General features: G+C 49.5%; 19 protein-coding genes and 1 long non-coding RNA gene across 42 annotated transcripts; 9 read left to right on the forward strand and 11 right to left on the reverse strand.

Annotated features, from left to right (window-relative positions):
- Positions 1 to 6: 6 nt before the first annotated feature.
- Positions 7 to 4,025, forward strand: LOC122392003 (ionotropic receptor 93a-like). Its single transcript, XM_043386404.1, has 8 exons — positions 7 to 76; positions 315 to 420; positions 667 to 916; positions 1,236 to 1,398; positions 1,784 to 2,004; positions 2,350 to 2,612; positions 2,943 to 3,100; positions 3,482 to 4,025. Exons 3-8 carry the CDS (start codon positions 734 to 736, stop codon positions 3,595 to 3,597), a joined length of 1,104 nt encoding a protein of 367 aa, XP_043242339.1. The 5' UTR covers positions 7 to 76; positions 315 to 420; positions 667 to 733; the 3' UTR covers positions 3,598 to 4,025.
- A 338-nt stretch (positions 4,026 to 4,363) lies between these two features.
- LOC122392004 (homocysteine S-methyltransferase 1-like) lies at positions 4,364 to 8,403 on the reverse strand. Its single transcript, XM_043386405.1, has 7 exons — positions 8,365 to 8,403; positions 7,071 to 7,939; positions 6,742 to 6,853; positions 6,397 to 6,500; positions 5,926 to 6,078; positions 5,359 to 5,564; positions 4,364 to 5,011 (listed from the first exon to the last, which is right to left on the reverse strand). Exons 2-7 carry the CDS (start codon positions 7,245 to 7,247, stop codon positions 4,855 to 4,857), a joined length of 909 nt encoding a protein of 302 aa, XP_043242340.1. The 5' UTR covers positions 7,248 to 7,939; positions 8,365 to 8,403; the 3' UTR covers positions 4,364 to 4,854.
- A 5,307-nt stretch (positions 8,404 to 13,710) lies between these two features.
- Positions 13,711 to 20,798, forward strand: LOC122392005 (2',5'-phosphodiesterase 12-like). 3 transcript variants are annotated; one of them, XM_043386408.1, is made up of 9 exons: positions 13,711 to 13,760; positions 15,508 to 16,376; positions 16,779 to 16,918; positions 17,193 to 17,355; positions 17,815 to 17,947; positions 18,313 to 18,483; positions 18,796 to 18,916; positions 19,225 to 19,376; positions 20,474 to 20,798. In XM_043386408.1, the coding sequence occupies exons 2-9, from the start codon at positions 15,652 to 15,654 to the stop codon at positions 20,594 to 20,596; spliced, it is 1,728 nt and encodes a 575-aa protein (XP_043242343.1). In that variant the 5' UTR covers positions 13,711 to 13,760; positions 15,508 to 15,651; the 3' UTR covers positions 20,597 to 20,798. The 3 variants fall into 3 exon arrangements, with proteins under 3 accessions (XP_043242343.1, XP_043242342.1, XP_043242341.1); XM_043386407.1 differs by having other exon boundaries at positions 13,740 to 13,983; XM_043386406.1 differs by lacking the exon at positions 13,711 to 13,760 and adding an exon at positions 13,782 to 13,913.
- Positions 20,799 to 20,865: 67 nt separating this feature from the next.
- LOC122392007 (ribonuclease P protein subunit p30-like) lies at positions 20,866 to 35,768 on the reverse strand. 2 transcript variants are annotated; one of them, XM_043386410.1, is made up of 9 exons: positions 35,670 to 35,768; positions 34,612 to 34,750; positions 33,235 to 33,407; positions 32,929 to 33,003; positions 23,666 to 23,734; positions 23,218 to 23,424; positions 22,569 to 22,636; positions 21,422 to 21,501; positions 20,866 to 21,089 (listed from the first exon to the last, which is right to left on the reverse strand). In XM_043386410.1, the coding sequence occupies exons 2-9, from the start codon at positions 34,715 to 34,717 to the stop codon at positions 20,974 to 20,976; spliced, it is 894 nt and encodes a 297-aa protein (XP_043242345.1). In that variant the 5' UTR covers positions 34,718 to 34,750; positions 35,670 to 35,768; the 3' UTR covers positions 20,866 to 20,973. The 2 variants fall into 2 exon arrangements, with proteins under 2 accessions (XP_043242345.1, XP_043242344.1); XM_043386409.1 differs by having other exon boundaries at positions 34,612 to 34,744; positions 35,670 to 35,735.
- Positions 35,769 to 46,083: 10,315 nt separating this feature from the next.
- LOC122392008 (maestro heat-like repeat-containing protein family member 1) lies at positions 46,084 to 92,523 on the forward strand. Of its 9 annotated transcripts, XM_043386413.1 has the most exons (31): positions 46,084 to 46,291; positions 47,564 to 47,922; positions 65,396 to 65,544; positions 66,102 to 66,229; positions 66,532 to 66,604; positions 67,197 to 67,386; positions 67,634 to 67,785; positions 67,995 to 68,856; positions 69,179 to 69,358; positions 69,632 to 69,736; positions 71,755 to 71,933; positions 72,274 to 72,405; positions 72,702 to 72,845; positions 73,405 to 73,595; positions 73,943 to 74,075; positions 74,506 to 74,697; positions 76,869 to 76,987; positions 77,301 to 77,418; positions 80,992 to 81,160; positions 81,486 to 81,624; positions 82,178 to 82,340; positions 86,152 to 86,357; positions 86,751 to 86,885; positions 87,205 to 87,319; positions 87,628 to 87,774; positions 88,144 to 88,170; positions 88,984 to 89,172; positions 89,501 to 89,656; positions 90,022 to 90,156; positions 90,467 to 90,569; positions 90,808 to 92,523. In XM_043386413.1, exons 2-31 carry the CDS (start codon positions 47,604 to 47,606, stop codon positions 90,954 to 90,956), a joined length of 5,199 nt encoding a protein of 1,732 aa, XP_043242348.1. In that variant the 5' UTR covers positions 46,084 to 46,291; positions 47,564 to 47,603; the 3' UTR covers positions 90,957 to 92,523. The 9 variants fall into 9 exon arrangements, 8 of the variants coding, with proteins under 8 accessions (XP_043242348.1, XP_043242351.1, XP_043242354.1 ...); XM_043386414.1 differs by lacking the exons at positions 46,084 to 46,291; positions 47,564 to 47,922 and adding an exon at positions 57,133 to 57,500; XR_006258441.1 differs by lacking the exons at positions 46,084 to 46,291; positions 47,564 to 47,922 and adding an exon at positions 60,779 to 61,328 and having other exon boundaries at positions 88,923 to 89,172.
- A 3,839-nt stretch (positions 92,524 to 96,362) lies between these two features.
- LOC122392009 lies at positions 96,363 to 97,387 on the reverse strand. Its single transcript, XM_043386420.1, has 2 exons — positions 96,994 to 97,387; positions 96,363 to 96,714 (listed from the first exon to the last, which is right to left on the reverse strand). Exons 1-2 carry the CDS (start codon positions 97,168 to 97,170, stop codon positions 96,502 to 96,504), a joined length of 390 nt encoding a protein of 129 aa, XP_043242355.1. The 5' UTR covers positions 97,171 to 97,387; the 3' UTR covers positions 96,363 to 96,501.
- A 511-nt stretch (positions 97,388 to 97,898) lies between these two features.
- On the reverse strand, positions 97,899 to 114,774 carry LOC122392012 (feline leukemia virus subgroup C receptor-related protein 2-like). Its single transcript, XM_043386425.1, has 8 exons — positions 114,690 to 114,774; positions 110,835 to 111,253; positions 108,427 to 108,657; positions 108,038 to 108,179; positions 101,473 to 101,675; positions 100,571 to 100,674; positions 99,532 to 99,795; positions 97,899 to 99,283 (listed from the first exon to the last, which is right to left on the reverse strand). The coding sequence occupies exons 2-8, from the start codon at positions 111,150 to 111,152 to the stop codon at positions 99,127 to 99,129; spliced, it is 1,419 nt and encodes a 472-aa protein (XP_043242360.1). The 5' UTR covers positions 111,153 to 111,253; positions 114,690 to 114,774; the 3' UTR covers positions 97,899 to 99,126.
- A 3,258-nt stretch (positions 114,775 to 118,032) lies between these two features.
- Positions 118,033 to 142,988, reverse strand: LOC122392011 (feline leukemia virus subgroup C receptor-related protein 1-like). Of its 3 annotated transcripts, none has more exons than XM_043386422.1 (7): positions 141,911 to 142,988; positions 140,615 to 140,839; positions 140,247 to 140,388; positions 121,938 to 122,140; positions 120,340 to 120,443; positions 119,388 to 119,651; positions 118,033 to 118,982 (listed from the first exon to the last, which is right to left on the reverse strand). In XM_043386422.1, exons 1-7 carry the CDS (start codon positions 142,193 to 142,195, stop codon positions 118,817 to 118,819), a joined length of 1,389 nt encoding a protein of 462 aa, XP_043242357.1. In that variant the 5' UTR covers positions 142,196 to 142,988; the 3' UTR covers positions 118,033 to 118,816. The 3 variants fall into 3 exon arrangements, with proteins under 3 accessions (XP_043242357.1, XP_043242358.1, XP_043242356.1); XM_043386423.1 differs by having other exon boundaries at positions 140,780 to 140,839; positions 141,911 to 142,960; XM_043386421.1 differs by lacking the exons at positions 140,247 to 140,388; positions 140,615 to 140,839; positions 141,911 to 142,988 and adding an exon at positions 131,641 to 133,110.
- Positions 142,989 to 152,766: 9,778 nt separating this feature from the next.
- Positions 152,767 to 161,601, forward strand: LOC122391995 (sodium-dependent neutral amino acid transporter B(0)AT3-like). Its single transcript, XM_043386385.1, has 13 exons — positions 152,767 to 153,401; positions 154,255 to 154,405; positions 154,734 to 154,957; positions 155,118 to 155,201; positions 155,444 to 155,605; positions 155,848 to 155,958; positions 156,644 to 156,845; positions 157,024 to 157,214; positions 157,498 to 157,699; positions 158,049 to 158,208; positions 158,564 to 158,701; positions 159,427 to 159,552; positions 159,936 to 161,601. The coding sequence occupies exons 1-13, from the start codon at positions 153,267 to 153,269 to the stop codon at positions 160,216 to 160,218; spliced, it is 2,169 nt and encodes a 722-aa protein (XP_043242320.1). The 5' UTR covers positions 152,767 to 153,266; the 3' UTR covers positions 160,219 to 161,601.
- Positions 161,602 to 168,845: 7,244 nt separating this feature from the next.
- LOC122391996 (dipeptidyl peptidase 4-like) lies at positions 168,846 to 290,555 on the reverse strand. 4 transcript variants are annotated; one of them, XM_043386386.1, is made up of 18 exons: positions 290,397 to 290,555; positions 278,027 to 278,125; positions 195,548 to 195,761; positions 194,221 to 194,315; positions 193,262 to 193,336; positions 191,467 to 191,519; positions 189,813 to 190,045; positions 181,309 to 181,475; positions 177,106 to 177,206; positions 176,154 to 176,277; positions 174,680 to 174,909; positions 174,238 to 174,391; positions 173,595 to 173,744; positions 173,065 to 173,177; positions 171,853 to 172,033; positions 171,329 to 171,503; positions 170,829 to 171,040; positions 168,846 to 170,665 (listed from the first exon to the last, which is right to left on the reverse strand). In XM_043386386.1, exons 2-18 carry the CDS (start codon positions 278,111 to 278,113, stop codon positions 170,516 to 170,518), a joined length of 2,514 nt encoding a protein of 837 aa, XP_043242321.1. In that variant the 5' UTR covers positions 278,114 to 278,125; positions 290,397 to 290,555; the 3' UTR covers positions 168,846 to 170,515. The 4 variants fall into 4 exon arrangements, with proteins under 4 accessions (XP_043242321.1, XP_043242323.1, XP_043242325.1 ...); XM_043386388.1 differs by lacking the exons at positions 278,027 to 278,125; positions 290,397 to 290,555 and adding exons at positions 252,911 to 253,353; positions 260,272 to 260,314; XM_043386390.1 differs by lacking the exons at positions 278,027 to 278,125; positions 290,397 to 290,555 and adding an exon at positions 234,059 to 234,515.
- Positions 290,556 to 303,280: 12,725 nt separating this feature from the next.
- Positions 303,281 to 317,990, forward strand: LOC122391997 (zinc finger protein draculin-like). 4 transcript variants are annotated; one of them, XM_043386391.1, is made up of 5 exons: positions 303,281 to 303,415; positions 308,047 to 308,907; positions 309,197 to 310,940; positions 311,685 to 311,743; positions 315,433 to 317,990. In XM_043386391.1, exons 1-5 carry the CDS (start codon positions 303,359 to 303,361, stop codon positions 317,440 to 317,442), a joined length of 4,731 nt encoding a protein of 1,576 aa, XP_043242326.1. In that variant the 5' UTR covers positions 303,281 to 303,358; the 3' UTR covers positions 317,443 to 317,990. The 4 variants fall into 4 exon arrangements, with proteins under 4 accessions (XP_043242326.1, XP_043242327.1, XP_043242328.1 ...); XM_043386392.1 differs by lacking the exons at positions 303,281 to 303,415; positions 308,047 to 308,907; positions 309,197 to 310,940; positions 311,685 to 311,743 and adding an exon at positions 314,914 to 314,953; XM_043386393.1 differs by lacking the exons at positions 303,281 to 303,415; positions 308,047 to 308,907; positions 309,197 to 310,940; positions 311,685 to 311,743 and adding an exon at positions 315,294 to 315,338.
- Positions 317,991 to 323,381: 5,391 nt separating this feature from the next.
- Positions 323,382 to 338,809, forward strand: LOC122391998 (RING finger and SPRY domain-containing protein 1-like). The gene is made up of 13 exons (XM_043386395.1): positions 323,382 to 323,814; positions 325,022 to 325,225; positions 325,470 to 325,635; positions 326,049 to 326,234; positions 327,257 to 327,323; positions 327,805 to 327,945; positions 328,983 to 329,098; positions 332,244 to 332,387; positions 332,767 to 332,981; positions 333,285 to 333,440; positions 333,822 to 333,926; positions 334,307 to 334,419; positions 335,323 to 338,809. Exons 2-12 carry the CDS (start codon positions 325,032 to 325,034, stop codon positions 334,401 to 334,403), a joined length of 1,587 nt encoding a protein of 528 aa, XP_043242330.1. The 5' UTR covers positions 323,382 to 323,814; positions 325,022 to 325,031; the 3' UTR covers positions 334,404 to 334,419; positions 335,323 to 338,809.
- Positions 338,810 to 339,328: 519 nt separating this feature from the next.
- On the forward strand, positions 339,329 to 343,754 carry LOC122391999 (pleckstrin homology domain-containing family A member 3-like). Of its 3 annotated transcripts, none has more exons than XM_043386397.1 (6): positions 339,329 to 339,550; positions 340,899 to 340,998; positions 341,234 to 341,509; positions 341,983 to 342,107; positions 342,467 to 342,628; positions 342,926 to 343,754. In XM_043386397.1, the coding sequence occupies exons 2-6, from the start codon at positions 340,959 to 340,961 to the stop codon at positions 342,983 to 342,985; spliced, it is 663 nt and encodes a 220-aa protein (XP_043242332.1). In that variant the 5' UTR covers positions 339,329 to 339,550; positions 340,899 to 340,958; the 3' UTR covers positions 342,986 to 343,754. The 3 variants fall into 3 exon arrangements, with proteins under 3 accessions (XP_043242332.1, XP_043242334.1, XP_043242331.1); XM_043386399.1 differs by having other exon boundaries at positions 339,417 to 339,550; positions 341,986 to 342,107; XM_043386396.1 differs by lacking the exon at positions 339,329 to 339,550 and adding an exon at positions 339,555 to 339,585.
- An 861-nt stretch (positions 343,755 to 344,615) lies between these two features.
- On the forward strand, positions 344,616 to 346,711 carry LOC122392001 (phospholipid scramblase 1-like). The gene has a single exon (XM_043386401.1). The coding sequence runs from the start codon at positions 344,754 to 344,756 to the stop codon at positions 345,459 to 345,461; it is 708 nt and encodes a 235-aa protein (XP_043242336.1). The 5' UTR covers positions 344,616 to 344,753; the 3' UTR covers positions 345,462 to 346,711.
- Positions 346,712 to 346,830: 119 nt separating this feature from the next.
- Positions 346,831 to 357,961, reverse strand: LOC122392000 (serine/threonine-protein kinase Aurora-2-like). The gene is made up of 8 exons (XM_043386400.1): positions 357,926 to 357,961; positions 357,439 to 357,798; positions 355,044 to 355,246; positions 354,344 to 354,532; positions 353,688 to 353,822; positions 353,241 to 353,399; positions 352,609 to 352,840; positions 346,831 to 347,377 (listed from the first exon to the last, which is right to left on the reverse strand). Exons 3-8 carry the CDS (start codon positions 355,211 to 355,213, stop codon positions 347,249 to 347,251), a joined length of 1,014 nt encoding a protein of 337 aa, XP_043242335.1. The 5' UTR covers positions 355,214 to 355,246; positions 357,439 to 357,798; positions 357,926 to 357,961; the 3' UTR covers positions 346,831 to 347,248.
- A 1,449-nt stretch (positions 357,962 to 359,410) lies between these two features.
- On the forward strand, positions 359,411 to 384,210 carry LOC122392002 (CD63 antigen-like). 2 transcript variants are annotated; one of them, XM_043386402.1, is made up of 4 exons: positions 359,411 to 359,548; positions 361,348 to 361,713; positions 365,985 to 366,230; positions 369,514 to 370,166. In XM_043386402.1, the coding sequence occupies exons 1-4, from the start codon at positions 359,486 to 359,488 to the stop codon at positions 369,586 to 369,588; spliced, it is 750 nt and encodes a 249-aa protein (XP_043242337.1). In that variant the 5' UTR covers positions 359,411 to 359,485; the 3' UTR covers positions 369,589 to 370,166. The 2 variants fall into 2 exon arrangements, with proteins under 2 accessions (XP_043242337.1, XP_043242338.1); XM_043386403.1 differs by lacking the exons at positions 365,985 to 366,230; positions 369,514 to 370,166 and adding exons at positions 380,543 to 380,791; positions 382,907 to 384,210 and having other exon boundaries at positions 359,417 to 359,548.
- A 19,460-nt stretch (positions 384,211 to 403,670) lies between these two features.
- LOC122391993 lies at positions 403,671 to 405,015 on the reverse strand. Its single transcript, XR_006258440.1, has 2 exons — positions 403,934 to 405,015; positions 403,671 to 403,822 (listed from the first exon to the last, which is right to left on the reverse strand). It is a non-coding gene; the product is annotated as an uncharacterized LOC122391993 (long non-coding RNA).
- A 21,418-nt stretch (positions 405,016 to 426,433) lies between these two features.
- Positions 426,434 to 498,506, reverse strand: LOC122392014. Its single transcript, XM_043386427.1, has 9 exons — positions 498,058 to 498,506; positions 450,759 to 451,023; positions 441,993 to 442,170; positions 440,295 to 440,379; positions 430,822 to 430,885; positions 430,473 to 430,586; positions 429,610 to 429,744; positions 427,265 to 427,871; positions 426,434 to 427,038 (listed from the first exon to the last, which is right to left on the reverse strand). The coding sequence occupies exons 2-8, from the start codon at positions 451,020 to 451,022 to the stop codon at positions 427,746 to 427,748; spliced, it is 966 nt and encodes a 321-aa protein (XP_043242362.1). The 5' UTR covers position 451,023; positions 498,058 to 498,506; the 3' UTR covers positions 426,434 to 427,038; positions 427,265 to 427,745.
- On the reverse strand, positions 444,396 to 446,783 carry LOC122392013. The gene is made up of 2 exons (XM_043386426.1): positions 445,230 to 446,783; positions 444,396 to 445,184 (listed from the first exon to the last, which is right to left on the reverse strand). The coding sequence occupies exons 1-2, from the start codon at positions 446,551 to 446,553 to the stop codon at positions 445,174 to 445,176; spliced, it is 1,335 nt and encodes a 444-aa protein (XP_043242361.1). The 5' UTR covers positions 446,554 to 446,783; the 3' UTR covers positions 444,396 to 445,173.
- A 15,695-nt stretch (positions 498,507 to 514,201) lies between the features above and the next one.
- LOC122391994 (calcium and integrin-binding protein 1-like) lies at positions 514,202 to 521,517 on the reverse strand. Its single transcript, XM_043386384.1, has 5 exons — positions 521,429 to 521,517; positions 519,593 to 519,611; positions 515,738 to 515,885; positions 515,340 to 515,455; positions 514,202 to 515,043 (listed from the first exon to the last, which is right to left on the reverse strand). The coding sequence occupies exons 1-5, from the start codon at positions 521,515 to 521,517 to the stop codon at positions 514,930 to 514,932; spliced, it is 486 nt and encodes a 161-aa protein (XP_043242319.1). The 3' UTR covers positions 514,202 to 514,929.
- Between the last annotated feature and the right edge of the window lie 139 nt (positions 521,518 to 521,656).

The following is a 521,656-nucleotide window of genomic DNA, read 5'->3' on the forward strand; positions in this document are numbered from 1 at the left end:
CGTATCGACGACGATCTGTTCCCGCACGTGGACGGGAGGATTCCGGGGCCGCACCATACCCATCATGTCGCTGGAGGTGAGGGCTTGGTGTGGGCAGTGGCCAGTGGTGTTGCCGACATGCAACAGGAATGTGTGCTGGATAGATAAGAAAGGGAGAAGAGGAGTCTAGACGGAGAAAGACAGACAGAATAAAGATATGTAATCTTTGATAGCCTCGCTGATTGATTCTTTGCCAAAACAGCATTTTGCTTCAATTCACATTTCTCGACTCTAGGCTTTTCTCACAAGCATTCACTAAATGTGCCTTCTTTCAGTATCCGCCGTGGCAGATTTACAAGAGGGACAGCCGAGGCGTCGTTTACGAGTATACTGGGCTGATATTGAGGTCGTCAACGAGCTAGCCCAAAAGCTGAACTTCTCGTAAGCATTCCGTTTTACTTTTCGTTTGGAGTTATGAATCTTCATGACCATCGCCATAATAAGTTGACATTCATTTGTAACACTCATGGTACTAGAAACTTAAACATGTCACGTAACTACACACCAACAATAAAGACGAATTATCACTTTACAATTCATATACCATATTCTCAGCCACCCAGTCAGCAGCATGGCATCCCTCTCGACACCACCCTCATCCAGTCCATGCCCTCCCTACTCTCACAGATACGTCGTTCGGGCACCCCGTGACGGTCTGTGGGGGATCGAGGAGTCGCCCGGCCGCTGGAACGGTATGATCGGGGAGATCCTGGAGGGCCGCGCGCTGATGGCGGCAGGTGCCTTCACCGTGAACGCACAGCGGCAGAGCGTCATCAACTACACCGTGTTCATCGACCGTCAGCCGTACAATCTGCTGACCAGAAGGCCGGATCACCTGACCAGGGCGCTGCTCTTCCTGCAGCCCTTCGCCGCCGACGTGAGGGACGGGGAGGAGGAGGGGAGGGGATAGGGTAGAGGTGAAATGTAGGTTTCTTCTTGTTTTAATTAATTTGTCAATGTCTATGATCAATGTCTATGTCTATGTCTATGTCAAGGTCTATGATTACACTTATCATCCATCTCATTTGTTATGATGATGGCACTTTGTTATGGTGATGTAGAGTAGAGGGTTAAACTTTCTCATAGTTTTGAATTTCGATAGCCGGTAAATTAGTATGTACTTGTGTCCCAAAGAAACAGCCATAGCATAACCAGTCACCAGCATGGCTCATCCCTCTCATTCCTTCCACGGTCAGACCTGGTGGTGCATTTTCACTGCGGTGCTGCTGGCTGGACCTGTGCTCTGGCTGATCAACCGTAACAGCTACTACTACCGCTACTACAATATCTCCAGCACCAAGGACTTCTTCAACCTCAAGTACTGCTCGTGGTACGCGTACGGCGCCATCCTGCAGCAAGGTGAGCTGTGGTGCTAAACTAACGAAACAAGATACACATCCACTTGATAGCTTGATGAGGCTAGCCAGCTTCACTCTTCATCGAGTCTCATACAGGTCGCGACTTCTTTTTAAACTTTGTGAAAATCATTACCAATTAAGGCTCACAAAATCATCAAGGCTGACCCCGATGGATCTCGGATATCTTCGATGATAACGAGATGACTTCCACTAGTCGCTGCAGATCTCCACTGACCCGTTTGACTTTCTCCGAGTTGCACGGCTAAGAAAGATGGTTCACCTTTTCTGAACGGCAGGCGGGCCCCAGATACCCACAACCGTGAACCGACTCCTATTGACCCCCTTTTGACCCATTTCTGACCCTTCTAACCCCTTTTGACGGACAGGCGGTCCACGGCTGCCTAAGGCCGACTCGGGCCGGTTCGTCGTTGGCGTCTGGTGGCTGTTCGTCCTGGTGGTGGTGACCACCTACTCCGGTAATCTGGTGGCCGTGCTGACCTTCCCCCGGATCAACAACCTCATCAACAGCCTGGACGACCTGCTGGCCTTCCAGGACGACGTCACCTGGGGCATCCAGGGCGGCACCGCCATCGAAAACTACTTCAGGGTGAGGCACTAAGCTATAGCGTGGAACGCATTGAAAATTGAGCAGTCGTATTGGTATGCAGTAAAATGTATCGTAGGTATGATAGTGTTCCCCTTTACTTTAGTGCATTTCGGTGCAACGTTAACACTTTCTTTCAATATTCTTTTAAAATAATATTTAAGCCGCAAAAATCGATTTTCTGATGATTTGAAAACCAGTAACAACTTCCATATTGACATTGCAAAGACATGCACTGAAAAAATACTCGCTCGTGGTAAAACTTCTTTTACTGATCGTGGCCGGTTGAAATTGTTTTCTTTTTTAAGCGGGCAAATGTAACATCACAACATAATCAATAATTCACAGGAATCCACGGAGCCCAAATTCCGTAAGATTTTCGAGGGCGCCAAGATTCACAAGGAGGACACGGACGGCGACATTTTGTCGATGGTGCGCTACGAGCAGCACATCTACATAGAGTGGAAGACGAACCTGCTGTTCCTGATGAAGGAGGAGTTTCGACGCACCGACCGCTGCTTCTACTCGCTGGGCAAGGAGAACTTCTTCGAGGAATACGTGGCCATGGTGGTGCCGCCCGACAGTCCCTACCTCAACAAGTTCAACAAAGAGTGAGTGTGGACTGTGGGATGATAGTGGCCGATGGGCCGTGGTGTCTGTTGGTGTCGAAAAGTTGCAGTAATATGACGACATGAAAAGTGGAAACAAGCTGCAGCCTGTTTGATTTGATATAGATAGATGATGTCCAGCTTATCTAGGCGAATTTTTAAGCTTATAAGGCAAAGCAGATGTTTTCAAAAAGGTATTTGCCTTGGTTGGTTTTTAGTTTCTCAAATAGGCAGGTATTTACGGTAGCATTTCACTAAAATACATATCTACTCATAAGCACAATTCTAGATCAAAGCTCTTCTCTCGCAATCAAATCAATTCCGCATTCCCAGGATATCAAAGATGCTGAAGGCCGGTTTCATCCAGAAGTGGAAGGCCGATTTCTGGCCCTCCCAAGACCGGTGCTCGTCCACGGCTTACGGAGGAGCGGGACGCCAGAAAAAGGTTGACTTGGAGGACATGCAAGGCTCATTCTATCTCCTACTGCTAGGTAAGGTATTGGTGGTAATGCAGTAAACAGCAGCTATCATCTAAACGACTTGTAGTCGTCTGTAAATCGTCAGGAAAAAGCAGTTTGTTTCGAAAAGCCATGGTGCATTGCGGCACAGCATCGAGCCGTGCGGCACAGTATACCCACTCAGGCGCTGACCACTAGTGCCATCTATCGGTGGGGTTTCAAGTAGCGGCTCATTGCCTCCGCGTCGGGCGCTTCACGATCATTAAACGGATATTGGGGGTTGAGGGGAGCTGGGAACTATAAGTCATAGCTGTCTCACCGCTGTCAGTTAACTGACAATGGTTTATACAGGGGATAGTCCAGGGATCTTTAACGAGCGCTCCCCTAACCGTCATTCCTCGTGCTCTCGCGCAGGTCTGTTCATCGGTCTGTCGTCGCTGCTGATGGAGTGCTGCTACCGTAACACCGAGTTCCGTCGGCCGCAGCACTCGGCGCGCGAGGTGGTCATCCAGCAGACGTTTCTCGAATGAAGCTCCAAACTCAGAGACGTCGGGTGATCGCCGTATCGCGGACCCCTCCCCCGCCCCCTTCCCTAACCGTATCCCGACTGACGATGTCTAGGGAAGTCTTCGATGTCAGACGGGGTAGCGGCTAGGTTGAGCTCGGGCGCAGGTGCTGCTTTTTTCGTATGCGCACTTTCACTAGCTATGACTCACGCCACATTGTGCTGGTGTTCGCGTTCAGCACCTCCATCTTATGATGTTACATCTTTCCCGCGTTCGCGACGATCACACGACGTTTCTGAGGGGGAGCAAACTGACAGGCAACAGGTGAATTAGAGCAAAGCGACTTATAATGTTCACATATCATGTTCATTGTTCACGTCTGTTCACAGCCCTAAATGTGTAGCATAAATGTGATAACTTGGCAATATCTTTGCAATAAATGCCTCAATTTATGTCTAGTATAGACGTGATTTGTTAAACGTAAATTCATAGAATATTGCGCGTTTGCACCATAAAACGTTACATGCATTTTCTTTTTTTGTAAGCCTGATACAGGATGCCGATGACTATTTAGAACACACTCTGTCAATAAATGATAATTTTGAAACAGCACGTTCTACAATAAAAGGAGCACAGTTACAACACTAAATAATTGTTTTCTGGACAGTTTCACATTTCATGTCAAGTACTTATTCTAGGAGAAAAGGGGTAACTGATCCGCAACACGAGTTACGATGTTTTTTTTTTTTTGCACAGGCCGATGGCATCCCTGTTTTAGAAAACAACATCGTACTGGCAAAATATATTACATACATGAGTAACTGTAGCCCATTACAATGCAACAGATAACAGGTCAGAGATGATAATATGCGTAAAGCATTAGTTTGTTCATAATTCCCATCCCATTGCACAAACAACGACACCACACATTTCTGCACCTCAGTTCAAACGAACTGACAAAGCGTAGTCGAATAACGTATTTGTTCGAATGGCTGCGAGCGACATACACAGTGAACAGACAACACACAGACCCACCCATGGAAGACGCCCAAAACGGTACTATGAGATTCTCAGCACAGCACGCGTTCAATAGCCTTTAAGGCACTTTTCCCCATTTAAGGTACTTTTCCCCATACAGCAAGTCCCGCCACTAGCCGAACCGCAAACGCTATTCATTCCCTCAAAGCTGTCAGTTAAAACGATTGACTCCATCACCATTTGCCGTCCCCTATACCGTATCATTTCTCCAAACCCTAATGCTTCCCATCCCTACCCTCATCCCTACGTCTTCCGGCCGTCCCCTGTCCCCCTCAGAGCGTCCCCCAGCCCCCTGATTTGATCAGGACCCACCCGGCAGCAGCCGCCGATGTAGGTGGCGCCAGCGTCGCGGTACCGCGGTCCCATGGTGGCCAGCTCGGCACAGCGGTCGCCGGTGAACCTGGAAACAGAGTTGCGTCTTGTGATATTAGCAAAGACTGTGACGAGCAGTTATTTTTTGGGATACATCTTTGCAGAATTGCACCACTAACGGCCCAACCGACCTGCCGACCATCATCCCCGTTCCCAACCGACCTGCCGTTTACTGTCTTCATCTAACCTGCTATCCATAACTCCCCCATGTCCCGCTTGCCGTCCATCATATCTATTCACCTACCTACCTGCCGTCAAGGATATGCGTATCCCTTCCATTTCCCACCAGTCTTCAATTCACGAATTCCCCTACCCATCCCCTACCCCAAAGGCACACAACTATCAACTCACGACTTCACAACAGCCGTCACCTACCTGCCGTCGACCCAGAGCTCGCCACTGTTCGGGTACACCACCAGGGGCACCGGCACGCGGCGCCGGTCCAGGCCCGAGAGCAGCTGCAGGGCGGCGTCAGGAGCCGTGCAGTTGACCCCCACCGCCAGCAGGGAGTCAGGCCGGGCGGCACAGACGGCGGCAGCGGCCTCGGAGAACACCGAGCCGTCACAGGTGTGGCGGCTGTCCTGAGGATGGCAGGTGGAGGAAATGGAGGTCACAAGGGGATACACAGTTGGGGTTATGAAATAACTTGGTTATATGAGGCAACACGGAAGCTTCATTAGGGTCATGCGAGTAGGTGCAACTTACGTAAGATGCCCCACAGTCGGTGTAGAGAGGTCATATATAAACTGCGTCCACAGCACTCGACAATCAGCGAGACATTCTCTCTCCAAGACCGTCTGGAAATCATCAGCCACGACAAATCCGACCTTCCATCAGAGACCAGACCAGAGAAAGCACTATCGGAGACAACCAGAGACAAACATCACACCGGCACCCACCATTCCGCACCCCGAGGGCTTCTACAACCGACGTATCACCTACCTGACAGGAGAACGTGACCCAGGCTGGCGTGTTAGGGTATTCTCTGAGCAGATCCAGGACGGCCAGCGCCTCGGCGGGCCCGGGCAGAGTCTCCACGGCGAGGAGGTCGGCGCCGGCGGCCACCAGAGCCGACACGCGCGGACGGTGCCACTCCTGACGGCAGGGGCAGCGGGGAGGGGCGTGGATTACACTTACGTCGAGAGGGTGAAAATGAAATGGCTTTGATGAATGTTTGGCCAAGACTTTTAGCAAACATTAAGGGTTCTCATCTTCTGGTCAGTCATATTATATTGTGAATAGTGTATTGTATAATGGTAGTGCAATATTGTTGAGAACATTGATCATTGGCTAATCAGCATTTAACGAAAATAAAGACGCATCAGGTTTAGCCAAATTTTTAACGGCGTTGTAGATAACAACAAACGGCACTAAGAGTCATAAAACGAATATAGAGAACGTAACGAGCCGAACCTTGAGCGCGGTGCGATCCATGGTGGCCAGGTAGTTCCCGGTGTACTCTGAGCCGTCCCCCAGACAGGCACCGTACGGACCCACCGAGCCCGCCACACGCACCTCTGTCACGGAACAGGCACAGCGGCGTCACGACGGTGGCTGAAACCTTTGACGAATGACGATCGATCGAAACATTGAACTAGGCAAACCTACCCACTCTAGAGGAAAGAATGACAGAACCGCACGGATAAATCCCACATGTAACAGTGAGCCGTCAGAGTTCGAGTCAGAGTTATGGTCCTGACATGTCGACAACTCGACAGTCGACCGTTGACGGAATGACAAGTTGAAAGGCAAACTCACCTCTGCCAGAGGCCTGAGCGGCCTCCCTCGCCAGGGTGACGCTGTCCTTCATTAGCGAGATCGCCTCATCCACAGACAGTTGGAGATGCTGCTGCAGGTTCTGCACACTGGCCTGCGATGACGACAAAACGGTGTAAGTTGCTTGAGCGGCGTGGTGTTCGGCAGAGCGAAAAATACGCACGAAGGGCGTAAAAAAGAACTACTAGCTACTCATGTATAGTAGGATGTGTAGTACTTGTCGAAATCGTCGAAATTCATGAGAAATGATAGTGGCCGTCGTTACACCACACGACTCCGACTGTCCTCCCCCGAATGTGTGCGCGGCTCACCTGATAGCTGGCCGTGATGACCACATCGGCCCCCGCCTCGATGAACTGCGCATGCGCGTCCACGATGGCCCGCGGCTGTGTGCTGAGGAGGTGGGCGGACCACAGCGGGTGGCCTTCTACATCGTGGCCCGCCGCCTGCAGGGTGGTCGCCAGGCCGCCGTCCAAAATGGTTACCATGGTTACAGAGCTCAGCTGACGTCCGAGTCCTCAGCAGCTGGGTATCGACGTCGACACGAGATCACGGCACGGTAAATGATCGGATCTGATCGGGGTAAATGATCGGTATCGGCTCAATGCGAACGCAGGCACGCGATAGGCCGACACAATGATTTTGTAACCTTCAGTGCGTGCCCGTTATTCACACGTTGTCACATACATGCAGGTAGAAGCAAGCAACTTGTACAAAAGTTAAATAAATCAGTATCCAAACATCAGAGCTCAACTCTTGTGAGCAGTGCAATTATGGACGGATGACAGGCAATATCACATAATAATGCTTGGTTCGATCATACAGACATCAGAAACTTTCAGCTAATCCTTAATGCATTTAAGATTTCAGCATAGCTGCCATGCACCACCTAGCTTTTCTAAATAGCATCACGTCTGCGGGCATAAGCTCCGAGGCAAGCACAAAAGCCAACAAAGGCTATGAGAAACCCAATAACAAAGGCCAAGAAGTCAACAAATGTGAAATCATTCTCCAGGGCAGTCACACTGGGAATGAGGCAGACGATGCAGACAGCGATCAGCGGAAACACAAATGGTTTTCCACTCTCCATCTCATCAGTCTTAAACTACTGATGTGACAGTGAAATTGTGGCCTGTAGGACTGTCCACTCTTGGAACTTCAGTGCAGCTGCAGCTCATACCTGCAAATAAATCAAAAGTTAAAACAATGAATGTCATATCATACCAACCATAGTGATATGGAGCTGCAACTGCAGGTAGCTACAACAATAAATAATGCCAAAAATGTCTTGCTTCCAATAAATCTGTCATATTTCAATTAAGCAACGATTCATGACAGCTGGTAAGCGTTTCTCGAAATTTAAATCAAATGGAAGTGAGGTTTTGGTCCAGCATGGTGATGGGTGACTAGAGAAAATTTGGCATGCTATCCTGACTCCTGAGGGGCGAGGGCTCAAGCCCATTTGGCCCATATCAGCATTGGCAGTTGCAGTGTGAGATTATCAAAATATTGAGGAGTTCTGTAGTGAAACAGTTGTTCTATAATCTATAGTTATGGCTCTTATTGTAATGCCTTTGGAAAATATTTCAATCTGGCTATAATCACATGAAACACGATATAGCGGCGAATGCACAATAAACAAATGAAAAAAATGGAAACAACGTGTATAGCCTTTTCTAAGGCTTCGTCGAACATGCGACTTTAGCCGGATTTCACCATTCAACAATAAGAATCACAACTGCGCTAGCAGAAGTTGAGAGATAAAGATAAAAAAGAACATGTCTTGGACGTCTGTCAAACTAGCAGCGAGCAGCGAGCAGCGAGTCCAGCAGCGAGAAACGGGCCATCCCGATTTAGCTGAAATTTGGCTCACAGAGCCTTCTCAACACGCTGATTCCGAAAATCATGGTCTCTAGGGTGGAAATATTGACCGTTCTCGAGATAGAACCCTCTAAAGTTCTTACCACCCATGACCGGGCCATCCCGATTTGGCTGAAAATTGGCTCACAGAGCCTTCTCAGCACGCTGATTCCGAAAATCATGGTCTCTAGGGTGGAAATATTGACCATTCTCGAGATAGAACCCTCTAAAGTTCTTACCATCCATGACCGGGCCATCCCGATTTGGCTGAAAATTGGCTCACAGAGCCTTCTCAGCACGCTGATTCCGAAAATCATGGTCTCTAGGGTGGAAATATTGACCGTTCTCGAGATAGAACCCTCTAAAGTTCTAACCATCCATGACCGGGCCATCCCGATTTGGCTGAAAATTGGCTCACAGAGCCTTCTCAGCACGCTGATTCCGAAAATCATGGTCTCTAGAGTCTAGGGTGGAAATATTGACCGTTCTCGAGATAGAACCCTCTAAAGTTCTTACCATCCATGACCGGGCCATCCCGATTTGGCTGAAAATTGGCTCACAGAGCCTTCTCAGCACGCTGATTCCGAAAATCATGGTCTCTAGTGTGGAAATATTGACCGTTCTCGAGATAGAACCCTCTAAAGTTCTTACCACCCATGACCGGGCCATCCCGATTTGGCTGAAAATTGGCTCACAGAGCCTTCTCAGCACGCTGATTCCGAAAATTATGGTCTCTAATGTGGAAATATTGACCGTTCTCGAGATAGAACCCTCTAAAGTTCTTACCATCCATGACCGGGCCATCCCGATTTGGCTGAAAATTGGCTCACAGAGCCTTCTCAGCACGCTGATTCCGAAAATCATGGTCTCTAGGGTGGAAATATGGACCGTTCTCGAGATAGAACCCTCTAAAGTTCTTACCACCCATGACCGGGCCATCCCGATTTGGCTGAAAATTGGCTCACAGAGGCTTCTCAGCACGGGGATTCCGAAAATCATGGTCTCAAGGGTGGAAATATGGACCGTTCTCGAGATAGAACCCTCTAAAGTTCTTACCACCCATGACCGGGCCATCCCGATTTGGCTGAAAATTGGCTCACAGAGCCTTCTCAGCACGCTGATTCCGAAAATCATGGTCTCTAGGGTGGAAATATTGACCGTTCTCGAGATAGAACCCTCTAAAGTTCTTACCACCCATGACCGGGCCATCCCGATTTGGCTGAAAATTGGCTCACAGAGGCTTCTCAGCACGGGGATTCCGAAAATCATGGTCTCAAGGGTGGAAATATGGAGAGACCATGATTTTTGGAATCAGCGTGCTGAGAAGGCTCTGTGAGCCAATTTTCAGCCAAATCGGGATGGCCCGGTCATGGATGGTAAGAACTTTAAAGGGTTCTATCTCGAGAACAGTCAATATTTCCACCCTAGAGACCATGATTTTCGGAATCAGCGTGCTGAGAAGGCTCTGTGAGCCAATTTTCAGCCAAATCGGGATGGCCCGGTCATGGATGGTAAGAACTTTAGAGGGTTCTATCTCGAGAATGGTCAATATTTCCACCCTAGAGACCATGATTTTCGGAATCAGCGTGCTGAGAAGGCTCTGTGAGCAAATTTTCAGCCAAATCGGGATGGCCCGGTCATGGATGGTAAGAACTTTAGAGGGTTCTATCTCGAGAACGGTCAATATTTCCACCCTAGAGACCATGATTTTCGGAATCAGCGTGCTGAGAAGGCTCTGTAAGCCAAATTTCAGCTAAATCGGGATGGCCCGTTTCTCGCTGCTGGACTCGCTGCGAGGGTTCTATCTCGAGTACGGTCAATATTTCCACACTAGAGACCATGATTTTCGGAATCAGCGTGCTGAGAAGGCCCTGTGAGCCAATTTTCAGCCAAATCGGGATGGCCCGGTCATGGGTGGTAAGAACTTTAGAGGGTTCTATCTCGACAACGGTCAAGATTTCCACCCTAGAGACCATGATTTTCGGAATCAGCGTGCTGAGAAGGCTCTGTGAGCCAAATTTCAGCTAAATCGGGATGGCCCGTTTCTCGCTGCTGGACTCGCTCCGAGGGTTCTATCTCGAGAACGGTCAATATTTCCACCCTAGAGACCATGATTTTCGGAATCAGCGTGCTGAGAAGGCTCTGTGAGCCAATTTTCAGCCAAATCGGGATGGCCCGGTCATGGGTGGTAAGAACTTTAGAGGGTTCTATCTCGAGAACGGTCAATATTTCCACCCTAGAGACCATGATTTTCGGAATCAGCGTGCTGAGAAGGCTCTGTGAGCCAAATTTCAGCTAAATCGGGATGGCCCGTTTCTCGCTGCTGGACTCGCTGCGAGGGTTCTATCTCGAGAACGGTCAATATTTCCACCCTAGAGACCATGATTTTCGGAATCAGCGTGCTGAGAAGGCTCTGTGAGCCAATTTTCAGCCAAATCGGGATGGCCCGGTCATGGGTGGTAAGAACTTTAGAGGGTTCTATCTCGAAAATGGTCAATATTTCCACCCTAGAGACCATGATTTTCGGAATCAGCGTGCTGAGAAGGCTCTGTGAGCCAACTTTCAGCCAAATCGGGATGGCCCGTTTCTCGCTGCTGGACTCGCTGCGAGGGTTCTATCTCGAGAACGGTCAATATTTCCACCCTAGAGACCATGATTTTCGGAATCAGCGTGCTGAGAAGGCTCTGTGAGCCAATTTTCAGCCAAATCGGGATGGCCCGGTCATGGGTGGTAAGAACTTTAGAGGGTTCTATCTCGAGAACGGTCAAGATTTCCACCCTAGAGACCATGATTTTCGGAATCAGCGTGCTGAGAAAACTCTGTGAGCCAAATTTCAGCTAAATCGGGATGGCCCGTTTCTCGCTGCTGGACTCGCTGCGAGGGTTCTATCTCGAAAACGGTCAATATTTCCACCCCAGAGACCATGATTTTCGGAATCAGCGTGCTGAGAAGGCTCTGTGAGCCAATTTTCAGCCAAATCGGGATGGCCCGGTCATGAGTGGTAAGAACTTTAGAGGGTTCTATCTCGAGAACGGTCAATATTTCCACCCTAGAGACCATGATTTTCGGAATCAGCGTGCTGAGAAGGCTCTGTAAGCCAAATTTCAGCTAAATCGGGATGGCCCGTTTCTCGCTGCTGGACTCGCTGCGAGGGTTCTATCTCGAGAACGGTCAATATTTCCACCCTAGAGACCATGATTTTCGGAATCAGCGTGCTGAGAAGGCTCTGTGAGCCAATTTTCAGCCAAATCGGGATGGCCCGGTCATGGATGGTAAGAACTTTAGAGGGTTCTATCTCGAGAATGGTCAATATTTCCACCCTAGAGACCATGATTTTCGGAATCAGCGTGCTGAGAAGGCTCTGTGAGCCAAATTTCAGCTAAATCGGGATGGCCCGTTTCTCGCTGCTGGACTCGCTGCGAGGGTTCTATCTCGAAAACGGTCAATATTTCCACCCCAGAGACCATGATTTTCGGAATCAGCGTGCTGAGAAGGCTCTGTGAGCCAATTTTCAGCCAAATCGGGATGGCCCGGTCATGAGTGGTAAGAACTTTAGAGGGTTCTATCTCGAGAACGGTCAATATTTCCACCCTAGAGACCATGATTTTCGGAATCAGCGTGCTGAGAAGGCTCTGTAAGCCAAATTTCAGCTAAATCGGGATGGCCCGTTTCTCGCTGCTGGACTCGCTGCGAGGGTTCTATCTCGAGAACGGTCAATATTTCCACCCTAGAGACCATGATTTTCGGAATCAGCGTGCTGAGAAGGCTCTGTGAGCCAATTTTCAGCCAAATCGGGATGGCCCGGTCATGGATGGTAAGAACTTTAGAGGGTTCTATCTCGAGAATGGTCAATATTTCCACCCTAGAGACCATGATTTTCGGAATCAGCGTGCTGAGAAGGCTCTGTGAGCCAATTTTCAGCCAAATCGGGATGGCCCGTTTCTCGCTGCTGGACTCGCTGCGAGGGTTCTATCTCGAGAACGGTCAATATTTCCACCCTAGAGACCATGATTTTCGGAATCAGCGTGCTGAGAAGGCTCTGTGAGCCAATTTTCAGCCAAATCGGGATGGCCCGGTCATGGGTGGTAAGAACTTTAGAGGGTTCTATCTCGAGAACGGTCAAGATTTCCACCCTAGAGACCATGATTTTCGGAATCAGCGTGCTGAGAAGGCTCTGTGAGCCAAATTTCAGCTAAATCGGGATGGCCCGTTTCTCGCTGCTGGACTCGCTGCGAGGGTTCTATCTCGAGAACGGTCAATATTTCCACCCAAGAGACCATGATTTTCGGAATCAGCGTGCTGAGAAGGCTCTGTGAGCCAATTTTCAGCCAAATCGGGATGGCCCGGTCATGGGTGGTAAGAACTTTAGAGGGTTCTATCTCGAGAACGGTCAATATTTCCACCCTAGAGACCATGATTTTCGGAATCAGCGTGCTGAGAAGGCTCTGTGAGCCAAATTTCAGCTAAATCGGGATGGCCTGTTTCTCGCTGCTGGACTCGCTGCGAGGGTTCTATCTCGAGAACGGTCAATATTTCCACCCTAGAGACCATGATTTTCGGAATCAGCGTGCTGAGAAGGCTCTGTGAGCCAATTTTCAGTCAAATCGGGATGGCCCGGTCATGGATGGTAAGAACTTTAGAGGGTTCTATCTCGAGAATGGTCAATATTTCCACCCTAGAGACCATGATTTTCGGAATCAGCGTGCTGAGAAGGCTCTGTGAGCCAATTTTCAGCCAAATCGGGATGGCCCGTTTCTCGCTGCTGGACTCGCTGCGAGGGTTCTGTCTCGAGAACGGTCAATATTTCCACCCTAGAGACCATGATTTTCGGAATCAGCGTGCTGAGAAGGCTCTGTGAGCCAATTTTCAGCCAAATCGGGATGGCCCGGTCATGGGTGGTAAGAACTTTAGAGGGTTCTATCTCGAGAACGGTCAAGATTTCCACCCTAGAGACCATGATTTTCGGAATCAGCGTGCTGAGAAGGCTCTGTGAGCCAAATTTCAGCTAAATCGGGATGGCCCGTTTCTCGCTGCTGGACTCGCTGCTCGCTGCTCGCTGCTAGTTTGACAGACGTTCTTGGTTGTTTGGCGCAGAAGTGACAATAAATGGTTCGTGCTCTGCCGCACTCTGCTGCCACGCTGTGAGTGTGTGAGATCTTTATAATAAATTGCACAAATTGATTTTATTTCCGTTGGATATTGCACAATGTTCGGTTAATCACATAAAAAATAATAATCGATTTCAGTTTCATGTATCCGATTCCAGATCACCGCCATCGAGTTCTATCAACGAGGTGGTATCTGGCGGCGGGTTTCACCACGTGTCATATGCCTTGGCGAACGCCTTGGTGATAAAAAAGAATGGTATGAGTACGTCAACGTCGTGTAGTTTTGTGCCTTTGTCCAGTATGATTTACACTTGAATCCCCTTTAATTTATCGCCCAACCTGAACCCTCATGGCTAAGGTCAAAGGTGCAAAATGAGGCCAGAGAAGAGTTCATGAGTCTCCTCATTGGTCATCCTGCGACAGCCTGGCGCCTGCACCACCTTGACGTTAGCTCATGATATATTTGCACCAGGTCATCCGTCATGCTAAACAGGCAAACAATATGCACCACCTCCCACCAAATAAAACTACTAAATTTATTGCAAAGTTTAAAAACAGCAACTATCAGCATTGGTATGAAAACTGCCTTAAAAGAGCAATTATTCTTCAGCAGCTTTGTACCTATATGTGCAAGCACAACAGTTTGATAGAGTGAGGTGTCTGAAAAAAAATCACACTGACAACACACCATGCATCCATGTCATGTCATATGATGTTGAACTTGCCTAAACCTTGACCTTGCCAGCCAAATGACTATTTCTATTTCCATTGTGGCATGGCTGATGGCAAAGTATGATTCTATCAATCACATCAATCATTAATTGCACCTACCTATTCCCTAGGGGTATCAGCATGCTGGTATGGGGCCAATCTGCTCACATATTTAGCCAAAGCAGTGCAGCTAAGGTCTACATATATTCTCACTCAAGCCTCAGCTGTGTCCCTCCCAGTTTTTGATGGCTCTGCCCCTACTTCTGTAGTCTGCAGTGTCTGTAGTTGCCTTATGTGTGTGAAATGCATGCCCTGTAAGCTCTACAGCTAAGCTATTATGATCAATGATCACCATTTCATGTCCTCAGTGTTCTGCTTTTTATGCATGACTGCACAGTCAACAGTGAGCACTGGAAGCTTACGTACAATATCATGAAAGAGCTTGTGCTAAGACATAAAGTATAATTTATATTCAGGAAGAAAATGTGGTCTTTGCAGAACAGTAACCCTTGAATAGTTCAGTAGAACATGTTTCTGTATTGTGATAAAAGAAGCTAAATTTTGACCCTAGAGAGTAAGAAGGTATCAGGCTTCAAATGATGTATGGCACATTAGTACAGCATGATCATCATGAGCAGGGCTGCGGAGTCGGAGTCGGAGTCGGAGTCGGTCGGAGTCGACAGTTGTGACCGGAGTCGGAGTCTGAGTAGGAGTCGATTTTAGAAACCCGAGCCGGAGTCGGAGTCGGAGTCACCGAAAATCTGTTGACTCCGCAGCCCTGCTAGGTCTGCGGAGTCGGAGTCGGGAGTTGGAGTCGGTCGGAGTCGACAATTCTGCCCGGAGTCGGAGTCGGAGTCGGAGCTGGTTTTTGAAAGCCGGAGTCGGAGTCGGAGTCGCCGAAAATCCATCGACTCCGCAGCCCTGATCATGAGACATCCAGTGCTTTTCTTTAATTGACTGTGATGCTGTGACATTCCGTTCAATGTGTGAACTATAAGACTGAAATTTAATTGCTGTTTTCTCCTGTTGTTTAATTGCTGATTCCTCAATGCTTCTTTTTATATTTCAGGTACATAGAAGCTTCACCATTCCTCTGATCAGGCAGCTTGCTTATTCCACTAGCTTAGCCAACAGCAGAAGGTTGTTGAGCACATTCAGGTGTTCTTTTACCCTGTACAAATTTGGCAGAAGACTGGTGCATTCAGTGAAAGCCATGGAGTGTGCCCCAGAGCCAGTCATTGTGAACCATGTGGGCGACAGGGTGCAGCTCAAATTCACCTACTGTGAGCCACAGTTCAACTTTAGGCGTGTGTTCAACATGGACCGCTCTGAACAGGAACAAATGAGTGTGCTCACTGCTAGGATCTCGTCCAACATTGAAAAGTTCCTCGCCAAGAAGGCATCCAAGGTGAACAAGAAGAATAGATCGTCCGGCTCGCCGCCGGTGGACGCTGCCGTCACCCAGCCGGCGGTTTCGCTGCTGCTGGACGGTAAGCCGGCCGAGCCGCACCTCTCCTGCGCCGAGGCGCTGGTGGAGCAGGGAGCACGCGCCGCGCTGCACATCGGCCGCCTCCGCTACCGGCTCTCGGTGAACCCGCCGGCCGTGCTGTCGCTCAGCCTGCCCTCCTCGCTGATGGCCGGCTTCCCGGTGCACCCCGGCCGCCTGCAGCTGGCGTTCTCGGAGCACGCCGAGCTGTGCTGGCAGCGCGAGGACCCGTCGGCAGACGGCGGCTGGCGGGACGTCGGCAGCAGTCACAGTTACACGCCCTCAGCGGAGGATATCGGACACCGGCTGAGGCTCGTCTGTGTGCCGGTGAACGGGGAGAGGCGCGGAGAGACTGTGACGGTGGTCTCCGAACAGGACGTGCAGGCCGGCCCCGGGCCGTGTCCGTTCGACCAGAGGCACGCCTTCACGCGGACCGTCACTGACCAGGACAGGTGAGGACGACAATGTGTGTGTGTGGGGGGGGGGGGGCTACGGTGATGATATCGGGTGGAGGACAACCACGGGTTTGTGACAGAACTCTCATAGTTGGGGACTCAAAAATCAAACGGAATGCCATTGACGTAAGTAAACCCGATGTAGTTTTTAGCATTTATCGTTCTGATTTCTCCCCAAGCTACCTCGTGATAAACAGTCTTTATTGAGTTACCCGTAATATAAAGCAATTCCCGATGGCCCGACGTCGCCATTCGTTACCGATTGACGTTCATCATCTTATGATGCAGTAGCTCTAGCTTCCTCCCATGGACTCAGCCTTCCCGCCGTAAGCTGACCCGTCTGACCCCTCCACTCCGGTAGTTTGACCCGCCTTGACCTCCGTGCTCCCTCCGTTCCAGCTACCGCGTGGTGAGTTACAACATCCTGGCGGACCTGTACGCCGACTCTGACTTCACCAGGACGGTGCTGCACCCATACTGTCCCCCGTACGCGCTGCACATCGACTACAGGAAGCAGCTCATTGTCAAAGAACTCATGGGTAAGTCGCCAGTGGATGGGCCTGAAGTGGTCAGAATCTGACATGGAAAATACAGGTTTCTATGGTTTTGAATTACAGCGCCTTGCCAGGAACATGCTGCTTTTTAATATGCTATGTAATGTGCCGATTAAACTCTCTCTGAAAATCCTCATTCTTAACAACCAGTGGGATGGTCCTCCCTTATTAGTTTTCATAGCTCAGTCTCCCATTGAGGAATACCCAAGAGCCCCGTCGCCCATAGTCTGCTAACACCCTGCACGCCGGTGCCGGACAGGGTACAACGGCGACATCGTGTGTCTGCAGGAGGTGGACAAGAAGGTGTACGAGGGTGACCTGGAGCCGATGTTTGAGACCGCCGGCCTGGAGGGTGTCTTCACGCCCAAGGGCGGCCAGGTCACCGAGGGCCTCGTCTGCTTCTACCGCTCTTCTAAACTTCGGTGAGCTGGACGTGCTCGGACGCAAAACAGAAACACAAAGCCGACTTTTCTTGGTAGCCTTGTGAACTTATTATGTTCAGCCGATATTCATTATATTCACATGTCCACCAGACTGACTGATATTCACATGGTAAGCTGATATTCATTATTGCCGCTGTGACCGTCCCTTCTCATAAAATGCTACTGGATTTGCTTTGGACGATATTCACTTATCCAGAGAATTATCATGTCTTGGTTGTCTTTTGGTGTCTAAGTCTCCAGTCTGGAGCAGTACCATGTCCGTTTTTATAGCTTACGTCGTTTTCGTTTTATTATTGTTTCTTATTATCTGCAACGATCCGGCTCCGATTTCCGAACGCGTTGCCCTTCACTTTCCTATTTGTTACTGTACTGTGCACCATCCGCGACTATGCGATGTCTCGCCAGTTTTCCGACACACCGCTCCCCCCCCCCCCCCAGTATGGTGGACACGGAGCGGGTAGTGCTGGGTGAGATGGTCTCAGAGGACCCGCTGTACGCAGACGTAGAGAAGGACTGCGCGCAGAACGATCAGCTGCGCGAACGGCTCACCAAACGGACGCAGACCCTGCAGGTGAGCGACAAACGTATAAGGCACCGGCCGGGAAAGAGCAGCCAAACGGACAGGTCACAGACCCGAGAGGACTAGGCGGCAAGCGTACTCACAGAACAAGAGCTTTTAAGTCCAACATAGTTAATACGCAGTCTTGCCTGGTATGCTAAGAGCTGTGGCGAGGGCAATAAACGATCATCTGTGCAATATAGACCCTTCTGGAGTGCGGCTAAAAGTAAAAAATAGCAATTTCTTGATAGGATAATTCTGAGGTTCAAATTCATCGGATAGCACTCAACTCAGACTGGCGTATGGTACACAAACGGGACAAACTCCTCACCAGCCATCGTCTCCCTAAACCTCGATCACATCACCCCCTTTCCCAGGTGAACGTGTTGGACGTGGTGCCGCCCCCGGACGCGGACCGACCTCCGCGCCGCCTGGTGGTTGCCAACACGCACCTCTACTTCCACCCGAACGCCGATCACATCCGGGCCCTGCAGATCGGCATCTGTATGAGGCATTTGGAGAGGCTCATAGAGCGGCTGAGGACAGAGGTAAATGGCTGGACGAATGACGGGGCGAAAGAGGGACACAGACGATATGATTTTCGTACTACCGATGTAGGTGTCATGTGGAGGATGACTGCGTTGATGGATGCTGTTGCATGCGACGCAATACGCGAGTGGCTGATAGTACAATGTGTCATTGCGTTGTGTGGATATCCCACATGCAAACTGCTATCTAGCTGAGTGCGCTATGCTGCCTAGTGTCCACATTCATTGCTTGTATATATGTAAGCAGTCACGCGGTGGACCTGGTTCGTGTGTTCGTATTGACACATGCTGGTGTGTCCTCTCGCATCCCAGGAGCCGGGCCGCGAGGTGGCGCTGCTGTTCTGTGGCGACTTCAACAGCTGTCCCGAGTTCTCTGTGCTGCGGCTGATGACCACACAGAGACTCGAGGAGGACCTTCAGGACTTCAGTAGCGGTGAGTTCCGCTTGCAATGATGATTTTGAGGAGGGTTACGAGTTTTGATAAGTTGAAGCTCTGTGGGAATCCGTGGGCGCTAATCAGCAAATAATCCCAAACATAAGATCGATTTGGAGATAAGGGAGGGGGAGCTTTATCGCATGGATTACGACGTAGTAACGGTTGTCACTGTTAACGACGACATTCTGGCGGCCAATAATTGCAATTTTTCCACCCACTACATTTTTTCGGGCTTATGGGCGAGTTTGTTCCAACGCACCACACCCCTATCCTTGACCTCGCTGTCTGACCCCGTCCGCCCACAGCTCCTGGTGAGGAGGTGCACGGAGTTTCCTTCCAGCACCCTTACCGGATAGCCAGCGCGTGCGGCACACCCGAGTACACCAACTACGTGGACAAGTTCCGCGGCTGTCTAGACTATATCTTCTACATGACCGACTTCATGGATGTACAACAGGTGAGACTGCTCGGTAATCATGAGTTAGTTAACGTTGGAGAGAAGTGTGGCGACATATGAGGCCGTGGAACGGGTAGGTATTTCATTCTTCTACTGGAGTTGATGCTTGTAAATTTTCGCGTCGACTTGCGTTTACATCGGAGATCAGGTTTGCACTAAATTGATGATCCACATGATCGATATTCACCAGTATAACGCCTTTTGGGGCGACTAACGGAGCGAGCGAGAGGGTGAGCCTTGCACGTGCGAAATTGCGAGGGGGTACCTCCAACTGACTTGTGCACGGCACCCTACCAACCGGTCTCTAGCGATGTGCCAAATTTGGGCACAATCGGTCGAGCCGTTCTCGAGATCTGGAAGCGGCACCCTGCACGTGCGCACGTGCAAAATGGGTCCCAACTGACTTGTGCACGGCACCCTACTAACCGGTCCCTAACTGTGTACCAAATTTGAGCGCAATTGGTCGAGCCGTTCTCGAGATCTGGAAACGACCCCTGCACGTGCGCACGTGCAGCAGCACCCCAACTCTGGCACATGGATATGCAGTGCCTAGTGGGTGCCTATCTACATGCCAACTTTCAGCGCAATCGGCCAAGTAGTTACCGAGATATTGCAACAATTACAAAACTGACACCTCTTCGTTTTGCACGTGGCACGTGCATAAGGGGTCACCCACATGGATCGGGGATAGTCCAATACTTGGTAGAAGGAATGAGGCTACCCTACAAAATTTACCGCATGTAAATCGGTCAAGTGGTTGCTGAGATATAAGCCTCGCAAAAGCGTCCGCACGGCCGGCCGGCCGGCCGCTCATACTCAGAAATTTCCGTTAATCTAAGGAAAGACTACGCTCGCTTCGCTCGCTCCGTAATTATTACTGTGCAGTGAAGTGGTACCTTTTCTGAGCGCATTCACGTCCGGTGATGAGGTGCTTGCGATTGTTATGCGACTTCTGCTTGTTCGGATCGAACTTCACCACCGACCTTCCCTCAGTTTACACTTGTATGGCATTCATGACCTCCGCACCCGACTGTCTGCTGATGTTATACAGTGACGACCCGACGACCATCCCACTGACCCCATGTCTCTCTGAACAGGTGGTGCCTCTACCTTCCCACGAGGAGGTGACCCGGCACACAGCTCTACCCAGCGTGGTGATACCCTCCGACCACCTGGCCCTGGTGGCAGACCTCGGCTGGAGACCGGCGCCGCCCAACTGACCTACCTCACACCGGCGAGCGAGGGAGCCATTGGGAGCGGGAGGCTGTTATCTGTTGTAAGCTTCACGGTGATACCTCTGGATTGCGGGGTCTGTTTTCATGATGTGATATAGGCATATTATATTGCAATATGAATTGCAGTGGTTCGTGAACTAATGAACTGTGATGGAAGCAACTGTAATATAATGTTACAGTTCTGTAATTCACGTGTGTGATGAAGATATTCCAGTCAGCTGGCCGCCCAGATATTTAGAACTGAAGACACGCCATAACATGACGAGTTATATTGGCAAAGACACGGTCGACGGTCGTTCACAGTTGGCAATGCCTCTCAGACAACCACATCCCAGCAATGGCAAAAAAACTGGACCCCGACGCTAGCACGCCGCCGTTTTCCTCTTCTTCGCCGGTGTCACTCCAGCACTCCCGGACCGGGACTCTCCAGAGTCGGGTAACAGCTGGGCCATGCAGAACCCGGTGCGGTTCCTGCCCACTGAAACGGGGGAGGGAAGTTAATTAACTTATTGTCATATGAAGATTGACTTGAGGTAACCTAATGAAGGATTATTTTTGGCAAACGATAGTTCAAATTCGGCTACTCCTGATGGCAGATTGTCCGGAAAGCTTCTACAGTAAACCCGTTCAGCGTTCAAATCTTTCGAGGGAAATATAACACTCAACCGGGCACTAAGGAGCAGAAACGTCTGCATCTCACCAGTATTGACAGCTGTAAACACAGCACACCTCCCCAATCCCCATGCTGATCTACTACACCATAAAATGCACGATCGTCCCACTCCCGTCACCTTCTCCCGGCCTACTCACCGGCGTGGATGACTGTGCTCTTGGCCAGAGTGGAGACACTGGCCTTTGCCGCCGCCGGCGATAGACCCATCAGCTCGGCACTGAGCGGCGTGCGCATACCGTCAAGGAAATCACGGGGATGGATATGACATGAACACTTAACGATAGCATGGACTTTGATATTGAATTGTTGAATATTGCTGATCTTCCCTCGCTAAAAGGAGAACAATAAGTGGCAAATGCATTATGCATTTTTGACTCATCTATCCTTTTGAGAACTTATTACCTGATGAAATCTGATCGATTGAAATCAATAAAAAAGATAAGAAATAGGCCAATGACGTTATTAACAACGAAACCGACGGCACATTAACATCAAAATAAAGCTCATTATCACAGCAGTTCCGAAGCTGCTCATCGACTCCAACCGTCCCTCCTCAGCAGTTCTCCTGGCGCCTCCCACTGGTTACGGAGCGCGCGAAGCGAGCGTAGTCTTTCCTTAGATTAACGGAAATTTCTGAGTATGAGCGCCGGCCGGCCGGCCGGCCGGCCGTGGTCACGCTTTTGCGAGGCTTATATCTCAGCAACCACTTGACCGATTTACATGCGGTAAATTTTGTAGGATAGCTTCATTCCTTCTACCAAGTATTGGACTATTCCCGATGCATGTGGGTGACCCCTTATGCACGTGCCACGTGCAAAACGAAGAGGTGTCAGTTTTGTAATTGTTGCAATATCTCGGTAAATACTTGGCCGATTGCGCTGAAAGTTGGCATGTAGGTAGGCACCCACTAGGCACTGCATATCCATGTGCCAGAGTTGGGGTGCTGCTGCACGTGCGCACGTGCAGGGGTCGTTTCCAGATCTCGAGAACGGCTCGACCGATTGCGCTCAAATTTGGTACACAGTTAGGGACCGGTTAGTAGGGTGCCGTGCACAAGTCAGTTGGGACCCATTTTGCACGTGCGCACGTGCAGGGTGCCGCTTCCAGATCTCGAGAACGGCTGGGCCGATTGTGCCCAAATTTGGCACATCGCTAGAGACCGGTTAGTAGGGTGCCGTGCACAAGTCAGTTGGAGGTACCCCCTCGCAATTTCGCACGTGCAAGGCCCACCCTGTCGCTCGCTCCGTTAGTCGCCCCAAAAGGCGTTATACTGGTAAAGGATACACATACGGCACGTCGTGCGGTCCACGCAGCTGGTGCTCGTGGGTGGCGCCGCTAGAGACGATCATGTTCTGAAACATCCGACACGACACAGCCAGGTTAACTTTTACGGTGGTATACAGACCTACTTTGCATAGTCGAGTACGGCGAACACATCATATTCCGTTCTCTGCCGTCTTGCTTCTTCCCTGCTCTTATTGCTCTTTTTGATCTTATGAATTGACTTCGTCTTTCAATGGGAATCCCGTCGACGATCTTGGTAAATAAATAAATAAATAAATAAATTTTGGCATCAGTGAGAGTGGTTGCTACCAACAGCTAAGTTTCCGGCCTCCTCAACCCTCCCATCGGTGATATGTCTGCGTGATCCCCGTCACCACCAGTTCACGAACTCCGCTCACCTTCCCATTGGTGATGCCTGTCAATGTCAACGCCGTCAGAAGCAGTTCACGAACGCTCCTACCTTCCCATTGGTGATTGATGCCTGCCAGTGTGAAAACTATCAGCACCAGTTTATGAACTCCCCCTACCTTTCTGTTGATGATGTTTGGCAGCGTGAAAACTCAGCGCCAGCTTCCGAACTCCCCTACCTTCCCTTTTGTGATGTTTGTCAGTGTCAGTGCCGTCAGCACCAGCTTCCGATCTCCCATACCTTCCCGATGGTGATGTTCGTCAGTGTCAGCGCCGTCAGGAGCAGCTGCCGCCGAACGGAGCCCGCAGACAGCGCCGGAGCGTACACCAGCTCAATGACCACCCCTCGCCGCGCCGCCAGGCCGGCCAGCTTCCTGTTCAGCATGAATCCGCGGAAAGAGGCCGGGTCCACGCAGATGATGTCCACCGAGAGAGTCTGACACGCCACCTGGGGGAGGGTGGGGGGTGGGGGGTCAGAGATGAGACGTCAGAACAACAGACGGTTAGAGGGCAGGGCCAGTCTGGGGGAAGGGTGTTGAAGAACGATTGTTGGAGTAGGTTCACTCAATACAAGCATGTGATGAAAACTCAAAATGTCAGCCTTCTCTACTTACAACACTCACGGGATACGAGAGTACCGTGAGGTAATCAACAAGACAACGATTGGTGGCACCCGCTTATTTACTCACGTTGAAGGCGGCCTGGGTGGTCGGCTGGACGGCAAGCAGGTCGAACTTCTTCAGATTCGTCGACCGGCCCTGAAACGATTGTGGAGTCATAAACGATAGCGTGAGTGTAAAGCCTAAGCTACACTAGCATGAATTCCGACGTTTTTTTTTCGGTTTCTGCGGGATTTCGGTTCGCGTCGTCAAGTTCGCCTCATAGCGAATGCATTGCGCAAGCTACACTGCCAGTCTGGCGTCCCGTGGAACGAAAACCCGCAAAAACCGACGAGTCGGAACCGAAAAAAGTTCAGAGTTGTGAACTTTTTTTTCGGTTTCTGCGGGATTTCGTTTTAGTGATGAATGATTAGAAGTGACTTTGCTAATAATATTGTGACGATGGAACAGTTTCAAATGTGAATCATGAAAATAGTATAATGGGGTTGGGAACTCGATTTTTTAAGAATGCATGAAAATGATCAAACTATTTTCACAGAATTTATGGTGCATACCATTGCCTCATAAAATCAATAAGCTGAGAGAAATGGGGGAAGAAAGATAGGAAACTTGTTTTGAAAAGTTCTTGAAAAAAGATGCTCTTGATGCTGTTACGTCACATGTCACCTTCTGCGGTTGACAAATAATGGCGCATCTGGCGCACCACAGATTACATGTTATATCAATGGGTGAAAGATGTTGTTTGCTTCACTCTGCCATTCGCGCTGTTTTTAACTTTAAATTATGCTAAAACATTTACGGATGAAATGTTCAGTGTCAAAAATTGATGTGCCTGCCGTGTACTATATTCCCACTTAACATGAGCGCGTGATAAACATTTTATGTACCTCGAATTTTCAAATGATAAAGATGATGAATCGGAGGATGCTGAAAAGCAAAAGCTCATTCCAATATTTGGACTACTTTACGATTAAAATGTTTACATTCCTGTCATCTTATTGATCATTTATTTGTTCTTTTTTATGAAAATAAATTAAGGCGTTGAGAACCGAGGTAATTTCTATCTACCGTGCCTTAACTTACCAGCAACAGCAATCTACCTACGCCCTACGGTGGCAAGGGAGACTGTGAAAGAAGCGTAGGATGGATTCTAAACAATTCTTTTGTGATATACTGAAGGGCAAAGTGCAGAGAAGAGCGTACAAGTCCTGTTTTGTGCCAGGCTGTTGCAGTAGCACTTATGAAACTCCGAAAACGATCTTCGTTCATGTCCCGAACAACATTACCCTGAGGAGATGATCGTCTGCAATAGCAGGAAGAGCTGATGCAAGTACTTTGAAATCCACTATCAAGTCGGTGCTATTGTTGTAATGATCACTGTGAGCAGGGGTGGATTTTTTTGTTTTTTATTGGGGTTGCACAGCCCTGAAAGGGCGCCCAAAGCGGTTCCGAGGGGCGCAATAGTCCGGAAGTGGGCGCCACCAGGTACGGTCGTAAACTTGGCGTTGGGGGGGGGGGGGGGGCGAATTGGCAAAGGGGCCCCTGTAGACCCTCGCTGGGGGGCGGTGTGTTAGCTTAACCCGCGTACCGCGGAGGGGGGCGAATATCCGTCCCCCTCCCCCTGAAGTTTTTCGTAAGTAGCGGAAAACTTCTGAAACCAGTATGAGACCCTTATATAAGCCCGGCGTAAGATCATTTAACGCCAGTATTGAGACTGACCCTCATAAACCGGGTGAGACCTCGCACAGCAGTATGGGTCTTTGAACTCCAACGTGGGTCGTACGAGACCTGCCGAGCCATCAGAGGCCAGTGCGGGCCCGGGGTCATCAAAGGCCAGTGCGGGGTCGTCAAAGGCCAGTTCGGAACCTCTGAGGTGGTGTGAGCCCTTGAGGCCAGCGTTGGTCCTTGAGAGGTCAATGTGGGACCCCTTGACTGGTATGGACCCTAAGAGACATGTGTGGTGCCAATGCGACCCAAAATAGACACAACTAACGACATGGGGCTCTCAGAGACTAGCAGCGGCCCTTAAAAACCTGCACGAGCCAAACAGATCGACAGGGGCCCTCCGAGATCGGCAGAGAATAAGAAGATAGCATGAGGCGCCTATGATGGGCAGGCCCGGGCTCTCAAAGACCTAAATGGAACTATCAGAGACCAGGGACCCTTTGCAACAGACATGGGCCCTCAGAAACCGATGTGACCCCGATATGGTATTAGACCTTAATGCCGGCCCGCTGCGACGAGATAACGGCCCTCAAATTCCGAAATTCCGACATGGGGACCAACAGAGACTGACAGGGAACCTTGGAGGACGGCATGAAACGCCAAAAGTTCTTCCTTGGACCCCAGAGACGACTAAAGATGGGACTCTCAGAGTCTGGTGCGGGGCCCTCTGAGGCCTGTTTTGGGCCACCAGGGTCCAGTTCGGTCCATCAGATGCCGGTTATGGCCCTCAAAAGCCGGTTTGGGACCCTGAGTGGCCACTGGCCAGTACTGGCCCTCCAAAACCAGTTGGTCATCAGAGGCCAGCCCAATATGATCCCTTACAGGCCAGTGTGGAGCTCTCGGAGGTCAATGTGGGCCCTCAGAGCCCAGTGCGAGGCACCCAAAGTTCAATCTTGAGCCCCCAGCGACCGGAGTGGGTTCATCAGAGGCTAGTGTGGGTCCCTCAGAGGAGCCCGATTCGGGGCCCTCAGAGGTCGGTGTAGGGCCCTCAAAGGCCAGTATTGGCCCTCAAAGGCCTGTATGGGGCCCCCAGGCTCAGAGGCCGATGTGGGCCCTCAGGGACCAGACTAACCTGGCACCCCAGAGACCATAATAGGGCCATCAGTGGCGGTGTAGAGACCCCATAGACCGGCTGGGGCCCATTGAGGCCAGTTTGGGGCCCTCAGAGTCCAGTGTGGGGCCTGTTATAAGCGACAGTAGGGCTCCCGCTTTCATTGTGTCTCGAACAAGACTGGTCCACATTCCAACCGCGCCCGCTGACCCCAGCCGTCGGCCCGTGCGCCGGCGGGCAAGTCATCGCAGAGGCGGCTCTAGGGAGACAATCGAGGAGCACACTACCACAGGGCCCCTAAAGACTGTCATGGGTCCTCAGAGCCGGCATAGGGCCCTCAGAGCCACCCAAGGGACAAGGGCCAGCCTTGGGTGTCAGTGACAGAAATGGGGTTATCAGCAACCGGTGTGAGACGTTTAGAGGCCGGTTTGGAGCCCTCAGAGGCCAGATTGGGACCCTTAGAAGCCAGTTTAGGGCCCTCTGGGCTCTGAGACCAGTACAGGGCCTTCAAAGGTCAGTTTGGAACCATCAGAGGCCGACGTGGGTCCTCAGGGGCCAGTGTGATTTCTACAGGCCAACGTGGAGCCCTCAGAGGTCAGTATGGGGCCCTAAAAGACCGGACAGAGTGTCCTCAAAAGCCAGGATGGGCCATCAGAGGCCAATGTTGGTCCTAAGAGACCGACATCGGGCCTCCAGAAGCCAGTACGGGCCCTCAGAAGTGCCCAAGGGTTAGTCGTTGTCCGCCAGAGACAGAAATTGGGCCATCCGAGCCACGGTGTTGGACCCTAGGAGGCCAGTTTGGGCCGTCAGAGACCAGTTTGGACCCTCAAAAGACCAGCGTGGGTCCGTACCGGCAGTGTGAGGCCCTCAGAGACCAGTACAAAGTATCTTACCTATCTTACAGGTATCTTACAGGCCAGCGTGGAGCCCTCAGAGGTCAGTGTGGGGCCCTAAAAGACCAGCATGGGTCGGTGTTGGACCCCAGAGGTCAGCATAGGGCCCTCAGAGGCCGATGTGGACCCTTAGAGATCGGCATCGGGCCTTCAGAAGTCAGTACGGGCCCGAAATGAGGCCATTAGAGGCGTGGACCCCCAAAGACCAGTTTGGGAGCCCTCGAGACCAGTACAGGGCCCTCAAAGGCCAGTTTGAGGCCCTCAGAGGTCGATGCGGGCTCTTAGTGACCGGCACCCAAAGGTCAGTCCTGAACCCCAGAGACAGAAATGAGGCCATCAAGAGATCAGTGTGGGGCCCTCAAAGGCCGGTTGGGGGACTCCTGATGCCGCTTTAGGGCCCTCAAGGGCCAGTGGAGGGCCCTGAGAGGTCGATGTGAAGTGAACCCTCATCGGTCGATGTGGGCCCTCATCGGTCAAGGTGGGCCCTTGAAGGCCACTGAAGCGCCCTCAGAAGTCAGGATACTCAAAGACCGGTATGGGGGCTGTTACATAATACCTGGCGTTGGTTTCTTGAGCCTCGTGACAATCGGGTAAGAGCCAGGGCCCCTACGCCCATCGGGGCCCATCGGTTGTTAAAGGGGGCAAATTATATGATGGCCCCTGATTTGTCTTTGGGGGGCATGGCCCTGATGCCCCCCTGCGACCTCCACTGGGCACCACCCCCACCCCCCACTGAGCCGTGAGCGGCGCACCAGGAATCGAAATCCACATTTTTTTTTAACTGGTCATTTTTGCATGTCCGACAGCTCTATACGGCCTTGTGACAGCTCAAGCTCTTGAGAGGAGGGTAGTACCTACATTAGAGGGGGCGGCGATGGCATTTGCACTAGAGGCGGCAGCGCCTACACTTAGAGGGGGCGGCACCTACATTTAATGGGCAGCACCCTAACTTGAGGGGCGGCACCCACGCATGGGGGCGGCGGCATCTATCGTGAGGGAAAGGCACCTTCATTTCAAGGGGTGGCACCTACACTTAGGGGGTGGCACCTACATTTGAGGGGGCTGCACTGCAACTAGGCCTTAGGGGGCGGCAACTACACCCTAGGAGGTGCCATCTACATTAGAAGGGACAGCACCAACATTTTATGGGATGACCGATGACACCTATGCATAAGTGGCCGGGGCCAACATTTGAGGGGGCGGCGCGGCACCTTCATTCGAGGGGGAGGCACCTGCATTCGAGGGGCGGCATTTAGGTACATTTGAGGGGGCGGCACCTGCATTCGAGGAGGGCCGGCACCTACATTCGAGGGGGCGGCACTAACATTTGAGGGGGCGGCACCCGCATTCGAGGAGGGCCAGCACCTACATTCGAGGGGCGGCACTAACATTTGAGGGGGCGGCACCTACATTCGAGGAGGGCCGGCATCTACATTCGAGGGGGCGGCACTAACATTTGAGAGGGCGGCACCTACATTCGAGGAGGGCCGGCATCTACATTCGAGGGGCGGCACTAACATTTGAAGGGGCGGCACCTACATTCGAGGGGCGGCATTTAGGTACATTTGAGGGGGCGGCACCAACATTCGAGGAGGGCCGGCATCTACATTCGAGGGTACGGCACTAACATTTGAGGGGGCGGCACCTGCATTCGAGGAGGGCCGGCACCTACATTCGAAGGGGCGGCACTAACATTTGAGGGGGCGGCACCTACATTCGAGGAGGGTCGGCATCTACATTCGAGGGGGCGGCACTAACATTTGAGGGGCGGCACTTACATTCGAGGGGGCGGCACCTACATTCGAGGGGCGGCATTACAGTACATTTGAGGGGCGGCACCAACATTCGAGGAGGACCGGCATCTACATTCGAGGGGGCGGCACTAACATTTGAGGGGGCGGCACCTGCATTCGAGGAGGGCCGGCACCTACATTCGAGGGGGCGGCACTAACATTTGAGGGGGCGGCACCTGCATTCGAGGAGGGCCGGCACCTACATTCGAGGGGGCGGCACTAACATTTGAGGGGGCGGCACCTACATTCGAGGAGACAGCGCCTACATTGGAGGGGCGACATTTACATTTGAGGGGGCGGCACCTTCATTCGAGGGGGCGACACCAACATTCGAGGGGGCGGTACCTACATTCGAGGGGCAGCACTTACATTCGAGGAGGGCCGGCATCTACATTCGAGGGAGGGGGCGGCACTAACATTTGAGGGGGCGGCACTTACATTCGAGGGGGCGGCACCTACATTCGAGGGGCGGCATTTAGGTACATTTGAGGGGCGGCACCAACATTCGAGGGGGTGGCACCTCCATTCGAGGGGATGGCGCCTACATTTAATGGGCGGCGCCTACATTCGAGGGGGCGGCACTTACATTTGAGGGGGCGGCACCTACATTCGAGGGGGCGGCACCTACATTCGAGGGGCGGCACTTACATTCGAGGGGGCGGCACCTACATTCGAGGGAGCGGCACCTACATTTGAGGTCTGAGGAGGCGGCAACATTACTACATAGTTGAGGGGTGACTATTGCCTACATGATGGGTAGGGCTCTTTTGAAAGATGGTGCCAAGTCGACGGGTGGCATAGAGTTTTGGGATGGCTCAGGGTTATGGGGGCGGCACCATTCGAGTCGCCCGCCGATTTCTTTCAGTTGTAAAGATGGGGTTGCACAAACCGATGTTGGGGTTGCACAATTCAAAGTTGGGGTTGCACGTGCAACCCCAACTTAATATAAAAATCCACCCCTGACTGTGAGGTGAGATATTTTGTGCAAGGGCTGAGTGTAATGCCCAGGAAATGACCTCCATTCGCCCCCTGACCGGTCAGGGTTATAAAATTTGAGTGGATGGCGGTCCGTTTGGGGTTCAGATGTCAATTGTATTTTGTTACTGTCAAACAATACATGTTATGCTGGCAGCGAATGTGTGTAACGTCGTTTTTCGAAACAGAAGTTAGAACTGTAACGGCAGAGTGCTTGCTGGTCTCATCGTAAGTATTGTAAGTGTTGTAAGCAAAAGCATTGTCAATATTGTAAGTATTGTGAGCATTGATGTATGGTAGATATCACCTCACATGATCTCGGCTCAGATAACCCTTTCCGGTGTCCCTGTCAGTAAATGGCACCTGGATCATTACAGATAAGATAATTTGTCATAATTCTTAAAGAATTGGATGGTTTTGACTCGTTTACTCGAGGTGCAGGTCGCATTTCAATACTTTTCCATAGGCTTGCAATGTAAAGGTCACGACTCTGACCTAACCTCAGGTCACAGATTAAAAATTCTGAGATATACAAACGACACATACTGCAGGTACTGTTTTGAAGACTTGATGAGAGGAAATAACTTCGTGAAAAACTCAAGCTCTGACGTGTTTGCAAACTTTTCTGAGGTGGGGTCAACAAACCCGCTCTGGTTACCTGACCTGACCTGACTCGGCATTTTTTTTTTTTTTTGCTGAGATGTGCGCAATGAGCATGTAGGAAAAGTCACCAAATATGAGCTGAATGTCTCGCGGCGTTTGGCAATTGTACAAGAAAATCCTGAAAGGTCTCCCCGTCCGAAATAGGGTTAATGTGTATATGAAGAGTTGCAGATGCCAAACATACCCAGATCTAAGACTGCAGTTCCCAGCGCCACTGCAACGTTTTTAAAACAAACATACATAGGACATACAAACATGTTTATTTGCATCTGTTTTGGATAATAGCAACTCATGGCGCCATCACCCGCGATAACTGTTAGGATTTGAGATATATTTTTATTTAGGCCATTAGTTTGGCTATAATGTTTATTAATATCAGTTGGGCGGAGTTTGGTAGTTTTTTATTTAACTTGTGGTATGTTCTGCTGATTGCGGGTTGTTCAAACCTTTCAAATGTAAGGACCTTATTGAACTCAACCCTACCCCTACACAACCCTACATACGACTGGACGCTTTCCAAGCCCACAAGCATCACGACGCCGAGATGGAATGTAGCCGAGAAATCACCCTCGCCATCTGCTCTAGAGCTAATCGTGTGGGGCGGCGTGTGGGGCGCCGCTTAGCCTATGGGGGTGCACTTCTAGTGGATGGGGGACGGGAGTGCACCTGCACCCCTTTCATATGGAAAGTTACTTCCCTGATTACAGCTCCCCGTATTGCACCTAATCAGGGAACGGCCAGCAAACGAAGGAACTATTTCTGGATGACAGGCGAATAACCGCTCACGCAAGGAGCGGAGCTCCGCCCCGTCCAAAGTGGCCAACAAAGCAGAGACAGAGGCAGCGTCACATCTTCCATCAAAGAACTGGTTTCTGGCTTGGAAGATGAGCTCCATCTTTGCATCCGAGTCGGTGCTGTCAGGAATCAGCTGGTCTAATGGAGTGAGAGTAGTGAGACGACTAGCTATTGTATCAGAGCTGCCTGGTCTTCGTAGCATTTGCACCGATTCTTCTCGATCGGACTCTGAATTCTGTCCCTCCTGCGTATTACTTGAGGCATTGCTATGTAGAAAGTCTTTGGCAGAGTTTCATTATCCATGCTTTGCAAACAGTGCCATAACAACACAGTTAATTAATCACCAAGCTTCTTTGCAAGTTCCAATACAGTTGAATCGCACGCGATTTGAGTGCAAAAATCAAGAAAAGTGCCAACTTGTTCCCGTAAAATATTTTGAATATTGACCTAAAAAAAAATGAGTAATTTCCAGATAAAGTAACAGCGAAATCAGTTTTCGTTTGTCAATAAAACTCACAGATATTGAAGCTCCATTATTAAAGGAACATTTTAGTATATGCCATTCTTGATAAAACTTCTTAGCCACGCAATACCACCGCAAAATAAAGAGACACTGAAAACACGACCAATCACTCCGATTTACCATAGGAAAATACATAGAAAATGTATGTCTCAACTGCGCCAAATATACAGACAGTTATATACCTACATGTGACGTCATGATTAGCCCGACCAATCAGAAGCAAGTTGTTTTCAGCCACAAATAATTAATTTCTGAACTAACTAGGCATTTTTATAACAAAGTGATTTTAAATTAAATCATTAAAAATTCTGAGCTTTTTTATTTTACCAAGACATACAGAGCATGCAGATAGGTCCCAACCCTATTCATGATTAAAGAAGACAAGATGTGTTTCAAAACTCATCATTCTACTTCAAATATGATAATTATAATTAAGCTGACAAATGATTATGATCGAAATTATATTATTGTTAGTTGTAAAATCTTTAAAACAATTACTCAATTATAATTTTGTTAAAACACGATAAAATTTAACATGAATAAACAATTAATTTGATCACTTATCCATCACTATGCTATAAACAATACCGTCCACGCGGCGGCCGCTCGGAACGAAAAAACGCAGAAACCGTAAAAACGCGGAAACCGAAATCACGCAGATACCGAAAAAACGCTGATAGTGTAGCCTGAACTTTAGGCAGGGTAAACATTATCCGATAGTAATTTTGAAAAGAAGCATGAAAAAGACACCAGCACACATCCAACAAAACTTTCAAAATAAGGTTTCAACTTCAATGACTCAAAGACCATTGTCAACTTTCGAGCATAGGAACTTAAAGGATATCGATTCGCGTCAAACGTTGAAGCCCAGTCCACGGGTGGTCATGCGTTCGATTCCTCAGCTTAGTACTCACGATTCGCGAAAGATCTCCCTGTCCGGTGAACTCTAGGGTGACCCTCTTCAGCACGCGCATTCTGCGGCCCGTCCTCTGGAAAAGGAAAGCGAAAAAAATGCGTCATTTACACTTCACAGTTCAGCATATCAGTACCAAAAAATCTTTATAATCAGATATGACTGGTTGGAAAGGCCCCAACGGGCCCAGTAAGCCCATGGCTATGCAGAAGATATTGCCCAAAATCGCGCAACTACCGCTAACTCCTATTAACCCATAACCGATTCACCGACATGCCTTTTGGCCGCTAGGTATCCCTCCCCGTACCGGGCAGACCGGCGCGGTGAAGGTGATGGCTCCGGGGTCAGGGAACCCGTCCGTCAGTGCGGCCGCCTCCTCCGCAGACGGCGCCGCCTTCCGCATCTTCTTCTTCTTGGAGGTCACCGTCTCCAGTTTGTCAAGGTCGGCAGTCACGTTTACCGCAACAGTGTTGTATCCCACTGCACAGCAGAACGGGTAGGGGAGGAACGATCGTCAAATAGCAGCAGAGTGCGATGAATAGGGTAGACCATGTTAACACATTTTTAGGAGTAAGAGATGTACAACGTGCATTGTGCAACAAATAAATAAAAATAGAACTATATCATAAAATGGCCAAAGCAAAGGAGTCTGATATTGGAATCCTCTTATAGTGAGATGCTTCTCTCAACTCACACACTTCTTAAGCTGTTAACCCTATAAGTGGCAGGGGGGGGGGGGGGGGTTGTTTTTATCCACCCCTCAGGTTTTTCGGGAATATCTCCGAAACCGCTGAAGCTACGATGCTGAAATTTTCTGACTTTCCCTAAAACTAAATTGGGCACATTCCCTGAAAATTTCAAGTTCATAACTTTACCAGGGGCGGCTCCAGAGCACTGGGAATTGGGGGTCCTATTCGTGAAGCGAGTCATTTGGGCGAAGATCACGATGCTGCACCAGTTTTACGAACAGTGAATGAAAGGTATCATGTGATAACATATACAAAGTTATTGTGCATCCTCTTTTGACACGTTTTTGCTATAATAGGCGGATCCAGGCGTCCAAAAAGGGGGGTTGTTTTTTACCTCCCAACATAGGTGCCCTGACACCGCCTATGCATGACCAATACAATTTTAGTCGTTCTCTCATAAGAAAATTGTAACATAACAAGACCATTGCCACCCTTTTTAGAAACAGTACCAACAAAAACCTTATTTACTTTACTTTTTGTGTACCCCCAATCTCAATGATCTGTATCCGCCTATGATTTTTGAAAATGCATATTTTTAGGACCCATGTGAATTCCTGGTTCATTCTCTATCGATCGGCAAAAGTTGCGTTAAGATTGGTTCAGAAACCTGGCCGTGATAAACAGTCTAAAATGTATCTGCAATTTGCCCGTTTTTACCCCCCTCTACCCCCCTATTGACATTTTTTAATTTTTTTTTTCTAGAAATGTAGATCTCGTTGAGCCAAATCGAATGCCGTTTGAATTTTGAAAATCGGCCGGTTAGATCTCGAGATATCAAGGGGGGGTCGTAAACAGCCCCCCCCCCCTGCCACTAATATGGGGTAGCCAGGAGCCTGCCACTAATAGGGTTAAGGAATATTAAAGCAGCAAGAAAGCCTGATATTACCTCTAAAGTGCTCCTAATCTACAGCTGACATGCAGATGCCATTACTCACACATGGCTGCCCTGTCCAGTACATTCTGCAGGGTTGTGTCCGACTGAGTGCTAGAACTGATGTTCAGGTCAAAAAATCCACTGATGTCTTCAGTTACCACATCCATCTCTAGCTGCTGCGGTTTGTTCTCAATCTGAAACTGAACAGAAGATAGTTGATAAGTACCTTGGTAAGGTAGTTGTTAACCGAGGTCACCAGACACCAAGTACTAACTGAGTCTGAGTCTGGACTCAGCTTGGACTCAGCTAGGGGCGTTGGAGCCCCTTGCACTTGTTGGGTTAGGCACAATTTTTTTTTTTGCAACCAAGGAGAGGCACTACACCCAGAGATGCTTTCTAATCAAGCTTAACTAAACCAAATCAAACCTTTACCTAACCAAACCTGACCTAACCTTAGCTACAACCAAGGCTATATAAACCTACAACCTACAACCTAAGACCTACAACCTAAAACCAACAACCTAAACCCTACCACCTAAAACCCACTGAATTTTAAAACCTACAGCCTACGAATTACAATCTAACCTACAACACTTCTCCTTGGTTGCCAAAAACAAGTGTGATGCCTTTACTACTACCGTCTCAGTCTGGCTAGATTTAGGTAAGGCCGCAATACAATAAAAATGGATGTGGTGCAATGATAACTTAAGTGTGGCCAAATTGCATGCTGCTGATTTTATTTGTTTTGTTGCCAATAGTGAAACCTAACATAGCTTAGGCCTTAGGTCAGGTCAAGGCTGTGGTTAAAAACGACACGTTAACAAGAAATGTCATTGCGTGTTGATATGACAATTGACATCCCAGTACAAGTAACAGTACAAGTACCTAATGCTTTATGTTCATTTACTGACATAATGTCATTGAAATATTGATATCCTTGAAACCACTTTAAGCTAGTTTTCATTTTAGGATCATTTTACAGCAAAATCAACAATATATGAGACGCAACTCAGTTCAATGAATTGACACATTTTACAGGCATAAAATCAAACTACAAGCTGTCACTATATTTTGCTATTTCTTCACAGTTCACTGCTACAGTAATATTTTTATTGTCACCTTAAAGACCCCCAATGTTGTCCAAAAATTAAAATTGCTTCACAAATAAATCAACATGCTCAGTGTGGGCCTTGGTAACAACTGGATTTCCATTACGTCATGGGTGATGATGTCACACCACGGGTGACGTTTCACTGCTGCTGCTGCTGTCCACGGACGGCAGCGTTTGTGAGTGGGAAACAGTAGCAAAATTGTAAATGAAGGCAGTATTGGCGCTTATGCTACATATTAAATTTATAACAACATATTGATATTAGTGAATGTTTATTTTTGTTTCTTTTCATAAACCCTCCAGTTTCCAGAGTCTGCATGCAAAAGTTCTGTTATTTTAGAGTCAAGCTATTGTACTAAGGGATTTATTTTGGCAATTTAGTCATGTGTTAGGTTATAAGGCTGCAGAAACTTTTAGTTGAGGTTGGTATCCACTATCCAGTTGCAGCTATAATTGTGTCATATTTTGTATCATTTTCTGAACATGAAACACCTACCTATATGATTTCAATTATTGTGATTGTAGAAAAGCAGTTACCCTCACATTGCAGCGGGGATTAGAACAATTAACCACACTTGTTATACAAAAAGCCTGTTTGCCATCAATTTCGGGAATTCAAATTGGGTATTGGTAAGGTAGACATAGCACAAGCTGCCCTATGCACGAGTGTTGTGAATTTAATTGTGACTCGCTATTAGATCTGCGTCGTTTTGTTGTGTTGCATTTAATTGATGTCACGGATGTGCGAATTGGAGTTGAGTGTTTTTGCCGCGTTGGGAGGTGCGGTCGTGGTGAGCCACGTGACCTTTGTCAAGGCTGGTATTTTGCGCCTTATTGTTGTTGTCGGCTAGTTTTCGGGTGATTCTGAAGTCTGAAGTTCTTGATCGGACGTTTTGTTCTTTTTTTGGCTGAAATGGATGCTTGAAGTATTCTCTTTTCAACATGGGTTTCAATACAGATTGTGATTTAATTCGTTACATTTGGTGCCGAAACGCTCGGGAACGGGATCTTTGATTTTCGTTTTGTGATCTCGCGTCAAGATGAGCACTGAGAAGCTTCGAAAGAGAGCGGCAGCGCGAGGATGGATGAGTCGCTGTCGCCGTAAGTTGGAGGAGTTGCTTGAGTGCCAAGACATTGATGTAAGCGCCCTTCAGACAGCTAAAGGTGACTGTGAGAAAAGACTGGCACTGTTGGATGAAGCACAGTCAGAAGCCGAGCTCAGTTTCCCCTCAGAGGCAGAGATGTTAGATGATATTGAGAGTGCTGCCGAGTTCCGAGAGGGGATAACTGATGTGCTGAACAGAGCTGATGCTGTACTGAGCAAGAAGCCCTCAAGTTCCATTGGATCCTCGCAAACAGGCCACCTGCAGCTACCCAAACTAGAACTACCAAAGTTTGGAGGAGATGTGCTGCAGTGGCAGTCCTTCTGGGAGTGTTTTGAGGCCGCAGTGCACAATGCTGATCTGCCTGAAGTGACCAAATTCGCTTATCTGAGATCATTCCTCGTGGGTGAAGCCAAGGAGAGTGTCGCTGGCCTGCCTCTGACTGGAGCAAACTACAGCAGTGCTTGCGACCTGCTGATGAATAGATTTGGGAGGAAGGAGGTGGTTGTCTTCTCCCACATTCAACAGCTGCTCTCTGTTCCGGAGGCGTCATCCTCGAGCGTCCCATCCCTTCGAGAACTTCAAGACCGTCTTCAGGTCCACATTCGCAGCTTGGCATCACTGGATGTCGGAGGTGACCGTTATGGTATTGTTCTGGTCCCTCTGATTCTGTCGAAGCTGACCCCAGACATTCGCCTCGAGTGGGCCCGTGAGGGCTGTGGCAGGGAGTCGGACCTGGATTGGCTGATGAGCTTCCTGTCTGAAGAGATCAACCGCAGGGAGCGATCCTGTGCGTTCAGCAGACTACAGGTGGCGTCTGCTCGAGAGACTGCTGCGTCCACCGAGAGTCGACCGAAGACCACAAACGGCCCTCAGCAAAGGAGGAAGAAGGAGCCGCGTGAAAGGGTGCCAGCAGCAGCAGCAGCTCTGCAGTCAGGAGCGAGTCCGGGGTGCCCTTTCTGTGGGCAGACACACCAGCCTGAGGTATGTGTCAAGCTTCAGCCCCTGTCTGTCCCCGAGCGTAGAGATGCCATCCGACAGGCAGGACTGTGTTTCCGCTGCTTGCATGCCGGGCATGTTGCACGAAAGTGTGGGGCAGTGTGCGCTGAGTGTGGTGGACGGCACAATGTAGTGTGCTGTTTCAAGCTACATGGAGGGGGTATGCAGCGCGATCAAGGGGGTGCGACAGTAGCCAGTGATAGCATTATCCGTAGCAGTGGCTCAAACCCAGCTCAGCATCCATCCCTGTCATGCAAGAGTGGTGGTCTAGAGAGGAGCTGCACAGTGCTGCCCACCGCTCGTGTAACTGTAGTAGGTCGCGGCGGACAGCGAGTAGAAGCCACTGCGCTTTTCGATACAGGTAGTGATAGGACATATATCAGTGACAGACTCGTTAAGTCAGCTGAGCCCGAGTGGGTAGGCTCTGAGACAGTATCCTATGCGGCATTTGGAGGGACTGGCTCATCTGCTGAGCACAGAGATGTGTACCGAGTGGAGATGGTTGGCTCCAATGTAGCCTCTCCGACAGCCCTTTCCGTTCAGGCTATCAGGATCCCTGTGATATGTATGCCACTCCAGCGCCCACGCATGCCTGCTGCTGTGCTGCAGTCCTTCAGTCACCTGGAGCTGGCTGATCCGCCCTCTGACAGACAACTGACTGTAGACATACTGGTGGGGCTGGACTGCTACTGGGATCTGACGAAACAGGGTGAGATTCGGCTGGAAGGGGGACCCGTGGCGCAGGAGACCGCACTGGGGTGGATCATCTCCGGTAAGGTGAGTGCGCCAGATGGTGCTAGGACGGTGGGCAGCGCCACAAGTCTGCTGTGTCTTGGTGACATTCACGAGCAGTCTCTGAGGCGGTTGTGGTCCCTCGAAGGGATTGGGATCAGTGAGTCAGAGGAGACCGATTCTGAGGTGCTTGCCCACTTTGATGCATCTGTGAGCAAAGTTGATGGTAGGTACGAGGTGGCGCTGCCGTGGAAGGCTGGCAGCGAAAAGAAGCTCCAAGAGAACAGGTCCGCCGCTGAGGCGCGTCTGTCGGGTCTGTCTCGTCGGCTGGACAGAGACCCAGAGCTGGGAGTGGCCTATTCGGAGGCACTCCAGGAGATGGAACAGGCGAGTGTGGTGGAGGAGGTTCCCAGTCACGAGCTGGATGGTCCTTATCCTTGCTTCTACCTGCCTCACCGTCCTGTTGTAAAGGAGTCCAGCACTTCGACTCGGGTGAGACCGGTGTTTGACGCTTCTGCAACCGGTCCCAATGGTGTCTCGCTCAACGATTGCCTTGAGGTGGGACCGTGTCTGATTCCCAGTCTTGTAGACGTGCTGCTTCGTTTCAGACGCTGGAAGGTGGCCGTGACGGCGGACATCAGCAAAGCCTTCCTGCAGGTGGGCCTCAGGAAGGAAGACAGGGAAGCTCACAGGCTCCTCTGGATTCATGAGGGTCGGAAGCGGGTGATGCGCTTTCGAAGGGTGACCTTTGGGGTCAGCTCCAGTCCGTTCTTGTTGAACGCGACTATCCGGCATCACCTTTCAGGGTATCCATCCTCTCGCGCGATAACTGAGATGCTCGAGAACTTTTATGTTGATGACCTCCTTTCGGGAGCCGACTCTGAGCAGGAGGCGAGCGCTCTGCTGACGGAGGCTCAGGCCGTGATGGCTGACGCCGGTATGACCCTGACGAAGTGCACGTCAAACAGCTCAGTGATGTTCGACAAGGCCCACGCTGCCTCTGGCACAGGCGAGCTCGAGAGTGTGAAGGTCCTGGGGGTGAGTTGGAGTCCAGCTGAGGACGTCTTCTCGTTCGAGGGCCTCACTGTCCCTGCTGATGTGACTCCGACCAAGCGTGTGGTGCTGAGCTGCATAGCTCGGCTATTCGATCCCTTGGGGTTTGTTGCTCCGTTCGTGATGGTTGCAAAACGCATCTTCCAGGAGCTGTGGAAGCTCGGTATTGGGTGGGATGATGAGCTTCCCTCGGAGTCCAGCCTGATGTTCATGGAGTGGCTGAAAGGTCTGGAGCTGCTCCAGCAGATTCACATTCCCCGTTGCTACTCGACTGAGGGCTGGAACCGTGGTGCTGGCGTTTCGATTCACGCCTTCGGTGACGCCTCTCCTAAGGGCTACGGGGCAGCGGTCTACCTCCGGATCTCCCAGTCAGATGGCTCTATTGAGGTGACCTTGGTCATGGCCAAGGCGAGGTTGGCGCCACTGAAGAGTGTTACTCTGCCACGACTTGAGCTACTGGGAAGTCTGCTGGCTGCACGCCTAGCCGTTCTTGTGAGGCAGGCACTGAGGCTTCCTGATGACACAGCGACTCGGTGCTGTACAGACTCGATGATCGCACTAGGATGGATCCGTGGCGAGCCTAGGCGATTGAAGCAATTTGTTGCAAATCGAGTGACGGAGATACAGGGTCTGACCGCTCCGTCGGACTGGTCTCATTGTCCAGGTGAGGAGAACCCAGCAGATCTGACGACCCGCGGAGTATCGGCTGAGTGTCTGAGCGGATCGGAGCTGTGGTTCCGTGGTCCCAGGTGGCTGGCTACGCCACAGGCTCGTCCCGGGGCTGATGAGTCAGTGCCTCTCGTGTCCAGTGAAGAGCTGCCGGAGGCAACACTTCTGTCGTGTGAGCTGGATGATGCCGGTGTCTCGGTGGTTGGGAGCGCCGGCCTCCCAGCTCTGGTGACTGCGGCACAGAGTGCCCCAATATTCGACTGCAGCCGCTGGTCGTCTATGAACAAGGCGGTCAGAGTGATGGCTTGGGTGAACCGCTTCCGCCACAAAGCGCGGTCTGGGCGTCACAATCGGTCCACTGGCGATCTCTCGGCCGAGGAGTTGGTGGCGGCCAGGCACCTGCTGCTGCAAGAGGAACAACGACTGGCCTTTGCAGCGGAGTTCAGCGCCCTACAACGGGGCAAGCCAGTACCTAAAAGTTCGAGGGTATATCGTCTGTCCCCCTTCATAGGCGACGACGGGCTCCTGAGAATCGGGAGCAGGCTTCAGGAGTCTGAGTTGACCAGTGAGGAGCGACACCCTGTTTTGCTCCCAAAGGGACGGGTGTCCGAACTGCTGGTGTGGGACCAGCATCGTATGATGTGCCACTGTGGTGTGTCTACTCTGATCACTGCACTCCGAGCGGCCTTTTGGATCGTGGGTCTCCGCTGCCTGGCAAAGCGCATCAAACGCTCGTGTTTGGTTTGTCAGCGGCAGGATGCTGTCCAGTGTAACGAGCCGGCGGCGCCGCTCCCTCGCGACAGGGTAACCCGTGCGCCGCCGTTTTCGGTCACAGGAGTGGATTTCGCGGGGCCGATTTTCGCGGTGGACTGCCCACGAAGAAAGTTCTATGTGTGCCTATTCACCTGCGCTGTGACACGCGCAGTGCATCTGGAGTTGACAGGATCACTGTCACAGGCTTACTTTTTGATGGCGCTCAGGCGTTTCGCTGCCAGAAGGACTCTGCCGTCAGTTATCTATTCAGATAACGCGCGAACGTTCAGCGGAGCCGATCAGCTGATGCAGCGGTACTTTGGCCATCTCGCTCCCCGGTGGAAGTTTATCGTGCCAAACTCACCGTGGTGGGGCGGTTGGTGGGAGCGACTGGTGCGCTCCGTGAAGGTGGGACTCAGGAAGTCGCTCGGCACAAGATGTCTCACTCAAGTGGAGTTAGAGACTGTGCTGACTGAGGTCGAGTCATGTGTGAATTCACGTCCACTGACTCAGGTGACTGACGCGATCGACTGCGAGAGTCTGCTAACGCCCAGTCATTTCCTCACGGGACGTGGCGCCGGCTTCCAGGCCAGGCTGCTGGAGGATCCAGAAGCGGTAAGTGGTAGAGCGCTCTCCGACAGGGCTAGGGTACGCGAGAGGCGTCTGAACCGTTTCTGGACGGTCTGGAGGGATGTATATTTGCGGAACCTCCCTCACTCGGTGCGCAACTTTTCGCATCACTGGTCAGCTACAGCCGGGGTCGGTGGTGCTCGTCAGGGAGGATAACGTTCCCCGAATGAAGTGGGTGATGGGGACCGTCACTAAGCTGTTCCCTGGCAGAGATGGGGTGACCAGGTCTGCTGAGGTTCGAACCCAGGGAGGGCACTTGAGGACCCGGGCAGTCCAGAGACTCTATGACTTGAGACTACTCGACTGATGCCCTCCACCTGACAGCAGCAGGCTGTGCGCTCCTCTTCTTACCTCTGTCCCCTCATAGACAGTTCGAATGAGAAAGGGCTGGACGGATTGAGGCAAAATAGGTTTGGATTGTCAAGGCAATCCAAAGGCGGGGAGGATGTTGTGAATTTAATTGTGACTCGCTATTAGATCTGCGTCGTTTTGTTGTGTTGCATTTAATTGATGTCACGGATGTGCGAATTGGAGTTGAGTGTTTTTGCCGCGTTGGGAGGTGCGGTCGTGGTGAGCCACGTGACCTTTGTCAAGGCTGGTATTTTGCGCCTTATTGTTGTTGTCGGCTAGTTTTCGGGTGATTCTGAAGTCTGAAGTTCTTGATCGGACGTTTTGTTCTTTTTTTGGCTGAAATGGATGCTTGAAGTATTCTCTTTTCAACATGGGTTTCAATACAGAGTGTGATTTAATTCGTTACAACGAGAATGGGTCTTTCTAACCAAACCTTACCTAACCTGACCTACAACCTACAGCCTTAAACCTAAAATTTACAACCTACGACCTAGTCCTACGGTATGGCATATCACGACAGCTTGTGCTACGTCTGCTACCATGACCCAACTTTGTTCCAATTCATACCAACTTGGGATGACAGTCACTGCAGATGTGTGCTGACCATGCAGGTCTTTGTTACAATTGCAATTCTATTGTGTTACAGGTTCGGAGTGCACTCCTAGCTTGCTTGCGTGCTCCAGCTTACCCTCACCCATGTGGCCTGGAGGGAAACAGGAGAATGGACTCTGTTGCCAAGGAAAGGAGTAACCTCATCCAAGTACAAGTCTTTATTGACATACAGTAAGCCACCAAGCTGCCAACAGCAACAAGTGCCTGCACCATCCAGGCCTGGCCAGCCAGTTGGTTCTGACTGCTGACAGGTGGCAGACTCCCACTTGCGGCAACCAATCAGCGACTGTGAATGTCCACCAGCTATCAGCCATCAGCCAGCAACTGGACCGGCTCTACCCAGTAGCGCTGCAGTCAGGCTGGCGCCCTCTCGGCTAGCCGGGTGCAATCAGTGTGTTGACCATCACTGCAGAGCTGCATTCTGCCCCGTCTGTTGGGAGGAGGACACCCCGTAGCATATTCTCCTGCGCTGCTCGTTCCTGATGGGCACTCGGCATTGCCTGCTGGAATCCATCAACCCCAGCATGGAGGAAGTGCCGAGCAGCGACGTTGCGGCCCTGGGGGCCGCCCACAAGTCCCTCCAGACCTGTTTCCAGTCACCGTGGCCGAACTGGACTTCATAAACCAGCTAGGGGTCAGGGGAGCCACTGGAGACTCTGGCCCTAAGCTCGGTGCATCCGGCCCGCATGCAGGAATACCTTCTGCCTGACTGAGACACTACGAGTCGTCCCTCCCTCAGCTCGGTGATGAGGAACTTCAGGGGACTGTCCTGTCGGGAGTGTGAGGCGTTCTTCTGTGTGGTCCGTCATAAGCAGCTACGGCTCACTCCACAGGTCGTTCCTCGCCGGCTGTCAGATGACATCTTGCGCCAGCGGCCGACCGTGGCGACACACGGTGTTTCACGGCACTGTGCTGCAGCGCGCTGCGCGCAGCGGTGTATTGGGTCTCCATGGAAACATCAACAAACTCGCACATTCGCAACGCTGGAACGTCGAGACGAATTCCTCTCAAACGCCACACCAATGCAGCAGTGCATGGCAGCGCAGCGCCCTGCAGCTCGGGGCCGTGAACCGCCGCCTTGACAAAGTGTCTGCAACCCGCGACCTCGAGTCTCGAGACCGGCTCGCCATCTGGCGAGGTGTGCCGAGCGCCACCTGGAGCAACTGCCAGCGCGCCACGGCGGCGAAGCCGAGTTCCGCCGCTGGACCGCCCGCGCAATGGCCAGCACAGACAAGAGACAACCGAATCACAACACCTACAATTACGTTATTATTATGGTATTGTTACAATCAACCCTGCTCTTTCGAGCGTGGATGCACGCTGAAATTGTCGCATAATTCCATGCAGCTTCCACCTTTCTGCAATACAACGCTTGAATACAAAGTAGTCTTGCAATAGGTTTAGAACTTATGTGCAGATTGTCGATGCTGGTTGACTTGATGATTGGAATTGTGTTTATCTGTTTCATCTGTTTTGACTTAAATACATGGCCATGGACTATGGCCTACCTTGGGAAGTGTCTCTGATTTCAACAAAAAAATTTCATCAGGGTACGCTGCAGGGTACATAGTACATATGTAGTGAAAATTTTGAGCATGTATGGGTGCGCATGTAGAGATGTAGACTGCGAATGAGACGGACTACGACGGTTTTTGAACTAATTAAATCTGATTGACAACATAATGTAGGACTAAAAACTGACTGTCAGAAGAATATTCACAGAATATTCACTTCACCCGGCACAACGAAAAGGGAAAGTCAGGGAACAGAGGCAGGGTACAACATCTCGAAGATCAAATTGCAGGTGCCGATTGGTTATGACTTATGGATCATCGCAGCTCAAGGTACTGCCTTGTACTGCTTTATTTAACTGAAATTGCTTCCACCTTGTATTGAAAGAAGTCATTATTGAATATTTTAGAAAGGTTCTTGAAAATTTATAAATACTTTGAATTAATATTTCTGCAGAATTATACACCCGTATCATTATTTACATGTCAATATTTGTATATTATCTATCTTATAAGAAAATAGTGGCCTCAAGTTTCTAGGAAATATCTGATTTTGCTCTCTGAGCCACTGCAGAACCCTAAAAAGTTAGGAGCCGTCTTCATTATTTAATGTATAAAACCAAATAAATTATCACTGCTCAAAAGTGGAAGAAATGACAAATGAAAAAGTTTTCCTACAGCGTTGCAATCCAGATTCTGAGATAGTGATGGGCATACTAGAAAGCAAGTAAAAGGTATTGTAAAAGTACTCCACAAGGTAAAAGTAAGGAACAAGAATATCCTTATTCTGTTTCATAATTTGGTAACAAACATTTTTAATGTGTTTTAAATACCCGAACAAATCGATTCCAGAATCAGTCTTGATGATATAATATGGTTTTTGTATGCTGTTGGTGGTACTTGAATGACCAAAGTCAGTACATGTCCATCACCTTTCGATATTTCCGTGGTGCTCTCCCCCATTTCATAGCTGCTCACGGTGTTTTCTGCTGACGTCATATGGTGCTGCTTCACTAGCGCCACCATACGGCGTCAGCTGGCGAATTATCCAGTTAATACCAGAGCCCCTCAGTGTTGACATTTATTTTGCCGCAAATGCCGCATTGACGAAATGGTTTTGACTTTTTGAGCGTTTGCCACGTCCCTAGCGGTCATTTGTATCATACATTAATTTGTTTGTTTTTTAATTTAATAATTGGTTCACTTTTATACACAGAAGCATATTTTGTCAATATCAAATCGTTTGATTCCTTATTATGTCAAAAAATGCAAAAATTTGCAATTTTACCCGTGATAATCATTTGCTTACTTCTTATCAAGGGCCCAAAAGCAAGCGGCCAAAGCACCATAGGGCTGTTCACGGCGTCGGTTTATCCCGTTTAATAAACCGTAAACATGTTTATTTTTTGAAGGACCAATCAGCGTCGACCTGATCCTGACGTCACATCTCGTCAATGACGTCAGACCTCCGCCGTAAACCGTTTATGCGGTTGATGCCTCAGAGCATCAACATGGCGCGTAAACGCGTTTATGTGACAATGATGGCGATGTGCGGCAAACTCGTGAGGCGAGTTGTGAGTTAGGAAATTTGAATTCGGACAGTTCAGGGGCTGCAAGGTTGGTAAATGAGCTTCAAAATAACGCTGCACGAGTTGCAGAGGACTGTAATGGTAGGTTTTATTATTTCATTGTAATTAAGACATATTTTGAGCATCGTTCTCTGCTAACCAGCGTCTAGCGTCGTGGGCATTTTGTGATGAAAACTGTCCTTATTCTTGCAATATGTCATGATATGGGACATATTTCCATCAGATTATCTTTTCTTTGCACCTTTTAAGTATCGTCTCAACTGCTTATTAGTTGTCACTGTTTAAGTAAACACTTGTGTTTCGTAAACGTAAACGCCGTGTGACGTCACAGCCGGGAACGTGCCCCGAGGGCAGTTTATGTAAACCACATAAACCGGCGTCGTGAACAGCCCTCATATACCGTCCAAGGCCGTATAAGTTATACCGTCGACCACGAGTCTACCGCAAGGGCGGCTGCATTTCGTCGTTAGTTTACGGGCGTCCACGGGGCACGGGCGTCAAGTCCACTGTTGCTGTGGTCAAGATTCTTACAGATAGCTGTGGTCAAATCCTTTGGTCGGAGGGGTCGGAGGCACTAATCTGTGATCTGTTAGAATCTGAACGCACAGTTCAAGCTCAATTTGAATCAGTAAGTCTTTGTTATTTCATTGGATCAGGATCATAAGTGGCGCTGGTTTAGTCATACCAATGCAATGCCTAATTAACCATAGGTCAAGGCTGAGTTGAGGTGTATATTTGATGTTACCTACAATCTCTGCATGCTTAAATGATAAATAATCATAATGTTATGTGATTCTTATATCATGATATTGATATCAATATGATACCCTGATCTATGCTCGGACATAATGACATTACAAAATACAAAATATTAAATAGCCATAGAAAATTGAAAATCATCACAAGCAGTTCAGTTTAATTGTATGTGTCATGAAAAGTTCCCCATTATGTTCATTTGTGGTCTAATAATTTGTGTTTCATTTGTTTGTATGCTGATTTGTCTGTAAATGGAAAGCTGGTGAAGGCTGAGTAGATAAAAAGCAAATCTAACCTGACCTAATCTGACCTGACCTTCAACCTACCTACAACCTACCAACCTACAACCTACCAACATACTACCTAATTACCAACCTACAACCTACCAACCTACCAACCTACCAACACCAACCTCCAACCTTAAAACTACCAACCTACATACCACTCAGCTCAGACTGCATCTTCCATGTACCAGCTTGTCTCTGTTCAGCTCAGGCTATTTATTAGCATTTTATCTTGAATGTTTCCAATATCAATACAAATACAAATAAATAAATTGCACTGGTAACTTCTTATCAATATATCAATATAAATCTTCACATATACCACCTTTTCTCCATAATTTTAGAATTGCTGGAGTTTTTGTGTCCTTTTACTTAGCAATACTTCATTCAAATAATGGATCTTGACTGCACCAAAAGGCAAAGGCAATGGGATCAAATACATCTTTTCTGCCTTTGGATTAGTGGAACTGATGAGCACATTTTGAACCAAATAAAACCATGTTTTACTGACAAAAGGAAAATTTTGTATCACTTTTTCATCCAATTCATATTTAAGGCACCCTAAATCAACAGCTATAGCACCAATGTTCCCTTCATCTCTCTCCCTCTTTCATAGATTGCTTCTGTCCCTCTGATGCACCTTTGATTCTCCCTTTATCTGTTTTCCTTCAAGTTAGTCCTCAACCCTGCAAATCACATTCCACCAATTTATTGTACACCTAATCATTCGCTTTTGTAGTGTTCTCTTTCATGCATTTCAGAATGGTGACATTAAAAACTCGATTCACACTTAAATTCACCACCCCTCAACTGCTGCAAAGTGGCAAGGCTTGTGGATGACTGAACCCCTATTTTCTCAGTTTCCTGCTGAGCTCTCCAGCAGCTGTGAGAGCCTCGGCGATGGAGGCCTCTGGGGAGCAGCAGCCGCCTCTGCTGCAGGATCCGCCGGCCGGCGAGTCTCCGCCGCCCGCCGAGCCGGCCGTCCAGATGTCCGAGGAGGGACTCGGTAACTCGCGCACGGCGCATGAGCATGCGGGTGAGCCTGGCGAGCCGGCTAACCACAGAGAGGCCGGGAACGAGGCCGGACCGGGCGCCGTCGACGAGGAGGGCACCGACGCGCTGACGGTGGTCGGTGCCGCCGCCGGTCGGCGCGCCGTCATCGGCGACCGCTCCGACCGGCTGTCCAAACAGTACCTGCAGCGCAGCACAGAGCTCAGAGGTCAGTTCAAAGACCAAGGGAAGGTGTAGGAGCTCAGAGGTCAGTTCAGGGACCGAGGGACAGGTCGGAGGTCAGTTCAGGGACCGAGGGGCAGGTGTAGGAGCTCAGAGGTCAGTTCAGGGACCGAGGGCAGGTCAGAGGTCAGTTCAGGGACTGAGGGGCAGGTGTAGGAGCTCAGAGATTAGTTCAAGGACCGAGGGGCGGGTGGGCGGGTATAGGAGCTAAGCGGTAAGTTCGAGCCAGAGGCACATAGATCAGTGCAAGTGCCGAAGGGGTAGATGTAGGAGCGCGAAGCTCAAAGGTCAGTGCGCGCAGGACCTAGAGGACCGGTACAGCTGGAGGTCAAGTTAGTCCAAGCACCGATAAATCGGGAAAAGATCGAGGTAAGCATCAGCGTGTGTCAATTTACGGAGTCCTAGACTATGAGAGCGGGGCACTGGTGCGTAGAGGCTCGTGCCAGCCTTCAAAGGCGAGTGGAAGGTCTACTAGTAGCGGGCCCGTCCTTAGAGATACTGTTAGCCAGGGGCTAGTGCATGCAGGCCAGATAACGTTATTGGTTTTGGATGTCTCTAATTTTAGGGACATGGGGACTGTCATTGATTAGCTCATGTGGGAAGGTGATCAGTGACTAACCGAATAGGCCTAGCAGTCAGTTGGGCATTTCAGAAATCAGTGTAGTAGGAAGTTCAGGTGTCGAAAGGACCGAAACAGCTCCATACTGAAAGGTAAGTAGAACTGTGCGGCTGGGTCGCTGGAATGGCCGTTTCAAAACCGACGTGATGAACCTCGATATCAGCTTTACAGCATGATAGAAGGTCAGTTTGGTATGCGGCGAGCGAGATGAGCTAATGCAAAAGGTAAGGCCAATATGACAAGCTCTAGGATAATATGGGACACCTGTTAAATCCCGGGCCAGCACTGGTAGTTCCTAGCATGGTAAACTGCCAGCTCATTGAGCATTGCTGTGTGCCGTGATCCCTGCGTGAAAACTAATCTGGGGTTCGAAAGCTTCTGGCTGCCGTAAAACTGTTTAGCTTCTAGTGACATTGTTTTGCGATTGTAATGAGTGTTTGTTGATGTTTATTAGTGTGTCTAACCTACGTCCAGGTAGTCAGCATACCGATTGCCACTTCTCTTGAGCTAGTGATTGTTTGGTCCTTTTGATCGGTCTAACCCAACTTAAATCACGTCGGCGAACTTGCGCGTTTGGTGCATCTAGCGATTTGGCCAACAGAATGTGTTAAAATCTCCGTGTCGAAATTCGTTCAATGATTTGATTGTCCTTCAATGACATTTTAGAAAAGCCACGATCTATTGACCACTTGCGTCGGCTGTCGGCAGCCGCGCCTTGTGGTGCGACTTTTGGTTAGAGGGATACGGTCCATGTTCGTCCAAACATTGGCGTGAACAAGTGGTTCAGGGCCGCGCGGCGGAGACCGCCGGGCCGTCTGGTGCCGGGTGTGCCCTTCGGCCGGCTCGGCCCGGTTCGTACCGCCGTCACCCCCCCCCCCCCCCGCCCGTGTGACGGCGTGACGTGACGGCCCGCTCCGTGACGCGTGGCCACGTGACGCTCGGCGGGGGCAGAGTGACACCAGACGGCGGCTGATTCGGCAGTCCGGCCGACCGCTCTGTGACCGGTTAGAACCAGCGTCCATGCATTGTGCATGTTCGGTTCTGCAGGCCCGGTGAAGGACGTTATATTTATGGTTCTGGGTGAATGGCATCGTGTCATTTCGGTTTACTTTATTTTACCTTATATGGAACCTATGTCAGGCTGACTGCAATGTCGGCACCTTTATGTTGCGTAAGAAGTGGATTTCAATTACATAACACTGGGAGCCTAAAAAGAAATGTAACATCCCAAATAACTCGATATCAGCTGGGTATCAGGTTCGTGACCCGCATATAAATATGCAAATATGATATTTGCCGCTTTGATAAGGTCCTTGGGTCTGAATTCAGGACACACGGTAACAATTGTCGATGCTCTCCAAGATTGGCTTCAAGCATGGTTAAAGGTAGTGTGCCAGCTTTCTTGGACCGTATGGAGTTAATGGCCCAGATAAGGAGAACCGGATTTTTAGAACTTATCCATACCTTCAAAACTCATGGAAACGTCTTAAATTCTTCAAATTTTGAGTACCCCAGTGCGAAATTCGCCCCGACGGGTTGTCGGTCGTACCCCAACCACATTTCACACCACTATGAACAATAAATGCACACACTGAAGTCGCTATTACCGATATGCTCATCCAATCAAGTTTCGATAAACCCGTTCATCATCATCTCCTGCGGTTTCGAACACGCCTGTTAGGTGGCTCGTCGAGGTCGGAATTTCCAAATACGCGTGGTGCGTCGGGCCGCGCGCTCTGACTTCGGCCAAGAAAAATGCGTCAGCTGATCATTGTCATTTCTGCCACTTGCGTGTGGTGAAATGGGGTCATAACTTATAAGACGGCTTTTTCATATCAATTATTTTACATAAAATCATATTTCAAACCATAAATAATGTTCGACAGCCAAATAAAAGAAACAATACCAATACGGGCTTACAGTTTAAGGCTCGACATTGTGTTGTCTACGATTAGACAGCTGATTGATAACTCATTCCCGTACGTCGTATGGTCGTAACACTATAATGACCTTTGCTTATTGTCACAAGTGCGCCGCATTCGCGATTGTTGCCCGACGCCTGTTTGCAGGTGAGCCCACTACAGTTGTTATACATATCTAAAAACCGAAAAACTTTTAGGCGAAAAAGGCACTATTCCAGGCCCATTTTTGATTTTTTTTTGCGATATTAGGTAAAAACAGAAGCTTCTTATCCTAGGAAAAATAAAATGGGAAATCTTTCAAAGGTGGCACACTACCTTTAATGGTTATCTCTCATAAAGCAAGCGTCACCTCAACCACCCGGCCGTCGGCGTACGCTCTGACCGCCGGCCAAACGCAGCTCCCGGCTGTGCTTGTTTGAAATGGGTCTCTGTTTATATCTATCTGCGACCGCCCAGTCGTCCGGTTAGAGTCGGCTTCGGCCGGCTGAGAAAGAGGAAGGAATGGTGCAATGACCTGCAATGGTGTGGTCAGGGATAGCTGAATTGGTCGCCAGTCATTTTGTTGGGCCTTAGTTGCGACACGTATGTAATCGCTGGTGTTTGTCGCATGTTTTCGATGTGCTCTCATCGGTTATCGTTATTTTTGTTGTCTTTGGCCAATTTAGCAAAGTTTGGCCGGCCTACTGCAGTTTGGGAAGTCTACTGACTTTTTCTCTTTCGCCTTTTACGAGGGGCTATGTCGTATTGAGGTTTTCATCGGTCAGACCGAAGGCGTCGTTCTCATTCGCTGTGAGTCTGCAATATTTAAATTGTGTTACGTATACGTGTGCTTTCTGCCCAAGCCCTTAACCCTCGCCCATGTAGGGGGGGGGGTTGGTGCAACCCCCCCTGAGGCTTTTCGGAAATAGTGCAAAAACGGCGGCGCGCAGCGCCGCCAAATTTTGGGTACCTTATGGGGCAAACCTTGCGCATCTTTTGATTAAAAAAAAATTTGACCGGGTCATGTCAGGTCACGGAGTTATGACGTCACAAAGGGAACAGCCTCCGGCCGGATTTTCACAAACTGAGTGCCAACGCCCGAGGTTTCCTGCCGGTGGTACGGACATCGGTTGATGGATCGTGATGAAACTTCCCATGCATGTTGAGGCAAGTATCATATGGTATAAAAAACTTGACCGGGTCAGGTCAGGTCACGGAGCTATGACGTCACAAGAGGAACAGCGTCCGGTACAGGGACCCGCAGTTGCTACTGTACAGCGACCCTGAGTAAATTGTCCCAGCACCCTCACAGGGAACAACGATAAGCTGTCATAGGGTACTCACAGGAAACCTCAGCTGCTCTTGTACACTGTACAGGGACCAGCAGTCGATATCAATGTTATCGGTTGTTACTGGATAGGACAGACGGTTAGACTTGGGGTTCGTGTACAGTCAGTGGCGCAGCCAGGGGGGGGTCAGAGGGTCAGCTGACCCCCCCGAAATTTCTGTCAGGGGCCCGCTCGAGAGAGAGAGTGAGAGAGAGAGAGAGAGAGAGAGAGAGAGAGAGAGAGAGAGAGAGAGAGAGAGAGAGAGAGAGAGAGAGAGAGAGAGAGAGAGAGAGAGAGAGGAGAGAGAGAGGTCCTAATCTAATCGGACGAGCCCGCTTCGAGAAATGCCCACTGCGACACCTCGGGTGAGGGGTCGGCCTGGGGCCCCAGGTGGACAGGGCCCGGGCCCCCAGGAGAACGGGCCCGGCCCCCTGGGTGGATGGGACCCGGGCCCCCTGTAGATGGGTCCGGGCCCCCGGGTGGATAGGGCCCGGGCCCCCCGGCGGATGGGGCCCCGGTGGATGGATCCGAGCCACCGGGAGAACGGGCCCCGGGTGGACGGGGCCCGGACCCCCGGGTCCCGCGAGAACGGGTCCAGGCCCCTCGGGTGGATGGGGCCCGAGGCTCCGGGAGAACGGGCCCGGGCCCCCTGGGTGGAGGGGGCCCGGGCCCCCGGCTGGATGGGGCCCGGGCCCCCGGGAGAACGGCCCTGAGCCCCGGGTGGACGGGGCCGGACCCCCGGTTGGATGGGGCCCGGGCCCCGGGAGAACGGGCCCGGGCCCCCTGGGTGGATAGGGCACGGGCCCCTGGGTGGATAGGGCACAGGCCCCCGGGTGGATGGGGCCCGGGCCCCGGGAGAACGGGCCCGGGCCCCTTAGGTGGATGGGGCACGGCCCCCCGGGTAGATGGGGCCAGGGCCCCCGATGGATGGGTCCGGGCCCCCGGGAGTACGGACCCCAGGCCCCGGGTGGACAGGGCCCGGGCCCCCGGCTGGATGGGGCCCGGGCTCCCTGGTGGGCGGGCCCCGGAGCCCCGGGTGGACGAGGCCCGGAGCCCAGGTGAACGTGGCCCGGGCCCCCGTATGGATAGGGCTTGGTCCCCCATGTGGATAGGGCCCGAGCCCCCGGGTGAATGGGGCCCGCTAGGGTGACCCGCTTGCTTCGCAACGCGAATAAGGGGTATTTTCGATCGGTGGGCGTTTGGTTGGTCTTGTGTCTGTGGGTTATGTATCCATTACGGTCGATTGCCTTTTGACGGCTAAGCATTTTGGTTTTGGGAAAAAATATCCATCGCATCGAGGTGCTCGTGTCTGATAATAACCATGCGTTCTACTATAGAACATGCCAAGTGTATTTCATGACATAGGTTGGCGTAGGTTATTGAAGAGTGAAAGCCATCGATGAATTAGGTACTATGTAGAGGTTTGAAACATTTATATTCTTAAGAATATTGTTGCTCGTCATGCAAAAGCGATGATTGGACCTTGGTCACAATTGAATGCTCTTCCAATCTATGCCCATTTCAATTGTCAAACATACCAGGTTATGTAGCAAAACCCCTGTAATTAAGTAAGTCATAAGCAAATGCTATTTTCTCCAGCAATTTGTTCCACCTTGTTTTTGATCAATTAGCTTTTCACAATTTTCCCATGAGAGGCGGTAGGTACATTTCTCTTGCCAACAAGCGTTGTTTGAACCCGCTCCGTCTGACAGTCACCCAAAAATAGCATTAAGTCCAAAATCCGTCCAAAACGTCAATTTTTCAAGCATAAGTGCCCTCACGGGTGCACGTGGCGCGTGCCATCCCTGCACCGCACACCATTCGATAGCCCGTTCGATTCTCATGCACGATACTGTGTTCCTCGTGCCGATCGGACCCGCGGTTACCGAGATACTGCACGGGGACCGGACCCGTGTCGGGCAAGTTGAGCCATTGTCGCCCATTTTTGCAAGCCGATTTATGCATGTAAAGTCTATGACGCGAATTTGCACTTTTTGAGCACGCGCCATGTGCTCACCACCGGCCCGATCGAGCTGTGACTCTTCACAGGCACGTTACCCATCCTTGTTCTATAAGTTGCGCGAATTTCAGCGCACTATGGAAGTTACGTCGCGATCAGCCGCTTTTTTACGCGAGTTCTTCGCGAAAAAACCTTAGGGGTTGCATCAACCCCTCCCCCTGTGCCGGCGAGGGTTAAAACTTCTTACGAGCGAATTCACGTAATGAAGAAGAATAAAAGCACAATCTACTACAGCAGCCAATAGATGACTTAGGACAGGCACATGGGACTACTTTTAAATCTTGTGCGACAGAAGCAGGCAACAGTTCCGATTGCATATAATATGCTATGCATATTGCGGAATTGGGGCTCATATCGGACTCGAAAGATACGAAGTCATACGTCATAGTAACATATTTCTGTCGTGGTCAATTTGCGTAAAAAGTGAAGACCGGGTGATTACCGAGCTACTGTTCTATGCAAATTTTCTGATTCAAACTCGCTCAGGGTTATCGTGCAGGTAAAGGGGGCCCGCCCAGCAGAATGCGTATGAAATATGGAGAGATTCTGAAAAATGGGTGGGGGCCCGCACACTAGGGGGCCCGCTTTGGAAGCGATGACCCCCCCGAAACGAAATCCTGGCTGCGCCACTGTGTACAGTAGCAACTGCGGGTCCCCGTACTATTTTTGAAAAGCGCCCGAACCACTATTTTGCTAATTCTTGTCACCTCAATGGGAATATGCAGCAATATTAGCTTCTATAGGGAGCAAATGGACCTCCCAAATCCAAAAATACAATCAGATTTCAAAAATTTAAATTTTGATTTTTCGAATTTCTGCCGCCGACTGTGACCTTGCCGACTTCCGGCGCTCCCAACGCGCCATTTTTAGAGCTAGGGAAACGAAATACATACCAAACGATAGAGAATTGATCAAGGAACACGATAGTGAAGGTTTCAAGTCGATGTCTCCCACCGTTTTGCCGCAATCGCTGCGGAAAGTTGAAAAAAATCTATTTTTTTTCGAAAATTTGACCTTTGACCGGTCAAAAGTAGGTCAAATGTTGACCTATGACCAAAAAATATACCACCAATCGCGAGATCTCGGCGAGAGCAATCCGTTGGTCTTTTCCGCTAAGCTCTACGACGCTCCGTTTTCAAACGCCAAGGGGGGGGTCGCACCAACCCCCCCCCCCCCCCTGCATGGGCGAAGGTGGCAGATCGCCGTTTACGGGCGAGGGTTAATCCAAACGTATGGATGAACTTCGTCTTGCCATTGAACATCGATTTGTGGCGGGATTGTCCATTTGCTCGTCAGCATTCGCTCTTCATACCAAATGCACGTGTAGAATCGTTTGTTATCGAGTTCAGGACATGTCACACTGTGAGGTATGTCCTCGGAGCATCGATTTATCGACACAGACTGCATAACGCATATGTGAAACACTCTTGCTGAAACAGAACTTGTCCATGTGCTGATAATTTCAAGGCCAAACAAGTCTGTGCACTCTGGTGGCTGCACGTCTTGGGGCATTGATTGATTATGTCTAACGTTTAGTTTCGCGATTATTGGTTGAAAAGTGACACTCTTTTTAACCCGCGCCCGGCTGGGGGTCCTGGATTTCCACGCCCTGCTGGGGGGGGGGTGTTTGAACACCCCCCCCCTTGTAACTCGGCTCCTGGGCCACGTAGCGATACGCGGAAGGCGGCGTTCGAAAGAGCGTAGAAAATAATGACGAAATCACTTTGGTCAATTTTTTGGTCAGGTCAAAGGTCAGGTCACCAGAGGTCATTGAAGGCAAAATTTCGCCGATTTCCAGGTCGAATGTCGAAAATTTCCAAGAAGCCAACGCATAACTCGGGAACCAATAGAGCTGCAGCGCCGCGGAAAAGTGCATTCGGTAGCCCTATTAACGCCCTTTCTGAGTAATTCTCTCAGATTTGACCTAACGTCAACGGTTTTGCCTGCAGGGGGCTAAAACTGCAAAAATAGCCGATTTTTTCGGAAACCGTTTTTCTGCAATAACTTTCGACCCAAGCATTGTACGAGCTTACTTTCACCGGCATCGTGCTCCTCTCGTCAAGACGCATCGAATGAACTATAACTTGACCTTGAAAGGTCAACTTGAAAATTTGACCTCAGGTCAAGGTCATGACCTGACCGGAAAGGGTCATGTTGCATATCAGTCGATCCGTATCGTCGAGCTGAACACATGTAAGGCGTTTTCATCGCTCTAGCATGCCTCTATCAAAAGTGATTTGCGAAAAACTGTTAGATACCATTCGTGACCTAAGATGACCTCAGGGTACAAACAAGGGTCACGGACACCATTTTCATGTTCAGTGTGTCTAACCCACTTGTAATTCGGTGTTTGGGAGTGTTTATAATGTCTTTCGTCCAAAAGAGGCGCATTTCAATTTTCTCCCATTGACTTATAATGGGGAGGTCGCAAAATTGACCTGACCTTAGGTCATCGATATTAAAATTCTGAGATATACATTTTGTACATGCTATTGCTGTTAGCAATCGCTGAAAGTTTCAAAGCGATCGGTCACTCGGTGTAGCTATGACAGACATTGAAACTTTTTATGAGGTGAGGTCACTTCAAGTGACCTGGTGACCTGACCTTGAATGACCTTGGTCTGAAATTTTCACAACATGTGTAAAATTGATGTATGATAAGGTGTACCAAAAACGGCTCGCGAAAAACCACAAGGGGGGGGTGTTCAAACACCCCCCCCCCCCCCCAGCAGGGCGCGGGTTAACACTTGGCATTACTTTGTACAATGATAAAGGCAGCATGCATGTCATCATGCGATATCTTCAAGCTAGGTTGCTGGTTGTTTGATCGCTTCACAAAGGTTGTTTTCGAGTAGTTTTTGGACGGCTGACGGTATAGTGGATGCCTCTTTCTCATAGTCTCTTTCCTTCAGTCGGACCGGAACCCGTTTGTTTTGTTGGGTTTATTTTGCTTGGATGCCTATCACGAAGCCGATAGCCTCTGTTTTCCGCATACCATTGGCAAATTTTATATTCTTAGGTCCCATACGAATGGATCACTAGTGGCTTTACATCATCTTCCCTCGGCTGTCCGTGCCATTCGCGTAGAACACCATACGTTATTCGTTGGCCCGACACGCCACTCTCAAGAACTCTGTCCGGAACTCTCTGTGACATATCTATCCCCTCCCCTCCCCTCACGCATGGCTTCCCTCCCCGATTGTCGGTCGTCTCACTGTTTATGACGCGTCACCTGGGCGGGGGTCTGGTGCCACGCGCGCCGGTCCTGTCCGTGTCTGGCTTCGCATCCAGTCGCCCCTCGGCCTGTCTACGCGGCTGGGCTGTTGGCCGCGCGGCTCATCTGTCAGTGTTCGTCGGAGGACCGCCGGAGCCGGGTTCTGTCTCGTTGGTTGTCGCTCGGTGGACTGTGGTGTCCACAGGCCGTGTCTACTCCCAGGGGACAGTGGTGTCGGTAGTGACAGGCCACTTGGCTGGTGCGGTGGTGCTTGGTGCCCTGCTGGTGAGGTTGGTGACTAGTGCCGCGGTGGTGTGAGTGGTGCTCCAGTGGTGCGCGTAGTTTTCCGGCTGTGGTGTGAGGAGTGCTCTGGTGGCGTGATCAGTCGCGTGCCACGTGACTCGGGAAGCCGGCGGTCGGAGAGGCGGAGGTTCCGAGGATGCCGTGCGACACTCCGATGGACCTGCCCGAACCAGATTCAGGTAGATGGACATGGGAGCTAGCTGAAGGAGAGGCGGGTGGATTTATCATACAGTCGGCATGCTATACTGTAACTCATGACTCATGGCTCGCAAGTGGCAGTGGCGCAGCTCCGAGGAGCTGTTGATATTTCGACGGTGAAGTTTGTCGAAATAGTGCCGGTGAACCTTATCGGGGCATTTGCTCTCACGATTGTATCAATATCAGTGACATGGGTGGGATTCATTCAGTATCTAGTTGCATTTGCCGTTGGCTAACACGTGCTCACTGTTCATTTACTTGACGGAAGGTGAGCACATGGGAATTGGAAGTTCTTGAAAAGCACACATGAGCAATTCATTTAGACCAATCCAGATCATCTGGTTTCCCGCGAGACTCTTCACTGTTCCTCAAATATCGTGCGTCCTAGGCAGCGTGTTCGTCTTCGCTGTCTTACCTGGGGAGAGTTTTCTAAGCTTCTATGCCTATACTATAACGTCGCGCTGGCACTGGGAGTATCGCGATGTAATCGAAACAACAGCCGATGCCTCCTCATCTAGTTCATCTGAGTTTTTCATTTGCCCTTAGGGACAGCAGGCTGCCCTTGCCCTTGAGCACTGCAAGCCTTGTCCTGCCTTCAACTATCCTACGTTTATTACTCTAAACACTTCTCATAACTCGCTGCAATGGGCTCTGATGGTCCACTGCACCGCAGCGACTTCTCTGGTCTACACTGCGTCTCATCGCTACTGAACCGGCTCTAACCAGTTTTTCCCAATGTGGGTACCTGGCCGGACCATCACGCCACGTTCCTGCTGCCCGCGGCTCCGTCTGGCCCTGGTGGCTGTACCTTGTCGCTCCTGTCCGCCCTGGCTCGCTCAGACTGCTGCAGCCCTGTTCAGTGACGATAGCGCGGAACTTTGTGCCAGCCGCAGTGAACGATAGGTGGCTTAGTGTGTGACCGTGATAGCAGTGAGAAACGACATAGTGAGCGACGTAGTACGGCACAATCGGCGGCGGGGCTGGGAGGGGGCGGTGTGCCGCGTTTGTGGGCCGCTCGTGGTCGGCGGGGGGGGGGGGGGGGGAGCTGCACGTCGTCTTTGGTCTTTCGTCACCCGTCTCTAATGTGTCGTCATCTGTCTCTTAACCCGCGCGGGGCTGGGGGGGGGGTAAATTTTACCCCCCCTCGCGAATTTTTGCGATATCTCAAAAACGGCGGCGCGCAGCGCCGCCAAACTTTCAGTACCTTTTCTTACATCAATTTGACACGTTCCCTGAAAATTTGAGCGAAATCCGTCGGAAATTTTTTGAGAAATTGACGTTTTAGTGACGTCATGTTCGCCATTTTCGCCTCAAAAACGGCAAAAGTTCAAACGCCGCTAACATCTTCATTTTTAAAGGAATCAAGACGTAACAAAAAAGGTTATACGTAATTTTACTTTGTCTATCAAATTGCTATCTCGGTTTTTTGAAAATTTTGGATTTTGGCCTAAATTTTTTCAAAAAACTGATTTTTTTGGGAAAATCATTATAAAATCCAAAATTTTGAGTCTATCGAAAAAACCGGAATATATGTCAGAGAAGTGGTCTATGTGCACCTACATACCAAATTTTAGAAGAATCGGTTCAAAAATATGGGAGTTATTCAAAATTTTATGACGTCACGACACACAAAATTTTCTAAAAATGACTTTTTTGGAAGTTCTAGACCTCGTACGGAAACAAAAATAGCACCATTCGATTCGCCGTGAAAAACTGCATCAGATAGACACCTTTTTAGGCCTTAACAACCAACTTCAAAATTTGACCTCACTTGACCTGACCTTGACCTGACCTCGACCTGAAATTCATCCAGAGGTGGTCCATATCACTTATTGAGTGTGCCTATTGAATTCTATGAGTAAAATGACCCATAAAACATGTGTCGCACATGCCTTTTTCTATATTTTGTTTTTTGGTGACCTGACCTGACCTGACCTGACCTTGACCTTGACCTCTAAATGATATTGTATGCAACGAATATTGTCTTGGTAGCCTAAGAACACGTTTTGGGCGATCAGTCTCAGTCCATGACTCCATTCTTCGGCAACTACGGTGCAAGGCCGATACTGTAGAAACTTGCAATTTGTACCCTTGACCTGACCTTGACCTTGACCTCAAACTTTAAATTAAGTACATGTTTTTAGTAGTTCGTGATGAGAGCTTTCGATTGGCGTTTGAATTTTCCAAATCGGACCATTAGTTCGGGAGATAACAGGGGGGGGGGGGTAAAATTTACCCCCCCCCCAGCCCCGCGCGTTCGGCTGGAGACCCCAGCCCCGCGCGGGTTAACTCCCACCCGCGTCCTGTACGGCTTCCCATTGTATCTTCTCGCTCATTCCGTCGCTTTTTGAAGTATTCTTCTCAATCCGCTGCTTAATCGCAACATCCTGTCAAACTTACCGTCATTCCGTGCTGTCCTCTGCATATTTTTGTCTTTCCTGTGTCCTCTCACTGTCATGTATTATCTAGCTCCTTTAGTTTTCCGCTTGTCCTGTGATATTATATCCACTCTGCGCCCACCGCCGCCCGTCCTGTCGTCCCCCGGTCCTGTTTCATCTGTCCTCAGTGACCTGTTCTCTGTCAGACCAAAGGCCACGGCCCGGACGTCTATTGTAAACGGTCCGGAGCAGGCGGGCCTGCGTGAGACGTTTCCGGGTATCTGGACAGAAATTGTGGGTCACCAGGCATCGATGGTCATTGTCAGTGATGTCATGGTGAGATAAACGAATGATGGAACGCATTTTATCTTGGCCGTCCCCAAATTAAGACATTTTATCGTTATTTGTACCTAATCGTCAAAACGGTTAGGTAGCAGAAATTGTTTTAGTTCTCAGTCTGATATCTATGTTGTCTATGTTGAAAATAAAGCATGACCATTGAATTCAGTGACGGATTGATTTATTGAAAGTCTGGCATTAAACCCAACTTTTGCCAAAATGATCAATGTTCGCTCACGCATGGTTTCCCCCCTCCCCATTTTCCTCCCTTTGCCTACCTCAACTCGGTATCACATTTCTCTGCAACTATCAGTTTTCCGCTCTGCAGTAAGAACGTATCAATTTACCTCGGTCATGTGGCCTCCGACTGACCAGCTGTCACCCTCCCCCCTCTCCCCTACCCCTGCCCCTCCCCGTCCCCGGCGGCTTTGCCACGTGTGTCAGCCGTCTGCCCGGTGATTCAGGTGACACAGGTGGGCCGGAGTGCCGCCCCTGTGTCCCTATCGATCGATTTGGTAGGTCCGGACCTGTGCGGTGGGTGCCCCGGTCGTCTCTGCTGTGTTGGTGGTTCTCAGGCGCGGACGGGTTGGCGAGCTGTGACGTGTGCTGCTGAGGCGTGTAGCTGTGAGTTTTTGTGAGTTGTAGCGGCGGTGGAGTTGCCTGCGCAGGGCGGAGCAATGGCAGAAGAGCCATCGAACTTGACGACTGCGGAGGCAGAAAAGGACTCTGAGAGGGGTGATGAGACTGAGAAGACTGAGTTAGTGGCAGACAGTGAGAAAGAGAGACCTGCGGGTGCTGAAGACAGGCAGACAAACGCTGAACCTGCCGCGGCGGTAAAGGAGAATGGGAAATCCGCTGATAAGCAGTCTGAAAATGGCCGTGCAAGTCCAGAAGAAGACTCCAGCACTGAGCCCCCAGCTAAGAATGGCAGGCAGAGTCCGTCCTCCAATAAGAAGGTGGCGAAGGAAGCTGAGTCTGCGGAGTCTCAGAGGTCGCCTAAGTCCAGCCGGGGAACGGTTGGCTCGACAACAGCGGCCGTTTCCACTCCCGTCAAAAAGAAACCAACGCAGAACGACATTGACTTGCTCCAGGGTAAAGTACCCTCGGGAATGTTTACCCTCGGTGTGATACTCAATTACCAAGTTTTTTTTTTACAACTTAGGTAGGACAAAATACTGTTTGGTTGGCGATGGGCTTTCCATTGAACTCGGATGTTTTGAAAGACGGGCCTCGCGCTTGATGCTCGGTCGTATCAAACAACCAATCTAGTTAAGTTGAATAAGCTTTGTATCATCTCTAAATTCCTTGCTCTTTTGTCCTACGCCGCTCTTTTGTGATGCCTTATGGTCATTTTGATGCGGCTAAGAACCCACGGAAACCGTAATTTTGAGCCCAATAGTGACTTAATTGACCTCTGGGTCTTCGAGCTGGATCATATCTGTTTTGAATGTTAGCATGATCTGTACCGTACGATGTGGCACAGATCATGCTAATGTGCACACTGAATTTTTAGCGTTTATGGGTCGCACGCACCTCCCGCAAGCGATTGATGCGAGAAGAATTATAATGTATTTGAATAGGCTCTCGCATGCGATTTCCTGAACGCGGAAAGAGTCTGTTTCTGCCTTTACAGGTATTCTCGATGTTTTGTGCTTAAATACTACCACTTTCACAACCCCTAAAGAACGTAGGACCCATTAGCTGAGGACTGCTTAGAATGAATCCCACGTAATTTTAGCAGTGGAAAGTTATAAAAATTGAATGTCGGTGAAAAATGAGTAATTACATCCAAATGAAATTTTCGGGCTGCTGCTGTGGCTACTATAGAAGGCCAAACATCATGATGCGATTTTAGCTCCTTGTCCGTCTGTCAATGTTATGAAATGTGTCCTGAACCGGTGGTGGTTACGTAACAAGTAACGTAATTTGGTTCGTAACGTCTGAGTAAACAGGTTATAACCGGCTGTTTCTGAGGACGTCTGCAAAAATAATCGCGATATCGCTCACGCTAGTTAGGTACTGGTTATTTCCTGACTTGAGAACAGTGCATGATAGTGCTAGCAAGTGATAGTGCTACCAGGTACCGGGCGAATGAACTTGTCAGGAATTTCGACCTCCCTGTCCTATCGGCTCACCCAAGCAACGCACACTGGTCGGAAACGCTCCAGCGAGAGGCCAGTGGCCTTTCCGCAAAAGTTTTTTGCTTGTTATTCCACAACTAGTGAAGCAAACTTCATAAAACTTTGCATACCTTCTCTGTCATATGTAAGCTATCATTTGGATGTCAAGCACTAAATATATGACGTGAAGCTGTTAAGTTATGGCGTCATAATTGAGTATAATACAGGATCTAGCACCACTTTAAGTCAACAAGGGAAATTGGGAGCTGCTATTCGGGCACCGGGAATGGTTTCAAGCACTCTTTGCAAGGTCCAGTGCTTCACTTTAGCATTGTTTACTTTTCGTGACGTCATTTATGACGTCACTAAGGCCATATAGGTTTTTCGTCAATAATTCCTGATCAGATGGAGCTAGAGAATCGGGAAAGCCACCATTGGACTCAGGAAGACCTGCCGAATCGAATGATATGCGATATGACCTCCTTCAACCATTTCCGTGACCTGAGGGGCTCCGACCTGACCTTGACCCGAGGTTAACACCTTGAGTTGACTTCACCCGAACACCAAGTATAGCATTCAACGCGCCTGAGCTAGACAAACACGATGATGCCAAAATCGCGGCAGTGCGACCATTTTTGGCAAAGTAATTAACCTAAAACCGAGCCCGTGCCTTGTCGCACTTACCTGACCTAAGAGGCCACTGGCTGACCTAAGACCTTAAAATCGGGTAGTACCTAATTGTTGCGTCTTATAACGGCACACAAGCTCGTTTTTTCCGCGAGGCTCTAGCTCAATTAGAGGCGAAACGGCGAGGGAGTTGTACCAACCCTCCCCGCTCAATATAGAAAACCAATCGGTCCGGCCACTGGCCAGGGTTAAATACCGGAATTGTGATCTAATGTAAAAAGACGGCCCAAGGTAACCCGACGTCAGTGACAGGTGTCCTATATTTGCAGCGTCTTATATTCACGAAGGTTTCAATTTCCACTTTCTTCAGCCGAGTGATGGCTGTCAATAGCAAGGCTCTCTAAATGTAAGCCGTAATCGCCACGCAATATGTGGGAGGCTTTTGATGTCAATGCATACATAAATGCATACATAAAACGCACTTTTCACAAAATTCATAAGCTCAAGCACATCTGTTTTTAATGACCAGTCAACTACGCATGGATGCGTGCAGGCCACACAGGTCAGTGTAAGCCGGGCGCGGCGGCCGAGCCGAAACTGGGGCGGGGCGGGCGGTACTTGGGTAGGAAGAGCGGCTCCTGCAAATTTTGCGCAAATATGCGCAGTTAGATTTTATGTTGCCCTGGTGTAAATCTAAATCCTGCTTCATCTCACAAAAAAATCAGAGTGGAACTAGATGGGACTACCTGTTGTTTCCTTACCTAAACTTTGCAGTTATATTCCAGAATCACTGTAGGAGAGCCTTCATAACAAAGCTACAGTAAATCTTAGTTAGGGAAAAAGTATACCAAAAATTTTGCACTGACCAGTCGGCAACTTCATAACGAACATTTTGATGCATAATATGTGGGATTTCAATTTGGTGTCTATCAGCAATAAGACTCTGAATATCCGGCTCAAGAAATCTCTTGCTCCGCGTCAGTTTCCGAGTTCTGGGATACCCCATCTTCGGGGGCTGATTACAGTTATTTTTGGTCACCCGGATTAGTTTTTTTGGCCTAAGTATAATAATTTGATCAATTTCAAATCGATCTATATAAAAAATAATCCGAAACTCCGGAATCGCCCGTGGCCTCTCGTGAGGGCGTTTCCGACCAGTGTGCAACGGTGCGACTCACCGAATGTCTGACTGGTTCCCGGTTTGGCCGCTAGTCGGCGCTGGTGTGGCGCATGGTGTTGTGACCAGCTGTGGGGTGGGACATGCGGGACGTTCGTCTGTCTGGTCTCATCCCTTCCCCTCCCCACCAAACCCATTACCCGGTGCCCTAAACCTCTGGCTCCATGTATGTCAAGCACTGTGCGAGATCATTGAGCGCCTTTGAACTTCCCACGAGCTCGAATGTAGCCGATGAACTTCGAGTCCCGAAGTCTTGAAAAAGGGCACAGCTCGAAGTAGACTCATGCTCCACGTCGCTGCCCAGCCCTCTTGGCCTTACATCGTCCGGCGATGGCGTCGGTAGCTTAATGATAACCACTGCTGAAAGCATTAACAGCCATGAGACAAATACTGATTGCCTACTTGTGGACGCGACCGTTCTCGAATTGTTATATGATTCAATAGTTGCGCGCTGCGATTGCAGTGTTCAGTGTTGATTGTCAAGTGAACGTTGCGTAATGCGACCGGTCCTCCAATGTTACACCAGACTTATCGGTATCATCGTTTGATACTTGGTTGTTACTTGTGGTCGCGGCCTTCGACTGCTCCGTCATGGCAGTTGGCCTTGTGAAGGAAAACAGGCGATCTCTCACAAAAACCGGCATAGTTGTGGAAAGCCAGCATTGGACATGCGAGCAGACGCTGGTTATTTACGTCGTGTTACTGTTCGCCTGAGACTGAATGCCTGCTCTTGAAATAACTGGAAAACAAATCCTATATCTCAAGGAAAAGTTCCTACCCGATGTGATTTTCTCTAAGCAGTTAATCCCCTACCTTTGCATTGTTTACCGGCTCGTACGTTATCAATTGTGTTGGTGGGTGTGGCCGAAAAATGACCTTAGCAGTCGGCGCGCCCTAAAGCCCCAATTAACAGAAGACAACCCGTGGCGCATCTCGTTTTCAGTTCTTAACCCGTGACAATCTCAGGTCTGCTGGCGTCTCTGTTGACTATCAGCTAGCCGTACTGATTTTCTATCCTTACTGACGTTCTCAGGTCTCCGGTGTCTTTGTTGAGGTGGCCGGTGACATGTACTGACTTCCCACCCTCCGACGTTCCCAGGTCTGCTGACGTCTTTGCTAGACGCGGCCGGTGATGTGTACTGACGTCCCATCCTCTGCTGTCCCCAGGTCTGCTGACGTCTTTGCTAGACCCGGCCGGTGACGTATACTGACGTTCCACTCTCTGCTGTCCCCAGGTCTGCTGACGTCGCTATTAGACGCGGCCAGTGATGTTCAGGACGAGGTGCGAGCGTCAGTCAGCACAGCAATATTCACACTGGGACGGAGCAAGCCGTACGATGTGCTGCTCACCGTCTTCAACTACCTCACTGCCGACCGGCCCAAGGTAATTCACAGGTGTTACTGGTGTCTCGTGCTTTCGGTCTCCGCTCCAATGAATCGCGAAGGAAGTTTGTGATAATGTGGGAGTTCTTATACTCTACTTTCTACTTAAATGGTGAAATGGAGGAGTATCCAAGGTGATGTAGGCTGTGTAACGACAGCGTTGTACGTACTGGTAGGATGGTAGGTACATATTTGAACGATATTTGAGCAACTACTCCTGTTTGTAGGAAATTTTATCTCCACAATTCCTCTCCACAATGCCTGTTTTTTTTTCTGCAATACGATCTTAGGGCACATGCCGACGCATGCCCGTCCATTCTCTCCTTTTTGACCGGCAGGGGCCTAGACCGTGAGAATATGTCGCTAACCCCGTCCATTGATCTCTATTCCGACCGGTAGGGCTTTATGCAGCGGACCTGCATCCTGCATGCTGTGGAGATCTTTCTCTAACCCTGTTCTTGTCTCCTTTGTAACCGGCAGGGCTTCATGCAGCAGATCTGCATCCTGCGGGCTGCGCACTGTGTATGTTTGTCCCTGACTTGCCCTTTCTCTCGACAGGGCTTCATGCAGCGGATCTGCATCCTGCAGGCCGTCGAGGAAATATGCCGTGACGTGGGCGCCGAACTGGACGACCACGAGGTCATGGAGATCGCGCCGCTCATCGTTAATGAGATGGTCAGCAGCAAGTGAGTCCTGGATGGAAAGCTACCGTCATGTGATCTTGGTGGGACACGATTGCCGAGTAAGGTGACGCGGAGTCCCTGAAGGTTTTCCTGGTGAACCGGAAGGTTTCGTTTACTGTCCATCGAATGAAGTTGTCGCGAGTTATCCAGCTTGCAAATAGCTTTCGCACTTAATCTCCTGAGCGAGTTGAGCGTGTTTTGATTTGCTACGCAGCCTGTTTTGTCAGTATCTTTAACTTCCGCCCGCTATAATGGTGCTGCCCGCTGACTGCAGCACCCCCCCCCCCCATCTCTCCTGTTCTCAGAGAGGTGATACCACAGATCCAGCAGCCGTGCTCCGAGGCGCTGGTCGGTCTGGGACAGAACCACTGTTTCCAGGTGAGGTCTCGGACAGAACCACTGTTTCCAGGTGAGGTCTCGGGCAGAACCACTGTTTCCAGGTGAGGTCTCGGACAGAACCACTGTTTCCAGGTGAGGTCTCGGGCAGAACCACTGTTTTCAGGTGAGGTCTCGGACAGAACCACTGTTTCCAGGTGAGGTCTCGGGCAGAACCACTGTTTTCAGGTGAGGGGCAGACGCGTGAAAGTGCTGGTGGAGGCCCGGGGGGAAGCTCGGAGTCCTGTGGGCTGAGGGGTCTGTCTCAGCAGATTTGGGTGGTTTCGCAGGGTACAATGTATATGCTCTGCTTTGCTGACATCCCATGACAATTCTGCTGGGCCAATCAGGTTGTGTTCTGCTCCATCCCCTGACAAGGTGCCTTTTAGAGATATTTTATCGATTAATCAGCTTGATGTTGGCTGTGCGTGGCTGTGCGCCCGCTTGGTACACTCCCAGCTCGTTTACTCCCTGTCTAAAAAGAACCACACTCCCTGTTTAAACGCCTTACCCCCCGACATTTTCGTTTGTTCCTTTTCTTCCCTGACCCCTCCCGACCTGACCTGTGACCTCTGTGACCTATGTGCGCCGCCAGGTGATGGAGATTCTCACCACCAAGCTGGAGACGTCTCAGCTGCCACACTTTTACACGCTGCAGACCATGGGCTCCCTGGCCACCTCAAACGTCTACACTATGGTGCCCTTCCTCAAGGGCATCCTGGGGCCCATGCAGCCCATGCTCAACATGGTCAAACAGGACAACCTCAAGTGGGCCTTCGCCTTCGGTGAGTGCCGCTGAAATCAGATCCTTCTCTCGTGTTTCGATTTTGTCAGTAGATCTTCAAGTATTGGGTTGAATTATAGTGACGCGAGGCCGCGGTAGCCGTCCTGCTTTTCGCTAACTTTCGATTATTGCTGATTTCGACAGGGCAAAAACAATAAATGAAAATCGAGGTACGCGAAATATCGAGCAAGGCCCATAACGTTGTTTCTTGTTCCTCTTTGTTTTCTTACCACTTCCTCCTCCGCCAGTGATTGCCCGGTTCTGCGAGTGTATCACTGAATACCTGGCCAACATCGATAAGGCGCCCGACCCGCTGGTCAAAAAGGAGTTCTACTCCACGGAGATCAACTCGGCGTTCGACATTCTCTTCAACTCCTGGCTCACCTCCAAAGACTCCAAGGTAAGGGAAGATTCTCTTCGCTTGGGCGAATATCGTATATTTCGCGAGGATCAGGCGTCATTTTCGAGCCGAACCGCTGATGCTTATTGTCTCTGAATAACTTGAGCATGATTGAGTGCTAGTTTTAGAGAAGGAATTGTCAGAGCTCACTGCTCTCAACCAGCCCCACCTAACCTTCCCTTCTCTTCCCTACCCCTTTCGTTCAACAGGTGCGACTTCAGGTGGCGGAGTCGATCGGCCAGATGGCACACATCATGGACACGGACAAGCTGTCCGAGTCGCTGACCAAGCTGCTGCCGGCGCTGCTGCAGCTCTACAAGCGCCACTCGGAGCCCTACCCGGTCACCTGCGCGCTGGCCATGGTGCTGGACGCCTCGCTCATCACCGGGAAGCACGTGCTGGAGCTGCACATGGAGGCCATGTTGACGGCGCTGTTCCAGCAGGTGTGCGCCGTTCCCGACTACACGCTGCCACTGACGGTGAAAAACCATTACGAGGTCCTGCGCTGCTGCGACACGCTCGCCAAGTGCAGCCCCGATCCGGTAGTGAGCTTCTACCTGAACCGGTTGGGCCACAGCTCGGATCGTGTACGGACCGGGTCGCTGACCGTTCTCAAACACCTCATCAACGCCTCAGAGTTTGAGCTGGCGCAGAAGGTGCCCGATATCGAAGGAGGGTTACGCCTGCTGCTGATGGACCCGTCAAACAAGGTGAAGAAGGCGCTGACGCAGGTGATCATGGCGCTGGCGCACCGCGGCTTTCTGACACAGCAGGACGGCGCCGTGTTCGTCGAGTTCATCGTGCGCCAGTGCTGCCTGCCCGACGAGCCGCCGGCGCGCCGGCCGGCAGAGGCCGATGTGACGGCTGAGTCTCTGCGCTCCATGTGTGAGAATGTGCTCCACCTGCTCAGTACTACCGTGGACCAGATGCTGCCGCTGCTGTGGCCGCACCTGCTCGAGTATCTGACGCCAGAGTATGCCGGCGCGCTGCCCACGGTTATTAAATGCGCGGCGCAGCTGGCGGGCCGGGCGCGGAAGATGGACCCCGAGCCGGACATCTACGCCAACAATCGTGAGTGGAGATTGTGGACGGGGAGGTAGCTACTAACCTTAAAAGGTTGCCTGATATAGTTGTCCTAACAAGATGAACTAACTATGCACGTGGGTTTTATAGCGAATATCTGTTTTGGACATTCAACTTTGTGCCTTACGCCATTTCATTTCAGCCTTCAAAAGTTTATCCGATCAAATGCTTGCTTAATTTGTACATTGTATCCCGCTTTCATGCTGGAAGTCCGGTACTGAGGATCGGTACCGTCTCTCTGCAAACTCACTGACTTGATTAGCCGCCGTCTTCTCCCTCGCTCTGACCGCCCCCTGTTCTCGCTCTCCAGCGAACCTGCACCAGCCGGCCACGCTCCTCTCCTACCTAATGGTTTGGCTCGGCTGTCCGGAGCCCGGCAGTCGCGGACACCACACCCTGCAGCTGATGGAAGGTGTGGTGAACCAGATCAACACCGGACTGGCTGAACTCTGGGACCTGCGGCTGCCAGAGCTCACCGATAAACTCAACGGTCAGTGGTGGAACTGGGTGGTAGTACCGGTGAGAAACCCGCCGATGAACACGGTTATGTCGACTAGCTATATTAAAAACTCTTCAGTTGGTGTTAGGCTCGTTATAGGCACTTGCTAAAAAAACTTATCATGTGACCGCGATCGGATAATTTCATATGCGAGTTGTTGTCTGAGTGCGATCTTGATATACGGGACCACTTTGTCTATCATTCTCAATGAACAGATAAATCGCTCTCTCACTATCCCTCGCTCCCTCTTCTCCCGATTTTCAGAGAACTACGACGGCCGCCAGCGCCGCGAGTGGGAGCAGTCTGTTCTCTCGTTCCTGCGCGAGTCGCTAGTGGCTGTCGACAATCAGGAGTGGGTCGACCAAGTCGGTGAGTCCGCACTCAGCCCGAGTTTACCACTCAGCCTCGGTCTGAGCGGCCGTGAAAGAGGGAGGAGGCGGTAGTGGTGGTGGGTGGGGTAGAGTAGACTGTCGTAGATTGACGCTTCTTCGTTTTGTTTTATTTTATTTGAGGGTAGTATGCGTCCTGTAGTGACTGCTGTTTCGCACTTCATTGCGGCTCGGCGTTAGGATGTGTCTCGGCATATTGTAAAGTATCAGCGCGTTTTTAGGCTATGTCGCGGCGCGGGCTGAGGATATTATGTCCGCGGCACTGTGACGCGGGCCGAGTCTGTATGTCGGCGTCGCTCTGACCATCGCCGGTCGACGGCTGGCTAGGCGCGCTCGGCAGGTTCTCGCCGCTGCGGACTGCGGCCACCTCGGCACTGGTCATCAGCCCCCCTCCCCCGCTGGCCACCCCAGTGGCCGCAGCGCGCAAACAGATGGATTCGGCGGACGTCGGTCAGTAGTCGGTCCCGCGCGCGCAGTGGTCCCGCTGCTCTTCTAATCGAGCTCGTGCGGCCGTGGAGACGCTGCTCCGTTCGATGTGGTTAACTGGGCGGCGCGGGGTTCGGTCGGCCGGACGCGGAGCGACTGAGAAAGTTCCGTGGTAGTTTCGGTTTGACAGGAGGTGGTAGAAGATGCGGAATAACAACAACACCCTCCGGCATGGCATGATTCCTATGTTTGGTGTAATACGTGGGTTACCCTCGGTTTGCTGCGGGACTCGCGGGGGCGTGCGGGTGGCAGGACTGACTGACTGACTTCTCGGGGGCTGCTGAAGCTCTGTAGTGAGGGTCGCGGGACCACTGCGTCGCGGCTGATCTGGGCAGGCCGGTACTGGTGTGTGGGGTGCGACTCCGGGTGCAGGTCGAGGTGCTGCTCAGGGTACAACTCTAACTGCGACTCTGGGTGGAGAGTTGAATGCCGGAGGAATGCAACGGCTCTGATCCCGGGTGGAATGGTGCTGGAACATTCCGCCAATAACTGCGTGTTGCTGTGGTGGGGATTAAGAGTGTGCCGCTTCCCTGATCAGCTGTAAAACTTACTTGGGTTAGGCTACTTAGCAGCTCAGCTCAGGCGTCTTTTCAGGTATGCATGTGAAAACTGGATGGTGTTTGGAACTACTGGCCTGGATTCTGAGTAAAGTTGACCGACCTTTACAGCTATGCCTTCATTTGTGTCTTCGGCAGGGGGAGAAAACTGGTTGCAGTGTTAATCTGCATGTCAATCTCATTTTAAAATCTGATGCATGTGTAGATTGGTTCAGAACGCCTTCTCTGGCTCATATATAACAAAATTATGTTTGCTTCATCTATAGGATAGTCACAGATAACAGTAGTACTGTGTACTACTGTGTACTACTGTGTGTACTACTATGATTACTGGGATAGTAATCATAAACTTCCAACGAATCTTTTTTGGTGATAGTCTGCGTGTCTTACATAAACTACGGGAGAGCCTAATAATCTGTTTTGAAAATAAATTTTGTTTTTAGGATGCTGCTAAATATCCTTGCTTTGCTTCCTTGTCTTGACTGTTTCTCTTATCAATATTCGGTTGAAGCTCTGTCATTGAAGCGGAATACCTCGCTCCCAGCTATTGATGTTTCTGCGCATGTCTCTGAATATGGACGCATTACAATATAGCAACACCGGACCAGGCTCATTGTTCCCTTCTCGTTATCGATCAACACCTCCCTGCGGCAGCTGTATAACAACCTTTATGCCAATTCACTATCTCGTTATCTTCACTTATGCCACGCCACCGTCAGCCCTCATTCATCATATGCAACCTGATGGTGCTCTTCTGACTTTTGGGAGCTTCTGCTTTTCCTTGCCTTCTTCTCCGCAGCTGTCTGTCTGCCTCTGGATGATTTTTGTCGCACATTAATTGCCGTCTCTCAATCCTTCGACTCTCAATAACCCTCTGTCGACCCCTGAGACCCAAGACTCCTATGACCCCCGCTGACCCCATGTTGACCCCCCTGGTAACCCGTTATACCCTCAGGCGCCGCGATGGCCGGTCATCTGAGCTCGACGCTGTACGCGGAGCGGCCACGCGAGCGGGCCTTTCTGATGCGCTGTATGGCCGCGTGCGTGTGCCGCCAGCAGCACAAGAAACTGGTCTGCGCCCACATCGACTCGATATTCGCGTCCGTGAGGCACACCGAGTCCTGCGAGAGACAGGTAGGTGTGGGCCGGGGCGGCGAAGTTAGATTGACCGTGACAAGTGGTCAGAAGCAAAATTGAGTATATGCTGATCTTGAGGAAATTATAGACATCAGAATTATATTAATAGCTCTCGCCCGACCAACAGCCTTTGGTGCGACGCCTTTTACATAAGAGTGTTCTGGATTTCCGAGTATTTGTGGCGGGCTTGTTAGCTACAGTCTTAACTATGACAAACCCGCCTGCATTGCGGGGGGTGTAAATTTGGCGGCTTTCCGGGCCTATGGGCTTGGTGGTTGTCTTTCTTCTCTCCTGCTGTGTTTACGATGACTGACTAACGTTTTGCTGTTCTCTCCAGGGCTGCGCGCAGGCGCTGGGTCTGATCTCGTCCGTCCACCTGGACCCGGTGCTGGCCAAACTGGACCAGGTGGCGCGCGCAGAGCTCTCCAAGAAACCCACCGGCCTGCTCGGCTTCATGAAGGACACCAAGGTGCGACGACTCGGGCGGTACTTGTCTGAGAATGGGCCGCTATCTTGTGGCGCTGTGTCATGCTTTTTTCTGCATCGTGTTTTTGAACAAGGCGACTCCTTATCTGATGAGCAAAGTAACAGCACGTTCAACTGGCATGTCGTGAGCTGTTCAACAGTGCCCCTGACATCGTGTCCAACTGTCGTTTTCTCCTCAATAATTGTTTCAGCAATCGTTTTCACTGCTGCTGCTGATAGAATATATCTTCGAACCCTACTCTAACTCTCTCTGACCGACACCGTTCTCCCCACGCACAGGGCGAGGCGGCCCAGGAACGGATGCGCGCCACGGTGATCCTGTGTTACGGCCAGGTGGCGCTGATGGCGCCCCAACACCTGCTGCTTGAGCGCTTCGAGGTGCCCGTGTTCCGCGACCTGCAGACCTTCCTGCCCAACTGCAAGGTGAGCGAGCTGGGGTCGATAATTGCTTTATTACGGTCCAGCCTTTCGACAGCTGTCTGGATAGGCAAATATTAGCCTATTATTATATTATTATATTATTATATTATTATATTAGCCTATTATAATATTATTATATATATTAGATAGGCTATGTGTCCGTTACCTCTTTTTATCTAGTTACCTCGCACAGGACGGACAAGTGATTTCCTCCCTCCCTTCCTCCCTATCTATATTTTCTATCTCCATCTCATTCGCTCTCACTCAATATTGGCTGACCCATCTTTTCTCCCCGGCAGCAAATCTCCTGCCGTCTTTCGGCACTGTGGCTGCGCCGTAGTGCTGTGCGTCAATGCACGATTTATCGCCGTCTGTTTTTGTCGAAGTTATGTGCGTGCAAGACAGTTTGGTTTTGCATTTTCCTTTGGCATGTTATTCATGGTGAATGCATCAGTCTTTATTTTGGCAATCCTCCGTGCAGACTGCGGAGGTGCGCCGTGCCACCGTCGAGACCTCTGGCGAGCTGTCGCGCGCTGCTCTAACCCTCCCCTCCCTTCCTCAGACCGCCGAGGTGCGTCGGGCCATCGTGGAGACCTCTGGTGAGCTGGCTCGGGCGCTCCACCCGGACCGTCTGAAGGAGAGGTACCGGTTCAGAGGCCGGGACCAGCTGCTGCAGTTCACACTGACGGCACTGAGGACCGAACACGAACTGGAGGTGGTCCACCAGATACTGGCCTCGGCCAGGGCACTAGTGTAAGTGAGCGGAGAAAGGGAGATAGTGACGGGAAGCCAGGAGGTAGAGTGACGGGAAGCCGGGAGGTTAGAGGGACGACGGGGAAGGTAGAGTGGTGAGAGCAAGTAACTAGACCGGCCAGGTGGCAGGGAGGGTGAAAAGCTGGACTCAGGAGGTAGATGCGTAAGTTGTCTGTTATGTCTCTTTGTGGTAGCTCGCTGGAGGCTGGACCCCGCCGTACATGTCTGTCGCCGTTTGTGGCCCGTCCTCATTCTGTGTCTGCATCTTTTTTTTGTGATCCGCGATGACCTTTGTCTGGTTGTAACAGGTCGTAGACTCCACTCTGACCTACACCTATATGCGACAGGTCTCTGGACCCTGCGCTCACCACCGAGGACCGGACCGGTCTGATGAAGACAGTGTTCGAGGCCGTCTATCCCGTCCGTCGTGAGCTACCCCAAGATCACGAGTCCACAGCTCAGTACCAGATTCACAGGAAGGTGAGGCGCTCACACTAAAGGTCACACGGCGCGGCTCGATACTAGACTCACTGGAAGCTCCGAGTGGGTATACTACCTACTTCGACAAGCTTGCCTGCCAGCCTATGGATTCTGACGAATTACTTTTAAAAGCGTTTAACATGTAAAAGTGTCTAGCAGAATGTATTATTTACACTCGTATTTATTAGAAAGCGATTAATTAGTGTCTAGTACCAAAGCTGGGCGACCAGCGACAGTGCACTTAATCACGCTGTACTGAGGCCTGTCACCATGGAGAACAACTTGATGACCAGCGACCTATTGCTCCTTCTCCAGATTATCTCAGAGCGGTGTGCACGTGGCGTCTAACCCTCCCCCTCCTCCCCCTCAGATAGTCTCCGAGCTGGACCGTTTGGTGTGCACGTGACGTCTAACCCCTCCCCCCCCACAGATTGTCTCCGAGCTGGACCGTCTGGTGTGCACACTCCTGCTGCGCGACGTCTCGCCGGCCGTGCTGGACGACCTGGTGACGTCACTGGTGCCCTGGGTGACGTCACAGGCGGCCCACGAGCGGGCGCACAGCATGTCCACGCTGGGGATGGTACTGCAGACCTACCTGGACAACGTGCACGTCGGAGAGGGGGTGAGTGCCGGAATAGCGGAGGAGGGCCAGTCCAGCTGAGGAGGTGTGAATATTAGCGAGAAAAGCAATGTGGTCAGGACGACACTTTTTATTCTTGTGAGTAATCGCAGCACATAATCAGTAGATTTAGATTCGATAAGTTTCCCCGAGAACTGCGTTTGCAAGTTAACAATAATCGGAAACACATTCAGCAGCATACCTATACTGAATTTCAAAGGAGCCGAAACTAATGTTGTGTGCATAAAAGGTCACTCGACAGTCGACATTGATGCTGAAATGTTGTTTTCTCGTATGTGCATTCCCTTGTCCAATTCTCCTTGGGTAAGTGTGGGTGTCGCTCAGAAGCCAGCTACCGAATTAGCTTCACTTTATGTTCAGTGGCTTGTGTAAAGGGCATCGACAGCCTGCACACTCTAACCAGACCAATAAATTTGCTCCGAGATGAATATGAACTTGATTTCAAATGGCAATCTAACACCTGGTCTGAGTCGACGTTTATTTACGCTGTATGTTTGGGTGCCATTGAAGGTTGTTTGCCATCCACGCATTCATTCCCTTCCACCGCCCGAGGTATGCTGCGCCATATTTGCTCTAACCAAATATTTCCAGCGCCTCAATGCTAGCTGACGCAGTTTCCCGACAGCCAATGGGCGCCGACTTTGGTGATGTCATGACGAGGCATGGCGGCGCTGTTTGAAGGAGTCTGAGCCACGCCCTCAGTGCTGTATTGAGTCCCGGACAACAGCTGATGGTCCATTGGTGGGCTGAGACACATGGAATTCGGACGTAACGAAGCTTTTTCAGCGATTTAGATGATAAACGTAATTATCGCTTGCGTCTCACATGATGAGACGATTTGAAATAATGCGGAAGTGTCGTTAGTTTCCACGAAAAACATGATCATAAGAAAAATTATCGCGAAGGTGCAAAAAGCGTGCAAATTCTTATCAAATCTACCTGATGTTAGGACATGGGCACGTTTGATAGAAATTTCCATTATAAATCGTTTGAAATTCAGACCTACCCCATCAAGTCGCAGCTTTCTTTTATTGACTCGTTTTCCTAATCTGCGCCTGTAATGAGTGACTGATGCGCGAATTTTGGGAAACCTAACAGGGGTTAGAGCCTGGGGGTTACTTTAAAAAGGAAAGGTGGCTTTCATTAACTGGATTATTGATGCGGTAGCGACAAAAATCCAACATGTCTATTGTCTAAGTAAGTTGATGATGGTTCAGACCAAGGTCGGACCGTCCTACTCGACAAAGCCAAATGAGATAGACCTGCAAAACATTCATTGTGGGCTCAATCGATTATTCCACCGCACACCGCGGCACCAGTCTTCCATTGAGGCATCTGCTGCCCCGCCGATCGTCAAACATTAGAATCAAGAATCAAGAATCAAGGTTGTTTGGGCTCTGGAAGAAGACGTCGAGGTCTATGTTGTAGCCCATTTCTTTTTTGAATTACACGTTCTCCTACATCAGTTTGATTTTTCTTGGGTCAGTCTTGTCCGTCTGCCCGATGTTTGTCGTATCTTGACTTAAATTGGTTAGATGTTTTTGCCATCTTGATGTGAGAGCTTAACAAATTCCATTTATTTATAACTCTTTGTGAGAAAAATCTTCCTCTCTTCAATGTTCGGTGGCGGAACTAATTCCATTAGCAGGTGGAGCCTCCCATACAACATTGAGACGGCCAAAACACACTACCGTGCCGTTCGGTCTGGTTAGTGAGGCAGCGTTTCGTTCTCCTGTATTATGTTTTCTCTGTGCTTTTATGACGACACGTGACGGCGCTGTCACGTGGTGGACAAATAGCCGCGGGAAAACTATACACTGTGGCAGAATGTGACTGTTGGACTGACTTGGTGGGTTGAAAGACTGGTGAGGGCAGCTACTTGTACACTTATGTACCTCCCATTTATGACAAGTTAGGTGTCGTGTAACACCGGGATTATTGGGGCAGGCGTTAGTTTAGTCTGAGCTGCTGGTATCATGATCATGAGTTGTCATTATTATGTCTTAATCCTGACGTAGTTCGCCTAGCCTACGCTGCCACCGATGTCTCGCTTTATCTGTGGCAGCCCACCTTTCCGGGCCTGTTGTAGCCTGCAGTGTCAGCTAAATCGCCCACCCCCGCATCAGCTAAACACTGTCCCCTTGCGTCCCCAGCTGGGCCCGGTGAGTTTCTGCGTGGGTGGACAGCTGCTCGCCACTCTCGTCCCGCGCTGCGTCGACCCCGAGCTCACCATACGGCCCATCGCCTTCGACGCCGTACACACCGTGCTCAAGTGAGTCGCTGCGTCAGTTTGGCGAGTTGTGAGCTGTCAGTCGGACGAGTTGTGAGTTGCATATATCTTCAGCTGCATCTGAAGAATACAATAGGATAATTCTTATCTTTGTTGGCTACCTTACCTTATTCACAAAACGTCGGCTCATTTTTTGTATTTGCATACCACGCATCAACCCCCCCCCCCCTGCTCAGTTTTGGGCTTCTCTCTGCCTGGTTGTGGTGCCCCTTTGCCCATCAGGATCCTCTCGCTGATTCTATGCCGTGTATGTAACTCTCAGTAACAGTCTACCACTCCGTTTTCCCGTCTGCAGGATCCTTTCGCTGTACGAGGGCAGTCAGTGGGACATGGATGCGATGGCAGAGCTGAGAGAGAAGATACTGAACGCCGAGGAGGCCAACATCAAGGAGGACATGGCCACACTGTCCCAGGTGAGGGCGGCAGTCTGGGGAAGAGAGTGGAACGTTGATGATAGGGATTTGACAGCATGTTGTTTGTTGGCGTGGTGTGCGTTTGAAGGTGCTGTCAACTCCACATACTCCACAATATGAACTTACACATATAATTACATGATATACGAGTACATAGATGGACATAGACCTGTACATCGAGGTCTATGCTATGACGACTTTCATGACAAATATACTTAGGTCTGATATAGATAGAGGCTCTTTGCGAGCTCTGAGCACATCTTCGAATGCTATTCAAACTGGTGTAGAAGAACGCGTAATTCAAAAAAGAAATGGGCTACAACATAGACCTCGACGTCTTCTTCCAGAGCCCAAACAACCTTGATTCTTGATTCTTGATTCTATTATGATAACACTTCCAGTCTTTCCATAAGATGCACATACTTACGAGTATAACTACACGGAACATATTCGTATCCCACCATTTACCACATCAAAAGAATTAAATATGGGCAGTATCATTCTGCCATTTATCACCAGAGTATGCAATCTACTGAGGGCATCTACGAGTTATCGTGGTCCACAATGGACGCAAACCAGCTCCACCAAAGGGTCCGCACTATTTCACGGTAGAACGAGCTCTATGACAGACTAAGACGCCATTCGCGTCTTAGGCAACCGCGTCTTTGGCTGCCCATCCACGGTCTGGAACCCATAACTCCCTTTTTATCCGGGGCCTCAAACTCTCAACTCCCTTATCAGGAACTCCTGACTCCCTTATACAGAGCTTCGAAGTCTCTTATCCGGAGCCCCTCACTCTCATAGCTGAAGCCGAAGTTCGCTGGCCGCAGCCAAAGACTCCACGTAGTATGGAGGGCCCAGATTCTCCCCATCTGAGCCACCAGGCTCGTCCTCTATCCGTCCCTATAATCCCCTGACCACGCCTTAGCTCCCACTTCACTGCCAATAGATTGTCTAGTCAGGCTTTTCATACTTTCCTGTAAGGGTCGCCCACAGTTCTCTGTCAGGGTCACGCGACTTCACTGTCCGTGCCGCCAGCGCAGCATACCGTCCTGTGTGGTTCGTGGACTTCTCGTCGCCCTGCCGGATGGTTGAGTGTAGCACAGGCTACACTCAACCCGACACTCCTTTGTGTGTCTCACTGACCGACGGTGACGGTGGCTGGCGTCGGTGTGGCCGCCGCACCGTCCTCAGTCAGCAGGAACTGCATCAGCACGATGATGTAGGTGACGATGGTGGAGCTGATGGCTACCATGGTGGGCCGCTGCAGTCGGTAGAACGCCAGGTCGCCGATCCCATCCAGGTCGCGGCGCGTGGCCTCCAGCAGTAGGAGGAGCTCCTGGTTGGTGGCCACATCGTCCGAGTGCAGCCGCAGCAGGTCGTCCCGCAGCTGAGCCGAGCGGTCGATGAGGCGCTGAGCCGACTCACAGGGCATGATTAGGCTGAAGGTGGCGCGGTACATGCTGAGGACGAAGGATGTCAGGTGGTGGTGGGCCTGCCGTGAGCGCACAGTGAGAACCAGCAGGAGGTAGGTGTAGATCTTGGAGAGGATGCCGTAGAACATGGAGGACACCAGCTCTATGCGCATGCCGTCCATGAGCCGGCGGGAGGCAGTGCTGAGCGCGTCGTGGCGGCGCCGGAGCAGAGTCAGCCGCCGCCGGCAGACGGGGCCCTCCTCGACCATGGCGCGCACCTCGTCGTTGAGCGCCGTGGCGCCGCAGCTGATCAGTGCCACCGCCAGGCTCAGTTTCACCGGAATGAAAAATACGCAGATGTCGAGCAGCATCTGCAGCAGAGCGTAGAATACGGCCGCGGCGCAGGCGTCGGCGCCCTCCTCACACCGGCGCCGGATGCCCAGGTGTAGGAGGTGGTTAACCAGCACAAACCCGGCCACGGCGACTGTGAACGCGAGCAAGCGATGGGTGAAGCGGCGCAAGTTGGCGCAGGCGATCGCGCGCCGGCGGACGTCGACCGTGTCGAAGGTGCGCCGCGCCTCGGCGAGCAGTGCCGGGTAGTGGCGTCGGCCGAACAGGAACGTGCACGTGATCGGTAGCCAGGTGACCACGTCCATCACCCCGAAGAAGGACGTGTCGAAGGCGGTGGCGAAGAAGGCGCCCGTGGCGTTCAGCTCGCGCAGACCCGACTGCAGGTCCTTCAGCGCGAGTGCCAGCGACGCGTAGGTGAGCGGCGCGTACAGCAGGAGTGCGTAGGTGGTGGGGAGCAGGCCGCGGCCGCTGCTGTGGCCTGTGGCGCGCAGCAGCCAGACGATGACTCGCGCCGACCAGGGCTCGCGGCACGGCGCCGCGTCCACCATCTCCTGCTTGGCCCCGGAGCGGCGGCCGCTGACCGGGGCACTGTCCCGCGGCCCGGAGATCATAGAGGGAACGTACACTGGGTGGGGCGGGAACTCGGGGCTGACCTGTTGTAGCATCGCTGGTGTCTGCCGATCGCCGCGCTGGGTGTTCAATTGCTGTCTGTTGGAAAATTAGCTGGAAAATCGGTCTGTTTGTCTGGTCTGGTGACGAAGGGATCCTTCGATTGCCTGTGTGCCTCAGATCAGCTTCTCTGCCTTTTCTTTTCACAACGATCCTGAACGAATTTTCAACACCGTCTAGGACAAACTCTTCGTTACCGAACAAGAGATATGATTGGCTGCTTCACTCACTAGCTGTGGAGGGCCCTCAGCCTTTACTCATACCGACAGCAGCTGTCTGGGCTCATTTATACCACCTCCCATCGACCGCGTCCTCCCGTCCCCTCGGACGTCCGAGCTCTGTCTTTTTCACGGGACCCTCCTAGACGTCTTTTGCCCAGTCAATGGGTGACATTTGACGTCCCAAACGCCCGCAAACACAGACCGCAATGGTGCTCTTTGCTCGGGTAGGTTGCTATAGATAGTCTGTGCATTGTGGGCGAGGAGGTGCGCCATGCCATCCCGCACTGCCACTACCTGCGGTCGCCAATGTTTGGGGAGTTGGTCGTAGCGTCAACACGGGCGTGCTGTGTGTTTGATGGCTACAGCAGCGCCCAACCGCGAATTGCAATAGCAGTGGGCGGGTGGCCGGGCACATGGCATTTGTCACCGTCTTTGATAAGTTACGTTTGGCTGCCTGCGCTGCCCGTTGGTTTTGGTCGATCATATATGGTGTTCCGTGGCGTGTTTGTTTTTGTTGCCGTATTGTGTTTTTGTTGCCGTATTGTGTACTTGCTGGATGGCGGGTGTCCGGGTGTATGCCGCAAATTAAACGGCTATTTCCACATTTGTTGGTGAAATCTTTAATAATGTTATTTGTTTTTGACTTGGAGCCCGTGTCGTCTCATTCAGAATTTGAAGCTTGTTCAATGCGTTCTTCAGTATACCTCATATGTTCGTAATTTATTGACAAGCGGCTATGGGCTCGTATTGACGTCGCTAATCGGTGCGATGCCTGAAACACCCCAACTCACTAATCCAACGGGGCATTGGGGCCTTGCTCGACATCTCCCTCTTTCAATTAACTTTCCCGAACCCCTACGTCCTCATTCCTCTTGCGGGCCTCCCAGCTGACCCCACCTACCTACTCCTTTTGACAGATTCTGAGCGAGCGGGTCAGCTCGACGCAGATCCGCTCGTTCTTCGAGACCCTGCTGCCGGGTCTGTTGGACGTCCACCCGACCAGCTCGCTCGGCGGAGCCGTCACCGTCACCGTCCTACTGCGCATGCGCGGCGCAGAGTTCTACGAACACGTGCCGGAGGTGCTCCGTGAGTTATGAGGGGAGGGTGGAGTCGACGTGGAATGTGCAGGCTGGAAAGGATGTTAATCAGTGTTGATGGTGAACGCATTATCGTCAATTGGTCTTGGATGAGAGCATTCAGAGTTAGGGACTCCTGATGCCTTGTTATCAAATGTCTCATTGCAAGGATATCAACTACATAGTACCTACTTGTTGTTGTTTCCGAACATCTTATGGTCCTCGGAAGTTTAAATGCAATGATTCAGTATACGCGATCACACACGTTGGCAGCCACAGCCGAACTTGTAATCGTGTCTCCTCCCATTTACACTGCTTTCTCCGCTGTGTTTCAGGCGGTCTACACACCAAACTATCCGAGATAACGCACCCAGAGACGCGCCAGGAGGTACTAAATGCCGTTCAGACGCTCTCATCTCATCACATCGTGGCCGTGACGCAGGCCCTGCTCGCCTACCCGTTGCCTTATGACGAGTGAGTGCTGGGGAGGGACTGGACCCGCTGTATCTTGATGCATTGGCGTTGCTCCCTCCCATCAGCTGCCCTATGACGAGTGAGTGCGGGGGACAAAGAAAGGGGCAGGATCTGTTGTGTTGTGCACTGCAGCTCACTGTAATCCACAGGCGCCCCTCGCCTATCCCCTGTCCTACGACTAGTGAGTGCCTGGAGGGCTGCGCTTTTGTTATGTTATGACAGTGCCGAGTGCGTGAGGAAGAACAAAAGGCTCGGAGGACTTCGCATTTTCTCTCATTAATATACTTAGATGTAAAATTAATTGTTGACGCTTTGTCTTCCACCGAATAGCTTGCACGTATTCTATCATGTCAACGCCCATTATAAAAACGACTGTAAGCCATCCGTGCTGACCGCTACCGTCTTCCCGTTCAGTCACGTGGCTGAACTCGTGGGTGCCCAACAGGTTAGCGACAAGTCAGCGCAGCTGCCGCAGGTCGTCACTCATTGTGTTCGTCAGTCACGTGACCGTATTCCCTTAGTCAAGTGACACCGTCCCCTGTGCGCCCGCCAGTCACGTGACCGACTGCTGGCGTGTGATCGGCCGCGACTCCCGGCTCTCGAGTAACATCCTGCAGCAGTTTATGGAGCTGGTCAGCTCGTCTGCGCCCTATGAGGAGCAGCGGGATCCCGGCCGTGAACAGCCCGTCCGTATCGCCATGCTGCAACCGCTCTGTGTAAGTGAGGGGCGCGTTGGCAGGGGAGGGGGGGTGGTCTTGGTCGGTCTGGTGATGGAGCGAGGAATGATGGTGGTGGTGGTGGTGAATGGTTGGTGGTGGTGGGGACTAAGAGAGCTTCTTATCTTCAGAGATTTTTTTTTGTAAACGGTTGATATTGAGTACTGGGTTGAACTTCATTTTAGTTCGATTGATGTGATTTATGGAGGATGCTGCGTGAGCTTTACCAAAGAAGATGGGTTTTTACAAGTTGGTACTTCACGTCTCGTTTGTGCTCAAGTTCTGAATTCTAAACTTGATATTGCCATGAAAGGAATGAACAAAATGAAAATGGAAAACTAATTTCCCGATATTTGAGCTTGTTATTCTCCGACCGAAATGAAACAATCGGCATGAACAGACTATTATTGATATCGATGAAGAGATATTTTAGAGAACTAACACCAAGCAAAGGTTGATCGCGGGGGTTACTTAGAAGCGAGTAACTGCAAATCAAGTTTTTTTCTTTTTTTCCTACCTCCCTAGATGTACATTGTACAATACATAATGCATGAATGTTTTTGTACGTACCTTGCTCTGTCGCTTGCATGACGTCTTTGCTTTATGTTTGCCTGAATTATTCTTATATCAATGAAAAAATACCATCGATGAAAGTTATTTAATCTCTTCAACATTCTCTATTCTCTGTTTCTTTCTAGCATTATTTCGCGTCTTCTGCGCGCCTGTTTGTGTGTCCTGTTTGCCTGGGTGTGTGTGTGTCCCGCCGGGCCGGTGGTGGGTCTGGGTCTGGGTTTGGCGCTGGTGGTGGCCGCTCTCTGGCACGCTGTCCCTGCTGCGCGCAGCTGCTGCACCCGGCGCTCTGGCTGCCGCTGATGGTGGTGGCCCTGCTGGTCTGCGGCGCGCCGCTCGCCCTGCTGCTGGCCACTGTCGTCTACCCGGCGTGCCGCACGGTGGCCGCCCTGGCGGCGCCCAGCCGGCAGCCGGCGCGCCGCTGGCTCACCTACTGGTGCCTGCACGCGCTGCTGGCCGTGCCGGGTCCGCTGTGGGTGGACGCGCCGGCCGCGCTCCGACTCAGCCGCACGGTCGTGCTGCTCTGGCTGGTGGCGCCTACGCGGCTCGGCGGCGGCTGGCGCTGGGCGTATGGCCGCGTGTTCCGCCGCGCCGTGCTGCGACGACACTCACTGCATACTGAGGCCACGTGGAGGCTGCGTGAGCTGCTCGATGTGGCCGCGGAGAAGTCTGCCCAGCTCACCGTGGAGGATATGGTGGCGCAGATGGAGACCGAGACCGCCGAGCCGGGCGCCGGACTGGACTCGGACTCCGATCTCTCCGACATGGAGCTGGAGCGGGCGCTCCAGGAGGCGGCCGGCTGGCTGCCGCACGGAGAGCTCTTCGCTGACGACGAGGCGTCTCCAACACCTCCCTCTGTGCTCTCTCGGCCGCCGACCCCGGCCAACTCCTCTCGGCCGCTGACGCCGGTGGGCGCGCCGCCGACAGCTGCGATGCCGCCGCCGCCCCTCCCGGCGTCACTCCCGGAGAGGAAGCGCTGCCTGACGGAGCGACCAGCTCGCCGACGGATGCCTTCAGGTCGGCCGCCGCTGCCGGCGCGTGTGGCGGAGCTGGCGGGCCGCGCGGGCGCGACGGACTCGGCCGGTGACGGCGACTCGATGAGGCGCAGGAGTTCGTCCTGGTTCGGCCGTCTGGTGGGCGGCGACCAGCCGGAGGCCCGACCGCAGCATCGCAGGAACCGCTCCGTCTCCGGCCGGCGCACCTAGCGCGGCTGGCAGGCGCCGGTGGGCGTCGTCGGTCAGCACGTTACATCGGCAGACAGGCAGTAGACAGATGCAGCCTCTACCGCAGTGGGAGACGTATCAGACACCGCCTGCGCCGCACACGCTAGCTGGGAAAATAACAGTACATCAGAAGACATCCGCTGACGCCTCGAAAGTCGAACTCCGGAAACATTTCGACCTGGAGCACCCATCACCATCGGACTTCACGAGGAGTGGTTAACATCAGACGACTCTCCGCCACGCGTCGTCTCAAATGTGGTCATTCGTCATGTCTATGGCTGGGAGGGGGGGGGGACGATAGGGGAGCGGGAGAGGGGGCGCATTTCAGGGATCGGGTCGGGGCGGGGAATGGAATAGAAACCCATGACGGGAGGGGAAAGCCGAGAGAAAGAAAGTTGGGAGAGTGGGCTAGCAGGTAAGGGCTAGGATGGATTGGATATTGAGTCCAGTTTATGGGTCTTTTTAATATGTTTTGTGTGTGCTGTGAATTGGGAGCTATATAATAGTCATCGTGAGCGAAACGCCAAAGCGAATATTGGCAAGGTTCTCAGAATATTATCAGGATAGAATGTCGTTTCGACACGGAGTGCAATATAACTAGTTAGGCAAAAGTAGTAAGCAGTGAAATGATTATGAATGTCAAATGGCTACCATCGATCGCTGGACCTACTGGTAGTGCTTTTACTGGACTGAGCTCGGTCGTTTGTAGGGATGTTAAGTGCCTGTGTAGGGATGTAAAGTGCCTGTGCGTCTTGTCGGTCGATAGCTTTGTCGTGGCTGGGCTCTTCATATGACGACTGGTTTGAATCAGGTCGGCTGTGACTCTTGGCAAGCCTTTTCTAGCTGTTAAGTCTCTGAATAGCACATTGATAGCCGTTTTTGGGATTCAGTGCGGTTCAGTTGTACCGAGGCATGCTCGACGAGATCTGATATTTTATGTAAATGTTGCAGAAGAGGGGAGTGATAATACACGATTTGTATTTTACTTTGTATTCAAAGTGATGATAAAGGTGATAATTTTCGGAGCTCGGGCATATTATTCCATGGATATTTTTGTCTTCAAAATCTGCCTTGATAAATGATCTTCGTTGCATCACACGGACATCTAAAAATTGCAACAACGTCTGTCTCATCTTGCTGAACCGTGTCGTTACCAAGTTAAGCCAGTCGCTGCCACGCTGTATACACTTCTCGCTCGTCCAGCACTGAATCTACCGCGAAACATAAACACAGGCGCGACAAGTGCCGACACCGGACGGCTGGAGATTTGACAGTCCCTGGGGACCCCGCCGCGCCCGGTCCACAGACTGCATGGCCTGAATGGTACAGCTAGGGACATCTGGCGGTGACTGGATGAAACTGAGCTTTGGGCCCCGCCGACAGGGAGCGCGACTGAACGGTGACCTGTGTTTGATCGGGGTCGATGACCTGATGATTGAGGACTGGGTCGTGTTAGTGATGGTTGATGAAGGCTGCTTCGACACCACAAGGCTATGAGCGCTGTCTGGCTTGCTCTCTGGCTTGTTCCACTCTGACCTGACCTGACTTGACTTGGCATGACCTTGGCAGGTTGATATTTGACCCTGGCAAGTTTAGGATTGCTTTTTGTTTCCAACGTAATCCTTACTTGTAGAAAAAAACACCTTATCGACATTCAGACAAATCCTTATCATACCCAGCCTTACCAGCCCGAACTTCTTTCATCTTTCAGCCCGAATCTGTTTCACCCTGTATCATTTATATTTCTGACCAATTCAAAAAGATATGGGAACTTTACCCCTGAAGTGACCATTGCGCCTGAACGGTGATTCATACCCCTGACCAGTTACTCCCCTGGCCTCATCCCCCGACAATCAAGTTACGTAGCGCAACTGTTCAGCTCTAACCACCTCCCTTTACCCCCCCCCCCTCCGACAGGCCATCAGCGCGAAAACTGAGCTGTTCAGTTATAACCCTCTCCTTATCCCCTCTGACCCTCCCGTTACCCCCTCTAACCACCCCCTTTACTCCCCCTCCAGGCGATCAGCGCGATGACTGAGTTGTTCAGTCTGCCGGAGCTGGCGGACGCGTGCGGCCCGGACGTGCCTCAGCTGCTCTCTCGGCTGCTGCTCGCCCAGGCCGCCTACGTGGGCGTCTTTCCCCCGGTCTCCGGCGCCATCAACAAGAACCAGCCGGCCCACTCGTTCGTGCCCAACCGCAGCGCCTACAAACTCAGTCCGTTCAGGTACGGAGATATGAGGGAAGGGGCACAGTGGCAGGGAGCTCGGGCTAGGAGAATGCGGCACTTAGGGAGCCTAATGGAGGACTGGTTTGGTGTGCTGCGTTGGATGGTTTCAGATAATTGTCTAGAATAAAGCTCGATGCTCCGGGCTGTCTTCGTTGCTTCGTACGTTCGGTAAATCGTTTATTGTATCGTGTTATTAACTTTTTATTCGCCCATTCATTGGTGCGCTCGTTTCTGAAGGTATTTCTTCAGAATGGACAATAAATATCGTTTTTGGATGCTGACTTTACAGCCCAATGTATTGCCTATTCCACTCCCACGCTCATCCCTAGCTAATTTGTGACCAGTGCTGAGTGACTATGCGCTGACCGTGTTTCATTTTTGGTCCGCCAGGATCGCCAGTGAGGCGCTGCTCTCGTTCCTCCGCTGTGTGAAGCTCACGGAGCTGGCAGAGGTGCTGACGTCACACTGCGAACAGCCGCACGAAGATCTCAACCGCTACTCGGACTTTGTCATCGACCTGTCCAGGTAAGGCTGAACCGCTGACTGAGTCACTTCTGCGCGTGCTATCTTCGCTTTGTTTTGAGGTCTGATTATGGCTCCTGATATCAAGAGTGAATGCAATGCAGCAACTTATTGATTTTGGTCACAAACATGATGCACGCATTACATTGCAATTGCCAGCAGTGCTAATCTATGGAATCTAGCTTCATTCTTTCTTGATGCATAATCTTGATCTTCTAGTAGTGCCATCCATGACCTCAATACTCTCCTTTGCTCTTTCCCTGTCAGCCACTATGCCCCGTCGAGCAGCATCGGCTTCTGACATTTCCCTCTCCCCCTGCAGCGCTCTGGTGACCCACAGTGCCCACCTGATGGCGCCCATGGTGAAGTGCCTGGCGCCCGACCTATCCAGTATGTATGAGGCACAGCGGATCGCGGCTGTGGCCTTCTACGGAGAGGTAAGTCGAACGGTAGGGACAATGGTCGTCGTGTGGTGTAGGAAGAGTGCTGTTATGATAAGCTGTCCTAGTTTGACCGTGGCGACAGGATAGGTCTTGCGCTGTAACGCGACACTGTGGCCAGGAGTGAACATGTGACCTGACCTTATGACCTAACCGTATGGCCGAGGACCCTGTGTCAGTGATGACGCCGTGATCTGACCTTGTGAAATGACATGGCCTGACCTTGTACCCTGATTGTGACTTGACCCCGTGGTCTGACCCCTGTGACCTGACATCGTCACCTGACCCCGCGCCCCCACCGACAGCTGGTCCACCACCGGTGCGCGGGTAACCTGTCTCTGATTGAGACCGTGCTGACCAGCCTGTCGTCCCGTCTGATCGACTCGTCACCCGTGGTGCGGCGGCTCTGTCTGCTCGGACTGGGCCACATCAGTCACCTGGATCATCCGGGGGTGAGTGACGTTATATTATACACATCAGTCACCTGGTCTACCGGGGGTGAGTGGCTTCATGTCATACACACATACCAGTCACCTGGATCCCCCGGGGGTGAGTGACGGGATATCATACGGGGGAATAACACATCGGCAGCCTGGACCATCCGGGAGCATTCATGGTGTCACAACACCGACACACCTCAGTCACATTCACAGGAAGCTAAGTAGAAGATGAATTATCTCGAAACTTGTGGATCTTGCGTTGGTATTTGTTGGAAGTATTTAACCCTGAGTGATTCGTATCTGCTTAGTTGTCGTAAAACCGCAACATAGCTCTCCGCCCGCTGGGATCGTGGAGTGACCGATATATTATTCCTTTTTCAGGGATTCGGTGTCGACTACACACATTTGGTAAGTCTTCATATGTTTCTTAGGCTTCATAAGGATATCTTGTGGTATCCTACTACAATTTCCTTGCTGAAGTTGTTTATTAAGATTTTCACTTCTTCGGGATTATTAGAAAGTCACTCGTAGTACGCGCTAAATCGCAGTGTCTGTGTTTATTGCTGCCGTGCAAAGGCAAAAATACTCTGTTGGGTCATTCAACCTCTGACCCAACATGTCCTGACCCAACATAGTAGTTTTTGCCTTTACACGGCAGAGGTGTCCTGCGTATCAGTCTTCCTTTCAGTAGCGTGTCACCCTGCTGACCTTCGTTCTTCCCCCGTTTCCCCTAAACCATCCAGTCCGCTCAGCAGTGAATGTCTGTCCTACTGACCCCATGTCTCACCCTTTTCTCCCCTAGATCGGCCAGTTTGCCCAGCCGGTGATGTCTGCCCTACTATCCCCCCGTTTCCCATGTTTCTCCTCGTAGATCAGCCAGCTCGCACAGTCGGTAATGTCCGTCTTGCTAACCCCATGTTCCCTCTTTCTCTGTATAGATCGGCCAGTTCGCCCAGCCTTTCAAGTTTCATGTCGGCTCTGCTGACTGTGTCCCCCCTGTCCCCTCCCTAGATCGGCCAGTTGGCCCAGCCGCTGATGCCCGCGCTGCTAACTCTATTCCCCCGTCCCCCATAGATTGGCCAGTTCGCCCAGCCGGTGATGTCTGCCCTGCTGAACCCTCTCCCTCCTAACCCGCTGTCTCCCCCGTTTTCTCCCCCTAGATCGGCCAGTTCGCCCAGCCGGTGATGTCGGCTCTGCTGACTATACCCCCGTTTCCCCTAGATCGGCCAGTTCGCCCAGCCGGTGATGTCAGCACTGCTCGGCGGACTGGACGACCGCGAGGAAGCCGGTGATGGAATCCCTCTGCAGGCCATGACAGCCCTGTGCGGTGTGCTGAAGGTCGTCTCTAACGAGCAGGTGCAGCACACGCTCATACCAATCACCATACGGATACGAGTCTACTTCGAGAGCGTGAGTACTGGTGGAGGGAGGAAGGGGTTATGTGGGAGAGCAACTGATATGATGTGTGCTTTGGTGCTTGTCTCGTCGGATTTTATAGTTCGATCCTATTAACCGCTATAAGTGGCTGCCCTGTAAAAGACGAAGAAAGACAGCTTTTCACGTGAATGGACTCTGTCGTTCTTATGCATAAGAGAAGTCAATTCGTGTGTCTCAGAGCTGGAGTATTCCCCCCTTCCTGCAGGGAGGGTGGAAGGTAACCTTCCTCCCTCGTTTGGAGCGGGCGCCCCCAGCCGCCTCTGTACGTTGCTGACGTCCTGTTTCCCCTGCCCGCCCACAGGAGTCAGTGGCGCTGCGTTCCACCTCGCTGGGCCTGTTTGGCGCGTGCTCGGCGTTCTGCCAGGGCGGCCTGCACGACCAGTACATGGAGCAGGCGCACAACAACCTGGTGTCGCTGCTGATTCACCTCAACGACCCCGAGCCCAGCGTCGTGCTGGTGAGAACATGGGGGTCAGGATGAATAGGGAGGAGCAGGGAAGGGGCGGGACAGGGCAGGAGTTACGGAGACGCGGGACCGTGATCAGGCGATAGGAACGCAATTCTGGTCAAAATGTCATGTAAAATGTTGTGATTCTCTTACTCAACGTTGACCGATGGGACCCGGAGAGACCTTATGGAACCTTGTCTAATCCAATTTAGCCCCAAGAGTCCCGCCGTAGCACAATGCGACATCGTGAGATCCTGTGACCTCTTTTGACAGATAACCACTGTCTGACCATATGCTAACCCGTCAGGGCCTTATAACTTCATTGAACTCTGTGGTCACCTTCTCACTCTGTGACCCCTTCTGGCCTCCACTAGGCGTGCAAGTCGAGCCTGCGTCAGGTGGGTCCTCTGCTGGACGCCAAGGGCATCAACGCGATGCTGCAGAAACATCTCATCGACGAGGGGAAGCTGCAGTACGCCAACTTTGTCAGCGATCTCTCCAAACTCATGGTGAGGAATGGGAGTGGCTACCGGCTGAATGAACGGGTGGTGGCTGGCTGAGGGGACCGAGTGGATACTGGTGTTGACTTGTTACATATCAATGCACCAATAATGTCCAGCAGCAGCTCAGTGCAAGTGACTGCTCAGCTTTCCGATTATTTGTCTGAAATATGGAATAATTGCCGTCACTAACAGAGATTGTCTACCCCAACAAGCATGTCATATTACAGTGTTCATGAACTCAGCGCACAATAAACCTTAAACCATATTCCGTCATTCAGCTCTCCACTGCTCAACATGTGACCCCACGTCTCCTCAGGTGGAGGAGCTAGAGCCGAAGCTGCACATGTACATCATGAGTCTGCTGGCTCACTTCCGCTCCGGATGGACGGAGCTGAAGGGCACCGCCGCGCTGCTCGTCGGTAAGGCTCGGGCGGGAGGAAGATGGGAATTGGGAGGAAGAGTGACTTGAGGATTGATACTTGAATGAAAGCTCACGCAAGTTTTCAGGAATTTCCTTCTGGCTGAATGTAAGCTGATGGCGTTACTCTTACACATGAATAACGCATTAATCTGCTACACATTCTGTCCTATTTGCTATATTACGTTTGGTGCCTCTTTGTGTCACATGATGTAACATTCCCGTGCCCCCTTTCGCAGCGTTCCTGTTGTGTAACCTGCCCGCCGAGCATCGCTCCAACGTGAAGGTCCAGCCGGTCTGCTCCGGTCTGAAGAAGCTGCTCCAGGACTCTGACTGGCACGTGCGGTCACAGGCCGCCAAGGCCATCTCCCTTCTGCACGACTACTGAGCCGGCGTTTCTCGGGTGAGACCTAGGAGACCTCAGGACTTGTAAGTGATGACCTGAGGTGGCCTTACCAGAGCCAGCATTCTGTGACCTTGAGTGAGGTCTGAGGTGACCTCAGGACTAGTGAGTGATAACCGGAGGTGACCTTACATGAACTTTACGGCCCTGTTTGGGGGTCGCTCATTACAGGATTAGAACGAGTGACCTCTCTCATACGGACCGTCACGTTGTGCGCGTGTGCGTGTGTGTGTGTGATAAGCAAAAGCCCTTCCGGACGCCTCCATATAATGTGAGCCTCGTGAATGGAGCGGCTGTTAACGAAGCTGCGGAGTTTCGTTCCGGACTCTGAACTGTTGCGCTGGGAGCTCTGTGTCTGGACCAAGCCAGGAGTGATTTCCCTGGTTCTTGACTATCACACGCAGGCTCAGGGCCTGTCTGTCAGACTTGCCATGGTCGGGCCCTCTAAGAGCTGGTGGCAGTGGGTTGCCCTTTGAGGCCTTGCTACAGTCTCTCGCACGAAACTCTAGTCGCACAATGTCATGAAGAGTGGGCTCTAGACTTTCACTGTTGCGTTTTCCCTCGCCTTAGTGTGAACATACGTTATGTTAGGGGCATTCGCCAGAAACTGTATCGTTTGCTTATCGAGTCAGAAACTTGACTGAAGACTGCGATATTTTGTCTCGTTTATTGGCTACATGAATCGTTGGGTAGTCGACAACGCATAAAAGTTAAGTATAATCATAATTATGGCTAGTCGCGCTGTCTGGACTGTCGGCTGCCGTCCGATCGACAGTGATTCCTTGGCAGCCCTCCGTCGTTACTGTAACTGACAAATTCTGCGCCGCTGTGATCACATTTCACGACTACTCTGTGCCGCCTTTTGCCGCGGCCGGAGCGCCCTAGCCAGTGTCTGTCGCTGCACAGAGGCCGGGGTTCGGGTGGCAGTGTGCGACAGATCAGTGGCCGCGTACAGAACACTCCCACACGGCTGTGACGATGAGACAGTCGCTTCTGAGTTGTGAGTCCGTGGCCGGCGCCACTGGTGCCGTGAATCGCGGCTGGAATTTGTACCTCGGGGGCTCCGCCGGAGTGCTTATCCGTGTTTCCGTTCATTGTATCTCGCCGCGCTGTGTATCGGTCAACTGGGGTTTCCGCTGGTTGTTGTACGCATTCCGCGCTGCTCGCCGCTGTATAGTATGTCCTGTGCGGCCCGTGTAGGTGATATTTATGCCGATAGATGGCAGCAGCTGCGCCAGTGCCTTGCGCCGGACGCGCCGCCGCGTCACCAGTTATCTCGTGCAATGGTTGTCCCTATCGCCGTATACCGCCGTAGTTGCGGTGTCGGACTCCGGCGTTAGTACGAGGCGTCGGTAGGGATATCGGCTTGTGGGGGTGTTCTGCGCCGGCGCGTGTGATACTTTATATCAAACGGCGCATCAGGTATATTCATTTGCGCCGTGTGTAATTCGGTTCGCCTCTGTAACTGGCGACCTCCGAGGCATTATATTATTATGGCCGAATGGTTGTTGTTGAGTGGTGAAGTTGAAATAAAGAGCTATAGTTGGAATAACTGGTTGTTTGCTAGAAGTACAACTTACACAAATTAATAAGCTCGCAAGAAGATGAAACTTGCAGGACATCGTTAGCTCCCGGGCCCACACTTATTATATTTTACCAGTAAAACGCCTTTTGGGCGAAGAACGAGCGAGCGAGATAGTGAGCCCTGCACGTGCGGAAGGGCGAGAGGGTACTTCCAACGGGCTTGTGCAAAGCACCCTTCTAACCGGTCGCTAGCGGTGTGCCAAATTTGAACGCAATCGGCCCAGCCGTTCCTGAGATCTGGAAGCGGCATTCTGCACGTGCGCACGTGCAAACGGGGTCCAAAATGACTTTTGCACGGCACCCTAATAACCGGTCCCCAACCGTGTACACTCGGGGGCAGATTGATGTTCCACCACTCCCTACCCATCGGGCTCCCATGGCTCAGCACTGGCTGCTGCCAGTGGCAGCACTGGCAGCACTGGCACTGGCAGGCAGTGCTGAGCAGTGCTGAGGGCAGGCAACACTGGAAGCAGCCAGTGCTGAGCCATGGGATCGCCCGATGGGTAGGGAGTGGTGGAACATCAATCTGCCCCCGAGTGTACCTAATTTGAGCGCAATCGGCCCAGCCGTTCTCGAGATCTGGAAACGCCCCCTGCACGTACGCACGTGCAGTAGCACCCTAACCGCAACACATGGGAATGCATTGTCTGGTGGTTGCCTACCTGTATGCCAAGTTTCAGCGAAATCGCCCCAGTAATTACCGAGTTACTGAAATGGGAACAAATTTGGCACCTCTTCTTTTTGTATTTTGCACGCGCAGTGGGGGTCACTCACACAGATCAAGAGTATCCGACCTTTGGTAGAAGGGATGCAGCTACCCTATAAAAATTACCGCAAAACAATCGCTGACGCCGCTGCTAAGATATGGGTCTCTCAAAATCATTACTTTTGCAAAACTGCTTGAACACCCTTGACTTTTCACGTGGTACGTGCCACGACGGTCACTGAGATGTATCAAAAGTAGTCAATTACGGGGTAGAAGGGATGGGGCTACCCAGCAAAAAAAGACTGCAGGCCAATCGGTCCAGCGGTTGCTGAGATATAAGCCTCTCAAAAGCGTTACAGGCCGGGCCGGGCCGGGCCGCTCATACTGAGATTTTTCCGTTATTTTGAAAAGACTTCGCTTCGCTCGCTGCGCTCGCTCGCTCGTAATCATATTTTGCTTAACCCTCGCCCCGCTGAGGCCCTCGGTCCCCCAGATTTCCATGTCGTGCTGGGGGGTGTCGTTTGACCCCCCCCCCCTTCTAGCACGGCTTCTGGGTCACGTAGCCAGTAGCCAGACGCGGCAGGCGGCGTTCGAAAGTACGTCAAAGGTAATGAGAAATTACGAAGGTCATTTTTAGGTGAGGTAAAGGTCAGGGCACGAGAAGTCATCGAAGGCTAAATTTCGCATTGACAATTTTCGACAAACCGGCGCATAGCTCGAACTGAATAGAGCTACAGCCCCGCAAGCATTTGATAGCCCTTTTAACGCTCTTTCCGGTCAATCTTCTCATGTTTGACTGAAGGTGAACGACTTAGGGCTTAGCCTTCAGAGGGCAAAAACTGCCAAAAATAGACCTTTTAACTTTTTAAGGAAAGGCCCTTTTTCTCAAAAACCTTTTCTCGAACCTTGCACGAGCCTAACTTAACCGGCATTTTTAACATTTTGAAAATCTGACTTCAGGTCAAGGTCATGACCTGATCGGAAAAGGTAATGTTGCATATCAGTCGATACGTATCGTTGAGGTGTTTTCACCGCTTTAGCATGTCCCTATCAAAAGTTGCTGTCAAAAAACTGTTGGGGAGCTTTCATGACCTGACATGACCTCAGGGGCACAAAGAGAGGTCACGGGTGCAATTTTCCGATTCAGTGTGTTATCCCGCGCCCCGTTGGGCTCTGCCGAGCAACGCGCCCCGTTGGGGGGGGGGCATTTTGCCCCCCCCCTAAGATCTCGAGAACCACGCAACCTAGCGACAAGCGGCAAACGGTGTTGGATAGCCCCATCAGGGAACTACCTTGTGACCCAATTTTATTGACCTAGGTCAAACCGATGACGTCACAGGTCTGGTCAAATGTCCAATTTTCACCGTTTACAGGCATTTCAAGAAATGCGTTGTAAAATCGAGTAAAATGCATTTCATTGAAAATCGTCGATGGGGAAATGTTCTTCAAACACATATTTTGCTATTTGAGGTCATTGATACTAGGTCAGGTCACAGAGGTCAGGTCAGGTCACGGGGGATCACAATATGAAAGTGTCGTGTGATACATGTTTTATGGTCCATTTTACATGACATATGCGATTATGTGGGTCAGGCAGCCTTTGGGGCCAGCTTATGTCACGTTTTGGTCAAGGTCAGGTCAAGGTCAGGTCAAGATCAGGTCAAATAAGGTCAAATTACAAAGTTGATATTTTTGCATAAAATGGGTATCGAATCGATGCAGCTCGTCACAGGAAGTTCAATGGTGGTCTTTGTTTTGCCGTACGTGGTTTAGAATCGCTAAAAATTGAGTTCAAAAATTTGACGTCATCATTTTTGAACAGTTTTTCGCTATAACTTGGCCAAAAAACGAGATATCGATCTGAAATTTGGTATGTATATAGAAGAGCAAAGGGACTATCACATATATTCCGGTTTTTTTCGAAATTCGGAATTTTTTTTGATTTTTTTTTAGTTTTTCTAAAAAAAATCAATTTTTTGAATTTTTTGGGTCAAAAACCAAAAATTTTGAAAATCCGAGATAGCAGTTTTGTAGCGCCGCTTTTTGTCTACTAGACCATATAAAGAACTTTGAAATTGCTTGATAACTGTAGATTTGGTGAGCGTTTCAAGATTGCATGTGTTTTGCTCATTTTTGCTCGAACATGACCTCAGTTTGACCGCAATAACTCCTGACCTAAGGTGACCTAAGACTTGAAATTTGGTGTGAAGGTGACAAATTGATGCCCGGGAAGGTACTGAAAATTTGGCGGCGCTGCACGCCGCCGTTTTCTTGCTATTCAGGAAAAACCACGGGGGGGCAAAATGCCCCCCCCCCAACGGGGCGAGGGATTGCTTAGATATAAACTGATGTTATAGAGTTTTTAGAACGACATTCATCACAAAAGCATTTCAATTTTCTCCCATAGAATATCCTTATAGAATATCCTCGTTCATATAGGCCTGTCCCGTAGCTCAGTTGGTAGAGCATTGGACTCCCGGTGGTGAGAGCCCGGGTTCGAGACGCTCCGGCGCTCGATATATGAGACTCCTGACGGGGATGGTCTGCGGTTGGTGGGAGCAGCCGCAGCCAGTTGAAGTCAGTTGAGTGGGACAGGCCGTGTCCGGCTTTGAAGGGCACGTTAAACTTTGGCATCTAAATTCTCCCGTTACCCGGAATTGCGCGATCGGACGGTAGGGGTCGGGGTCTACGCAACAAGCTCTGCTTAGCGTGGGCTCCGGCTCTGTCAATCCGTCCATTCAAACATTCGAGCTAAATTTATATAAAAAAAAATATGCGCTCAAGGTCAAGGCTTAAAGCGAGACCGGGATTCCATATTTGTAGTCCTTTTTGCCTAGCTGTCATTTTATCATTCTGAGTTCAGCTTTGTTATCTGAAAGCTGCTGGTGACTCGCGTCCGTTACCTTAGTGGAAAATGTTCAGGCGCCGTGTAATGCGGTACAGCATACGTAACAGGCGTTCGCTACCGCTGCCATCTAGTGGCCGAGATGTAACAAGCTGAACACCGTATTCATTGTTTATAATTCTCTCGCATTTTCTCACGCTTATTGTTAGTTGATCATGCAGTCTAAAATATGTTTGTCAAGAAAGAAAAGACACAACATCGATAAATGATTTATTAAATCAAATTTTACTATAAATATACTTTCCCAGGACAATGACAGACAAAAGAACTTCTTTCATTACACGCCACGGTGTTTGAGTTCAGACACTAGCCAGAAGCAACAGTGTTGTTTGCATTCACGGTATTTTCAGCACGCAAAGGTTGAAGCCGGAGACGTGAAGCATGAGCCTGACGAAGAGGATGGCGGCCATGGCGGTCAGGATCGGGTGCTGCGCCAGGCCGTACTGCAGCTGGGAGAGGCCCTGCCAGACCTTGGTCATCAGCGACGGCCCGCGGTACTCCTGGTTATCCGAGTCGTCGCCCATGAACGGCCACTGCCGGCTGGATATCTGAAGACGGGATAAAATATAGCGTTAGGTTTGCTTTATGCGAGGTTGACATGTAACTACGTAGCGTAATTGAAGAGTGTACCCCATATTATCGTTATGTGTCACAATTCGAGCGATTCAACGTCATAATTTGCTCAAAATTGTTATATGCAAAGTGATATACTTGAATTGACTATGCAAGCATGTTTCTTCAATAAATGAGTAAAGAAAAAGACAACAGCCGAGGAAGGGTGCAAAGGCATTTAAAAAAGAAAGTGCATGTGTGGGACGCACACTTACCCAGCTTTTATTCTTCTGCGTTGACTGTTTTAGTGGTTCCTCGACTATTCCAGCCTGCATGCAGTCCTCACAGTCACATGGCGGAGCACCCTGGTTCGCCACGTCATCGACGACTGCATCTCCAGCTGGGTCGGGTGCTGGCCGAACCCTGGGAGAACGGTTTCGTCGTCTCGGCATTTTCGATTTTTATAACCACGCAAATAAGCCTTTACTACCTAGCCTACAAAACTTGAACTTCACCGAAGACTTAGAAAAAGAAATAAGCTACGCCAAATTTAGCTGAAGTTGATACCAATCTTTAAAATTCGCAAATAGTTTCTCTTTTCGATAAATACCCTATCGCAAAAATTGCATTCAACGTCAAATGAGATGCTGAATAAAATGCAGCACGAGCTTCTCATGAGCTTTCCTGAAAAGGCATCTTCCTTTTGTGTTAGTATAAACTGGCATATAGGAGCCTCCAATGTTCCAACAAATAAAAAAGTGTTGACCGTGTTTACGGTCGAAGCAACTATGTGTAGTGTTGGATGTATAATCACTGAAAATGTACTCTCATTAATGGAGTTTTTGAAAGGGCAGATGAATAATTCAAAAAGGGCGTTTTCGTGGCTTTTTATATATAACCAATATTTTTTTTTTCAATATAAGTAGACATTTCGTTAAACACATAAGTGCGAATGGCTCGACATGCTCGCCTCATTTTACAGCCCACACTAAGTCATGAAGTTTCCTGTGAACCGGTATCTAATACATGGTGCAGATTGCAATTTTATGTAATGTCAGATTGCAATTTTATGCATGGTTTCCAAAAAAACATTACTTTTCACCACGCATTGAAGTATTAAAGTGCATAATTTTACAACTTCCAATTGTTTCACTAACTTGTATTTTCAGTGAATAACATATTGAACGGGATAATATGTATTTCACTATCAAATCCTGATAGGCGATAACATCTGCGACGACACTTTGCCACATCATTAGGTACTTCAATTGCATAATTCTCATCAGGTAATTACTGGTAGCTGGTAACATTCGGTAACCACCAGTGACATTATGGCACTGAAGTGCACGTGAACTTGACACTCAAAAATGAATACAAGGCTCGTCCGGAACATGTTGCCAGTTATGCGTCATCATTGCACATATACATTATTCAATATGCATGCCAGAAAACAGGACATGCCTCGTCCACCTTATGTTTGCCATGCTTAGGTGTGAACGATATAGCGCAACCCGCCTCCATTTTACCGAAAGTCGGTGACAGACAGGTTTTGAGTATGATCGCCATTGGCTGCGCCATGCTGCGCCATCCGCACAAAGCAAGACATTAGGAGAACCGTATCACATTTTCAAGTTCGCATTCCACCGTTATGCTGAGTGGGCATCGAATAAAACAGTATCCCCGTTTGGGAGGCACAAGTATACGAAAAAGTAAACCCCCGTCCATTGGACATTCATAATAGACAACCACATCTACGCCAATCAAGAACCGAAACCACGATTTATAACATGCGAGATGTACGTATACACCAGCAACCATCCTGAGCCTGTAATGAATGGCTGCCGTGCTTGCCTGGAAGACGGCATACGCCTTCACAATAATGATGAGCGTAGCATTGACGCTTCCGTGGAAGTCGCGCAGCCCGTACACGATAATGAGCAGTATTCCTTCACCAGCACTATATGTGGCTGGCGAAATACGAGAGGCAAGGCTGCAGAGCCAGGAGCTGCTCGCTGAAAACTGGCCCTCGTTGGAAGACAGGTCTGGCTGCCTGTATCGGTATTTACTTTTATGGAATAATTGATCAAATAATTTGGGCTGATTTCTTCAATGCCTCAAGAGATAAGCTGTGCTTGTAATGTTGTTTTGTCAGTTAAATGAATGCCTTAACGTTTAAAAGTAAAATGACCTGTTATATATGGCCAGGCTGATTCAAGTATCATAAATGGGAACTTCAACAATGAAAAGACTTGAACATTGGCTTAATGCCAAACAATGAAGGCATGACTACCAACAGGCCACAAGCGATCACTTTTCCACATAACCGCGATAATTACGGTCAACGAACAATATCAATATATCCACAGACAGTTCTCGCTTTTAACAACTCCAAACGGCCCGGGTGGCGGCTAGTTCCCGTTCGGCTGGGTTTTCTCAGCTGCTGGATGGCTCATGTGCTCCTGATGTGCCCTCTGACGACGGAGATCCGACTTGATCATGGCAGTCATCACCGAACCGAGCAGGAGCATCCCTGCCAGAGCCAGATTCGCCGCCCGATCCCCGTGGCTGCCGGGAAAGTAAGTCATACTGGGGTCAGATGGTGTCGACTGTCGAGAGGTGTTCGAAACTGGTTTTGAGCTGCAAAGGTTTTGAGCGGACACAGGTCCATAGATGATTCGAGAAAGGTGCTTCTTTTAAAAGTTCAGCAAACAATTTTTTCGTCTGATGGTATGCCAGCTTATACCCAACGCAAAGTAGCACGTTTGATACCAAAAGTGAAAAGCGATCCCCTTCAAATCACAGCAGCGTCTTACGCTTTGAGCAGCTTCCCGTCGGCGATGGTGAAGATGATGCCGAAGAACTGTGCGGAGGCGTTCAGCAGGCCGGACGAGGTGCCCTCCGACTCGGGGTAGGTGATCTCCGCCGCGAACTCGAACCCGACTGGCAGGTAGCCGGTCATGAAGAAGCCCAGGAGGCCGGCGGTGACGTACACCACGCTGATGTAGCCCACCGGCAGGGTGAACGTGTAGGCGATCATGCCGCCCACGCTGAGCACGTAGACGGCCAGCGTGGTGCCCCTGCAGGTCGGCAGCGGTCGGAGGTCAGAGTTCCGGGAGGAATGGGTGCCAGAGCCGCCAGATATGGCATTATTAGGACACTGATGGTCGTCAATGAAAATACGAGCGGACAGCGAGAGAGATATACCGGGTAAATGGGCCGCGAGGAAAAACAATGGCGTGGCAAGTGCTCTCTGTGGTCGATGTCGGCGCAATAACATCCAGACCACTGCGAGAAGTGCCGATAAGAGCCTTCATTACCCGACCGTATGTTATCGGTCCGTATTTCTTCCGCTCTTTATGAAGCTCTGTTGATTTCCTAAAGGACGGTAAATGTTGACCACACTGAAGGAGTGCGCATCGTAAAAATAGTCAGTCCTACCATTTGCACTCTTCCAGCTTGGATTGCTCAAGGACGGTCTTATATCTGAGCATTAAATCTGCGCCAATGTCGGAGGCTGCTTTCGAAGGAAATCCGGTCCTTCACTGGGCCAGGCCGGAAGGACGGGAAAAACAACCTTTGGTATAAAGCTCGGTGTGGTGCTGCGTCCACACAGATGTCGGGCAGCAGTCACAAACAACTTATATTGGAGGTTCAGAGAGGAAATGAGGAGCTCAATTTGAAAGGCGAAGCGGAAAAAGAAAAAATTATGGCATTGTAACGGTAACATAACACAAAGTCGAAGCATGTGATAAATCTGGTATGATGATAAAAACGCTCACCAAATAAAGATGATCCAAGTAGCAACACACACATGCATGGTCTTAGTTTTATCATATATGGGACCGTACTCACTTGAAGCGATGCGTTTTGTCCAGTATGATTCCACAGACGACCGACCCCAGCATGCCGGCCAGCACAATCACCAGACCTATCCTGCCAGCGTCCTTCTCTGCCGACTGAAAACGATACAGATCAGCGTCATAGGGGCTGTAAAATAATTACATCAAGATAAACAACAGCCACTCAAAAGCAATTAGCTACTGCTTTTTGTCAAATAGTGTGGCATTCGACCCTCAGTCTCTATAAAGCCCCTGTTTAACGCTAGACTGCACGGAAAGGCAATGTGTCACCAAACGGTTACGAAACAGCGTTGCCAAAATAAACATGAAGATGTTTATGCCTACGGTGAACGCAAACAATATGGTCGAAAAGTGGCCTGTCCGCTTTGTTAATGGCAGTGCAATGCCCAGAGGCACCCCGTGCAAACTCTACGGCGTGATCACTGACGGCATGCATGTTCTGATGTTTCGTAGAAAAGACTTTTGTTCGTGGGAACAGGTGGTTCAGAAAATATTTACTGAATGCTGCTTACTGTTTTATATTATTTACTCATCAGCGTGGCAATTTAGCCTTTACGTGGTTAATCAAATAAAAGCTCGATTTATTACACAAATGCACGGGTCGATTGCACAAATAGTGCTGTTTCGCTTCCCGTGCCAGCGTGAGGGATGACACCATAGACATGGAAAGATCTATGTCGGTCAGACGTGAAAACGTGCAGCTCAACTCCTTCGTAGCAAAGTCATTGACTTGCCGAAGTCCATGTGACTCGTAAACGGCGGAGGAAGATAGAGGAGTGACGTAACGGTGGTCAGTCAAAAAGTTGGCTCGTCTCGGAAGAAGGCCGCTGATAGACGCTATCTGATGAACATTTGAACACCATGGACCCCCTCCCTCCAATCGCCACCACTCACCGGGTAATAGATGAGGACCACCTGGTTGAGCAGCGTCGACAGTGCATAGAACACGCCGACGTTCATGCCGTAGGTAACGAGCAGCAGGACGTAGTGACGGTTCTTCAGCAGCCGGACGATGCTCCTCAGGTAGTGTTCCTCTTCGGCCTCGCGCAGTGCCGCCTGGGCCGGGGACGGAGGCAGCGGGGGCTTGTCTTGGAAAACTGCCGCGTGGTGGGGAGAAAGTTACGACGCTGCTTCGGCATGTGGTGAGATGACAGTCATACCTTGGAATGTTGTTACACGTTAGGGTAATGGTCACGTAGTTTACAGACAGGCGGCAATGCACGGCACGGATATTGATTCTGCCAGTGCCGGCGTCCCTTTGACTGGTGATAAGTGAGCATTCGTGCTCTAACGCTAGGGACCCTGAGAAGCCATACCCAAACTGTCGCCGGCGCCACCTCCCCCCATCCCCTGCTCTTCCGTCCCAAACCGATCAATCGGCCGTACGTCGCGTCGGCACAGTCACCGATGCACTCAATGCCATCGTCTCGCCACTCCAGGGCTCATCGTCCAGCCATGACCAGTCTCAGCCTGCCCCTGTGACCGGCACCCTTTGTACTTTGGCTGGACCTGTGCCGGCCCGGTCCGCTCGCTACCGTGAACCCAGGAGCGCTGCAGTAACGGGATGGAAAGGGACAGGACAGCGGGACAAACGGTGATAGTTGATGACAGATGTGGTGTTAGCGCGCACGGCGCGGTCAGGTTAGTAATGAGATGTCTGGCTAACGGAACGATAATGAGTCAGACACTGCATCCCTAGTGCAGCGAACAATGAATGAACTTGCTCGATTAGTTCCTTTTCGTGTGCTATTTTTGAAAGTTGAAAAGTAACAACTTACATACTAATATTTGGCGGAAAACATGATAGAGTATTCTGTGAAAATACTTAACCCTCGCCCGTATAGGGGGGGGGGGGTCGAACGGACCCCCCCCTCGGTTTTTCGTGAATAACTCGCGTAACAAGCGGCCGATCGCGACGAAACTTTCAGTACCCTCGCGTTAATCAATTTTACACCTACCCTTAAATTTTCATGACCCTGACCCTAATGACCTTTGACCTGTGACCTACTTTTCGAGACCATGTTTGGCCGGAATCGCGATTCGGCGTATGTATGTCGGCTCGCATTAGCCGCGCGTTTGCAGTCTTTTCGTGGTTTTAAGCGTTCAAACATGGGATATGATGCTGCTCCCATGCATTAGGGTGGGTGTCAAGGTCACCGGAAGGTCAGGTCAGGTCATTGATCTTTGATGACCTTGGTTCACTTTTTCGAGTTTTACATGTTTCTAGGCCAGTTTTTGGAGCTGAATTTGAATTTAGCAACCATATGAACATTTACGAAGTAGTTTTGGCACCTTTGTAACATGTTACGAAGCTGTCAGAGGCGGTTGCCACCTACTACGAATACCCTTACTGGTTGACCTGACCTGACCTGACCCGACCTGGCCTAAATGCATGAAGACATCATCTGTGATCAAAACGAACATGATATTCGTGATCAGCATCCCGAAAAACCCCATAGCAGCCACGCTTTACGACTTTCTAACAGGTCCCGATTTTCCCGGTTTTCGGGTCATTGGCCTGACCTGGAAGGTCAACCGATGACCTAGGACCTTAAAATTGGGTATCATCGGCTTCCTCTTGTCACGGGCAACACGCTCGTTTTTTCCGCGAAGCTCTAGCTCGATCAGGGGCGAAACGGCAAGGGGGGGTCCAACGGACCCCCCCCCCCTTGTACGTTCGCGGCTGGAAAAACACCAATACGGGCGAGGGTTAAATTACTCCGGATTTATGAGCGTTTATAAGTTACATGGCATGGCCGATTAACATAATCACCAAATGGGTGGTAAACAACTAATATTTTTTATATCGGCGGAACCTTTTTTCTGTATGCGCAAAACGTGTCTAACCGATTGATATCACTGACGCACACTGCATTGAAATTACTGCATGCTGACTGACCAGAGTGTCTCGTAAAATCACATACTTTTGCTATTTCGCAATCACTTTATGGCGGGTGACTAAACTGACCGTTACACAGCGTGTTCACTTAGCGCGGGCCACTCTTGACACGCCTGCCGTCTTAGAGCTCTATCGCTCATCTTTGACCGGCAATATGTCACACTGTCCCTGCCTGCCGTGTGTGTATAGAACCGCGTATGAACCGCGCTTTCAACACGCCTGGCGCCGAAGAGTTATGACCCTGCCGGGTGTGATACACAGTTTACACACTGAGGAGCCGCTCTGTCGCGGGACAAGTCGGCGGGGTGCCGATGACAGGTCACTAGGGGGCAGGAGATGGACGAGGGTATACGTCCGATCCATTGGCACTGAGCTGATTTAGCGGAGAGGTGCAGCCTGGCTTGGACCATGAAAATGTAAGACGACATTTTAAAAGCATTGACTCGTTGCTGTTGTTCTTGAAAATGCTCTTTTTATACGGAGATATTATACGAATACTGCATGGGGGAGCGGGCAATAGCAAAAAATATTGCCCGATGTGACGTCACTGTCGCCCGAGGGTGAAGACCGAAACAAGTGCTATTGCCCGAGGCGAAGCCGAGGGCAATAGCACTTGTGGAGGTCTTCACCCGAGGGCGACAGTGACGTTACAGAGGGCAATATTTTTGCTATTATGTTCAAATGACGGCCCAGTTCTAGATGACTTGACTAGCCAATCACGAAATCAAACTGAACAGTCTGAGAAAACGACGATAAAATTACGACATTTGAATTTTTGTTCAAACACCACTGCGCGAGCAACTTACTATTGACCGTTGACATGGCAACCGCTTCTCACCTTCAGAAAGGTCAGTAACCTGACACTGAAAGGTCAGTAACCTGATGCCGGGCAATAGTAGAAAATATCTCATGCCAAATTAACACAGGAGCCATGTAATAAAGACCACTGTTGACCTATAGGTACAGTTGATAGAGACCATCAACAGCGGGCTGATCCGCGGCATAGATTCGTGGGACATCTCCAGTATTTCCGCGCCAAAGAGGTAATTGACGTATTTCGCCCCCGACTCATGAAACACAAGGTATTGTCGACAAGTCCAGTCATGGTAAATTGAAAACGTCTTCTTCAGTCAGTCCATATAGGCTAAAAAATGAGTTGTATCTTTTTCAACATTTAACTGCTGATAGAAAGTGTATAAAATCCTAGAGGCAGATAACAAGAGACGATAAATAATACACATGTGAAACGGCACTGACATTTTGACAGGGATGGACAGCTTACTCTAATTCAAATAAAGACAGAAGATGGTGAGAACAGTGGAAATGGTGCATATAATTATAAATGTGCAATGTGCAGGTACTGCAGCTAAATGCCAAACAAAAATGCACTTATTTGTGAAAATGGTGCTGCTGCTGTGCAGTTTCTAAGGAAATAGGTAATGTGCGGTGCCAACAATAGGTGCTCTGAAAAAGGAACATCCCATTTGTGCTGATACACTTACCGTTATAAGTCCCAGCTGGGAAATGCGTGTCACACACATACACTAAACGTTTAGAACGAAATGAGGAAATTGTGCGCGTAGTGAAACACTTACGTCAAGGCTACGTTACTGCACCTACGGAAGATACACATATGGGCGTTACGAATATGGTTCAAGGTATGAGTGTTCCATCCTGCATCGATATCTATTTACATTTCGAGTTTACTGCCAAAGACATGTTCTGGGTCTATTGCAGTCGTTTCATACAAATGTAATATAAGAATATGATTCGAAAATACATGCCACATGTATAGAGCAATTCACCGTTGCATTGATTTCGATTCAGCCTCCAGCACTGGCGGATCCAGGGGGGGGGGGCCACGGGGGCCATGGCCCCCCCCCAAAGGCCTAAAGTGGCCTGTTTGGCCCCCCCCCCAAAACGTCAGAAAAATTTCTAAGAAAATATACCTTGATGGAGGTTTTTAGCCACTTGGTGAAGTAAAGTTTCCACAGCATAATATGGAAGCAATATGGTAGCAGTGAGGGTCAGTCAAAAGTTGCGCGAGCGGAGTCGACCTTCGACCTTCACGGCACGAGATGGTCGCCCTGCGGGCGGCTCTCAACCACCTGCTGGAACACCCCGCGCATACGGAAGACCCCGTCGTCATATGCACGGACTCCCAGTCCGCACTAGCGGCGCTCCGAGAGGGGCCAGCGGCCCAGAGCTCCCCGCTCGGCTCCGAGGTATGGGACGCCCTACGCCGGCTGACGACGGGTGGCCGCAGAATCCACCTCCAGTGGGTGCCATCCCACTGCGGCCTCGGCGGCAACGAGGAAGCCGATCGACTCGCGGGAGAGGCCGGCGCCCTCGACCAGGAGGACACCATGGTGGACGTCCGCACCATCCACCGCGCCGCAGCCAGGTCAGCGCGCGTCCGTACTGCCCAGGCCTGGCCGGCCGGGTGGTACAGAGACCTGATGGGCGGTCGACTCCCACCACCAGTATCGGGTGAGGACCGGTCGACCGCGGTGGATATCCACCAACTGAGAGCAGGCCACTGGTCCAGCTCCAACCAGTGGCGTCACAGAGTCGGGCTGGCGCCCTCCCGGCAGTGCGAGCAGTGTCCGGACCACAGCTGCCCTGCGGCCCGCTGCTTAGTATGCCGGGAGGAAGCAGACACCCCAAGGCACGTCCTGCTGCGCTGCCCGGCTCTAATCACTACAAGATTCAGACTGCTGGGATCCATACACCCCAGAGAGGAGGACGTCCGGAGCAGCGACATCATGGCGGCCATAGTGACCGCGTACAGGTCGCTCCTGAGCCGGACGGCTACGTCCCGCTAAGGGACGGAGGGAAATACAACAACAACAACAACCTTCAAAAAAAGACTGTTGTTTATGGCGCGGCAGCTGGTAGTTGGCGGTGTTTCGCGTGGTGTGGCATCACTGGCGGATCCGGGGGGGGGGGGGGGTAGCACGGGAGCCTGAGGTGCCCCTGACAGGCCCGTGGTGCCCTTGCTAGGCCTGTGGTGCCCCTGGACCCTGGCAGGCCTGTGGTGCCTCTGGCGGGCCTAGGGTGCCCCTGCTAGGCTGCTGATGCCCCTTGGACCTGACAGGACTGTGGTGCCCCTGACAAGCCTTAAGTGTCCCCAACAGGCCCGTGATGCCCCCGACAGGCCCAAGGTGCCCCTGCGGCCTGCGTGATGCCGTGATGCCTGCGAGGCCGGTGGTGCCCCTGCGAGGCCGGTGGTGCCACTGCGAGGCCGGTGGTGCCCCTGCTAGACCGGTGGTACCCCTGGCAGGCCTGTGGTGCCCCTGCTACGCCGCTGGTGCCCCTGGGCCCTGACAGGACTGTGATGCCCCTGACAGGCCCAAGGTGCCCCTGTAAGGCCGGTGGTGCCCCTGTAAGGCCTGTGGTATCCCTACTAGGTCTCTGGTGCCCCTTTGACAGGCCCATGGTGCCCCTGCGAAGCCGGCGGCGCCCCTGGCAGGTCTCTGGTGTCCCTGACAGGCCTGGGGTGCCCCTGACAAGCCTGTGGGGCACCTCACAGGCCCGTGGTGCCCTTGCTACTTGCTAGGCCTGTGGTGCCCCTGGCGGGCTGGTGGTGCCCCTGCTAGGCCGGTGGTGCCCCTGACACGCCTGTGGTGCCCCCGGGCACCAAGGGGGGTCATGACCCATGTGGCCCCCCTTGGATCTGCCACTGATACATAATATATTGATTTGTAAAGGCGTTATGGCTTATGCAATATGCAATTGCAGGCACTTGGTATGCCTCACTTATCCCTTATTGGGGGCTCTGGCGGGCTCCTGAGGGCCCACGTCTATCTCCGGGAGCCCTTGACAGGCTCCTTTGGGTCCTTTCAGTCCACTATAGCATAAGAGGTCTCCATGCGAGTCCTATACATCTGAGGGCGTACCCTGACGTCTGAGGTACCCAACTGCAGCTCCAATGGTCTCTTACACTGGCGGATCCAGGGAGGGGGCATTTAGGGCCATGCCACCTTCCCAGAGGTCTAAAGTGGCCCGTTTGCCCCCTCCCCCAAACGATAATGAAACATAGTTCAATCAGTGCGTGGCCTAGGAGCCGAGTTAGACAGGGGGTGTTTTACCACCTCCCGGCCCGCAAAGGGACCCAAGCACTGACTCGAAGCGGGTTAACTGGTCGACAAAAGCAATGGTAAGTGCTTACAAAGTAATATAAAGGCATGGGTCGGGTGGGCTACCATTTATATATTTTTCTTTCTAGTTAAAAAAAAAATCATAGTGTCGGGGCTGTGACGAAAAATAAGTGGCCTAAATCCGATGAGAAAACAGGATTTGGGGGTACCCTAGGTTTGGCTCCAGCATGAGTTGGCCCCCCCCCAAAACGCAAGCCTGGATCCGCCAGTGGCCTCCAGGGAGTCTGAAGTGCTTTTCTTTGAGTCACTTTATCGTTGACAGAAAATGTTTCTTGAGTCGCTTCATCGACAGCAGAAAATGTAGTTAACTATCAATATCAAAGACCCGGGGGCACTGATAATTCATTGAAGCCCCGAAATGTCAGCTGTAAAGAAAAAAAAATACAAGACCCCAGCTTACCGAAGACGATTGTGATGAAGAGAATCGTGGTGATGGCCGCCTGGCCGTAGAACATGATGGAGAGGTCGCGGGTATTGTCTGCCAGGTCCATCGAGTTCCTCACAATCCACGGAGGGATCAGGAAGCCCAGAGCGCAGCCCAGCTGTGACCGAGACATAAAGGCACGGCTCAGTTGAGTGGTGTGATTCGTAAAAGATATACGTATTATCGATTATTTCAATGTTGTACGTGAATAGCAGGTGGCAAGTGCTTTACTGGACGAGCTGTCTTGAAATATTTCTACAACATCGCTAAAGAAAGTCCGTCTAAATCCACTATTTCACTACCAATGGCGTTATTTCACGGTCGGAAATTGCTGGCTTAGCCACACAAAACCGCTCTCCACTCACCTGATTGCCAAAAACTCCGATGGCGCAGGCCGAGGAGACCTGGTTGGGGCCAAACCACACCGCCGCCAGTTTCGGCGGGATGCCCAGGATAAAAATCTGCGAGGCGGCCGTGATCGTCTGTCCGGCGAACGTGACGAGGAAGCGGTCCGGGTCGGGCGCCAGACTGCCCACTTTGACCCAGGAGCCGACCATGGTGCCGAACGAGCCAAGCAGCACCGCCCACCGCAGGCCCTGGCGGCGGTGGAGGTGGCCGTCTTCATCTTACTGGTGGTGCTACCGCTTGGCATCGGAAAATGGTCACGCCAGCGATACTGTGCAAGCAAGAGGCTCAGGGGCGGATCCAAGGGGGGGGGGGTCACATGGGTCATGGCCCCCCCCTTGAGGCCCGGGGGCCCAAAGACCTGCCAGGGGCACCACCGGCCTATCAGGGGTATGACAGGGGCACCACAGGACCGCCAGGGGCACCACAGGCCTAACAGGGACACCACGGGCCTGGTGCCCCTGGGCCCTGACAGGACTGTAACGCCCCTGACAAGCCTGAAGTGTCCCCGGCAGGCACGTGGTGCCCCTGACAGGCCTGAGGCGCCCCTGCAAGGCCGGTGGTGCCCCTGGCAGGCCTGTGGTGTCCATGGCAGGCCTGTGGTGCCCTTGCTAGGCCTCTGGTGCCCCTGACAGGCTTGTAATGCCCCTGGAAGGACTGTGGTGCCCCTGGGCCCTGACAAGCCTGAGGTGCCCCTGACAGGCCAGTGGTGCCCTTGCTAGGCCTGTGGTGCCCCTGGCAGGCCTCTGGTGCCCCTGACAGGCTTGCGGTGCCCTTGGAAGGACTGTGGTGTCCCTGGGCCCTGACAAGCCTGAGGTGCCCCTGACAGGCCCGTGGTGCCCTTGTTAGGCCTGTGGTGCCCCTGGCAGGCCTTTGGTGCCCTTGCTAGGCCGCTGGTGCCCCTGGCAGGCCTCTGGTGCCCCTGGCAGGCCTCTGGTGCCCTTGCGCCCGGAGAGGACTGGTGCCCCTGAAAAGTCTGAAGTGCCCCTCGGCAGGCCCGTGGTGCCCCTGACAGGCCCAAGGTGCCCCTGTGAGGCCGGTGGTGCCCCTGGCAGACCTCTGGTGCCCCTGGCAGGTCTGTGGTGCCCCTGGCAGGTCTGTGGCGCCCCTGGCAGACCTGTGTTGACTGGTGCCCCTGCTAGGTCGCTGGTGCCCCTCACAGACCTGTGGTGCCCCTGGGCCTTGACAAGCCTGAGATGCCTGGCTATGACAGGCTCGTGGTGCCCCTGATAGACCAGTGGTGCCCTTGCTAGGCCTGTAGTGCCCCTGGCAGGCCTCTGGTGCCCCTGCTACCCCTGCGCCCGGAGAGGACTATGGTGCCCCTGAAAAGCCTGAAGTGCCTCTCGACAAGCCCGTGGTGCCCCTGGGCCCTGACAGGCCCATGTTACCCCTGCGAGGTCGGTGGTGCTCCTGGCAGGCCTCTGGTGCCCCTGGCAGGTCTGTGGTGCTCCTGGCAGGCCTGTGTTGACTGGTGTCCCTGCTAGGCCGCTGGTGCCCCTCACAGGCCTGCGGTGCCCCTGGAAGGACTGTGGTGCCCCTGCCCCTAGGGGTGCTCATGGGCCCAACAGGCCCGTTGTGCCCCTGACAGGCCTGTCGTGTATACTTGCTAGACCTGTGGTGCCCCTGCTTCCTGGCAGGCCTGTGGTGCCCCTGGCGGGCCTGTGGCGCCCCTACAAGGCCGTAGGTGCCCCTGACAGGTTTGTGGTGTCCCTGGAAGGACTTTGGTGCCCCTGACAAGCCTGAAGTGTCAAGGACAGACCCTTTAGACGCCAGGGTCAAGTTCGTCGGACTGACAACGATTTGCTTACCTGATAACGTTCCTGGTAAGCACTCACTACTCAGCGTCCACAACATATATACACATAGCACATTTATATATACTTGCTTACAATTGGTAAATGTGGTTGTGGCTAAGAGCTAAGATACTGACTAAAAAGAAAAAAAAGAAAAAAAAACTGAAAATGGGGGCACCACCAAAATGAAGTGGACGAAATCCGTTGAGTTTTTAATTTTGGGTATAGGTAGGGGCACCACTTCGATTCATGACCCTCCCCTTGGAGTTTTCCTGGATCCGCCCCTGAAGAGGCTGAAGAACTCGCGCAAGAAAAGTTTTGATAAATAAAGAAAAGAGCGTTTTAATAGAGGTAAAAGAGAAGCGAAATGGGAAAAGTTATTTTATTCAAACAATGGTCTTACAAATGGTTGTGGGTTTCATTGGAGATCGTCAATGTGCAAGTAAAAAAGTGAAAATGCTCTACTGCACAAGGAGTGCCTACATTGCTCTCCGGTGATAATTAGAAACAAAAACCCTTACTTCAACAGTTTCACTCAGGGACAATTTTGCACCAACGTATGATGTCTTCCTCACCTTTTTGTCCAGAATCCAGGCAGCTGGGAAGATGAGCGGTATGTAGAGCACCATGTATATCATGGACGTCCAGTCGACGGAGAACGCCGTCACATTGTAGTAGCGTACGATGATGTTGTTGATGATGCTGTACTGGATCCACTGGAAGGCATTGGAGGTGGAGTAGAGAACAAACAGAGCCAGGATCGGCCAGCGGCGCTTGTAGATTTTGCACTCGTAGTTCCGCTTCAGAAGGGCGCTGTCCGCGGTCAGAGATTCATTGGTTTCCACCGTGGGCATAAAGACCGGCACGGGCTCTGATCCCGCCGCCGAGGTCATGGTGAGGTCAAAGTCAGCGCGGTCAGGAGGTCAAGGTCAGCACGATCAGGACCGGCAGCTGCCCTCTTCTTGCTTCTGCAGTGCAGCTGGTGGCCGAAACTCTGGAACAACGTATAGACGGCCGGAGTTAAATGATGGAGTTTTGTGGGGAGGCAGTAATCTTTCTAAAGATTTCAAATGCACTAAATGCGTGAATATTTATTCGAGTACCACACAACGTGCTATAGCAATAGGGAAAATATGTGGTCAAAAATAAATGAAATATGAGGATGAATGGAATGAAAATTGAAGATGGAATATGCGAATAGCGACAGCAACAGCATGGCTATGACAATAATGCAAGCGAGATAGCTGACAAAACACGATCTTGCATAACTTCGAGGACGTACAAAGAAGGTAATTTTTGGTATGCAGCACGTGATACAAAATATTTTTTTTCAAAAATAGACGGATAGACAGAAATCATCCAGTTCCACTCTGGCTACAAGCTTCGAGTATTTTAATCAAAGCTCACCATGTTAAAATTGAATCAGTGCACTGTCCTTCTAAAGCACAAAATTAAGCCTTATACTTGTTTGACAAAATGCATAGGTACCTACGATGCTTCTCTCTCTCTCTCTCTCCTCTCTCTCTCTCTCTCTCTCTCTCTCTCTCTCTCTCTCTCTCTCTCTCTCTCTCTGCCTCTCTTCCTCTCTGCCTGTCTGCCTCCATCCTTTGTCCCTCTTTCTCTCTTCTCTTGTTGATTGCAGCAGGATATGCAATTATTTTTTACGACAACTTTTCTACCAGGTTGACAATTTCACTGTATAATACAACCGAAGAGATGGTCAAGGTAGATCAGCTATGACATTTATAAACTAATTATTGTTCACGGTTACATATTCAGTAGGCATTCATCTCAGTCTTTGCATTGTCGATCTTGCAAGTATTGTTGTAAAGGTCCATTATCACCGAATTAATCGATGTATGTATACTGAAAAACAACGTTCAAATCACGTTGAGTTGGCACACGTTGTCCACCGTGCACAGCTCAGTCTGAGCTGCCGACACTTGACTAGGTTAGCGCTAGGAAGGCCAATTACATCACAGCTTAGTTCGCGGTTCGGCCGCTACGGAAGTGCATCGTAAACCGATCTGCTTCAATGTGACGACCGGAATTGGATGAACTAGTGGCAAACGACCTCTTCAACCCCCGCTCTGAACTCTCAGTTGCGTCGCTCGTCACAACAATACACGTTTGCCCTTGCAAAGGATGCAAACTGCAATCATAGGCCCCCGGACAGCTCAGGGCAGGCAGACATTAGCCGTTTTCACGCAAGCCATCTGGTACACATTTGGTGCACATCTGGTGCAGATTAGGTGCAGATATGGTCAAATTAGGTTCAGTGTGTCTCTTAGTACCTAGCTATCAGCTAGGGTTGCACTTATTGCTTATATGCCTACTTTGTCATATTATCAGAGAGCATCATCGATTAAAACACTGAAATAAATTCTTAAAATGAAGATATTTGCTGTAAAAGAGATAAGGTGCAGATTTGGTCAAATTAGGTACATTCGCCGGATAGCCCGTTGTGAAAACGGCTACAGTCAGTCGGATGCCGTGGGTGTGTAGTCGAGTGTAATGCTGACAGCACCGACATGACTGGTGGTACTCGTATGTACTGACGTTCGCCCGGACCCTCTTCATTTGTTCTCATTTCCTGAGCTGGCTGTCAGGCTGTCAGGACCTTCGTCAGAGTAATGGTGAAAGACGGCCGCTCCAGTGGGTGCTGAGACAATAGTTAGTCATCCACTCCAGTACCTAACAACAGACAACATGTGTAGTGTGTACTTACCAACAGGCAACATGTGTTCAGATGTTGCATCGTGGTTAATGCTGCATCGCATTTTGAAAAGATAGGGTAGGAAGGCATTTACTTTTGAACGGATTTTAGTAAGAGTATGGGACTTTGGGTTGAAATAATTGGTTGCGTAAGAAATTGGTCAAAAGGTGTGAGTTTCGATGGACTTTCAGGACGTTATAGGTTGAAGTCGCGTGTGACTCTCAAACGAAGCTTTCGTTTGGTCCTAATCTGTGAAAGATCGGCCATTTCAGCAATTAATCTTTCCGCCATGAAAAGGCAGCTGAAGAAAAATACAAATGGTCGATATCGTCCTAAAACCCGAAGATGCGATCTCACACGCCACAAGGATCAGCTTCTCACGTCATGTAGATGAGATGATTGCACTGTTGATGGCTTGCACGAGGTGATAAATAATGAGCATTGTGTTCACAGTTCACACAGCATACAAGTAAACACAGGCTGCATATATACCTCTGTATACAGAGGTCTATGGTTTGAGCGATGCGTCGCTTCTTGCAGTTAACGCTTATTGAGTTGTAGTTGCTAAATGAACGGGAGTTATGGTAATCTAACCAGCAATATGAGCTGATTATCTTGCAAGAAATCTGAAACTAAATAATGCTTCCGTAATGTATTACATTACCAACTGATACAGGCACCGCGCGGCAGCACACATGTTGCATTGGAACGGTAAGACTGGGCAGCGGGGCTATGCTTTGACATCTCCTGTCGTTGACCGTCGCCCAGTGTCCCAGCTGTCACTGAGAAGCCCCCTGTTGCACGCGGACTGAGTCAGCCCGATCCTCTGGCTCGGTGTCGCTGGCTGCCTCCTCGGTGTTTACTCAGCAGCGGTCGTCACCGCGTTAACCGACCTTAGCATGGAACATGAGCGTCCCGGCCGGTCACACGCCGTCCAGCCGGGCACAGGGGCCGGTATGAGGGCGTGACACCCATTACTAGGGAGGTATTTAGCGACCACGGACGGTAGATGACTGGAGCCCTGAAGGCTATTTGGTCAAATTTTGTAAGCTACAGCCAAAAATGTAACGTTATAATTTGAGAACGTGAGATTTCTATGCCTCTTATCTGAAGCGCGCGCGATGCAGCCTGTTGCATATGTGGATTGTCATTCACATCGGAACCATCCTGACCGAGATCTTTAAGCGTTCCGTCGCACAATTCAGCGATACCGACCATTCCTACTCGACTGGATGCTCCCGTAACGCCACGGGTGTCTCCTGGCCGGACACTTGGACGTTGGACCCCGCGTGGGTCAGGCACCGGAGACGTCCTCGTGTGAATGGCTGTCGGCGACCACACCGCCTCTTCACATTCACGTGCAGCGTAACGTGATAAGAAAACGAGGAATGTCGATTGTTATCGTCATTACCGAAAATAGTTTTCATTCCTCCTCCCTAAACCTAGCTCCTTGATTCCATTTCCTTTTCATATCCCATGGCAGGCGTTTATGAACAAATGACGAACAATGCGACAAACACTTGTCGCTGCTATACTTATAGTACGTCACTACGAATATAGCTCATATGAAAAACGTCCAATCAAAGCCGGAAACAACAATCACATCAAATTTCATGCCACTCCCGGCTTGGCCAGGTCAGGTCAGGTCAGGTCGAGTGGGCCTCAGGTCAGGTCAGGTCAGGCCACCCAAGCACATGTTTCACGGCCACCTCACCTGTTCGTCGACACCCGGGTGTTCACGTGCCCCTCGGCGGCTCTGGCAGCCCGTCCCGCGCCACACCAACTATATAAATACCGCCTCTGGCGCAGGCCCCGCCGGCGGACGGTGACGTCAGCCATCGATCGTGCTACCACAGCGCCACCTGTGCTCTCGTCGCCCCAGCGTCGGTATCGTCGGCTGCGCGCCTTCGGGCGTCGGGGGCGACGGGCAGCGGCGATTGGGCATATGCGTGGATCGCTATAGGAATATTGATGCATGCATATTGATTGAGCCCAATATTGCACAGTTGATAGTTGGCTTTTATTAACCTTTTAATGTTACATAATTCAGACACCGTGCAATCTTTATTTTTATCGGTAGCTTTTACCCAAATGATACTTATGAATAAAACTATTCACTTTTATTCTAGATTTTTTTTCTGAGATAGGTAAAAGAGTCGTGCATATAGGCAACCCAATAGCGCGAGTAAAACCCAATTGTCGAAAAGCACAGTAAGTTGCAGCTAAGCAATAACTAACCAGTCAGTTCATCTTGGTTGGTTTATTGGCGATTGGCCTTCTTTACCTTTTTAGGCGCAATTTCAAAAAGTTAAAGGCCAAATTCAAAAAGTGTTCGTTCGAAATGCGCGTGAACGTTTTGAATTTGGCATTAATTTTTTTTGAAATTGCGCCTAAAAAGATGTAGTTTATGGCATGCATAGCACGCATTAGTCACAAAAGATAGCAAACTTTAAATCACTTTCAGATCCAAAGAGCTGCAATACCCTTATCCAAATACAAGTTTTAACCCGCGCACCGACGGGGGGGGGCGGATATCCGCCCCCCCTGAGGTTTTTCGCGGATAGCGGGAAAACCGCGGCGCGTAGCGCCGCGAAATTTGGTATGACTATTCTCTCATCAATTTTACACATGGTGTGCAAGTTTGAACTTCCTAACTTTTAAGGTCAGGTCACCAGGTCACTTTGAATGACCCAACCTCAAGTCACTTTTTTGCAACTTTGTCACCGTGCCAGAGCTACAGTAGATGTCGGAGGCCTTTGAAAGTCGCAGGATGTTATTAGGTCATTAGTAGCTACAATTTGTATATCTCGGAATTTTGATGTCGGTGACCTAAGGTCAGGTCAATTTCGCGACCTCCCCATTATAAGTCAATGGGGGAAAAATCAACCCCCTGTTTTTACCACTAAAACGGGTCGGAATGGCCCCATATACCATACATGACTTCACATACGATCAACCTTCACTACCTTGAGGTCTGTTTTGCTGTTGGGCAGCTGTAAGGTCATGTGACGTCATCAAAGGTCACCAAAGGTTTTTTGCCAATAACTCCTTACAGGAACAAGATACAGCCGCGCGGATGGTTTCATTGTGTTCAGCTCGTCAAGACGCATCGAATGATATACATGATGACCTCGAGGTCACGTGACCTGAGGTCAACCTTTGACCTTGACCTTTCGAGGTCAACATATATATCATTCGATGCGGATTGACGAGAGGATCACGATGATGCCCTTAGTTTGTTCCTATCTTGACTACTTCGAAAGTTATTCGAGAAAAACCCTCTCCATATCTAGCGCCGCCATTTTGACTTTTTCGACCCCTGTGACGTCATCTTTGACCTGACCTGAAAATGACCTTAGTAAAAATTGTAGACCTTGTCCGTGCGTATCCGATGCCGTTTACCGCTTGTCGCTATCTTGCTTCGTTCTCGAGATCTCAGGGGGGGGCGGTCATCCGCCCCCCCCCCCCGTCGGTACTAAGTTGGCGCAGACCCCCGTCGGTGCGCGGGTTAACGTTTCTTTCCATGCAAATTGCAAAGAAAACGAAGAAAAGACATATTTCGGCTTCTGCAAGAGATGCTTGTGCAACTAATGCCATTGGATCCGCCATTGTGGCTCCGCCAGTGCTCCAGTCCCATGATCTTTGGGGAGCGGGGATGTGTTGTGGGCGCTTTGTCAGAGTTCCCCATGACATCGACAGTGAAACGGGAAATGCTGCGCCGCGGCGCACGCAGGTATTGCGGGCTAGTCTAACATCGCATTCGCCGGCTCCAGCGGACTGGACGCGCGCGGTCTTGGAATCTTGGTATGAATTATTCGGAACTATTAATTGTAGGGAACTGTTGTTGCATTTCATTAGCATGCAGTGGACTGTGGGTACAGATGAGAAAAGTATCACCTTGCGACCACTTTGCTTTCGCTCACTGCAGAACAAAATTAATTGAAGCTTAGCGTTTGATTTTTGTATGTGCCGTTGCAACTTGCAATTACCTTATTATGGTATCAATTCAACTTAAAGGTAGTGTGCCAGCTTTCTTGGACCGTATGGAGTTAATGGCCCAGATAAGGAGAACCGGATTTTTAGAACTTATCCATACCTTCAAAACTCATGGAAACGTCTTAAATTCTTCAAATTTTGAGTACCCCAGTGCGAAATTCGCCCCGACGGGTTGTCGGTCGTACCCCAACCACATTTCACACCACTATGAACAATAAATGCACACACTGAAATCGCTATTACCGATATGCTCATCCAATCAAGTTTCGATAAACCCGTTCATCATCATCTCCTGCGGTTTCGAACACGCCTGTTAGGTGGCTTCTGATGCTCGTCGAGGTCGGAATTTCCAAATACGCGTGGTGCGTCGGGCCGCGCGCTCTGACTTCGGCCAAGAAAAATGCGTCAGCTGATCATTGTCATTTCTGCCACTTGCGTGTGGTGAAATGGGGTCATAACTTAAAAGACGGCTTTTTCATATCAATTATTTTACATAAAATCATATTTCAAACCATAAATAATGTTCGACAGCCAAATAAAAGAAACAATACAATACGGGCTTACAGTTTAAGGCTCGACATTGTGTTGTCTACGATTAGACAGCTGATAACTCATTCCCGTACGTCGTATGGTCGTAACACTATAATGACCTTTGCTTATTGTCACAAGTGCGCCGCATTCGCGATTGTTGCCCGACGCCTGTTTGCAGGTGAGCCCACTACAGTTGTTATACATATCTAAAAACCGAAAAACTTTTAGGCGAAAAAGGCACTATTCCAGGCCCATTTTTGATTTTTTTGCGATATTAGGTAAAAACAGAAGCTTCTTATCCTAGGAAAAATAAAATGGGAAATCTTTCAAAGGTGGCACACTACCTTTAACGAAATTGTACGCAAACCTTGCTAATGCCGGACTTTGGTACGCATGACGGCAACTAGCTCTGCTCCACGATACCACTCGGGTAAAGCAACATGTATCAATCGTCAACGGCATGAGTTCTAGACCGTATGTACTTACCTGTCTCTTGTGCTGCTTTCATTCAGTGTTCAGAGGAGACGATGGCACTGGCTACTTTTATTTTACAACTTCTGGTATGACACAACCTTGTTTAATTATTTGCTCACTTGCTTGCTAATTTTTACGCATACGCAGCAAACACAGGAGGTCTATACTCTCCAGTCTCCACTCACTTTGTTTGTTGAGCCGTTAAATCAAATAAAGGCCACAAGTGTTATTGCTCACCAAACTCGGGTCGGACAACCTCTAATATGTACATTTATACAAGCATACAAACACATTCCTTCATTCAGCATCAGCATATTTGTCAGAAGTCAGAATACGCGTTTACCAACAGCAGTTCCATCTGCCAAACTTGAGCGCCAGCACGTGTTGTCCACCAGATCTCGGGGCTCCCATCAGCATGCACCCTTCACATCCTCTTCAACACACAAGAGCGTGTCACTGTCAAGTGTCGAACCTCACATTTGAGTACTCTGAAGTTTGACACAAATGTTGTCACGTGGGCACACTCTTCTCGTGTCGACCCTCAGGCTTAGTACCTACCGGTCACATCCAAGTATGCACACTCTTTCTTTATACATACAATAGTTGGGCGCCTCGTGGGACCTCTCCTTCAGTGTCGACTCTGGGGCCCTCGCATCTAAGTATTGTCTAGTTTGACACCGTCACTGTGCGTTTTGTAGCCACCACTGAACGGACACTTCTTCCCGTTTCAGCCTTGCCCCTCACATCCGAGTACTCTCCAGTTTGACACCGTCGCTGTTATCTTCCCATCTCGACCCTCAGAATCCCTCCCAACAGATTCTCCCTCAGTCCCTCAATCCGTCAATTCCTCTCAGTCTCTCGCATCCGAGTACTCTCGAGTTTGACGCCGTCACTGTGGGTCTCGTGAGCTCTCTGCCGTCGGAGATCTTCTTTGATGATCGCAGTCAGTATGACCCCCAACACCAGTGTGGCGGCATACAGCAGGTTACACGCCTGCTCGTCGTATCTGAGGGAGAAGGAAAAGCGCGTTATGTAACCAAAAGGACAGACAAGGTGTCTCGTGAATTCACAAACCACTAAGATTGCAGTCCGGTCATTAGATAGCATGAATTATGTCATCTATGGTCCGGTCTATAAAAAGGGATAGGTATTTTTTATAGCTGCATAGGTTTTGGGTAACATTTATGTCTCGCTATAAGATACTTGTGCCATTGATATACCATTTTCATCAAAATGAAATTACACACATCCCATTGCATATCATGCGTGTAGATGTGAGTTCGCTGGACTTACATTACACGAAAAGTTCTTTTTTCTAAAGAAACGCGTTGCTTATCAATCTTATTCAGCTTTGACCATTGGATACCCACCCGCCTTCCAGCACCTCCATCCCAAACACCCGGTCACTCACGCTGACATCAGTGAGCCGCCGGTGATTGTCAGCACAATGCCGAACACCTGCGCAGAGGCGTTCAGCAGACCGGAAGTGGTGGCTTCCGGTTCCGGGTAGGTGATTTCCGCCGCGAACTCGAAGCCCAGCGGCAGGTAGCCGGTCATGAAGAAGCCCAGGAGGCCAGATGTGATGTAGACCACGCTGATGTGACCCAGAGGGAGGGTAAAGGTGAAGGCCAGCATGCCGGCCACGCTCAGGATGTAGACAAGCACGGTGGTGATCCTGGGGAAAACGGAAGAAGCTTTTCATTGACAGTTCATGTCCAGGAAACGTATTTTTAATTTTTCCATACGAAACATTTAGGTTGTAGAATGAAACGACCTTCTCGTGGTGAGGATAACGGACATGTAAGAATAGCTTTCCTTATCGTTTACGAAATATATCTGCTTATAATATCTAGAGAAACTGAAGTGATGCCAGGCCAGAGGGCGTGTTTTGTTTCAGCACAGCTATTCCGTACTTCAGTTTCGTGGTTCGACAGCTAGGCGGCGCCGCCTGACCTGGATGCCAGTATTGCCAGGCCTGCGAGTCGTCGTCGGTTTCCCGAGAGACCCTGACCGAGCTCCAGGCACTCAGTTCCATTAACCCTCGCAGCACATTATGCACCGGCCTCTGGGCTCTGAGCGTCAACGACCGTCCATTGAAATGAGAATTTCTTGATTCACTTGTTTTAGAATTGAAGTAAATAACATCGGTTGTCATGTTTTGCACGCATCTATAATTCTTAGCTTCATACATTGAAATTGCGATTTCATGTTTCACTTGTGTTAGAATTGAAGGAAATAACTTCGATTGTTGTGTTTCGCACGCATCTATAATTCTTAGTTTTATCAAAACAAGAGGGATGATGAAGGGCTTGCGACTCGGGATGGAGGTTGTAAGTTAGCTTTTGCCCTCCGTGCTGACGTACTTGAACCGGTGTGTCTTGTCGAGCCAGATGCCGCACAGGATGGAGCCGACCAGACCGGTGGCCACGATCACCAGACCGATTCGTCCCGCGTCCTCATTGGCACCCTGTCAAACATAAACACTTCGTTATGTTACACAAGAAGCTGGCCAGGGTGTGTGCGAGGGAAATATGATATCCGTGTGAAAGATTAAAAGGTATGAATATTGCGCTGATAAATGAGTGGCGGGCATTAAAAAAGGTAAAAATTGCCCGATGTAAGCCCGCTGCAGCTTCCTATATGAAGGCCGAAAAAGTGTGCTTTTAAATTGTCCTAAGGAGGAAACGAGGGTGGTAACTGGTAAGGTAATCGTTTTAGATGTCAGCATCCCAAAATATTTGTTTAGACCTTTTCAAAAGAAAAACTTGGGTTGATTAATTACGTTTAAGTCGTAATACATGTAACATGGGTGCCTGTTGAAGGTATGCCAATCGTATAAGGAACAAACGGACAGGGAGGTGCTCTGTATAATTTTCCCGTTTCCACACTGTAATAAGGATGACCTCTGACCAATCAAACATCTATAAATGGGGCAGCAGTCACCACTGATAAACCTGGCCAGTGGTCGAGGAAAGTCGTCCTCAGATTCCGTGATTAGGCCACTTTACGAGCTGCGATGGATGGCGGTCTTCGGGAGCGCGCTGCTGCCCCATCCTGAGCCCGGCGGCTTGAATCCCATTTAACTAGACGAGGTCATCATTTAGAAACGTGATGGCCCTGGAAATATTCAGCCTGGCAGCTGCCCAATCTCAAAATTCGTTTGAGAAAGGATGACGGGCAGACCTCACAAAGGGTATGCACAAAATTGGTTTGAAAGGCAAGTTATATACAACATGAGTACCTGCTTTCATTAGGAAATCTGACAATGCGTGACAATATAATAAAGCACCGTTCCAATATCCCGCATATCAGCTTTCGCTATAAATATCTTTTTTTCAGACCTGCGGCCGTGCCCGCCACAGACGCTCCAACTTGTATAGAGCCACCGGAAGAACGTCACAATGTACTCAACGCTCCCGACTCGGCTGTCATTTACAACTGTTGTATTATGACAGCTCCCAGATGATGTCCGTCCGTTTATAGACCGGGATTAGAGAGGACACAGGTCAGATGTTTTATAACATTCTATGACGTTTGACGGCCGTATGGGCTCCGTGAATGTGACTTTAACAGCTGGTGCAGCAATGATGGGATGTAAATGGGAATGTATGTTTTAATTTAGAGCCGATGTACCAACGTCATGGTATGAATATTTTAGCAACAGCTTTGCTAAGCTAGATAAAGACCATAATTCAGAAATGTGCTCTTATGTGTGAAAAAAAAATGATTGAAAAAATAATGTCTCACGAGAAATGATCGAAAGTAACTTTACTTTACTCGTAACAGTAGCCTAGCGGCACCGGCAGTGATCTTTTGGACGTGCGCATTGAGTTGCGCGTCTCCCTAATGCAGTTTTTTCAGCTCTGACCATTAATGCTCTCTGGCTTCGACATAAACAAATTATGTGCAGGGAAACGCTGGCATTCATTCATAAAGCATTCATCCCAACCGCCCGCCTTACCGGGAACTGTGCGAGCACGATTTGCCCGAGCAGCGTGGAGATGCCGTAAAAGATGCCCACGTTGATGCCGTACGTGATGACCAGCAGCACGAAGCTGTAGTTTTTGAAGAGACGTAGGATGCTGGCGCCGTAGCTCTGCGGCTCAGCGACCTTGAGCGCGGCCTGACCCGGTGATGGAGGTAGCTTTGGCTCGTTCTGGAACACTGGGAAGTTGCAGAAGAGAGTGAGACGTGGTCGATCATAGGTATCAGGCTGACGAAGGGATACACATTACAAATGTGCGCTTACTTGTGATGTGGGCTTTGAGTCAAAACAAATAAAGTAATTTGCAAGCGGTTCGCGGATAAGAGCTCAGGTACGACCTAATTGAAACATGGCGTTTGATGATGCGAAATCAGTCGTGTTTTCCGTTCAACATGCTCCTGCTTGGTTGCCAATGGGGTTGGGAACTCGATTTTTTAAGAATGCATGAAAATGATCAAACTATTTTCACAGAATTTATGGTGCATACCATTGCCTCATAAAATCAATAAGCTGAGAGAAATGGGGGAAGAAAGATAGGAAACTTGTTTTGAAAAGTTCTTGAAAAAAGATGCTCTTGATGCTGTTACGTCACATGTCACCTTCTGCGGCTGACAAATAATGGCGCATCTGGCGCACCACAGATTACATGTTATATCAATAGGTGAAAGATGTTGTTTGCTTCACTCTGCCATTCGCGCTGTTTTTAACTTTAAATTATGCTAAAACATTTACGGATGAAATGTTCATTATCTTGAATGGTTTTTATCACAGTTTTGAGAGACATTATGAGTATAATAAGAGATATTAACCTTACTCTCATATTAGCCAAAAGATATAAAATTTCAAAAAGACAAAATACAGTTTCGGGAGCTTTCGGCTTTGCGCCTTTATCAACCGTTATGTATTATTTAGATCACTTTCGTCACAAACTTGCATGGAACAGAAAATTCGAATTGGTACGAACATGCAGAAATCACACACGCACTTCCCAGCTACTCTTTAAAAACGCATCTATGCAAAACTTACAGAGACATAAAAGATTTATCTTGAAGTGCAGAACAAGATAGTCATGTCGAAAACATGAGTCATACGTTCAGCGGAGATAGTATATATCGTGGGTACATCATCAATAATGGGTCCCGACCCCCCGACCAACATTAAAAATATGGAGATAAGCATATATGAGGTAAGTACATGCATGCATACGGTAACAGAAGTGTACAACAGCACAACCGCACGGCGCACACCCGCGCACACAAGTTTCCACGGTCAGTCAGTTTAGATATAATGACCACTCAGATGATAGGCCAAGACGAGGTTTGCGTGTTAACCCGCGCCCCGTAGGGGGGGGGGGGCCGAAACGGCCCCCCCTGTCCCCCCCCTGTCCTTTTCGGTCGATATCTCCTAAACGGCTGGAGATATCGCCACCAAACTTTCAGGACCCCTCCGGGCATCAATTTTACACATTGTGACCAAAAATTTTTCCAGAGGCTGTGATAGGTTGGCCACAAATGACGTCAGAGTGACGTCATGTTCTGTCATTTTCGACCGAAAAAAGACCTTCGCGAGAAGACCTGTCAGGCCTACAGCTTTGAAGATAAAGAAAAATGATCAAGACATAAAAGGTGTAGAATTGACAGGGCTACAAAACTGCTATCTCGGATTTTTTAAATTTTTGAGTTTTGATCCTCAAAAATCAAAAAAGCATTTTTTTGGATATATTAGCCAAAAAATCCAAAAAGTTTTTTGAGTTTCGAAAAAACCAGAATATATGTGATAGTACCTACCGTCTTCTATCTACATACCAAATTTCAGATCGATACCTCGTTTTTTGGCCAAGTTATAGCGAAAAAACTGTTCAAAAATGATGACGTCAAATTTTCAAACTCAATTTTTGGCAATTCTAGAACTCGTAGAGCAAAACAAAGACCACCATTAGACTCCCCGTGACGAGCTGCATCGAATGGATACCCATTTTATGCAAAAATATCAGATTTGAAATTTGACCTAATTTGACCTGACCTTGACCTGACCTTCACCAAAACGTGACCTAGGCTGGCCCCAAAGGCTGCCTAACCTACATAATCGCATTTGTCATGTAAAATGGACCATAAAACATGTATCACACGACACATTCATATTGTGACCCCCGGTGACCTGACCTCGCTGTGACCTGACCTGGTATCAGTGACCTCAGATAGCAAGGTATGTGTTTGACGAACAATATACCATCGATGGTTTTCAATAAATTACCAATTTACTCGATTTCACAGCACATTTCTTGAATTGCCTGTGAACGGTGAAAACCTGACCTTTGACCTGACCTGTGACGTCATCGGTTTGACCTAGGTCAATGAAATTTGGTCATAAGGTAGTTCCCGGGTAGGGCTATCAAACGCCGTTTGAATTTTGAAAATCGGCCGGTAACTTTCCGAGATCTTAGGGGGGCCCCCCCTACGGGTGGTAGGGTCCGCCGGTAGCCCTACGGGGCGCGGGTTAAGAGTGGGTTGAAGTTCGCGAATAAAAATGGATTCCCAAATTTTTCTATCTGGGCCGTCTTTTGACACATGCAGAATCTTGATTGAGACGTTTGAGCAGTCCAGTTGCACAGAGTGTTTCGTTTGGTGAAGGCCAAAAGGGGTGTCTAGTTTGTTGTTTTTTGCATCTCTCATGTGTTCATTATATCTAAGCCTGACAGATCGGCGTGTTTCACCGACATACACAGACTCGCCTTGTGCGCACAGTTGACATTCCATCTGGTACACCACATTCTTTTCATGACATCTCCCACGCAACCCTGCCTCACAGCATGGACACTTCCTGCCCCCACCTGGGCAGGGTGCTGGTTGGTAGGCCGCCCGCACTAGTTTTTGTTTCAGGTTGGGACCTCCTTTCCATGCAACTTTCAGGTTGAGGTGACTAGCCCTAATGATACCCTCAATCCTGTGGCTGAGTGCATCATCAATGAATGGAAGCGCAAGATAGACGGGGGCAGAGCCCGATCTAGTCGGCCTTAGGCGGTTATCACGTTGGGCTTCGTGTTGGAGCCTGCTAACTAAGTGGGGCGGGTAGCCGTTCTTTGTGAATAGGTCATGGATGAGTTTAAGGCTACGGGCTCGTGGTAGACCAGGGGAAGAGATTTTGATAGCACGTAACGTTTGTGAGCGGACGGCGTTTTTCTTAGTCGACATTGGCAGAGCTGAAAGGTAGTGAATTATCACTGGTGATGCCATCGGTTTAATGTATAGCTCACTGGAGTATGCGCCTGACTCAGAGATCGATATTTTTGTGTCCAAGAACGCCAATACTCCAGTGTCACCGGTGTGTTCTATGGTGAACTTGATGGTGGGATGGACCGTGTTTAGGAAATTGAAGTAGTCGAAGAGGGCGTCCCTACCATGCGTCCAGACTCCGAACACGTCGTCGATATACCGTACGTACAGTGAGGGCTGTAGACGACTAGCTGACAGAAACATGGACTCTAAGGCGTTCATAAAGACTATCGCTAGCGGGGGGGCCACCCTGCTGCCCATCGCTATGCCTTGCGTCTGTCTGAAGTAGTTCTGACCAAAGCGAACGAAATTGTTGGTCAAACAGTGCTCGAGTAGCTTACGCATGCTGGACAGCTCCAGACCAAATGTTTCCACTCGGTCTACGTGGTGTTGTAGGAGTGTCAGCGTGGCATCAATGGCCTCATTTATAGGGATGTTACCGTATAGGTTAACGACATCGACACTGAACAGTATTGTGCCCCGTTCAAACCCGTGCGGATACTTAGCTGAGATTGTCTCCAGGAATTGTGGCGTGTCTTTCAAATGCGCTGGCACATGCGGCAGGAGTTGTGTCACCACTCTTTCTAACAGCCACGTTAACTTATCAACAGGGTCACCGTAGGCCGACACGATAGGTCGAAGTGGGATGTCGTTCTTATGATCCTTGGGGAGTCCATAAAGTTCCGCTGTTCTGGAACATTGCGGGATAATCGCCTTGACCAATTGCGCTCATCTACTTTCCCGTCCATAGTTTCATGGATGATGCGCTTTGTAGTGGCCTCTAGCCTAGGTGTGGGGTTTCGTGGCACTACCTCGTAGCTGGAGGTGGTAGACTCAATCTTACTAGTGTAATCAGATGCATCCATTAACACTAGTCCCTTACACTTGTCCGAGGGTTTGACTACCACGTCTTTGTTTTTGGCTAGCTGACGTATAGAATCTAGCTGGGCACGTGTGTAGTTTAGCATCGGTTTTCTGTGACCTTTGTAAGCAGCCGTGACCTTTTGTTTTACCTGCTGTAGAAGGGTTTCCATTTGTTTACACCCGAGAGGTGCCTGGCTGCAGTCACCATCAGGAAAACGGGGCTGGAGCTTGCTGGAGTAAGAGGACTGACCACCAGGATCCTGTTGACGTTCTTGGCTGTTTGACACGTCTGCTGGTGGCTGCTGCTGCTGACGATGGTGCCGCACTTGTTCTTCCTCCTCTTGTTGATGAGGTTGGCGCAGCTGTAACACTTGCTGCTGCTGCTGCTGCTGCTGCTGCTGCTGCTGCTGCTGTTGTAGCTGGTGCTGCTGTTGCGCTTGTTGATGTTGTTGCTGGCGATCAGTGGGCACTCCATTGGCGTGGTGTTGTTGATATCGCCTACTTTCAATGTTAGCTTTCCATCGTAGAGCGTAAACGCCGCGTTCTACACCCGATTCTACTTCCTTAAGGACGGAAGATGTGACTGTCCGGGTGAGAGCAAACTTGGGGCCACGGTCCAGGAGTTCGGAGAGATTGGCATCCACTGGAAGGCTTGAAAGGTTCTTCATAGTTTTGTTTGTGGTGCTGACGTTATCAGAAGGAGCGGAAGCGGACGGTTCCGTGGGAGGTCCCGTGGAGCTTCTTGTTTCGACGTGTGAGCTGCTTCCGTTGACACCACGATGCTGGGAGTTGGGTTCTGTTTGCATCCTGAAGGCTTCTTGTGTTCCAGGAGTGGCTATCGCCCTACACTGAAAACACTTTGGAAGAACGTTAAGAACGTACAGGGGTATTTAGACCCCTGTGGGGTAAAATGTTATGCCACCGTTTTTCAGAACCCCCATGGCTCTTCACGTAGACGGCTTTGCATTCTCATGAAAAGAATCCACACGATTCTTCCAAAGACTCTTGGTGAGGTTTAGGGTTTATAATAAGAGCGTTCTTAGCACCTAGATAAGAACCCCAAAGGGTCTGTGAAGAAGTCCCTGAGGTTTATAGGGAAACCACCCTGTGTTCTGAATATCGGTTGTAGAACCCTTTCAGTTCTATTGCAATACCGCAAAATCCCCGTTCATTCGTCTATTGAACCTCCCATGCATGGCTATCGATCTGCGCCATCACATCTGCTGCGCAAACACAGTACTTGATACACCTTAAAATGTATTACCTTCCTCTTTACTCTGAGCAATCCTAGCCTGCAAGTCTCCAGTCAGGAACAACCAGCCCGCAACCAGCGATCCATGCGATCAGCCCGCAACCAGCCCGCATTCAGCCTGCGATCAGCCCGCAATCAGCCTGCAGGAACGCTTTCCATTCGGCCGTGTCACTTGCCTTACACATCCAAGCCAAAGAACTCCAGAGCCAAATAAGTGAACACATTTTTAGCTTTAGCAAGTGGATGTTTTCCCAAACACAGTATGTATAGCGCTGTCGCCCATGTCAGCAGCCGGTTGGCGATATCGCATTCTCCCAAATCACATACAGTTTCTCCTTCCACCACCAGCTTCAAGCCAGCGTTTTCGACGATGTCGACGTCTCCGCGCGCCAGGACGCTCTCCTCAGACTCCAGGGCCTCAATCAGAGTGGAGATGGCCTCGTCCCCTGGAATGAAGAGTCGGGCGGATGCGTTATTCAACAGGCAGGAAGTAAAAAAACTTAGATTGACTTCAGAGACCATGAGCCTACTCCGAAAATAAAATAATGCACTTGATATATAAAGTGCAGCTAGATAAAATATTGCACTAATCAGCAAGAACATATGTTTATTAAAATCAGCCAAATTTATACCTAAATCAATTGACCCCAAAATGGCAAGCTGATTCTATTCCTGATTTATCTTCATTTGGAAGATTTGTCTAAATACCACATGCATAATTTAAGCTATGGGGCATTTATACAACATATAAATACTTACTGCATTGAATGGTCTTGCACATGAATTGTCTTCATCCAATGCATTCATCCATGCATTTGAAGAGCGTTGTGATATTGCTTATTATTGTCAATCACAAGTAATATAAATAATACACAACACTTGACAAGCCAAAAATTAACCTTACTTCAGTTCTTCAATATTCGATTACTTGCCATTCACCCAATCTTGCACCAGCCGCTCGTCACTGCACAAAGCGTGATCCAACGCGATCGAAAAATGGCGATCGCTTCCGGTGGACGCTAGAACGTGGTACCGCGGGCGTGGTCTTGATGAAAGCCATTACACTGATTAAACCACAACCCCTTCTTCTTAAACCCGATGCTAGTTCGTGCAAAACCTTCAAAGGGTTTATCTTTCGCGCGCTTGGTGTGACGTAATATCACGTGACTAGGGAGAACGACTGAAGAACCGGTGTTGGTCGAGTTGAAGCCCCCTGGGGCCACTAAGACTGCACGCGAAGAAGCAGCACGTGTCTTCGGTCTATGTGAAACACTGTGTGTGTTCTTCATGAACCAGACGTTCTGCTTCGCCTCTAAGCCAGTTTACCCTAATACCCAAAAAACCTAAGTGTGGAATATTTTAAGATGCTTTTGCATAACGTTCTTTCAACTTGTTTTCAGCTTGCTTGGCTGGCCAGAAGGCGATTGAATTTGTTGATCAGTCTTGTTCTATTCTCTTCGCGCTGCTTTTCGAAGATCAACCCGCACTGCCTTTGGAGCCAAGGCCAGAGGTTGGGTCGTAGAAGGTTGCAGTGTTCTTCTTGGCGTCGTTTTTCTCGTAGCAGGTAAGCCTGCTTACGGAAGGCTTCTTGGATCGCCTCATTCAACATTTCTTTAGAGAAACGTCTTTTCTTAGCTTCAAAAGACATGCTTAATCTTGAAATGGAGGAGGTCTTCGTAAGGACGTTCTGTATGAACTTGGGAGTTATGTGTGACTTTCTGCATTGTACTAAAAACGATATTCGTTCGATGTTGTTTGCAAGTTTTGGAGCCAGAAGGAGACTTTTTATCAGTGCTTCTCTATGGTTAACATTGTGTTCATTATCTTGAATGGTTTTTAGCACAGTTTTGAGAGACATTATGAGTATAATAAGAGATATTAACCTTACTCTCATATTAGCCAAAAGATATAAAATTTCAAAAAGACAAAATACAGTTTCGGGAGCTTTCGGCTTTGCGCCTTTATCAACCGTTATGTATTATTTAGATCACTTTCGTCACAAACTTGCATGGAACAGAAAATTCGAATTGGTACGAACATGCAGAAATCACACACGCACTTCCCAGCTACTCTTTAAAAACGCATCTATGCAAAACTTACAGAGACATAAAAGATTTATCTTGAAGTGCAGAACCATGTCGAAAACATGAGTCATACGTTCAGCGGAGATAGTATATATCGTGGGTACATCATCAATAATGGGTCCCGACCCCCCGACCAACATTAAAAATATGGAGATAAGCATATATGAGGTAAGTACATGCATGCATATACGGTAACAGAAGTGTACAACAGCACAACCGCACGGCGCACACCCGCGCACACAAGTTTCCACGGTCAGTCAGTTTAGATATAATGACCACTCAGATGATAGGCCAAGACGAGGTTTGCGTGTTAAGAGTGGGTTGAAGTTCGCGAATAAAAATGGATTCCCAAATTTTTCTATCTGGGCCGTCTTTTGACACATGCAGAATCTTGATTGAGACGTTTGAGCAGTCCAGTTGCACAGAGTGTTTCGTTTGGTGAAGGCCAAAAGGGGTGTCTAGTTTGTTGTTTTTTGCATCTCTCATGTGTTCATTATATCTAAGCCTGACGGCTGACAGATCGGCGTGTTTCACCGACATACACAGACTCGCCTTGTGCGCACAGTTGACATTCCATCTGGTACACCACATTCTTTTCATGACATCTCCCACGCAACCCTGCCTCACAGCATGGACACTTCCTGCCCCCACCTGGGCAGGGTGCTGGTTGGTAGGCCGCCCGCACTAGTTTTTGTTTCAGGTTGGGACCTCCTTTCCATGCAACTTTCAGGTTGAGGTGGCTAGCCCTAATGATACCCTCAATCCTGTGGCTGAGTGCATCATCAATGAATGGAAGCGCAAGATAGACGGGGGCAGAGCCCGATCTAGTCGGCCTTAGGCGGTTATCACGTTGGGCTTCGTGTTGGAGCCTGCTAACTAAGTGGGGCGGGTAGCCGTTCTTTGTGAATAGGTCATGGATGAGTTTAAGGCTACGGGCTCGTGGTAGACCAGGGGAAGAGATTTTGATAGCACGTAACGTTTGTGAGCGGACGGCGTTTTTCTTAGTCGACATTGGCAGAGCTGAAAGGTAGTGAATTATCACTGGTGATGCCATCGGTTTAATGTATAGCTCACTGGAGTATGCGCCTGACTCAGAGATCGATATTTTTGTGTCCAAGAACGCCAATACTCCAGTGTCACCGGTGTGTTCTATGGTGAACTTGATGGTGGGATGGACCGTGTTTAGGAAATTGAAGTAGTCGAAGAGGGCGTCCCTACCATGCGTCCAGACTCCGAACACGTCGTCGATATACCGTACGTACAGTGAGGGCTGTAGACGACTAGCTGACAGAAACATGGACTCTAAGGCGTTCATAAAGACTATCGCTAGCGGGGGGGGGCCACCCTGCTGCCCATCGCTATGCCTTGCGTCTGTCTGAAGTAGTTCTGACCAAAGCGAACGAAATTGTTGGTCAAACAGTGCTCGAGTAGCTTACGCATGCTGGACAGCTCCAGACCAAATGTTTCCACTCGGTCTACGTGGTGTTGTAGGAGTGTCAGCGTGGCATCAATGGCCTCATTTATAGGGATGTTACCGTATAGGTTAACGACATCGACACTGAACAGTATTGTGCCCCGTTCAAACCCGTGCGGATACTTAGCTGAGATTGTCTCCAGGAATTGTGGCGTGTCTTTCAAATGCGCTGGCACATGCGGCAGGAGTTGTGTCACCACTCTTTCTAACAGCCACGTTAACTTATCAACAGGGTCACCGTAGGCCGACACGATAGGTCGAAGTGGGATGTCGTTCTTATGATCCTTGGGGAGTCCATAAAGTTCCGCTGTTCTGGAACATTGCGGGATAATCGCCTTGACCAAGCGCTCATCTACTTTCCCGTCCATAGTTTCATGGATGATGCGCTTTGTAGTGGCCTCTAGCCTAGGTGTGGGGTTTCGTGGCACTACCTCGTAGCTGGAGGTGGTAGACTCAATCTTACTAGTGTAATCAGATGCATCCATTAACACTAGTCCCTTACACTTGTCCGAGGGTTTGACTACCACGTCTTTGTTTTTGGCTAGCTGACGTATAGAATCTAGCTGGGCACGTGTGTAGTTTAGCATCGGTTTTCTGTGACCTTTGTAAGCAGCCGTGACCTTTTGTTTTACCTGCTGTAGAAGGGTTTCCATTTGTTTACACCCGAGAGGTGCCTGGCTGCAGTCACCATCAGGAAAACGGGGCTGGAGCTTGCTGGAGTAAGAGGACTGACCACCAGGATCCTGTTGACGTTCTTGGCTGTTTGACACGTCTGCTGGTGGCTGCTGCTGCTGACGATGGTGCCGCACTTGTTCTTCCTCCTCTTGTTGATGAGGTTGGCGCAGCTGTAACACTTGCTGCTGCTGCTGCTGCTGCTGCTGCTGCTGCTGCTGTTGTAGCTGGTGCTGCTGTTGCGCTTGTTGATGTTGTTGCTGGCGATCAGTGGGCACTCCATTGGCGTGGTGTTGTTGATATCGCCTACTTTCAATGTTAGCTTTCCATCGTAGAGCGTAAACGCCGCGTTCTACACCCGATTCTACTTCCTTAAGGACGGAAGATGTGACTGTCCGGGTGAGAGCAAACTTGGGGCCACGGTCCAGGAGTTCGGAGAGATTGGCATCCACTGGAAGGCTTGAAAGGTTCTTCATAGTTTTGTTTGTGGTGCTGACGTTATCAGAAGGAGCGGAAGCGGACGGTTCCGTGGGAGGTCCCGTGGAGCTTCTTGTTTCGACGTGTGAGCTGCTTCCGTTGACACCACGATGCTGGGAGTTGGGTTCTGTTTGCATCCTGAAGGCTTCTTGTGTTCCAGGAGTGGCTATCGCCCTATCACTTGCTTGGCTGGCCAGAAGGCGATTGAATTTGTTGATCAGTCTTGTTCTATTCTCTTCGCGCTGCTTTTCGAAGATCAACCCGCACTGCCTTTGGAGCCAAGGCCAGAGGTTGGGTCGTAGAAGGTTGCAGTGTTCTTCTTGGCGTCGTTTTTCTCGTAGCAGGTAAGCCTGCTTACGGAAGGCTTCTTGGATCGCCTCATTCAACATTTCTTTAGAGAAACGTCTTTTCTTAGCTTCAAAAGACATGCTTAATCTTGAAATGGAGGAGGTCTTCGTAAGGACGTTCTGTATGAACTTGGGAGTTATGTGTGACTTTCTGCATTGTACTAAAAACGATATTCGTTCGATGTTGTTTGCAAGTTTTGGAGCCAGAAGGAGACTTTTTATCAGTGCTTCTCTATGGTTAACATTGTGTTCATTATCTTGAATGGTTTTTAGCACAGTTTTGAGAGACATTATGAGTATAATAAGAGATATTAACCTTACTCTCATATTAGCCAAAAGATATAAAATTTCAAAAAGACAAAATACAGTTTCGGGAGCTTTCGGCTTTGCGCCTTTATCAACCGTTATGTATTATTTAGATCACTTTCGTCACAAACTTGCATGGAACAGAAAATTCGAATTGGTACGAACATGCAGAAATCACACACGCACTTCCCAGCTACTCTTTAAAAACGCATCTATGCAAAACTTACAGAGACATAAAAGATTTATCTTGAAGTGCAGAACAAGATAGTCATGTCGAAAACATGAGTCATACGTTCAGCGGAGATAGTATATATCGTGGGTACATCATCAATAATGGGTCCCGACCCCCCGACCAACATTAAAAATATGGAGATAAGCATATATGAGGTAAGTACATGCATGCATACGGTAACAGAAGTGTACAACAGCACAACCGCACGGCGCACACCCGCGCACACAAGTTTCCACGGTCAGTCAGTTTAGATATAATGACCACTCAGATGATAGGCCAAGACGAGGTTTGCGTGTTAAGAGTGGGTTGAAGTTCGCGAATAAAAATGGATTCCCAAATTTTTCTATCTGGGCCGTCTTTTGACACATGCAGAATCTTGATTGAGACGTTTGAGCAGTCCAGTTGCACAGAGTGTTTCGTTTGGTGAAGGCCAAAAGGGGTGTCTAGTTTGTTGTTTTTTGCATCTCTCATGTGTTCATTATATCTAAGCCTGACAGATCGGCGTGTTTCACCGACATACACAGACTCGCCTTGTGCGCACAGTTGACATTCCATCTGGTACACCACATTCTTTTCATGACATCTCCCACGCAACCCTGCCTCACAGCATGGACACACAAGATGGCGTTTCTCTAAAGAAATGTTGAATGAGGCGATCCAAGAAGCCTTCCGTAAGCAGGCTTACCTGCTACGAGAAAAAACGACGCCAAGAAGAACACTGCAACCTTCTACGACCCAACCTCTGGCCTTGGCTCCAAAGGCAGTGCGGGTTGATCTTCGAAAAGCAGCGCGAAGAGAATAGAACAAGACTGATCAACAAATTCAATCGCCTTCTGGCCAGCCAAGCAAGTGATAGGGCGATAGCCACTCCTGGAACACAAGAAGCCTTCAGGATGCAAACAGAACCCAACTCCCAGCATCGTGGTGTCAACGGAAGCAGCTCACACGTCGAAACAAGAAGCTCCACGGGACCTCCCACGGAACCGTCCGCTTCCGCTCCTTCTGATAACGTCAGCACCACAAACAAAACTATGAAGAACCTTTCAAGCCTTCCAGTGGATGCCAATCTCTCCGAACTCCTGGACCGTGGCCCCAAGTTTGCTCTCACCCGGACAGTCACATCTTCCGTCCTTAAGGAAGTAGAATCGGGTGTAGAACGCGGCGTTTACGCTCTACGATGGAAAGCTAACATTGAAAGTAGGCGATATCAACAACACCACGCCAATGGAGTGCCCACTGATCGCCAGCAACAACATCAACAAGCGCAACAGCAGCACCAGCTACAACAGCAGCAGCAGCAGCAGCAGCAGCAGCAGCAGCAGCAAGTGTTACAGCTGCGCCAACCTCATCAACAAGAGGAGGAAGAACAAGTGCGGCACCATCGTCAGCAGCAGCAGCCACCAGCAGACGTGTCAAACAGCCAAGAACGTCAACAGGATCCTGGTGGTCAGTCCTCTTACTCCAGCAAGCTCCAGCCCCGTTTTCCTGATGGTGACTGCAGCCAGGCACCTCTCGGGTGTAAACAAATGGAAACCCTTCTACAGCAGGTAAAACAAAAGGTCACGGCTGCTTACAAAGGTCACAGAAAACCGATGCTAAACTACACACGTGCCCAGCTAGATTCTATACGTCAGCTAGCCAAAAACAAAGACGTGGTAGTCAAACCCTCGGACAAGTGTAAGGGACTAGTGTTAATGGATGCATCTGATTACACTAGTAAGATTGAGTCTACCACCTCCAGCTACGAGGTAGTGCCACGAAACCCCACACCTAGGCTAGAGGCCACTACAAAGCGCATCATCCATGAAACTATGGACGGGAAAGTAGATGAGCGCTTGGTCAAGGCGATTATCCCGCAATGTTCCAGAACAGCGGAACTTTATGGACTCCCCAAGGATCATAAGAACGACATCCCACTTCGACCTATCGTGTCGGCCTACGGTGACCCTGTTGATAAGTTAACGTGGCTGTTAGAAAGAGTGGTGACACAACTCCTGCCGCATGTGCCAGCGCATTTGAAAGACACGCCACAATTCCTGGAGACAATCTCAGCTAAGTATCCGCACGGGTTTGAACGGGGCACAATACTGTTCAGTGTCGATGTCGTTAACCTATACGGTAACATCCCTATAAATGAGGCCATTGATGCCACGCTGACACTCCTACAACACCACGTAGACCGAGTGGAAACATTTGGTCTGGAGCTGTCCAGCATGCGTAAGCTACTCGAGCACTGTTTGACCAACAATTTCGTTCGCTTTGGTCAGAACTACTTCAGACAGACGCAAGGCATAGCGATGGGCAGCAGGGTGGCCCCCCCGCTAGCGATAGTCTTTATGAACGCCTTAGAGTCCATGTTTCTGTCAGCTAGTCGTCTACAGCCCTCACTGTACGTACGGTATATCGACGACGTGTTCGGAGTCTGGACGCATGGTAGGGACGCCCTCTTCGACTACTTCAATTTCCTAAACACGGTCCATCCCACCATCAAGTTCACCATAGAACACACCGGTGACACTGGAGTATTGGCGTTCTTGGACACAAAAATATCGATCTCTGAGTCAGGCGCATACTCCAGTGAGCTATACATTAAACCGATGGCATCACCAGTGATAATTCACTACCTTTCAGCTCTGCCAATGTCGACTAAGAAAAACGCCGTCCGCTCACAAACGTTACGTGCTATCAAAATCTCTTCCCCTGGTCTACCACGAGCCCGTAGCCTTAAACTCATCCATGACCTATTCACAAAGAACGGCTACCCGCCCCACTTAGTTAGCAGGCTCCAACACGAAGCCCAACGTGATAACCGCCTAAGGCCGAATAGATCGGGCTCTGCCCCCGTCTATCTTGCGCTTCCATTCATTGATGATGCACTCAGCCACAGGATTGAGGGTATCATTAGGGCTAGTCACCTCAACCTGAAAGTTGCATGGAAAGGAGGTCCCAACCTGAAACAAAAACTAGTGCGGGCGGCCTACCAACCAGCACCCTGCCCAGGTGGGGGCAGGAAGAGTCCATGCTGTGAGGCAGGGTTGCGTGGGAGATGTCATGAAAAGAATGTGGTGTACCAGATGGAATGTCAACTGTGCGCACAAGGCGAGTCTGTGTATGTCGGTGAAACACGCCGATCTGTCAGGCTTAGATATAATGAACACATGAGAGATGCAAAAAACAACAAACTAGACACCCCTTTTGGCCTTCACCAAACGAAACACTCTGTGCAACTGGACTGCTCAAACGTCTCAATCAAGATTCTGCATGTGTCAAAAGACGGCCCAGATAGAAAAATTTGGGAATCCATTTTTATTCGCGAACTTCAACCCACTCTTAACACGCAAACCTCGTCTTGGCCTATCATCTGAGTGGTCATTATATCTAAACTGACTGACCGTGGAAACTTGTGTGCGCGGGTGTGCGCCGTGCGGTTGTGCTGTTGTACACTTCTGTTACCGTATGCATGCATGTACTTACCTCATATATGCTTATCTCCATATTTTTAATGTTGGTCGGGGGGTCGGGACCCATTATTGATGATGTACCCACGATATATACTATCTCCGCTGAACGTATGACTCATGTTTTCGACATGACTATCTTGTTCTGCACTTCAAGATAAATCTTTTATGTCTCTGTAAGTTTTGCATAGATGCGTTTTTAAAGAGTAGCTGGGAAGTGCGTGTGTGATTTCTGCATGTTCGTACCAATTCGAATTTTCTGTTCCATGCAAGTTTGTGACGAAAGTGATCTAAATAATACATAACGGTTGATAAAGGCGCAAAGCCGAAAGCTCCCGAAACTGTATTTTGTCTTTTTGAAATTTTATATCTTTTGGCTAATATGAGAGTAAGGTTAATATCTCTTATTATGATGAAATGTTCAGTGTCAAAAATTGATGTGTCTGCCGTGTACTATAGTTCGTTTTTCTTAAGTTTGCCCCTCACTGTAAACGTCTTTTTGAACACAGCACGAGAATTGCTAGCTGAATTACTGAGAAAACTGGTTGGCGCACATTGTATTGGAGATATGAATAATATTTTCAAAATAAGTTTTGAACACCGACGATGTAACGTTAATGTTAAGCGCCGTGCAATTTATTAATTAGTTCAGACTTAATTCCTGAGAAGTCGTCTATCACTTTGGAGCTGTAGGCATGGGTAAATACGAGCTATGAGTCTGTGAAATAGTAAACAAATTTGATAAAATTGATCGTCTGTGAAATCTGGTGAAATCAATGTGCGCCAACCAGTTTTCTCAGTAATTCAGCTAGCAATTCTCGTGCTGTGTTCAAAAAGACGTTTACAGTGAGGGGCAAACTTAAGAAAAACGAACTATATATTCCCACTTAACATTGAGCGCGTGATAAACATTTTATGTACCTCGAATTTTCAAATGATAAAAATGATGAATCGGGGGATGCTGAAAAGCAAAAGCTCATTCCAATATTTGGACTACTTTACGATTAAAATGTTTACATTCCTGTCATCTTATTGATCATTTATTTGTTCTTTTTTATGAAAATAACTTAAGGCGTTGAGAACCGAGGTAATCTCTATCTACCGTGCCTTAACTTACCAGCAACAGCAATCTATCTACGCCCTACGGTGGCAAGGGAGACTGTGAAAGAAGCGTAAGATGGATTCTAAACAATTCTTTTGTGATATACTGAAGGGCAAAGTGCAGAGAAGAGCGTACAAGTCCTGTTTTGTGCCAGGCTGTTGCAGTAGCACTTATGAAACTCCGAAAACGATCTTCGTTCATGTCCCGAACAACATTACCCTGAGGAGATGATCGTCTGCAATAGCAGGAAGAGCTGATGCAAGTACTTTGAAATCCACTATCAAGTCGGTGCTATTGTTGTAATGATCACTGTGAGGTGAGATATTTTGTGCAAGGGCTGAGTGTAATGCCCAGGAAATGACCTCCATTCGCCCCCTGACCGGTCAGGGTTATAAAATTTGAGTGGATGGCGTTCCGTTTGGGGTTCAGATGTCAATTGTATTTTGTTACTGTCAAACAATACATGTTATGCTGGCAGCGAATGTGTGGAACGTCGTTTTTCGAAACAGAAGTTAGAACTGTAACGGCTGAGTGCTTGCTGGTCTCATCGTAAGTATTGTAAGTGTTGTAAGCAAAAGCATTGTCAATATTGTAAGTATTGTGAGCATTGATGTATGGTAGATATCACCTCACATGATCTCGGCTCAGATAACCCTCTCCGGTGTCCCTGTCAGTAAATGGCACCTGGATCATTACAGATAAGATAATTTGTCATAAATCTTAAAGAATTGGGTGGTTTTGACTCGTTTACTCGAGGTGCAGGTCGCATTTCAATACTTTTCCATAGGCTTGCAATGTAAAGGTCACGACTCTGACCTAACCTCAGGTCACGGATAAAAAATTCTGAGATATACAAACGACACATACTGCAGGTACTGTTTTGAAGACTTGATGAGAGGAAATAACTTCGTGAAAAACTCAAGCTCTGACGTGTTTGCAAACTTTTCTGAGGTGGGGTCAACAAACCCGCTCTGGTTACCTGACCTGACCTGACCCGGCATTTTTTTTTTGCTGAGATGTGCGCAATGAGCATTTAGGAAAAGTCACCAAATATGAGCTAAATGTCTCGCGGCGTTTGGCAATTGTACAAGAAAATCCTGAAAGGTCTCCCCGTCCGAAATAGGGTTAATGTGTATATGAAGAGTTGCAGATGCCAAACATACCCAGATCTAAGACTGCAGTTCCCAGCGCCGCTGCAACGTTTTTAAAACAAACATACATAGGACATACAAACATGTTTATTTGCATCTGTTTTGGATAATAGCAACTCATGGCGCCATCACCCGCGATAACTGCTAGGATTTGAGATATATTTTTATTTAGGCCATTAGTTTGGCTGTAATGTTTATTAATATTAGTTGGGCGGAGTTTGGTAGTTTTTTATTTAACTTGTGGTATGTTGTGCTGATTGCGGGTTGTTCAAACCTTTCAAATGTAAGGACCTTATTGAACTCAACCCTACCCCTACACTACCCTACATACGACTGGACGCTTTCCAAGCCCACAAGCATCACGACGCCGAGATGGAATGTAGCCGAGAAATCACCCTCGCCATCTGCTCTAGAGCTAATCGTGTGGGGCGGCGTGTGGGGCGCCGCTTAGCCTATGGGGGTGCACTTCTAGTGGATGGGGACGGGGGTGCACCTGCACCCCTTTCATATGGAAAGTTACTTCCCTGATTACAGCTCCCCGTATTGCACCTTATCAGGGAACGGTCAGCAAACGAAGGAACTATTTCTGGATGACAGGCGAATAACCGCTCACGCAAGGAGCGGAGCTCCGCCCCGTCCAAAGTGGCCAACAAAGTAGAGACAGAGGCAGCATCACATCTTCCATCAAAGAACTGGTTTCTGGCTTGGAAGATGAGCTCCATCTTTGCATCCGAGTCGGTGCTGTCAGGAATCAGCTGGTCTAATGGAGTGAGAGTAGTGAGACGACTATAGCTATTGTATCAGAGCTGCCTGGTCTTCGTAGCATTTGCACCGATTCTTCTCGATCGGACTCTGAATTCTGTCCCTCCTGCGTATTACTTGAGGCATTGCTATGTAGCTAAGTCTTTGGCAGAGTTTCATTGCATGCTTTGCAAACAGTGCCATAACAACACAGTTAATTAATCACCAAGCTTCTTTGCAAGTTCCAATACAGTTGAATCGCACGCGATTTGAGTGCAAAAATCAAGAAAAGTGCCAACTTGTTCCCGTAAAATAATTTGAATATTGACCTAACAACGAAATCAGTTTTCGCTTGCCAATAAAACTCACAGATATTGAAGCTCCATTATTAAAGGAACATTTTAGTATATGCCATTCTTGATAAAACTTCTTAGCCACGCAATACCAGCGCAAAATAAAGAGACACTGAAAACACGACCAATCACTCCGATTTACCATAGGAAAATACATAGAAAATGTATGTCTCAACTGCGCCAAATATACAGACAGTTATATACCTACATGTGACGTCATGATTAGCCCGACCAATCAGAAGCAAGTCGTTTTCAGCCACAAATAATTAATTTCTGAACTAACTAGGCATTTTTTTAACAAAGTGATTTTAAATTAAATCATTAAAAATTCTGAGCTTTTTTATTTTACCAAAACATACAGAGCATGCAGATAGGTCCCAACCCTATTGGCATAGACGACATACGAGTACACCCACATACATATCGCTACATATCACATCGCACATGGTGAGATCGCGCTCCTACCATCGAAACACCTCACTTCTTGGCTCGGAACTCACCAAAGATGATGATGATGAACAGAGCGCTGGTGATTGCCGCCTGGCCGTAGAACATGATGGAGAGGTCGTGTCCGATCTCGTCCAGGTCCTGCGAGTCCTGAACGATGGCCGGCGGGATCAAGAAGCCTATCGCGTTTCCAATCTGAAATTAAACGGAAGTAGGGCAGCTGGAGCTAGCTCAGGCCCGTGAAAACCATTTGTATTAACCGCTGATAAAACCACCATTTTCTCTCTTTATGTACATAGAGACGTCCATCAAAAAGTTTGTCCAGCTGTCATAATTCAATTACCTAAAACCTCAAATCAACACTGCATTAGACACCTTTCCAGAGACCGCAAGCCCAGCCACAAACCGTTCCACCCCTCACCTGATTGCCGAAGACTCCGATGGCACAGGCGGAGGAGACCTGGTCCTGACCGAACCACACCGCCGCCAGCTTGGCCGGTATTCCGAGCACGAAGATCTGCGCCACAGCGGCTACTGTCTGTCCTATGAACGTGACGTAGAAGCGGTCGGGGGAGAGGCTGCCTACCTTGATCCAGGCGGCCAGCATGGTGCCGAAAGAGCCCAGCAGAATCGGCACCCGCAGACCCTGCGGAAAGGTGGACGGATGAACGTGATGGCGGTGGTGGTGGTGGTGGTGGTGGGGGGGGGGGGGTGAAGGTAGCTTTGAGATGTGCAATCAGTATAGACGGTAAAGATTTGCAAGATTACCTCTATAGGATCATGCCTTAAGTAAAGGTTGAAAAAACATACAGGGTTTAGTAAATTCAGGAAGTCACCTAAAAGTGTTAAATTATGGATGCAAATTTAAGCGGAGCAGTTGTTTTATAAGCTACGAGTATTCCGGTAGCATTTATTGAAAGTAATAGCTAAGCTAAACAAAACATTTCCGCCATTCGTGCGCGTTTATTAGACTATATCTGCAGAGAGGTTGAACTTAGATTCGTTTTTGTCATTGTTGTCTCATAAATTGTCATTATCTTGTCTGTCTGTCTAGGATGCGGTTGCACCTTCCGACAAATGACGATACGATATGATAAAGCCCCCACACAAACATCTGATTTCATGCTGTAAAGGCAACAATGACATGCGGCCTTTATGAACCCTCGTATGACCATGATTGATAATGTGTACGACTGCTGCTTGCTGAAGTGAGAATGGACTGAGGGAAGATTGCTGGACGCTGATATGCTCATTGTTCGGTGAATCAATGCCATGAGAGGTGAACGTGACATGGCGACGGAATATTTCTATAACCGATATGATGATCAATAGAGATGATCTGCAGCTTCTTATAGAGAGCTTAAGGCTGAACCATTGTCTATTGGCTCCGGTAACAAAGAATAACTCTGTCAGGATCGTCCAACAATATGGCTCATATCAAAATGTTTTCACGAAAGGACAGCGAAAAAATCGTTAGTGCTTCTATGGACGGAGAAAGTCAAGTCTCTTTCAGCGCCTTATTGTTAACTCGTTATTAGTTATTTCTTTTTTATGAAAAGGTGAAGGCAAGCATATGCTATGTGTTCGTTCTTAGTTGCACTATACGCTGTCAAGGAGCGTGCAAACAGCGTCCCCGCGCCACGTGCCACCTTTTTATCGATGAGCCACGTGGCAGGTGCCCACCTTTTTATCGATGAGCCACGTGGCAGGTACCCACCTTTTTATCGATGAGCCACGTGGCCGGGAAGATGAGCGGCACGTAGACGACCATGTAGACCATGGAGAGCCAGTCGACGGTGGCCGCCGAGACGTTCCAGTAGCGCGCCACGATGTTGTTGATGATGGCGTACTGGATCCACTGGAAGGCGTTGGTCATCGAGTACAGACAGAACAGCAGCAGGATGGCCCAGCGGCGCCGGTAGACCCGCCAGCCCGGCAGCGGACCTGCCTCTCCAGAGGCGGGAGACGAAGGGGGAGAGATGGGCGGGTGTAGCTCTGACATGGCGGAGGATGCGTGAGGTTGAGGATGATGTTGACTGAGGCAAATGAGTGCGAAGCCTTGATGAGCGGTCTTGTGAAGTCTTCAAAACTTGGCTAAACCTAAATGAATCACCCTTCCTTATGCGGATGATGAGCTGGCGACGATATCAACACCTACACACTTGCATCGCTCGGGGTTCACTGATACCGATGCGTGCACCAGCTGAGATTTCGCAACACAACCTTACGATGTTTGTTACCAGCATCCACACATAAAATCCTCGCCTCAGACAGCTCAATGTCACCTTAGAGTCTAGGGTGTTTGCAGTCGCAGAGTCCGTAAATCTCAGCGGAGTCCGGCACCGAGTCACTGAGTTCACTGGTGAGACGCGTGATGGCTCACTGAATGATTCGATAGTTCACTGTTGGCTCGCCCTGTTAACTCCGACCAGAACAATACCCGTCTCGCTCAAACACAGTCCGTCTCAGCCTGTGTTCTGTTTACGCCACCGCGCCTGGCTCTCGTTCGACTGACTACCAGCGTCCGATCCGCTCGCCCACACCAGCACAGAGCACATATAAACAGCGCCACTTGCCACAGCACCAAACCACCTGCCTTACCGTCCGCTCCGCCACGCGCCTGCCGGAGCCGCCCGTCACACACTGCAGCTCAAAGGCCGGGAGGGACACCTCACCCGTCCTGAGGTGTGCTGAGAGAGCCTCTTGAGCTGCTGTAAACACTCGAGTCTCTGCCACCGCTACCGCCCCCGGGCCGGTGCACCGAGGTACTAACTATCGTAGTCACCTTACCACACAACGTGGGGTGAGGGAGGGGTGGGGGTGGCCTCGGCGGACGGGCAGGGGCGCGCCCAGGATCGATTGCAGTGGGGGTATTGTGTGGGTAGGCGGCTGAGGCCAACAGGCCAGTCAATACTGAGCTGAAACGTATTTTGGTGAACACATTAAATCTAGGCAGGTATAGTCAGCGACTACTGCCGCCCCTGATCAGCTGCGCTCGGCGAACGATTTCCGCGTGTGTATGTACGCCCACGATCCGCGTTGCCATAGCTAAGGCGGGCTGAGGTTGACGTAGGAGCGCGAACGATGCACGCACATAGTGGGGTCACGGGTACGTCCTGGGGGGGGGGGGGGGGGATGGATTGCGTACTTTGCATTTTTTGTCCCTGCGTGGTTATTGGGATGCCTACATAATAATTCGCTTAGAAGTTGAAACGTTTTCAGATTATGGTAACGCAAACGAAGAACTCCATTTGGTTTGTCATTTGATACCATTTATTCGCACATTGCACATTGAATATTTCATAAATAAAAAGGTTATTTTCAGTCACCGGTGTGCATTACCCGGTGTATGTTGATGTCCTTGGCAAATACAACATCACTTGGCAAAAATTGAACATCACTTATTTGTTTAATAGCAATGTTATATTGTAACTAAGCAATTTTAACCACAGACCGTAAGTAAAATATATATGAATTAAATCGTCGTTTTGTGTCTGTGTTTGTGTTGTTATTACGGTTACTGCGTATTACGTTTTGATGAGTTATCACTTAAAGGGACCCTCCCACCTTCAAAAAAGTTAATGAATTGGCATGAAAGTGATGTCGCTCGGTTCAGAAAGAGCAAAAACGAATATCTACCAAATTTCATCGAAAAATATTCACCGGTTTTCAAGATATTAGACTTTTACTTTTGTTTACTTTTTGGGATCTCCGCTGTTCCTAGCGACTTTATGTGACAGTGCGGCATTTGTTGCGCGCAAAGCAGCATATACCACCGCGTGCTACAAAACGTTTTAGTCAAACATTTAACGGACGTTCGAAAGCCTGATGACGTCATCAGATTCCCGTAATGGTTAAGAGATAGGGACCACGCTGGTCCCACCCTGCAAGTTAAGGGAAGAAATTTCTTGAACACCATAAAGCTGCGGGGGTTGCGACCAGGATAAATGGTGGTTTCTGAGCCTGGCCGCAAACTTGGCTATCTCAACTCAAAACTAATGTTAAGGTGGGAGGGTCCCTTTAACAACAAGCTCATCGTGCCAAACTTTGATACGAAACAACTTCTTCCACCAGCGACCTTCAGCTCGATTTGTCACTTGGCACCTCTCGGCCGGTCAATGTGCTATCTAACAGGGGAACGCAAAGGGGCGTGGCGTTACGTGCGAGTGACCGGGTTGAAAGAAGGAGTTGGAAGGATCGGGGGGAGGGTGACCGTGGTGGGTGGGGACTTATGACGTCATCGATCGAAGTGCGCCTGCGTCGCTGTGACAGCCGCGGACTGTGGCGATGTTACGTCTCCCCTTCTGTACCCCCGGGGCTGGCTGAGGTCCAGCCGTAATCCGGCTCTCCGGTTCTCCGGGCTGTGCTCAGGGTCCGGAGGGATGAGGAGAAAAGGGGTAGGGATGGGGAGGGGTGCCGCCTGCTGCTGACGCGTCAGAATGACGTCACACTAATGACGATGCTGGCAGCTGTCGGTGGCACTGGGTAGAGAATGCCATGAGCAGTAGGCAATGGAGTCACATATTTGTTGCACAGCCGAACTCCCGCAGTGAACCCGCAATTCCGAGAGACGGCTTGGGTAATGAAATCCACTATACATGGGGATAAACAGTGATAAGAGTAGAGCGAGACATTATTTGCGCATTAACAATACCTTCAAACGAAAAGTACCTACTAGCCACTGGCGGATCCAGGGGGGGCCACCGGGGCCATGGCCCCCCCCAAAAGCCTGAAAGGGGGGGCCAACATATCTTTTGGCCCCCCCCCAAAACGCTTGGAGAAAAATTAATGTGAGAAGGTTGCGTAGTAGATACCTACTAGAATCAGCAGCGTGATTCAATAGCGTAGAGAAAGTCAGGGGCGCGGGAACTACTTTCAGACTGGGGGAGCACACCATAATAGAGATCAACCTAGGGTCCCCCCAAATCTAGTTTTCTCACCGGTTTTAGGCCACTTATTTTTCATCCCTTGGCTTTTTCAACAAAAAAAAAAGAAACAGTTGCAAAAAAGGACGGTATTCCGTTTGAAAGTTGTGGGGGCACCGCCCCCACTGGCGGATTCAAGGGGGCCACCGGGGCCATGGGCCCAAAAAGCCTGAAAGAGGGGGCCAACATATCTTTTGGCCCCCCAAAACGCTCGAAGAAAAATTAATGTGAAAAGGTTGTGTAGTAGATACTAGAATCAGCAGCGTGATTCAATAGCGTAGAGAAACCCAGGGGCGCGGGAACTACTTTTAGACGGGGGGGGGGGGGGGGGGGAGGTCACACCATGATAGAGATCAACCTAGGATCCCCCAAATATAGTTTTCTCGCCGGTTTTAGGCCACTTATTTTTCATCCCTTGGCTTTTTCAACAAAAAAAGAAAACATTTGCAAAAAGGAGCGGTATTCTGTCTGAAAGTTGTGGGGGCACCGCCCGCACGGCCCCAGAGTTGGGGGGGGGGGGGGGGCAAGCTGCCACCACTGCCCCCTCCCCCCGGTTCCCGCGCCTATGGAGAAACTACCGGGTTTACTGGCTTCCTTCATAAAGTGTCGTCATGTCTTATCGTCACCCGAGAAGGTCTTATTGCATAAATATCGATTGAGCTGTCAAGTTAACAAACTTGCTGTGGCAGCCTGACCTGACATGACCCGGCAACTTTTCATTCACGGAATATGCGCAATAAATTTTTTAGGAAAACTCACTGAGTTTTCGTTGAAAAAAAACTTGTTTTGTTTCGTGATTGTACAAGAAGCATATGAGGGACCTTTTTGTCCCTTCCTGCGAAACGGTAAAAGACTTATTTCGGTCACAGCTCAGGCCAATCTCTAAGGGTCAGTCGGGTCACTTATTTCTTAAAAGGGTCCTTACGGCATCCAAGGACCAATTCCGGCTTTTGAGTGCGCCACATCAGCATTTGATGCTACGACAGATGTCGAAATCTGAATATATGTTACAGGCCGTATGAAAATTCGGTCAGTTTGCAAACGGCCTGGCCCAGTCAGGCCATATGAAACTACCTGAAAACACCGGCCGTTTGCAAACTATGACCTGAAATATCAGACCGTTTGAAAACGACCTAGTTAGTTTCGGCCTAGCGGATCCAGGGGGGCCACGGGGTCATGCCCCCAAGCCTGAAAAGGGAACAACATATATTTTTTGTCCCCAAAAACACTTAAGAAAAATGAATGTGAGAAGGGCGTAGTAGGTAGAGAGAAAATACCGTATCATTAAAAATCTGTGAGCTTGATAAAAGTGTTGGTCTTGTCTTCACCCAAGAAGTTCTTATTGCACACTTTAACCATGGATGAAAGAACCTTCATCCCCTGGTTCTCCTTCATCCATGCTTTAACTCTCGATCGACGTGTGAAGTTATCGTGTAAGGTATCATGAAGCCGATCGCGACGAAACTTTAGTACCCTCATGGTGACAAATCTGAAAATTTCATGACCCTGACCCAAGTGAACTTTGACTTGTGGCCTATTTCTCGAGACTGTTTGGCCATGTTGGAGGCCATGTTTGGCCGGAATAGCGATTCGGCGTATGTCGGCTCACATTATCCGCGCTTTTATAGTCTTTTCGTGGTTTAAAACGCTCAAACATGTGATATGATGTTGCTCCCACGCATTAGGGCGGATGCCAATGTCACCTTACGGTCAAGTCAGGTCATTGACCTTTGATGACCTCGGTGCACTTTTCCGAGTTTAACATGTTTCTAGGATAGTTTCGTTTAGCTGATTTTGAATTTAGCATTTTGCAGCCATTTGAACATTTACGAAGTAGTTTTGATGCCTTCGTATCATGTTACGTAGCTGCCAGTGGTAGTGGACACCTGCTATACGGACGCCCATAAGTACTCCTACTGGTTGATCTGACCTGACCTGCCCCGACATGGTCTAAACGTATGAAGACATTATCTATGATCCAAACTAACATGAAATTTGTGATCAGCACAAAAAAAACGTATTACAGCCTTACTTTAGGAGGTTCTGACAGGTCCTGATTAGTTCCCGTCTTTTGGGTCTGTGACCTGACCTGGGCGGTGTTTCACGGCACGCTGCCAGCCGCTGCCAGCGCTGATGGCACTTTTGGTTTCAATGGAGACATCAACAAGCCTATACCCACAACACTACCGAAGGCTGACCTTAGCTCGCGGAATGCGCTGTCAGCGGCTGTCAGCACGACCGTGAAACACCGCCCTGGAAGGTCAACCAATGACCAAGGACCTTAAAATCGGGTATCATCGGCTTCATCTCGTCACTCACGGGCAACACGCCTGTTTTTTTTCCGCGAGCTCTAGCTTAATCAGGGGCCGAACGGCAGGGGGTCCAACCGACACCTCCCAGCCCGCGAAGGCTGCGCCACGCACCGACCCGGAGCGGGCTAATTGGTCGACAAAAGCAATTTGAAGTGTTTTCAAAGTAATATTTAGGCTCGGGTTGGGTGGGCTACCATTTCTATTTTTTTTTTAGTTCAAAAAAAATATATCGCTTCAGGGCTGTGACGAAAAAATAAGTGGCCTAAATCCGATGAGAAAACAGGATTTGGGGGTACCCTAGGTTTGGTTACTTGCAGGAGTTGGCCCCCCCCCCAAAACGCAAGTCTGGATCCGCCAGTGCTACTAGCAGCCTGGCCTCGGAGAAGGATGCAACAGTTGATAGGAGTGGGCAAGTGTGCGAATCAACCCTCAGCGGCGGAACAGAGAGAGCATCGCTCCGTGTTTTTTTTTTCTCTCGAATATGCCCCAGTGCTTGAGAGTTGGAGAGCTGAACGACAATTTTTGCCTGTGAATAACGACGGGTCTTTCTCTTTGATCATTTTCACGCACTGCACGTTGACGTGGGCCAGTGATAACTTCGGTGCTAACTCGATGGACGATCAGCCGTCAGCGTTACAGATAAGGGAAATAGTCTTGGTGAGGGAAAGTATAATTCAAACATCAATTTTCCTACTAGGGTGTGTTGGATAGTGAATGTCCGGAAAGGAGCTACTTCGAAATTTAATCTTGGACCAAAATCCAACTTTACAACACTTTATTTTAGTTGGAAACCTTTTGATGAAACGGAATGTCTTTGATACTGCTTTACCATAAGAAATGTGAACAACGTTTGTAAACTGTTAACATTGCTATTGAAAGCTAGATTCATTATGCCAGTGTTACTGAGCATTCGATATTCATTTTGATACAGTGCTAGGCTCATTTTATCAATCCTTTAGCTACTTTTGTCCAAATTAAGTCGTACCTGGAATAAAGACAAGCTAACATAAATTCATTCAACTAGTTCAGACTCCAAAATGACTACCAGTGATTCATCTCCATAAACCATAAGGTTTTATTTGTTTGAGTTTTCCGCAAGACAGCCTAGTTACCAGTATAACGCCTTTTGGGGCGACTAACGGAGCGAGCGAGAGGGTGGGCCTTGCACGTGCGAAATTTCGAGGGGGTACCTCCAACTGACTTGTGCACGGCACCCTACTAACCGGTCTCTAGCGATGTGCCAAATTTGAGCACAATCGGCCCAGCCGTTCTCGAGATCTGGAAGCGGCACCCTGCACGTGCGCACGTGCAAAATGGGTCCCAACTGACTTGTGCACGGCACCCTACTAACTGGTCCCTAACCGTGTACCAAATTTGAGCGCCATCGGTCCAGCCGTTCTCGAGATCTGGAAACGACCCCTGCACGTGCGCACGTGCAGCAGCACCCCAACTCTGGCACATGGATATGCAGTGCCTAGTGGTTGCCTACCTACATGCCAACTTTCAGCGTAATCGGCCAAGTAGTTACCGAGATATTGCAACAATTACAAAACTGACACCTCTTCGTTTTGCACGTGGCACGTGCATAAGGGGTCACCCACATGCATCGGGAATAGTCTAATACTTGGTAGAAGGAATGAAGCTACCCTACAAAAATTACCGCATGTAAATCGGTCAAGTGGTTGCTGAGATATAAGCCTCGCAAAAGCGTCCGCACGGCCGGCCGCTCATACTCAGAAATTTCCGCTAATCTAAGGAAAGACTCCGCTCGCTTCGCTCGCTCCGTAATTATCACTTTTATTAGGCTATCAACAGGCTGCTAATTCACAGCCTCCGTGTAGGACCTCTGTGCTCAATTTTCCCCGTCGACCAAATCGATCCATACCGCGGTCTCCTGAATTGATCGTCGGGGCTCAGCTCGGTGGCACAAGGAACGGCGCAGAATGACCATCGGTGGTCTTCCGCCGCGCAGCCAACGGCTACATCAGGGAACACGGCTCGTCCTCCCTACCACCGCCCACCGTCCTCAGCCCTCCGCCCACCACCGCCCGTCACCGCCCTCCGCTCCGCCCGCCGCCCACCGCTGCCGTCTCGCTGCCGTCGCTGCCGGCGGCCAGGGATCCAGCCAGAGCCGGTTTGGGTCGCAGTCGCTGCCGACGGAGCTGCGATAGCTCGCCGACGATCGGTGGTGCTCCCAACCCCAGTGTTACCCCGGAGGTGGCACGCCCGAGGCGGCGGCAGAGAGCTCCGAGGGAGAGTGTGATGAGCGGTGAGCGGATGTGAGCGGATCAGGGGATCAGAGTGAGATTGTGGAGAAGTGTGCGGCTCAGACAGATTGGATTGCGCCTGTTGAAGACGGGCGGTGGAAAGTTGTCTGCCGGAACGGTGGAGCGTCGGCTGCCTGTGGTGCCCGCGAATAGAAGGTGAGAGGCAATGCCTTCGTCATCCTCAGCTTTATGCAGAGGGCTGTCTTTTCCCTCTCATTATCCTGCGACATGTCACAAAATGCCATCTCCAAAGTGGCAATAATCAAGGATCACCTAAAGCTCCCCCCCAAAAAAAAACAGCTCACTTCAACATTCCCGAAATGCTTATTTTTTTATCCTTTCATGGAACGGGACGGAATACTATTTAGCGGGAAAGTGGCGAATTATGGTAAGAAGTAAGAACGATCAAATCCGTGACGATTTTTAATGCAAATTGTATGGTATGGTAATGGTTGAAATTGTATCGCTTGTGTAGTGTCATGCCATATGTTGACGTTGACTCATTACTTACGTATAGTACTTATTTGTTACGAGTTTGATTCTGAGCCTACCTATTCCATGGTATAGGTAGGCATGGAGTGCGCCTCCCCCTTACACCACTTACCGAGAGAAATGCGAGATTGGAGCGCCCTTTATCAGCTAATCAGAAACCGCGTTAAAATAAGATTGTGTCATAATAATGTTGCACCCCTCCCCCCGCCTCAGATCGGCGTTAAGAAAGACTCAAGCTATTTTTAGGAGTCCCAGAATGTTATAAATCGTCCTATGCCATGATTTTCTTCGTTTTTCGTAGTTCGAAGACTGCTTACAGACAACATATTGCCATCTCTTGTTGTCATCATATGGACATTCCATAATCCATCTATATTATCACACACCAAGGTTACATATGAGTCATGTAATAAAAGTCGATCAAAAACGACGTAAAGGTTGCTCCGTGTCCTGAGCTTTCGGAGTACCTAAGCTATGGCCTTGCTAAGCACGTGCACGCGTGAAGGGCCCACGTCCCGGATCTACTTTGGTAGCTAATCGTCCGCCAATAATAAGGTGGAAATCGTCTCCGGTTTCTTCATCCACTTTCTGCGAGTCTATAATGCATAAAGCTTCAAAGATACTAAGTGCAATGCCCTTCCAACGCCACGCTTCGTTTATTCCATTTTCCAAGAACACCAGTCACGACTTGCTCTCATCGAGCGATAAATCGGCGTCAATCGGCGCGATACAACTGTAATAGCTCATCACGCGCTCTATCGACAGATTGGGTCCGGAGAGACCCTGCCCGCGGCCACTGGTGACCCGACGGAGGCCCGGAGAGGCGGCAATATCGATCCGAGAGCCATCAGAGCGATCAGAGCCAGGTCACTGCCAGCCGGTCGGCTAGCCAGCGCGATTCCTGAACTTTTCCAAACTCCTGGAGTGCTCATAAGTTCCGCCTAATTGTACCTTTATGACGGTATTCTGGTTGTGATAATTGTAAAATTGTGATATCTTTTTGATAACTTTTGTTTTCTAGAGCCAATGTTATCACCAAAAGTACAAAGCTGTGATAAGTTGTAGTTTCTTTACATCGTGTTCCAGTTCCCTTCAGCTCCTGAAAGGGATCTTCAGCCATATGTTTCAGACATTTTAACTATTTTCTTGAAGCTAAACTTCTGTGTTTTCACTTTTCGCATAACTTATCTTTTGGCCTGACCCCACACAACTGCACTTCTGACACCTATTTGAATGACCTCTATCTCCTGAGCACCTCATCCATTCCTCCCCCCGCCAAGAAGCAATGTCGAACCCTGCCCACCTGGTGAAGAGGCGCAGCTCGCGCGACCTGAAGCCCGTCTCGTCTACCAAGCTGGAGATGCTGGAGCTCCGCTCTCGACTGGTGCCCGAGTCCGGTCTGGAGTCAGAGTACGGAGCCACCAACGCCGCCTTCGAGGAGCCGGCAGCACTGAAGGTGAGCGACGGGATCAAAGACTGAGAGCCAGTGAAGTGCAGGAGCCCCTTGGCCTTGCATCGTATAGCGGATGTGTGCTTGTAGCTCGGAACACGTGCGGTGCTTTTTTTTTAACAAGCAGTTGGTGCATGATGGTAGGGTAGCAGATACCTACGCATTATCCTGACAGAACGAAAAATCGTTATTGGCTTCTATATGTTCCAACCATCAAACGTGCTGCAAAACACAGTTCCCGGCTGGGCCAAGGGATAATCCCGATCACACGAGTAACCGGGTCTTTTTTTAGCCCCTTTATATGCCTGCGTAAATAAAGAGGTTACGGAAACAAAGTGGTAACAAACGAGATGTCTCAACGACTCAATTCTAAAGATCTTGATATTTTCATATCAGGTCAATTTGCAAGGTCAGTCAGAGGTCAAGGTCAAAAATCAAAATCAGCATGTGCAGGTGGCGTCCCACACCGGCACAGTCCTCTTCTGAGGAGAGCGCGGCGTCCTGTTGTTTAATCGCTCCTGTCCTGGCTGCCAGCCTCCACGGAACACAGGTGTAAATGAGGGCGCCGTTCAGGGTCCGGCGTAGCACGGCTTTAAGGCTGGAGTGCCGCGCGTTACGGACGGTGCTCTCTGCGCTGCAGAGCCCGGTGAGCCAGGGACAGTGGTCGGTCGACGGGGCGGAGTTTGCAGAATGCGGCTCGCACACCGTCGTCCCGGGGGTACCTAAAACACTTCTATATTATTCATTATACTCTCGCCCGTATCGGTGTTTTGCGAGCAAAAATATTTTTTTAATCTACTATAATGACAACAACTAGTTGCAATGTCTGTTCATTTTACTTTTCTTAAGCCTCCTCTAAGGTTACTGAATTCTGGTAGTTAAGCTCATGTTTCATATCTATTGAAACCTATGCACGGTGAATATTCTGTACCTATTTCAACCAAAGTAGAAATTATTTTCTGGTAGCTATGAATATTTAATGTTAATTATTTACATGGAATTAGGTACTCATTTCTACGAACATTCCGTTATGCCAATGACATTAAGAAAGGCTTCTTTCACAAGAAGCACCGAAACAAACAGTCTCACATTTAAAAACATAAATGCAGAAATCAAGAAAAAGTTTTGAAACGCCAAGACCACTTTGCAGGAGTGGAACCAATTAGGGGAGTGCTCGTCTTGCCATAGTAGATAACTGGTTTGAACCAGTTATCTACGCTTGCTTACACCAATTATTCTTGCTTTCTGGCATGTGGCTTTGATTTCTACTACTAAAAGTTGACAATGCTCTTATGCTTAGCTATTTAGTTGCGCACACTTTCTTTCAGATATTTGTATGACAAATATCATAACTTTGTTAGCGTAATTGCAAGACATGCTGTTGGTTTTGGCATCACATCGCCAAGTGCGTCTTTGTAAATTGTAACTCCTGAGTATGAATCTGCTAGTGAGAAAGCTGTCGTCTTGCCGCCTGCCGTCTTGAGACGCATTTCTGTCATGTTGCTGCATTGATAACCTAGAATATGGAATAAGGGATTCAGCCTTCTCTCATACGAGCATTCTACATGGTAATAGCAAGATAGCAACGCATCTAGAAACTGGCACGTAAGGCCTGAAAGGCAGCAAGATGCCTCGGGTTTACTTCCAATCTACACCAGACTTGAGCAGGGAGATCCACATTCAGAAAAGTAGATACAATCCATGTCGAAGAACAAGAAGCTTGGATGTCGTATGGGCGCGGAGAAGACAGCTCGTGCGAAAGGTATGGTAAAATAAGCACATAGGTGAGATCCGAAGCAAAATCCGTAATTATCATCGGATTCTGTTCGTCTATCTGCAACATTTTTTATCAAACTTCGCACGACATTTATCTGACCTGCATCGTGTTCCTCTCGCTGACACATGCCGAAGCAATAAACTATAATTTGACCTGAAAAAGTCAACTTTAAAACTTCTTAAGTTCAAGGTCATAACCTGACCGAAAACGGACACCTTATGTGTATCGGCTGATACGTAACCGTGTCGTGAAGCTGAAGACACCCACGGTGTTTTCATCACTCCAGCAAGTTTTTATCAAAAGTTAGTGTAAAAAACTGCTAGATTTTTTTCATGGTGTGATATGACCTCAGGGACATAAAGAGAGGTTACGGTGCAATTTTTGGCTTTGATATTCCATGTTTATCTGTTACCTGATGTTTCGGAATACGTAGAATGACTTTCGTCCAATAGAGACGGATTTCAATTAGAATTTGATCCCTTTGAGTTATTGTAAAGGGGTTATGAATTCACCCTTACCTTAGGTCACCGATATGAACATTCTGAAATAAACGCCTTAAGAATACTAATTCTTTTATCGATCGCTGAAAGGCTCAAAGCGATCATTCAATTAGTCAGACTATGACGAGCATTATAACTTTCATAAGGCGAGGTCACTTGACGTGACCTGGTGGCCTGATCTTGAGAGACCTGGGTCTGAAACTTTCACAAAAGGTGCAGAAAAGACGCATAAGGTGTGCCAAAAAGGTGGCTCCATATTTTCGGCCGGATGTTCAAACACCCCCTCCTTTACCAAGCAAGGCGCTATTTGAATATTTTATTTTATTTTATCATTTCAGCTCGAAGCAGAAGGTGCCGAATCGCCCACGCAGGAGCCGGAGCGGGAGTCGTGGGACAACAAGTTCCAGTTTCTGCTGGCCACCATCGGCTATGCCGTCGGCCTGGGTAGTGTCTGGAGGTTTCCCTATCTCACTCAGCGAAACGGCGGAGGTATGTCAACTTATGTCAGCTTACGTCTGAAGGCCCGCCAGCAGAGGCGGGTTTCCCCAGAGCCGATTTGCTTTGACTTTTACCGAACGGCGTCTCTCCCTAGGAGCTTATGGATTTATGTATAAGCATGTTAGACATGCCGAACTTTAGCTTGTTTTTGAGCTCAGACATATACTATAAGAGATAAGGTAAATGAAAAATATATGAGGTTCGAACGGTGTATGAACCCTTGATTCGTACAATAATAGAAAGTCTGCAACGATTGTCATAATGGACAGCAAACGCCTTCGGCTTTGCTGTTTCTCGCATGTTCTCCTTTGTTTCCCAGGTGCCTTCCTGATCCCGTTTTTCATCATGCTGTTCATCCTGGGTATCCCGGTGTTCTACCTGGAGCTGGCGGTTGGCCAGAGGCTGCGGAAGGGCGCCATCGGGGTGTGGAACCAGGTGTCTCCCTACCTGGGCGGCATCGGCATGGCCAGCTGCTTCGTGTCGCTAAACGTGGCGCTCTACTACAACACCATTATCGCCTGGTGCCTCTACTACATGTTCCATGTGAGTCACCGATGTTTCATGTAAATCACAGTGTCTCAGGGCCTGTTGACATTCGGTGCTAAAGAGCAAATTCTGCCTATACCTTATCAGTTTTACTGTTTATTTTCACGAAGGAATATCGTTGTCGATTTATGACAAATGCTCACTGTTTACTTTTCAGAGTTTTTCAGCGCATTTACCTTGGTCGGAATGCCCGAAAGAATACTTTCCGAACAAGTCTTACGTTATCAATGAAGAATGCGAGGTGAGAATTTACGCCGTATTTCTGTAAGCACGTCTCGTGCTCAGTTAAACCGATGTGGCTAAGTGTGCATATTGATTCCTAACAGCCTGGTGATGTTAATAACTTTGATTCCATCAGCCAGAAACATAGATTTAAAGCGGGCTTAGCTTGTATTCGACCACTTTTACGGGACACACAATAAACGGCAGATGCGACCTGCGAATGCATGTGGTATGGCATGAAGCTAACAAACATTCATCCAGGCCAGCAGCCCGACCGAGTACTTTTGGTACCGCCAAACACTGGATATCTCTGAGGACGTCAACTCCCCGGAGGCCTTCAACTGGCACATCTGCAGCTGCCTGGTGGTGGCCTGGGTCCTCACCTACCTCTGCATGGCCAAGGGAATCGCCTCGTCGGGAAAGGTCAGTGCCGGATGGCTTGAATTCATCGTAATAATGGTGCAGTTGAATACAGGTAGGCATGGGACTCATGCTGTAAAAGTCGTATCACTGTTGAATCGCTGAATTAACTCTTCATTTCAAAGCGGAATAACTGCAGAAATCCATACGCTGTTACAGCCTCCAACTGATTATCATCATTATCATCCCCTAACTCGATGACATCGGCGCCTGACGTCTCCTAAGCTGCCTTTTTCGGATTGCAGGTTGTGTACGTGACGGCCACATTTCCGTACGTGGTGTTGTTCATCTTCTTCGTGCGCGGGATGCTGTTGGACGGCATGCAGGACGGACTGCGACATCTCTTCACGCCTGACGTGAGTTATCACCATCGTCGATTTTGTCATAATGTCACAAAATCATGGTGGGGTAAGAAATCATGTGCACATCTTCAGCGTTCGAGCTAAATATGACAACCTATATCATAAATATGTATGTGTCTGTGTACGTTTCAAGAAGTTCACAGTTCAACACTGGAAAAGAAAGCTGACGCCTGACATCCTGATTCTGCTAATGTAGAGAAAGAAATGGCATGTAACTTGCGCTTGCTTCGACTTTTCTTGTAGCTCTCACCTTCAAATTTTCATTTTAAATTGACTTACCTTTTTTTGCTCCGAGCTGCCAGCACAACTGCTTACGACAAAATTCGCAGTTGCGACGCATTTTTATGACAGCAACTGAGCCGGGAGCAGGCGCACATAAACGACCAAACGTTCTTGAGTTCACCATAAGTATGTACATCCGCCTCCGAGAACACTTTTTCATGTTTACCAAGTAAACGTCAACTGAGCCAATTATCAGCGCAGTCATGACGATTTTATTTAGAAGAACAAGTAATAAAGCGGTACGATACACGAAAAGTCAATCAATAATGGGAAGAAATGGGATGAAAGAAGGTTGACGACGCTTTGCTCACTGCTTTCAATTTTTATCACGCCACTGGCACTGCTCGTGCATAGCATCATTATTTGATCTCTGAGACCCTCCCGCTTCTCACCACAGTTCAAGATGTTGATCGACCCGGTGGTGTGGCTGGAGGCCGGCACTCAGATCTTTTTCTCGTTCGGGCTCGGCTTCGGCGGCCTAATCGCCTTCTCTTCGTACAACCCACCCAACAACAACGTGTTCCGCGACGCGGTGGCCATCGGCCTTCTGAACGCCGGGACGGCCATGTTCGCCAGCATCGTGGTCTTCTCCGTGCTCGGTGAGACGATGGGGGTAGGACGACGTGGGAAGCTGGGTGAACAAAATGATCTTGTGAGGGTAGGTGGCTAGAGGCGAATCAATTTGGGGAGAAATTCTTATACATGGAGGAAGCTGGATCTGAAGACGTTCGTGGTATATCAGCTTGCATTCTACACACCCGTATCGCCCTTTCGCAGGATTCAAGGCGCACAACACCCACAACAAGTGTCTGCACCAGCGGGAGCTGGAGCTGAACGCCAGCCTGGTCAGCTACCTGGGCGTCAGCGGCGTCACCACGGCCGCCCCCGAGGTCACCGTGCCGCCCGAGGTCTACAACAGGATCTTCAGGCAGCTGCGCGTCTGCGACCTCGACGAAGAGCTGGCCAACGTGAGTAACGACTCGGGTCGGCTGAAGGATGTGCTCCTATGGCTCTGGGTTCCTAATTTTCTTGTTGAAGCTGAAGACGTTGAAGCTGAATGGTTACGATTTTTCTTGGCAATTATCCAGCATTGGTTTTTAATCATTATTTGACTGACGCCCTGCAGGATATCGTCTTTGACGTCTTTGTATCATGGTCGCCTCTTCATAAGCCTACAAACGTTTCTGTGCACATGTTTTTATTCTTCTCGAGCTTCTATTCATCCTATATCGCTGTTCATTTTGTTTCTAGTCGAGTTCGGGCACCGGTCTGGCGTTCATCGTGTTCACCGAGGCCATCAACCAGTTTCCCGCGGCGCCCTTCTGGTCGGTCCTGTTCTTCCTGATGCTGTTCACGCTCGGGATCGACTCCGAGTTCGGCACCCTGGAGGGCGTCATCACCTCCATCGTCGACCTGAAGCTGTTCCCCAACTTGCGGAAGGAGATCTTGACAGGTGGGCGACAGCGACACGAGCCAGCTGCTTCATCGTGGCATCATTTGTATTTGTGACATGGTGATAATGTGGGCTACTCTACAGCGGCCGTATGAGGGATTTCCGTTTTAACTTCTTTAATCCCAACGGTATCGCTTATGGAGCTTGTCACATGATTGACCTGTAATGTTTTAGCAAGTCCCGGACTAAGAGGAAACGGTCCTAGCCTTCCATGACCTAAGAAATGTTTTTGTTAAACTAGCTGCTGCCAAGCGCCTTCTTACTTTTTCGTTGTGTAGGATCCAGCTTCAACATTCAGCGATAGTCTCTGCTGGTCTTTGCTTACTGCATCGCCGTGTCTTCACCACAGGCATCATCTGCATTATATGCTGCCTTCTGTCCATGGTCTTCGCTCACGGGGCCGGCAACTACCTCTTCATCTTGTTCGACGACTTCAGCGGGAACCTGCCTCTGCTGATCATCGCCCTGTCCGAGTGTATCGGAATCGCCTGGGTCTACGGCCTCAGGAGGTAGGTGAGATGAGCAACATGAGGCCGTGAGGAGATCGGGGAGTGACACCTACACAAGAGCTTCGCTCAAGTCTTTGATCTGGGATTAGGGGGCTCGCTGTGCCCACCTCATCTTCACGGCAGGCTTCTCCGTAAATATTGATCTCTTCGATGACAGTATGTCGACTGCACTCGGATGTCACATTGTCACAAGTGTCGTATTTATTTACTTGTGGCAAATAATAAGGCACGTAAAGGGACAATTCAAATTACCTTTCTTCTCACGGAATCTCGGATTTGTTTGCTTATGCGCTGAAACTAAGCAGTAGGAGACAATTGTCATTTTGTGCTCAGTTTGGAGTATTTATCGTTTCAGATTTTGTGACGACATTGAGATGATGACCGGGAAGCGTCCCCACTGGTACTGGATGTTCTGCTGGAAGTACCTCTCGCCCTTCACCATGATTGTCATTCTGGTGGCCTCCATTATCAAAACCCTAATGGACGGGGCAGGGTACGTATGCATAACTCCTCCCCAATCAAATGCAGATCCCAGCAGGATGAAATTCAGAATTCAAATATCAACTGTCGCATGATAACTTCTATGCAACTGTGAATATTGTCACCACATTCCCATTTAATATGAAAAAGATGGTACCTAAAAGGGTTCGTTTGAAGAAGAGGTTTGTCAAGAACGTATAATAAAGCATATTTCCGCAATATCTGCGTTCTAGAAGTTGAAAGCCGTTTATATAGCTATAGTTTCTGGCGGACAAGCAACAGCCTGCCCCTATCGACCTGACCTAATAGAAGAAGGCCTGGTAATTTATGACCAGCATAAATCGCTCTTTTATGCACTCATCTTCTGAATGTAAAATGCATGGCCGCTGAGAGCGCGACCGAGAGACCCGGATGAGTTCCTTCCTGAAATTCCGTTTCAGTTTTTTGTCATAGAATCGTACAAAAGGACTAATTTGGACGAATTCACAATTTCTCAAAGGGCATCAAATACTGGGACGAATTTAGTAGCACCATGAACAATCACATAAATGTGTTTGGCCTCCTTCAAAGCGGATTTATAGTTAATACCCTACGTGCAAGTGTACTGTTTAGTTTGTGGCACGATAATGGATTTATCAATAAAATTGATTGAGCTGTGACAACCTGCGTCCCCTGTTTCTTTAATATGACCCACGTCGAGCCACGTCGTTGTACTTGTGACTGCCTGCTGTGCCGCAGATACCAGGCGTGGGACGCCGAGGCCGCGGTGGTGGTGACCAAACTGTGGCCCCACTGGGCCTGGGGTGTGATCTGCGTCCTGGTGCTCGTATCAGCACTCTGGCTGCCCGGAGTGGCCATAGCCAAGTAAGTGGAGATGATAGAAAGATTAACCGGGGTACGTAACTTGTTGTAAGCTCTTCGAAAAAAAAATCTTGAACCTAATAGACAAAGGCCTGGCAATTTATGACCAGCATAAATCGCTCTTTTATGCACTCATCTTCTGAATGTAAAATGCGTGGCCGCTGAGAGCGTGACCAAGAGACCTGAATGAGTTCATTCCTGAAATTCCGTTTCAGTTTTTTTTTGTCATAGAATCGTTAACGGTAATCGATCAACGGTTCTTTTTTTTTGTCAGCTTTCAGGGTTTTCCAAACATAATTTCTTTCTTACAACATGGCAGGTATAGCTATGAACGTGTCATTGACCAATTCTCTGTTTTATATGTATATGTCTGCCTCCTGTGTCAGGTTTTTCGGCATCAACGTGATCCCGCCGGAGGAGGCGGCCTGGTTCCCGGTGGCCGACATGCGCGAGATGCACCACGTCAAGCCTCACAAGGTGACGGAGCTGGAGCGCACTCTGTTCGCCATGCACCCGGACGGTAGCGAGGGCTTCTGTCTGCGCTCGCCACCCTACGAGGACGAGGAGACGGCCGTCACCGCAATCGGCGAGCTGGAGGACCCCTGGAAGGCGACCATCAGGAGCTCCCAGGAGTCGCGCGGCGGCACCAGGAGCGCCGAAGAGCCCTGATGGGGGAGGCCGGGGAGGGATTGTGGTATCTGGTAGTGGAAGCTAGATCTCAAAGTTTTGTTCAGCGATTGTTGAGAGTGAGTAACGCTTGACACTGACGTTGGCTGTATGCAGTTTCAGAGTGAACGCATTTACCCGTCATCCGCATGTGCGCTTTACTTGTATAAGACTGCGCAGTTGTATTATTTTGGGTTTAGCGCCGGCGCCGCATGGTCAGCCGTAGAGCAACTAATTCAGCTGAGTTCGCTTGAGCTTGAGCCCCTTGGGCCTGACTGAATAGAACTGTAAGCAAACTGTAAGTGACTTAGTAGAACTTTCCGGGAGTACCGGGAAAGCTAAATGGGCGTATTCCTTCCATACTTGCGGAATTGGCTACACAAAGGCCGAATGAAAGTCGGAAAGGGGAATATTTATTGTTGCACGCTTCGTCTTCCGATTCCGAATATGGGAAGACGCCACGAATCACTAATGCTCGACGCTTTTATTCCGTGTGTGTGATGCTCTACCCAGAGTACCCACCATATGATCTCGTTGAAGTGATACGGACATAGATGTGTTTCCCTGGTAGGAACGCATTGGAGCTGAGCCTCCAGTAGTGACCAAAGTGTTCTAGTCAATGTTTCGTGTGATAGGTGTACATGTTACATAAGGCTGTGTAGATGGGCAGATCTCATACGACTCACGTAAGACGTGTCGCATTTCCAGTAGTCTCTAACTAGTTGCTGAATGACTTTCTGTCAGTAATGTTACATTGGCTGGGCATTGGTGTAATTGCAGCATAATTCGCTAATCCCTATTACGTTTGGATGAGTCGAATATCAAAATCATACATATTAGCTGTGCGACGGCAAACAAAAACAGTTTTGTGAAAACTTGCGTCTTCGTTGTCCATGACGAATGAAAAATCAGTCACACAACGTTTTGAAAGATAGAATCATATCTCATGTCGCCTGGCATTGAGCATTTTTTTTTCGTCACCTATGACTTTTATTGGACGATTTGCTATTCAGGTCTTCAGATAATCTGAGAGCGTCGATGGCTCTTCGCTCTTTGGGCATTTCTCAGTTTTCGCTTCCTTCGTGATTCATAAAACGTTTCCACTGTATAAAAAAGAAGTTGATTTTGCAATGTTTCCGCCCACGTCCATTTCACCACGTCTTATCGATGTCTTCCTAGATCACCAGCTCGTCGCCACCGTGTCTACAATGTGCGCGTAGTCGTAGTCCGAGTGTCATGACGGGAATTGAGTGTGTGCGAAGTTGGTGGGTCCTCTGCACTCAGCGATGCAGGCAAGACTGTGTGTGTAATTCCGGGAGTTGCCAGAAGAGGTCAGTTGATGGCGTAGTGCAATAGAAGGTATGTACCAATACACATTATACACTATACAGGCCTGTTCAACCGTGTTGAGCCTGTATCAATTTAGCTTGGTAGGAAATTGCACTTTGTCTTTTTTATGTACACTGAGAAAAAAAATTATTCCCCAGGGGTGTTTTACGGGTGTCAGACACCATTGGAGGTGTCATCGAACACCCAGATTGGTGTTGAAAAATGCTGTTTAGGGAATCATTAAGGTGTACAACACCACGATGACACCCTTTCAAGTGTTCGTTCGCATGCGAGCGTTTAGATATACCTTAATGGGATTCAGCATGACACCTTAATAGGTGTCCGACACCCACACCCATCCGGGTATCAAACACTCTAAGGTATCAAACACCCTAAAAGGTGTCAAAAATGTTCTTTTAAAAGCATCTGACACCCTTATGATGCCTTCACAGGTGTTGCCATTTATTGAAGCGGAATGTTAAGAGTGTCCGACACTGCTAGAGGTGTCACATTGACACTTGCAAAAGGATCTGACACCAAAAACAGCGTGAAAAAAATGAGGAAAAATATTCCCATGGGGTGTCTCACGGGTGTCGGACATCATTGCAGTGTCATATATAACGCCCAGATTGGTGTCAAAAATGTTGTTTTGGGAATCATGGAGGTGTACAACACCACGATGACAACCTTCAAGTGCAACGCGCTTTTAAACACACCATGATGGGATTCAGAAAGACACATTAATGGGTGTCCTACACCAACATCCATTCGGGTGTCAAACACCCTAAACCATCAACACTTCAAAAGGTGTAAACAAAAATGTTCCTTAAAAGGGATCTGATACCCTTGTGATACCTTCACGTGTGTTGTCATTTGTTGAGGAACATTCCAGCATGAGTCATGAAATGTTTGAAAGCTGTCGTGTATTCGAACCTAAATCATCACATAAATTGTTCTGACGTCACTTGTGTTAGGAACAGGGGCGTAGGCAGGGGGGGGGGCCACTGGGCCATGGCCCCCCCCCCCCCTTGGGCGCCGAAGGCGCCCTTTGCGATTGGAGGGCGCCGAAGGCGCCCTCCAATCGCAAATGCAATTGTGATATAATCGAATCGAAAAACAATCGCGACTGGAGGGCGCCCTCCAATCGCGAATGTGTTTACAGGGAAAATACGGATGGAGGGCGCCCTCGGAGGACGCCCATTCCAAATACGCCCTTCAAATACGGTTGGAGGGCTCCCTCGGGCGCCCTCCAACCACATTTGTAGGCTGTAGCTCTCTAAGCGTAACGGTGGTCGCCTATGTAAGCCGCTGTCCCGTAAATAAGCGCCCTCTCACCCGAAGGCGCCCTCCTGTAGGTCGCCACCCTGCTACATATTGCCGCCCTTCTGCTGATCGGCGTCCTCATAATTATTGGCGCTCTCCTACCTATTGCGCCCTCATGTAAAATTTTCAAGGCCGCCTTTCTCCTTTTTGGCATCCTATTGTTCAGTGCCGCCCTCCTACCTATTGGTTCCCTAGTCCTTCCTGTTGAATGTTAATCGGGGCCCTTCTCTTATTGGCGCCCTCGTGTTGATCGCCGCCCTCCTAACCACTGGCACCCTCCTGTTGATCACCGCCCTCCTATCCACTGGTACCTTCCTGTTGACCAGCGCCCTCCGCACAGACGCCCTCCTGTTCGTGTCATCCTCTTGAGCAAAGGCGCCCTCCTCACCATTGCCACCCCCATTTTAATCGTCACCCTTCCGCTCATTAACGACTTCCAGTTGATGACCGCCCTCCCACCTATTGGCGACCTCTTGTTGATCGCCACCCTCCTATTGGTGCTCTCCTGTTCCTCGCCACCCTCTTACCTGGTGGCGCCCTCCTGTTGATTGTTGATCGGGGCCCTCCTACCTATTGGTGCCCTCCTGTTGATCGCTGCCCTTCTATCCATTGGCGCCCTCCTGCTGCTCGCCAACTTCCTACCTATCGGTGCCCTACTATCGAAACTCGGGATGTTGATCGGGGCTCTCCTACCTATTAGCGCCCTCCTGTGGATCGCAGCCCTTCTACCTATTGGCAACATCCGTTGATCGCTGCCCTCTTATCATTTATTTACTCCTTTGGCATGTTTTTCAACTTAGTCGTTCTACTGCACATAGTTGATGTCTTGCCTGTGAAAACTGCCACAAATGAACGTGCATTCAGCACAATGAATGAAGTACCTATACCTACCAAAACTATCTACGCTCTACGATGCATAAAACACGTCTTTGGTCTTAACGGATTGATCCTACTTTACGTGCATCATGGCATCTATATGGATTACGATTAAGTATTGTCAACAGGTTCGGGCGCAACAGCAGGCATCTGAAGTTTCGGTGATTGAAACTGGTTATGTGGGTACACTGTATGCATCTGTGAGAAGGCTATGAAGGCTGGTCTGAGGTAATTTGGATGATGTTTACGCATCTCGCGCTCCGGTATCAATCCGATACGGTGATCTGGTGCGTAGATATGCCACCGCCAATAAACTTTTATACATCGACACCCATGAGCCAAGCTTTCTATACAGTTTGTGTGGCAGCGGCCCGACCAAACCTTAGGTATTTTTTACACCTTCAAATTTGGTAAAAGAGCGAGAGGAGCTTTGAACGGTGATCGTATAAAAGGCGTGCCTAAAAAGCGGAGGAAAAGGTTGTTTTAAAAAATTTCGCGCGCCTTCGGCGCAGCATTTCAAGAACACTTGACCTTTTGTGACCTGGAGTATAAAGAATACACACGATGCAAAATCAATGCAGCACGACCTATACGAGGTTACGCAAAAAAAAACTGGTGGCATGGTAAAAAACGCCTCCCAACCCCCCCCCCCCCCCCACCCCGCTGAGCGATTTTTTATCTCGCGACCGTATGGCGCCCTCCTTGGGTGAGGTGGCGCCCTCCAAACCCTTGGCCCCCCCCCCTTCGCGATTTTCTAAATACGCCGCTGGTTAGGAACCAGGGATGCGGTGTCTAACGGATTTTCAGTGACTCGCACTCCCGCTCTGTCTTCCAAAATGGACTCCTATTCCGGCCAGAACTGCCAACTCCATCAGACTCCGACTCTGACTCCGTAGCACTGCTAGAAACCACAGCAGGTCCAGTGGTTTGAATCATTACCCAATCAGCAAGCTTCATTGTGTGACGTCATTTGTGTGCTAGTCACGGCGTCAACCATGAGAAGATCAAAAAGCGCCACCTTGCAGGAAAGCCGTTAGATTTCAGTTGGCGGCGGCGTGCCACGTGGTGCGTGTGCGGTGTGAGTGATGGCAGGGCTTTTTTTTGAATTTATGTGGATATAGTGGCGCCGAACGTTGTTCGCAGTGTACTTCTTCAAGTGATTGTGCGTTAATGATAATGTTTAGCTTTTATTTGTAGCTTGCTCCGTGTTTATTCAAATGACGAGGCGGGCGGTACTCGGTGAAATTTGAAGTCTGGAGTGAGGATGACAACACAGCATTGCACCATGGAAACGAAAGCAAGTGAACTGCGGAATAACATCAGGTTGGAGATAATCGACGGTTAATTATCATTGCTGAAATGCGAGCAACTTCTCACTGTGAATGGACCCGATGTGTTTCGGTGAGTTTTCATTGGATTTCTCCGTAAATATAGGGCCCATATTTTTTGTACTTTATAGTTTGTTGCTGTATACAAGATAGGAATGCCATTGTATGCGATATGCCTGTTTGAACCAATAAATGTAAGAATGTGTCGACACCTTTTTTGGCATCCAATGGACACTCTCGTAACACCTTTAAGGGTGTGTACCAAACTGCACCTCGCTGGGGTGTCAGACGGGTGTCACTTTTGACACTAATACAGGTGTCATTGGGAATCAAACACCGGGTGTCTGACACCCTTTTGGGTGTGCACCCAAAAGGGTATCAGACAGTGGCGCAGCCAGGATTTCGTTTCGGGGGGGTCATCGCCTCCAAAGCGGGCCCCCTAGTGTGCGGGCCCCCCACCCATTTTTCAGAATCTTTCCATATTTCATACGCATTCTGCTGAGCGGGCCCCCTTTACCTGCATGATAACCGTGAGCGAGTTTGAATCGGAAAATTTTGATAGAACAATAGCTCGGTAATCACCCGGTGTTCAATTTCCACGTGAATTGACCATGACAGAAATATGTTACTATGACGTATGAATTCGTATCTTTCGAGGCCGAAATGTGCCCCTTCCGCAATATGCATAGCATATATGCAAACGGAACTGTTGTCTGCTTCTGTCGGACAAGATTTAAGCAGTCCTACGTGCCTGTCCTAACTCAGTCATCTATTGGCTGCTGTAGTAGATTGTGCTTTATTCTTCTTCATTACGTGAATTCGCTCACAAGCAGTTTTAACCTTCGCCGGCACAGGGGGAGGGGATGATGCAACCTCCCCCCCCCCCCTAAGGTTTTTCGCGAATAACTCGGGTAAAAATCGGCCGATCGCAACCAAACTTTCAGTACCCTCGCGTTGATCAGTTTTACACCTACCCTAGAAATTTCATGACCCTGACCCAAATGGCCTTTGACCTGTGACCTACTTTCCGAGACCATGTTTGGCCAGAATCGCGATTCGGCGTATGCCGGCTCGCACTAGCCGCGCGTTTGCAGTCTTTCCGTGGTTTCAAGCATTCAAACATGTGAGTTGATGCTGCTCCCATGCATTAAGGTGGATGTCAAGGTCACCTGAAGGTCAGGTCAGGTCATTGACCTATGATGACCTCGGTACTTTTTTCGAATTATACATGTTTCCAGGCTAGTTTTTGGAGCTGTATCCGAATTTAGCAACCATTTGAACATTTACGAAGTAGTTTTGGTGCCTTCGTAACATGTTACGAAGCTGCCAGAGGCGGCTGGCACGTAGGTACTACGAATACCCGGCAGGACCCCTACTGGTTGACCTGACCTGACCTGACCCGACCTGGCTTAAATGCATAAAGACCTCATCTGTTATCAAAACTAACATGATAACTATTCATGATCAGTACCCCGAAAAACCCTATAGCAGCCACAATTAACGACGTTCTAACAGGTCCCGATTTTCCCGATTTTTCGGTCATTGACCTGACCTGGAAGGTCAACCAATGAACAAGAACCTTAAAATTGGGTATCGTCGGCTTCCTCTCGTCACGGGGAACACGCTCGTATTTCCCGCGAAGCTCTAGCTCGATCATGGGCCAAACACGAAGGGGTCGTACCCCCCCCCCCCCTCTTGTGCCGTCGAAGGACGCAAAATGGCCGGAATGGCCTGTGCCGGCGAGGGTTAACGCGCTCATATGGGACATGTATTGCCATGGGCCGGGTTTGTTGTCGCGTGGTGATGTGGTGACGTAGCTTCTGTCTGCTATCGTGGTCCCGGCATGGTGTTACTTAGCGCGGGGTACGGGCCCGACCGTTGCGCCAAGTGCGCTGAAATTTGCGCAACTTATAGACACGGGTTTTACTGCATAACCTGGTACGTTTTACAGTTGAAAATGGCATAGTTGGAAAGACCATTCAATTTTGTCCAAAATCCAATCATCGCTTTTGCATGACGAGCAACAGTATTCTTAAAAATATAAATGTTGGAAACCTCTACATAGGAATTCATCGATGGCTGTCATTTTTCAATAACCTACGTCAACCGTTGTTATAAACTACACATGACATGTTCTATAGTAGAACGCATGCTTATCAGACACGAGCACCTCGATGCAATGGATATTTTTTCCCAATCCAAAATGCTTAGCCGTCAAAAAGCAATCAACCGAAATGGATACATCACCCACGGACACAAGACCAACCAAACGCCCACCGATCGAAAATACCCCTTATTCGCTTTGCGGAGCAAGCGGGTCACCCTAGCGGGCCCCATTCAACCAGGGGCCCGGGCCCTATCCATACGGGGGCCCGGGCCACGTCCACCTGGGGCTCCGGGCCCCGTCCACCCGGGGCTCCGGGGCCCGTCCACCAGGGGGCCCGGGCCCCATCCATCCGGGGGCCGGGCCCCGTTCTCCCGGGGGCCGGGCCCCATTCACCCGGGGTCCGACGTCCACCCGGGGCCCGGGGCCCGTTCTACCGGGGGCCCAGACCTATCCACGGGGGTCCCGGGCCCCATCCACCCAGGGGGCCCGGGCCCATTCTCCCAGGGGCCCGGGTCAATTCTCCCGGGGGACCGGGCCCGTTCTCCGCGAGGCCCGGGTCCGTTCTCCAATCTCCCGGGGCCCGGGGCCCGTTCTCCCGGGGGCCCGGACCCATCAACGGGGGGCCCGGACCCATCAACGGGGGCCCGGGCCCCATCCACCCAGGATGCCCTGGCCCCATCCACCCAGGGGCCCGGGTCAATTCTCCCGGGGGGCCGGGCCCGTTCTCCAATCTCCCGGGGCCCGGGGCCCGTTCTCCCGGGGGCCCGGACCCATCAACGGGGGGCCCGGACCCATCAACGGGGGCCCGGGCCCCATCCACCCAGGATGCCCTGGCCCCATCCACCCAGGGGCCCGGGTCAATTCTCCCGGGGGCCGGGCCCGTTCTCCCGGGGGCCCGGGCCCCATCCACCCAGGAGGCCCGGGCCCGTTCTCCCAGGGACCCGGATCAATTCTCCCGGGGGCCCGGGCCCGTTCTCCGGGAGGCCCGGGTCCGTTCTCCAATCTCCCGGGGTTCGGGGCCCGTTCTCCCGGGGGCCCGGACCCATCAACGGGGGGGGGGGGGCCGGCCCCATCCACCCAGGAGGCCCGGGCCCGTTCTCCCAGGGGCCGGGCCCGTTCTCCCGGGGGCCCGGGCCCCGTCCACCTGGGGCCCCAGGCCGACCCCTCATCCGTGGTGTCCCAGTAGGCATTTCTCGAAGCGGGCTCGTCCGATTAGATTAGGGCCTCTCTCCTCCCCCCCCCTCTCTCTCTCTCTCTCTCTCTCTCTCTCTCTCTCTCTCTCCCTCTCTCTCTCGAGCGGGCCCCTGACAAAAATTTCGGGGGGGTCAGCTGACCCTCTGACCCCCCCCCCCTGGCTGCGCCACTGGTATCAGACACCTAAAAGGGTGTCAGACACCCGGTGTTTCATTCCCAATGACACCTGTATTGGTGTCAAAAGTGACACCCGTCTGACACCCCAGCGAGGTGCAGTTTGGTACACACCCTTAAAGGTGTTCCAGGGGAATAATTTTTTTTCTCAGTGTAGTCCACGAACCGATTGGATGGTGAGGAGCCATCTCTAAAACGTTCCGCTTTTTAATGATTGTTCACACTGTCGGAGGGAAACCTTTCGGGCAGTGGCACCATCATTATTAGTACACTCACGAGCCTCCCTCACAAACTCGAAATGGATCTGGACTGTTTGTATTACATACATAAGAATAACTATACAATAAAACTTTCTAGACTGTCGACCGTACGGGGAAACCTCCGGCCAATCTCTAACAGGAGCCGGCACTGAGAGTCTACTGGCCAAGACGCGTGCCTGAGCTAGAGTAGACCTCCAATAGAGATCTGCACCAGGCCCTCGGCGCCGGTAATGTATCGAAAAACAGCTAACACACAGATTTGTATAAGAAAACACTTCACTAGCTAGAAGCCTCAAGCGAGGCACTACCTTCATCACGCTGGGTATTGAACAGTTCAAAGTGAATAACATGGGGCCTCGGAGTCGGTAACGGCTATTGAAGAAACTTCTAAAGAAATGACGAGGCAAGCAAGTTCAGTGGCATCAACGCTCTCGGGCGGGTAAGAAGTCGCGCTGAGACCACCATCCGCTGTCGTCAGCAAAAGAATGGTCTCACACTGGCCCGTGGATGTCCCGAAAACATCTGGCATCGCATCGCATACCAATGAGAGGGGCCTGTCTATGCGTGCCCCAAACAGTTCTGACAATGTAACATTCTCTCAGTATGAACACAATGCACTTCGGATCGCCACATACGGCGCAATCCTTCACCCGTGCTGTTAGTATTGCCGGACCTGCTGGTAGCGCAGGGAAGGGACCGGGTCGGGTCGGGGTCGGGTCGGGTCAGGTCAACTCCTGTCGACCGGCATCACAGGTGAGGTCGTTGATCAGCAAGGTCGGGACAAACGGTCACTACAGGACGAAACAACGACATGAGCAACCAACAGCTCCGAACGTACGCGTGACGCATTCAACGAGAGCCCGGCGCCTGGCGGGCTAATAATGTCGCACTCCCCTCACGAGGCAGGGGCGCACAGGAATGATTAAGCAACACGCGCCAGTCGCTCTGCTCCTCCAACCACTTAGAGCATCTTCACTCAGACAAGCAGAGAAATGAAACTCATCCTCCAGGCGTCCAGGCATACCGACTCCAGAACGCTTAACGTTAATATCGCGCCTTCAGTCACCCCTAATAAGGGCTCTCGTCACAGTTGTCCCACCTCCCTACACTACCAGATATTGCGACTATTTCTTTGTCCTACCATTCATATCTACCGCCTACTTACAACATTCTGATCGGTTGGCACTTGGGAGCCGATCCCGACACATATAAGGTACTTGAAGCTGGCAAAACGACATAATAAGGTGCCTGATTTGTCATTCGCAATTGAGTCCAGATGGGAACGGATCATGCTTCCATTTGTTTGTTTTTTCTTTTGCGCTATGATTCAGGAAAGAATAATCTACAGGAGATCTAGCAACCTGCCCAAGGATAACTACAGGCTATATATCTCGCACTGAGCTCCATTCGACCGGAGAGGGGTTCAATAACCCCTAACACCTCCGCGAGCACCCCACAGCACCGGGAGCCGGGTAGGCTCCCCGCAACGACCAAACCAAGCACACGTATATATCACTGGGACCGGGCGTCTCTAAAGCACTGGCGGGATCACTGGGGTGGTCGGGGTCCTCTGAGACCCGGCACCCCGGGGTGGCGGGCGCGGACACTACGGGGACGGCTGGACCAGGACCTCTAAATCGGCCCGCTCACGACACCGGCTATATAGCACCAGAATGACAAGACGGGTGGGTGGATGAGTCGATGGGAGTCTAGTCGATCTTCTTTTTCTTGCGCAGCTTTTCGAGCGCCTCGTCTATGATCCGTTTCGGTGGCAGAAAGCAGCGCTCGATGAAGTCCTCCATCAGTGTGAACATGTGCCGCTTCACTCCTGATAAGAAGTGGTTCTCGTCCGGGTAGATCTGCAAGAAATGTCACATGACGCATCACAAAACCATACGATTGAATCCAAGCCTAGGAAACATGAAGAAATTACATGAGACATGACATGAATACAAAGACACAAATCTTCAGAAGCAAAAAGATCATCATCACCACGTCCACTGCAGCGTCACTTCTACCCACCTGTTGTCTGAAGGTGACGCCAGCCTTGACCAGCGCCCTGGAGAGCAGCATGCTGTGCTGCACGTGCACGTTGTCGTCAGCGGATCCGTGGATCAGCAGCAGGTTCTTGTTGCGGAAGCTCTCGGCCCGGCTGGTAAGGTCGGCCTCCTCGTAACCCCGGTAGTTGCCGCGGGCGCCAGGAGGTCCCATATACCGCTCTGTGTAGGCCGAGTCTGCGCGCAGAAGTCAGTTGGAGGTCAAATAAAGATCAGGTAGGGTCAGGTGAACTCCCTGGAATATTGGGTCAGTGACATGATACCTAATCCTTCAATGAAAACCTCTCCAGTGAAATGGCAGCTTACTTATATGTAGACACAGGTGACAACTCGTCTACTCGCGGTGTGCGTCGTCCTCCAGCATGACACATCCTTCGTTTTTAAGCAAAACCGACACTGACAAATGAAATCACTTTCACATGTCACTTTTGGCAAGAGTAACCACGCCTCAGCCATGTGTCGTACCGTATAGGTTCCAGTCGGTGACGGGAGCCACGGACACGGCTCCCCGGAACAGGCGCCGGTTGTCCAAGGCCAGCGCCATGGCTGCGGCGAACCCTCCGTAGCTCCATCCCCAGATGACAACACGGCGCGAGTCGATAAAGTACTGCTCTGTAGTCAGCTTACGGACCACCTTCAGCTGTGGAGGTCAGGGAGGTCAGTGGGGAGCTCAGAGGGGTCGCTAACTCGATAGGGAGGTCAGAGGAGTGATGAGTGAGGTGGCAAGGGTCAGTAGGGAGGTCAAAGAGGTCAGTGGGGAGGTCGGAGGTCAGTAGACGAAATTACCAAAGGTTTTTACATAGGGTTTCCAGAAAAGCTAGGTAAGAGCCGACCACAGATATCGAAAAGTAGATCGAACCTTAGCCTAACAAACCAGAACAATCTATAGCAGTTAGCACACCCTTATAGATCCAAAATCACACCATTACGCACAAATAGCCAGCAACTGCAGGTCTGGTGCCGTTCACTACGTGGCGTTCCCGACTGACCTGGTCCTGGACCTCGATGGTGCCCAGCTTGCCGTGCACGCTGTGCTTCAGCTTCTGGCCGCGGTTGCCGGAGCCCCTGCCGTCGATCCTGGCGTAGATGAAGTTCCTGCCGGACGCCATGTAGGTGTGCCAGCCGACCCGCCAGCGCGAGGTCACCTGCTGCGTGCCGGGCCCGCCGTAGCTGCGAATGCAGCGGGACAGGTGTCAGTTGGGAAGTGGGAGCGTGAAGACGAAAGAGGGTGAAACGTAGAGAACTGGCTAACTCCAGGAGGAAAAGTTCATCAACGCTTGGAATGGGAAGTGTTGCAGAACAACAAAAAGGAGGGGGACTGGTCAGAGTACATAAATGTAGATGTGTGTCGAGGTGAACCCAAATTACATCAATCGGAGCTCACTGCTGGTATACAAGCATGACGGGGAGTTAAAGCGATTAATTGTTACGGAGCGAGCGAAGCGAGCGTAGTCTTTCCTTAGATTAACGGAAATTTCTGAGTATGAGCGGCCGGCCGGCCGGCCGGCCGGCCGGCCGTGGTCACGCTTTTGCGAGGCTTATATCTCAGCAACCACTTGACCGATTTACATGCGGTAAATTTTGTAGGGTAGCTTCATTCCTTCTACCAAGTATTGGACTATTCCCGATGCATGTGGGTGACCCCTTATGCACGTGCCACGTGCAAAACGAAGAGGTGTCAGTTTTGTAATTGTTGCAATATCTCGGTAAGTACTTGGCCGATTGCGCTGAAAGTTGGCATGTAGGTAGGCACCCACTAGGCACTGCATATCCATGTGCCAGAGTTGGGGTGCTGCTGCACGTGCGCACGTGCAGGGGTCGTTTCCAGATCTCGAGAACGGCTCGACCGATTGCGCTCAAATTTGGTACACAGTTAGGGACCGGTTAGTAGGGTGCCGTGCATAAGTCAGTTGGGACCCATTTTGCACGTGCGCACGTGCAGGGTGCCGCTTCCAGATCTCGAGAACGGCTGGGCCGATTGTGCCCAAATTTGGCACATCGCTAGAGACCGGTTAGTAGGGTGCCGTGCACAAGTCAGTTGGAGGTACCCCCTCGCAATTTCGCACGTGCAAGGCCCACCCTCTCGCTCGCTCCGTTAGTCGCCCCAAAAGGCGTTATACTGGTAATTAATGAAACGTTTCGATATAGTTAGCAAGAACATTAGGCAACCCAAGGACACCACGCATTCTCCGACGACTCACACTTCGACGATCATGGGGTACCGGGTGACCTCATCGTCACGGAGTCCGGGAGGCAGGATCAGCTCGACGGCGGCCTCCTGTTCCTCGGAGAGCGGCACCGTCAGGTGGCGCACCTGTCGCAGGAATGAGCGGGTCGAGTCAGGTCAGAGGGCAAGCTCAGGTCAGGTTGGGTCAAGGTGGATGGTAGGACAGTCGCCCTAGACCAGAACAGAGAGCAAGGCAGGTACGAGGCGATTTCGGTTCCACAGATGGAGCAGCGAATGGCAGATAAGGGACATAATATGACGGTGCTCGTCTTTAGACGTGCTGGTCAAATAAGGAAGCCGTTAGACGTTACACGGATCAGTGAGTTGGTCAGATTCTCGGGCATGCCATCTCTGAGCTAAATGAAACGACCATAAGTTTGATGACATTCGGCAGAGGCATATTTGAAAGCTAGATTGCATGACTCTACGTTGCCGGTCCCATTTTCCGAGACCCAATACCGGTTTGACCTCACTTTGCATTGACGGACAACCTGACCAGCTCACCTGGGGCCAGGCCATCTCGGCGGCCTTCTCCCGGATGGCCGTGTTGTTATCCAGCAGCGTCAGCAGCTTGTTCTCCGGCAGCATGTACAGCTCGGTGAACGGCAGGTCCGGGCCCAGACACTCCAGCACGTAGTACCTCATCCGGGGACCCTGCCGAGGGCGCAAGGCGTCAGTCAGCAGAGAGACCAGTAAAAGAGCGGGTTCTCAGCTAGAGGTTCGAACCAAACGTATACCAGCCGACATATTCTGCCCATGCATACCACAGACACATGCTACTTGTTATCTCGTTAAAATTGCAGTCCTTTCGATGATTTAAGAAAATGCTTTCGCACAGGGGCGTATCCAGGATTTCCATAGGGTGGGGGCAGTCGGCGCAGAGGTGGCACATTTTTCGCCTACCGAGGGGGGGGGGGGGTATTCACTTCACTACGGGGGCGGCACTTAGACTTGAGGGAGTAGCGCTCTGACCTCAGGGAGAGAAGCGACATTATCTGAGGGTTAGATATAAACTCAGAAAGTTTACTTCTACCAGATATTATGATGATATGAGCTTAAAATAAATGCTCATTTTCATAAAATGCGAAAAATGCTGCCCTTCACCGCCGAAGGATGGGCTAGGGGCATACAGCGGATATGGTCTTACCATAAGCGTTTTGCCGAAGAGGCAGGGCCGCTCTGTGCTGTTGTCTGGGCACGTGAGACATTCAGGCGTCGGCCGATAGAGGGCAGTGGTGGTGCGGTTCACTCGGTACAAGTGTCGTTCGCCAGGGGTGCCCTGAGGAACTGCCGTGAAGTAGCTGGGATAGAAAAGAAAGCACCAGCGGTTAGTGTTCGATATTGCAAAGATCATCGGAAAAATGACGTTTCACAGCGAGCACAAACGCAAACAATATTCGTGCAAGGCAGACTATGATAATTGATAGTTAAACTCCCATCATCTCTGAAGCGTTAAAACGACAGTTTTACAGCATACCGATTGCCAGCATAGACAGTTTATTGTTATCTATGAAAAAACTAAATATTTATCAAGTCTATCTGGCAACGCGTCCCTTCTCACCCATATCCATCGTCAGTCGCACACTCACATGACTTGTTTGGGCTCGTCCCAGCCGAGCAGCTCCAGCACCTCGAAGGCGCCGATGGTGACCGGAGTGAGCTGCTTCCTGAGCACGTCCACGTGCGAGATGTGCTGGAAACGGCCCTCGTCTGCGTCCCTGACCGGCTGTAGGGTGAGATAGCTGCGCCCGTCGGCGGCGTACAGGGGCGCCGCCTGCACCTCCAGCCAGCCGGGGGCCGCCTGCTCCTGAACGTGGCTCTGGGGAGAGTGGGGAGAGCGGGAGGGTGAGTGGGGGTGGACGGGAAGAGCGGGGAGGGCGAGTAGGTGAGTAGAGGGAGTGGAGAATGAGAAAATGTATTGCTGGGAAAGTTTATATGGCTGTTTTGGCATTGACAGAGTGGTAGCCGCGATAACACAAACGAGCTCGCTTTAGGTTAACCCGCGAGTTGCTGGGGGGGGGCGTTAAACGCCCCCACTTTTTTCGCCGGGCCATAGCATAAAAACGGCGCGCCGCAGGCGCGCCAAATTTTGGGTACCTGTAGGGAATTGATTGAAGTTTATTGTGACAAAGTTTCAAAAAAATCGGTCGGAGAATTTTTGAGATATAGAGGTTTTAGTGACGTCATGATTTCTGAGTTTTCGACCAAAAACGGCATATGTTCAAAAAATCATATAAAATCACAGAATAGACATACAGACATGCCGTAAACGCCATTAGACTGCCAATACCATGAACATTCAGATGGCTATCTTCGATTATTGATTATCGTTCCGCATTTTCCAAAATCTTGAACTGAATCTTGGCAATTTCTCGTAACTACTTCGACCATGATACATGCATTTCTTAAATTGAACTTTTTTAGCCAAACACGTACACAAATGATAAAATGAATGTCACCATCGTGCTCTACGCCCCAAATTACTCATAAAACATGTGTCACAGGCTGCGAATATCAGTTTTTATTTTCGGGGATATGTGCCTGCCCGGTTGACCTGACCTTGACCCTGACCTATGTTTGACTGACCCCTGCATGGAGCTGACACTCTTGTAGGCCTTATATGATGGATTGTGCACCGTTTAGACAGAGTTTATGACGAGAGGCGCCCATTGCGAAGTCCTGAAGTCCATGCTACTGAAAGCCCGATTTCAGGTGTTTGACCTGACCTTGACCTGACCTGTGACCTCAAAATTCAACTTTAAAGTACTCATCTGAAGCGTCTCGTCGCGTTCTTTCGTTTGCCGCCTCGTGCGTTTCGCTGCGCCTATTGGTTCTCGAGTTATCGGCTGGGGGCGTTTAACGCCCCCCCCCAGCAAACGGTGGGTGGCGAAATACCCCAGCAACTGCCGGGTTAATTGATGCACATGGCTAACCCCCGAGCTGTGCCCAAGCTGACCTCTGAGCAGACCACAACACTAAACTCTGAGCAGTAGACTCTAAGCAGTACCCATATTGACCTCTGAGAAGTACTCACACTGACCTCTGAGCAGTACCAATACTGACCTCTGAGCAGTACCAGAGTCCGTCGACACACTCGCTGATGTGAGAGGTGTTCTGGTGGCGGTTGGCCCACACCACCGATACCGTCTTCTCGTCCACCCAGGACACATCGGTGAAGTAGTAGTCGCTGTGGAGGCAGAGACGAGAAACTGAGTGCTACGGCGTCATTAAAGCACGATGATGATGCTGATTTATGATCCCCAACTTTAAACGGGCTTTCAACATGTGGCAATTAATTAATTTTCAAGCATATTTCTTTGTAAAATGCAATAGTGCTAAATGGGCACGAGTTCTTGACTCTCGAATAACGTAAATAGTATTATGATTCAATTATAAAACAAAACACAATAAGCAATGCTTCATGAATGCGTGAGCCGTGTGAAGCCAATAACTCAGCGGAGGCGGACGACACTAAAAAACAAACACGGGCCAGATCCAGATGCGTGTGTTGAAATTAGCGAGCTGACTTATGTCTAAGATTTGTCCAGGAAGGCGTGTGCAAAAGTTTGATCTCAAAATAATTGGATAACTTCAGTGTCGGCATTAATTTCTCGTCGCAGGCAGAATTGGGAGCCCGAGGTAATCCTTGACGCATGACTTCACCGAATAGCTAACTTTCTTGATGGCGTAAGTAACTTAAGCCCTGCGCCTCGCGTCAAGTTATTCTGGAGTAAATGCTATTCGAGCCAAGAAGTTTGTGCCTTCAGCTGGTTTCAGACAATATGTCATTCATTATAAACATGCCGTAAGCTGTCAACCTGCAACACATACTATTCGAAATATTATTTGATATCTATCTTCTACAGGTCAGTTCACAAACGGCCAGTCAGTATTGCCTCGTTTCAATTTGGCGGTAAAAAACGCTACGAGGTGTGATATCAGCTTTGAAGTCATGCTAACTGATCTCAGCTGTCTGACCTGTTATCGTGCTTCACACTTGTACACAATTACCTACCTTTTAAGTCCGGTCGGCGGGCGCAGGTCGTTGGCGCTCGCCACACCGATGTCCCGTAGATTTACCACCCACAGAGTCACTTCGGGGTTCGCAGTGCCCGCCTGAAAATAAACGGGAGGAGTTAAACTGAAGCAAAATTAAACGCGTGTGATATGAGTTCTTTGGCATCTAATTCGACTAACTTTGCAAACATATTTTTATAAAAATCCCTGTTTCGTGCCTGACATTTTCTCCTACACACTTTACATTCCAATTCCTCTGGTGTTCTTTTATGCTCTTGTTTTCACTGCTGTTTCACATGATTTCTCAGCCGCGGGGGTACAGGCACAATGCACACACTGTGACCCCACCCCACCTGCCCCGCGGCTGTACGATCATTTTCCGTGTCGGTAGCGTGGGTAGGCGCCGTGCCGACGGTACCGCCCAAAAGGCCCGTTCCCACCGTGTCGCGCCGTGCCGTCGGTACCGCCCTGAAGGCCCGTTCCCACCGTGTCGCGCCGTGCCGTCGGCACCGCCCTGAAGGCCGCTTCCCACCGTGCCGGCCCTCGGTCAGATTGACCGCCGCTGATCGTTGGCAGCCGGTAATGAAGTGTGTGACCGGCGGCAGCTGGGCCGGGCGGGCCGACGACGAGGGTAGAGTAAAGGAGAGTGGGGAGAGGGAGTGGTAGAGGGGTAAAGTCAGGTTGGATGAGTCAGACAAGGAATCAGAATGGCTGATCAGAAACGAGAAGATTTCAATATCATAGGTTGGTGCAAATTCAGTTGGAAAAAAATATATATCTTCCTTTGATTTGAGTGTTTTGAGTGAGTGATTGATAAATGTGAATCACGTTCAAGTAGGTAGGTATCTGCAAGTAAAGAAATTCACAAATGCCTACTGTTATTTCCCTAAACTGTAGCGCTGTTCCGAGACTGGGAAGAAATGATGGGCAATGGAAAGAACGCAGCATAAATCAAATACGACATGGACAACGCCACGAGAAGAACCCATATTCCTGCTACCTGGGTGTTATTCATTCCTGCACTTACCACGCTGCACCTCTCAGAAGAGATGCCACTCGTGGGAGTCTGCTGGGCGCTCCATAATACCCGGTATGAGTGCCGGACAACCCCTTGGGATTCTGACCGACCTGCAGCACCGTTCCTGGGAGGGAACACACCAGCCCGACGGGATGGGAGCGAGCTGATGCATGATGTAAGTGCACCGGTCCCCGTGGGAAGGAACGCGCCCCGTACAATAATGGGGAAACTGGCCGAGGGTGGTCTCTGATGGTCTAGCCAGAAGCCACGTATGATTTCTACGAGCATACGCCTAGTATTGCTATACAAAAGCAGCACTGAGCAGTATTTCAGCCCACGATCAGTATAAGGTATTACTGGGAAGATAAAAAGTGAGGAAGGTTTGCATATTCTAGGCAAAATTGGTGCAGTGTCATAGACTTGAACACAAAGGCCTATGTCACAAAACCAGTTATTTATTGTAATATGATTGTTGCAAATGATATCCGTAACCGCTTCGCTGGCCATTTATCGCGATTGTAAAATTGCTCCACTATCCAGAACGCCCACTATCATCGATTGCCCTAATAGAAAAACGTTCAACGATGCTTTGTCAGCAGGCAGCATCCCCAGCACAGGACAGCAAGGAATAGAGGGTTATAAAATCGATAATTCGAACGAATGACTGCAAAGAAGCAATCCCCAATCCCAATGAAGAGGCAAAAGGCGAGTCGTAAATTAAAGGAACGATGCTATAGATTCAGTAAGTGAAAAGACGAAAAATGTAAAACACGGTGCCTTATTATCCAATTCCATGTGTAGATTTTGTCGTGTTCAACGGGTTGTTCCATCCTCAGCAGTTGCCTCTTAGTACTGACATATGCACTGCAGCCTGTGTGGAGTGACATCGACGCGGTGTGGCTTTGGAAGAGCCGGTTTTCATTTGGCTGTTTGCGCACGCCACGCTAATTAACTGCCAGGAGAAATTAGTCGGCAAAGTGGGAGGATGAACAACACTCCAATAATGAACCCCGAGGCTCAGAGATGCCATCAGAGCCACTTCCCCGATGGTAAGTTTTAACGACACTGAATACATTATTTTCCCTCCAAAATATTAATGCATCTATGATGTTTAACCTAAAAATGTAATAAGAAAACAGCGATATAACCTGCAACGGATTTCACTAATGGCTAGGCTGTTCACAAAGGAGACTTAAAACTCTCAACCGAAAGCGGTAGAATGGAGTAGAAACCCTCACGGCAGCATTATCTGAGCAGCAGCGGAGCCATCCATCCGTTAGACAGACCGATCGCGCCCTGTCCTCCCGGATTCGAATTTAGATTTACACGGCCGGCGAGCGGCCAAGAGGGCCGATAAAGTGTGGTTAGACCGGCGCGGAGGGGGACGTTGGATTGTGGCAGGCTGGGAGTCGGATCGTGATTCGATCAGCAGCGAGTGGTGGAAAATGACCAGATGTGACTGGACTGCATGATAATGACCAGCTTTAATATTGCCTTCCAGCGTGTCTGATCACTGATGTTCGTTTAATTTTCGGTCATATCAATTTTCATCAAAAGCAAATTATGTATACCATGTATTTCAGAATACGTATGTCATAATGGCTGGAAAAAGCAACAACTCGGGCTGTACCTATTTAAAAGACTTCATGAAAGTTTCACTGCACTCAAACACCACGTTTGTGGTTATTTTATCACAATTATCAAATGGAATCGTCAAACGAATGACAAAAATTAAGATGTGAATAGAAAAAAAAAAATAATTATAAATGTAAATATTTTTCTTGTAAATGAACATAAATCACAATTCTTAAAACCCAATGAAATATATTAGCAATTTTTCGTGTACGAAAACTGGAGATGAGCAAGTCACAGAGAAGAATGTAAAAGAGAGAAGAGGAGCGCTGAATGGAGATAGAGATATAAATAGAGAAGGAGAGAGAGAGAGAGAGAGGGAGAGAGAGAGAGAGAGAGAGAGAGAGAGAGAGAGAGAGAGAGAGAGAGAGAGAGAGAGAGAGAGAGAGAGAGAGAGAGAGAGAGAGAGAGAGAGAGAGAGAGAGAGAGAGAGAGAGAGAGAGAGAGAGAGAGAGAGAGAGAGAGAGAGAGAGAGAGAGAGAGAGAGAGAGAGAGAGAGAGAGAGAGAGAGAGAGAGAGAGAGAGAGAGAGAGAGAGAGAGAGAGAGAGAGAGAGAGAGAGAGAGAGAGAGAGAGAGAGAGAGAGAGAGAGAGAGAGAGAGAGAGAGACACACACACACACACACACACACACACATAAGGACACAGGCAAGCCCGTGCTACCGGAAATTAACGCCTACCAGCATTGTGGGTAATGTACATTGCATATGTTCCCAAAATAGCACAACTGCAGGCCCTATTAATTCCGAGGACCCATCTGCCTAGCGCGCCCACAGCACTGGCCACCGAACTGAGTACCGCCAGGAGCCGATCTAATCACGATTCCACGCAGCGCAGCAGTTCATAGGTAAGCTCCCTCGGTCCGTTCGCGTATCCAGGCGTATTACGATATTCTGTGGGCTTAATTAGATAGAAGATACCCATGACGGTGCGGGAGCCGGGAGTGTCTCCCTCTGGCTGATCCTCTGGTCTGGTCTGCTAGGGTTATATCCCCTGCAGATGCGCCAGGCGGGGATGGAGGGCGGGCGATGAGATTCGGGTCGCCGCGGGCAGGACCTAAGCCCGCAGGGGTCATGGGAGTGTTGCGGCGCCGCGGAGATTGGAGTGTGTTTAAGACAGTCAGGCGCGACTTGTGTTGCTAGAACAGCTATTGCACTTTCCATCCAGGATTTACCTACTGGTATTGGATCTTGGTATTGGATTGGAGCTGGTATTGGATCCAGTAGACGGCCGGGTACTTGGTGTCGCCGCCACTCGTCTGATATAGGTGACTGGGATGGAGGTGTATTTGTGTAAGAGTATGGAGGGGCGCACCGTACCTGCGGTTATCGGATCCAGTAGACGGCCGGGTACTTTGTGTGGCCGCCACTCGGCTGGATAGTAGGTGACCGGGATGGAGGTGTATTTGTGTAAGAGTATGGAGGGGCGTGACTCACCTGCGGGTATCGGATCCAGTAGACGGCCGGGTACTTGGTGTGGCCGCCGCTCGTCTGATAATAGGTGACTGGGATGGAGGTGTATTTGTGTAAGAGTACGGAGGGGCGCGCCGTACCTGCGGGTATCGGATCCAGTAGACGGCCGGGTACTTGGTGTCGCCGCCACTCGGCTGGTAGTAGGTGACCGGGGTGGCCGTGACACCCGAGTCGTTGAACGTGGCGTACACCATTCGGTCGCCGCGACGACTGAACCACATGGCTACGTTGGTACTGAGGATCTCCTCTGGGGACAGACAGGCAACAGACAAGGGTTAAGTATACTTCATCGGTTCTTAGAGAGTGCAACATCTCTGTCATGGTCATGGTCGTGTCATCTCTTTATGCATCGTGCATGATGCAGAACAAAAATCGTGGACCAAGTCCAACGGAAGCTATTTCCAGCATCTGATAAGCTAAAATATAAAATCAAAAGGCTGATGCTGTCGTGATTTTCCAGTTTAGAGGAAGCAGTCCATTTGTGACCATGTGACCTAGCTGAGCACAAAAACGGCCTATCTCAGTAATCGAGCTCGTTTCAGAGTCTCGGTCGTTGACTGGGGTGATTGTTGGACCGATTGATGTGGCGTCACGACGTCTCCCAGGAACCCTGAACAGTGAACACGGCTGAATTATCGAGTCCATTGAGCGAATGAGCCGAATCGTGGTTTTGCTTTTCCAGCAACAATTTGGATGAAGTATGGAGACACTCATGCATTCGGATTGGGAAGGTGATATGTGCCCATAAGAGCTTCAGAATAAGAGACACAAGAAAAAATAAACCTTAGAAATACACATTACAAAACAAAGTCTAATGCATATTTTTGCAGAAGCGGATTTATTTTGCACTGCTATTCCTTAAATGATACGTTGGCACCCGCTGCTCCGAAGGCCAATTTTTATGAGATATAATTTCATCGGAGTGTTCACTGTTTTTCCATCCTATGAATATCCTCCATATCCTTTCGCCTACAATCACCACAATGCACTTCCCCAGCCTTCCAGTGATCTTTTCCGCAAACCTCGACAGATTCTGGTCAGGCCGATCCCACAACATCTCTGTATCTGTATCAATCCCAATCAGTGTCCGCTGTTTGACAGAGCTCTCCCCCCCCCTCTGCCCTGACCCACGAGCCTCCTCAGACATGAGAAGACGACGCTCCTTATGTACTCCTTGAACCTTCCCCTCATCCCCTCACTGTGTTAGAGCCGAGCTACAAAGGCACAAATCAATTTTATAACGGTTAGAGTAGCCACGCTGCAGACTGCTTGTAATATCTCGAAATACAGTAGCCAACTGCATATTCAGCAACATTTGCGCATATAGCTCGCTGCCAGCTTGGACGGTCATCTGTTAGCAGAGATGAGCGGAATCATCGTTTCTTCGAACGTCAACCAACAGTCGATGGTGCTCGACAGCGAGATGATAGATGAGCCCATATTGAATCCGTATTAGAAAATTCATCGTGAATTGGTGGCAGCAGCGTTAATCGGCTTCCCCCAGGCACCACTATGGAAAACTCAACCAGACCACGTTCGAGCAGCCTTTTTAGCTTGGATCGACTTGGGCGTCCACCATTACTTCGCTCAACAAAACGTGCCAAACAAACTCAAGTCAATAAAGCACTTCATTTGAGCAAAATATAATAAACACATTGTAAATACATTGCCTATCTTTTTGTTTGCCTCCTTTGAGCACGGCTTGGAGCCCCTCAAAACGGACCCATGCTCTTATGGCCCGGTACAGAGTCCGCCGCCTCGTAGTTTTTACAAATGCCACATGACGGCTGACTTTTGCCCAGTTCTGGGCGGTCCGAGCGACGCTAATTCAATGACTCAGTGTCATACTGACTCAGGGACTCAATGACTCTCGGCCGACCCCGCGACCGATCGACCCGCGCCCGGCAACCCAAACCCCCCGGATGACCCCTGCGGCGAGCCGATCGCAATGCAATCGACAATACCACAGAATGATTCTACCACGGTGGTGGAGGTCAGAAATAGAACATATCGCATCACCAGTAGGGACTGGTGTGATTTGACTGCGCCATGCCGAATGGTGATGCATGGGATATGAGTGCAGTTCCAAGAATATTCCCCGATTTGATACACTGGAGGGATCACTGAATATCTTTCTGGAATGAAATGTTCTGTGAAATGATATATCAACATTCTCGTGAGAGCACTGCAGAAATAGTTCATCTCATAGAAGAAAGCCACTAATGGCTATAGCTGTCAATGCAAACACTTTCGGCCTTACGACTTACGAGTGGTTCTAGAAATATCCAATGTATTGCTCGCTCCCTATATTAGTGGACCACATCAGACTATACGTAACGATATGAAGCGCGAATTATCTGGTTGATCGTTACTGTTACTAATTCTTATAAGCTTTGATGTAACTTTTCCATTTCTGTTCCATTACCTTACCGGATAAGTTCACTTTGCCTTCTCCTCTCCACTGCTGGTATCAAGTTAGGCCACTGCTAAAGCTCTAGCGTTCCTAATCCTTCCCCGGTGCATCCAGGGGCGTAACTTTTTGGTTTTCGTTGGGGGGGGGGCAACGCTGTCGGGGGCGCCTTTTTAAGGGCATGGGGGCGCCTCCCCGTGACTGTCTAGAAATAAGTCTTATTTCAGTTTACGGTGCAGCATTTTTTTTACCATAGCACGTTGTTTTTGTGCCGTCGTGTTTTGGCACGTTATGTTGCAGTTTTTTTCTGAAATAGCGCGCCAAAAGCGCGGAATTATTTTGTAACCAAATACATTTTGAAAGCACTTTGGGGACCAGAGAGTCGACCGGGGGCGGGTAGTGGAATTGGGGACCAGGGTAGTGACGCCTTATTAAACAACGCATATGGTAGTTTTTCTAAAGAAACGAGACGAACTGATGAATTGACAAAAAGAAAAGAAAAAACAACTGATAAAAAGGCGAGATTAAAGAAACAAATCTGTAGAACTTCACCCCACGCAGAAGCAAGGGACGTTTTTACGCCTCCCCTTTTAAGTTAAGAACACACTTCATACTGCATCTTTTCCGCACGTGTTCTAGAAGCAAACCAGTGGCAAAAATTTGCCCTCATCGAAAAAAATAAAAAATTGCCCCCCCCCGCCCGCGCCGGGCCGGGGGGGGGGAGTGAACACCTCCCCTGCGGTTTTTCGCAGATATCTCAAAACTCCGCGCCGCCGTTTTTGGCACACCTGTTCATGCATCTTTTTTTTTACACATGTGCAAATTTCAGACCCAGAGCTCTCAAGGTCAGGTCACCAGGTCACGTCAAAAGACCTCACCTCAGAAAAAAGTTGCAATCCTCGTCATAGCTACACCGACTGAACGATCGCCTTGAAACTTTCAGCGATTGATAAGAGTAACAGTATGTCTAAAATGTTTATCTCGGAATTTTGATATCAGTGACCTATGGTCAGGTCAATTTTGCGACCTCTCCATTATAAGTCAATGGGAGAAAATTGAAATGAGCCTTTTTTGGACGAATGGTATTTAGAACCCTCTCAAACATCGTTTCATAGGTAAACATGATACACTGAATCGGAAAAAATGCACCTGTGACCCCTCTGTGTGCCCTTGAGGTCATCTCAGGTCATAGACGGTCACCACCAGTTTTTTGGCTGTAACTTTTGATAAAGGCGTGCTAGAGCGATGAAAACACTTCAGATGTATTCAGCTCGACGATACGGATCGACTGATATGCAACATGACCCTTTTCGGTCAGGTTATGACCTTGACCTGAGGTCAAATTTTAAAAATGACCTTTCAAGGTCAAAAAATAGTTCATTCGACGCGTCTCGACGAGAGGAACATGATGCTGCCAAAAGTAATGTCGTGGCACTCTTAAGTCAAAAGTTATTGCCGAAAAACAGTTTTCGTGAAAACTGCTATTTTACAGTTTTTGCCCTTTGGAGGCTAAACCGTTGACCTTAGGTCAAATCTGAGAACAATGGTCAGAAAGGTCTGTAAAAGGGCTATCGAATGCGCTTTTCCGCGGCGCTGTAGCTCTATTGGTCCCGAGTTAGCCGTTGCAGTTTCCAAAATTGTTGAAATGGCCTACATTTGACCTTCGATGACCTCAGGCGACCTGACCTTTGACCTGACCCAAAAAATGACCGAAGTGTTTCCGTCATTATTTTTGACGCTCTTTCGAATGATGCTTACTGCGTGTCGCTACGTGGCCCAGGAGCCGAGTTAGACCAGACACCCCCCTCACCGCCCGGCGCGGAAGTCGCGGAGCACCAGCCCGGCGCGGGTTAATCCCAGGCTGAGAGCGTTCAAGCTTAGGTCACCCATATACCTCTGTATACCGAGACATGCAGAAGTCTGTGGCTCACCAGGTGATATCAAGTTATCACGAAATGATAGGGGAGAGTGGGGTGGGTTGTATCAGTTTTTACTCCGAGACCCATAAACTCGTAACTATCCGTGATAAACTCATTATTTCCATACTGTCCCCTTCCTTGATTCTTCTGCTTTTTTTGTGCAAAGTAACTTTTCCGCTACCTCTACCAGTTTTTCTTCTACGGTCTGCCGAATAGAACAATGTTTTTGATACAACTTGCCCCATGGCTTGGGTGAGTTGTATCACATGGTGGGGTAATTTGTATCACTATTTCACGTTTCAGGGAGTGTGCTTGCTACTGGTTTTGAACATAACAGCAACATTAAATGGGGTTAATACAATGTATAGGTATGCTCAAAGGCTTCACTTTATTAGACCAAACTTAGGTCAATGCAATCCGAACGAAACATTTTTTTTATATTCAGGCCTCCCTCCAACGGGCACTTATGTCCCATTTACAGGAGGGCTCCTCCTCCTCCTGGCCCTTGTTCCCCCGCCCCCCAGGCTACGGCTGAAATGGGAGCCTACCCCACACCTGGTGACACAGCCGGGGACGACGCCCGCGGAACGGGCGGAACCGGGAATCGAACCCGAACCCGGCACCGCCCGCACCGCGGGTCGACGCCTTAACCGACTGCGCCACCTGGTGACTAGACAACATAGCCCTGGTGACATCAACAGACTAGACGCAAAAGTGGCCCGTTAAGAGCAAAGAAGCCAACACATTGTGCCGAAATGGAACGAGCATTGACTAGCTACCTACAAACGCGAGCCAGGGCTTAGCTTTCGCGATCAAAAGCAACATACCCATACATACATACATACATACATGTTACAACATACCCCACCCGGCTCTGATACAACATGTACCTAGCCGCCATCTTGGAAAAACATCCTCGTGCTAAAAAAAAAAACAGCGGACAACTGGAGAAATCCGTTTTCACTCACGCAGCCTTAGAACCTACCCTCACCACCGCTACGGAGATCTTTCAAATTCGTGCACATCTAAATGCCCAAAACACACATTTTCTTGCAACTTATTTTTTTTAGAATGACATTAAAAAAAAAAAAATCGGCTCTCACCTCGAGACGCGTCCACTCAGCCACAAGACAGAACAGGGAAAGATGGCGCCCGGAAAACCTCGTCGGCTGGTCGTGTCGCGAGCGCCATCCATTGGATAAGTTTGGCACAATTCGCCCTGATACAACTTGGACATGATACAACTCTCCCCGCTCTCCCCTACAAATTACTCCTGCTTTGATCTAGAGGTGGCAAAACGTGAAAATTTTGGGAACCAGACTCGAACCAGACCCGGCTGGACATTTCTGGAACCAGTCGGACCCGGTCTAAGTTGGAATCGGAACCAGTTGGACCCGTTCCCCAAAAGTCAATTACCTAATACAAACCGTTTGTAGAAATCATTAATTGCATCGTGTAAAACAGCCCTTTTCCCACTGATAATACTTATGAACTACAGTGTGCAAAGGAACATACATGAGCAAATGTTTTCTTTCCATTCACTTCATATTTTGCAATCATATGTAGTGTCCACTATGTATGGTTTATGGTAGGACCCGGTTGGACCCGCCAGAAAATTTCCAGGAACCGGTCCGGACCCATATGGGTCCAGACCGGTTCTTTTGACCGGGTCCTCGGGTCCACATTTTGCCACCCTTTGAACAAAAAAGATGATGTAGGATACCAGTATAGTCAGAGGAGCGCTAACATTGGCTCGATGGGTGCTATGAACCGTTGGGACGCTACGCCAAGCAAGAGTGGCGCTTTAACAGCAGGGATACCATAACACACAAGGCCCTGTGGGACGATTACATTGACTCAAGGGGCGCCCTTTAGAATCGGTGCGACACCGTGCAGAGGGCGCCATTCTTAACCACATCAATTTTAATACTCACTGCAGATGGCCTCCAAACTGTCTCGAGGGGTGCGTTCAGGAACCGATGGAACAGCCACCGAAATAGGGGCGCCGCTCTAGCTGCAGTGATGAAATAAGGTATTGACCGCATTGACCAAAGGAGCGCTTCATGTGGCTAAAGGGGCGCGTTGGTAAACTGGTGGGGCGCCACCCCATGCCCAGCGAGGGGCGTCGTACTTAGCAAGGAAATTATGTAAGTCAGAGGAGCGCGAACTTCGGCTCGAGGGGCGCTTGTATGAACCGTTGGGGCGCTAACCTAGCTAAGTGTGCCGTTTTAGCAGCAGGGATGCCATAACACACTATAGCGTGCTATGGTATCTAGGCCCTCTAGCCTCCCCCCCCCCTCCCCGAGGAGCGATGATTATGACTCAAGGAGCGCCCTTAAGAATTGGTAGGCCACATACATTTCATTACTCAGTGCAGAGGGGCGCCAAAACGGGCACGAGGGGCGCCTTCAGGAGCCAATGGGGCAGTCTACGGACTGGGGGCGCTGTTCTAGCAACAATGATGATAAGGTATTGGCCAGAGGGGCGCTTCATCCACCTGAAGGGTCACATTGATAAACGGATGGGGCGCCGATCTGCATGCGGGGGCATTAGTTATTAGCAAAACAGATGACATAAGACGTGCGTGTTGTCAGAGGGGCACCACTTTGGCTCGAGGGGCGCTTTTTAACCAATGGGGCACGCTATTTAGCTAAGTTTTTACTTGCCGCAAGCGGCGCACCATCCCTGAGGAACGTTACACAAACGACTGACGACTCTCTCGACATGGGCATCAGAGGTGCCCCTATAGACCTCACAGGCGTCTCTAATTCCCATTGAGGCGCCCCTTTGGGCTTCAACTGGAGCTCCTCTTTCTATGGGCCTCGGAGACGCCCCCATTTGGCATGCAGTCTCCCCTCTTTCGTATTGGGGCGCCATTATGGCCTTAATGGGCGCCCCTTTTTCATGTGGGCGCCCCCTATACTATAGACCTCAGAGGCACCCCGAAGGGCCTCAGAGGCCAATAAGGTGCCCCTCTCTCGCATGCAGGCGCCCCTGTGGCCATCTCAGGCGCCCGTGTTTTGCATTGAGGCGCCCCTGAGGACTTCATGGGCGCCCCTCTTTCGCATGCAGGCGCCCCCACGGCCTCAGAGGTTCCCCTCTCACGCATCCCATTTCCATATAGGCGATGGCGCCCCCTTGAAAGATGGCGCACGCGCTCCTATGACGCCGCTGGCCCGTGAGGGCGCCTTTCAGGCCTGGGGGCGCCCACCAAGGTTGGGGGGGGGGGCAAACGGAATGTTGGGGTGGCAAAATTTCAAGTTGGGGGGGCATCTGCCTCCCCAAAAGTATACAAAGTTACGCCCCTGGGTGCATCCTTATCACAAACGAAAACAGCATTAAACACAACAAACTGCGCGTGCTCTCGGTGCTGCCGGTAATGAGTCCGGAAAAAGCAGACTCCGTCACCCACAATTACCGGCCCAGGTTCGAGTTCTGCCCAAACGCACCCTATCTCCGGCGAATTCGCCTCTGTTTGCCACCGATGACGTCATCGTACACGGCTCGTTGTGGACAGAATCCACCGTTGACGTCACGACGGAAGTCATAGCTTACGAACAGAGAGTCAGATATGGGCGCTGGGCCGCCATACACACTCAGTAAGGAATTTATACTACGGTTTCGCATTCTGGGAAGTTCCCATAAAGACGGTGCCCTCGTTCTTTATGGCAGCTTTGGACAGTGTGGCAGGATTTGGAACGAAACGTTCTGAAGGGCGGTAAAATGAATACATTCTAAATGCATTAATATTTTAAGATACAACTGCCATGACGAGCGAATAAATTCAGATTATGTGGCTAGTTTTGCCGCAATGGTGCGGAATGAAAACGATTGACATAACGTCAATGCGGATATAAATAGTCTACACAAAATGATTGCATGCTATTGTTTTTTGTTTATTGTTTATTGTTTTGTTTATTGTTTATATAGGTAGTGAGGTGAGCATACATGGCATAATATCTGATTTTTTTTTAAATAACCTGCAATAACTACGTTACTTTACTAGAAGCCACCCATACCTTCACACGCCTTCTCCTCGCTGCATAGCTCTGGGCTTATAGATAACCACGCCCAGTGAGATTTGGTTGCACTTGCTGAAGATTATATGCCCTAAGTACAGTGGCAGTATAGCTAAACGTTTCTCACAATGTTGCGTTCGTGGATAAATGGCATTGCCAGTATGGAATGTGATTGATGTAGAGACACTATTAAAAAACGCATGACCATCACACGTCTTGCCCTGACCCCCACCCACCTTCATAGAGCCAGTCGGGTACGCCGTTGAACACCACCCCGGGCTGGCCGGAGGTGGTGACTCGGTCCACGGTTTCCGCCGCCGCCGACGTCTTGTAGTAGATGTCGTTCTTGTAGACCATGACCAGCGCGTTACCGCGGCCGTGGGTGACGTTGTCGGTGGGTACCCAGGCGGCGTAACTGAGCGCCGGGTGGCCGCGCTCCTCGGGCGTGGGGGTCAGCGGTGCGGAGAACCTGTGGAGGAGGGGGGGGGGGGGGTCAGCGGTGCGGAGAACCTGTGGAGGAGGGGGGGGGTCAGAGGTGCGGAGAACCTGTGGAGGAGCGGAGGAAGGGCCACGAAAGCACAAAAAAATATGTGGAGGAGCGGAGAGAGAGAGAGAGAGAGAGAGAGAGAGAGAGAGAGAGAGAGAGAGAGAGAGAGAGAGAGAGAGAGAGAGAGAGAGAGAGAGAGAGAGAGAGAGAGAGAGAGAGAGAGAGAGAGCATTTATTCACACTGCAACAACATAAAATTCATAAATTACATAAGCAATTGGCGCAAAAGTGCTACGCACTTAATTCTTTGGCGCCGCTTGCAAAGAATGGTAACACAATGAATGAAACTAAATAAGACTAAATAAGAGCGGAGAAGAGAGCGTGATGGTTTCCGGTGGTTCGGCTATTGTGCAAGTGAACTACGGTCTGATATTTAGCAGTCTGGTTTTATTTGCTGTCGCAGTCATGTTTTAATAGTAAAATACATGTTTATTTCATACCATAAGTGGTGCATATAGGTTTTGTGTGAACGATTTTACTGTAACGTTCTGTCACCGCAACAAATGACAGGGCAACTTAGCCATGACAAATATAGTGTGTTTGTCGGCATTTCTTTACATCAAGGGTCTCGTTTGAGCACTTCTTCACTAAAAATAAGCTGACATGTTTTCAGATAAAGCAAACACACTGAAGATCTTTTTAACAAATTAGCTTTAATTGTATGCGACGGTTCTGTCAAGAGATTAAATATCAAACAGCTAGATCTCCAAAAGTGCTCAAGTGATACCGTTTCAAAGCCGCGTTATTAATTGTCATACTGGCTGTGGCGCCCAGAATAGAAGTAGCGCGCTAATGTCCTTCATCGTCAGTGAAACAGATCGTTTATCATGGCGCGAACGATAGCATATCCGGCGGCCCACTTCTCCGTTGACAGCCGGCTGGATGGGTCTTCACGGCTTCTGACCGGGCGCGGGAGGGGCGACATAGGGGCACCGCGCGACAGATGGGCACAATCTGAGCCACTGAGCATATCAGCACAGCTGATTGTATTAATTAATTCTAATATTAGTCAAAGGTCCTCAGACACCCGACTATTATTGTGTGTTGTGGTGAGCGATATTCAATCGGAAGCTAAAAGTATCAATTGGTGTAGAGGATCTAAAACAAGTAATATGGTGCCATATGATCACGAGGAAGAATTTCTTATTGTATATCGTTTCAAACAACAATTGACATGCAACATAGTTATATGCAAAATTTGGTGGTGGAATGACTTACGTAATATATGTGCTACTGCGTGGTATCATTCTTTTGTCATCGTTTTTGTCTAAGTGTGTTACACTTTTTATATCATAAGCTACGTTCCTAACAGCGTCAAATGACGAGAAATTCAGTCTACTCACCCTCTCGCAACGTCGTAAATCGTGTACTTGGCCAGGTATGAATGTCGGAATTTCTGAAAAAGTAGAAACATACAAATTCAGACGCTTTACAGCAAGATGAATTAGAATCATAAAAGACATTTCATATGATTTAGCATTATCTGTTTATGCTCTTGTGACTAAGAATTGCTACAGCAAAGAGTTGCAATGCTAATCACTAGCACACACCAGTGGACAGCCGACGTCTCCCTATGACCGTGTCGAAGACGGACAACCCTCCAGCCATCCCCCCCCCCCCCCCCCACCACCACCGCCACATCAGACGTCTTCGCGTGAGCTTCGTGGCGACAGCGGGACGCACGAAGTTTCGTGCACGCTGCCAATGGATCGCGCAGCACAGGGACGACAGAATTATAACGGGCAGAAGGAGGAAAACAGAAACAAAACAGCGAGACACGCAATATGAGCCGGTAACATCTGGCTTCTAGAAATGATCCCTTTTCTTACAGAAAATACGTGCAGTGCAGTAAGATTAAAGCATGATGCTTTAGAGTGAATGTAAATCCACGCTGTTCAGCGTAGCTTTTGGTCACATTTACATTCTGCATAGGGCTACCGGTCCATGAAGCCTCAGTAAATATTGCATTATCATTGTCTTAGTGATAATGCAATGACAGATCATTATTCAATAAATTTGTAATCGAAATATGCATTATACTGTGGATTTCGAGAGTCCTAGTCAATAGCACACGGGCACCTATTCCGACAAAACATTGATTTAATTCCGGGCAGGGTCTGACTCGGATCCCCAGCCGGCTTGGCCGCAGCATATCAGCCGACTGGCTCATTGCGGAGCGCTGTGCCCGACGAGCCATCACTCAACTCGGCGGCAGCTGGCCAAAACGCGGCAACTTCTCGGCCAAATAACCGACCCGCGAGCGGGCAAATGTCCGCCACCAATAGACTAGATTAGAGATCAGCTCGACTGGAGAGGGCCAAACCGCACTGCTCATTGTTCAACCATACTACAGGCTTCGAGCGCAGTCCACCCAATGCCAGATAACAACTACCGACTCCGGTAACGTAATTCACCACACAATAGCGAAGCTTTCTTTTATTGTACTGATACAGGTCTGTAATAGACCTAACTGCGCAGTGATACTCCTTGCGCCGCAATGGACCTCACTGCAGCGATGCTCTGATACCACTATAATCGTACACGCGTCTCCAGGGGGAAGGGCGATATATATCTCTATGGAAGGGCGCACCTCTATCACGTCAGGTGCCCCTTGGGTTAATCACTGGTCACTCCATTACCGGAGGCCGACAGATAGGAGGTCGTGCCGAAATTGGCTGACGGTGCCGGTCACGGCACTCGTCAGGTCGTCCGGGTCAAACAACAGAGGGGATGGGTAGTGCGAGGGGTCAGCCCGTCATGGACGCTGTCAATGGTCGCTGTTGCCGTGTCACATTCTACTAAAGTTACTGGAAGTTACTGCAACATGCAACTTGCAAGTACTACTTTATTGTACAATTGATGGATACATGTGCAATTTCATATGAGCTATGAGACTAAGTCAGGAATATTCCTTGTCGTTTGTTGACGACAATAATAAATCGGTACATCAGAATGCGGGTCGAATGTCACCGGGTTCACGTAGAAAGGTTACCAGGGCCACGCACCCGAAATCACGTAGAAAGGTTACCAGGGCCCTCTGGGGTCACGTAAGTGTAAACTAACTATACCAGGTTAAAGGGGCTCATGCCCCAAGGCCACAGAGGTCACGTACAAAGGTCACCGGGTGCACGTACTGACCTGTCTGACGTCGTGGGCCAGCAGGACGTACTGTTGGTCCGAGGAGACCCAGTAGTGACGCACTTTGTGCTGACGCTGAAACAACGACACGCCGAGAGGCATTAGTTATACAGCAGACGGCGCATCAGTGTGTCAAGTGGAATTTGAACGGGGCATTATCTTGGTAACATTACAAACGTGCTGAACAAAATGACGTCAAACGTCACGTACAAATGTCTTATTACAGAACATGAGGCGTGTTGTAAGATTGTTCATTATCCATGCCAAAGAAGTGTTATTTTATTGATTTCTGGAAGTAAATAAATGAAAGAGGAAAAGTGTATGAAGACAATGTCTACATAAAGCGAAGCAAATCCTGATGCATTTTTCTGAACCTGACGACTCATGCGTCCAATATGGGTACGCCGGTCTTTGTGTGTGTGGCGGCGTGTCTGAGGTGGCTGGCAGAGGAGGGACCCTGCCGTCGGTTCCCGCAGCTCCGTCTGACGGATGGCCTATCATGGACACCATCGCCGCCATCCTCCGCCAGCGAGTGTCACCAACCGATATGGTGTGATCAAGGGCATCAGCTGCCCCTCCCCAGGATATCCTAGAGAGGGTAGCGACGGCAGAACCGCAATTATTCCTAAATTAGATATGAAACAGTGCTGTAGTTTTTGCACACGACTTGACGTGGTTTATCGACGTCACTAAGTGGCAGCTCTCGTATCCCAAAACTCAAACATTCATGTACCTTATTTGCGGCCCATCGCATTGCAGTCCTGAGTCCACTGCATGGCTGTTGCCAGTTGCCACCAACCCAGCCGTCCGCGGATTTCCACAGCCTAGTTAGACTGTTCCGCAGTGCATGGCGCCATCCGGCACAGTATACCTTTCAGGTTCGTCGCGCACGAGAGAGATCGGGGAGCGATCGTTGCGTTCAGATTATTCTGAAATGTATTATGTATTTAGTTACTTACGAATGTGACATTGCTGACGAGCAGGCGAACGGCCATCGACTCGCAGTTGAGAACGGACAGGCCGCCCCACATGTCACGGTACACCAGCTCGTGGTCTGGAAAGGACAAGTCACAGGGCTATTGGCTAGCAAAATGACGATGAAGCTGAGCGGGAAAACAGTATGTTGGGCCTCATAGCCGGCGGCACATGCATGAGTTAGGAATACTGAAATACAGAGGTAGGTAGAATGCGTTTCATATATTCACAAAAAAAAAAAAAAATACAAGGCCGCATTGTTTGGCAAGAGCCAAGGAAATTAACTGGCACTTGGCAGAGTCAGAAGCAGCATTGGAGACTGGAGTCTTGACAGGATGAATCTGATATAAAATGATACATTGTATTAGTGTTTAATACTTGGAAACGCTGCCTCCAAAAGTAAGTTGAACACTGGAAATGAGTAAATACCACTGTACATCCCCACATTGAATATAGCGTCAAATGTGCTACTTCTGAACAGCTCAGCTTATCATCCAACAAAAACAATAATTCACTGTATTCACTTCAGCATTGTTTGCGGAGCGGACACATCCCTAACAGGCGCATCAAAGGCGCAATCAGAGCGTCCATAAATCCTCGGGGCGAGGACAAACATGTTTGCTGGCCGCGCAGGGCTCGCGCGCGCGGCCTGTGATCCAGTGTTCCGGTGTAGAGCGCTGTCTCCCTGGGGAATGGCGACAGCGACCGCAGCTCGATTTCGGTTATTGTGGTCTCGTAAAGATAGGGAACCACACGAAACTACCGTACAGCGGAAAAAGCACGTCGGCACAGTTGGTGGCGTATGGGTTGCTCGGAAGATTTAGAACAAACATTCTCTAGAACGAAAACAAAGTGGGTGCAGTATGCACACTCTTTAACTGGAAACGACGGTCATTTGCAAAATGTTAGTTTGGAAAAATGATAACTGTAACCGTTATGCCACACACAAGTGGGGACTGGAAAATCGTACTTTAGTAAAAAAAAAAAGACAACAAATATCCTTTACAATTTCAGATGTACACTCGGGGGCAGATTGATGTTCCACCACTCCCTACCAATCGGGCTTCCATGGCTCAGCACTGGCTGCTGCCAGTGTTGCCTGCCCTCATGCCACTGCTCAGCACTGTCTGCCAGTGCCAGTGCTGCCAGTGCTGCCATTGGCAGCAGCCAGTGCTGAACCATGGGAGCCCGATAGGTAGGGAGTGTCGGAACATCAATCTGCCCCCGAGAAAAGCTAAGCTGCTCCATATCATGCATGAAAGCAGATAACCTAACACACCTGCCACCCACAATCCACAGTCCCACTCTCACCTGAGAGCCACGAGCCGTTGAAGGGGTTGACCTTGAAGTCGCCGCTGACTATGTCCTCCAGGGTGAACCTGCTGCCGGTGATGGGTGTGCGGGTGTCGTCCGGGGTCAGCACCACCACCGACACCACGATCATGGAGATGATGAAGGTGATGACCAGCAGGGCAAGGATGATGCCGCGCCAGTTGCGCTGGTTGGGCGCCGTCGCCACCAGCTCCTGAGAGAGAAGGAGGTGTGGGGTTAGTGCCACTGAGATCCATCAAGGGAGTCTTGAGGATAATGAGGTGGCTCCTGAGAACTGTGAACTGGTGCAAACGGATGCGGAAGATACGGGTTTTTGCTATCAGAATCTAAAGGACGAGGAGAGTAGAGGCTGGGAAACCACCCACTCCTGGGGATTGCCACATTGTAACTGATGTACTTCAATCTAAATAATCAATATACCAGATGAATACACCAATATAAATGACAACAAAAATACACCACCGAGTCAGACAAAGTAAAACAACGGCGCTCTAGTACAGCACAAGTCCAGCATACAACATTATCACAAAGAGCGAAGCCACTTCATTGAAAGGGCATGGACCAGCCAGTCCAAGGCACCAGGCCTCGCCGTTCAGTCGGTGCAATGCATGTGCTTGAATTTGAAACGTTTAAAGTGTAAGTTGCTGCTGAAAAGATACCGTCGTGAGAGACATCCGGGTTGCAATATCATCCCCGTAATAAAACACCACTGGCAATAACTTTTGGTCTTATGACGGCAGCAATTTGTTTTGCTCATGTCGCTCTCCCAGCCATGTCCATTTTTCGCGTCCCTGGTTCTTTTCTCGGTGCCGCGCGCGTCAGTCGGTGACGGAGCGTCTCCGCCGAATGCACCCACACCGTTTTCTGCGACGCTGGCCCGCCCTGGATCCCGCCTTCCGCCTCCAGTGACAAAGGCACCCATCATGCTGCCCGTCTCCCGCAGAGTGACAAAGGGATGTCCGGCTCCAGAGGCGCTAATGCCTGCCGCCGGACGGACCCCGCCTCCCCCCTGCCTCCTCCCCCTCCTCCCGATCCCTCCCCTCCCACTCTAACCCCCCGACTGTCCCGCTAGTCGGGCCGCCCCGACCGGAAACTTTACAGCGAGTTGAGCCAGTTTCAGTTTTTAGTTGGCATGCCAGAGCCCAGAGCTTCCCACTTTTCTTCGTTGCTAAAAGGATATCAGTCAAAAGTCGAGACACAGTGACAAACTTTTGTCAAGGTTGCAGAACGGTACTACAGCGACAAATGTGGAAGCTCCAAGAAATTCACTGAAGCAATACTAATATCACTGCAGCATCGGAATTCTACCTTCCATCGGAATGTAGAATCATACTTTGATATGAAATATAGTCTTAGTACACACACTGAACTAGAACAATTTACGTGACGCTCTGCCTTTGAGCCATGATAGCTAGGAATTTGCATACGTACTGCTATTTATGTGACTTTTTTATCAAGTCCCCCATGCCCATTGATGGCATTCTGAGTAAACTAAGCTAAGCTATTTTAAAACATATCTACATATGTGGATTGTAGGATTGTTCATCATCGTTTATGCATTAGCTTACTTTACATCGTATTTTGCCCTCACAATTCATCAGAAGTTAGAATGTGAAAGGGCCGAAGAGGATAAGATACAGAAAGAGCGGGAGAGTGTGTCATGGCAGTGCGGCTCGAATACAGTGATATATTGGAGTGGCTGTACTGCCAATTAAGCTCGCAATTTGTTCTCGTGCTGAACTCTGATGAACGAGCGCACGTGTTCCTCGGTTAATTGGCGGGTAGATCATCAGCACTGAAATTGGTGGAAAATAGCGAACTAAAAGCATTAAATCGGAACACATTTCTTCTGCACCGAAGTTTTTTTTTTTTGCTGAATGTAGATGCTCCATTCCTGGCGACCATTGCGATGTGTTGCAATGGTCAATAACAATGGCGCTCTTCAAAAAACGCCATGTATGTATTGTCTTGACACTTGGCAAGCTTAACATTTTGTTAACCCGCGCGGGGCTGGGGGGGTAAATTTTACCCCCCCTCGCGAATTTTTGCAATATCTCAAAAACGGCGGCGCGCAGCGCCGCCAAACTTTCAGTACCTTTTCTTACATCAATTTGACACGTTCCCTGAAAATTTGAGCGAAATCCGTCGGAAATTTTTTGAGAAATTGACGTATTAGTGACGTCATGTTCGCCATTTTCGCCTCAAAAACGGCAAAAGTTCAAACGCCGCTAACATCTTCATTTTTAAAGGAATCAAGACGTAACAAAAAAGGATATACGTAATTCTACTTTGTCTATCAAATGGCTATCTCGGATTTTTGAAAATTTTGCATTTTGGCCCAATTTTTTTCAAAAAACTGACTTTTTTGGGAAAATAGCTATTAAATCCAAAATTTTGAGTGTATCGAAAAAACCGGAATATATGTCAGAGAAGTGGTCTATGTGTACCTACATACCAAGTTTTAGAAGAATCGGTTCAAAAATGTGGGAGTTATTCAAAATTGTATGACGTCACGACACACACAAATTTCGAAAAAATGACTTTTTTGGAAGTTCTAGACCTCGTACGGAAACAAAAATAGCACCATTCGATTCGCCGTGAAAAACTGCATCAGATAGACACCTTTTTAGGCATTAACAACCAACTTCAAAATTTGACCTCACTTGACCTGACCTTGACCTGACCTCGACCTGAACTTCATCCAGAGGTGGTCCATATCACTTATTGAGTGTGCCTATTGAATTCTATGAGTAAAATGACCCATAAAACATGTGTCGCACTTGCCCTTTTCTATATTTTGTTTTTGGTGACCTGACCTGACCTGACCTGACCTTGACCTTGACCTCTGAATGATATTGTATGCAACGAATATTGTCTTGGTAGCCTAAGAACACGTTTTGGGCGATCAGTCTCAGTCCATGACTTCATTCTTCGGCAACTACGGTGCAAGGCCGATACTGTAGGAACTTGCAATTTGTACCCTTGACCTGACCTTGACCTTGACCTCAAACTTAAAATTAAGTACATGTTTTTAGTTGTTCGTGATGAGATCTTTCGATTGGCGTTTGAATTTTCCAAATCGGACCATTAGTTCGGGAGATAACAGGGGGGGTAAAATTTACCCCCCCCCCCCCCAGCCCCGCGCGTTCGGCTGGAGACCCCAGCCCCGCGCGGGTTAAGCGACAAATATTGCAACATTGCTTTCTGTGGCTTTCTCTAAATAGCATAATGCAGGACCACTGGCTTACGTAAAATGTGCTACGAACCAGCGAGCGCACAGTATTTCAGCCTAGTCCAGTCACGGCTTGGGTCAGCTCAATACATTCCACCGAAACCGGGCCATATTAGTCAGACCATTGCAGCTGGCGCAGTCTAGTCCCGTCTTTGTTCAGTGCAGCTTCAGCTCCAGGCTAGCTCGGCCCATACGTCCCGCCCAATTCCACTCGCAGCACAGTTGCGAGCGCTGATCGGCTGTCACCCATGCGAGATGGCCTTCCTCCAGTGCTGCAGCTGCGTATTGCGTAAAGTGCAGTCAGCAGGCGAGCCAAAACGGACGATTCAAACTGATTAAACCGGAGTGCGACCTATGCACCCGAAACGAACGGGCCACGAACAAAGACACTTCTACCTATACCCTAAGTCAGTATTGGGTTAAGCCAGGTAACATGAAGATCGAACAAAGCGGGCTAGCTAACACAAGCAAGCCATTCTTGCTGATACGCATAAGCAGCCCAAGCAATACATGCTACATAAGTCGATACGCTAAATTGACCGCAAATTGGTGGTGCAATGGCGTTTACACTTCTATCTTATAAATGTAAGTGCTACGAATATATTGACGAATTAACGGAACCGAAGCCAAAGCTAAGCAGAGCTTGTTGCGTAGGACTCGAGCGAGCCCTATACCGTCCGATCGCGTAATTTCGGGTAACGTGAAAATTTACTGAAGTGCCAAAGCTAGGCGTGCCCACTGCCCATCAAACCCATGCTCAGCCCGTCCGACTCAATGGCTGCGGCAGCTCCCACCAGCCTGCAGACCATTCCCGTCAGGAGTCTCATAACATCGAGCGCCGGAGCGACTCGAACCCGGAATGTCACTACCGGGAGTCCAACGCTCTGGTAGCTGAGCTACAGGACATTCTATGAATAAGTTGGTCGGGTTGTAGCTCGAATCAATGATGTGAACATGTTCGTGGAATCAGTTTGACTAAAGCGGCAGACGTCTGGCGCCGGTTTGTAGTCAGCTTTATTGTTGTTTTCTGAATGGAAGTCCTAAAACGTCATCGCAGCATCACTCATTCTTCACGTTCTTTGAGAATTTCTGGAACAAACTCGGCTGAATATCTCGTTTGAATGCATTAGGTTTACTGCAAAGGAAATCATCTACGGCGGGGTCAGTATCAAAAGAAATAAAGCTGTCAGGCCATCAGACAAGCGACTCGTATAAAAAAACATCTATCTTGGGCATAACACTGCGATAAGCCGACCGTAAGGAAATTATGCGGAAGGCACGCTAGTGGAAAATAATGGATGAAATAAATGCATTTATGAGTTCCTGTTCTGCTTTTGGTCACGAGTTCCCACATTCTTGTTCAATTAAGGTGTTTTACCATACCTTAATTTGTACGTTTTTTCATTTTCGCCTGATGTTCTCGGCTTTGTTTTCGTTACGGAGGTCTGCCGCAGCCCGTTTCGAATAGCGTCTCTCATTACGGTTGTGATTTCTCTGTGGCCGCGGTCCGGGCTGGTTCCGGCGCTGTGTCAGCTCGACACGCACCCAGTCTGATTTCTGAGCCGGCTAGTCGGCGACTCGGGCCTGTTTGGCATGCGGACGGCGCCGCGTCTCCTCCGCGGCAGCCGGAAGCCGGCGCTCCGCGGCCTGCGGATAACATTGGGACAAATGTGGGGCACGAAGAAATACGGAATGTCACTGCACTGCGCCATGTGCAAAAAGGTCACCACTACCAGGGGCATGATCAGGAGGTGATGTGATACAATTACGTTTTTATTTCTTTGGAACGTCGACTTATCTAATTTTTTATTCAGGAAATGTTATGCATATCGCATACTCTATAAACCAGAAATATGTGTTCGTAAGAACCGTTATCTAAAATAAGGTTTTCGAAGACGCGTACACACAAATTTACTCCAAACCTGCCTTCAAAACATCTGCTATATAGATTGCCCCCATACAGTCACGTCCGCGATTGCGTTTGGAGCTAGCATTTCTGTCACAGCGCGCGCAGATTTCATTTTACCACGGAGATGACGCTATACATAATAAAGGGCATCTGGTCGGTGGCGGAACGCACGTTTACTGCTACTGGAGCACGCGTGGGCGGCGCGTAGCAGAGCGCGTGGCAGGGCGCGTGGCAGAGTGTCTGTAAGGGAGCCCACTGTTTGTGGCCGGTGTGGGAAGTTGGCTGATTGACTTGGCCCTGATGAGCCTCGAGCTGGTGACGGCAAACACTCCAGGCTGAGGATCCCCCACTATGGAGCTTCCCAGCCCCCAGACCTTCTGCCGAGCTACCCTCCTCCCCTCCCCAGCGCGGGCGCGGTGTGGAAGAGCTTACCCAGCCTCGGCGCTGGGCCCCCGTTACCGACTCGGTAATTGGGCGAACACAGATCAATGGTGGCACCAGCAAACAGAGCTCGGAATCCGTCGCAATCCATTGCAGCTGTCGAGGAGCCGCCGAATTAACAGCCCGGGAACAAGTGGGAGTGTCAGTAGCAGCAGCGGCCGTGTAGCACCGCTTCCGCGCCCGAGCAGACAGACATACAGACGGCTGGCTTTATCGATGCTGAGACAGGCAACGAATGGGGTCGGTTCTCGTGTCCCGATTCGTGCGCAAACACATTGGACGAATCGCCGTCTCAGGTCGTTACACTGTCTGCAATACAGGGGTTATAAGGGCCATGAACGGTGGGCATAGAGAGACCCTTTGATATATTCCGCAGTGCCTATAATACTATATAAATAATATCATACAGCTATCATGATTAAGCGCGGGTGCCAGTTAGTCTAAAGATTAAATAAACTCAGGGTCTGGCTATCTTCAGACCTCATTAATGCACACTGCTCCCGCATGTTAAATGTGCAAACTTTACACCGTTCTGAGCGAATTCACGGTAATATATAACGCACCAGTTTCAAGACCGTCAAGGCATAATGGAACTTGTCAGCCATTTATCCACGACGTTCATCTATTCGGCTATTCAGAGTTAATTAATGACTGCGTGAATCGAGACACCTGAACCCGCCGCCATGTACATACAACGGCCCGTGATCAATATTTTATTAGCTATGCATAAGCATGAACGTGTGTTGGTTGATATTCGCACAAGGATTTAATTAAAGAAACAAACATCAACAATAACCCTGAAGGAGTTTTGACTCTACCGTCAGCAAGCACCTAAAACGAGTTTTGCAGGCTCCAGCCAACATTTGGTAACAGCGCGGCTTTGTACAAAGCACTCAATAATTTGTAGGAAAATATAGGTATATACAATCCCTTCAAAGTAAAGGTTCAAATAACGTCTAATGACATCGCAGCGTTTATTGCAAGCAAACAAAGTTGCAACAATTGTTTACTTGTTTTCACGACAAAACAGCGACAATAAATAACCAGACGAATGGCGCAGCGTCCGTTCACTGAGCGCTCCAACACACCTTGACCTGTCACAGTGCGACCCCCGGTAATGGGCGGCGGCCAAGCACTGTCCCGCGGGCACCGACGTCGGCTAAATACGGAGCAATGGATAAACACCTTCCGGTGACCCCGTCAGTCGCCGACGACAACCGATAACCAGCGAAAACAAACAGGGTGACAGGTGCCGTCATCGCGCGTACCGCGACGGCAGAGGTCAGGAAGGGAGGAGAGAGATCAGGGTGGGCCAGTCCGGGGTCAGGTATGAGTCCTCCTGGGAGAGAGTCCGGAGAAAAAAAGACGGCTGCTTCGGAAAAAAGAGTCAGGTGGGAAATGGCACGGGGACCACAGGGTGTTTTGGATGTAAATAATTAGGTGGGGATGGGACTGGGAAGTGGGATTTCGAAGAATTAGTGAGCTGTGGGACAATTTTTTATAGGAACGGGTGGTCCGATGTGGTCAACAAGAAAGGGAGAGAGAGAGATAGAGAGAAAGAGGGGGGAGGAGAGGAGAGAGAGAGAGAGAGAAAGAGAGAGAGAGAGAGAGAGAGAGAGAGAGAGAGAGAGAGAGAGAGAGAGAGAGAGAGAGAGAGAGAGAGAGAGAGAGAGAGAGAGAGAGAGAGAGAGATAGGGGAAAGAGAGAAAAAAGTCTAAGGGTAGGGGAAGATAAATTGATTGTGGACCCTAGCTTTATGCTTGCTATCTCAGCTTCTTGACTGACTGATGTTGCGAAATTGAGAATCTTGTAGCTCAGCCGGCAAACAATCTTCTTATCTTTAGTGGTCATGGAACATTAAACTGCAAGCCTTTCATATGTTAACTGCTGTGGGGGTACTAAAATGGCATGCTCCCAGCATAAAAAAAAACTTTTCTTTGTTTAAAAGCACCCTTTGTATCTCATCACGACAACCGGTGCCGCTTGCAGCCGAGCGTCATCCATAGCAAACGTCATCAAACTTTCTTTTTCGCAGCATCATCAGCCACGGCCCTCCAGCCCTGCCCGCGCTGCCGTCCGGGCGGCAACAAGGCGGCCTCTCATTAGTCAGAGAAAATGAGGCGGCCTTCTTATATATCCTCCTCTAAATTCGGCCCGGGACAATTCAGGACGCACCATAACCAACAGCAATATCGTCCTGAAGACCTCTGCAGGCCGCTCGTGAGCCGAAATACAGCGTCAGATTTCCAGCCGAGCCAATGCCCGAGTAAAACGGGAATCCCTTTATCGGACACAGCGCGGCTTGGGCGCTACTGAGGCCACGACAAAGTTTCTGCAAATCACTTCTATGGGAGGGCGGAGAAGTGTTAGCGCCGAGCCACAAACCTCATTCATGGCCACATGTCTCTGAGGGCCTCTCGACGATCGACACAAATCGTGCCGTTCCTCTCTGGGGAGCAGGCACGCTGTGAGAGGACCGACCCGGCCTCAGCCTCAGCTCAGCCGATTTGCCGGACTTTCTAGCTGCCCCGCAATTGTCTAGCTATCTGTCCAGCTATCTGTCCACAGTGTCCAGCTATCCGTCCAGCCATCCGTCTTCACCCATTCCACTGCCCCGTCTGCCCGTCTGTCCATCTGCCCGACCGGTCCCGCCCCGGAGCTCAGCCATCCGGCTGCGCTTCCTCACTGTCGGTGCGCTTCCTCACTCTCTGTCGCCGCTCCTCTGGCGTATCGCCGCCCCTGCGCCGATCTGCTGTCAGAGCAGGAAATGTGTGTGGACGGAGAGCCGAGCTCCCCTCTTCCCTGTCACCTTGATCGGCGTCAGCAGTTCCGATCGTGGTCTCTCTCTCACTCTCTCTCTCTCTCTCTCTCTCTCTCTCTCTCTCTCTCTCTCTCTCTCCCCTCTCTCTCTCTCTCTCTTTCTCTCTCTCTTTCTCTCTTCTCTCTTTTCTCTACATTGTCTCTTTATCGCTCTCTCTTCCCATTCTCCTATTCATCTCCATTTTACCAAAACGTTCTTTTACATGTGTTTTCTCGAAGCTCGGCATTTCAAGTGTCACTCAAACACGTATTTATAAGTGCCACCAATTTCCCTTTATCTGGACGCATATTTCTACTCCGCCGTAACGTTTCTCAGACTCCCATCTGTCAGCCGCCTATCGCCCGTCTCCTCACTTCTCGCTGGTATCGCTCGTCTCCCCGCGTCTGGCCGTATCTCAGGCCCGCGACTCCTCCCAACTCGTCTCCCAAGTGCGGCCAGTAACGTCTCAAGTTGGTCGGTTTCGACGCTCCGCGCCCGATCGGTCGCCGTCGCTGCCGACTTTACGAGCCGCCGTCGCGACCGCAGAGATCGTCGATACGCGCTGGAGGGCCGGCCGGCCAGTGCCAGCGGCTGTCGAATGACCAAAGATGGAGAGGAGGGAAGTGAATGTGGGTAGAGAGGGCCGCATGATGACCCGGAGACGGCCAGGGCGCGCCGTCACAGGGATGTCAGGGCTGATGGACGGGAGGGACGGACCGACGCGCAATCCTAGACGGGAGTGCGGTCATAAAAAGTATACGACGCACAGCGTCGGCATTTGTGGGCGCGATAGGCGTATCGAGTGTGGGTGGGGATAGATTGAGATCATTTAGTGGTTTGTAGAGGCCTCTCAGACTTGCTTGGAAAATAAACTGAAAAGATATTGTGATTGATGTTCAGAAGAGACGATAAACATCCCTAGCTGAAAGAATCGCGGCCAATCAGACATTGATTTTCCGCTCGATGATTGTTTCTCTGATGTTCTGCCTCGACAAGCGACTGCAATATCATTAAGCACCGCACACCGGCGCCTGTATCGTTTAACATCATCAATCGGTAATGATTGCGCCGTAACTACACGGCCTCATCAAACACACGTCAATAAAGGGACTAGTACAATGCCCACAGTCAGGAACTGAGACTGAACACAGTGATTGGACGCTCATGTCATCAATCAACAGCACTGCAATCACGTGGACTGGAAATTCATCGGAATGAAATGCCAGAAAACGGTAGTGGACGATCTATAGAGGAAGTTGACTGGGTAGGGCTTGCATACCGGATTCGAGCGGCCAAACGGATCGAAGGGCTACGCTAAATACGAACCACTAAACAGGTAGGTTAATACGAGCAGGAAAACCATGTGTCTAAGCAGTCAGTCTGATGGATCATTTTGATCTGCATGACTTTGAAACCGAATCGATTTTAGGCGTGTCAGCATCACTCTTTGCATTAATTCTGTTCTAGCTTCATGAGAAGCTGGACAATGCACATTGCTATGGCATCAGGAAGATTATAGTCCGTTACTCCAAGAGGCAAGACAAAAAACAAAATCGCTATCCCATATGCAATCACAACCCTGTGGGGATTGAACCTTGTAAGATTCGATCGTGACTGATCTAAAAACGCTGAACATATTCGCAGGTCAGGCCATGACAAATGACATCGGTCGACTCCAGGAAATCGCTTCAGACACGTAAAACGTAAAAGAACGGCACGTAAAAGGTGTTACTATTCACAGTGCAGAACGTTTTTTGGAGTGCATCATGGCAGAACGTTTCGCAAACAATCTCAGCTCAGGGCGGCCCCGCGATGGTCACCTCACTCTCAGCCGCTACTTGAGACCTCGCCACCCACCTGACAGGCCATGGTCTGTCTTATTCAATAGCATGTCGCGGCCGGTGCTGTAAGCGCACCATGGGGGACCGGGGGGGGAGGGGGGAGGGTGGCCGTCGTGGAACGTGGCGACGGCACCGGAGGCGCCGACGTCGGTCTAGCCGTGCCATCGACCCCGCCGTGGAACAATTGGCCGACCCGACACAAAAAAAAAACGAAAGAAATTGGCTGTAATGCATCGGTCTGAACTGTGGAAGTCGTCCTCCGAACAGCTACTTAAACACTGCTGAAGCCAGTGCCGATACTAGTCAGAGAGAGTTTCGACGAGGTGTGAGACTTTGATGCATGGCACGAACGTTACAGATGGGTGGCCTCAATATTCAGGAATAGGGGCACGGGGTTCGGGTGACGGGGAGGGGTGGGGTATGACGTGTGCGACACAGAAACCTGCCAGCTTGCAGCACGGGTCAATAAACTTCATGCTACCCGGTAAACAGCATGAATGCCACCCAGGCCGCTGCCGTGCACACAATGGCACAGTTTGATGCCCGTCTTTTCTTGGTAATAATAGACCATGGCTGGCCGCTGGCACACTGGCATAGAACCGGTGACTTGTCTGGACGTCACACAACGAAAATAGCGTATCGAGACTATTACTCAGCATTCATGTTCATTGTGCAATTTGTCCTTGCATCTGTGCTCACGACTGTGACATGCGTCTAATTTGGATCGCACTTGAATATGACACAAATTGTTCACGTCTCCTTATAATCACCTTAAAGGTAGTGTGCCACCTTTGAAAGATTTCCCATTTTATTTTTCCTAGGATAAGAAGCTTCTGTTTTTACCTAATATCGCAAAAAAAAATCAAAAATGGGCCTGGAATAGTGCCTTTTTCGCCTAAAAGTTTTTCGGTTTTTAGATATGTATAACAACTGTAGTGGGCTCACCTGCAAACAGGCGTCGGGCAACAATCGCGAATGCGGCGCACTTGTGACAATAAGCAAAGGTCATTATAGTGTTACGACCATACGACGTACGGGAATGAGTTATCAGCTGTCTAATCGTAGACAACACAATGTCGAGCCTTAAACTGTAAGCCCGTATTGGTATTGTTTCTTTTATTTGGCTGTCGAACATTATTTATGGTTTGAAATATGATTTTATGTAAAATAATTGATATGAAAAAGCCGTCTTATAAGTTATGACCCCATTTCACCACACGCAAGTGGCAGAAATGACAATGATCAGCTGACGCATTTTTCTTGGCCGAAGTCAGAGCGCGCGGCCCGACGCACCACGCGTATTTGGAAATTCCGACCTCGACGAGCATCAGAAGCCACCTAACAGGCGTGTTCGAAACCGCAGGAGATGATGATGAACGGGTTTATCGAAACTTGATTGGATGAGCATATCGGTAATAGCGATTTCAGTGTGTGCATTTATTGTTCATAGTGGTGTGAAATGTGGTTGGGGTACGACCGACAACCCGTCGGGGCGAATTTCGCACTGGGGTACTCAAAATTTGAAGAATTTAAGACGTTTCCATGAGTTTTGAAGGTATGGATAAGTTCTAAAAATCCGGTTCTCCTTATCTGGGCCATTAACTCCATACGGTCCAAGAAAGCTGGCACACTACCTTTAACATGACATCTGAAACAGTGGGCCTTACCGAAAAGCACAATGCCGACAAGAATGCAACCAAAATCCTCAGCATATCGCGTCCGCCTTGCCGTCCTAACCGTACAGCATACTTTCCTTACTAGTTCGCAGGATAAGTGGCGGGGCAGAGTCTGGTGGCACCTCAGATGTGTATCGACCTGCCATGCCTGCTGGCTGACCGCGCGCGGGGCACACGGGGCTAGGCATTGATCGCTGCTGGGGTGAGGGTCATTACTTTGGTCACGCGGAGCCGGGGCAGTGGTGACCGGGGCGCGCTGTAAACCACCCCTCCCCTCACCCCTGCCCCTCGATACATCGGGGGAAAATGTGTCACACTTGCGGTGATCGTTAGACATTGACCTAGTGAGCGGTAGGGGTGACGCTATGTAGTGTGTCTAAGCGGATGAGATTATGAATCGCAATGCGCAGGCGAAGCACATTTAGGTAGTTAGCAACCAGGATGACGTAGACCGAATTGAATTCAAGTAAACATCATGTAAGTAGCATCAGCATAAATCGCTCTCCTCATCATCGAATTTCGAAGCACACAGGAGGCGCCAAACAGCCAGCAAAATGAGGCACATCACCGGCGCGCCGACTGTCACTGCAGCCATCAACTACCCAGCCGTCAATTAATGCGCGCCGTCATATGCCATAAAGCCAGTGGGCCTATTACCCGATATCTGTAGCGGCCATCGGAAACCGCTCACCCAGCAATATGAATGCGGCCACCCGGCGCCCAAAGCGGTGGGGAGTTCCAATAGATCGAGCGGTGCCATCCGCTCAGTCGTTTTGGATTAGTCCGGCGCACACTGAAAGGATAGCCGGTGGCCGGTGTGGGAGTGGAATTCCTATCTGGCGCGCACCGGCTGGGGAAGCGCCGCCGACGCACTTCCATGGCGCAGGAACGGGGGAACAGAGTTAATTAAATTGAACAAATCCCTGCGGAAAACTATTGCAGAAAAGTTTACTGGGTTATTCAATTGAAGTCGCTCGATGTTCTAACCAAAGTAACATAACTGTTGTCATACATGCGAACAATTTAACAAGAATAAACAAATTATGTTTTCTATTGTAATTGAGTTATCGTACGCAATAGAGATGTCAATCGGATACCAACTTTTTGGTATACCGATACCAAACCGATACCAACTTGGTATTTGGTATTTCAATCCTAGTGTAATCGGTATTTTGTTGGTATCATGAGCCCTCATTAATGTATAAGAGGCTAAAAAATTGGTAAAAAGTTGGTATTTTCATTATGATTCCAAATTGGTTTGGTTTCGGTATTTTCACACGGTTTTGGTTGGTATTTGGTTTGGTATCGGTATTCCGATTTCCCGTAACTGACATCACTAGTACGCAACTGTGGATATGTATAATTTCTCAGTGAATTTCTAGCTCGGTAATCGCCAAGCTCAATTAAGTGTTCGCAGCATAAGCATTTTCCAATTTTCCACTTACAAAGGAAATTAGCAACTTACTCTGAGCCAAGCAGTGTAAAAAAGTTTTTATTTCACAAAACAGCTGATTATAAGTTTAATAAAATATTTGAACTGGTTGTACAAGGAAAGCAAGAGGTTCAAGCAGTAGGTATTCCCAACTCGTATGAGGCCGACACAGTAGCAACAACTTCGTGGTTTACCTATATAGATCTTGTATCTTTACTAAAACACAATTTTTTTAAACGACGCATTTTTGCGCGCGTTTCGAGCTCGTCGCATTTCACTGAGGCATAAATCATCGCTCTGCATTCTTCGTTGTTTATTTTCTCCCGAACGTCAGTTTTTCCTAGATGAAAATATTCGCCCGCCTCAAGTTTCAGAATTCAGCCCACTATTTGAGTCTTTTGTCATCGTATTTCCTTTTTGTAAATCAAAGGACGATCTATCGATAACCCAAGCAAAAGTCTCAGGCTGAAACGCTCGGCCAAAATGTTATCGGAATTGTGTGACAAATGACAATGCATCACAATATGTACGCTTACAGCTGATAATTTTAGAAGCGTAAATATGACTTAGGAGATTTTCAAATGTCTGTTAGTTGTTTTATCGTGAAGAAATGGAGCAAGCCAATGCATGCAGCCGTGAAACGCTTTACATCCTATTCGTAAAATGAGAATAATTTTACGAGTGATAATATGAAAATGGAAGATGGCATGGGTATACAAGTGAACAAATTTCACAAAATATGTAGCGCATCAAAGCGAAATGTATACCCTCATCCATTTTTCCAGCTTCGCAAAAATGATAAGATATTCAAAAGTTCAATTTATAATAAGTTCCGTAGTTGCGTAGAAGTAGGGCATCTAGACGGTGGTAAAAAGCCGGGTTCGATATGTTCCAGCACTTGATAATATACGGGAGGGAATTGCGGGAATTCAACATATTCACTCATTTTAATTCAATTATAAATGCAAAACTAGGTATACAAGCCTTTAACATTTGCTACCAAGTGGGGATTGACTAGGGTTATCTCAGGGGAAATCGCAGAGGTCTTGGGCGACCCCAGTCACAATTTTACATGAAAAATGCCCGAGTTGTAGTCCTACCTCATCCTGTTGTTGCATGTCGGCTGCAGTGTTCTTCTTCGCCGCGGTCCGATCAGGGACAGTCATGAATCACTGGACCCACGATGGCACCCGAGAACCCTTGTTAGGATTCCGGGGAAACCTGTGCTGCGACGCCGGAGCAGATCGGCACAAAACTGCAGTACAACTTGCACCAGGTTCAAGGCACCACTCTCAGTCACTCGAATCCGCAGAGCAATGGATCAGCGACACTACAGACTTCGAACAAGATTAGTCCATGAAACGTCTTTGATGCCGACTGTAATCACCACAGCTCAAGTCACCATTCAATCAGTCGATCAGAGCTAATCACGAGATGTCAGTTCAGCAGTCGCTAAACACTGGTTGTGCCTTTCCGAACCGTCACTGTATCCAACCGGGGTTAGCTTCTGTCCGAAGTGTCAATGTTCAATCAGCGACGGTCCAGACAAGCCACAGTAATCGAAGATTCAGCCCTTCAAAATCCTCCGATCAGCTCCAGTCTTTCTCCAGTCAACCGCAGTTTTCTAAGCAGTCACTGCCCTCGGACATTCAGTCCGTTCTCCCTTTCTCTCCTCCTCTCTCCCTTCCTCTACTCTCCGACCACGGTCCACCGCGCCGGTCCGGTCAGGTCAGGTCAGGTCAGGCCCGGTCCGGTCGGGTCGGTGGTCAAAAGTCGACTGCCGTCGGCAGCAACGGAGGCCGACAGTCGAGGAGCAACAGGCCGAAAGTCATCGATCGTCGCGCGGAGCGGCCGCCGCCACCCCCGCCGCTCGGGCGCCGCGTTCAAACCGCGAGCACGTGCGCATGTGCGTACAGTGGACAGATGAATGGTGGTGAAGGTGGCAAAGAATGGAGAAATGGTCATTAATTCCGAATGGGATATTTGCCACGCACCCTCACAAAGTAAAGCTCAAATGGCAGCTTTCGGAATGCAGGGCTTCTCCAAAACACTGTCCCTCGCTGAGGTAAATGGACAAAAATGTTCGCAAAAGATAAAGTAGATAAACAATGAAATTCAAGTCCGTGGAAGGCGTATAGACAATTATTGAACAATTAAGAGCCCGGTTAACAGTGAAGCTTCACAATTGTTTTTTGTACTACAGTCATCGAGCTACGACACCATTTGTAAGGTATCTAACGATCGGTCGAATTCGGCGTTATTATGACTGTGAAATGTGTATTGTGTATGCTGTTCTTTTTTTACGTTGCTTTCTCTCGTATGCTTCTGCATAGGAAGCTATAGAGTTCGTTGCTTTGTTGCGTCTATGGAGCTATTCATTGAGCTTATTGACCTTACCTTCTTTTTCGCAGGAGGTTGACATCCAGATAATCTAAAAGTTATAGCCTGTTTTGAGAACAGTTTAAGGACTTATATCCTTCCACGTTAATCGATCCAACACAGAGCTCGAAAGTCTCGTGGTTTCTATAAGAATCATTCATGTAGTTCATGGCAAAAAAAAAATCATGCCTAAATGACAGTTATCTGTTATGTAGACAGTATAAAATCGTTTTTAAAAATAAAAAATAAAAAATTGTTAAGCAATGAGAATCAAACGCGGAGGGCACACCCAATTCAAGAAAAGGCATCTTCAGTCACTAAGTTTGCTTCTTCTTTGCACACTCAGGACAAATACTCGTAAGCCGTCTCTTAATTAATTCATTTCTGCTGCTCAGAACTGCCCTCACTCGGTCAATGGTCTCTCTCAGTAGTCGTGAGTGTTTGTCTTCATCAGAGAGGCCGCCTAATGAAACAGGAGCCGGCCCCGGGGCACATTTGTATGAATTAGTCGAGCAGCTGTACAGCCTGATGGAACCCACGCCGCAAATATAACCGCACACCTGGCAGGACCGTGCCACCGCATTCAATTCACGCAGCAGGGCACTATTTGTTTCCACTATAGCCTGTGGGTTATTTGTCAGCATTAGGGCTGCAGTGACCACCCACGACTAATCACTGGGGGAGCCGCCGCTCTGAATTTGGCGGAGGTGATAACGGTGTATATGAAACCTTCCAAAGCTCAGAGATCGAGATATCAAGACACATAGACACCGAGACCAAGAAAACAGGCAGACAGACAAACAATATGGGCACATAGAGATGAGTCATTCTGCTGTTGAAGTGAGGAAGGGTAAAGGTAAAAAAAAACTAGGCTGCGTTCGAACAAACGGTATTTCGCGTGGAATTTCCACGCTGTGGAATTCCTCACAAAAGTGGCTGTTCGGGCAGCGCGAAACGCGAAGAATCCCGCAGAATCCCGCAAAACGGTGAGAAAGCCGAAGGCGTGTCACGCCCGTTTTTCGGCAGGATGGCTGCCGCCATGGAAATGATGTAAGGGTGTATGATGAATTATATGCGTTCTTTCTCATCAAAAGATTCCATTGATTTGTATAATATGATGTGAACAACCGATTGATACGTTTTCGGTTTTACACGGTTGTTCTTCACTGTTTTTTATTATTATTTGGTGTGCACTATAAATTAATTTTGGATGAGAATAATTAACGTAAAAATGAACATATAACAACAAGCAATAAATGTATAAATATATTTTTGTTAATTTGGAATACGTAAACGCACAGTTTTCACGCATATTCCGGGAAAGCCTGCGCGAACGGTCCGAGGAGTATTTCCCGGTGGAGAAAAACGAAAAAAAAAATCCGCACGCGGCCCTAGCTAGTGCAGTGGCCACCACCACAAGACGCGTATATTCTATAGTAGGCGAGAAACTGCAACGCAGGTTGTAGTTTCTTGTTGTAGGTTGTAGGACGTAGGTAGTATCTTTTAGTTGTTGGTTGTAGGTTAAAGGTTGTAGAATGTAGGTTCTAGGTTAGGTTAGGTGATGTTCGGGTAGGTTAGGTTGGTTAGATTAGATATAAATATTTTATTTTTAAAACGTACAAATTAGAAAAAATAAATAGATACTCATAACTAGCTTAACCTTTATAAACTTAGCCTACGACCTACACTTAACAACAACAAGCTGCAACCTACGTTGCAGTTTCTCGATTCTATAAAACACACGCCCACGGCCCACAAGGCACCTTTGGATCCCTCTTTCAGGCTCTTCGGGCATCAGCCGCGCTACCTACATTGCCTGCAATCCAAGCTCGTACTGCAGCTTCCCGCTTCTGCCACCAGGCTGTTCTATACCTATACTTTGCCCACCAGGGCCCACCCAGTTCGCCACCCCGCCGACAGATGGCAGTCGCGCAGACCCAAAGAGCGGCACTGATGCATGCCGATGGAGTTCCTGTCCCGGCTCGGCACGGGAGTCGCGGACAGGAACGACATTAGCAATCAGCAGCGAGGCAGGCGGGCCCGGCCGCATTGTCTCATTGTGTCCTGGTGGCCCGACGGCGACCTGCCACTTGGACGGCACAAAGACGAGGGTCGATACACGGCGACAGCGCCGAGGGCGGCCAAACTCTGAGGTCGAGGGCTCTCAGAGCGTCCCGGCGAGTGTGAACTGACCTGACGGGGACGGCTGTGATGCTTGAGGACTGCGGTCCACAGCTTGGAGCTTTGATACAGCATACACTGTCTGAAGGAGTCATCGTGCAACTTTGTCAATTTGCTCAGTTCGGTCGACAATACAGGCAGTAGCGGCGGAACAACTTCAATTAAGGGGGGGGGGGCACTGCCGAATTTTGGTCCCATTCTTTCCATGCAACGCCCATAGGGCTAATGTTAAAACGCCAAAATCAAAGGAGGCACAGTGCCCCGGTGCCCTCCCCGTTCCGCCGCCTATGAATATGTACATTGAATAACTTAAACCTCGCCCGTATTGGTGTTTTTCCAGCCGCGAACGTATAAGGGGGGGGGGGGGTCCGTTGGACCCCCCTTGCCGTTTCGCCCCTGATCGAGCTAGAGCTTCGCGGAAAAAACGAGCGTGTTGCCCGTGACGAGAGGAAGTCGATGATACCCAATTTTAAGGTCCTAGGTCATTGGTTGACCTTGCAGGTCAGGTCAATGACCCCAAAGGCGGGAAAATCGGGACCTGTTAGAACGTCGTTAAGTGTGGCTGCTATGGGGTTTTTCGGGGTGCTGATCACGAATATGTTAGTTTTGATCACAGATGATGTCTTCATGTATTTAGGCCAGGTCGGGTCAGGTCAGGTCAGGTCAACCTGTAAGGGTATTCGTAGTAGGTGGCAACCGCCTCTGACAGCTTCGTAACATGTTACGAAGGCACCAAAACTACTTCGTAAATGTTCATATGCACGGAGAAAATTTAAAACACTGCTAACGGTGTAAGTGGTTAAACTGCATACCCACGGGTGTTTTTGAAAGGTGTCAGATAACACTTATATGAGCGTCAAGATACACCATTGTACTATCCCTAAGGGTGTCCAGTTTCTGTACTGTGGTGTCATACACCCCAGACAAGGGTGCGTTTCGACTCCCCTCAGACACCCTATTTACACTTATAATGGTGTCACCAAGATAACACCCGTAGGGATACTGGGGGGAATAATCGCTTGGGTGTGTGTTAACCCTCGCATGTGTAGGGGGGGGGTCGGATGGACCCCCCCCCCATGGTTTTTCGCGAATAACTCGCGTAAAAAGCGGCCGATCGCGACGAAACTTTCAGTACCCTCGCATTGATCAATTTTACACCTACCCTGAAAATTTCATGACCCTGACCCAAATGACCTTTGACCTGTGACCTCTTTTCCGAGACCATGTTTGGCCGGAATCGCGATTTCGCGTATGTCGGCTCGCACTAGCCGCGTGTTTGCAAGCTTTTCGTGGTTTCAAACGTTCAAACATGTGATTTGATGTTACTCCCGTGTGTGTCAAGGTCACCTGAAGGTCAGGTCAGGTCATTGACCTTTGGTGACCTCGGGTGACCTCGGGTCACTTTTTCGAGTTTTACATGTTTCTAGGCTAGTTTTTGGAGCTGAATTCGAATTTAGCAACCATTTGAACATTTACGAAGTAGTTTTGGTGACTTCGTAACATGTTACGAAGCTGTCAGAGGCGGTTGACACGTACTACGAATACCCGTCACGACGCCTACTGGTTGACCTGACCTGACCTGACCCGACCTGGTCAAAATGCTTCAAGACATCATCTGTGATCAAAACTAACACGATATTCGTGATCAGCATCCCGAAAAACCCCTTAGAAGCCACACTTTACGACTTTCTAACAGGTCCCGATTTTCCCGACTTTGGGTCATTGACCTGACCTGGAAGGTCAACCAATGACCTAGGACCTTAAAATTGGGTATCATCGGCTTCCTCTCGTCACGGGCAACACGCTCGTTTTTTCCGCGAAGCTCTAGCTCGATCAGGGGCCAAACGGCAAGGGGGGGGTCCAACCGACCCCCCCCCCCTACACATTAGAAGCTGGAAAACGCCGCACACATGCGAGGGTTAAACTGCATACCCACGGGTGTAATTTAAAGGTGTCACAACACAACGCTTATAACGGTGTCACCAAGTTGACACCCATAGGGATACTGGGGGGAATAATCGCCTGGGTGTGTGTTAAACTGCATACCCACGGGTGTAATTTAAAGGTGTCACAGCGCTGCTTACACTTATAACGGTGTCACCAAGTTGACACCCACAGGGAGCCCACAGGCTCCATATACTCCATGACACCCTGTGGGTGTCATGGAGTATATGGGCGGCTCCAGTGGCGCAGTTGGTACACGGAGAAAATTTAAAACAACGCAAATTCAAATTCAAAATTCAAAACCAGTCGCATGGAAACATGGTTTCATTAGGTTGCATGTGGTGGGATTCAATCGGATCTCAGATCCTGATTTTGGTTTGTTATAAGATGCAATGAGATCATAGATTCAGAGATTCAGGATACATTTTCTACGTGGGATACAATGGGATTATAGATCCAAGCTTGTCGTTTGCTTTAAGATCCACTGAGATCATGGATCAATCACTCGGATCCATGCACATGTCTACTACATATCAGCCCCCCTCCTCCCTCTTAAGTCCGTATCAGTTCAGTGTTCACCGAGGTCGCCGTAGGACGCTAGCTCTCTTTAGCCCTATTCACACACTTCGCAGTTCATAATCGCCTGTCGTGCCTACCCCCCCCCCCCTCCCTCGCCACACACACCTTTTACAGCTCTGTTCACTTCAGCGCGGCCCGAAGCTTGACCTCTGAGCCCTTCTATCTCTTTGCCCTTTGCTTCAGCTCTTTGAAAACGGAGCGCACTTGAGTGGGTACATGGCAAGTGAGCTCCACTTCGAAGACCGTTTGCTCCATGAAAATGTTTATGTTCTTGGCTTTTCAGAGTCAGAGTCAGAGTCATTTATTAGAATTCTCCACATGGTGGGTATTACGAATTCAGTCATTGTACACTGGTAAAAGCATGGTTAACCCTCGCCCGTAAACGGCGATCTGCCACCTTCGCCCATGCAGGGGGGGGGGGTTGGTGCGACCCCCCCCCCTTGGCGTTTGAAAACGGAGCGTCGTAGAGCTTAGCGGAAAAGACCAACGGATTGTTCTCGCCGAGATCTCGCGATTGGTGGTATATTTTTTGGTCCTAGGTCAACATTTGACCTACTTTTGACCGGTCAAAGGTCAAATTTTCGGAAAAATAGACTTTTTTCAACTTTCCGCGGCGATTGCGGCAAAACGGTGGGAGATATCGACTTGAAACCTTCACTATCGTGTTCCTTGATCAATTCTCTATCGTTTGGTATGTATTTCGTTTCCCTAGCTCTAAAAATGGCGCGTTGGGAGCGCCGGAAGTCGGCAAGGTCACAGTCGGCGGCAGAAATTCGAAAAATCAAAATTTAAATTTTTGAAATCTGATTGTATTTTTGGATTTGGAAGGTCCATTTGCTCCCTATAGAAGCTAATATTGCTGCATATTCCCATTGAGGTGACAAGAATTAGCAAAAAAGTGGTTCGGGCGCTTTTCAAAAATAGTACCGGACGCTGTTCCTCTTGTGACGTCATAGCTCCGTGACCTGACCTGACCCGGTCAAGTTTCTTATACCATATGATAGCCAATACTTGCCCCAACATGCATGGGAAGTTTCATCACGATCCATCAACCGATGTCCGTACCACCGGCAGGAAACCTCGGGCGTTGGCACTCAGTTTGTGAAAATCCGGCCGGAGGCTGTTCCCTTTGTGACGTCATAACTCCGTGACCTGACATGACCCGGTCAATTTTTTTTTATCAAAAGATGCGCAAGGTTTGCCCCATAAGGTACCCAAAATTTGGCGGCGCTGCGCGCCGCCGTTTTTGCACTATTTCCGAAAAACCTCAGGGGGGGGGGTTGCACCAACCCCCCCCCCTACATGGGCGAGGGTTAAAAATGAGACACATTGCAAGACCTAAAACATTTTGTTTAAAACACAGCGCTGGTGATTCACTTGGGCCTCTCCGGTGCTATCCAGTCTAACTGCGTGTTAATTGGGCGTTCCAGGCGGATGCAGCCCTATAAGTGAAGCTCCGCTGGGTTCTCACTAGGCGGCATCTGGGAAGATCCAGGGAGGCATATTCTGGAGAAACACGAAAGGACGACACTTAGAAATAGAAACACGTACAGACTACAGAAACAAGTATAGGATGACTCCGCGGCGGGCTTGAGGTGTTTGAACATGAACACCACTCCCCCTCCTGCGGTATTTCGCAGATCTTAAAAAAACGGCGGCGCCCTGCCCACTTTTGTCCAAGATTTTTGCACATGTTAAAATTCATACCCAGGTCGCTCAAGGTCAGGTCACCAGGCCACATCAAGTGACCTCATCCCAGAAAATTAAGAGTTTGTTCGCCAATGCTACACTATCTGAGTGATCACTTTCAAATTTTAGGCGATTGATAAGATTAACAGCATGAATAAATACGTATCTCTGAAGCTTGATATCTGTAACCTGTAAGGTCAAGAATGCAAACATTATGCATAAGTCAACGGGAACAAATTGAAATGTGTTCTTTTGGACGAAAGTCATACTTAACGCCCCCAAACATTGAATAACAGAGAAACATTACACACTGAATGGGAAAATTGCACCCGTGACTCTATTTATACCCAAGACGTGCTATCAGGTCATGACATGTATCCACTATCCACTATTCAGTTTTTTTTTTACAGTAACTTTTTATAGAGCTAGAGCGATGAAAACACATAAGATGTGTTCAGCTCGACAATACTAATCGACTAATTTGTAACATGACCTTTCTGGTCGGGTCATCACCATAACCCTTGGTCAGATTTTCAAAATCACATTTGACGGTCATTTTATTTTTTAATTAGACGCGTCTCAAATCGAGGAACACGATGCCGGAACATTAAATGTCGTGTCGGTTTTGAATCAAATGAATTGCTGCAGAAAACAATTTCTGTAAAACCGTTTATTTCATGGGTTTTCTCCTCTGTAGGGCAATTAGTTGATCTTAGATCAAATCTGAGGACGCATTTCACACTCACAAAAAAACGTTGAAAGAGCTACTGGGTGTACTTTTCGGCGGCGCTGTAGCTCTATTCGTTCACAAGTTATTCGCCGATTCGTCAACAAGTGGCGTAAGAGGCAAAATTTGTCCTTCGATGAACTTTGGTGACCTGACCTTTGACCTAATCTAAGGCTCCCTTAATATCAGCTTCGGGTTACGTTGTTTTTAACGCCCTTTGGAATTTAAGCTCATCCTTCAGGCGTCCATTAAGGGTGTACTTCAACACTGTTAAGACACCCTAGTAACACTCGTAATGGTGTAAAATTGATAACAAACACTAACATTGCAGGGAATGACGCTCACATGTGTGATAAACTGAACACCCACTTTCATCATTGGTGTTATTCAACCTTGTTATTACCAACAATTCATTTAAACTACCAGTGATGCATTTGTACCTGACACCCTGTACCCAATAGGGGAATCAATAAGTTGTATGCATACCTATATGATACAGCGTTATGAAATTACACACAGAATGTAGGTTGCAGGGAACAAATGCCACCACATTGCATCGCAAATCAGTCTAGCAGCACGGATACGCGGAGCATAATAGAAATAAGCAGAATCCAACCCCCTCCCCCTCTCCAGTGGGGTTACGAATTCGGATAAATACCCAAGCAGGGTGCGTGTTAAATTGCACACCAACACAAGAGAAAAAAATCTGAGGATATATTTTTCGGATATTAAAAAACCCCTATCGGGAGTATGCCGCCATCCCCCCCCCCCCCCAGCGGCCAGTATTCCAGTCTTTCGGAATCCTGCGGATTCCAGTCTTTCGGAATCCGCAGCAGTGCCATTGCTAGCCAAGAATAGCTCACCTTTGCTAAAACTGGAGCTCTTCGAGTACCAAAACACCACTCACGATCACTTCTAACTCACTTGCACACACTTATACTCCCAACACACCGTAATCCCACCAGCGCCTCCGCCCGCAGTCGCGCACGTTTCAAACTAGTATGGCGGCCGGCCGCATGGAAGCCAACGGTTGAACATGGGCTACTAGGGCTGCATTATGTTCCCAATATTTTCCCGACGCGTTTTCTTTGAAGTATTGTATATGAATTTATTTATTTATTATCGTGGATTTGTTTATTTGATGTAGTTGAAGCAAGTCCATTAGAATATAAATGCAAACTCTGTACACCATACAGCACAGCAGCGCCATCTACCCAACTGCACCCATAGGGAATTTCAAGGGTGTCTGACACTGCAAAGACAGGCTGACGAAGAAAGACGAACGTCTTTCGAAAGCTCCCGTAACTAATAAACGAAGCTGGTAATTTGAATATTTTTATGCTAGAATGTCTCTGTCCCAGCTAAACAATAACATTTATAACTACATGAAGTACCAAGAGAATACGAACGGTGTTAGTCATCCCCTGGCTCAGACCCCCTTCGGCTCAGACGCCTACGATAATACTAGCTAACACTTACATTTCATAACACTTCAATACCTACATTGTGATGTGATGTGATATGATACCTATCATTGTGTTCTTTCAAGTGTCACTGACACCTTCAACGGTGTTTAAGTGATGACATGACACTTTTAACCCGGCAGTTGCTGGGGTATTTCGCCACCCACCGTTTGCTGGGGGGGGGGGCGTTAAACGCCCCCAGCCGATAACTCGAGAACCAATAGGCGCAGCGAAACGCACGAGGCGGCAAACGAAAGAGCGCGACGAGACGCTTCAGATAAGTACTTTAAAGTTGAATTTTGAGGTCACAGGTCGGGTCAAGGTCAGGTCAAACACCTGAAATCGGGCTTTCAGTAGCATGGACTTCAGGACTTCGCAATGGGCGCCTCTCGCCATAAAGTCTGTCAAAACGGTGCACAACCCACCCTATAAGGCCTACAAGAGTGTCGGCTCCATATAGGGGTCAGTCAAGCATAGGTCAGGGTCAAGGTCAGGTCAACCGGGTAGGCACATATCCCCGAAAATCAAAACTGATATTCGCAGCCTGTGACACATGTTTTATAGGTAATTTGGGGCGTAGAACACGATGGTGACATTCATTTTATCATATGTGTACGTGTTTGGCTCAAAAACTTCAATTTAAGAAATTCATGTATCATGGTCGTGAAGAGGTCACGAAAAATTGCCAAGATTCAGTTCAAGATTTTGGAAAATGCGGAACGATAATCAATAATCGAAGATAGCCATTTGATTGATCATGGTATTGGCAGTCTAATAGCGTTTACGGCATGTCTGTATGTCTATTCTGTGATTTTATATGATTTTTTGAACATATGCCGTTTTTGGTCGAAAACTCAGAAATCATGACGTCACTATAACCTCGATATCTCAAAAATTTTCCGACCGATTTTTTTGAAACGTTGTCACAATAAACTTCAATCAATTCCCTACAGGTACCCAAAATTTGGCGCGCCTGCGGCGCGCCGTTTTTATGCTGTGGCCCGGCGAAAAAAGTGGGGGCGTTTAACGCCCCCCCCCCAGCAACTCGCGGGTTAATACCTACACCCAGAGGGTGTTTTGTTTTCTCTTTGACACCTGCAAAAGGAGTGTTGAATGGGATCGACACTTCGATTGGGTACATCCCAAGTGTGCTTTTCAAGTGTCGTGTGACACCTTAAACGGTGTTTAAGGGATGACATGGCACACTCAGTACACCTAGCGGGTGTTATGTTTTCTCTGTAACACCAAAAAAGGTGTTGGATGGGAGTTGAGACACCTCGATTACACCCCAAGTGTGTTATTTCAAGTGTCATGTGACACCTTAAACGGTGTTCAAGCAATGTCATTACACCAATAACGGTGTTCAACGGGTAATGACACTGCTATGAGTGTTGAATGGGAGTTACGACACCTCGATTACATCCCAGGTGTGCTCTTTCAAGTGTCGTGTGACACCTTAAACGGTGTTTAAGTGATGACATGACACTTTCAATACACCCAGAGGGTGTTTTGTTTTCTCTTTGACACCAAAAGGAGTGTTGAATGGGAGCTACGACACTTCGAGTACATCCCAAGTGTGCTTTTCAAGTGTCGTGTGACACCTTAAACGGTGTTTAAGGGATGACATGGCACCCTCAGTACACCTAACGGGTGTTATGTTTTCTCTGTAACACCAAAAAAGGTGTTAGATGGGAGTTGAGACACCTCGATTACACCCCAAGTGTGTTATTTCAAGTGTCATGTGACACCTTAAACCGTGTTCAAGCAATGCCATTACACCAATAACGGTGTTCAACGGGGTAATGACACTGCTATTAGTGTCATGATACACCATTAATGGTGCTTAACACCCATAATACACTGATAAAACACCCGACCAGTGTTTTATATTTTTTCAGTGTGGTTGCTAAATTCGAATTCAGCTCCAAAAACTGGCCTAGAAACATGTAAAACTCGAAAAAGTGAACCGAGGTCATCAAAGGTCAATGACCTGACCTGACCTTCAGGTGACCTTGACACCCACCTAATGCATGGGGGCAACATCATATCACATGTTTGAACGCTTGAAACCACGAAAAGACTGCAAACGCGCGGCTAATGCGAGCCGACATACGCCGAATCGCGATTCCAGCCAAACATGGTCTCGAAAAGTAGGTTACAGGTCAAAGGTGATTTGGGTCAGGGTATGAAATTTTCAGGGTAGGTGTGAAATTGATGAACGCGAGGGTACTGAAAGTTTCGTCGCGATCGGCCGCTTTTTACGCGAGTTATTCGCGAAAAACCATGGGGGGGTCCGTTCGACCCCCCCCCCCCCCTATACGGGCGAGGGTTAAAAGGCACAAACCTTCATCCATAGCTCACAATATGAGCTCTTTGTGCTACTAAGCTGCCCTTCTGTCCAAAGCTTAGTGATTTGTAAAAATCTGACACAATTTATTTCCTTTCAAATGTTGGCTTTGCTGTGAATTCCTTATTTTTAATCTGTATCTCACTGCGATTCGCTGTTCAGCTGTGTTTCACTGGGGTTACGGACAAAAGTACGTATCGCTAAAGTACGTAGGACAAAAGTACGTAAGCAAAAGTACGTAGGATTTAAGTACGTATCGCAGAAGTACGTACAGTATAAAGTACGTATGGACAAAAGTACGTCAGGGACAAAAGTACGTATCGCAGAAGTACGTACAGTATAAAGTACGTATGGACAAAAGTATGTCAGGGACAAAAGTACGTATCGCAGAAGTACGTACAGTATAAAGTACGTATGGACAAAAGTACGTCAGGGACAAAAGTACGTATAGCTAATGTACGTAGGGTAAAAAGTACGTATGGACAAAAGTACGTCAGGGACAAAAGTACGTATCGCAGAAGTACGTAGGGTATAAAGTACGTATGGACAAAAGTACGTCACGGACAAAAGTACGTATAGCTAATGTACGTAGGGTAAAAAGTACGTATGGACAAAAGTACGTCACGGACAAAAGTACGTATGGCAGAAGTACGTAAGGGTATAAAGTACGTAAACGTATGGACAAAAGTACGTCACGTACAAAAGTACATATAGCAAATGTACGTAGGGTATAATGAAGGATAAAGACGCAAGGTAAAGACCTTGGGCAAGACGCCCGGCCCCAGATAATCTATTTTGCTACATAGGCCTACCAGGCCTACCTAAATATTGTGCTACATCACCTGGAAGGCCAAATTTGTGCTCAATGTGTTCTTTGGACATTTTACTTTAAATTCCACCCCTCAAATTCATTCACTTATGATCGGACTCCCAGCTAGGAAGTGATTTGTGAAGCAACTGCAAATGGGACATTTTGCCCCAACCCCAGGGCAAAACGCCCCACGGCCTGAGGCAAGAAGCCCCATACTCTAGAGTCTAGCTTAAAGATTAAACATGGTAGTTGGCTAAATCTTATATGAGAGATCCGTTAGACCGCTGGAGGCACGGCACTGAAGTTAGCACCTTCCATCCTATCAGGTATTCAGCTATGACACTATTGTATGAGCAGGTTTTTCACGTGCCTCATAAGGCCAAATAATAAATTATTGCAATGCAAATCAGTTAACAATACACTTCCTTTGCCATACAGTTGCTGAGAAAAATACATATAAATGCATAGAAACTTGCTGTTCGCCAGCTACCGAACATTAGGAAGTGGGTAGTCCGAACAACACATGAGGTAAAACGCCCCATGGGGCTTTTTGCCCCGCGACCTACTGGGGCGTTTTACCCCATCATGTAGTTCGGTCAGCGAACAACGCCTTGCGCTCCAGCAAGACATAATTTAACACGAACCAACCCGGCATTATAAGCGTTAGACAATAGTTGTTCAAAATACATAAAAGTCGTTAACCTGATGTGGACTACAAAAGAACGCGAGGATGCATAATCAGATGACCAAACATAAAAATCACTAAAAAAAACATATTTTTGACTATATCTCCCAGAGAGTTATCACAATTTCTTTCCAGAATGATCATACAGGGTGTTTCACTAAAAGTGTCAAAAAGTAAAAGGTCATAATCGGCACATAAGAACAATGCTTTCTAAGGACATTTTCATATCATTTCATCCGCAATTGTTGGACATTTGAATATATAACAGCGATAGCACCGTCACTCAAACCTATTCCACATATCCGCCCCTTCTTTTGATACACCGTTTCGGCACGTGTCCGGAGGTGGCTCACAGCCCGTTTTCATATTCAGCGTCCAGACTGTCGGCAAAGCCTTGAATTGTGCTCTTCAGCTCCCGAAGTGATGCGACTTGAGTCTTCCTCAGCTCTGCGAGAGCTACTGAGTCACTGACCAAAACCAGAAGTCTAGCGGTGACAGATCGGGGCTTCGCGCTGGCCATGGGTGCGGGCGGTGAGGCAACTGATTATTTGGCCCAGGAACTTCTGGTCCAGCCAGTTCCTGGTGGCTACAGCCGTCACAGTGGCTGTTTTTGATAACTTGTAAGGCCTTGGCTATTTCTGAATTCTGATGTTGAAATTAGCTTCTTGTTATCTTCAAAGGCCCTCAAAAAGACCCTGACCTTTTCAACGGTTTCCGCCGAGAGGTGGGGGCGACCCCGCCTTTTTTGGACTGGAACTGGCATCGAAGGAGCCCTTTTAAACCTCTTAAGAAGCCCTTTTAAACTTTTATAATCTGGAACGTAGCGAGGTGAGAGAGTAAAACGTTTCCTAAAAAGTCGGCATACGGTTTCAATGTTTCTGATGGCACCAAATGTAAGTGTAATTCACCCCTCCTGTTGAGGTGTAAATAACCTGTTCTTGATCTGTATAGGGAAAAAACGACTAGTAACTTTGGCCTCCTGCCCTCGCTCCGTATGGGTGTAAAATACATCTTAAATGGACAAAGCATAAATGTCCAAAAATTTGCAACAAAGCCACGTGCGCAACCACGTGATTTGCATATTTATATATCTTTAATAAGCATTTACTTTTTGACACTTTTAGTGAAACACCCTGTATAGTGCACGTTTAACAAAAGAGAGGACCTTTCCCCAGAACCCTGTCAGTTCCGAGAGATATCGGTGAGGCCGCCAGGCGTTTTACCTCGGCGGGGCGACTTGCCCCGGTCTACCCTACGTGTGGACCAAGTACGTCACGGACAAAAGTACGTATAGCAAATGTACGTAGGGTATAAAGTACGTACCCCACCCATGGGGTAAGTTGATCAATGTGTAATACCTTTCTTATTCTTTATTTAATGAGCATTTGTTACAAGGCATAGCAAAATTTCTCGATGAGTAAATGGGCGAAAGGAACAAAGCTATTTTATTTGGTACCTATATGAATTTATCATGAGTTCCCTATAGTATGGCAAGAGGGCAGCAATAAAGAAAAAGTGGCTCAACTTACACTACTATACCCTACTTCTAGCATACGTACTTATACACTACGTGCTTTGGCATACGAACCGTACGTACTTTTGGCATACGTACTTTTTACACTACGTACTTTTTCATACGAACTTTTGCGTACGAACATTTGCGTACGTACTTTTGGCATACGTACTTTATACACTACGTACTTTTGCAAACGTACTTTTGCGTACGAACATTTGCGTACGTACTTTTGGCATACGTACTTTATAAACTACGTACTTTTGCATACGAACTTTTGCGTACGAACATTTGCGTACGTACTTTTGGCATACGTACTTTTTACACTACGTACTTTTGCATACGTACTTTTGCGTACGAGCATTTGCGTACGTACTTTTGGCATACGTACTTTATGCACTACGTACTTTTTCATACGTACTTTTGCGTACGAACATTTGCGTACGTACTTTTGACATACGTACTTTATGCACTACGTACTTTTGCATACGTACTTTTACGTACGAACATTTGCGTACGTACTTTTGGCATACGAACTTTAGCGCCTACGTATATTTGCGTACGAACATTTGCATACGTACTTTTGTCCTACGTACTTTAGCGATACGTACTTTAGTCCTAAAATCGTTTCACTGTCAGTGTCGTTTGTCTAGCGCCCTCTCGGCTCTCCGTACGCATTCGTCGCGGCCGAGCGCGGCGGTCCAGCCCACGTGGGACCCATGTGTGGCCCTGGCCGTGCTGCGCCGGCCCTGTGTCCGAACTCCGTACCAGTTGTCACCCGAGTGTCGCCAGGGATCCGACCAACATCCCCTCCCCGGCACGGCACGAGTACCTACTAATATAGCAACAGCCGATCACCGCCAGAATCAAAACCCGATTATCGAACGCGAATTCGAAACAAACGGAATCTGCAACACTTAGGTTTCGCTTTGTCTTTAATTCTGACTGATGGCATTTATATTTAAGCAGAACAATCGCATGGGTCCTATTATCTTGCTGTTAGATCATCGGTCTGTTGCCCACGGGCCACGGTTCAATTTCCATTCCACTCCAGCTTCACTTCAAATTCAATTAGGCGATAAAGAGGCAAAAACCCGAAACCCTTGCAAATCTTACAGAAGATCAGCTTGCAGTACCCGACTCATCCAACATCATGATAGCCCACGCACAATCGGATCGTCTTAAATCAACAACTAAAAAAGCACTGTGCACGGTGCAAAGTGCATGCAGGATGGGTTTGCCAAGATATGCTAATCAAGTACCAATGAAAAGCTTTTCGATGGTGTTCTAGTTATGCCGGTCGAGTCACTTTGCCGGAGGTGAGACGATGGCTCGATAGCTTATTGGCGAGCCATTAACGAGTTCTATTATTCTTGCCTCCATTTCAGCGCTCCTGTCACGATTCCAGCGCTCCTGTCGCACGAACTAAACCACATGAACCATGACGTCTGAGATCTGGCCAAGACGTAACCCTGTCCCCTGCCTGTTATGACGTCACCCATAATCATTCTCAGCCCTGGCTCTCTCGTCTGATGTCTGTTAGGACCATCACACTTGACCGCTGTTCATGACATCGCCCCTGGCTCTACCTCCATCCCATCACCGTCCCATCTCAGACCTCCTGTTCCCCTTCCTCTCTATTGCAGCCGCCTGCCTGCACCGGGCCACAACTCAGCCCTGGCGGCGGCGCGGGACAGCCGGCTCATCGCGACACCATATTGGACGGGTCTCCGGAGACAGTGACAAAGGAGGGCCTTCGATGGCCGCCCGCCGCCGCCCGGTAACTGCCTATCGCCACCGATGGGGCTGCCGGGCTGCAGCAGAGGCGGCATGGCAGCAGCCTGGGACAGTCTCCCCAGCCGGGGACCGATCAGCTCAGCTGCTCCCCCCCCCCCTCGGAGGTAGTCCAGGGGTGTTCGAACAGGCAACAGGCGACAGGAGCCCCCTCCGACGGTTTGGTGAGTTAGGCGCACCGCGGTGGAGCCGTCGAGGACGCGTAATCCCCTGGAGGGTGAAAGTGATTTCCGTCGGCGTTGGTAACACCGCGGTAATCCGTGTCGTTCCAAGGGATGTGGTTCCAAGGGCTGGGGTGTGTGGTGGGGCTGCATGAAAGTGGAAAGCACCAGTCTCCTGATGAGGTAATGCTGGGACTTCATCCAATGTTTGTTTTTCCCAGATTGCGCCCGGGCTTCAGTGGGGTATCTACATATATGCGCATGGTGCAATGTTGTGTCTAATGCAGTATGCGGTCATTTCTTAATTCGCTCCTCAGTCACTCAAAAATGAACGGGTAAGAGGTCTTGTGTAGGTATTACAGTCACACCACATGACAAGCTATATCCACAGTCTAGTGGCTCAGCATGGCTGAATGAAGAACACCGCTGTCAGGTCCATCCAGCCCTCGAGCTGACTAATATCAAAGCCAATGTAAGCTGACATTTGATAATCAATCGCTGAGCCATGACGGGCTCTAAACAGGAATTAATTATACACGAGCACCGCACTTGAATACCCGTTACTTATGTGGACACTCCTGCACGCACAAGCATATAAATTCGACTAAAAAAAGAAAATGATGCTCTTACATTGGCACTTATGTGTGGGCAGTAACATAAAACATATCGACTCACCTATCGAGTGCAGTTCCTTTGACTATGCAAAGGCTTACCAATGTTCATTTATTGACAGTATATTGAGATAACATAACTTTAATCCGCCGTTCGAAAAGTGTCTACAAAGATACATTTTTGTAAAAACCCTATGAAATTCATCTTTTCCAGAAAATAAAACTACATCAGAAGACGATATATAGCATGTGTTGTAGGAATCCAGCTACACAGGCGGTACACTTCCAATTAAAATAAACCAATAGTACCAGTATAACGCCTTATGGGGCGACTAACGGAGCGAGCGAGAGGGTGGGCCTTGCACGTGCGAAATTTCGAGGGGGTACCTCCAACTGACTTGTGCACGGCACCCTACTAACCGGTCTCTAGCGACGTGCCAAATTTGAGCACAATCGGCCCAGCCGTTCTCGAGATCTAGAAGCGGCACCCTGCACGTGCGCACGTGCAAAATGGGTCCCAACTGACTTCTGCACGGCACCCTCCTAACTGGTCCCTAACCGTGTACCAAATTTGAGCGCCATCGGTCCAGCCGTTCTCGAGATCTGGAAACGACCCCTGCACGTGCGCACGTGCAGCAGCACCCCAACCTTAACACATGCAGATGAATTATCTGATGGAGACCTAACTGTGCACCGAGTTTCAATTCAATCGGCCCAACCGTTGTGCCGTTATTGAGGTTGCAATTTTGGGGGTTCTTAAAAAATGTCCAACTTTACCACGCGTCACGTGCGGTGGTTGGCAAGAACGCATGGTGGCCATCACACCACAGAACTTTTACGTCCAAGTGACATTCAGTAAAGAAGACCGCTTGTCAATCGGATGTCCCGTTCCTAAGATATTAGCTTTTGAAGAGCGTCCCCACGGCCGGCCGGCCGGCCGGCCGCTCATACTCAGAAATTTCCCTTAATCTAAGGAAAGACTCCGCTCGCTTCGCTCGCTCCGTAATGAAATTCCTAGGCACGTAGTTTGTATATTCACATACCACCCACCGAGACATGTTCAATGTTCATGTGTTATGCTAAGTACTCGTAAACTATGGGCCTGTTCCAGCGCCTCCAGTAGAAATTCCTGACTGGAGACTCTACCAGAGATTCCACTGGAGGCGCTGGAACGCAATATGGAGATTTCTGGAGATTTGTGTCTCAGATACCAAAAGAATGACAATTGTTCTCTCTTGAAACACAAAATTTGTTTTCAATTTTAGTAAGAAGGATTAACAAAATTATAGCAATGTAATTTTCTTTGCATTCAAGTTGTAAAATACGCAGTCAAAAGTCCTTTGTTTACATTCGTGATTGTCACATGTGCGCCATGATTGTAGACCAGAGCTTCCAGAGAAATTTGGACCTCCCAACTCTCTGGAGGCTACTGGAGGTTTCTGGAGCTTTGGCGAGAGCTTTCTGGAGCTTTCTGGAGGCGCTGGAACGCTCTCTGGAGAATTCTAGAGCTTTCTGGAGGTTTCTGGAGGCGCTGGAACAGGCCCTATATATGCGGAGGTATATTTTAGGAGCGATAATGCCCGTTGGATACTCATTAGCCATCAAGCCAAAAGTTTAACTTTTCCGAGGAGTTATGCATCTCAAATGAAGTTTAACCCGCGCCCTGCTGGGGGGTGTTCGAACACCCCCCTTGTGTTTTTTCGCGAATATCTCGCGCCGCCGTTTTTGGTACACCTCATCTTACATCAATTCTACACATGTTGTGAATATTTCAGACCGAGGTCATTCAAGGTCAGGTCACCAGGCCACTTGAAGTGACCTCACCTCATAAAAAGTTTCAATGCGGTGTGCGCTGGCACACTGTCGCGATGAAATCACCACCACCCGCTTCGCCACCTGTTGGAGAGTTTTCGTCTCACCGTGACGCCGCAGAACGTCCAAGTAAAACGTCTGATTGGCAGTTTGACCAGAGAGGAACAATTTCCTTTTGCACACTTCCCTTTGCATCGAAAAAAACAAATCAGCATTGTCTTGACATTTGACTTCACTTGGCAAGCTTTTTTGGGGCGCTTTTGGGATAACATTTGACCACTTTGGAAGTGCGAAAATCATTTCTAAATCATCTAAACCCGAAAATCAAATCTAAACCCGCGTCTTGCTCCGGCAGCATATTTGTATGCTACTTGAAGCATTGGAACCGTTTCAGTCGCGGACTTCCCCAGCAGGAAACAAAATTTCACAGATGCGCGTTGTTGCTCAGTTCCGCTATGCATAAAAAACGACGGATCGGGCGGGAGTGCTTCAATAAATACGTGCGCCACGCGGCCGCGCCTCTTTATTTCGTCACCTCACGGTGCAGACTAAGTCCCAGGGGCCAGACTGGCTTGCCCCTAGCAGGGCAATGCCGAGCTATAAATGGCTTGGCCTACAGAGAACGATTCCCGTTACTTTTGGGTACCACCTCGTAAGTCAATGGTAGAAAATTGAAATGCGCCTCTTTTGGACGAAAGACATTATAAACACTCCCAAACACTGAATTACAAGTGGTTTAGACACACTGAACATGAAAATGGTGTCCGTGACCCCCTGTTTATGCCCTGAGGTCATCTTAGGTCACCAATGGTATCTAACAGTTTTTCGCAAATAACTTTTGATAGAGGCATGCTAGAGCGATGAAAACGCCTTAGATGTGTTCAGCTCGACGATATGGATCGACTGATATGCAACATGACCCTTTCCGGTCAGGTCATGACCTTGACCTGAGGTCACATTTTCAAGTTGACCTTTTAAGGTCAAGTTATAGTTCATTCGATGCGTCTTGACGAGAGGAACACGATGCCGGTAAAAGTAAACTCGTACAAGGCTTGGGTCAAAAGTTATTGCAGAAAAACTGTTTCCGAAAAAATCTGCTATTTTTGCAGTTTTTGCCCCCTGCAGGCAAAACCGTTGACGTTAGGTCAAATCTGAGAAAATTACTCAGAAAGGGCGTTAATAGGGCTATCGAATGCGCTTTTCCGCGGCGCTGTAGCTCTATTGGTTCCCGAGTTATGCGTTGGCTTCTTGGAAATTGTCGACATTCGACCTGGAAATCGGCGAAATTTTGCCTTCAATGACCTCTGGTGACCTGACCTTTGACCTGACCAAAAAATTAACCGAAGTGATTTCCTCATTATTTTTGACGCTCTTTCGAACGCTGCCTTCCGCGTATCGCTACGTGGCCCAGGAGCCGAGTTAGAAAGGGGGGGTGTTCAAACACCCCCCCCCCCCCAGCAGGGCGTGGAAATCCAGGACCCCCAGCCGGGCGCGGGTTAAAATCATGTTACATTACGAGCAGTAATGGTCAAGAGGCTAGAATGGGACATCACTGCACCGAGACTCACCAAACAGAATCATGATTTTCCGCTGATAATCGTCGGACGCTCATCAAAGTTTGTCGACCGATCAAAGTTCGTAGCGACAGCTCAGAAATAGCCTCATCCAAGTTTCTAAGCCATCGCAGCAGTGCGCGAGTGGTTAGTTTATGTAACATAATGCCACTTAAGGTCAACTGAGGCATTACACATGAACATTGAATGTGTCATAAAATGTAATGTCATGCATGTCGAAATGCTATCACAAATGTCATGGAAACTTAACACATGTTGTAATGTTAGATCTCTCAGTCGCACAATCACACTCAATCCTCCATGATGACTAACATTCGTGTTCATTGTTCCCAGAAGCACGATCCATCGAACCGCAGCACCCCCTAGCTACCTACGCCGCCCCCCCCCCCCCCCCCAATCCGCCTCCGCTGCCAGCTCGATCGGCCCGGGGTCGCCCAGCCGGTCACCGCTCTGTTTGATCGGCCCACTGATCGTGTTGATCATTCATGTATGCTCAGAAGCCGGTCGCTGCCCAAATGTTTATCGTGACACCACCCTGACTGTGCCCCGACACCTCACCAATGGTCTCCGGGGCGGAGAGCAGACTCAGGGGCAGTGGGTCTCGAGGGAGAAAGATCTGCATTCTGCAATGACTGCACCGAGCGACTACGTGCTATCGCTGCTCAAACTGCATGTGTACTCTGATCTGTTTGGTACAATCACACACTCTACTCGGGCCACGTATTCAGATAAAGCCAGACTCGTGCAGTGCAGTCACGGATAACGGAGCCCGAATGGATTTAATTCAATGCGATACGAGGCGATTCTTTCGGGATCGGTCTACGAGTACACCGCTAAAGCTGGGCTTTAACTGCCGCTCGATGTTGTTGGGTTCAGGCAAAATGTAGCTCGTTTCAAGGAAAACAAACCGGCTCTAAAACGCCTGATGCTGCCGTTATCCCTACCACGGGCTATGGAGAAGATATTGTTCTGGCGTCTCCGTCTCGGAAAAGCAAAACCTTAAAAACACATCCCAATCAACTCCCAAAAACTATCGTAACATTCTTGAAAGTTTCCGGCCGACCAGAGTTAAGGGTATTTGGCTTTCGCCGCTGAGCCAGCCGGCTACTCCCCGTGGGTGTATCGGTGAACGCCATTTACAGTGTTCTGCCAGTGGGCCGGCTTCCCACGGCTTGTCGGTAATGGTGGCTGGGCCGTGCAGCGTTCAGAATTCCCGAGCTGGCGCGGATGAGATGGGCTATAAGGCGAGCGAGCGGTGAGCGAGAGAAAAGTTTTCCGAGTGATGACCTGAGACGTGTGGGGGGGATGAGCGCAGTGCGGGCGTTCGGCGTGATCCACTGATCGCATGATCTGACATATATGTATGATCGAACAGCCTGCAGTCGGCTTGAACTGATCGATTTTCCGACTTGATCCGGCCTTGCCCTGAGGCCAACGGCCCAGCACCTATAGATAAACGTTTTGGGATAATCAGAAGGTATCCAAACATAAATCATTGGGCTGGGCAATCGGCAATGGGCATGCTGACTGGTGTGATACCAAAAATCATTATTTTGCAACAATGTATGCAGAATTGATTTACCAAAAACAAAAATCCGTCCATTTGGCCGCTTACCTGCCCTCAGGGTTGATGAAAAACCCATCGAGGGCCATTAGTCGTGTCGGGTAGCGGTCAGCACGCTCGTTATCGTTCTAAAAGAAATTCTGGCTCAATTAGAGGCGAGGTGCCGTTCAAATAAAGCCAACAGGCAACACCTATAGCAGGGGGCTATTACATACCATACAAGTAGTTATGTTTAAAACCCGTATCCCCAAACTATCAAAAACCTATGCACTATTGTGACCATCTATGCGTGGAATAACGTCACAAAACGTGCATTCTCTTTCCCATGGCGACTAAACAACGGCCAATCATTTTAAGTTTAAATATAAATCAAGTCGCCTTCATAGAACTCAAGAGTCAAGATATAAATAAACTAAACCAAGCTGGAAATTATTTTCACTATTGTATTTGTCAATATTATCAATCCCATTGCTCGGCTATTACGCTGGACCCTAATCTCGTGAGCACCCAGCGGATAAGATTATAAAGGGAGAGGATGTCCTGATTTCGCTCTATGTCGGACAGCGTATTGTGGACCCTCCGGCGGCGCGTATTCAGACGCCGGAGAGCGCACAATGGGCACTGTAGGGCCAGCGTTGGGCAGCGGTCAATAGATATCGGAGATCGGATGCCAGGCAATTGCCACTGGCCACAATAGGTTAAGAGCAGTGAGTGAAGCGTCGACAGAGAGGGAGTGATGTATTGTGCTAGGTAACTGTGGGCAAATATCATTGCAGAAAACCTATATGCACTGTGCAGTGAAATAGATTGTAGAGACGGAAAACTGAATGCTTCAGTAGTGAATAACAAATCAGCCAAGCCGCTGAACTGGAGAAAGATGTAAACAATAGCCATGCCATGGCTATGTGCCGATACATGTCGCTGACCACGTCACGCCCAGCTGTTTGGCAGTGGTCACCCGGTCAGCGGGCACCCTGCCAGCTGGCTGGACCTCTACACCAGCCCACACCAGTCAACAGGTCCGCCAGACCCCTCAGCGACCCGTGCGCGGCCCCCGCACCCGCCGGTCAGTTAGCGAGTCGGCGTGACCCCCTGAGCGATCGCCGTGCCCGGTCCATTGGTCACGGGAAGAGCCACTTCCCGACGGGGAGGGCACCTCCGGAGAGAGGAAACGTCGCGAGTTATGTGACAGCGGCACGGAACAACTACCGAAAATGGAGGAGTGCCGAGACAGGTCGCAAATAATCAATACACGCCAGAAGAGAAAAATGCCGACAGAGACAAATGAAAACCTGCGCTGAGCTCTCTGAGTGTGGGAAACTCACCTCATCCTCGAAGAAGTCTTCATCTGCCATGGTTGGCTCCTCTGGCTGTCCCTCTGTACCTCAGCTGTTCTGGCGGGTCGTGCACCTGAGCCGCCCTGCTCTGCGCTGAGGTGGTGTGGCCCGGTGCGGCAGCCGGCGCGGCGACCGACCTGCCCTGCCCGCCGTCCACGGGTGCTGCTCCGACTGGTGAGAGCGGTCGGAGGAGAGCGGCCGGAGAGAGGAGCCGCGCCGCCATCGATCGGCGGCGGCGGCGGCGCCTGCTCCTCCTTCTCTTCCTCCTCCTGCCGTCCTCCCTCTGCCCCCTCCTCCGTCAGTTGCTGACCGCCAGCCGGGCACGCGCGCCGACAAGTACCGGTGTCCTGTACCGGAGGATCCGCTGATGTCGGTCTAATCATGCGTCACCGGAGGCACGCGGCCCCGGGCGCCGGAGGACGCGCCGGCGGCTGCCGGAGCGGCCGCTCTGCCGGCGCTGCAGCTGCAGCCGCCGATCCATACAGGTTGTCCCGGTGGACGGTCATGTGCGGCCGTCACCGGCCCGCCGCTCTGCCTCTGCTCCGCTGCAGGCGCTGCCGCCGAATGGTCCAACATGGCCTCGAACTGCAGCCACAGCTCCAGCTGAACTGAGCTTATGTGACTGCGGTCTACCTCGATCTCAGATACCTCTTGACTTCCACTTGGCTGCATTGAAGCACCAACACAGTCACAACTTAGCCTTGATCGGATTTGGGAAATTTGTTTGTCTGATGATGTTATTCTCTGATATGGTAGCAAACCTCTTATGGCCTAGCTAGTAAATCGGAACAACATACACCCTAGCCGTGCATTTAGCAAGCGTATTGAATATTCATTCGGCTGGAAACTTACCCCTCTCGAGATACATGTTATCGCGACTATTGCTGAACGAAAGTTCCTAAGCCTTCTGAGAGTGAAATTGAATAAAATAGAGATTTATGAAACAGGATAGTATGGTGAGATGAAGTAGACCAATATACCAATATAAGTAAATGAAGTAGAACAATATACATTTAATCAGAGCGGAGATAAGGAAAAGAGAAGCCAATCATTATAAGCTAATCTAGACAAATGTAAAATTCATGTCATTTTTTTTTTAATTTTGCTTCCCGGTTGCACTAAGGCATACCGGGGAGGGGAAAAAAATTCATGTCATATCGGAAGGTACGAAGTTAAATACAAGTACATACAAATGTACATACAATGTACATACAAATGCATACAATCTAAAAAAAACGGACGAATAGATATGATAACAAAATATTGTTACTAACCTTCCAGTCGGAAAAAAATGAAACTGCCTCATCCTGCGATTTTGTTTTGCGCCCCAGAGCAAGCATGCTGCATGTAGGCATGCAGATGGAGCATTACCGACAGTTGCAGAAATATCCAGGAATGACATGCATCGTGCATGTCATGTTACGCGGTGCAACAGTAATATAAGTATTATAACTACATATATACTGCATGGCTTTAGTCGTTGGCTTGTTCTCAAGGAGCAAACAGTTCGCCATCAGCTCTATGAAAAGCAAGCGTAACAGTTCTGCCTCAGTGCCATCCATATTCTTCGTTCATCCACGGTTAACTGTAAGTGCATACCTAACCACTTGTGAAAGATGTTATTCGGCCATCTTACAGCTGCGACGATTGTCTGCACATATTTTTCCGAACCTAAAGGCAAAGCTTCATTCATATGCCTCTGCATACAACCCGCAGGCAAGTGTTCATCCGGTTGTGTGTTCAGCCGAAGATCAATATTAGTCATTGGTGAAATGGTGAGTGCTTTGTCGATTTTTCAGCAAATCACCCGAGGGTGAAGCTAAGAAACATAATATAGACACGGTCAACCAGACTTTCTTTAAATAAATGTACAGAATCAATAAAAAATATACCTCCTAAAACACATCAAACATCTCTAATTTTGAATGAAAGTATATGTAACAGCCGTTTATGTAAAGTATATGTAACAGCCGTAGCCGTTTTCACGACGGCCATCTGGTACACATTTGGTGCACATCTGGTACAGATTAGGTGCAGATCTGGTCAAATCAGGTTCAGTGTGTCTCTTAGCAGCTATCAGCTAAGGTTGCACTAATTGCTTATATGCCTGCTTTGTCATATTATCAGAGAGCATGTCATCGATTAAAACACTGAAATAAATTCATGAAGATATTTGCTGTAAAAGAAATTAGGTGCAGAGTTGGTCAAATCAGGTGCATTCGCCGGATAGCCCGTCGTGAAAACGGCTATTATTTGAACTATTTCCTTTTATTTTTTCAAACGGTGATCGCCATATTTTAAATTTTGCTTTTGATGAAATATTGAAAATGCATGTTTCTAGAAACAGCCATACAATACAAACTTAGATAAAACAAAACAAAACAAAAAATACACGAAACGAAACAAAACAAAACAAAACAAAACAAAACAAAACAGACAAAAACACGGAACATATCTAATACGGTGCAGCTTTGACCTGAACTTGACCCATGAGGCAAGCATTCTTGGCCGACCTTAGCCAAAGAAAAAAAAAACGCACATCCCACGCGTCCGAGTATTATAAATACGATGTGCGAATATTGCCGCTCTGCATCTGTAGCCATTTTTTTTTTTGGCGAAGTTATTTAAAAAAGAAATGGTTCAATGTCCTGGAACGTTTAACCTGACCTCAGATGTCACTGATTGAGCTGAGACCTTTAACCCACGCCCGTATATGGAGGGTCGAACGAACCCCCCCCCCCCTCCCCCTCGGTTTTTCGCTAATAACTCGCGTAAAAAGCGGTCGATCGTGACGAAACTTTCATTACCCTCGCGTTAATCAATTTTACACTCACCCTTAAAATTCCATGAACCTGACCCAAATGACCTTTGACCTGTGACCTACTTTTCGAGACCATGTTTGGCCGGAATCGCGATACGGCGTATGTCGGCTTGTATTAGCCGCGCGTTTGCAGTCTTTTCGTGGTTTCAAGCGTTCAAACATGTGATATGATGTTGCTCCCATGTATTAGGGTGGGTGTCAAGGTCACCTGAAGGTCAGGTCAGGTCAGTGACCTTTGATGACCTCGGTTCGCTTTTTCGAGTTTCTCATGTTTCTAGGCCAGTTTTTGGAGCTGAATTCGACTTTGGCAACCATATGCACATATACGAAGTAGTTCTGATGCCTTCGTAACATGTTACGAAGCTGTCAGAGGTGGTTGACACCTACTACTACGAATACCCGGCAGGACACCTACTGGTTGACCTGACCTGACCTGACGCGACCTGGCCTAAATGCATGAAGACATCATCTGTGATCAAAACTAACATGATATTCGTAACCAACACCCCGAGAACCCCCATAGCATCCATACTTTACGATGTTCTAACAGGTCCCGATTTTCCCGACTTTTGGGTCATCGACCTGACCTGGAAGGTCAACCAATGACCTAGGACCTTGAACTTGTGTATCATCGGCTTCTTCTCGTCACGGGCAACACGTTCGTTTTATTCGCGAAGCTCTAGCTTGATCAGGGGCAAACGGCAAGGGCGAAACGGGAACGTACAACCCCCTTACACGTTCTTGGCTGGAAAAATACCAATATTAAATCGGGTACCAGTACATCTTATCGTAATAGTGCTAGGCTCACCTTTTCCCCGAAGCTCCAGCTCAATTAGGGACAAAACAGGCGGCCAGCAACCTCTCCTGACTCCTAGACCAAAAGATGTGTAAAAAAAGATAGGTCCGGCGATGATTCAAATAAATCTTACCAAAAGGCTAATTAGTAATTACATATTCAGCAAAAGCCTTTTATGCGTTGTACGGCCCTCCAGGTATTAAGTTTTTGTTGTCAACAGCACAATAATGGATCTGCATTGATCAATACGTCAGTTATGGCTTTGAAAGTCATTGCCAAAGTACTCCAATTAACCTCCTCCTCATTTCTATTCAGTCGTTTTACTGGAGTGAATGACTATCATTCAAAGTTATTTTACCAAATAGACAGTGGCTGACCAACCACTTTTTTGCTGGAGGGTCGTATATAAAATCAACAACTTGCATCTGCAAATAAAGAATCACTAAATGGCGTACGATATAGTCATCAGGTATATGCCTCACTCACGAACTAGGTGGTGCAAAGGCAGCCGAAATCACATCACCGCGCCGACTGCAGCATTTTCTTACCTGCAAATAAAGGAAAAACGGGTTAAATCCTGACACACCATAGGTAGAAAATTCGTAAGAAGGTTATTAGCTCGTCAGTGATAACAGTCACACCAGATTTCATGACCCGACTGAACACTCGACTGAAGCAACTTAGTTATGTCGGGCTTAACTACAAAAAAAAACAATGATGTGTGGCGATGCTTGTGCTCTGTCACTGCTCCGTCGCGAAGATGTTCTCACTAGTCCTATGACGGTTTCCCGAAGTCTTACCGACGCATCTATCGCTAGCAGCGTCCTCTATTCGATGCACGCCAAGACTGCGATGGTAACACCGCCACCGATGGCGCTGCAGCCGCCGTCAGCCAGCGACATCCGTCGGGCTTCGTCAGCGTACGGGGAGAGATAGAGGGGCCTCACAGGGCACTCGGGGGAGCATTCAGGTCCAGGGGGGATCCGGATGGAAGTTCGTAAGCCCAAAGTTCGCCTGCGCCAGAGCTCATAAGAAAATGTTCGCATGCAAGAGTTCGTATTTAGCAATATTTGCAATATGTTTCGTGGGCACGCAGAGCAACGATTTGTTTACTCGTACACACGCCTACAGGCGCCGTAATGTAATGCTATGAACAAGTATAAGTCTTCTCAGATTGGCTGTGGCCTAATGAGTATCACCTGCACTGGCGGATCCAGGCTTGCGTTTTGGGGGGGGGGGGCAACTCATGCAGGAGCCAAACCTAGGGTACCCCCAAATCCTGTTTTCTCATAGGATTTAGGCCACTTATTTTTCGTCACAGCCCTGACACTATGAATATTTTTTTAACTAAAAAGAAAAATATATACATGGTAGCCCACCCGACCCATGCCTTTATGTTACTTTGTAAACACTTACCATTGCTTTTGTCGACCAGTTAACCCGCTTCGAGTCAGTGCTTGGGTCCCTTTGCGGGCCGGGAGGTGGTAAAACACCCCCTGTCTAACTCGGCTCCTGGGCCACGCACTGATTTACCCTCGCCCGTAAACGGTGTTTTGCCACCTTCGCCCATGCAGGGGGGGGGGGTTGGTGCGACCCCCCCTGGCGTTTGAAAACGGAGCGTCGTAGAGCTTAGCGGAAAAGACCAACGGATTGCTCTCAACGAGATCTCGCGATTGGTGGTATATTTTTTGGTCCTAGGTCAACATTTGACCTACTTATAACCGGTCAAAGGTCAAATTTTCGGAAAAATCTAACTTTTTCAGATTTCCGCGCCGATTGCGGCAAAACGGTAAGAGATATCGACTAGAAACCTTCACTATCGTGATCCTTGATCAATTCTCTATCGTTTGGTGTGTATTTCGATGTCATAACTCTAAAAATGATGCGTTGGGAGCATCGGAAGTCTGCAAGGTCATTTAAGCATTGGGTCACGTCAGGCGTGTGACGTCACTGACCTGACCCTGACCCAAAATGAACTACAAGAAACAACTGACGATGCCTGAAATGGATAGCAAATTCGAATTCAGGGCATCAAAATACCCCGAAAAGGCATACAAGTGCAAGAAGTCATTACAGGTCAACCGAGGTCACTGACCTGACCTTGACCTTTAGTAACCTTGAAAAGGTCAACGGACATTGTGCCAATGTCAAATCAGCCAGTTATGATTCTAAAACAATCCATCAGTGTGTCAGGTCAGTCGGCATTTATACCATTGTGAAGCAATCTCCAATTTAGCGTAAATCTGGCCGGAGGTTGTTCCCTTTATGACGTCATAACTCCGTGACCTGACATGACCTTGACAATTTTTTTTTTACCAAAAGTTGCGCAAAGGGTACTGAAAATTTGAGCAGGCTATCTGAAACGGTTCGGCGTGTAGCTAAGAAAAACCTCAGGGGGGGTGCACCAACCCCCCCCCTACATGGGCGAGGTTTAAACTATGTTTCATTATCGTTTGGGGGAGGGGGCAAACGGGCCACTTTAGGCCTCTGGGAAGGGGGCATGGCCCTAAATGCCCCTTCCCTGGATCCGCCAGTGTAAGAGACCATTGGAGCTGCAGTTGGGTACCTCAGACGTCAGGGTACGCCCTCAGATGTATAGGACTCGCGTGGAGACCTCTTATGCTATAGTGGACTGAAAGGACCCAAAGGAGCCCGTCTAGGGCTCCCGGAGATAGACGTGGGCCCTCAGGAGCCCGCCAGAGCCCCCAATGAGGGATAAGTGAGGGATACCAAGTGCCTGCAATTGCATATTGCATAAGCCATAACGCCTTTACAAATCAATATATTATGTATCAGTGGCAGATCCAAGGGGGGCCACATGGGTCATGACCCCCCTTGGTACCCGGGGGCACCACAGGCCTGTCAGGGGCACCACCGGCCTAGCAGGGGCACCACCAGCCCGCCAGGGGCACTACAGGCCTAGCAAGGGCACCACGGGCCTGTGAGGGGCCCCACAGGCTTGTCAGGGGCACCCCAGGTCTGTCAGGGACACCAGAGACCTGCCAGGGGCACCACCGGCCTCGCAGAGGCACCATGGGCCTGTCAGGGGCACCAGAGGCATAGCAGGGGTACCACAGGCCTTACAGGGGCACCACCGGCCTTGCAGGGGCACCTTGGGCCTGTCAGGGGCACCACAGTCCTGTCAGGGCCCAGGGGCACCAGCGGCCTAGCAGGGGCACCACAGGCCTGCCAGGGGCACCACCGGTCTAGCAGGGGCACCACCGGCCTCGCAGGGGCACCATGGGCCTGTCAGGGGTCCCACCGGCCTCGCAGGGGCACCACCGGCCTCGCAGGCATCACGGCATCACGCAGGGGCACCTTGGGCCTGTCGGGGGCATCACGGGCCTGTTGGGGGCACTTTAGGCTTGTCAGGGGCACCACAGTCCTGTCAGGTCCCAGGTGCATCAGCAGCCTAGCAGGGGCACCCTAGGCCCGCCAGAGGCACCACAGGCCTGCCAGGGTCCAGGGGCACCACAGGCCTAGCAAGGGCACCACGGGCCTGTCAGGGGCACCTCAGGCTCCCGTGCCCCCCCCCCCTAGATCCGCCAGTGATGCCACACCACGCGAAACACCGCCAACTGCCAGCTGCCGCGCCATAAACACGTGCCAACAACAGTCTTTTTTTGAAGGTCGACTCCGCTCGCGCAACTTTTGACTGACCCTCACTGCTACCATATTGCTTCCATATTATGCTGTGGAAAGCTTTTCTTCACCAAGTGGCTAAAAACCTCCATCAAGGTATATTTTCTTAGCAATTTTTCTGACGTTTTGGGGGGGGCCAAACAGGCCACTTTAGGCCTTTGGGGGGGGCATGGCCCTAAATGCCCCCCCCCCCTGGATCCGCCAGTGATCACCTGTGTTAACGAGTAGCTGTGAGCCATGGCAGTGTTTTACTAAGCCGTGCCGCCACGCCGGGGCTCTAGGCTGAGCCGCAGAGCACCCGGCTGAGCCGCCGGAAGGCTCGGCTGTGCCGCAGAACACTGGTGCGTTGCGGTACAGCCTACACATGCAGTAGTTCGACGGAGCTCTGCGCAGTCCGCAAATGGAGGCCGTGTCCGCCGGAGTGTGACTTCGCATAAGCAATGCCACGGCATAGAGGAGCAACAGAAACCGGGGAATTAGAATTGGTACACGCCACATATATATCGCGCAATTTATTATATTTCTTGTGGAGGATGTATGATTGGTACCAATGTTCCTGGGAGGTAACGATGTTCTGGCAAACAATATTGGGGTTCAGCATACCTTTCTTATGATGAAAACAAAAAAGTAATGCCTACACTTACCGCGAACATATTTATAACAGTAAGATCATCACATAGCATGACAATGCGATCTTAAGTGCCCGATCTCCCCATCCCGATAAAGCATGACCATTGACCACACTTTTTTTATATCCCCTTTGCAATTTACGAGTTGACCGCGTGTGCTCTCCATCATATTCATGCCGTGTTTTCCATCATGTTTCCCTCCCAGTGGCAGCCCCAGTGACCTTGCAGCTCTCGTGAGTCCTGCCCGCGACACTAACCAAAGCGGCCCGTCCGTTATTGGATTGGTCGCAGTGACAGACGCGACCTAGGGCCACTCAGAGCGCGCTCCGACCAGACCACGACACCCCAGCTAGCATTGGCCACACCAGTGCCACCGCGAGCAGTAAAATACGGCCATCAAACACTGATGAAACCGGAAACAGATCAATCCATCTCCCCGGGACCTGATTGAACAATTTGTGTTTCTGATATCGGGCACAAAATTGGTGATATTCTAGCAAATTAAAATGCCAGAGCAACAACAAGTATGTCAGAGACAAAATCGGGCTAAGTTTGTAAGAAGACATATTCTACCCTACTCATGAAAAAGTAACATGAAGATAATATTACAAACATCTAAAACCACAAGCGAAACAAAAACATTGCAGCAGTTTCATTTAGATGCAAGGAAAATGCAATACGCATGCTCCATTACAGATAGGATTCTTGTCATATGAGGGGAAATATAGTATATAGGTTGAGCTTTGAGCATTACCAATTTTTATTGCTAACACACCAGTAACTGAGCATTGAATCACGAATGGGTCTTGGAGAGTATGCGCTCATATTTTTGTTTTCATTACATCGCTTAGTGTAAATGCTGCCGAATAAGGATTGGCTGTGAAAGTTTGTGTATCTATCATGATACAGATGAATGAAAATATGCGTTCGTTCAGCTGCTACACTTTGATCAAATGGTTTCACCATGTAGCGCTGGAAACAGCCTCAATGCACCAGATCTGCCGGGAGATATTACCATGTGTGTGAAGCCAAACATTATGGACAGTTAAAAAAAGTTGAGCGGGTCCATTGTCAACAAATCCATTTTCGTGGCTTTGGCTTTCAGCCAACATAGCAGAGCAGTGGAATGCCCAGTGAAGTTGTAAACAATAGAGACAGCAGCCCCCAGCCAGCACATCCGATTGCTCTTCGGAAGAGATACAGCGGAACACGAACGAAAATATACGAGGTGCCTACAGGACCGAGTGAAGCTCGAACCGCAGTAAATAAAGCAGAGAATAAACAATGTTGTGCTCAGTTAGGATAAAACATGGAGGAGGCAGAACAACATTTCCACTCAAAATAAATTATTGGGTTAGGCTAAAAACACAATGCACATTGCATACTGGCAAAGATCAAGGCATTTCGATAGAATTACCTGATACCGTAGGTGGCATAATATCTATGTATTTTCACTTGAAGAATGAGCTTCGTATTTTCTTTACTTGCACAAAAGCGTATTCAAAAGTGTTGCTGAGTGTAATGTGCTTGCTCTACCATCACATAAAAATATGGGAACAGACACGTAAGTTATATGATCATCCATACAAGGTAAATGGAAAGATGCACTCAGACAAGACCACAAAATGCAGTATTCGGCAGCTGGCTAGACCCATAAACCTATCAAAGGATAATGCAGGCCGTGTGAATTACCGATCCTTCGATAATTTTGGCGGCATATTTAAGATGTGTCTCGTATATACGATGGAATTTCAGACGAAGATCGTAAAACCCAATCGTAAAACGTAAAACTGGTAAAACTCGTCCGAAATACGAGTCGAGTGGAGAACCGAAATCACATCAAAGCAAAGCAGCTCATCCATTCGATTTGGCAATGCCTTCATCCTAGTTTGCCGGACATCAATAGGAACGACACTGACACACTGGTTTTTGCATGTAACTATGAGTATGAAGCTAGCCATCCCGGGTCATAAAAGCCACCTGAAAATCAAGAGCTGTGAATAGCCATATCAGTCAATTGTTTGATTGGAAGCATTGAATCATCCCGTACGTGGACAAAAATACAAAATGGCGAAGCGGCTGCAGCTAGGGACGACAATAACACCCCCGTGAGGACGGGCGAGGCGGCAAGTTGGGAATAGAGCCCGGAATCCCCCGAGCCCCACACTGACGTTTTGCAAGCAGCGCCAGCAGAGCTGTGTAGCAGCAAACTCTCACCAGCCACCATTACCAGCACTGTCATCACGTGCCCTCGTACTTATTGTAGTTCCCAATAACTCCCGGGAACTCCCTGGTTGTAGTTCTCCAACGGGTAACTCCCACCCGGGAAATCCCCTGTTGGCGTTCTCCGAGGCGGTTTGACCCTGTTCGGCGGTCCCCGCTGCTGTTTTTAGGCGTTCACACGGTCCAAGTGAACAGATGTGGCCCACTGCGGTCGAGCTCATCGATTACCCGCAGAGCTGCATTACTACACAGCATCGGCAGAGAAGGGGAGGGAGGAGAGAGGGAGAGAGAGAGTGAGAAAGAAAGAGAGAGAGAGAGAAAGAGAGAGAGAGAGAGAGAGAGAGAGAAAGAGAGAGAGAGAGAGAGAGAGAGAGAGAGAGAGAGAGAGAGAGAGAGAGAGAGAGAGAGAGAGAGAGAGAGAGAGAGAGAGAGAGAGAGAGAGAGAGAGAGAGAGACTGCGAGATGAGAGGGTGCGATAAAAAGTGAAAGAAAAAACTTCTCCAATAATACCCCAGGTGGCGCATGGTAAGCATAGTAAATAGTGGTGTCTCCTTACATCAGGTGACGCCTAGCAACAAGCACACACGTCTGGTAACGTGTGGGTGCATCTATTAACGTCAGCTGACGTAAAGTGATGTCATAAGATTTGTAGTGACTTCAGCTAACGCCCAGTGTCTGGTGACGTAACATCCACTTGTGTGATGCTATCTTCAGAGACGTCCTGACATCTGGTGACGTTCGGTGACGTCCACGACAATCATACAATGACATCTGGTGACGTCTGGTAGCATCCGATGACGTCAGCTGACGTCTGGTCAGTCTGGTGCAGGGACTGATGGCACGGAACGATCACGGGCCATTGCTCGTTACAGGCTGACGGAAAAGGAGGCGGTGCCGCACAAGATATGCTGATGGCCCTGGCAGCGCCGCAGCCGGAAAATGGAGATGAAAGGAAGGAGAGGCGCCGACGCGGTAGGGAGAAGATAAATAGGATACGGGAGAAATAAACAGGCGCTATCGGGCAACACTGTACCGGGAAGCGGCGCAAGAGGTGCCGGTAAATAGATGGTGTTTGTATTGGTCCAATTACTTGGGTAAGCTTACTGACACGGTAGATATTGAATCTCATGGATAAATTGAAACTGCACTCTACAAAGCGCTGTTAGAAAGCAATAAAAGACGAGTAGCAGAGAAGCGTCCATTGCTCCAAACCAACATTATATTTGTAACAACGCACGCCTGAACACCTTTCTGGTAGTCAGATATCCATCATCGTCTACGTAGTTTTAATCTCCCCCATGCAAAAACTGTTCGATATTTTAACCATTTTTCTTCCAGCGAGGGAAAGTGAATTCCTGAGCAGACGGACGAGCAGAAGGACCTTGTTCTCCAGGAGGTAGTGTTCGTTGGCCAGAAAACACCGTTTGTTGCCAACACTCGCTAGGTGACACTAAAAGCGTCACGTTTCTGGAGGCTAGTGATTTGCGAGTGAATCTGTATAAGCGCTTACCAGACATACGATGTGAGTGGTGCCATGGAGTGCAAACCATGAATCAAGAGAGAGAGAGAGAGAGAGAGAGAGAGAGAGAGAGAGAGAGAGAGAGAGAGAGAGAGAGAGAGAGAGAGAGAGAGAGAGAGAGAGAGAGATAGAGAGAGAGAGAGAGAGAGAGAGAGAGAGAGAGAGAGAGAGAGAGAGAGAGAGAGAGAGAGAGAGAGAGAGAGAGAGAGAGAGAGAAAGAAAGAGAGAGAGAGACGAGCGCAAAACACTTGATCGTCAAACTGACAGATATGATAAAATCTTTTTTACGTAAATAAAAGCGATGCTTATATAGGTATATCGATATTTTGACGGTTTAAATCCAATACCTAATTATCTGACTTACAATAGATCTGGAAACTACTATGAGATTTATGGCACCAGTTTAAGGGCGTCTGTCTGCGTTCGACCCGCTGTTCGATGGCTGAGCTGACCCCTGTCTGGCCCGCTCGGGGATGAGGGGGCGCAACTGACTCAGCTATACCTGGATGGATCGTCTGACCAGTCGACCAATCGGTACGAGCCGTTCAACCCCGTTTGGTCGATGGCCACCATCGGCCTTTGGTTTTAGCCAAACGATGTCCCTGAGCTAGACAGTAGTTTTCAACAACATGCTTCCAAACAGAAAAGTCCGCTGTCTCTAGAATAGCGCTGCAAATAACTAGTTGCATGTCTGCACTCGAGTGGAAATATATATCCCAACGGGGAATTACCCTCGAATTCGAACATCTTATACCACGCCGTGTTTGACCAGAAGATCGCACTCGTACACGTAATAAAGGAATATAGCGTGTTGGAATGTTTGCCTGATGGAGTGGGGCGCGGTGCTGTGACCCGCTCCGGCCTTCGGCGTGGCCCCAGGACCCGAGCGACACCCCTTCTCAGCACAATGGGTGGTGCATTCGGGGCACTCTGCCCAGCCGGCATCACTCGACTGAGACCGTCACGACCCCTGAATAACTATAGTGCCAGAAAACGAGTACAGAATGCTATAGTGCTGCCTCGCTGCACACAACTGTATGTGCTAATGCAAAATAATGTGTGCCGACACCAGAGAAGCAATGGTGCTTCATAGAAAATACGCATATTGATATTGGCTATATTGCTCTCAATCTCAAAGCAGGCGTCTTTGTTTGTCAATTTCCGCCCACATGAAGAAGTTAAGTACATAAATGATTGCGATGATCTGAGTATTACTTCACATCAGCAACATTTTTTTTTTTATGTGATTTATAAGTAAACTCGCTGCAGTGTCTGCACCCAATTTATGAATCGGTAACAAGGCAACCTCTGTCTATGATTGTCACGTAGTCATTTTGAACTTTATTAGCATTGGCACAAACAGATGACTCTCGCCAACGTCATCCAATGCCCGGCAGCTGCTCATTCAATTTTATTGAGAAAGGTCAGAACTTCCCTTACTGCTCATGATCAGGACCAATCGATCAACTTTTTCATTGATCCTGTTCTACGAGCTTCTCCGGGCAGGTACTCCAAACAAGAGGCAGGCATTGATGGCTGTTTGGATATCTGGAAGCTTGTAAAAACCGACAACGATAATCGGAATTGGCATTGTTTTGGCTATGTAAAATAGAAACCCCACTTCATTTCTTGCTTTTGATTTTTTCCTTTGAAATATCTTGATCATTAACCTGTTTCGCCACACCAACTGCACTAATTGAGCCAATAGAGAACCACAACCCACGCAGTGCGGCTACCCTTCGTTATATCGAAGTTCATTGCCGCCAAATAGAACCACAAGACGCCTCCTAAGCTGGAGGACCAAGGCAAGCGCACATCTACTGAAGTTCAAAGTTGTTCGCGCGAAGTTGTTCGCCGTGCTATTTTAGTCGGGTGTCAGGGGACCTTCTCGGTGACACTGCCTGAGTTACGACATCCTACGATACGAGCCAGCTCGTGCGAACTTAGAGGATACTGCGCTGGTAGGTTAGCGACAATTTCCCAAGAAGCTGAGTATGTCTACAAATCCAGAACATTACGAGTTAAGTGATGCCTCAAGCGACGGGAGATATGTTATTTGCCTCTAAGAATAGAAGCGTTGATAGAAGCATCTTTGCAATATGCTGCTGTCGGTTCAGTATATCTAACCCCTCATCCCTTGCGGCGCGGCTGATATGACGTCGCGTCTCATCTCCCATCCCCCAAGTTCGGCCTCCCCAGCAGTACCTCGGCCGCCATAACTCTCCGCGGCACTTCCCTCAGCCGGTCAGCACGTGTCATCATCTGGCCGGACCGGAACGGGTGCCCGTTCCCCGCCGAACGATCCGGCGACAAAGTTGCCGCCGAGTGATATACCTCCGGCGGATGAAGTCGTAAACAGGACCGGGCCGCCTGAGCGGCGCCGCCGCCGTTAGAGCAGACCGACCGCCCGACCCCGCCCGACCCGACCCCGACCCCGGCCGGCACGTCTCAACTTCTGACCGGGCCGGGCCGGGCCGTCTCGGCACTGTGAGCACGGGGCCGGTCGGCCTATATCGAGAGGGATCCACTGCGGAGGTCGGCTATCCGAGTGATCACGACCAAGACCGTGGCCTCGACCGCTCCAGCTAGGGAGCACATTGAAATCAGCCACTGCGACTGCCCCCGATGATGTTGGATTATGTTTTCCCCTCAGACCATTCGAGGTAAGTACACTGTACAGCTTGGGGACAGTCGCAGTGGACAGGCAAAGGGGCTTTCTCCACAAAGATCGCCGGACGATGTGGGTGCTCGTCGGGTTCGTATCGGTCCTCGAGAATGACAGACTCCATGAAAATTTCCCTTATACGGCCGACGTAGGCGTTGACACTGATGCTATTAGCACACATTAAGAGGCGCGCACATGTCCAAGGAGGGCAGCCTAAGTGACGACGTGAGCGCCAATTACCCGAGCGAGCTGCTCGCTGCCGCCGCTAAGGCCTGTTTTCCACCGTGGAAACGAGCCAACCGGAAGTAGATTAAAATCGGCCCGCTCCGAAAACGGATCTCGCGCCAGAAGATTGCCGGCGCCGCCGCCCGGCGGGATTCCGACGGTGAGGAAATTTGCATCTTGGCGCGGGCTCCGTGTCTGGGCATTGTCACAGCGGCTGAGAGCGGCCCGCGGGCGCAGCGGGGGTGATGGGAGATGCTCTCCCGGCCGGGGAGATGGCTCGGAATGGCGCGGGAAGCGCGCTCGACGCAGATCGCTCGCAGATGTGCGTGCTCGTCGGGTTCGTATCGGTTCTCGAGAATGGAGGGAGCGATGACCCTCTATCCCCTCCCTCAGCCCACCCACTGGTTTCTCTGAAAGCGTCAGCGTGTGACGGGCTTATGATCCGATACTGAGAAAGTGTAGGATGATGGGGTGACTGACAGTTTTCAGATTGGCACAAGTGATCATTGAATTGAAAATCCCTCTTTAGCAGCTGAGTTGCATGCGTGCTACAATTTTTCTCCCTCCCTCTCTCTCTCTCTCTCTCTCTCTCTCTCTCTCTCTCTCTCTCTCTTCCCTCCCTCCCTCCCTCCCTCCCTCCCTCCCTCCCTCTCTCCCTCTATCTCTTTCACTCTCTCTCTCCCTCTCTCTCTCTCTCTCTCTCTCTCTCTCTCTCTCTCTCTCGCTCTTATTCTTGCTCTTGGTCTTGCTCTCGCTCTGCCTCTCTCTCTCTCTCTCTCCCTCCCTCTCCCTCTCTATCAATTTTTTTCTCTCTCTCTCGTTCTCTCACTCTCTCCCTCCCTCGTCCTCTCTCTCTCTCCCTCTTTCTCTCTATTTCCGTTTCTCTTCCTCTCTCCCTCCCTGTCTGGTATCTAGGCTGTTTAGCACAAAATTACCCTAGTAACTATCTTCTCTGGATGGCCGTCCTACTTCCGAGGCCATTTTTCAGACGAGTGGCCCTGAACCCAGTGTCTACATCGCGAAACAAGACATTTGGAATTGTATCATCGTGTATGGAACTCGTACTAGCAGACTAAACCCCGTTGACGAGGTGCTCACGCTGATATAGTGGCCTCATTGACAAACATGGTCCTCGGACGGACCGGCGGTCCTGCGAGGTCTCTCTGGACGTTCATATCTCCGCCCCGGGCGCCCTCCGTCATCCCCGTGTCGGTGCTGTCAGTAGCTGTCACGTGCTATCGGTCCTCACGTCGTCATGATCCATACATTGATGACAGCTCGCTCGAACACTCAATCAATGTGTAATCCGTGCATCCGCGGTATCTGTGTGGTACAGGGAGCCTTCGGGAGGTTCCACGGTGCCACAGCTGGGAAAGGGCAGTGGGAAATGACCCGGTGCAGGATTGGTCACTATGCCGGTTCACTGGAATTGCCAGTGTATCAGTAATGGGCGGGCCAAGTTCGGAACTTCTCGATGTAGTACGTGACAGCAAAATGAAGCGGGCCGGTCAAATGGAGCCAATACAGCAGCTGTCGACAGCGTCTGGCTTCGTAAAGGAATGTAATGTCCGCTTCACATTGTGAGATGGCGCAAACAGAACCGCTAGATTGCAGAGACAACAGTTGCAAAGGGATGCCCGAAGACAGATGAAACACATTTCAAGATCATTTTCTCTTGGGAATAAAAGAAAACATGAAAAAGATGGACAGTTGACACCAGACTTGTGCCAAGGTCCCAAAAAGATCCGAGATCCAGGGTTCGCAGAGTCCAAGGTCTGGGACCTTGATGGATCCTGGACCTTGCATTGTCATTTTTGTCGCGAGACCTTGGAAACCCAGGACCTTAAAACATCCATATGCCGCGAGACCTTGGAATCCCAGGACCTTAAAACATCCATATGCCGCGAGACCTTGGAATCCCAGGACCTCAACATTTGCATATGTCGCGAGACCTTGGAATCCCAGGACCTCAACATTTGCATATGCCGTGAGACCTTGGAATCCCAGGACATCAACATTTCATGTGACATGAGACCTTAGAAACCCAGGACCTCAACATTTCATATGCCCTAAAACCATGGAAACCCAGGGGTTAGGACCTCAAAATTTTGGTATGCTGCAAGACCCTGCAGAATGCAGACCTTCAGTACCAGTTTTATTATTTGTCATGGGATCTTAGGAGAACGGTCTGGACCTACACCATCATTTTGTTGAGGGACCTCAAGAATCCTGGAAGCTGGACCATGAGGTTTATGTTGCACATGGGCCACTAAGGACCCTGCACTAGGTTTTGTCTGTAAGCACTTCAACTTCAATAAATACCTATCTATGGTTGAGCGACCAGCTGCAAGGGGCTAGATAGCTACACGAAGAGAACGAACCAGACTGTGTAGACATATACCTATAGAGCAAAATCGTTGCCATGGCTGTGAGGCAGAACTGGAACAAGAGACCTGGTAGCTTTTTACATTATCAATGAACATGGATTATGAAACTGTCAAATAGTGGACAGTGGTGGTTTGGAAAGTTCTTTTCTAATCTCACCTCACATATTTTCTGGGTTGTGATATGCCGGGCTTGAAGCTACTTGGAAGCTACCCACTGACCAAGTAAGTGTCAAACTTATTTGTTTTGCAATTCATCAAATCACCATTGAGCAATGAGCAATATAAGCAATGATTCCATGACAATTCAACTTTTTCGTTTAGCAGGTTTTCGTCGGACAATTTTTCGTCTGCAGATTTTCGTCCTCAGACTTTCGTCTATGCATTTGTACGTCTGTGCATTTTTAAGTCCGCGCATTATTTTCATAAGGACATTTTCCGCCTCGTCCAGACGAAAAAATGCCGGACAGAAATATACTCAGACGAAAAATGCACCAAATTAATTCGAACAGACGAAAAAATGCAAGACGAAAAAGTCAGACGAAAATCTGCCGACGAATAACCGGCTGACGAAAAAATTGTCAGATGGAATTTTGTTCAGAGCCTTCAATCTAATGTGAATGAACAGTAAGTAAGGTTTGCGCTCGCTGATACTCGAATTCTATTGGCTTAGTCGATCAGTTTTTCTGTGAGCGCTCGCGCAAACAAGACTTAGAACATATTTTACTTTTTATCCTAGGTATTATGTAACTGAATGTGCAGAAAATCGAAAGCATATACCTATCCAATTCAACTTTTCCATTTCTATGAAGCCTGTAGGTTTTATTTCTGTTTTTTATATTGCCTGAAAGAATACTTGAATGTCTGTCTTCAATAGCTGTAAGGTGCTGTCCTACATGCCTACTGATAAGGTAAGATTGAATTGAAAGGGACATGACAATACAAATTGCAAGGTACCTATTACCTACCTATATTTTTTATGAATTTGTCAGGTTAAAGAAGGAGATATTGATATTATGATTCATTTTTAACTTGTGTTGAAGCTCCCCCTACCTATGTTGGTTAACGATAAAACCACCACAGTCCACAGGTTTGCATAGGTTCTGCCCCTTTCAATGTTTCTGGGCATCCGTTGGCAGAATATTTAGAAGTAAGTCTGCTCATCAGAATGTTAGTTTGTTTAAGTTCTTGTTGTGGGACCATGAATACTTTGGATTCTGAGATGTATTCTTGCCGTGGGACCTTGAGGACTGTGGACCCTGAACTCTGAAGTGTGTACTTGTCATGGGACCTTGGGGACTGTGGATCCTGAAATTCACACTTGTCGTGGGACCCTAGGGACTGTGGATCCTGCAATGCATTCTTGTCGTGGGACCTTGGGGACTGTGGATCCTGCAATGCATTCTTGTCGTGGGACCTTGGGGACTGTGGACCCTGCAAAGTATACTTGCTATGGGACCTTGGAAACCTTGGATTCTAGAAATTGAATTTGCCGTGGGACCTTGGAAACCTTGGATTCTAAAAATTGAATTTGCCGTGGGACCTTGGAAACCTTGATTCTAGAAATTGAATTTGCCGTGGGACCTTGGAAACCTTGGATTCTAGGAATTGAATTTGCCGTTGGACCTTGGAAACCTTGGATTCTAAAAATTGAATTTGCCGTGGGACCTTGAGGATCCTGGATCTTGATTTTTGATCCCGGCACAAGTCTGGTTGACACGATACCAAAATGACACCATGCCCAAATGAAGGTCGCCTGAACTTCAGGCACTTGCTTACTTTCTTATGACAAAATATAAAAGGTAATTTTCCTTTTCTTCTTTTATTTGTGTTATATCTACCTGTAAAAAATCGCACCTCTCTTGGATCACCTAGTGCATAATCACACATACACAAGCACACAAGCAAAAGCACATTTTCGGACCAGTTGACTTACCTTGATGTCCTCCTCCAGTCCTCCGCCGCCTCCTCCTCCACTCTGTACCGAGTTCATCTTCGCTCTGCTCTCTCCTCAGTGTCTTCTTACTCTCCCTCTCTCCGTGGCCTGGTGCTCGTCTTTACAGAGATGGCGCACTGTCTCACTTCCTCAGTCTCTGAGCACCACTGCCTCGAACGGCTGTCGTATGAGCACTGACAACATCGCCACGCCGTTGACGCACATCTCACGCTCGTTTCACAGAGTCCGGACGTTTCAGCAGCTATCCCGAGCTGGAGAGATGAGCCCACTGTGAGCCCCGCAGCTGGGTAAGCTCATTTGGCTGCCACATTGGGCGACCGACCGTCAACAAGGCGGCTGCCCGCCGAGCAGAAGTCTCCGGCGGCTGACTCTGACAGTGTGACTGTGGATCACTGATAACCGCGCCGAGTTTGCCCCTGGTGCTGACACGGACGCGAGGTCAGAGGTCAGGGTGGTAACCTACACCCCACCTCATTACAAACATCACCAACCCCTCTCGGTCGGCTGGCGCGGAGTGCTTGGGCGAGCGAGAGGAATACCGGCCCGAGATTGCGCGGCGCCCCGAAATTCGATGCTCCGTCCCTGAACCTGGGCGAGATGCCGTAATTACCTTCCATGCAGTAGGGATCTCCCCGTCCCACCCACCCTCTTCTCCGCCAGCAGTGGTGGTTGTATCCTTAAGATTGCCAGTTCGCAGTTCCGTCCCATCTCTCTCTACTTCCTGCCACCTCTACAGCTTGTTTTTCACCCTCTGACGATTTATTGACTCAATAGTCTACCAGCCCTCTCCTGACCTAATATATATGCCTTCCCGCAAACATTTACTATGCTCTGCTGGACACTATCAGACTCTCCTTTTCCATCCCTATGTCGAGCATCCCCAACTCTCTCACTCACTCCCTCGCTCTCCCCACAACCCCTCCCAACTGACCGACCCTATCCAAACGCGGGTGTCCGTTGCAGACGGCCCCACTCGGCCACGCGTGGCTAGTTTCCCGTTCCGGTGGTAGACCCATGATGCAACGCACATGGAATATGTAGGGGCAGAGTGGGGTGTTTGGCTGGCAGCAAAGGCAGGCAGGAGCGGAAGGAATGCAGGGCCCAGTTTCACCAAGTGCGGTAAACTCAATTTGGGGTAAAATACCAAACTACCCCACTACGTAACTACAAAAATACTGCCCCAAAATTGAGTTTACCGCACTTGGTGAGATTGGACTACAGGGCCCAGTTTCACCAAGTGGGGTAATTTCGGCATGGGGTAGATTTCCATTCTACCCCATGGGATAGAATCCAGTTTCACCAGCTCAAACTACCCCCATGGGGTAGTTTCGGCATCTCTTGTGAATGTTTGCTAAGCAAGCAGCATCAGCAAAACAACGGAACGTTTTGATTGGTCGAGAATTTCAATTCACGACGGCGTGAAATGAAGAACACATTCGGTTTGGCTTCTTGTATTTGTCTACCAATCACCTTGGTAACGATGGCACCATGGCACCTCAGTTTCCAAGATTCACAACTTTATTGAGAAAGGAATGCAATGCACAACCGCGAATCTTGATGGATAGGTTACATTATCGAATATCTATTTATCTAGTTGTATTATCGAATAGTATCGAATGTTTTAATATAAATTAGTGGTTTAGTAAGTTAGATGTTTAGATTAGATATTTAAGATTAGATTAGATGTTAAATTAGATTAGATGTTTAGTGTTTTATAATTAGAATGTTTTAGTAAATTAGTGCATGTTTTAGTATCGAATACACCTTGCTTGGTACTTTTGACGACTTTTAACTACGAATCTTTTGCACCAGATGCTTTTTATTTCTAATGTGCATTACAAAATACATACATTACAGATGCACGGCACATAACGCAACTTAATTGAGATATGCGCAACAGCGACAAAAAAAAATAGATATGGAAAGCATCGAATCCACTTGGCCTGGTATTTTTAACAACTGCTTCTTACGAATTTCGTGCACCATATGCTTTTTATTTCTAATGAGAATTACCTAGGCATGCACCAGGGCTGCGGAGTCGGAGTCGGAGTTGGAGTCGGAGTCGGTCGGAGTCGGAGTCGGAGTCGGAGTCGGAGTCGATTTTAGAAACCCGAGCCGGAGTAGGAGTCGGAGTCACCGAAAATCTGTCGACTCCGCAGCCCTGCTAGGTCTGCGGAGTCGGAGTCGGGAGTTGGAGTCGGTCGGAGTCGACAATTCTGCCCGGAGTCGGAGTCGGAGTCGGAGCTGGTTTTTGAAAGACGGAGTCGGAGTCGGAGTCGGAGTCGCCGAAAATCCATCGACTCCGCAGCCCTGGACTATGCACGACACATCCTCTTGCTGATTTAGGTACGGCATTTTTATATTGATTTCAGTTGTTAGCGTCTTGATATTTGCCGGATATTTGCACATTGACCGTAATGCATAGATGCCTCAAATCAAGGCAATATATAGGCTCAAATGATAATTTAAATAGATCACACAAGTACTTGGATCATTTCAACAAAACGCAGCATGTAACCACCGTGAAGAATGTGCATTTTTATTGTTTATATTTCAAGGCTTCCTCAGCCGGTATTCAAGGTCACTGTTGAAGAAAACCTTTAATAGTTAAAAAAGTAAAATTCCTGGCATTCAGCTATGGGCGACATCTATAATGCTTCTTTTGGTGTTGTAGATCACAAGCATAGGTGGGCAGGCTACATGCAGTAAAATACTTGGATGAAATTTGAAGTAGGTATGCTATGAATAATGCGTAATCAAACGTGACAGGTGATTGGACTTCAATAAATTATGTTCTTATTACTATTTACCTGTCAATTCTTGCTCACAATTGGTATCATATTCACAGATTACCCCACGAATGTCTGCCGTAATTTTGGTCGGATATTTGGGGTAGAACCGACGATAATCAGCTGATTGATTGGCTTGTTCAGTTGCTCACGGACCGTGAGCATCTGTTTGCATGGCAAATTTGGGGTAAAATCAGAACTACTCCATGGGGTAGTTTGGAAGTGGCCAATCAGAACCTACCCCATTTGGTGAAACTGGTTTGGGGTAGTTTCGCCGAAACTACCCCAAACAGAGCTTGGTGAAACTGGGCCCAGGTCGGTGAACAGAAGATTCATCTCAAACTCGTGAATATTTTATCTTCGAATTATTTCGGTTGGTTCAAAACCGAGACAAATAATAGTGACGTATTTTGTCCCATGCCGACAGGTTTTATCACAAATATGTGTATTTATGATCATATTTAAAGAAGAAAATCCCTTGTAAAAAAAGACACACAATAGAAATGATCACTAGCAAAACTGCGATTTATTTCTCGTATGTCCGGCACCTTCCAAGTTCCAGTAAAGAACAACTAACATGTTTTTTGGTCGACGACGATCGACTATTTGGGCTGAAGAGTGACGTGCTTTCAATGGGAGTCGGCGGCGGGTGGGCGAGATAATTGTTTGACTCGAACTGAGTCACGTCGCGGGCCAAATGAGCTGACGAGGGTCTGTCTCGCAGCTCCGCCAGAGAAGGTCTGCCCAGTCAGGGCAGACGGCAATCACCGAAATAGCACGCTGCGGCCTGCGCTTACCTAGCTTGTCTGGAGTGAAACATATTGGTGGAGACTGGAGGTCAATCAAATCTGTAATTTGGGGTAATTGTTGCTGGGTGTTATGTGAATTGTGCTTCGTTCCATGTGCGAGGCTGCTGAAAGCACCAAGGCGATTTTGTCCCGAAAGCGATGCCTTATACGACTGGGCTGCAATGACTAAAAGAGACGCTACGTGGCATGACCGACACGACTTACGACGACGCGATAGGACGACGCTTTCCCTTGACGGATGGAGGCTTGAAGGTGTTGCATACGCACTGCGAGTGTAATTTGATGATATTTGATGGTAGGTATGCAGAGTTTTCTGGCCATCCCAGTCACAGAAAGACAAGCTGTTGACGTTGTCAGAACCATTTACTGTTCAGCTGCCCAGCTCCGTGGCCTGCAATTTATTTGGCCCCTCGCGCTAATGTGATTACGCTGTTAATATGCTAATTGTAAGAATACATAAGCGCGAAGATGTTATCCTATCAAATCCCACGAGATTGATTACTCTCTCCTTACTGTCCACTTACGTCAACGTTAAACGTATAGCTGATTTACATTGTATGAATAAACTAAAACTTTTTGTATAACGCATCAAGTATGCCTGCTACTGGCACATTTGTTCCTGTGTTAATAAGCCAAATGGCTAAAATACTAGAGGCCGGCAGTGCTGACGCGCCTCCTTGGACCGGGATTGGAGAAAAGGAAACGCCACCGCGGCGCCACCGTAAACGCCGCGGGAAATGATAAAGAAAAACGCCCGCCCGCAACCAACTGCCACAGCAAAACGCCACGGGAAACAACAATGAAAAGAAACCGCCCGCAACCCACCGCCAAAAACGCCAGTGCAAACACTGCGAAAAAGAACAAAAAAAAAACGGCCACCCGCAACCGACCGTGAAAAACATAGCCGCAAACCGTACATAAAATAAAACAAAAGAAAACGGCCGCCTGCACCCCGCAACCAATCGCATGCAACGCCACCGCACACCACGGAAAAAAACGCCCGCTCGTAGCCCATCGCCAACAGCGCCACCGCACAACGCTCCTTTGAAGTGGACAATATTGAGATAGTTACTTCCCAGCATAGCAAATAGCGTGGTATGGTATTGGTTTATGCCACGCAACTATGGCTGCGCAATACTGAAGCAGCAATTTCTCTTCAAAATGAGAGATAAAAACAGTGCGCATCCTATAAACGAAAAAAAGTCATAAGATTTGTAGGAATGGTATCAGAATCCCCATTCCTTTAGGGACTTTCGGACCATAAACAGAACGACTTGCTAATCCTTTCTCGCCTCGTCTGGGCTCGGACCACAATGGGAATGAATGGCCAGTGACGGAGTGCTCTGTCACTGGGGGCGGCGGGGGGCGGTACGGCTCGCACTGCCGTATCCTTCCGTTAGTCATTGGTGGCCTGTGTGCCGCGGGTGGGGGAGGGGGGGTGTCAGGGTGGTGGTGGTGGATGGAGCGCGGCAGACCGACAGACGGCCGGCGACGAGTTATGGATGCACGTGCCCGTCGGCCATGAGCCCGCTGCTGCGCCGCTCACGCCGCCGGCGCGCTCAATACGTGGGCGCCGCAATAACGCCGACCCCCCGATCTGCCCCGGGGGGAGGGAGAGGAGAAGGCACGTCCGGCGGATAGGGAGCCAGACTCGCTCCGCGGAGACCGGATCAACAGCAAATTAGTGGCCGCAACCCCGGCTCAACGCCACCGTTGTGAGCGGAAGGCGAGAGGCCGTCCCGGTAATTGCAGACCCAAGCTGCTAATAAAGTCACCAGAGCAAGCTGAGTTGAGAAACCCAGGCAGATGTTAAAAGCTCACTCAAAAGGATAACGCCACTCGAGTTGGTAAGTCGAGTTGGGGCCGTGGGTCAGTCGAAGTGGGACCCGTCCCGCTGCCAGGAGTCAGGGTTTCAGCTCAGCTCGGCTGTATCCAATCGGAGAGTGATGAGCGGCCGAAGACCTCTGAATGATTGAGAACGTGCGAACCGCGCCCAGCCACCAGCTTCCGATTGGTATTCCCGAGAACGATTTCGCTGAGATATGGCCGCCAAATCCGGCATGGGATTCCTCTGCAGTCTCAATAATCGGAATATACTTCAGCTATGCATCCATTTGTCAAGGCGAGGCACCAGCGGCTCACTCAGACTTAATACGAGGCCAGAAAAGTGTCAGATGAGGTCAGGTCTGCAAGCAATGATTCTAAGTCAGCAAAGGAATAAAATACGTTTTTTCGTCGGAGATGGTCTACTTCTACATCCTTTCAAGCGTAAGGATTTAATTCGTCATAAGGGTCATTTGCTGCATAACACTAAGCAGCGAGCAGTGATAGTACCTTACCATTGTTTTGATCTTACGTGAACAATGATCAGAAAAATGTACGATAACGGCACCAATTCTCCAGCATTTAGTCGCCTCCGTCTCGCCTAGAAAGCGGTCCCCTGACAGACTGAAAGGTGGCCTCTCCGTGCCACTAGCGGTCCGGTGGGACACGCGATTATCAGATTACTGACCTCTGATGTGCCTTATATCCGGCACGATCGCATCACGCAACAAAAGCATTCTTGTCCCATAGAGAAACGCGGACTTTATGCAACTTGAAATGAGGAGGGGAACGAGGTCAAGGAAAAACGAAAACATGTTTCGAATTTAAAAGTTTTAGTGATTTATCTAATTTACTGTCTCCATTCTAAAAAATGATGTATCTAAGGCAGCAGAAAAAAAAAGAAAAACAAGGAATGGTCAGAATGATTTTGAAAACATTTTTAGCAAAATTTTAGAAAGGCTGACATAAATCGAAAAATGGAAATGTTCTTGCACGCGAAATGCTGTGATGGTCAATGTCTCTTCCTATTTCATCTGTATCAGCTTTAAAACGAAACAAAATGAACACAGCATACACATCATTCGCTTCAAGACATGTGAATAGTTTTTGGGAATAATACGAGAAAATAAATCTTTCAAAATGCGCTAATGCAGCACCGAAGATAAACTCGGGCTCTGCCATCAATCGCCACAAGCAGCCACCGGAGTGAGTAATTTGATTAGACGAGCCATGAATTTCGGCCATCAATTTCTGGTTACTGGCCAATCGGTTTGCGGAATAACATTGGCCGAAATGGCTCCTGGCGTAGATACGCTGAACCGGGTTATGTAATTTAACTGCTATATAATTTTGTCTTGAAACATTTCTCGTCCCATTTTTCCAAATGGATGCATATTGCACGTTCCGTTATAACTTGAAAATATCATACTTCAAGGAATGCAGGAATGAAAGTCATCGCAGTCGTATGCAGCCAGCACATGACCCTGCCAAGCCGCCCCCCTATACGCTCGCCCCATCTCGAGACAAAACAAATATTTGGTTGAGAAGCAGCCATCTGATGTAAACCCGTGGACCACCGACCATGTCCTTATACCCTCAATCCCCAAGCATACCATTCTCCTCTCTTGTCACCATGCGGTACCCCATACGCGTCACGTGATCAATGATCACCCCCTCCCTTCATCACCCTAGGTCACATCAGGGTCAGGTCACTCTTCCGTCAGCCATCAGCAGCACTCACATCAGACAGACTCTCTCACATCAGCCGCCAGAGATGTCCGTTTCTCACTTGTCTCACACAGTGTTCACTCTCACCGGGAGAAGATATCGCCCAACACGGCGACTCACGTCCCCCGACCTCACCACAGCACCAACCACCACGACATACGCCGGTCAACACTCACTCTACGCAACGCACCCACGCTAGCCAACGCCCCGGCGCAGCCCGGCGCCAGACCCGCGTGGCGCCCGAGCGGACGGACTGACAGCCGCCGGGCGGTAGCGCGGCGCCCCCGGCCACAGACGCTCTGGCGGACAGTGGGCCAACCGGGGCGCCGGGCCGCGCGCACCCTCGGGCGCCGCAGCCCGACCCGGCGGCGCCCCGGGTCACAGACACAGGTCACGGTGGGAGGAGGGGGGTGATAGCTCAGTTATCTATCTGTGGGGGAGAGGGACGGGGAAGGGGAGGTCGTCAGTGACAGAGCAGCTATGGTTGTTTGATGGAGTCTGTCTTCAAGAGGCATCGGACGTGGTTCAGTGCCGTATCACACGTCGTAACCAGCAGATTGAATGACTAGACTTAGCGAGATATATGAGTTGTTACTTGTTCCTTCTTGAGAATAATTTCAACGACATATAGAGATACCTACACTATTCAACGCTCATATGTGCCTACTGTCTGCACTCAATAGGGGCTGGTCTATAATGCATCCATGCGAAATCCTCATATGCATGTTCCTTCGAAGTGGCGCCTTCCTCACTCTAATCGCTGCCCACTTCTTTTCGGCCTCCATTGTGTTTGTGCTCTGGTGTTGGCACCTCCTCAATAGGAGCCGCCCCCCGGTAATGGAGGCCAGTGTCGGAGGCCCTCCCGTCTCGTCCGTCCGCTCCCCTCCACTTTTTATCGTACCCCGGCAGCTCGCCGATTATTGCTGGGCAGCTCTCCGTCCTTTTATGCTCCTCACGCGCTACCGCCTTGAGCTGCCCTGCAGATGATTGTGCCAGAAACGCCTTCAGAGATGGTTCTCCACCTAGCACAGAAAGCATCAAGCGTAACAACTTGTCCGCGTTCGCCTTCCAATCCTATTTATTTGGCGATTCCTAGCGTTCTTGCACTAAAGAAACACTCGTGACGCATTGGTATAAGTTTGGCTCTCAGGTCAGGTCACTGACATATGACGTCATAAGTAAACCTCTGCACGGTCTTCAGATGTCGCAAATTCGCAACGCCCTCAGTGAAGAGGAGCTTTCACAGGTAGCTGAAACTTGCAGGACCTAGTATTCATCATAGGTCTCACAACTTGTATATCTCGGATTGTTTCTGACGCGGGTCACATGAGGTCAGGTCAGTTACGTGACCTCACCTTTGTAAGTCAATGGGGAAAATGAAATCTGCTATTTTGACGCCGGGAACCTTCTCAAACTAAATCAACCACGCGGAATCGTGATTTCATGCACCCCTTGCAAGTTTCGATGCTACACTTTTGCATTGTTGATCTTGCGTGATGTCATTTATGACGTCACGAGGGTCATTAGAGGTTTTCGTCAATAACTCCTGATCAAATTAAGCTAGCGAGTTGGGAAAGCCACCAATGGACTCGAAAGACCTGCGGAATCGAACGATATGCGGCATGACCTCCTTCGACTAAGTTGGCGGCCTGGGGGGCTCTGACCTGACCGTGACCCGAGGTCAACACCTCAATTTGACCTCACCCAAACAAAAAGTTCATATATCATTCGACGTGCCAGAGAAGGCGAACATGATGATGCCAAAATCGCGGCTCTGCGGCCATGTTTTGCGAAGTTATTTGCAAAAAAAAAACGAACTCGTGTTAAAATCGGGTACCAATCGCTGCGTCTCGTATCGATGCACACGCTTGTTTTTTCCGCGACTCTCTAGCTCCTTCAAGAGCGAAATGGCAAGGGGGCCGTACACCCCCCCCCCCCGGCCGGCGCGTATGTAGAAAACCAATAGGTCCGGTCCTACGAGGATTAACTCCAGAGACGTCAAACTTACAGCACCTTACTGATTTGACATGATCCCTGAAGTTTTCAGCGAAATCCGTCGTACCTTTTTTTGCAAAAATGACGTTTTAATGCAACGTCACGTCACACCATTTTATTTTCAGTTTTAAGAAGACAAAACAAAAAGCACGTAGGCGATTCTACTTTGCCTTTTAGATGGCTGTTTTGTTTGTTTTGTTTTTTTGTGATACTTTTGGATTTTGATCCTTTCTAATTGAAGTTTCGGAAAAATAATTGAAAATCCCAAAATTTTTAGTTTATTGAGAAAAAAACGAAATGCACAATAGATAAATATTGTCTCTGCGCCTAAATTCTAATTCTAAAAGACTGTTAAAAATGTAAGGACTATTTGAGTTTTGATGGAGCACGACCCACGAGCTCTAAAAAATGAATTATCTGTATGTTTTATTAGGCTTGGCACAGGAACCGAAAATAGCACCGTTTGATTTGTCATGACAAGCTGCATCAGGTAGACTTCTTTTTTGGTCCTTAACCCGCGCCCCGTAGGGCTATCGGCGGACCCTACCACCCGTAGGGGGGCCGTTTCGCCCCCCCCCTAAAATCTCGGAAATTTACCGGCAGATTTTCAAAATTCAAATTTCGTTCGATAGCCCCATCGGGGAACTACCTTGTGACCCAATTTCATTGCCCTAGGTCAAACCGATGATGTCACAGGTCAGGTCAAAGGTCCGATTTTCACCGTTCACAGGCATTTCAAGAAATGTGTTGTGAAATCGAGTAAATTGGTAAGTTATTGAAAACCATCGATGGTAAGTACATTGTTCGTCAAACACATACTTTGCTATATGAGGTCACTGATACCAGGCCAGGTCACAGAGGTCAGGTCACTGGGGGTCACAATAGGACGGGCCTCCCTGTGGAGGGGAGTGCAGCCTGTCATAGCTTCTAAGAGCGCTGGGAAGCCACCCATCACAGCCGAGCAGGTGGACGCCGACGCACTGAATCGGTATTTTGTCAATATCGGTGTGAACACGGCACGCACGGTAGACGACTCCGGACCCGAGCTGCCGGTTCGCCTGCCCCGAGTGTCGACTGGCTCGTTTACGGTTGCACCCATCACGCCTGAGTACCTGTTCTCCATTGTCGGGCGGATGAACGGTTCGTCTGCCTGCGGCGCCGATGGCTTGTGCATTCGTTTTATTAAAATGTGCCTTTTCTCACTGTACCATGTCTTGACTCACATTGTGAACACTAGCCTGGCTTCACATACTGTACCTGACTCGTGGAAACTTACGCTGGTCCATCCTATTCCCAAGGCATCAAAATCCGACGACTTTAGCAGCTACCGGCCTATCTCCATTCTCACCACTATTGGTAAAATCACCGAGCGCGTCGTCTCTGAACAGCTTCATTCCTATTTCTCTTCTCATCACCTGTTTTCTCCAAACCAGCACGGCTTCAGAACCAACCACTCCACGGACACTGCTCTACTCACCCTGACCGATCATGTTTTCCGGAGCATGGACCAGCGTGAAGTCACCGTTCTCTGTCTGTTGGACTGCTCGCGCTGCTTCGACTGCATCCCACACAGCTCGCTTCTGCGTAAGCTCGAGCTCTACGGTGTAGATACCCGCTGGTTCCGGAGTTACCTTGCCAATCATTATCAGCGTGTGCAGCTTCACTCTACCGGACCGTCTCGTGCTCACACGCTCTCACAGCCGCTACTAAACCCTATCGGTACCTACCAGGGTTCATCGCTCGGGCCATTGTTGCACAATGTGTATGCTAATGACCTGCCGCTCTACACCGACAACTCCACCGGCATCATCGCCTACGCGGACGACGTCCAACTGTACGTTTCCGGACAGCCGAGAGACATCGTTCAGCTGAAACGGTCACTGGAAGGCAGTCTATCAGTTCTGTCGAACTGGTATGGCAAGAACGGCCTCAAGTTAAACGCTGCCAAAACTCAGCTGATCGTCCTCGGCACGCCGGAGATGACTCGTCGTCTGCCTCCCATTACCATCAACTTCTGCGGCTCCACCATCACCAGCTCTGACACTGTCAAGAACCTGGGAGTATGGTTTGACAGTGACATGTCGTTTGTGACGCATACCAGTGACGTGGTGCGGCGGTGCACCGGTACCTTGTGTGGCCTGAGTCACAGTAGACACAGTCTTCCAGCGACAGTCATGGTAACGTTGGTGCAGGGGCTCGTCTTGTCGATTATTAGGTACTGTCTGTCCGTTTACGGTGCCAGCAATGTAACCCAGCGCAAACGACTTCAAAAGCTGGTTAGGTTTGCTGCACGAGTCGTCTCAGGCCGTAGGAAGTATGATCGGGTGAGCGATGTTATCAACGAACTCGGCTGGCTTAACACCGAGAGCTTGTTCAGGTACCAATCCATCGTGCTGGTGAACAAAATGCTGGCCACGTCAGAGCCGCAGCAGTTCGCCACCTGTCTAGTCACCCGGCAGAGTGTACACGGGCGGGATACCAGGTACAATGACATGCTTGTGACCCCCACTGTCAGGTCAGAGTCCGGACGTCGCCGTTTTCTGTACTCTGCGGTGTCAGGGTACAACGAGCTGCCGGCGGACCTGCGCGCTCTTAGTCAGGCTCGATTCAAGCCGGCACTGAGGGAGCATTTGTTTGACCGCGAGCGAGCCACTTAGCTGTCCTAGTTAGCACATGTGATGAGGGTGAATGTGTGAATGATTGCGGTGACTGTTGTCATATCCCATTCGATTTGTATATGCACAACGACTTGGACATAGAATAGCCGTGTTTCCACGGACATGTCTGTAATGTGAAATAAATAAATAAATAAATAAATAAATGAAAGTGTCGTGTGATGCATGTTTTATGGTCCATTTTACATGACAAATGCGATTATATGGGACAGGCAGCCTTTGGGGCCAGCTTAGGTTACGTTCTGGTGAAGGTCAGGTCAAATTAGGTCAAATAAGTTGATATTTTGCATAAAATTCGATGTTGCTCGTCACGGGGAGTCTAATGGTGGCCTTTGTTTTGCCCTACGTGGTCTAGAATTGCCAAAAATTGAGTTTGAAAATTTGACGTCATCATTTTTTAACAGTTTTCGCTATACCTTAGCCAAAAAAGAGATATCGATCTGAAATTTGGTTTGTAGATAGAAGACGGTAGGTACTATCATATACATTCCGATTTTTCCAAACACAAAAGACTTTTTGGATTTTAAAATCTTTTTTTTGGGGGGGGGGTAAAAATTCAAAAATTTCAAAAAAATCCGAGATAGCAGATCTGTAGCCCTGTCAATTCTATGTACGCCGTTCATGTCTTAATATTTTTTGTATCTTCAAAGCTGTATGCCTTACAGCTCTTCTCGCGAAGCTCTTTTTTCGGTCGAAAATGGCTGAATATGACGTCATTCTGACGTCATTTGTGGCCAACCTATCATAGCCTCTAGAAAACTTTTTGGTCACAATGTGTAAAATTGATGCCCGGAGGGGTCCTGAAAGTTTGGTGGCGATATCTGCAGCCGTTTAGGAGATATCGACGGAAAAGAACAGGGGAGCCGTTTGCCCCCCACTCCCCTTACGAGGCGCGGGTTAACATTAAACTTAACTTCAATCTCACTTGACCTGACCTCGACCTTCATCTAAATTCATCTAAATTTGACTCATGTTCGCCATTTTCACGACGGCTATCTGGCGAATGCACCCAATTTGACCAAACCTGTACCTTGACTCTTTTACAGCACATATCTTCGTATCTTGAATTTAGTTTAGTGTCTTTAATCGAAAATAATATCTGATAAGTCTAAAAAAATCAAGAATTTAAGCAACTCTGCAGCCCAAACTTATATCTTCTAAGAAAAACAATGAACCTAGTTAATTTGATTAAATCTGCACCAAACCTGCACCAAATGTGAACCAAATGTGCACCAGATAGCCCTCGTAAAAAGGTTATTGCTTATTGAGTATGCTCATTGAGTTCTATAAATAAAATGACCCATCAAACACGTGCCAAAATATCCTATCCTATGGTTCGTCTTTTGTAAGCTGACTTGATCTTGACCTTGAACGTTGCATGGCATTGTATGCAATGCATCTTGTCTTGGTAGCCCATGAACGCATTTTCGGTAATCAATCTCAGTCCATTCTTCGTCAGCTGCGCTACAAAGCCGATGATGTATGTAGAAACTTGCCGATTTTACCCTCGACCTAACATTGACCTGACCTCTGACCTACTTAAGCAAAAAAGGTGTGCTCTATTATAAAAGAAAAATATTAGAGAGGGTTGCATCAAGCCCTCTGGTCTGGCGAAGGAGAATAACGCTAAGCGGAAAAAAAAAATCCTGATAACATGGATCATTTATTCACATATCTAAGCAGATCGGTAAGCCAACAAACAGAACAATTGTAAGCTACACGCTATGCTACACGATATAAACGCAACTATAGATAGTTACAAGTAGTCCCGTCACGCAACAGATTGAAAAATCAAAGGCCCAGCGGCCCAGAGGACATGATAAAGACAGCATAATGACAGCAGAAGCGACAGATCTGGCCCATAGGAGTGACAGATTGAGATCAAATGACAGCATAAGTTAACAGGTGAACAGATCAAGCGGCATCCGACAAAGATCGAAGGGAGGGTCCGGGAAGGCAGAGGGAGGGAGGGAGGGAGGGAGAGAGAGAGAGAGAGAGAGAGAGAGAGAGAGAGAGAGAGAGAGAGGAGGAGGAGGAGGAGGAGGAGGAGGAGGAGGAGGAGGAGGAGAAGGAGGAGGAGAAGGGATTGAGGAACAGAAAAAGAGTTTAAGGGAAAGAGCGAGGTAGAGTGGGAGAGGATGGAAAGAGGAGAAGGAGAATGAAAAGAGAGAAAGGAGTGGAGAGAGAGGGAAAGAGAAGATAAGTAGAGAGAAACAGACAAACACCAACAAACAAAGGCATACAGGTAGACAGACAACAAACAAATATGCTGCCAGGTGCGGTCAGACGGACGGACAGACTGAACACACGTGCCATCTAGCGTCGCTCCAGCAGACTGTCCTGCGGCCTGTCGCCGCGCCCTGCGTTCCCGTGTCCGAGCCATGTCCCTCGGGGCTCAGTGGGGAGAGAGGGGGGGAGGGGAGAGAGGGGAGAGGGGACTGCATTGCGGTCTGCTGGCGGCGACGGCTGCGGAACAAGGCCCTATATGCGTAATAGGCGAACAGAGAGGAACACCAGGCGCTGGACGAACGGAGAACGGCGGGTGTTGGTAAGAGAACGACGGACGATGGGCAATGGGCGATATACAATACACCAGCACACATACTACATTGCACTAGCACAGTAGTGCAATGGGTGGAAGGCGATGATATTGAAGAGTGATTCGGAGGAAGCAGTAGGTGATGACAACACACATAAGCACCAAAAAGTGTCCAGCGTTCATTAGTTCTGATGGATAGCTCTGAGAGAGAGAGAGAGAGAGAGAGAGAGAGAGAGAGAGAGAGAGAGAGAGAGAGAGAGAGAGAGAGAGAGAGAGAGAGAGAGAGAGAGAGAGAGAAAGAGAGAGAGAGGGAGGGAGAGAGAGGGAGAGAGGGAGAGAGGGAGGAAGGGAGGTAGAGGGAGAGAGAGGAGAAAGAGAGAGGGAGGGAGGGAGGGAGGGAGGGAGGGAGGGAGGGAGGGAGGGGAGGGAGGAAGAAAGAGAAGGGAGAGAGGGGTGATAATTCAGTAATGGAACGAAATGTTGACAGACTGCTCAATGTTCATGTCCCATACCGTATCAACTTTTGCTAGACACAACACGTGGCTATTGCAAGTGAAATGGAAGCCTTGTGTTGTGTCACACATGCCACGTGTTCCGTCTCGACAGCCCCCACCACCAGACATTGATGAAGTTAGCGCGACATGCACCATCGGACTTCCAAGTTGAGCGAGAATCGATCTCATAGTTCCAGACCCGCGGGAATAGGTGATTCCCACTGGAACCCCTAACCCACTAACATATTTCCGAAACGGTACACAATGCTTCGATACCTTTGAAACCTATTGAAACGTTCACGTGTGAAAACGGCCATGTCGCCATTTCAAGTCACACAAATTTAACCAGAGCATCGTCTATGTAGCTTTCCATCTTATATTACTTATCATCACTCATGCAGACACGGTTAAAACTCTAGTGTCTTCTTGGAAAACTATGCATTCCGTTGTTTTCATTGCCAGTTATTTATTCATTGCACCATAGACCACTATATTGCACCCTTTATGCTGTCACGTTTGATGGCATTCCGTACCGTGTCTGTGAGCCAGATAGCTGAATACTTTAATTTCGAATGCTGATGAGCAGAGGTGGAAGACAAAGCCTTTTAGGACAGTAGTTTCGACAAGTAACAAAGATGCATCCTGATACGAAATAACAGCAACACTCACATATAACAGTGTGAAATGGCAATGTTACATGCATATAACAATGTAACAGCCTGAATGGAAGATACCTTGCTTACTAGGGCCCAAACATGACTTTTGTCTCGTTGAATGGACGTTTAACTCGCATCACGCCAGGCGCCACGAACCGGGCCGAAATACGACTGTCTACCGGCCATAAACAGACGCCAATGTCGGCTCAAGTGCTGTCATTTCAGGTTTAGTGTCACGTAATACCCTCCACAGCCCTGGACAAATGGAAATTGCATGGTTGTCATGCACACGAAAAGAACACAATTTAAAGTCGCATCATGTAATTATGCATCGGGTTCGAATGTAACCATGCAGGCAGGCAGTGCAAACAAATGCTGACCAATCAAGCGAATACTGACACTTGACAGTACCATGCAGTTCGAACAAGGGAGACAAATAATAAACAACGCTAGAGGGCCATGCAAATCCCGAAAAGACTGTGTCGCCATCTGCTGGCCACTGGTCACACTTCAGTTACGAAACCTCGCCGGTGGAATGTGGATGGGAATTGCGTGCTCAAGGTCGGGTGGGTGGTGGCTCCGGATCGGGTGGGTGGTACCTGATGAACGCGGCACGCTTTCCTTTCTGTAATCCTGAAAGTGGGCAGCCTAAAGAGGAACAAAGGAGACGGAATCAGTCGTGATCGGTATTTAGAAATGCTCATCAGATCAAGGAGAAGTAAAGCAGTTAGCATATATCAACGAAAAAAAATCGTCATTTGTGCCAACTGCAAAGTGATAGGCCAGCCCTAAGCCCATTCGCCAGCAATAGTATTCTAGAGGCATTGGTAAGCGTAACACAGACACTGCAATCGGTGTCTGGGGACCTCACCTGTCTCCCTACTCTCTCCTTCACCCTACTCTCTCCCCTAACACGGGCCATTTGGTCGACCGGTCAGGGAGCCATTTGTGCAACCGTACTGATAACTATCGCCGCTATCACTATAAATACGAGCTAGGGGCGCCGTTCCGACCGGCCCCGGCTCCAAACCGGCCATCGGCGGCGTAAAGTTACGGGCTATTCGTCAATGCTGTGCCAGGTAGCGCGTCCGCCGGGGTGGGCGGCCGTAGCCGTCCGTAACGGACCGTAGTCGGGCGTAGCGGGCCGTTGTCGGGGCGTAGCCGAGCCGTAGAGGCGCCGTGGGGTCGGTGGTGAGGGGCGCCTGGACATGGTCCGTGAACGGCGGACGGTCGACGGTCACGCATGGGCGGAGTCCGGTCAGGCGCGCATTGCATGCCAAAAGAGGCAGGTGGCTGGGGTGTTCCATGCATGAGTGGATACATGTTGTGGCAAAATACTGACATTAGCACCATAGCGTTACATGAATGTAATGAGCCACTGACTTGTAAAATGCTGGTTCGTACTGGTGAGGGAAGTTTGGCGAAGCCGGTGGCAAACGGTGGCACACAGTACCTAGGTACGTACAGCCCTCAGCAGACTGCGTGGTAGGTATTCTTTTTTTCGACAAAACTGGTAATAACTCAAAAGCTATGTTTTCAGTCGGTCGAAACTCACGGCAAATAGATGCGCCATACTCCACTCCTTTGATTGGGTCTATCACTCGGAAAGTATACGCCTTGTGTGGCAACAAAATGCAAAAGTTTGTTTTGGGGGCAAATATACACTTTTCGGTTTTGTTGCCAAACTGGATGGAAAATGAATACGGTGATAATGCCAATCTAGGGTGTGGAGTCTCGCGCGTCTTGCTGTTACGATTTCTGAGTGACCGATAGCATAGTATTCGCGTTATTCTCGGTTTTGTCCAAAAAAGAATACCTACCACGCAGTTTGCAGAGGGCTGTACGTCGTACATACGTACATACACTGGTTTCCCAAGCTGTGGCTTCTGACTTCGTCGTCAGTAAGCGATTGGGATTATCGCTGTTGCATCATAACACCGGTTCGTTCATCATGATGTTTAGTGTTCCTCCACCCCAACCAAAGCGTCAATGTAGCCAGAAATGACTTTCTAGTCTCTTGTCATCTCCCAGTTCCTGTGGCGTATTATTTTCCGCGGCGCTCCGATTATGCTCGTATGTGTCTGCTTGGCGGCACAGACTCCCTTTCCGGCGTTCCGTAGTACATTGCGACACAGGTTACATTCCGCGATGTTTTATTGTGTACTGTGTAGTAGAGTTCTGCACGGCTGCAATTTTCCACAGCCTAGCCGCCCCGCAGCCGTGGCTCCACAGCCACAGCCGCCCACAGCCGTGGCAAACTGTGGGCAGCCAGCCGTCAGCCGGCCGTGGATACTTTCAATGAAATGCAACCAAATAGTATATAATAAGTTGTTTTTAGTTGAAACATATAGGTAGCCAAAAGCACATTGCAATGGGCTATAGATTCTCAAGCTCATGAAGCATCATAGGTTAAGTGGTTGTGTATCTGGCTTTAGGCCGAAGGCCTGAAGCCTGATGCGCATCGCATGCCTACACAAGCCCTTGCAAGGGGTTAACCCTCGCCCCGTTGGGGGGGGGGCATTTTGGCCCCCCCCCCTGTGGTTTTTCCTGAATAGCAAGAAAACGGCGGCGCGCAGCGCCGCCAAATTTTAAGTACCTTCCCGGGCATCAATTTGACACCTTCACACCAAATTTCAAGTCTTAGGTCACCTTAGCTCAGGAGTTATTGAGGTCAAACTGAGGTCATGTTCGAGCAAAAATGAGCAAAAAACATGCAATCTTGAAACGCTCACCAAATCTACAGTTATCAAGCAATTTCAAAGTTCTTTATATGGTCTAGTAGACAAAAAGCGGCGCTACAAAACTGCTATCTCGGATTTTCAAAATTTTTGGTTTTTGACCAAAAAAAAATTCAAAAAATTGATTTTTTTAGAAAAACTTTGAAAAAATCGAAAAATTTTCCGAATTTCGAAAAACCGGAGTATATGTGATAGTCCCAGCGCTCTTCTATATACATAACAAATTTCAGATCGATATCTCGTTTTTTGGCCAAGTTATAGCGAAAAAACTTCAAAAATGATGACGTCAAATTTTTGAACTCAATTTTTAGCAATTCTAGACCACGTACGGCAAAACAAAGACCACCATTGAACTCCCCGTGACGAGCTGCATCGATTCGATGCCCATTTTATGCAAAAATATTAACTTTGAAATTTGACCTAATTTGACCTGACCTTGACCTGACCTTGACCTGACCTTGACCAAAACGTGATCTAAGCTGGCCCCAAAGGCTGCCTGACCCATATAATCGCATTTGTCATGTAAAATGGACCATAAAACATGTATCACACGACACTTTCATATTGTGAACCCCCCCGTGACCTGACCTCTGTGACCTGACCTGGTATCAGTGACCTCAAATAGCAAAATATGTGTTTGAAGAACATTTCCCCATCGATGATTTTCAATGAAATGCATTTTACTCGATTTTACAACGCATTTCTTGAAATGCCTGTAAACGGTGAAAATTGGACCTTTGACCTGACCTGTGACGTCATCGGTTTGACCTAGGTCAATAAAATTGGGTCACAAGGTAGTTCCCCGTTGGGGCTATCCAACGCCGTTTACCGCTTGTCGCTATGTTGCGTGGTTCTCGAGATCTTAGGGGGGGGCCAAAATGCCCCCCCCCCCCCAACCGGGCGCGTTGCTCGGTAGAGCCCAACGGGGCGCGGGTTAAGAAAGATGGGTAGGTAGGCACCTACATCAACAGAAAACATAAACAACGAACCAGAATAGAAGCACTATAGCAGTGTAGACATCTAATGCCAAATCCTGAAGCATGGTTGTGGGACAGAACGCCTTAGGACAGAACAACAGACCCTGATGCTTTTCATTATCAATGTTAGGTATGGAAAATGAAACTGAAGTTGATGGACTGTCAAACAGTGATTGTCTAGTCAAAACTCTTGCTTCTTTCTTACCTTGCATATTTTCTGTGGTGTGATATGCCAGGCTTGAAGCAGCCTTCTGAGCAAGTCTCAAACTAATTTGATATGCAAGGCATCATCAAAACACTAGTGAGCATCTAAAAAAGAAAAACATTCATCTATTTTGATTTTTCCAAATAATGATCTTCGCTCAAATCCCCAAGGACGTGCGAGCCACAATTGCCTCTTTCAATCAAAATTTTACTTGAGCTTTTAATGACGTCAATAGCAAAGAAGTGGCAAAAAATTGTTTTTTTTTTCACTATAAACAGCCATTAAGATTATAATTAATAAATAATAACGCTATAAAGTAAAAAAAACTTGCTCTCAAACAAAGATTTATTATCAAAATTTTTACATTTTCAGAAGGAGACGTCATTTTATTAGTAAAGTCAACAGCTCGCGTAAGAAATATTGTGTTCAGGGTTTTCACCGCCATGTGAATTAACCGCAAGTAAAGTTCATGCTCACTTATAATCTAATTCCATTGGCTTCGTTGATCAGCATTTTCTGTTAGCGGTCACTCACACACCAGTTAGAACATAAAGCGCCAGTTTTATATTATGTAATTGGACTTGCCGAAAATCCAGAAATACATCTAAGAGTTATTTTAGATAACATTTTATGAAGCCTTTACCTGCCTTTACCTAGACGTGATTTCTTTTTCTATTACCTGAAAGAATTATTGAACGCTCGTCTTCAATAGCTGTAAGGTGCTCTCCTAATGACCAGGTGAGATTGATTTGAGAGGGATGTGACAATGCAACATGTTGCATTTTCTGAAACTGTCAAGCTCTTGATGATGAAGGAACAATCGGTACCTATAATTAGTATTCTGTACCAGAGTGCAAACTCCCCTACAGCAAATGGTAAAACCATGGATTACTACTATACACCTAGTTATCCATGGTAAAACCATTACAGGTTTTCAAAGGCTTCACCACTTTCAATGTTGCTGGGCATCCTTTGCATGATTTTTACAGGCTAGACTGCTTATCAAAATGTAAGATTAACGATTTAAAATTTTATATTTGAGTTCTTAAGATTGAGCTTGAAATCTCACAGCCGTGGCCACAGCCGTAGCCGTGTTCTTGGAGATATTTGCAGCCGCCCTGGCCCACAGCCGTGGGGCTGCAGCCAGCCGCGGCTGCAGCCGGCCTGTGCAGACCTCTACTGTGTACTGCGGCACAAGCTACCTCTCGGGCGTTATAATGGCCGTTTTCACGACGGGCTATCCGGCGAATGCACCTGATTTGACCAAATCTGCATCTAATTTCTTTTACAGCAAATATCTTCATTTATGAATTCATTTCAGTGTTTTAATCGATGATGCTCTCTGATAATATGACAAAGCAGGCATATAAGCAATTAGTGCAACCCTAGCTCATAGCTGCTAAGAGACACACTGAACCTGATTTGACCAAATCTGCGCCTAATCAGTACAAGATGTGCACCAAATGTATACCAGATGGCCGTCGTGAAAACGGCTAATGTGCATTGTGCATTGCGGCACAGACTACCTATCAGGCGTTATAATGTGCACTGTGGCACAGACCACCTCAAGGCGTTAAATTGTGCACTGCGGCACAGACAACCTCTAAGGCGTTATATTGTGCACTGCGGCACAGACTACCTCTCAGACCCTTTTTGGTGTACTGCGGCACAGACTACCTCCCCGGCGTTTTATTGTGTATTGCGGCACAGACTACCTCCCCGGCGCTCGGCTGTACTGCGGTACATACAGGCTACTTGCCAGGCGTTCTATCGCGTGTTGCGGCAGTTTCTTAATTGCTCTCTCTCTCTCTCTCTCTCTCTCTCTCTCTCTCTCTCTCTCTCTCTCTCTCTCTCTCTCTCTCTCTCTCTCTCTCTCTCTCTCTCTCTCTCTCTCTCTCTCTCTCTCTCTCTCTCTCTCTCTCTCTCTCTCTCTCTCTCTCTCTCTCTCTCTCTCTCTCTCTCTCTCTCTCTCTCTCTCTCTCTCTCTCTCTCTCTCTCTCTCTCTCTCTCTCTCTCTCTCTCTCTCTCTCTCTCTCTCTCTCTCTCTCTCTCTCTCTCTCTCTCTCTCTCTCTCTCTCTCTCTCTCTCTCTCTCTCTCTCTCTTTCTCTCTCTCTTTCTCTCTCTCTCTCTTTCTCTCTTTCTCTCTCTCTCTCTCTCTCTCTCTCTCTCTCTCTCTCTCTCTCTCTCTCTCTCTCTCTCTCTCTCTCTCTCTCTCTCTCTATTTTTTTCTCCGTAATATTACTCTCAAAATCAAAATGAAATGCAATCAGATACTTAGACACGTAATTTCTCGTAAGCTGTCCCCATCCCCCCACAATTGTGTGACCAATTGAAAGTTGATGCAAAATCGGTAATAAACGGTAGACCATCGTGGATTGATTCAATCTATCAGCGCCGCTGAGCGCAGTTTGAAGCGAGTACAAACAAACCATCGCTAACACAAACCAAGGCTCCGACTGCTCGGCAGCCAAGGCCTGTATGTATCATGATGCTAGTTTTAGCATCTTCACGGACAACAAAATGTGTGCAGCAATTCTATCTTCCTTTTATTTTGCGATTAGCACGTTACTATCCACTCTCTAGGCATTACGCATTCAGCATTTTACAAGATAAGGTCTATCAAAATCGGCTTGCTGCGGACTAGCCAAACCAACACCTCAATCTATTTCTTAAGTGATATTTTCAGCTCCCGTGAAATACCGTCTGTCGCAGCACGATCCTTCGACTCCAGTTCCATTTCGTATTGATATGCTAAATGTAGCGTTCAGTTCCATATCTGAGCCCGTGCCGGCGTGTCCTGCGGCTATGAATTATGTGCGGATCGGGGACAGGTTTTTCGTTTCTCCCGGCGCCGTTTCCACTGCTGGTCCTGGACAAACTGAAGGGTGGATTTGGCCTGGTCTTACCGAAGGAGCAGTGTGGATGATCAGACCATGCTGAACTTAACAAATCGTTGGGAAGAAAGAATACATTGAAGATGGTGTTCGGATGGATCGTATGCTTTTTTGTACTATTGGGAATTTAATGAATTTTATCATTACACATTATAGTGTTAGTTGTATGGCTTTGTAGACTTACGATGGTTTTTCCAGTATCTTAGCGCAAACATGATCATTCGTAGCCGCTGCATTTATAGCAAACTGCGACAAGTGTAGCACAAATAAAGCATGGTGTTAAAGTACCTTATAACTTTCAGTGGCGGATCCAAGGGGGGGTCACATGGGTCATGCCCCCCCCCCTTGAGGCCCGGGGGCCCAAAGACCTGCCAGGGGCACCACCGGCCTATCAGGGGTATCACAGTCCTGACAGGGGCACCACAGGACCGCCAGAGGCACCACAGGCCTAGCAGGGACACCACGGGCCTGGTGCCCCTGGGCCCTGACAGGACTGTAACGCCCCTGACAAGCCTGAAGTGTCCCCGGCAGGCACGTGGTGCCCCTGACAGGCCTGAGGCGCCCCTGCAAGGCCGGTGGTGCCCCTGGCAGGCTTGTTGTGTCCATGGCAGGCCTGTGGTGCCCTTGCTAGGCCTCTGGTGCCCCTGACAGGCTTGTAATGCCCCTGAAAGGACTGTGGTGCCCCTGGGCCCTGACAAGCCTGAGGTGCCCGGTCATGACAGGCTTGTGGTGCTCCTGACAGGCCAGTGGTGCGTTGCTAGGCCTGTGGTGCCCCTGGCAGGCCTGTGATGCCCCTGGCAGGCCTGTGGTGCCCCTGCGAGGCCGGTGGTGCCCCTGGCAGACCTCTGGTGCCCCTGGCAGGTCTGTGGTGCCCCTGGCAGGTCTGTGGCGCCCCTGGCAGACCTGTGTTGACTGGTGCCCCTGCTAGGTCGCTGGTGCCCCTCACAGACCTGTGGTGCCCATGGGCCTTGACAAGCCTGAGATGCCTGGCTATGACAGGCTCGTGGTGCCCCTGATAGACCAGTGGTGCCCTTGCTAGGCCTGTAGTACCCCTGGCAGGCCTGTGGTGCCCTTGCTAAGCCTCTGGTGCCCCTGACAGGCTTGTGGTGCCCCTGGAAGGACTGTGGCCTGAGGTGCCCATGACAGGCCCGTGGTGCCCTTGCTAGGCCTGTGATGTCCCTGGCAGGCCTCTGGTGCCCCTGCTACCCCTGCGCCCGGAGAGGACTATAGTGCCCCTGAAAAGCCTGAAGTGCCTCTCGACAGGCCCGTGGTGCCCCTGACAGGCCCAAGTTACCCCTGCGAGGTCGGTGGTGCTCCTGGCAGGCCTCTGGTGCCCCTGGCAGGTCTGTGGTGCCCCTGGCAGGCCTGTGTTGACTGGTGCCCCTGTTAGGCCGCTGGTGCCCCTCACAGGCCTGCGGTGCCCCTGGAAGGACTGTGGTGCCCCTGCCCCTAGGGGTGCACTGCTCATGGGCCCAACAGGCCCGTTGTGCCCCTGACAGGCCTGTCGTGTATACTTGCTAGACCTGTGGTGCCCCTGCTTCCTGGCAGGCCTGTGGTGCCCCTGGCGGGCCTGTGGCGCCCCTGCAAGGCCGTAGGTGCCCCTGACAGGTTTGTGGTGTCCCTGGAAGGACTTTGGTGCCCCTGACAAGCCTGAAGTGTCAAGGACAGACCCTTTAGACGCCAGGGTCAAGTTCGTCGGACTGACAACGATTCGCTTACCTGATAACGTTCCTGGTAAGTACTCACTACTCAGCGTCCACAACATATATACACATAGCACATTCATATATACTTGCTTACAATTGGTAAATGTGGTTGTGGCTAAGAGTTGAGATACTGACTAAAAATAAAAAGAAAAAGAAAAAAACCTGAAAATGGGGCCCCACCAAAATGAAGTGGACGAAATCCGTTGAGTTTTTAATTTTGGGTATAGGTAGGGGCACCACTTCGATTCATGACCCTCCCCTTGGAGTTTTCCTGCATTAGGGTGATAGGTGATGAAAATGTTCAGTAAGCCAGCACGCTGGTGAGTGAAGACTCAGGTGCGGCTGGGTTTAACGACGTTATTTCTCCCAATTTTGCCGGCCTCAGGCTGAGCAGCTGATGGATGGCGCTATGATGAGGGATGTTTTACTGGGATAAGAGCAGCGCTTAAAACTGAACACACGCACTAAAGGCGCCGCTTTCCTTATAATAGCGGGGGCGTGATGCTGACGTTTAGTGCCAATAAATGAATGATGTGTCATATAAAAAGTCCATATTCAACGGATGTGTTCGAATTACGTAGTGTTGTAGCATATCCGTTATACCAAACACTTTTCCATAAGAAAATATTCCAAAACTGACTACGTTCGTCCTGTAATAATAGTTAGGCACATGGTGAGACAAATCGTATCAGTCACAGATCTCGTCGCGTGGAAATGATGCATGGTAGTATGACATATGTGACACGTTGAAAAGTTCAGACACCCGAAATGAGATATGAAGACGGTGTGCTCATCTGGGAGCTTGGCCGCATTGAGCCCGAGGCTGAAACAATGTAAGATTATCGCCTTTGACCCGCCAAACAAACGAAAAAGAGCCGAATAAAAAAAGCCCTTGTCATATTGAACCGAATCGTGTCAGCATTATCTGTGGCACCTATAAATAATTCATGTTTAGAGTCTTATTTGATAAATTTGATACATAGTTCATAAAGTTGTCTCAACCATTTAGTTTATAAAGTTGTCTCAACCATGACGAGCTACCAGCGCTGGAGAGTGGAGACTCACCTCATCGCCGATGGAGTTTTTGCGTACGACGACCACGGCCTCATCTTTGGGTTCCTCCCAGGCGCTGAGCTTCACTGTGCCATGCATGTCGGCTGGTGTCTGCGGTGAAAAGGAGGGCGGCATTAGACGGGTTACAGGAAAGGTAGAGCCATTATTGATTTATATTCTGGTAAGTGACAAGCATCCCATTTATCACAATGGTTGTTTGATTCTGCAAGGTTTCGGTCATTTCATGAGGAGGCGAAATCCACGTATTATGGTAGTCGTAAAGCTAGCATAATGCCTAATATGCATGATAAAATTCAGCAAATACAGCACCATTCATGTGAAATCCCGCACAATAAAGAGGATGCGTTCCATGCCTACAATAAACTGAACAGAGCTGCACCGCACGTCCAATCTGTCCGTCCAATCCTATAATTTCCTCTGAACTCATACGGCAATACCCGCACATAGCGAACAGTGTGTGTCCAGCCCGGGTCGCTGCCGCCGGCGGGCCTCCGTTATATGAAGGAGTCCGGCGGCGCAAACCGGGCTACCTGGCTCTGATGAGACGCGTTCCTGGAGGCCGGCCACCAGGCAATATGACATCACTACCGAGAACGGCCTCCCGCCCTGAAAATCGGACCAGCCCTGGCCGAGACCCACGGGTGCAGTTCGGGGCGCGTCTCAAAGGCGGCTGTCCCACTGGTGGATACAGTGAAATATTACTTGTGAAAAATCACGACACTAAAAATAGTTGCGTTTGGGATCATTACCATTGGGCTTGAAGAGTCAAATAGCAATGTACGCGATTCGAGACAGACTCGAGAAGTAATTACCCATAAACAAAAACGCATAGTTCGATTGGTTACCTTTTAGAAAATCCTCAGCCTGACCACGCCACCCATACCTGATTCACCTTTGAACTTCCACCGCTAATAAAACGCCCGCCATTGATGACAACTCTGCCATGATGACACCCTTTGTATGGCACGGAAAGCTAACTGCTTTTGATTCGTCGAATAGCACTGCACTTACAGTCTAACGCCCCCTGGTCGCACCCCCCCCCCCCCCCACACCCACCTCTCTTCTTTCGCATCCCACCGCTAAGCCACCCAACCTTGAAATTTACTAAGCCAATAGGCACTTCTTAGCCAGAATTGCATAAGCCACCGATCCTGAGTTCCATTCTTATCTTATTATCCCCCAAAGGAGCTCATATTTTAGCAAATATTTCGTTTATTCATTGGCATCACGCCATCAAAAAGAAGCGACACACATGGCACAATCAACCATGCATTCTGCCGATGGCCCCACATACAGGTCAGTCCGCCGGCCGGTCGTACTCGGCTGTCTCGGCATGATTGAGGGCCTCGTTTGGTACGCGGCGGGCCGGATTTTAGCGGCGTGACCACTGTTTGGTCTGTATCCATGCCACGGACCCATCACTCCGGGCCGTTCAGCCCGTAAAGAGGCTCCCGGGGTCGGGTCGGGTCACGGAACCCAGGCAATATTGGCGCAACGCCCAGGTGTGGGCAGTATCGACCGCTTCAACCATGGGTAATCCACTCAGACAGAGTCGCCCAGACGATCGGATTCTGTTCGAAGCCCTTAGGCTGCCGTCCAAGCCACAAATGTGCTAAGTAGGGAATAAAGAAGCAGGAACAGTTATATAATTACCCGTAGAAACTACAAAGGGTGTTAACCCTCGCCCATGTAGGGGGGGTTGGTGCAACCCCCCCCCCCCCTGAGGTTTTTCGGAAATAGTGTAAAAACGGCGGCGCGCAGCGCCGCCAAATTTTGGGTACCTTATGGGGCAAACCTTGCGCATCTTTTGATAAAAAAAAAATTGACCGGGTCATGTCAGGTCACGGAGTTATGACGTCACAAAGGGAACAGCCTCCGGCCGGATTTTCACAAACTGAGTGCCAACGCCCGAGGTTTCCTGCCGGTGGTACGGACATCGGTTGATGGATCGTGATGAAACTTCCCATGCATATTGGGGCAAGTATTGGCTATCATATGGTATAAGAAACTTGACCGGGTCAGGTCAGGTCACGGAGCTATGACGTCACAAGAGGAACAGCGTCCGGTACTATTTTTGAAAAGCGCCCGAACCACTATTTTGCTAATTCTTGTCACCTCAATGGGAATATGCAGCAATATTAGCTTCTATAGGGAGCAAATGGACCTCCCAAATCCAAAAATAAAATCAGATTTCAAAAATTTAAATTTTGATTTTTCGAATTTCTGCCGCCGACTGTGACCTTGCCGACTTCCGGCGCTCCCAACGCGCCATTTTTAGAGCTAGGGAAACGAAATACATACCAAACGATAGAGAATTGATCAAGAAACACGATAGTGAAGGTTTCAAGTCGATATCTCCCACCGTTTTGCCGCAATCGCCGCCGAAAGTTGAAAAAAGTCTATTTTTCCGAAAATTTGACCTTTGACCGGTCAAAAGTAGGTCAAATGTTGACCTAGGACCAAAAAATATACCACCAATCGCGAGATCTCAGCGAGAGCAATCCGTTGGTCTTTTCCGCTAAGCTCTACGACGCTCCGTTTTCAAACGCCAAGGGGGGGGTCGCACCAACCCCCCCCCCCCTGCATGGGCGAAGGTGGCAGATCGCCGTTTACGGGCGAGGGTTAACAGCGTGAATTCTACAAAGCGGTCTGAATACAGCACCAAACGTGGTTACTTGATTAAATCATGAACATTGATTGGTGCTATCAGTCAGACACACGGCAAAAGCAGGGGCTACATAGCAATCAGTGACGTGACGCATGATAGCAGACTTGATATGTAGCATCATAGGCCAACGTACGACGACAGCTCATCCATTAGTTAATTCTCGTCAACAGGGAAATGTCCGTCGGCGTCCCTCCGAACAGCATTCATCAACTGGACGAGCAAGAACATAATTTCAGGCATAATGAGGATGCATGGTAACATTGGAGATAACAAGAGACGTGCCAGTGTTCAAGGACATACATGATATCTAACATGACGTTGGGTAGGCTGAGGCCCCACATTGTCCGACGTCTTTCCAGTAATTTACCCATGCATTCGCAACATGTACAATGCAAACATATAACTGAAAACATGTAAGCGGAATATACCTACATTGTATACCCTCAGAATATGCAATGCCGGTTGCTTAACAAACCATACGATGGGAAGACTGTAAATGCTCGGAGATGTGTTTTATGTGGAAATGAGCAGTGTCGTAAAATTTTTACAAACACACTTCTACTTCAGAAGTTATGGCTCATGGCGCTTGGTGATCATTATCGGTATCTATGGCACGTTTCAAAGGCAAAAGAAAACGAATCACGCTATCACTCATGCATCATTTATTCATATATGGGAGCAAATCTTGTCTTTATTTACGTTGCACACCTTAGCGCTAATGAACAAAGGCGGGCGTCTCAAAAGAGGCGCAGGAACATGCTACAAAATAAGGCAACTAATGCCCATTAGCAGAACTATAGACCTAGATTGAGAATGTTGAATCGCATGACACTCACGCCTTCCTCTCGGTTTGATGACATTTCGCTGCTCACGACATGGGAGCGATTTCTCACTGACTTTCTGGCTGGTGTTCTGCTTGCGCATCTGTAGTTGATTCGTGCAGCAGTATGTACTTAGCTCAGAATAGTTGTCAGACACCAGCACCATCAACGTTGTTGCTTGACTGTCGCATGCCAGTATCTTCAGGCCCTTCATGGCACTTGCTGCATCGCTGCTTGTTTTCGTTGGCATTGCTCCTGTCCTTGTATGATAGCCTTCTCCCACCACCTGTTTTATAGTTCACCACAGGTGACACTCTTTCCTTGCCTCCGCCCCATCCGTCTTTAGCAGCTGTCACCTGCACCTTGCGTCTCAACACCACACGGATGCCGCTGCGTGTTCCTTCCATCAGCATCCTCTGCGGGCCAAGGTACTCCTCAATTACCGACTTCACAAGCCTAGGTGCTGTAGGGAGGCGATCCCGGTACCGTGGTTGGCTTCCTTACGCTGCAATCCGCGGTGGATTCCTCGGAAAATAACGAAAAAAGCCTCGGCGTTCAGGCCGGCGATGTTCAGGATCATCAGCAAATAGACTGGCGGCCAACAGCATGTGGCTATTCGGCAGAGTGCAGTTCTCATCCATTTCAGGTTGCATGCGTCAATACCTCCACCTCCTTTTGTATCGTTATACCATAGTGTACCAAATAATGTAATAAGTTATTTATTACACTATGGGGTTATACCTCATAAAGGATCACTTCTGGTTTCTTGTGCTCACTGGTTCTTACCGATGGCTGCTGATGCTGCATTGATAGCAACAACACCTCTTTGTTGGCCATCTTACAGTATGACGACAGCATGATGTCACTGCTCCATGTCACCATCGTTTCGTTGAGTTTCTCACGTCTAGTTGGGTTCTGAGCTCTTCTAGAATGTACAGTTCTGGTTGCTCTGGATGGTTTCAATCAAGGCCCTAACTACTTCAATCATCGCCATCCTTTCTCCAGAATCCGCTCTGTGAGATCCACGCCAGTGAAAAAAAAATCTGCCCGTCATAATACTTTCCCAGTTGCATGGTTAGATGTTTTAATGCAATGCATGGTGTCAGTGGGCTATATTGTTGACATCCGTGTTGTGTAGCTCGGGATAGGGGTTTACGTCCTTGCCAGCGTGCGGAAGGGTGTCGCAGATGTATAGCCAATGTCACTGTCACACTGACCGTACTTCACTGGTTTATTACACGTCACAAACGTATAGTTTCACTTTCCACGGAAGCTCCCCCCCACGTTCTCATCGATTGTAAGTAGGTAGGGTAGTTATGTAGATCCGTAGCCCGCTCAAAGTGCTCTTTCAGCCACAGATTGAACTTCGTGAAAGGTTTTCTGGTCAGGATGAGCTTGTCTATTTCGGCTGCTTCAAGTGGTCTTCCTTGTGGTCAAACCTCAGCAGCCATCGGGTGCTTGAAGCGATCCCGCATCATGCGCGCCATGAAAAACGGCCGGGAGAAAACGCCGTGAAAGAGCTCGTTAGCATAGCTTTTCTGGTCCTGCTGAACCCCTCTGAGTGGCATGACGAGATGGATTGAAATTCAGGAACGTTCGCTGGCTGCTTTTTTGCAACTGCTTGTGCCTGACGCCTGACATTTTCCTGATTTGTGCATTGCACAATTTCTTCAAGCATGTTTTGTGTGACGAAGAATGAAGATGTATAACCAGTCATTTAACCAGTCATTTAGATGTATAATTTAACCAGTCATTTTAGCCAGTCATTTAACCAGTCATTTAGATGTATAACCACTTCATTTAACCAGAATGAAGATGTATATGAAGATGTATAACATGCGCTACGAGCATGGGAACATTTTGCACCGGGTCTTGCTCTCATGGTGTTATGGCTGGCTTAGCCTATCTCTTGGTAACTGCGCAGTGCGCCGACCAGACTTCGCCCGTTTTGGCCTTCATGTTGGGCAGATCTTGTTGCACTGCCGCCAGGACGACGGGTGCCTCGATTCTTTACCGGACTGTTTCTGAATCCTCGTCAGCTGAGTCTGCATCTTGAATAGTTGGTTTGTCAAGATCGATATTTGTGAGATTCACTTCATCTTGTTCATCAAAGACATCGGGTGCGTTAGATTTGCCGTCACCACTATTCTATAATGGCTGCTTTTATATCCTGTTATTGCTGGCTTTGACATCTTCTGATGCTTGGATCCATGGAGGTCTAAACAAAACTTCCACCCTCAGCTAACTTGTTTTTTCGTGATGCTCATGACGTGAGGTAAACTGCGCCCCTACCTCCCCCTACACCACTATGGAAGGTGGAGACGCATCAAGTCACATAGCCAAGGAATAATCAATCGTACGTCTGACGATAATAATTAAGATGCATAACGGATATTCCTGACTATCCTCGACATTTGCCACCCCTCCCCAGTTTTTCTATCACACCTGTCCCTGAACCACCTTAGCCGTTTTCACGACGGAATAGCGGGTATCTAATTGATACCTGTTTGGTCCGTTGATACCTAACTCAGGAATTTTAGTAGTGTTTTCCACCTTTCGAATGAGTGGCCCGTCACCTTGCTGTTTTCCTACTAAATATTACATTAATTTATTTTATCTAAGGGTTTACCACGCACGTAAACCTAAAGCGTAAGCATGTTTATAAAATTCTCAAATCAATATAATGCTAGTGCAATGATTAGAAAATATACTGAGCTGCCAGCTGCGGGTGACCGAGCTCTCCCAGTCCACGCTGGCTTGGCTTTGGAGCCGCGGCAGACGGCGGAAGTCAATGTCACTGCTAAGGCGGCGGCGGATTTGTTGTGCCCGGGCACCACCAGGGCGCACGCAGCGTCGGGCCGGTGAAACAGAAGCCGGGTATCTACATATAGTTGCCAGGCTGACCTGATCTCTCATAGTCGGAAGGTGAGCTACTAGAACCGAAAATTGATTTGTTTGTAAATAAATAAGCGATTTGATGGCGAAAACTGCCTGCAATACAACTTAAAAAAAAATATATATATATTTTTTCAGACAAAATACTTTAGTTGTTCTAAGGGCCTAAATAAACCCTTAAAGGGCTGGTACTTTCCAGGTACCTATCAAATAGGTTCCACCGCGAAAGTTCCGTCGTGAAAACGGCCCTCGTGTAACAACACTGCCGCTGTAGGCGCCGGTCCTCGGATCCGTCAGGGTGGACAGTCTCACGCCATCGTCGGACATCAAATATGCATCAGCCTCGTGATGAGAGGCGCGGGCGTGGCTGCCTGTTCAGAGGTCACCGCCCCCAGGCGCTCGCAAGACGACCCCGCAGAGGGTGCTGGGGGTGGCGGCTGGAGGGTCAAATGACACGCCGTCATCGCATAGTGGGTGTGAACGAAGGAAGAGATAGAATGCATGAAATGTATGAGCACGCTATGCTCCATGCCTGTATTTTAGGTGGTATGATTGTTGAGTGCACTTACGGATGCAAAGTGGATATAACATTCCTTTTTTCGTGGCAGAGACCTTGGCAAAATAAACTGATCAATAATTCTGACAATCTGTCTAACCTAAACAATATTTATGTGTTAGGTACCGATTTTTTCTTTCTTTCTTTTAGGAAAGGTGATAAATTATTATGACAAATAGATCTATCATGTATTTTGAAGTACTTAGCACTTCATAGTTATGATCACTTCAACAGGTCAGCTTCCTGTTATTAGTCGAGCTCTACAGCAAGACGGTACTGATGATTTCATCATGGTCAAAAAGAAGTTTTTTTTAACCCGCGCCCTGATGGGGGGGGCATTTTGCCCCCCTGTGGTTTTTCTTAAATAGCGAAAAAACGGCGGCGCGCAGCCCCGCCAAATTTTGGGTACCTTACCGGGCATCACTTTGACACCTTTACACAAAATTTCAAGTCACAGGTCACCTCAGGTCAGGAGTTATTGAGGTCAAACTGAGGTCATGTTCGAATAAAAATGGGCAAAAAACATGACATCTTGAAACGCTCACCGATTCTACAATTAACAAGCAATTATAAAGTTCTTGACGTGGTTGTGTAGAAAAAGGACGGCGCTACAAAACTGCTATCTCAGATTTTCGAAATTTTGGGATTTTGACCCCCAAAAATAAAAAAAATTAGAAAAAAAAAACTAAAAAAAAATCAAAAAATTCGAATTTCGAAAAAAAACGGAATATATGTGATAGTACCTGCGCTCTTCGATATACATACCAAATTTTTGATCGATACCTCTTTTTTTGGCCAAGTTATAGCGCAAAAACTATTAAAAATTGATGACGTCAAATTTTTGAACTCAATTTTTAGCAATTTTAAACCTCTTAGCGCAAAACGGAGACCACCATTGAACTCCCCGTGACGAGTTGCATCGAATCGATACCCATTTTATGCAAAAATATCAATTTGGAAATTTGACCTAATTTGACCTAACCTTGACCTGACCTTGACCTGACCTTGACCACAACGTGACCTAAGCTGGCCCAAAAGTCTGCCTGACCCACATAATCGCATTTGTCATGTAAAATGGACCATAAAACATGTATCACACGACACTTTCATATTGTGACCCCCCAGTGACCTGACCTCTGTGACCTGACCTGGTATCAGTGACTTCAAATAGCAAAATATGTGTTTGAAGAACATTTGCCCATCGATGATTTTCAATGAAATGCATTTTACTTGATTTTACAACGCATTTCTTGAAATGCCTGTAAACGGTGAAAATTCGACCTTTGGCCTGACCTGTGACGTCATCGGTTTGACCGAGGTCAATGAAATTGTGTCACTAGGTAGTTCCCCGTTGGGGCTATCCAACGCCGTTTACCGCTTGTCGCTACGTTGCGTGGTTCTCGAGATCTTAGGGGGGGGGCAAAATGCCCCCCATCAGACCGCGTTGCTCGGCAGACCCCATCAGGGCGCGGGTTAATGATACCTTTCTTAAAATAGGCCTAAAACTTAATTCAAAATGGCTGTGACTTCCATCATAATAACCGAACATCAAGGGAAGACTAAGCAGAAATGGTGCATACTTTGTTGCGCCTTTGGATTGTCCGGGTCACATGGTCCGTTCTGCTTTCCAGTCCATTGCTTCGAATAATGGCGGCTGCTAACCGTCGAAATTGCCTTGTTAGCGTCCCAGACATGGCACGTTGGCGGGGAAACGCTAATGTCACGGTCCCTATATGTGTTATCTGGGGATGCGAGAAATATAAATATAAAACATTTTTTCTAACTCAATGATTACAGGACGTTGTCGATTAACAATAGAATAGAAAATCGTTGAGCGATAACACAAGAAACCATTGGCTTATAACGCGCTATCGAACAAACTCTCGCGCAAACCTGCAGTGAATCCAGATCTAGTGAACTGAGAAGCATGCCGACAGACCAGTTAATGTGCAATCATTTCTTATTGCACCGTGCACCGTCATCTTTGTGTCTTTGTTGACATTGTACGCATGACTATTTTTAGCCATTGAGGAGGTACATATGTGCTATACAGGATGCGAGAAAAACAATTTTGTGATGCATTAGAACGGCATTTGGGAAAATTAATCAGAGATAGCATTCCGAGAGCGAGATCATGCAATGAAATGCTGCATGTAATTACGCGAAATTAATGCCAGGGTACAAATGAATTGTTTCGTAGATGCTACAGCTCTTTGGCTCATTTCCCCCTACTGAGAAAAAAAGGCACTGAATTCTTCGAAACCTGATGCGGAATGTTGAAAAGAAAATGTTCAATCTCAGCGGACCGTCCTACATTTAGCCGTGCTCTCTGCACGTGCACCATTTCTACGGACTATTGAGAAGTCAATAATTTACGAGCGGGCGGCTTTAGTATCAGGACCACGATACCGATGCCAATAAAGGCGAGACAATTGGTGTAGCAGCTGGGGCATGACATAAGCGTTATGACAATTTCTGTCATGAAGACGCCAGCGGCCAGCGCGGTGCTCAGCAAAGGCTGATTGTTATATTTCGGTGGGTGAGTCAAACAAAAACAACTGGGCCGTGCATGCTACGACTTTGTACACAGCATGCCTTAAGGATGATACAAAACACAACATCCAGCAGTTGTAACACATATGCAAAGAAAACGTCCCATGAGTAGGTAAGCGTGTCATCTTGCTATGTCCACAAAAATGGCTACAAAGGTCACGCCTGTATTAGCTCATCGCGTGCATTTAATTGACAAAGATGGCCGATAAATAAACCAATCCAGGCAAAAGACTAGGGAACTACAAGACTTCCATTTTATCTAACCATCTCGCCAGAACTGCTCATGTTCGTCCATAATGGTGCCATCAAAATAGCGAACATCGCTCTTTGCTACGGTTAAATCGGTGGACCTGTAATCGATAATCGATAGTTTTGGTTCCATAGGTGAGTTATGGAGCTTCGATGAATTAGCCTAATTGGGCGGCGTTAAAGTGAAGGATAGCGACAGATTGCCAAATGCCCATGGTACTAGGGACCATAATTCTGTGAGAACTGCACCCGGTGTCACGGATAGCGCTTAGAAGCGGACCAACGCCTATTTATTTGCGTTCTAATGCAACTGCCAAGCAGCGTAGCGGCGTTAATAAGGGTGATTCGCAGGTGGGCTCGCTGGTTCGATGTCCCTGTTGAGCCTGTGGCTGCTCGGACCGCCCTGTTAACCCAAAGACGGCTGTTCGATGGTTCAGTGGCACGGCACGCCCCCGATACCATATTGTTATGACCTCAGCAGGTCACGTGACCCTCCCTTCCACGGCATGCAGCGCCGGAAAACAACACGAAATGGATTGATTAAATAACGCGAGTCAGCTTTTAGAGGTGGAACGATGATACACTAACGCTGCCGGGTTCAGATCTGGCTGCTTCGATCGATCTTTTATGGAGACTGATGGAAGTTTTAGTCAGATCTCTATTGCGACCATATGACCGGTAACGTTTGCAAGAGTTCCAATAATGCGTTTTGTGGCATCCCGCTGAGAAACGAACCTCATTTGTTACACCCAGGCAAGATCATTCAATTTCAGGATATGGCGATCCACACCAACTAGGCCTCCAAGTCGCCGGAGGGAAAAGTCATAGCGATGTCGTGTTGGTCAAGGAAGGAGAATATATGAAACACTTAATTCCCAGACAGAAGATAACTCTGACACGAGGCTAAGGCATGAGGCATAAAAACGCAGAACTGCATGAAGCATTCTCAACCAGAACAGTGCGAGGCCTTTACTTGGTTGTGACACTCATTTTAGCGATGAAATTTATGGCTCTGAGAAGGGACAGGCCTAGACCACTATATATCGGGCATGTTGTGGTCTTTGGCTCAGGTAATACAAATTTGCAAAATATAAAGGGTCGTAAAGCGTGAGCGAACATCAATGGAATGCTTTAGCTAAATGGTCAGGTACTCGGTCTAAAATTCAGCTGTGCCCTAACTATAATTCACGTTTTACACATTCCGCTATGTCATTCGATAAAGGACCATCACACCGTGAAACTTATATCAGTCATTAGAGTTTTAGCATGAAAATAATTAATGCGGCAGTGACGAAATACAACTTACCTTTTCTCTTTGTGTTGTAAGTGAATTAGGGAAATAACGCCAGAAAACTAATCGTGTAGGAAAATGGAATCTGGCTATTAATGGAGCTCAGGGCTGAGTGATTGGAGGATTTGGACGACTCCATTCTGGAAAAGTTCCGTAGATTCAATGGCATGCCAAACCGTTGTATAAAGTATGGTTCCCGATAGGCCAGGAATCGGTCCATAGAAGCTGAATGTCTTCATCAATCACAAATCACACCAGCCGGCATATGAATCAGTGTTGAAAATGGATGGACTGGAGCTATTCAAATTCCGCCTGGATGCAGCGATAGTGCAGTTAGGATAGAAATAATTGTCATACAGGAGAGCATTGAGAACCGAAAGATATTGAAAATATCGTTGAAAAACATGTATGCTAATGTTAACTTACACGATTACATACATCTGTAGTTAACTATATATTAATTATGTTTCCACATAGCACATTGATTGCACTTGAAAGCATGAAAATTCAAAGAACATTATAAATTCACTTACGTTGAAAACCAATGATAAAAGATAACAATAACAACATGGCTTGGACCCAGGACATAACTGTCTACTACGCCAAAAGTTCTCTTTATCAGTCCCAGAGGTCTTACGCCTTGTCATATCACAGAATAACAACGGAATAGTATAATAATGTATGCATTCCTAGTGGTGCAGGTAACACATGTGCGGCCCCACTCTTCAATGTCTTTGGTCTTGAGCTCGTTTGCATTTTCAGGGCAGGAAAGCGCTACTCTAATAACTATATGCGTTATTGGTGATAACCCTTATAAAGTAACACATAAAGTGCGTGTATTTGTTGTGGAAATGTGTACCTATTTGTAGTGAATATTATGCACAATTCGCTAAAATAAATAGTTTTTTCACAAAAACTATTTCCTGGGTTCCTAGCCATGTCTTTGATAAATAAATTGCAGTTGTATGCACCTGAGGACGGTTTTAAAGGTGCAACATACCAGGACGGTGTCTATGCAGTGACGCCAGAGAAAAAGACTAGAAATACCAGCAAATATGCACCACCAATGAGTCAATGACAGCACTCGTTACCTACAATTCCATTAAAACTATTGAAGTTTTTCGCAGATTCTTCCACTTCTAAATACATTATCAACTGTGGCAATTGTATACTAATGCAAGATGGCCCCGATACAGTGCAGTGTGCATGGGATTAACATTGTCAAATGTTCTGACCAAAAAAGTAATGTTAAAAATGCAGCTTCGTGAGCGATTTTAACATCTGTCTAAGGCACAATGCATCACCAAAGTCTGACAGCACGTCCTCACCTGTGTTCGTCTCCTCTCTCTGGTCGATCGGCGCTCCTCTGTCCTCACTCCCTCCTCTCCCAGCGGTCCTCTCTCCTCTCCGCGCGCTCACCACGTGCTCCGATCGTCGGCCCGTTCTCCCGCACTGACCGCCCCATATCACACTCCCTCGCCGCGGCCGGAGGCGGCGCCGCGGCAGGCGTCGCGGGCAGACTGGCAGCCGCGGGTCGCCGGGTCATCCACCGGCGCGGACCATGGCCGGTGCACCGTCCGACGAGCCTGCCCCGCCTGCCCGACCCCCGCCGCCGCCGCCGCGGCGACCACCGGCCCGCCCCGACAGGTCGCGTCACCGCGACTCGCCGCACCCCGCACGGCGGAGCGTGGGCCTGTCGCAGACGGCGCGGTGGCCGCCGGCGGAGCTCACCCAGAGAGAGGGCGAGGTACGGCCCCAGGCGACTCCGGAGGCGCGTCTGCCGTTGCCAGGTCGTCTGAAACATAGTCGGACTTCACAAATTGACGGTATTGGATTCCGAATTCAAAGGATGAATGTGAACTTGGCAGGAGCCGACTCAGTCGGTTTTCTCGCACGCTGGAGCGATAGAACCGGTATTCAATAGCAGTCGAGTTTCAACATTGGATTTCTGTTCCTGGTTTACATCATAGGTTCATCTGAACTCTCGTCCACAAGTGTTCCTAGTTCATAATTTCATGAAGAATTAGGATGAAGAGTCTCTCACTTTGTATCCATTAGTGAATAAACAAGTTTTAAGTGAACCACTCATGAGTCATCTATTTGTTCAAAAACCTGATACAGTCAGATTTCCTCACAGTAATACCTAATGATTTGGCGTGATAGTTATGTTAAACGCTTCAAAGCTACGATAGCAACGATACGCTGCATGGTCTTACCTGAGCTCCGGCGAGGATGCATCTCAACCCAATAGCATTGTGATTGCGTCGCAGTGGTGCCACGACCTGATGGAACTCCGCAGACTCAGACAACAGCTGTGGTTCGCAGCCAGTTTCACCGAGAGCCAACAAAGTGGAGACTCGGGAGCAACTGACGCCATTCATCTTGGAACGAGTCGGTTTGCTTGGGCTGCGTTATTTACAGCGTTATATACTCGTAAGCTGCCGTTAAGAGCGAAACACTCATAAAATACCTACTACAGGAGGTACTCGAGTCTGATATGCATTGATCACATTATCTTATGCGGGCCTGCCTTCACTGCCAATGTGCGTAGCTTGTGGCGTTTCAGCCAATGTTTTCCATAATGAGACCATCTAATCTCGTTGTTTTTCTGCATGTCTCTATGGATATTGGCGAGTAGCTAATAACCGACCAACCGATGGTAAACAACATGCCAAACACATTGGCACCCAGAAAAGGCAACAAGTCATACAATGTTTCTGCGCACATTGCTCGTAAGCGGATATGTGCGTGCAGAACTGCAGAGAGGATAGCCAATGACCTAGAGTGTGTCCTTTTTTAGAAACAAAATGTCTGCCAAAGTTCGCAAGTGCCGACCTTTCAGGTTTCAGCTCACTCAAGACCTTAACCCTCGCTGGGCCATTGGTTTTCTTAGTTGCTACGTAGCAACGGCCGAAAGGGGGTGGAACCCCCTTGCCGTTTTATCCCTAACGAGCGTGCTCTCTGATCGGCGCCGGCCGCGGCCCAAAATGCGGCAGAGATGCACCCGCCACGTGCAAACCACCGAACCCACCCCCACCAAAATTCAATACAACAAACAGATGCACGCGTCCGACTTCTGTCCAAAATTTCACCCCCGTAGCCCGCACCGTTCCGGAGCAATAGCCCGCCAAGCGTGACTGACGCGTTACATACATACATACATACGTACAGACATTTTGATTTTTATATATGTAAATTGAGCTTTGCAGAAAAACGAGCGTGTGCGCCGATACGAGACGCATCGACAGATACTCTAATTTCAACCCGCGCCCCACTGCACTCGGGGGGGCTATTCATAGCCCCTCCCGTTTTTCTGCAATAACTTCCAAACTGCTTGACGTATCGACGCCAAACTTTCAGTACCTTCGGCTGCATCAATTTGACACCTTGTGTCAAAATCTAAACTTCGCAGCTACCATACGTCGGCTGGAAATGACGTCAGAGTAACGTCATGTTCGGCCGATTTCGACGCAAAACATTGAACCACGGCAATCGCTCCCAAGCGCTCAGTTTCTTGGCTAGATCCAATTTCTTTGCATGCGGGGACTCATAATAGACTGCGCTATCAAACTACCATCTCGGATGTTCAAAATGTAGAAAATTTTGAAAATTATATATAATAAAACTCAAAATTTATATTATTATATTAATTTTTTTTCTAAAAAGATTGACTTTTCAAAAAACGGAATATATATGATAGAACACATGCTTATGACTTACTATAGCAAGTTTTAGCTCAATATCTTCAAAAATGGCCAAATTATACGCATTATTGCAAAACATTCACAATCATAAATTTTTCCAATCATTTTTTCAGTACCTTTTTGACATCCTACACCAATATAAATAGCACCATCGTGTTCCGGAGCTCAAACTGCATCTAATGGACACCTTTTTTGTTGAAAAATTCTTTCTTCAAAATTTGACCTTTTTTGACCTGAAAGTGACTAAGCTAAATTAAACTTAAGATGACCTCGAATGACACAAACGACGTCAAATTCGAAATCTTTGGCCTAAATGGACCATACAACATGTGCCACGTGACCGACGCATGATAAAACATTTCCGTGACCTTTGATGACCTGACCCTGACCTGAAAATCAAAGATCAAATTTGGTGTCCTCAGGGTATCTAAAGCATCTGTTCACCAGTGTGTAAACCAAAAATGAGCCTAATCTGACTTGTAAGATGGCGGCCAGAGCCCAAAATGTAAACAAGTCAAAATGCTAATAATTGACCTGACCTGTGACGTCATCGGTGACCTCGAGGTCAATGAAAATAGGTTTCGCTGGACAGTTTTTCCGAAGCTATCAGACACCGTTTGAATTTTGACGATCGGCCCAGTAGTGTTGGAGTTAGGAGGGGGGGCTATGAAGAGTCCCCTCAGTAGGGCGTGTTATACGCAGACCCCAGTGCAGTGGGGCGCGGGTTAAGGCCTCAGGTCAACCGGTGACACCTGCGATCAGGTCGAGCGTCCAAAAGTATTTGTTCGGTTTTTGGTCAATAATATCGCCAGAAATAAACATAGCGTCGATTTTGATACCATCAGACTGACCATGATCAGGCGCGTCAGATGGTATACTTTTGTTTAGCATATATCAAATTGGGTGTCAACCTCAGTTCAAGGTCAGGTCACAGTTTTTTAGATCGCAAAGCTGGTCAAAGGAGGTAACATCACATATCAAGCAATTTGTCAGGTCTTCTTGAGTCCATTCGGGTGGTTTTTCCGACCCGCTAGCTAAATTTGATCGGGAATTATTGACGAGAAACTCCGATGACCTTGGTGAAGTCATATGATGTTATTTAGGTCTGCGATGTACGACTTCAGTGTAAGCTCCTGGAAATTAAATCGCGGTTTCACATGGTTGCAGGTTGAGTTCGTGTTTGATTAAAGGACTCTCCCACCTTCAACAAAGTTCATGAATTGGCATAACAGTGATGTCGCTCGGTTCATAAAGAGCAAAAACCAATAGCCGTTTTCACGACGGGCTATCCGGCGAATGCACCCAATTTGACCAAATCTGCACCTAATCTCTTTTACAGCAAATATCTTCGTGTTATGAATTTATTTCAGTGTTTTAATCGATGATACTCTCTGATAATATGACAAAGGAGGCATATAAGCAAATAGTGCAACCCTAGCTGGTAGTTTCTAATAGATACAGGCCGTTTTCACGACGGAACTTTCGCAGAGGAACTTATTTGATACCTAAAAAGTACCTACCCTTAGAGGCCTTAACATCCCTCAAACTGAAATATTTTATGTTCAAAATAATTTTAGAAGTTTAAATCCGGGCATTTTTTGCCCTCAAATCACTTATTTATTTACAAACACAGCAATTTTTGGTTCTAGTAGCCCACCTTTCGACTATGAGGTATTAAATCAGCGTGGCAACTTGCTCCCTCTTTGCTCCCTCGGGTATCTAATTCCGGAATTCTTAAAAACAAGGAAAGTATATATCGAGTTCTCTTTTATACCTATTCAGTTATGTTTTAATGGTGATTAAAATATGACAAATTTTTTAATTACATTTCATATAAGAAAACACGCAAAACAATGAAACAAAAATAACTACGGCAGATAATTACCTTCAGGTATCTAATTCCGACCAATCAGCACCTCAGTAGGATATGACGTCATACAAGAATGGTGGTGAGGGCCGTTTGCAGTCCCGGCCGGTAGGTCACGTGACCGCCGGGCGCCTCGGGTCACGCGGCGGTCGGGAGTCGGACGCGGGGCGTGGTCGCGGGCGGACGCGCGGGGCATCATGCTTTGCTTTGCTTGCTTTGTCAACTTCATATAACTTACTATCGCATTCGTATGAAAGCCAAACACTGCTCAGTGCCCTTAGAAATTGAGTTTTGGAAAGCTCAAGTTCCTATAGCTCCTCAGGTCGGCAACAGTTGAAGCCTCATCTGAACCCATGTGAAAAAAACGAGGGTAAGGAACCTTGTGTTGCTTTTTCTTTTACCGTCATAATTATCTCAAACCATCACAATTTTGAGTTGCCACATTGTCTGCTTCACTACATTCGTGTAAAACTTGGGTGAAGGCTGGTGGCTCAAAGAAAGGTGAAGATATTTCTTTAAGTGCCTAATCCGTGAAATTGAAATATCCCGGCTTTACAAATCTACACTTTTCATTTTCTCCACGATACATTTTTTAAAATTGTTTAAATTTAATCTACATTTGTTAAAATCCGGGCTTTGGTTTTGTGTAAACTAGATCATAAAGTTTACTATAGTTTTGTGTAACCTGATGGCTGAAGAAAATAGTAATTTTGCTAAAGTGATGTGCGGAAATTTGTTGCTTTCCAAATCAAATTACTCATACCTATACCTATTTCATTCAAAATTAGGAGGCATTATTACTGTTTTTTCTTGTAACATGAACTGAGTTTGGGTACGGTGCTCCGGAAACGTTGTGGAACTTTAAGCTAGCTAGAGCAGTTTCCATAAAAATTGTTTAGATAGTTGACATGGCTTGTTGACAACTCTTTTGCTGTTTCTAAAAAAGTGAAAAAAATATTTTCCTGCATTAAGCACACAAGGCATGTTATTCTCATAAGCTATCGAATGTGTGTGTGTGTTTAAGCTGTTTTTTTTAAGCTTTTGCTGTAACTTCAGTTACTTCACTTTAGAACATATTGCCCAAAATGCGTCACTGATCATGAGCTGGTATATCATATCATATGTAGCAAATACATAAATGAGAATAGTGTGTCATGAATTTTTGTGCATGCTTCTGGATCATCTGTAATTACATCAAAGGCTCGGCTCAAGAGTGTCCTGCCGACCAGCTTATGCTCAACCCTTTCTGTCCGCAGAACGTCGCCTGCGACTCCCGCACGCCGTTTGCCCCGGCCGTCCGTACTGGTCTTCGCGCTGCGAGCCGCGCTGGAGTTCGCGGCGGCGTCGTGGAGCTCCCATCGGGACGGCGTGTGATGCCCGCGTCGAGCTTATAAGCCGTGAGCTTCGATTGGCGGCTCACGCGGTCACCAGCTGTATGTACAGCCTCGGCCCCGACGACCCCGCTAATGGCCGAGACCGGCATACCCCCGGCATGGGTCCGCTGTCCGGCGCAGCGCTGGCCGCCCGCATGCTACTTTTGGCTGTATCGCTGCCCAGCGGGAGCGCGCTCCACGCTGCGGAAGAGGTACACGTTGCGACCCGACTGAGGACCGCAACCGGATGGTGACACGTCGGCCTCTGCGCCCTGGCCGGGGCAGGCGTGACCGACGTCACAGTGGAGGAACGCCCAAACAAGACCAGCCCACCGTCGGAGCAGCATGGAAATATCATGTTCTGCCTGGACGTCGGACCCGGCGGCCGCAGTGCACCTGCACACGTGCGGAGAGGGGCGCTGGAGGCTACTCTGGAGCTTCTGCCATTCCGCGGCGCGACTGCTGGCAAAACGGCGGCGATTGAGGCGGTTGGGAACAGCTGCAGCAATGGTGATGGCGGTGATGGCGACATGGCGGTTTGGGACTTCATCTCAGCGCGGCCGCCGCCCAGGCGCCGCTGCGCCCGGCTGCTCAGCCACCTACCGGATGGCGGGGTGGCCCTTACGGCCCTCACGCCCGTTCGGTCTGCGGCCACGTTGTGGGGTGGCGGTCGCGGGGTTAGCGGCGTTGGACTTCGTCCTTTATCCAGACTGCACCGTACCATCTGAACGGATGGATCTGCCAAGAAAGATGACATCCAAGGCGGCTATGAGGCGATCACAAAGCTTCATCAAGAGCTTCTCCTTCATGGAGCCGGCCGGCCGTTAAGTCGCAACACCGGCTGCCGAGTGCCAACAGCTGCGTGCGCTGGCGCCGACGCGTTGTGGGCCGCGCTGCTGACGCCCAAGCTGCGATATCAACCATCTATGAATAAGTGGCAGCGGTGGCGGCTTGTCAGTTGTTAACGTGCCTTAACAGACGTTGCGAATAGCCCGCGTTGGAATCGCATGGTTGGCAACACAACGCAAGTAAAAATGGGCTTCCTTGATGAACCTACTTTTTAAGCATTGTAGCCTTTGTAATTTTGGATGTTTTGCTGTAGATATTATTTTCTACATATATACTATATAGGCACTCACGTGCTTTAAATCGCGCAATGCAATTGAACCATGGTAAAGACAATGATAAATGAACTGAGAGCTGACATGCCCCATGCTTTGTGTGTGTATGTGTGTGTGTTTTTTTGTTGTTGTTTTTTTGCGAGTCGATAAAAGTGGTTTTGGACACTGGATGAGTTTTTAGGGGTGTGGTGAGGGGGGATGTAATTCCACAGACCTTCTGTCAGATTCACTAATGCAGTATGGTCTGTGCGGTGTTTAGTTATCGGAGCATTCTTTGAAAGTCGTGAATAGGGCCACCGAGTACCTAAAGCCGTGATATTCCCCCACAAAAACTTCTTTTAAATAACCGGGGATAGGTACATGAGCAGAGTAAATGCAATTACGAACGCCTATCACAATGCTGAGCGAATAGGAAAATCCATAGATGGAGAATTGTGCCGCGTTACGGGTGCTCGGGCGCAGCCAATCCACCGTTACCCCAGCGGTGACCTTGACCCGCATCGTCTGTCTCGGCTCCAAAGCCAAACCGGCGTGGAATTGGGAGCGTTCGAGCACTCATGGTCCAGCGCAATTCTCCACCTAAATCCATTCCTGATACACATTTGCTTGCTCATAGACCTCTGTATACAGAGGTCTATGGCTTGCTCAATGCTCATAGTCATGTAACCCCGGTAAATTCACCCAACTTTCATATTGGTCGCTCCATAGACAGATGGCCACAGAGATCAACTTAAAAGGCCATTGTTGCATTCATTTAGTGGAGATCATTAAAGAGCCGTGACAGGCCACAAGTCGCGTGACATCATACGTGTAACGACCAATGACGTCGGCCTGCAAAACCCAATGGAAGCGGCTAGCAGCGTGCAATAAAACAGGGCGCTGCTTTCTAAATGTCTGTCGTGCGTCATAAATGAATATATTCTTTGTAGCCTGGCAACTCAGTATCTTTTTTTAACTATTGTACTAGTATTTAATAATTTCATAATTTTATAATTGTGCTTACGCTTTATGTTGATATCAGTGATAAATCCTTAGATAAAGTAGATCGATGTGATATTTAATAGAAAAATAGCAAACTAACGCACCATTCATTCGAAAGCTGGGGAACCTACTAAAAAGAACTACTAAAATTCCTGAGGAACCAAAGGATCAAATGGGGATTAAATAGATGCCTGCTATTCCGTCGTGAAAACGGCCACACTGAACCTAATCACTGGCGGATCCAGGCTTGCGTTTTGGGGGGGCCAACTCGTGCAGGAGCCAAACCTAGGGTACCCCCAAATCCTGTTTTCTCATCGGATTTAGGCCACTTATTTTTCGTCACAGCCCTGACACTATGAATATTTTTTTCTCAACCAAAAAGAAAAATATTTAAATGGTAGCCCACCCGACCCATGCCTTTATATTACTTTGTAAACACTTACCATTGCTTTTGTCGACCAGTTAACCCGCTTCGCGTCAGTGCTTGGGTCCCTTTGCGGGCCGGGAGGTGGTAAAACACCCCCTGTCTAACTCGGCTCCTGGGCCACGCACTGATTGAACTATGTTTCATTATCGTTTGGGGGAGGAGGCAAACGGGCCACTTTAGGCCTCTGGGAAGGGGGCATGGCCCTAAATGCCCCCTCCCTGGATCCGCCAGTGTAAGAGACCATTGGAGCTGCAGAATTGGGTACCTCAGACGTCAGGGTACGCCCTCAGATGTATGGACTCGCATGGAGACCTCTTATGCTATAGTGGACTGAAAGGACCCAAAGGAGCCCGTCTAGGGCTCCCGGAGATAGACGTGGGCCCTCAGGAGCCCGCCAGAGCCCCCAATGAGGGATAAGTGAGGGATACCAAGTGCCTGCAATTGCATATTGCATAAATCATAACGCCTTTACAAATCAATATATTATGTATCAGTGGCAGATCCAAGGGGGTCATGACCCCCCTTGGTGTCCGGGGCACCACAGGCCTGTCAGGGGCACCACCGGCCTAGCAGGGGCACCACCAGCCCGCCAGGGGCACCACAGGCCTAGCAAGGGCACCACGGGCGTGTGAGGGGCCCCACAGGCTTGTCAGGGGCACCCCAGGTCTGTCAGGGACACCAGAGACATGCCAGGGGCACCACCGGCCTCGCAGGGGCACCATGGGTCTGTCAGGGGCACCAGAGGCCTAGCAGGGGTACCACAGGCCTTACAGGGGCACCACCGGCCTTGCAGGGGCACCTTGGGCCTGTCAGGGGCACCACAGTTCTGTCAGGGCCCAGGGGCACCAGCGGCCTAGCAGGGGCACCACAGGCCTGCCAGGGGCACCACCGGTCTAGCAGGGGCACCACCGGCCTCGCAGGGGCACCATGGGCCTGTCAGCGGCCCCACCGGCCTCGCAGGGGCACCACCGGCCTCGCAGGCATCACGGCATCACGCAGAGGCACCTTGGGCCTGTCGGGGGCATCACGGGCCTGTTGGGGGCACTTTAACCCTAGGCCCGCCAGAGGCACCACAGGCCTGCCAGGGTCCAGGGGCACCACAGGCCTAGCAAGAGCACCACGGGCCTGTCAGGGGCACCTCAGGCTCCCGTGTCCCCCCCTGGATCCGCCAGTGATGCCACACCACGCGAAACACCGCCAACTACCAGCTGCCGCGCCATAAACACGTGCCAACAACAGTCTTTTTTTGAAGGTCGACTCCGCTCGCGCAATTTTTGACTGACCCACACTGCTACCATATTGCTTCCATATTATGCTGTGGAAAGGTTTACTTCACCAAGTGGCTAAAAACCTCCATCAAGGTATATTTTCTTAGCAATTTTTCTGACGTTTTGGAGGGGGCCAAACAGGCCACTTTAGGCCTTTGGGGGGGGGGGCATGGCCCTAAATGCCCCCCCCCCCCCCCTGGATCCGCCAGTGAACCTAATTTGACCAATTCTGTACCAAATCTGCACCTAATCTGCACCAAATGTGCACAAAATGTGTACCAGATGGCCGTCGTGAAAACGGCTATTATCTATCAAATTTCACAGAAAAATATTCACCGGTTTTCAAGATATTACACTTTAACCTTTGTTTAGTTTTTGGGACCTCCGCTGTTCCTGTGACGTCATTTGGAAGCAATAATTTGGTATCTTAAGAGTGCGGCACTTCCGGCAGCCGTTTTTGGCACACCTGTTTGTTAATCTTTTCCGAACATGTTGTGAAAAATTCAGACCCAGGTCGCTTAAAGTCAGGTCACCATGTCACGCCAAGTGACCTCACCTCAGAAAAAAAAAACTAGAATGCTCGTCATAGCTACACCGACTGAACGATTGCCTTGAAACTTTCAGAGATTGATAAGAGTAACAATATCTATAAAACGTTCATCTCGGAATTTTGATATCGTTGGCCTAAGGTCAGGTCAATTTTGCGGCCTCTCCATTATAATTCAATTGGAGAAAATTGAAAAGCGTCTCTTTTGCACGAACGCCATTCTAGACACGCTCAAATATCGGGATGCAGGTAAAATTGACACACTGAACCGGAAAATGGCACCTGTGATCCCTCGTTATGTCCCCGAGGTCATCTCATGTCACGAATAGTATCTAACAATTTTTCGCTAATAACTTCTGATAGAGGCATGCTAGAGTGATGAAAACGCCTTAGATGTGTTCGGCTCGACGTGGCGGATCGACTGATATGCAGCGTGACCTTTTCCGGTCAGGTCATGACCTTGACCTGAGGTCAAATTTTCAAGTTAACCTTTCAAGGTCAAATTATAATTCATTCAAAGCTTCTCGACAAGAGGAACATGATGCTGGCAAACGTAATGTAATGGCTCTTTTGAGTCCAAAGTTATTGCCGAAAAAACAATTTTCGTAAAAACGGCTATTTTTGGCGTTTTCGTTCTCTGGAGGCTAAACCATTGACCTGAGGTCAGATATGATGACATGTTGGCGAAAGAGCCGCGGTGCTGTAGCTCTATCGGTTCCCGAGGTAACCCTTGGCAGTTTCCAAGATGTTGAAATAGCCAACATTTTACCTTTGGTGACCTCTGGCGACCTGACCTTTGACCTGACCCAAAAAATGACCGAAGTGTTTTCGTCCTTATTTTGGACGTTCCTTCGATTGCCGCTTACCGCTATGTGGCCCAGGAACCGAGTTAGAAGGGAGTGTTCAGACACCCCCCCCCCCCCGGCCCGGCGCGAAAGTCTCGGAGCACCGGCCCGGCGCGGGTTAAATGATTATTTTTGGCGCCTTAACAGTAGCTTACATATTTCTCTGTTGACTCCTGCAGAGGCTCACTTATACGGTCATAGGTCAGTGACCTGACCTGACCTGAAAATGCGGTTAGTGTCACAAGATATGGTTCCACACTTCACTCGATTTTATAACATCGAGGTAAGTGTCAAAGCCTTTTCAACTAATATTTTACAGAATTTTTTTTCAATAGTAGTATGAAAAATGTTATATACTAGTTTTACCTAAACCAATTTCATGGCCGCATAAAAAAAAACATATAATTAGACTTTTTATCGTTGTAGGTCACGATGGGAGCATTGGCTTAGGCTCGGCTGATAAATTATCCGGCCTGTCCCACCGTGGCAAGTCACGTGAGTCATTTGACCTTAATGGCCAAAAGGCGCCGTGTATGCACACGTGAGTTGCATGTCGAGTAAGCCAGCTCATAGTCAGCATTTATGCACGTTTGTTAGATTAGGAAAATGGATGAAATTATGCTTTACCGGCTGCTTTTACATAGACAGAATACGCTTATGCATTGCATTAAAAACAAAATAATATGTAAATAAAAATAGTTATTGCTAGTTTAGTGGCCAATATTCACTATACACCTTACGCTGCATAGCACACATTGGCTTAATGTTCATAGCCAGACACTATCTACATACTTATATATGGTAAAGTTACTGTCGCCTATCCACTGTCCAGACCCGATCAATAGCCGGTAGTTTCTGTCGTTTCAGTCTGTCCACTCCAGACGTTCCACACCCCTGGATTGGTTCCTACAGCGGCGTCCCGGACCGCGCTAGGAGGCCGCGAACACCCTCCAATTTTCCATCGGCTGTGTCCGGCGGGCCGGAACAGACGAAATGAGCCGAACCGCATGTCGACGCCGTCGACGGAGCATCGCGTCGACCGAGGGGGATCGGCGGGGGGGGGGGGGGGCGGGTCGACCAGCGGACCTGACTGCGGCTATGGCCCACCACGATCCTCCATGACAAATGCCAGACGTGTAATAGAACATTCCAGTGTATCGGCGACGTGTGCTGGATGTGTGAGCGCAAATGCGATAGGTGCACGAAATGGTGTGCTCCACGGCAACGCTGCATTGCAGCTCATCAACAACAGCGCAGCTGCTCTGGAGCTGTTCCCGTCATAAATGAATATAATAGACATGCTATACAATTACCTAATTACCAATCAATGAATGAAGTCACTGATAACTGCATACCAAATAGGTATATGTCCATACATTCTGAGTAATATACGCTAATAACTATATCGGAAATACACCAAAAAAAAAGCTTAATGGTAAAATCGACAGCTCTGCGTTGCAAGATGTTGAACAGTAAAATATGGATCTGACGCTCTGACGTGGTGCATGCCTTCGTCAGCAATGTTCAGCACTGACGTCTGACGTAAAATTATTACGCAGTAATTTGCATGCTCATTGCTCAACACTGTAGGCATTTTGTAATTTGACGTTTTTGACTTATCGGTGAGGGCTATTTATAGATACCAACCTGACGATCAATCGTCTGGCATACCGGTGATAAACGTTCAGGACATAGAAGCGGGCATAATCAAAATGCTACAGCGGCCACGACAATTAACTCCCCAGCAGCACCGCCCCCCCCCCCCCCATTTTCATTCAGCAAGTAATATATAGCGTTATACCATTCCCGCTACCCCGTAACTAAGAAAGCAGTGAACGTTTCATGACTATTGTCACTTCAACAACAAACAAGACGGTAATTAGAATCAAATTCATCTCCATCGCAGTCATAGATGAGGCGGTCACTGACCAATAGACCGAGGCAGCTCCTATTTCCCGTCTCGTTTTCTGCGCATCGGCGGGTCCCAGAGGCGGCGACACCAGACACCACCCGAGAACCGCATCAGCTGACCGCGCCGTCCTGCCCTGGGGCGGTCACGTGACCGGCCGACTGGCGAGCCGGCCGTCCGTCCCCAGAGAGGTCGAGAGGCGCCACACCGGTGCTGGCCGCTGCGGCGATCGGGGAGCAGTCGAATGTATGTCGGGCAGTCGTTCACCGGCCGGAGGGACCTTACAGCGCGCACCCAGCAACCAGGTGAGTTGTGGGGGTTTACTTATATTGCAGTGGGTGTAAATATGCGAAAGACTGTGTGGTGTTCAATTGCATCGATTTGCGTTGGTTTCATGGTGACAGCTTTGTCCGTTATACTGTTATAGGTAGGTGACTTCGCTGTGCTGCTGGTAGTTGGGTCAGTTTACGGGCCGTCGGTAAACTGTATTCAGGCGGACATGTGGCGTCAGGTACGATAGAGTAATTTGGCATGCATGAGGCTTACATCGACCGAGTCTCGATGTGCCCCACACCTCTGTTGTAGACCTTAATGGCGCTGGGAATGGCTGCGATGATGGACCAATAACAGGCCAAACCACTATTAGAGGTCACAAGCATTAGGCTATATGTGTCACTTGTCACTACGCATTCCAAGTTTATAAGCGCATATTGGTACGGGCTTACAATATACATAGTGAGTAGAAGAACACAATAAACGCTATGCTACCCAGGCTTACCAGTAGTTAACAGACCGTTGTTCAATCAACAGGAACTCTCCCTTCTTTATTTCTTCCTCCTTTCCCCCCCTCTCTCTCTCTCTCTCTCTCTCTCTCTCTCTCTCTCTCTCTCTCTTTCTCTCTTTCTCTCTTTCTCTCTTTCTCTCCTCTCTCTCTCTCTCTCTCTCTCTCTCTCTCTCTCTCTCTCTCTCTCTCTCTCTCTCTCTCTCTCTCTCTCTCTCTCTCTCTCACTCTCTATTCCCTCCTCCTTTACCCTCTTTCTCTCCCTCTCAGCACACTATTCCAATTTGGTCTGAAGCTTTGATTTGACGAGCAGCTCGGCGCATGACCTCAAATGACCTGCTCGATGTTAGATGTACAAGACGACTCGCATGGTCCAAAAAGTAAAATCAAAGCATCTGATCTTGTATTCTGGCGGATCTAGGTAGCGCCCGAAGACGACGAATATTTGCGTTTTTTCGAGAGTAAAAGAAAATTAAGCAACTTTTATGAAATAAAGTTTGTTTTAAATTATACAGTAGTGCGTAAGAAATCTACGGTGAGTTTGTTTTGGACTTAGAGAAACTTTTGGGGATATGCCCATGTTGCCCCCTCCCCTCGCAGTGTCTAAGGCCGCCTTTCTGGACCCACCAGTGACCTTGCAAACGAAATATGAAATCATTACTCAGCAGCCTGGTATCCATTTATCAATTCCATATGGTCGTGGATATAGGTACTTGTTTGTTCAGGCAAATGTGCGGCATTATGCAAAATATTCTCCTTACACTTTTAGGAAGCACCTGTCTTGATTATTTGTGATTTTAGGCCACGGCTTCGGAGGTTATCGGGGCACCAGACGCCACGAACCGAATAATGCGACCATAGAATGCAGCCTAAGGCTCATGTAAATCTCAGACCGACATATCATCACTCGGCACAATTGCGCTGATGATCCAGCGTATTTGTTTCGAAGCTAGCATGCGGTTAGTGTCATAAACTGATGCTCTCGCGCCAGTAGCAAGCACGGTGCTAGTTAGGATCCAGCCGAGTGCGACACTACGGGGGCCTTTTTTGCACCCCACCCCAGTCTGTCAAAGCTCCTGCATGGACTTATGGGCTCAGACATTCCTACCATTCTGCAATAGGAGGCTCTTGAGAAGGAGGTCCCATGAAGTGCTAACCCGCGCATGACTGGGGGGTGGGGGGGGGCTCTACAGAGCCCCCCTCCCGTTTTTCGGCAATATCTTCTAAACCGCTTGACAAATCAACACGAAACTTGCGGTACCCTCAGTGGCATTCATTTGACACCTTGTGTTCAAATTTCAACTTTCTGGCTACCATAGTTTGGCCGAAAATGACGTCAGAGTGACGTCATGTCGGCCGATTTTGATGCAAAATATTGAATTAAGGCAAACGCTCTTAAGAGCTTAGTTTTAAAGCTATATCCAATTTCATTGCATCAGTGGACTACAAATATACGTAGCTATCAAACTGCTATCTCGAATTTTCGACAGTTTGAAAGTTTTGAAAAATATGTTTTTACAATTACCAAAAATATATTTTTTTGATTTTTTTTTCAAAAGTTTTTTGATTTTTCGTAAAAACCGGAATATATGTGATAGAACACACACTGATGAACTATTCTAGCAAGCTTTAGCCTAATATCTTCAAAAATAGCCAAGTTATTAGCATTATTGTCAAAATTTTACAATTATATATTTTTCAAAACCATTTTCAGTACGTTTTCAACATCGTACAGCAATATAAATGGTACTATCGTGTTCCTGAGCTCAAACTGCATCTGATAGGCACCTTTTATGTTGAAAAATTTCATTTTCAATATTTGACCTTTTCTGACCTGAAAGTGGCCTTGCCCTGACCTCTGTTAAATTCAGCTGAAAATGACCTCAAATGACACAGACAGCATTATTTTCGAAATATACAAGTAAAATGGACCATAAAACATGCGTCACGTGATCATATGATATAAAATTTTCGTGACCTAGGATGACCTGGCCTTGACTTGAAAAATTCGAAGTAAAAGTTTGGTACCCTCAGTGTATCTAAGGCATATATCAAGGAGTGCGTAAACCAAAAATGAGCCTGATCGAACTTGTCAGCCGGCGGCCAGAGCCTAAATTGTGAACAAGCAAAAATGCCAATGATTTTTACTTTGACCTGACCTGTGACGTCATCGGTGACCTCGAGGTCAATGAAAATAGGTTTCGTTCGACAGTTTTTCCAGGACTATCAGATACCGTTTGAATTCTGACGATCAGCCCAGTAGTTTCGGAGAATGGAGGGGGCTCTGGAGATCCCCCCCCCCCCAGTCACTCGCTTTATGGAAAATACCCCAGTCATGCGCGGGCTAAGGAAAATACCTGCAAAATTGAAAGTCGAGCCGGCGTCATGAATCAAAATGCAAGATCTTTACCGGCAGAATTTCTTTTCCATCTGTTGCTTTTTTAAAATCGTCTTTCCATATTTCGATTTTTCGTTGTGCCATTTCGGAGTATATACTATCAAAATATTTGCAAATAAGCTATTTCAGCTTTTTTATCATTATTTGGTCAGGCTCACCTCTCCGGGGCGAAATCGAAGATCAAACTCCGAATCATTTTTGTTTGAGCGAAAAGTAAAACGGATTCAAATAGGTACTTCCTGATGTTACATGTTTTGTGTTTACCCTGTCTTTTAACAGGCACAATGTCAGTTTTAGTGACCTCGACCCAGAAAAAAGTATAATGTAAATGGTCGCCTCTCCTACACCGAATCAACGATCGTTCTAAAAAAAAAAATGAGATCACATTAACGTTACCACCATAGGTCAACGGGTGAAAATCACACTACACATTGTTGCACATTCTTTATAAATGGAAAGCCAATAAACTGGGCTTCGATAACTGCGTTGCGGACTCTTGTTCCTTTTGTAATTTCTTAACACATTTTTGTCGAGAACTTTTACAGAATAATGTTGCACACATAAAAAGGCATGCAATCTCTTCTCTATTTCCCTGTCTTTCTGTCTGTCTGTCTGTCTGTCTGTCTGTCTGTCTGTCTGTCTGTCTGTCTGTCTGTCTGTCTGTCTGTCTCTCTCTCTCTCTCTCTCTCTCTCTCTCTCTCTCTCTCTCTCTCTCTCTCTCTCTCTCTCTCTCTCTCTCTCTCTCTATCTCTCTCTCTCTCTCTCTCTCCTGCTCCTCCTCCTTCTCCTTCTCTCTTTCCTTTTCTGCAGATTATTCTTAAATCGCAGTCAGATCGCCAGTCGCTTCGCTGTCACTCGTATAAACTCTCCCTCCCCTTCCCTCCCTCCGGCCATCTGAACACGGCGTCACCGTTTGTTGTTTGAAAATAATATTTCGAAATATCGTTGGGAGTTATCTGACCGGAGCCTTCCCCCTCCCCCGTCTCCGCCGGTCGGCCATACTCTACACTGGTCGTCAGGCGGGGAGTCCTCCCTCCCCCCCCCCCTACACCGGCCGTACTCTGCACTACTCGTCAGGCGGGGAGCCCCCTCCCCCTCTCCCACCTCAGCCGTATACTCTGAACTGGTCGTCGGATGCGGAGCCCCCTCCCTCTCCTCTCAGCGGGCCGTTACACACGTCCATCATTGGAGGCCAATGTAATTCCGCCGCTCAATGGGCGCTGGGTCGCGCCCCGCCGGCCCCGCGGCCCGCCGAGATGGATGTGGGCCCCGCCGGCTGGCGCGATGTGATTGAGTATATTTATATAACACCAACCGAGAACGACACTGACACCAACACCAACCAACACTGACACCAACACCAACCGACCCGATATTAACCGATACAGACAGCGACACCGACACTGATACAGACACCAAAACAGGTACTGCCACCGAGTCGGACACGGACGCCAATCAACCGGGCATCAGCCGACAATCAACCGATCAATTGACGGCGAGACCGACCATGACACTGGCATCAACCGACAATGACACAGGTGCGACTGGCACTGACACAGGCGCGTCTGGAACTGACAACAACCGATACTGACATGAGTTTGCCGCGCGAGTGTCATTAGACGAATGAACACAATGCGTATGTAATATGTATAATGTATATAGGGTGTTGCTTCGTCCCGTTCCCTGCTCCACCCGCCTTGACGTCTCCCTTGAAATCCCTCAGGCCATTTCACCCATTTATCCTCTCCTTGTTGCAGCATTCGACAATGCAGCACGTGCGCATCCAGGGCAGTCAGGTGGAGCTGGTGCGTCCGACGGGCCCGTCGGTGTTGCTCCCGACCGGTGGCCTGCCTCACCTGCTACCCCTGCACGCAGTACGCGCCGCCGGCCGGCCCTCCTGGGATCCACCTGCGTTGCCCGTGGGGACCCCGCGACCCGCCGCCGGCTGCAGCGGCTCCCCGTGCACCATCTGCGGCGGCGGAGGCGCCGCCATCAACATGTACAGTGAGTGGAGCGCCGCGCCCCGCCTGCCGCTGCCCGAGAAGGTGTGGCGCTGGTGCGTGTTCCTTGGCTCGCCGTTCTGGGCGGCCGGCGGCGGGAGGCTGTGTCCCCTCTGCCACGCGCTGGTCCATTGTGTGGAGAGTCTGCAGGTGGAGGCGCGGGTCCTGGAGAGGGTGGCCGCAGATGCCGCGGAGGCGGCGGCGACCTCGCAGGAGGACGCGTTGGCTCGCAGGTTCCGGTCGGCGATGGTGGCGTCCGGTGTGGGTGCCACCCGAGCCCTGCTGCGGAGCGTGGAGGGACTGCTGGCGAGACAGGAGGCGACGAGACGACCGTCACCGAGCAGTCACGAGCCGCCGCCGCCGCCACCACCGCCACAGCCGCCTCCGCCAGCACTCCAGCCACCCGGGGCGCTGCCACAGCCTTCACAAACGCCGCAGCAGCCTCAGCAGCCGCGACCGCCTGAGCCGCCTCAGCCGCAGTCGCACTCAGCTCCGCATCAGCAGCACAGCCAACAAGACGCGTCACGGTCGATGCAACAGCTTCTGCAACAACAGCAACAACAGATGCTTCAAACGGGATTGTCTGCGCCTGATGACACTTCATGTGATGGACGAAAGGTAATCATGGCAAGTAAATTAACCGTAAGCAATCACTTTTAATAGTCATTACCCAGAGATGATATCATGTTTGATGTTATACGCCATAAATATCCGTTTTCTTTATCTACAAGTATAGATTTCCCTTTTTCCTGAGAAGGGGCCAATGCTGCGTAACAAGTGTTTCAAAATTCTGAGGCATCTCGCGCAATGCGCACCCTCTTGTCCGGTCACGGCGTCTTCTCCAGCATGAATGTCATTATGGCATGATTACCGCAAATACCTAACGTTCGTCACCTTTTTTCGATAGGGGCAGGAGCGGCGACGGAGGGTCAGCGAATCACGGCCGTACCTTCAGCCTCAGCTCACACCCCTGCGGTGGGGCTCCAAGCGGAAACAGCACGCGCCGTGTCGTCTGTCGGAGACAGCCTCTGACCCGTCACTGCAGTCCGAAACTCTCCTGCCGAGTCCCACCGACACCACTCCTGGGGCTTCCACCAGCGAGGTAGAAACTCCGCTAGCCTTTGGGGGAGACGAGGCTGAACCTCTGCTTGTTGTGGACACACGGGAGTCTGTCCACCCGACGAGTGTCTCGGATCAGCTTCAGGTTGACGTCGAAGCTGAGGACCTGCACCGAATGAGCACGGTAAGCTGTCCAATGGACGACGAGGATTCCACCGTCACTGAACGTGACCACACGGCGTTGGAAACCGCGAGCACGCTGCCTGTTGACCTATCCGTTCGACAGGATAGCTCAACTCTTCACATCTTGGAGTGTTTTTCTGAGGCTGCCGGAAACTCATGCCAAGGTGGGTGGTACAGCGATATCACAAATGGGGAACAACTTTACATCGTCAAGGACAGAGCTGCTACGCACTTGGTTGATTCTGTTCCGATGAGGTCTGGCGAAACCGTTGAAGTGAGAGAGCCAAGGAAGGGGGATTTCACTTCTTCTGACATCAACTCTGGAACGGATCCGACTAGCACTCCGACGAACGAGCAGGCACAAGATTCTGAGCTAGCTCATGGAGTAACATGCAAACAAGAAGTTATTACTTATGCCTCTTCTACTGACTTTGGAGACTGCTGTGACGAGCAGTCCAGTACAACAAAAGTGATGACGTCATCATCGAGTTTCTCCATGAGCAACAGCACCGTCAGCTATTCAGCATGTCCAGAGAGGGATCTTCCTGAGCCGAAGGAGAAGCGAGCCGTCGGGTTTTCCACCAACGTGCGCCAAGCCCAGAACTACGGCACCTCCAGCAAGAAGCGTCACCGGAAGTCGCTCAAGCTGAAGATCGTCCGAGAGAACAACGTGTGGCAACAGTGCAGCACGGTTCCGGAAGACAGTGGAAGGGGTGCCTCGGCCCGGGCCAGTCCTGTGCGACCTGGAGGAGACGGGGGTGCTGCCTGCAAACGGCAGCTGAGAAAACTTCAACGGCAGCAGCAGCAACAGAAGCAAACCGACAGACCGAAGAGCTCGAGGGAGAAGATAAGTGAGCTCCCTCCCGACACAGCCTCCGCAACGATCAAACAAGAGAAGGGCGCTCAGCATGCACCATTGTCAACCAGTTGGAACGCCTCCACTTCGGAGTTGTTACTGAATGCTCCAAAAACTACAGTTTTGCCCGGATTCCAGCCGGTGCCTGTGCTGTCAAACGTGTTATCTGGCGATGACTCCAACGCCACCAGGTCATCGGGAAAGAACGAGTCTACGACACAAGAAGGAGATTTTCACGACGGGATCACAATGAGCATGAGCGAAGGAGCGTATCAGAGTATGGAGTTCTCCGTTCGCCGCTCCTTTCGCGCTCCGCCAGCGACGGTGACGGCGCACATCCTGATGTCGCCGGATGTTGACGGTCTCCTGCATATGACGAAGGCGGAGAAGAAGCTCCCCGCTACTGAAACGTCCGCTGGATGTGACCCAGACCCAGTCAGGAGGGTGCCGGGGAGGACGGAGGGGGTGTGGGTGTCTCCGGGAGTCATTACGACTCTGGACCCGTCGGCGGCTAATGGACAGCGGCAAGGGCCGACGTCAGGAAATGACACAGGTGAGTGCGTACTGACCAGAATGTGGAATATAGGTGAGCTCTGTTAAGATGTTTGAGTGGTGTGTTTTAGCTTATTACATGTGTCCATCGAGTGTCAAATTTATTTCTCCAATGATTACACTACCTATTGCTGTGGCGATTCCATGCTCGTCCTTTTGACGGATCTTTCGTTGCCACTGCATGTCTCGTCTTCCCGACCGCAATGAACAGTCCTAACTCAGCGTCAGAACTAACACAGAATCAGTCTATCCCATGCCCTGAGCCCGGCTCCTTGCTTGTCACATATACCTATTGTTCACCGCAGTGACCGCCGACCGGCTATACCTGTCTATCGTGTGCTACGTCAGTGTGAGTGCATGTCTCAATCCTGCTGTATCCGCTCCTGTCTTCATTTCGTAGTGTTGTGTCCGTCCTCTCCCTCCTCTCCAGAATTGTGTCCATCCCTCTAGCTTCTCCAATTTTCCCCGTTCTCACTCTCTCCTCCCCAGTGTTGTGCCCGTGTTTCTGCATATTACCCAGGGTTGTGATCGTCCTCCCCCCCCCCCCCTCCCGTCTGCCCCAGCTGACTGTCGATACCGCAGGGCGCGGCCGCCGCGTACGGATGTGTGTTTTGCGCACCGTGTCTGCCCGATGCTGCCGTTACACCGCCGTTCCGCGCTGCATACCGGACGGCCCCTCCCCTGTTCACCCCTCCCCTCCCCTAGGGTCGTGTGTGCTGACCCGTGCTGTGTTTTGTGCCGTCAGATGCAGACCGGTCAGCCGCCTCTTCCCCCGACCAGCCGGCGCCGGCGAGCAGACACATGGTGAGGCCCAGAGCGCCGGTAACACCGCACACTTCTCTAAGAATAGAAAATTGACTGCATGTCACACAACTGTTATTTTTGTCGTTAAATTAGTCGCATCAGCTTAATATATCTGAGGAAAATTGAGATAGACGAAGAGCTGTCTCTCTTGATGCCAATTTATTTATCAGAAATGATCCAAATAAAAAAAAACTACAAGTTGATGTCTTAAAAATTGCGACGAATTTAATGCGTTGTTACATATACAACATGCAGTTCATCGGCAAATGATATCTTGTGGCCTAATTCATTTTCAACAAATGTACGGATATACGGATAGTCGATCATAAGGTCCATACTTAACCCATATTTATACCAATCTAACCAACAAAAAAAAACGGAATCAAAGTGCATTTAACGCCTTTGATGCCCCTCACATGCTTTGGTGCCTCTCCGTCGAGATGTTCACTTGCCAGCTGACGGTCTAGTTAAGTCGTAGGTATTCAAAATTGCCCATTGGAACTAAAACGCTCTGCAAATGCGTTAACGGAATATTGGACATTACGGCTAGTCTTTCTGTTCATGAGAAAATCTCGTCTCGTCCCGTGTTTCTGACTCCGTTAAACGTTAAAAGGAATGGTAAAACGCGTTAGTATGGCTATTGGTTTATGTAGCATGCATATGCGCTATGGCTGAAATATCATATTTTGGAATTTCACATGTAGGTACCTCATTCTGGCTATTTTGCGTCAGGAGACTTTCGGTAAATATTACATAATTCGGTAAATTCGCTAATGGATCCGCTCAATCTCATTCATTGAATGTAAAATATTTTGGAAATTCACATGTTATGACACGATTACGCTGGGCCCAATAAAAGCATCCCGCAGCGCTTTTACCAGAAACTGTGGGCCATTCCGGAGCGTACGCTATCGTCAAGCCCCAAGGTCACAGTCCTTACGGCCGACATCGGGCCGGAACCGTCACTTTACGAGGGGCTTGTCTGCATAACGGGTGTCCCGGAGCGCGAGCTCGGCGGCGCTGCCCGACTCGGAGGGAGCCAGCCGGCGTGTGATGCGTTCCGCCGCCGCGGCGGGGACGGCCGCTGCTGGCAGCTCGTACCGCCGCTCTCCGGCGCGGCGCGACAAAGTAGTCCGGTGTCCGCATCAGGAAACACAGCCTCGAAGCTTTGTGCGGACGGTGATATAGCGGTTCGCCCGCGGGGGAGGGGTGGGGGGTGGGGGGTCGGGGGTATGTCATCGACCCACGCGCGGGCCCCCACCCGACAGTGAATACATAGGCGCGGTCGGTAGCGAAGGGCGCTGCGGCGTTACGAACACGGTACGAATGCCAAACAGGCGCTCGCCAGGCCGTCGTGTGGACGTGTTTGTTCAGTAGCTATTGATTCCTACCGCGGGCTAATGTAGCTGGCGCTGCCCTTAGCACCTTTGTCACTTTTCCCGAAAGGTGGCAGATTTTGAAATTAACTGTGTTGAAGGCAATACTTTTCATTTTATCGGTTTCAAACAGTCAATCAAGTGTTGCTGAACAGTAAACAAAAATAAATTTTATACGTTACTCATAAGTAAAAGCAAAGAAAGCAAACAAAACCAGTTGTCGTGTTTGCCTTTCCCAAAGCCAATTATCCTGACGTTGAATTTGTAACAGGCAACGTAAGAATCACAGCACAGCACATCACTAACGACCTGTCTAGGCTAGTTTATATAACAAAGAAATCAACAGTATGATCATGCCTTGGCCTTGTGTCCAGCTACATATATGCCACCGCCCACCGCGCGGCGCCGTCGCCCCGAGCGACCCCCGACTGACTAGCTGCAGCCGTACCCCTAAAGGTAGACTGTGCCGCACGGCTGCCGTGGGTTGCGGCACAGTCTACCAGCCAGTCAGAGTGTGAGGCCGAGCGATCGCGCAGTATGCGACACAGCACACTGCAAGTGATCGCTGAAGGACTCTGGCAGAGGAGAGAGAGAGAGAGAGAGAGAGAGAGAGAGAGAGAGAGAGAGAGAGAGAGAGAGAGAGAGAGAGAGAGAGAGAGGAGAGAGAGAGAGAGAGAGAGAGAGAGCATTTATTCACACTAGAACAACATAAAATTCATAAATAGCATAAGCAATTGGCGCAAAAGTGCTATGCACTTAAATCTATGGCGCCGCTTGCAATAATGGTAACAAAATGAACGAAACTTAAAAAATGAATGAAACAAAATAAGACTTCTACCGCCCTACTGTACATACAGTACCGCCCTACTGTACAGGCAGTATGCCAATTGTTCCGTGCCAGACACGCCGTCATAACTGGACAAGGTATGGATTGGAATTAGGATTGCAATTAGGATGTGTTAGGTTAGAGGCGAGGGTTTGGATAAGGAAGCGCTGCAGTGCGGTGGCGACCCGGCTGTCAGTGCCCCGACGCAGCCCAGTGCCGAAAATCATCAGTATGTCAAGTTGTTGGGAGGGAGGAATATCGGAAAAGTCGGTATCGAGGATTAGCGATAGGGATTGGAAGAGGTTCTCTCGTTGGGTGTTAAAGAGTGGACAGATTAGCAGGAAATGTTGTGCGTCTTCAGATGGGTGTCCACACGGGCAGGAAGGGGAATCACTGTTTTGCAAGGAAATAAGATGAGCGTTAAGATTTGAGACGTTGAGCCGCAGTTTTGGATGTAAAAGGTTACCGGGGGAGCGAGACGTCCCGCAGGAAAGCGCCTGATTGCCGGTCTTTTCCTCAAAAGTCAGTAACCATTCCCCCTTTGACGTCTTTCAGAAAGAAGCACATAACGTCTGACACTAAAATGCCCTCGTCCACACCATTAATTCAATATCCGTTCTGAAGAGTAATGTTTAAACAGGTTTTCATGGTAGATATGACCTTTTCCCACAAAATCTGTGGTGCGGTTATTTGCTGATAAAACAACAAACTATAACGTAAATCAAAATCATTTCACTCAACTCAGTAGTCAGTACATTGACGCCAATATTTCACATTGAAGTCGCGTAAGCGACAAGCGTCATTATCTCGCACCGTAAGACAGTGTTTTCAATTGCTTCACGTGCAAAGAGAGAAAATTATCAATAGTCGTGTAACTGATTTGTTAAACGTCTAGACGATTAACAAACTGTTTAACGTCTAGTAGACATTTCGTCTGGTCTAAAGCATGTCGTATTTTTATATAAAATGTATTTTTTACCAAGTTTAAGCGCCAGAAAGATATGGGCGGTACGGGATAAAATCATTAAACCGCTCGTAGGTAAAAAATGTTTTAAACGTCTCGCCTATCGGCTCGACGTTTGAAAGATTTGCTCTACCTACCCGTGGTTTAATATTTATTATCGCATTCAATGTCGCAAAATTTAGGTCAAAACAATTGAAATGAGTGTCGTCAAAACCTGGCAAATCTTCTTACTACTCGTACGGCATGCATACAAATCTTGCTGGCGAAAGCCGTTTGAAATTATTTGGAAGCTAGGTTTGCAAAATTGACGGAGGCCCAAGTGCGAAGCACGAGGGCTGTAGGCAGAAATAAGTGAACTGAATAAGTTCCAAATAATTTCGTCGGCAGCAAGGTCGGCAGTGGCACGGTTAAGGCCCGGTCAGTCTTGCGGTCAGTAATATACAGCTATATATTATTACACTGCCTCTGCATGTTCTAAATCAAAGTTATGAACTTTTCTTGTCACACCTCTCTCTCCCGACAGCCGGAATTCAGTTGGAGCTCATGCCTCAGTGACGGAGACACCATGCAGTTCTCCGGATCTCCCACCGATTTGGCTGCTATAGATCAGTCTTACTTGACCAACGACGAAGACGTGGACCTAAACAACAACGTCGTCACCGAGGCCAGCTCAGACCGCTCAAAATCGATGACCGGAACTGCAGCCGGTTCCGCAGCCGGAAGCGGGCCGGAAGTCGAGCAGGCGACCGGAACTGTCGATCCGCTGGCTGTGTGGAACCCGTCTGGTGCCGACGACGAAATGGACATGACGGGGATCACCGAAGGCATGGTCACCGCAACATCCCCGCTGGTCGTCGACGAGGAGATCGGCCGCGTTTTCCTCACCGCCAACCGGGCGCTGTACGGCTGCGACGACCACGACGCGGCCGAGTCGAGCGCGGCGCACCCGGCCGCCAGCGACGAAGACGCCGACGAGGAGGACGGCCGGCTGTTCATCGCTCTCGACGCCGTGCCCCCGGAGGACGGACCGATCGGGACGCCGGAGGACGAGCGACAGTCGCCGGAGGACGACAGGCCGGCGGAGGCCGAGCTGGAGGTGGGCCAGGAGCCGGGCGAAGTAGAGCCCGGGGTCGAAAGTGGGTCCAAGAACGTCACCCGGAGACGAGTTCGTGAGCAGGATAAACCCCTGGAGTGTCCCAAGTGCGGGCGAAGATTTATCCTGAGTAAAATGTTGGACAACCACAAGTGCGGAGTCATGTATACGTGTACCGAGTGTAGTAAGACGTTCAAGAAACGCTGCCAGCTGCAGGCACACTCATTCATCCACAAGCAGGCCAAGGACTTTGTGTGCAGTATCTGCCAGCGCGCCTTCAAGGAGAAGAGTAACTTCAACCGGCATGTGCGCACCCACTCGAGCCTGCGGCCGTACAAATGTCCGCACTGCGTCAAGTGCTTCAAGGTGGCCGCCACTCTGTACGTGCACCGGCTGACACACGACGCTCGCGGCCGCTTCGTCTGCGACTTCTGCCAGAAGGACTTCAAGCGTCCGGAGCACCTGCGTCAGCACCGGCGCATCCACACGGGAGAGAAGCCGTACCGCTGCTCGGTCTGTCAGCAGTGCTTCACCACCGACAACACGCTGCGCACGCACATGCGTCGACATACTGGCGAGCGGCCGTACCCCTGCCCCATCTGCCAGAAACGCTTCACCCAGTCGAGCGCCATGAAGACGCACTGGAAACGCCACAGCGAGTCGCGCGAGTTTGCTTGCTCCATGTGCGATCTCAAGTTCAAGCAGAAATATGACCTGAACCGGCACATGGTGTCCCACAACACGGAGCGGCCCCACCAGTGCAGCGTGTGTCACCTGCGCTTCAAGACGCGCCCCAGTCTGCAGAAACATCTCGAGACACATTCAGAGGAGCGCCACTTCTCGTGCGGCACGTGTGGCAAGGCGTTCCGGCGCGTCTCCTACCTGCGCCTGCACGAGGCCACGCACGGCGCCAGCGCGCGCTTCGCCTGCACGCTGTGCTCCAAGTCGTTCACGCGGCGTTATAACCTGCGTCTGCACCAAGAGGAGCACGAGGAGGGCGGTCGGCGCCGGCACTTCTGCTCCCGGTGCCGGCGCTGCTTCCGGCGCGCGGCCGGACTGCGACAACACATGGCGGTGACGCACGGCGGGCCGGCGCTGAACGCGGAACAGGGAGGATCGCGGGAGACCCCCGACCGAGAGCCGCAGAGCCAGAGTGACGCGCGCTGGGAGCCCCCTGGCAGCGAGGCTGCTACTGATGGTGCTGACCCCAGTTCAGGTGTCACGACGGCCCCAGGAATGGTGATAAGTCCTGCGAATGCGGCCACAGAGGTGTTTTGGATGGGTGCCGTATCTGGTGAGCCTGTCCTCCATATTCAGATTCCTGGAGAGCCTCGTGAACAGGAGTGTGACCGAGTGACGGTGCGTGCTGTGAACTCGCCAGACCGTCTGTCGGGCAACCAGAGAGCAGAGTCGTCAGAGGAAGAGCTAATTGTCGATTAGCTGCAAACAATATTTGGTCTCCATATCGAGGCTTTACGATTTCATAGAATAGTTATCATAAAAATCCTGACTGCAAAACTTGCAAACAACCGCCGTGCATCGTGGTTCTATGCACTGTCCTGTGGCTCTTTGAGCATATGCCTGTTGAAGTTAACTCAGGGTGATGGCCTTATAATTAGGATAAGTGTTGTTCATGTCTGTGTCAATCTATAGTCGATTTCCGTACCGTACCTACCCTTTTCTGAGAAGAAAGCGTGATTGATTGATCCGTAAATTGTACTATAACGACGGTGATTGACGAGACGAGGCCTGGTTATTTTTGTTCTGCATTAAGCTATTGTTTTTAGTTCACGTTCATGTGCTTTACCTAGCTCTAAGTGTTAGCGTAAAACGATTGATCACTTCCTCTCTGTGATTACACTGCAGTGCTGTGCTAGCATTTAGGTCCGTCTATTTATTTGCAGCACCATTGTCTCGATTGGTTTGACACCTATACGTTGTGTGCCGTGCAGTATTATTATCGACATAAATATTCATGTTGCGCTGTTTTTCGTTTGTTTTCCGTTTAAGCTACAGCGCTAACGTTGCAAACCTTATTGGAAATGAAGGGAGGGAATGATAACTAGCCAGTACCTAATGGCCAGATTGTTTACGTTGTTTCCGAGCATGCCCTTGGCTGAAACCGTTTGGGAGGATGGAAGCTTATTTGGTTTACTTGCGGAGGACTGATCGAAATCATTTAATGACATGGTATCGTTTCAGACAAAAAACGCGTTAGCTCGTGTATAATGCATGATGCATACCTAATGCCCGCCGCCCCTACTAGTGCTTTTTTCGAGAAAGCTCGGGAAACGCAAGAGATAGAGAACTGAAACTTGGCATACCTGACCTTTGATTCAAGTCGGGTCTTGTGACACTAACCACATTTTCAGGTCAGGTCTTGTGACCTCACCATTTTAAATCGATAGGGAAATATGTAAAATGTTGTTTTGGGGCCGGGAATGATCTGAAACTATACCATGCACGCGGAATCGTGATTTCACGCACTTCTTGCAAGGCCCGCAATGTTTCCTTTTTGCATTGTTGCTGGTGGAGACTATCAGGGTTTGGGGATAGGGGCTCCCAGAGACGCCGGTGTCGGCACTTGGAAGTTGTAAGTACTGGTAAGGGCCATCACAGTAGCAGTCATGGGCCCTTGTAAGTTGCTGAAACTGGTGTGTGGCTACAGGCGGATGTGAGGATCTGGATATTAGAGCTGCTGGTCACTAATAGGACGGAAAGGGCCCTCAGAGGCCAGCCGCCCAGCGAGTAGCTCTCAGAGGTCGCCAAGGGCAGGGCTGCGGAGTCGGAGTCGGAGTTGATTTTTGAAAGCCGGAGTCGGAGCCGGAGTCGGAGTCACTGAAAATATATCGACTTTGCAGTCCTGGCAAAGGGGCCCCGAGAGGCCGGCAAGCCCTGAGAAGCCGGTGTGGGGCTCTTGACCCTCGCCGGACCTATTGGTTTTCTACATACGCGCCGGCCGGGGGGGGGGGTACGACCCCCCTCCCCTTCGCCGTTTTGCCCCTGGTGGAGCTAGCGCGTCGCGGAAAAAACGAATGTGTGGCTAAAACCGGTGAGAAAACCAGATTTGGGTGTATAGTCGACTACAGAATGATGTTCCACTCCTCAGAAGCTATCAGTTGACTCACTTGACCAGAGCGCTAAGTTGTGCCGTTTATCACGCAATTAAACGTATCGATTGTGAGCATTGGGACAAAGCTATAATTTGTGAACTCAGCCCGTGTGAGTGATGCGGCACAGCCTACCACTCCAAGCAAATATAGTGGAACATCATTCTGTAGTCGACTATACATACCTTGGTTGATATCCATTATGGTGTGAAAGTCAGAAAGTAGTTACAGCGCCCCTCATCTGTGATGATGGAAATTGATTCAGTGTTCATTTTATTTAAATTTCAACTTGACAAACGGACCATGTAGGTTTGGTTTGATGGCTTTTGGCCATAGGCGTAGGAACAGGGGGGGCCGGGGGGGCCATGGCCCCCCCACTTTCGGAGGTGGGGGGGCCAGCAATGTTAACTGGCCCCCCCACTTTTTGCTGACTTAAGTGTCTGTCTGTACCTAACCTACCACCCGGTAACTTGACAACTATTCAGCTTGCCCTTTAATGAGGACTGAGGATTCCTTTTTGTTTCTACAGCGTTATTGACCGCAATTTCCTTCACTCAATGAAGGAAACCATATCAGAGACAAGTCTGTGAGTCCTGGTGACAGCATTTTGTTGAATACGAGGCGCGGGACAGCGAGCACTAAAAAGGTATAGGCAATACTAAGACAATACTAGCACGGTGCAGGAGAATGCGTATACAAACGACCAACGCTTGACCTTATCTGCTTGGGGTCGGCATAGTTCGTCAAAGGCGTACTAGCTGGGGGCCAGGGTGACCGTGCCTCAGCCTCGGTTCAAACAGGCTGGGGGCCAGCAATGTCTGTTTCTGCCCCTCCCCCTTCCACTTTCAGTGCAGTGGCGGTCGCAGAGGGGGATCAGGGCCATGCCCTTCCCCCCTCCAAAGGCTAATCAGGGGGCCATCATATCATTTGGCCCCCCCAAACAACCAATGGGCCCCCATGGGCGTATGGGGCTCTGGCCCTTATTCGATTGTTACGAGACTCAAGAATCCCACGCTAGCTATTAACAGCTCCCAAACCAGTCTTTGAGGGTCCTACACTGATCTCGGAGGGCCCTTCAGTGGCGGTCAAGCGCCCACATTGACCGCTGAGAACCCACATTGACCTCATTTGAGGGCCCCTAAACCGGCCTCAAGGGCCCAGCCGGCGTCTGAGGGCCTCACACCGGCCTCTGGTGGCCTCATTTCTGTCTCTGGGGTCCCAAGACTAGCCTTTAGGTGCCTTTGAGGACCCCGCACTGAATTCTGAAGACCCGATGCCGGCCTCTAAGGGTCCGCATCGGCCTCTGAGGGTCCACCTTGGCCTGAGGGCCTGAGGGGTCCAACGCCGGCCCATGCCGGTCTTTTAGGGCCCCACACTGACCTCTAAGGGCCCATGCTGACCTGTAAGGACCCACATTAGCCTATGAGGCCTTGCACGGGATTCTGAAGACCTGATGCCGGCCTCTGAGGCCCATCTTGGTTTTTGAGGGCCTTCTGCTGGTCTCTGGGTTCCAACACCGGCCCATGCCGGTATTTTAGGGTCCCACATTGACCTCTAAGGGCCCCGCACTGGATTCCGGAGATCCGATGCCGGTCTCCAAGGGTCCGCATCGGCCTCTGAGGGCCCACCTTGGCCTATGAGGGCCCTCCGCTGGTCTCTAGGTTCCAAGTCCCGCCCATGCCGGTCTGTTGCGGCCCCACACTGACCTCTAAGGGCCCATGCTGGCCTGTAAGGACACGCATTAGTCTCTGAGGGCCTTGCACTGGATTCTGAAGACCCGATGCTGGACTCTGAGGCCCATCTTGGTTTTTGAGGGTCTTCTGCTGGCCTCTGGGGTCCAACACCGGCCCATGCCGGCATTTTAGGGTCCCACACTGACCTCTGAGGGCCCATACTGGCCTGTAAGGACCCACATTAGCCTCTGATGGCCCAAGTCGGCATCTTAAGGTCTCATCCTGCCCTTTGCAGGCCCTGTACTGGTCTCTGAGGGCCTTAACCCTCGCCGGCCGGGGGGGGGGGGGGCGGGTGCCGCCCCTCCATAGGTTTTTTCGCGATAGCTCCGAACACGACGGCGATAGAGAGCTGAAGCTTGGCATACCTGACCTTTGAATCAAACGGGATCTTTTGACACCAACCGCATTTTCGGGTCAGATCAGGTCACTGACCCATGTGGTCATAAGTGAACCTCTGCACGGTCTTCAGATGTCGCAACTTCGCAACGCCCTCACTGCCAGAGGAGATTTCATAGGGAAATGAACCTTGGAGGACCTAGTATCCAATAGGAGTCTCTCAACTTGTATAATGTATATCTCGGATTTTTCCTAAAGTTCATATGAGGTCAGGTCATTTTCGTGACCTCACGATTAGGTATAAGTCAATGGGTATAAACTGAAAACTTTTTCTGGCGCCGGGAACGATCGATCTCCAACTATCTCAAGCACACCGAATCGTGATTTCATGCACTCCTTGCAAGGTTCGATGCGTCACTTTTGCAATGTTGACCTTGCGCGACGTCATTTATGAAGTTATAAGGGTCTTATTAGTTTTTCGTCAATAACTAGGTACCGATCAAATTGAGCTAGCGAGTCGGGAAAGCCACCTATGGACTCAAGAAGACCTGCCGAATCGAATGATATGCGTAATGACCTCCTTCGACCAATTTCGTGACCTGGGGACGCCGACCTGACCGTGACCCGAGGTCAACACCCTAAGTTTACCTCACCCAAACAAAAAGTATATCATTCGACGCGCCTGAGAGAGGCGAACACGATGCTGGCAAAATCGCGGCTCTGCGGCCATTTTTCCGAAGTTATTCACCAAAAACGGAACCGTGCCTTGAGGCACTTGACCTGACCTCAGAGGTCACCGGTTTTTGTTTGTTTTGTTGGGTTAGGCCCTTTCGGTCCAATGAGACCATTTCAGAGCCGGAAGGATGATAGGATATAGGGGGAGACATTGGTCTGGGCAGGCACCCTAGTGAGTCGCCGGGGCTGAGCCCGTCCAGAGGACAGGCCACCCAGCCCCAAGGCACTCACTGCACCCGGCTACGGGGTGCGCTCCCTCGGGAGCAGCGGTGCCGCTCCAAGGGAGCAGTCCGCATGAGATAAAGTTGCCTGTCCAGCCCGGAGGGGGCTGCGGTATGGAGGAGAAGGATTTCAGTATCCTGAGGATAGAAGCACGGAACGGTGTCAGAGGTCACCGGTTGACCTAGGGCCATAAAATCGGGTATCGATCTCTGCGTCTCGTAACGGCGCACACGCTCGTTTTACCGCGACGCGCTAGCTCCACCTGGGGCGAAACGGCGAGGGGGGTCGTACCCGCCCCCTCGGCCAGCGCGTATGTAGAAAACCTATAGGACCGGGCCGTGGAGGGTTAAACTGGCCTCTGAAGGCCCAGACCGTCTAAAAGTCCCACACCGGCCTCTGATAAGTGATAGTCAATCAGCCCAGTTGCAGTGGTCGCTGATATAAAACCTCTTAAAAACGTTATATGTAGGCCTGGCTGAGCCTAGCTGGGCCGTTCATGCTGATTTTTATAGTTATATTGAAAAGACTCGCTTTGCACGTTTCACGCTTGCTCGTAATGAAAAAGTTGCTGGATGCCTCTGGAATTTGCATGGGTGCCAACTGCCAACTGCTGCGAAGGACAGGGGAACGCGTCCATCAGTTTGAGTTTATGGACGGGAGACTCCCTGAAATTTCAACCAATTTTTTTCTTTTTTTGTCTCGATTTTTTTTTACCTCTGAGCATGTTTGCGAAAACAAAGTGGCCGAAATCCGAGGAGAAATCGGATTTTGGGGGTAGGTTAGGTTTTGGACCTCTGGGACCCTGGCCCCCCCACTTTCGAAAACGTTCCTACGCCTATGCTTTTGGCACTACCAACTCCCTCGGAAAAGCTTCTCCCATGATTTAGTGGTTCTTTATTGCACTATTTCTACTTTTTCAAGTGTGGCGCTTGTAAACAAATATTTTGCCGAGATTCGTAATAAGTCCAATTTCAATTTGTCATCACTTTAAATTGATGACGTCATAGGCTCTGAAGCTTTTATCCTTTTTGTATTTTCATTTTACAGCAATTCAAGGAAATTTTAGCATAATTACATTTGGGGGAAAAAGGTATTGAGACCTTTATTTATCGTTTTTTCTGTGGATGGCCTTGGATGATCCGCATGCAGCACTGTCGTTTGTCTCTTTGATTACATCATAAAGCCTATGCTGGAGGGTTGAGATGTTTCGCTTATGATTTACGCAATCTTTGTGTATTCCCCTGGCTAAAAGTTTACATTGAGAAAGGAGGAAGGAGTTCTGAGTCTATCGCTCTAAACCTAAAGCCTTGTGGGTTTATGTTGAGTTTACCTTGGAGTTTACGTGATAATACAGGGTGATTTGTGTAACTGATGTTGTACTGGCATTTGTTTCTGCATGGTCAAGTTGAAGTCCAAGGCCATATAAACCGTCAACTCAAGGTCATATGTGCTCAGATTAATGCTGATTATACACCACAGGAGCATTGATGTATGCGTATCGGTATCGTCTCACTCAATGCCAGTATTGACCACACCATCCTTAGTTAAATTGGATTGAGATACTGAGGCTGTACTGTTGTCTGATAGAAGCATCATGAACACCAGAGACAAATTGGTCTCTATGAAAATTGTGAAGCTATTATTCAAGCCTTTGAGTGTCTAATCAAATTGTCAAGGTAAGGGCAGTGAACACATCAGTGAGTAGTGACTCAGTGACAATGACGGTGACAGTCGGTGACTCGGCTGAGGAGTAAAAACCCTCTGTCTAAGTCTAGCTCTGTGACTGTCATTTAGGCATTACCACGCCACTGAAGCTAGGGGCAATGCAATTTGACTCAGATATTTGCTCTTCCACTTAACAACTCCTGCAGTATCTAACAGAAAATTAACAGTGCAAAGCTAAGTGAGGTTCAAGCTCACTGTAAATGATCAGGTGATCTTTCAGACACTATTTTCTTACACATCTCAATTCAATCTGTAACTCTACTTGATAAATGTCATGGCCACATCATGTGGCAATTGACATGGTAACTCGTATTGTCAACTACTCACTGTTTTGCATGCTTTATTTTTCTTCGTGTGTTTGTTTTTATTCCCTCCAACATGCTATGGCACCAAATTACAGAATGGCTCCCTAGTCACAGCTGGGGATGACTTCCGTAGGGGCGGATGGCATTGGAAATTGAACCCAGAACTGCCTAGATTGCTAGATTAATCCCTGCCAATGCCAACTGTGCCAACAGTTTGACACTTAATGACACTATTTGTCAAATCTAATATAACTTAGAACCTTACCTATTTCAAGTAACAGCTGGCAATTGGCATATGGCTTAGACTTTTGAAACTACAGCACAAAACAGAAAAAGAACTAAAGCTAAAAGATACCTCTCATAAAGTCATTGATGATAAGATTAGCTCCTGTCTGCTGACACTGGTGTTTCTGTTTGTTACCTACCAGCTGCTGTACTGGGGGCAGCTGTCTGAGTCTCTGACACCAGTGTTTGTGTTTGTCACCAGCAGCTGTACTTGGGGCAGCTGTCTGTGCTGTCTGACATGGTGTTTCTGTTTGTTACCTACTACCTGCTGTACTGGGGGCAGCTGTCTGCTGTCTTGTTACTTACTACCTGCTGTACTGGGGGCAGCTGTCTGTGCTGTCTGACACTGGTGTTTCTGTTTGTTACCTACCAGCTGCTGTACTGGGGGCAGCTGTCTGTGCTGTCTGACACTGGTGTAAGGTGTTTCTGTTTGTTACCTACCAGCTGCTGTACTGGGGGCAGCTGTCTGTGGTGTCTGACACTGGTGGTTCTGTTTGTTACCTACTAGCTGCTGTACTGGGGGCAGCTGTCTGTGCTGTCTGACACCAGTGTTTGTGTTTGCCACCAGTGACTGGACCATGGGCAGCTGCCTGTGCTCCTGTCTAACGGGAGGGCCTACCGATGAGGACGGCTCACGGAGCCGGGTCGAGGGCAATGGAGCGGCACGGGACGACCGCCACTACCTGGACTGCGGCCTGTTTGTCCGCCTGCCGACACTGGTGGACAACCTTGTCCTGGAGACACTGGACAATGTCCGGACACTGGTGGACCTGTGAGTGAATGCGTGCTTTCCTTTTACAGTGTTCAAGTGTTTTATTTGCATGTAATCAAAGTAGAAAAGTTCTCTTTTTAACACTTTCTATAGTAGGTAACTCACAAAAATGGTCATGTGATTATAGCTGCACATTTTACTTGTCCTCATCCCCCAGTGACCATGGGATCTGCCGCTGAGTTCTGTCCCCCTCCCATGACCTTGACTCGTCGCTGACTTATATCCCCCCCCCCCCCGTCCGCAGTGACCAGGACCCGCCGCGCTCGATGGTCGTGCTGCACATGATCGCCGACAAGGAGGACGGCTGGCTGACGGTGGTCCTCTCCATGGTGAACGTGATCCCGATGGCCGACCCGCTCGGACCGGCCGTCATCCTGCTGCTGCTCGACGACTGTCCACTGCCCACAAAGGTAGATAAATTGAGATGGATGGTCGCGTGAGCAGAGGGGCGATTTGGACGGTGGTAACCGCTTGGCTTCTAGTAGACACGAGCTCGCACTAGATCAAAGTTTGCGTCGTCGTAGAATAGTGTCTCCAATCACAATGATAATATTATGTCATTTACATTGTGAGAGAAACCACAATTTAGGACACTATTCACTGCTTATCGATTATTACTTAATAGATGTCAGCCTCTGTATGTGTACTGCGATGAAAAAGCTTTTTATCATTTCTAAAATTTGTATTCGTGGTTGCCATGCACTCCGTCATTTTCTATCGATTTCCCATGTCTTCTTTTTCTCTCATAGTTCCTGCCTATCTTCTTAAGTCCCTCTCGTCATCCACCCATGCTACCGTCTAACCTACATATAACCTCCCTCAGGACCTGGTGGTGCGGCTGGCCGCCAAGCTGAAGCTGTCTTCCCAGTACGTCGAGGAGAACCGCAAGCGGCCCGTGCTGTTACGGAACGTGTGTGTGGTGTTTGGCTGCCTGGCGGAAAAGATGGCCGGCCCCAACTCTCTGGCGCTGCTCACAGACGACACGCTGGCGTTCCTGCTCGATATACTGGTGAGAGGTGGGAGGAGAGAGAGAGAGAGAGAGAGAGAGAGAGAGAGAGAGAGAGAGAGAGAGAGAGAGAGAGAGAGAGAGAGAGAGAGAGAGAGAGAGAGAGAGAGGGGGGGATGGCTCTGCGGGGGAGGGGACGGCGCTGGCAGGATAGAGGACTGGCGAGGGTTCAGTACAGCATGATGAGGGAGGTCGGTGCCGAGAAAGGGATGATGTAAGTTGGTGCCGACTTGCATGTGCTGAAATGCTTAATGCTTTGGTGTTTAGCTGTTAAGCTGGTAGCGGGGTTCCCCGTGGCCGGTACATTTGCCCGGTTGCCACGGTGAGTGCCAGACGAGTATTTACTTGACATACAGCGGGGGCCTGCCTGATGACGTGGTGTCGTGGTATGCAGTTCTTATCCGTGACAGACGGCCGCCCATTGCTATTCACCAAGGACGTGTTTGGAATATGCTAATGAACGGTCTGTGTCAGTTTCCAAATGTATGCCTAGGTAGGCATACGCTCGGCGATAAAGGACGCATTATGTGCAGTGGAATACATATTCTGCCATTATTATTGTAATAGCATATCTTTGATAGGTATGCAATGTCTTATTGTGAGACCTATTGCATGCGAGCCAATTGATATTTGGTTCTCCACGATTTAGCTTCTATTGTTGTAATTCAATGATCGAAGTGATTGACTCAATGGTCAAAACTTTGCGAACGACTGCACGTTGTGTTCAAAACTAGGTTTCCACACCCTTTTGAAATAACAACAGTCAATCTTCTATCTAGTTTGACCAGAGTTACCAGAGTGTATCTTCGATTATCGAGCTGAATGCCTGTAACTCGACGCAGTAAAATGCCAAATGTGCCATAACTTGGCAGAGTTCCCGTCCTCCGGGGTCGCTTTTGTTATCGAGTTTTCCCCGTAGAATAGATTCCCTCGTGGACAGCCTGTTGTGTAGTGTTAAATGGTGTTGGTGTGGGTCTCGCTCTCAGAGGTATGTGCTCACATCTGACGTCCTGGTTTGTCCGCAGAAGCTGGACGACTCGCCGACTGTGATTCTTTTCTCTCTGATTGCGCTGGAGAAGTTCGCCCAGACCAGTAAGTGGGAGGTGGACGCGATACGGGACTGGGGACGGCAGTGTAGTGGGGTGCGTGAAACGGAGCGGGACTGGCGGGACCTGACCGGACGCGACGGTACGGATTATGGACAGAGAGGTCGGGAGGATGGGCACGCGACATAACAGCTGGGCAGCACCGTGGTTAAACTGCTGAACCGTACCGGGATTCGTGCCGTATGGAGCTATTGCGTCATGTGGTGAAACCTGATACTGTCGGCGTGGTATGTCTCCTTCGAGAATACCGAGAATACATCCGACCTACGACCGTCCCCGGAATCGTTTGTTGATTCTACGTGATGCGTTCGTCGTAGCTTAGGGAGATAAATTTATGTAAGCAATAACTTCTGATGACCTTTAGCTGAATGAGACTATTCGTACTCTCATTGAACTTCATGAGATGGCTCTGGCCACCATATCGGCTCATGTCGTTCTTCTAACTCTCCCATCCCATGTGTCTCCAGGCGAGAATAAGCTGACAATCAAGCAGCGTCTGGCGGTGATGGAGCCGAACCCTCTGCTGCGCCTGGAGGCCTGGGTGTCGCACGCCGACTACCAGTACCAACAGGTCGGCTTTTGCGCCCAGTGGTGCCTCGACAACCTCTGTGAGTCCACTAGCGTTCATGGGAGGGAAAAGGTGGGGTGTTTGGGGTTGAAAGCTAGGCGTTAGGCGGGGTACATATATTTTAACCAGAATCAGGGGCTGCAGTTGACGTCAAATACTAGCGAAGTCAGTGCTCGATGTTAATCATGTTATCATTCTAGTGAAAGTGTTATCATTCTAGCGCCGACAATGTTTCTTTGTTTGTGATTATCTATAGAGTGTGTGCTATCCTGCGCGTCTGGTGTTTCCCTGTGCACTCGTCGTGAGCCGTTCTCGGTAGATTGCCGCAGCAGCTGCTCGACCTAAGATTACTTTACGGCTGACCCATTTCCGCTATCTAACTGGCTAAGACTGTTCACTGACCCTTTCGCCTCATCCAGCTGCCTGCTCGACTACTGACCTAGCTCCATGCCCTGACCACTATTTGATCAATATTTACCCCTGCGTCACACTTCTTGAGCTCGGACATTCCCCCCCCCCCCCCCCCGGAGAAGTCCTCCATTTGACCCCTGTCCTCTCCGACTCCTTTGCCCTTTCCGTTAACCTCAGTCCGTCCTCAGCTGACCCCGGGCACTGTGTAAATAGCGGACCTTTAACCCTCCACATTGACCCTTCCATCCTCTGGCCCGCACTATCACACTGACTGACCCCTGGGCCTATGGCCTCACTGTCTGACTAGCTGACCTCTGCCTGGCCCCTGACTCGCACTGTCTAAAGGCCTGGCTACACTATGCGTTTTCTGCGTGCGATTCTTGCGGGTTTGCGGGTTTTGCGTAATATTGTTCTAGAAAATAAGTTATAAATAATATAATTTACATTGGTTATATACAAATGTTAAAATAGCCGATATGGACAAAAATAGAACATAAAAACCTCACAAAAAGGTAATATCGTTTTTCTTCTAAAGCGATATTATGCCAAACACGCAAACCCGCAAAAAACGCACGCAGAAAACCCATAGGTAGTGTAGCCAGGCCTTCACTGTCCGACACGGGACACCTCACCCGCACAGTCTAACCGACCTCTGCCGGTCCGCAGTCGAGGTCGAGGGCCGTCCGTTCACGTACGAGGGCCAGGACTTCACCGGGCTGAATGTGATGCTCAACAGCAACGACACGTCCGAGTACCTGAAAATATCACCAGACGGACTCCAAGTAAGACAGCGAACGAATCGCGTATTTCCCGTTAACGTAACTCGTTCATCAGTCTCTGTTCCCGGTCTGCGTCTTCTCTTCGATCAGTCGCACCTCCTATAACATGGACGGATCGATTGTAGCAAAGTGTCATAACTATTTGCCTGTAAAAATAACTGCTGCACGCTTCTTATGGACATTCTTGTGATGGCATTTCTGATAAGACGTCTTTGCTAGCTTTGCTTGGGTTACAAATCACTCATATGACAGTGGTATGACACTCACGGATGGGGTGCAGACGTGAGATTATCTTTTATCGCACACCTACCGCTCTCAGAATTTTAGTAATCGGCCTGTCGATGTGTATTGTGTCTGTAAGATGTTTGAGTTTCTCACGAAGTGGCTTTATCCTTCTCTTCCTATTGGACTATTCGCTGCAAGCGCTCAAATATTTGACGGCGGAAATGTCTATGGTGCCATGTCGTTGAGAACGGATTTGCTCACGGATGAAGGGGCCATATGGTAAAGCAGTCAGCTGTGGCAGGAATGGTAGAGTAAGGCCCGCGTCAAGCGCCACTTACTCACCAATCTGAGTTCTACTGATGCCTGAAAGACAAATTTTGGACACTATAACCTTTGTGACTAAAAATAGAGCTACGTGTTCTTGATAAACTAGGCCTAGTTTCTAGTGCGAATGCTCAAAATATAGTTTTACTTGAATTGCTGTCGCCAGAGTTGGCCTGCGCTACGCTACGTTACGCACTACGTTACGCTACGTTTGCTTTTTTGGCCAAAACTACGATACCGAATTACGATACGTTATACATTGCTACGTTACTGAATTATGGTATTTGTTAATTAACGCAGCAAATTATTTTATCGTACTACGTTATGCAATATGTCATCATCCACTACCCAGTGGAAACGGTTAGTCTCTAGTAAGCCAAATACTGCGCACAATGATCGCCGGCTTTGCAACATCGTCGGTGCGGCGGTGCCTACGCGCTACTCGCTAGATGCGTTGGACTTCCGACAGGGAATTCCCTGGGACTCCCCAGTGGGAAATCCCCGGTGTCGGTCCGGCCGGAAGAAAGACTCAGTGGTATTCATATAGCAGGCGTCTCACATCCGTGTAAACGGCCGGAGGTCTGGTGACGATATGAGTAAACTGAGAAAAAAAAATTATGTACCTTATACAAGTACAGCTGACCTGTAATTGCTACGGAATCCATTTCGTAGTTCCTACGTTATTCTGTTATTTTCCGTACTACGCTACCGAAACATCCAATTACGCTACGAAACGGTACTGACAGCTACGGGTTACTTCAAAGTAACGTAACGTAGGCCAACTCTGGCTGTCGCTCACCACGCTCCACAAATTCGATCATAATAATAATTCAGTGGACTTGCACTGTATTAAACAAAGACCGCACCGCCTCCCCGACGCCCCCTGCACGTGCATAGCCTGCGGCGGCGCTCCGTTCCCGTCGACCCGGGTCCTCACGGATAGTGGCCCGATAGCTCTCTGAGTGGACGATAGCCGCCCCAGCCGTACGTATGTGCTAATTACTGGGCTGTAAAGAGCGCCGCCCGGGGGGGGGGGGGTGAGGTCACCGACCTCGGCTGGTGCGGCTGAGCCTGCAGAAGTGCGAGATTTGCAGATAGTTTAGGTGGAGATTGTTTAAGATGAGCATCTCGCAGCGGATAGTTGCAATGAGCGCAGAAGTGTTGCCCAAAATATGCAGCTTTTGTTGGATTCCAAAGAACTAGCATTTCCTTTCGAGCGCAGTTACTGTTATAAACTCAATTATAACTTAAAACGTCAGTTATAAGCTCAGTTATGGACGTTCGGGGTGGCAGTCTTGGTTGTGAAAAACAAAGATGAAAAGTGTGAACTTTATAAATTAATCGTGTTAACGTCTTCCTGTGTGCCGTAATCCAGCTCTGCATTTTGCGACTTGCCGGGCTGTGTACATGATTTAATGCTAATCGAATGTTCCCCAGTGACATGGCGCGGCATTTGCGTGTCGTGTTGTATTCCTGCTTATGAAACCGGCTGAACCTTGCGTGGTATACCGTGTCGCGTCGTGTGTTGATCCTTTCATGAATGCTTCATTTCATGCTGAAAACTGTGTGGTATCGTGCCGTACTTTACGATACCTTGCCGTAGGTAGCATGTGCCGTACGAGTACAGACTACAGTACCGTGCCGTACCGTGCATGTTGTGTCGTACCGTGCCGAGCAGTTCCGTGTCGTCCGTCGGTAGCAACCCGCTCCACCCCGGGTACCCGTGCTCGATCCCCACGGCTGTGCCGTGCCGCAGCTCCATGGTAACACGACTCGTCACAGCGGGGCCCTTACGTGCACAGTACACGAAACGCTGTCATAACGCCGGTCGGTAGGGAGGTAGGGCCAGAGGTGGTAATAAAACGATACAGTGGCGCTATGGGGGGGGGGGGGGCAATACGTGACAATGACGGCGGGTGGGGCGGGAAACCTGCCGGGCTAATTGTACGCTACAGCAGCGAGCTTGGGGCGTGGGGACTGTTGATGGATGAAAGGACATCCGCTGTCGTGCTGGCTAGTAGTAGTGGCTATGTGTTGTTCGTTTTAGTTAGCCGGATTCATTCACTTGTGGATGCCTCATGCTTTTTCAACGACGCTGCTAAATTGCATGTATCAATGCCACCGATTTTTCATGCCAGTGCGCACTGTGTTCCTAACGTCGATGAGCAACAAAATGAGGCGTTCATTTCTACAATTGAATTCACACGACTGTGTCATCCTCTGAAAGATAGCCACTACAGGTCTGACTGCTGTCCGTTATTCCACTTCACCGCACTGAGAGTAATCCATTGTTAACCTATTTGTGACCCATGTGACCCCTTCGTCTAATGTCTGTTGTCGTCCCAAGCTTGAGTCCGGCGGACTGTTTCGTCTAACGGCTGCCACTCGCAGGTGACCTCTCTCGGCAACTGGACCCCTGAGGGGCCTTTGACTTCATCGAACCCCGTGAAAAGCTTATCCGCCACTTCTGACTCCTGAGGTCTTTGTCGACATCAACTGACCGCTGCCTTTCGTCCTCAGCTGACTAAGGTGACCTCTCTCGAACCCTGTGACCACTGTGGTTCCAGACTGACCTGTGACCTTTCCCTCCTCCCCACAGGCCCGTTGTGACGCCACGTCTTTCGAGAGTGTCCGCTGCACGTTTCCAATCAGTTCCGGCTGCTGGTACTACGAGGTGACCATAGTGACCAGCGGTGTGATGCAGATCGGGTGGGCCACCAAAAACAGCCGCTTCCTCAACTATGTGAGTAGCCGGGGAGGGTGGTGGTGGAGCTGGAAAGTGGAATGGGAGGGGTGGGGTGTGGGATGGGGAACGATTATAAGAGACGTGGCTTTGAGTGTCCGTAGCGGATATGTCAAGGACTGTCAAATGGTTGGCGGTTGGTGCGATTTGTTGCTTTGTTTTGGTGTTTGCTGCAATGCCATTTTTACTTTTTATGTTAATCGAACATTTGACATTCTCTTTGTATCAATCTGAATTTTAAGAGGTGCAAGTCATCCAGATATTGAACTGTTTACACTAACTTTCTTATAGCATCGAATGAGGCGTATGCATCATATTTAGCGCAGTTTCCTGGTACGCTTTCCCTTCCCCCTCTAACCACCCCTCCCCCTCTCCACAGGAGGGTTACGGTATCGGTGACGACGACAACAGTCTGGCGTACGACGGCTGTCGACAGCTGCTGTGGTACAACGCACAGGCGCGCGGCCACGGCCACCGCTGCTGGCGGCCCGGCGACGTGCTGGGCGCACTGCTGGACACAGAGGCGGCGCACTGCGTGTTCTCACTGAACGGCGACCCGCTGCCGCCCATCACCGACCTCTTCAGCACTGTCAGGTGCGGACTGAAGGGGGTTTGTAGACATCGAGCTGAGTCAGGGCGGGGTACGGGAGGTGTTGAGCTCTTTATCGGCGTTGGAGATACATGATATTGAAATAGTGCGGAGCACCAACACAGTCCGAGCGCTTCCTGAAACACATCACAATGAAGATGCTTCCTTATAAGCACAAGGACGTATGTCATATGAAGCAGCACATCTCAGAATTGCATACCATTTTGCATAAGACCATGCTTTGGTAATCTCACTCCTTAGCTTTCGTGTGCTGACTTGTGCCCTCAAACTCACCACTTCTGTTTCAGTTCGGGTTTCTTCGCGGCGGCCAGTTTCATGTCGTTCCAGCAGTGCCGGTTCAACTTTGGCCGTGATCCGTTCCGGTTTCCGCCGACCGACCGGCCGTTCAAGACGTTCAACGAGTTCGGAACGCTCTCAGAGGAGGAACGGATAGTGTTGCCCAGGTGCGGTGCGGGGTGATAAGAGGGGGGGAGGGGTGTGCTGTTGGTGTGACTTGGCAGATGAGTAGTACCTGAGAACGGTGCGTTATAGTGCTGAGTGTGTGTTGCGTTTTCCGCGTCCATATATAATCGGAGTTCGGCGATGGTAGGGAATATCTGTCTAGTTCTACCTGTATTTACATCCATGACTCCATTCCCTGAGGTGCTTCCCTTTCTGTATTCCTCCTGGATTTATGTTCTGGCCTCCTCCGGTAGCCCGTTTTCCCCCTGAGTCTCGGGACTCCCGGCGGGCGCTGTATCTACTCGTATGTCGATATTCCCTCTGGCACTCCGTCTTTTCCGGTGTCCTTCACACAACTGACGGTCCCCGTCGACCTCCTCCAGGCAAATCCGTCTCCACAAACTCCGTCAGATGAGCGTCAAAGAGGGCGCCTGCACGCTGTGTTTCGATAACCCGGCCAACATCGCGCTACAACCCTGCGGGCACAGGTAGGGAAACTGTCGTGATAGACCTGGTAGGAACGTGTATGCGTCGGTATGTGTAAGAGAGTCGAGGTTCCAGCAAAACGGCGCATATTAATGTGGCGCAGACTATATATAATTGGCCAAGGAAAGGCATCAATATTTTGGTTAAAAGCACATGCTAATTAGGTTAATGTATTCGTACTTCATTGCAGCCTAGACTTCAGCTGTGTAACGTACCGAACCGAAAAAAGCATGTGTAATGAAGGCGCTGAAGTAAATGTAGTTTTTTCAGTGCTTGTCAGTAAAGTGGTTATTACATTTCACCAACTTGTATCATGAGTGTCAATCTATGATTTTATCTGTCGCCCTGACCATCTTTGTGATTATCCCTGTGTTTGCGTCAGGGGTTTCTGCTCGACGTGCGCCGGCCAGTTGGAGCAGTGCCCTATGTGTCGAACGGAGATCGCAGCCGTGGTGCCGGAGCAGGACCAGCAGTTGTGACACCAGCTGTCCTTCGGTGAGAGCTAAACCACCTGACCTAACCTAACCTGAGAGGGGGAACAGGACCAGCAGTTGTGACACCAGCTGTCCTTCGGTGAGAGAGCCATATGGAGGGAAAGCTGGGAGAAAGCGAGGAAGAGAGATAGACGGATTAGTCAGACACAGCCAGGACCAGCAGTTGTGACACCAGCTGTCCTTCGGTGAGAGAGCCATACAGAGTGAGAGGGGGCGAGAGAAATACTCGTAGACACAGGACCAGCAGTTGGACACCAGCAGCTGTTATTCGGTGAGAACTAACGTAACTAACCAAACCTAACCTAACAGCGAACCTAACCTGATAGGGGGAAAGGAGCAGCAGTTGTGACACCAGCTTTCCCTTCGGTGAGAGGGAGGATTGGACTCTTTAGTATCCTGGGACTAGCAGGCCAGATAAGCAGCTGTCACTGTTGATTATCGCTCGTCTCCATGGTCGCTACCCTTGACTGCGGCAATAATCCCGTGTTCCCAGGTTTTGATCGTGTGTTTCTTGGCATCGCCGTATGCACTGAATCTCTGACCATACTCTATGCGTCCCCGGCTCTCAGCTTTGACTGCACTCTCATATTGTGTCCGCCAGGCTCTGCCATTGTGTACAAATGTTTTCCGGGACTTTGACGGTAACCTTGTCTGCCCCAGGGCTCTGACAGTAACCCTATGTCCCCCGGCAGGCTCTGGCAGTAACCCTATGTCCCTATGTCCTATAACCCTATGCCCCCCGGCAAACTCTGACCGTAACCCTGTCTGCCCCAGGCCCAGACTCTGACCGTGCTCCTGTGCCCCCACCCCCACCCCCGCCCCACCCCCACCTTCAGGCTCTGACGATGGTTGTGTTCCTCGGCAGGCTCTGACAGTAACACTGTGTCCCGCCCCCCCTCGTCAGGCTCTGACGCCGCGCTGGGAGTCATCTGCCTGCTGGCGCTGCGTCGCGCCTCTCGCGGCACTCCGTGCCGGTCCGACCGCTGCCCGGTCCCCGCCGGGGAGGCTCGTGACGCCCCCGGGACACCGAGCTAACCGCCCGCCGGGTCGGACGGGTGACTAGTCCCCTGAGCCAGCCGACGGCGACCGGTCCGTGGGGAAGGCTGGACGGTGCGCGGGGGACTATTCCAGTAATGGCGGGTGTGCGGGGGCGGTGATCAGGGGGTACTGGGTGGGTTTGTCAGGTGGGATGGGGAGGGTCTGTAGCGGGCTGGGCCAGGTATGTGTGATGTGGGTCGGGCGGGCTGTACTATCAGCTGTGAGCACGTGCTTCGTCCCTGCCGTCCGTGGGCTCAGTTGGTGGGAGAGCTGCCGCAGGACCGTGGTTTCCCTTATTCCAACTAGGGATATCCGAATGGGAATTATATGGTGCTACCGTTTTTCATGACCGCTCTGTAGATATTTTTGTAGAACCTTTGCCCACATCAATTTTTTAATCCTGTTCGGCGATAATCATGCGGGCACATGCACAATCATTTTAAAAACAAATTTGTCAAATTTAGCTTGGCTGCCTGTAGGCTACGCAGGGAACGATTCAAATTATTTAACTTCCGTGCTTTGCTGGGTTTAGGTGGGGTCGAATTGGTTGCACTTCCATCGTATGGTTCTTGGCGGGGACCTACCTGTGCGATAACCGAGCTCGGCCTGCTAATTGCTTGAACTAATTTGTGTTATTATACAAAGTATGTGTATTATTGTGTATTCAGCATCTATTTGTATTTTAAAATCATAGGCCAGTGAATAACCTACAAAAGTAATCCATCTTTTGACTACCTTAATGTATTTTTATTATTTTTTCCTTTTCATCGTAAGGTTTTTACGTTTTCGGATGATTTTCCGGCATTCCTCGATCCGATTCAAAGATTTGCTATCTGAATCCGTTGATTGGCTGATTTGGTGTCCGGAAGAGTGCATATTTTTGGGCCAAACGGAAATAATTTCATGGGATAGAAAAAGTTCATGCCGGAATAAAATTCATGCTAGTTCTTAGGGGCTCGTTGAACCGCAAATATTCCTGAATGTTGTTCGTTTCAGCTCAAGTTACAATATAATAATTAGGTACTGCTATCTTGCTCAAATTCTATGTTGAAAATGAAAAAATGCGTAAAATGACAAGCCCTCGGGTGTTATAATTTACGTAAGTCAACTCTAATCCGCAAGTTGAGTAGTAAGAGACAAATATTTATTATGAGACAGACACAACACATTCGGGTGGACGCGTTTTTTCGAGAGACTTCTTCAACACCCCTTCAGAAATGGAAGCAATACAAGCAATACAAGCACAGTGTGCTTGTATTGCTTCCATTTCTGAAGGGGTGATGAAGGAATCTCGACGAAACGCGTCCACCCGAATGTATTGTGTCCGTCTCATGATATCTAATCCGCAAATTGTGTGTATCTCTTGCTCCGCACTACCCTCGTCTTAACTGAATAACGGGAAGGGAAAATATTGAGAGCTAAAGATACAGGGGATTCAAACTTAGCAAAATCGGTGCTTACATCACGTCGCTTATAATGCAAACGAGCTTTTTAAATGTACGTTGCTTCAAACCGTATGGCTGGTGGTAGTATTTGGAAAGCCTGCGATGCTTCTTAGCTTGTTTCTGGACCATAATCCATGTCAATGTTTTACCTTCAAATGTAACTTGTCAAAAAAGTTCCATCTGTAGGGCGACAGCTGCTGTTTCATTCTTCAATGAATGTTAGTCGATCATGATCTTTCCTACATGTGCACTTTTCTGCATCAAGTCAACTGTCTGAACATTGAGATCGGTTCTGGCATTGATACGGTAGAGCATAAATGTCCCGTATGATGGAAAGTCGGTGAAAGGTTTGCGCTAAGCGGGAATGGATTGTCCTACCCGCTTAACGACTAACTCCTCCAGCCCATACATATTCTTATGAGCCCAGGCCTGATGGAAACATATCAGCGGCTATTAGCAGTGTTCTTTGTCACCCGAACTTATTTCAAAGCTCATACGAATGCCGAGTGAAAGCTATTTGGCCAGTTTGATGCAGCTTGATCCAGTTGCAACTGATTGCGCATCTTTTGTCATAAAAATCCGCTTTTTATCTTACGGTGAAAGGTTGAGCTAGAAGCAGTCTGATTGAAGAGCAATTAAACTTGCATCCATTGCATGTGTTGCATAATTTTGGAAAAATTCGCTCTGGCCATTTAATGCCCTTTAGAGTTCTTTGACTTAAAATGATCTTTGAGGATCTAAAAATGTAAAAAACGTAGTATTTCTCCGGTCCTTTCTGCCACACTTCGAATCCTTGTTTCCATCAGAAAGTGTGTCTGCAACTATTGTTTATCTTCACTGACACAAAAGTAAACGGCGCGGCAGTGCTCGGTATTTTTGTGATAAGGTCCTTAGCTTATAGACATCGTTTAGCCATGCTGTAGGCACGCACGGGTCAGTTTAGGACCAATGTGGCGCAGCCCGTCCCAGGGGGTCGCTGCAGTGGAGGGAGGCTGTAGTGCACATCGCAGTACGGGTCGGGAGGGCGCCGCGCCGGCTGATTTTGGTCCGGGGGCGCTGGGCGTCTGTCCGCGGCACCCCGGTGTGACCTGGGTGCTGGGCGTCCCCGGGGCGCCCGTCCGCGGCGCCCCGGTGACCAGGGGCGCCGGGCGTCCGACCTGAGTGCCTATGGGGCGGGGCAGTTCCGCTACGCCGGTTTGGAGGGTGTGTTTTGTACAGGGGCGCCAGCCGGCTGCCGTTTGCGTGCCCCGTCCCTGCGGGGTGCCCGTGCCGCAGCCCATTTTGCTCGCAGAGAGCGGCGGGCTAGTGATACGTCGATATAGAGTGTAGTTTAGTCCCATCTCGGCCAGACTGGGGTGACCGTGTCACCCTCCGGCAAGCAGTTCCCGGCGTTCGGGCGGCTATCGTTGTTATGACTATTTTGTTGTGCATTCTGTTTGTCTCCATTTTGCTTTGTGTGTTTGTAATTTCGAGGGTTCAGGGACGTCGTGTTGATTTACTGACTGTGCCGATCATAATTTATTTCACCCGTGTTCACAATTCGTCTCCATGCTCATTGTACACCATTTTAATGATTGTCGCGTGTATCTGACGGCTGGCTCGCTGTCGGCTCCCTCTCAGCAATGAACAGAGATGCGCAGCCCGCTGTGGGACCGCGCGAGAAATCAGAGACGTGCTACTCGATTTTGTCGAGTTTTGCCAAACGTACCGCCAGGCGCATGATGTTTGGTGTGCGCCGTTCCTCTCGGCCGCAGTTTCGCGACGAGAGTGACGCTCGTGCTGTGTTCTGGCGACTGACCGCCGGGCTAGACGCCGGTGCTGCCATAGGCATCCGTCGCTATAATCATTATGTAGGTAAGCTTGTTGATTGTATGGTTATTTCATATCGAATATATCTGTTATCGCTGGTGACCTGTTTGACTTGTGGTTTGGTGGCTGACTGACTTGCTAGGGTTGAGACCTGCTAGGTGTGGGGGGGGGAGTATCGACTGCGACTGGGGGGTGCGGACTGCGGATGTCCATGAAGCAGAGCAATAGGAGAGGGGGGACATCCATTTGTGCCACAGCTCATATTTGCCACGTTTATACCACATATTTTGTAGGTTGTAGCCTGTAGGTTGGGTTGGTAGGCTGAGGGTAAGGCTAGGTCAGATTTGATTTTGTTTTCTGCAATATTTGCTATGAAGACATTGCAACGCATAGTGAGGCGTGGACCATGTGGAATGCATGGTAAGCACACGAGCGATCAAATTATACTTGCAGATTTTCACGGTAACTAAAAATTCAAGTAACGATTTTTCGATTAGTTATGTTCGAGAAGGGCCTAACGTTGGCAATATTCGCAGGTTTCCATAGTAACCTGAAAGATTTGTGAGCAGGTGTGTAGGTTCACTTTGTTCAACTCTGTTTGTTGAACATTGACTCGCCTCATCGTATTTTATGTAAAATCCATCCCACAAATGTTGAAAAATTGCGCCATTTATCCTCTTAGCTTCCACACCACACGACTCCCTTACTTTCGTGAAGTCAACGTTACTCGCTTGTGCTGCTTTTTGAACATCAATATTTGGTGGAGATGTGACAAAAGCGCCATAACGGACTGTTTTGTTTATTGTCGACGTCAGCAGTCACAGAGTCTGGACGGAATCGGTAGGTGTCAAGTTTCATGGAAGAATTTTGCCTAGGTTAGGTGAAATTGTGAATATATTTTAGATAATTATCATTAAAAATGTGTCTGGACTGCAAAAATGATCCATGACAGGCGAGCGGCACCACTGCCAGGCGCCAGCCAGCGCCAGGCGTGAGGCGACCAGTCAGGCTCAGGCTGGAATTCCGCATTAACTGGCAATGAACAAAACTTGTTATTTAACTCTCAAATTGGCCATTTTTTGTTTCTGATGAATAAAGAATGTTTAAATGAAAAAGAAATTTCCCTAAGTTGAGCTGTTACATATGTATGGATCTCGTGAGATTAAGCGGGAGGTTTTGCACTTTTACGTTTCCTTTTATATCTCAGAAACTAATGGGTCTATGATGAAGCCATTTTACACGAGCATGGCCGGCTTGTGAACCAACAAGTCGATCACATCTTCAACACTGAAAAAGATGACAATGATATTAAGTACACTAAATTTTCTGGGTGCAAAACCTACCGCAAAAACCTGTGAGAACTGAGACCTGTACCTATAATGCTCTCTGACAAAGCAAAATTGAAATGACAGCAGTGCTGGGTGCTAGCAATGGCGGCATTGCACCGCTCCACTCAAAAGCTGCAGGGCACTACAGTCAAGCTGCTCTGGAGTCTGCACTGCACACCAGCTCAGTTTCTTGCTCTGACAACTGGCAAGCTTGGGAATCTCATTAGCATTGCTATGCTCACAGTCAACTCATGAGTCAAGGGCCTGGGATAGTGCCAGAATTTGTCTGTCTGTGTGAGGGCCCTCATCTAGCCTCTGTTGTAAATTTATCTTGATGTGATGTGAGGTTGTGTGGAGCAGCTCAGGCCTGAATGAACATTCCTGCCTCAATCCATTGTCATGTTAAACTGTGAAGTCAGAACTGATGTGTGGTGCACCTTTGTGCTAAAAAGTAGTGTGTGAGAGATACAGTGGTTTGGCAATTGGGGTTGTTCTTTCATTGCAGTTTGCGTTATCACAGCTGCTGATCTCTAAATGTTGTGGTAAAAACATCTTGTTTGGTAGATGTTGTTGCTGAAAATTGACATGTCACTGAATGGTTAGTGGTGGTGAGTGGTGCTGGTTTTCAGCTCTGTTTTCTTTTTTGCAGTCTGACCCAATAATCTCTGGTAATTTTTAGAAGGTTCTGTGGGTTTGAAATTTCTCAGCCACTGCAGATTTTTCATTTTATTTTACAATTTCTTAAATTAAAGAGATTGTTGCATTTGATCAAAATCAATTACTTTTGTAAAAGAAGCATAGGTACATGTTTCAGTTGATATATGTGATATATGAAAATGATATATGTTTGTTCTTTTCAGATAAGTGTCATTTGATGCCAAAGAATTTGAAGATGAAAGATCAATTGTAGAAAAACAAATATGGAGGGTATATTACACAAGTGGACTAACTACTGGAATGGTTTGTATTTTTATTTCTTATAACACACAATAGAAGGTTCAATTAGTGTCTGGTGAAGCTTTAGGATACAAGTTTGTTATTGATCTAGATTCTTGTTTTGTGTTTCTTTTTTCAATACTTTTGAACTTTCTTGAGACAAATACACGCTACAAGAAGGCGACGATCACAAACAGGCAGCTGCTGATGTTTGTTTTGGTGTCCAGTAGCCCCACTCCTCCCCCAACCTCCCCGTCAGGCTGGCAGCCGCGCTGGTTCATCCTCGAGGACGGCGTGCTCTCCTACTACCAGTCGCGCGAGGACGTCTCCAAGGGCTGCAAGGGCTCCATCAAGGTGTCGGTGAGCGACATCAGCGTCCACCCGACCGACGCCACGCGGCTCGACCTGACCATCCCGTACGAGCAGCACTACTACTTGCGGGCCGGCTCGCCGGCCGAGAGACAGCAATGGCTCATCGCGCTGGGCTGCGCCAAACAGGCGGCCGGACCGACCCGCGCCGGCCGGGACGCGCCAGGTAGGGGACGCATCGGTAAGGGGGTCTTGTCCTAGGTATGGTGAGGGGTATGACGGTTAGGACTAGGAAGGAGTGGGATGGTGAAGGTTCCGGTCATATCGGGCCAGGAGCATGACTGATACGACCTTCTGGGTCGGTAGGCGTTTCGTTGGGGTGCTATAGTCATGTTGTCATGTCTACTATTTGTGATGCTCAGTTGCCTGGATGGCAGATCAAAATGGTGTTTTGATATTGTTCTGCAGTTCCATATGAGTAGTGTTCTTTGGAAATGTGTTTCCTTTTTTATATTATCTTCATTGGTGTAGCTGTGTCTTAGGTAGGTAACTAATATCTTCCTTCCACCTGTCTCTTGACTGCTGTTCCACTTTCATCGCGCCTTAGTTCCTCCCCCTCCCCCCCATCCCTCTTGCCCGGATCCCCGCCCTTCCCTCACACACTCCCCACGTCTGACCGACACCTCTCCACCTCGACAGCAGAGGGCGCCACCGACTCTGTGCGCACCAAGCAGTCGGAGCTGCGGCTCTACTGCGACCTGCTGATGCAGCAGGCACACCAGGTGAAGACTGCCGCCGGACACGCGGACGGACCCCAGCTGGAGGTGAGCGGGTGCGGGCAGCGGGTGGTTGGGTATGGCTAGAGGGTAGAATAGGGCCCATCCTATAGGTGATCACAGATAGTTGTAGAATGGAGCTCAGTAGGATGCAAAGTAAAAAAAAAAAAAAAATGGAAGATTGACGACTCAAAATGTGCGTTCATAAAATGTGACGATACCTGACAGTTCATGTGGACACCATTTAGGTAGCGTATTTTAGTTAAACTGGTGCAATGAATTTCAAAGACTTTGCTTTTACGTAGACAGAATCTCAGGTGTTTGTTTGCACAAAGCACTGGCAATGAACAAACCTCTCAGGTTTTTGCACTCTCTGAATCTGTCTCCCCTTCTCTTTACTCTGACAGGAGCTGGAGGAGGCCACCTCACTGCTGGGCCCCACGTGTGACACCTTTATCCGCACCCTGGACGAGTGTATGGCGCTGGTAGCTCGGGCCTCGGCCGGCTCACCGCCGCCTCACGCTCCCGACCGCTCCGTACCGCTGCACGCCGTCCATCAGGGCAAGCGGGTCAGTCCAGAGGAGAGGAAGGGTAGTACATCCAGAACAACCGAGTCAGTAATGGGGAGAGGAGGGGCGTTTTTATCCGGGGGAACGGATCAGATGGGAGAGGAGGGGACATTACGTCCAACAGGGGAAGAAACCACATGCTCTAAACTGCAAGACGTGTAAATGAAGTGTTGCATGACATTCTGTAAACCATGCGAGCACGTTACCTTAAATGGCATGTCATATAATTGGAATAACAGCCCTCTTTGAACGCGCATACGCTCCGGTGTCTGACCGTCCCTGGTGCCACCACCGCAGGAGAAGCGGATGTCGACCTCTTCCAACGACTACTCGCGCACCAACTCGGGCGGCAGCTAGTCGACCAGCAGGAGCGGTAGCTGGCCGACCTCCGTCCCCGCCGTCCGAAGGCCCGGTCTAACCCTGGCGGGCGGGACTCCACGCCATAACACCGCTCAAACCGGCAGAGTACCATTACCAGCGGCGGCGCGGAGTACAGGTAACCTAGGGATGCACTCTTTATCGGGTGGGCTGCTGCCGTACATAACGTGATCTAAATGAAGACGGGACGCCGCCGCGGCGAACGCTTTAATCTCATGACTGTAGTGGCGTTCGGAGCTGGTGGATCTCGACAGGAACGTCATAACTCGCGTCACAGTACGTGCCTGCGTCATACAGTGACGTCAGATAGTGACGTGTCTGATGGTGATGTGTGACGCCTGAAGAGCGCTGAGGGCGTATGGCGTACCGTGCGCAGCGGTACGAAGAGTATATAGTGCATGTGATGCGCGTCTCTGACCAAATATCTACTGGGGCGCCGGGAAGGGAGATGCGTCGAGTCGCCAGGCTACGGGCTTTCAGCGGGCTGGGGCGGCCGTGTTGGGGGGGGGGGGGGGGGAGGAAGGGATGTAACCCCGGGTGCCATTTGCAGTCCACACAGTGTGCAATGGGTGAATTCTCGGTTCGCCGGGCTGCGGCAGTGTGCGGCCGACGGCACCGCCGCGTGGTTTTGTTCACTATTGGTGTTAAGTTTATCGGGCGACGTTAGTGGATATTTTATATATGGTGAGCTTGTCATGCTATATGTGCGTTGTATTCTGTGATGGGATTAAATATTCCAGTTGACATATGTTAAGTGTTTGCTTGAAGACGAATACCGCATTGCTTCTGAGCACTGAATACTGAGTAATAAGAAGCTGATACGATATCTGTACAGTAACTGTACACAAATCATAGCCGACAGCCTACCGGGGAGGATGCAGGGTGCAATGTCAACACTTATTCCTGCTATTGGAAAATGGAAATCCCACTTCGTGACGGCGTCAGGACGCAGTATCAGCTTGTTGCCCGAGGGCCATTCGTCCTGCGATCATTCTGGGTATCGCGATAGCGGGGATCAGCCCGATATTTGCTTGGCACCCTGTGTCGTGTTGTGGTTCATGGCCGATCGGATTTACAAGGATTTTCACAGGCAGTACCGCAATGCTTTTTTGCCTGAACCTTTTGCAACGTCTACTATTCGCCTTACTTTAAATCGAGATTTAAAATGGCGAGAGATCAAACTCTTATCGCTAGGCTGTAGTTGATTGAAGACACCTCGTCAAAAAAAAAAAAAAAAACGCGCACCCCGACCTGATGCGACCTCATCGTCGTCGCGTAATCCTTTGCGTCGGTCTAACTAAACCGCGCAGAAAGTGAGAATCGCTCTCAATTCTAAGGGAATTTCTAACTCGTACAGAGACGTGACAACGCTTTTGTCGTTTTGTCGTCCTTTCTACACAGTGCGTGACGGCGGCAACAAATGGGTTGCCGATATCAAATGAAAAACAGACAAAAACTCAAAAACAGACCCACATGGGAGCTTCATTGGTCGGTCTGTCGATGGCACGGTCCCTCCCCTGCCTGCGTGGGTGGACGTTGTTCCACAACTGCGCTTATCAGTTGAGGACGCCGCAATCGCGGCGTCGAGCCGATAGTGTGTGCCGGTCGGGAACACGTTGGTGACATTGGGCGTCGGCACTCGCGGCGAGGCAGTGCGGAACGCCGGATCGCTAACGCCAGGACTGTGCCGTAGAGACCCGAGGGAGACGCAGTCTTTGAGCCGTCCGAAGCCGCAGGTGGGGCCGTCATGGGTGACCCGGTGACCCAGCAGCCGGCGTCAATGGGCTCGTTCGGTTACGGCGCCGGGGTGCCGCCGGGACTGGCCTACCTCTCTCAGGTCGACCAGCTGCTCGTCCAGCAGCAGATGGAGCTGTGTGAGATCTTCAGCGGCTGCGAGACCAACAACAGGTACATCATCAGCAACACGCTGGGCCAGCAGGTGTTCTCCGGCCGCGAGGACACCAACTGGTGCACGCGCCAGTGCTGCGGCCCGATTCGGCCGTTCGATATCCAGGTGCAGGACGGCTCGGAGCGCGAGGTGCTGACGCTGCGCCGGCCGCTGCGCTGCCAGGGCTGCTGCTGCCCCTGCTGTCTGCAGCAGATGGAGGTGGTGGCGGCCGACGGACAGCTGCTCGGCTCCATCCGCGAGCGCTGGACCTTCATCAAGCCCAAGCTGACGGTACACGACGCCAGCGGTCGGCACGTGTTCACCATCCGCGGGCCCATCTGCAAGTGCTCGTGCGGCGGCGACGTGCTGTTCCGCATCCTGACAGCCGAGGACGAGCAGGAGGTGGGCTCCATCCGCAAACAGTGGTCGGGCGTGCTGCGCGAGATGGTCACAGACAGCGACACCTTCAGCGTCTCGTTCCCGATCGACCTGGACGTCAGTCTCAAGGCCACGCTGCTCGGCGCGCTCCTGCTGGTCGACTTCATGTTCTTCGAGTACTCCAACTAACGTGCGGAGGCGGCGCCGGTGAAGACGGTGCTCCTGTTGTTACGTGTGTCCGCATCATATTCACTCTGAAGCCGGTGCGCGAGTTACATGTGCGCTATGGAACGCTGGGACTGGAGCCCACGTTGACGATGCATGCATACCGTAGTCATCCGCTCAATGTGACGGGAGCAGCGCGAGTGGCGACAATTCACGAGACACGAGGGATGAGCGTGTACGTAGAAACATAACATATGCTTCTGATTAGCCAATAACCATACAAGCTAAACCGCTGCCATGAGACTAGTTCGTTTCCTGACTGGCAAAGCGAACGCCGAGCGTGACTTTTTACGTGACCTTTGCGTTATTCAGCAGTTACTTTACTTAGAGAAAGCTGACGACCTATGCATACTGTTATAGTGTTATGGCTCCAATTAGCGAATACATAGAACAGCCAATCGTCGGCGCCGACGTAACCCTTTCTCCTCCCCCCCCCCCCCTCCTTGCTACCCTTTATCCCCATCAACGGAGAAGTTTATGCCCCTCCTTCCCAACGACTAGCAATCTTACATCATATCTCCAATTTGTGTAATTACCAAGTCGGTAGAATGCGTTGCTCACAATGGAGCACTGAGATTCTGCATCCGTTGACCGTTTTCGACAGATGATCGATAGACATTTTCAGGGCGAGTTGTGGCACATTATTGTTTTATGCGAATGGCGCCAGACCTGAGTGTCGGGTTTCTACGTCTCGATGTGTTGCCATCAGACCAATGCGACTTTTCTTGCGCTGGTAACCCCCACATTTTACATGCCGTGCAATCGAAAATATTGGACAAGTGTCATCAACTCAATTATGAAGTACTTCTTAGATCCAATTCGTATTTCATAGCAATGCCAGCCAGGTCGGCCAAGTGCCATTGCCCCCCCCCCCCCCCCACACACACACACACGCACTTTGACCGATAGTGCGTCGAGTGCTTGTCCAGCCTAGCTGTTATGCTCAACCTACGTGGGAGTGTATCTCAGCAGTCTTTCGCCCAATGGTTCAAGGTTTGGTGTTGGCTGTTATTTGGATTTGTGACATGAAGTGACTCAATAGTGCGCTGGCGCTGTTGCCATTAGCCAAACTGAGAAGCCATAGAAAATTTAGCGCAATTTTTGAAGTACAGTGCACGTTTGTCGGTAAATAAGTGAAGTAACACGGGTGAGAGGTCGGCCTTGACATCATCTCATACCTATCAATCAATTTAATACACCCATGCCTCATGGAATGGTCTGCATTTGCCTGGAGTTGATAAAATGTGTGAACTCAGCGGCCAGTAATGAAAATAGTAAATACAGCGCCCGTACAGATAGGAATATCCTCCTTGAAATACATCGCTCATAACGCTACTGTTCCGATTTTTTATTACAACAGTTCTAAAACATGACCGCACTACTAAAATCTTGGCCGGCGAGCTAGCGCGTAAAATCACGCTGAGGATAAAATCACGGCGCAGATGAAGTGACTATGTACAAAGGCGACAGTGGCAGTAAGACATCCAGGCTAGGACTCCATCTAAAACCGACAGCTAAACGCATGGCAGACGTACAACAGCAGCTGAGCGGCGCCGGGCTCCTCCCCGGCCGTCGAACACGATCACTATGTACACGATTTACGCGTCTCAGACGCCGGTCTGGGCTATTGGCTCAGGGCAGTCACACTCAGACTCCTGACTTCACGCAGTCAGTGGTCAGGCACAGGACGCGCCGCGCGGCGCACGGGGCCGGGCGGCGGCGGGACGGACGGTCGGGCCGCGGCCCGCTACTCAGCTCGAGCCGGACGGCTTGGCCGCTCCGCCGGCCGCCGCCGGGTGCTTCTTCACGTGCTTCACGATCCACGGGTGGTTGCTGACCTCGTCCAGACTCAGCCGCTTGGCGGGGTCCTTCCGCAGCAGCTGTGGGGGCGCAGAGACAGGTCAGGTCACACGGGAAACCAGCTGCTCGGGTCATACAGGAGACCAGGTCAGGTCACACAGAGACCAGGTCAGGTCACACGGGAGACCAGCAGTCAGTACCAGGGTGATATGCAATCACTGACCGTTCCCAAAAGTAATTGACCGCAATAGATAAAATGTCGCGAAAGATCCCCCCCCCCCTCCCCCCAACTATACGTCAAGCTAGCATTGCATTGATGGTGTGACAGGCAAATGGCGCATACAATTACAGATTAGCCGGAACGACAAAGCCAACAGAGCTTCGGCGGTCAGGTGGTTGCATTTAGAAAAGGATAGCAAGACGGCGATAAAACAAGTCACTATCCCAAATTGAACCGAGGACGAAGAACAGGACCTAAATTGATTGATATTAGCCGTTTTCACGACGGCCATCTGGTACCCATTTGGTGCACATCTGGTACAGATTAGGTGCAGATTTGGTCAAATCAGGTTCAGTGTGTCTCTTAGCAGCTATCAGCTAGGGTTGCACTAATTGCTTATATGCCTGCTTTGTCATATTATCAGAGAGCATCATCGATTAAAACACTGAAATAAATTCATAAAATGAAGATATTTGCTGTAAAAGAAATTAGGTGCAGATTTGGTCAAATCAGGTGCATTCGCCGGATAGCCCGTCGTGAAAACGGCTCCTGTCTGTGCGTAATGCACCTTTACGCAGGAGAGAATGGAAACGGTGAAGCTCCGTAACAAACACCGGTACGAAAGAAGCCGCCTTAACAATGTGTAACATACAGAATGCTGACAGCTCTGGCGGTACCCATAATGACCTAAAACAGCAACCAACTGACCTCGTGCACGGTATCTGGTCAAACTACCAATCATCTCAGAATAAAACCCTCAGCGCCCTATCAGGAACCACACAGTGAGATTATGTACCAAGATGTCGTGGTGAGCAATTGGTCGCTCAGGCTGTCTGTCATGCCGCCAAGATAACCCCGTGATCCTGCTGCTGACACTTTTACTGCCCATCATGTAAGGGGAAGGGGCGCGTGGGCCGCCCTGCAGACCAGCCTATCAGCGCACGGAGGCGGCCGACCGCACTATCAGCAAGCCTACCGTTGTGCACGGGCCAGGGCGGATTCAGCCATCAGCCGCGATACCGGTCGCCGACTACAGGAAATACCCGGGGTGAGCCCCACGCGTCCCGCAACGTAACCACTATTGGCGTTCGGACACCCAGACCTGCCTGCCATCTGCCGACTAAACACCAAACCTCGCCTTCCCGCCGCAGCCGCCAGTCCAGCGGACCGGCGCCCCTCTCAGCCCGATTTTAGGACTAAAGTACGTATCGCTAAAGTACGTAGGACAAAAGTACGCATGCAAATGTTCGTACGCAAATATACGTAGGCGATAAAGTTCGTATGCCAAAAGTACGTACGCAAATGTTCGTACGCAAAAGTACGTATGCAAAAGTACGTAGTGTATAAAGTACGTATGTCAAAAGTACGTACGCAAATGTTCGTACGCAAAAGTACGTATGAAAAAGTACGTAGTGCATAAAGTGCGTATGCCAAAAGTACGTACGCAAATGTTCGTACGCAAAAGTACGTATGCAAAAGTACGTAGTGTAAAATGTACGTATGACAAAAGTACGTACGCAAATGTTCGTACGCAAAAGTTCGTATGCAAAAGTACGTAGTGTATACAGTACGTATGCCAAAAGTACGTACGCAAATGTTCGTACGCAAAAGTTCGTATGCAAAAGTACGCAGTGTAAAAAGTGTATGCCAAAAGTACGTACGGTTCGTATGCCAAAGTACGTAGTGTATAAAGTACGTATGCTAGAAGTAGGGTATAGTAGTGTAAGTTGAGCCACTTTTTCTTTATTGCTGCTCTGTTGCCATACTACAGGGAACTCTTGATAAATTCATATACCAAATATATAATATAGCTTTGTCCATTTCGCCCATTTACTCATCGAGAAATTTTGCTATGCCTTGTAACAAATGCTCATTAAAAAAAAAGAATAAGAAAGGTATTACACATTGATCAACTTAACCCAAGGGTGGGGTACGTACTTAATACCCTACGTACATTTGCTATACGTACTTTTGTCCGTGACGTACTTTTGTCCACACGTAGGGTAGACCGGGGCAAGTCGCCCCGCCGAGGTAAACAGCCTCACCGATGTTTCTCGGAACTGGCAGGGTTCTCTCTTCTGTTAACCCGGCCGGGCCCGGAGGGTAATTCCAACCACCGCAGCCCGGGGAGGGGCGTTTTTCGCCCCCCCTGTCTAACTCCGTAAATAAGAGAGCTACGCAAACAAAGGCGATACCAAACAAAGGTCCTTACGAGACGCTTCTAAAGCACCTAAATTTTTTGACCTCAGGCCAATTTTCAAGGTCAGAGGTCAAGGTCAAAGGCAAAAACCGGCACATGTGTAGTGATCTCAAAGTGAGCGTACTAGAGGACGGCAGGATGCATAAAACCGGTAACATTGGGTGTCAAACGAAAGAAGAGAATCTGAGAATTCCGAAAATGTGCTCAACATTAAAGGTCAAGGTCAAGGTCATGCTCAAAATTGACCTCAAACTTACACTTTTTCGTACATCTTGTGTGTCAACTTCCAAGATGTTTTGAAATGTTTTGAGGCTTATCAGGTCCCTATTTGTGGTTCATCTTACGATACAAGGCTGCTCAAAGGTCAAGGTCACAGAAGAGAGTCCTTGCTAGAGGCTATTTCACTGATTCAAGTTAGTAATAATAAATAAGACAATTTTGCCATCCGGAAGCTCTAAATAAAGGCTTAGAGGAAAATAGATGCCAGATTCGTGATCAGCGGGTACGAATCCATCATAAACGACTTTTGATGTGTCAAGGTCAACCAAAAGTCATTCGAGGTCACATGAGGTCAACATAAAACTTGCCTTTTTCCAAACAAAATATATATATCATTCGACGCGGCTTGACAAGACAAATGCGATGATACCACTGCCGTAGCTCTAGGACCTTTTTTGTCGAAGTTATTTGCGAAAAACTAAAACCACAGCTCGGGGTCATTGACCTGACCTCTGATCTCAGGTCACTAAAACTATTTTTGTATTTTTGTCTAGGTCAAATGCTACACAACCGTGCTTGTAATTTGTCTTTATCTTTAAAACTCTATTTTTAGCAGCTATTTGAAGTTCGCGTCTGTGACACCGAAGTTTGCCGTGCAGGGGTCTAGAAAAATCGACTTTGTGACGGCATCAATGGGGCTAGGTCCAAATTTTTTACTTCAGATGATGTCAAATTGACGGGAGAAAAGGTACTGAAAGTTTTGCTTTCCTATCCCTAAGCGCTCGGGAGCTATCGCAAATATTCGCCAGGAAGGGGGGGGGCGAAAAACGCTCCCCCCGGGCCCGCGAGGGCTAATCTAGTGTATGGGGCTTCTTGCCTCAGGCCGTGGGGCGTTTTGCCCTGGGGTTGGGGCAAAATGTCCCATTTGCAGTTGCTTCACAAAGCACTTCCTAGCTGTGAGTCCGATCATAAGTGAATGAATTTGAGGGATGGAATTTAGAGTAAAATGTCCAAAGAACACATTGAGCACAAATTTGGCCTTCCAGGTGATGTGAGACAAAAGTAGGTACCTATGTAGCAAAATAAATTATCTGGGGCGTCTTGCCCAAGGCTTACTTTATACCCTACGTACATTTGCTATACGTAGGCTATTGTACGTGACGTATTTTTGTCCATACGTACTTTATACCCTACGTACTTCTGCGATACGTACTTTTGTCCGTGACGTACTTTTGTCCATTATACGTACTTTTTACCCTACGTACATTAGCTATACGTACTTTTGTCCGTGACGTACTTTTGTCCATACGTACGTCGTCCACTCCAGAAGTTTTGAGACTGCCCTCGTAAAAGCTCTATTAACAGTGCTAGATTATTGTTGTTTTCATGTGTTCTTACCACAGTTGTCATAACCGTACTTGCGTAATTTGTTTTTTCTATGTTGCAAGAGACGGCTAGGGCATCACCCTGAACACGTCAAGTCGCACGCGGCTTGTCACAGCGGCCAGTGTACATCATAGTCAGGCTGTTAATGTGAGGACAGCTTTGAGGGTCGCTAGGCAATAAAATTTTGTGATTAGCTTGATAAAAGTACCCCAGAAACATTGAAAATTGACTCTTCGGTGACTTGAGACGAAAACTGGATCTATCTTTAACGATCCAGACACCAAGAGACAAAGTGTTCAATGGAAGCACACTGACTCCCCTAGACCCAAGAAAGACAGACAAAGCAGGTCCACTGCGAAGCTCATAATAATCCCGTACTTTGACAAAAAGGCATTATATTCATTAGCTGGGTCTCTTGCACGGCCAGATGATCAACAAGGAATGATTCCTGAAAGTTCTGAGGGAGTTGACAAAGAGAATTCGCCGCAAGAGGCCGGAGCTCTCCAAATTTGGCCAGAGGCACCCGCACCAGGGCAACAAACCCACCCACAAGTCCATCATGGTGACGAGCTAACTAATACAAATGGGCATCAAAACTGTCCCTCACCCTCCCCACAGTACAGATCTGGCCATCTGTGGCTTCTGGATGTTCCCCAGACTGACATAGAAGCTCAGGGGCCGCCGTTTTGAGGATGAGGAGGAGATGAATGAGGCTGTGACAGAGGCCCTGGGCACCTTCACTTTGAAGGACTAGCAGCGGGCCTTCAGGAAGTGACCGGAGCGCTACAACAAGTGTATTGAATTCGGGAGGTCTCATTTCGAGAGTCACTGAAGTTTCATGCTTTTCTGAAATAACTAACCGTCTCTACTGAAAAAGTCTCAAAACTTCTGGAGTGCACCTCGTACTTTATACCCTACGTACTTCTGCGATACGTACTTTTGTCCCTGACGTACTTTTGTCCATACGTACTTTATACAGTACGTACTTCTGCGATACGTACTTTTGTTCCAGACGTACTTTTGTCCATACGTACTTTATACTGTACGTACTTCTGCGATACGTACTTTTGTCCTTGACGTACTTTTGTCCATACGTACTTTATATTGTACGTACTTCTGCGATACGTACTTTTGTCCCTGACGTACTTTTGTCCATACGTACTTTATACTGTACGTACTTCTGCGATACGTACTTTAATCCTACGTACTTTTGCTTACGTACTTTTGTCCTACGTACTTTAGCGATACGTACTTTTGTCCGTAACCCTCTCAGCCCTGCCACTCACCCTGCGCACGAGGTCCTTGGCGGGCTCGCTGACGTGGCTGGGGAACGCCAGGTCGACGCGGGAGATTCGTTGGTACGTCTCCTGGTTAGTCTCGGCCTCGAACGGAGGTCGACTGACGAGGAATTCGTAGCAGAGGATGCCCAGCGACCAGATGTCCACCTTTTCGTCGTGCTCGTGGCCCTCGATCATCTCGGGCGGCAGGTAGTCGAGCGTGCCGCACAGGGTGCCGCGTCTGGGAGCAGAGGGGGAGGGGGAGGTCAGGACTATCGCCGAGGGGAGTCAACAGGAGAAGCTCCTAGAAGTATACTTCAGCCTGTTATAGGAACATCCTAACCAGCCTGCGATTCATAAATATTGCTTTGGTAATAGCAACGCGGTACAAGGTAGGCCACGTAAGCCTAAGACAAAGACCAGTCGCATTTTGTCTGAATTGGTGTGAATAATAATTAACACAGCAGAGGGCATGTGTATAAAATCAGACAATGACCAACAACGTTCTAACCTGCCCAGGAGGACAAGCACATTGTACTATTGTACAATCACAAGAGCTATCCAGGAAAACATCCAGTCACTCCATCCAGATGCCTTTTTATCGCACATTTCTATCCCTCCCAACCGCCACCCGAACTGACCTGGACGAGGGCGCGTGCACCGACCAGCCAAAGTCGGCGATTTTCAGCTCGCCCTTCAGACCGAGCAGCAGGTTTTCCGGCTTGATGTCCCGGTGGATCACCTTCCTAGAGTGGCAGTATTTGAGCGCGTCGGCCATCTGCGCGATGTACTGGGCCGACCTGTGGGAGCCAGCCGAGAGACGCCGCGGGTCAGCGGTCGGTCGCCGCCGGAAGGTCGGGCGGCTCCGGCAGACACACGACTAACCAGCAGAAAACGCTAGTCTGACATGATTCAATCAATATGCGAGCACTATGGTGGCGATTGGTGTTTCAAAGTGGCATGATTATAACATCAAGACATGCAAACATCCCCTTCCCCACGTAACGATTGACTGCGATGCCGGACCTGCTCTCGACCGGCGTGTTACCCACAATAGCCCAGCCTCCGGCAGCGGCGGCCACACCCACCTTTCCTCGTCGAAGCGTTTGTTGGGCTGAGACTGCAGCTCCTTGTACAGCTCGCCCTTTGGCGCAAACTCCAGGATCAGGTAGATGCGCTTGTCGTCGTAAAAGTAGCCGAACATCTTCAAAATGTTCGGATGCCTAAAGGAAAACAATTATTAGAATAGTTGGCACAACTGCGTTAATTTCTCAAGTTACACAATAACCTTCGTCAGTAATAATATTCATGGGATTATCACAAGCAGGGCTGCAGAGTGCAGAGTTAGAGTTGAAGTCGGCCTGAGTCGACGGTACTGCAATGACTCAGAGTCGGAGTTGCTGAAATCTTACATACCGAAGTCCGAAGAGTTAATCAGGAATCTAAGCTGGAGTCGGAGATAAAGAAATCAAACGACTCCGCAGTCCGCTCAGCCCTGATCACAAGGGTAACTTTCGAAATCAATGAAAAATAATGTAGCTTTCAATGGAGCAGTTCTTTGTTGCGAGCTAGCGGGGTAATACCAAGTCTGAATTAACGGATCCACTACATAAAAATAAGCGCATTTCATATGCGTTCCTTTAGTAGGCATGTCTTCTGCGTATTATAACTAAAGGGTTTATTGCCCAGTCCCATTTCACCAGAAGGCCGCGTGCGCGGCTGAGCCCCCTGGGCCCTGACTGACCTAAGGTGCGACTGAATCTCGATCTCCCTGCGCAGCTGGTGCTCCACGTGGCTCTTCTGCAGCTGCGTCTTGAACAGCACCTTCAGCGCCACGATGTAGCGCGAGTTCTTCTCACGCGCCAGGTACACATTGCCAAACTTGCCCTTGCCCAGCGGCCGGCCGATCTCGAAGTCGTCCAGCGTCCACTTCCTACAGACAGACGGGAGACGCCGACATTGTATGATGGACAATGCACACACACGACAAGGACTGATAGTTTCGGTGAAATATGTCACAATCAGTTTGATCTTGCTAGCGGCATAGGTAGTGTGAACATGGATTATGACACAAAAGCTACTGCAATGCTGAATTAGCCGCATTTCTGGAACCCTGACCGAGGACAGGTAGGCAGGAGGGCCATATACACATATCCCAAATATTTCAGACTGGCAGTATTATTTCAGCCACAAGTAACAAAGTAAGAAAGCTTGCTCCAAAAGACAATATAGCTAGCATTCACTCAGTCACCCTACGGCCTACTTCAATTGATATTTGATAGCACATCATTGGCACCCACTTTCCAACTCATTGTAATAGTTACACATCGACAATCTCGATAAATTCAAAGATTCAGGTTTCCCAGAAACCACAATTTGGACCGTAACAGCCACCTAAGATCTCGCCACCACCGCTCAGTTCCCGACTGCCCGCCCCCACTCACTTGACGGGTTTGCTGGCTGTGGAGGCGGCCGTCTGCCCCGAGCCCGTGGGGACGTTCGCGCTCGACTGTGAGAGCGGCACACGTGCCGCCGACGGCGTCGTCAGCTTGGTGTCCATCTTGGCCGGTCGTGCAGACATGTTCTCCTGCTGGATGAGCCGCACCTTCTCCATCAGCTGGATAGCAGCGGTAGAGCACACCGCAGTCTGTGCAGGCAAACAGGATACACAAGTCAGCAAGTGACAGGGGTATTTGGTGATAGAATAAAATACAGCCCTGGTCAGATTAAGTGGATTTAAGGACCAAAAATAGAATAGCATAATGCATAAGTACTGCGACCGGGACATCTCATATATTGAGTAAATACCATGCTATTGGAGGGGAGTACTAGGGGCAGGGCTGCGGAGTCGATGGATTTTCGGCGACTCCGACTCCGGCTTTCAAAAACCAGCTCCGACTCCGACTCCGGGCAGAATTGTCGACTCCGACCGACTCCAACTCCCGACTCCGACTCCGCAGACCTAGCAGGACTGCGGAGTCGACAGATTTTCGGTGACTCCGACTCCGACTCCGGCTCGGGTTTCTAAAATCGACTCCGACTCCGACTCCGGTCACAACTGTCGACTCCGACCGACTCCGACTCCGCAGCCCTGACTAGGGGTAGGTGTAAGCCAGCCTAATTTGAATTCTTTCAACTTTATTTAAGCACATTGTGAACAAACTTCTACTTATCTCTTTGCACAAAGGTAAGGGCAAAAGGCAAGGGCAAAACTAGAAAATAAATCATACCCATTTAATTGTTCATAAGTACCTATGCAATGGATTCGGTTTACCTGGGTATGTAATTAATCAGTTCCTTTCTGTTGTCAAAATGTTAAGTTTTCATCAGCTGGTCCAGAGCCAAAGAGCTGAGGGCAGGCCACTTCATTTTTTAGGGGGAGGGGGCAACTTCTTAATGGGACCAGACCAATATATTGGCAACCATTCATGAACTGGCCAGTCTAAGGACAAATACCAAAGCACGTGCAAAGGATCATACAAATTAGCATTTAAATGTGGATGGATTCTTCAAAAATTACACTGGATACATATTAAAATCAGCATATATACAGGGTGTTGCAGATAAATCCGACACTTGAGAGGCAAAATACGAAATCGGCAATGAAAGCATGAATATTGCACACACAGGCCTGTGATTTTATTCAGCACCAGTTCGAGTCATATGCTGCACTTCTACTCGATGTAACCGCCGTCGGCGGCGACGACAATCTCAAGCCGAGGGCGAAATGATTCGCACGCCTTGGCGACCGTGTCCTTGTCTACGGCGGCGATTTCTGCCACGATGGCGGCCTTGAGAGAGTCGACGGTATTGTGTGCGTGCTTGTTGGTCTTGGCCTCGATCACGCCCCAGAAGAAATAATCGAGGGGTTGCAGTCAGGAGAGGAGGGCGGCCACAAGTCCGGCGACCAGTGGTGAGGGACGTTGTTGAGCAGCCACGCCTGCGTCGTCCTGGCCTTGTGCGCCGGGGCGGAGTCTTGCTGGAAGACGTGGGGGCGTCCGTTGGAGATCCTGTGTTTGTGTTTTGGGGGAGGCAATTGATCATAGAGATGTAACATACTGCCCAACTTTTCATCGTGAGCATAGCACTCGAATAAACACGTTTTTTCCAAGTGTCGGATTTATCTGCAACGCCCTGTATATATATATATATATATATATATATATATATATATATATATATATATATATATATATATATATATATATATATATATATATATATATATTATGCATAATCACCCTAAGAGTGACATTACAAGGCTAAGGGTCTGTTCCTGTTGCTCCTCCAACCTCCTCCAAGCTCATCTTGATTCCACATCTCACCACCACTATTTGCCTCCTCCCTCATCCCAAACAAAAGTTGGATTTTTGGAGGAGGCTCGGCGTAGACATATTTGGGGCGTGCAATACAAATGCGATTTTTTTTAAAATGAGATTTGAGGAAAGGGAAAATAATTTTAGTGATCGTTGAAGATGGGATATCTTTTAATAGTAATGTTCAATATTAATATATGGGTATTTTATTAAAAAGCGACTACTATCTCTTAATTTATGTTTGCGCGCCATAAATCGCCGACCATTACAGACCTCAAACATCTTATTTCCTCGCAAAAATGTTCCCGTAGCTCCTCTGAAAAGGCTCTCCTCCAAGCTCATCCAACCTCATCTGAGATTTTTTGGGAGGAGCGACAGGAATAGACCCTAAAACCTGAACTAGCACCAGTAACCACAAAGGAAGCAATTAACAATATTACATTAGTTACTAGACTCTGGAACCAACCCTGGTCTAAGATGTTCTGCATTTGCAAAAAAAAAAATACAAGCATATCAATCTTACCTAGTGAAAGTGCTTAAACTGCACACGCTGGAAAATATTGTAACGCTGGAAATTCAGTCAGTTAGCAATTGAAATTTTGGAGCTAGACCAAGTCTCTTGAAGTTTTACTGTTTCACCAAGGCACCCTTCCAACAAATACAATTCACTGCTCTTTTCAAAATGTCTACAGTGAGCTTCACTGAGGGTTACGTTGTCATAGAAATAGACAGGCGACAAATAAAATAAAATTTGAATGCAGAGACGCCGAAACGACGCTCTCCTCCACAAACGCCGCCGACAAATTTAAAATCCCACGTTAGGGAATCAGCTGCTCCAACGGCATTTAAAGTTGCCCGCCTTTCATTGGCCGCTGCGTACAGCCTGAAAGATAAAGCTCAGTTATTTTCGATTTAGTAACTTGTTAAGAAACAAGTTTAATGTAAAGACATATTGAATATTAGGTTTTCAATGAATATAGCATTGAATTAAGTTTTCTTCTATAAAATACACTAAATGAAGCGTAAATAATGGCGCTCTGGGTTAGAGACTGTACAATAGAGGTGTCGCAGAGTACTTTAGGGAGTCTTGTGTAGGGGGTACTGTATTGATCAAAATACATTTGTGTAATGTTGTTTAGCATAAATCTCAGTGAAATGCTGAATTCAAAGTAAGTTAAGTAATATTCATTGAAAATTTAAAAGTCTGTAACCTAAGGAAATCTTTGTCAAGATGTTCAGTGGTCAAAATATAAAATTTTTGGTACTGGTAGATAGAGATGGAGAACAAAAATCGTGGGCTCGATTGTGACGCAGCTACCAGTCAGGGTATATTGAATTAGGGGGTAGGACCAAGTTTAGTAGGCATGATCTCAGCAATTATCTTGTTTTATATGGCGGTTTTCATTATCACAATATTATTTTTGATATTATTAAGTTTGTATATCTCGGTTTTACGAAAAATAGTAGGGCAACAAAGATAAATTTCGCGAAAAAATAATTTTAGTTGGAAACATCCATTCTGGTATGCAAAATTCAGTATGAAGCCCAGTATGGTGACCGTCTACTGTGCTTCCAAGGCTGAGTACCTGACATCAACAGGAGTTGTTTACTATTTTGCCTTACGTTGCTAGGTGGTTACTAGGGAGCTAAGCATACTCTCTTGCGCGATCATTTGCACTTATTTTTCCTCATTATATCGACATGTTGCTGTTTCTGAGACCTAACTCATGCTAAGAAAAAAGCAGTTTTCTTAAAATGTGTATTTAAGTGCCGTAGTATTAACACAGCTCTGCAATTATGCTTAAATATCTCTAAAATCCTGACTTCCCGGAAAATTGATGGTGCTGATGGGAATCGAGCCCGTCGATGAAAAGTAAGTCAATATTCAAAGGCTTCAAAACGGTATTTTTTGTTGTTCTGTGAAATAGCAATGCAGAGACCGATGACAGTGCCAGTGTTGAGCTTTCCAATGAAGCATTGCAATCAGTAGTAAGGTTATTATCATCTTAGATATATTCCATCAAATATTAGAATTCTGCCATTGTCTTGCTGTAGAACAGGGTTACTTTCAGTCTCTTGGGAACACGATTTGCCGGTCTCAGATCGAAAAACACTTCAAAAAGCGGTAATAGACAATGAAATTTCCCACCTGATAGCATCTCGGGTTTTTATATATCCTGTCTAGAATTTTCATAAATCAGACGTAAAAATGGCCAATTTCGTCAGATTCCGAGTTTTTGCCATTGGGTCTAATGTAAAGCATGGCTACTTTCAGTCTCTTGGGAACACGATTTCCGTACCTCAGATTGAAAAACACTTCAAAAGTCGCAGATAGTAGACGATTTAATCTACAAGATTGCATCTCGCTTTTTTCTGTATCTGGTCATGTATCTTCATAATACCCTCTCAAATATAGTCAATTTAGCATTAAAGTCTATGGATTTAGAAGAATTTTCATATCCGACTAGATTTGGGCTACCATGTCTGTCGACCGGGGGCCGGCTACCAGTTGCGCTTTGGAACCGTGGGTGTGTGCGTCGAAGGGTAGCCTGGGTCAAAAATAATTCAAGATGGTCGAAGGCGGAATGAAATGTGTCAAGTACCTTATTTTCTTCTTTAACTTCATATTTGTGGTAAGCTTTCATATTCCACTGAAGTTGGTTGGCCCGTTGACTGCCGAAATCAGTTTTTTTATTCAGTAGGCATAAAGTGTTCACTGTTCAATATTGATGCATTTCAATTTGTGCATTTCTTTTTATAGGTTGGCTGGTAAGATACAGATTTAATAAATGTGTTTCCAACTTTCTATTTTTGGACATGATGGAGCCTGGAGGCTGGATATGGCACTTGCAGAAATTGTGTAGAATTTTGCTAATTTTGGATGTTGTGAGTGGGTGCTGTGTATGCTTAAAATTGCAATGTGCTCACTGCTCGCCCTTTTGAATCTGCCATCCAGATCCGGGCTCAGATGTCACTGCTGGCAATGATGATTATTAGAAATAAAAATCATTTTGGTGCCAGAGTTTCATTTTTTCACAAGTAAGAAGTTAAGGAATATCATTTGCCTTAAAAATGCCATTTGAATATTTTCCAATTTCTTTGATAGTATGAGAACATTTTTCTGGTGACTAGATACTAAATTTTGTATCAATGGATCCCTATCTGATGTTGGTTGAAACCTGTTAAAAATATATTAAAAATCTTACCCTACCTTAATTTTGTCAGAATTTGGAGTTCACTTGGCATCTATAACCACATTTTGCACCCCGTAAGAAGTGGTGAAATGCAAACGAAAAGAATGAAGTCATCGTTTTAGGCTTGGGAAGTTAACCACAGAGTAAATGATTGCATGAACTATTTTCTAGTTTGATATATGGTTTGTGGCAATATGGTGCATTTTTCACTCAATCTTAAGCCCAGGGGTGCAAAAGGCAAATTTCACATATATTTAGCTTCTAATGTCTCGAGATTGATTGATTTCCCAGGATGATTGCTATTGTCATGTTGATGGTATTCACTGTCTCATGTCTTGATATCTTGCCAGCACAAAACATAATGTAATTCCTAGTGATCCATCTAGCAAGAGCTGAAACACATGCAGGTTGAGTCAAGAAAGGCATTTGAGATGATGGTTTTGTTTGTTTGCCCTCAATACATAACTAGCCTAAATCATAAAATTTAGGTTTAATTACTTTTTATGATTTCTTTATTACATATATTGCATGATTTTATTTCAGTTCCATTAACCCAGCATTTATGAACTTCATTCCTTGACTCTTCAATAGTTAATTTTACACTTGCTGGATTGCCTGAACTTAAATTCCCCAAGCGGCTTGCAAATTAGCTCAAATTAAGTCCCAAAGTTGTCTTTATGTATCAATGTATCACTGGGTGTTGTACCTATTAAGGTACTTCAGAAGCATTTTTGCTGCTATTAAGATGTGGAAATTGAATAAGGTTATGAAGGATGAGGAGTACCTATGAATAGTGACCTGACATCAGGGACACAGCCAGCCAGCCTCCCTCCTGACTGCCCGTTTGGTGCCTGCGATGTCTGCAGATCAGTGTCCGAAAATTAATCGATTTGGGTGTGAAACGACATCCAAATGAAAACCATTTTCCACTCTCAATTCAACCTTTCAAGATCAATTTTCCACTCCGAACGTAAAAAGCAAAGGGCATATGCGTACCTGGTCTTATCGATCGATAACAACATATCGAATATCGATGCATCCTACATTAGACGCTCTACCCTATCAATTTTCTTTTTGTGAAAATGTAAGCTATCAATTTGTTTTTACTCTACTCAAATCCCTCGCATCTGTTGTTAGCTTTACCTTACCGGCAATTTTCCACTCTCTTCACCCTGTCTGCGGAATAATTTTCCCCTCTGACACCCAAGCTAAAATATAATTTTGGGACACTGCTGCAGATCTCCGGCATCGCGCTGGTCACGCTGGGGGCCGTCATCAAGGGCTACTACAACAAGTACCTCGACTTCCTCGGCGATGGCGTCGTGGGCGCGCCCATTCTGCTCATCATCGTCGGTGTCGTCATCTTCTTCGTGGCGTTCATGGGCTGCTGCGGCGCCATCCGGGAGAGCTACTGCATGACGATGACGTTTGCCGTACTGCTGGCACTCATCTTCATCCTGGAGCTGGCGGCCGGCATCACGGCCTACGTGCTGAGGGACGACATCCGCACCACGCTCAACACAAACATGCAGGCGACCATGCAGAACTACGGCAAGGACGACTACGACGGCGTCACCAAGACTTGGGACGGTGTGCAGATGGAGGTGAGTCCGCAGCCCGCCGGCCGGAGACGGCAGCTGAGGCGAGGGGTCACACACGATGGTCCTCACTGTCAGTCGGGGTGCGATAGGAGTCCTCTGAGAGCTGTTATACGGCTAGATATGTCGTGTCATGTCATCTTTTCAGCTAAATGTCTTAGATGTGAGATGATGTTACTATGATAAAACGTGTCGGATCAATGGAATGCTGCATCTCATGATGAGCGAATTACAGCAATACTGAGGACTCTTAGCGGGCCTTGACGCTTCCCTCACTGGATTTAAAGTGATCATCGGGCGGGGAGGGCAGGGGAGGGGGCCGGTTCTTCCCTTGTCTGTCGGTGGTGCGGGGCCGCTCGCCAGGCCGACTGCTCAGCTAACAGCTGCACGGCGCGACGGCCGACGCTTTCGTCGCACCGCCGCCGATACCCCGCTCACGGCCTGTCCACCGTGTGGAAATGTGGATGTGGCCTCGCGCGCGGCACGTGTCATACCGCACCGGTCCGGCTCGTCGGTCTCGGCTTGACTGGCTACCCCGTCCCTCCTTGGCTCCGTGGGAATTTCGGCGTTTGTCTCTTGCCGTGAAGCTCCGTGAGGTTCGGCTTGTCTCGATGGCGCCTCTGTTGCGTCCGCGGCGCTTTGCTGTACCTGTTGCGGCATGTCGTGACCAGTCGGCGGGTTTCGTGTCGCCCGTCCCCGTCACCAGTGATAGTGATTCATTGCCGTGTCGTTTTTTCCGTCCACCGCCGCTGCCGGAGCCGTCATACGGCCTCCGCGGCGAGCGCGGCTGTCCCGGGACGGTCCCTGCTGGGGCGGCGGGCCCGCGGCGTACCGGCGGAGCCCGCTGCCGCCGCCCCTGCCATCGATCGACCCGCACGTGCTGTGGGCGGCCACACCTGGCGCTCGGCCGACTGACAGACACCTGTGGGGCCGGCCGAGCCGAGCCGGGACCGGAGGGCCGCCTGGCTGCGGGCGGGGCGGGCCGGGCCGCGCCCGGACGTCGCCCTCTGACCCGACCTGACCTCGCCTCGCCCGAATTGGTGACACTTGTGTGGCGCCGGGTGATCGACGCCACACAGGTGGAAAACGGTCCATTTTTGGTCAGGAGCCGTCGTTTGTTCTATAGTATGATTGAATGCTTCTTGAAATCGGATGTAGGGCATTTTCTTTTTGTCTAACAATTTTGTGCTGATTTTACACTAATCACACTTCGGCAATGGGCTCACTCCATAAACACATCCCATTATTTGTTACTAGTCAGACAACCAGAGCATGTTTTTCACCCTAATACTGTTAGGTTGCTGGGTGCCTGTGATCGGCTGGCGCAATGTAAACCAATCGGATAAACGCAATGGAGTCCGGGGCCGTTCCAGGAGCTTGAGTGGCTGCGAACAGCAGAACTAAACATCAATTCCGCGTTACAAGCAGTCGTATGCAGGTGATGACTAAATCAACTCCGGGAACTTTATGTTTACCGAACTTCTGGCGAGGTCTCTAGTTCCACTTTGTTTAAGGACGGACGAGCGAGGACGTTGCATGTTAAATGGTCGGGTGAATTGCTGCGAATTCTATGTTACTTTGTTAGTGGTGGTGCGGGGAAGTCGCGCACTCAGGAACTTGGGTTGGCCTGTTCTCTGCAATGGTTCACATCGCCCGTCGATTGGCGCACTATCGCTGTGTGCACGGATGCGGTGCTCGTTCAAATGGCTCCATTCACCGGTGGCACCAGCCTGTTGCTCTCCGACCCCGGCTCGTCGGCTCAGGCTGGCGTGTTATTTTGCCCCTAGTGGGGGCGGGGAGGGATGGTTCGCGGAGGCGCACTATGGCGCACTTCCTTCAGACGTCACGCCCGCCCAGCAGAAAAGTTCGTTGTATAATCCAGTCATGACTCAGTCGCATGTGATGAACAGACCCCAGCAAATAACACAGAGCCACTGCGACGGTAAGAGCAGCTCGTTCTTTGCCAGTTTGTTCTTTGAAGTCCGCTAGCATGTTGATAAGCTGAGTGTTTAAAGCGGAATCATCTTTTAGTTTTACTTCAAAGTATGAAAATATTTGTTGAACTTACATGCTGAGCTAATGCTCACTGGCACAACTGCACGTTGGTAACAAGTAGGTAATTTGATCATTTTGATTCTTATTTACATGTAGGCAGTAGGTAATTAACAATATTTAAAGCAGCGACCTTGTTAGTCTGTTTTTACCACCAGGGCTGTTTTTGAAGCCTTACTGCGGAATCGGACAGCACTTATGGCTGTAAGTTTTCAATTGTTTTGGTCTGATTTTGCCGCCGCTAGCGCCCGGAAAAGTACAAAAGAAGAGTACAGCCTGTCGCCAGTCGTGTGCGCCGCAGTTATGAAGTTTGAGTTGTCATTGTCTGATGGCTGCTGTCAGCGACCTCATCACCGCTGCAGTAGCTTGCCAGCGGGACTTTCCAGCGGGTTTACTGACCGAATCGCCACCGAATCGACCGCCCCTGTCAATAACGCCGGGCGATTCGTTATTCGCGGAAGAATGGCCGTCGGGCAGAAGGCCGCCTGTGAACGTTCAACGAATCTGTGCACCGTAACTAACGTGTGGGCCGCACGGCCTGTCCAGGACCAGTCACGGAACACGAACGTAAGGACAGGCGAGGAGCGGACCGGCTGTGCCACCACAGCAAGCGAGCGCCGAGCGGCTCGCGCGTTCGAAGGCCGACCGCCCGACGGAGCCGGCCGGCCGGCGGGCAGCGACCTTGGGCAAGGACACACAGCGGACCGACCCGACCGGACACCACCCGACTGACCCCTTCCGACCCCAGACGTGACACGAGACTGTCCGGGGTGACCGAGACCTGACCTTGACCGGAGCCGACCGCCAGTCGCCGCTTCGCTTGCTTACACCACTGCATGGCTTGCCGCTTGGGGCGACCGTGATGGGCTTTGTGTCGCACAACACGACACGCTTTGTTGCTTTGGTTGTGTGGTCGGTGTTGTGTCTCCCTTTTTGTTTTGCTTCTTGTAGTTGATATTGTTTTGTTTCATTTTCATGCTGACTTGACTGTTGTGACTAGGCTTGCTTGTTCTGCATCCCCCTTCCCTCTAGCCCCTCGAATCCCTCTGGTTGGTCCCCACATTCCCGCTGCCTCGGGACTTGTCCCTGGCGGTGGCACCTTTTTTTTCTTTCTGGTACCCAGGGGCTTTGCGCCGGGATTTGACAGGTCCGGGAAAACTATTTTTCATGGCGTCATAAAGCTAATTTTGATTTGTAGGTACTTTATTTGTTGTGTTACTATATAGTTGTTAATTTATTTCATTCGCCTAGTTTGTTTCTGAATGTGTTGTCATCACTCTTCCCTATTTTGTACTCCAGTCATGTTCGTCAAACTCCTTTTCGTTATTGCCCTTTGCCTCCCTGTAGCTCAGTTCAGAGTGTTTGCTTTTTCTGTATTTGGTTCTTTGTTAGCCGAGTTTGTTTTGCCGTCAATGTTTATTCAGTCGAATCGGCACATGTTCTGGCCTTTGTTAGTGTTAGTTGTTGGGTGGGTGACTGATGTAGACGTAGAATCGATGTAGACGGCCAAGTAAACGGCGTTGGCTTCTCCCTCTTCCAGTTCCGATCCACTCTAAAAGTTCTCACATGGTTGCGACTGCTTTGCCCACATCCCAACAGGCACATTTGGATACGGATTGTAAGCGCTCCTAATCGAAACGCGTTTGCTAATTTGATCGCTTGTTTCCAGACATTCCTTTAATTGAAGATAAACTTAGTTTATGATCGCATATTGTTATTTGCTTGTTCATCCGTCAAAAAGACCGGCTGGTTTTAGTCGTTTTCATATTTTCTTGCTTAAAATGAACTATTTGTAGCACAAAGCTGGCATATGTCAATTGCCATTACTTCCAACGTAGGCTCCAGAATATGGTATTTATTTTGAATAAAGTGCCACAAAATTTCGCGTTCGGATGTTTGCTTTATATGCTGGTTTTGGTTTGGTGGGTCACTATTGCCGTTCGTCCCGTTTTTAATTTGCCGTTTTTTTTTCGGACGCCTACCATTCGCCTCCACTTTCGCACCTCAGGACTAGTTGGCCTTCTGGCCATTTCCCCATATCTCCTCGCCTTCCGTGGCCTCCGTAGCTCTCCCATCCCTGCCGCTCTCGAGGGGACCGCCGCATGTGCCTGCCAGAGCTCCGCCGCCGCCGCGCCGTACGGCCCCGACCTGAGACTACCCCCGCCACCCCCACCGACCGGCCGCCCTGTGACCGGTGACCCGACCCGACCCGACCCGACTGCCAGGCCGACTGTTGCGGCGCCTTCAACTACACCGAGTGGGCGGACGTCGAGTACGGCAAGTCGGGCGACGTACCCGACTCGTGCTGCATCAACAGCGTGGAGGGCTGCGGCGCCGGCGTGCTCCTCATGTCGCCCGAACAGGCGGCCACTGTGGTGCACACGCGCGGCTGTGTGCCCGTCATGCTCGGCGTGGTGCACGATAACTGGGTGTGGCTTACCGTGGCGGCCGCCGTGCTCGTCGCAGTGGAGGTGAGTACGATAGGGGAGAGGGTAGGAAGACAGAGGGAAAATGTGGAGTGTGGGTCATAGGTGGAAGGTTTTGTGGAAGTATGGGAGGTGATGTGAAGGGAGTGATTGTTGGGTGTAGGCGTTTTTGTAAAATGTGGAAAACTGTGAGGGTACGTCGTGATACATTGTGAGGAGAGAGTAATTTGTGGGCGTGATGTTCGTATGCATTGGCGGATCTAGGGAAGGGACATTTGGGGCAAATGTCATCTCCCCGCAACGCCCGAATTCGGCGAAACTTTGCGGTTTTTCGAGATAAAACGCAGACTAAACAAATTTTATTAGAAAAAGTTTGTTTTAAGTTACACAGCAGTGTGTAAGGAATCGAAATCCGATGAGTTTTTGGAATGTGGAGAAACTTTTTGGGGTGTGCCCCCCCCCCCCGGCCCCATCCACCCCACCCCCAGCACGCGGCGTCAAAGACCGTCTTTCTGGATCCGCCAGTGTTCGTATGTGACGTGAAAATCGACGAATGATGACGAGTGAATGGTAGGGTGTGTGGAGTGTGTGTGTGTACTGTGTGTACTGTGTACTGTGTAGTGATGTAAGATATGAGGAGCGGTGCTGTGACAAAAGGTGAGAAGCGATTTGGTGGCGGTCCCTGTTTGTGCGGCAGATTAAGCAGTGTCATGTGTGAATACATTGGGAGACTGTGTGGGAGTGGAGGTGCTCGTTTGGCTGCAGGGTTGTGGGGAGGGAGTGGCGTGGCTGGGTCTGTGTTTATGGAACCTATGTCTAGAAGCGGGAAGGGGATGGGTGGATGTGTTGGGAGTGTGTCAACTGTCAAGTGACTACCGTGTGGTGGACGGACATGCTGGTGTTTTTGGCGGGAGAAGATATGGGTTATTCCGTCGGGAGCTGAAAATTTGATAGCTGCAGACTTGCTTTGGTCTTGGATTCAAATGCAACTTAGGTCCATTGATTATAAAATGAAAACAGTCGCGAAGGCGGCCCATGATGCAAAGTGATCTGATAAAGATAAATTTGTATGCAATGTTTAGATACAAAATTTAATTTCTAGCGATCCACTAGCGACACTCCGTATGGCGAGCTCATAGTTGCTTGCCTGCTATTGACCTGAAATTGCGCCGGGATGGCGTGTGTATGAGGAATATAATTTTATTTTCGCTGGACAGTAGACAGTATTCTTTCCCCAAGCGGTGAACGGGATACCAACAACGCCTGGTCAAGAAGAGTATGTGTGCTTGCTGCTTTTTATAAAGACGTTAGCATCATGTATTTCCTGGGACTGGGCGCATAGGTATCAAAGTAATTTACTAAAATAGTGTATCAAGTCCGTGTTTATATTTGCAATTTGCATGCCATTATGTGGTTTAACTATACGTAATTTCCCTCAATTAATGCCGGCCGTGCTGCACGTCTACAGAACACAGCCATGTTAAGTTATATAATAACGTGGGTATGCCTGTGATAGCATCATACAGTCTTGAGTCAATGCTCTGTTTCCCGGCGACTCCATTGTTTTCAGTCACGGCGCTGTGGTGCCGTGAAGTGGCGCAGTTCCCTGTTGTTCCTTCACCTTGTCCCCGGGTAGACTGTATGCAGTGACGTGCATAGCGGTCAGCCGCAGCCCCCGGCTGTGGTGGGTTAACCAACCGTGAATTGGCGACTTCTGTCCACCGAGAGGTCAGCGCAGTGTGACTGTGAGCCGCGCCGGTCAGGGGAGGCTGATTACTGAATAGCCTGTGCTTGGCTGGCTGTCGAGCTGGAAATGTGGACGATAGTGGTAATCGTTCCAACAAAATTTGGAACAGGAAAGTTTCCCTTTGTGTCTATTTCTACTGACAGGTCAGCCGTCAGGTAAAGTTAATCAAAGTTATGAATGGAAAGTTCCGTGGTGCATTATTTCTGCATTATTTGGTCACGAAACCGCTTTCCCCGGGCGTTGACCCCGGTACCGGCCATGGGCTGTATCTGTTACGCAATGGCGGTGAAGCCCCGGCAGGTAGAACGTTCGAGCGGCCCCTCACCGGTGGCAGTATGGATCGCAGCCAGCTCACTTTAAATTGTATATTCAGGAGGCCCGTGCCGGCAACCGAGGTCACCCTGTTGCTATCACCCTGGTCTACGGCGCACGGGTGACGCTGGGGCCGCTGGGGAAACGTTTCCACCCCTCCGTCAGCGCTGGGGCCGCGATGGAAACGTTTCCACCCATCCGTCGGCGCTGCCAAGTTGAAGTGAAGCGTCCGGAACGGGGCCGCGTCGGCTGCAGCTCGGTTTGGGCGGGCCTCAGTGGGGTCAGGGGATCCACCCGTCCCATATCTGAGGCCGCAGCCGTGTAGGGGGTGGTGGCCGAGTCTGCCTAGCCAGGAGTGGAGCGCTAGGTGCCCACTGCCCAGCCTCACCCAGCGGACGGCAGGTCCGGTTTTGGGCCGGACAGAACACGACTCTGCGGTCAGTTGCCAACTGCACCTAGCTTTTATCCTGTAATGGCCGTCTTTCCTGGCGGCGGCGCCGGGTTTTACGGGTAGTGTTCTCTGAATATAACGGTGATTACCCTAAATGGTACGAGGGAGACGTTTTTGTTGTTATATTTAGACATGAATGAGAGCAATCTTGCCTAGATATACGGCTGAAATTTGGTATGGCGCTTCGCCCATGAAGAGCGTTGCTTGCACGTTTCTGACTGGGATGCCTGAGCAGTGAACACAATGAATGCAAAAAAAAAAAACACACATGTGCCCAATGCTCCTAGACATGACCTGATAACAGGATGGCCGGGGTAAGACCGCTTAATATGCAACTGCGTCGTGACATGTAGGCTGTCTTCGCCCCGTCCCATCGTCGTGTGGACTGTGTTTGACCCGTGTCCCATAGTCGTGTCAGTGTGTGATTGTGAATCACTTGTGGGGTGCCTACCGTGTGTCAGGTCGGAATTTGTTGGTCGAGTAAGACCTCTCTGGTGTGAGTGTCTTGTCCAGGTGGGGTGAAATGAATCTGCGGAATAATTTTGTCGAAGGGGTGGGGATGGTTTTTATTTTGTTCCAAATTTTTGTTTAGCTTAACGAAGCTCTATTGGTATACGACTTTATTTTACAGAACTACCTCATGTTTTAAAATAAGAATCTTAAAGAATATTTCGCATGTTTTACGAAGAACTTCTTTGCCAACGTAGCTATCTTAGCCTTTGGACAACTGTCTGATGCCCAGAATATCATTGCATACAACAGCTGACCGCCTGTGCCGTCCATCGCCCGCTGACCGGTGTCGGTTCGCGTCCCCCCAGATCGTGGGTATCCTGCTGGGCTGCTGCCTGGCCCGCAGCTACAAGTACACCGGCTACTCCAACGTCTCCGTCTGAGGCGGGATGTTCACTCCGTCACAAAGCGGTGCACTCAGCAACGCGTCACGTGCCGGCGTCACGCTACGTGACGTCACCCAGCTGCGTCACGCACGTGACGCTGACGTGTTTATCAATAGAGTCCCTCGTTCAGGGCGCGCGCCGCGTGCATCCGAACGTGGCTAGACTGGAACTGTGTGGACTGAGATCAGTGCCTTTAGCGAGTGACGTGGTTGTGCGTGCGAAGAGCCAATTCTGGTTCCGACGGCCGGGCGGGTTTAGAGGGAGGGTTGATGTTGTTAGTTCAACGAAGGACGCTGGTGTGATGTGAAGCGAACGATGGTTTGGAGAGCTTTTACCGCAGAGTGAGCTGCGTCCGTGTTGGTGCAGAAAGTGTTGCAATGATAGGACTATAAACAGCCTATTTGATATACTTATCTACTTATTTTTCACTTATATTGTATCACTGCAACTGTATGGACGATTCAGACCGAAGAAGTTTGTCGGTGATTGGCTTTTGCCGCCTGTTGTGATCTGATTCATAAATTTTGTAACGTCGACAATAGGTACAATACACATTTATTCAACTATAGAGTTATTACATTTTCCAGTAAGATTCCATGCATTGGACCTTACGATGTTCCTTTTTTCCGTGACGTTTTGCTCATTATTTGCAGTGTCGTGTCTGCAGATTTTGTTCCCCACTTCTGGCACATCTGCTGCCAGGCCCTGCAGTTTGCGAGGACCACCTATCTGCCCCAGGCGGGTATTGGCCGTAGAGCCGACAGCGTCTCCAGGCCGGGACGGCCGTCTATCTGTCGGACGTGGTCTGCCCGTGACTCGCCCCGGCCCCGGGGGCTGGCTCCAAGAACTGTGCCGGCGCTGACCCCGCGTAATCAGACTTCCGCGATATGGGCCGTGTCGCTTCCTGTGTCGGCGGGGAGGACACGGACAGGACTTGGCGTCCTCCCCCGCCCCCGCCCCCGCCGGGCGGTGCAGCGAGGCGCCCGCCGGGTAGCGGCCGTGCCAGCTGATTGCCCGTGGCGGGGACGGCGGCGACCGCGGGTGACCTTGTCTGTGACCTCGCGGTCAAACGAGGTCATCGGCCCAGCTGGGGCAGATACGGCCATGTGGCTGCCACCGGCCACGGCTGCGGTCGACCGCGACCGGACGATAATTATGTATTGTGAGTGGGATTGTTGTGTTGGTTTGTGGCTAGCCGCCAAGGCTGAGTTCACTTGTGTCGTGATTTCACTTGTGTCGTGTGTGCTTTGTTGAGGCATGCCCGGCGTGGTGGCTCGCCGAGTTCGCTGACCACGCCCAGTTTGATTCCGCCATCTCAGCCCGTCTCCGCCGGTTTTCTACTGTCGTCTCGGGTCCTCTCGCCAGTTTTCTGTCGTCGTCTCCAGCCCGCTCAGCCGCCTGAGAGCCACCGTCCGCCGCCGTTTAGGGTCGTCGTTTGTCCGTGGCAGTGACATCTCGCCTCCCACCCTCTCTCTCCCCTCCCTCCCTCTCTCCTCTCTATCTCGGGAGTCGACATCGATCGGGCTGCAGCCAACTGCGCGCCGCTGCGCTGCGTGGGTTGAGATCCTCTGAACGCGTGGCCGCCCCACCGTCAGTGTGTTTGAGAACCTCTGCACCGGCTGGATATTGGATACCCTGTGTTATTCTGAATGACGCATGCCTGGCCCTGGTTAGCAATATGAGATTGTCGCAATGCATTCTAACTTGCAGGTCCACAATGTTTCATTGTCCGGGAATCATAGGTCGATATCTTTTCCATGCCCCTTTACATCAGTGGTGTGTGTTTCTTTGTTTGCCACGCAGTTGTATGAATTACTCGTAAGTCGTATGACTATCGTTTATCGAACTTCTGCTTCACTTGTGAACGGAGCGCGCACTACAGTTTACAGTTTCAGTTACTTTTTGAACTAGTTATCACCAACAGGTAACTGCACCTGTCTACACTCACCGTATGCTATGTACCGACCGATGAAACCTCCCTCATAACATTCCTTGGGCAGTTCAACCATTCTATTGTTCAGGTTTTCTCCAGGCCGCAGTTTCTCTTCCCGGTTTATGCGTGGTTCTGAATGCCGATCATCTTTCCTCCTGGATTTACCATCGGAATGTGGTCTACACACGCATTGCGAAAGATACAGCCTGGCACCGTTTGGACGGAAGCTGCATTTCGTAGAACGTCTGTAGTTTTATCATAAGGCCTCGACCCATAGGCCCTTTCTTTCACAGCACATTCACCTCTCGGAGTTTTGTATGGTGATCCGTTCAGGACCATTTTACGTGACGAATCGACAGGGGCTAGTCACGGTCACACCCCTAGCGCTGGACTAGGAATTCCGCGGCACGCCTTTATCCTTCTCCGGCGCCTACAGCGCAGAGGGGGTGTGGGGCTGAACCTGGCTCGCACCTACAGCTCAAAGGAATGTGTGTGGAAAAAGTTGGACTGTATAGCTCAGCCGTTTGTAGATTCACGGTTTTCTGCATTCTCTGCTGGAGGTTTGCCAACATGGCTGTTCTTGTGCCCTGGAGAATGTCGTGACCCGAGAGCCCAGTGCACCGCCTCGTTCGAGCGACTGTGCCAGCCGCGCCTGGCGCCCATCAGCTGAACTGGGTCGGTTTGCCGGTTGGCTGGTCTGTCTGTCTTGTCTGTCTGTCTGTGTGTGTGTCGGTCATGGGCCGGCCTGACCCAGCCGTCGGCCGAGATAGCTGCATCGCGCTCCGTCCACCCGGTCACGTGAGCCCCGAGCTGAGCGCCGTCGTTCGTCACGTGACCGCTCGGACGGGGTTAGTCACCTCGTGCGGGGCCGGACCTGGGTCGGCCCGTTGTGGGAAGACGCCACCTCCACGGCGCGGCCGGGCAGGTCTGCTGACGTCACTGAGGCGATAAGGAGGAGGAAATGTTAGTCATCACCGGCCGGCCTGTGTGGGGGTTTTCTTTCTTTCTTTCTTTCCGTTGCCAGAATTGCCCGTTGTTGAAAGCTCGTTTGTTATCGCGCCTCTGTTCTCGGACAGAGTTTTTAATCTATCGGGACCTTTCAGAAGAAGGATGGTCATCAGATTGATCGAGATCGTGTGGATTTTTTCACTTACTATTAGCGTGTCCTCCGATCAACTCCTCTCCCTGTTTGGCTGTGAAAGGCCGTCAACACCCGGGTTTATCTTCGCCTCCAGCTCTGTGCGAGCCACCGCTTCGTCAAACCCGGGTGGACGACGAGGGTCGTTTGGGAACAAAGGACAGGACGGTGATGATGGGAATGGTGGGTGGGCAAACACTCCGCGCACCCCTTGTACACCGCGGCTCGGCTCACACTGCGCGTGTTATCGGCCGACCACGGCGGGGCCGCCGCGGTTCTGTTTGTTCTTCTCCACCCTTCTCGTTATCGCCCCCCCCCCCTCCCCCTCCCGCTTCCCTGGACCCCACTGGCTCGGTGTCGCGTCGTGTCACCTCGGCCCGCTAATCACGATTCAACGTCCCGTTAATGCTTGATTAGCGTGTCCTCCGATCAACTCCTCTCCCTGTTTGGCTGTGAAAGGCCGTCAACACCCGGGTTTATCTTCGCCTCCAGCTCTGTGCGAGCCACCGCCAAACACCCCAAAGGAACCAAGGGTATGTGTATTCATACTAGATTATGCGCGCGTGTCCCGTTCACAGGGTTCACAGGCGGTACCTGTCAGCACGTGGGTTCCACGGCTCGGGTCCTGTAGGTACTCCGCCACACACGATGGGGGCCGGACCGGACACTGGGCCGCCTGTGGCCGCAGCCGCCGGAAACCGCGCCAAGTCGTGCCGACTGAGCGCGTCGGCCGCGCCGTTCTCTTTCGTTGCCACGTACTCGACGGATACAGCGGACTCATGGAACGCCGTCCAGAACAGGGGCTGACGCAGCAGCGCCATAATCAGTGGCGACCCCGACCATCCCCTCCCCCCAGACCCCCACCACCCCCATGTTATCGGACCGGATCAGCACGCGGTGCCCGCCCCATCTCTCTCCCCACACCAAACATGCCACCATGACGGGGATGAGCTCCAGCCACGTCATGGATGGCGCGACGTCACACTGCAGCTCGCGGGGCCACTCCATCATCCACCATTCGTCTCCGTGCCACGCCCCCATCCCCCGACGTGAGCTGTCCGTGTTCATCACAATACAGTGGTCGTACTCGCCCGGTGGCGGGAGGGGGGGGGGGGAATGCCGTTCCACATCGGCAAAAAGTGGCCCACCACCGTAAAACCGCCCGTACATCGGCCGGGATCCGCACCCGGCGGTTCGGTCCGCTAACAGAGTGCGCCGCGTCTATCAGGCGTCTAGTGAACGCCCTCCCCGGCGGGACGCACTTGCTGGCGTGCACTAGACGTCCCACCACCGACAGCGGTTCCCGCTGTAAGCATTTCTGTCGCCCGAACAGTGTCTTTAGTAACTCCTGGGTGCCCACTAGCTTGGCGTTTGGCAACGCTAGGGTCATTGTTTCTGTGTCGATCACAACCCGAGAAGCTCCATCCGTGTTGATGGCGGGGCGCATTTCCGCTCGGCCAGCGGCACGCACACTTCCGCACAAATGTCTCGCAGTCTCGCATACGCTACGTCGGCACTGTCCGATCCTCCGCGCCCTATCCCGAAGAAGTCATCTAAATAATTGCGTAATTATACACGTCCGATGTCTGATCCTGGAACACATAGGCGCAAACATATGGCAAAATCATTGAAAATCCGTGGACTGCGTCTAGCCTCAAATGGCAGACAAACCTGGTAGTATAGTAAACCGTCCCAACAGAACCCCAGTAGCGCCCACTGGCCGGGCCGGACAGGTATAAGTTTGAATGCATTTTTAACATCGGTCTTGAACGCTGTCCCGGCGCCTCCAGCTAGGAAAATCAACCGCACGGCCTCGTCGAATGATGTGTAGTGTACGTCACACGAAACTCGTCTGGGTCTATCCCGGCGTTGACCCCGACATCTCTCGACTGTGATAGATCTAAAATGAGCCGCACTTCGCCATTAGGTTTATCGCGCGCACTCAACGGGTTCACTATCATGTTCGGCAGCGGTGGATCGCGGAACGGTCCCCGTGTCGTACCGTCCGCGACCTCTCGCCGAATGGCTGCCGTCACCCCGGCACGGCGCCGTTCGGCGGACTGATTGTTTTTCGCGAAACGGCCCCGCGCCGCACCGCGGTATCCAATGTCAGCCCCCGTGCCGGAACCGTCCAACGACAGTTTCTCTGGCATCGACCATTTTCCACAGCCTGTCGCTTGGCTTCCACCCTTCTGCACTGTCGACGGCGTAGGATCATGTACGAGTCTAATTATGAATACGCCCCCGAAGTCAAGCTTAGGATTGTTTAATCGCAGTACCACAGCCTGCCGTGCCGGGCTATCTGCTGTTTGCACTTGCCTGACCGGCCCGCCGCGCCGACGCCGCGGTGTGCGTTATGAGTCACGCAAGGTCGTCTTTCCGCGCGTCCGCCCGCTCGGCCGCACGTTCCCTTAGCCATGTCGCCGCACCCCCCCCTCTCTCTCTCTCTTTCTGTCTCTCTCTCTCTCTCTCTCTCTCTCTCTCTCTCTCTCTCTCTCTCTTCCTCTCCCTCCTCTCTCTCTTCCGCCCTCTATCCTCTCTCTCTCCCTCTCTCTCTCTCCTCTCCTCTCCTCTCCTCTCCTCTCCTCGTCCCTCCTCTCCTCTCCTCTCCTCTTTCCTCCCCTCCCCTCCTCTCCGTCCGTCCCAGGCCATGGTCCCTCCCTTGTTTGTCGGTTTGTCGGCGGTGTAGCTTTTATCACCGCTACGGCCGCTCAGGCCGTAAGCAAATGCACCACTGGGTCCACAGATTCCCCGCATGTCCGGCTTTCGCGTTTGACGCGAGCACTAGTCAGCGAGTTTGCCGCGCTGCGTTTCTGCTGGGCTATACGCGTTGAACTTGGCATGTCTGGCAGGCGCCGCTATTGCGCCAGGTATATATCGATACCATACCGAGGCCGCGATGACATGCACACGCACCGACCAGTTGGCGACATGTTGACCCTGTTAATGTCATCTAGACCGCCTTGCCGACGCCGGGTCTAAGCCAACAGAAATGTGACGCCCACACCACGTGGTCAGAGTATAACCGGATCCAGTCATTCCAGCCGGTGGTCCAACCTACATACACTAACCGTCGCGTTCACTGTCTTGCTGGGGGGGGGGGGGGGAGCCGGCGCCGGCCGAGACGAGACGAAACGAGTCGGCCGTTTGGGGTGACGTCCTTGAGGCTCGCTTTGGCGGAGCTTAATGACGTCCCATTGGCGACCGAAACTGGTCTGATGACCTGGGCATTCCAGCCCAATCAGGAGCCGGACGGCAGGGGGAGGGGGGGGGGTCCAACTGACCCCCTCCCCACACGCTAGACGCAACAGAACGCCGCACACGGGCGAGGGATATGATAGGTGTACGGATCAGGCTCATTCGAAAGTCCGACCCATCAGTATCGCAAGCGGCGGCCGCCGCCGCGACGGGACAGTGACGACCTGCAGTTGTGCCGTTACATTCCGACTTAGCGTTGGAAACGGTCTAACATGAGCCTTCTTGCTGATACGTGCCCTGGGGAAAGACCGCAGTCGACACAGCCAGCCGGGAACCACCGCGGCACGTCAGCGTGACACTCACCATATCAATCCGCCTGGCGCTCAAAGCCAGCCGAAATCGGGGCGCCCGGGGCACCCGGCTAGCCGACATACAATGCATCTCTGCACGGCGGCGTGACACTGACTGGGGCGGTCTATTCTGCGCACACACCCAGTCTGGAATCCATCACTGCACCGCAGAGTGACACTGACTATTTCGATCTACCCGATGCACATGTCCAACCAAGTGTATCTCCCTCCCCCCCCCCCCCCCCCACCCCCACCCTCCGTTATGACCGGCCCCTCCCCAGAACCCAGCCGCTGCTGGAGACCGCTCCCAACGCCCCATCTCCCCTCCCTGGGCCTCGCCACGGCCGACCTGTTTGTCTTAGCGCGCAGCTGCGTGCCCTCAAACTCTCCCTCTCTGCTCTCCCACCCTCCGCTATCGTCCCGACCGGTCGTAAGCTCCAATATTGCTCAGCCGCGACAACACCTCGCTGACGGCGCCTCGTCTTTATCACCTCGGCGTATGCCGTCTAGTGGTGTTAGTTTCAGAAAATGTATGTCCAATGTCCGTCCAATTCCAATGCTTACGTCGATTTCCGTCCAAAATGTTTAAGCCAGCCATTTGTCCAAAGATGTCCGAAACCTACGCAATAGTTTACACTTAACACTGTTATCTATTTTTTTTAATGTATTTTTAGCAGCTTTAATGTGTTAATCATCTCAAAGGCTGAACTTCTATTCGCCAATCAGTGTTAATAATTAACCACGATTGCTTTATAAAAATGCTGAGGTGTAGCAATGATTGTCCAAAGGTGTCCAAAGCCTGCGTCATTCTCCAACCGAATTCCGAATTGGACATTAGACAAATCGGAAATCCACAGATTCAAGCTACGATTGACACCACTAAATTGCCGTCTCACCCAATGCCGCCGCGCCCCGATGGAGGCCACTAGCTACCCGCCCCTCTCCTACACGTGCCCGCCTGTTCTGGATCAGTTCGCACCATTACCTGCCGGGTAAAACTCGCGAGTTACGTCACGTGTCAGGTCATACCCGTCGTCGGGCCAGATATGGCTCGACGGGGACCACAGTTGCCAGGTCCTCCTGTGCACACGGCATGTACGAATCAGGTCACACCCGTCGGCCGTGGCCATGACACGACGGGGACCACAGTTGCCAGGTCCTCCTGTGCACGCGGCATATACGGATCAGGTCACACCCGTCGGCCGTGGCCATGGCACGACGGGGACCACAGTTGCCAGGTCATCCTGTTCACACGGCATGTACGAATCAGGTCACACCCGTCGGCCGTGGCCATGACACGACGGGGACCACAGTTGCCAGGTCATCCTGTTCACACGGCATGTACGGATCAGGTCACACCCGTCGGCCGTGGCCATGACACGACGGGGACCACAGTTGCCAGGTCATCCTGTTCACACGGCATGTACGGATCAGGTCACACCCGTCGGCCGTGGCCATGACACGACGGGGACCACAGTTGCCAGGTCATCCTGTTCACACGGCATATACGGATCAGGTCACACCCGTCGGCAGTGGCCATGGCACGACGGGGACCACAGTTGCCAGGTCATCCTGTTCACACGGCATGTACGGATCAGGTCACACCCGTCGGCCGTGGCCATGACACGACGGGGACCACAGTTGCCAGGTCATCCTGTTCACACGGCATGTACGGATCAGGTCACACCCGTCGGCCGTGGCCATGACACGACGGGGACCACAGAGTGCCAGGTCCTCCTGTGCACACGGCATATACGGATCAGGTCACACCCGTCGGCCGTGGCCATGACACGACGGGGACCACAGTTGCCAGGTCATCCTGTTCACACGGCATGTACGGATCAGGTCACACCCGTCGGCCGTGGCCATGACACGACGGGGACCACAGTTGCCAGGTCCTCCTGTGCACACGGCATATAAGGATCAGGTCACACCCGTCGGCCGTGGCCATGGCACGACGGGGACCACAGTTGCCAGGTCATCCTGTTCACACGGCATGTACGGATCAGGTCACACCCGTCGGCCGTGGCCATGACACGACGGGGACCACAGAGTGCCAGGTCCTCCTGTGCACACGGCATGTACGGATCAGGTCACACCTGTCGGCCGTGGCCATGGCACGACAGGGACCACAGTTGCCAGGTCATCCTGTTCACACGGCATGTACGGATCAGGTCACACCCGTCGGCCGTGGCCATGACACGACGGGGACCACAGTTGCCAGGTCATCCTGTTCACACGGCATGTACGGATCAGGTCACACCCGTCGGCCGTGGCCATGGCACGACGGGGACCACAGTTGCCAGGTCATCCTGTTCACACGGCATGTACGGATCAGGTCACACCCGTCGGCCGTGGCCATGACACGACGGGGACCACAGTTGCCAGGTCATCCTGTTCACACGGCCTATATGGATCAGGTCACACCCGTCGGCCGTGGCCATGACACGACGGGGACCACAGTTGCCAGGCCATCCTGTTCACACGGCATGTACGAATCAGGTCACACCCGTCGGCCGTGGCCATGACACGACGGGGACCACAGTTGCCAGGTCATCCTGTTCACACGGCATATACGGATCAGGTCACACCCGTCGGCCGTGGCCATGACACGACGGGGACCACAGTTGCCAGGTCATCCTGTTCACACGGCATGTACGGATCAGGTCACACCCGTCGGCCGTGGCCATGACACGACGGGGACCACAGTTGCCAGGTCATCCTGTTCACACGGCATATACGGATCAGGTCACACCCGTCGGCCGTGGCCATGGCACGACGGGGACCACAGATGCTGGCCTCTCTAGGCGCACGGTGTCGTGGTCAGCTAGATACCCGCCCCTCTCCGTCACGCCCACTTCTATAGCGCCCGTCGAACGGTCCCACCCCCCCCCCCCTATCCCGTCTCCTCGTGGCCGTTCTACCTAGATTCTTCCCCCCCCCCGCAGCCTATCGCTGCGCCCACCTGTCATCCTGCGTCCGTCTCCTGTCGCTCCGTTGATGTTGTCCTGTTATTCCGTACACCAAACCGAGCACTTATATCGCGTTCGTCGCGCGCGCCGCGCGAGAAACACTCCGCGCACCCCTTGTACACCGCGGCTCGGCTCACACTGCGCGTGTTATCGGCCGACCACGGCGGGGCCGCCGCGGTTCTGTTTGTTCTTCTCCACCCTTCTCGTTATCGCCCCCCCCCCCCCCTCCCCCTCCCGCTTCCCTGGACCCCACTGGCTCGGTGTCGCGTCGTGTCACCTCGGCCCGCTAATCACGATTCAACGTCCCGTTAATGCTTGATTCTTAGGCGTGCTGTCGATTGATCCGCCGGCTTTAAAATGCTGACGTCATCCGTGGGCTGATGCGCGCAGTGACTGGACACGTTCCAGGCGAGTGATGTCACACCTCCCGTCTGACGTCACTTGTTCCATCACCACACGACACTGTCATTGGGTAGACATAGTGCTGTGGGACCAGCCGACCGCCTCTCCGACTGACCTTCACTCGACTTCAACTAGCCTGTTGACCACTGCCGCCGCTATAAACTCTGAACGACGACAATAAATTAGTGATGCCCCGCCCACACACATTTACACGGCGCATTCCGCACGCGTCGGGCTATAGTTCGGCACGAGGTGCTTTCAGCATGCATGGAGGCTCTCATTGGGAGTGAGTGGCCAGAATTATGCATTCGATGACCGCTGTCACGAACAGTGTTCCCCGCGTGCCAGACTGCTCCCCTCACGGCCACTGCGTCAGGTGTCGCTTGAACCCGGCCAATGGCTGGGGCCAGGATAGACAGAAGCTAGGTGACCATGCAGTAGAAGCTATCTGACTATGAAGTGTGCTCGTTTGCAAGTCATCGATCTTTTCGGTGGCCAAACAACGCAGTTGGTGGGGTTGTGGGGATGGGGGATGTTTGCTGGTGTGGAAATGTCCACACAGCAGAGTCCACACCATTTGGGAAGAAAATGAAATGTCCACAGCGTGGTCAATCATAGACGTCATAACGTACTTCGTTGCGTTTTGTCGTATCATCTGGCCTCATCCTTTCGTTGGGGCTGGATTAGGGTATGTGTGTTTCTATGTGTGGACATCTAGCAAGCTACGTGGAACACGAGACTTGTCCTTTAATCTGGAACTTTTGGAATCAGGCGCTTTGAGCTGACTCTTAGTTTTCACTTGTTGATTAAATGTTAAATATAAAGTGAGACCGAGAAAAATAAGTTGAACAATGGTTGAACTCAGGCAAATTAACCCTAAGTGCGGGCCTCCACTAACCACATTGACCTTTGGTATGCCCCCCACCGACCGCTGACCTTTCGCCTCTCCGCCGCGCAGCTGGACTGCTGCGGTATCTCCAACTACACCAACTGGGCCAACACGTCGTTCGGCTCTGACGGAGACCGCGTGCCCGACACGTGCTGTCTGATCTTCTCGACCGGCTGCGGTGCCGGCGTGGCCGTCCTGCCGCAGTCTGAGGCGGCGCAGACGATCCACACGGCGGGATGTCTCTACAAGCTGGAGGAGGAGATGAAGGAGAACATAGTGGCCGTCGGAGGTGCCGGCGTCGGTGTCGCCTTCCTGCAGGTGAGACGGGGGATAGTTAGACCGCGAGAGTTTTGGTGAGACGGAGGAGTGAGGAGTGAGGAGGGGAGTGGAGGGTGAGTTGTGAGGGAGAAGTGTGGGTATATTGAGGAGGAGATGATGGAGCGTTGAAGGGGAAAGCCGTGGGTTGTCGGGACTCGGGTAAAGACTAGGCGTTGAACAGAAAAAAGGATTGTGAGGATCGTGTGTGGGTACCAAAGGTAATGTTTCAGCAAAATTCGCAGCGATTGTGTAAATTTTAGGCGGTTACTGTTAGCACTTAGCAGGACGATATTTTCAGACGCGCTAGGATATCAAGCGGAGTGACACTCCCGTTCGCTATTGGCTGTTCCCTGAACGAGCACTTCGGCTTCCGATCGTCGGGACCTATTAGCGGACATCCACGTCCGCGACCTTCCCGTGACCCCGACCCCGACCGCGACGGCCGCGGCGTGGGGCGTGCAACATTGATCGTCGCCGGTACCTGCCGGGACGGCTGTCTTTCGTTCTGCCGTCGTTTTGTCGATACGGGGACGTCGCGTGCTGGGTAGTAACGATGGTGTCAGGTCCCGTGGCCTGGGAGGGGATTGGGAAGGCTGAGCTGACGGCGGCTTGAGGCTTCGGTGTTGAGTTTGAGTAACGTGTTATTCGGGTTTCCCTCAGTTCTTAACCCGCGACCGCCTGGGGGGGGGGGGGTCGGATCCGACCCCCCCTCCGTTTTTCTTGAATAACTTATGAACCGCTTGCGCTATCAACTTGAAACTTCGCATACCTTCTCCCCCATCAATTTGACGTCTCCTGTGCAATTTTTAAGAAAAAATTTTCAAAAATTTCTGAGATATATCGATTTTAGTGATGTAACTACATGGCGTTTTCAGTCAAAAAATGGTAAATGTTTAAAAAATCGCCAAAAATCGAGGTTTTAAGCAAATTGCAAATTAAGGACATGAAAAGACGCAGCTCAACGAGTTCTTTAAAATGGCTATCTCGGATTTTCCATAAAATGCGTTTTTCACCCCTAAAAATTCAAAAAACTATATTTTTTGGAAAACAGCTAATAAAATCCAAAATTTTGAGAATTTCCAAAAAACCGGAATATATGTTATAGAGCTCTATTAGAACATTAGATGTCCCAAATTTCAACTTTCTATCTTGATTTTTGACCCCCAAATTGTAAAAAATAGCTCCAACATGCATAGGGCATGGTGACGTCATCAGCATTTTCGCGAATTAGAGGCACTTCTGAACATCGCATGTGAAAACAAATGGCACCACTAGATTCCAGGGACAAAGCTGGTCTAGAAAAGTGCATTTTTATGTCAAAAATAAAAAGTTGAAAAATTGACTTTTTTTCTTAGCCCTCGTTTAGTTATGTATGGTATAAACGATTTTTTATGCTTTCAATGCACACTTATCACCAGCACAGTGACTTGGGGTCACATATAACCATTACCATCGGATTTGGCGTCAAAAATAAGCCATAAAACATGTGTCGCACGCCCATGTAGCAGAAAGTGAAAACCGTGACCTTTCGTGACCTGACCTGACCTTGACCCGTACTTAGTATGACCCCTATACGCACATGGTACCTTCACTAGGTCTTTGAGGTCATTTGTGGTGAGTTTCGAGCAGCAGCTATCGATTCCGCTGTCCGTAAGCCTAATCATGCAAAACCCCTGAATTTGACCTTTGACCTGACCTTGACCCGAAAGTTGACCTCAATCTTAAAATCTTAAGAGTGCTTTGGGAAGGTCTCGTAGAGACCTTTCGAACGCCGCCTCGCGGGGCTCGATACGACCATTGGTTCTCGAGATAACAGGGGGGGGGGTCGGATCCGACCCCCCCCCCCCCCGGCTGATGTGGGTACGGAAATAGCCCAGGCGGTGCCGGGTTAAAGGGCTTCGCTTTCGAATGGCAGATGACTGGAACGTACTATTGGTTTATTGTATTTTTTATGGACAGTAAATTTAGTGAATTCGAAAACATTCTTTTTGTCGGTAATCGTCTTTTGGCTTCAGTACCTTGGAAGTTTATCGTTTCGTATCTTGTCCAATGTGTTTTGAATCTCGCTTTGCACTATTTGCCTTCCCGTTTCGTGACGCTCGATCCCGTCTGCAGATTCTGGGCGTCATCCTGGCCTGCTGTCTCAGCAAGAGCATCAAGAAGGAGTACGAGACCGTGTAGCTGGCGAAGGTGCCGTCTGGAGGCGGCGCGCCGCTCGCCGGCCGCCGCCGTCTGTGGGCGCTGCGCCTCGCGCCAGCACCCGCACCGCGCTGCTCGGGGGGCCACCGTTAAACAACACGTTTATTTTTGTAGCCTCTGCCTCTGCCGCTGCCTGTCTTTGTCTGTCGGTCTGACTGAATCTCCGCTGTACCATACTCTCCGCCGAGCGATCTGATGTCTGGATCTGTCTCCTCGCGCCTCAACTCGCCCCTCCGATCTGTACGGACCGTGTTTAGAATGTGTTAGCGACACAGCCGTTCCTAGCGTAGAAGCCAGCCGCGCGCGGTCGCTCGCCCGCACGTGCTCCGCCGTTGGGGACCGTTGTCTGTTGGAGCTGTTTCTGGATGTCGCGCGCGGACCGCGTTGGGCCGGGGGTGCTCCGTTTCGCGCACAGCGGGCGCCTACTGTTGCTTTCACGCTGGGTCTTTTGACGCCTTTTTGGGGTGTGTTGTGTCGCGCGCGCGAGCGGACCTGTTCTCTTGCCGTCATCGGCGGGTGTTTCGTATACGGTCAGCTGCTGGCCGGGATCCCTGGTGCCGTCTGGGCTAGGGCTGCTGCATTCGTTTGGTGTTGGCCGTCGTCACCCAGGTGTAACGGGGACGCATTGCGGGGATGGCGGGGGGGGGGCGAGTTTGGTGATGGGACGGTTTGTCAACACTCGTTACGAAAGATAATGGTGCTATCATTGAAAAAGACGTACGACGCATGCCATGATTATTCCTAGTGTGTAGCATGACAGGTATGAGCTAACGATTTCCAGTGGATTTACCCAATCAATGACTTACTATAGTATCGCTTCGATCTGTACCTGAAAACCTCATTTGGCGATCATTCAGAGCGGTTTTCTGAGCCAATGTTAAAATGTTGATTCTGGGTCATAGTACCGAACTAGATAACTGAGAGCTTTCGTTTGAGCTGCAGATGTGGTGCTTACTTCCAGACCATATGTAATCCTTCCATGACATGCATGACATGATGGCTCAATTGCAGTCAATAACAACTGAAGCCGAGATCGTATTAACCTCCGATTTAGGCATTATAGCTGTTCGGTGATGTCATTTCCATGGCCGAATCCACCGTTACCGAGCCCCACCCCACTCCTCCCCTCCCTTCCCCTCGCCTGCCGACTGGCTCCGTTTTTGGATGGGCGCTGTGTGTGGTGCCATGCTCGGGGCGCCAATAAAACTATAACAAACTCGGCCTGTCGTGTGCTGTGTGGAGCAGGGAGCGCCGTGATTGGTCAGTCCCGCTCCTGGGAGGTAGGCCCGCCCGCGACCCCGGCGGTGACCTCTGGTCGCCGCAGGCGGAGGGTGGGTGATCGGGGAGCTGTCTGAGAGGAACGGTTTCCCGCCAGCCGGTCTGCGCAGAGAGTGGAACAGAGGGCAGGGGAAGGGTGAACTATGAAGGGACGGAAGGAGCAGTCGGGGATGCTGAATGCGATCTGAAGGCGAGATGAACATCCTTACGGAGAGATAATCACGGAGACAGTGGGAACCACGTGGCTTAAAAAGCATCTCTGATATGAATGCTGCAAGGATGAAACAGCGCAACCGTGTGCAAGATTCACATCTAAAAGCTGCGTGACATATTCATATCAGTTTTACTGCGACATGTTTTTTTTTTTTTTTGCAATCTGAGCCATTGGTTGCAAGACGCCAAGGTTGTGGGCGCTTGCAGTACAGTATACAACTCTCGTGATTTGGCCTTTGATTAGTATAGTTTAGTTGCAGTCCTTTTTCAATGAAGGGTGACTTGCATTACTTGATTCCCGGATCCCTGATTAAGTGGCGACAGTCACGCTAGCCTAGGGGACACAAGTAAAAATATAAAATAAAATAAACAGGAGGTAATATGACATAATGATTATAACCGTTCTCGCGACTCAGTGCCCGCGTGAAGCGAACCGTCTGACTGTCTTTTTTGACATAGGTAGTATTGATTAGGCCTACCGCTGCACTACTGCTGTGTTCCCAACCCTCGTTAGTGGCTGTTCCCGAGATAGACGGTTGTACGGCATATGTCTCATCTGTGGATCTGCCGTGTGTACGTGTGCTTCCTATTGTCACCATGCATGTCAGTTTTTTTTGTGACCCCGTAGTGCGAAAAAAGACTGGTCGACTTACCTACAGACCGTCCCCCCCCCCCTTGGGTGAACAGCGGGGCGGGGAGGGCGGGGCGGGGCAGCCAGCGGCACCTGTAGGCTGGCCACGCGCGGCGTTGACCTCTTTGACCTTGGCCAGCTGTGCGAACAGGTCAGGCACGTATGCCCCGGGCCTCAGGGCTCGGGGGCTGCACTGGGTTACTTACTACCGGTGGATCTACATAGAAGGGCGATCGGGGAAGGCAGCTTAGTTGTTATGTAAACAGTAAAGGTGCGGATTCCGTTTGTGCTCGGTGGAAAACGTGCACATTTCGCTTTAAATGAAAATGTATCCTGGTATTCGTTATGCTCCCTTGCCTCTAGCTATAACATATGAAATAGCCGGATCATTGTGAGCCTGAGGACGGCTTCGACTAACACCATTCGTTACAGTCACCGCGTAATCCAGCACCAACGCAGACTGGACCCGTGCTGTCGTTATAAAAAAAAGCCCGTCCCACTCTCTTTTGAAGGTTGGGGAAGGTCGCAACTCGCAGGGACCACACACAGCATACAATACCTGTCCGCCGGACCAGGGCCTAGGACGGTCGCTCGCTGTGATGACCTTGGCAAGGGTGGATGTCCGCGGAGGCACGCAGTCGGGAGTCTGCCGTCGTAAATAGAGGTGGCAAAAGATGGAAATTTTGGGAACCAGACTCGAACCAGACCCGGTTGGACATTTCTGGAACCAGTCGGACCCGGTCTTAGTTGGAATCGGAACCAGTTGGACCCGTTCCCCAAAAGTCAATTAATACAAACTACTTGTAGGTATCATTAGTTGGCTGTTGCATCATGTAAAACAGCCTATTTCCAATTGGGAATACTCATGAGCTACTGTGTGCAAAGAAACATTCACTTAATTCACTTCATATTTTGCAATAATGTGTAGTGTGCAAGATGTATAGTTTATGGTAGGACCCGGTTGGACCCGTCAGAAAATTTCCAGGAACCGGTCTGGACCCATATGGGTCCAGACTGGTTCTTTGGACCGGGTCCTCGGGTCCACATTTTGCCACCTCTAGTCGTAAACCTCGGAGGAGTTCAGCTAGCTACGTTGCATAAAAAGCTGTCCACGGACGGCAGAGCTATTTGGAAGTTGTCAAGTGAAGATTTCGGCTTGAATGTACCGTTTCATATGGCCAATCTAAACTTTGAATGTAGCCGATCCAACTCCAGCGTTGAAGTTGACAGATTGTCGTCGATGCAGCCCTCCCCCCCCCCTCCCGTTACTGGAGCCCAGCAATTTCAGCTGGGCTTCAACGCTGGAGTTGTGTAGCAACTAGCAGAGCCTCTTAATAGAAAAGGCGTCTCAAATCTCAGAACATGGTGCATCTCACAAATTTCCCGATCGAGTTACCGCCGTGGGCCCGTGGCCCGAGTTGCAGTGACGATGTCAGGAACAGCAGCTCGGGAGGTCATTTCGTGCAGCACGGGAGTCAGGGTCTCGTGCTCAGTGACAGACAGTCGAGCCTGGACATTCGTGCTGAACCAGTACCTGCAGCATTATGTAATGTCAAATGTGTATGGCCGGCGGCGGTCGCTTTATGCCGACTGAGCCGGTTAAACAAAGGCGCTGGCCGGGCCGCTCGGGCTGCCCGTCTCAGAGCCCCCACATCGACAGAACAGACCACCTAGCCTGAGTACCGCAGGTCGCGGACAATGCTGGCCTTGGGCCGCGCGGCATATCTATTGCGCTTGTTTGGACGGTAAAGCTGGATTGCAACACCATTCGCAACAACTGTACAGTGTACGCCCAACAAACACAGTGTGGCGCGGCTTACTGGGATGCTGGGCCGTGACGACGCCATAGGCGGCGGACTGGGGGGGGGGGGGGGAGCACCGGGGCACCGTGCACCCCCTTTGATTTTGGCATTTTAACATTAGCCCTATGGGCGTTGCATGGAAAGAATGGGACCAAAAGTCGGCAGTGTCCCCCCCCCCCTAATTGAAGGTGTTCCACCGCCACTGGACGAAGCAGATAACATTAAGGTCACGACTTGAACCTTGATCGGATAAAACCTTTGACATTTGCAGCATCCATACGTTCTGTAATAAGCTGTGAGATAAGTAGCAAAGAAAGCTGTTAAAACTCGTGAATAAAAATAAAGACGGTAAAAACTATTTATTTAATGTAAATGTAAAATTTCATCGGACAGAAAATAGTCTGTGTGTTCTTCAAATATTCCAATCATGTTGATAAGGGTTTATACGTCTGTATCTAGGCGGGATACGTGAATTCAATTTCCGGTCAACGTTTTCAGACAGACAGACAGACAGACAGACAGACAGACAGACAGACAGACGGACGGACGGACGGACAGACGGACGGACGGATAGACGGACGGACGGACGGACGGATAGACGGACAGACAGACAGACAGACAGACAGACAGACAGACAGACAGACAGACAGACAGACAGACAGACAGACAGACAGACAGACAGACAGACAGACAGACAGACAGACAGACAGACAGACAGACGGACGGACGGACATACCCAAGGCCAAGTGTGTCTCTCGGCCGCCATCATGTTGGGCACCTGTCTGTTCAGCTGGCGTCGACCTGTTCCTTTAGGCCTGTCCCCAATTGAGGGTGAACACTTGTGACGCCCACTGCTCTCGGTACACACTTGGGAGTCGGGACAGAGGCGCTCTCAGCTCAGCTTGCAAGGAGGCGCACTAACTAGGGTAGTGTGGGGTAATTTGAACATATTTTTACATCTTCTCCGTTGTACCAAATTCCAGCTCAACCCTGAATGAAGAAAAACTGCTTCAGTAGCGCAAGTGTCACTTGCTTTCACCATGCAAGCCTCATCTTTGGACGAGCCGAGCATACCTTGAATAGCATAGCTTCACTTCTCCACCAAGTCACGGTGTGTTCAATTTGCCCCACCGTGGGGTAATTTGAACATACTGCCTTTACCTGTCATAAAAACGATAGTCTCGCCAGCGCCGATGTTGTTTGACCCATAAACAAATAGGCAGAACAATTCTAAACATACATTCACTTGAAAAATCAACACAACAACAAAAATAACAGTTGCAGAGTATCAATATCTGCACGCTGCACACCGGTCAGTTGACAGAATTCGCCTCTCCAATTAACAGAACGTCTATCATTTTTGTTCGATAAAAACTCTCCCAACCTTACTGCATCTTTTTTAGTGGTGCCAATCGAAACCTGGACATTTGGAGTTCTGATTTTGTCCAATGTCCAATTCGGAATTGGTTGGACAAAGGTAGCAGACTGGACAACATTGGACGATGGCTTGCTACACTTCAGCGCTTTTTATGAAGTAATCGTGCATAGTATTTATTGGCGAATGGAAAGCTTGTTAAGCTCTCTATATAATGAACACTTTTCGGCTGGTAAAATTACATTATAAGCAATTTAAATGACAGTTTTGAGTGATGATTAATGCGTAATTTTCGGATATATTTGGACAAATAGCTGACTTTAACATTTTTGAACGGAAATCAACGAAAATGCCGGACATTAGACGGACATTAGACGTAAATTTTATAAAACTGGCATCACTAATCTGCTACTGCTTTGGGTCGAAAATATTGGCAAAAAAAAACTGGGAGCGTTGTTTTTTCGGAGCTATCCCTCTCTTCATTGAAATTCTCACACTACATATGTTCAAATTACCCCACAATACAAGTTATTTTGCCATATTTAAAAACAGGTTTCAAAAGCAAATTTCTTGGATTGAAGGCACTGATTAGGTCATTGTAGAACAAAAGCCCTTGCATATTAGGCGCTAGCAATGCAAGATTTTGCGCTTCAATGAAGTTGCAACGACGTGTTTTTAGGCGTTTTTACTTGCGAAATTGATTTTTTACAGTGTGCGTCAACATCTTCATTCCATGAAACTTTAAACCCCGTTCATATGATAGCCCTTTTAGTTACGATAATTTCCCTCATTGGTCTTATTATCATGCCACTTATGGATTTTCCGTGATTTTGTGTTTTTCACACTATGTTCAAATTGCCCCACATGTTCAAATTACCCCACCCTACCCTACTATAACTACTTTTTATATATTTACCTACTACTTTTTTATAAGTAAAAAAGTAGTAAATATATAAATGCATATATTTTTAACTCCTTTCTTTCTTTATAATTACTTTCTCTCTGCCTACTTTAACTTCTTTCCGCGACGCATTTGATTTCACTCTCAGTATAAATCTATAGGCATTACCTATTAGGCAGCCATGAAGTGCGAGTATTCCCGGGCAGGGAGCGAGCCCGGTCACGACCTCCCCTTTCTTTGGCCAGAATATAATTAGGCATTTCCACTTTCCAGAGATGAGTTTGAAATGTTGTTTCCCTGAGTGTCCACTGTCCAGAGCCAGAATTGATGTAGGCTTCTCAAAAGTGAGCTCAGAGTTTTGCCTGCCGTTTCACATGCAGCATGGTGGAATGATAGTAATGATGGGAAATAATAGGTATACCGTAAAATATTTTTTTTTTAAAACAGACGCATACTATGATATACGAGTACCTACCTATACGTATACCTATACCACAGTTGGATAACTACTACTTGGCACAATCAGCCTAAAGCTAGCGTGGACCAGTCCCCAGCTCCCTCAGAAGTTGTTTGGTTGCTGGTTACGTCCCTGCGGCAATCCGGTCTATTTTTGGTCGGATGGTAAGATTACGAGCCCTGCGGCACTCGGCAGGCGGGGCGCAGCGATGCGACCTGCAGGACGTTGGAACGGCTCAGGCCCGGGTGACCTACGCCCGGGTGGCCTACGCCCGGCTGACCTACGCCCGAATTGCCTACTCCATCGAATGTCTACGCCCGGGTGACCTACGCCCGGCTGACCTACGCCCGAATCGCCTACTCCATCGAATGTCTACGCCCGGGTGACCTACGCCCGGGTGATCTACGCCCGAATCGCCTACTCCATCGAATGTCTACGCCCGGCTGACCTACGCCCGGCTAACCTACGCCCGAATCGCCTACTCCATCGAATGTCTACGCCCGGCTGACCTACGCCCGGCTGACCTACGCCCGAATCGCCTACTCCATCGAATGTCTACGCCCGGCTGACCTACGCCCGGCTGACCTACGCCCGAATCGCCTACTCCATCGAATGTCTACGCCCGGCTGACCTACGCCCGGCTGACCTACGCCCGAATCGCCTACTCCATCGAATGTCTACGCCCGGCTGACCTACGCCCGAATCGCCTACTCCATCGAATGTCTACTGCTCCCCTCCTGTCCGATTAACGAGTGAAGATTTCGCATACCAAAGTGACCCTTCCGGGGGAACCGGCACCCGCAGTCAGGTAACAATGGGAAGGGTCGGAGGGACCGACCGCCGCGCCGCATGGTGACAGGTGATTCCCGGGACGTCCGAGCGTCGCCTTTCAGACGCATCGCCGCCTCCCCCCCCCCCCCCCACCGCGCCGTGCCGCGCCGCACAAAGCAGACGGACCCTGTCGCGGAGCAAACTATCCGACCAGGCTGTCATCATCGGCGGAGAGCCTGAACTGCTTTTTTATCGTTGAGCTGATCAAGCTTGAGTAGCCATGCTTGCGTATTTCACGCTTCAGCCCTGCTGTGAGCCATGTTTTATGATTTCTCATTTCAGATCTTAACAATGATCTTAGGTAGGAAGAACCGTGAGAAACGCCCCTCCCCCTTAGCCCTCGCCGGTATAAGGGGGGGGGGGGTCGAACAGCCCACTCTCGGTTTTCGATAATAACTCGCGTAAAAACCCGCTGATCGCGACGGAACTTTCATTACCCTCGCGTTCATCAATTTTACACCTACCCTAACAATTTCATGACCCTGACGCAAATGACCCTTGACCTGTGACCTACTTTTCGAGACCATGTTTGGCCGGAATCGCGATTCGGCGTATGTCGTCTCCTCTTAGCCGCGCGTTTGCACTCTTTTCGTGATTTCAAGCGTTCAAACATGTGATATGATATTGCTCCTATGCGTTAGGGTGGGTGCAGGGGCGTCGCCGACGGGGGGGGGGTCGGGGGGGGGGGGTCGCGACCCCCCACTCGTCAGAACCGGGGGGTCGACCCCCCCCCCACTTTTGGCGATGCTGAGTATGCTTTTTTTTAGCTATCATGTCAGGGAAGTTGGCGTCAGCAACATCAACAAATACAACGTCAGATTCAGAATCGCTTCAAAAGCTCCCTAGTCCCTATTGCTTATAGGCAGGGTTGTATACCAATCAAGTCGATTGAATTGATTGATTTGTTTCAACGCGTATTTTGAGTTGATTGGATTGAGTCGATTGACTTTTCGAGATGACTGGTTGACTGACTCGTTTGACTTTAGCGACTGGTTGACTGATTTGATTCCCGAAAATTAGAGTGACTCGTATGATTGAGTCGATTGAATGGAAAGTTCAAATAAGTTTTAGTTGACAAGAAATAATGAAACCAATTGATGACATCAAAGATAACAAAACTACACTGAAAACTGCTTGTCATCACAACTGCAATATGGGGTAGATGGCCAAATAAAGAAGAGGGCCTGAACATGAACAGCCAACTTTGACTTTCAACAGCAATAACTCATAACTGCTCCAATCCTGGTGATAGAACCTGGCGATGCACCTACCTATCTTTCTGCACTCAGCAGGAAACGTTTTTTTTTTTTAATCCAGATGATAAAGTGCAAGGCCCTATATACTAATAAAGTGTGATTAATTAATAATTCACATCTCCACATCTCCTCAGAAACAACCCACTGAACTCTATAAATATCTGAAACCCCTACAAAAATAACTGAAACAAAAGCGCCGTTTTCGTCTCGCTAATTACGTTTACTTACCTAATTAATAGCTAATTTGCTGCATTGTTTAATTTGCAGCAGAACGTTTGTTGATCCTTTTCTCCTGAGAGACTAAGCATAACATATTTAATATATTTCATTTTCCTTAAAATATTTTACCGAATATTATTAAGTGGTTTTATTTCAAATGAAATAATAATTAAAACGAAATTGGTGTTGTACAACCGATTTATTTTATGATGATCTACCATACTGCATGATATTCAATGACGTCATCTCACCAAAAAATCAAAAGACGTAGAACAAAGATTTATAAAAGCTTAGCATACTTATTGGCAAAACGTTTTCTTTGCAGTCGCACCGTGCAGTTTTCGCGTTTTAATTTTCCTTGTTCCTACTTCCTTTGTCCTTAACTTATCCTGTGGTTCCAGAGTCCCTGTCCTCTCCATTTCTTTTTAAATATATTTTTAATCCTCATCCTTATCCCCCAGTCCTAACAGTTTCAAATTGTATTGCAATAAAATGTTTTGAATTCTTCACATTGACATAGGTACCTAACATTGACATGCCACGTCCAGAGTCGTGGACCGCTAAATACTTCAAATCAGTGTTCGCCATGGGCCGGGCCAGCCCAATGGGCCATGGGCTGGGCTAGGCTACGGGCTGGGCTGGGCCCTCAAATATGAAGGATCGATGGGCTGTGGATGGGCTGGGCCAGGAACAGTTAAGTGGAGTCAGGGGCTCGCAACTGAGACAAAAACTATAACTACATAGCTTATTACTGCGCAAGACTAAAAAACGAGTCAATAAAGCACGCATGCAATGTGGACTGTGCATGCGGCTCGCAAAATATTGTCTCTTTGCTACCTTTGGGTACCTGTGCGGTGTCAATAATTTTTAACCCATTCATTTTTGACGGGTTGGGCCGGGCTGGGCTTTGACGCTTTTACCATGAATGGGCTCGGGCTGGGCCGGGCTGTGAACCCATGGGCCTGGGCTGGGCTGGACTAGGATTTTGCGGCCCGTGGCGAACACTGCTTCAAATCTCTTCCTTCCCAATCTGACAACATCCCACGTCTCAAATGCACATTGTGTGGAAAGATTTTTCAGGCTGCCCGTCAGTCTCTGTCTAACCGAAACCGTCACATGCAGGTAAGATATTTATTTCTTTTTTCCTATGGTTAATATGTTATTGATGCATATTATCCATTAAAATAGACATGCTGTAGGGTAAATGGCCAAATCACGAACACTGCCAAAATCCGAGCAGCCAACTTTCAACTGCAATATCTGATATTTAGTGTAAATGGAGTTGGAATATGGCCAAAATTAAATTGACAACTTTTAGGTGAAAGGTGGTGATTTGGGTTAAGGGGCGAGTCAACTACTGGGTTATTTTGCACCAATTAAATGAAAATTCTGCTTCAATTCTACCCATTGAACCTCAATATCATGATCCACGTCCTGTCCATCACTAGGTATCCATCCTTATTACATAGAAACTTTGAATGGCATGGCAGTTTATAATTTTAAATGACAATATTTTTATGTTTCTTCTGTAGGTAGGTAGGTAGGTAGGTACACCAGACTGCTATGGACACTTTTCCAAGTTGGTGGGGCAAAAAACCTAATGTGTGTCTTGGTTTGAGTCGTTTGATTGAGTTGATTGATTCCTTCCATTGTCGCGTTTGAAACGATTGAATCAATTCCCGAAAACTGCTCTGACTTGATTGATTTGATTGGTTTCCCAAATTTGTCGTGATTGAATTGATTGTTATTGATTGAGTCGTATACAACCCTGCTTATAGGTCAATAACCTGTGGGCTAGAACATCAGCATGACAATATGATTTTAGTCCCTTTTTATCCCTCAAATGAGCGAGCGCGTCAAAACTGACCCAAGCGTTCATCTGATTGTCAAAATAATGGTTGCAGTCGATTCGTCGGATGACGTATCAGTAACTACGAAGTACCTGGCTAACCTCAGCCCCAGAGGCGGATCCAGCTCAGAGGTTTGGGGGGGGGGGGAAACCATAACAATTTATCGATTCTTTCCATGCATCGTCCATAGGCGTAATGTTAAAATTATGCCGTTTGGGGGGGGGGGGGCAAATGCCCATTTTGCCCCCCCCCCCGGATCCGCCACTGCTCAGCCCTGCTACCCTCGGACCTGCCTGCATAGGGGAAATGGGGTCAGATGGTGGATCTCTCTGGGGCTTTCCTAATAAGACGCGCAAAAAAGGAGTATATTGCAACGGAACTTCCAGTGACCTCGAGTTAATGAATTTCACACCTATTCCAAAAAAAAGGCCCTGATTCGAATATGGATGACCTTGGTTAACTTTTAAGTTTTATTTGCTTCCACTTACAAGTGTGGTTTTTGGGGCTGATTTCGAGTTTAGCGCCCGTTTGAACCGTTTGAAGTAGTTTTGATAAATGATGGTTATGTAGCATGTTACGAAGCTATCGTTGGTGGTTGTCAGTCACCCACTCTAGATGGCCGGCAGGAAGCCTGCTGGTCGACCTGACCTGACCCGACCCGATCTACCCAAAATGCATGGAGTCATCATCTTTGTTCAAGACTAACATCGAACTCGTACTCGGGACCCCGATAACAGCTACGGCTCACTAAGTTCCAGCAGGCGGCCAGATTTTTCCTACTTTTGGGCGTTGACCTAAGATGACCCGGCCAAGACCTTGAAATTGGGCATCATCGGCTTTCTCTCATCACGGGCATCATTTTCGCTCTTCCGCGAAACTCTACCTCGATCAGGGGCCGAAAGCATGCCTTATGCGTTACGTTGGTAAACGTTTTACCTTAGCGACCCGCAAAATATGAATAAGAGCTACAGCAACACAGAAAGCGTATTCGATAGCTTTTTAAAGCTCTTTCGCCAACTTCGCCTCAGATATGACTTCGGGTCTATGGCTTGTGTACCATAGAGTCCAAACAGCTAAACGGACGGATTTTGCCGAAACATTTGTTCTGTAACAACCTATGATTCAGTAACTGTGTATGATATTCATGTTATCACCATCGTTTTTGTTTCGTCGAAACACGTCGCATGGCTTACAATTTGAACTTAAAAACTTGAATAGAAAACTTGACATCAGGTAAAGGTCATGACCTGACCGGAAAAGAACCTGCTGCATATGGATCTATCTGTGTTACTGAGCTGAACACACTCCATGTGCTGTCATCGCTCTACAACGTCTCCATCAAAAGTTGTTGTCGAAAATGTGTTAGAGACCTTTGATGACCTAATGACTGACCATTTCAGTCACCACTGGTCATTAGCTGCACCTTATCTCTAAAATGAACAAGGTCAAGGTGCCATGGCTACAAAAGTATCTAGCGTTTTTAGCATATTCTTTCAAAGCAGAGGGCATCGTGCTTTTTCCCATATCTTATCATGGTTGGTGAGGTCACACACCTGTTTGACCTGACTTCGCTTCTCAGATGTAAAATCCCAGATTCATGAACTGTTGGCACTTATAATCCCATTCATTACACCGAATTTCAGACTTATAGGAGTCAGGAGATAATCTATAGGAATGACAAGATTGCAGTTTTAAGAGGCATTAAAACTGAACTTGACATGACATTGTGACCTGACCTCAGGTGACCTCTGCTTGATTTTTATGCACGATGCAAAATTGATGTGCAATAAGATATACCGCTGCTTTCGCGGCGCTGCGCGCCGAGGTTTTTCTCCGGGCACACGAAAAAACCGGGAGTGTGGCTAAAAACACCCCTACCCATCAAGACGAAGACCGGAAACCCGACCCCCCCCCCCCACTCAAAAATCCGTGGCGACGCCCCTGGGTGGGTGTCAAGCTCACTTGAAGCTCAGGACAGGTCACTGACCTTAAATGAGCTCGGTTAACTTTTACATGTTTCTAGGCTAGTTTTTTTAAGCTTAATACGAATTTAGCAACCATATGAGCATTTACGAAGTAGTTTTGGTGCCATCGTAACATGTTACGAAGCTGTCAGAGGCGGTTGACACCTACTACGAATACCCGGCAAAACCACTACTGGTTGACCTGAACTGACCTGACCCGACCTGGCCTAAAAGGATGGAGACATCATCTGTGATAAAAACTAACATGATATTCTTGATCAGAACCCCGAATAACCCCGTAGCAGCCACACTTTACGACCTAACTGGTCTCGATTTTCCCGACTTTTGGGCCAATGACCTGGCTTGGAAGGTCAACCAATGACCTAGGACCTTAAAATTGGGTATCATCGGCTTCCTCTTGTCACGGGAAACACGCTCGTTTTTTCGCGAAGCTCTAGCTCGATCAGGGGTGAGACGGCAAGGGGGGTCCAACGGACTTCCCCCGCCCTTATACGTTTGCGGCTGTCAAAACACCAATACTGGCGAGGGGAAGTGTGTCACCGCTAGACTAGTTATTTGTCTATATACTATTAGGTATTTATCTATATTTATTTATTTACGATCTCAAGCCTCCACGTGGTAGGTTTTAAAGCTTACGTCATTGCACAGTAGGTATGTCTTAAAAGTACCGCGCAAAGTAACAGTGGATCCATCAAGCCTGACCGAGGAAGGACTGCTAGTCACCGAAACAATGGATATCCTCGTCTATTCCCCAGGTCAATTGGTTCGGTGACTTTCAAATTATAGCAGGCCCTTCCTTGGTCAGGCTTGATGGATCCACCATCACTTTGTGCGGTACTTTTAACCCTCGCCCTGGCAGGGCATTTTTCATAACACGGCCTGGCAGGGGGGGGGGTCGATGCGACCCCCCTCGCGATTGGCTCCTATGGCACCTAGAAACACCAAATTTGGTAGGTAGGTGGGCCCCCTGGAGTTCTCACACCTGTGCAAATTTGGTTGCTCTAGGTCAATATTTAGGGAGTTTTTGGGGGATGTAAATGTAAAAATTTCGCTAAAATAGGTCAAATGTTTTTCGCTTATAACTTTTGATCCAAGATAGAGCAAAAAGAAAAGCAGACTGTACATACATTGGAGTGTTATGCATACATAGGTACAAACCATGGTCACAAGTTCATCGGTGCAAAACTCACAGCCTATATAACGCACTATGCCATATACTAGGGTAGTGTGGGGTAATTTGAACATATTTTTACGTATTCTCTGTTGTACCAAATTCCAGCTTAACCCTGGATGAAGAAAAACTGCTTCAGTAGCGCAAGTGTCACTTGCTTTCACCATGCAAGCCTCATTTTTGGACGAGCCTAGCATGCCTTGAAAAGCATAGCCTTACTTCTCCACCAAGTCACGGTGTGTTCAAATGGCCCCACCGTGGGGTAATTTGAACATACTGCCTTTACCTGTCATAAAACGATAGTCTCGCCAACGCCGATGTTGTTTGACCCATAAACAAATAGGCAGAACAATTATAAACATACCTTCACTTGAAAAATCAACACAACAACAAAAATAACAGTTGCAGAGTATCAATATCTGCACGCTGCACACACCGGTCGGTTGACAGAATTAGCCTGTCTCCAATTAACAGAACGTCTATCATTTTTGTTCGATAAAAACTCTCCCATCCTTACTGCATCTGTTATAGTGGTGCCAATCGAAACCTGGACATTTGGAGTTCTGATTTTGTCCAATGTCCAATTCGGAATTAGTTGGACAAAGGTAGCAGACTGGACTACATTGGACGATGGCTTGCTACACTTCAGCGCTTTTTATAAAGTAATCGTGCATAGCATTGATTGGCGAATGGAAAGCTTGTTAAGCTCTCAATATAATGAACACTTTTCGGCTGGTAAAAGTACATTATAAGCAATTTAAATGACAGTTTTGAGTGTTTATTAATGCGTAGTTTTCGGACATATTTGGACAAATGGCTGACTTTAACATTTTTGAACGGAAATCAACAAAAATGCCGGACATTAGACGGATATTAGACGTAAATTTTATGAAACTGGCATCACTTATCTGCTACTGCTTTGGGTCGAAAAACTTTGCAAAAAAAAACTGGGAGCGTTGTTTTTTTCGGAGCTATCCCCGTCTTCATTGAAATTCCCACACTACAGGGTGATTTTTTTTTACTTGTTAAAAAGTAATGAGGTCTAGTGGGGTTAAAATGCAAATATATCTTGCAAAATTATATGCCAGGATGACGAGCATTCTGGGACATTTTGATTTCATGCAGACACGATGCGAAGGAACGTCCATCGTGTATTTTACTTGTGCTTGAAGTTACCCCCTCTCTCACCGACACGACCCAGCCCGCCTGAGCACGTGTTAAACAGCACCATGCACTCCCATACTCATTAGGCGGACTGAAAAGGCTCCTATCGCCCATTTTCAGCTCTGCCAGATATTTCCACTGTTTTCTTGTTATATCTGCCATAGCTGGGTCCAAAAACTAGAAGTCTAGGGAGGGCAGGTCGAGGATTTTGATACTGGCGGCCCTGATGGTGTCTGATTCGCTGTTTTTCTTTCTCCCTGAAGACTGATTCTTCAAAAGCTGCTCATACGCCAGATGGACCGTTTGAAGGTTATTTATGACTACAAGCTTGTTCATGCGTTATTTAACGTGTTTCTAAGGCATCTCCTTGATCATCGTATGCTTCGAACTGCCTCAATGCTTCAAAATCATCGTTTTGTGTCGTTCCTTACTGAACGGCGGTGGACCATGCGTGCCCGATTGGTGGGACATTTTCAGGCTCCATTGGGGCCGAGGCCGTCGGTCAAAAGGGATAAATGATGACACCATACAAAATGTCCCAGATTTATCTATCACGTGCAATGCTTTTTTGCACGCGATTTTTCGATTTAGGGACCACCATTGACGTTTACTTTTTAACAGTTAAAAAAAAATCACCCTGTATGTTCAAATTACCCCACGCTAAAAGTTATTTTGTCATATTTAAAAACAGGTTTCACACACTGAACTCTATCTCTAATATATACTGGAAGGAGCATTGGTGACTTGTTTTTGTCTATCGATTTCCGCCATGTTGTGTATACCAGAAATATAAATTGCATGTACGGTAGCAGAGGTGCAGTTTAGTGAGAGGTACACTACTCAAAAGTGCTGCTGCTTCATGCTTGCAGTTTGATTGCAGTGATCAACTTTTCAAGACTTTGGTATACACAACATGGCGGAAATCGTTAGACATTCTGGCCCATATACGGCCAAGGCGAGTGCCTCCCCCTGGTTTCACAAGCAAATTTTTTGGATTGAAGGCACTGATTAAGTCATTGTACAACAAAAGCCGTTGCGTATTAGCCGCTAGCAATGCAAGATTTTGCGCTGCAATGAAGTTGCAATGACGTGTTTTTAGGCGTTTTTACTTGCGAAAATGATTTTTTACTGTGTGCGTCAGCATCTTCATTCCATGAAACTTTAAACCCCGTTCATATGATAGCCCTTCTAGTTACGATAATTTCCCTCATAGGTCATATTGTCATACCACTTATGGATTTTCCGTAATTTTGTGTTTTTCACACTATGTTCAAATTGCCCCACATGTTCAAATTACCCCACCCTACCCTATTTTAAAGACCTTATCTTTCAACCATTAAAATTTCATGACCCTGACCCTAATGGCCTTTGACCTGTGACCTACTACTTTTCGAGACCATGTTTGGCCGGAATCGCGATTCAGCGCATGTCGGCTCGCATCAGCCGCGCGTTTGCAGTCTTTTCGTGGTTTCAAGCGTTCAAACATGGGATATGATGTTGCTCCCATGCATTAGGGTGGGTGTCAAGATCACCGGGAGGTCAGGTCAGGTCATTGACCTTTGATGACCTCGGTTTTCTTTTTTGGAGTTTTACATGTCTCTAGGCTAGTTTTTTTATCTGAATTCGAATTTAGCAACCATTTGAACATTTACGAAGTAATTTTGGTGCATTCGTAACATGTTACGAAGCTGTCAGAGGCGGTTGCCACCTACTACGAATACCCGGCAAAACCGTTACTGGTTGACCTGACATGACCTGACCTGACCCGACCTGGCCTAAATGCATGAAGACATCATCTATGATCATTATTAACATGATATTCGTGATCATCACCCCGAAAAAGAAACCCATAGCAGCCACCTTTACGACGTTCTAACATGTCCCGCTTTTCCCGACTTTTGGCCATTGACCTGACCTGGAAGGTTAGCCGATGACCAAGGACCTTAAAATTGGGTATCATCGGCTTTCTCTCGTCACGGGCAGCACGCTCGTTTTTTTTCTGCGAAGGTCTAGCTTGATCAGGGGCGAAACGGCAAGGGGGGGGGGGGCAACAGACTCCTGCCCCCTATACGTTCGTGGCTGGAAAAACACCAATACGGGCGAGGGTTAAGAGTGTGTCCTTTAACACAAAAGTTATTGTGTATTTGTGTTATTGTGTATTATTGGGTTTCTGGACCTGTTGATGGTATGCAATAAATACAAAATAAATACAAGTGTAGAAGGTAACGGTTGTGGGAATGGTAGGTCGTTACAGGTCTCGCGGGTTTTAGCGGTAGGTTTTGCACCTAGAAATTTTAGTGTAGGGGAGACCCGGGAGGTATGGGCCGGTTTTGTGAAAAGGCAATTTTCTTCCAGTGGGAAGTGGCTAGACCCGGTTTTTCACTCTGTGTACGTGAAATTGCCTTTCGCCTGCAAAGTGTGCCTGATATTAGGAATCTGGGATCAACTATTTTGTCTCGAGATAACTTTCAATAAATCATGCGCTTTTTCGATCCATCAAAATACACCGGGAGGTATGGGCCATGACCCGGGAGGTATGGGCCGGTGCCATGTTTCATATTCTTTTCTCGATAATGGGAACAGTATTCGTTGCTGGTATCTACCTTGATCTCTCTTAGAGCCCAGGAACCGCATAAGCAGCCAACAGCTTACTTCATGGGGGGTCACGTGGGTACATATGTATTTTGGTAAGCTCAATCATGCTCCATGAAATAAGATAAATAATATTTTTCTGTTCGAATGAAATTTAAAGTTAAATTTTCGACCTTGCGCGACAAAAATAAAACTTATTGACGGGGACATTCAATGGAAGCATCTTTTTATTTATTTAGGATCACTGGGGTTGGGTGGCCCGAACCTCCCGGTTAGGACGCCAGAATGTGCGTTGCATCTCAGCTCATAATCTTGCAAGAAAGCTCCAAATTGTCTATCCAGTGTTAATTTGCATGCTTTAAACTTTACATTACCGAAGGTCTGACATCATAAAACGAGCCTGTTTCAAATTTATCAGGAATTTTCTGTATGTACTGTATTTTACTCGAAGAGGGCAAAAACGCTTTATCACCGCTCATTGCCAAAGGAGACTGAGGAAGATTTTGGAAATCACGTGGGTTGTATAACGGAATGGCTGCTAGCAGTTGACGCGGTCAAATGTGTAAAAATGCGCAACACTTCTTCAAAACTGCGATGGCCCATACCTCCAGGGGGCCCATACCTCCCGGGTCTCCCCTACTTCAGGCTATATCTTCGTCGTCTTAAGCTTTTAAGTGTTGAAGATGCGATCGACTTGTTGGGTAACAAGCCGGCCATGATCGTGTAAAATTACTTCATTGTAGATCGATTAGTTTCTGAGATATAACCGGAAATGTAAAAGTGCCAAACCTACCGCTTAATCTCGCGAGACCTGTACAAATAAAGGCTTGCGTAGTATTGACGGTATTGACGATATTTCGGAAAGTTTGGGCCCCCATCTTATTTGGGCCCTTTTTCTGAAAACCTGCCACCGCAAGGCGAAATCCGTGGCGCCGTCCCTGGTTCTGGGGGGGGTCCTGGTCGGCCTGTCCATTCGGACGGGCTAAGCCCCGGCGACTCTAGGCCCTAGGGTGTCTGCCCAGACCAATGTCTCCCCCTAATTCCTATCATTTTTCCGGCTCTGAAATGGTCTTGTCAGACCGAAAGAGCCTAACCACCCAACAAAACAAAAACAAACAAGCAGCGTGCGCCAGTCGCAGCTGGGCTGGCTGTGCAGCGCCGGCTCTCGATGACACGTCTATGGCCGAGTGGGAATGGGCGTGAATTGGTGCGTGTGCCTGTACTACAGGGTGGGGCAGCATAATCGGGAATGCTTTTTGGGCTCTGGTCATGAGTAGGCATGGCATTATTTTGATAAATTATATCATGGCAATGAAACGCCCAAAAGTTGTGCATCATCTGACATGACTACATCCATGAGCATGCAACTTCCTGGAAAAGAGCAGCAAAATAGTTCGACGGTGCTCCAAGTGCTTTGCGCGCGCCCATAGACACTAATGTTAAACGAGTAAAACAAGAACATTTTGTTTAAAACAATGCCATTCCACGTAAAGGTTGCTGGACAGGTCAACGTGTTATCACGGACGATAAGGATTGTGTGGGGATACTTAGGACAAAAAGTTAACGTAATCGTCGTAAAATAACTCTTAGCAGAGGACATACAAGATGACTCACTTGAATATAAGGAAGAAGCTCTTGAGCATATTAAAAAGAAACAATGTTCAAAACTTCAGCGACCAAAAATCTTATCACCGACTGGAATACGATAAAAAAGAATGGCATGCCATATAGGGGATTGTATCGAGAATATTGCAGCGGTCATGCAAAGTAAACATCCTGTTGAGGTGATGGACCTATGGGTGGTCTTCAAGGGAGGTGCACGTGGTGCACCCTACTTCATCGAGCCCGGATAAAACGAGCACCTCTGGTAAATACATCCACACTCTGGCAGACTCACGTGGAGTCGTCGGAAGAGAGCATCACTGACGGTCCAGATCACGTCTTACGAGGACTCTGTCCGTGCTGGTACTGCAGTGAGGACGACATGTTATTGTGTAGGGCACCTCCACCTGAGATGAACCAAAAACTTCTGGTCCTTCAACTCCGCCGATTTAAATCCGACCAAATTCTTTATATGGAGCGTTTTTTGGTAGAAGTTTAATGAACAACTTATCATCAGTAAAAACGGTCTTCAGCAGTGGCGCAGCCAGGATTTGGTTTCGGGGGGGTCATCGCCTCCAAAGCGGGCCCCCTAGTGTGCGGGCCCCCACCCATTTTTCAGAATTTTTCCATATTTCATACGCATTCTGCTGAGCGGGCCCCCTTTACCTACACGATAACCCTAAGCGAGTTTGAATCGGAAAATTTTGATAGAGCAATAGCTCGGTAATCACCCGACCGGTGTTCAATTTCTACGCGAATTGACCATGACAGAAATATGTTACCATGAGATACGAATTCGTATCTTTCGAGGCCGAAATGTGCCCCTTCCGCAATATGCATAGCATATACGCTAACAGAGCTGTTGCCTGCTTCTATCGGACAATATTTAAGTAGTCCCATGTGCCTGTCCTAAGTCATCTATTGGCTGCTGTGGTAGATTGTTGTAAAAGGTAATCTTTGCCAGATTGCTTTGTATTGCTCGCTCACCCTCACACACCACCGTGCGGTCCCATGGCTCGGACACGACTCCCCCTCTGTCCTATCCGACGCGCCGGCATGGCCCCGAAACTGGGACGAACGGCCGCCGGGACCGCTCCGACACCAGATGTGCCCTCCGTCCACACCGGAGGGGACGGGGCAGACGGCGGCCGGCCGACGCTCCCCGCGGCGCCGAGACGACAGCCTCCAAAACCCAACTCTCACACTACACCTTCCCCTGATTCTCAAGAATCAACCACTGAAATTTTAACACAAACACGCACACAACCAGGCAAGCAATCCTAAGCCATTCTCTTAAACGCTCCTAATCAGCACGCATAATGTCCACGTGCCTTCCCCAATCATTTAAGAATCTTTTTACGTGCAGCGCCCGGCATGAAGAAATGCGCTTGGCCAGGCTCACCAATTTTGTCACGGACCACAGATGCCACGAAACTACCAGCTCTCTCATTCAACCACTTGCCCTCTCCTGTCCATCAACGGCACACACAAAATCAATTGGTCACCTTAAATCAAATGCACACACGGACCACAGATGCCACGAAACTACCAGCTCTCTCATTCAACCACTTGCCCTCTCCTGTCCATCAAAGGCGCACACAAAATCAATTGGTCACCTTAAATCAAATGCACACAAAAACCACGAGCTCACAAACAATCAGACACTTATTCTAAAAAGTCCCGGTCACTGCCACCACACGGCCCTCCTGTGGAATTTCTAGTGCAGTGCCGGCGACTGCCACCACACGGCTCCTGTGGAATTTCCAGTGCAGTGCCGGCGACTGCCACCACACGGCCCTCCTGTGGAATTTCCATTGCAGTGCTGGCGACTGCCACCACACGGCCCTCCTGTGGAATTTCCAGTGCAGTGCCGCGGCACTGCCACCACCTCCACAGCCCACCAGCTGCCACCACCTCCACAGCCCCACCGGCTGTCACCTTCACCGCTGCGAGCATCACTCGCCAGCGCACTAACTGCGAGCATCACTCGCCAACACGTTCACTGCGAGCACCACTCGCCACCACCCTCACTGCGAGCATCACTCGCCAGCGCACTCACTGCGAGCATCACTCGCCAGCACCCTCACTGCGAGCATCACTCGCCAGAGCATTGCACAGACCGGCCCAGCCGCTCAGTGTCCAGTTAGTCCAGCGGCACTAGGTTCTTCTGCCGGTCGCAGTCCACCTCGCCGTATCTGCCGATCCTCCCGGCCGGCTGTGTATGGGCCGGTCCAGCAGCAGCCACCGGGACAGACGAGGTGACGGGCGGGGTCCACGGCAGACGCCACGGCTCCTGGGCGACCCCTGCTTCTCACTGCCTCGACAGCTCCGTTGCAAGTCGTTGCAAACGGTGCCGATCACTGCCGCGTCACTGCACCATCGCTCTCTTCAGGCATGTTGCCGAAATAGCTTGTAAAAGGTAATCTTTGCCAGATTGCTTTGTATTGCTCGCTCACCCTCACACACCACCGTGCGGTCCCATGGCTCGGACACGACTCCCCCTCTGTCCTATCCGACGCGCCGGCATGGCCCCGAAACTGGGACGAACGGCCGCCGGGACCGCTCCGACACCAGATGTGCCCTCCGTCCACACCGGAGGGGACGGGGCAGACGGCGGCCGGCCGACGCTCCCCGCGGCGCCGAGACGACAGCCTCCAAAACCCAACTCTCACACTACAATTGTATCGACAGAAATATGTTACTACCAGTAAAACGCCTTTTGGGCGAAGAACGAGCGAGCGAGATAGTGAGCCCTGCACGTGCGGAAGGGCGAGAGGGTACTTCCAACAGGCTTGTGCATTTGCAAAGCACCCTTCTAACCGGTCGCTAGCGGTGCGCCAAATTTGAACGCGATCGGCCCAGCCGTTCCTGAGATCAGGAAGCGGCATTCTGCACGTGCGCACGTGCGAACGGGGTCCAAACTGACTTTTGCACGGCACCCTACTAACCGGTCCCCAACCGTGTACCAAATTTGAGCGCAATCGGCCCAGCCGTTCTCGAGATCTGGAAGCACCCCGCTGCACGTGCGCACGTGCAGTAGCACCCTAACCGCAACACATGGGATCGCATTGCCTGTTGGGTGCCTACCTGTATGTCAAGTTTCAGCGAAATCGCCCCAGTAATTACCGAGTTATTAAAATGGGAACAAATTTGGCACCTCTTCTTTTTGTATTTTGCACGTGCAGTGGGGGTCACTCACATAGATCAACAGTACCCGACCTTTGGTAGAAGGGATGCAGCTACCCTACAAAAATTACAGCGAAACAATCGCCCAAGCGGCCCAGTTCTCCCGGGGCCCCAGACCCATCCACGGGAAGCCCGGGCCCTATCTACAAAGGGGGGCCCGGCCCCGTTCTCCCAGGGGCCCGGGCCAGTTCTCCCGGGGGCCCGGGCCCGTTCTCCCGGGGGCCGGGGCCCGTTCTCCCGGGGGCCGGGGCCCCATCCAACCGGGGATCCGGGCCCCGTCCACCCGGGGCCCGGGGTCCGTTCTCCAGGGGCCCGGACCCATCCACCCAGGGGGTCCGGGCCCGTTCTCCCAGGGTCCCGAGCCAGTTCTCCCGGGGGCCCGGGCCCCATCCAACGGGGGTTCCGGGCCTCGTCCATCCGGGGCCCGTTCTCCCGGGGTTCCGGACCCATCCACGGGGGGGCCCGGGCCCCATCCACACAGGGGCCCGGACCCGTTCTCCCAGGGGCCCGGGCCAGTTCTCCCGGGGGCCCGGGCCCGTTCTCCGGGAGGCCCGGGCCCGTTCTCCCGGGGGCCGGGGCCCCATCCAACCGGGGTCCGGGCCCCGTCCACCCGGGGCCCGGGGCCCGTTCGCCCGGGGGCCCGGACCCATCCACGGGGGCCCGGGCCCCATCCACCCAGGGGGTCCGGGCTCGTTCTCCCAGGGGCCCGAGCCAGTTCTCCCGGGGGCCCGGGCGCCATCCAACCGGGAGTCCGGACCCCGTCCACCCGAGGCCCGGGGCCCGTTCTCCCGGGGGCCCGGACCCATCCACGGGGGGCCCGGGCCCCATCCACTCAGTGGGCCCGGGCCAGTTTTCTCGTCCGGTTAGATTAGGACCTCTCTCCTCCCTCCCTCCCTCCCTCTCTCTCTCTCTCTCTCTCTCTCTCTCTCTCTCTCTCTCTCTCTCTCTCTCTCTCTCTCTCTCTCTCTCTCTCTCTCTCTCTCTCTCTCTCTCTCTCTCTCTCTCTCTCTCTCTCTCTCTCTCGAGCGGGCCCCTGACAGAAATTTCGGGGGGGTCAGCTGACCCTCTGACCCCCCCCCCCTGGCTGCGCCACTGCCACGGGCCCACGGCCCTCATCCTTGTCAGCGTCCACTCCCTCGGCGGCGGCGGCGGCGGCCCGCCGTGCCGTGCGCCGCGGCATGTTACCTCTCGCCGCGCCAGGGGCCGCGGGGCGGGACGCTACCCCCCGCTGCGCCAGGCGACCCCCGGGCCTGGGCACCGCCGCGGCGGGCGACGCACGACAATAGAGCAAACAAAGGATGGGGCCGCCAGTCAGCCGGCGTAGTGAATGGGTAAATCCTTACTCGATAATACAGCAGGGACTGCTCCACGAACATGGGCAGGCCGTACGGCAGTAGACATTCGATGGAATAGGCGATTCGGGCGTAGGTCAGCCGGGCGTAGGTCACCCGGGCGTAGACATTCGATGGAGTAGGCGATTCGGGCGTAGGTCAGCCGGGCGTAGGTCAGCCGGGCGTAGACATTCGATGGAGTAGGCGATTCGGGCGTAGGTCAGCCGGGCGTAGGTCACCCGGGCGTAGACATTCGATGGAGTAGGCGATTCGGGCGTAGGTCAGCCGGGCGTAGGTCAGCCGGGCGTAGACATTCGATGGAGTAGGCGATTCGGGCGTAGGTTAGCCGGGCGTAGGTCAGCCGGGCGTAGACATTCGATGGAGTAGGCTATTCGGGCGTAGGTCAGCCGGGCGTAGGTCAGCCGGGCGTAGACATTCGATGGAGTAGGCGATTCGGGCGTAGGTCAGCCGGGCGTAGGTCACCCGGGCGTAGACATTCGATGGAATAGGCGATTCGGGCGTAGGTCACCCGGGCTGATCCCGTTGGAACACCCAACGTGGGATCAGCCCGGGTGACCTACGCCCGAATCGCCTATTCCATCGAATGTCTACGCCCGGGTGACCTACGCCCGGCTGACCTACGCCCGAATCGCCTACTCCATCGAATGTCTACGCCCGGCTGACCTACGCCCGGCTGACCTACGCCCGAATAGCCTACTCTATCGAATGTCTACGCCCGGCTGACCTACGCCCGGCTAACCTACGCCCGAATCGCCTACTCCATCGAATGTCTACGCCCGGGTGACCTACGCCCGGCTGACCTACGCCCGAATCGCCTACTCCATCGAATGTCTACGCCCGGGTGACCTACGCCCGGCTGACCTACGCCCGAATCGCCTACTCCATCGAATGTCTACGCCCGGCTGACCTACGCCCGGCTGACCTACGCCCGAATCGCCTACTCCATCGAATGTCTACGCCCGGGTGACCTACGCCCGGCTGACCTACGCCCGAATCGCCTATTCCATCGAATGTCTACTGCCGTACGGCCTGCCCGTGTTCGTGGAGCAGTCCCTGCTGTATTATCGAGTAAGGATTTACCCATTCACTACGCCGGCTGACTGGCGGCCCCATCCTTTGTTTGCTCTATTGTCGTCCGTCGCCCGCCGCGGTGGTGCCCAGGCCCGGGGGTCGCCTGGCGCAGCGGGGGGTAGCGTCCCGCCCCGCGGCCCCTGGCGCGGCGAGAGGTAACTTGCCGCGGCGCACGGCACGACGGGCCGCCGCCGCCGCCGCCGAGGGAGTGGACGCTAACAAGGATGAGGGCCGTGGGCCCGTGGCATCACCTGGGTTTGTATGGATTTTTGTTCATTTGGCCGGCTGGCTTAAGTCACCGATTACATTAAAAGGACAAGTGAAAATGAGCCCCTGCACGAATTAGTGTCTTTGCCAACGGCTAACTTCAATTGCAGGAGGGTGAGGAGGGGTCGAAAGAACCACCCAGTGATTCATCCCTTGATTGAGCTATAGGAAAAGCGGGTTTGGCGAGTGGAAGCCAATGAAATAAATTTTTATTGTCCTAAGAGCAACTTGACAAGAGTCATTGCCATAGAGTGCACCAAGTTTCAAGGTGAACATATTTTTTTGAAAAATGTGAAGTAAAGCCTTGCTTCTCCGTCAAGTGACGGTGTAACCAAATAACCCGACCGTTGGGGAACTTGAACAGTCTTTCTTTGCACGCCATGAAATAGTTATCTGGCTATCACCGATGTTGTTTGGTGTATAAACAAATAGGCACAACAGCTCTAACATAGGTACCTTATTGAAGAAAGATTAAAACCACAACAAAAATAACCGTTGCAGAATATCAATATCTGCCTGCTGCACACCAGCCAGTTGACAGAGGTTCGCTTCTCTCGTCAGTTGACAGATCGTCTATATCTCCGTTCGGTAAAACCTATCACAACCTTACCACATCTGTTAGAGTGGTGCCAATCGGATTTTGTACCTTCAGAATTCCGATTTTGTCCTATGCCCAAATCGGAATTTGGTTGGACAAAGGCAGCATGCTTTGGACAATATTTGTCAATCACTTGCAACACTTCAGCATTTTTATAAAGTAATCGTGCACACCAGTAAAACGCCTTTTGGGGCGACCAACAGAGTGAGCGGGAGGGTGGGCCTTGCACGTGCGAAATTGCGAGGGGGCACCACCAAATAACTTGTGCACTGCACCCCAAGACTTACTAACCGGTCCCTAGTGATGTGCCAAATTTGAGCGCAATCGGCCCAGCCGTTCTCGAGATCTGGAAGCGGCACCCTGCATGTGCGCACGTGCCAACTGGGTCCCAACTGACTTTTGCACGGCACCCTACCAACTGCTCCCTAACCGTGTACCTACCAGATTTGAGCGCAATCGGTCCAGCCGTCTTCGAGATCTGGAATCAAACCCTGCACGTGCGCACGTGCAACAGCACCCCAAATCTGGCACATGGATATGCATGGCTTAGTGGGTGCCTACCTACATGCTAACTTTCAGCTCAATCTTTCGGTAAAAATATTTTCGGGTCATGTCAGGTCACCGAGCTATGACCTCACAATAGGTAAAACCTCCGACTCTTTTTGACAAAATCGTACATCTGGCGTAACTGGACGCGATCCCATCGACAAGAACGAAATTATTCTGTGTGACTTATCATTATGTCAGATTTTGACAGGACATGAAACATTACATTGTATATTGACCTTTCTAAGGTCAACAAAGGTCATTGACCTCGCATGTCTGTGTTTAGTGGGGTTTCTTGAGGTCCTGAATCCGAATCTGTGGTTCAATCTTCATCTAAATGCTTTAAAAATTGTTCCTCGATCTTTACAAGGTCACCTCAGGTCAATTAGGACCGTCCTCGCCAGCGGCGGGTGTGACTCTCGTGTTCCCGGGGACTATGTCACGCCAGTAATGACTGAACTGCAGTGAACTATGCATCATTTTGTTGCTAATCCATTGAGAAACACGGTCGTGAAAGTTTCATGTTGATATCTTTCATAGATTTGCCATTATTGGCTAAATAGCTTGGAAAATTTTAGCTTTTCCCCGTAATTTGATCGTTGACTAGCCAATACGGTGTCAAGTATTGACCTAGGATAAAAATATAGGTATCACCAGTCGCGAATACTCGTAAAGAGCAATCGACTTGTCTTTGTTGGGAAGCGCTACGACGCTTAGTTTCGAAACGCCAGGAGGTCGGATCATCCCCCCCCCAGGCCGCGTTACGAAAAATGCCCTGCCAGGGCGAGGGTTATAACCCTCGCCCGTAAACGGCGATCTGCCACCTTCGCCCATGCAGGGGGGGGGGGGTTGGTGCGACCCCCCCTTGGCGTTTGAAAACGGAGCGTCGTAGAGCTTAGCGGAAAAGACCAACGGATTGCTCTCGCCGAGATCTCGCGATTGGTGGTATATTTTTTGGTCCTAGGTCAACATTTGACCTACTTTTGACCGGTCAAAGGTCAAATTTTCGGAAAAATAGACTTTTTTCAACTTTCCGCGGCGATTGCGGCAAAACGGTGGGAGATATCGACTTGAAACTTTCACTATCGTGTTCCTTGATCAATTCTCTATCGTTTGGTATGTATTTCGTTTCCCTAGCTCTAAAAATGGCGCGTTGGGAGCGCAGGAAGTCGGCAAGGTCACAGTCGGCGGCAGAAATTCGAAAAATCAAAATTTAAATTTTTGAAATCTGATTGTATTTTTGGATTTGGAAGGTCCATTTGCTCCCAATAGAAGCTAATATTGCTGCATATTCCCATTGAGGTGACAAGAATTAGCAAAATAGTGGTTCGGGCGCTTTTCAAAAATAGTACCGGACGCTGTTCCTCTTGTGACGTCATAGCTCCGTGACCTGACCTGACCCGGTCAAGTTTCTTATACCATATGATAGCCAATACTTGCCCCAACATGCATGGGAAGTTTTATCACGATCAATCAACCGATGTCTGTACCACCGGCAGGAAACCTCGGGCGTTGGCACTCAGTTTGTGAAAATCCGGCCGGAGGCTGTTCCCTTTGTGACGTCATAACTCCGTGACCTGACATGACCCGGTCAATTTTTTTTTTATCAAAAGATCCGCAAGGTTTGCCCCATAAGGTACCCTAAATTTGGCGGCGCTGCGCGCCGCCGTTTTTGCACTATTTCCGAAAAACCTCAGGGGGGGGGGGGTTGCACCAACCCCCCCCCTACATGGGCGAGGGATAATAGCACGATCTAGGCGTCCAAAAAAGGGGTGTGATATTGATATGCAACGCATGTATGTATGTATGTATGTATGTATTGACACCAAAAGCCTTCCACATATGGCGTGGCGATTACGGCTTGCATTTGATGAGCGGCTTGGTAATAGTTAGATTGTCCTGGAGTGACTCAATTCAGTTAAGTTCTGGAACACTTGCAAGCTATATATTAAAAAAAAATATCTAGGCGCGTCCAGTGAATGTTGGAAGGTATTGGAAAGTAATTACACACAGCGAATATTTTCTACTCAGATCATGACGTTAAGTGTGTAAAATAACAAATGCAATAGCGATTGAAATGAACATTTTTTGTAGGTTCACAAGTGAACAAGAGGTGCCAGGTGGATCATAGGTGGACCCCGGAAAAGAAAGGGAGATCGATTTCACCTGCCAACTTCGGTACCCTGACGCCATCTATGAATTTTCTTATTAATTTGAGTAATTTTATCACGCATTTTTGTAACATAATTAGACTAATGCCAACACGTTTTCGTGATATCACCAACGAAGAAACCGATTTATGTTGCATTTTGTGTGCTTACTCATACCTGCTTAGTCATAGTCATACATTTATTTAGTTCACGTCCCAATTAGATCCGTTCCACTCAAGTGTGGCTATTCCTGAGTCAGGCTCAATATATCAAAGTAGAAACAGCGCAGTTGGTCACTTATGCTATAGTACAGGCACACGCACCAATTCACGCCCATTCCCACTCGGCCATAGACGTGTCATCGAGAGCCGGCGCTGCACAGCCAGCCCAGCTGCGACTGGCGCACGCTGCTTGTTTGTTTTTGTTTTGTTGGGTTCAGGGCCTCGTCTAAGGAATTTTCACTGGGGGGGGGGGGGGCAGAGACTGAAGGACCGAACCTAGGGTACCCCCAAATCCTGTTTTCTCACCGGATTTAGGCCACTTGTTTTTCGTCACAGCCCTGAGACCATGATTTAAAAAAAAAGGCAATCCAAGCCATGCTCGTATAGGGTGGGGTAAGGGGGGGGGGGTCGAACGGACCCGGTCGACGGAACGGTCGAACGGTTTTTCACGAATAACTCACGTAAAAGTGGCTTGACCGCAACGAAACTTTCAGTACCCTCGCGTTAGTCAATTTTACACCTACTCTGAAAATGTCATGACCCTGACCGTAATGACTTTGACCTGTGACCTACTTTTCGAGACCATATTTGGCCGGAATCGCGATTCGGCGTATATGTCGGCTCGCATTAGCCGCGCGTTTGCAGTCTTTTCGTGGTTTCAAGCGTTCAAACATGGAATATGATATTGCTCCCATGCATTAGGGCGGGCGTCAAGGTCACCGGGAGGTCAGGTCAGGTCATTGACCTTTGATGACTTTGGTTCACTTTTTCGATTTTTACATGATTCTTAGCCAGCTTTGGAGCTGAATTCGAATTTAGCAACCATTTGAACATTTACGAAGTAGTTTTGGTGCCTTCGTAACATGTTACGAAGCTGTCAGAGCCAGAGGCGGTTGCCACCTACTACGAATACCCGGCAAAACCCTTACTGGTTGACCTGAGCTGACCTGACCCGACCTGGCCTAAATGCGTGAAGACATTATCTATGATCATAACTAACATGATATTCGTGATCAGTACCCCCAAAAAATAACAGCCACCCTTTACCACGTTGTAACAGGTCCCACGATTTTCCCGACTTTTGGGTCATTGACCTGACCTGGAAGGCAACCGATGACTTACATGACCGATGACTGTAGGACCCTAAAATGATGTATTATCGGCTTCCTCTCGTGACGGGCAACACGGTGGTTTTCTACGCGAAGCTCTAGCTCGATCAGGGGCGAAACGGCAAGGCGCAAGGTCCAACGCCCCCCCCCCCCTCCCTATACATACGTTCGCGGTTGGAAAACACAAATACGGGCGAGAGTTAAGATTAATTTGTTACCCCCTCACATTGCCCCACCAGACAGTGATAAACATACTTATCCGTATCTAAACATATATTTTTCAGGCTATGCAGGTGAAAAGCACAATAAAATTCCAAAACTGGCGTATGATTGTTACGAGAGATGGAACATTTAGCACGACTCATCCGTATTGGGCGTTTGATTGAGTGTGTGGGGGGGGGGGGCGCAAACACGAGTTGGGTCACTGGTCAGCTGCCAATTGACAATTTGCTACTTGAATCACAGTAGCAAAATCACAGAATCACAGTAGGTAGTAGGTACTCAGCTCTATAAATCACAAAACTCTGGCTTTTCCCGTAGTCATGGAGTATGAACAGTTTTTGAACAAATAATTTAATGTTTCTCGTTAAATCCATGTAAGACTCCTCACAAAAACGTATTACAGAGAAGGTAATTTTGTGAGAAGTTCACGTTTTGACTGGGGGGGGCAAATGTTGGCCACTGGGGGGGGGGGGGGGGGGTAATCCGCTCGACTGGGGAGGCAATTGCCCCTCCCAGTTAACATGTTAGACGAGGCCCTGGGGGTTAGGCTCTTTCGGTCTGACAAGACCATTTCAGAGCCGGAAAAATGATAGGAATTAGGGGGAGACATTGGTCTGGGCAGACACCCTAGGGCCTAGAGTCGCCGGGGCTTAGCCCGTCCGAATGGACAGGCCGACCAGGACCCCCCCCCCCCCCAGCACCAGGGACGGCGCCACGGATTTCGCCTTGCGGGGGCAGGTTTTCAGAAAAAGGGCCCAAATAAGATGGGGGCCTAAACTTTCCGAAATATCGTCAATACCGTCAATACTACGCAAGCCTTTATTTGTACAGGTCTCGCGAGATTAAGCGGTAGGTTTGGCACTTTTACATTTCCGGTTATATCTCAGAAACTAATCGATCTACAATGAAGTAATTTTACACGATCATGGCCAGCTTGTTACCCAACAAGTCGATCGCATCTTCAACACTTAAAAGCTTAAGACGACGAAGATATAGCCTGAAGTACACTAAATTTTCTAGGTGCAAAACCTACCGCTAAAACCCGCGAGACCTGTAACGACCTACCATTCCCACAACCGTTACCTTCTACACTTGTATTTATTTTGTATTTATTGCATACCATCAACAGGTCCAGAAACCCAATATTACACAATAACACAAATATACAATAACTTTTGTGTTAAAGGACACACTCTTAACCCTCGCCCGTATTGGTGTTTTTCCAGCCACGAACGTATAGGGGGCAGCCGGCAGGAGTCTGTTGCCCCCCCTTGCCGTTTCGCCCCTGATCAAGCTAGACCTTCGCAGAAAAAAAAACGAGCGTGCTGCCCGTGACGAGAGAAAGCCGATGATACCCAATTTTAAGGTCCTTGGTCATCGGCTAACCTTCCAGGTCAGGTCAATGGCCAAAAGTCGGGAAAAGCGGGACATGTTAGAACGTCGTAAAGGTGGCTGCTATGGGTTTCTTTTTTCGGGGTGATGATCACGAATATCATGTTAATAATGATCATAGATGATGTCTTCATGCATTTAGGCCAAGTCGGGTCAGGTCAGGTCAGGTCAGGTCAACCAGTAAGGGTTTTGCCGGGTATTCGTAGTAGGTGGCAACCGCCTCTGACAGCTTCGTAACATGTTACGAATGCACCAAAATTACTTCGTAAATGTTCAAATGGTTGCTAAATTCGAATTCAGATAAAAAACTAGCCTAGAGACATGTAAAACTCCAAAAAAGAAAACCGAGGTCATCAAAGGTCAATGACCTGACCTGACCTCCCGGTGATCTTGACACCCACCCAAATGCATGGGAGCAACATCATATCCCATGTTTGAACGCTTGAAACCACGAGAAGACTGCAAACGCGCGGCTGATGCGAGCCGACATGCGCTGAATCGCGATTCCGGCCAAACATGGTCTCGAAAAGTAGTAGGTCACAGGTCAAAGGCCATTAGGGTCAGGGTCATGAAATTTTAATGGTTGAAAGATAAGGTCTTTAAAATAGTATATGGCATAGTGCGTTATATAGGCTGTGAGTTTTGCACCGATGAACTTGTGACCATGGTTTGTACCTATGTATGTATGCATAACACTCCAATGTATGTACAGTCTGGTTTTCTTTTTGCTCTGTCTTGGATCAAAAGTTATAAGCGAAAAACATTTGACCTATTTTAGCGAAATTTTTACATTTATATCCCCCAAAAACTCCCTAAATATTGACCTAGAGCAACCAAATTTGCATAGGTGTGAGAACTCCAGGGGGCCCACCTACCTACCAAATTTGGTGTTTCTAGGTGCCATAGGAGCCAATCGCGAGGGGGTCGCATCGACCCCCCCCCCCTGCCAGGCCGTGTTATGAAAAATGCCCTGCCAGGGCGAGGGTTAAAAGTACCGCGCAAAGTGACGGTGGATCCATCAACCCTGACTGAGGAAGGGCCTGCTATAATTTGAAAGTCACCGAACCAATTGACCTGGGGAATGGACGAGGATATCCATTGTTTCGGTGACTAGCAGTCCTTCCTCGGTCAGGCTTGATGGATCCACTGTTACTTTGCGCGGTACTTTTAAGACATATTGACAATGACGTAAGCTTTAAAACCTACCACGTGGAGGCTTGAGATCGTAAATAAATAAATATAGATAAATACCTAATAGTATATGGTCAAATAACTAGTCTAGCGGTGACACACTTCCCCTCGCCAGTATTGGTGTTTTGACAGCCGCAAACGTATAAGGGCGGGGGAAGTCCGTTGGACCCCCTTGCCGTCTCACCCCTGATCGAGCTAGAGCTTCGCGAAAAAACGAGCGTGTTTCCCGTGACAAGAGGAAGCCGATGATACCCAATTTTAAGGTCCTAGGTCATTGGTTGACCTTCCAAGCCAGGTCATTGGCCCAAAAGTCGGGAAAATCGAGACCAGTTAGGTCGTAAAGTGTGGCTGCTACGGGGTTATTCGGGGTTCTGATCACGAATATCATGTTAGTTTTTATCACAGATGATGTCTCCATGCTTTTAGGCCAGGTCGGGTCAGGTCAGTTCAGGTCAACCAGTAGTGGTTTTGCCGGGTATTCGTAGTAGGTGGGGCATTCCACGATAGATCGTACCACTTTTTTCCAATTTGACACCCTCATCTCTCGGAATTTGACGAGAATTGGTCTCAGGGGTAACCAGGGGCTCTGAATCCACCTGTAACAATTTCAGGCTTATCAGATAAGTATTTTTTGAGTTATGGTGTATAACATTTTTTGGATCTTCCTTTGCAGCGCTAAGTTTGGCGGGCTGTAACTCTAAGATGGATTATTCAAATGCCAAATGTTATATAACATTGAACTTGCAATGAAACAGAGATTAATATGTATTTTTGAAATTTCGAAAAATATGCTATTTTTGATAAATGACATATCGAGTTTTCTTTCATTTGTATTTTTGGATTTTGGGACCAAATTTTTTTGAATTTTCATTTCTTTAAAAAAATATTTGGCTCATTGTTAAGAAGTATGCAAAAAATTAGGAAGGTGTTCTTTCTATAAATGTATTTATTTTACGTCACGATAACGGTTTCGAATAGTGATTTCGGGAGGGGAGCTTACAAATGGCGTGGTAAAGCTGCCTAGTGACATCACGGGTTACTGAAACTTCAATTCAAGTCTGAGTCATCTGAAAAAAGTGAAAAGAGGGTTCATTCAACCCTCTTTCCTATAAGCGCGAGGGTGAAAAAGGCTGTTTGGTTCTGACATTGTTTTGGACGCCAATGACCATAGCTGTCCGAGATGAAAGTTACAGGACGCATACATGGTGTCCTCCAGAGGTCTCACAACTTGTATATCTGGGAATTTTTCAAGGTTACTTGAGGTCAGGTCGGTCACGTGACATTACTGTTATAAATCAATGGGGAAATATAAAAACTGTTATTTTGGCGCCGAGAATGATCTAAAACTATCCCACTTACATGGTATCGTGATTTCATGCACTCCTTGCAAAGTCCAATGCTTTACTTTTGCATTGTTAAACTTGTGTGACGTCGTTTATGACGTCACTAGGGTCGTACAAGTTTTTCGTCAATAACTCCCGATCAAATGGAGCTAGAGAGTCGGGAAAGCCACCAATGGACTCGGGAAGACCTTCCGAATCGAATGATATGCCATATGATACCCTTTGCCCAGCTTCGTGACTTGAGGGGCTCTGACCTGACCTTGACCCGAGGTCAACTACTTAAGTTGACCTCACCCTAGCAAAAAGTATACCATTCGATGCACCTGAGCTAGGCGAACACAATGATGCCAAAATCGCGGCTCTGCGGCCATTTTTTGCGAAGTTATTTACTAAAAACCGAAGCCGTAACTTCAGTCACGTGACCTGACCTCAGACGCCACCGGTTAACCTGAGACCTTAAAATCGGGTACCAATCGCTGCGACTTGTAACGGCACACATGCTCGTTTTTTCCGCGAGGCTCTAGCTCTATTAGAAGCGAAACGGCGTGCTGGGGTCGTATCAACCCCTCCGAAACCCATTTTGTTTGCGGGAAAATGAGGAACTTATAGAAAGAACACCTTTCTAATTTTTTGCATGTCGATTTGCAATGACATGAAGATTATTTTGAAAAAATAAAAATGTGAAAAATTTTGGTCCCAAAAGTCAGTACAGGCAAATAAAAAAAGATTAAGGTTTTTGCTCAACAATGAAATTTTTTCTTTGGAATTTTTAAATAGTAATATTAATTTTTGATTCATCGCAAGCTTAGTGTTGTTTACTTTTTGTTGGTTGCTTAACCCGTTCTTGAGTTATAGGCCATCAAACTCACCGTTACATACCGAAGTTAAAAAATGTAATGCAATATAACTCAAAAAGTTTTGATCTGAGAAGTCTGATATTTTGCCAGGCGTCTTTGGGGCCTATGATTACCCTTAGGACCGATTTTCATTAAAATCTGAGAGATGAGGGTGACGGGCCTGGTACGATCTATCGTGGAATGCCCCAGGTGTCAACCGCCTCTGACAGCTTCGTAACATGTTACGATGGCACCAAAACTACTTCGTAAATGCTCATATGGTTGCTAAATTCGAATTAAGCTTAAAAAACTAGCCTAGAAACATGTAAAAGTTGACCGAGCTCAGTGACCTGTCCTGAGCTTCAAGTGAAATTGACACCCACCCTAACGCATAGGAGCAATATCATATCACATGTTTGAACGCTTGAAATCACGAAAAGAGTGCAAACGCGCGGCTTAGAGGAGACGACATACGCCGAATCGCGATTCCGGCCAAACATGGTCTCGAAAAGTAGGTCACAGGTCAAGGGTCATTTGCGTCAGGGTCATGAAATTGTTAGGGTAGGTGTAAAATTGATGAACGCGAGGGTAATGAAAGTTTCGTCGCGATCAGCGGGTTTTTACGCGAGTTATTATCGAAAACCGAGAGGGGGCTGTTCGACCCCCCCCCCCCCCCTTATACCGGCGAGGGCTAAGGCGGAGGGGCGTTTCTCACGGTTCTTCCTACCTAAGATCATTGTTAAGATCTTAAATGAGAAATCATAAAACATGGCTCACAGCAGGGCTGAAGCGTGAAATACGCAAGCATGGCTACTCAAGCTTGATCAGCTCAACGATGAAAAAAAGCAGTTCAGGCTCTCCGCCGATGATGACAGCCTGGTCGGGTAGTTCGCTCCGCGACAGGGTCCGTCTGCTTTGTGCGGCGCGGCACGGCGCGGTGGGGGGGGGGGGGGGGGGAGGCGGCGATGCGTCTGAAAGGCGACGCCCGGACGTCCCGGGAATCACCTGTCACCATGCGGCGCGGCGGTCGGTCCCTCCGACCCTTCCCATTGTTACCTGACTGCGGGTGCCGGTTCCCCCGGAAGGGTCACTTTGGTATGCGAAATCTTCACTCGTTAATCGGACAGGAGGGGAGCAGTAGACATTCGATGGAGTAGGTCAGCCGGGCGTAGGTCAGCCGGGCGTAGACATTCGATGGAGTAGGCGATTCGGGCGTAGGTCAGCCGGGCGTAGGTCAGCCGGGCGTAGACATTCGATGGAGTAGGCGATTCGGGCGTAGGTCAGCCGGGCGTAGGTCAGCCGGGCGTAGACATTCGATGGAGTAGGCGATTCGGGCGTAGGTCAGCCGGGCGTAGGTCAGCCGGGCGTAGACATTCGATGGAGTAGGCGATTCGGGCGTAGGTTAGCCGGGCGTAGGTCACCCGGGCGTAGACATTCGATGGAGTAGGCGATTCGGGCGTAGGTCAGCCGGGCGTAGGTCAGCCGGGCGTAGACATTCGATGGAGTAGGCGATTCGGGCGTAGGTCAGCCGGGCGTAGGTCACCCGGGCGTAGACATTCGATGGAGTAGGCAATTCGGGCGTAGGTCAGCCGGGCGTAGGCCACCCGGGCGTAGGTCACCCGGGCCTGAGCCCCCAACGTTATGAAGATTTTAGTGGTCGTCGACTCGTCGGTAAACGCTAAAAGTGCAAACGGGCAATAGAAGCTCCCTCCCTCTCTCTCTCTCTCTCTCTCTCTCTCTCTCTCTCTCTCTCTCTCTCTCTCTCTCTCTCTCTCTCTCTCTCTCTCTCTCTCTCTCTCGTTCTCTCTTCTCTCTTTCTCTCTCTCTCTCTCTCTCTCTCTCTCTCTCTCTCTCTCTCTCTCTCTCTCTCTCTCTCTCTTCTCTCTCTCTCTCTCTTCTCTCTCTCGCTCTCTCTCTCTCTCTCTCTCTCTCTCTCTCTCTCTCTCTCTCTCTCTCTCTCTCTCTCTCTCTCTCTCTCTCTCTCTCTCTCTCGTCGGTTACGGAGTTACGGAGTTCGGATGGGGCAGCTCAACTCAGAGTATAGCTCAACTCCCCCAACTGTGCCGATGCAGGGGCGGGACCGGGACGACGAAGGCCGGGCCGCGATGGTCGGCCTGAACTGTCGGAAGTCTCCTGGAACGATCGATTACCGACGCTCCGTTTGAGGTCAGCCGTGGTCGATGCTTTGCGTGACGAAGTGGTGGGCTGCCTGACGGTACACCGCATCTGTCACACAGTTCAGGACGGACTGCTTATGACGTGTCACGGAACAATAGAGCCGTACTTACAGGGTCACACATGCGGCATGACGGTACACCTCTGCATAAGACGGTTAAATATTCGTACAGGGCAAAACATGCTAGTTTATCTCGCAGGCCCCGCTGGTGATGACCTCAGCTGACCTCATGTGCTGACCTTCGGTGCCACTAGCCGTGACCTTTGTAGCCGCTAGCGGTAATCACTAGGTCTGCAGGTCTGCTGCGCAGAGCCGGCTCTGTTTCACCACTGCACTGATGTAATTTGATCGCGCGTGCATGCCGTGAAAAATAGTTCGGCTCGGCGACAAACTTTGGCAGCCTTTGCGTGCATGGTTCAGGTCGCACTCGGGACTGCACGTTCATTTTCGTTTATCGTGTGAATCTGCTTTGCCAAAGGGCTTGTTTCCATGGAGAGGTGGCAGTTCATACAATTCATTCATACAGTTCATACAATCGCCCACTTAACAAAAATGAACAAGTGAAGGTGTGGCGAAGAGGGGGTTACAGAGGGGGGGGGTCAGGAGACTTATAGCCTTCGACTTCGCATATTTGTTAGTGCTCTTCTTTTTGTTCACCTATTTATAAATTAATGCCAATTACTCAATTACTCATCCCCGCAAAAGCGCTTTAGCCTTTTTCTTACACCTTCATCAAGTATAGTATCAACCATCCAAAGCACGGCCGGCGACTCTGTGACTAACACCGCCATTAAGTGCCGCCCCTGGGACAGACAGTAGCCATTTCACGTAATTGCCCCCATGCAGTTCCCACACAGTGGAGCCAATAGAGGTCGGCCCTAGCTCCCGACTGAGTGATTGCCACTCTCTGCAAAGGCCATTGGCCGTCTGATTATGTCACTGACAATTCCAGCCCACACACACTGAATGACAGTGACACTATGGGCTTTTAAAAGATCTGTATTTGTTTTAGTGCCATGAGGATGGACTCCATATTAGCCGTTTTCACGACTGCCATCTGGTACACATTTGGTGCAAATCTGGTACAGATTAGGTGCAGATTTGGTCAAATCAGGTTCAGTGTGTCTCTTAGCAGCTATCAGCTAGGGTTGCACTAATTGCTTATATGCCTGCTTTGTCATATTATCAGAGAGCATCATCGGTTAAAACACTGAAATAAATTCATAAAATGAAGATATTTGCTGTGAAAGAAATTAGGTGCAGATTTGGTCAAATCAGGTGCATTCGCCGTCGTGAAAACGCTCTACGGTCTCCTCGGGTCCAAAAGGACGAAAGTGGACTGGCAAGCATGGGTCTTTTTAGTTGTTCCCTTACATGGCTGATAAGTGTCTGTCATTAGCAAAGTAATATTGACATACATACGTGCTTTGTAACCTCTCTTTAAGTGCACAAAAAGCACAAAAGCAAGTTAAGCACAAAGTTAAGTTTAAGCACAAAACAATCCGTTTTGTCACCAATTTAGTGGCATGAAATTATTACGAGACACTATACCTAAATGTTACTCTCGACCGCCAATCGGTTCATTATAGGCGTTATAAGTGCCGCAGCATATCGCGACTCGTAATTGGCAACATGCTGCTGTGCCTGCAGTATATACCTATTGCGCTACCCCGACCATCTGTGCCCTTTTTCGGGTGTGTTTCTTCTCACAGCATGCTTGTCCGGATGAGCAGATGTAGCACAAATGTCGCCTCAGCGTGACACGGTGAGCACGTGTGACATGTGACGTGCACCATCCGACATCCGTGCACAGCTGTGCGTGCACCTACGGATCCGCAGCGGTAGCGGGACGAAGCTCGAGCCCCTAACCCAGCCCGGTGGGGCGAGCACAGCCAAAGCTCGAGAGCTCGAGCCGGGCCGGAGTTCCGCTAAAAGCTTTACATTCTGTTCGTCATTGCCCACAACGTTGAAAACCAGCATTGCTCGAGACTGGAGTTATGTATGCTTTTACAGATGCAATTATATGGCATTGGTCGTTTCCAGCAGTCCATTTTACCATCATCAAGGTGGAAGGGTGGGTTGATCTTTCGCTTGGCTCACTAGATGTAGCGTTGAAATTGCATACAAGTTATTTCTTAATGCTGCGGAAAGCGTTGTAGGTAATGCCTGTATCATAATAGTTTATTGTTCAAAAGTAATTGGTAATAGATATGTTGTCCATCGGTGGACAACATATCTCACGTCGGCATATCGGCATCGGCACGGCGACGTCGGCCCGAGGTCGGCTTCGGGCAATCAACTGTTGCAATCACTTGTTTGTAATTTTTGTACGTTTTCCTTGATCCGAATAAGTTTTAAAATTAACTTGCTATGTGTCGTTAAAAATAGGTTGACTTAAACGCCTGAAATATTCGTTACATAAAGGAGCCTACCAGTTACGATTCAAAAGAAAAATAAGCTATACAGTGACTTGTGAGCATATCTTTTATAAGCGTCACATAACGCCAATACATTGACGCAGTCTGTTAGCATAAACAAACTAGCTGACTCATCTGAGCGCCTTACAAAACAGCGGCGGAGGATGCAGCCAAGGTGATACGACTTACTGCGTCGCTCGGCCGCCGCTGTTCTGAGGCCCCGGGGTTTTGTACGGAGGTGCTGCGTCACTGCAGAGGAGGGTCTGTGTCGCCTCCGGGCCACGGCACACAGAGGGCGGTGGGTCGACAGTACAAACAGCACTGCAGGGACACCGGTGCAGGTCGGCGTCGGACTGGTGGAGACGGCGTTCAAATGTGCTGTGGACTGAGGCGCTGTGCCGCGTATCTATCTAAGCGAAATTATGAATTTCTATTCCTTTTTGTGATTTTCAGTGATGAACGAAGGCCGAATCTAGTCGTGAATCTTGACAATTCTGTACGTATAGGTACGGGGATATAATCGTGCATATTTTTAAGGGGGAATATTTGTTTCTGGTCCCTAAAAAGCTGTTTCTGGCACCTAATTGCTGATCAGCCCCAAAATGCTTATTCGACCCTAATATCTGAATCTGGCACCTAATTGCTTCCACACAGCCTAAAGTTGCCAGATCGTCTAGTTGAACTCCGTATTTGCTGTTTGCTGATTCAGCACCAAAACCAAAACTTCCAGCACCTATTTTATTCCACGTTTGCCTACCTAATTCGCGTAATCTTCCTGATTTTATGTATCCTAACAAACATGAACGTTGCATTCGGTGATGTCAAGTGCCATTTTCGCCAGTGGAGATAATGATCCTAATGCCATTTCTAGCCAAAAGAGAATCACTAGCCAGCTATGGTGCAGCATAGCAAGACGCTCCTATACCAGCCCGCTATGTAGAGACTAGAGATTATTGCACCCTCAGCCATTTTAACGTGAAAAGTTTGGATCCGTCACTTCCAGCCAGGCTCTCAGGTCATAAACTGGAGTAAAGCAAAATGTAAACTCTGAACAGACATGCCACGCAACCGGCCCTCTTTTCAATATTATTAGTTTTCTGCAATCATCGTCTGACTCCATCTCGATCAAACGCAGCATCCGGTTTCTACAGGGGCGTGTGACTGACCGGCCACACAATAACCAAAAACAAAATCAAAGCTTCATGCACACAAATGACATAAGTAAGAAACGGATGAAAAAGGCACAACCACGGCACAACTCTGCGCGGCAAACAACGGACAATGTCCCACGCAAGATCCCGCGTTTCTTCAGCGGCCTTGAACGGAATGAAAACATTACATTTCTTTTTTGGAGCTATTTGATGACGTCAAAAAATACAATACCCGTTTTAATGGTCAAAATCGAGACAATTACTCACAAAAATGTTTCCCTTTAAGCATTACAAAGAAATGCTTTTAAATATTTAAATGACATTGTTTTTTTTTCAAACAAATCAATATTATTTGCTTACTTAAACGTCATATACAATGCTGAGATCACTACGGGGCTGTCTTAGAGTGTAGCTGCACTGGCAACCTTTAGACAAGACTCCAGGGGTCATTATACCAGAACAACATGATTCTACCAGCCAGTAGTTCATTTTTCTACTAGATTGGTGCTACGCTCAGCATTTAGGTGCCATATTCAGAAAAAAGAGTAAGGCGTACCGATGAATAGGTGCCAGAAACAGCTAATTAAGGTCATTTTCCATAATTGGTGCTGGTATCCACCAAATAGGTGCTGAGGACCAATTTTGGGGCGAGTCAGCTTTTTGGTGCCAGAAATAGCTTTTCTGGGACGCAATTAAATGGCGTCCATTTTTAAGTGCTGGAAATGTATCGTGGTAGGCGCCTATCTGCAGTCATATGCTTTACATCAGCCTCATCCCGGGTATTCCTTGGGTACATACGTGAGCGAGAGGACACGGTCGTCGGGGCGCGACGACGAGGGAATGCTCAGTAGGGACAATACCACAGTTCTCGGAGCTAGAGCAACGCCAATCGCCATGGATGAATATAGATTAGGTATGGAGGCGAATACCGGGCCCCGACGAGCTGTGGAGAGTGCTCATTAGTAATTGAAAACGTGCTAGCTCAGCATTAAATGCTCTCCTATTCAATTTCAACATTAAAGGTGTGTTTGCCTTTAATGCACAATTTAACGTTTAACGTTTCGGAGAAACACTTTCCCCCATCATCCCAATGCACAACGATTTTAGCTTATGATTCTAACAGCTTTTAGCCACTTTCTAACCAGGTGTAACCACTAGCCATGTGTCATCCAGAAAATTGATTTACCAAAGGATGTATCTGGTAACCAGACAGAGCAGGGAGGTGCCTGGTGCCTGGTGCAGCAGTCATTGGCCTACACTTAGATTTCATGGTTGAGCCACTTTACCATCGGCTGACCTATCGTGACTTTACTCTGGCGATCAGTGACGTCGCTGGCTTTTGGTAACGTCACTGGTGAATGGTGATTAGTGACGCTACTGACGATGATTGGTGACGTCACTGGTTGCAATCGGTTACTCGTCCCTCACCTGTGACAGTGACGCCACCTGTCGGCGACCTCTGTCTCCTGGCGATCCTGTTTGCCCGGTGCCATCCGGTCACAGTCCGGTCAGTTGGCAGTCCCCGGTAATCAGCTATCGACCCGTCCCACCTGGCGTGGCAGCTGTCTCAGCTGCCAGCTGAACACTTCACCGACTAAGTGCTCAGCTAACGGAGCTGTCCCGCTTTGAGAGCTGTTGAAGCTCTAGCCGTCTACAATGGGGTAGGAGAGTAGTAAAGTAATCTTGGGGTAGGATAACGGTGAACAAGTGGTATTTGCAATATTTTGCTACCGTAAGGTGGGGCTATTTGAGACAGTGGGGCTATTTGAGACAGTATTTAAAACCGTTATAAAATAAAAACCGTTTGAAATTTATGCTTAATTTTTGCTCAGGCGAATTTACTGCTGGATTCCACACCTTCCTGAGCAAAAATATCACATAAAAATCAAACGCTCTTCATTTTATAGCGATTTTAAATACCGTCTCAAATAGCCCCACTGTCTCAAATAGCCCCACTTTACGGTACCTATAGATATTTTTACGAGTTGAGCCTGACCATGGGCATTGCAAACTGACCTATGATGGCGAGATGAGATATAGGTACACTCAAGTAAAACGTATGGCTAGGTGTTCTGCTTGAGTCTGGCCCAGTGACTTCAGTTATAGAGGATATCAGCTGAAGTTAGGACATCGCATTTGAATGCTTTCTGAATTAGAACCACTCGATTTGATACACATCTCAAAGCTTGGGATGACAAACAGTTCCTCAGAAGACTCACAAAGCCATCATCCAGGCAGAGTTAACCCACGACGTCAGGCTAAATTTACCAGCACTGCGCCCCCTGCTGACGTCTTTGCCTGCGTCCGTGAAACCATTTACACGGGGCGTCGTCTCGTTGCCCGGGCAACGCCTCTCGTCTCGGTGCAAACACCGTCTATTTGAAGATCGACACACGCCGGGCGTGCCGTAATCGCCTTATGTCGGAGGCGTGTGACGCACAGACACCGATGTGAGGTTATAAATACGACAAAATAAATCGAGTTCGGTCAGTGGACGATAGGTGAACGGTCGTCACCTTAAGGACTTCTCAAAGTGATGACGTCATGAGGCAAAGGGTCAATCAGGCAGCAAAATTGCTTCGGAAGTAAGCGAACTATGAATATCTGAAATATCTGAGAAAAGACAACTGCGCTGAGGTTATCCCATTGACATTTGTTGCAGGCTTCGAGTTGCACGGCGTGATAGGCTAGCCGTTTGGTACTCGTATTAACTGCTGAATCCAGAATTGTGGATGGGAAGCTTCTCGTATTGATGTAACATATGACAGCCTACATACAACACAATGAGTCGTTTGTAGCTTGTGAAACTCGAGCGACCGGCGATGGAGACGTGGTACGAATGCCTTTACCAAAGCAGGAACGTTTTCGAGGCGATGCAAAATCTCACGTACAACACAGTCTTACATTTATTGTGCTCAGACGCATGGTGAAAACAAAATGACTCGCGAGCCGTGCTTGTCTGTTACAAATAGCTCAGTAGTTTATCACACAGGGGGCATAACCGTCTCGCTGCACGCAGTTCAGGCCATGCTAAATCAGCTGGATGCAGGGATGAAAACACTGCATGGGGGTAGATCTTAGTAAGGAGGTACAAACGCTAGCTGACAATAACAATCATCACTTGTGATAAAGCTTTACAAACCCAAACAGGCAACATCTTAACCAAAGGCGACATGTAAGTGGGGGAACATCACTATCCTATAAGCATAATCACAATATCAGGACACGCAATTACTGACTTGAGGGCCACATCACAACGCAGGCGACGGCTATCCATGCTTTAGTGCTGGTCGACTTGACAGCCTGGCGCGTCATCTATAACACACAGTGACAGCTTTGGGAGCGCAAGGGGTTACGAGCTTTGCCGCCAGGTGTCGTTGCAGTCAGCGTAGACGGCAGATCCAGGTGGCGTTAGCGGCGGTCGGCTGAGTGAGATTCGGGGTGAGTTCATTAGGTGCTGGCAGGTGCACCTCCCCGGTTCGGTATACATTTGCTGAAACACGAACAGCATTACAAAATAAGCTCTAAAGAAGACACTCAGATTACCAGCCATGTAGGTGTGTCAGACCTAGCAAAGCCATACAAGCCAACAGTCAATAAGGGCAATTTGTTTGTTCATCCCAATCGTAAATGCGTAAAATACAAATTGAGAGCAGCATATAATACAAATGACGTGATCGGGGTCTAGACTGAGTAAATGAGCTCAAACCTCTACTAACCCGTCAGTATTTAGTTCAGCCGGACCGCCGTTGGGGGCACCTGCTGGTGGCAGTCGGGCAGAACTCCGTCCGATGGAGCTGGTCCAGAGGGCGCCACAACACCGACCGCGACTCCATGTGCCGTCCGCGGGAGGTGACATCAGTCCGCAGACGGGGACATCAGCGTCACATCGCCACGTCACCATCATAGGACTGATGTCATTTCTGGCACTGATGTCTTGCATCCTTCTGGGAGCTGTACATCACACTCGAAAATCTGCCATCGCTGATTATTTGCCGTCGTACACGACTTTTTCACAGCTCGAAAGCGCAAGCGCCCTCCATCGAGGTCGCCACCCTCGTTCATTCAACATCTCCTGTCTTAAGCTGGCGCAGGGTGATCCATCGTCTCCGCACAGCGTCCCTGTCCGTTTTGTACCAAATCACCGCCGCCAGCGCCGCACTGCGGCCCATACACGGCGCACTACGGGCCGCAGGGCCGCTAAATGTAGAAATAATTCTCGTAGTCGTGGTAGCTCGGAGACTTGACGGGCGTTTTGGGCGGGTTGTGTGTGGGCGCCAGGCTTTCCAGCGAGTCCACCGACTCGAGGTTGGGCCTCCAGGGCAGCTGTAAAAGAGACACGGGGAGGGGAGGTCAGAGGCAGGCGAACAGCGACAGAGACGGGCGGGGTTCCAGTTACAGGGTTTAGAGGTGGGGAAACAGTCGAGGGGTGATGACGGACAGGGGTGATGATGACGAGAAAAACGATTGGTGCGAGTTGCGACAGAGTGACAAGTCGAGAAGCCACATGCCTTGAGAAGGGGATTCGAAATTTCTAAAATTGGTGACTGATGAGCACTTATTGCTGTCTGCACTTTTTGCTCTAGCGCATGGTATTTGGCACAAGCACTGCTCTTATTTGCGTGTTGCACAGTGCACATGACAGTGTATGTAGCCTGCGGGAAGACTTTGACAGATTTTCGTAGAATGTTCTTGCAAATCGAGCGCGACACAAAAGCAAAATTGTGTGTTTTCGACTTCGAAATGGTTCATTCATTCCAATCAGCACCGATGTTCGTCTCAATCTAGCCCGTCGCGGCGTCAGTGCAGCTCTCAATTGTCACAAGCATCTCTCAGCCTTTATCAGGACCAAAGCCCACCGCACTGTGGGTACCAATCCACCACAATTGGTAATGACAGGTCATTTCTATCGGTGGCCGACCAATTTGGTGACGTCACCCAGCATTCAGTCCACGGACCGACCTAATGGGAGAAACTAGCGACTATAAAACCATGTAATTTACGGAACGGGGGACCATCCAGCGCAGGAAAGAGAAAATTGACATCTCTCTCGCGTACCATGGATAACGTAACACGACTAACTCTCAGTTATTGGCAGTCATAATGAACTCTTCTGTTAAAAAAAACATGCGAAAAGATGTTATGTTTTTTAAGCCGTGCTGATTTTTTAAGTTTCTGAGTCGCCTCCCCACTCATAAGAAGCTGTGGCTTTGGACTGGCCTATTGGCCGAAATCTTTCGATCAATGCTAGCCCAAGTTGTTCCCTATTCGAAGCGTGAAAAAGATAAGCTCGCCGTCCATAGGTTCGCTTTCTGGTGCTGTAGCGACGAAATAACTTTCCGGAACGGGAGTACCGTCTTAAATATGCGACAACACATGCAGCAAAAATGTTCCCATTCCATCTCCAATTTCTCCACAGACCACAAATAGAACAATGGCCATTCTTATGTCGGAGAATCCCGAAATCTTCCCTCTGGGGCGGCGGGGCATTTCCTGCATCTGTCGGTCAGGCACCGTGAGTTCGGCAGAGCCGGATGCCACCGTCGACAGGCTGGTCCTCTGTATGCTATTGTTACGGGGACGTCCGGAGGGTCCATGGAACAACCGGGATCTGTTCACGCGATACGCACTAGTCCCAGGCACACAATGAAGATATTTCCCACAGGCGGGGTCGGGAGCAGATATGCCAGAATAAAGATCGGGAGCAGGACGTGATACGGGGGACGACGATCTGGTTTTCGATGATCGACGATACTTACTGGCTTGACGGGGACAACCGATTCTTCCAACAGGAAAATGAGAGGGTAGAGCGCACTTTGTGCAAGAGAGACATCATTTGCGGAAGTTTTACGGGCAGAAAGTCCTGTTACCTACATTTACCCTGCCAAAGGATAACGTAACGATACCACCACTGAGTAAAAACTTTTTTGAGAATAAGGAAGTTCAAATACCTGAAATAAGGAAGTCCTTAAACATTCAGTTCTCGCTCAAAAATACATATTCCAAACATGGTCTCTCCCAGCAAACCCGGCAGAACCATCTATCGTAATCGTGCCGTACCTACCTTTCTCGGCCTCCTGGCCGCCTGCTCCCGCTGCAGCACGAAGTAGTAGTGGTCGCGGTCCTTCCACCCACACTGAACCTGCACAGGCCGGTCGGTGGGCCGCAGGCGCCGCTCATACCGCGCTGTCCGGCACACCTGGACAGGGGCAGGGGTCAGTGCAAGGGGTCAGTGCAGGGGCCAGAGGTCTGTACAGGGGTCAGAGGTTAGCACAGAGGTCAGTAAAGGGGCCAGAGGTCAGTACAGGGGTCAGAGGTCAGCGACCAGCGGGGCACCGGGCATAGAGGGGCACAGGGTGAACTGCATATAACCGCGAGTCAGCATGGCGAGCTGATAGCGTAGGAAGTGAGCTTAGGTCAGGAAAATGGTATGCAAGATCAACAAATCATTTATATACACTGTGCAAATCATCAAGTGCACAAGTGAGGTAAGCAAAGGTGGCATGTAAGTTGGGTGGCAAGAAAAGGATTGCTTCCGTGATGGCATCATCTAAAACATCCGCACGGTCCCTGAATTCATGGATATGAAGCAAACTTTCCGAGGTCCAGTTTTACAAACCCATCATGTTTGACTTTCCATACACGATGTTGGAAGCGAAGAAAAACGAACCACGCTGTGCAAGTGATATGTCAAACCATATACAGCGCAGTACCTACACATAACACAGCATTCATATTTCCCACAAAAAATACGATGAATCAGTTCCACGAGCTAGGGGAGTTGTCAGACTGGTGGCATGTTTACATCGACACAAAAAAGGCTGCATCGTGGTATATCCAACAGCGCTGCTACGGGATCGTTCAGTATGGGGGATTCCTGGGCCCCTCGTCACCCTCGCGGCAGGGAAGGGGTTGCGGGTGGGGTACCTCGAGCAAGAAGAACCGATCGGGCGGCTCTCGGCAGTTGTTGCAGTTGAGGATGAGTCGCAGCAGATCGGTGGTCTCTGTCCGATCTGACACCAGCAGGCTCTTGTAGTGAGACTGAAACAACGGTGGAATGTTTGAAACAGGTGCAAAACATTGTGAGAGTTACATAAGGAAACAATGAATAAACCAAAAACTACGAACATGGTTTTTAAGTAAATCGCCTTACAACAAAATAATATGATGATTGGCATTATCCCTCGCCTCATTCACGATAAAAAAGCAGTAAGTACCACACTTGATAAAACAGCTATTTGCATTTAATTTAGAAACATTTTCTTATCAAACTTACCCCTTGCATGAGTATCCCATCGTAGATTCGAACCAGCCCGCCTTGCCGCATTCTCAGAATTAACCTGAAATAAAAAAACGCCATCACCAAAATGCACTCAAGCTTCATACCTATCGGTGTGCCGTCTTCTGCACACAGTTAGTTATTGAACATATTGCAGAGCCCCGAGTTTATGACGTGTGCCTATTCGATTCTCGGAAATATAGTAACACTTGTGTTATCAATCCTGTCATAACGTCTCAAAAGTGATGTTGCAGATACGGTCGTGATATTTGGTATCGTTCTGACGGTTCACAGTCATGTTTCACTGCACTCGTTTTGCAAACAGACCTGTTTGACATAGGTTTCCACTCATTACACTGATACAGACTATCGTCATGTCGTGTGCATAAGATCTGCCAGGCACACGTTTGATACGATCCAACATACTGTATTGCACACGTCCACGTGAGCAGATTTGTTCTGTTGAATTACCAACACTGAACCAGCAACATTAGCAGGTGATCTATTAATAAACAGCATCGGTTTGTAGAACTCATTAGAAGTACAGCTCATTTAAATTACTGTTGTACCTAATAAATGCCTCGATTACAATTGCCATTGGCATTTGGTAGGATCAGGGGGCAGTAATTGCAGGAGGTATAATAGGTAAAGTCGTGTCGTTATGACATCAGTGAGCATCAAGCTCAGAATGCTCATAGTGGACACGAGACTCGCTCAGACCTTTCCCACCGTGAGCCTAATGAGCTGCGATCTTTTCCCCAGTCTTCCTCCCTCAATAATGAATTCACTCACGAACCTACACACTACACAGCCCCTCGCCGCTTCACGTTCACGGCTTGGCGAGGTCGTCCGCTCGCCCGAATATGTGACCCCTGACCCGACCATATCGACTGCGGGCCGTCGTGATGGCGCCGCGTCACGGGACGTGATGCTATCCGGAATGTGACGCCGGCGGCGGTGTGTGAAGGCATGTGACGGTTCGTGACGAGCCCTGATGGACCTTGGGTGAACGTGATGCATCGTGAAGGTCCGCGATAGGGGATGAGCAACAGAGGCCGGTGTGGTCGGTAAAAGAACGTTGCACGTAGCTGCAATGTTTAGTGTAGGTGCTCTTTATCCGATCGCAAGAAAGTATGCAACTTGGAACATATAGTTGCAAATGCATCGGAGGTCTTTGACGAGGTAGAAGCTTTTGAAGAATAGGGCGAACATAGCGCTCCTCGGCTCTCTGACCTCAAAACTCCTGAGCGTTGAGAATAAAAATGCCGCTATTTAGCCTTGAACGCCCTGAGAAGTCTGAGTCAGTCTATGGGAGTCCGTGCTCCCCCATTCCCAGCCCAGCGAGTCAATGGGAGAGTGCACTGGGAGCTTGTCCCGGCGCGGGCAGGGGGCGGCCAGGGGTCGCGGGAGCAGGCTGACACCGTGACTGGTCTAGCTGCCTCCTGAGACGGTCTGCAGCGAGCTTCATAAAGGATAGACACGAGGGCCACGTCAATTAAGGAGAGAGACACACACGAGGGCCAGGCCAGACGCCGGCATAGTTGGCTCTCACAGTCGGTAAGTCCACAATATTAGTTGACGGTGCATGAGACGTGCAGAAGAAACTATGGGGCCGAAGTTGGTAAAGACTGACTAACTATAGGTATAATTGGAAGCGGAGGCTTCATCGTGTATTCGAGAATATCTGGCTGAAATGATCCAGGCAGCTTTCAGAACACATAGTTCAAATATCACTGCACCGTCTCACATCACTCCTAGGCGTAGTTAATCAACTTAACCCGGCCGTCCATCCCTGGTGCCGACCGCCTCCCCAGCTAATTTCCCTCGCCCATGACACCCCCTGGGAGTGATCAGCCTCGTGCCGGCACATAACGGGGACATCTACTGTGTCCCAAGGCACCGGGAGGACCGTTCGCAGCATATAATCTGTCCCTTGGGATACCCATTAGCTTCACTACGGATCACCCTTATGTGATCCGTGGTCTCACAACGCCCGGTCAGGCGCCAGGGTATTTCCGTCCTTCTCAACCCTTGGGGCGACGGGGGTAAACGGGTGAGATATAGGTACGAACAGAGAAATAGACCATGAACAGATAGGCCAGAGACTGACCAGACAGATAATATGACCAGAGGTGAGCATACATATCGATCACCTGGCTCTGCGCTTCGGAAAATGGTCTGCTACTGCCGTAAAACGGCCGGATATTGGCCGGAAACGACCGGAAAACGACCGGAAACGAGCCGGAAACGGGCGGAAACCCGACCCAAGCGCGCACCGGCCGCTCGTGTCGTGATTTAGCTGTGGGCAGGACGCTATCACTTCCTCTCAAACGTGACCCTGGCTATGTAATGTGCACGTGCCGCTGTGTTGGTGGCTTTAGCGCTGTTTGGGTGTTTGCGACGCAGCCGACGCGTGTCCGGTGCCCCGTGAGAGAAAGGCCCGCCCCGCGGGCGCCGGACGCCGGCCATCCGGCACGGCGCGGCACGGCTTTTTGTGGTCATCGGCAGCTCGAAGAGCCGTTCCGCACGCCTGGATCACAGGAATGCGGCGCGTGCAAGCCTCCCTTCCGCAGAGAAACCCGCCCGGCTAATCCCGATCGGCTCTTGATGGGTTGTGACGCCGTCAAAACAGCTTAGCCATCAAACGTCCTCTCCTTGACGCGCCTTCAATAGGCCTCGAGATGCAGGAGACTCGTCGGTCCTGGCGTGCAAATTTTTTCACAGAATCTGGGGTCGTTGCATACTTCAACTTCAACACGCGCTGGTTTTATATGGGGTGCGAGCCGTGTGTTTGGACGGAAATTGTGGTCGGCGTCGTCACGTGACGGAGTTCGTGGTGCATAACTACCGGCGCGTGCCGACGTTTCAACACGACCCCTCGTGCCGGGTGTACCATTTCAGTGGCCACCAGGTGCCGGTCAAGGCCGCGCGCCGTCACGAGATGCGGTGTGGGGTTTCCGCCGCGGGCAGCCGCCGATTTCGGTCAGTGGATTCATCGTGAGGGCCTGTGGGCTGTGTTATGTGTAATATGTATGGCTGGAAGTCGTTCTCTGGGTAGACTGTGGGAAGTGTTACATTTACAAGCTGAAAACTCTGAATTTGTGGTTTGATATACTGCGAACTTGAAGAATATTGCGGGATATTCAGGGCGTATTTTAACATGTTAACTGGGTCGGCAATTGCCGACCCAGTCACGGAGAATGCCGACCCAGTGACAACCGTTTGCCGACCCAGTTGCCGCCCCCTTTAGGATGCAGCACGCACATGCAGGCTAGGTGCCGTCATTCATAGTGAGGCTGCTGCCCTCCGAAATTATAATGCCGCCTCTTTAAGTGAAGCAGCTGTCTATAGAAAGTGATGATCCCGCAACTCAATGTGACAGTGCCGCCCCTAAACCTGTTAGTAGCCCCACTCAATGTTATGGTGCCGCCCTTCTAAGCATCTATGGAGCCCCTCAATGTGATGATACCGCCCCACAAGAAGATGATGCCGCCCCTTTCAGTATCGGTGGCGCCCCTCAATGTGATGGTGCCGCCCTTAAAGTGCCGTTGGCGCCCCTGAATGTGATGGTGCTGCCCGCCAACGAGTCGGTGGCGCCCCTCAAAATGATGCTGCCGCCCCTTAAAGTGTTGGCGCCGCCCCTCTAGGTGTCCACATAGCCCCTCATTGTGATGGAGCCGCCCCTCAAGCAGATGATGCCGCCCCTCAAGAAGATGATGCCGCCCCTGAATGTGATAGTGCTGCCCGCCAACGAGTCGGTGGCGCCCCTCAAAATGATGCTGCCGCCCCTTAAAGTGTTAGTGCCGCCCCTTATAGTGTCAGTGACGCTCTTCAAAGTGTCAGAGGAACCCACCAATATAATGGTGCCGCCCCTCTAGGTATCCACATAGCCCCTCATTGTGATGGAGCTGCCCCTCAAGCAGATGATGCCGCCCCTCAAGAAGATGATGCCGCCCCTTTCAGTATCGGTGGCGCCCCTCAATGTGATGATGCCTCCCTCAAAGTGCCAGTGACGCCCCTAAATGTGATGGTGTCTCCTGTCAACGAGTCGGTGGCGGCCTTCAAAATGATGCTGCCGCCCCTAAAAGTGCTGGTGCCGCCCCTTACAGTGTCAGTGGCGCCCTTCAGAGTTTTGGAGGAACTCATCAATACAATGTTGCCGCCCTCTAACTTTCTGTAGCGTCCCTCCATAAACATACATAATGGTGCCGCTTCTCAAACCATCCGAGACGCCCCTCAAAGTGATGGTGCCGCCCCTTACAGTGTCGGTGGTGTCTCCTCAAAAGTCAAGGCGCCGCCTCTCAAAGATATACTGGTGTCCCTCGAAGTGTCGGAGGCGCTCCTCAATGTCATGTTGCCGCCCCTCAAACCTTCCGTAACGCCCCTCCACGTCATGGTGCCGCCCCCCAATATGCTCACGGCGCCCTTAAATGTGATAGAAGCGCCGGTCAAAGTGATGACTGTGCTCCTGGCAGTGTCAGTGGCGCCCCTTATAGCGTCGATGGCGCCCCGAACAGTATCGGTGGTGCCCTTCAAAGTGATGATGTCACCCTCAAGGCTCAAACAAACGGTGGCGCCCTTCGAAGCATCGGAGTCCCTAAATATCATACCTATTGCCGCCCATTAACGATCTGTAGCGCCCCTCCATATGATAGAGCTGCCCCTTAACCCGGCAGTTGCTGGGGTATTTCGCCACCCACCGTTTGCTGGGGGGGGGGGGCGTTAAACGCCCCCAGCCGATAACTGGAGAACCAATAGGCGCAGCGAACTGCACGAGGCGGCAAACGAAAAAAAACGCGACGAGACGCTTCAGATGAGTACTTTAAAGTTGAATTTTAAGTCACAGATCGGGTCAAGGTCAGGTCAAACACCTAAAATCGGGCTTTCAGTAGCATGGACTTCAGGACTTCGCAATGGGCGCCTCTCGTCATAAACTCTGTCAAAACGGTGCACAAGCCATCAAATAAGGTCTACAAGAGTGTCAGCTCCATGTAGGGGTCAGTCAAGCATAGGTCAGGGTCAAGGTCAGGTCAACCGGGTAGGCACATAGGTATCCCCGAAAATCTAAACTGATATTCGCAGCCTGTGACACATGTTTCATGGGTAATTTGGGGCGTAGAACACGATGGTGACATTCATTTTGTCATATGTGTACGTGTTTGGCTCAAAAAGTTCAATTTAAGAAATGCATGTATCATGGTCGTGAAGAAGTCACGAGAAATTGCCAAGGTTCAGTTCAAGATTTTGGAAAATGCGGAACGATAATCAATAATCGAAGATAGCTATTTCATTGTTCAAGGTATTGGCAGTCTAATGACGTTTACGACATGTCTGTATGTCTATTTTGTGATTTTATATGATTTTTTGAACATATGCCGTTTTTGGTCATAAACTCATAAATCATCACGTCACTAAAACCTCGATATCTCAAAAATTTTCCGACAGATTTTTTTCTTTAACTTTTCAAAATGACCTTCAATCAATTCCCTACAGGTACCCAAAATTTGGCGTGCCTGCGGCCCGCCGTTTTTATGCTATGACCCGGCGAAAAAAGTGGGGGCGTTCAACGCCCCCCCCCCCCCCCCAGCAACTCGCGGGTTAACCTTCGCCCCAGTGGGGGGGGGGGGCATATGTTACCACCCTGTCGCGTTTTTTGCGTGTGAATGAAAAACCGCGGCGCGTAGCGCCGCGCCGCTTGGGGTAGCTTTTGGTACATCAATTTTGGACAATGTGTGAAATTTTTGACCCCAGGTCATGTCAGGTCAGGTCACCAGGTCAAGTTAACTGACCAAGCCTAAAAAAGTTTGCAATCATGTCCAGCCTGCAGTGTTTGTCAGAAAGGTTTCAAACTTGGTGGATTGCATGCTGTTATGGGCGCCTACAATTTGTATATCTCGGATTTTTTATATCCGTGACCTAAGGTCAGGTCAGTGGCGTGACCTTTCCATTACAAGTCAATGGAGAAAAATGAAAATGCCTCTAGATCCGTGTGTACGCATAGGAACAGTCCAAATATTTCAGAATCACAATGATTTAGTCCACTCGTGATGACCAAGGTGTCATTTTTGCTGATAGCCTCTAGAAAGGTCATGCGAGGTCATTTGAGGCTACAAACAGTTTTTTTGCCAATAACTCGCGATTGGAAAGAGATAGAACGCTGGGGATGGTCTCATTGTGTTTGTCTTGTTGAGACGCATCGACTGATATGCAACATGACCTTTTCCGGTCAGGTCATGACCTTGACCTGAGGTCAAATTTTTAAGTTGACCTTTCAAGGTCAAATTATAGTTCATTCGACGCGTCTCGGCGAGAGGAATACGATTCTGGCAATAGAAATGTCGTGACTTTTTGTAGTCCAAAGTTATTGTCGAAAAACACTTTTCGTAAAAACAGCTATTTTTGGAGTTTTTGCCCTCTGGAGGCTAAACCGTTGACCTGAGGTCAATATTAATTATGACCTTTTCAAAAGAAGAGTTCAAAAGCTATCGATTGCACTTCCATGCGTTTTTCTAGCTACCATAGTTCCTGAGATAGCGGCATGTTTTCTGAAAAATATAATGACAATTTGCAAATTTTGACCTTTGATGACCTCTGGTGACCCCAATATTGCTCTTAGGTGAAAAATGACCGAAATACTTTCAGACGTACGCATTGAGAGCTATCGACTGCTTTTTACCACGTCTTTCTAGCCCTGTTAGTTTTTGAGTTAGAGGTGGGTGGTAACATATGCCCCCCCCCCCCCCACTAGGGCGAAGTTGGCTGAGACCGCCACTGGGGCGCGGGTTAAAGTATCCGCGGTGGTCCTTAAAGTTACAGTGCCGCCCCTTACAATGTGGTGGTGTCCTCAAAATAAAAGTGATGTTGCCCCCCGAGTAATGTTGGCGTCTCTTCTTTAAGTATCGGAGGCACTCCTCATTGTCATTTTGCCCCACATCACTGCGCACATGGCGCCCTTCAATGTAATGTTGCCACCCCCAACGCTCAAAGAGATAATTGCGCTTCTCACAGTGTCGGTGGTGCCCCTCAAAGTGGTTTAAGTGCCCTAAAAAAAGTTGGTGGCGCGCCTCAAAATGATGCTGTCGTCCCTTAGCATATCTGCAGCGCCCCCAAAATGATGGTGCCTTCCCTTAACCGGCGCCGGGCTGAGGCTGTTTGAACCCCCCTCCCGACCCCTATAACTTGGCTACTGGGCCACGTAGCGACACGCGGTAAGCGGCATTCGAAAGAGTGTCAAAAACTACTTGGGTTAGTTGGTTAACCGTACTTTGGTTAGGTCAAGTCAAATGTCAAATATCAGGTGACCAGAGGTCATCAAAGGTGAAATGTGGGTGAAATGTTGTCTGTTTCAACATTTATTGACAAACTGGCGTATAATTCGGGGAAGAATAGAACTACAGCACCGCGAAAAAAGCGCATTCGATAGCTCTTCAACGTTCCTATAAAGTCCTCAGACTTGACCTAACATCAACGGCTTAACCTCCAGAGCACAACTAGTTTAACCCGTGCCGGGCCGGGGAGGGTTGGAGTGGACACTGGACAGTGGACCCCCCTCCACCCCTCTACTGAGCTGTTTTAATGAAGAACCTTTTTACTGTAATAATTATTACAGTAAATAGTAATAATAATAATTATTATTATAATTATTGACTCACGAAAGTTATGACATTGTTTTTTTTTCAGTACTGTGCTCCTCTCGTCGAGATGCGTCGAATGAACTATAATTTGACATTCAAATGTCATTTGGGAAATTTGAGCTCAGGTCCAGGTCATGACCTGACTGGTAAAGGTCATGTTGCATATCAGTCGATTTGTATCGTCAAACTGAAATCATCTAAGGTGTTTTCATCGCTCAGGCATGTCGCATGTCTCTATCAGAAGTTATTGAAAAAACTGCTGGAGGCCTTCCATGACCTGACATGACCTCAAGGACATAACGAGGGGTCGTGGTCGTGGGTGGCAATTTTCCGATTAAGTATGTCATTTTTAATTGTTTTATGATGTTTAAATTCGTTAACTTTGTCTTTGACATTTCTCTACCTATAAAAGAGGCACATGCCCTGATTTTCTCCCATTTCCTTATACCTAATGGAAGGGTCGCAAAATTGTCCTTACCTTTGGTCAAAGACATAGCAATTTCGAGACTTACATTTTATATATACAGTTACACACTGTTTGTCTTATCAATCGCTGACGTTATAAAGGGATCGTTCAGTCGGTGTATCTATGGTGAGCATTTGCCTGTTCCGTAGCTCAGCTGGTAGAGCACCGTATACTTCCCGCATTGCCTTCGCTTGCGTTTTGTCCGCCGGCCGAGCCGGAGAGAAAGTTACCGAGTGAAGTTCATTCAAATTTCAAAAACTCAATGAAAATGTCACTGGGGTCACGAAAATATTTGAGTAGGTAGGTATACCATTCATTAACGTGAGGGGGGGGATGAACGTATCGTTGCAATACGCTGTTCATCACGCGAGTAACTAATAAATAAAAAATGTATGAGTTCATCCTTACTCCACCCGCTCTCCCTCTCCATAAAAAAGAGTTAATTGTGTTGCATTTTATTTATATGCAGAAAATAGATGCGTCAAAGGGTATGGCCGAATATCAGCGACCCTTGCTGTGTAAGCAATGGGGTATGATTAGTGGCGGTAATGGCCCCGTCCAGCGCCCATAAAGTGGACACCACTCGTGCGACCTGCCGACCACTGTTCTATGTATAGATAGAGCCATAAAACACCGTGAATGTTTTAAGCTTGACGATACGAATCGACTGGTAGGTATGCAACATGTTTTATTTCTGGTGAGGTCATGAACTTGACCTCAGGTAAAAATTTTAAATCAATATTTGTAAAGTCAAATTATAGTTCATTTATCGCATTATGACGAGAGAAATACTATATCCCGGAAAATAAACATAATACCGCTGAGCTTAGGTTGAATCTGAAATCATTACTTAGAAGGAGCTATAAAAGAACCGTCGAACGTTTCTTTTTTGGTCATTAAATATCAGTAGGTATGCCGCCCCCCTCAGATGCCAAGTGCCGCCCCTATGAGTGCAAAATGCCGCCCCTAATTGTGATTGCCGACCCAGTGAAAATCCCTTAAAATACGCCCTGGGGATATTGGTGGTTTATAGGCAGCCATCGTGCGGCTGTGAAGACTAATAAAGCGCTAGGAATGTCTCAACTCTCAACCGGATGAACATGTCAATTCAAACATCATCCAAATCTCGCAATTCTAGGCGCCCATCTGGTCACTTCAACATAGTGAACCCACATACAAACACGTGACTGCATGCTAATCTCATAATTGTCGTAAATAAAGAGATACGTAGGTAAATGATAAATGGTTATTCCATGGCTACTTTCTTTACGAAGCTTAAAATGGCCCTGCAATGTGCTATTTTGTTCAATAGTTATCTTGCCTGTTCAAAGTGTTATTGCAATAGCCCGCACACTGTTTTAGACTCTCACCTGGTATCTCCCTTTGGCCTGCACGCCTGCAGCTGGGCCGGCTTCGCCTCGTCATCAAGAACCAGCACCGTTCGGGCGGCGTTTTCTGGGAACATCAGAGGTCACAGGTCACATGGGGTTGGAGGTGGCATAGGGTCGCCGCCGGGAAGGGGAGACAGGGTCAATGGCAGTTTGCAGAAGGCTGCAGTGAGAATCTCTGAAAGTTATTAGACGCAAATATTACGAGAAATGCCAAAACGACGCTTAAACATAGTTCAGCATGTTTGGTCTATCTTTCAGACATCAAAAGGGTGCATCTAGCTGTCATCTCCTGGCGATTGGCGACTAGACTCAGCTCCATTAGCATTCCCCACTACCTTGACCGATAAGAGTGGGTCACATGACCGACTGAGCAAACTACCCGACATCCGCCGCCGCCCTACCTCTGCCGCCGGAACCGGCGCAGTTCCGTTTGGCAGTCCTATATCACCTCTGCGATACGGACCCCCTCCGGACCAACCACTGCTGCACCCCAGAACGCACCACTGCACAAATAAACTCAGTCCGGAGCGGCCGGCGTGCTTTGGAGGTCCCGCTGCGACGGCAGTGGGGCGCGGGAGGGGGCGGGAGGGGGGCGGAGTGGCCCGTCACCCATCCCCGACCCTCAGACCCGTCCACCCTGTATATTTGGATAGGCAAACGAGCGGACCGCAGAGGTGCCCGTGTCTGTCATCGGGCGGATTCAAGGCGGCATTGTTTGAACGGGCGGAGCAGCGCTGGCACGCGCGTCCTAGGGAGAGAAAAATGTGGCTGCAGCCAAGGACAAGTGGCCGCCTCCTGATGGGAGTCTCCGCGGTTAGGCCGTCATAATTCACCCACTCGTATGACTGGCAGGTGAAGAATAGAGCCCGAGTGGCAGACGGTATAGAGGTTGCGCCTGTTGTCAGATCGATGAGGCGCGCGACTTCGCGTATAGAAGCCAGAGTACAAAAGAACGAGATTGTATCAATTATCTTTAAATACGGAACAGTGTCAAGGTCGTGTGTCTATAAGTAAAACATTGTTCTTTATCACAACTAAGCTTCAAGCATGGCTGCGGATGCATGTCGTATTATTTCAGACACATTCCTCATCCAAATTTGGATCGGCATTCGACTAATACGAGCATACCGATTTTGCATCGGCTACCATCTAAGCACTAAATCCGCTTACGTAGCGTCAAATGTGCCTGTTATGTCAGCAAGCTGGACATCTGCTGGGCTACTGGTCACCTGTAGGTGCAAAGTATAATGTCGCCCCGTATTTAGCGCCGCAGGGTCCCCCCCGTCGCCTGGTGCCGCAACGCTGTTGTTTGACACTGGTTTCTATTACTCTTGATCGTCCAAAAGAATTCACGTAACGCTTTGGTAGCAAGCAATATGCACTTCCGAGACACGAGAGGCACATACATATTGATGACTTTGACTTAACGGGACATATACATAACCTGTTTAGATAGGTTTGAGACGTTTCGTGGCATTAGCTTCCCTGGCACAACTCATGTTGGTGCTTAAAGACCGAAAGTCAAAACAGATTCGGAGTAAGCAATGAATCACTTCAGCAACAATCAGATAGGCGCCTCCACCCTTCAACACCTTTTCCCCCAAAGCTAGCCTTTCTCCTTCCACAGTCTCCCTCCCATCCCTCCCTCTTCCCTTCTCCTCCCCTCGCGAGCCTCACCTGCCGACCTCACGCCGACCTCCATGGTGAGGAAGAAGAGGTTCGGGTCGCGGTGCTTCATCCGGTACTTGTTGAGCAGCGTCGACACCAGCTGGCGGCAGGTTGTGTCGAAGGTGACGCTCAGCGTCTTGTACTCGATGTCGGACCGAAGGCACCGTGCGTACACCTTGACGGGAATCTGCGGCGGCCGAGAGGAGGACAGCGTCACAGGGGCGCTCGTGGTGGAGTTCGAGACGTAACACGGTCGGCGACTTCTTGGTGAGACGCTCTGGGTATAACCTGAGGCGTAAACCACGGTGTGGTCCGGGGAGTGACCCGGACAGGTAACAGAGGTCGCCACACGTCCACGGGGCAGCGCAGAGGTCACAGAAAGACGGACGCTCCTGTTATCTGCCATCACCACAGAGCGGGTCACTCGCGTGCACATGTTCCTCGCGCACAGGTGCACCGGTGGCAGGCGTGCCGCACTGCTCGGGTAGCGGATAGCGACTGGTTCGCCAGGTCGAAGGATCGCGGCCCACGCTGGGGAGGTCCAGCCGATACCAGCCCAACCGCAGAGGGCGGCTCGGCTCCAGCGGCAGACGTTTTCGGCGGATTTTTGTCGTGCTGTGTCTAACAGGACTGCTGATAAAATCTGGGGGTACGGAGAATGGGTGGAGCCACGCGAGGGTGGCTGGGACAGCGGTGAGGCAATCGGTAAGGTAGACAGGTGCAGTGCTCTCGGTGATTGCAGCCGTTTTCCTGGTGGAAAAGTGCAAAAACTAAGAACTCGGGACGTGAATGAGATGTCAATATGTCATTACAGCCACAGATCAATGTGATTTGAAACACGATCTGATGTAAGGTCAATGTGATGGTTTTGATAAGGCCCCGTAAATTGACGAAAAATGCGGTGCGAAATACGTTATGTGCGTTAAAGCCTTCAACACATATGTGAAGCAAGTAAGGCAGGTGTTCTTTACAGTTCGGTGAATCAAGAACAATAGAAATCTCGAGAACCACTCAAATTAGTCCCAGCCTAAATCCAGTAGGAAAGGAAAGGCAGATCAGACGTGAACGGTGCAGATGACTGATGAGACCGGAGACGGACCACGGTAGACGAGGACGGTCTTACTTTCGCTCAATGTTCTCACGGGATTCACACGAGCTGGCTGTCACAGACATTACACGATTGCATTCCACTTTCATTGCACGTTAATTGTGCGAATTAAACACACAAAAGCACACCATTTGGCCATATCATGACAGAGTCTCCCAGGGGCTAATCAACTGCGCTATATTTCTGGGTGATTTATAGCTATTATAGTTGAAGCATAACAGTTAGCGTGACTGAAATCGTTGCATGATCATAAAAACCAAGACAAGCAAGTAGCCGTTCTTAAAAAGTCAGGTGTTCGATGACTGCAAAGATCGTCCCACCGCCGAATACCGGGCCAAACGCATAGTTATGAGCTATTTTGCAGCGATGATTAGACTATATTGATAGGAAATTTGTGTATTGGAGACCAAAAGCATGATATTTTCATCTTTGAGCGACGCTCATAACTACGATAAAGTCTAACCAGGTGCCAGGAAGAAACTCCGACAAGTGAATGGTGATGGTGAACTAATTAACTGGCTCAAATCGAACAGGAAAACATGCCCTACGAACCATTTATCGACTTTGTAAAACTCAATATCGTATGCTTTGGTACAAGCTTTGGTGTCGGAGTGGCCTTGAACAGTGACACGCTGACACAATTACAGCAAGTGAGAAGGAACCTTTCATTAGGGCTGGCACTTTTGTCAGCACCGAGGGTGGTTCACAACCGTCACTTCCTAACGATGTAAACGACATGCAATGACGCATCACTATTTGAAATACGGTCACTGTCGCGGCCACGCGCCGGCCTGTGCTCGACGGGACGCCGCGCCGCGCGGCGCCCGACTCTCCTCTGGCGGAGCGGACTGTAAACACTCCTTTCTGGGGCTAATCAGACCAGCGGGTCCACGGCATTTGGGTGAAATAAAACTCGTGCGACCCTATTCAACACAAGTAGGCGAAGGGCTTTAGGCAGATCGATCGGATATGAAGGATGGCCACAATTCAGCAGCCAGGAGCCACGGCAATTCAGCGTGACACAGGTGAGAGATAGAAGTCACAATTCAAGCGACAAGGAGGCCCACAATTCAGCAGACCAGGAAGGGTAAAATGGGAAGGTTAAGTGAGTGGAGATAGAAGTCACAATTCAAGCGACAAGGAGGCCCACAATTCAGCAGACCAGGAAGGGTAAAATGGGAAGGTTAAGTGAGTAGAGATAGAAGTCACAATTCAAGCGACAAGGAGGCCCACAATTCAGCAGACCAGGAAAGGTAGAGGAGTGGAGGTAAGGTAACTTGTGTAGAATGAAGAGTTGCGCACGCGCCGCACACGCCCGATTCTAACTCCGCCCGCTCACTGCTGCTCACTGTGTCTCGTTGCTTCCACACTTCCCGACACAGCACTGAAGAGGTATTTCTATATTGCGGTGTCCAACGAACGGTGCGACGGCTACGACAGGACAGAGGCACGTCCGCACGCTGCGGAGGCCAGAACAGAACAGGGCGAGAAACATGTTTACATCAGCTTAAATATGACGAAAAATGGGGTCACGACGAATAGCGCAGATGGGGAGGCTGAATAGATCCGGAAACGAAGGGAGAAGAAAAACACGTCTAGCGACGCGCAGCGGTCCCAAAATAGCCGCACCTGGCCGGTCCGCGCGCCTACCTGGGACGGGGACGCCGGCGTGGACAATACAAATTCCAGACGCCGCCGTCAAAAACAGGGGGCCCGTCTCGGCCCTCCCAGGCTGCGCGGCGGCGGAAGGGTCAGGCGGCCCGGTCAGGCCGGGCCCGGGCGGCCGGCGCCCTCGCGGCCGGCCGGTCCCGGCGGTCTACCTGGCCGGCGACGAGCCACAGCCGGTGCATATACATTTCATACGTACATGCGGCGGTCACATCCCGCCCCCCGTGTTCGACTCCACGAGAACACTAAACACAGTACCGCCGCTGATGTATCGGCTGGTAGACGGCCTCGACTGGGCTGCGTCTGGAGAGGGCGAGCAATCGTCGGCTTTCTCTAACCGGCTGGCGCGAACGAAACACGATACACATATTTACATAACTGTTCTCAGCATTTGCACACTTTACTTCCAGCACCTCAATCTTGACGCCGGGCCATCTATCCTCGCATCGTCCTGCCGCCTTGATCTGGACAGAATGGACTCATCCATCTGGTCCCGGCAACACCTGGGTCACGCGGGCGAGCGGCCGCATGTCCCGCGGCGTGTTGGAGTCGTGTTGGAGACTGTGGCACTGGCTGGCTGTGTTTGGTCTTGGAAGCTCCTGTAGATCGCGACTCCCCTTTCTGCTCGGACAGGAGCTCTCCAGCGCTGACTCTGCTCTGCACAAACATCACCTGTAGCGCCGGATCTGGGTCGAGGACATGCGCCGCCCCCGGTGCTGCTGCGTCTGCTCCATCGTTGCCTGCATCAGGCTTTGTCACTGGGTCATCAAGTTGTCGCGACCTGACTGGCCGACTGCCGTGGAGAAGGGCGTGATGTCGGTACTTGCAGCCATCCCTTTCGCAGCGCCTTGCTTTTCGGCAGTCTACCACGCGATGGCCCTTCCTGAGGCAGTGGAGGCACAATCTCTGGCTGAATGCGTGTTTGAGCCTGGCATCAGGAGACTTCCCGATGAAGATCTGACACTGCTGCAGATCGTGCTGGCCTTCACATGCCGAGCACATCTGCTTGTGCTTTGGATTGGCGACTGCGAAGAAGGTTTGTCTTTGGACGGTCTCACCGGCGCGTTCCTTTCTTTGCCTGGCGCCGACTTCTTCGCCGTCCCCTTTTCCCTTGGGACAGCTTCTGCTGATCTTCACTTGGGTCTTCAGCCACGAGTCCACGTCTAGAAGTGATGGTCTGGTCGGCTTCAGTCCCAGCGAGAACTTTCCCCACTCTCTTCTCAGGTCCCGAGGTAGTTTTTCCACCGTCCGATGCAGGCTATCACTGCTGTGAATGTCAGCATCTGCCCCCATGCTCTGGAGGATAGTCACGGCGCAGTGTACCGTCGCTTGGAATCTTTCCAGCGCTTCTGCATCATCTTCCATCGGGTCTGGGGCGTTGAAGATGCTGTTGAGGTTGTGTTTGATGATATCGTCATCTTGACCAAACCGCTCCTCGAGGGCTTTCAACGCTTGGTGGTACAGACTTCCATCGTATAACATGCCAGAAATTGTCTGCTGGGCCAGTCCACTCACCGATGACTGAAGGTGGGCGATCTTTTCTGTGTCCGAGAGGGACGGCTGATCATGCACCAGCGCTTTGAACAATCCGCTCCATCTCGGCCATTCTGACGCCTTACCACTGAAGGTCGGAAGGGTCAGTTTTGGGATACTCTTCGCGAAGGCTGAAAACGGAGCTGCGCTCTCTGCGCGCTGGGTCTGACGCGGACTGCGCAGCTCTCCTATCCATGACGTGTTGTGCCTCATCTGGTGAGATCCTGAACCTTTGACCGGTTGTTTACGACGTTCCTCCATTTCATGGCTTGGTGCGGTAGCTGGCCTCTCACAGCACAGCTGTACTTCTCGCTGATGACTTCTGATTCCGGCTTCCTTTGTTGCAAACAACTCATCTTCGAAATCGTTCCTCCTTTCGTGTTGGAGGTCATCGTTGAGCTCTCTGCGCAGATCAGCTTCGAGCTGGGCTGCTTCAGCTTCATCTTCAGCATCTTGAAGCTGTCTTCGTCTTTCGGCTTCTCTCTCCTGCCGCCGTCTCTCTTCTTCTCGGCTTTCTTGCAGTCGCTGTTCTTCTTGCCTGCGCTTAAGCTGCTGTAGGCGCAGTGCTTTTAACTTAGATGCAACCTCTGCTTCGACTTGAGATGCTCTTGAGACGGCACTCGTCTGGCTCTTCTGAGCGACAGAAACGACAGAGCCGGCGTCTGATGGCGGCTCATCTCTGCGCTCCGCTAGATGCTGGGTGATTCTTTCGATGATATCTTCTCTATCACGTTCTGCCTTGGCACAGTACTTCTCTGCATCAGCCTTATCTGTTTCAGACGACAGACAGGCTTCCAGTGCATCATTCGCTGTGATGACGCCTTCCAATGCCGCATCGACTGTCTCGAGCAATCCTTCTAAGCTTGAGCGACTCCCACGAACGGCGATGAGTAATTCTGCTCTGTGGCACGCGCGGGAAAAGGCTGCCAACTTCTGTCCCCTTTTCCGGCGCAGCACCTTCAACTCCTCGCTCACCGCTTCATGACGCTTCTCTCTTGGGACGCTCTCTTCCAGGTCTGCTGCAGGAGGCTGTTCTGTTTCTCCTGTTGCTGACATGTTGCCGGTTCAGATCCGGCCCGGAGGACCAGTAAATGTCGCGGCCACGCGCCGGCCTGTGCTCGACGGGACGCCGCGCCGCGCGGCGCCCGACTCTCCTCTGGCGGAGCGGACTGTAAACACTCCTTTCTGGGGCTAATCAGACCAGCGGGTCCACGGCATTTGGGTGAAATAAAACTCGTGCGACCCTATTCAACACAAGTAGGCGAAGGGCTTTAGGCAGATCGATCGGATATGAAGGATGGCCACAATTCAGCAGCCAGGAGCCACGGCAATTCAGCGTGACACAGGTGAGAGATAGAAGTCACAATTCAAGCGACAAGGAGGCCCACAATTCAGCAGACCAGGAAGGGTAAAATGGGAAGGTTAAGTGAGTGGAGATAGAAGTCACAATTCAAGCGACAAGGAGGCCCACAATTCAGCAGACCAGGAAGGGTAAAATGGGAAGGTTAAGTGAGTAGAGATAGAAGTCACAATTCAAGCGACAAGGAGGCCCACAATTCAGCAGACCAGGAAAGGTAGAGGAGTGGAGGTAAGGTAACTTGTGTAGAATGAAGAGTTGCGCACGCGCCGCACACGCCCGATTCTAACTCCGCCCGCTCACTGCTGCTCACTGTGTCTCGTTGCTTCCACACTTCCCGACACAGCACTGAAGAGGTATTTCTATATTGCGGTGTCCAACGAACGGTGCGACGGCTACGACAGGACAGAGGCACGTCCGCACGCTGCGGAGGCCAGAACAGAACAGGGCGAGAAACATGTTTACATCAGCTTAAATATGACGAAAAATGGGGTCACGACGAATAGCGCAGATGGGGAGGCTGAATAGATCCGGAAACGAAGGGAGAAGAAAAACACGTCTAGCGACGCGCAGCGGTCCCAAAATAGCCGCACCTGGCCGGTCCGCGCGCCTACCTGGGACGGGGACGCCGGCGTGGACAATACAAATTCCAGACGCCGCCGTCAAAAACAGGGGGCCCGTCTCGGCCCTCCCAGGCTGCGCGGCGGCGGAAGGGTCAGGCGGCCCGGTCAGGCCGGGCCCGGGCGGCCGGCGCCCTCGCGGCCGGCCGGTCCCGGCGGTCTACCTGGCCGGCGACGAGCCACAGCCGGTGCATATACATTTCATACGTACATGCGGCGGTCACAGTCACTGTCACCGTCATCCTGAAATATAAGCACGAACCCATAAATAACAACCCACCAATAAAGCATCACCATGGCTACATTTAACCAGAAGTCCTTCGCACGAACGTTGAACTCGAAGTGATTCCTGCCAGGAATCCGTCTATCCATTTACTCCAACTGAGACACATGACGGAGAGGGAGTCTACGCTATCGCAGCCGCCGATATTACGGCGTGTTTACCGGCAACATTTCACGCCAAAGACGGCCTGTGAGACGGTGGGTGGCCCTCGGGACGAGCGTCTGATGTCGACGGTGACGCATCGAGGCACACATCATCACGCCTACGATGACAGAGAGCCACACTAAGTTTGTTTGATCGCCGCGAATCAATAACAAACGATGTATACTCCGCGGCCGCTTGGCGGTCGAGAACGTCTACGGTGCCGTTATGAAAACGAATGGGATGAGATTCTCTTCATAGTTTCCGCCGGCTATATGATTTATTCCAAGCTATAAATCGCCAAGGCTGATATAGAACTGATAACAGTACCTACTAGGAATCTAAGATTAGAATGAAGGTTGTTAGCATATGAGTTATGCGCTGGTGTGCGTTCGTGCGTTTCTGCTTGCAGCCGTGAACTGGTTGCGAGCTAGAGTTCTAGGCGCGACGCATAGTGACATGGACATTGGACAAGCACAGAGCACCAATGAATAATGCATTCCCCTGCAACTGACTTCAGTAGCTGGTGGCGGGTCCTCGACCTGGTAGCAGCTTCAGTGTAACCGTTACTTTGAACCCAAGTCCAAACTGGCCCTATCCATGTCCCTGCAGCGGGCCCCATCACCCTCCTACCCTCACTGACAGGAGGGTATTCATCTCTCGGCCACCTACCCGCCCTCCTCTGACCGGAGGGCGTTCATCTCCAGCCCTCTGTCGGGTGTGAACCGGTCACCCTCCAGGATACGAGTGGCACGAACTGCATGATCGATACCACCACCACCAACATCCGCCGATCGAGCGGACCGAACCCGTTCAGACCCTCCCCCATCGCCCCGGCCAATCTATACCGCAGCGTCCAGCAGCCCGCGCCGAGGAATCTCAGACACGGACTCGGGAATCCGCTCCGAAATGGCCCCGGGCGCTACAGGCAGTAACAGCGCGCGTATTGTATCGAAAACGTGACGGGGCCGGCAGTGATCGGCTCCGAGCGTCGACTCACAGCGGTGCAATAGAGCCATCGTGGCGTGGCGAGGCGCCGTTCAGAGCAGCTAAACCGGGAGTCGGCGCACGAATCCACTGTCCGGTGGAAGTGAGCGCCGTTCTTTGTGTGGTGATAGCCAGATGATCGGTTGAACACTGTATGGGCGAGGGGTTATTGTGGTTCGATCTGAGATATGGATCGATATGGAGGGATACGAACCGATGCGGAACGGTACTGACCGCGGCGTGGAAAGATACGAGCCGATGTTGCCGTGTGGACTGGATTGTGGGCGGATGCGAGGCTTGTGGATGATGGGATGCTTACTGCTTATTGCTTAGGCCGGTCGTGTAACTCGAACGCTCTACTCAAGGCCGGTTACAGCACGGTTTATGTATGTAAATGCGCTTAAGGTCGCACGCCGTGGACGTCCCCGGTTACCGGTGAAACAGGTCTGAGAAAAGACTATTTATGACCCGCGGTAGAAGACATGAAGTGACAAGAGCGAAAGAGCTAATCCGGAACTAAGAAGCCAAATCGGCAAATAAGACGGTATACAGTATACACGAGCATGTCTTGGATGCACCAGAGTCCTTTCATACCAATGAAATACTAGTGTGGAAGGGATGCAACTAACTGCTATCTCTAAGTGACCTCTCGGAACGGCACCGCCCGTGACAGCAGACTTGTAACGTACTCAAGTCTACAGCTGTCTCCCACCAAATGCAGATATTTTCCCGTCTTCCGGTATGCTGAATCTCTCCCCTTTTCCTGGTAACTCTTCCACTCTCATACCGAGACCTCCTTCACCCACTGCTGCCCCTCTCTCCGTTTCCTTCCGACCCTCTCCGGGCGTCCTCCCTCCCCTCCTATGCCTGAAACAGACTCTTTTCGCAGTCAGGAAATCGCATGCGAGAACCTATTCAAATACATGGAAGCGCGCTCGCATCAATCGCACGCACCTCCCGGATGCGATTGATGCGGGAAGAATTATAATGTATTTGAATAGGCTCTCGCATGCGATTTCCTGAACGCGGAAAGAGTCTGTTTCAGGGATTGGAGTCCTCCCTCCCCTCTCGGACTCACCGACGGCCCGTCGGCGTGCTGCTGGCTGCTGACGATGGTCTGTGGCGGCAGCGAGCCGCTGCTGGCCGCCCCCTGCGAGCTGCTGCTGGCCGCGCTGCTCTGCGTCTCGTTCAGTGACGTGTAGGACGAGCTGCGGCTGCTGAGGGTGCCCTCAGGCACCAGGCCCAGGCTGACGGACGAGCTGAGACTGCAGGTGTCGGGCCGGCCGGCGCGACCGCCCACCGCCACCGGCCGCGACGGGCTCAGCTGGACGTGCTTCAACATCCTGAAGAACAGAGGGGAGATGAGGTTAGTCTATAAGACAGAGATAAATAACGTTAGAACGACATGTGACTGACCAAGTTACACAGCTACGCACTCTTCAACATTCCGACAGTAGAGGGGAGGGACTGGGATTAGCAAATGACAAGAGACAGAACAGATACGAACGAGGCCAGCTGTTCACATTAAACTTCCGTGAAACGAAGAACAGCGGTAAGCCGTCACCATAGGAGACTCTGACAGAGCAAGGCTTCGGACAAGGCGCTCAGCATCACGCACAAGAACACTAAGGAATTGAGAGACGTGTCAGATACTTGGCGCAAAGGAGGATAAATTGGCAGCCGATAACGCAGCTTCCTGATAATGAAACAATCACTCAACGACTGCTAAAAATGCTAACCTACATCAGTCTCCGTAGATATTACGAGACATGGATTAAAATGTTCTATTGTGGATACATTTCCTGTCGGCTTAAAATGGACTGACACCAGAAAAACGTTGGCCGAAGGTTACGCAGCTCACGAGCGCCCGCACATGTCGCCTTTTTTCCTCTACTCTCCGGAACGTGGTCAAACCGCTTATCCAGGAATAACTTCCCTTACCCCCACAGGAGTTCGACAGCACGTTTTAACGATCAAGCCACATCGGCTCTTGCACCTCACTTTATCAAACATGAAACAGTGTTCATTGTTCATGGTTATTGCAGTTAAGTGATTATCCCAGGTGCACTGACATCTTAACAAGAGTCTCTTATAGCTTTGCCCATTCGAAGTTCACAATCGCCCCAGTCCCTAATTTACCTGCCCCATGCCCATCTGCAGTTCAAGGGGAAGTGCACAAACAATAGTCGTGCTGATGTAGCAGCTGTGTTTGACTAACAGCTGACTTTCGTTGTTCATGTTCAAGAAACAGGAAACAACAGGGTTTATGCCTATGACAAATCGCTTCACACGGAGGATAGATAAGCACCTGCGATATAATTGTATTATCGGGAGGATCGTAACAGGATTGTTTGTCATTTTAGACGGAACTGAGCCATCCTCCGACAATATCTTTGGGGCGCTGTGCAAACTTCCTTACACCGTGTGGCTCACAAGGCCGTCCCCACAGCACCGACTGCTGAGTTTTCCTTCGCGCATACCAGCGGCACTGAGCAAACGGGATGCAGAAAACGTCCCGCCTGATCACAGGCACCGACGACCTTGTGACGTCACCAGATGACGTCATAGTTTATACACATCAGATTATATAGGGAGCAGTGGTTTGACTTCCGTTCTGTGCGGCGGCGCTTGGTTAATTGGGTCTGTGACGGACGAGCACACAGATGATGGGTGTCTGGTTGACCCCGACCGACCAGCGATCGAACGGAACCGGTGATTGACAAACGAACGACCCACAGCGGTGTGTCGGTGGTGTCTTTTTTGGCCGCGCCCGCGCTGAGGTCATATCCGGCCTGAGCGGACGCGCACGGCGCCATGTAATGTGGGCTCATTAACGTGCCACGATCGTGCATGTCAACTGACACTGGACGTCACGCAAACAGGCATCAATCGAACTCATTGTAAATCACGACTGTGCTCTACATGTGAGTCACATCCTGTCACGGCGTACATCGCATTGCAATGTAAACTAAATTGTCGACATTCGTGTGGCGTTTTCCTCGAATTAACATATCACTTAGAGTGCAGCGTGTACTGGCGAGGCGGTACTGGCTAGCTGCGAATGGACCGGAAGGCACCGTGCACGTAGTATAAACAAAGCGTTAGCAGCCAGCCGCCCCCCTGCCAGAGGTCCCTGGAGGCCCAGCCGCCTGGTCCAGCACCCCCCCCCCCCCCGTCCCCGTCCCGTCCGACTCCCCCCCCCCCTCCCCATTCAAACCAAAACTAGGCTCAAGGAACAGTCTGCTCGAATGAAATACCGCTGTAAGAGCTCTTCTGTGCTATCTCACATGTCTTATAATTGTCGGCCTATCGTTAGCAGCTTTATTCATCCACTGAAAATGGGTGGTAACTGGTAAATCTCACGGGATATTCAACTTATGGCGTTTCAGTGACCATCATTAGCACGAAAGCCATGAAAACCGCTTAAAAACACTCTGAGGTGACAGGTGCAGTCAACATTAAGCCACTAAAGAGCAAACATCACACTCCAGTTACTGTTCCCTTCAACACGCTGACGGCTACGGAAATTTCACAGTTGCCTCACGAGCATCGCGAAAAACGGTGAAATAGCCAGCAGCTGTGGAGTACACAGCGCTCGGAGCTGGCTTTTTATCACTTGCCCGTTAACTCAGAAGCAAACAATGCTAAGAGAACGTATCAACAATGGAGCCTACAGAACACATACCAGTTACCGAGAAGAGCTGCGACGAAATGCCGTTCCTTAGCCCGTAGTTGAAAAACGGAAAACCTAAAACGTGGACTTGTGAGAATAATATACCGTTACAACTTTCCGTTCCATTTCCATTTTCCTTCGGCTGGAACCTAGACACATCTATTTCAGGGTTTCCAGCTATGGTAAACTCGGTCGTTCAACCATGGTTTTGCTGACTAGTGCGGCTAAGTGCCAGGCCAACGTTTCTCGGCACCCAAAACGCTGACCTGCAGGAGCCGAGGCAGGCCAGCTCGTGACCTATATGGATGTGACCGATCTGGAGCGGTCAAAAACAGCGCGACTTGGCGCGTCCAGAATCGCTGAGGTTGAGATGTGGGTTCACAAATTATTGAGACCCTAATAGTGTGCAAAGAACGGAGAACCTTAGACGCAAAACACGATACTGTAAAATATATGTGGCACGACATAACCGCTAATGGGCTCTGAAATAATCACATAACTACCTATAGCGTTAGAGCTTAGTTGCCATTCGTATCGGCAGTCAATTGGCATGCACAATATCACATGAATGATCAAGTGAACAACCATAAGCGACGTACCTACCGTTTCATGCAACACGTGGCCAGCTTTGATTTTCAACATATTGCCACTTCTCTTTTGTAGGTAGCCAGCTCGGAACTAGAGATATGTATTATGTAATCCCCTGCAGGAATAGTCAGTCCACCTGTGTATACCGGACACCGGCGATGTTCGGGTGTGGCGAAAATCCCTGGCGGATTATTGGACCAGGAGGAGTCAAACAGGTCCAACAACCACACTCCTCTGGACTCAACTGGTCAGGAGAAGGCACACCAGACGCTACTTCATTGTTTTTATGATATTGACTGGTGATCTGACACTAAGACTCACTTAGCTTAGACAAATATGAAGTTTATTGAAGTCGTCAATCATCAGCAATGCCTCTTTTATCTCACAGCAGCAATGCTCGAGCACTAAGCGGGTAAACACGCCTGCAAGATGCTACCACCTCCCTTCATTCCTAATTTTTCAGCATTCCATAGCCAATCCATGGTTCGATCGTGAACGTGAAGACTTGTGGCTAAAAAGGCTGCTGGAAATTACAGAGTAATCGGCTCACGAATCACGAGCTTCACAGCACGTGGATGCCGACATTTTCGGCGGGGCTCGCGTGACCCGGCCAATCTATCGTCTACCGTTTGAACCGGATTGAGCACCGCTGGCTGATCGCTGCACCCATAACAGGACCGGACCAAACAATGCTGAGGGGCGGGGACGCCGGGTGGGCGTCAGTCTACAGACAAACCAAGGTTCTGTGGAGCCCGTGCGCAATGAGGAACTACTTCTCGTGCTCCTCGTCATAAGATGACCGATAATGTGAGAGAATTAGTGGAAGAGAGAGAGAGAGAGAGAGAGAGAGAGAGAGAGAGAGAGAGAGAGAGAGAGAGAGAGAGAGAGAGAGAGAGAGAGAGAGAGAGAGAGAAAGAGAGAGAGAGAGAGAGAGAGAGAGAGAGAGAGAGAGAGAGAGAGAGGGAGGGAGAGCACCGTCTTCATGTGACGATCTGACTGCAGACTGCAGCCGTGTCAGACTGCTAAGGCCCGCTGAGGTCACCCGACAGGATCCCATCAGCTGCCTGGCACCCGGCGCCACCCGCGACACGTCCGTCCGGTCCCCCATCCCTGAACCGGCTCCGGGCTCAGCCCAAAGGCGTGACCTCCGTCCGGCCGGGGCGATGACCTCCCCTGAGAGCTGACCTGGCGTCGAGGTGGGCCGGATGAGCTGGGTCAGCATGGCGAGCCGTCAACTCGAGTGACCAGGGAGACTGTCTTGGGGTGGGGGCGGGGCGAGACTGTTTTGGTTCGGTGCGGAGGGTTCTGAGGAATGCACGGCCGACTCCCGAAAGGGTAGCCAGGCGAGAGAGGTGGGCGGTGGCGACAGTAGTGCACCTGATAGCCATTCTTGTCCACCAGGACACCGAGGATGGACCTGAGAGGACACCGCCCGGCGTCGATGTCACCGTTTTCCTCGTGCTCCTCATTTCGTCTGTCGAAGCCTCTCTGCGGTTCCCATTTTTGGCGTCATCGCATGTGACAGCGACATCTGCTATTGCACATGTGGAAGTGCTGGTGACATGATCTAGGACGTCCGAAACGGCATGGCGTGAGAGGATAATTCGAGCTCTCGCTTAGCGTCAACATTGGCGTTATAATTTCGCGCCTCGCTCGATCGGGACTCATCCCGTGCCCGGGGTGCTCGTGAGTTTGTCCTTGATCCAGCCACCATCGCAGCGACCCGAGCAGACCCGTTTCAATCAGCGTGCTCCCGTCTGAGAGTCCGATTAGGGGCGCCATTCAGAGGGCCCCGGGTGAGGGTCAGGGGTCGGTCAACTGTCAACGCAATGGGCCATCCATTAGGGAGGCGGCAAGTTTCGTCACCCGACTCGCACGACCCTGCCAGGCCGTGCAGGAGAGCTTCTGCTCTCACGAGGTCAATTGGCGAGAAGTGCAGAAGCAAGGTCCCGTCATGAAAACGGATATACGGTCCGCCGTCGGACGGGTCTGCTGCTCATACGGTGAATCACTCTCCCACCAGCTCCCACTGAGTTCCAGAGGTCCCACAGCGCACTAGAACTGGGCCGTCGAGCGTCCCGTGCCCTGCGGGTCCCTCACGCGGCGATACGGCCCGTAATTGGCGCGTGGGAGGCGCGCATCAAGCGCAGCACGTCCGCGCACGGCTCCCCCGCCGTGCTGACGGACAGCGGCCGGCTCGTGAGCGTGCTCAGACGATCAGGTGCACTGCACGTCGCTCGCGGACTCAACAGGTTCAGAAGGGTCGGCAGGTAGCATATTGGGCACAAGATGTACTGAAATAGCTAAGGGCGAACACATGGCCCAACCGCCGATGGCTTCGCCTTCGTCTTCGTACTTGTAGTGAAGCAGTGAACAAAAGAGAAAGCATATGAGGAGGCAGGACGGACGGTGAAAGGCTATAGGTACTTTTTATACCTATTCATAAGCAAGTACACCTTTTTGCGTTGTTCGATGGCCATTCGTCATAACCATTTCGGCATCAGTTTGGACAAGCGTCATTCAGAATAACCCATCGGCGATGTGCATCACTGTTAGACGGTCGGCAAAACAGGCTGGACTCCATTTAACCATTCTGCATAACTCATTGTCATTGAGCACAATGTTCGTCATAAGCAAAACACTTTGTCAGATTGTCATAATGCTTCGACATTTCACAAAACGGTTAGTCGATGTGCAAAATTCATCGGTACTGTGCGTAAACAATGACTGTTTATTTAAAACTTTCGTCAATGATCAAAATGTCAATGATGTAGTGCTTATCTAGCCATATTCAATGTTTAACGTTAATCACGCATTCAGGGATGAGGCTTATGACAGTTCCAGCGCAATTTGCAACCAATTAACCATTGAATTCCGAAAAAGGCAGTTATACCATAGCTACGAGGAGACTGCCGGCGCCATACCGAGTAGGCATGTAGATTCTTGAGCGTCGGACTCCTAAACGCTTCGATACAAACCACGAAGTCAGCCGTCATTATCGCGTCACTGCCCGTGCGATGTCATGGGACAACGCCTCGGGCGGCCGCGCCGGTCGGACTCGCGAGGGAATGGCTGACAGATGGCAAGCCGGGCCCTGCCGGCCGGACACCTTGGTTTTTGGGGCGGGGCTGACTTATCCAGCCTGTTGCCTGTTCCTTGGTGTTTGAGGCGGGGTTAACTTATCCAGCCTGTTGCTCTGTTGCCTGACCATTTTTCAAACAGCCGATAACATGTCAGCTACGTCCATCTACATTGTACCTATGGCGCTCATAAACGCTACCGATTTTTATGTAGATCAATGGTCTACAAGTTTCGCCACCTATGCCTCGCACTGCACTGTATAAACGCGGTCATATTTATACTTCTCTGTAAAGGGGCGATCTGTTTTAAGTTTTGACGAAATGTTATGAGGAATGCCGAAATTAGCATGGGGATGTTTTGGTGAACGGCGAAGGGATATTAACGAAAGACGAAGCATTTATCCAAATCGTCAAAGGTTTTGCCGGAACTCAATCAGTTATGGCGAATAGCGAAGGTAATACCAACTGACGAACTGTGGAGTGGGATCAGCATTCCGTTTTGCCCATATGCTGAAGGTTTTGCCGGAATGCCTCTCACTGGCGCCACCTATGTGCTGATCGGACGAATGGGTTTTGCTGATTGGCCATCGAACAACGCAAAAAGGTGTATTTTGCCATGCTTTTGGGCTTCAGAAGAAAAAAGGCAGTGCTGAGTGAAGTAAAAAGCTTGTGACCTAATAATTGCCATCCCTATCTTCAAATGATGGTTAAATTGGACCTATTATTAAAAGAAATAAAATCAGCCATCTTGTGTTTGTATTCCGACTACTCAGTAGTCAGTGCCCACTGCTCCCTTTAAATGACAGGGCTGTGCGCTAACTGCCACACGCGGTCACGCGTCTGTTTTGTCCCGCCAGGACGGGTGATGTCACCCCTGAAGACAGATGAGGTCAGACACAGGCACAAGTGTGTCACTTCTTCAGCTACTGGTCCAAGATGACGACGGAAATATGTCGTCTCGTTAGTGGCGTTCTCACTGCCGCAAAGAAACTCCTTGTGGACGAATCGATCGTTAAAGCTCCATCAGTATCCTTAATTTTGATCCTAGCAAAGGCCCTGTATTTTTAGCAAATTACGGTAGGCTCAGCTGTATCCGTTTTGGGAAGACTAATTTGTGTCGAATTAAAGAACATATTGATATTGAACGCCGTTATTTTCCGAAGAAAGGTCAGTGTGCTTCGATTTCGGGACACTTGTTGGAATCCAGACTGACGTTTGAAATAAGTGATGAACGTTTTCTGATTCAACAAAACTGACACAACTTTCCAATTTCGTTCCAACTGAGTTCCTCAACGCACAAATACAGGTCACTCATCATTTGCATATCCGCGATGCTGTCCTACTGCCCATCTAGTTGGGTGACGCTCATCCGTAGTGTAGCCCGTAACGGTTCACCCATTTACCCTTTTTGCCGGCTGCGGCCGCGGCAATTACACCTTTACGAGAATGTCTGTAATTCCACACCGGGACCCCGCACCTGACCAGCGCGGCCGACCCCAGGTCACACGGGTCAACCGGTCAGTGAGACACGCCCACGCGCATACGCCTGCGTGCCGGCTGAGGTGAAGATCCACACATTGTCATGCAAAATCAACCTCACGTCTTCGTCACCGGGCAACACGCGATGCAGCCATGAAAAACGACAAAATCTGGAGAACTCTAACGGAAGTTTAAAGTCTTCCTCCTCCAAACAAGCTGAGGCGGCGGCATCTTTATCGCGATGACGCAAAGTGGCTGCCTTTCATTCATTTTATCGCGCCCGCAAAACAGAAGACAGAGTAGCGTCAACAAGGCTGCGCGTTATCGCTACAGCGTGTCAAGGTCCGTGGCGACAGAGAGTTCTTCAGACGCGCCCGTCCGCGACGCCGCCTCACTGTTTCATCCACAGAGCCGCTTTGTGAGACGGGGCGAAAAACACACCAATTACGGCCAGTTCTGAGTGCCGGAGCCTTGACACGACACGCCAAACGTCACAGCGCGTCACACAACGTCACAGAGCACGTCACAAGTCGGTGACACAAGTCGCGACACACACACATCATCGCTGCGTGACGGGCAGCTGAACCAACAGAGGCGCACAGAGGGATCTCTGTTCTAGCCGCAACGGACGCCGCAGGCGCAGACATCCACCGTCCCCTCCCTGCTCCCCACATCCGCCAGGCTCCCGTGCCACTACTGCCGTCCCCGTCGTACCGTCTGTCCTCAACTCTGCCAAGTTCAGTCATCACCCTCACTGCCGTGAAACACCGACAATGACGCCGTGAAACTACAGTCTGTGTCCCACCGAGAGCCGACAGAGTTTCACCAATGATTAGGACGGAGATGAATGTCTCCGAGCAGGGATCAGTGTCTTCTCAGCGCGGCTCGAGAGAGACAAATGACTGGTGAGGTTCAGGTAGGATATTGACCGGAACAGAGTGATGGCCGGGTCTGTGTGACGAGTGTTCCGGTCCGGTCATGTCACCTGCGTTCGAAGCGTGCGCTGGAACTCTCTCTGTGCCGTGAGGTCAGCTAGCTGACCCGTGACCGAGGGATTTGGAATGCTCCAGCGATCACCTTCTTACGGATTGAGGAAAGCGATACTACGGGATTCATCCGTTTTTTCATCACGCGTTCATCAGGAAGACTGCCACCTTCAAAAAGTTTTCTCAGATCGGCCTATGATTTATTGCCTGGACAAAACAAAATTTTAGAATTCACCTGACAAAGTATCATCACGTGAATTGCGAAAAAAATTGTCAATTATCATACAATTATCAATCGGTTAATGTCTAGCGACAATGTTTACACATCACTAGACTTCAAGGTCATAAGATTATTACATTTTATTTGAAAAAGTAAGGTATTTTATGATTTACTAATATATGATTTCATAAGAAATTGGCCATGTTTAATTTATTTTGCATTTAAGTTCGTAAAACATTTAAAAATCATGGCTCATTTGAAATGGGTCTGGCCCATGTTAAACCCCATTTCCCACACTTTTTTGGAAAAAATGAACTACTGAATATATAAGTTTAACTTTTATTTTGACACTCCAAAATTCTTCTCTGATCTCGAAACAATCAAAGTTTTGACATATATTTACCAAAAGATAAGAAAATTCATGTTTCAAAGTTATCGATAAACAGTAGAGATGTCGGTTTTCTTGGACTAAAAAAATGGCATCAAACTGAACTTTGGTCTCCGATTTCTCGCAAACGGGTTCGAATTTCGGAAAACCGACTTCAGTCTGGGACATAGGTGGCTCAGCTCTAGTGAAAACCGTTTTGTGGAAAAAAGGTGGCAGTCTACCTTTAAAAGCGGCACATTTTCTTATAAGAGACTTTTTGTCCATTTTATCTATTCGCAATTAATTATCATTGTTTCTGCTATTGTTTTGTTATCGTCTATTGTCATTGTTCATTATTGTTTACTGTTATTGTTTTACTCGCTGAACTTGCATCCTCAGTGCCGTGGTCAGAAAAACCGAATGAAGATCTGAAGTAACGGACTACATTCGATCTAAATTCTAAATACGATCCACTCATCCCTCTGACGTGTTGGACGGACGGAGGTCACTGAAGGCTGACGGTGGCGGCCACAGGAGCTCTCTCTGAATCACCAGGCCCTCCCCACCCCTCCCCGTCCCTCAGGGCCCCCGACGAGTGCAGTGTGAGGGACCACCACCGCCAGCTCTGTGCAAATATCGGCCACTTCCCGCATGCACCGTATGCCCGGAATTCCTGAGTCACTGCGGCTGCCGCCGGTGCAGGTGCCGCAGTGATTTGAGCAGGTGCCTGAGTGTTCTGAGGTATATAGTGTAGTGAATCGAGCAGGTGTAGTGACGTTAGCTCAGGTCCGGCCGAGCGATCGGTGGCCGGATGTGTCTGGCCGGATGTTGGAGTTCTGATGCATTACTTGTGTGTAAAAAATCGATTTACCATTTGACGCCATGCATTGACAGTGTAACAAACGAACGTCATGCTGTTGGGTGACGGCTAAATATCAGCTGTGTTTGTACTGTTCATCAAATCATGTCACGCCTATTTGGAAGAAAGTTAAACAAGCAGCATTGATTTGCGACTGTAAAATGACGTCTACGTTTTGACGTTATGATAAACATTAGCTCACCAAGTTTGGACCACAGATAAAGACAATGCCTAGTACGAGTTTTATCGGTCACTCGGTCTTCCACCACGTGGCCGGTAATTGATTAGACTTGAGCCCGCCGACTCGTCCGCTGCCTGCAAACACTAGCGCTGGCTGATTCTGATCGATTAACGACCCCTATCGGCACACCATCGCTCCCTGCGTGCTCCTCTGGATCAGCCGCAATGACCAGTCACATTGATTGGAGCAGCGGAGACAGTTTCAACACTCTGGTCGGTTCAACGCTCCCGTCCGACGCCTCAGAGCCACGTGTGGGTGACGGGGGTGTTTGTAGGCGGAGTGACCAGCGCGAGCTGATGCTAACACGCTCACAATGATTTTTCATTGTACCAGTACCTCCCTAAGTCACGTTGTGTGATGTAAGTGTGGAGTCGCCCGAATGGTTTATAAAAAGTACGAGACACGAACGGAAGTGCAAGACGGAATGGCATATAATGTCGTAAGGAATTCAGAGTATAATTGGACATACAGAATCAAAGAGAGATGTCAGTCGTACGTGCGTGCTATAAAAAGACAATAAAGACTGGCTGAAACGTTCCAAATAACTAAAGACAACGTTGACATTTCAGTGGCCATCCTTTAGTGATTCAGCGCATTAGGAAATCGTGTTGTATTGCGTTGGAAATTTTATTGGAAATGCATTGGAAATAACATAGGAAATTACAACGTAGGAAACAGCACCAGCTGCATTATTGCACTATTAAACTAGGCCAGAGCATTATTTCAACACAAAACAGCTGACCTATACCGCGACCGTGCATCGCGTCCGGGAAACTCCGCGAGTGTGGTCGAGAGAAAGTGAACGCTGGCCGCAATTATGTAACACACAATCCCATGTAACTCAGAAATAAGACAACCATGGTGTTATACGTGCGTTTGTCCTCGCTGGTTTAAGTAATTGTGCTTGAAATGATTATTGATGCATTACCACTACCCGACAACGCCGCGCTTCCCTATCTCTCTAACACCAACTGCAAGCCATTAATTTTCAGTAAAGCCGATGCACCCTGCAGCTGGTTGATCCGCCCGTTAACGAAGTCAGATGTAACGCCGAATCGATTTATTTCGGCCACTTAACACGATCGTGACCTGACGATTACACCAAGTATTAGCGGCTGTGGAGCCCTTCACTACCCGGTCACTGCACCACAACACACGTGGCGTCAGCCTAATAATCATCTGTTTCTGTCAGTTAAAATTCCTCACAAAACCTTCCGCAAAAGATTAACTCAGCTCGACACCGACCGACTTCCAGAGACTGTGACAAAATTATCAGGAGTATGAAAAATAACCTCTTGAGTCCTTGACTGTGACAAAGACTGTGACAAATCATGAACCAAGAAGGGAAGACCATCCCGATGACCGGCAAAACGGCGTCCATGCATTCCTGCCTGCCTGCACGGTTCGGGTAGGTCACTGAGCAGTAAACACCGGCCAGTAAAACCGGGCTCGGAGCCAGCGCGGTTTGCCGCGACCGCGGTTTGCCGCGACCGCGGTTTGCCGCGACCCCGGCTGGACCGTTAGCACCACACCCGACCATAGCACGACCCGTGTGGGCGTCATCACGAACGACCCGTGTGGGCGTCATCACGAGCAGGGCCGAGACGTGACCGTCCCCCGCGCTGACACCGCCGCTGACGGCGAAGATCATGGTGAAGATGCTGGTAGAGATGCCGGTAAGGATGACGTCGCTAGTGAGGTCAGCAACGTCAGCAGAAGATCTGGGCAACGCTGATGGTTTACTGGCCCGTGTCAGTGGAGTGTGACGTAAATTCAGTGCCAAGCTCTAGGCAGGACAGAAGGGACAGAAGTGCCGCCGTTGCATTTTGTGAAATCCGAAGTAAGTATTTACCGAATTAGTTTCCCGCCAAGACTGAGAGCTGTCTCTGACTGCTGAAGGAATAATGATGAACTATCACGACTGAAGCAAGCCTTGGTTGTTGCAGAACGTCTGTTGTTCAGCTTTGAGGTGTGACCTGTGTTAACTATTGAGATACGGTGACAGCCGGGGACAGCGGCGCAGATAATCACAGCCACAACGACACTGACATTTCACAGATGAACCCCAGACTCACCAGCCTCTGCTGCGGCAGCTGCACAAGACAATCTCATTACGCGTGTGGCAGAATTATGCCCGGAAATGTGAAGTGGTGTACGCATTATTTTAGGAGATAATGTACTTGGCAGCAGTCTCATGCCTGTCCTCATAAGATGTGGTGACAGAGAGGACATGCAGGCGCATGCACAATGCAACTTATCATGGCTGCCCTATAGCATGCACGTGAAAAGTAAGCTTTAAATTTGAGTTAGAAAGATAACTCTCAGTATGCCTTTCTGTTTCTAAACCCACGCATTTCTTAAATAATCTGTCATGAAAATATGTTCCACAAATCGTTCCTAAACAAACACCCTGACTATTTATCAGTATCTCATTATCCTTGCCCGTCAGCCCGCCGATGGGCCGTGAGCACCCATCCCGTCGGCCGTTTTCCATCCACACAGAAGCGGCCACTAATTTAAAGAGGCGGTCCGAACGGGGAGCTCATTGTCGGCGGCGTAATCGAGCCGCTGTTGAGACAATAGTGGCGATCAGCGGCCGTCATCCGACACAATGTGGCCGCTGTGGGATGACGTAAGCGTCATCAGCGTCATCGACGTCATCAGCGGCGGCAGTACACCCTTGACTGATATATAGTTGTTGCAGGCACTTTAGAAAATCAGTCATTTTGTAAAATGCCTAGGCATTTTACAAAAAGACGGCTGTTTGAAAAATGACTGAACGCAACCAGGCTTTTTTTCAAAATGGCTAGCCATTTTACAAAATGACTAGGCATTTTGCAAAATGCCTGACCAGCATGGAACGTAGATCCCACTACAGATACTATGGCCAACAGTTTTTGGACGTCTTCCTATACCCTATAGGTACGTGTTCAGCCTGTAGCTGATCGATTTGAAGCTCTGTGATGACGACCAGGGTGAGTCGCAGACTCGGCTGTAGCTTAAAGCATTGTTTAGTTAACGCTGTAAAAACTCCCAAGTACATCAACGTCGTTCATGTTCTGCCTGAAACTAGACCTAACAAAACCAGCCGGAGACCGGCCCTAGTCAATAGGCAGGCCCGGTTGATATACAAATTACATGTAAACGAATGAGTGTAGTCTTTGTTTGATTGTGCCATTACGGACAAAACTGCATTATGTATTTGGACATTAAAAACACGTTCGAATTTAATTATAATTTCCCACTCCTTCTCTCTCATCCTCACATTTTAACACGCGCAGTGGAAGGGGGGGGGGGGCGGATTCCGCCCACCCCTCGTGTTTTTCGCCAATAACTCGCGCCGCAAGCATGATATTAATGTGAAATTTTGGCTACCTGTCCAGAATCGAACTGCGGATCTTCTCGTGTAAAAAATAAGAAAATCGGGTCGCAACTTTTCTTGTAATAGCGATGTAAAGTCAAACATCCTACCGCCGCGGCGGCGCGGCGGCCGGCGCTAACCGTTACGCGCCGCCTGAATTGTAGACACAGCTTTGTTAGTTAGTTAGTTAGTAGTAGTTAGTTAGCACAGTTAGTGAACAGCTTTGAGTACCTACTTGCATGGTCCCAGTTAAAAATATCAAGCTCCACATCGGGAGAATCATCAGGTCGCTTGGCGTAGGACGAGAGCGTTGGTTTCAGAAGACACTAACGCCTAAGTGTGTGCGATCGAATCCTCACGACCTCTAATAGTTTAATAGATACAGGCCGGCATAGGGCCAGTCGTTTGTTGACGCTCCAGATCGATCATTTTAAATCCAGCAGCGTCGCTGACGTGGGGGCTGGAAATGTCGCGGGCCTGCACTTCTCAAAATAGAGGTAGGTATGGACTTCCCACTGCTGGACTCCTCTGGTCATAATGCTGGACTCCTCGGTCCACCTACACGCTACCAAAACGTATGTAATTAGGTACTCGTATCTACAACACGCTGCTCAGTCATTTTGTAAAATGGCTAGGTATTTTGTAAAATACCTAGGCATTTTGCAAAATGACTGGAGAGTCAGTCATTTTGTAAAATGCCTAGGCTTTTTGCAAAAAGCCTGGAAAATCAGGCATTTTGCAAAATGCCTAGGCATTTTACAAAATGACTGATTTTCTAAAGTGCCTGCAACATAGTCACCGCACGTAATTGCTGGCCCGCGGGAGAAGACGAGTCGAGCGTGTTTCTGCTCCGCATTCCGAAATAATGTAGGTCTCCAAAGTATTGTCAAAGTATTTTTACACGGATTTCTTTATGCACAGACGCATTATCTCATGGTAACGCAAGAAATGTCAATTATCACGCTCATGTGGGCTAAATGTATTATGGTTTTAGCGCGCATCTCAGTGTGGTGGGTGTGGCTCTGACATGAACTCTCACAAACTTCCCGGAGTAAATCGTCTCAAATATCGCCGCTCAGAATGCACCTCATCCCACCCTCGGTTTACGCCAATCCTCTCAAACGCTCTGCCGCCGTTGGTCTCTGCCGCACTCAGCCAGACCGGCAGCCGACCCCGCGTGGTCGGAATTCCCGCTGACGACTGAAGAGGTGATACAGGCGGCTTCTGTGCGGGTTGGGAGCGGCTACCACACCTCAAGGCAGCCACATCGAGCGCTCCTCCCTACAGTGATCCCTCAGACGGTGACTGACGCCAGGTGACGTCGTACGGTCACGGCCGGTCGACTGCCCGTCTTGTAGTGATGTTTGTCGTGCGGCGGGCCCACGTGGTCAGTTTCGACATCGGCCGTAATAGTGACGGTCTAATATGTCTCCGAGACGGACGAGGTGCCAGCTCTGTCCGATCGTCGGGACCGTCATTTCGTTGCGGCGGCGGCGGCGGCGGCGGCGCTGGTGGTGGTGGTGGTCGAGCGGGAAAGCTGGACTCAGACCGTCGCCACGCGCTGCCAAATCATTCAATTTCCTTCGCGTTCCCATGAAATCTGACGAGAAAGCATGACGATCGTCGCCCCCGACGTGCGGCTAAATTAGCTCGGTGAGACAGAAGGGTTCGTGATGCGTCGGCTAAACGACAGCCCTACGTGGAAGAACCATAAAAGTGCAATGTTTTCAGTCATTTCAAGCCGAAAGTTTACAAAAATAGCTAGTGACGGCAATAAAAGCTGTCCCTATTTCGCATGTCCAAGCAAGGCAAATAGCTACAGCCAAACCCACGGTTGTGTTTAGAAAGTAACATTTTTCCCACAATTAGAATCGAGTTATGGATTCGTAAATAGCCTTTGAGCTACCAATGACGATTGACATGCCGTTCGTCAGACGACAAACGACACTTCAAGTTACCAGCAACAAAACATTAGTTCCGAAAATATCTAGTTAATAATTCGATGACAGACATTTAGGCTAACGGGTCGCACCCGAGGTGACACTTGAAAACCGCATACGGAACAGCTCTTCTAAACGCCGGGCTCCCTGACACCGCACATTATGTAAATTGGGGACGGCGCCGGACGCCATGGTTCTCGCCAACATACAATTAGCCGCGCTGGGCTGCCGATAACGTCTGCGTAGGGGCTGCGTTCATTTATTACCACAGGTCGCCAACGGAGCGCGGACAGCGCGACTGTGCGTCGGGGTCGAGGTCGAAGAATGCTGAGAGCGCTCACACGAGCATTTTAGCCGTCACCGCAGTCCCCAGCGAGAAAACATCCGGAAATGTGCGTGTCAGAATAACTTCACCACTTGTGCTTTGAACAAAAAAAAAACTGTGAGTAACCTCTGGTCAGAGGCCAACATACGTTTTTTTTTAGCTCAGCAGATTCGACGTTAATATGCGGTTAACTTCCAAACCTCGCGGTATCCAAACAACTTCAGCCCTCGTTTGACATTCACACGCTCCACTCGCGGAGACTGCGGCCCAAACAGACTCCGCTCTCCTTTCTCCACCCACTGCCCACCGAGTCGGTGCCGGCAACGAACTGGATCTGGGTCGCTCGTGAGTTCTCACGGACCCGCTCCGTTCCGGCGCACGGCGAGCCCTCCGCGAAATTCGGCCCGCTCCTCCCGGCGCGGTTCGCCCGCCTGACCGCGAACTGACCCGTACTGACCTCACGCATCGATCGGTCGAACCGCATCCGAGCCGAACCGATCGGCAGCGACGCGGCGCGATCTCTACCGGAAGGGCCGCCACTGTGACGGCTCCATGCCGGGGAGAGCACTCCGGCGCCTGAGGTCACCGACATCAGGTCATTCCGGCAGTGAGAACCTGCGGCGGCAGAGGCGTCACCACAGCACACCTGCCGTGGAGTCCGGAGTGGTCACTGGTCTGGTCACTGTTGTTCCGCTAGCCCGTGTGAAGGATTCCAGGACAAAAAGTCAAAAGACAAAATGTCAAAAGACAAAAAGTCAAATGCAAAAAGTCAAAATGGATAAAAGTCAAATGGAAAAAAGTCAAATGGATAAAAGTCAAAACGGGTAAAAGTCAAAAGACAAAAAGTCAAATGGCAAAAAGTCAAAACGTCCAAAAGTCAAAAATGCAAAAAGTCAAATGGCAAAAAGTCAAAATGGCGAAAAGTCAAAAACGCAAAAAGTCAAAAGCAAAAAGTCAAATGGCGAAAAGTCAAAATGGCAAAAAGTCAAAAACGCAAAAAGTCAAAAGCAAAAAGTCAAATGGCAAAAAGTCAAAATGGCGAAAAGTCAAAAACGAAAAAAGTCAAAAGCAAAAAAGTCAAATGGCAAAAAGTCAAAATGGCGAAAAGTCAAAAACGCAAAAAGTCAAAAGCAAAAAGTCAAATGGCAAAAAGTCGAAAAAACGCGAAAAGTCAAAAGACAAAAAGTGAAAAAACGGCAAAAAAGTCAAAATGATAAAAATCAAATGGAAAAAGTCAAATAAGAAAAAGTCAAAAGTAAAAAGTCATATAGGTATCTAAAAAACCATAAGACACCGCTCGCTCGTAATTAGCCCTATGGCGTTGCATGGAAAGAAATGAGTTCAAACTGCCTCGAGCCCGGCTCCAACATTGAGAAAGTTCCAGCGCCAGTGTTCCCACATGTAATAATAACCTGTGAATCATTTTCATTTTATTACTTAATGGATTCGTTCATTAAAATATGTTCATTTCTTTTAACCAAATTTCTATAAACCCAGCGCGTTGGATGCTGGACCAGTCAGCGATGACCGTACAGAGACCAGAGAGCATGAGTGGACGGAGGGGACCGCGTCCAGTCTATCGGGCACGTTTAAACTTTCATATAAAACTTTGCCATAGCACTGGAATTGCACGATGGGGCAGTGGTGACCCGGGAACGTTTGAAAAGTTGATGGGGTAGGTTGAAAGTTGAGGGGACAAAAATTGCAACTCAAAATTTAGAAATTATCTCGTCTTTTGTATTTTTTACTTTAACCCGCGCGGGGCTGGGGGGTAAATTTTACCCCCCTCGCGAATTTTTGCGATATCTCAAAAACGGCGGCGCGCAGCGCCGCCAAACTTTCAGTACCTTTTCTTACATCAATTTGACACGTTCCCTGAGAATTTGAGCGAAATCCGTCGGAAAATTTTTGAGAAATTGACGTTTTAGTGACGTCATGTTCGCCATTTTCGCCTCAAAAACGGCAAAAGTTCAAACGCCGCTAACATCTTCATTTTTAAAGGAATCAAGACGTAACAAAAAAGGTTATACGTAATTTTACTTTGTCTATCAAATGGCTATCTCGGTTTTTTGAAAATTTTGGATTTTGGCCTAAATTTTTTCCTAAAAATTGACTTTTTTGGGAAAATCATGATAAAATCCAAAATTTTGAGTCTATCGAAAAAACCGGAATATATGTCAGAGAAGTGGTCTATGTGCACCTACATACCAAATTTTAGAAGAATCGGTTCAAAAATGTGGGAGTTATTCAAAATTTTATGACGTCACGACACACAAATTTTTTGAAAAATGATTTTTTTGGAAGTTCTAGACCTCGTACGGAAACAAAAATAGCACCATTCGATTCGCCGTGAAAAACTGCATCAGATAGACACCTTTTTAGGCCTTAACAACCAACTTCAAAATTTGACCTCACTTGACATGACCTTGACCTGACCTAGACCTGAAATTCATCCAGAGGTGGTCCATATCACTTATTGAGCGTGTCTATTGAATTCTATGAGTAAAATGACCCATAAAACATGTGTCGCACATGCCCTTTTCTATATTTTGTTTTTGGTGACCTGACCTGACCTGACCTGACCTTGACCTTGACCTCTGAATGATATTGTATGCAACGAATATTGTCTTGGTAGCCTAAGAACACGTTTTGGGCGATCAGTCTCAGTCCATGACTCCATTCTTCGGCAACTACGGTGCAAGGCCGATACTGTAGAAACTTGCAATTTGTACCCTTGACCTGACCTTGACCTTGACCTCAAACTTTAAATTAAGTACATGTTTTTAGTAGTTCGTGATGAGAGCTTTCGATTGGCGTTTGAATTTTCCAAATCGGACCATTAGTTCGGGAGATAACAGGGGGGGTAAAATTTACTCCCCCCCCCCCCAGCCCCGCGCGTTCGGCTGGAGACCCCAGCCCCGCGCGGGTTAAGTCCATTGACGTCATTTAAGCGTTAATCACATGGTATTTTTTATTTTGAGGTTTTGGCTTTTCACCAGGGCTTCCTCTCAGGGGGACACTTTCCAAAAATTATTGGTAGGGCTCTAATGTATATTTTTGCCAATTCAAAGCGAATCTTTCCACGCAACGCCATAGGCATAATGTTAAATTTCCAAAATTATTGGTAGGGCTCGGGCCCTACCATGCCTATACAAAACGACACCCATGCCTCCTCTAACATGTTAACTGCGGGAGCTGCAGCCCCCGCAGTCATCCTCCAAACTGGTCACTGAGGGGTACCTTAGTCATTTTTTAGTCTTAGACGTTTTTGGTAGGGGTTACCTTAGTCATTGCCCGTGATCGGGCCCCTCAGTCAAAACTGCTTAGAGGAGACACTGCTTTTCACTCGCTCCCATGGGGGAGGGGCTGCCGCCGCCCGGTGCTCCGCGCACCACGGACGCCATGCGAGCGCTGCTGGCGCGGCGGCGCGCACTGCTCGGCCCGCGCGCCGAGTATACGGTGGTGAACCGGCAGTGTCGAGCGGCCATCAGACGTGACCACGCGGCATACTATGCTGACCAGCTGCGTGAGGCAGGACCGGCGAGGATGTGGACAGTGCTGCGGCCGGTGATCGGGGCGGGGAAGAGTGCCACTGCTGCTGCGCCAGCGTGCACGCCGGAAGCGCTCAACGCGTATTATGTGAGCGTGGGCCCCACCACCGCAGCCAGCGTCCCTGCCCCGCTGCTGCGGACCCCGGTACCTGTCAGAATCCCTCGCGTACTCACATGTTCCTTACAACTTCAGTGGGTAGGGTACGTTGCGCTGTATAATATTTTTCAAAAGATGAAAAGATCGATGCTTCGACTTTTATCCTTTTGACTTTTTATTTCAGACTTTGACTTCGACTTTTCTATTTTATACTTTTTTCATTTTTTGACTTTTTGTCTTTTGACTTTTACACGTTTTGACTTTTTGTCTTTTGACTTTTTTCCGTTTTGACTTTTATCCTTTTGACTTTTTGCATTTTTGACTTTTTGTCTTTTGACTTTTTTTCCGTTTTGACTTTTATCCTTTCGACTTTTTGCATTTTTGACTTTTTGTCTTTTGACTTTTACACGTTTTGACTTTTTGCTTTTGACTTTTTGCATTTTTGACTTTTTGTCATTTGACTTTTTGCGTTTTTGACTTTTGCACATTTTGACTTTTTGCTTTTGACTTTTTGTCTTTGGACTTTTATCCGTTTTGACTTTTATCTTTTTGACTTTTATCCCGTTTGACTTTTTGCATTTGACTTTTTGTCTTTTGACTATTTGTCTTTTGACTTTATTCCTTTTGACTTTTTGTCCGGTTACCCGTGTGAAGCTCCATCTGCCTCGCACTGTTCGTCTGAGCCACATCCGGCGAGGGGCTCCCACGGATGTTCCGCGCCGGCCAGGGACGATGCACTTCCGTGGGATCCTCCGAAGGTACCGGAGATGAGGGGCCAGTTCAACCGCCTCGGTTATTTATGATTGAGACAACAGCCTTAGCGATCGCCATCTATCGAATCCCTGCTGATGGTGTGCTGATGAGACGCGAGTTGGGCAGTCATAGTGACCGGGTCAGAAACGCGACGAAGACATCAGGAGGACATAGCGACGGCAGAACGGAGACGGGACGGAAACTGGAGGAAGTGAAAATGGGAAGAGACAAGAGTAAAAAGACGGTGCCGATACGCATGTTAAAAGTACTGAAGTGAACAATGACACAGGACAAGACGAAGACGCAAGCGAAAATGCAGATCGGTTGGAGACAAAAACGTCAGGCGGAGACGAAGCCGTGAACCAAAATGTAAAGACAAACCAAAGACGGAGAAGGAAAAGGAGTCGAAACGGAGACGAAGACGGGCAGCAAGGACACGGACACGGCCGGTCGGGGACATAATGAGACAGGCTGACCCGGCCGTTTGGGACGGAATTAGCCTGGGACGGAACGGTTCTGTCGAAGTGGATCGCCGCAATTTTCGATAACATCTAGGGTCCAAGAAGACGCCACTCGAAAAATGTTACACCAGCCAGAGTGGGTCAGGCGACGGGTCAGAAGAGGCGGCCATAACTTGTTCGAAGGGTGTTTGGGAATTAATGTTCTCTCATTCCAGTGACGCCTTGCCAACGACGAGTTCCGTCTGAACATTAAAACACTTTGTTCGTTGAGATAGACGTCATTGGAACACATTAAACTCCGAACTTCCAGATAGAATACATCAAATTTAAATAGACCCAATGGTGATGCATATTTCCGGACTGATGACTCAAGTTTTAAAGACAATGCTTTCCGAGTCGTCTCACCTCCGTTTGCTAACTTTGCTTTTGCTGCATATCGTTCATCCTGTCACTCCAGCAAGAGCTCTGAAAAGTTTTGTTTCAAGTGCTCCAAACTTTCACCACGGTTCATCTATAAGCCGAAACATCCAACGTCGGTAGGAAGTTGACGCATCAGCCTGCCAGAACGCCTCGTCAGACGCTGTTTCGGGCCCAGGCATCGGACAGTCATCATCATGAAATGAAAATAAAAATATTTCCAAAGCGTAGGTAACAGTCCCAATTTTGCAGCGAAGTTCTACAAGCACAGATTGGATAACTCCGCAGGTAAATTCTGAAAACGTAAATCAAATGCACAACAACATACCTAGAAGTCAACTAAGCTCTACGCCTACATTTCCTTTGCACGTGTTTGTTGGTGTGTCAATGCTGCAAGTGAAATGCAGGTTAGTTAATTCCTTCCTTACTTAAGCTTAAAATATCTCCACATTCCACCGAAGTTTATACGACAGCCAGTCACCACTCATTCACGGCATCCGCCACAGAACACCACTAAACGTCCAAACAGATCACAAATCCTCTCCCCAATCACTGAAATCACAGCGCGACCGGTCGCCGGTACGTGAACCGCCGGCGCACCTCGGCGCTCCGAGTCGCGGTGCTCCCGCAGCGGGTCAGCCCGGGTCACTGGCACCGTTCCCGAACGCGGTGCTCCCCGCGGGTGTTCCCGACCTCGTGTGTTCCCACTGGTGACAGCGGCTCGTCACAAAAGCGTTGCTAACGGATCCCGGCTAGTGCGCTGTATGAAGGTCTGTAGTCGGGGTCAAGTTCCTGCTGGGGAGGAGCGTACGGGAAGAAATTGGGAGATTTGAGGACAGAGGGGTCTCACTTGACGGTCGTGTTTTCCACGTCTGGGTAGGATGTAAGATGAGTGTTGGGACTTATAAGGAGGTAGACTTTGGATGAGGGGCAATGGTGAATGGACTTGAAAAGGTGCAGATATATTTGGAACAAAAGCAAAAACACAGACATTGCTCTCCAGAAATGTTCTGAGCTAGGCATTGAACGGTCGAGTAGTTCCGCCAAATCTGACGGATAGGTAATTAGGCCAGGTCACACCAGGTAAGATCGGTGGAGGATACAGAGGCGTGGCTGGAGAAAACCTTGGCGTGGTATGACCCACAGCCATCGGGTGTGGCCGATGACGCCACCCCTCCCTCCTATAACCACAACCCTCGCGGGGCGGCCTCACATTACGGAAATGTTTCCTGTCTGGCCGTGAATCAGTCCACAGACTATATAGCTGTCATCCCGAGCGGGCCGTTATCAGGGGTAGGCCGACCGGGCAGCGATGACTGGACGATCCCAGAGACCCTACAGGGCTGTTAGTGTGCAGGATAGCCCGGCCGCCTCAGCGTGGGACTCTGTTGATGTTGGCAGCCCTGTGGCGAAGCTGGGGGCATACGTGACATCATTCAGCCCACAAAAGCCACGTGGTAGCAAAGACAAGTAAGTGATTTTATACTTAGCGCCAATCAAGGCCATCAAAGAGACCCGAATAGCTCCAGGCTGAACCACAGGCCACGCATTCCTTTATCAGACTATTAAGCACAGATCAATCCGAAGATTATCGATCACAGTCAATCAGGTGATGTTAAAAGCGGCCGCGCGCCGCCGGAGTCCGTTACGCGGCGAGGGATTGTGGCCGGTCGGTGACCACACCATTTCCGCTGGATGCCGATTCCAGCTGAGATTCCAGGCCGATTCCAGCTGAGATTCCAGTCCTGGAGACACTGCGCGCTCCCGGGCCGCCATTCGGACGGACAAACACGATACCGAGATACCGGCCACCGCCGGCGCTGCCTCTGCCTCCGCCGTGTCCGAGTGTTTATTCTTTTGTTACCGGCTGCCGGGGACGGATTCCATTAGTCTGAGAAGGGTCAGAGCCTCGCAGTCCGTGACAACGCAACCCGCCGACACTAACAATGCTCGGGCCATTAAAATGTTTACATTGCTGCTCGGGGATTACCATAATCAGTCTGCTTATCGGCTGCCATCTTGTAAACATGACAGAAAAATCGCCGTGAAATTAGGCAATCGACAGTGCGGCCGGCAGATAGAATCCAATTAGGCCCGGGCGGGTGTGCTCTGCTTGTTGTTACTATTGGATGGGCAGTCACGAAGGCTGCTAGACAGACGGAGAGGGAGATGGTGAACACTAGAAACACCAGCAAGACAAACATGGTACAGCTTGGGCGAGAGCTCACGGTGGCAGAAACAGAGATGCATGTGAGTAGTAACTCGTTTGAAGAAAATGACCGGAAATGCGTTACCTGAATAGCAAGCTTCGCTAGATAATTGTGCTTGAATAGAGATGAACGGCAAGTAAATGGCTATCGTAAGGATTAGATTGTGACTAAAAGCGAGCCACTCTGCAAAAGGTGAACCTTCCTCCAGCATCCAAGCAAATCCATAGACTTGCATGAAAAACTACACGTCTTATGCTGTCAAGAAATTGGCCTGCTCACCCGTAAGTTCAGCATGGATCAACGAGATAAACATGACATTTTGGTGCAGCCAGTGCACCAAAACCCTTCCTGGATCTCTACCGACCAGCATATGCTCACATTCCGCCGCGTTGTAATTCTGCAGAAAATCGTGCAGTTTTGTACACCGACGGCCTTGAACTTGGCAGTATTGCGCCGGTGCTGTGGGCATTTCCTAAACCGGCAGCGCCCCTGGATTTCCCGGGTGGCTCGAGACTACCTGAGGCCATACAGATCTGTCCTGCAGAGCACATAGCAACGCGCGCGGGCCGTCGGGTCAGATTAGTGCAGAAGAGCTGGCCGGTGTCAGAGGGTCATGAAAACACGGCGCTCGCGCTTAGTTAAGGTGCCCGGCGGAGTGCTCAAAGCCCGGCGACAGATTATAGAGCCAAAACGGTGCTTACGCTGCCCCCAGAGCACCGGTAATGCACTCAAAGAGAACGCTTATCTTCCGAAAGTCATGGCAACGAAACATGCAGCAGGCATATTACGTGGCTTATCATGCAGCGAGAGCAGCAATAGCTGAGATAAACTGCGGAAATAAATAAAGCAAAATGAGCCAGAATGCGTAGTAAGTTGCGTCCTTCAAAACGCGGAAAAGCTTTAGCAAAAATAAAAATAATTATGGTCGGAATAATATGCTTGCGCATTTAGCAATTAGCAGATATCCAACACACGTTATTCTTCGATGTTAATCAACCAACTGGCAACAAGAAATCGAGAGTCTTTAACCCTATTCCTGGCGGGGGGGGGCCTCAGGAGCCCCCCCCCCTGAGGTTTTTTGGTTATTTCTCCCAAACGCGTTGAGCTAGGAAGCTCAAATTTTCTGACTTTTCCTAAAAGGCTTCTACGCAACATGTCTGAAAATTTTGAGTTGATCTGACCTCAGGTCAGGTCACCAGAGGCGGTTTGGTGACCCTACCTCAGAAAAGTTTGCAATCACGCCAGAGCTAGAGTTTTTGACCGATCAATTTCTTCTCTTCAGGCTTTAGTTAGGGTACCAGTATGTGCAATTTGTATATCTCGGAATTTTGATATCGGTGACCTAAGGTCAGGTCAATTTCGCGACCTCCCCATTTTAAGTCAATGGGGGAAAAATCAACTCCCTGTTTTTACCACTAAAACGGGTCGGAATGGCCCCATATACCACACATGACTTCATATACGATCAACCTTCACTACCTTGAGGTCTGTTTTGCTGTTGGGCAGCTGTGAGGTCATGTGACGTCATCAAAGGTCACCAAAGGTTTTTGGCCAATAACTCCGTACAGGAACAAGATACAGACGCGTGGATGGTCTCATTGTGTTCAGCTCGTCAAGACGCATCGAATGATATACATGATGACCTCGAGGTCACGTGACCTGAGGTCAACCTTTGACCTTGACCGTTCGAGGTCAACATATATATCATTCGATGCGGATTGACGAGAGGATCACGATGATGCCCTTAGTTTGTTCCTATCTTGACTAATTCGAAAGTTATTCGAGAAAAACTCTCTCCATATCTAGCGCCGCCATTTTGACTTTTTCGACCCCTGTGACGTCATCTTTGACCTGACCTGAAAATGACCTTTGTAAAAATTGTAGATCTTGGCCGTGCGTATCCGATGCCGTTTACCGCTTGTCGCTATCTTGCTTCGTTCTCGAGATCTCAGGGGGGGGGCCGAATCGCCCCCCCCCCCCGCCAGTTTCTTGTCCCGGCGGAGCCCGCCAGGAATAGGGTTAATAGCAGCTTGCTAAAAAAAAAAACACATATGGCAACGAAATCAAAGAGAATGTTATTTCAAATCTTAGAGTGTGGGGAGTGACAGGTGGAATGGTTGTCAGGTGTGGTTCTTGTTGAGGCGGTCAACAAAAGGCTTATTAACTTCAAATAGCTCCGTAATTATCCTGAACCCCATTGTTTTAGCAGATACACACGTTGCCAGTTGTTAGCATGAGCAAGCATCCCCGAGTTTCCCAGTCAGGCTGCCTGAGATCCCGTTCTGAAGGTCCTTTCCCTTTTACCGGCGCACTGGCGACAAATGTGGGAAATTCGCGGCGGCGTTCTCTGGCCACTGAGTCATTGTTGCGCTGCGGCGCTGCTCATTGTATGAATAAACCCACATACGAGTGAGCGGGGGCCGCGACACCGCCTTGTTAAAACAGCAATGAATCTTCATCGTCGCCGGTGGTGGAGCGCGGGTCGGCCGGCGGCCTGGGAGAGCTCCGTGCAGGGCAGCAGTGTACACAATGGCCTGCCCCACCGCCGGCTGCACGCCGTGCATTGTTCCGACGAACCGCTCCGCGGAGCGTCCGACGCGGGGGTGGCCGCGCGGAGCGTCTCCGCCGGCCGGCCGACGCCGGCTCCCACATCTGACATCACCTCTTCACATACCACCAGGTAATTATAATAAATAGCCGTCTGCGGTCACGCGCCGCCAGCCGCTCTCCCGGCGGTATGTGGGCTCTGCCGACCGGTCCATTCTCCAGCGTCAGTTGGCGACTCACGACCTGTCTATCCGTGATCCGCCCCCCGCTCGTCCGCACCGCCCACAGCGACTGGGCTGCCGATCCAGATCCGCCCCCGCCCCCGCCCCCGCCCGGGCATCAGCAATGCCCTATCCAGTATCCGTACTACCGGGAGGAACGGCATTGGACAGGGTGGGGCAATGCTGCAGGCGGTGAAACAGGCACTTCCTCTGCATCGCTCTGGCTCGCCCTGGAGGGTCCGCGCCGCGACCCTGCCCGTCCGCCGGTCACTTGACTCTATGGAAGTTTTCTCAGGGCCGGGTAACACACCGTATCGGCTCCGTGACCGGCGTCTCGTTAGGGCGGTCTCAGCCGCGGGAGGTCCCCGGCAGGTAGGAAGACGGACGAGACGTCCGGTGGGAGGGACGAGGCGTCCCGTGGGAGGGACCAATGGGACACAGCCTGGTGGGACTCGAACAGAGACAGACACGAGTCGTGATAATGGGGGACAAGTCGATAATTTGTGACTTATGGCCATGTCACATAAAGGTTCATAGATACGTATCTGATGCTGATGCAGATCTATCTACAGGACACCCATAAAAGCAGAGGTGCACAAACCTTCCTACTTGCCTACAATGTAGGAGACAGGAAAGAGCCGAAGAGGGTAGCCGCGAGACAGATTTCAGTTTGTGTTTTCTGTACAAAAATGACTATAAAAACAGCTAACTGGTAGCAATTGGTCGGTACAATCAGCTATCAACGGGATTTAGTCATTACATTTCTTAACGTGTCTTCAAAAACAGTTACTACAAATCTCCTCCATGAGACACCCACGAGACAGTTCCCATTGGATTAACATTGTGTCTCATGAGACACCGTGTAGGTAAAATGTAGGAAGAAAAACTGCGAAAGTGGTGGGCATGTTTCGAAAAACGGCGCACAAATTCTTTGGGCGCCTATCAGTTAAAACAAAACTCCTGTTCGAAAATGAGTTCTGTTAAGTTTTGTCAGCTGGTTTCCATAGCAACCGCCATTCGTGGGACAAGCTGACGCCATTTGCTAGCGCGTTGCGTGGTAACCAGCTATCGGTGTCACTTGAATTTGAAAGATAATTGTAACAGTGAACAGCTCGCTTCAGTTGCTTGTACTGTGCTGTGGATGTGTGTCTTGTGCAGTGTAAGGAGTGTAAGCAAAGTGAAAGGACTTCACATTATATTTTGTGATTGTGTGGTAATATAAGGCTGTGAGCTCCAAGTGGAGTTAAAGAATTGCCAAAGAAATGAAAACTCTGCATGGGCCGGAAATCTGCAGCCTGCACTTCTAAACTCTTCATAAGAGGTTCGTGGCAGGGGGCATTTTGGGGAGCGATTATGTGGAGGTGCTGGTAAGTAGGTAGGTACCCAACCTAATTGGCTTGGTGAGAACTGAAACTGGGTATCCATGCTAAGAACTGAAAACTGGGTACCCATGCTAAAAATCGTGTGTCCTTATGTCACATATTCCTGTAGATATTAGATAAGCCAATTGGTTCATTTATCTGCGGTTATATTGGAAAAAATGGTGTGACAAGCAATTGAAGTGGCTTTCAGAAACAATTACAAAGGTGTGAAGGATGACAGACTGAATTGTGAAATTGCTTTACCTATCCTATCTGATCACTTCAACTTTTTTTTAAAGTTTCCATTCATTTTGATGATAAAGGACAACATTGAAAGATGCTAGCATGCAGGTAACTACCGATCTAGCTTTAATGTAAATAGGTAATAATTTCCTTCAAAAGAATATTGGCTCTTCAATGTACTGGAGTTTTAGTAATTGAAGGCATCTCACTTCATTTTGAACATTACCTAGGTATAACTTCTCTAAGCTGCATGACAAATTTTCAATTTCCTTGATGTAACACCAATACCACAAACATTCATCTAGGCACAAGGCTCACAACATCAAATTATTCATGTTTTATAGACAGGTACCTATATAGCAAAAAGGCAACAGAGATATGTGATTATTTTCAGCATATGCTTTGTGTTCAGTTGTGTATATAATAATTTTGTGGGTGGAAAATGTGTCATGAATTGTCTACCTACAGGTCTGTGTAGAATTGTGAATGATATGATTATAGAAAAAGGTAAATGGTCAGTTAAGTAGTCAACATGTTTACTCAATATCAAGATATGATGGCATGGAGTTTGCTCATGAGTTTGCTCAAAGGCCTTTCAGTTAGTGTGGGAAGCAGCAATTTGAAGGACAAGCTTATAAAACTGATTTGTAATGGGGTTTGTGAAGTTCTCCATAAATTTCACACAGAGCAATGTACCAGTACCTAATGCATTGCATTATTTTAAAATGAGGGAGACCATACTAAGTTGTCAGTTAGGCTTTGACATTGATTTCAAGATAAGACAAATAGGTGCTTTTTGCTTATAACTTGTCCTCATTCTCTGACTAAAGGAGTGGCAATACAATCTGAGTTGTTCTATTTTCCTCTTGCCTTGCCATTTTTGACATAATCCTTGCCCAGGCTATAATTATATGTAGGCATGATGAAGGTCAATCAGATGACATATTTCAAATATCACAGTCATAATTTCAGTTGAATTTGCCTAACTTTATCTAAGCAATATAAGATTAGACATATCATAGCTATAACAGGATATTTGAGCCACCACTGGCATAGAAATTAATAGATTACAAAACATTACTCAGCAAAACATTTATCAGTCATTGAGAGTGGAGGAAACACATCTAGACTTGACAACAAATTCTACCATTCATGTTGGCATAAATAATAATTCCAATGGATACTTAGTGCATTTTTCTAAAGATTTTAAGCACTTTATGAGATCTATCCAAAGGCACAGACCCAGAACAAAGGCTGTGTTATGAACAAGTGCAATGCACCTTTTTTGGTATTTTAACATGTTGCTATATTCCGACATCCTAAGAAAAATAATATGGCCATCTGCCCTGCTTCATTTGATACGTATCGATGAGAAATTGGATGTTGCGGGAATGCAGTTAGCTTTCCGGCAGTTGTCTCCAGCAGCGACAAAATGGCCGCTTACTTTCTGTCAAACATTTGCTTTCATATGGCTAAGTACATTAATTTCACTCAGTCTAACTTTGTCTAGCGAATCTCCAGTTTTACTTCGGAAAAACCGGCAGCGTGTTCCACATTGGTGTCCCCGCCAGGCGAGGCATTTCCGTCGGCCGTCGATGTCCTTCGGTCATATAACCCCTAATAAAACTAGCGCGTCGAACGATCGGCAGCATGGATGGTCTCACACCATCCATGGCAGGGACCGACCTCACAGATCCGCGCAGAAAACAGCAATATCGGATTTATCTGCCTCTAAACTGTAATGTATGAATGCGTCGTGAAAATTTTACATGACAGCTGAGGTTTGCTAAGTAAAAAAATTATACCAGGATCTGTATTAGCGAAGAGATTAGCGATGCACGTGAAATGTGTATACATTGCACTATTTATGTAGTCAGCGATGGATTATAAAAGGATGCTTCTTAAAGCCTACAGTCAAAACGTTTTCTGAAAGTTTGTGGTCCTTCTCAATATGATAGGTATTCCATCGCAATTTAATGGGCTTCGTTCCATTAGCAAATATTGCAAAATCGTCCTCACATGTTTTCTTACCTAAATTAAGTAATGTTGATCCAGGAAAAACTTGTTACACACTCCTTAAAGTTTCAGATTCCTAAACAGAAACACTGATGTGCACTGCACACTGCAGCGTTAGGTCACTTCACCTTCAGCCCGCCAAGTAGTAACTGCCCCACTAAACGGGAGAGGGACGCTATGGGACGGCAGATGGACGCCCGTCTGGTCCATGTGGAACTGAACCCTCATTGGATGGAGGAATTAATTGGGCGTCCCTATGGTTTTATGAGGGTAGTTCTTGACTTTCCAAGTGTTTCCAGACACAGTCAACAACTAGACTGCCTCACTCTAGTCTATTTATACACCACCAGTATGCATTTCAGGTGGAGGTGTACTAAGTCCTGCCTCGCACTTTGCCCAAAGCAGTGCATAACCGTATGTCTGTCGGCTTCTTAAAAAATGACCATATATCTGCGGATAGCTTCAGAAAGAAACACAATTCAGGAATAGCGTTTACGTTCTGTAAATATTAATAACTGTAATGTAATATAACCAGCTTTACTTGAAAGCATAGATATGCTTGGATATACCTAAAGATGATCGGTGAGACAAACCGGAGCCATCGGAGACCGTGTAGGAGACAGGCTGGGCTTTTTGTGCACCTCTGCATAAAAGCATAATAAAGGACTAAAGATGAGACTCCACGATATTCCATATCCAATCGATGTGGAATAATGAATCTGTCAGTCCATTTGAAACATGCGTTTGTTCTTACGTCGACATGCCAAGGAAAGCATGCAGCGTGGCGGAACACATTATACTTTACCCAACAGGTGCGAAAGCAACGTTCAATCTACACCGTAACAGCTGTGTGGGAGGTGCCCAAGACCACCAGGTGCACATTTTGCTGCCAGATGGTGCATTTTGCATGAAGCCCACGAGCAGTTCGTGAGTGCATTTCGTGATCGCGCCACCACATTTTTGCACGAGAGGAGATTCTAACACAATGGAGGTAGGTGCGTCTGTGCTGGGATTTCGTGCGGAGTCTAATCGATCAGCGAGATGGTCCTTCCAGCGGCGTCATCCCAGGACGCTCTTGCGCAAATGCAGGCACTCGCCCGAACCATCGGAGCAGCCGGCCACACCTGACTATCCTCTCCTGAAGAGGAATACATATTTGCACTACCTGGCTCCCGGGCCCTGGCACACCCTGGATTGAGGAAACCACGGGATGATCTGAGACTCCCGGGCCCCGGCACACCCCCGTATGGAAGAGCCCAGGGCAGATCAGAGTCTCCCTCACCAATTGTCCGGTGGTTTACGGGGCGTCTCATGGGGTAAACACCGTGCATCGAACCACTTGGCATACCATTTGCTGCCGCTCCGACGCCTAATTCGATGCGGGCACGAACGCACGTCGCCGGGTGGCGTGATTTGTTGTCGTTTAGGCCGTATTAGCATTGCTATTGCACACGAATACCAGCGGTCTCCGCAGTGATCCTTATTCATAGTGAGGCGGGGACCGACGGTTGGTATTAATGGAGCTTCAACGAGCCGTGCTGCATCGCCACGCTCGTCCGGCGGCTCATTTCAATAAAATTGAAGCAAGGCCGACCATTGCACTCGGTGTGCCACAAGAGATGCGCACGGCATGAGATGAAAACTGGAATGCTAAGTGGTTTATTTATAATTGCAGTGAGCAGCACTGTGCACTTCAAAGCCCGAGTTCTCATGGCTTTCAAGGGGAGTACAGGGACTGAGGCCGTAGAAACCAGCGGAGGAGAACTGTTTTTAGACATCGTGTAGCATTTGAACAGTTTCTGGCTTTGTCGACAGTTATCCTCACGCGAAAATAAATTATTCGGAAGCGCAGCAACCGTCGACACCTCTCAATTTATGCCAAAAGACGACTCGACGCTCCTGTACACTCATTTATTCCCTTACCGTTACCGGTCTTCTCCGTCAATGACAAGCATTGCCGGTATTCAGTCTTCAACACTCGTACCGTCCTCTCCCGCGGGCCTGGTCATTGTTTCAAACGTGGGGCGGGCTCGTCCCGTTCTACGGGCGCAGACAACGTCTGAATGGCGTGACAACGGACAGGAGAAGGCGGCTGCATGTGGAGTGCCGACAGCGGCGGAGAAGACGGGAGCACGGAGTTCACAGGCATTGGGCGGCGTCGGCGAGGACAGGTGTAAAATGCCGGTGATGGCAGGTATGCATTGCCGGCAAAAGGCAGTGGTTGCATAATTTCTAAAGGCGGCAATATGAGATATGTGATTCCGCCAGAAAAGAATGGTAGGCATGCATATTTGCAAGGAAATGCCAGGTGCGGAACACCATCCCACTCACCAGTGGCGGTTGTAGGTATGGAGTGCAGGGAGCCTGAACAGGTGGGACTACCTACTGCGGGATACCCAAGGGATACCGATTGGATACCTGGGCCAGGCGCGCCCCTGCCCTCCCCACCGGCCGCCGCTGGCCGACCACCATGTCCACACTCGAGTCGTTTGCGCAGGCTTTGTCGGTGGTTTGCTCTGTCCACAGCACATACCACCGTTCGGCGGCTAACGATGGACGTCAGACGGTGCTGACTGCGCTCTGAGGCGTTCCGAAGCTGCTCTTCACGGCCAGCCCCCGGCTCTTAAGCCCCGCTGACAGAGACGTTGCACAACTGGGATGTGTAATCTGAATGGAATCGTGCACTGGCCAGGAATCAATCACCCGCCTAGGACGCTCGGCCAAACATGTCGTCACTCAGAGGAGCGGGGAGGCCTGGGGACGAGTCAGCGTTAGCTGGGACGACAGTCAGCGTTGGCTGGGGACGGTCAGGAGAGTAGGACGGCACATTACTCGCGACGGAGATGGACCGGCGACAGGCGGGACGGCAGACGAGACATCGCCAAACGATCTGGGCGGAGATCTTCCAGATGAGCCGGCCGATCTCAGAGACGAGGCCGGCGGAATGAAGCCGGTACGCGCCCACAGCCGGAGGCTATACGTAAACGAGACTCGGATGGGTCGAGATGAGAGCGCATTAGCCGGCCGAGACGGTACCTACAATTACCCGCTGGCGACGGGAGGATGATCGGTAGACGGCGTTAGTCAGACCTCACGTCGGTCCCGACAGGCCGCACCGACAGTGTGACAGACATGAGCAGGGCAAACACGGGCCGACGCCCGCGCGGCGCTGCATCCATTACACACACGAGACACCGATGCTAATCGGGCCACTTATGAGAGCGAGCACCGCGGTTTTCTCCGCCGAGAAAAACCACACCGTTAGCCGGGGTGGCAGCAGGCGGTCAGAGTCAGATATGTGTGCGGCAGTCAGAGTCAGAATATTCTGAGAACGAATCAGATGCAGTGGTCTGCAATGAAGAAAAGAACATGAAATGCGTGGTGATGGGCCCATCATGTTATACATAAAACAGCTTCACGTGGCCGTGCCCCGGGGGAGGGCACCGATTGGCTGACTGCGTGCCGCCGACCGACCGCCGGTCACTGAACGACTACACAACACCACACTACAGACACACCAGAGAACGGCGCCGACACTGGAAGTCGCAGACATCCTTCAAAGAGCCGCGACGTGCTCTGTTTAGCGTTAAATGATTGTGTGATGAAGTATCGCCCATCAGACAGATGGAGATACGTGTCCTCAGCGCCTGTCACCGGCTGTAGGGCAGTGTTTATATCGACGAGAGCAGATCCATTTGTCCCTCAGTGGACCTGTGCCGCTGGTACTTTGTGGGCTGATAACTAAACCGTCTTACTTGACAAATTGCAGAGCATGGCACTGACGCTTCCGGCCAATGATGGTGTCTTGAATAACAGGAAGCGAGTTCTTGACATCCAAAGTTACACGAGCGCGTATCCATCAACTTGGCCATAATAGAAGATGAGGTTATTGCCCTTTAACTAACCCGCTCCTGCTCTACAAAAAGCAAATGGTGTGGACGTGACAGATTCCCTCGCACATTTTGTCAAGTGCGTGGACAAAAGAACAAAAACCTCCAGCTACTCAACCAAACATGTCCCGAAACTACCTGTCTACGGTGACTAACAGGACCGGGCCATTATCCCTCAGGGCGCTATAATCGTTTGAGGCATACCACCGGTGACCATCTCATCTTTTCTCGCTCTGGAGCGCACAATCGAGCAGCCTTTAGTTCACCCCGGGCACAGCCATTCCGTCTGCCATTCATTCAGTCATCCCCACCGTGCCATTGAAGACCGTTCGTCTCCGGCCGACCCTGTCATTGACTCGGGCCGAATTCCGGGCGCCTCGCCGACCGTTCGCTCGACACCTCTGAGGGGCATCGCTCGGTGAAAAATGAGGCGGCTCGGGGCGCGACGCGGACGCCTCGGCTCACCCCGTGGCCGCCGAGACCAGCGGAGGCTACAATGATTAGCCGTAAATGCTCCCTGCGGACTGCTGGGCCTGTCATCATCTCCTGGTGCGGCGTCAGCAGCACGTGCGCCAGAGATTGTCACCGCACTGCCGCCCCCGGTGCCACGGGTCACCAGAGGTCACCCGGGGCCGCGGAGCATCGCCTGGGGCATCGCTTAGGGCATCCCCTGAGGGAACACAACTTCCGGTCGGGGTCAGTAGAGGTTAGAGAGGAGAACAGACAGACAGACAGCGTGGATGTGACGGTCGAGAAGACGCGGAGATTCCAGCAGTCTCTGGAGAGATACCACGAGGCGGGTGTGGATACCACAGGGGAGGAGCGTGGACTGTTTGTGCCATGAGGTGCAGGCGATGGATGGCTGTTGGGAGTTGACGGCGAAATGGAGAGCGTGGGGACAGAACATATGACAAGAGGACAGGGAGGGGAGGGTTTCGCAGACCGTCGGAGACAGGAGAATCTCATCAGGTCGACTGCAATGACAGCGCCCTCCGCAGACAGACAGATGGTTCATATGGAGCCAGTGACAGATTGATGGTCTGCCCCCGAGTTGGCCGGCGGTGCACACTCTCAGATAGCCTAACATAGACCATTGGTCCACGTCGCTACAGGTCCCAGTCTCTGTTATCGCAGCAAAGCTCTGCGACAGGCTATCCAGCTATCTGCAGATATGGTGCACGGTGTTCAGACACTTCGTATAGCATACTCAGTCAAGGCAGCCCCGTCTAGCAATCTCATTTTACTCGCCAGAAACAGGCCCCACTGAAGGGCGGCTATACGACTGTGATGTTACATCGTTACAAGCATGTGAGGCTCTCTGCTGACAGTCAGGCTGGCCGACTCGTCTCAGCCGGGGCGCCAGGGCCCCGGCTGTCGGGTGACACGCACCACTCAGCGTGACAGCCACTGGCGAATGTCACCCGCCGCAGACGCCGTCACGGCGCCGGTACCGTCACGGCCGACCGTCACGGAGGGCGTCACGGGCGCTGACCGAGGGCCCGCCGTTCCTGTCAGCTGGAGATCGTCACTGCAGACTCGAGTCGACCAGTAGGCTGTCGCTCCCCGTCGCCTCCCTTCCTGGCGTCTCCTCCCCCTCCCCTCCCCGCCGACGCCGTCGCCGTGGCGCCGTGGCGCCAGGAAAGGAGGAGGGGAGGGCGAGGGAGAGGGGGAGGGCGAGGGAAACCCATCCGTGACCGACTGCCACTGCAGGGCGTCTGCACTGTCTCACGGCGCGGGTGGACCAGGGGCGATAGTGGGCGAGGAGACGAGCTTCGTGCCTTATGTGGGAGGCGAGAGTCGGCGAAGGATTCGGCGATGGAACTGATGACGTGACAAGTTTGTGAAAAAAGGCTGGAGCAAAAGTGCAAACGTCTATGTCAGGCAGGACGGCGTCAGTGAGGAAATGGTTGGAATACATTATTTTATAGTTAGTTTTGACATGGAAAGTACTTGGACGAACTACTTTGAAGCTACCTTATGAATATGATTGCAATGTGAGGATCATATAAATGTGGGGCATGGATTGGAATAAAAGGTTCACTCCGAAGCACCTTGAACACCATTCGACAAGGAGCTATGACAGGCAGTGAGTTCTAAAACGCCAAACAATCAAGAACTCCAACATGAGACGAAAAAAAAAATACACAAAGGTGCTCCCATTGTAGCGGAACATGACTTGAGGACGTATTTGTCTAGACCCCAACGGCAGAGCTCTTTTCTCTTCCATTGATAAATGCTCCGACCTCGGAGAGACGGAATCGATAAAGCATAGCGTGACAGCTCTCCTTGACTTGCTAGGCTATTTTTCTCGCCTTTGTTCTGACATGAATCGAGGACACAAAAGTGCCCCGGCATATGTAGGTGAAACTGCTTTGTAGTGAGCTGAACATATGCAGCCTATATGACTCATAACCTCTTAACTAATCAGGCGGAATGGGTTGCACAGAACCCTGCAGCGGAATGCAGGTTTTGCACAGATTACATTTCCGTACACCTTAACGAACCACAACAATTAGCGTTGCACTGTCAGTCAGGCTACCACAGTTGCATAGTTCCCCGAATCAGTCTCCAGTCTGCAAAGTTTCATTCAGCTTAGCAAGGAATGTCGCTTCCTAGCTCGTGCAAAAAAAAATGCGCGTTCCACTCGGCGCCGCCGTCCAGTAGTGAGCAGTTGGAATGTCGCCCTGCCGAGGATAATCTCGCAAGGTGCGCCAGAATCGCCGCCGGTTGTGCCCGCCGGCAATCGTGGCGCGGAGGAAGCGAGGTCATCGCGGCATCCTGGTTTCTCGAGTTCGTCACTAACGGTCGACTGGTGACCCACGGCGGGCGCCGAATGCCACGCCCGCGCCACAATAGCCCCCCGCGCCGCCACTGTCGCCCGCGCGCGCCGCGACTGCCGCACACGTCGCCGCCGTCGCGCCGCCAATGCCGCAGTTGCGCGCGGCGCCGCCCCCCGCCGGGCGGCAGTCTGCGGTGGGCGCCGCGGGCCGGCAGACCTATCGGTGCGACGGGGCCGTATATGTGGGTCAGAAGATCGGGCGGGCCGTCCTCGTTTGGTCTCTCTCTTCCGTCGCTGCCGGGCTCGGCTGCCCGAGGAGACGAATTGAAATGACGAATGACCGCTGACACTAATGGCTCTCCGATGCCGCTGTGTCGACTCGACCGGCCGCAAACGGCATCCGAGAAATTCGTAATTACACGAGCAGGACGAGAGATGTGATACTTTGGCTGACTGTAAAACATTTCTTAAAAACAAAACAAAAAACTTTAGAATACTTAAAAATCAAATCAACATCTTCCGTGTCTCACTAATATACAGCAAGACGTATGAACTTGAAATCGTGACAAGAGTGGAAATACCAACGCCAGCTTTGAGAAGCACCATCCATGAGTAGATAAACCGAGCGACGATTTCCGCAAACGGAGTTAGAAGTGCAGAATTCCATCAAACGGAGCACTCATACGTCGACATCAAACGCACAAATCACAAGCATACATCACACGCGCGATCCCTTCAGACTTCAGTCGGCTCTGCCCTGTCGGCTCTGCGTCTGAAAGTTAACTTTAAACGTCATGACAAGGTGCATCCTGACCGAACAGCTTGTCCATCTCAATTTAGCGCAGGAAACATGGGTGGAACGACCATAACAGCAAAGTGGTAGAGTCCAAAGATAAGAATTCATAGTATTTACATTAGATTTGCTCTCTGAGTGAACCAGCAGTGTTTGTATGTCGTTAAAGCATTTTGCTTTAAAAATGGTTGAGCATCAGCTCGATAAGTAACATGCATCCAGTCAGTTTTTTTTTCTCGGTATTTGTATTATACAATTTTATAAAATTATCAGCTCACTATGCAACTTAATTTCAGTCATAGGCCCTTCTCCGACTCAAGCCCATGGCCAAACACCACACCAGAACAAGTGTCTCGACGAGGCTGACTTCACACAAGCAGCCGAGCCAGACCGGACCTTGTCCGCAGCTCACTTCCCGTCTTCACCGCCCACCGCCCTCACCCGCCGGAGCCTCGCCGCCACCGCCGCAACATCAATTCATTGTGACAATGGAGCACATCCGGAGGTCACATACCGACCGCGTTTGTGTGATGCCGACAGGGACGCTATACCAGACCTCTCGGGAGACGCCAGACCAGTCCGAGAATAAGAACTAAGACTGGGAGGGGCGTGGATGGGTTTTGAAGAAACTTATGTCTTTCCCTGTTTAGATAAAAGGGAAGTATTTAACTGAGACATATACATAGTTATGCATAATGGGTATGTAATTGAAAAATATTACATGAAGTTGAAAACGAAATGCCACCATCCGCTCAGGTTTTAATAATACTTTTCAGAGAACAAATACTCGGTAAGGTAAAGATGTCATCTTACTGATTCAGCAAGCAAGGTGAACGTCTCGCCGCGGTTCGTGCTCCTGCCATTCGAGTTTCAGTCTGAATAGGAGCTACCCGGTTCAGATCAGCGTGGCTCCGCTAACAAGCCGTACTTTTTGTGACTCAGTCGGAGATCTGGTTAGCCAAGCTCCAGTTCTAACGGGCGGTGTGTACAGATCGGGTTGGCGCCCCCAGCTTCGGCCCTGCTCCGGATAGGTAGCAATCAGCTCCGATCATGTCAGAGGCGGAAAGTGTGATCTATGAGGAGGCACAGCAGGGGACTAATCGGACATCAGTGGATGGTAGGAAACTGGTTCAGCGGTTAGGCGCGGGGCGATTCGTCGGATCAGAATTTAGAATTTCAGAGACTTAGCTGAAAAAAAATAAAAGACCTCAAATCATTTAGAAAATCGCCGAAAAGGTAGAAATCAGAACAGAAGTGATAGCATATACATAAAATCGTTCCATTTTTATTTTGTCTTTTATAGTGAAAAGATTTTGTTCCGTTTCATAGTTCTAATGAAGAAAACTGTACATCCGCTAAGATCAGTGTTTCCCTTCAGTGACAGCTCGAAGTTAGACACACGTGGTGTGTAGCTTCGTGTGACACACGTGTGTCCTTAGCTCCCGCCATGACCAATCTGACCTCACACTAGCCACCTGGGTCGTCGCGGTGTGACCTAGGAGGGGTATCACGTTGCCAGCATGTTGACGTGCACAGGACAGCAGATGTGAACCAGACGCTGCAGAAACACTGCACAGTGCAAACACTGCTGGAGATCCGGGAGGCCGCCGCCGGCCCCACTGCAGCTCCGATGGAGCGTCACAGTCCTGGTTAGAGCCCCGACACTGGCCAAGTGGCGCCCAAGGCCGCGAGATAGGCCGTGAGACGTACGAGCCTCCCGGGAGTCTTTGACGCGGTGAAACACGGCGCCGTTTCTATCAAAATGTGATGTTTCAAGACGGTCGTATCGTAAAATGGCTGGACGTATTATCAGATTAATCTACGCCGGAAGTGTGATTCTCCAAATGTTTGCATCCCGGGAATGTTTCTAAAAGTTGCAAGCCACGAAATCCGACACCCATTCGCTCAGAGCGTGCGAATTTTAGGATTAGGCCACACCCCGGGCCATATCAGCCGGAAGTGTTACACGTCCTGGGCGCGCCCGCGTGGCCATGGTGACCGAATCTAACGCAGAGTGCGAGGAGCTCTGAAGAAGGAGTGGAGGCATATTATGACGGTGGCGGTGCTGCCAGATAACATCAGGTTGCGGAGCGGGAATGGGTCCCTCTCCCCAACCCCTCCCCCTCCCAGTGCTCCATGCATGCGTAACGGGTGTGGGGTGAGGTGGGAGGGGGCCGTGCACCCCTCCCGGTGCTCCATGCATGTGTAACGGGTGTGGGGGCGGGGTGGGAGGGGGCGGTGCACCCCTCCCAGTGCTCCAACATGTGCTGGCAGCGCGCTGATCTCAGCCGAGTGAGATCACGCGCTGATATCAGTCACTGTCAGACGCAGCTCACGCGTCACTTGCAGTGGCACCCAGCCGCGGGGGATGCGGGACTTCACTAAATCGCGGGGGAGGCGGGGGCTCACTCCAACTCAGGGTGGGGTAGTGTTCCTGCTGAGATGGAGGCAGTCAGTGGCGCAGCCAGGGGGGGGTCAGAGGGTCAGCTGACCCCCCCGAAATTTCTGTCAGGGGCCCGCTCGAGAGAGAGAGTGAGAGAGAGAGAGAGAGAGAGAGAGAGAGAGAGAGAGAGAGAGAGAGAGAGAGAGAGAGAGAGAGAGGAGAGAGAGAGGTCCTAATCTAATCGGACGACCCCGCTTCGAGAAATGCTCACTGCGATACCTCGGGTGAGGGGTCGGCCTGGGGCCCCAGGTGGACAGGGCCCGGGCCCCCAGGAGAACGGCCCGGCCCCCTGGGTGGATGGGACCCGGGCCCCCTGTAGATGGGTCCGGGCCCCCGGGTGGATAGGGCCCGGGCCCCCCGGCGGATGGGGCCCCGGTGGATGGATCCGAGCCACCGGGAGAACGGGCCCCGGGTGGACGGGGCCCGGACCCCCGGGTCCCGCGAGAACGGGTCCAGGCCCCTCGGGTGGATGGGGCCCGAGGCTCCGGGAGAGCGGGCCCGGGCCCCCCGGGTGGACGGGGCCGGACCCCCGGTTGGATGGGGCCCGGGCCCCGGGAGAACGGGCCCGGGCCCCCTGGGTGGATAGGGCACGGGCCCCTGGGTGGATAGGGCACAGGCCCCCGGGTGGATGGGGCCCGGGCCCCGGGAGAACGGGCCCGGGCCCCTTAGGTGGATGGGGCACGGCCCCCCGGGTAGATGGGGCCAGGGCCCCCCGATGGATGGGTCCGGGCCCCCGGGAGTACGGACCCCAGGCCCCGGGTGGACGGGGCCCGGGCCCCCGGCTGGATGGGGCCCGGGCCCCCTGGTGGGCGGGCCCCGGAGCCCCGGGTGGACGAGGCCCGGAGCCCAGGTGAACGTGGCCCGGGCCCCCGTATGGATAGGGCTTGGTCCCCCATGTGGATAGGGCCCGAGCCCCCGGGTGAATGGGGCCCGCTAGGGTGACCCGCTTGCTTCGCAACGCGAATAAGGGGTAAATTCGATCGGTGGGCGTTTGGTTGGTCTTGTGTCTGTGGGTTATGTATCCATTACGGTCGATTGCCTTTTGACGGCTAAGCATTTTGGTTTTGGGAAAAAATATCCATCGCATCGAGGTGCTCGTGTCTGATAATAACCATGCGTTCTACTATAGAACATGCCAAGTGTATTTCATGACATAGGTTGGCGTAGGTTATTGAAGAGTGAAAGCCATCGATGAATTACTATGTAGAGGTTTGAAACATTTATATTCTTAAGAATATTGTTGCTCGTCATGCAAAAGCGATGATTGGACCTTGGTCACAATTGAATGCTCTTCCAATCTATGCCCATTTCAATTGTCAAACATACCAGGTTATGTAGCAAAACCCCTGTAATTAAGTAAGTCATAAGCAAATGCTATTTTCTCCAGCAATTTGTTCCACCTTGTTTTTGATCAATTAGCTTTTCACAATTTTCCCATGAGAGGCGGTAGGTACATTTCTCTTGCCAACAAGCGTTGTTTGAACCCGCTCCGTCTGACAGTCACCCAAAAATAGCATTAAGTCCAAAATCCGTCCAAAACGTCAATTTTTCAAGCATAAGTGCCCTCACGGGTGCACGTGGCGCGTGCCATCCCTGCACCGCACACCATTCGATAGCCCGTTCGATTCTCATGCACGATACTGTGTTCCTCGTGCCGATCGGACCCACGGTTACCGAGATACTGCACGGGGACCGGACCCGTGTCGGGCAAGTTGAGCCATTGTCGCCCATTTTTGCAAGCCGATTTATGCATGTAAAGTCTATGACGCGAATTTGCACTTTTTGAGCACGCGCCATGTGCTCACCACCGGCCCGATCGAGCTGTGACCCTTCACAGGCACGTTACCCATCCTTGTTCTATAAGTTGCGCGAATTTCAGCGCACTATGGAAGTTACGTCGCGATCAGCCGCTTTTTTACGCGAGTTCTTCGCGAAAAAAAAAACCTTAGGGGGTTGCATCAACCCCTCCCCCTGTGCCGGCGAGGGTTAAAACTTCTTACGAGCGAATTCACGTAATGAAGAAGAATAAAAGCACAATCTACTACAGCAGCCAATAGATGACTTAGGACAGGCACATGGGACTACTTTTAAATCTTGTGCGACAGAAGCAGGCAACAGTTCCGATTGCATATAATATGCTATGCATATTGCGGAATTGGGGCTCATATCGGACTCGAAAGATACGAAGTCATACGTCATAGTAACATATTTCTGTCGTGGTCAATTTGCGTAAAAAGTGAAGACCGGGTGATTACGGAGCTACTGTTCTATGCAAATTTTCTGATTCAAACTCGCTCAGGGTTATCGTGCAGGTAAAGGGGGCCCGCCCAGCAGAATGCGTATGAAATATGGAGAGATTCTGAAAAATGGGTGGGGGCCCGCACACTAGGGGGCCCGCTTTGGAAGCGATGACCCCCCCGAAACGAAATCCTGGCTGCGCCACTGGAGGCAGTCACAACAGATGCTAGTCCAGAACTGACTAAATTTTGTAAGAAATTATCGTCGGTGGACCGCCCTCGATGGGTATTTTCATGAATCGATCTATTCCGTTTGTTTACCCCTGTGTGTTGTGCTCATTTGAACACTGTCTCAACTCTCAGGCATTCACTTCGATATCTCTTAGTGTTAGTCACCCTGCCGAATTGCAGTCACCCGTTAAGGCAATGGCCTAAAATAGCTCAGAGGTAAGACGTGAAACAACTATTCGCACTTAACGATACATTATTTAGGAGCAGAGAAATTGAACCTTGCTGTTCCAACATCTATAAACTATTGTTTGTTGTCAACATCAATGTTTGGTGACAAGATTACGAGCTACCCAAATATTCAATGCCGTCAGCAATATTGGCCATGAACGCAGTTTCTAATATTGCGTTAATATCAAATTTTTCAAGGCCATTCTGCTTTCAACATACTTAATCGTGTAAGTTCCGCTTATTCCGCTTATTTGTTATGCCTATCTGGGACCTATACCCTTTCATTTTCCAGAGTGACGCAGTAGGGAAAATCCACAGAGAGGCGCTGGCGCGGTCAGCCGTTCAAACGCAATCACAAAGTAATGCACTTTGCCATCTCTGAGCTTATTCCATCGCAGTTGGGAGGTCCCAGCTGAAAGAACTGTAGCGCTGCTATAGCTAACTAACTACGTCGTTATCATCCCGAAGATCAAGAGCCAGACTGAGGATTACCTGTATACAATTACACACCTTATACATGACAGGTCACCGCTGGCAAACCAGCTGTACCCGATGTAGCCCTGTCAGCGCAGCGATATTACAATCCCGGAGGAAGGATGACCCTCTGTCGGAAGCCGGCCTCGAGTGCGGCGATCCGTGGTTCATCTACGACTTTGACATGATGGAGCGTGCTCACCGTCGCCTGCGGTGAGACGATGAAGATGATAGATCCTCCCACTGGACTCGTGTCCCAGATACTCGCCGTATAAATGAATACGGCACGGATACGAGGATCCGCGCGCGGCACGCCAAGAGTTCGTTAGCTGAGTTATAACTCGTGGCGACAGCTCCCGCGGGCCGGCGCGGCGGCGTGTGTAAAATCGGGTCGCGAGGTCGCGGACCCAGGACCGTATCACACGGAACTCTAAATCGGTGTGGGAGCCCAGTGTGGACGATTGGATAGCTGATAGGCAGGAGACGAAAGTGGTCGGTGGGAGAGACCACGAAGGAGAAAAGTAATACGGTTATGCCAGTCGGAAGTCTCCACTCCCGGTCATTAGGAGCTGGGAAAGTGTCGGCTAACGGGCCAAGTTCAGACGGTGCACGGTTCCCAAGGGAGGTGTCAAAACCCTTCATCTTTCTGGTGCGACCATATGGAAAATGAACAGTGGTTGTAAGCGAAGCCAGCTCAGTTTCGTCTGTAATGAAATGAAGCCCAAGTTTTTTGTCCGTTTTTTTTTTTCTCCGAGGGTGGAGCGGGCCTTGCTAATGACCGCAGCAGGAACTGCGGGGACGGAGGAACACGACTCCGCGGGACTCCGAACGCTACACGGAGACAGTCGGAGTCGATGAATATGGATACCACCTTCAGCTCACTTCTAAACGGAGCCGAGAGAGTTGGTTGTAAGTGACGGGAAGAATGACAAAGATGTGAAATTTGGACAGGGGAGAGTAATGATGATTGATGGCGCTGGGTGCAATTTAACTGTCACGTCACTCAGAAGTTCCTCACGCTGAGTTTACCTGTAGCCGTCACATAACTACCGGCTCTCTTTTCTGGTCATAACTCATCCATTGCGAAAGAAATCACCACACAAACCAGCAGCCTGCACTGACCACAACAAAAATACTCTCACACCGAGCGCACAAAGGCGTGTAACGGCGGCTATTTAGAGCCGGAACACCACTCTGAGCTGCTGCGCCCGCGCTGTGGACAGCATGTTTGCCATTTTTCCGGTCTGCATGCGGTCTCTGCCCGTTGTCCGCCGCCGTCAATCGGTGATTATTGCCGATCGAGGCGTGCTCAGTGGTGTCAAACACGGCACGCCGAACAGATATGAGGCCTCTTGCACCAAAATCCTCTTGCACCAATGCTTGGATTATTTTGCATCGTATACCCAATCCAAGACTCAAATGTGACAATTTGGATGTAAAATTTATCAAGTACCTGTAGGATTATGTATTGGGCTATTGCAAACAAATTTTCCACCGTTTGATTAGCTTATTCTGAAACCGGTTTTTCGATTTTACCTAGCTAGGTAGTTTGGTGCAAGAGGCCTCCGGTCTGCAGATAGGTGCAGTGGCTGCTCCCACGGTCACACGTGCTTACAAACCTCAGCTGAGCTCGATCTGACCGGCCTGTGTCGGGTCTCACGGGTCTCGAGCCGTGCGGTACCCCCCCCCCCCCCCTCCCCCACCCGCAGCACGCCTCGGGCCGGGGCGGGGACGGGAGCGGGAGTCCGGACGTGCCGGCACATTCTCCGGAACCTGTAGGGTAAAATTGGACCGGCGATCACCTATCGGATCGTGCCGACCCGACGGCGGTTCGTAACATAGCCGGCGTGCTCTGAACCTTGTCCATGTGTCAAACATCGCGCGGCGCGACAGGCGTTCGACCCGAGTTTCCTCACTAGATAAATATCGTCGAACTGACACAGTGAGGTCTCAATACTAACGGTCCTTTCGATCTGTAATGTGATTGAACAGCGGAAAGTTCTCACGGACCGAGTGACACACCCAGTGAGAGTTACCTGCTCAATATTAATGGGCCACCGAAACTCACGCTAAACGAACCCATGTGAAGGGAAACGCGTCGGGTCGTGAGCGACGAGGATCCTAACCAACAGAGCGAGACGTCTCGAGACTCAGCACGACGTTTTGAGGCTCAGGACACAGGGATGCGCTCATCGGGAGCTCTTGGGAAAGTCGGCAGGGTCTCTCGAAAATCTCCAAGTTCGTCCTACTCAGAGACGCATGTCTGATTACAATTGGCGAGCTGCTTGGCGTGTCTCTCATCATAATTAATCAGCGGGAAGCGAGTTGAAGCCACCGGCTACCGGCGGACAGGAGACCATTGCTCCTGAGTCCTGAGGTCACAGACTCACAGCGGGATACACGGGGTGGGGAAGGCAGACACGCACGTTCCCGGAAATTATGCAGTCATAAAACTGACGGCGAGTAGGTGGCTGCGCGCAGATCCACGCCCCGCTGTGTATATTTGTGTATTTCTGATTAGACGATCAAATACTGAACATGACGTGCCACTGATTTTGATTTGTTGTCCAATGTAATGCATTGAAGGGATTTCCATGTCATGCCAAGCGAGCTATAATTCGATGGAAACAACAACTTGTTGGTAAACCGAGACTGCATTGTCAATTGAAAGGAACATTTTAAAAGGCACCGTACATTACTGACACATATTTGGCATTCATTAGTTAAACTGTCAATGCTGACACAGTTATTCAGGAAATTGTAGCATCGTAGAGTACCATAGCGTGACGGCCCAGTTACACACTGAATGATCAAATATGTTTGATCATAAGAGCTGATAAAAAGCTATGTCATAATCTGCACACCGGTACTGGCCCAGTGCCATAGCATGGGAATTCCCGTCATCGATAAACAGTTGTTTGCGAACTGTTACATTGCGAATGCCGAGTGACAGATGTCGTTTTGAAATGATGATGTCGCTGGAAGAAACCATAAAGATGTATGTTTGGAAAAAAGTTAAAACCAGAAAGCCGCAATTAAGGCCGTATCTGAGACAGGAGAACGACTGACTCGGCTCCCAGTGCCAAGGTGAAACCACGGGATAGAAGTGGGGAAGTGGAAAGGTGTGACCCGGAAGAGAATTAGAGTGGTGTGGTTCGGGAGAGACGTAGGGAGGTGTTACCCGAGATAAAAGTGGACCAGCGATCGATACTGATCGCACATTGCGACACGTACGCAGCAGTCCTGCGTATACGGCGGCGCAGGGTAGAAAACGCCCCCGATAAAACGGGACGCACTTACGGCCGTCTGGCCCGAATGGAACAGCTCTCAGCAACACACACACCACCGAATGGGACCGGGCGTGCGGTATCCACATTTCGAGGGCCAATAGGAATACTGAAGCAGCGGTAAAGATGTATAAGTGTCAGTAGTAGAGAGGCAGGGACGTTGGGTGTTTACACTGAAAAATGTCGATTGTCGAGCATCGAACGATGAATCTGTCGTCGGATCGACGTGTATAAACGCTGCGTAGTCACTGCTGTGGGAATGCCGCCAGAGGTCAGCAATTGGGCGTCGAAGCTACAGAAATTTAGAAGCGACGAAAAAATAATACACAATCTTTTGCCTCAAGGTTATCCCGTGACCGAGAGTTTAGAAGTCATCGCGATTTGGAACGAAAGCATGTGAACCTCACAGGCTAATTAGGGTAAGTAGGGTCATTCATTTTCGCTGTTAAAGGTAGTGTGCCACCTTTGAAAGATTTCCCATTTTATTTTTCCTAGGATAAGAAGCTTCTGTTTTTACCTAATATCGCAAAAAAAGTCAAAAATGGGCCTGGATGAAATAGAGAAGCGCAAAGAATCAACGTTTCATCATCGACGTTTTATATAAGCACCAACTCAAGGCCTCGACAGCCAAATACGAAAAATGAGACTGAAAATCAAAGCCATTAAATGCAACACGAGACATTCACGGACTGCACTGAAACATGGTGAAACGCTTCAAAGGGACCGGCTCATCTCGAGTTGTAACGTCTGCTCATTATAAATCTCACAGTCATCCAAACTAATCGTTATTTACGAGAAGCAGAGCGGTGCCGACGTGCAGGCAGCCATAGACCCGCGCTAGGTCGGCTCCTCTGCCCAGCTCGGTTATCTGCCGATCTTTCGCAGCGGGTAGGAAGCAGCGGTAAGGACGTAGCTCATCCGCCGTCATCGTGCACGGCGGCGGGCCCATAAACCAGCGCTAATTTGATACGGCGAAAGCCCCCGGGCGGGTGGGGGGCGTGGGGAGGGGCGACACTTACCTCGGAAAGTGCTACTCGCTACTCTGCGTGAAGTGTCTCGGAGAAGAGCTCGGCAAAGACAGCGCGATCATGACGGGTCGGCAGGCGAAACAGATCGAACTGCCAGTGTCAGCTGGGACGGGGTGTCCCGACGGAGCACCGGGGGCGTGGTTGGTTTTCGTCCACTGGTAGGGGAGCAGACTGTCCCTTCTCGTACGTCACAACACTTGTCCACGACCTGAATTCTGAACACAAACTGAACCGGAAAACCGTCTCCGCGGAATCAACAATCCACGCTTCTCGCGTGCAGTCCGCGTCACTCCGATTCCTCTCCAGGTGACACCTGCGTCACTCAGTCACTGTCACGTGTGACGGACGGTTGACAGACACCCGGCACACACGCACGCACCCCCGCGTCCGGCGGAAAACTGCCGGCTCGCCCCGCTGCCAGCCACCCGCACTCCCGAACCACGCGGTGGCAGTAGTTCCGCCAGACGCCACACCGCGCCGCCACCTTCGCCGACCTCAGAGGACGAGCTATGTTCCACGGTCTGTATCTCGTCTCTCGAGATCAGGGCTCTGGCCTTTTGCTATGGTGCAGGGCTCATGGGAACCGAAGAGAGGATCCAGTTAGGAATTCTTTGGAGGGTGAGAAAGCTGAGTGATGCTCTGCATACAGAGATATATTCAACCGCCTTTACGGCTCTACCGCAGGTCCGCACGTATTACCTAATATCCGTACTGTAAAAATCTAGAAATTCTACACTTTCCTCCAAGAATGGATAGGAAACATTTTCTCAAAAGCGATTCACCACGACCGCGGATCACAAGCGTTGCGTTTCGGTATGAATGTGAACAAGGCACGAGATTTCGGATAAACATATCTGAATGGGATCATGACGCTAATCCAAACAATTGCCTGGGATAATCTTTGAACTTTCACGATCACTTAAGCCTATAATTGGAGCCAAATAGCAACCGCAACAATTTCGATAACTGCTTTGGGCTCGATGAATAAGTGAATATTGTACATTTGCGAAGGCAAAAGTATGCAAAAGTATGCAAAAGTATGCAAACCCAGTATAGTTTGAACCGGCTTTTTGGCCGGTGAGACCAGACGAGATAGGGAATTAGCACAATGAAGTCCAAGGATTTCCATTAATCCAAGTAGCATATAATATATGTATTCTGTGCATGTTCTCTAGAATTCCAGATTTTTCACGTCATCAGTCTCACGATCCTGACAGGCTTTCAGAAGAAACGTTTAGAAAGTCCAGGTTACAAAGAACTCAAACTGAACAGCTTTTATTTTTTAAGGCATTAAACTTCATAGCAGTGCGTAAGAAATCGAAATCAATTTTTTCATTTAAGGAGTTTTTTTAAATATGATTATCCCCCGCAGCATCCGAAACCACCTTTCTAGGCACAGCTATACACCGAAATAAACAAATACAAAAGAAAGTTACAGATTTAACACACAAAAAGTGAGCGTAGGTATGTTAGAGCAAAAAGCAATGAAAACGTCGTCCGCATAACAAAGCTCACATCTCATTCATTCTACAAAGTGCATTGTATGTTCTTTCTATTGTTCAAATGCATGGAAAAGCAGGGATACAGTTACAAATAACAAAGTAGTCCAAGGAAGAGCAAACGCAATATTTAGAGATGCGACTCTCCACTGGAATATGAATGTCAATATCATTGTCGGGTGCAGCGGAGTTATTTTTTCCTCACAGCTCAGAACTGTCCACCCTGCACATCCCCCGCCAGTGAAGCGCATCCATCGCTCAGCCAACAAAAGCGTTCGCAGCGAAAGCTAATCGATCACGTTACGGCGAACATCAACTCATTGGATGACCATCGATGCAAATTTTCTATTTACGAATTTTCTATGATCGTTCAAATCTATTCAGGCATGTGACAGACTTTCACCTGGCGCTCTATCAGCGTCCAAAATGAAGATCTCTGGCGCACAAAGCTCGGTCAGATAGGGTGGGTTCCGACGAGGAAGTGTTTCGCCTGGTTCGTGACTCAGTTTAGGTCGGTAATTAGCTGAAGGCAAACACCGGCAACCTCGCAAAATCTGCTTTCAGAGGTTTCTCCGTATTCACAAAATCCAGCGCGGTTCCATGGAGAGCATGAACTAACCACTTAAAAAAAGTAAACCGTGGATATTTTGAAGAGCTAGTTACTGGATTGGCCCTGCAAAGGTCACCTTATAAATTCACAAAAAAATGACCACCTTATAAATTCACAGAAAAATGGCAAAAATGACCACACAGACTTCTTAAAGCTCAGAAGCACAGATTAAGCTTTCTTATGTAGCACGCTAAAATGCACTCGGCCCTCTACAAAAGCACACCAAAGCTTATGTATCATCCCATGTGACGCTCTTTGCGTTATAAACGCATGCGTCTTCTGAAGGCTGGATCCAGCTTAGATACAGCTGAATGGTCTTGCATGCTCTTTTCACTAACAACGATGCTAAACGGCGTTAGACTTGAAACTTCCGCTTACCGTTTCGAATCGTAACCGTTGCGGAGTGTCTCATCTCCGCAGGTGCCGATTGCCGATTCACTAGTTACGAGCTGATGTCTGTTGTCGGTACAATATAACCGTTTTCACGACGGCCATCTGGTACACATTTGGTGCACATCTGGTACAGATTGGGTGCAGGTTTGGTCAAATCAGGTTCAGTGTGTCTCTTAGCAGAGCCAGCTAGGGTTGCACTAATTGCTTGTATGCCTGCTTTGTCATATTATCAGAGAGCATCATCGATTAAAACACTGAAATAAATTCATAAAATAAAGATATTTGCTGTAAAAGAAATTAGGTGCAGATTTGGTCAAATCAGGTGCATTGGTCGGATAGCCCGTCGTGAACTGAAAACGGCTAATATGTACATAATTTCATAATTTCATTTGTATTTCGTATGTGCGCACTGCATAGCTGATTCCCGGTGGGCAGTGTTCAGATATAGGCGTGAAATACCGACCGCACAGTGGGCCAGAACGAAGCTCACCCAACCGCACCCCCCTCGTCGAGTTTCCCACGCTGGGTTACACAAACGCAGGGCCAACTGCCGACTCAGGGGGGCGCGAGCACCTCTCACGAAACCGGAGACGGCAGACCGTCAGCCCGAGCAGCCGTTTTTGCCGCTGTTGTTTTAGGGGAGCTAATGGGTTACCTTGTAAGACACCGAGTTCTCACCGCGCTGAGGTGGCCAGAAACGGCTACAGTCGCAGAGTGAAAGGCTACTGGCGCCATGTGTAAGACTGGACCTTATTTGTTTACATTTTAAAATGGGATGCCGCGAAGGCGTAACATGTTGACACATTTATCCCTGCATGACAGGAGATAGCTCTTGCATTTATGAGCGGCTCACCTTTCCTCTTTCTTACCCCTGATATCTTATTCGGGCTGGATGCGATGCTGGGATGAGACCAATCATAGCGAAGTCTCTATTCGGCAAACAGCTGATCCATTACCTATCAGTTATCACCATAGCTTGCCATGCTGGACTTGGTCCAACACCGTTCTACACATTGCATACAATGCATTCCTGGTTCTCTCACACCGGATGGGAGTTGCACAACACCCCAATTACAGGCTGGCGGGAGACGCCCCTCGGCGGCGGTAGCGGCGACGGTGGTGGAGCCCGCTCTTGCAGTCCCCATTACTCGCCATTCCGAGAGTCAGGCCGGCCGCAGGGGATGCTCCCTCCCGCCGACGCACGTGCGACGCTCTCGCCTCGGCGTTGCCGCCGCCACCACCGCGGTCCAGCTAATGGGTGACCTCGTTTGACCCGCCTGCCTTGAGGGCAGGGGTCAGTGGCGGTGGTTTGGATCAGGATGGGTGGAGTGAGAAAAGGGAAGGGAAGGGGTGATATAATGTGATATACGACGATCATTGGTTTTACTTTCAGTCGAAAGGCGTGAATCATCAGAAATCAATGTAGTATCCGTAGTAATACGAATAAAAACGAGTACCAACCATGCAGCATTTGTATCCGTTGTAGTTATGTGTACAGTTGTAGCATTTACAAATGACGCCTTTTGCTTGAAAATCATACGCAATGCAGTTATATGTAAATAGCAATGTAGATATAAGTTGCGAGCTCAGAACTACTGTTCTATGAACCTTAATGCATCCCTTTTATAGATTTCGTTCCATTTTGTTACCGAAGATATATCATTGAGGAGAAGAATCATTTTGTTTTAAAATACCAGGTGCCTTCAGATGTTCACGTAAGCGTATTGGAGTTTGATAAAAAAATTTCAAACTGAACCGAGCTAACCAACGAATATGTAAGCAGCGTAACCAAAAGAAATTTCGTATTTAGAAGACGACAGCAGCAGTGCCATGGAAGAGAAAGCTTCATAATAGTTGAGGAAGATCAATCTCCGCCATTATCCTCGTGGAGTATGTCAACACCGACGCACTTGGTGAATCGCAAGTGTTTAACCAAGAATGGGTTGAAAGAGGACGACGTATAATTAATCGGCTGGCTGTGTGAAAAACATGCCCTGTGCGGACATCTGTATTTGAGGTCGGAGCCCTTCTGAGTGAGGGCGAATGCAGTGCTCTGTAAGGTGGCAACAAGGCTCAATTGCCGTCAAGTGATAAATAGACCCTAACGGCCTGTGAAAAAGAGGCTGACTGCACTGCACAAAAACGCTTCATCTTTGCGACGGAGAAAAGGGGGAGAGGGAAGGAGAGCTGAAGAAAGGGAGAGAGAGCGGTAGGAGGGGAGAGAGAGAGAGAGAGAGAGAGAAAGAGAGAGAGAGAGAGAGAGAGAGAGAGAGAGAGACTAGAGAGAGAGAGAGAGAGGAAGAGAAAGAGGGGAAAAAGAGACGGCAGGAAAATGGCTCTAAAACCTAAATGCATGCGTTTTTAACAATAGAGTGTATACATTAGAGTGTATAAATTGCACAACATATGCAAGAAAGCCCCAGGGGAAGCTGCATGCGAATACGGAACCGACTCAGGTTGTATCTGGGCTGTATCCCCGTGTGGCAAAGGAAGAAAAGGGTGCGTGGGAAAGATTTACTCGGCTCTGGTTTTTGACTGAGAAACTCGCATCATCTCGAGACGAAACTACAGGTATCCAAAGGCCTTTTCAAAAAAAACCTTCTCTGGCATGAGTTCATGATCGAGCCGCAACGTCCGATAGTCCAGCGGCTGCCCCGCCCTGCTGCCCATCTCCCCCAGTAACCCCAGTGCTGTCAACACCCTCCTATCAGCGGCAAAATCAGCGCCCCTCCCGCTGGTTCCCTGCGACCACCCACCGCTTCCCCAGCGCCTTCCTCCGGCCCACGGCGCCTCTGAGAGGTCTGTCAGCCTCGCGCAGGTCATTCTCATACCACTGTCTCTCATATCGCGCTACAGTGAACCGCAGAGGCCCCCATCTCAGCCTCTTAGCAGCCTCATCGCATCGAAATTACCCGACAATTAATTGGCGGCGGCTGTGGGCGGCGGGCAAGGGGCGGTATTTGCACATTCCGGGGCCCAGGGCGGGGAGGGTGGGAGGGTCGGGGGAGGGTGTTTGTTTTTCTGTGGTGGCAGGGCGGCGCCGATGAGACACCCGTGGCGCCATGCGCCGCCGCCGCAGACGCGCCACACGTGTCATCTCGCGTCATCGCTCGGTGGGCGGCCCCCGGGCTGAGCGAGCGGAGGCGGCGGTAGCGGCGGCGGGAGGGACGGTGGTGGTATAAATAGGTGTAAATGTGGCACCACAGCCGGCTGGGGCATTCCACGTCAAATCGAACAAAAATCGGCTGTTTTGCACCTTACCATCAGCGATTTCATTATAAATTTGTGAGCGAGTTCCTGTGTGGCCCCGGACATTACATTGATGTTTTTTGCACATTCTGACCACAGGTCTTCTAAATATAGGGCATCAAATTTTTACAAAATGTTGCATCTTTATATTTTTGAACGACCATAACTTTGGTTGTACTTGTTTGATTCGAATGAAATAAACCTTACTGTTTAGGTAATTTCTTAAGCATTTGTTTAGAATTGCACCTACTTAAACATATGACCTTGAAATTTGCTTAACTCTGTTCTTAAGCACAAATATTGAAATAGCAAAAAACACGTCACCTTCGATTTGGCTCATTTTCAAATATTTTATTGCCTACCATATTCTTAACAACCTGTGAAAAAATTAGAGTGGGCCATTCATAAGTTTTGAAGAAAATTGCACATATGCAAACGTATGTTAGCACGCTCAGTGGAGGGGGAAGAGCGAATTTCGCCCACCCCTCCTGTTTTTCGCCAACATCTCATAAGATTAATGCGAAATTTATTATGGCTACCTGTCAAGAATTGAATTGGACATCTCATCGTGCAAGCAATAAGAAAATCGGTTCACAACTGTTCTAGTAATAGCGGTGTAAAGTGAACATCCTGTCGCCGCAGCGACGCGGCGACTCTGCAGCCGGCGCCGACCGCTACGCGCCGCCTGAATTGTAGACTGTGCCGGGACGGAACGGAACGGTTCCGTCTTTACATCGCGCTCCCTACCGCTGATTACGTTCGATTCGCGTCAAATTTTGTGAGAAGACTAAGAAATGTACAGGCAATCTTACGGTGAAAGAATTTTAAAAATCGGTTGGTAAACAATTGAAATATGAATGTGTAAACACAAAATTGTGATTGCTGCGTTTTCCGCATCGGCCGAGCCCGCCTCAGCCGGCGACATGTTACTCTTAGCAGGCCTCTAACTGCCATATTTATTATTGGATTAACTAGAAATTCCCCATACATACTAAAAAATGTATGTTCTTTCGTATAGTGAAGATCAAAAGACGTAAAGATATCGTTGCGTGATAATGTTTTCGTTGAATTTGCTTCATGATGCATTTCCACACGGCTCAAAATTCACCGCAAAATACCGTTTGCCTGAGACACTTTTACTATGGAACGTGAATGCTTGACTACGATGACTATGCATTTCCATTCTCGCAGAGTTTGGGATATCACTAATCAGCAATCATTCATTTCAGAAAGTGTACATACACAAGCAAGCATGTCTTGACTCTGTCTTTCAAGGTCACGCGCGGTTGCGTGATGTTGATGCATGAAAACGGCGTTTGCCGCGAAAGTTATGAATGGCCCACTCCAATTTTTTCACAGATGGTTAGGAACATTGTGACGGACATAATATGTAAAAATTACCCAAATCGAAGGTGACGTGTTTTTTGCTATTTAAATTTTTCTGTTTTAATTCAAGGTCAAATGCATTTCAAGGTCACTTTAATTTAATTTTACAATTAAAAATCAAAGCCTTATCAATTGCCTATAAGACCCTGTTAATATCATTTTGATACCAGAAAAGGAACCAGAGTTATAGCCATTTAAAAAATTGATGTGTGGCATTTTTCGCTATTTTCGATGACCTATATCTCAGCGATACGTTATCAAATTTCGAAAATATTATACGTAACTCAGTTTTGAACCATGCCCAGTCTGCCTACAAATTTTCAGAAAAATCGAAGGGGATGACGGATTTCGGTGTTTGATTTGACGTGGAATGCCCCGGCTGCGATGACTGAACGGTCGCTGATGGTTGGACTCCATGCCGGGACTTCTGGCTGCAAACGGTGCCGCGAAGTTGTGATTTAGGGTGCGATTTTCGACTCGCTGACGGTTCCTTTCATTTCGTGTCATTTATGTAAGAAAGCATTTGCGAATACTGCAGAAGCTGCATGTAATTTATAGTCTGCATTTTATCGCTAAACGTAATGGTACACTGAGAAACACTCAAGCCTATCCATGGTTCTCGGAGACCATGCAGGGGTCGTTCTGGTCTTGTATGAGAGCCTCAATTGGGGAGAACTTTGTTTACAGTTGTTGGTCTCCAGTTTGGTAAAGTTCTCAGGTTTTTCCCGTAACGTTCTCGAGTGAGAATGGTGTGCTATCTTGAACGAGAACTTTGGCCGGATAAGGTACTCTTATACTGCGGGATGATCTCCCATGAGAACCTTTACCAGGTCATGAGATCATTAACGAACACAATTCCCGCTCATAATATGATCCTGTATGGTCTCCGAGAACTTTACAACTTAAGAGCGCCGGCTTTCCTGGCACGGCATTCGCGCTCACGACCCATCCCCCCCTCTCCCCTCCCTGTAGAGCGCCAGCTTTTCATGGCACTGCATCCGCGTTCTCGATCCTTCCCATTCCCTCCATGCACAAACAAGGTAAAGAACAGGCATGTATATTTATTGTGTCAGATGTCAAAAACTCACTCTGGAACAGAACATGCGATGCAGTCATTCGATGCGAACATTTTGTTTCAAAAGCTGCCCAAACCCTTTCGCTTGCCGCCCCAGTCAGTACCGACCAGCGTGCTGAGTTTCAACTGTGTCGTTTAGCAAGAGACCATAATATCTCCCGGTGCACGACAGCTCAGTGACTCAGTCCCTTTACTTTACTTTTAACACGGAATGCAGGTAAGTGCAAAAATGCATGTCAAGCGGCGCTCCCCACGGTCCACAGACTGTGCGAACGATGTACAATTCAAACACTGTTAACACGCGCAGTGGAAGGGTTGCGAGTACTACGCCCAGTGGAAGGGGGGGCGGATGTCGCCCCCCCTAAGATCTCAGCTCCCAGTGGAGCTAGAAAGACGAAATTGGGAGGGTAGGTGGGGGCCATAGGGAACTCTGTTGTGTGTGAATTTCATGACCCTAGGTCAATATCTTCCAGGTCAAATGAGGTCAAATGTGGTCAAATCTGCCATATTAGCGACTTTTTTGCGTTTACACGCCAATAACTCAAAAAGTTACCGGGCGATTTTTTAAAATATTTCACTATACGAAAGAACAAACAGTTGTGAGTATTTATGGTGAATTTCTAGATAATCCAACAATAAATATGGCAGTTAGAAGCCTGCTAAGGGTAAGATGTCGCCGGCTGAAGCGGCATCGGCCGACGCGGGAAACGCGGCAATCACAATTTTGTGTTTACACACTCATAACTCAAGTTGTTACCGGCCGATTTTCAAAATTCTTTAACCATATGATTGCCTGTACATTTCTCAGTCTTCTCACCGATTTGACGCGAATCTAATGTAATCAGCGGTAAGGAGCGCGATCATGGGTGTAACTTTGTATACTTTTGAGGTCCCATGTGGGACCCCAATGCGAACATTTGGGACCCCAATTGTCATTTTGGGACCCCAATAGTGGAGGCCCCCGAGACGCACCAGCTACTTTACAAATGGAAGTCCGATGTTCATATATAAGCTTCTCTGTATAAAAAGGAGGTCCTTTGGACAAATCGGAGGCCCTGTTGGACAAATGGGAGGCCCCCTGGACAAGTAGGAGGCCCCCTGAACAAGTAGGAGGCCCCCGGAAAACAGGAGGCCCCCTGGATAAATAGGAGGCCCCCTGGAGAAATAGGAGGCTCTCCGGACAAGCAGGAGGCCTCCTGAACAAATAGGAGGCCCTAGACAAATAGGAGGCCCTCTGTACAAATAAAAAGCCCCCTGAACAAATAGGAGGCCCCATGGGCAAGTAGAAGGCCCCCTGGAAAAATAGGAGGCCCTATGAACAAATAGGAGGCCCTAGGACTAGACAAACAGGAGGCCCCTTTCACAAAAGGATGCCCCATGGACAATTAGGAGCCCCCTGGACAAATAGGAGGCCCCCTTTCACAAAAGGAGACCCCTTGGACAATTAGGAGACCCCCTGGACAAATAGGAGGCCCCCTTTATGAATAGAAGGCCCCTGGATAAATAGGAGGCCCCCTGGATAAAGAGGAGGCCCCCTAAAATAGGAGCCCTCTGTATAAATAGGAGGCCGCTTGGAAAATAGGAGGCTACTTTAACCAATAGGAGGTCATCTGGAAAAATAGGGGGCCCCCTGAATAAGTAGGAGGCCCGTTGGACAAATAGGAGGCCTCTTGGGCAAATAGGAGGCCCCTAGAAAAATAACAGGCCCCTTCGACAAATAGGAGGCCCCCTGAACAAATAGGAGGCCCCCTGTACAAATAGGGGGCCTCTTGAACAAATAGGAGGCCCCATGGACAAGTCGGAGCTAGAGGCCCTCTGTACGAATAGGAGGCCCCCTGGACAAATAGAAGGCTCCCTTAACAAAAAGGAGCCCATTCAATAAAGGAGGCCCCTGGACAAGTAGGAGACCCCCGGACAAATAGGAGGCCCCTGCACAAATAAAAGACCCCTGGTAGAATAGAAGACCCCTGGATAATTAGGAGGCACCTGGGCCCTGAACACGTAGGAGGCCCCCTGGATAAATAAGGGACCTTCTGGACAAACAGGAGGCCACCTGGACAAATAGGAGGCCCCCTAGACGAATTGGAGGCCGCTTGGACAAATAGGAGGCCCCCTAGACAAATAGACTATGTAACAGTAGGAGTCTCTCTGCACGTGCAAATAGGAGGCCGGCGCTCGGCCTGTAGAAGCTTAGCTGTATGTACAAAAAGGAGGCTCTCTGTGCAAGTAGTCGAAGTAGGAGGTTCTCTGTAGTATACCTACAAATAAGAGGCCCCCTGGGCAACTTACAGGCTACACAAATCGGAGGTCACCTATAAAAAGCGGGACTCTGTTGGAATGCCTGTTTGAATAAATTGTTTTCCTGATATTCAAATTATTTAATCCTCGCCCGCACATGGGGTGGGGGGGGGGGGGTAGTGGTTGCCACTCCCCCCCCCCCCCCAGGTAGCTTTTTTCTGCTCTGAACTCAACATTTTGATTGCTAGAAGCCGAATGTTTCGTATATCTGCTTCTCTATCCTTTCTTAGCGTCCACTAAAAATTTCAAGTTTCTGTGGTTTTTGGTTTCGGAGATATGACTTTATTCTTCAGGTGATGTCATAACCCAAATGACAAATGCCCAATATCCTGCGTTGGCTATGGGTCTTGTGAGCGTTTGACACCTTGATTTCGGCCTTTTTTGCCATTCTTACCTCCCACCTATCATGGAACATGTTGTTCGATGATGTAGAGATGTCAGGGTCAAGGTCCAGCTAGGTCATCTAAAAATATTGCGTTTTAGGCAGGCTGAGTTGACTTTCGTGAAGTTTCTTTGACTGTTTTTTGGTAAAAGCTTCTCAGTTCATGATCTCATGCTATAGGGACACATTCACAATCGGTGCACACATCAGTATACAAACAGACACACACAGACATACAAATACATATCATTGACCTTGACCTAACTTGACCTGAAATGACCACAGCCAGCAAAAACCTAGTCGGAGAGTGTGACAAAGAGGTTCTAGCTAGCTTGGCACCACAATACGGCAGCGTCATCGGTATATGATGAGCAGCGCACGTGATATTCCAACGGGCAACGGTGACCCCAAACAGCAACATTCTTTAGTTTGACCTGACCTGGAAAGTCAATTACTGGCCTGATGAGGTTAAATTTGGTATCATTGGATTCGTCTCTTCCCAAAGAATCTGTTGCTCTTGACCGTGAAGCTTAAAATCTTGTTTGAATAAATTGTGGTGATGTCGAATAAAATACCTACACAAGCAGCGGGCCAACCCATCATATACCGATGACGCTGCCGTATTGGTGCCAAGCCAGCTAGAACAGCTCTTTGTCACATTATCCGACTAATTTGCTGGCTGAGGTCATTTCACGTCAAGTTAGGTCAAGGTCAATGATATGTGTTTGTATGTCTGTGTATGTCTGTGTATGTACTGATGTGTGCACAGATTGGGTTGTGTGTCCTTATTATATGAGATCATGAACTGAGAAGCTTTTACTAAACATGCAGTCAAAGAAACTTCACGAAAATAATTTTAGATGACCTAGGTTGACCTTAACCCTGACCCTGACATCTGTACATCGCAGAACAACATGTTCAATGATAGGTGGGAGGTAAGACTGGCAAAAAAGCGGAAATCAAGGTGTCAAAAGCTCACAAGGCCCATAGCAACACTGAACGCAAGATGTTGGGTATTCCTCATTTAGGTAATGACATGACCTGAAGAACAAGGTCATATCTCCAAACCCAAAAGCCACAGAAACTTGAAATTTTCAAAGTGACGCTGAGAAAAGATAGAAAAGCAGCTATCCAAAAATCAGGTTTCTAGCTTTCAAAATGTTCAGTGTAGAGCAGGAAAACTAACTTGGGGGTGGCACCCCCCCCCCCCCCCCCAGGTGCGGGCGAGGATTAAGCCTCACACTTTCTGGGGTATAGGTTAGATTCCTTGCGCAATACTGTGCCATTAAATTCTTTTTTCTATAATAAAGGCATTTTGTTTTATCGTCGAAAGTGAAAAAGCCAGAAATTCTCATCGATTTCGGACGCCGCGGGGGATATTTACATACAATGTCACCCTGCTGGCCTGGAACCACCAGTAGGGTCAGGTGACCTACCATTTCTTTATTAATATTGAAAAAAGTCATGGCATCCGGGCTGTGACGAAAAATAAGTGGCCTAAATCCGATGATAAAACTGGATTTGGGGGTACCCTAGGTTTGGCTTCTGAGCCTCCGGTCCCCCAGTGAAAATTTCTTAGAGGAGGCCCTGGCGTGGTTCGTAAATTACCGCTTCCGCAATTGGAGGCCCCTAATTGCTTGGAGGCCCCCACTAAATGGAGGCCCCCTTGGACGTTTGGGACCCCAATGGTGATGTCAAAGTTTCACCCATGAGCGCGATGTAAAGACGGAACCGTCCCGCCCCGGCACAGTCTACAATTCAGGCGGCACGTAACGGCTAGCGCCGGCCGCCGCGCCGCCGCGCCGCCGCGGCGGCAGGATGTTTGACTTTACACCGCTATTACTAGAAAAGTTGTGAACCGATTTTCTTACTTCTTGCATGAGAAAATCCGCAATTCAATTCTGGACAGGTAGCCGAAATTTCACATTGATATTATGATTGCGGCGCGAGTTATTGGCAAAAAACAGGAGGGGTGGGCGAAATCCGCCCCCCCCCTTCCACTGCGCGTGTTAAGTACAGGCACGTACAATAGTTACACAGGCACAGACATTAAAAAGTTAATACAGGTAAAATGTATGGGCTGGCATGTGAACACTACCGACGGCAGTCCATGTGAGACCGAAGTCTAGCCATAGGAGCGGCGGAGGCGACGAGAGCCGGTTGGCCGCTCTAGACAGTTTGCGCAGCTGGTAGCTGCATCTGGCTGGGGAGGAGCCACTCCAGCATGGCAGCCTGCTGACTGCTGAACCATGAGCGCCATCAGACGCTCCAGCTGCTCGTTGTCTCCCATCACCGGTACGAGCGATCCGACACGACGGTGTTAACTTATGTGCGTCTCTGAATCGGTGTCGCGCACAGGGTCAATCTCACTCGCGTACTGGCCACGCATATTATCGATTACACCACTATTTCACTATTTCACTGTGGCCGGACCGTCTCGGCGAACACGCCTCACCTCACCCCGCGGCACTCAGCTGTGTTGACACCAGCGCCGCTCGGACGATACTGACTCTCGGCCGCTCGGCCCGGCCCGGCCGGTCAAGGTCGTTCAAGGTCACGGCTGTCAAGGCGCGACACGCGTGACCCAGGGCCAGGACACAACAGGGACATTTTGGCGTTGTGCCCGATGAGTTGCCTCACTTCGGTGTTCAACATTGAGAGCATCGTCTCTACGGCTTCTTGCTCTGAAAGGGAGAGTAAGACAAATATTAGAGAAACGGCAGAAACGCTTAATTTCTGAGCCATATCCTCAAAGCACACGAATTGGTATTTAAGCAGATTTTGCTAACACTGGCAAACAGATGGCATTCGCAACCTATATCCCAAAAATGGGCAATGGCACACAGATGTTGCCACCTCCCAGAGTAAGTAATTACCTTTGCTGTGGTTACTTTCAAGCTGTTAAGTGCACACAAAGAATACAGAAAACAAACTCACCATGAGACGTTCGCGCTGTGCGCCAGACACCAACTCGCGAAAGGAACAACCACGCTGCCGGCAGCCTTCGCAGTGCTTTCGAGAAAGGAAGGACCGGAAGCACTGAGGCATTATAGAGATGTTCCATTTGAATTGGTTTGAACTGTTAAAATCGATAAATATCGTGTCATATAGTAAGGCTCTTTTTCATCAAAAATTATTTCTTCTACTGAAAAATACATGTTTTATTTTTATCAATAATTGCTATTTTCCTAAGCGAAAATGGAATCGCAGCACTTCAAACTGCTCTACTCTTAACACAGCGCCACCTACGCCTTTAGTTTCCTTCTGTGCTGACATCTGTCGTCAAAACACGTCAGCTGCGAGAACTATAAGGAAAAAAGTGAGAAGTTTACCATCCTTTCTGACCGACTGACTGCTGGTTCGAATCTCACCGCAGACCGACTGTTTGCGTTACACGGGTAGCTAGACAACTTCCAGTACTAAACTATCTCGGTCAAGACCAAATCCACTCCTGAAACCGAAGTGGAGACCATGCACAGTTCTCGGGAAAGACCAATTCCTCAAAGCGGCAAAATGGAAACCATCGAAGGTACTCAGGTGAGTACTATCAGTATAAGTTCTAAAATGTGTTTCTCAGTGTAGCTAAGATTTAAGCACCAACTGCAACTCTCTGTTGAGACATGGTAAAATTACTGTACAAAGTCTACAGGCATAGACTGGGCGGGATCTCTCGTAATTTCTAACAACATCAACCACCCATTCTTATCAACACGACCCAACGCAAACAGTCAAACAAGACCAATCACTCTTCCTCATCTTATTGAGCACCGCTGATTCTCTAGCATAGCATGACGTGAGACCATTAGTTTCTCAGTGGCCCCGGGGGTCTAACCCAGTGCGTCTGAAGCACCAAACATTACTGGAAGGAAACGTCACGCGTGTTACTCGTATTGCTGGCGGCGTTACACACTCGTCGGTGTTCAGTCACCAATGCTATGATCAATGACCATTCAATGCTCGGGTGACGGTGCATAGTCATTTCTTGCAGTCAGTTGTGATGAGCCGGTGACTATAAACAGCACGGTGACGCAGAGACCACCACAGCACGGCATGATCATCCCAGAAAGGGATCATCACGGATATCGGTACCGTTCTAGTCTCCCAGAGACCAGGCTATAACACTTGCGACCAGTGGCGACCGTAATGGTATATTTACGGGGTTTGTATTGCCATTAGTGGTGTGGCGATAACCGCTAATGATGAGCGGGGCAGGAGAAACCTCACGAGTCTCCATCGAGGATGAGTTTCTCCTTCGTGAGAAGCCAATGAGAGAAGAGTAGCCTGAAGTAGGCACTATGCATGCGTAACGTTTACCATACGGCGCGAAATACAGGACGCTTGGAACCTCTGATCCAGTGGTGCGCGGTGTCTTATGTGCCGAAGCACGAGTTGAGCATGATTTTGATTGCCATTGCTGTGTGTACCAACCTAATGGGCGCTTTACGAATGCGCTTGACACCTAATCTACATGCCTACCCATTGTTAAAACTTAAACCTCCTCTTATAAAAAGGTCAATTATCATGTACCAAACGATTAATGAATATCAAGGTAAATCCCTGGTTCTACAAATTTATTACGTCTGTTTAATTGTTAAGTCGCCCTAAAAGCTGGCAACAATGGACGTTAAAGGAAGCATACCACATCAAGCAATAAGCATGGAGTTTTGAACTAAATACCTAGTAGTTTGGTAGCTTGAGCTGAGACTAGCACAATTTTGAAGCTTTTACACCCAACGATCACCAAAGATATACCTATCGATTTTACTTCCGAAATCAGTCCCTTTCGGAGGAATGCGGTGCCTCACGGAAGAATGCGAAGAATGCGGCCACCTGTATCGGATCGGAGGCCAACCGTCAGCGCCGATCAGCATGCAGTTGGTTTAAAGCAATATGGTTGGTCAATGCGTTATAAACCTCCGTGGCAAACACTATTTAACCTCTGACAAAAATGAACAAAATAGATCTTTCTATATGATTTATTTTTAATTTCATTGGAAATATTTTTTTCTCTTCTGGTGATTTTAAGCACACAAAAACATAAACTGCCTAGCAAAAAAAAATGAAGAGTGGTTTGTTTCATCAACTGGAAATGTGCCAATTTTACTTTACTTGTGTCTATTTTGGTATCTTGGTTTTCTTCAAGTACATACCTAGATAGTAGATATGAGGGTCATTGTGAATTGTTATGTTGTCGAAATAGCTGAATCGTCCCTTATCCTGTTAGCACCAAACGTCAACTTTTCTGCAGGTAAAAGTTCATTTAGGGTCAAATTTGTGTTCAAACAAAACACCATATAGCCGGTCCGGTCTGTCTCGAGCACTAAAAGCCATCAGTCGAGTACCTACTCCAGGCCGAAGTGGCTAGCAGCGCCGTCTGTTCGCCGAACAGTGCTGCCATCTGTCGTAAGTGGCTTTACGGCAATGTTGGACGGCATCCGGCGTGCAGAATGCGGCTCTTGTCACCCGTTGGCTTACGTCTCATCTACCTGATCGCTTACCAATGACTTGCACCTTACTTCACGGTTTTCGTCTCAGTAAGAAATACAGGCAGAGTATGGATACAAAGTAAACAGTCGGAAATGTAAAGAATCGTGCCAATTGTGCGGTGACCCAGGCGATCATAATACATCTTTGCCGAGATCAGAACATAATATGCAACATTGATTCAAGCTCACTTATATCCTCCTACAAACACATATAGTCAGAAAAATACGGCGAATGTTCACTTCAACATATCACAAAAAATGCACCATTTATAGATTGATACCGCCTAACATCCCTCACCTACAAACACTCACACGTGGCATTGCACAAATTGCGGAGTCACTTAGGTACAAACGTTCATAAGCTCACTGCCCGCATCCAGCAATCTCATTTGTCCAGGTAGTTGGGCTCTCTGCGGCTCCGTCATGTTTTTAAGTAATGTCGGCGGGACCGGACCATTGGGACTAACACTGAGCACCAGACAACTTCAGACGAGCTCGAATGAGAAGGACTGGGTGAATTCAGGACAGCGGGCCACCACGTGCTGGAACTCCTGGAAGTTGATGGTACCGCTCCTGGCGATGTCTGACTCCTCCAGGATCTGGAAACAAGTTCAGATTCACGAGTCACAGGATACCTACAGTCACGAATGCTTCATGATAGGGAAGTTCCTTCGGGGCAGATTACAACTGGGTGTAAATTGCTGCAAAAAAAAAATATATAAAATATAAGGGTATAAAATAAATAAAAACAAATAAAAATAGACAAATTAAACCGGCCGCAATTGGCCGAGTGCTATAGTGCTATATTTATAGTCCCAACATCGAAACACGGCATTTTCACACCATATTAAAAGCACATAGAACGACAACTGGCTGCCTGCCGCTGAGCGTTTACCTTGTCCACGATGGTCTCCCTCTCCTCCTCGGAGAGAACGCTGTCCCCCTGGACGGCCAGATAGTTGAGCACGCGCTTCAGGTCCTCCTTGCCAAGCTCCGAGTCGCCGTCAAAATCTAAACAAAAATGCAGCATTGATTGGTAATGGTGAAATTTCAAGTCTCGGTTAACTTAGCCGTATAGCATTGAGCACACCACGGTTGAATTTTTTTTCTCTCTCTCTCTCTCTCTCTCTCTCTCTCTCTCTCTCTCTCTCTCTCTCTCTCTCCTCTCTCTCTCTCTCTCTCTCTCTCTCTCTCTCTCTCTCTCTCTCTCTCTCTCTCTCTCTCTCTCTCCCTCTCTCTCTCTCTCTCTCTCTCTCTCCCTCTCCCTCTCTCTCTTCCCCCTCCCTCACTCACCGTACAAGCGGAAGGCGTAGCTGGTCTTCAGTGTGATCGGAGCCGCCCTGCTGAACACAGACAGCATGTCCAGGAAGTCCTCGAAGCTCAGACGTTCGTCATGCTCAGACGAAAACAGCATCAACATCCTGGTGCCGAACGGGTTGCACTGGAGCGAAAATACAAGCAAGGTCAGGGCCTCGGCTAACATGTTAACTGGTGGGCCAAATGGCCCACCAGTGACCCGAAATGGCCCACCAGCCTCAAAGATTTGGCCCACCAGTAATTTTCCGAAAAATCTAAGTTTTCACATTTCAAATTGAACTAGCAGATCTTATCGTACATTTCCAGGCTGTAAAGTACCCATCGGTGAAACATATTCTTGTGAAAAAACTTCAACCTATTGTTTGCAATATCCTCTTGGGGTAAAAAGTGGAAAAACAGACCAGTTCAGACAGTCGGGGATAAGCCTGCGAGCGATCTCAGACGGCTGGCCGATAGACACGATATAAGCCAGAGTCAAACTAGAGGTAGTGTCGGCGACTTCCAGCCGATTGAAGTCTGCAAGCGATATTAACCCGCGCCGGGCCGGGGGGTGTTTGAACACCCCCCCCCCTGCGGTTTTTTCGCAGATATCTCAAAAACGGCGGCGCGGAGCGCCGCCGTTTTTGGCACACCTGTTCGTACATCTTTTCCGCACATGTTGTGAAAATTTCAGACCCAGGTCGCCTTAGGTCAGGTCACCAGGTCACGCCAAGTGACCTCCCCTCAGAAAAAATAAGAATGCTCGTCATAGCTACACCGATTGATCGATTGCCTTGAAACTTTCAGCGATTGATTAGAGCAACAGTATCTACAAAATGTATATCTCGGAATTTTGATATCGGTGACCTAAGGTCAGGTCAATTTTGCGGCCTCTCCATTATAAGTCAATGGGAGAAAATTGAAAAGCGTCTGTTTTGCACGAACGCCATTCTAGACACTCTCAAACATCGAGATGTAGGTAAAATTGACACACTGAACCAGAAAATGGCAACTGTGACCCCTCGTTATGTCCCCGAGGTCATCTCAGGTCACGAACAGAATCTAACAGTTTTTCGCTAATAACTTCTGATAGAGGCGTCCTAGAGCGCTGAAAACGCCTTAGATGTGTTCGGCTCGACGTTGCGGATCGACTGATATGCAACATGACCTTTTCCGGTCAGATCATGACCTTGACCTGAGGTCAAATTTTCAAGTTGACCTTTCAAGGTCAACTTATAGTTCATTCGACGCGTCTCGACGAGAGGAACACGATGCTGGCAAAAGTAATGTCATGGCTCTTTTGAGTCAAAAGTTATCGCCGAAAAACCGATTTTCGTAAAAACGGCTATTTTTGGAGTTTTTGTCCTCTGGAGGCTAAACCGTTGACCTGAGGTCAAATCTGAGAACAATACTCAGAAAGGCCTGTAAAAGGGCTATCGAATGCGCTTTTTCCGCGGCGCTGTAGCTCTATCGGTTCCCGAGATAGCCGTTGGCAGTTTCCAAAATGTTGAAATAGTCAACATTTTACCTTTGGTGACCTCTGGCTCTGGTGACCTGACCTTTGACCTGACCCAAAAAATGACCGAAGTGTTTTCGTCCTTATTTTGGACGTTCTTTCGATTGCCGCTTACTGCGTGTCGCTACGTGGCCCAGGAGCCGAGTTAGAAGGGGGGGGGTGTTCAGACACCCCCCCCCCCCGGCCCGGCGCGGAATCTCAGAGCACCGGCCCGGCGCGAGTTAACTGCCGAATTTTGGCCACGACCCTGTCGCCGAATCACGTCGTGTAGGAAATCGGCGAACAGTTTACCGACAGAGGCGAACAGTTCGCCGACATAGCCCGATTTGCAGAAAACGGGTGGGGCCCCCCTAATCGTGCGCGGGTCGAAGCTGATCCATGTTTCGGCGAACATCGCGAATGAATGGCGAATCTGTTGCGAATAGTCGGCGATGCCTTGGCAACAAGTCGACGCACGCAGCGACATGTCGGCGGCGACTCGGCGACTGTTTGGCGATCATGTTCGTTTATTATAAATTCGGCTAACGGCCACGAAATTTTCATTTTTCATGAAATATTCGTGGCGGTCGTGACAAACCGTAAAAGTCACGCGGTGGACACCGACTGGTCTGCGAAATGCCAAGACCGTGAAAGAAAGATCCCGAATCGGTCCGTGACATAGGATGACTTGCATATTCGTGCACATTCGTGTACCAAAATTCGGCTTTAAGGCCGTGTTACACTGCCGAATTTTGGCCACGACCCTATCGCCGAATCACGTCGTGTAGGAAATCGGCGGACACTGTTCACCAGAAGTGTACATAACTTTTCTTAAAGAAAATATTAGGGTTGCGCACTCACGCGCAGTGCGCTTGGGCTTTTGAGTCAATTCTTTTCCATGCGACACCAATAGGCTTAATGATCATTTTCAGAGATGTTGGGGTTGCTGCTACAACCCTCTTTTGGGGTTCCTGCTACAACCCACTTTATATATAAAGTTGCACTCGTGCTGTTCACAATTCCTCCCGATCCACCCGACAACGCCCGATCTCTTCCGACCGCTTCCGAATCTCCGACTAGTCGGCGAGCGATCCACTCAGGGCTCGCTGATTTTTAACCCGCGCCCTGCTGGGGGGGGGTGTTTGAACACCCCCCCTTGTGGTTTTTCGCGAATATATCAAAAACGGCGGCGCGGAGCGCCGCCGTTTTTGGTACACCTTATCATACATCAATTCTACACATGTTGTGAAAATTTCAGACCAAGGTCATTCAAGGTCAGGTCACCAGGTCACTTGAAGTGACCTCACCTCATAAAAAGTTTCAATGTCTGTCATAGCTACACCGAGTGACCGATCGCTTTGAAACTTTCAGCGATTGATAAGGGTAACAGTATCTATAAAATGTATATCTCGGAATTTTGATATCGGTGACCTAAGGTCAGGTCAATTTTGCGACCTCCCCATTATAAGACAATGGGAGAAAATTGAAATGCGCCTCTTTTGGACGAAAGACATTATAAACACTCCCAAACACTGAATTACAAGTGGTTTAGACACAATGAATATGAAAATGGTGTCCGTGACCCTTGTTTATGCCCTGAGGTCATCTTAGGTCACGAATGGTATCTAACAGTTTTTCGCAAATAACTTTTGATAGAGGCATGCTAGAGCGATGAAAACGCCTTAGATGTGTTCAGCTCGACGATGCGGATCGACTGATATGCAACATGACCCTTTCCGGTCAGGTCATGACCTTGACCTGAGGTCAAATTTTCAAATTGACCTTTCAGGTCAAGTTATAGTTCATTCGATGCGCCTTGACGAGAGAGGAACACGATGCCGGTAAAAGTAGCTCGTACAAGGCTTGGGTCAAAAGTTATTGCAGAAAAAACTGTTTCCGAAAAAATCGGCATTTTTGCAGTTTTTGCCCCTGCAGGCAAAACTGTGACGTTAGGTCAAATCTGAGAGAATTACTCAGAAAGGGCGTTAATAGGGCTATCGAATGCGCTTTTCCGCGGCGCTGTAGCTCTATTGGTTCCCGAGTTATGCGTTGGCTTCTTGGAAATTTTCGATATTCGACCTGGAAATCGGCGAAATTTTGCCTTCAATGACCTCTGGTGACCTGACCTTGACTGACCAAAAAATTGACCGAAGTGATTTCGTCATTATTTTTGACGCTCTTTCGAACGCCGCTTTCCGCGTATCGCTACGTGGCCCAGGAGCCGAGTTACAAGGGGGTGTTCAAACACCCCCCAGCAGGGGTGGAAATCCAGGACCCCAGCCGGGCGCGGGTTAACATCCGACCGGCCGTAAGTTATCGTTCAAAGTTTTTAATCTGCGTCAATATTTTGTGCATACTTGTGCGATTTTATGTGCACTGCCGGAGTATCACCGTGAGAGGGTTGTGGGTCCCTTGTCTCCTCTCCCTGAAGAATGGGGGGGGGGGTCGAACCCCGTTTTTTACATTTTTTAATGCCATCCTGACGTTTTTTGCAGAATAAAGTGGCCGAAATCTGGGGAGAAATCGAAAATTGGGGGTGGGTGGGCTCAAGGTGGGCTATGGCTACGAAGGTCAGTCCATGTCGCTGCCAAGTGGCCCACCAGTCAAAATTTTAGCCGAGGCCCTGAGCAAGGTTTAACAATTGCTGATAAATATCTTTATTTTAAAGGTAAAAGTGGAAAAATATATCCAGCCGTTATCAATATAAACCTGAAGGAAAAAATAATAATTATGCCGAATCACGCTGACCTTTATTTGAATAAGCAATTGAACATAATTTGAAAAGCGATTTATCATTTATAAGATGGAGAGTTATTGCATTTTGATCAGGTTTCAAAACAAGTGAATTTCTCTTTACACGTGCAGCACATTTTAGTCGCGTATCTCACCTGATTTCGGCCATTGTCCCGAATAAGGTCGTATCTCAGGGGGTCATCTGTTCTCGTCCACCGTAAGAGGATCAATGCTCCGAAATCTCGAGAAGGCTCTGAAAAGGGCATTAAACAGGATCATTGTATAACGTTAATTTGATGGTGTCCTAAATTGTGATTTTTTAAAGTTATCCTCAACCTTTAGAACAAAGTTTGTTGCTAGCCGAATTGGCAACCGAGAGACAGCGGGGAAAGCGACGAAAAAAGAAGAGGGGAGAGAGAAAAAAGTAGAGGGCGAGTGAGATAGACCCTTGGGGAAGAAGAAAGCAGGACAGCTATTGGCATACAATCATACATACATGAAAGGAGAGGGTGGCAGCGAGTCCTAATTGCTCAAGTGCAAAGAGAGAAAATTAACAGATGTCGTTTAACTGATTTTAAACGTCTAGTGACGATTAACAAATGTTAAACGTTTAGTAGACATTCTTGCCTTTGACTGTCTCGTTATTTCATCAGTATGCGCAGGGAAACGCAATGAAACATCATTTCTTTTTCTTTTTTAGTTGTATTTGCGACTTGATCTTCAATGTACCTGTCAATTCCAGACCGATCACATTGTCGGGACCGTTTTTCAAAGATTCATCTGTCTCTGCTTCTCTTTGTCTCTGGCTCTGCTGAAATGTGTCGCATTTTTAAATAAATGCCATTTTTACCTTTAAGCTCCCGAAAGATATCGGCGGTACGGGAGAGGTCTTAAACCGCTCGTAGGTAGAAAAACATCTGTTAACGTCTCGCCTATCGGCTCGACGTTTAAAAGATTGTTCTACCTACTCGCGGTTTAATATACTTATGGACGTAACCGTACACAGCGAATGACACCCAATTAAAAGATATTGACAGCCGGTGATTTGAGGCCAGGTTAATGACCATAAGGTCGAGGTCGCTTTTTGGTCAATCACTTTCACAAAATTTTGGTACCTTTCGCGTTGGTATTGCCTGAAAGAAAAAAAAAAGGAGTGACTAAGGTCTTCTGGGTACCTCAGGTACAAGGTAAAATCAAAGCCGGTCACGTTAGAAAGCTGCTCGAGGGAGGTCATCCTGTATGTCATTCGCTTTGGTGAAGCACATTCTGAATTTGACCTTTTCCACCCACCATTGACCTCTGTCAGAGGTTCATTACCCATTGACCCATGTCACTCACTAGCGACCTCTGTGCAAAGTCAAAACACACAATGACATCAGTCCATCACCCATGACCTCTGTTACGCTCACCCATTGACCTCTGTCCGCTCACCCTCTGTCTTCTCGCCATGACGCACTCACCTGATGATCTCTCGTTTCTTGAGGTAGGTCAGCTCGGCGTACTCCTCTACCTCCTCGCTGGTGAGGGAGGTCGAGGTATTGTTGCCCATTCCTCACACCGACGAACTGTCCTCTCTTAGTTATCCGTCCTCCTCGGCCGCTTCGCTGTCCTCGCAGAGATCTTATCCTAAGAACACAGCGATTCTTTGCTTTCGTGGGATGGCTCCCTCAATGAGTCTATTCTTGCGA

The sequence above is a fragment of the Amphibalanus amphitrite genome, unplaced genomic scaffold (assembly GCF_019059575.1).
Source record: "Amphibalanus amphitrite isolate SeventyFive unplaced genomic scaffold, NRLGWU_Aamphi_draft 000465F_arrow, whole genome shotgun sequence".
In the NCBI taxonomy this organism is placed as follows: domain Eukaryota; kingdom Metazoa; phylum Arthropoda; class Thecostraca; order Balanomorpha; family Balanidae; genus Amphibalanus; species Amphibalanus amphitrite.

Coding starts and splice junctions, on each gene's coding strand:
- LOC122392003 (XM_043386404.1), top strand. CDS start 734: ATGATCGGGGAGATCCTGGAGGGCCGCGCGCTGATGGCGGCAGGTGCC. Junction 1,399..1,783: donor CGGCGCCATCCTGCAGCAAG/GTGAGCTGTGGT, acceptor TTTGACGGACAG/GCGGTCCACGGCTGCCTAAG. Junction 2,613..2,942: donor CTCAACAAGTTCAACAAAGA/GTGAGTGTGGAC, acceptor CCGCATTCCCAG/GATATCAAAGATGCTGAAGG.
- LOC122392004 (XM_043386405.1), bottom strand. CDS start 7,247: ATGGTAACCATTTTGGACGGCGGCCTGGCGACCACCCTGCAGGCGGCG. Junction 6,079..6,396: donor TGGATCGCACCGCGCTCAAG/GTTCGGCTCGTT, acceptor CCCTGCCGTCAG/GAGTGGCACCGTCCGCGCGT. Junction 5,012..5,358: donor GAGCTCTGGGTCGACGGCAG/GTAGGTGACGGC, acceptor CTCTGTTTCCAG/GTTCACCGGCGACCGCTGTG.
- LOC122392005 (XM_043386407.1), top strand. Junction 16,919..17,192: donor CATTGTCAAAGAACTCATGG/GTAAGTCGCCAG, acceptor GGTGCCGGACAG/GGTACAACGGCGACATCGTG. Junction 19,377..20,473: donor ACTTCATGGATGTACAACAG/GTGAGACTGCTC, acceptor CTCTCTGAACAG/GTGGTGCCTCTACCTTCCCA.
- LOC122392007 (XM_043386410.1), bottom strand. CDS start 34,717: ATGGATGTGGTAACTGAAGACATCAGTGGATTTTTTGACCTGAACATC. Junction 33,004..33,234: donor TCACCGCGCCGGTCTGCCCG/GTACGGGGAGGG, acceptor TTCCTTTTCCAG/AGGACGGGCCGCAGAATGCG. Junction 23,425..23,665: donor CCACCCAGGCCGCCTTCAAC/GTGAGTAAATAA, acceptor ACCCTCCCCCAG/GTGGCGTGTCAGACTCTCTC.
- LOC122392008 (XM_043386412.1), top strand. CDS start 60,914: ATGGCAGAAGAGCCATCGAACTTGACGACTGCGGAGGCAGAAAAGGAC. Junction 67,786..67,994: donor TCACCTCCAAAGACTCCAAG/GTAAGGGAAGAT, acceptor TTCGTTCAACAG/GTGCGACTTCAGGTGGCGGA. Junction 82,341..86,151: donor CCATGCTGCAACCGCTCTGT/GTAAGTGAGGGG, acceptor CTCCCCCTCCAG/GCGATCAGCGCGATGACTGA.
- LOC122392009 (XM_043386420.1), bottom strand. CDS start 97,170: ATGCCGAGACGACGAAACCGTTCTCCCAGGGTTCGGCCAGCACCCGAC. Junction 96,715..96,993: donor CGCAGAAGAATAAAAGCTGG/GTAAGTGTGCGT, acceptor TCCCGTCTTCAG/ATATCCAGCCGGCAGTGGCC.
- LOC122392012 (XM_043386425.1), bottom strand. CDS start 111,152: ATGACCTCGGCGGCGGGATCAGAGCCCGTGCCGGTCTTTATGCCCACG. Junction 101,676..108,037: donor CTTCATCACAATCGTCTTCG/GTAAGCTGGGGT, acceptor ACCACGCGGCAG/TTTTCCAAGACAAGCCCCCG. Junction 100,675..101,472: donor TGGTCCTCATCTATTACCCG/GTGAGTGGTGGC, acceptor TATCGTTTTCAG/TCGGCAGAGAAGGACGCTGG.
- LOC122392011 (XM_043386421.1), bottom strand. CDS start 132,730: ATGAGAGTAAGGTTAATATCTCTTATTATACTCATAATGTCTCTCAAA. Junction 122,141..131,640: donor ACGTCAACAGGATCCTGGTG/GTCAGTCCTCTT, acceptor GCAACTTCCCAG/TGTTCCAGAACGAGCCAAAG. Junction 119,652..120,339: donor GACAAGACACACCGGTTCAA/GTACGTCAGCAC, acceptor CGTTTTCCCCAG/GATCACCACCGTGCTTGTCT.
- LOC122391995 (XM_043386385.1), top strand. CDS start 153,267: ATGCCTCGGGTTTACTTCCAATCTACACCAGACTTGAGCAGGGAGATC. Junction 155,202..155,443: donor TTATCAATGAAGAATGCGAG/GTGAGAATTTAC, acceptor ACATTCATCCAG/GCCAGCAGCCCGACCGAGTA. Junction 155,959..156,643: donor GACATCTCTTCACGCCTGAC/GTGAGTTATCAC, acceptor TTCTCACCACAG/TTCAAGATGTTGATCGACCC.
- LOC122391996 (XM_043386386.1), bottom strand. CDS start 278,113: ATGCATGGCACAGTGAAGCTCAGCGCCTGGGAGGAACCCAAAGATGAG. Junction 193,337..194,220: donor TCGTCAGCAATGTCACATTC/GTAAGTAACTAA, acceptor TCGTTGTTTCAG/CGTCAGCACAAAGTGCGTCA. Junction 172,034..173,064: donor TACCCCATGATCGTCGAAGT/GTGAGTCGTCGG, acceptor CTGCATTCGCAG/CTACGGCGGGCCCGGCACGC.
- LOC122391997 (XM_043386391.1), top strand. CDS start 303,359: ATGTCGGGCAGTCGTTCACCGGCCGGAGGGACCTTACAGCGCGCACCC. Junction 310,941..311,684: donor GACGTCAGGAAATGACACAG/GTGAGTGCGTAC, acceptor TTGTGCCGTCAG/ATGCAGACCGGTCAGCCGCC. Junction 311,744..315,432: donor CGCCGGCGAGCAGACACATG/GTGAGGCCCAGA, acceptor CTCTCCCGACAG/CCGGAATTCAGTTGGAGCTC.
- LOC122391998 (XM_043386395.1), top strand. CDS start 325,032: ATGGGCAGCTGCCTGTGCTCCTGTCTAACGGGAGGGCCTACCGATGAG. Junction 325,636..326,048: donor ACTGTCCACTGCCCACAAAG/GTAGATAAATTG, acceptor AACCTCCCTCAG/GACCTGGTGGTGCGGCTGGC. Junction 332,388..332,766: donor ACAGCCGCTTCCTCAACTAT/GTGAGTAGCCGG, acceptor CCCTCTCCACAG/GAGGGTTACGGTATCGGTGA.
- LOC122391999 (XM_043386397.1), top strand. CDS start 340,959: ATGGAGGGTATATTACACAAGTGGACTAACTACTGGAATG. Junction 340,999..341,233: donor GTGGACTAACTACTGGAATG/GTTTGTATTTTT, acceptor CCTCCCCGTCAG/GCTGGCAGCCGCGCTGGTTC. Junction 342,108..342,466: donor CGGACGGACCCCAGCTGGAG/GTGAGCGGGTGC, acceptor TTACTCTGACAG/GAGCTGGAGGAGGCCACCTC.
- LOC122392001 (XM_043386401.1), top strand. CDS start 344,754: ATGGGTGACCCGGTGACCCAGCAGCCGGCGTCAATGGGCTCGTTCGGT.
- LOC122392000 (XM_043386400.1), bottom strand. CDS start 355,213: ATGGAGAAGGTGCGGCTCATCCAGCAGGAGAACATGTCTGCACGACCG. Junction 353,400..353,687: donor AAACGCTTCGACGAGGAAAG/GTGGGTGTGGCC, acceptor TGGCTCCCACAG/GTCGGCCCAGTACATCGCGC. Junction 347,378..352,608: donor CCAAGGACCTCGTGCGCAGG/GTGAGTGGCAGG, acceptor GCGCCCCCACAG/CTGCTGCGGAAGGACCCCGC.
- LOC122392002 (XM_043386402.1), top strand. CDS start 359,486: ATGGTCGAAGGCGGAATGAAATGTGTCAAGTACCTTATTTTCTTCTTT. Junction 361,714..365,984: donor GGGACGGTGTGCAGATGGAG/GTGAGTCCGCAG, acceptor CCCGACTGCCAG/GCCGACTGTTGCGGCGCCTT. Junction 366,231..369,513: donor CCGTGCTCGTCGCAGTGGAG/GTGAGTACGATA, acceptor GCGTCCCCCCAG/ATCGTGGGTATCCTGCTGGG.
- LOC122392013 (XM_043386426.1), bottom strand. CDS start 446,553: ATGGAGGAACGTCGTAAACAACCGGTCAAAGGTTCAGGATCTCACCAG.
- LOC122392014 (XM_043386427.1), bottom strand. CDS start 451,022: ATGTTGAAGCACGTCCAGCTGAGCCCGTCGCGGCCGGTGGCGGTGGGC. Junction 430,886..440,294: donor AGGCCAAAGGGAGATACCAG/GTGAGAGTCTAA, acceptor TTTTTATTTCAG/GTTAATTCTGAGAATGCGGC. Junction 429,745..430,472: donor ATCGGTTCTTCTTGCTCGAG/GTACCCCACCCG, acceptor GCCCCTGTCCAG/GTGTGCCGGACAGCGCGGTA.
- LOC122391994 (XM_043386384.1), bottom strand. CDS start 521,517: ATGGGCAACAATACCTCGACCTCCCTCACCAGCGAGGAGGTAGAGGAG. Junction 515,456..515,737: donor CTACGCCTTCCGCTTGTACG/GTGAGTGAGGGA, acceptor ATTTTTGTTTAG/ATTTTGACGGCGACTCGGAG. Junction 515,044..515,339: donor GGGAGACCATCGTGGACAAG/GTAAACGCTCAG, acceptor ACTTGTTTCCAG/ATCCTGGAGGAGTCAGACAT.